This window comes from Eubalaena glacialis, chromosome 2, assembly GCF_028564815.1.
Source record: "Eubalaena glacialis isolate mEubGla1 chromosome 2, mEubGla1.1.hap2.+ XY, whole genome shotgun sequence".
In the NCBI taxonomy this organism is placed as follows: domain Eukaryota; kingdom Metazoa; phylum Chordata; class Mammalia; order Artiodactyla; family Balaenidae; genus Eubalaena; species Eubalaena glacialis.
Window position 1 is genome coordinate 63,424,815 of NC_083717.1, and position 551,412 is coordinate 63,976,226.

Below are 551,412 nucleotides of genomic sequence, written 5' to 3' on the forward strand. Positions count from 1 at the left end.
CTAAAATATCCTACATTGTTCTCTCTTTTTTTTGGTTAAATTTCAAGCAGAACTGGCCAAAACCTTGGCATTACACAGTGTGGGAGCCAAGAGCTGCCTCTTTAAGCAAGAAAAATGCCCTCAGACCACGAGCAAATAAACTTCCAGAATTTCCCATCCCCATCTGCCCATCCAGGTTGCCACCAAGTAAGACCTGAGGATGATATATAATAATCAGCTACATCCCCACCCCACCCCCAGCAGGTCATCTGAATCTCACTGACATTCAGCGTCCCTTCCAGGGAAGGAAGCCCATCTTTCCCAGCCCCTTCTCTCTTAGACCCAGCTCTTTTCTGGGTTTGCATTCCAGGAATACCCAGGCCCCCTGCAGCCCGGCAGGAAGCACATCTGTCTCCCAGAGGTACTCAGTTCCCCATTGCAGATGATAGCCACAGATCTTCTCCCTATCTCAGTCTAAAGGCAGGGCCTTTCCCTTGCTAGGGTCCCCAGGTCCTGTGTATTGTGTTACAAGACCAACCAGAGCAGACCTCAGGCTTTCTAGGCAGCGCTGGAAAGGAGAGGGTGTGAGACCTGAGTGGAACAATGGGGAGAGCACAGAATGGGGGGGGCTCCGTTCTTTACCTCCTCTCTGCTTTAGCCATGCCAGACTCAGAATTGCCTCTCCCTCCGGTACATGGGCCTGTTCCCACCCCATCTGTGTGAGTCACCTGGGCAGCAGAGAAGAGCCTGACCTGTGGAGCCCTTGGCTGGAGTTCCAGCTCCACCATTTTCTTGCTGTGGGACATTTAGCAAGTCACTTAACCTCTCTGTGCTTTAGTTCTCCTGCTTGCAAACAGGAGTAAGAATGTTAGGTTTAGGGACTTCCCTGGTGGTGCAGTGGTTAAGAATCCTCCTGCCAATGCAGGGGACACAGGTTCGAGCCCTTGTCTGGGAAGATCCCACATGCCGCGGAGCAACTAAGCCTGTGTGCCACAACTACTGAGCCTGCGCTCTAGAGCCCGTGAGCCACAACTACTGAAGCCCACGCGCCTAGAGCCCGTGCTCCGCAGCAAGAGAAGCCACCGCAATGAGAAGCCCGCACACCGCAACAAAGAGCAGCCCCCACTTGCCACAACTAGAGAAAGCTCATGTGCAGCTACCAAGACCCAACGCAGCCAAAAATAAATCAATAAATTTATAAAAAAAAAAAAGAATGTTAGGTTGAGCTATGTGAAACTGGAAAAATTTGACCATATTTGGCCCACAAAAATTTCAAGTGGTTTAACAAATGAAGTGTGAACTGTAAAGTGCTGGATACATGTCTCTCATCAAATCTGACCCCTCCTCCAGGAAGTCCTCCCTAGCTATCCACAAGCCTCAGTGAGGTCCCCCTCCTCAAATCTCATTGGTTGAGGCATGATTTAGTACACACTTCTTTTCTGTCTTGAGTTTTCTCCTCTTTCCTGAACATGAGTGTAGGTTCCTCACAACTTGGATCCCATCAAGGGCAAGATCTGGGTCTCCCACTCCTCTTTCCCCTAGATTACTGGCATGCCACAGCTATCCTCCATTATGGTTTTCACAGAGAGGAGACAGGAGAGACCAGGCCTCACGAGGGGTTCCCATGTGCCTGCTTTATCAAACGGTCATTTCTTCACCCAAGGGTGGTCCTAGATGGTCCTGAATGTCTGGTGTTAATTAAATTGAGAGGAAGTGAGGTGCTAGAGGGGGAGGAATTAAGGGACCCTGACCCCTGGCCAGCCTGTGGCACCAGTGTCCCAGGAAGCCGAACCCTGGTTGTATCCACCATCTACTTCAAGGAGCCCCTTCAGTGGCATTAACTAACTCCCGGGGTCCCTCATTCATGTGTTGAGTTGACATTTATGGATTTTCTCTCTGTCCCCCCTGAGTTGGTGTGGAGGTCCCTGAGATGAATCAGACCTATCCTCCCCTCAGGGAGCTCAGTCCTGAAGGGGACACAGACTGCACTGTGTAATCAGTGCTCAGGTTGATGGGAGATCCTGGGCCATGGGACCCCAAAGGGGGGACATGGCCAAGATTTGGGTGGCCAGGAAGAGGTTTCTAGAGGAGGAGATGTCCTTACCATGGGTCACTGGGAAGCCTGTCTGGGTTGACTTCCTGAAGCTGGGGTAGGGCAGCCTAGCTCCTGGCTGACACAGAAGCCCAAAGAAGTGAGTTAAATGGAGGTCTTCCTCCTGTGGCTGGCACACCAGGGCAGGCAGGGCTCACCGCTGGTTAAGAACACTCTTTCTCAAGGAGACCCAAGGACATTCAGGGATTAGGCCTCCCAGCATCTGTGCAGAGAACTGTCAGCTCAGAGCTGCTCAAAAGTAGAAATGCCAGCAAGCAGTGATGTCATCACCCTAGTCATTCCCTCTCCGCATGGGAGGTCCTGTGGTCCAGTGGGTAGAGAGCAGAAAAGCTCCTGCCAGGCTGCCCCCAACCCCCAATCTTGCTTCCAAAATTTCTGCTCTGAATGGGGTGGGAGAGATGGTCACTGGTGGGCTAAGAATGAGAATAAAAAATTCTTTGAGGAAAAACTTCATGTTACTCCTCAGAGAGATGGCAGGGCTAGGGGACCTTTTTGCCTCCCTCCTGTCAGACTTTGCTGAAAATCCACCTCAACATTAACCCAGACTCCAACCTTCCCCAGCCAACCCCTTTCCTCTAATGACCCATCCCCACTTCTGAGCTAATCTGGCATGTTGGCCCTGACAGGATCTGAGTAACCCCTGCGCCATCTTGGCAGCCCCCAGGCCAGGGAGAGGGGGTCTGGCAGCCCAGCCTGTGTGGATGGGGGTTGGGCTGTCAGGCTGTCCTAGAGCGCTGGAGAGGAGCAGTGCTGGTGGGATTTGTCCATAAACCCGAGGCTGCACACAGAGAGAGGACCACAGCCGGGATCGCCGGCTGGCCTGGGGGGTGGGGGTGAGGAGCGGACTCAAAGGGAGTGGGAGCTGTGCAGCTGCTTGTGGGTAGGGGGCCTGGGTGGAGCAGGAACTCCCCTAGCGTTGGGTGTCACAATTTGGATGAGAACCCAGGGAGAAGGAGGTCCACAGCTAGCCCCAGAGTGCCAGGTCGCCCGGAAGAGCCCGCCTGCTGGCTCCTGCTGCAGCCGGCTAGTCTCCGAAACCCGCATTGGAACCACCCCGGGAGAGGTGCGTGCGGGATCGGACCCCGCATCCGTGGCTGCTGCAGGCTCATTTCCTCGAAGTCTTACCTCGAACGGCTTGGGTCTCACCCGCGCGCCCTGTGCCTCCCGGAGTTCCCCCACGCCCTCCTGGCCGGGTCGCTGCGAGGCTCCGCAGGGGGAAGACCAGCGGGGGATTTGCCCCCTCCTGTGTCACAGGAAAACCCCAGGAGCAGCCCCGACGCAGTGCCTTTCCCGGAAACCCCCCTCTCCAGGCGCGTTGCGGGAAGGCCCGGGGCTCCGCATGCAGACGACCCGCCTCCCCGGAGGAGGGTCGGAGACCCAGCTGAAAAGCATAACCGCCGGGGAGAGGCGAGCCCCGAGCTCGGAGAAAGAGAGATTGGGAAACCCCGCCCCACGCCCCTGTCGGAACCCTAGGCTTGGGATGCGCTCCCAGCCTTTGGCCAAGGAAAGACACTCGAGGGTTGAGGATTAAGGACGCCTCTCACCTCAACCCCTAAGTTCCGGCGAGGGTCCACCCTGCGCCCCCCGCCGGGCCCGCCTCCACCCCCTTCCCGGCCCCCGGTCCCCGGCCCGCGCGCCACTGCCCCTTTAAGAAGCCCAGGTAGGCCGGCCCGGCTGCGGGAGCCGCTCCTATGGCAACCCGCGAGCTGCGGCGGCTTCATGAATATTCCGGGGCGCGGGAGCCGGGCGCTGCCGGAGGGCGCTCCGGGGGAGGCGGCCGCTGATGTAAGCCCGGCGGGCCGCTGGGCTCCGCTCGGCTGCAGCGGGAGCCCCGGGACGGGCCGGCCGGGCTCGGCCAGAGGAAGCGAGGCGAGCTCGCGAGTGGCTGGCCACAAAGCCCGGGCGGCGGGACAGACGGACAGCCCGCCTGCCCGTGGGACACACGCCCCAGAGGAGTGCTGGTCGTGCGCTCTGCGCTCCGGCGCGGTTTTCCGAGCGCCGCGGCCGCAGCGCCGCTTCAACCCGCGCCCATTGTTCCCCGCGGGGGCGGGGCGCCTGGAGCCGGGCCGCGCGCCGCGCCCCTGACCGCGGGAGGGAGGGAGGGAGCGAGAGAGAGCGGGGTCCCTGCGCCCAGCCCAGGCCGGCCCGGGAGGAGGCGCAGCGCGGCGAGCCCCGGGACCTGGAGCCGGACTGGGAGCCTCCCCGCCGCACGCAACCTGCCCAGCATGGGCGCCTGAGGTGGCTCGGCGCCGGCGGCGAAGGACACGTCCCCGCGGGCGGACTGACCGGCGGGCGGACCTGCAGCCGGTCCGCGGCGCCGCACCCGTGCCCCTGCCCCCGGCCCCCGGAGCCATGGACAAGCTGCCGCCGTCCATGCGCAAGAGACTCTACAGCCTTCCGCAGCAGGTGGGGGCCAAGGCGTGGATCATGGACGAAGAAGAGGACGCCGAGGAGGAGGGAGCTGGGGGCCGCCAGGACCCCAGCCGCAGGAGCATCCGGCTGCGGCCGCTGCCTTCGCCCTCGCCCTCGGCGGCCGCGGGCGGCACGGAGCCCCGGGGCGCGGCCCTCGGGGCGGCAGACAGCGAGGGGTCGACCCGCGGCGCGGGCAAGTCTAGCACTAACGGCGACTGCAGGCGCTTCCGCGGGAGCCTGGCATCGCTGGGCAGCCGGGGCGGCGGCGGCGCCGGAGCGGGGGGCGGCAGCAGTCACGGGCACCTGCATGACTCCGCGGAGGAGCGGCGGCTCATCGCCGAGGGCGACGCGTCCCCCGGTGAGGACAGGACGCCCCCGGGCCTGGCGGCCGAGACCGAGCGCTCTGGCGCCTTGGCACAGCCCGCAGCCTCGCCGCCGCCGGCCCAGCCGCCGCCGCAGCCGGTCCCCGCCTCCTGTGAGCAGCCCTCGGTGGACACCGCGATCAAAGTGGAGGGAGGTGCGGCCGCCGGCGACCAGATCCTCCCTGAGGCCGAGGTGCGCCTGGGCCAGGCCGGCTTCATGCAGCGCCAGTTCGGGGCCATGCTCCAGCCCGGGGTCAACAAATTCTCCCTGAGGATGTTCGGCAGCCAGAAGGCGGTGGAGCGCGAGCAGGAGAGGGTTAAGTCGGCCGGGTTTTGGATTATCCACCCCTACAGCGACTTTAGGTAAGGGGGCCCGGCGATCATCCTGTGGGTTGCCTGAGCCGTCGCAGGCATGCTTCCTCTCTCTCGGCCCTGCCTCTCAGCCGGAGTTAACTTTCCTTCCTCGCGCTGGGAGCTTGAGGCGCCTCTAGGCTCTGAGACACCCCCAGACTTCCTCTTGCACCGCTCTGAGAACTTTCCTCTGTGCTCAGGCCTCCCAACCTCGTCCTCTCCGGGTCTGGGCCGCATTAGAGGCAAGCTGAAAAGGTGTTCTGAGACTGGCCTAGCCCTGCCCGCAGCCAGGATGAGGCTTTACCACCTTAAGCCCCACATTCCACCTCCCTCTTCTGGGCTGCAGAGTCAGGGTGGACATTCTAAAGGCTGCTCCAGGTCTTTAAGCCTGCAGAGCAGGGCACAGAAGAGAGACAGCTCTTTTGGCAGCTGGGCCAGCTCTTTGGGCGCTAACCCCAGGCATTAACATCTGCCTTCTGGTGTCCTGGGAAGCTGCAGCTGGGGAGGGAGAGCTGAGCTCCTGGAGGACTGAAGTCTAGGATAAAAGCCTTCTGCACCCACCTTAACCCTGGGCCCAGCCCCTCATGCCAAGTGGTGGGCCAGGAGCAGGCACCCTGGTCAGCTGACATCCAGACTAGCAGGAGAGCATGACCTTGCTTGTAGTGGTCAGTGAAGATGCCTGGTGTCCTGACTGATGAGCAGTTGTCCTGTGCCCCTAAGCCCGTCCTGTGCCCATCCTCACACCAGCAGCCCAAGCTCCAGCACCTGCTAGGTCTTTCATGGGCCAGTGGTGGGTCCCCAAACGAATGGTGTGACTACCAGTCAGGGAGAGGGACCCCACCCCCTCCTCATCACCTGAGTCAGATGCCACTGGAGAGCAGATACCACTCGGGGCCTGTGGGGGTATCTGTGCAAAAAGAGATATTGATGATTGCCTCTGAAGTTGGGATCAAGGATGCCTCTACCCTAATCAAGATCTTGGGGTCCCTCAGTGCCTCTCTGGGCTTTCCTGATACACAGGATTGAAGTGAGGGTCTGAAAAATGTTCACGCTCTTGAGCTGGGTTTGATTCATCCTCTCTCTCTCTGGGCCCTGCCCCCTATTTAGCTCTCTTCCCTGCCTACCCTGTTTGCCTGCCAATATAAATGAGCATTTTGCCAACCCAGAGCCCTCTTTGCAAACTTCAGGGAAGCTAGGTTTGTAATGAGAGCAAAGCCGTTTTCCATCCAATGAGAGAGATTTCTGGTGCTGGGAATGACCAGTCAGGCAACACTCAAGGGCTTAAAATAGGTGGTGAACGGAGGGCCCCTACCTTTTCCTTTTTTGATGGATTGCTCTGCCTAACCCTAATATCCAGGGTTCCCATTCCCAGAGGGCATAGGGGGGCCAGAGGACAGACTAAACAGACAGCCACAGTCCTCAAGTTGTGTGAGCTGATGTGAGACCCTCTCATGAGGAACTGTGGCTGGTTCCTGGTGCCAGGTTCCTAAAGTGTGACCTCCCCTCTGGTCAGTACTAGGACCTGAGGATCCCAGCCTGAGCTAGGGAGGAGTGGGCAGGCGCTGTTGTCTCCTGCACCCCCTGGGGGTGCCCTGGGCTCCTCCTCTCTCTGAACTCCCTGGTTGTGATGGCAGGTAGGCCATGTCAATATCAACCTCCCTTCCTTCACTCAGCTCCCCTCTGGCTTTGTTGTCTGAAAGCCTCTGTTCAGGGTTCTCACCACCAACCTCATTGCCTGGGGTGGGAGGCTGCAAGAGGCCAATCCCAGGCATGCCTAGCTTCTGTCGACAACAGGCATTGATCAAGCACCTTATGGGAACTGGCCCTTGCCCTCCCAGTTGCCGCTTACCCTGGATGGTGAAGGACTGGGGCCCGGCTGATTGCATCTATGGGAACCTCTCCCGCCTTCCTGATCTTACTCTGCCTATCTTGGCATGTCTATCTGCAGTCCCCTTGCTGCAGAATCTCCTACTAACTGCAGGCCACCCGGGACATGGCACAGGGGAGGGTGGTAGGGATAGGGAGGTGTGGCTGCAGCAGGATTGATAAACGGGCAACAGAAAAAGGGTCAGACTGGGCTTTGAATCTGGGTTTGTGCAACAAGCAACAGGAACTGGTAGCTGGAAGCATACACCTTCTGTGTGCAGCCTGATGCTGGGTGAGGTGTAAAAGAAGAAATCCAAGAAAGACTATCTGTGTGTGTGTGGAGGGGTTGTGGTCATGCCTCTAGGACAAAACAGCTGGTCTCATCTTCACAAGGTCAAAGAGGCAAGGACTTGGCCAAGTCTTCTAAGCTTAGAAAACCCACCAACTCAACCCAGCCTCACCTCCCTGCCTCCCCCTCCCCCCAGCCAACCCAGCACCCTAAGGCTCAGTCCCTCAAGTTTCAGCCACTAGCCTTTGGCCTCTATGTGGAGCCAATGCCCACCGTCCAGCACAGGCTTCACAAAAGCTTCTGCAAGCATTGCTCAGGCCAGTTGAGGATTTATTCATCATTTTCATGGGCAGGAAGCATTGATCCAACAGAACTGGTTTAATAAAGAATCGCCCATGATAGATTGAGTTTGCGGTTTGGAGTTCAGGGCTTGCTGTCATGGGTTGCTTCTGGCATCTCCTGTTCTTGGGGAGGGGAAGGTTGGGTGCCTTTTCCAAGTGCTGGACTGGGCTACACTCTGAGGGACCCACGTAACTTGGGCCACGTATATAATAGGCTTTTCTTGGCTGCCTCTGCTTCTCCTCACCACCCCCTTGATGCACACACGCCATGCCCTGGCTACCCCCATGGCTCCTCCAGTCTCCACGAGCTTGTCTGGCCTCCCCTCCCCTTCCACTCCACATTTGCCTTTTGAACCTGTATTTAGGGTTTGGTAAGGGAAGAGGCCAGAACGTGCAGCCCCTCAGGATGTTGGTCCCCAGGCTCCTGCCCACGGCTGGTTGGGCTCTTTGGTCCTGGGTGGGTCCTTTCTTCCACATGAGGCATGTCCTAGAAGCTGAGCTTGGTGGTGGGAACCTGGAACAAATAAAAAATAGTATCTGTGTGATCTTGATTTTCCAAGAGGAGAGAAAAGGAGTGGGGACCCCCAGTAAAGATGTATCAGGTTTTTTTCCCAGAAGCTGGTCAGGCTTTCAAGCATCAGGCTCAGGGGTTTGTCCTGGGTATGTGACATCTAGGTGTCTGAGCAGGTATCTTGGGGCTGTGGGGTGGACATGGGGGATGGCAGGGAAGTCCCTCTGTGGGATGTCAGCTCTAGGGTTACTCCTGTGCCCCAAACTCTAGCTTGGCCTTGAGAGTGGAAGCAGGCAGAAGCTTGACCCTGCTTATCCCTCTCCCCCTTCCCTTTCCTAGCCTGAGCCTTCTGAAGCTGTGAGAAAGGGAAGGAAACAGAGGGCCCTAGAGGGTCCTTTACTTGGGGACAGAAACAGCTGGGCTCCGAAATCATGGAAACTGGGCCAGTGGCTCGGTAGGTCCCAGGGTTGGCCTAAAACTAACTTCCTGTGCTGGTCCATGGCCCCAGGCACTGCCATTGCCCACCTCACATCACTTCCCAGCTCTGTCTGCTATGGGGCCCTGCTTGGGTTATGAGCCTTCTCTGAGCCGCAGTTTTCCCATGTAGAAAAATGGGAATCCTGTTGCCTATGGCCATGTCAGACACAGATTGTCCAACTGTGGTCACCTGGTGGAGGTGAGGTGCACTGTCAGAGACCGGTGATGCCGTCGTGAACCACACCACCCTGCCCTCACTGCTGCCTTCCCTTAGTTCTGAGCAGACCAGATGGGCTTCTGACCTTGGCTCAGGCCAGTGGTTCTGAATCTGCGTCAGAAAACTAACTGAGAACCTGCTGGAAACTATAGAGTCTCTATCCAGAAAGATACACGTATCCAGACACACTCAATATGACACTCAATTTCTGGCGTCTGTGGAACCCCTAAGTTGAAAGCCATCTAGGTTGTGAACCCCACTCTGGGCTATCCCAGAAGAGAGTCCTGGCCTGGGAGGGGCAGGTGCTAGCCTCCCAGAGCCTTCCCTGGGGCCCTGTGGTCTGAGGATTGGGCTTCCCATTGCCTGCAGGATGGAAATGAAAACGGGGACAGAGTTAGATGCCTGGAGAAGGAAAGGTGCTCTGCTGGGGGACTAGTTACTTTTCTGTTTCCTCAGTGCCATGCCCATCTCTTTCCCTTTCAACCATGGGAGGGGCTGTTTGGGTAGGTTGTGAGGAGGAAGAAGGCAGCAGCCGGCTCTGGGTCTGGGGGGTTCTCGGGCCTTCCTGGGGGCATTGCCCAGGAATGCGCTTCTGCTATCAGTGTGAAAAGCCAGGCCAGAAAGGTGCTGCAGGCCCCTGTGGCGCTAGGGGAGGGGGAAGGGCGCCTTGGTGCAGAGGGGAATTCCAAGGTGAGCTGCCTGGGCGGTGCTGTCAGCTGGCACAGTGGGCAGCGGGATTCTCCAGTGATGAGAGAATCTCATCACCTGCTAAGACTGGAGCAGGTGAAGGATGTGCTGCGAAGGCCGGCATCCGGCTCGGGGCCGAGGTGCTCCTGGGATGCCAGGTGCACAGAAACCCGATGGGGCCAGAGGGCCAGGACCCTTATATTGCCTGGGTGGAAAGGCCTGGGCTCCAGGTTCTCCCCGTTGCAAGGCTTCAGTTCCTGGTCTGGACACTGCATGATGAGGCTGGGGGGCCTCTCCCCTGCCCAGCCCTGCTCCATTCGTTCCCCTAGCTGCTGTGAGCCATGAGGCTTTGGGCTGTCAAGTGGCCTGTCTTACACAGTGCTGGGCTGTCTGCCTTCCATGTGTCCTCCTCTCCCATGCTTTAGGGCCCCCGGGTCTTCTGGGATGCCCTCTCAGGCCACTGCAGCCACCATCGTCCATCTCTCCATCCCTGCCCGTCGCATGGCATTAGGATGGAGCTCTGTGTTTTTTTACAATGCAGTGTTTCTCACAGTGTCATGTCATCCAGCTCACCTGGGGATCTGTTAAAATACAGATTCTGACTCATTAGGTCGGGGGTGGGGTCTGAGATTCTGCATTCCTACAAGCGCCCAGGTGATGCTGCTGGTGCCCAGCCCAGAACCATGCTTGGAGTACTGAGGTTCAGACCATGTGTTCCACGCTTAGCCTGGGCTCCCTGACTGAGTTCCTGGAGGCCAGAGACTCTGCCTTCTCCTCTCGGCCTCTAGCAGAAGCACGGCAGGGTGAGTCCTGTGAACTGGGATGAACGGCTCTCAGCCACAGAGGTCGGTGCTAACTTGGGGGAGTCGGCCTTCCTCCCTTCCCGCAATGCTGCTTGGACCCTGCCGGTCCTGGATGCTGGCTGTTGCGGTGGGGTGAGCAGGAGGAGGCCAGGGGGCCAGAGGGCCCTCAATCCATTCTGTCCCACTGCTTTCGCAGCTTCTCTCCCATTCAAAGGGCCAGAGGGGCGGCCGGCTGGAGAAGTGGCAGGGAGTGCAGTGACTGCTGTGCTGCACTGAGATTTCTGGGAAGGAACAGATGTTGTCAGTGAGAGAGTCCGGAGGGGCCGGGCAGGAGAGCTGGCGTGAGGCGGCTCTGACAGCGGCTGGCTGGGAGGAGGACAGAGGCATCCAGTGGGAGCAGCCACCTTAGCACCCGGAGGTTGTGGTGGGGAGGGGGAGGTGTCTGAATCTTAATGCCCCCTCCCCCAGCCCAGACTATGCCTAGCAGCCCCGCTGTGGGCTGGGCTTGCCTGTCACTTCTCTCTGCCCCTGCCCAGCCTGGAAGGCACCAGTCTGCATACAGATGACAGGGCTGACAAGTGTCATAGCAGCCTGAGTGGCCCTTGTGCCTGCCACAACACTGGCCACCGCGGGGGAATTCACCCAGAGCAGAAGGTCCAGCCCCAGTCCCCGGGGGGACTTGTCATGTAACTGAGGAGGCAGCCAGCTCCAGCACACACACACCTCTTGGCTCAAGGGCTCTCACAAAGCTGCTGTTGCCAGTTGCTAATTAATAGAAGGGCTACAGAGGCCAGCCAGGCGGTCCTGCTTGGGCCCAGGGGATGTTGAAGAATCCACATTTCCCAGCCAGAGCGGGCTGTGGGGAGGGCAGGGGCACTGCCTTGGCTTCAGAGAGGATGTTCTCTGCCAGCCAGGCTTTACTGAGAAAGCATTGCCAGGGCCCTGGAAAGCTGCGATCCCAGAGCCTAGGAGGCCACTCAGAGACACTCTCTAACATCAGCACCTGCCCAGAGCAGGGGTGGGAGGCGGCACAGAGAGGTGGTGAGCTCCCCGTCACCGAGGGCACTCAAGATGGGACAGCAGTACTTACACCAGAGGTTGCTAAGCAGCATCCTGTGGACCAAATACAGTACCCAGATGTGTTCTGTTTGGCCAGCATAGTGTGTCATAACAAGTCTGAGGCAATGTTTAAAACGGAAAGATGTAAGACAAAAATTTGGCTTTCTAGCTTCTCTTGAAAAATTGGAGACTCTGGCAGCTCTGGCCCCACAGTGCCACCCACAGCAGGGAGCTGGAGCACACTAGAGGCTTTAAACTGGCTTTTGCTCTCTACTTGCCCACAGTCCTCACCTGTCCCTGTGGTGTCTGGCCATGCCACCCCTGCACATTTAGCCGCCTGACCCCTTAGGCTTCTAAGTGATGAAACCAAACAGTGGCTCAAACCAAGAGACTCAAGCCAGGTGGACTCACAGATCAATAACCACCATTTATGAACCATTACCATGTGCCAGACTGTTCTAGGAGCTTCTTTTCTCATGTTTTATTTATTCTTTATAGTGGCTCGAAAAATAGGTTCTATTATCCCCAGTTTACAGATAAGGAAACTGAAGCTCTGATGGGAAAAAACAAAAAAAAGATTTGCCCGAAATCACACAGCTATGAAGCACCAGAACTGGAATTTGAACCTGTTCTCTAGGACTCAAAACTCATACTTGTCCTTTCTCTCTGTTCCTTCTTTCTTTTTCTTTTTTTTTTTTTTTTGTGTGTGTGTTAGCTTTTAAAAGCTAAATTACCAAAGTAGTTCAAGAAAACATTCTCCTGAGAATGAAAACATTGCAGATAAGGCTGGACACATATTATCTGCGTGGAGGGGCTCAGCGGGCACGGGAAATTTAACAGGTCTCAGAATACCAGATCTGGACAGGGCTTGGCAAAGCGCCTGGCCTAAAGCCTTTATTTTATACATGGGGAGCAGAGCACCAGAGAGGGAAGGTGACTGGCCTAAGGTCAGAGAGTAAGTCCAAGTCAGAGATGAAACCAGAACCCAAGAGGGTTATGTAACATATGGCTCAAAGGTCTTAAGGCTCCACAGTCTACTCCACCCCCAGCCAGAGGGGTCCAGAGAAGGCTTCTCCTGAATGGTCTCATCCCTGGAGCTTTTTCTTGTCTCCCCAGCCCCATGCCTGAATTTTGAAGTGTTAGGTATTTTCAGGGTCCCGTCTTAATTTAAGCTCATCAGTGAGAAGGGAGTCTTTCCATACCTGAAAATGCAGCCTCTGGAGGCTGAGACATGGCTGTCCTAACCCCCAACTCTGGGGCTGCTGCTCCTGGGGATCCGGATCAGGATGCTTGCCCACGTGCTCCCCTGACGCCGCGGCATGTCCTGGCTGGCATGGAGACCTTTGGGATTGTGGAGCCACATCCAGATGCCATTGACACACCTGTTCCTCGGTAGGAGTGTTTGGGGTTTAAAGGGGAAGGGAACAAATAGTCAGCGGTATCTGTGTTCTCTCCACCAGAGAAGTAGGTGGTCATGTGGTCTGTTCATTATGTCTATCGGAGAAGTAAGGAAGTGGAGTCAGTCTCTGGTTCAGGGCTCAGTGTGTGTCCAGGGCCGAGACTCAGTCTATGCTCAGGATTAGGGTTCAGCCTGGGACCAAGATAAGGCCTTGGTCTGAGGTCAGGAACTGGAGCCCTTGAACAAAAGCTTTGAGCCAAGCCCAGTGCCTCCCTGAGGCACCAGGGCTGGGGGCAGGGTGGGCATGTTGCCCACTCCATCCTATGCCCCCCACCCAGGAAGCCCTCCCTTCCTTTAAGCTCCCTGAGCTCCTACACCTCTTAGCATCCCAGCCAGCTGCCTTTGGTCTTCTCGGGGAGGTAAAGTACAAATTGTAAGTACACAGCGGTGCCACCGCTACCAACGCCAGAGCCACCAAATCTCACACGTGACCACTTCTGCCCTGCTCTGGTCTCTTATTGTTTTGGGGCTGTGTCTTTCCAGCCAGGCAGCCAGCTCGTGGCTCCTGCAGAGCGGCGCTCGGGGCTGGGCAGAGAAGTGTGCTGGCTTGGTAGAGGGACTCTCTACTCCCCATTGCTCCCCCAGCTCTGGGCTCCCACAAATTGCGGAGCAAGCAGTGGGGCCTCCAGTCTGCTCACCGCAGCTGTGGGGGCCTGATAATTGGCTGCTGATGATTTTGTGTCTGTCTAAGCATTTACCCGTGTGGGTGGATGTGTTATGTCTGCACGAACGAGGCTTTCAGAAATTAATACATAATACGGGGCTGGCTAATACATTATCTTCTGGGCTTGGGGAGGGGCAAGCTAAGGGAGGTCGTGCCCTCTGGGAGACCAGACACTGCATTCCAAGACTGTTTTCACCCATTATGATGGGGGTCACTCCCCACCTGGCAAAGAGGAGAGTAGGGCTTCAGCTCCTCTTAGGGTCCCCCAGTCTGATTAGGGGGAGGGCAGACAAGAGGTAGACCAGTTTGGACTGGTGGTCAGGGAAGGCTTCTGGAGGAAGCAGAGCTGAGCTGCATCTGAAGGAGAGAGAGAACCATTCTGCACACTTTCTTGGAGGCGAGTGTCTGGGAGCTTGAGCCGCCTGGCTTGGGGGGGTGTTGGCAGACACTGAGGATTACTCAGATTACTCAGAACCTGCCGTTTTGGACCTGGACTCCTTAAGCTTTGCCCTTGAGGGCTCTGACCCCACGGCCCCCGGTCTTGCCCCTGATGCTGCCTGAGTACGTGTGTGTGTGTGTGTGTGTGTGTGTGTTTTTGCATGTGTTTGTATGCGTCTCTCTCTGGCCTCTCACCCTGGGTCCTTGAAGCCCAGGGGAGCTCTCCCAAGCCCTGGCCCCAGCTGTACAACCTCTGAGAAGACTTCCTTCTTCTGCCATCCTAGGCCCAGAAGGCAGGTGTTGCCACTGCAATAATGTCACTGAGTGTGTGGCCTGGAGCCCAGAAGTAATTACCCTGTGGTTCCCCATCGCAGGCTGGAGCAGCCCCTGTCAATGATTAACCCGAGTCCCCAACCACTTGACGCCAAACCCAGCCATGGGCTTCTCCCACCTACAATTTGTCAGATATGATACAGGGCACTTATCCCCTTCCCCAGGGACAGGAAAGACCCTCACCCTCAGGTCTCATCAATGCCACTGGCAACTTTTAGGAGAAACTTGGTCCAGCAGGGGAGACTCTGCAGCTGTGGCCTGTCCTCATGCAACATCGGGGCTGGCCCAGCCTGGAGCCCTGGGCCTCTCATCCCAGCGTTCCCAGCTTGTAACTGTCCACCCCTCCCACGCTGAGTTCACCCTCCTGACCCTCATCCTGTTCTGCAGTGTGACCTCAGCAAAGTCCTTTCCTCTCTCAGTGTCCAGCATCAGGGCTCAGTCTGAGGCTGAGAAGGGAGCAAAGCTAATTGGCCAAATAGGTATTGAACCCGTAATCCTGACCCCATTAGTACACATTGAGCCAGCAGGGCAGGGACAGCACCGCTGACAAGTAGAGCTGATGAGAATCTCCCTCCCTCATTCCTGAGACTCTGCCGAGGCCCATCCAGCCGTGATCTTGGATTTACGGGGCCCCTGTGCTCCCAGAGTGCGTGGGGGATTCCTTACCTCCTGGCCTCTTTCTGCAGAGTTTCTGCCAGCCCCTATCCTGGGGCTCAGGGCGGGGGGCTCCCTAGCATGTTGTGTGCTTATGCTGTAACCCATCAACCCCTGTGGGAGTGGAGATCAGGCTTTCTTTTCTTTGTTCCCTGGGCAAAGGCCCCCACCCACTCCCTCCTCCCAGCCACCTCTTGTAGGGGGCCACTGTCCCCTCCTGGAAGCTTCAACCTGGCCTTGGAAGAGTTCAGATGTGAGCATCCATGGAGACCACAGGTCACACTGGACAACTGTGGTTGGAAGAGTCCAAGGGGAAGACCAGCAGGACCATGACCTTTGGAACTGGCAGGGGAAGGATATGTGGCAAGCTGTCCCAGAGGCTCTGGGGAGTCATCCTCCTGCCATGTTGCACTGAAGCTTCTGCTGACAGAGCCGAGGGGGCTGGCTGTGAGTAAGAGGCAGTTGAAGACTTGGCTCTGCCCCATCCAGCTCTGTGGGCTGAGCTGAGCCCTCACCACCCTGGCCTTGCTTTCCTCATCTGAAAATGGGACCAGAGATTGGGTTTTAGCATGACCCCAAATCCAAAATTGGTGGCTGTAGAGTCACCTGGGAGCTTTATGCAATTATGGATGCCTGGGTCTCCGTGGGTGAGGCCCCGGGCGAGTATAAGTTTGGGTAGCACCCAGGTGATTCTGCTTCTGTCACTTTAGGAGCCAATGAGCTGGCACCCGTAGGGCCCCTTCTGCGCTAACAGTCTGCGGTTCTCTGAATGCACGGCATTCACCATAGCCCTTCAGTGCTCCCCAGAGCCTGGGAGAGAAATACATCCAAGCCATTCATGATGGGCCCCTCCCCAGGGAGTCGTTCCCTTTTCTTCCTCGAAGATTGTTAGCAAAGAGAACCATAAAACCCCGGGGCTGGCAGGACCCCAGGGAACATGCCCCTTGCTTAATGTCCTTGTCAGACTGTGTTTTCCTGGAGGGAAGGCGGAGTCCTGTCCGGCTCAGGTCCCCAGAGCCCAGGCACTTCCAGGAGACCCACAGCCTAACAAGAGGGCCACGTAGAGACCCTCCCAGAGTCAATATTTAGCCACCTTCTATGGGACAGCCCTCCCCTGGTGTCCTCATTAACCCTGTCCAGCACCAGTGCTGCTTGGCCTTAGGGAGTTCTGCCCCAAATGCATCCCGTTTCCTCCTTCACAGGAGCGCGCCTTTCCCGCAGGAGCAGGTGAGCTCTCCTACCTAATTTCCGCTGAGCTTGTGCTCACGTGCTACTCCGTAGCAATATTCCATTTTTGCTTCATTCTCCTAAGTGGGGAGAGCTGTGTTTGAGCCTTTTTTGTTTCTTGTAAGCCCAGGTGAAGAAGTTCTCCAATTGCTGGTCCCCTCCACAGTTTTCCCCAATAGTCTTGTCAGCTGAGTGAAGCTCAGAGAGGTTAGGTCACTAGCCTGAGGGAACACAGCATCCTGGCAGTTCCGGGCGGCTGTAAAGCAGGTGACCTCTGCTGTATAGTTTGATGTGTGTGTGTGTGTGTTTGTGTGCACACTCTTATGCTAGTGTGTCTCTGTGAGTGCACAGATTTAGGGTCTCCAGAGGAGGTCTAAGACCATGGGAGAAGCAATGGGTTGACGTCTTGGTGTTCCTTATGGCCAGGCCTGTGCTCAGCTGTGCCATTGAGAAGGTGCAGTTAACAATCCTTTTCCTGAGGAGCTCTTCCTCCGCAGCCTTCATGGATCCCCATGTCCCCAGAAGAGTCCTGACTACTCAGTCTGGCATTCAAGATGGCCCCATCTTTTCTTCAGATCAGTATTGGGTTGGGGGAGGGGGTGTCTTGGTTTTCTGAGATGTGCACTCTTCTCTCAGCAAGCTTTCCATCTGGCCAGCTGCCCTTGGCTGGCCTCTTTAGCCTCTGCACTGCGGAGATCCATGGAATCGGCATGTCTTTAGAGATTGTCTGGCTCCATCCTCTCATTGTACCAATGGGGACACTGAGGCAGGGATTGTGAGAGGCAGGGCATTGTTCAAGGGCACACAGCAAGTTAAGAGACTGAGATGGGTAGAACCCAAGACACTCGGGCCCCTGGCCTAGCTTCCTTCTGCTGTGTAGCAGGGACCTCCTTCCTGCAACCACAACGCCAACCTTCCTGACCAGTGGGCACTCTCAGGCCCCCTCCTCTTTGGGGCTTCTGTGCCCAACAAGCCATGCTGCCCCCCAGCCCCCAAGACCGAGGGCTCCTTGACGTGGGACCAGTCCACACACTTCTGGATCCCCATAGTCCTCAGACCGGGACCTGCATCTTAGTGGTTACAAGAATAATAATAATGATGATAACAGCCAGTATGTACTGAGTATTTGCATTGTGTAGCATATTATTAATATTATCTCACTGAATTCTCTCAGAATCCTGTGGGGTGGGATTAATGTACTCATTTTGTACATGAGAAAACAGATTGAAGGCTCCCATCCCTGCGCCCCACTGGATTGCACTTTGAACCATGGGGGTGGGGAGCTGGCAATTTTGGAGAGAAGGGATTTGGAGATTCTGCCATATGGGACTGTAGAAATCACATGCTCCCCAGGCAGGGAACCCCAAACTGAGGGTGTGGGAGCCCTTCCCTCGGGATTGGGTGTGACTAGAGGAAAAGAAGTGCGCGGATCCTGCCAACATCCCCGGGTGGTTGGGCACAATCCCCACGGCCTCCCTCTGATCCCCAATTAGAGCCCCCTCACCTTGACGGTTGCCCCTCCTCACCTTGAAGGGTGGCGGCCCTGCAGACCAAAGAGAAGGGGGGACTAGCCTGCGAGCACTGGAGGCGGGAAGGGGCATCATGGCCCAGTGACAAAATCACTGGACTTGGATGCTGCTGTCTCCACCGAACTCGGTTTTCCCTTGTAAGTGCCCCTCCCCCATCTGCTGCCTTCATATTGAAGGTTTTTGAGCTTTATTTTTTGTTTTCGGTCTTATTTTTCCTTCCCTTTTTTTGTTTTTGTTTTTCTTGCCATCCCTGTCGTAACTTTTTGTGTTAGAGGGTTTCATTATCACCTCCTTTGCCCAAGTTGAAACAGGGACCCATCATTGTGTCTGTTTTCAGAACAGTGCCTTGGTCACGTCACAACCCCCAGACATTTCCCTGCCCCTCCAAGTACCCCTAAGCTGTGTCCAGGAGGGGGTGTGTGGGGGGAAGTGGTGGTGGAAACCAGAGACAGACACCGGTGCTTGGAGGGGTTTTTAAATTATATTTAAAACAATTGTATACATAAAAGAAAATGGGAAGTGAAAAAAAAGAAAACAGATTTCAGAGAGGTTAAGTGATTTGTCCAAGGCCACACAGCCAGGTGTTCAAACACTAGAGTGCTTAACCACTGTACTGTCTGCTACAGCTTAGCTACTCCAAGTGTGGTCCTTGGACCAGCAGCCTCGACATCACTTGGGAGCCTGTTAGCAATACAGGTGTCAGCCCTCACCCCACACCCAGAGAATCCGAGTCTGCATCTTGGTTAAGATCCCCCGGTGATTTGTGTGCAGATTACAGTTTGAAGAAGCACTGTGCTACATGACTGAAAGATCACAGAAGAGGAAGGGAAGATTCTGGCAGTTCCAGCTCTCATACAGCTCACCTTTTCCTTGGGGAATGGCCGAGACTAGCCCTCACGTTGAGGGACTAGGGCCTCAGCCCAGGACGGTGACTGACCAGGGAAGAGGCAGAGGTAAAGGGTCATTTTGTTTGGGTCTTCAAAAACAGAAACAAAACGAAATTTTGTTGTTCCGGTAATAGGTCATCCTTATAGAAAAGTGAGAACCTAAAGATACGCCAAAATCCCAACCACCCCCCCATAAACCCAGCGCTAGCTAGATGCCCTTGGCTCTGAATCTGTTTGGGAGGCCGCTTCAGGCGGCCGAGGGAGCAGCTACCTGGGAGCCCTGTGATTCTGAGTCAGAGATTTTTGAGGTGGGTTAAAAATAGAGCCCTAGTGGCCAGGCGGGGGTGGGAGGCAGACAGCCATTCATCTGCTGTAGGGGGGAGACCCCAGGGTCGGGGAGGAGCAGGGAGGGGCGGGTGGGCGTTTCCCCTCAGAGGCGCGAGCGGAGGGCGGTGGAAGGCAGCGCTTTCCAGCGTGAGGGGGCGGGGAGGCTAAAATGCCAGACTCCTGCGCCCCGCCCCCCTCGGGTGGGTGGAGCGTGGGGAGGGGGCGGGGCCGCAGCGCTGCCTCCGAGAAAGATGAAGGAGAGCCTGGACGTGCAGGGGCGGGGAGGGGCTGGTCGACGCTTCCCAGCAGCTTTACTGATTGTGAGGGAGGGAAGGCAAGGAAGGTGGCCCACGTGTGTGCGTTCCCACGTGGGTTTTGTGGGCAGGCACGTGGTCTCCTTTGCCTATTACACCTGCCCTTCAAATGGCCTCCCTCTGTCTCCTCCTCCTTAAGCGCCTCCGGGAAATCTGCTCTTCCTGCCCTCGCGTCGGACAGCACCTTTGTCTACACGGGCTGCCTGGCAGTTCCCCGGGGACCCGTGTGTCTCTCCCCTGACACACGTTAGAGGACTCTTTACAGCATGTGACACTGGTCGGTGGTTACTGGTGGATTTATTTTTCTGATTAAAAGGTAATATTTGCCCATTATGGGGAATTTAGAATATAAAGGTGTAATGGAGAAAACAAAAATCACCCGTAATCCCACTACTTAGAAATATCAATGTTAACATTTTAGTGTATTCTTTTTTATTTTTATTTTTGCTAGTCTCCACCACACCTCCCCCCAGCAGCCTTTAATCCACCCATTTATTTAACAATAAGACAATTTTGCTGAGGACCCCCACTCCTCCCCCTCCGGGCCCAGCTCTGCGTTTACATCTTGGAAAAGGAAGAGAAGTCATTTCTGCTCTTGGGGAGCACACAGCAGGTTTGGGGAGATGAGACTCATCCTGGGTCCACAAGGTGGGGACGATGTCGGGAGATTCTAGGGGAGAAGTGGAGCTGCCTCCTCTTGCCCTCCCCTCCCCCCCATCTCCTGGATCTCTGGGCCAAGCCTATTGGAGAGAAGGGAGAATCCTCAAAGTCCCCAGCGAGGGGGCATGCCTGTAACAGAGGGGGCTTAGTGTGTTGTGTCACCGTGGGCCTGTGCTGGTCAGGCTGGAAATACAGTCATGGCCTCTGTTGATGTCTGTAGCCTCAGTGTCCCCCCACCAGCCCCCTGTCATCCCACTGTGTCAGAACCCCAACCCCTTGTTTCTCCTGGCCTGTCTCTTGTTCATCTACCCCCCCCACCCCGCCCCGGCCCCTTCCAACTCCTCCCTCCTTCTCTGTGGCTTTCCCACCATCATCTTCACCAGGTGGGGGCCATTTGCTAGTGGATGTTGCTGGGAGTCTTCGTGCTTTGGGTGTTCGGATGGGATAAATTCCTCCCTGATCATCGGAGGCCTATGAAAGCCTTGTGGGAAGGAGCTGGGGTGTCAGAGGGCTGTCCATTTTGTGTAGCTTCTCCTGGGCCTCCTGCCACTCAGCCTTTGGCTCCCAAGGGATTCATTCAATCATTCATTTATTCACTCTTCCACCCATTCCCATATTTCCACCCATTCCCATGTTTTTTAGACCTTTTTTGGACCTACCTCATAAAAAGCACTGTGCCACGTTCAGAGAGTCAAGTGGCCACAAGATAGACAAACACGCAATTCCATCATAGTGTGACAAACACTATGCTAGGGCAGCACAAACAAGGGACACCTAGCCAGATTTCCTAGGAGACAAAGATGGCCTCCCAGGAGAAGTGATGGCTCCTCTGAACCAAGTGGCCTGGGGTGAGCAGGGGTGGGGAGGAGAGCTCCAGGCAGATGACAGTATGTAGGAAAGCCCAGAGGAGAAGGGAAGTGTGGTGTGTCTGGGGCACTGAAAGCTGCTGAGTGTGTCTGGAGCAGAGCATCTCACACAGGGGAGGCATGACGAGAATCAAGGCAAGAGAGGAGGCTGAGTCCAGATCAGCAAGTGCCCAGGAATGACAGTGAGGAACTTGTATTTTAGCTGGGAGTGTGGAAGGACTTTGGGCTTGGCAAAGCGTGGAGAGGTTGTGGACCCTACCCTGGACCCTGAGGTCTGTGGGGTCCTGGGAGAGGCAGAAGCCCAGTTAGGAAGCTGCTGAAGTAAGCCAGGTGGTGAGTTGATGAGCCGTGCCGGATCCCACATGACTGAGTGTTGGAAGGTAAGCGAGATGGGAGAGTCAAGGATAATCCCCAGGTTTCTAGGCTAAGCATTTGGATGGCTGGTGGTATCACATGCTGGAAGCACAAGTCTATGGGGGAAGCTGCTAAGTTATATCTGGCTATGTCAAGAGTGAAGTTCCCATGGGACATCGAGGTGTAGATGTGTAGTCAGCAAGTGAACACATGGCTGTGGGGCTCAAGGGAGAGGTCTGGTCTGGAAGCCAGTGGAATAATGAAGCCTTGGGAGTTGGTGAGGTCACCCAGGGAGAGAGTAAGGAGGGAGAGGAGGTGGGGGCCCAAAGGAACAAAAACATTTAAAGGTCATGCAGGGGAAGAGGAGCTCCTGCAACGGGAGGGAAAGGAGAGACAGAACAGAGAAGAGCCAGCGGAGCGGGGTGTCTCAGCAGATATGGCACACAGCGTCAGATGATGCACAGGGTCAAGACGGAAACAGACCAGAAAGTGTCCGCGGGATTTTGCAGCAGGACGTGTGCATCAGCAGTGTTGCTGGAGGGTTGAGAGGCGTGTTGGGGACGGACGTGGAAGTGAGAGAGTGGGGATGGCGACACGTCTTTCAGGAAGCTTGGTTCTGAGGGGAGAAGAGATAAGACAGTAGGGATTCAGGAGAGATTTTATTTTTTTAAGTGTAGAGAGCTTAAAAGCTGATGGGAAAGGATGAGTAGAGAGGGAGATTGAAGATATGGGCGAGAGAGAGGATAACCTGCAGATTAAGCTTCCTGGGGAGGAAAAAGGGAACAGTGTCAAGAGGGCAGGTGGAAGAGTCACTGATTCCCTTGTGACTGGGGAAGGGAAAAGTGGTGAGGAAGAGACAAGCAAGGGAGTAGTCTGGTGGCGGGAAGAGGATGGGGACATTCTGGGGGCTTCTGTTTTCTCTGTGAAGTAGAAGTGGTGTTATCTGCTGGGAGGGAGAGGGGAAGTGGTATTTTCGAGCTTTGAGGAGAGAGGAGATAATTTGGAAAAGCTGCTGTGGGAAATGGGTGGGAAAGGTCGTTAGGGTCTCCTGGAGGATGGGCTGGTAGAGGTGAGGGCCCAGCTGAGCATGGAAACCCTGATGAGGAAATAGAGGCACAAGGAACTAAGGCACTTGGTATTTAGTAGGACTGGTCTGAGGTCTGAGGTTTTCTGCACAGCCCCCCATGTAAACAGGAAAAGAGCTGATGGTGGTCCTGAGCTAGGATTGTGATCTGGTGAAGTGGGTGCCAGAAGGATGGGGCGAGAGAGGTTGATGAGCAGGACCATTATGCCTGGGGGTGATGGGCAGAGGCGGGAGGGTTCTCATGGGAGAATTAGAGGGTCAGCCAACTTCAGGCTCCTGGGACACTAAAGAATAGACTTAGCATGATTGGATAAAAGAGCTGGAAGGAAAGGAGGTTAGGGTGAGAGAGAGCATTGAGATTAGAGATGGACCAACTGGAGATAGTGACCCGATCCAGGGTGTGCTCTTGGAATGGACTGGAGTGAAGACACTAGAGGCAGGACTTCAAGCCACTGGGAGGCTGGGTGTTTATTGTTGGGCTGACGAGAAGGAGTAGAAGTCACCCATGATGATGGCAGGATTCGGAGTGGAACAGAAGGTTGTGAACCAGGTGCCAGCATCACCAGGGTCCCCAAGGGTGGCAGATGGATGCTGGAAAGATGGGCAGCAAATGACAGGATGCTCAAAGGATCTCATAGACATTCCTACCACAGACAGGAAGGGCATCGGTGTGGAGGGGTGCTCACTCCACCCTCTGGGGTTTGGGAGAGTGACACAACTAAGGTTCACTTAAGGGAAAAAGCAGACGGGTTAGGGAGTGAAGAAGCTGGGGATGAAGATGCCGTGGAAGAGAGCACAGGAGACAGGTTTGGGAGGGAGAGGTGGAGTAGGAGTAGGCACAGGGTTTGGGAGAGAGAAAATACTACCAACCAGGTTTATATTTGTATAGAGTGGTTAGAAGTGGGACTCTGGAGTCAGGCTGTTTGGGTTTGAATTCCTGATCCACCATATACAGCAAACTTGTCAACTTCTTGTGCCTCAGTCTCCTCAACTGCAAAATGGGCATAATCATAGTACTTACTTCATAGGGTTTTTATGAGAATTAAATGAGATAGTCTATATAAGGGACTCAGGTGAGTGCCTGGCAAATAGTAAGTGCCCAGCAGATGTTGATGGCTGTCCTCCTCCGTTCTCATCGTCTTCATGAGCAGCTTGGGCAGTTATCTATGCTGGGCCTGGAATGGAGGGTGAAGCTCCCAGCTCCCATCCATTTCTCAGACACAAGAGACTCCTGGCTTCCTTGATGAGGGGCTAGAAGGAGAGTTCGGTGGTACCTGATGAAAGGGGCAGGATGTGACGACTGCTAACATAGACACACTGCACAGTTAGGCAAAGCTCATGGAGAAGGAGGCAATTGAGCTGGGCTTTGGATGAGAGAAGGGATTTCAAAAGATGGGGGTTCAAGAGGTAGGGGTGGTTCTCAGGAGGAGGAACCAGGAGGTGGATGGAGATGGGGCCAAAAGTTGGGTGTCCAGTTGACTCCTGTGAAGGAAGTGGAAGGGAGAAGAGGGAAGAGGGGTCAGGGGGTGCCAGACCAAGGAACTCGAACCTTCTTCTGTAGTCAGTGGGAGTCTACCAAAGGGGGGTTCAAGCATGGAGTGACATAATCATAATGCTATTCGGCCAGATAACCCAGAGAGCATGTGGTTTGGAGGGAAAGAGGGAGGAGGCCGAGGCCAGGTGGGTGGCAGGGGCAAGGGTCCAGGTGAGGAGTAGTGAGGAACTGATCTAGGACAGAGCAGTTGGGGACCGATTCAGAAGCTGTCATTGAAGAGGCCAGACAAGACTTGGCCACTGCTTGGGGGGCCTGCAGGGGTGGGTGGGAAGAAAGAGAAAGCAGCTGAGGATGGCTGTGAGGTTTCCAGCCCAGGTGATTGAAATGCTGACTGTGCCATTCAGCTTTGAGGAGAAAGATGCTGAGCTCAGCCTTGGACTTGTTGGGTGGAGGGGCCAGCAGGCCCTCCAGGTGGCAGGTGGGAATGCAGTCTGGTGCTAGGAGCGGTCTGAGTGGGAGCCGTCTGCACAGAGGGGAGGTTACAAGATGGGGCCGTGGGTGTGCTGCTCACCCAGGAGAAAGCACGGGGGACCCCCCCCCCCACCCCATCCTGCCGCCAGCACTGCAGGGACACAGGCGTGTCTGGGACAAGGCTCCTGCCCTCAAGGAATCCACAGTTTTCTAGGAGATCCAGAGCCAGGGCTCAGGCTGGGCTGTGGCTCCATCAGTGAGAGGTTGGGGAGGCCCAGAAGAGGTAGCACTTCAGGTGAATGTTGAAGGATGGAAAAGATCTTAATGGGCAAAAACCAGACATTCTCTTTCTTACAGCTGACAGGATTCCCAGTGGATATCATTTGTGTCAAAATGTATGCAAGTGGGTGTGCAAGAAAGTATGCCTGTGTGAAAATGGATGCGTGTACAAAGACAAAATTTAACAGGGGTGCGTAGATGAGAGTGTGTGTACAAAAATGTGTTCATGTGTGTGAGAGAGAGAGAGAGTATATGTGCTCAGAGGCAAGCATGGGCAGGTGTGGGCAAGAGGAAACTGAAGGAGGTCATCCCTATTCCGGGACTTCCACTTCTGCCTCCGTTTTATCACCCTTCACATCCTCTTCAGCCTCCAGGGAAGGAGAGGCCCCTTGGTCTGGTCCTCGAGTCTCCGAGTTCAGGATCAGGAGCCTTCTATCTTCTCTTCCCTCAGCTCCCTTGAGGCCATAACCTTCCACTCAGACCATGAAATGTTCCAGGTATCCGTGTAATGGGCTGTTGGGCTTTTTGCCACCCGCTTCCTTCTGCCTGTGGGCCCCCCACTCCTCCAAAGCTGGCCCACAGGCCAGTCCCTCCTGCTGAGAGGCCATCACCTGCCTAGATGGATCTGTTGGTCCAGTTAGAAAGTAAGGTCTAGAATTGAGGGAGAACAGACCTGGGGTCCAGGGACAGGGCTTCCAGAGCCCAGTTGGTGTCTTGCTGGCTAGGACTTCCTCTCAGCTTAGAGAACACCGGGGTGGGGAGGGTCATCTGGCTTTCGGGAGACCAAGGCCTCTAATTCAGGGCTGTGCCAACTCCAGCATGCCCGAGTCTGGCCATCCATTGCTTCCCCGCCAGGGCCTGCCACCTGCTACTATGGATGCGTAGCCTGGATTGTGGGATTTATTCATGAATGATTCTAGGGGTAGTGGGGGCCAGGGGAGCATTGGGCCTCCAGGTTGAGGCTTTGGAAATGTTAACTATTCCCTCTTGGTGGACCTTAGTTTTCCTTTCTACAGGATGGGTACAACTGTGCCCGATTGACTGCTGATGACTGGGGTGCTTTTAATATTTGAAAGGTGTGTTAGTTTCCCCACCCAGAAAGTACCTTAGAAGGCCTGCCATCAGGAAGATACGTCCCCTTGAAACCTCTTTGCAACCTTCTCTTCTCTCTTGTCTCTGGGGCAGGGGCCGTACCTGCTGTGGTAGGCTACCTTCACAGTGTGATACAAACGTGCCAGAAAGGCTTGTCCACCTCCCCACATCCCACTGAGGTGCCTAAAATCCCAAGAGGTCAGACTCTGGAGTTCCACAGACCTTTCTGAATTAGGGGTCTGCTCCTTACTAGCTGTGTGGTCTTGGGCAGATACTTCTCTCTCAGTGTCATCATCTGTAAAATACAGATAATAGCAGCCACCTTAGTGCTGGTGTGAGGAATAAATGAAGTAATGCATTGAAAGCACCAAGTAAGTGCTTGATAGATGTGAGTGTTTTGGGGTCTTTTTGAATAGAGCCTTTTCAGTCACCAAGGAGTCCCCCATTGAAAATGTGCAGCGACATTAAGGAATCACTTGAGATGCTTCTGATCACTAGGACTGAGGGAGAAGAGGGGTCAGAGAGCTGCGGATGCAGTTGGGAGGCTGTTGCTACTTCCCCTGGCTGGGCCGGGACCCTAGGGCTGGCAGGCACACCGGGAGCTGTCCGTGGTGCTGAATATCATTTTTTGCTCTCTGCCGGCCCAGCTTTCAGAAATCTGTGCAACCGTCTGGCAAAGAGTAAGGAAGCATAGTGTACAAGGCCAAGGTCAGCTCCCAAAGCCCAACTTCTGTTACCTCCTCCAGGAGCACTTTATGACCTCATCCTTCTAGGCCACCAGGAGCCCACCTTTTCAGATGCCTGGGCTGCTGCCTGGGATGGTTTCTTACATCATCGCCCAACTTGTCTTCTGTCTTCTGTCTAAGCCTTGGACCATGAGCTCCCTGAGATCAGGGCATCTCTATGCTGAGGTAAATAGGTTCTGCCGTCCAATTATCCAGGGAATATTGTGGGCCCTGACTTCCACCACTGGCTGTTCTGGAACCATTATTAAGTTCCCGTCCACCCACCCCCTGTAGATGCTTTGCTTTGGCTCTTCCCTGGAAGATTTCATCTACCTCCCTCACCTCTTTCCTGTGAATTTTTTGACTTGAATTTCTTATTTACTCATTTAAAAATATGGGCTAGGCATAGGTCAGAGCATTTTACAAATATCAATTCATGTCGTTCTTATAACAGTTCCACTAGTTAGGTAATGTTATCCTCATTGAGCAGATGAGGAAACTGAGGCTTGGAGAGATTAAGCAACTTGCTAGCAAATGATTGAACCAGGAATCAAATTCAGGTGGGTTGGCCTGAGAGCCTGTGCTTCTTTCTTCCCACCATATTATGCTGCCTTTTGAGTATCTCTTTGATGCTCCAGGACAGTGGTGTGTGGGAAGAAGTGCTCCAGTGTTCCGACCCCAGCCCAGATCAGGCACCAGAAATATTCCTTAGCATCTGGAAACTCATGATTGAAACAATTAGTCAGAATGCAAGGAAATGGGTGTTTTTGTCTCATGTAATTTGGTTTTGTGAAGACCACTAAATGGAAACATTCTCCTGTTAATTACTGTCTCAAATTTGGTCTGTAATTGAGGGAACTAGAGCTTGGGAGAGTGTAGAAACCCGCTGGAGTAGCAGGCCTGCCCGAGTCAGCATTCCAAGCTGCTTTGCACCCGCTCTGTTAATTTTAGAAACTCTCCCAGTCTGGGTGTATTATTAGCTTTATGTACAGAGGCCACAAGGCTCTCAGTGGCCTCTCTATGTCACAATTTTTTTGTTTTGTTTTTCCCAAGAGATTAAGTAAAAGGAACGATGGCCATGTGTACGTAGGGGTGTTTGCACACTGTGTGTGTGAATGAGGATACCTGTGTATGGCATCTAATGAGTGTCTGCAGCTGTCTTTGAAGGGTGTGCATGAGGCTGAGTGGAGAGTGTACACAGCTTGAGAGCAGCATAGAAGCTGAAACCATTCTCCCAGGGCCCACAAGTCATTAGCAGGATGTGCTGTGTTCTGTGTAGTGGGTGTGAAGGCTGGGATGGGTTCTCCCAGATGGCACAGGGGGAGTAGGGCTGACGAAGGGGTGGCAGGCTGTGGGGCAGGGAAGGAGCTAAAGTTGACCTCTTGGCACCAGACTTAGAATGAAAAGCCTTAGCCCAGTGAGGCTCTGACTTGAAGTCCCGTCTTGATGCCCTGAAGAACTTGGCTTTCAGAGGAGCTGCCAGAAGCTGCCTTTCCGGAAGCCACACTTCCCTGAGCTGTGTGATGTGGGACAGCTCTCTCGCCCACCTTCACTGAAGCAGGCCCTGCCCTCTCCTTGACTCAGAGCGCCATTCTGAGTCTGACAAAGAAAGCAATTTGCTGTGAAGTAATTTTTTTCAAACTTGGAACTCTTCAGGCCGGGGCACTTTGGTTTTGCAGTGGGACCCACTGAAGACTCGAGGAAAGCTTATCTTTTTGTCTCCCACTCCCTTCCCCCTGGCTTCCCTGCAGTAGAGAATTAAAGATGGCTGAAAGGTTATTTCTCTTGGGAGAAGACAGGCTTATTTCTGCCCAACATAATACCTTTATCTGTCATTGTGTAACTGTCTAAATTACTAGCAGAGAGAAACAGCTCTGCAGTGCAAGTTTTCAGTTTTAGGGCCAGCCCTGGGGTGGCTGGTTCTTGGGCAGGGTCCCTGGTCATGCCTTCTAGACATAGGGTCTTGCCTACCTGTGCTATCTGCATACTCCAGAGGGGCCCCTGCTGGGCCAGATAGGAGACCTGTGAGTTGGTTTTTACCTCCTCATATTGCTTAACCTCTCAGAGGCTTCACCCTGGGGTCCCTCCCCACCTCCCCAGGAAATATTAGAGTTGCTTTGAGGCCTTAGAAGAAGTGATGCTGGAAGCCCCCACTGGTCTCATTCTGTTGAATTGAGTGGTACCTCACTGGTGCCTGAAATCCCCCCGTTAACACTGCCTGTCACTTTGCTGTACACCTGAAACTAACACAACATTGTAAATCAACTATACTCCGATAACAATTTTTTTAAAAATTTTATCATAGAAACTTTGTTAACTGAAATAATTATTCTACCAAATAATGTTTAAAGGAAACTTTTTAAGAAAAAATGAGAAAACATTTGCAATATTTTATTGTGATTAATATATTGATTATTCAATCAGTATTTATTTAAATGTGTACTTGAACATCAAAAATATCTACTTTGCTAAATATAAATTATTTGCTGGAAAAAAAAATAAAATTGTTGAAATATATTTAAAAAAAAAGAAAAACACTGCCTGCATTTGAAGATATCACTGACCTTCCCTACCGCTGTGTTAGAAGTAAACCTCTGGGGGAGAGAGATGGTCAGACATTTTCTGACTATAGGGGATAGACTAAAGGGAGGCCCCCGGAGAGCCAGTGTGGGAGAAGGCAAGATCAGAATTACAGGACCGAGTGTGGAGGCCCCGCCCCTCATTGCACAGTGGGGAAACTGAGGCCCAGAGTGGGGAGGGCACCTGCCTGTCAGTGACAGAGCTAGGACTGGATCCCACGCCTCCAGCCTCCCAGGCTCCTGCTGTGTGTCTGGACCTCCCCTGTTCTCTGGTCACGGTCTGTGGCATGTCTGCCTGCCAGCCTGTCTCAGGCCACAGTTGACCCTCAGGGAGGATGGAGCATCCTGGCCTGAGCCTGGGATGGTGCGGAGTGAACTACTTCTGCTGCTAAAACAGCCTCTTGCCTCTCTCTGGATGGCATTATTTAGTTTGCTTTTCAGCCTCTCACTGGGGCATGGGGATTGGAGTAGGAGGCTTGTCATCAGGGATCTCACAGAGGGGCAGGCAGAAGGCATCCCCAAGGATGACTAAGGAAGAACCTGTTTCTATGCCAGTCACGACATCTTGCCCTGGTACCCATGCACCTATCTCCCGCAGGGTCTCAGAACCTCTGAAGACTTCTCTCTCCCACCTTTGCTCTCTCTGAGCTTTCTTTTAGTCTGTAATTCATTCTCCCTCTCCTCCTATGACTGACCTATGTGTCTCTGGGCAGATTTTACTGGGACCTGACCATGTTGCTGCTGATGGTGGGAAACCTGATCATCATTCCTGTGGGCATCACCTTCTTCAAGGATGAGAACACCACACCATGGATTGTCTTCAATGTGGTGTCGGACACGTTCTTCCTCATCGACTTGGTCCTCAACTTCCGCACAGGGATTGTGGTGGAGGACAACACAGAGATCATCCTGGACCCGCAGCGGATTAAGATGAAGTACCTCAAAAGCTGGTTCGTGGTGGATTTCATCTCCTCCATCCCCGTGGACTACATCTTCCTCATTGTGGAGACACGCATCGATTCGGAGGTCTACAAGACTGCCCGGGCCCTGCGCATCGTCCGTTTCACCAAGATCCTCAGCCTCCTGCGCCTCTTGCGTCTCTCCCGCCTCATTCGATATATTCACCAGTGGGAAGAGGTGAGTGTTCAGACCCAAACCTCTTCAGGGAAGAGGTATCTTCCCTCTAGGGGAGTGAGGGACCAGCAGGTAACCTCAGATAGTTGGATGTGGGCTGTCGGATTGTAGCAGGCACATCTCCTCCAAGAGGACAAATATTAGTAACTTCTTGACTTCTTATCATGCGCTAGATACTACACGAATCACTTCACAGGCAATATCCCATTTAAGTCTCTAACAACCATAGAGGGTACCATATAGGTAGGTATAAGTACTCATTTTTTACATGAGGAAAGAGAGAAATATGAAGAGATTTATATAGTGTCACAGAATTATTAATTGGTGGACCTGGACTCCAGAGCCTGCATTGTTAATCACTGCACTGTACTATGGAGGTTGCAAACTCAGAAGCTTGTGGGGGCCAGGCAGGGAATATGAATGGGGGAAAAGGGCCATTTGGAGGACAATAGGGAGTGTGGTGGACTGGGGAAAACTGGAGAACATATCTTCCATCTGTATCAGGCAGCCTCTACTCAGCTCTAGCCACTGTGGCCAAGTGAGAATGGGCTCAGGGTTGCTAGATCTACAGATTTATCATGAGAAGCAGAAATCTGGATTTTTGTGCAAATTTTGTTGGCAACTGTCTTAGGTTGGGTTCTTCTGGTGCAGACCCTGAGATGAGGATTTGTATGAAAGTGATTTTTTTTTTTTTTTTTGATGGGGAGCAAAGTGTTTCCAGGAAAATCTGGTAAGGGACTGGGGAAGAGGGGCAGGGAAAGGAAGGAAAGGAATAGGAAGAAAAGGAATTAGGAAGGAAAGGAATAGGAAGGAAAGGAAGGAAGGAAGCCAAACAAGGGTGACACCAAGCAAATCCTGTGGGATGCTCCAGGATGGTGTACACCACACCTGGGAGTTGCCCCAATCAGGGCAAAGGAGTTGGACTTTTTATATCCCCTCACCTGTCAGTCACTGGCTCAGGACCCTTCCAGCCCTTGGTGCTAGCAGGCAAAGCGGTTTCCTGCAGCCAGGCCTCTGATAAAGAGCCACAGGTGCTAGCTGTAGGGAGTGCAAGCCTGGAGCTTTCCTGGAGTTGTGTGAGCACAAACTGTAAAGGGATCCTAGGGGCTCTGGGCAGAGCACTGACTATAGAAACTGAATAAAAAATTGTAAAAGAACTAGGTGGCCAACACCATTCTGAACAAACCTAACTCATCTGTGGGCTGAATGCAACCATCTATGGGAGAAAGAGAGGACTGCAGGCTGGGGTTTGAAAAAAGCAGGTGACCTTGTGAGACTTTCCGCTACCACCAAGTACCACCTTTTGGAGGCAGCCACAGGCAGGCCAGCCTGGACGTACCAGGGTGGGGGGAGATGTGTTCTGTGAGACTGTCCGCCTTGGGGTCTGGAGCGGGCTGTGGCCTAGGGAAGCTTCCGCAGAGGTGCATTTCTTGCCATGGCTCACTGCTAGTCTCCTGGTCTCTGCACGATTGGATAGAAATTCCCACACTCAGGACACGAATCCCCCACCCCACTCCCAGCAGCAGCCTGGGCCCTGGGCAGCAGCACCCATGGCTGAGAGTCGGGGCGCTGGCAGATCGAGGTCAGAGGTGTCACGAACACCTGTGCTGCAGAAGTCCCTACACCAGCCTGGCAGAATCACTTCATGGCAGAAATTCTCTTTGGTTTGGAATTTGCATTATTTCTGCTGATAGGAGGAGCAATGACTTGTCCAAAGTCACGCAGCAGACCTCTGGCAGAGCCAGATCAGACCCCAGTTAGCACTCTTGACTCCCGGCAGGGACCGGGTGTGGTGGAATGCGTGTGGGCTTTAGGGCTAGGATGACACGTGAGACCTGAATTAAAATCCGGCTCCACACTGCCAGCTGACTGACCTTGGGGCCATCTTACCCCCTGAGCCTCAGTCTCTTATCGGCAAAGTGGGTAGAAGTCACTTATCGGCAAAGTGGGTACATTCCTCAGTGGATTGTTGTGAGGATTAAAAGAGATGATGTTTGTAAAACCCTTAGTGTGAAACTGGGTGCAGAGAACTATTTAATAAATGCCCCTCCCCATTCAGTTGCCTTAGTAACCCCCTGTGCTTCTACAGGGTGTTTACTTTTCTCAAATACTTTCTACCCATGATTTCATTGGTTGCTCAAACCTGGCTGACAAGGTCAACAGGGCAGGATTTATTACCTGTATTTGTCAGGTGAGGAAACCGAGGGTGGAAGGGTCAGCTGCCCCAGTGGCAGGATCTTGACCCAGGCCTCCTGACTCCCAGTTCCCTGCCCTTCCCACTTTCTCAGGTGGCCTGAAAGGAGGCTGCCTGGTCCTGTTACCGCTCCCTCTATTGGGGACGACTCCCCGCTGAGACTGGGGAAGCAGGCAGTATAGGGTCGAGGGGTGGGGTTGACTGGGTTTGAGGAACCTGGGGGACATGTAGGTGCAGAGCGGTTGGATGTGGGTCTGAGCTCAGGGCTGAGAGGGGACAGTGCCTATGGGGGTGAGGGTGGTGGTAGCCAGGGCCCCTCTGAGTGGCTGCAGAGGGAAGATGGAGGCGTATTTCCTGGAACGCCCCGAGGGGCTTGTCTCTTGGTTTCTGTCCCAAGTGGAAATTCAGAACCTCGTTGGCTCCCTCAGTCCCAGAGAAACCCCCAACCTTCTGTGTGTCTTGGACTCAACAGCTAGACAGACTGCCGTTAAAAGCAGAGTAGTCGCTCTTTCCCTTCTCTAGCGTCGGTTCGTGTCTCCAGGCCCCAGCCCGCTGGGGACCAGCCTTGCTCCCCACTTACACCCGTGCCCTGGGGGCCATGGTATTTTGGGGAGATTTGGCAGAGTTGCCGGTGGGTGGGAAGGGTGGGCCCTGGGACAGGAGCTAAGCTCTTCTTTTACTGTCCCCACTGCCCCTCTGGCCTGGCCACCCTCTGGGCTATCCAAAAATGGCCAGGCAGGCTCTGACCCTGGACAGAGGCCCCAGGTCAGGACCCTGAACTGGACATCACTACCCTGTCTTGTGGGCAGGAAGGGAGATCCCAGGAGACCAGATGGATGACTCCCCGCCCCCTCCACACATACACCCTTATCTTGCCTAGCAGCTGGGAAGGAAGTTGCTTTGAGCTGCTGTCTGCTGGGCACACTGCCCAGCTAGGGGCTCCCCCCGGACCCCTGGGGTTGGATTGGGGTTTCCCAGCTGGCCCCAGGAACCCTGTCTCCAGACCCTCCGTAGCCTGCCCCACCCTCGGGGCTTCTCGCAGCCTCACCTTGGCCTGGAGGCAGCAGCAGGGAGACCCTCTGAGGCCTCAGGTCTGCACGAGACCTGGGGAGGGAGGTGTTTCGTAGAGAAGACCCTGCTCTATCTCCTCCTCCAACTCCAGTTCATGTGAATCTCTTTCCTTCTTTAGGCCTCAGTTTCCCCGACTGTCAGATGTACTCTGATGTCCTCAGAGGCTGGGCCTCAGTCCCCACTCCAACCTCCCTCGGCGAGGATCATGTTAGCTGGTCATTCTGAGGACACGGTGGTGGTGCTGGGTGAGGGCTGGGGAGTCGGCCTCCCATGGGGAGGGAAAAGCTTGCCCAAGATCCCCTGGTGAAGCTGCAGAGATGCTGGATTCCTGACCCTCAGCCTTCAGCTGCCTCCCCGAGCCCAGCTCAGCCCAGCCCAGCCTCCCAGTTGAGAGTTCCCGAACGTTAGTAGCAGCTCTTGGGAGTCAGGGTAGGTGGAGGGTCTCGGCAGGCGTAGACGACTGTCTCAGAGGACGCCAGCCTCTGCCTGCATCCTGGGCGATCTAGGTCAGCATCTTCCCTCCCAAGCCTCTTCCAGCCAAGCCTCTTCCCTCCCTCTGAGGTGTGAGCTTGTTATAGGCATGGAGGCTATTGTTAGAAACCGTGGTTGCCCCCCTTCAGATATTCCCCTGCAGGGCCCAGCACCCCAGTGACCCATCCCAGAAGCCTCTTCTTTCCCTCGGCAGCATCTTGGCATAATGGGAGGGGCTGGAGGCAGGAAGTCAGGCCAGGGGGGCTGTGCAGCCCCCAATGAGTCTCCTCTCCCTGTGGGCCTCAATTTTTCCACCTCTCTCAGAATTGGGAGTTTGGGACGACACAGAGGCATGGTCTTGGGGGGCAGGAGCTGGTCCTCTCCACGGGCCCTAGGAAGGGACCTAGCGTGACCCTCCAGTTTGTACCCAGGATACGCATGTACCAACCACTCTCTCAGGACCCGGATTGCTGTTCTCAATGTGGCCACTTGTTCCTGAGACAAAGGGAGGAGTTTGTTCTTCTTCCCCGAGGAGAAAACAAATCCCAGGAGGGAACTCAACAAGGCCCCAAGAAGAGGACTTGGCAGAAACTCCAGTTTCTGGTCTCTCCCCATGACTGAGAAATCAGCTCTTTATTTTGAGGGCTGGGAAAGAGACAGAAGGAAAGGGACCAACATGTGCTGAGTACCTCCTGTGTGCCAGCTGTGGACATCCTCTCCTGATCCCCAAGACAGGCCTGGGAGCTGGCAGTTATTGACCCATTACACAGATGAGGAAACTGAGGCTCAGAGCAGAGAAGGCACTTGCCCAAGGTGGGAGATGGTGAGAGACATGTCGCCCTGCCGTTACCCTGTGGTCCAGAAACTACAGAAGGGAATAGGAGTAGGAGCTTCCCCCAAGTGCCATGCTGGGCACAGAGAGCGAGCTGTCCAGGGCACCTGCCTGGCAAGCCTTGTGGGGCCCTTGAAATGAAGACAGTCAACCCCGAAAGTCAGAACCAACATCATAAAAGGGGGTTTTAATGAGGTATAAAGAGCAAGACAAATATTTGCGCAGTGCAGCTGACTTGCGGGTGGCCTATGGCCCCAGCCCACAGTGGGGACAAACGGGTGTTTAGCAACCTCTCCCAGCAACGTCCAGCCTTGCTCTCAGCAACCACGCCTGGGTGCTGTAGAGTGTTGGGGGTGGGGTGAGTGTCCACCGTCCGGGGTACCCTCCTAGCCTGAATGGATGTATCCCCCACCAACTCTTTGCAGAAAGCTCAGACTTTGCCATGCTGGTGCCCCTGGCTTTGTGTGTCTGAGAGCCATCCGCAGTACCCCTCACCACCACCAGAACTACCACCACCCTACCCCTACAGGACACTCCCAGCATCTGCATCCTTCAACCAATATCAGGCACGCCACCACCACCACCACGCTCTCTGAGGATACATGAGTCTGTGCCACCTGCAGGAAAAAGCACCTTTTTTTCTTCCTGCAAAAGCAGGTTCCCTGTGGGCTGTGCCTGCCTAGACTGGGGCCTTTTTCGAATGCCACTGTGTATACTCGTGGCAGCCCTGATCACCATCATCCCCACCACTGTCTTCATCACCTTCACCTTCGTCACTTAAGCACTTCTCAGTTCCTGAGACCCTACCATGTGCTCTGCATACTCGTTGCTGAGATCAGTATAAAGGCAAAATTATACAAGGACCTGATCTTGGAAGAAAATTAGTTACAAAGAAAAGAAAAACAAGGATGATAGAAAAAGGAAAGAATGCATTGCATTCAAATGTGCCAACCTTGATCTGGTCTTTAAGACCCAGAGTAATACATAGAAAGGAGCAGTTATTGCAGGCTGTGGAGTCTGGGATGCTTTCTAAAAGTGGTCCAAGTCTTCCTTCAGTGTGGTATCTGGTTTTGGCTGTTAGAACAAGATACCACAGGCTGGGGGCTTAGATGACAAATATTTATTTCTCACAGTTCTGGAGGCTGGAAGGATGAGATCAGGATGCTGTCATGGTCAGGTTCTGGTGAGGGCCCGCTTCCTGGTTTGTAGATGGCCGTCCTCTTGCTGTGTCCTCACGTGGCCACATATGAACTCTCCTGTGTCTCTTCTTATAAGGGCACTAATTCCATCCATGGGGGCCCCACCCTCATGACCTAATCATCTTCCAAAGGCTCCACCTCCTAATACCATCACATTGAGAGTTAGGGCTTCAACATAGGATTTTGGGGAGATTTCAGTTCATAGGAGTTGGGAAATGAAGGAACTTAATAATAATGATTTCCCCCCCTCCACCCCCCGTGTATGTGTTCAGGGCCCAGAGCACTTTCTTAGCCAGTTTAATTTCTTGAACAACCCTGAGAAGTGGGGGCAGATGTCTAGCTTTGTTTTAGTTGAGGGGACGCTGAGGTGTGGAGGGAGGTGAGGACAGGTGTTAGCCATCTCTGAGACTAGGCGGTCCCATGTCACTTGCCCCCCCCATCCCCCCAGAGTTGGGGAGCTGGTGGCATTCTGGTCAACCAAGACCTTGCAAGGTTAGTGGGCCCAAGGTCATAGAGCTACTGTGTTCACCTAAGCAGCTGCTTTAGAGGCAGAAGTGGGATCTTCCCTTGGAGCCACAGCTGGGGCGCTGGTACTCAGGAGCTGCCTGCCCTGCCTGGTCTCTAGTGCCCACCCCACCTTATACAGAGATGTGTCCACTAAGCTGGGCAATGGCATGCTGACAGCCCTGGGGCTGGTTTCTGGGCCCCAGTGGGGCTAGGCTGCCAGGCGCACAGCTCTGTCTACAGTATTACGCTGTGCACCAGGCTTACAGAGGTGAGATGCCGGAGGGTCCTGCCTGGCCCTGGGTCCAGCTTGCTGTGTGGATCTGGCCACATCACTTGGCCACTTTGGGTTTGAGTTGTTTTATTTACAAAACGGAGCTACTGAAAACCACCCTTCCCGCCCTGGGCCAATCTAATAATTTGCAGGCAGCCCTGGGTTCAAATCTGCCCCTTCTGCTGCCACCATGACCAAGGGCAAGTCCGTTTACTTCTCTGAGCCTGGGTGTAAAAGGGTTAACAACATTTTCAGCAAAGGGTTGTTGTGAGTTTGTATGAGATGATGACTGTGGGACCATGTGCCCGCCCCCTCAGGTTCGGTGTTACTGTCTCTCTGTTGCCGGGGACACAGGGGTGATGGGACAAGCTAGAGCTGCCATCCTCCAGGAAACTTTCCAAGGTCTGTTTCATCCTTTCAGCTGGTACATCCAGAGTCATGCTACTAAGGGGGCCACAGGTGGGCACAACCCAGGGGGTGATAGACAAGTAGTATTCATCTTTGGTTTCTCCAGACCAAGACCTAGGCTAAGCCTATATTTCAGAAGGGGAAACTGAGGTCTCAAGTATCAGAATATCCTGCCACCAGCTACGGGGCTGTTGCTAAAAGACCACTAGACAGGGGTTGAAATATCTAGGGTCTGTTTCTTTGGGTCTCAGGTTCCCCCATCTGAAATGGGCTTAAACTAGGTCTCTGTGGCATTTGACAAGTCTTCACGTTTGGCCCAAAGCCCCTCTCCAGGAAGGATCTCTACCTGGGAATAATATGGAGGGCAGAACTAGGGGTGGGGGCACCTCCAGAGTCTCCCAGGCCAGAGGCAAGGCCAGAACTTCCAGAGACCTCCCTCTAGACTTCTTTCCATTTCTGTCCCCTCCCCATCCTGTCACCATGGTGACCCCTGCTGAAACCGGACCAAGAGGCAGCTTGGGGAGGAGGGAGGTGGGGCAGGGATGCTGGGATGTACGCACCCTTGGCCCTGCCCAGCCACACCTCAGCCTCTCGCTTGGAGCCACAGGAGTGGAGATACACGGGTGGCCATGGTTGCTGTACCTTATTAAACTGTACAGGAGAGCAGTACTACTCATACATGTTAACTAATCATAAGGATTAATTATTAATAACTTATCAATTAATAATGGTTTGCAATTTATTGAATACTTCCATACCCAGTATTAATCACTTTATATGTATAATTTAATCCTTTTGACAACCCACTCAAGGTAAGAAATTTTATCACCATTTCCCAGATGAGGAGACATGATCAGAGAGGTTCAGGAACTTTCTCAAGTTCACACAACTAGGAATTGGGTAGGAGTTGGGCCTGGGATCAAGGTCTGTGTGAACTTGGGGCCTAGGTGTCTGTACTGCTCCCCCTGCAGTTCCATGGCTGCCTTTGGCAGAGCCCGCTGCCCCTGGGGGGTCCTGAGAGTCTAGTGACAGGTTTAGGGAAACACCATGTCCCTGGTATGACCACAGACCCTAGTACCCCGAGGAGCCTCTGGTGGGCTGGCTCTTCTTCGTGTTGTCCTCACAGCCCAGGTGAGCTGCCCGTTTCCAGGCTGTATGGGGCTCTACGTGCCCTCCCTTCATGTGTCCGGCCTGGGTGGCTGGACTCCCCATGGGAGCCCACCCCCATATCTGCACGGATCCCAGGTGGAGTCCCTCTGGAGCCCCACAGCCTGCAGGCTGCTTCTCCCAGGGCCAGCCTGACGCCTTCCCACCCTCGCCACGGCCGGGACCTGCACCAAGCTGGGTGCGCTGCCCAGTGTGTGCAGAGCATCAGGGCCTGCCAGCAGCTGCGGGGTCCGCCCGGGAGCGGGCCGGCCCCCAGCTAATTGGGCCAGTCTCTTCCCTCTGCCTGCAGATCTTCCACATGACCTACGACCTGGCCAGCGCCGTGGTGCGCATCGTGAACCTCATCGGCATGATGCTCCTGCTCTGCCACTGGGACGGCTGCCTGCAGTTCCTGGTGCCCATGCTGCAGGACTTCCCCGACGACTGCTGGGTGTCCATCAACAACATGGTGGTGAGTGCCCAGCCCTCGGCCCTCCCTCCGGGTGCGGGGGGAGGGGACCGACGAGGTGCAAATGGGTAGAGCAGGTCACGTAGGGCCCTCTACTGAGTCCGGGAGCCCTTGGCTCTGTGCTGCTACCTCTGCCACCTTACAGCCTCCACTGCAGTCGGGAGCCTTGCTATTTGGCCCTGATTGCACCCAGGGAGACTAAGACCAGGGCTTCCTCAGATTGCATCAGGTGTGGGAATACCGGGCTGGTGGCTCCTGCCCTCCTACCTCTGCTCCCTGAGGCTGACCAACCATTAAAAGCCAGCCGAGTCCTAGGAAGGAGAAACCAGTGAGGGGCACTGTGGGCAGCCCACATGGACTCCCAGATCACACGTGGCTGCCACTTCCTGCTCCAGTAGCAGAGCTGGGCTGTGCCTCTGCCCCCTCCTCCTGCCCCACCCCACAGACACGCAGCCCAGTCCTAGGTGGGGTCCTGAGCAGGGAAGGCAGGTTCGAAGGAGCCTCATCCCCTCCCTCCCCCTCCACCCTGTGGGTGGGTGAGAGGAGCCGTGGGGCAGGGTTCCCCAGCCTCCTGTGAACAGGGCACGCTCCAGGCAGGGTGGCGGGTCCCCTGGGCCTATGGGCCTTTCTCTGGCTCTGCGAACCCCTGCGTCCTCCTCTCACTCCCAGTCAGTTTGGTTTGGTCTCTAGGCAAACCCTCAGGGCCCCAGGGGAGGAAAACTGGCTTTGAAAGAGGTGAAAGAGACCCTGAGGCATCTTTCAGCATCAAACAGGCCTTTGCAAAACAGCCCTTTGATGAGCTAAGTGTAAATGAATCGGCCACATGGATTGAATTTCCCGGTCCCCAGAGGCTCAGCAGTAAAGCCAGAGCCCTGGCTGGAGGCAGCTGGGGGCTGCCTGGGGGACGGGGAGCCCAGGCCCCCTCTATCCCTGGAGATCAATCCCACAGACCTCCCACCCTCTGGAATGAGAGCCCCTAGACTAGCTCAGCTGTGTCCAGGATGGTCTGAGTGACCTTGAACTTGGCACGCAGCGCCTGTGCCTTCCTCCAGGTGCTGGGAACAACCTGGTGATTGCGGAAGTGCTTAGGGCTCTGGGCAGGGGTTCTGGGCGTCATGCGCATGGGTGGCTTTCCACATTCATGCTAACGCATCTGCCTCGTGAGCAGAGAGCACTGGGGAGGTGGGTTTATCCGGTGGCCCCTTCGTTTGGGGCAGTTTCCTCTGTGGGAGGGTGACAGGCCCAGACATGCATTAAGTTCAGGAGGTGGCCCTTCTGAGAGCAGCGTTCCCACACTGAGCCTTCCTTGAGACACCGACTGGCTTTGGAGACAAAAATAGCCAGGAGCCTTGCTCCCTTTCTCCCTCCGCCGCCCCCAGCACTGTGTGTGTTTCAGGCCATCCACCTTTGGGGTGGGGGAGGGTAACTAGTGGCCGCAGCCCTGGATGGACGCAGGCCGGGTTCACACAGGAGGTGACTTAGCTCGGCAGCTCTTTAACTTTGCTCACCCAAAACGAGGACAGCGTTTTCGGCTCAGTCTGCCCGAGCTTGTCCCCCCAGGGGAAGCATATCTGGTTTTATAATTGAGGTCAGTGGGGAAATGGGCTTCACTCGGCAGTAGTTTGGTGCGGAGGATGGAGCTGCTCCGGCGAGCTCAGGACAGCAGGGTGGCCCAGCCTGGAGCCCTGGCTGCCGGGGAGGCTCCAGGCTGCCCCCGGCTGAGAGGTCCCGGGGTGTGGAGGTGGTGGGGTGTTAGGCTGGCGCCCATCCCTTTGCTGGGGCTTCTGGTCTGAGCCCTGCCCCTCCACTGCCAGAGAAAGGCCTAAGTGAGGGATTCACTTGGTCACCATGGGCAGCCAGTGTGGGCCTCCCTGCCCCTCACCCAAGGCTTTCAGCCAACAGCAAGGTTGTAAACCCAGGCCTCAGCCACTGGGAAAGTTAGGCTGAGGGGTGGGAGGTAGCAGGGACTTTTCTAGCTCCTCGTGAGAAGGGCCTGCCCTCTCCTTGGCCCGGGTCCATCCCACCCCTCCCCCAATCTGTCCACCTTTGCGTCTGTCCACAGAACAACTCGTGGGGAAAGCAGTACTCCTACGCCCTCTTCAAGGCCATGAGCCACATGCTGTGCATCGGGTATGGCCGGCAGGCCCCGGTGGGCATGTCGGACGTCTGGCTCACCATGCTCAGCATGATCGTGGGTGCCACCTGCTACGCCATGTTCATCGGCCACGCCACCGCCCTCATCCAGTCTCTGGACTCCTCCCGGCGCCAGTACCAGGAGAAGGTAGGCTGGAACGCTGGGGTCCACCCTGGGCTCTCTCAGGAGAACCTGCCCGTCGCTCCTTCCCACAGGGAGCACAGGCTGCCAGCCGCCGGGCCCCCGAGGGTCCAGCCCCCTGTGATGGGGGCTCCCGTGTGGGTGACAGGGGGGGGGACCCCTCCTAGGTGAGAACTACTTCAGCTCCCCAGCCTTAAACCTCTAAGTGTCTTTTTATTTGTACCCCACTTTCCTCCTGCTGAAACCGGGGGCTTGTCTCTCCTGACTGAGGGCCCCTTTCGCTCCTGACCTCCCCACCCCGTGCCCACTATCCCCTCCAGCCTCCTCCTCTCTGAGGGCCTTCCCATCAGCATTGAAACTTGCTCCGTCTCTCCCTTCTTATAAACGTCTGTCCCTCCACCATCATCGGGCTTTGCCTGCTATCTTTTCTGCTGTCTGCCTCTTTTTCATGGACAAATTCCTAAAACCAACCGACCAACCAAAAAACTCGCATAGTTTATGGCTGCTGAATCCACTTGCTTCACTCAGCCCACTGAGTCTGAGGTTACCTCTACCCTCCGTGTTGCTGAAGCCAGTGGGTCCTTTGGGGTCCTTGTCTTGCTTGGCCTCTGACAGTTTTGACTCCCTGCTTGGCTTCGCACTTGTTTCCATGACCACGCACTCTCCATTCTCTTCCCTGCTCTCCTTGGCTGGCTTGTCTTCTCAGTCATCCCACATTGGGCCCCTGGTGGCGTGGGCCCAGCTCTCTGCTTCTCTCTCCCGCATCTTCCTAGGGGCTGCTCTTTTCCCACCTCACCCTCACTCCACGCTCTGTGTCCATCTCAGTGCAGTGGGACCCAAATAGTATAATCAGCTCCCACCTCTTTCCTCAGCCCCAGACTACCTGATGCCTCCCTGGACCTCAGCCTCACCATGTCCAAAATGAGAACAGTCTCCCGCCTTCTCCACTGCAAACCTCCACTCTTGTCTGTCTTGTTAGTGGATACAGTGGCGCAGACGCCCAGGCCAGAAACCAGGAGCCATCTTTGATGCTTGTTAATGGCTGCCCCCGTTGTCATCTCCCTCCCCTTTATCCTGGCCAGCCCCTGCCTGGGTCACGGCAGCTGGAAGAACGTTAGGGAACTTCAGCTCCCAGCTCTCAGTTCCTTTTTGTCATCTCTCTGCAGCCGTGTCCCCACCTCTTTGGAGCGCTAGTACGTGAAAATAGACTCCCCTGTTTCTGATTGTTCCTGGGGTACAGGGACTTCCCTTACATCTCAGTGTGGGGAAAATCTGTTCTTGCCTAATTGTGCCTCCTGTGCCAGCCATGCTCCTGAAGATCCCCGCTCTCCACCCACAATCCAGGGATGGCTGGAGCAGCACCCACCATCACCCCCAGGGTGAACAGGAGCGTTTCTTATTTGGTTAAGCCCGGGGTACTTAGGTTCACAAATCTCTTGTCCCCAAACCTCTTTTTAAGGCCCCTGCTCTACCTAGCCCCTCTTCTGGGCTGGAGTTGCTCTTCAACAAAAGACAGCCTCAGCCGAGGCCATGTTTGGATACATGCCCCACCTGATGGGTCAGGCATCCTGGCTTCAGCCTCCAATCCCTCTAACCCACTGCAGCCCATTCTGCTGCCTCTGCCAGTTTGTTACAACTGCTGGGAAACAGCTCCTTCTAGAGTCTGTGGGTGAGGCCTCTCTGGTCCACAGTGTAACACAGAAGAGACCGACATTTAGAGGAAACTCGATCGACCTCCTGGTCAGTGGGCCTCCTGTAACTGGGAGTTAGACAGTCCCTATTGTCCCCTGGCCGTCTTCACAGTATTGAACTTGGTGAGGACTGGACGCTCTGATGGCGCCCCTCCTCCACTCCAAGCGGCTGGGAGTCAGGGCCACACCCACACCGAGGACCTCAATCTCACAGGTCGGCCATAAAGGCCCACAGGGTCTGTGCCAGCTCTGGTCACCAGCAGCCAAGACAGGGTGGTGCGAGCTGGGGCAGTGGGGCCGGCTGGCTAGGAGGTAACGCCCTCTCCCTCTCTCCTGGGACTCAGTACAAGCAGGTGGAGCAGTACATGTCCTTCCACAAGCTCCCGCCCGACACCCGGCAGCGCATCCACGACTACTACGAGCACCGCTACCAGGGCAAGATGTTCGACGAGGAGAGCATCCTGGGCGAGCTGAGCGAGCCGCTGCGGGAGGTGAGCTTTGTGGCTGCCGGCCCGGGAGGGGGTCCAGGCCTTCCTGCTGGGCGGCTCTCCTCACCTCCACCTCCCTTTCTCAATCCACCCTGTCTGGGGAACAGGAGATCATCAACTTTAACTGCCGAAAGCTGGTGGCCTCCATGCCGCTGTTTGCCAACGCAGACCCCAACTTTGTGACCTCCATGCTGACCAAGCTGCGCTTCGAGGTCTTCCAGCCGGGGGACTACATCATCCGCGAAGGCACCATCGGCAAGAAGATGTACTTCATCCAGCATGGGGTGGTCAGCGTGCTCACCAAGGGCAACAAGGAGACCAAGCTGGCGGATGGCTCCTATTTTGGAGGTGAGGCAGCCAATGGGCCCTGGGGGGACAGGGCAATGGGCTGGAGAGACACCGAGGATGACATCGCAGACCCTCACGCCACTGCCTGGAGGTGGGTGTCCGTGAGCCCAGGACAGGGGTGGTCCCAGAGACGGGAAAGACAGTCTGTCACCCATTTGGTTGGGGGCTGGCATCCCCGATGCGGTCACGGCCTAGGGGTGGGGCCTTGTGAGCCTGTCCAGCTTCTGTCCCAGACAGCGGGGCCCCAGGTCAGGGTGGGGTGGGGGATCCTTTGGAGTCTGCCGGGGACCCCCCCCCTCCCCACCCCCCCCCCCGTGACTCCTGCCGTCCTGGCAGAGATCTGCCTGCTGACGCGGGGCCGGCGCACAGCCAGCGTGAGGGCTGACACCTACTGCCGCCTCTACTCGCTGAGCGTGGACAACTTCAACGAGGTCCTGGAGGAGTACCCCATGATGCGGCGGGCCTTCGAGACGGTGGCGCTGGACCGCTTGGACCGCATCGGTGAGGCGGCCCGGCGGGAGGAGGGCGGGAGGGCGGATTCCCCCCGCCGAACAGGCCGGGCGGGCTCCCCTCTCCTCCCACCCTACCTGAGCTCCTGCTCTTGTTCTGTGGCCCAGGCAAGAAGAACTCCATCCTCCTCCACAAAGTACAGCACGACCTCAACTCAGGCGTCTTCAACTACCAGGAGAACGAGATCATCCAGCAGATCGTGCAGCACGACCGGGAGATGGCGCACTGCGCCCACCGCGTCCAGGCCGCCGCCTCTGCCACGCCGACCCCCACGCCGGTCATCTGGACCCCGCTGATCCAGGCGCCGCTGCAGGCCGCCGCCGCCACCACCTCCGTGGCCATCGCGCTCACCCACCACCCGCGCCTGCCCGCCGCCATCTTCCGGCCTCCCCCGGGGCCCGGGCTGGGCGGCCTCGGGGCCGGGCAGACGCCCCGGCACCTGAAGCGGCTGCAGTCCCTGATCCCGTCGGCGCTGGGCTCCGCCTCGCCCGCCAGCAGCCCGTCGCAGGTGGACACGCCGTCTTCCTCCTCCTTCCACATCCAACAGCTGGCTGGATTCTCTGCACCCGCCGGACTGAGCCCGCTCCTGCCCTCGTCCAGCTCTTCCCCGCCGCCGGGGGTCGGCAGCTCCTCCTCGGCACCCACGCCATCCGCCGCGGCCGCTGCCGCCGCCGCCACAGCCGGGTTCGGCCACTTCCACAAGGCGCTGGGAGGCTCCCTGTCCTCCTCGGACTCTCCCCTGCTCACCCCGCTGCAGCCGGGCGCCCGCTCCCCACAGGCCAACCAGCTGGCGCCCCCGCTGCCCGGGGCCCGGGGCGGCCTGGGACTGGCGGAGCACTTCCTGCCGCCCCCAGCCTCGGCCAGGTCCCCGTCGTCCAGCCCCGGGCAGCTGGGCCAGCCTCCCGGAGAGCTGTCCCCGGGTCTGGCCGCCGGCCCACCAAGTACGCCAGAGACACCCCCGCGGCAGCCTGAGCGGCTGTCCTTTGCGGCAGGGGCCTCAGGGGGGGCCTCTCCTGTAGCCTTTACCCCCCGAGGAGGTCTCAGCTCCCCTGGCCACAGCCCAGGCCCTCCAAGAACTTTCCCAAGTGCCCCTCCCCGGGCCTCCGGCTCCCACGGTTCCTTGCTCCTGCCTCCGGCATCCAGCCCCCCGCCACCCCAAGTCCCCCAGCGCCGGGGCACCCCGCCCCTCACCCCGGGCCGCCTCACCCAGGACCTCAAGCTCATCTCAGCCTCCCAGCCGGCCCTACCCCAGGACGGGGCACAGACTCTCCGCAGAGCCTCCCCGCACTCCTCTGGGGAGTCCGTGGCTGCCTTCCCGCTCTTTCCCAGAGGCGGGGCCGGCAGCGGGGGCCTCGGTCTCCCCGGGAGGCCCTATGGTGCCGTCCCTGGCCAGCACGTCACTCTGCCTCGGAAGACATCCTCAGGTTCTTTGCCACCCCCTCTTTCTTTATTTGGGGCAAGCGCCACTTCTTCTGGGGGGCCCCCTCTGACTGCTGCTCCCCAGAGGGAACCTGGGGCCAGGTCTGAGCCAGTGCGCTCCAAACTGCCCTCCAATCTATGAGCTGCGCTCCCTCCCTCCCTCCTTCTCTCCTTTTTTTCTCCTTTCTTCCTTCAGGTTTAACTGTGATTAGGAGATATACCAATAACAATAATAATTACCATTAAAAAACCCACACCAGAAAAACAAAAGACAGCAGAAAATAACCAGGTATTCTTAGAGCTATAGAATTTTGGTCACTTGCTTTTATAGACTATTTTAATACTCAGCACTAGAGGGAGGGGGGAGGGGAGCAGGCAGGGCCCAAATGCAAAAGTGAGAGGAAGGCAGGTGGGTTCTCTGGGGCTTGGCAAGGGTGGGGGTGACCCATGTTTGGGGTTCCAAGAGCAGACTTGTCATTGTATTCATTTTAGGGCAGTAGCCACCACCAGGCCCTTAGCTGTGAACCTGGAGCCCCACTCTGCTGGGGGTCATCTCATTCCTCCAGGAAGGACTGCCCTTGGGTTTGTTCCTGGGGAGCCTCAGTCTCCTGAGTCCTTGGGACAAACGGGCCAGGGCCCTGAGAGTCTTGCATTTTTTCTACTGCAAACTTAGCAAGATATGATGTATATGAATATGTATATGTATATATATGTAAGATGTGTATATGTAGAGTTATGTAGTGCTCTGTAGAGCCATGTAGATAGCCACTCACACGTGTGCATATGTGTGTGCAATCTAGTTTAACCCCATGTTAAACACCCCCATGCCAGGACACCCAGGTCACCTTACATCCAGCAACCTGCCTTGGCCCGCAGGCTGGGCACCACAGGGCCTGGGGGGAAGTATTCTCTCCAGTCCTCAGGGAAGAGGACCCCCCCGGGCCTCTCAGCAGGCCCCCTCTCTCCCCATCTCTGGTCTCAAATCCAGTCCCAGCCCGACCTCTCACGTGGAAGCAGAAGACTCCAGGCTGTGCCTCTCCTTTCCTGTAGGGCCTCAAGCACATCCCATCACCTCTGTGGCCCTCAGTTTTCCCATCTGTACAGGGGGAGGTGAGGGAAGCTTCTATTTATTGAGTCTGCTCTGTGCCAAGCACTGGTTTAGCACTTTACACACGTTAACTTCTTCAATTTTACAAAGGCCAGGAGGTGTAGTTACTTTGATTCTTCCCATTTCACAGATAAGGAAACCAAGTTTTGGTAATTATTCCAGAATCACAAGTGGCAGAGCTGGGACTGATCTGAGATTGTAATCCAGGCCTACCTGAGGCCAAAGCCGATGTTCCTTTCATTAGAAAATTGTGTTGAGAGGGGCTGAATTCGACAGACCAGATTTTAGAGGTAATCAGACCTGACTTCGAATCCCAGACCTGCCGCTTCTTAGCTGTGTGTGACCTTGGGCAAGTTATCTGAGCTTTCTGAGTCTGTTTCCCCATTTGTAAAATGGGAATACTTATGGTACCACTTCACAAGGACCTATGAGGACCAGATAAGTAGTACGTGTGAAATGCCCAGCCCAGCGCCTTGCACATACCATAGTAGGTGCTTAGTAAATCATGTTTCTTCTGCCCCCCTCCTCATGTGCCCAGCGCATTGCCCCAGTGAGCTATGGTGAGAGCCTGGGGAGCTTTGGCTGCGGGCTCCAGGGCTTATGATCTCAGGACACAGGAGGTGGCTGGAACTTTCTAAGGGCCTAAGGAAGGTGTGTGGCCAGTGGTGGGCTTGAGCCAGGCCTCCAGGTGTGGGAAGAGTTAGAGGGAGGGAAGGAAGGAGGGAGGGAGGCAGGGGGTCGGATGGAGTGCACAGTGGGGACATGACTGAGGTGGATGTGGAGTTGTGGAATCAGGGGCTTTGGGAAGAGATCCAGAGGCTGGATGGTCAGAGGGAAGGCCTTAGATGACAGGCTAAGGGTACTGACCTTGATTCTGAAGGCAACTAGGAGCCAGAAGCAGGTCCAGAGCGGGGGCCATTGTGAAAGCAGCTCAGACACCTGCCAGAGCCAAGGCCAGTGGTCTGCCCACTGCCTAAAGGGCAGGAGGAGGTTAGGCTGCCAAGACCTGATTAATGAGGAGGGCTGGAACTGCCTTGTCCATCTAGAACCCTCCTCCATACTCTTAAGCCAGAATGTTGACAAGATCAGGTTTTGTCCTGGGATGTGGACAAAATTTCTCCATAGATGGGTCACAGGGAGTGTGAGGCAATAATCCAGGGAAGAAGAGAGTGAAGGATCCTGGGATCTTAGGGAGAGACGAGGAGCCACCTGGCCTTGGTCTCTACTGGGCAGGAGAAGCCCCCTTGGGCCCAGGGAGTTCTCAGAGCTGGAAGTAGCAGCACACTCAACTCGAGTTCTGCACCCACCTCTGCCCCCCAAGGAAGAGGCAGCAGGACTTGATCCAAACTCAGTCTAGTCCTGGAGGGAGTGGGGGCGGGGAGGGAATAGGAGTTGGGTGGAGGGTCCAGGGCCATGAGTAGTGGGGACCCTCCCTTGCCATCAGGGCTTGGCCTCACCACACACACACACACACACACACACACACACACACACACACACCCACACACACCCACACACAGTTTATGAAAAGCTCTGACTCAGCCCAGCCACTCCAGAGACTGGGAAAGCCAGGTCCGGTCAGTGGGCCCTCCCATCCCCAATCCCCCACAAGCAATTTTCAAATCTTCCATTTTTTTTTTTTTTAAAATTAATTAATTAATTAATTTATTTTTGGCTGTGTTGGGTCCTCGTTTCTGTGCGAGGGCTTTCTCTAGTTGCGGCGAGCGGGGGCCACTCTTCATCGCGGTGCATGGGCCTCTCACTATCGCGGCCTCTCTTGTTGCGGAGCACGGGCTCCAGATGCGCAGGCTCAGTAGTTGTGGCTCACAGGCCTAGTTTCTCCGTGGCATGTGGGATCTTCCCAGACCAGGGCTCGAACCTGTGTCCCCTGCATTGGTAGGCAGATTCTCAACCACTGCGCCACCAGGGAAGCCCCAAATCTTCCATTTTTAAAACAGAAAACGGTAAATGCGCCGAGTTGTATATTTTATTTAAATAAAAAAATTCCAGTAGATGCTGCCTTCTTCTAGGGGCCAGGGATTGGGATGGGGGGAATTCGGGAGCCTCAGGAGCCAGGCCGTGGAGGGCAGTGGGACATGGTCCCTAGAGCGTGGGGCGCTTGTGTGCACAAGCCTGTGCCCCCAAGAGCAGGGAGGCAAAGCTGCAAGGGAGTGCGAGGTCTGGCTGTGGACAGAAGCTTGCACTGTGGGCGGGGCTGACGAGAGTCATTAAGGAGGAGGGTGAGAAAGAGAGTATGTGTCCTTTGTCTGCTAGTGTAGGTGCAAGACCCTGACTCAGGTCCTTCCTACCCCAGCTGTGGGGCTGCAGAGTCCCTGGGACTCCTTGGTGCTCCCTGAAGGAGGGTAGTCAGTGTGCATGTGAACTGCAGTTGGATACTGAAGAGGGAGATGCCCTCTTAGCTTGATTAGATGGGCCCTCAGAAGATGGAGGGTGGCTGGGGGACAAAAGGTGACCAGGCTGGGGGGCGGATGTCATGGCCAGGACAAAAGGTTGCTTTTCAGAGCGGCCACAGAGGGGCCACAGCCCGTGGGCTCCTGCTGGGGTTGGGGAATCTGAGAGGCCTCACTGTTAGGAGGTGTGGCACCTACTCCCCACTGCGGTAGAAGGGGTAAGCCTGACCCCCAGACCCTCTGCAAAGCCTTCAGATGGCCGCCTCCCCCACCCCTGGCCGCAGAGGGTCCCCGAGGGCCCTTGGAGCTGGACCTCGCTGCCGTGTAGGAGACAGGCAGTGATCTGCCGCTGGAAAAGCGAAGTCCCAGGGGCTCCCAGCGTGGCGCAAAGATTGCTGTGTAGCCCGCCCTCCGGAGGGGAAAGTCCTCAGAAAAGGGCAGGGAACCCGTCCCCATCCCCATCCCCATCCCCATCACTGATTGCTTAGTCGATGCTGTTGCCATGGTAACCGGCCTGGGAGTCCCGTTGCTAAGGAGGCAGCTCAGCAGGCCCTGCGTCCCCATGACAACTGCCCCCTGCGGCCCAGGCAGCGGTGGGTCCTCGGGGACGTGCGGGGGGAGGGCACGGCAGGATGCAGGCCTGGCCTCTGGGTCTATGGGGAGGACTTTGTGGACAGACAGCAACTGGGGGGTGGGAGGGATTAGCTGCGGGCCCAGCCAAGCAGCAAGGGGTAGATCCAGGAGACTCACCCCCACCCACCCTACGCTGGATCCACCCCAGGCCCACACAGGGCCTTGTTCCTCCACTGGGGCCTGGAGCAACACCAGTCACTATCTTCTCTGATCTCCGACTTCAAAAGGTCAGCAGTCTGCTTAGTAAGCACCTACTGTGTGCTAGGCACTTGGTGCTTTCGTGTTCTCATATTCCATCCTCACAACAACCCTAAGGGGGTAAGAATTAGCCTCAATTACAGTGAGCCAAAGGGCACCGACTCAAATCTTGTCCCTCCCATTGGTGGTACGTACCAAGGGCTGGGTGGTAGGAGTAGTCTGTCTGTGCAGGCAAGAAAAGGTGCATAGTCTGTAGAGCATTTAAAAACAAGAATAAAAGTGACTAAAAGTGGTTTGCTTCCTCTTATCTTTCACCATCACCAGCTACCAGCGATTCTGAACAGTCAGTGATAAAATAATCCTCCCCACCATGGCAGACAGCCAGTCCCCCCTAGAAATGCCACCGAACCCCCCTGCTTTGAGACTCCAGCGAAAACCTGCCATGCTTAACAGTTGCCAGCACCGGGGGAAGGTCTGAAGGCACCCTCTCTGCCCTAGTAGGGCTAAACCAGATTGGGATTTTTAAAAGAACATTTAAAAGTTTAATAAAATCCCTCCCTTGACTCCATGTCTCTTCCCAGCTGCCGCTCCCATCTTCTCAGCCACACTTCTTGAGATTTGTCTGGACTCCCCACCCTCATTTCCCTTCCTCTGAGTCACATCTTCTTCCACTGCAATCTGGCTCCCACCTCTTCTACACAGAACAACTGGGTCCTCCATGGCCCTCATTGTGAAATCCAGGGCGGATTCCTCGGCTTTGTCCTGCTGCCCTCCCAGCAGTGTGCGGCCTGCTGACCAGCCCTCCCCAGCTTTCAGGACCTGCTCTCCTCTCGCTGCTCTGCCTTTCTGTTCAGCCTCAGCCTCAGAAGTAAGGGTTCTTTCTCCTGAGGCTCAGTGCTTCTGGGCCCCTGGCTGTGACCCCCATCTTCTCACTCCACATGTGCTTCCTGGAAGCCTCACCTGTGCCCATGGCTTCCCCAGATTTCCCCCTCAGTTCAGGCCCCCACATCCCCTGAGCTTCAGCCTGGGTGTCTGCTGCTGCTGCCCCCATGCGGTTCCTCACCCTTTTCTGGTCAACCATGGTCCTTTTACTCTTTCTTGAGTTTGCAGCTCCCAGTGCATTACAGAGCGAGTCCTCTCCAACCCGGCCCTCCCCCTGCTGATTTTGCATTTTCAGTCTTCTCTTGAGGGTGGAATATTTCATACACACAGAAGAAGATATAGATAAACATAATAAATACTTAATATTAAAAATGTGATAAACAGCCATGCACCAATCACTTGGTTTAAAAAATAGAACATAAGGCATACCTTTGAAGGCATCTGCTGGTCCCCATCTGTATCCCTCTCTCGCTCTCCAAGAGAAACCACTCAGCTGAACTTTAATTTTAGCACCCTGTTACTTCTCATGATACTTTTTACTACAGAAATAAAATGTCTCCAAACAACGTGTTCAGTTGCGTACCAAGGTGGAAGGGTGGGGATTGGAAGTAGTTGTCTTTGTGGGGAGGAGAGTTTTGTCCACAGTATTGTTCAGAATTGCTGATGCACGGGGTTGAGCAGCAGCAGATTGAGGTAGTCCGTTTTATTATTGTTTTAAATTTCTTTACAAATAATGTACCTTTTCATTGCCTGCACCGGGGTGGGCCATACCTCTTCCACTTTCATATACCACTGAATGTATTGTAAATTTTCGAACTTTATGTAAGTGGCATCCTGCTGTATGTATTCTTTAGTAATCTGCTTTTTTTTCATTCAGTCCTGTAATTTTGAGAGCTTGTTGATGCATGGAGCATAGTGTACTCATCTTTACTGCTGTATAGCATTCCGGTATCTGAATATGCCACCACTGACATATGTGTTCTTCGGGAGACAGATATTTCAGTCATTTCCAGTTCTCACTATTCCAGACACTGTTGCTACAGACGTTCTTGTTTGTGGCTCCTGGTACAGATGTGTCAGAGCATGTAAGCTCCGCATCTAGGAGTGGAAGAACTAAGTCATAGGGTGACTTAATCTTCACTTAACAGGATAATGCGAAGCCGTTTTAACTAGTTCTAACAATTTACACTCCCACCTGCAGGGCATGAGAGTTACTCTTAATCCACATTCTTGCCAATGATTACAATCATCAGACTTTCTAATTTTTCCCAGTCTAGTGATATCTAATTGTGTTTTAATGTGCAAATCCCTAATTACTAGTAAGGCTGAATTTTTTTTGCATATTCATTTGCCATTTATGTTTCCTCTTCTGAGCAATATTTTTTCATGTATTTTGCCTGATTGCCTGTTTTTGTCTTTTTGTTGATTCATAAGAGTTTTACACACATACATCTATTTGTTCATTGTATGTGTTGTAAATATCTTCTTCCAGTGTATGGCTTATATTTTCTTTCTTTTTTTTGGTGTTCTTTGATGAATAGAAGTTTTACATTTTAATGAGATCAAGATTAGTGATTTTTTTTTAAAAAGTCTAGCACTTCCTTAGTGCCTTTTTTGCTGGTTTAAGAAACCTATCTTCCTCTGTTGTTATAAAGATATTCTTCTATATTAATTTTTAAACCTGTGAAGCGTTGCTTTTCACATTTACTTAACCTACTTGACCTAGACTTTGGGTATGATGTCAGGACATGGTTCAATTTCATTTTTGCCCCATATGGACAACCAATTGTTCCTACCAATTTACAATGTTACTTAGATATCACATCTGGGTCTATGTCAAAGCTCTCTGTTCAGTACCATTAGCTTGTCTATCCTTGTTCAAACTGTCTTAGTTACTGTGGCTTTATAAAGTGTGTAGATCTTAGTAGAGCCACCTTCTTCTTCTTAAGGCATATCTTGGCTACTCTAGTCTCTTTGTGCTACCATATACTTTGTACAATCAGTTTGTTAAGATGCATGAAGAACTCAGTGGACTTCTGCTTTGAAATTACATGAACGTTATTATTAAAATTTGTATTCCTATGGATGAATGGGGTACAACTCTCCCCACATTTGGGTCTTCTTTAATGTTTCTTTTGTATTAGGGCAATTAGCACTAGTGACCCCAACAGAAAAAGCCCAAAATTTCAACGGTTTAACACAATGAAGATTTATTCCAGCTCAGGTAAATTCCCCTGCAGGCCAGGCAACCACTATCCTTACTGATACCAACTTGATCCTGTGGTCTCCAAGATCACGTGGAAGAAGAAGAGAGAACTGGAAGAGATGACGGATTCTGAACTACTTCTCTCCGGCCGTGACACACCTCACTTCCTCTCATGCTCGGTCATCGCTTGGCCACAACGTAACTGCAAAGGAGGCTGCTCTATGTGGGGGGAGCACATGGAATAGTTGCTGGGCATTAACTGTCTCTGCCAAATCTTTCACATGGCTTTATAGTTTTCTTCATGAAGGTTTGTGCATTTTGTTAGATTTATTCCTAGTACCTTTTATTTTTGTTGCTATTGCTAATGTATCTATTTATATTTAACAAAAGTCACCACTTTTCAGTGTACAGGTCATTAGGTTTTGACAAATTTACTCAGTCCTTAGAACCACTTCAACAATTAAGATAATGAACATTTCCGTCACTCCTCCAAATTCTCTCCCGTCCCTTTGCAGTCAGTCTCCTACTCCTGACTCCTGGCAATCTGCTTTCTGTCACTAAAGTTTTGCCTTTTTTAGAATTTCATATAAATGGAATCATAAAGTATGTCATCTCTTGTGTCTGATTTCTTTCATTCAGTCTAAAGCCTTTAAGCCCTGTCCATGTGGTTGTGTGTATTGTGGAGCAAACTTCCCTGGCACAAATATGCCAGGATTTGTTTAGTCCTTTACCCACTGGTGACCAGGTGGGTTGTTTCCAGTTGGGCTATTAAGAATAAAGCTCCTATGAACATGCATGTTCAAGTCTTCACGTGGACATGGATTTTCATTTTTCCCTAGTGGCACTGTTGGGTCATTTGGTAAGTATACGTTTAAACTTTGTAAGACACCACCAGATTATCTTCCAGCGCTGGAATACTGCTTTGCATTCCCACCAGCAACTGCATGAGAGTTCCAGTTACTGCAGATCTTTGCAATACTTGATCTTGTCTTTTGTTTTTACCATTCAAGATGGTGTGTTACGTTAACTCCTGGTTTTAATTTCCATTTCCATAATGACTAAAGATGCTGAGCAGCTTTTTTGAGCCTTTATTTGCTATCTATATGTGTTCTTTGGTAAAGTGACTGTTCAAATCTTTACCCATTTGTTTTCACTGGGGCATTTGTTTCTTATTATCAAATTATAAATAATATATTCAGGATACAAGTCCTTTATAAGATATATGTTTTGCAGATATTTTCTCCCAGTTTATGGCTTGCCTTTTCATTCTCTTAACCATGTCTTTCAAAGAGTAAATATTTTTAATTTTGATGATGTTCATCTTATCAAACTTTTCTTTTATAGTTAGCGTCTTTTGACAAGTGAATTAAAAGGGTACACTAAAAAATGTTTACTTAACACAAAAGAAGGCAGTAACAAATTAATAGAGGACAAAAAATAAATACCTATAGAAAACAAATAACAAAAGGCCAAGTGTAAATCCTACCTTATCAGTAATTAACATAAAATGTAAACAGATTAAACACTCAAAAGGCAGAAATTGGCAGGATGGATTTAAAAAACGATATAAGTTTGAGATATAGATCTCTCTCAAAATTATATTACATAGTTTTAATATATAAATACATAATTATAAATATATTAACATTAGTCATTAATATATTAATAAGAGAATGCTATTTGTTGATATATTAATATATATTATTTTATATGTATTATATATATAATCCAGTTATGTACTGTTTATAACAGACACACTTGATATTCAAAGACACAATAGGTTGAAAGAATGTGATAAGATATATCATATAAACATCAGCCAGAAGACAGCTGGAGTGGCTATACTAATATCAGACAAAGTAGACTTTAAGACAAAATTGTTGCTAAAGACAAAGGCTATTTTAAGATGATAAAAGGATCAATCTGTCAAGAAGAATTAACAATTATAAACATATATACACCTAACAGCAGAGCCCCAAAATTCATGAAGCAAACCTGACAAAATGGAAGGGAGAAATAAATAGTTCAGCAGTAATAGCTGTAGACTTCAATACCCCATTTTCAATAATGGATAGAAGAACTGGATAGAAGACCAGCAAGGAAATAGAAAATCTGAACAACAATATAAACTAACAGACATCTAGAACCCTCCACCTAATGACAGCAAAACTCATACTCTTCTCAAGTGCACATGAAATATTTTCCAGGGTGGACTATGTGTTAAGCTACAAAACAAGCCTCAATAAATTTAAAAGGATTGAAATCATACAACATGTGTTCTCTGACGATCATACAATGGTATTAGAAACCAACAACAGAGGGAAATTTGGAAAATTCACAAATATATGGAAATTAACACACTTCTACAGAACAAGTGGGTCAAAGAAGAAAGCACAAAAAATATTAGAAAGTAAATTCAGATGAATAGAAACAAAAACACAACATACCAAAACTTATGGGGTGCAGCAAAAGCAGTGCTCAGAGAGAAGTTTATAGCGGGAAGCTCCTATATTTAAAAAAAGACCTTAAATCAATAACCTAAACATTCACCTTAAGAAACTAGGAAAAGAAGAGCAAACTAAGCAAAGCAAGCAGGAGGAAGGAATTCATAAAGATTAAAGCTGAAATATATGAAATAGGTAATAGAAAGACAACGCAGAAAATCAGCAAAATCAAAAGTTGGTTCTTTGAAAAGATGAACAAAATTGACAAATTTTGACAATTTGACCATTGACCCTCTTGGAGACAGTAAGGCAACTGAGTACATTTCTAAAAATGATGTAATAGAAATATGTACTCTCTTTGCAAAACACACATGCTTTTGTATAAGGTGGATGGACACAGTATTAAAGTGCTGTCAAAACTCTTAGCTAGAGAACATTCTTCCCCCTGGTAATTATGACTCTGGGATAGAATTGCTGTTACCGAACCAAAATTTGGGTCCGCTCACCCACAGCATGCAGTAAAGCCAATCTGCAGGCACTAGGTTGTGGTGAAGGAAAGTGTAGCATTTATTATAAGGTGCCGTACAAGGAGTCCGGGACAGTTAGTGCTCAAAAAGCCCGAACTCCCTGATGACTTTCAGCAAAGCATTTAGCATCCCAGCGTATGTGATCAGCTCATGTACAATCCTCTGACTGGTTGATCGTGAGGTAACAGGGTGGTGTCACAGGGGTTAACATCAGTCCTTAGGTGCCAGTAGGTCTGGGGTCTACCATGCTCCTGGTCATCAAGTAGTTAATTTCTTCCATTTGGTGGGAGTTTTAGCATCTGTGAAACAACTCAGGAAATGTGCATCAGATACTGTCATCTAGGTACTTCAGAGAGGAGTTAAAGCAGAGGATATGGGGTAAGGGTCTGCCCCATAGGGAAGGCCCCATAGGGTCCCACTCGGTTACATTGCCATTTTGAAACTTCCCAAGTAACAAACTTTTTGATTTCTGTGAACAAACTTGAAATTGCAGTTTCTCTGATCTGACAGTCCATAAAAAAGATCTGAATAAGTGTTTCAAGGAAAGTTTTCCTTGAATATTTATGCAAATATTGCAATGTTACCTCATTTGGGGGACATCAAATTAACTCTGTTAATTCTTTTTTTTTTTTATAAATTTATTTATTTATTGTCTGCATTGGGTCTTCGTTGCTGCGTGCGGGCTTTCTCTAGTTGTGGCAAGCGGGGGCTACTCTTTGTTGCGGTACGTGGGCTTCTCATTGCGGTGGCTTCTCGTTGCAGAGCATGGGCTCTAGGCGCGTGGGCTTCAGTAGTTGTGGCTCGCAGGCTCTAGAGCACAGGCTCAGTAGTTGTGGCGCACGGGCTTAGTTGCTCTGCGACATGTGGGATCTTCCTGGACCAGGGCTCGAACCCGTGTCCCCTGCATTGGCAGGTGGATTCTTAACCGCTGTGCCACCAGGGAAGTCCAACTCTGTTAATTCTTTATTGAAGAAAATAAACTTGCTACTTGCACACACACACACACACACACACATAAAGAGAAAATTTGACTGCCAAAAACCAAAGGACAGAGATAGAGAAGACTCAAAGTACCAGCAGGAATGAAAGATGGAATATTACTATTAACCTTTAAGAAGCGAAAAGGGACATGAGGGAACTCTATGAACAATAGTACACCAACAAATCAGATAACCTAGATAAAATGGACAAATTCTTAGAAACACACAAACTGCCAAAACTGAATCAAGGAAAAACAGAGAATCTGAACAGACCTATAACAGGTAGAGAGATTCAATTCGGAATAAACTTCCCATAAAGAAAAGCCCAGGACCAGATGGCCTCACTGGTGAATTCCATCAAATGTTTAGAACCACGAACACCAATCCTTCACAAACTCTCCCAAAACGCAGAAAAGGAGGGAAAACTTTCCTTACTCTATGAAGCCAGTATTACACGGATACCAAAATCAGCTAAAAAAGTACAAAAGAAGAAAACTACAGACTGATATCCCTTATGAATAAAGACACAAAAATCTTCAACAAATTCTCAAGGGAGGTGAGGAGTTTTACCTATTTTTAAAATACAGCGGTGCCAGTCAGGCTTCCTTGGTTTCGTTTCCTGACAGGTGGATTTCTCCTGGGCCACCCTCTCACAAGTTTCCCTTCCAGGTCCCAGGGCTCCTCTCCCTGCTTCCAGGTTCCTGGTATTAGGCTTTTCCCCAGGGAAGCACTAGCTTCCCTTTTTGTTTGCCACTTGGGTTGTTTCTTGTCCTCTGTTGGGGAAATTCCTTACTTTCTTTTGAGCAAATAATTTACAAGTCTTTCTGTTGTAATTTAGCCAGTATCTGAATCTTTCCTGCTTTTCAGATCTAGTGCAAGCAGTGCTGGAAGAAACTCTGTTTCCTTTCTCTAGTGAATTCCCCACCATTCTCACAGGTACTTACTCTGTGACTGGCAGATGCTGCAGTCATGGTTGGAAGTTCCTTCCTCACTTTGCCAGATCACTTGGTCAGGTCTCTTAGCACTTTTCATGCTGGATGGTAGTTTCTGTCTGCTAAATGTCTGTGTCCTCCTCTAGACTGTGAACACATCAATAGAGACGGTCGTTACTTATTCCGCATCCTCAGCGCCTGGCATGCAGTCAGCCTTCGGGAACCTTTGTGAAACCATGAATGATTTCCAGCTTCTAGGGTGAAGAAGACTCTTTTCTGACTGGCCCGTAATATTCCTTCTCTCACACCACCCACCCACCCACATGGAGATCCCTTTGGCTTTAGTTCCAGCCAGGTTCCCTCCTGTGTGTTGGTCTAGAATGTTCATCAGCTGGTTCTCTTGCCATTTCCTAGGCAACTTTGTCTATGGGAGGCTGATCCATCATTCTGCCTTCGAGAATAGATCCAGCTCTTCCTGTCCGCTTACAGAAAGCTGCCCAGAATTCTCAGCTGGGGTTTGAGTTTATGGAAAAAACTCATCTTATTCTGAACTCACCAGGACTGACCCCCACCTGTGGCACATGGCCAACCAAATGCAGCTCGACCGGGCCCAGCATTACCCTTGCAGTGTTCCAGGGATTTGGGGGAGCATAGCAGCAGCTCTGTGCATCCTCCATATCCTGGGGCCCCGGCACTTAATCCAGTGACAGGAGGCCTAGCACAGTCCTGGAAGCCCCAGCGCCATGCAGGATGGCTGGGATCTGTTCTCAAGGTATCTGATGCCCATGTGAAGCGGGTTAGCTTCCTACCTCTGCACTGGCCTCCTCCTCCCCCCAGATAGAAAGCCTCATTAATTCCTAGACTCAGCTCAGCCTTACCTCTGCTGCAAAACCTTTCCGAGCACACGCTCTCAGGAAGGATTAGGATTTTGTCAAATTCCCCCAGCACTGGGCCACAGTGACTGCAAGTCCATCTTCCTCACCTATCAAGTTCATTGAGTCAACACCTCTAATGTGCTAGGTACTGGGACGGAGAATACAAAAACAAGCATGATTGCTTTCCTTAAGGAGTTCACAGTGTATTAGAAGAGACAGAGGACAGGAACAGGAACCATCAGGTTCAGCGGACTGAATGGTTAGGCTGGGTGTTTAAAGATAAATAGAAATTTACAAGGCAGAGAAAGCCAGTACTGAGGGTAGGGGGTAGGGAGACAATCTGAGGCAAAGGGAATAGTACAGAGGTCAGATTTCATGGCTTATTCTGTAAGTGCAAATTGGTCTGTATTGCTAGGGCCAAATTTGGGTCAAAGGGCAGATTAAGTGGCAAATAAAAGCCAAGAGGTAGACAGGGCTACATTGGATTCTATTTTGTGGGGCAGGTGACAGGGGAGCCATGGCACGATGTTGAGCAGGGGAGAGAGGGCAGATTTGAGTTAGAAAAATCAAATCAGGCCGCGCCGAACCGCAGCCATGGAGCACGCACCTCCCGATCCCGAGCGGCTTCTGCAGCCTGAGCCCCTAGAGCTGGGCCACGCCGACACTGGGCTGGAGTCTGTGGTCAGTGAGGAAGTGGAGGGGGCCCGGCACGAGGGCCCCGGGGACGGCACAATGACAGAAAATAATTTTTGGTTGAAAAAGCTAGAAATTAATGTTTCAGAAGCAGAAAAGCAAACTGGAAGAAATGTCATGAACATGCAAGAAACATATACTGCTTACCTCATTGAAACAAGGTCAGTTGAACATATTGATGGTCAGAGTGTCCTAACAGACTCACTATGGAGGCGGTAGAGTGAATTTGAGTTGTTGAGAAACCACCTTGTAGTTTACTATCCACATATTGTTGTGCCACCTCTACCAGAAGAAAGAGCAGAACTTGTTTGGCATAAACTCTCTGCTGACAACACGGACTAGGATTTCATGGAAAGACGACGAATTGGTTTAGAAAACTTCTTCTTGAGAGTTGCTTCATATCCCGTCCTCTGTAGAGACAAAATCTTCTATTTGTTTTTAACACAGGCAGGTAACTGGAAGGAGACTGTGAATGAAACAGGATTTCAGCTGAAGGCAGACTGCAGGTTAAAAGCGCTTAATGCAACATTCATAGTGAAAAACCCAGACAAGAGATTTACCGAACTAAAACACTACAGTGATGAACTACACTCTGTCATCGCATATCTTCTTCGAGTCAGAGCGAGAGTAGCAGATCGACTGTATGGTGTATATAAAGTACATGGGAATTATGGGCGAGTTTTCAGTGAGTGGAGAGCCATAGAAAAAAGAAACGGGTGATGGACTGCAGAGTGCTGCGCATCATAGGGATGTGTATGCATCTTCTACTGACGATATTTTGGAAGATGAAGAACATTATGCAGATCAGTTAAAGGAGTATCTTTTTTATGCAGAAGCCATGCATAAAATGCGGGCTGTGTGCAGGAAACATGAACTTATGCAGTATGACTTGGAGATGGCTGCTCAGGACTTAGCATCCAAGAAGCAGCAGTGTGAGGAACTGGCAACTGGGACCCTGAGAACATTTTCTTTGAAGGGAATGACTACCAAGCTCTTTGGTCATGAAACTCCAGAGCAGAGAGACGCCAGAATAAAGGTGCTAGAAGAACAAATAAATGAAGGAGAACAACAGCTTAACTCTAAAAATCTGGAAGGCAGAGAATTTGTCAGAAATGCTTGGGCTGATATTGAACGCTTCAAAGAACAAAAGAACCGTGATTTAAAGGAAGCCCTCATAAGCTATGCAGTCATGCAGATCAGTATGTGCAAAAAGGGAATTCAAATTTGGACCAATGCTAAGGAATGCTTTAGCAAGATGTAATCCTGTGAAATGAGTTTCTCTTCAGTCAAAGTGCCCCAAAACAGAAACACAAGTAAATAAAAAAATTTAAGTTCCTACCAGTATACACAAAAAATATATAATAATTGAGTAAATTCAGCTTTAATTTGATTGTTGTGTTAATACAGCACAAAAGGATGTATTTGAATGAAGATTAAATATTACAATTTGAGGTTTTGGGGACTGGTGCTGATTCTGAAACATTAATTAGATAAAATATACCAAAAAATTGTCAGGCTTCTGAACCAATGACTGAATATCAAGATGTTAGGTAATTTTTAGATGTTCATTTTAGTGCCCACTGTTTCAGATCTGCTTATGTAGGGAGTTTTTTCCTAAGGCTGAATTCTTATCTTTATTTGGTAAGACCCACTAATCTGTTATAGGGGGGTTAATTTTTCTTGCCTTATAGTTGAGCTGTTTGGTTTGACAAAGCTCAGCAGAAACTTAGTGTGACATCTAAGAATTTCTCCCACATTCTTTAATGCCCCCAAACATTGCATACACTAGAAAATGCCTTCAATGTGTGTTTTACCAGAATTTTGATACTGGTCAAAAATTTTACACTGCCAACAAAGAAGACTCAACTTCTCAGATATATAGTGAACTGCATTGTTGTGATCTAGGAATTGGTATATAGCAAGTTTTAATTGAGTATGTTACATACAAGCATTAAATTCTCAGATAATTCTTAACCTCCGTGATGAGCCTAAATTTACTCTGCCTGGCTCTCTACACATGGCATTTCAGGGTACAAGGTGTAGCATTTCAATGTATAAGATATACGTAGTGAACATACGTGTTAGTATCTTTGTTATTAACATCCTTTTTTATTGCTTGGCTGTAATTTTTGCAAAGATAAATTACATTGCTTTTGTGTTTTTGTGGTATATGTTCAGAAGCTAAGCCATCCTTGGTATTTTGCTAGCTTTGCAGAACCCTACCTGTGTACTCATTATTACTAATTATGTAAAAACAGATTTCCAGTACTGTTCAGCGTTTGACATTTTTACATGTTTAAAATGTTGCTGAAGTTTTGTGCTGTTTGCCAAACTCATGAAATAAATAAAGTATTGTGTTATTAAAAAAAAAAAAGAAAGAAAAATCAAATCGTGTGGAGGCTAGATTGCCAGTGAGGCTGAGGTGGGGGGATGGGTCGATGAGGAGTCTGCCCAATAGATGACCAACAGGAGCCAGTTTGGAGACACTTGAGAGACAGAGCTGCAGGGTTTGCTGAGCTACGTACTGTGGTGTTGAGGGAAGAGTTTAGAATGGCTCCCAGAATTCTCCTTGGCGAGACCAGCTCCACAAAGGTAGAGCCACTAATGAGGGGCAGGCACCTGTATACACACCTGTGATGGAGTGATGGGGCTTTGCTGCAGGACACGGAGGTGGAGGGTGTGGAAATGTAAGATGACTGCAACCCAGACACCAGCTGAGGTCAGTCTGCCTATTTAAACCTGGATAAGGCGGATTGGGATTCTCATACCTTGATGTGGGAAAGGTCTTGTGCCCTCCTGTGCCCCGATTTCTGCGAACTCTCAGGTTTAAACTCTTTTGGTCACTTCTGGCTCTGAGCCAATCCCATTTTTGGTAACCCTCAATCACCATGCCAGACTTGTGGTCTATCCATCACCACGTCGACCCAGATGCCCCTTTCTTTGAAGGGAGAAAGCCAGTAATTTGTGCAAGGCCTTGTGCACATGGCAGACGTTATACAAGACTTGGGGAGTTGGATGGGTTTACGTCATGGAGATGCAAAGAGCAAACCGCACTAAATTACCTCTCACATCTTCTCATTTCAAAACATTCTTTGGGGCACCTTAAGGGCAGCCACTTCCCACTGCGGGCATCCTCCCACCTGCCCCTCATTCTCTCATCTTCTTGTTGATATACCCGCTGCCTCCCCACCCCCAATTATTTCAGGAAATTCCAAATTCTCCTCACTATAGCACAGCAAGAGCTCCCTCTCACCCCTTCTGAGCTTAGCTCTAGGCCCACGTTTTCATTTCACAAACCAGTCAAATCCATAGTTGAGTAAAAGAGCATCTTGAGATGAACATCATCCACTGTGCTCAGAGGGTAATTATAGTCACAGATAACATTTTTTCAACATTACATACTTTTAAAAGATTATGGAAAATGTAAAGTACTATTTCCTTGAATTACTCTCTCCCACCTCGTCCCCTCTCCCCCTCCCTGGTGAACTCTCTCCTTTGGTAGCTAGAGACCCAAGGTGAAGAGTCAGGCACCTCCTGTCTGACGCCCCTTGTCTATGGGTAGGGCTGGCCCTGCTTTTCTGTCCCCTGCCCCATGCCCCCTCGCCATCAGTTTGACGGCTGGTTCAGTGCTGTTCTCCAGTCTCTCCTGATGACACCACACTCCTGGCAGGAAGGTGTCTAAATTCGGGAGGGGCTGATAGACTGGGGAAAGAGGGCATTTCTTCTTCATATAGAGCTTTGTTCATAGTGTTTGTCTTAGAACCAACTGGAGGACATCCTTGCACCCAGTTCATCATTGTGGTATCAGCCTCATTTCTTATAACTGTGCCAGGCAGACAGGTCTTTGTTATCTTTCAAGTTCACCCCAGGACAACAAAGGGCCATGGCTGCTGGAATGGGAGGGTCCTGGCACCAGTAACACTAGGGACCTACAAGGATCCCTCTAAGGGAGCGGGAGGGGGGGTGTGTATGCGGGAAGCCTTCCCACACACTCCAGGCCATGAGTCCTCCAGCCTGTCTATCCATCCTTCTGGGAGACAAGCATCTGCTATTGTCAGAATCTGCCCTTGGCATTAGGCCTTCAGAGAGGAGTGAGAAATTGTGTCCCCACTGAGTCCACAGCCCAGTGGAAAAAGACTCAAAACAGATAAATCACTGTAAAATGCGCCAAGAGCTCCACCTAGGGATGCAGAGGAGGGTCCCCACCGGTTCTCTGGCTGTTAGAACACGGGGGTAGTGGTGTTCCGGATGCAAAGACTGAAAGGCGTGTCCCAGGTTGCCTTCCTCTGCTAGACACCGGGTGCACAAGGAGACGGCGTCTGGCCTGGGGCTGCGGCAGACTGGCACAGGCTCTGGCACTGGGAGCTGACTCCACCCTGAGGCCAATGGGGCATGGCTAATGGGAATGATGGGATTTGGGTTTCATAAAGTACACTCGGCCGCAGAGCAGATGAAGTCCTGGGGCTGAGGGAGCAGTTAGTAAGGAGGCTGGGCTCTGTATCCAGCCCTCACACTACTCCACATTCATGGAGGGCAGGCCTATGGCTGCTGTGCTCCCCACTCACTATTCTGAGCCCAGACTCTCATACACTGTGAGAAATCTTACAGAGTGTTATGGACCGAATGTTTGTGTCTCTCCAAATTCACATGTCGAAATCCTAATCCCCAGTATGATGGTATTTGAAGGTGATTATTAGGCTATGAGGAGCCTAATAATGGGATTAGTGCCCTGGTAAAAGAGACCCCAGAGAACTCTCTCACCCATCTGCCACATGAGACACAGTGAGAAGACGGCATCTATGAACCAGGAGGTGGGTCCTCACCTGACACCACATCTGCCCTTTCCTTGATTTTGGACTTCCAAGCCTCCAGAACTGTAAGAAAATAAGAGTTTGCTATTTAAGCCCCCTAGTCTATGGTATTTTTGTCATAGCAGCCCAAGCTGAGACACAGTGAACGCAGTCAGAAGTTGAAACAGCCTGGGAAAGGTGGGGCTCCTTGCAGACACCCGCTCTAGGCATCACACACCAGTGCGAGGCGGGGGCGGGGAGGCCCGGGCCTAGCGTGGGTCCCAGGCTGTGCGCCAACAGGACGAGCTGCTGCGCAGGACGCTGCCACAGCAGGGACGCGGCCTGCACACCCACCATTCAGGAACGGCTGCGCTTTTCTGCCTGGGGGAGGGGGGCGCACCTGGCTCTTTCTGACAGGTGTCATCTTTGATCCTTTGGGCTCTCAGTCCCTGCAGGGGAGCAATGGTCATGGGGGTGGGGACAGGGACAGGGCTCGTCTTTGGGGCTGGAGGACACCCAGATCACCGCCTGGCTCACCCGCTACACCGCCCTGGGTGCCCCTCCGAACTCCTGCCTTTACAGTGACGAGGGCAATGGTGAAGTCCACTTGAGGATGGGAAACGGGACCCTGAAGTTCTGTTTTCCTAGGCAAAAAGGAAAATAACACTTTGTCCAGACCAGAGTTTGATTGGATTAAAAAAAGTGTATTGGATTTCCAATACTAAATAAAAACATGAAATTGTTTTTCAAAAAGCCATAGAGTTTACAGCATCAACTACAGAAAAGGCCAAACAAGTGTGTACAGAAACTAGTCCCCAGCAGCCCTCCAGGTCCCTTTCCAGCAGGTGACAAGGCAACAGACACATTTGCTCCAAATCCTCCTGAAGGAAGCTGCTGGTCAGCAGCTCAACTAGGACATTACAAGACACACAATGGTTTAATTTCAAAAATCACAGGAAAATGTAAGAAAATGTATTAAACTGTGAAAAGGTGCAATACAGAATAACTTTCCTTTTTCTTAATTTAAAAAAATCCCCCAACTTTGAACAGTTATTTAAAAATAGGCCCCTCCCCCCACCCCAGTTCTGTGGCAGTATCCAGGTGCCAAGGCCCTGAGGTAACCGAAGTATCAGGGTTCATGGGAGGGGATGTCCCGAATACCGAGCATGTTTCTTTGGGCAAAAGGTAAGACAGTTTCTGGGGAATCTAGCCCTCCTGGTGTCCAGAGTGCTCTGAGTGCTCTTTTCAGGATCAGTTTAAGTGCACTGGGTTTCCAGAATCCGGCCTCGCACTATCCTCCGTGACCAGCTAGCAGGGTAACAGGAGTTCCAGCATTGCACTTTTCATTGCCCCCAATTAAGAAATAGAGTTCATCTTCTAGAAAAGCAAATGTGTGATAAGACCTAAATAGGGGAAATAACCAAGGTACAAAGGCTAGTGGCGCGCCTGTGTGGCCAGGGCAGAGCACAGGCCCCGGGGCAGGCAGGTCCGAGCGCCCACTGGTGTTCTCAGCAGCTGACCTCTTCTTGGCTACAGAACCAAAGCTCGATCTGCCTTCTGCACTGCCTTCCACACTCTCTTCTGGGGATTTGTTGGGGAGTAGGGGAAGATGCCTGAGGGTCAGTCCTGTATTTTTTCTTAATAGATTCTTAATATTAAACAAACAAAAAAATCTCAGCTCCTTACATTTTTGAGAAAAAGTACACAAGAACCTCCTGCAAAGGCAAAGGCTTCTTGTGTGGCCAGCCTCTCAGCACACCTCAGAGACCTCCTGCTGCCCTGTTCAAATCAGGGGCTTAGCTGAGCTGCTGGGATGGTGTGCGGGAGTTGGGGAGGCCGCTGTCCCCGTCCCCTGCTACGTACAGAACAATGTTCAGAAAGAAGTGGGGAGCCTCACTGGTGCTGCAGCCCCTGCCTGCTTCATTCTTGCTAACGCCTTCCCCACGGGGCTCTGAGGCGTGGAAGTGAGAGCTGGACTGGCTGAGGACAGGAACTAGGGAGAAGCAAGGAGTCCTACATAGGAACAAAGCTCCCTCCTTAACCTCCGACTTCCCCGAAGGGAACACACGGTAACAGCAGGAAAGGGTCTCTATCCTCTTCTCCGATTTCCCAGGAACTCGGCCAGGCTCGTGCCCTGTCCTGCATCACTCCTGCAATACAGCGCCTGACTCCTCAGCGTGGACATTCTTATCAGGATATGACCAAGACACCAGGGCGGCTACATCCTCGAACCCACCTATTGCACAGAAGAAATTTTTAACTAGATCCAAATGAAACTCCAGTTGCAACTTAGTGACAATAGAGATGGACATGCCAGGACAATGAAGAAGATGCTTCCATTCTCTGCAGGCTTCTGGAAGAAAGTACAATGACTGAAACATTCACAGGACCTCAGCAGCCCCTCAATTTCCAGTTCCCAACCCCCCCAGCCCCCCCCACCCCAATACTGCAACTGCACAGAAAGCAACAAACAAGTCTTTTCAATGTTACATTTCATTCAGATAGATCTGTAATCTCACAGTGATGAGAGGAGAAAGTCAGGCCTTTAATAATTATAATAAAAAAAATAAAAAAGCTTACAAACAGCAATGCAACATTTCCTCCCCCCCCCCAAAGTGATGGATTAACAGCTGGTAGAGGATGCAATGACTCAGAATCAAAAATAAAAACAAAAACACAAAACAAGCCAACCCCTGGAACAACCCACACTGTCAATGACTTTCCATACATAATTCAAACAAGTAGTCAAATGTCAACCACTTGTGGAGAACACCACAGACTTCCTTGGTTGTTGATAGTGTTTTTCTTTTGAAGGTAAAATAAAATAGGACACAAATAAAATTGTACATAAATGCCAACGTCTACACTCCATAAAGGCGATGCCATCGCAGCATGAAGACACAGCCTGACCACAAAGTGAAACAGAGGTTGCACTTCTTGCCTCTTCCCTGGACACAAAATTTTGGCCCATGGTGCCCAGTCCTGCAGGGTATCGGCAGGCAAAGGGAAGCTGCCTTGACACGGCGTCTTCCAGGCCGACCAGGAGAAGGCAGGCGGCCAGGCCTGGAGCTGGCCCCACGCGGGGGTGCTGGCCGGGCGGCCTGCTCACTCTGTGTTTTCAAGTGCTGTCCTCTCGTGCTCTGTACAACTCCTTGTTTTCAAGGCTAAGTCCCAAGACTTCTAGACTCAGGTCCGGAGTCACGTCCCGGTCAAGGTCGTCATGCTGTCGTGATGGCGTTCAGGTCCTTCATCAGTCCTTCCAGGTGGGCCATCTCTTTGGTCAGCTCATCTGGTTCATAGCTCTACAGAAAAGAGAACACTGTTACCAGGCACAGTCCAAGCAGCCGTCCAGAAGGAGGGCCCACAGAGAGATGTCAAAGCGTCAAGTGGTCAGTGACAAAACTGCCTGAGAGACTGGACCACCCAAGCCCCTGCTGGCCCGGCAGCATCAGAGGTTGCAGGATGTGCCCAAGCCAGCAACCACTCATTTCTTTCCACTGCAGAATGCCTTTCCTCCAACCCACACTGCCAGAGTCACGAGGACCTCACAGGCCAGAGGCCCCGCCACTCATCCCTTCTAGTCTCTGTTGGACCCAACACAGTTGGTATGTCCCCTGTATCTCTGGGCCCCAAGCTCTCCTCCTAAGAGAGTCCTGTACCTGGAAATGCAGAGGCAGAACATACTTATTGGAGTGTGGGAGTGAAAGATCAAGGAGAGACCCTGTTGGTTTTTGTTTTGAGAGCAACCATTCAGGCACCTTCCTCTCCAGCATCCTGCTCAGGAAAGGTCATGAAGGGGAACTAAGGGGAAAAAGAACACGTGGATGGTTCAAACCAAGACAAGAGGACCAGAGAGACAGGACACAGTTAAAAGGAAGGCAGATGGGTGGGCTGGTGTGACAAGCTAATCCAAGCAGATCAAACCCTCAGCACAGCCCCAGCTCACAGGAGCTGCTCAGTGCTTGCCTGATGAGTGACTGAGCGACTCTGCCTCACACTTCTGGGCCAGCACAGAGTATCAGCGTGCCCAGCGCACTCTCAGGACTTGGGACATGCACCTAGTCATCCTGGCGGGGCTGGTGGCTCTGGGAACTCACACTCTCGGAGTCTTCCAGCATCCTTGTGGTCTCCTGCACTTCAGGGGCACTGGGAACCACCACTGGCATAGGAGGCCGGCTCCTTCCTAAAGTCCCGATGGAGGCCGTCTTCACCGAGTGAATGTGATGATTTAGAGCTGAGGGGGAAAGGGCACCATCAGGTGTGTGGCTGAGCCTGCTCCCCTAGACCTCACAAAGGTACCCAAGGTCCAAATGCTGCTAAGGGTGAGGGATGCACCCAGTCCCAGGGCAGAGATCCTGCTCTGAAAAGGCACTGGAACAAGATGGCAGGAGGGAGAAAGCAGGGCATCCAAGAGACCAAATGTTCCATTTGGCTTTAGAAAGCTCATCTCCTAGTCCAGTTGCTCTCAAAGTGTGGTGGCCCAAGGGCCCCTGGCAGGATATCTGGGAGGTCAAACCTCTTTTCATAATAATGCCAAGACAGTTTTTGCCCTTCCACCAATGGTACAAAAGCAACAGTGGGTAAAACTGCTGGAGCCTTAGCACAAATTAAGGCAGTGGCACCGAACTGTAAAGTCATTCATGGACATGCATACTTGCAAGTTTAAAAAGAGCCAGTTTAAGATCATCGTTAATGAAGTAGCAAAAATTATGTTATGAAATCTCAACCTTGATTACACATCTTTTAAATATTCTAAAATGGAAATATGGGTAAAATACTTCTGCTGTACACCAAAGCATAATAGCTGTCTTCAATAAAGGCACTTGTAATTGAGTTGTGAGCTGAACTGCTGCTTTCATCATGAAACATCAATGTTAGTTCAGAGAAAGACTGACACACAAACTGGTTATTCAGACTTGAGCATTTGGCAGATATTTTCTAGAAAGTGAATGAAGTAAAGTCAGTCACTTCAGGGAAAACAATGGACAGTATTTATTTTCAATGATAAAATTTAAGTTTAAAGTGAAAAATCAGAATTTTGAAAAACTTGTATCTGCCACCATGAGCTTGAGAGCTTCCCAATACTTACAGATGTTGGTGATATTAATGAATGTATTTTTAGATACTGTTTAACAAAATGTATCAAAATTCGGAGGATCTGTATAACTTAGTGAACCATTACTTTCCAAAGACCAACATGTGATGTTCAGTCCATGCATTCAAAGTACAAGATATATGGATTTATTGGAACAGAGTACAAATAATTATGTGGTTTCTGATTCCACATTACAAACAAACCTATAAGAAACTACAACTTGTTGAGTTTTGCTGTAGTATCAAAAAAGAATATTCCACAGTTGTCTGAAAAGGTGATAAAAATAATCTTCCCTTTTCCACCTACATATCTGTGAGGCCAGATTTTCTTCAACCAAAACAACATATTGCAACAGATTAAATGCGGAAGCAGGTGTGAGAATCCAGCTGTCTTCTATTAAGCCAGACATTAAAGAGATCTGCAAAAATATAAGACAATGCTACTCTTCTCACTATATTTTTATTTTGAAATAGTTATTTTTCATGAAAAATATGCTATTTATCTTAACATGATAGATTTATTGCTATTTTTAAATGAATAAAATTGTTTTAAAATCTGTTTTGATTTCTAATATAGTAAATAATGATAGGTACAACCCATGTGAAGAAAAGCTCTTGTGCAGCTTCAACGGCTTGTAAGAGTTAAAAAGCATCCTGAGACCAGAAAGCTTGAAAACCAGTGATTTATTCTGAAACAAACCATCGTAATAGAGAAAAATGTGAAAGAGGAGGAGGCAGAAAGCACGCCTTTGAGGTGAGAGGGCTTTTGTTGAGCTGCGTGAACTCAAGGAGTTAACTTTCCTTCTGCAGGGTTATTCCTCCACCCTAAGGTTCTTCCTTGTTTCCAAGTCTTGGCCTCCCTGACCCTTCTCCAGCTGGCAGGAACCCTATGGAGTGAGGCAACTCTGGGAGGAGGCTGGGCAGACCAGATCTGTTGTTCATACCCATGCCACTGGCTTTTACCACCAAGGACTCTGCACCCAAAACACAATTCAGAAAGTCAGCCCTTGCTCCCCGCCAAATTATTCTCTGGTTTATATATGTTCCCAAAGGAGGAGCCCTTATACTCCCTGAGAGGGGCAAGGCACCCTGCGACACTAAATTGCAGGGGTAAGCTTGGAGGACATTTGCTTTGTTACTCTGCAAAGAAGAGGTGACTTGCGCCATAAGCCAGAGCCAAAGGGCCCCTCCAGTGGTGCTGCTGTCCCCACTCACCTTGCTGGGATAGTAATGGTGTGCTTGGCAACGCTGGATCATAGGTGGGAGGACCTGGGGGAGGGATTGCTGGCACAGCAAAGCTCTTCAGTGGGTGGGAAGGGCGAACGTGGGCTGTAGGAAGACTCTGGCCTGAATCTTCCTCTTGGGAGCTGGCCAAGTAAGAGGAGCTGGTAGCACCTTCAGGATCCTGGTGATCAGTACAGCATGTTTGAGACGAGGAGGCTGGCATGGTGTCAGTGCTGGGGGTGTTTCGAACAGATTCTACAGCAGGAAAGTCCAAATGTTAGCATTTATTTTACCATTGAACATATGCACATTCCAGGGTTCTGGCTACCTCTAAGGGCTCCTGAAACCAGCTCAATAAGCACTTAGGATCAATGCTAGTCCAAGGGAACATGGATTAGCACCACTGTCAAGGCTAAGTAAGAACAGTCTAATCTAAGAGTCCCCAACAATTTTGTCAACCAGATGCTGGATTTGTTTCACCTACACAACCAAGTGGTCACAATTTTATAGATTTAAAGTTCTCAGTACTCACTATGGAGCACATATCAAGGTTCCTGAGATGTTGTCTATTAAGATGTAAATAAGAAGAAAAGAAGGGACTTCCCTGGTGGCACAGTGGTTAAGAATCCGCCTGCCAATGCAGGGGACACGGGTTCGAGCCCTGGTCTGGGAAGATCCCACATGCCACAGAGCAACTAAGCCCGTGCACCACAACTACTGAGCTTGTGCTCTAGAGTCCGCAAGCCACAACTACTGAGCCCATGTGCCTAGAGCCCGTGCTCTGCAACAAGAGAAGCCACCGCAATGAGAAGCCCACACACCGCAGTGAAGAGTAGCTCCCGCGTGCCACAACTAGAGAAAGCCTGCATGTAGCAACCAAGACCCAACACAACCGTAAATAAATAAATAAATAAACAAATAAATAAATAAAAGGAAGAAGAAAAGAAAACTGAAAATTTCACTCATTGATTGACAGTCTTCAGAGACTAGCCTTTCACTGACAACATGTCTTACCACCAAGACTGGCTGGGTACCTGACAAGGACCAGCTCTGCCTGCGAGGCCTGGTGGTCACTGCAGGAGAGGCAGTGCCACAGGCCCTGCACGCTCTCTGGCTACTGTGCACACCCTCCCCAGAGCAACAGCCCCACAGCTCAAGTGAGACCTGGACAACCAAACAGTCCAGAGGTCTGTAAATGGCTTTAAGATCATGCCATGAGGTATTTGGGGGTCCAGAGAAAGAAAAAGCCTGGAGAAGGGGAAAACTCAAGAAGAACATGACAAACATCTCAAAATATGTGAAGAGGGGTCAGAGTTGTTCTGGAAGGCAGCATGGGGGGTAGAAAAAGCACTGGCTTTGGAGTCAGATAGACCTGAACCCTAACCTCTACATACGAGCTGAGCGAACTTGGCAGTCACCAAATCTCTGAATCTGTTTCTTCACCTATAAAAATAGGGAGAATAACACATAATTCACCGAGGATTAATTAAGAAAATGTATGTAAAGTGGTAGACATAGGGTTTGAGTAATTGATAAGGTTCTTTTCTTCGTAAATTACCCGAGTGCTTACTCTGAGCCAGGCACCATGCTAAGTGCTTTATACTCATTGGCTCATTCAATCCTCCTAGTAACTCATTAGACACTGGGAGGTTAAGCACGGCCCAAGGACACAGAACCGATGGGGCAGGATTCCGAATCCCTGCCCGAGTCCCAAGTCCATGCTCCAGCCACTACACATCACACTGCTCCTCCATGCCCAATACCACCCGTCCCCCGACTCTGCAGGGGCAGAAGCAGCACCAAGTCCCAGGGAGACCGTATGAGGAAGACCTTTCAAACAGTGTGAGCTGGTGCAGATCACCATCCCCACCCTGAGGAGGGGTCTGGAGGATACCAGCTCAGGGCCATAGGCTGCACCAGGTAGCCTGAAGGAGGGCCTCCCTTGATTCCTAGAGTCCTCAACCTTATCAAGGAAAATAAACCCTTTTAAGCAGTAATGCATGAGCAACCTGCAGAAATCCAACCTTTCCCTGCCTTTGTTGCTGAGATAGCAATGAAGCTGTTCCCTTGGGCTCTCAGGAGATGGGCCACGGCAGTCATGAGTGCTACTCCCTTAACTTAAAGGCCTTGGGTCCCAGCAATGAGGGACTCATACACCCTCCCCAAGTGCTGAGAGCCTGGCTGTGATAACCCTCCCAGGCCTAGGTCACTTCTCGTCCTTTCCAGGGTGCACTGAGGATCTCACTTCTTATGCTTGCTCAGGTCAGCTATCGCCACACCTGGGGAGCTGCTGGTCCCACCCTGTGTGATCCTGGGATGGGTGGAAGCTGGTTAGCGAGGGTAACAAGGATGAGGAGAGAGAGAGCAGGCTCTAGCCTGGACCATGTCAGATTGTACTGGCAGATATGTTAGGTCAGCTCTGGGCACACAGGCCTACCTTGGATGCCTCAACTGCCTTAATTTGATGCATACGCTTCTGAGGGCCAGAGATGGTGGGAAACGTGAAAAAGGAAAAGAGGGTTGCCTACATGAATCAGAGTGTGGAGCAACTCCAGAGGGCACCAGCACACTGTATTCTCTGTGAAGGGTGTGCCCTGAAATTGTGCAACACCTCTGGCCCACGAGGGAAACTATGCTGTAACTAAAATTTCTGCTTTGGTAAGGGACCTACTTCCTGACTGACCTCTCAGAGTTGTCTAAGACACACAAAGTGCACAGTGGCCGAGCGCTTGGGCAAGTGGAAAGCACGCTTTCTGCATCAGGTGGTAGTGACACAGTAAATGTCCAAGGAAAAGACACAGCCAATGCCCTCTAGAGCAAAGACAGCCCTGGACAAGGTCTAGTCATGCCAAGCCCACATCTACAGGTCTGTGGTAACACTGGGCTCTAGAAACACAGGAAAACACAACAGGAGGAGAACTTTGATCACTTCTAGATACCTGCTCTACATTTCAAATCCATCTTCAGTGGCTCCATTACAAGTTTTACCTTCTTTTATCTCCTCTGGTCATTAAAACAAGGAACCCTTTAGTGGTACAAATAGTTACTTTTCCTCTTTTCGCTTTCTGCCTGAATCCATACAGAACCAGCTTTTATCAACACTGGACCACTTGGACGAGGGGTGGGTGGGAGCCCTATGCTTCTTGCCAACCTTCAACCCCCTCCTTGTCCAAGAGGGAGGAGGAGGGGGCTTATCTGACTGGGAAGACCCTGCCATGCACTTAGGTAGGCCCATATCCCAGTGGGTGAGGTCTTTCTGCCTTAAAAATGGAGAAACAGAGTCAGGACACAAAAACCGCTTTCTAATAGCAGGTTTGGAGGGCTGCTTTCTTGTCTGTTCTATCTGAGATTATGTCTGTGAGGCAGCCTTCTCCATAGCCTCCTGTAGACTGTCTTTCCCTAAAGGCAGGACCCCACACCTGGATTTGGAGGGAGGGAGAGGCCAATTTTAGACATGAGTTCAAGCAGCATTCTCCAAACCAAGTAAAGGTTTGGGAGTAGATAACTTTCGGAGTTACCAGGCATCTCTTAATAAGCTTTGACCCTCCATTTGATGCTTTGGGTATGTTTATAATTGATCAAAACGTAAAGGAGGAAGGGATGTTACTGGCAACCCAAGCTTCTAGCATGAAGTTTTGAGGTTCTTTTAAAATGGAATTCACTTGAAATTCCCTTATTTTCCAGAACTACCAAAACTTAGTTCTACTAGTAACATATGTAAATATTAAAAGACAAGTTTCAAGTGATGGAAAAAGAGTACATTGTATAGATGAGAAGTGTTTTTTTTTGCACCTTAAAACTGAGAAGATGGAAATTAATTTTCAATTAATGAGGAACAGTATTTATTCCATTTGCTGTCCTCTCACCTTCACTTTTTCTTCCTTAAAACTGTTTTGATAAAGCTGTTTCTTAAGATTTCCAAACTGGGGCATGTTAGCCTGACAATGTATATCTTTAAATACACTGCAGATTGTTAGGCTAATTTCCTATCTATTTTTAGAGATGATCTATGCCTGTGAGCCCTTTCTAATTTCAGTAATCCACTAGGCAACCTGAGGTTTACAATATGCACAAGCTCAACATGACCACTGGCCCTGCTGTCCCCAGGTGTTGCTCTTACTCTGGAACATGGCAGAAGTAAGTAATTAAGACCTAACATTAGAACTACCTTATGGCTGCCCTAAGAACCTTCCCAACATTAGGCAAAGGCAACATCTAGTGTCAACATCTAGTGTCAACATCTAGTGTCTGAAAATCACCCAGAATACATTTTCCTTTCAAACTGGAGGATTAAAAAAATAAACAAACTGAAAATATGACGGAATTAAGATGCAAGGTGAGGGAACAAGACATGGTTATGTGATTAGAGTTACGTTTTTACTAAAACAACACCTTGCCCTAAGCACTTAAAACTTAGGGGAAAAAAATGGAGTGAATTTTATAGAAACAAATTTGAGTCAGTAACAGAAACGTTATGATAAACAAATAACACTGAAAAAAAATTCCAAATCGTTCTAAGCAGGGCAAGTCCTCCCCATTGCAGCCTGCCGATGCTTTTCGGAATGCTTTCCGCCTGGGGCTCCATCCTCATCTCTCACCTGTGGAATTGGCCCTGTCTGAAAGGGACATGGATGTGCCAATGGGCCATGAGCTGCCCGGGTGGTAGAGATGACTGCGAGCTGGAGAAGCGAGGCTGCTGGAGTGGAAATGATGGTGAGGGTTATCGAGGGAATGGATGGGATGGGCACTAATCACAGCTGTGAATGAACACAAGACAGAGAAATGCTTAACATGCTTGCACAGACACACACATATCACAGTTCAAGAGCAGTTACCCCGCGCCCCCCTCCCATACTGTATGACCACTTCCTTGGCTTTTTGGTGGCAGCTGGCTGAATTTGGACAATTAGCCATGGGTTTTACACTTGCTTTAAAAAATCAACACACTCCTATGCATATGTCTCTAGATATACACAGAAAGAAAAAACCCTGAGGATTTTTACTAAAATGTTAACAGTAATTATCTTGTGGGGAAGAGTGGTGAAGAATTTTTTAAAAAATTTCTTTTGGTTTATCTTTATTTTCCAATTCTTCTACAATAAATATTGATTATATGAGTTATTACATGAGTTATTAAAAATATCTACTTGAATATGTCATAAAATATAAATCCATAAGCAAACAAATGGTGGTTTGGGTATCTATTATTTTTTTCTCTTGCTTAAAAAGATAGAAGTCCCTTTTCCTTTGAGTATATTCCTAATTCATTCTGTCTTTTATTACTTGCTGAATGAAGCATGAAGTAGGTATTTAGGCTGAATGAATAAGTAGCTGTTTAATCAGTTTTCATCTTAAAAGGAATGCAAGTGGAACTGAACTCTTATGGTCCAATCTAGTACTAAAAGCATGAAACACAGGCCTAGGGCACCATCTCTTCCTGCTTCCAGTCTGGGAGCTCAGCCACATCCATTCACATATTAAAAGATAAATGGATTTTTCCTAAATTGCCTCTTTCCTTCCCACACTGGCTAAGGAATTCAATTTGCTGCATTTAGCAAACAAATCCAAATTTTCACACAGATGTTCCACATACAACTTTCTATGAAGACAAAGTGCTTCTTTAATGAGGCTTCATTATCGATCCCACAGATGCAAACAAACAAAATCAGAAGCCCAGTTGGGATATAAACTTTTCTTAGGTACTCCCTTAGAGTAGCTGGAGAAGCAGAATGTTTAACATCAAGATAACCAGCTCTAAATCCCCCAAACAGGTAAGCAGGCAGGGTTGGCTAGAAACACATGGGATCTTTTTATTCTTCCCTTTAAGCAAGGACTTCACAAACTTTGTGATAAAACTTAATTTGCCTTTGGAGTCTATTAAAATGTCTTGTCACCAAGAATCTCCCTAGATCTTTGGGGAGCCGCTCAACATGACTTTGGTGAAGAAAATCCCAGTCAATAAAATAGAGGCCTTTATTCTGCAGCTTTCTCTTTGCCACGTGCAAACAAGCAGGTGGCACAACCAGCCAGGGACCCTGGAGCAGTGCTGCCCCTCCCCCCTCAAGGCCTGGGAAACTAATCCGGGGCTTTCCCTGCCCTCAGGGATCAGAAGCTGCAGGTGGTCCCTTGGAATAAAATACAACTTGGAAAACCTGGCTGAGGAGAGGTCTTAGGGCAGCTTGGCAGTCAGCATCTCCTCCAGGGGAAGACAGGTAGTTTTCAGAAGTAGGGTGTTTCAGAATCAATGTTTTCCAGAATTAAGGCTAGGGTGAGGGGAAAAGCCTCCTGATTTTTATCTAAGAAGTGCAACTTGAAAGTGTTTTAGGTACAGAGAATTCTCACAAAAGAAAAACAAAGTTGACTTTAAGGCATTGCCAGTTTTTCCAAATTAAGTAAACTAAAAATGTGAAAGTGCCTGTCTAGAATACAGTTGGCAATCATTAGCTATTAGCTGAATCAGAATCCAATGCTTCTGGTGCAAGGCCTTTGATGGAACCTCATCCTGACACCACCAAGCCTTTCTCAACAGTGCTCAGACATTTAAAGCCATGGTAGGTGGATGGGGGACGCAGACTCCAGGGAATCCCAGCTTGTGAAAAAGGACTGAAGCCACGTGGAGAAAACCATATCTCTAAACCTGAAGATCACAAGTATATTTGGGAACCTGGTTTCAGATTCTTGAATTAAAGAATCCACTCACCCATCCAACTGTTGAGGCACAAATTAAGTAATACTGTACATTTATGCATACTCCTTCCCACCACCAAAAAAAGAAAAAAAACAGGAATGCCATCAACTAATACAGCACATCTTTTCTGTGTAACATATTTAAAAGTAACAAATCTAGGAATAGGGTTAGTCAAATTTTACAAGTTTTAAAAATAAGCCAGTTCAGGCAAGAACTAAAGTCTTATATAAAACAAACAAGTAAGTAGACAAGCTACCATCTTCTTATAAATCAAAAGCAACTGGAATGGAATAATTTACTCTTTTTGGACACTTCTAAACCTGGGGAGCCCGTCCAGGGCACCTCTGATGAGAGGGAAACCGGTTTTCCTTGCACACTTCCAAGTACAGGCCCCTCTTTTTTTTATCATGGACCCTAAGCAAAAACTACTTTGTGCAGAAATGACCTATTAGCAAATCGGCCCTTTCCCTTTCAAAGCTGATTTTTAGAATCTCGCAAGTGATAGCGTGTGTGCAGACATCTACACTCTCAGGGATTCCACCAGTTTCCAAGTATATGGTGCCATCTTCTGTGTGTAGGATATCTGTGATTATTTAAAATCTCTGTCACTTGTTAACAGGGATGGCTAACAGTTCTGAAATGGGACATCTTTTAAGAAATGAATAAAAATCCAAAAGCTCATTTAGGTTAAACTAAAACGTGATCTTTCAGGATCTGAATCTAGGCATCTGACAGTGTTAATGTTCACTAACCTACTGTTCAGTCCAGAGCAAATAACTTCAAGATCAAATAGTTTTTTAAACTTGATATTGGTAGGCAGGTGGCTTCTTATCTCTCTAGAATGGCACAGAGGACCCTCAACTGGAAGTCCCATTGTGCCAGCTAATCTGAAATGCTTCCCCACCTTGAAAACAGTAACAAGGGAGAAGAAACACTAGTTTAAAAATATAATTGGTCTGTTCCATTGCTTTTTGGTTTTTTAATCATGACAGTTAACTTGTTTTGAGTTTAAAATATTATTAAAGGAGGCTGGGCAATTTTCATGCTTATCAAAGTGAAGCATGGGTCAGATAAGGTTGAAAAATATTGCTTTAAAAACTCCATGCTGTCCACCTAAAACGCCTCTAAAATATAAAGTTTATTAACTAAAAAAAAATTCCGTAGGTGCCTATCAACACAGATTATGTATCAGGAAGCCTAAGGAATACTGTGACATCTAGCCATCTTCAGCCCCATCTCTCCTGCAGAGACTCGATGTACTTTTAAAGAGACTGGTCACTTCCCTAATGCCTGGGAGACTTGTGGAAATTGGCTTCTTAGCTTATTTGCACTGAAATTAAAGAAGCTACTTGCAAGAATAAACATTAATTGCAAAATATGGCAAATGTTTGATACTTATTCCCTCAAGGTGCCAAAGCTTTGGTAGATTATTTTTTGTGTTAGGATCAAGTGAAGTCAAAGAGATCATTGATAGTTGTTCCCCAACATGACTGGATAGATTGGCAGCCCTTGGGAAAAGACAAGCTTTTAACTTACGCTGGGGTGGCTGGGAGTCAAAGGGCATCATCATTTTTGGTCTCATTCCCCGCCTTCCAGCCAGTGTAGACATGCTGTCCTCTGATTCATGCCCTAGACATTAAATATGGAGGCTGGTTAAAAACACGTGCCCTAGGCCAATGAGCAGCCTCAGCAGTAAAACATTTCAAGTGGGGGATTCAGGACTCACAAACAACAATGGGACAAGGTGTTTCTGCAGGAAGTGAAATAAAGAGGAAAATGACCATTAGCGCATTACAGGAGTCCCTGTTGAGTCAACTCAGTTGACACAACGCTGACTACCATGCTTCACTGCAGGTCTGTGAGGAAGAGCAGCCAGACCAAGAACATGCTGAACACCACAATGAGAGCTGGGCTCCAACTGAAGGGACGGAATGAAATGCACAGACATAGGCTAGGTTGTCTCAAATGCTTGAGTGTCAGGTTGGTGAAGCACGATGAGAGACCTAACAGAGCTAGAAGACTGTCTCATCTGGGTATAGAACCTCTCCCCACTAACAAGCTAGCTATTCTTCATCAGAGGATGATCCTGTAACACACATTTCTTTAACCCTAATCTCGTATAGGAATCACCAAATTAAGGCAACCTTATAACATGGAAAATGGTTTAAATGAAAATAGTCTCCAAACATTTGGGAAAAACCTGCACCTCTATATGAATTCCGCCTTTGATGGATGTTGCTGTCCATGGAATTGTCAACCGGTGTGATATCTTGAGAGTTACGAGGAATTGGAGTATCAGTCATGATGGGGTTTGGGTCTGGAGACTTATCAATGGGTTTCAGCTCCAGTCTCTCATGATGGATCCAGAGGTCTGGGGGTTTGACATCTTTGGAGTTCCCTTTGTACTTGTGGGAGCCATTCACTGATTTGCAAGCAGCTCGTTTCCTAGGTACAAAATTAAGAGGATTTTTAAAAGTAACTCTTGAATATTATCAGTCAAAAGGTTTGAATGATTAAAACTTCCCTTCTGAGAGATGCTTCAAGCAAAATCAGACACAAACAAACAAGAAAAACAGAGTCAAGAAGTTTCCTTCTGGGAATAGTAAGTGTATCTCTGCTTTGTCCACATATATTTAGAGGTATGTACATGGGCATATTTGAATATTGCCTTGTGACTTTTTTTTTGAGTATAAACAGATTAGACAGCATTTTTGAATCAAATAATCTCTAAAGCAAAAGGTTTCTCCCCAAGTTTCCAATCAATAGAGAAAGGACACCGTTAACTAGAAATATAACAATGGAGTAGACATAGAGTCTGCTTATAAAGGAGGAAGGGGACTACATTTTAGGTAACTCAAACTAGGACCACCAACTGGGTAAAGTCAAGAATGGGGATGACAGTGTCGACTTTTCTGTGCCTTAGTTTCTCCATTAAGTCACTCACCCAACTCAATAAGCATTTATTAGGTACCTACTGTATGTCAGGTCCTATGCTGGATTGCTGTACCCTCAGCACTTCTGGCCAAGTGAGGAAGACAGACACTGAACTATTATTTTTAAATGTTCTGAGCTTAATGAAATGCCAAGTGTTATAGTAATCTCTTAATAGCTGGACATACAGTGGACAGGAAAAATGTGAAGGAAAAAGTGACATTTAAGCTAAGACCTAAATGGGACGGGGCAGAAGGTGCATTCCAGGTGGTAAAATCAGATTATGTCAGAGCCCTGAAGCACAGAGCAACAGCCTGGTGTGTTAGAGGGACTGTAAAAAGTCCTGAGTGGTGGGAGCATATGAACCATGGGGAGAACGATATGAAATGATGCTGGCAAGATGGGCAGGGATTAGATCATAAAGGGCTTTTAGAGCCACGCCAAGAGTCTGAAGTTCCCTCTATGAGTAAAGAGAAACCCCTAAATGGTTTTAAGCAGCAGAGTAAGGAGATGAACTCTGAGTTAAAAATTTAAACCAACTGGGATGTGAAGAATGGATCTGAGGGGTAGGGGACAAAACAGGAGGGCAGTTAGGATGCAAGTGCAATAATCTCAGCCATGACTGATGGTGGCCTGGGACAGTGAGAATGGAGGAAAGAGGGAGATTTGGCGGTTATTTAGGAGCCCAAAATGACAAGACTTGGTGAAAAAATGGATGTGGGAAAGGATAGGAATAAAGAAACAAGAGAAGTAAAGGATTATGCCGAGGTCTCTGGCTTAAGCCATTTACTAACACTGGGGAGAAGCAGGTTTGACACAAAAGATTATAAATTGTTTTGGACATGCTAAGTGGCTCTGAGACACTAAAGATGAAACATAAAACAGATAATTGGTTCTGAGACTGAGGCAAGCCTGAGACTCAGAAGAGAGAGGCCTTGGCTAGAGAGAGAAATATGGGAGTAGCTGAAATTCAGAAGTAAATGAAGCCAAAGGAGCAGGTATCACTAGGAGAGAGCGTAGAAGGAGAAGAGAGTAATTCTAGGACCAGGCCCTGAGGAATGTCTGTATTTGATGGCTGAGTAGATTGGAGAGGCTGCGAAAAAGAACACACAATCACGGAATACAAGAGAACGTATTCAAGAGAATGTTTCAAGAAGGAAGGAGTAGTTGACTGTGTTCAGTGTTGAGAGATTAAGATAAGGACTGAAAAATTTCCTTTGGCTTTAGCAATATGGAAGTCACTGGTGACCTCAGCAAAAGCAATTCTGCTGAAGCAGTAGGGGCAAAATTTGGATTAGAAAGGACTGAAGCATGAATGGGCAGTGAAAAAATGGACAAGTGAGTGTAGACAAGTATTCGAGAAATTTGTGGTGAAGGGAAAGATAGAGATTTGTAAGTGGTTGGTGGTAAGGACCATGCAACAGAGGAAGGGTTATAATTATTTCTTAAGATAGAAGAAGTTTGAGCACACTTACATGCTGAAGGGGCACAGCCAATAGAGAGTGAGAGGTTAGCTGTGCTGGAGAGAGGGACAACCACAAGTACAAGGTCTCAGAAAGCAGGAGACACTGGGATCCAGACGGTAAGTGGAGAACTGGTCTCCGACAGGAGGAAGGGGGAGAAAATGATTACTCCCAACACGGAAAGGTTTTTAGATTTGATGGTGGTACACTGAGGTAGTTCTCATCTGTTGAGAGTGAGGGGGCTATAGCGGGATGTGCTGAGAAACTACAAGGGGCTAGACTCTAAATACTCTGTCAGCTTTGAGGTTGTAAGAGTCTATAAACAGCTACAACTGAAATGGGAGGTGTCTCAGGTATTAAAGAGGAAGAAAAGTACTGAGAAAAGCGCACATATTTTCGATGGTCAATGGAACACTTGGAAAGCAGGTCACTGGGGGAGGAGGAGGGGGAAGCACTATGAAGACTTGATACAATTCTTTTAACCAAAGGGACGCAAATTATAGGACCTGCAGATGCAAATACAGAGTACAGAGCCTATTACAAACTCATTTTCCTTCCTCTCAATCTGTAGACTAAGTACTTTATTTTTTATTTACTTTGAATTTTAAATCCCCCCAAACATTAAGGAATTCTGTCATTTTGTTTTTTCAGATTCTTTTAAATAAAGATCTCAAGATGTTTAAAACTAGATGTAAAATCAAGTCCATAAAGATAAATGGGAAATGCTAGAAAAGAAGCTTATAGAAAAGTTGTAGCATAGAAAAATGTAATCTCTGAGGTTTTAAAGAGAAACAGTTTTCTACAATCAAAGGTAGGTAGGGAAAGCTGTAAGAGGCAGCAATCAAGAGGCTTATAAAGGGAGCCCCCATTCTCTTGGAAAAATGATGAATGTAAGCTATAGAAAGCTATTTTATTTGGGCAAAAGAAAGATTACAAACATCACATAACCTACAGAAAATGACATAAAGCCATTACTAGTAGCAGTTAGATGGTAGCTTGTATTTGCCCTCTATTTTGAAAACAAACAGATTTATCGTTATTAAATACACGCATCCTTGCCTTGGGCAGACCAGGTCTGATGATAATCACACAGACATGAATTTCTCTTTTCTCTTTATGGAGCAATACCTCCATCTTACGATCCTTTAGGATACTGCAACTAAAGTTGTTCTATTACCCATACTGTGTTTTTGCTATTAGGGGTAACTCAAGAATCTCCTTTTTTATGGCATCTGTCTTGCTGGCCAGAGATTGGAGTAGAATATGACCTAGGGTCAAGGATTCTCTCAGGTTCAGGAGTGTAGGCTGTTATCAAGCACCACATTATGGAATCACCTTGCTATCTCCTCTAGACAATTAGCCGCAAGCCTCAAAATCCCAGAGGAGTTCAGAGCTAGCAGCCACCTGACCTCTCTGCTAACGTGATATGCTGATTCTAAGTAATCCTTTCTCGTTCATTTAATCAATACGTCTCTCCACCGCATTCCCCCCACCCCACCTCCTGCAGTCTCAACCTCAACTTCTACACTTGGTAGCACTTCTTTAAAAATACTCTTAAGCTTAGATTTAGAGTCTATGGTCTATGGTCTCCGTCCACCTCAGCTGACATTTGTGCCATGAAATTCCACAAACTCCTGTGCATCTGGTTCACTGTGTGCACAGAGACAGACAGTCTTCCAAAGGGGCCCCCAACAAGGCTGGACATCGTCCGCTTTCCTCTCCAGATCGACTGTCTACTTGGCTCTGTGACTTGAGAGGCTGAGTTAAATGAACTATATCTACATGGTAACTCTGTCCCTGGCTTCCAGCTGGTTTGGCAGGTAGAATGCACAGGCCAGACACCGGAAGGTAGGAGGTATCTTCTCTCCTGCCCCCTCACTGCTGGGCTACAGGTTGGCAGTAGTTACAGTCCTACCACCCCACACGGTCCCCATCGCAAGCCCTCTCCCACTGCTTCAGATCCCTGAAAACAGCTCTCTCTTCATCAGAAAAACCCCTCGCCCTTTTAAGGGTGACAGTGGCCTATCACTGCTGCTATCACCCTTGAACACTGCTGCCTGACGCTAACCCCACCTAGGACGTTGTAAATGGTCCCTTCATTAAAGCCTCCCTCACCCCCTTTCAGTGTGCCACCTCTTTCCTGCCAGGACCCTGAATGACACACACTTAATAAGAGGAACCATTCTGCATTTCCTTTAAAAATATTTAAAACGTCGCTTTTCACACATTTTATGTTTTAACTCTGTGTACAACTCCAGATACAGAAGTCACATAGAAGCAAAAGAATACATCCAAAAAAATGTATGGGCTACAACTGGGGCTCCTTACTTTTTCTGGTGAGAAGTGGTACGCCTGGTGCAAAAGACAGCGATGATCACGACCACCACGATGGTGATGACGCCAACGGAAACGATGATGACCAGCAGCATGTTACTGTCTAGAGGAGAGGTGGGGCTTCCATGAGGGCTGTTACTGCCTGGAAAGGGAAAACCGTACGCTTGCTAGTGTTAGAGAATTCTAGCATAAAATCAGGCTACAGAACCGTCATGTGAGTATAGATACTTCTGTGAGCTTCTTGATAATAGTCATCACCGTGCCTTGTATAAAAGTGCCTCATGAACACGGCCATCTCCACTAGATTATGAAATCTAGAGAGCAGAGTTTCTGCCCTATGCACAGTACCTTGCACAAAGCTGGTGTTCAATAAAAGTTTCTCAAGTTATACTGAACACTATGCTTGGACAAATAAGGGGGTCTGTCTCCTGGTGTCTTATGTTGTATGTAAATTCATTTTATAGAGCATCATTTGTGAATCATTTTAGTTTTCTGACTTGCAAAACTATTTTAAAAATGTACATTCATAGAAAACAAAAGGTTTTTTCCAACATATAGATGTCTGCCATCACAAAAAATTTACTTGAAAAATAACGTCTCTCTTTTTATAAATACACAGTCTATGCAGAGTTAATTTTCTTATTCAGTTTTAGGAAAAAGTAAGTCTGTATATATGCATTAATTTGACAAATATTTATTGCGTGGTTACTATGAGCCAGGCATTGTTCTAGGTACTAAGGATGCAACAGTGAACAACAAAGATAGGTAGGGGTGGGGGCAGACAATAAACAAATAAGAAATTATTAGTTTGTAATAAGTGCTATGAAAAAATAAAATGAAGGTATATGATACAGAGTGACTGGGTGGCTATTTTAGATTGAATGGATGGGAAAAGCTTCTCTGAGGAGATGGCATTTGGGCTGAGATTTGAATGACATGAATGATCCCACCATACAAAGACCTGGAGGAAGAACATTCCATACAGAGGGAATAGCTAGTGGAAGGATCCTATGGCAGGAATGAGCTTGGCATGTTCAAGGAAGAGAAAGGCAGCCAGTATTGCTGAAGCAAAGAGAGATATGCAAAGTTAGAGAGAAGGAAGTGAGCAGAAAAAAGATGAAGGTGAGGCTGGAGAGGTGTGCAGAGGCCACATCATTTAGGACCTTGAAGGAACAGATTTTCTTCTTCTTCTTCCTATTATTGTTCCCTCACTGCTCACAGGATGAGGCTCAGCTTTTTATCAAGGCCTTTTGTAGTCTTGCTCTTTCATTTTCTGAAACATAGTTCTTTGCTTCCCACCTCGTTATAAAAGTTATGCATGTTCATATTATAAAATATGGGAAATCCCTCTACACAGATCTAACCACCATGGATATATGACATCTTTTCTTCTAGTTACTCTCTCTTATTGCCCTAACAATCAAAGCTGTACAATGACAGAATGAGCTGTTTTGCTTAACTATTGCTAGTGACTAAATATTTAGTCACTAGAAGAAGTACTTAAGAAGAGTCATCCTACCCGTCTGGGATGTTGTGGAAGAAATTCCTACCACGAAGGTATGGCCTGGGAACCTGTGTTCTTAGAAAAGCTCCTAAAGTGATTCTCACATACAACCTGGCTTATAAACTTACGATCTAATCCAAACTATACTTATTGTGGGAATCCCTTCCATAACACTGGATTAGCGGACCTTGCACTTTTGATTCTATGATTTTATAGGCTACTAAGCACAGTCCTAAATGTGGGATAATTTTGACAGCTTAAGAGCTTATTCTTCTACATTTGCTTCAATCACTTTTATCCTTCATTTCTGAGAAAAAAGTCAGCAGATAGACAACTTAAATTGTACACACTGACCTTCAATAAAATAACATTTTTATATTTGGGAAAGACTATGGAACTGGGAGCCAATACAATTAGACCATACTAGGGCTTTACATAAAACTTTTATTAACAGCAGTGCTGAGTTACTGGGTGGGGAAGTGGTGGGGCAGGCACTGCAAATCAGAGGCTGGGGAGCTGGGGTGTGGGAGGCAAGCAGAGGTGGTGGTGGCAGTTCTTTCCTGCATTCAACAGAGACAAATTCTCATTTAATTGCAGTTGACCTCTAACTTCTGAGCTGGCCAAAAGCTCCCTTTTAAAATAGAGTAAGAATGAGCTGCCAATGGGAGCATCAACCCTCCTACCAGGGACATTAAGGCTCACCTGGACTATTGCAACAGCTTCCAAACCACTCTTTTCTGACTTCATACTCGTGACACCCAACTCACTCTCCGCTGTCATCAGGGTAATAGTAGTAGATACTCAATAAATGGAAGTCATAGTTTACCAATAGTATCAGACATCTTACATATGTTACTTACATGAGGAAGCTCACATTTCTTAGCATCAGCGCTTGAGCTTTTGACAGGCTGGTTCTAACCTACCTTCTCTAACACGAGACTCTCTATCCTGTCTCTAGGCAGTGTGATCCCTGAAGAAAGCAGGTTTTTAAAAATTTTTAACATCTTTATTGGAGTGTACTTGCTTTACAGTGTTGTGTTAGTTTCTGCTGTGTAACAAAGTGAATCAGCTATACATATACATATATCCCCATATCTCTTCCCTCTTGCGTCTCCCTCTCACCCTCCCTATCCCACCCCTCTAGGTGGTCACAAAGCACCGAGCTGATCTCCCTGTGCTATGCAGCTGCTTCCCATTAACTAGCTATTTTACATTTGGTAGTGTATATATGTCAATGCTACTCTCTCACTTCGTCCCAGCTTATCCATCCCCCTCCCCGTGTCCTCAAGTCCATTCTCTACGTCTGTGTCTTTATTCCTGTCCTGCCCTTAGGTTTGTTAGAACCATTTTTTTTTTTTAAGATTCCATATATATATGTGTTAGCACACGGTATTTGCTTTTCTCTTTCTGACTTACTTCACTCTGTATGACAGACTCTAGGTCCATCCACCTCACTACAAATAACTCAGTTTAGTTCCTTTTTATGGCTGAGTAATATTCCATTCCACATATGCGCCACATTCTCTCTATCCATTCACCTGTCAACAGACACCTAGGTTGCCTCCATGTCCAAGCAGGCTGTTTTAAACTGCTATGCCTCCACACGTGGTTTTATTGCGTCCTAGGATGTTCAACCCCCTCCTCCACATTTAGCAATCTTCTCTGTGCCTTTTAAAATCTGGGTCAGAGATCATCTCTTCTACAAAGCTTTCTCTTTTCTCTATCAGGTAGTTTGTTACTCAATCCTCCTGCTCCTACAGCCTGTTACATAGAACCTGAACCTTTAGAAATATGTGTGAATAAATGAATGAATGCATAAATGAAAGATAAGACAAAGAAATAATTGCTTTTCTCACAGTCTTGAATATTATACTGTGGACAGCACAAAAATGTAACATATGCATCCCAGGAGGAGAAACTCATAAAGTCCTAGAACTCAGAGCCTAAAAATTTCTTGAGGGCTTCCCTGGTGGCGCAGTGGTTGAGAATCTGCCTGCCAATGCAGGGGACATGGGTTCGAGCCCTGGTCTGGGAAGATCCCACATGCCGCGGCGCAACTAGGCCCGTGAGCCACAACTACTGAGTCTGCGCGTCTGGAGCCTGTGCTCCGCAACAAGAGAGGCCGCGACAGTGAGAGACCCGTGCACCGCGATGAAGAGTGGCCCCCGCTTGCCGCAACTAGAGAAAGCCCTCGCATAGAAACGAAGACCCAACACAGCCAAAAAATTTAAAAAATAAATTAATTAATTAACTAAGAAAAAAAGAATGAGGTTCTCATTTAAAAAAAAAAAAATTTCTTGAAGCAAGCAAATTTGTCTGGCTCTCCTAAGAACTGGCTGATTTCACAGACGTCTGGGCAATACCACTTTTTATTTAAATAGATACTGGAGACTGAGATAATTTTATTTCCACAATTAGATCAGGAGTTTCCAGAGGACTAGAAACTCTTTTCCTTTCTCTTCCATATGCTTCTTTTTTTTTTTTTTTTTAATTGGAGTAAAATTACTCTACAAGTGAGGAGACAGTAAGGGTCATTTCTAGTTAACTACTTTGGTGGACATTTTGCCATCCTGGATTCCCACATCTGGTATAGAACCCCATGCCTTTCAGACTGCGTGTGACAGTGGAAAGGGCACAATCTGAAGTCAGAAGACCTGGGTTTTGGTTCTAGGACTTCCAGAATATGTGGGTGGATCCAGGCACATTACCTCTCCGCTGAGTCTCTTAATGTATAAAATGGGAATAATGATACTTGTTCTCCCTGCCTCACCACAGTGTTATGAGGATCAAATGTGATTTCATGTGTGAAAGTAACTTACAAATGGTGACGTTCAGTAGAGAAGTAGGTGTCATCATTTAAGTAATTAGAAAGCATCAGCTCTTAGGATGGCTTGGAGACTGGTAATAATTTTTTAGAATTCCCAAACTAAAAACACTGCAGTAAGTAGTGTGGGGAGAAATTATTGATTCCAAAGCATTTCTCTGCCTTGCTCTAGATGATAGCTAATCCCACTAAAGGGTTTATTTTTGAAAGCAAGATTCTAATTATTTTCTAGAGGCAGTGGGAAAAAGGAAGACTTGTTTGTTTAGAATTATTTTAAGCTGGATATGTGGGGAAACAATTTTATTTCTGGACCCTATAATGAATGAGTTTACAGTAATTCAGCAAACATTTGCCAGAAAATGCCTAAAGCCAGCTCTATTAAATAAAAAGAAATGAGTAACATGCTACAATCCACCACACAGGAGCTACAAAAAACATTTCAAGATTTCAAGCACAACTGCATCATGCCCATAGGAGGCCAAAAAAGCCACAGGAAGGGCTTTACCGCTCATCGGAGGTTTGTAGTCGGATCCTAGGTCTGGCAGACGGCTTCCTTTCCCTGCAGACCCTGAGGCTGAAGAAGAAGAACTCATGTCAATAACAACCCAATCCATTGGTGTGACAAGTCTACTTCACAGCTAGTGAGTGTTTTCTACAAAAAAAAATATTTTCAGTCTACTCTGTCCATGAGAAAAGGAAGTAGCACGCACACAACAGGGGAAAATATAGCCTATTTGTGCAAAACAAACTAAGGTATAGCCTTCTATGCAATGAGGCATCTGAAAGGCTGACACCCTTGTTCCATGGCTGTATCTAGGGTGTAACAAAGCTGCCCCTTGCTGTTAAGGTTTCTCTAGCCCAGGAAACACTTGCTGAAATACTACCCAGAGCACTTATGGCAAAAGTAGCTTCTCGTGGAAAAGGGACTAAGGGAACCAGTTAGGCTAACTTCCGCATTAAAGAAATGGACTCTTCCAAGGGACCGGCTATGTTGATCTGGCCTAGTGGGTGTCAGTAGTGTTTGGATTCTTTTCTCAAAATATAAAGCTGCCTTTCCAAATATAAAGTTACCCTAAGCGGGAGCAGGAAGGCAACTGGACGTTCAAACTGGGTTCTCAGTTCTTGCTCAGTCAACCTAAATACCCAAAGATAAAAAAACCAAAGTCTTCCCTCTAGTTGCTCACAAAGGACACTATCTCCTAATCCATCATCATGGAACATAACAAGTGAGGTTGCTGACCTTGGGCTTGGGACCACCTCATAAGCAGGCCTCAGAAAACACAAATATCAGTTTTTTAGAAATTTATATTCTTGGTTTTGAATTTTATTCTTCACATTTATAGAAAAAGCTGCCTTGTAAAGCAAATATAAGGAGTCCGTCCCCAGTAAAGCAAAGGTATTCCTCAATCCAAAGTCTGGGGCCAGAAGGCAGTCTCATACTTCTTTTGAAGAAGTTTGCAAGAACTGCAAAGTAGAGCTGTTCCACATAGTTAATACAGCACAGTGCGTAACAGACTGCCTGCAACGGAACACTGGCTCCATCATGCACTAACTGTTTGACTTTTGGCAAGTTATTTAGCTATTATTTTTGGGTCTTAGTTCCCTCATTGTAAAACAGTGATAATAGTGGTACCTACTTCATGAAATGGTTGTGAGGATTAAATGCAAATTTAATCCTATAAAGTATTTTGAATACTGCCTGACACACAGTAAATGTTCAATAAATATTAACTACTAAATAAATCTTTAGGGAAGAATATTATCTTATCCTTTGCAGAGGTAAAGAGCATGAAGCTTCAGAAAACACTTATACATGAGAGTTATTTCTACAAAATAAAGCTTGACTGGAAATGCATAAACCAGACGTGTTGCTGTAAAACATTACAGCTAATATCAAGTACTGCTATAAATTATCAGACTTGGAGGAAATGGAAAAAATTAAAATCTGAAGGTTTCTGTATGTAGTTCATTTAACGAATAAATCTAGAAATGAAAACAGTATTTTCTCTGTTTCCAGAGGCTCAAAACCCCCAAAGGTAACAGAAGTTCTTGGGTATCCACAAGGGCATATTCTAGAATTTAACTCACAGTCCTTGACCCTTTCCCATTGTCCATACTTATTACTTTATTCCTTTACTTCTGATGCCGTCACTCCTCCCAAATGGCACACACCATATGTCAAGATTCCAGTTTTTCTTTTCACTGTGATAAGCTGGCAGAGATGAAACAGCCCTTGTAAGGCTCTTCACATTTAAGTGCACTTATTTGTCAGGGAGCCCACATTTAAGCCAAACTATCCAGAGTAACATATTATGTAAATAATTGCCAGTGAACACACTTTGCCAAGAAACCGATTGGCTTAATTCCTATATTTCTTAACATTTTTCCTTTATATTTAACCTATGAACAAGAAATTCCAGGGATTAGCCAAACACCAAAAATAAATATGGGCAAAGAATTTTAAATACCAAAGGTGCGGTGTAGCTGAAATTGCACCCTGGCTTATGGGGTGAAGTGAGGGAAGAACAGTGAGCACATTTATATTCTGTGCATATTCAGTATAGTTACTTTTCTATTCTCATGCTTAAGTCAAAGGTTCTACCATGATTAGGGTGCCTTACACACAGACACACACACACAGACACAGAGGTATGTTTGCAGTTTCTCTAACATACAACAAAAGGCTCATTGAATGCAAACACATTTCCAAAGCCCTAAAACTTGAAACTTCAAATTCTGAATCTTCCTTGCCATTAACCAAGATCCAAAGACTCTGTATTTCTAGTAACTACTCCTAAAGAATAAAAGCAACCATCAAATTTACTTTTACTGCTCTTAGTATAGAAAACAGGTACCAACTTTAGCTGACTTCCCAGAGATGAAAATCACTACGTATAGTTACCTCTCCACCATAGCAGCAATTGCAGTGAAGAGACTACACTGACAATTTCAAGAATGGTGACACTGAGGCCCAAGCTTCCTAAACTTCCACTGTAAACTGTCTCTATCCTCTTTCAAAATAAGCAGATATATTTAAGAGAAGAAATGGAAAAACAGCTCTGAATTAAGCTTACAACAAGAGAATAGAGACCACTAATTTTGTCACAGATAATCATACAATTCAGTAGGGTACATTTGTAGATTTTCTGTTGGTGGGAGGAAAAGAGGGTATTCACTGAATTTGATTAAATTTTTCACTTAGAGATGTTAATAAAATTCTAGATGCTACAAATATGACAAATTGGTATGCTTGTTCTCATCATGGCCCAAATCCCTCTCTGTGTTACAGAATTTCAGTATCTTAGAGCAAATGATAATCTGGCCCACATTTAAGGCCAATCTCCTACAGCTGCAGAAGTTTGACTCAGTTTTTTTTCCTGCCAGTCTATTTAGCTCCTAAGTATCAATAGATTCCCCGCTTTTCAGATACTCCAAGTGCCACAAACATGGACTCAACTCTACTGTGGCCAATAAATATTTGATTTTTAACACATGGTACTGGTACTGATTTTCAGGAAAAAAAAAACCCCAAAAAACCAAAAAGCTAATAATAGGTCACAAAAGAGAGGAAAGGAAAGAGAGGCCATCTACTCATTTACCTTGATCATTAGCCATTTTATCAGAAGAGTCCGCTAACAGGCCAAGCACAGGGGAAGAAAAAAACAAGAGCAAGGATCACAAGCTTTGAAGATGGGACAGGCAGAATTTTTAAAGGAAAAAATAAAAACCCACAAACTTCCAAACACGTTGAGTCTTGTTTTTCGTACTAACAGAAAAGAAATCCATGTATGGTTTCCATACTTCCAGACTCAGTCCCCGACTTTCATTCCTAAGCTTACTTGGTTCAATATTTTACCTTCACTTTCTTATCTAGAGTTTTCTCTAAAGGGCCCCTTTTAGTCTCTTTCTCTCTACAAAGGTCCATGAATAAGCCTTTCAGGTTAAGAGCCTGCATGTGTTGAAAGAGAATCATCCATCACAATAAACATGCTACTACGCTGTATGGGAACCAAGAGAATCCCATCTGATCTGACTGGTAAGAACTTTTAGATCACTGCGATTCATCTGCCTCAAACAGCCCGAAGTCAAGAGTTCCCCTGTAAATTATATGGTTAGGTCAGTAACCTAGGGAACATTGATTTGGTAGTCAGTGGGTGGGATCATTTTGAGATAAATGCTCACACTGTGGCTCGTAAGCGCATCATCAGGACTTTCTGTATCATCCACAGTCTCTACATGCTAAAGTGACATGTGCACGCATAGCCCCACTCAAGAGACACACTCTTGTTTGGGAGGCTTTACCTTTGGGTGTTCTGAACTGGACAGCTTCAGACATGGGCCCCATGCCCTTTGAGTTCCGAGCTTGGATTTTGAAGTAGTATGGTGTGTCAAGTGTTAATTCTTGTATCTGGTGAGTCAGCCTGTTTCCCACAACAGGCTCAATAACCCAGTCGTGTATCTCTGCATTCACGTCCGTACTGTAATATATGATGTAACCTATCCAAAGGAATTAATGGGAAAAGAAATCTTATTCCTGCTTTTTCTTTTGCAATCAGTTAAGTCAATAAAGATATATGTTACAGCATATACAAATAGAGAACTAGTTACAGATTAAATTAGCAATGGTAAAATGCATTTTAAATGCTACACTAAACATAATATAGAGAAAACCACAATTTCAACAGTGCAAGACTGTAAGTTACCATCTATATCTGCAGCTGAAGTAATAAAAGTAAACATAAAAATATAGGGTTAAATATTCTCATAAGCTAGGAAATTATATAAGGAAAATAACCTAATCATCATTCTAACATCCTATACTTCAAGGGTCTACAATTAACTCAATGCAGTTTTGAAAACTAGTAACTAGTAATGGCCTGACAATGCTATATATATATATTTTAAAATTTATTTATTTAATTTATTTATTTTTGGCTGCATTGGGTCTTCGTTGCTGCGTGTGGGCTTTCCCTACTTGTGGCAAGCAGAGGCTACTCTTTGTTGTGGTGTGCGGGCTTCTCATTGCGGTGGCTTCTCTTGTTGTGGAGGATGGGCTCTAGGCGCATGGGCTTCAGTAGTTGTGGCACGCAGGCTCAGTAGTTGTGGCCCACGGGCTCTAGAGCACAGGCTCAGTAGTTGTGGTGCACGGGCTTAGCTGCTCTGCAGCATGTGGGATCTTCCCGGAGCAGGGCTTGAACCTGTGTCCTCTGCATTGGCAGGTGGATTCTTAACCACTGTACCACCAGGGAAGCCCCACGATGCTATTTTAACTCTCACCAATGTGATTTCCCAGGAGAAAAACTCCTAGGAGATGCGCAGCCACCTCTGCTAAATTCTCCCAAACTTGGGGTGGGTGAAGTCACAGTGAAACGTCACCTGATACATCCACCAGAGGGCACTCAATCTCCATGGCTGAGGCAGGAAGAACCACAACCACAAGCCTACCTGACCTACACAGTGCAAAAATGCACTGCATCATTACTGGTTTTAAAGACAAAATGTAATCCATGTCAAGTCATGCTTAATTCCTTTATGGAAGAGGCACATTCTAAAACCTAAATTAAAAATTTCATAAAGACTTGGGATTTATGGAAAGGGATTCCTATTGAAAGCCAAGGCAGGACAATGCTAAGAAAGGCCTTCAGTTTCCTTAGGCTGCCTTATTCATACAAAGAAACTTCAGGAGGCAAACTCCTACTCCACAGCATACACCTACCTGGAGCAGAGGCAGGTTTTCCTCCCTGATAAGGCCAAGGAAGGCATAGTGCCCTCTACTCTGAAAAAATTCAAGGTCCCTTCAAAGGCCTAAGCCAACTTGGACTTTTAACTCTAGTTGTAAGAGCACAGGAAGCTGAAGTAGCAGCTCTGGGTGAAAAAAGAAACTAAAAGCCTAATGGGTTTTTTTGGCTTCTGGGTAAAAGAACTGAGTTTATATTTATTGGGTATTATCCTGTAGAATTAGGCAGAGTCTTTAATCTCAAAGCTGGTCATCTAGTCAGAGATAGAGAAGAACAGCTTTCCTGAGGAAAATAAATATGTCCATAAGTTCCACTATAACCAAAGGCTGTCTAGTGCAACCCATGACCTTCAGACTTTCATGCAACATGGGTCAGAACAACCAGCTAGTGAATCATTTTTATGTCACTAAACAGCACGTCCTTGCTCCACCCTCCAGGACCATCATGACTCACAGCACCTCATAAAATGGCCAAGACAGCCTTAAGACCCCCATTTCTCCTAACAAGGAGGTGCTCTCCTGGAATGCTTCTGCCAGGCAGGGACAGGGAACAGTCACACACTCAAAGGCATCTTAGGCCTCTTACCTGTAATTTTGCCATTGGCTTCAGAGGGAGGCTGCCAATTTACAATTATGGTCCTAGGTTTTCCCTCTTTACTCACAACTGTCACATCCTTGGGTGGAGAAGTAGGAACTACAAAATAATAATACTTTCAGTAATTCCCGTCCATTTCAATTTAATTCACCCTTTCCTCAACCCTTTCCATTTAGAAGGCACAATGAAGGGCAGAGGCAAAAAAGATAAAGCCTCCTGGCTTCAAAGAATTCATTGTCTATCTATAAATAGCTCCAATGAAAAGAAGAATATGCAAAGTACCAAAGAGGAAATACCACACCATGAGGATACAGAATAGGCATCCAGATGGGGAGGTCAGGGATATGCAGGCTAGTTAGGGAAATCAAAAGACATCTGTAGTCCCTGCTTGATAGATCAGGAGACTGAAAATGAGAAATGTTATATAATGTGCCCAAGATGACATTTTCCCCCCAATTTGGATTGTTTTGTTAGAATACTTTTAAGTATAAAGTAACTTTCTCTCTACCTATAGTTGGCTCTCTAAACCAAATACAATGTTTGAAAACCACCATTCCCCCAAAGAATAAATGATTTACAAATTGATGCTTTTTTTTTTTATGTTAAGTTTACGCTGAAAAGATACTGTCAACTATTGAAGGTTACTGCTCTGAAATGTAAAGCTGTTTATGGAACAGAAAAACCAATAAAATAAAAATGACAGTGCATCTGTATTTCCATGTTATGGCTGAAAACTTTTAATGTACTAGTTGGAAAATGAGCAAAGTAAGTATATCCTTAAATTTACTCTTCTCTTCCTAAAATACTGGAATTCTCCTAGTATAAAACGGAAGGGAGCCCAGTGAAATGCAAACTCCTGATGGAGTATCATTTATTACCTAATGGGCTGGAATGAAAGCACAAAGATATTCTTAAAACTGGCAAAGAAAGCAAACTCAAGGTCTACTTAAGCTTTTGTGCATTACATTTCTTTCTCTCCAAATCTATCCCCTTTCCTCTGCAGGAAATTCAACCAACTGTGAAGATAAAAAGACATTAGGGCCAAACCCAGTCTACGGAGACTTTATAGCTCCATTTTTTTCATTATTCATTTAAAAGAGAGAAAGAAATAGGAGGGTGGAATAGACAGAGCCTCCCAACGGTAACACACCTCCTCATGCTAGGGAAGTACAAGGGGCAGAAGGGTAGGTCTACAAGTGAGTAAAAAGCAAGCAAAATCTTAAAATTGGATGGCTTGCTTTCCCCTTGATTTACTTAGCTGTCTTTTTTCTTTCATGTTTACTTACAGACAAAAACCCTAAGAATACTCCAGTGGGAGATTTTATAAGACACTAACCAGTTTGCAAGAAAGCTCCTAGGGCAGGCTTGTGGGGGCTCTGGTAAAGTGCTGAGGCTCTAGCAAGCATAGCATTGGTGAAAGGCCGGCCACTTCATCTTTTCTATCTCAATTTCCCAGTAAGGCAAGGTTAATAACCGTTAATTCCTTACATCTACACAGTGCTTTACAATTTACCATGTACTTTATTTATAGGGTACTTTATTTTACCCTATAAAGTAGGAAAGGCAGAGATCACCCCTCTTTTATAGATGGAAGAAATAGATTCAGAGAGGCTGGATGACTTGCTTATGATCACAGTCAATAGATGGTTGACCTTGGAATTGAACTCAAGTCTCATGACTCCTAAAATCTAGTACACTTTGCATTATATTGTCCTGCTATTTGCTGATGTTCTAGTACAACGATGAAAAAACATAATTCATCAGCTGAAAAAGCAAACACTGAACTCCAGCTGTAGCTGCTCACTGTGTTCTGTAAATATGTCAATTCATGCACTCAATTCTTTCCTTGGATAGTAAAAACAGGTGATGAGATGTCTTATAACTTGAGATATGGCACAACATTACTTGCAAAGAGAAGAAATGCCATGTGACAAAGTTCTGACAACACATACCTAATTCAAAAGTGGTCCCATGTGCTGTCATACTCCATGTGCTTGATCTTCGACCTTTGGTCACCATCACAGAGAATTCATAGAGTGTATTTGGTTTTAAACCAGTCACCAAATAACTCAAAGTCGTTGCATTAGCATTCTGGAAATATATGAATCAAGAGCTTCAGAGTCAGAAAATATCAAGAATTAGGTTTTCAACCAGAACAAATGTGCCAGTACCTTATACTTGGTGTTTGCTGGGATGTTGGTTTTCCATCGGACTGTGTAGTATCGGGAGTCTGTAATCTTCTGGTGTTTGGGCAGTGAGTTGTCTGCCCATGTAATCCTTATGGTGTCATGACTCAGAATGGAAGCCTGAACTCCCACTGGTGGCATCATGGGAGTAGGATCTGGCACTGGAGTGTATGGAGCATTAATAACAAATAAATCAACTTCAGAAGTGTCTGGGTAAAACGTAATTAAAAAATGGAAGTGGCATTTTAACATAAACAAAAATAAAAGAAAAGGGAAATGCAGGGTAATATAATGGAATGAAAGGTGAGAAATGGAGAAGGAGAAAGAGAAAGAGAATCTGGAGTTAACAGATAACCACCATTCATTTAAAAGAATATTTCCACTTGTGTTCTTTCAGGAAAAAATTGCAGGAAAGCATCTAGAGAAACAGTAATAAACTATTTTCTTCTTCTGTATTCTGTATGTATATTGAATAGGTATATAAAATTTGGTAATCCAGTGATCATACTAATGTATTCAAACTTGAATTTTCTTTTTCCTAAAACATTTTCTTTAAATTACTTGAAAATTCTACCTCCTGTCCAAGAAGGATCATTAAAAGATGAAAACTGCTTTTAATATCAAGGGTATTCTTTCTAAACAAATAACACAAAGCTCATGATCTGTTTTGATATTTCAGTGACTATGGTTGAATTTTTGGGACATGGCTTATCAATGGGTAACACTGGACATGTAGGGGTCCCTACTCTAAAACATGAGTCCTGAATATCAGCCAACAGCAACTTAGCCTGGCCTTGGTATTGGGCGTATCTGATACCCATGCAGGGTCCAGTTCAGATCTGCTGATGTCCTGGGTCTAAAAGAAGTGCAGCAATATGGCTCACATGCAAATAAAGCAAAGGGAACTCAAGGGCATTACTCTTCGTAGAGGAAAGGTAAGCTGACGCCACGCAGGAATATTTCCACACTTTCTCCAGTAGACTTAGAACAACCCACTGATGAATCCCAATCAGTTATGGGAAATGCCAGTTATTAAGGGTCTAAGTGACACAGCCTTTGAACTTTAGAAATCAGAGCACTTATTTGATAGAAAGGAAAGTCTATACTCATGTGCTGTCCTGCACCATATGCAACAGACACATTGTCTAAGCTTCATTGTCAAAACAAAGGCCAGAATGAGCACAAAGGCACCATGAGCCCACGGCAATACAGCAGCATCCATTTGGGCTTTCCCAACTCTTGGCCAGTTTTCTAAGTATATACACACTGATTTATTTTAAGTGAAGGTTTTAAAGTGGGTTTCCCACATAGTTACAGTGACTAGTCCTTTCTATAACCTAAAATCTGAAATGGCATGGGCCTTGTTTATGAATAATTGCCAAGCTAAAGAAATAGTCTCCATTTGTGTATTTCCTACACAATGAAGACTAAAAATAACACAGGAACAGCATACGTTATAATCAAGGGCTTTGTTCAAAGATCAGGACACATGCCAATTAGTTACAGAAAATGCACCTTCAGGTGCAAACATCACCAAGACTTCTTTGAGAACTTTCTTCTTACTTGTAACAACTCTTGGAAAAGATAACTAGGTTACATGACTTATGAACATTTCCCCTTGTATATTTCTAGCCATGCTATATTTTTAAGTCACATAAAAGAAAATAATTCCGAATTTGTTTTTTTTTCTATTATAGACTGATTTAAGAAAGTAGCAAACCGCTTAAATATTCTTTTTCATCTTACTTTTTTTCCTTTCTGAAATACCAAAGCTATTTTTAAGAGAACTTATAAATTGTAAGCACACAGGAGCAGAAGACAGGACAGAACTATCAAATATGTAGCAATGGTGCTGGTGTTTTTAAGTAAAAGCATAAAAAAAGGGGACAGAGATTATCTTTTTAAAATGAATAACGCCAAATCCATACTATTATGCAAAGTATCCAGAATACATAGCAGGCAATACAGATTCACAATTTTGAGAAACAAACAGAAAAGAGCATTTCTGAAAATGATAAATTCTTTGGTTTTCAGTACCCTTTAGAAAACCTTGCAATTCTAATATATTCACTTCAATGAACTTTCTCATTCAAATCTAAATCACGTTTTACATAATCTACAGAAATTTTACATTATTCTTTTAAAGATATTTTAAATAGATTAAATTACAAAGAAAAATAATAAATATTTGGTCTCTTTTGTAATAAATGTACAGTTGATCAAATGGATAGTACATATGACTTCATACTTTCTATAAATAAAGCATAGAAAAAGCACATAGAAAAATACCTTCCCAACTAACTCAGGTGACTAATAAAAAAAATGTTGGATTCATCAGTCATATACATTTATTCCATCAGTAACCTATATATTTCCTCAGAGATATGGCGATCCTTTCATTTTTTTTCTCATTTTAGTTATAACTCACATGACCAAAAGATGAAAAATCGTTTTTAATTCTCTCACGACTATGCTTTCTATATCCCAACATATTAAAAACATGTGTTACACATTTACATAGATTTGTTTACATGACAGGACTGTTAACATTTTTTAAAAAGCAAAACAGGGACTCATAGAACTTTCCATGTTTAAAGCCCATTTATTTTCCTATTTGAAGCCTGTACCCTAAATTGCCATATACTTTTCCTTTCACTGATACCTGGGTAGGTAGGCCTCATGCCAACATTCTACTTAAGCTGCTGGAAAAAATGCTAAAGACCGGAGATGGACAGGGTACCTTACCTGTGTGAGGTCTGGTCACAGCACTCTCATAGAGGGGGATACCTTCACCCACATTGTTAAACGCTTTCAGGGTAATCACATAGTGAGAGCTGGGATCTGAAGGAAAGAAACAAGTGGAAGCACTTAAAAAAATTCTCACTACAGAATTAAAAAAATTCATGGGTGACGATGCATAATCTTAATTGCAAAAAAAGCCAGGAAAGATTTTTAAATTTTTTATGTGGGATTATTCTGGGGGTGGGGAGGTATGGAGATGGCAGCATACAGAGTATATAGAAAAACTGGCTGGTATACACTTCCTGGAATTAGTCCCAGGAGTCAGGCTGACTGTTCCTGAATCCTCTCTTGGCTTCAACTAATCAATGGTTTAGTGATGTTATTGTATAGTGAAGAGCTTGGATTAAAATGAATAAATAAGATTTTCATGTGCTGGAAGACCATACATAGGTGGAGCTTGGAATTAAACAAACCCCTTTTCTTCTCAGGAGGACAGCAACTGGAACAGTCAAGCTAGACAAGTAGGAGATAAACTGTTAACTCAGTAACTGCTGAAGATCCTTAACTCTCTGGGGTGCCTCCAAATCCAGGAATGCCAACTTAATCTAGCCTTCATGCAGACTTCTTGGTTGGAAAAGACATGGCCCAGAATTTCAACCAGCTAGGAGGTAATGCTGCAGGAAACGTAAGACTGAAAGAAACACTCCTCCAGGTGATCATATAAAATGCTGCTAGTCAGACTTGGTGAAAAAGAGAGGTATTAAATAGTTGGAATAGTATTCATTCTCCTACTGGCTAAGGCAAATCAGGAAGACTCTACTTTATCACATTCCTGATCCAGGCAAGGTTTATATGGGTACTTCAAAAGTCTAGCTTCAGAAATGAAGACTTGGGCTCCACTGAAGTGTTGCAGGGGTTGAAGCTGACCCATAACACTCACTTCTGGCAAAGTTGGGTAGATTTCCAAAGTGGCCACACCTCAAGTGGCCTGCATTACTTTAAAAGCTGCTTGGTGGCCCATCCTCTGGATACCAGTGAGCAATATATAAAGGCACCTGGTCTTCCAATGTGAGAAAGAATTGACAACAAATGGAATCAACAAGACTTAGTACTTGACTGGCAGGAAAGGGTGCTGATATGGGCAACATGGTGGAAGGTGATGTCATTCACTGAGACTGGGGACAGAGGCAGAGCAACTACGATACACATTTTCCAGACTTGATTCTAGGCTCCCTTCTATTCCTACTCTTCACTCTCTCCCGATGTGCTTTCATTTATTTCCTTGGTTGGATTAGCATGTATGTGCCATCAAGTGCAAACTAGTCCTGACTTTTCGTCTGAGCACCGGACCTCTATGTTCAACTGTCTGTCTGGATTTCCACTTGGATGTCTCAAATCTCTCTCTCTCTCCCCTTTCTCTGCTCCTTCAGCTGCTCCAGTTTTCCCTAGAGTACATAAATGGCATGACTATGCACCCTGCTGCTCAAGTCAGAAACCTGGGAGTCATTAAGACCTCTCCTTCCTTCCCTACGCAAATGATCAAGGCTTGTTGATTATACCTACTTGCCTCTCACCATTCTGCCTTGCTCCCTGAGCTCCATCTTTACTGGCCATCTCTCAGTTCACTGAGCACTATGTGCTCTCTTACTACTGGGCTGCAACATGTGCAGCTGAACCTTATGCTGGGGACACATGCCGCCTTTCTTTACTTACACAATGCCTATTCATCTGAAAGGGCTCTTCCCAGACTGGATTAGCCTCTCTAGTTACATAGCCTGTGGCACCTCATTTCTCTTCCTCAGCACTCTAAACAATTTCAATTATTTAGAAACTGTATTATTTCTAATAATAGGGATCATGTCTGTTTGATTTTTTGCTCTGTCTCTAGCACAGGGTCTGGGGTATTTGCTGATTGATTTAAAGTTTGCAGGAGAAGATACTAATTTTAATTTTGATTAAATTATGATATAATATGGGACATATCCCAGAATATGGGACATACCCCAGTGCAAATACCCATCAAGCAGATGTTTATATGGATCTGAAGCTCAGGAGAGAGCTCTTGTGTGAATAAATGAATTCCTAAATGTATTTCTCAACTGCTGACTTTTGTTCAATATTATATGCATCTTAGCTCTATCTGTGATGATAAATACAGCAAGCTTATTTTACTTTATGCAAAATTAATTTTTTGCTACTTCTCAATGTACACTCTCTTTACTAATAAAATCTGTTTACTGTTTTCAGCACATGCAGTGCTCCTTCTCATCTCTTCTTTTCAACCACTATTCTGACTCAGTCTTTCAAGTACAGGTCAAGCTTCTTCCCTGACTGCTCTACTGTGCCGTATCACCTTTTCCTTCCCTGAACATACTTCACTTCAACTCATCTCATTGTTTCCTGTGTTTTACATTTCTTCTCCTATTAGACTGAAAGCACCTGAAAGTCAAAGACCACGTACTGCCTGCACTGCAGAGGATTTTCATTTCAGTAGTTTCATAAAGGAAACAGTAGGAGTGGGTCACCACAGAGATATTTTTATCCTATCCTATCCTTTTGCTCTCCTACAATTGCCTTATAAGACTGTTCGTGTGGGGAACACTTCCTAGGTTAACTGTGCTGTTTCTTCTTGAAAGGAAAAAGAGAAAGGCTACTCTGTTTTTGAATAAAGCATTAGATTGCTGCTTATTTTCTACCAGAAAAGATGAAGGTAAGTAATTTGTTAGACACCTAAAATTGTCCTTAGGAAAGATATTTACAAAGAAATGATGTGAACAAAAAAGTTGGTCAGGGAAGATTCTGAATTAAAAGGCAAGTCTTTCAAAGAAAGATCTCAATAATGATATAATCCAATTTGGAAAAGTAATTATACCTACCCAAATCAATTCATTTTCTATTATAAAATATTAACTATATCTCAAAATTTTGGCTTTGTAATTCAACTTTGAGGCATAATTAGTATAAACTAAAATGTACCCATTTAAATGTACACTTTTAATTTTGACAAATATATACACCTGTGTAATCATGACCACAATCAAGATAGAGAATATTTCCAACACTCCAAATAATTCCCTTATGCCTCTTGCAGTAAATTTCCACCACCCCAATTTCCAGGCAACCACTCATCTTACTGTGTCACTATAAATAAGTGCTGTTCATCTGTAATTTCATAAAAATATAATAACACAGTATGTATTCTCTTGTGTTTGGCTTCTTTTGCTCAGCATAACGTTTGTGAGATTCGTTTTGTTGCGTGTATCCATAGCCTATTTCTTCGAATTGCTGAGCAGTATTCTACTGTATGGATATAGTATAATTTACCATTTACTTGCTTACCCCCTTTAGATTATTATAAATAAATATATTATGAACATCTGTGTAGAAGTCTATGTGTAGATATGTGTCTTTATTTCTCTTGGTTAACTATCTATGAGTGGGAATGTTGGGTTGTATGGTCAACGTTTTAAGAAACCTCCAAACTGTTTTCTAAAGTGGTTGTACCATCTGATATTCCCACCAGCAACCGTGAGTTCCAGTTCTGCATCCTTGCTGATATCTGGTATTATCAGTCTATTAAATTTTAGCAATTCTAGAGGTTGTGTAGTGATATTGCATCGTGGCCTTATTTGCATTTCTCTGATGATTAATGAAGCTGAGAATCTTTTCATGTGCTTATTGTCCACTCATATATCTTCTTTGGTGTACTGTCCGTCCAAACCTTTTGTCTACATTTTACTGGATTGTTATCTTCTTATTGAGTTGTTAGAGGTGCTTTTTTTTTTGTTTGCTTGTTTGTTTTTACATCTTCTAGACTGAAATTCTTTGTCAGGTACTTGAATGATGAGTATTTTCTTCTAGTCTCTGGCTCACCTTTTCATCTTATTGGTGTCTTTCCAAGGAGAAGTTTTAAATCTTGAGGAAGCCTGATTTATTAATTTTTTATTTTTAATTTGTGCTTTTTTGCATCCTAAGAGATCCTTGCTACCCCAAATTCATGAAGATTTTTTTTCTGTTTTCTACTAGAAGTTTTATAGTTTTAACTGTTGTATTTAGATCTGTTTTTGTGTATGGTATGAGATAAGGGTCAATGAAGGTTTCTTTTTTCTTCTCATACAGATATCCAATTATTCCCACACCTTCTGTTGAAAAGACTATCCTCTTCCCACTGAATTATCTCAGTATTTTTGTCAAAAATCAATTGACCATATACGTATGGATCTATTTGTGGACTCTATCCTGTTTCACCTACCTTTTACATAAACACTATCACAATGTCTCGGTTACTGTAGCTTTATAATAAGTCCTGAAATCACATAGTATGGGTCTTCTAAACTTTATTCTTCTTTTTCAAAAGTGTTTGGCTATTCTAGCCCTTTCAATTTTTCATGTAAATTTTAGAATAAGTTTATCAACGTCTAGAAAAAAGTCTACTGGGATTTTACTTGGGATTGCATTGGAGAGGACTGTCATTGTAATATACTGTTTTCCAATCCATGAACATGGTATCTCCATTTATTTAAGTCTTCTTTAATTTCTCTCAGCCATCATTTTCCACTATTCAGTGCACAGATCTTCTCTCTATATATATATTTAAAGTTTATTCCTAAGTACTTCATATTTTTGATGCTATTAAGTGGTATTGTTATTTTTTAAAATTTTTACTGGAGTATAGTTGATTTACAATGTTGTGTTAGTTTCAGGTGTACAGCAAAGTGAATCTGTTATACATATATATCCACTCTTTTTTTTATTCTTTTCCCATATAGGCCATTACAGAGTACTGAGTAGAGTCCCTTGTGCTGCACAGTAGGTCCTTATTAGTTATCTATTTTATATATAGTAGTGTGTATATGTCAATCCCACTCTTCCAATTTATCCCTCCTCCCCCTTACCCGCTGGTAACCATAAGTTTATTTTCTACATCTGTAACTCTATTTCTGTTTTGTAGATAAGTTCATTTGTACCCCCTTTTTTAGATTCCACATATAAGCAATATCATATGATATTTGTCTTTCTCTGTCTGACTTTACTCACTATGACAATCTCTAAGTCCATCCATGTTGCTGCAAATGGCATTACTTCGTTCTTTTTTATGGCTAATATTCCATTGTATATATGTACCACACCTTTTTTATCCATTCCTCTGTTGATAGTGGTATTGTTAATTTAATTCCAATTTCCAATTGCTTATTGTTAGTATGTGGAAATACAACTGCTTCTATATATTGACTTTGTATCTTGTGACCTTTTAAACCCAGTTATAGTTTTAGTAGCCTTTTTAATAGATTTCTCAGGATTTCTACCCCAGTAACAATGAGCATGTATAGTGCTCAGATACTGGTTTCTAAATATCATTTATAAAAAATCAGGAGCAATAGCTGATTCAAGGGCAAAGGTTAGGAATATACCAGATAAGCCTGTAACATCTTACTGTGTCAAAAAGAGAGAAAGTGCTCAAAGAAAGATGGGAGATGTCAAATGGACAGAGACACTAGTCATAAAAAAACTCCCATTGGCCGCTCTTTCACTATGGAAGAGAAGGAAAGCTCTTTCTTATCAAAGAATGCTAATAAATGTAAAAGAAACAATGGAATTAGGAAATCACCACTTGGGAAACACCACAGTAATAACTGTTACCTGAAGATTCTAAAACTAGTGAGTAAAAGTTCGACAAGAAACAAGATATTTACAAAGATTCAAGGTACCTCCCCTACAAGGTACTTTTTAATTATGAAGGAAAAAAATAATAACTTTATAGTGGAGAAATGTGGAAGATACCATTTTAACCAAGCGGTTAAAGTTAACATCACTAGCATTAGACTCTCATGTGCCTCCTGATATGATGTACTGACAAGAACACATGCATCTATGTCACTCCTTCCAAAAATGCATAAGCTGAATGTAATGAGGAAATATTACACAAGTCTAAACTGAGGAACATTCTATAAAATATAAATGGTCTATATGTATTTTTCAAAAATGTCATAGTCATGAAAGTCAAGAAAAAAACGAGGAACTGTTTCATATAAAAGAAAACTAATGAGAAACAATAAATACAACATGTGATCCTGCAACATAAAACAATGTTTTTCTTTTGTTATAAAGGACATTAATGAGACAACTAGTAAAATATAAAGTCTATAGATAGTTTCACAGTTAATTTGCTCATTTTGATAACTGCACTGTGGTTATATTAGAAAATGCCCTTATTTTTAGGAAATGCAAATTAAAAGTAAATATGAGTGGATAGAGGGGCATCATGTCTGCAACTTACTCTCAAATGGTTCTGAGAAAAAAAAAAAAAACAGGTACATATAGCAGATAAAGCATATGTGGTAAAATGTTAACCTTTGGGGAATCTGGGTGAAGGATATATAAAAATTCTTTGTACTATTTTTGAAAGTTTTCTGTAAAAATAAAGTTATTACAAAATAAAAAGTTAGAAAGAAAGAAATCACATGTGCGATTACTTCCTCTACTTAGCACACATACCGAGATTTTCGATGGTGTAATAGCGCTGTTTATAGTCCACTTTTATGGTCTGGGCATGAGGGCTGCCAATGCCATAACCAATGGCATAACCTCTGACCACAATGTTCTGATTCTCCGGAGGTGTCCAGCTTACTACGATGCTAGTGACAAGTGGGCGGACGTGAAGAGAACTAGGCACTTCGGGGACACGAGTTTCTGGGAAGGAAAATAGAAAAGCAGGATGATATCCAGGGCCACTTTCCTTTAGAATATTTCATCATGCTTGGGAAATGGTGTTCAGCCTTCTGCCAAATTATTTGGGGCTTAGTTTTTTCCATTTTGCCCAAGAATTCAAAAAGAATCTGTATGTACAGTAAAGTATGGCCCATGGTTTTACTGCAGTCTAAGAAAACAAACTCAAACAGCCTGAAATATAAAACACTGCAGTATTAATTTGGAAGGGAAGAGAAAGAGATCCAAGAACATCTTCCCAATGGAGAAAAACAAATAAATTGTCTTTCAATTGTTACCCATTCCTCTTGGTCCTACATCTGATTCCCAAACTCTACCAGGTGGAATGAGAAAGGCACAACATCAACTAATTAGAAGCCTGCTGTCAACAGGTGATCAAGTATCATATTACAGCAATGATATCAATTATTTACTACCCAAAGTAATATGGTAAGTCAGAAAATATGAAACTTTAGAACCACAAATTGATTTAAATGGTGGGAGACTAAGAGGTTTTAAAAGGTGGCAATTTACAGTATCTTTCACATACACTATTTCAAGGCATAAATTTCTACCACTATTTAAAAATTAGTAAACAAAGAATTAGAGTAAATACCCAGGTCTTTTGTCTTTTAAGTGCAGCACCTGTCTCTGATAAAGGTACATACACACACCCACATGGAATTACTGAATAAACAGGTGAGAAAAAGGGAAAGGTTTCCAGGACTAAGGGAAAAGGGAAACTGCAACTGAAATAAAGGCACAATTTATGTGGTTCAGCCTTAAATTTTAGATCATTTATCTACTTGATGGGCTTGGTAAAAATCCAGACTTAAAGCACTTGTACATTTTTACTTGTGCTGGTTCTGCTTAAAGGGACGGTTCTCTCTAAAAAAAAGAAACATTCCAGGAGACTTGCTGTATTACAGGAATGACAGCAGTATAAATCCACTAAAGTTCACAGATTTAAGCCACATACACCCAAAATCTGTGCCTTTCCAGTTTGACTCATTTGACTTCAGTTAGTACCTAGCCTGTGCCAATCTTGCCGATTGTTGTTCTTACCATCTAAGTCACTTTCAAAAGTTTCAGCAGACAGCCAGTCAGTAGCAGGGCCTGTACCATTGACTGTCAGAGCAGCCACTCGGAAATTATATTCAGTCCCCCGATCAAGACCTGCAACCCAAACGACAGAAAAAAAAAAAAAGGGCTGAAACAAGAGCTTTGGAAAAACAAAAGATCAGCAATCTCTCATTAAAGCAAATACCTCATCCACCAACTTAATACAAAGCTACTATCTTGATAACATTTCAGTTAAAGTTAATACAGAACAAGCAATACATAAATACAGCACAGAGGAGCTCCTACCTCTGAAGTAGAGGCTAAAGCCCACACAACCCAAGAGGAAAACAAAATGAGTAAAGCTCCCAGGAGACTTCAGATCTTTTAAAAGAGCCTAAAGGCATCTTAGAGATCACTTAATGCAATCCCTTCATTTTGTTACTAAGGATGCCAAGGCCAAAAAGAGGCCAAAGGAATGAAAGAGTTACAACAAAGGAACAAAGTCAGTTGGTCTCAAAAGACACCAAAGACCAGAAAATAATGCAGAGGTATAACACCTACCAGTTTACCTCTGTTCTCTGGGCCACCCCACAACTACAGTAGAAAAAATTTTAAACATCAAATATGGCCTAGAAATCTATTTCTCAACAGCCTATTGCCCATAAGTATATACTATAAGTAAAAGAGAAATAAAGTCTTTCTACTATGCGATCTTTCATATTTACTATCAGCTAACAAAGTACCTGATATACCAATGTACCAAAGGCAACAAAGATCTACATGTAAAAGTCTACCCTACAAAGTGGGGTAACAGTCAATAATATGGTCAGCTAGTCATATATTCATGCTTCCATTTTTTTCTCTTTTTATTGTGTTAAAATACATACAACATAAAATTTATCATCTTAGTCATTTTTAAGTGTACAGTTCACATGCACAGATTTTTAGAGCACTTAGATTCTAGATATTGTGATAGGTCTTGTAAGGGTTATGAAAAATTATCCTACCTCCCCATATTCAAATAACAGCATCTTTGGCAGCAACATAGTACAGAAACTCCAAAGAGAGAGCTACTGAGAGAGAAGTTGGCTAGGATGCAGGATGAGCCCTTGCTCAGTTAATCAATCCTGTCACGTGGTGTGAGAGGAGAGATGGGAGGTTCTGTTCTCTGCAGGCCCATCCTGATTCTGTTTGTCCACAAGAAAGCAAGAAAGCAAGAAGCAAGACAGGAGGAGAAGCAGAACGGCTGGGGCCAAGTCAGTTTACCTCTCTGTCTCCTCCCTGCACACACTGAACAGAAGTGCCAGAGTGGGCTACCCAAGCATTTGTAACTTTAACAGACAACAAACATGGTTCAATTGAGGACCTGGAAGAATTCAACCAATCAGATCATCATTCCCTCTCCTCTGGGGAGTTGGAATGTAAGAGAGGGAGAGAGCAAGTGAGAGAGAGAGTGCACATAAGCAGGTGCAAGGGAGAGAGACGCGTGAGTATAGAGGCTGAGCTCCTCTCCCTCAAGATAACCTAGAGAGCTCATCGACTAAAACCAAGGCACTCGATTCATATCATAAAGATATGGCAGAATGTGCTTAGTGCTGTAAGTGGTACAAAAAGAAGACACAACAATTACTTCTGGCTAAAACTTAAAATCTTATAATTTGTTGTCAGTACAGGATCTTGGGAACCCATACTGTTCTCTAATACTTATCAGCTTCAAGTTAATGCTTCAAGAGAATAATGATCTCCACTTTTGCTCATCATTGTATACTCAGTGCCAGTACCTGCTAATAAAAGTTCAATAAAGTCTATTAAACAAATGAATGAATCTAAATATGATTTTAAAATGCAAGAATTTTCTTGATAAATAAAAGGCTATTTTTATGATGAAAGTGGTACTCTGCTTATACATCAAATGTTCCATTGAGAAAACGAATAGTCTCCTCATGGGCAAGGACTGTATCTACTTTTATTTATTAGAAACAAGAAGAGTGCCTGGTATACAATAAATATCTACTATTAAACATCCAAAATAAAAGCCTTATCTTTGGGAAATGTTATTTATCTGTGTCTGGAGTAAAATCAGACTGACTTTTAAGAACATCCGTGACCAATTTTGCTGTAATGCTCCTTTGGTGAGACTTCTCAGCTACACCCCTACAGCCATATTTACCTGCTGCAGCTTAGAGCTGTGGGGTTCATAAGAGGAAACTAGAAGACTGAAAGATACCCTTGAAGACAAACATTCACCTTCTCCTATTTTGAAAGAAGTCAATCTCATCCATGAGGTGAGGAATACAGAGAAAACTTGCTGGTTTACTGGAGTACAGTTTTTCACTGTCACTGGCTCTCCAGTTTTCAGAAACCTATACCTATACAGATTATACGGATTAGGGTTCATTTTTATCAGGTGTGCCACTTGCTCTGTTGCACACAAAGGGAGAACTATACAAAAGAGCTATCCTTGACAGAATTTTCTAAAACTTTATCATGTCTGTAGAAGCAAGAATGATTATTGCATGGCTGTGGCTATTCACAAATGTTATTTCAGACCACATATACCTGAGTGGTGTCAGCGTTATAGAAGTCATTTTGTAGGCCTCTGCTACCAACTAGACTGAGTGGATTCTTTGCTTATATAGCTTTGTTTTACCTTTCTTTCAGATTACAAAAGAGTTATATATATGTGTGTGTGTGTGTGTGTGTGTATGTATATATATATATTCAAAAAATAAAACACGGAGAACACAGAAAAACACAATAAGGCAATGAAACTCAAACGCAATTTCACCAGAGATGGCAGAACCCGTAAGAGTGTTTTCCACTAATTTTTATCAAGTCAGAAGTAGACTGAACTCTTACAAATTGTTTTAAACCATTTTTGCTTTGTGTAAGTCAACGGCCCAGGGCAGTCATTAGACTAGCACAATTCAATGTTTGAGAGAGACACCATCTCCTAGCTTTCGCCTATGTGCAAAGCAGCTTACCTTCAATCAGCTGTGACAGCTGTGTCCCAGTCACCAAGGTCTCAGTGACATCACTCTTTCGGGAGGCCTTTCGGTAGCGAACCTTGTAGCCAGTGATCTGCCCGTTTTGTGTGGCCGGAGGAGGTGGCTGCCAGTGAATCACAATAATCTGGGAAAGACAAGATTATAGGGAAAAGACTGAATATATCAAATCTTGGTCCTGTTTTATGTACTATTATTCTGAATCCAGTGTGTAAGAGAAGGAACCATAAAAGCAACAGAGTGTTCAGACAGAGTTTTACTAAGTTATTTAATAATCACTCAAAAATAGTGTTTAATTTTAAAACTATCAAAGATCAAATGGGGAGACTGTATTTGTGGGGAGTATACACTGGGCACTTGATTTATTTTGCCAGAATGAAGACATTGGGCAAAAGTCTCAGGAAAGTTTTTGAAGGAAAACATAAGGTCAGAGGCATGTGGATTAAGAAGTAAACTACTGTTAGGTGTAAGGTTCTCTTCTACTTCCACTGTAGCAACAGCGAAATTAGACAATTTCTGTCTAAAACTTTTCAAAGAGGGGACTGTTAATCAACAGCTGGTTGTTTCCTAAAGGAAAAGGAGTCCCATAGTCCTTGTTGAAAGAACTGACTGTCTCAGTTGTCTATGCAGCCCAGTAGGGGTTCTGGGCGTCTGAGAGGCACACGTGGCCTTCAGTGCACAGTGAACTTGACCAGGAGGGACAGCTTCAGCAATGCAACCATCTGACAGACGTCTGCCTTTGATTCACACTGGGCTCACCTCACAGTACTAAACAGGCTATGGTATCATAAACAACAACTTACTTCTTTCTACCTGTCACCAAGGTTCCGGATGGTTAACATCTAGGATGTCATGATTTACATAATAATAGCAATGTACTTGAAGAAAGGCTAAAGTAATTTTTGCACAACAGAAAGGCAGTAAAGTTGAACAGAATAAACCAGAGTTGGCTTCTAAGCCCAGCTTTAAACTGGCAAGTGTAATATCTATGTTACTTTATTTCTTTGCTTGATTATGATTGTTTTGATACAGAATCTCCCTCTCTATTTGCCCTTCTGAGGCAAATAGAAAATGAACAACAGTAATATAAAGTTTTACCTTTGAATTTCTTACTTCTAAAGACAGATTCTGAGGAGCAGCACTGGGAACTGCACAGGCGAGAAAAAAAAAAAAAGAAAAGAAAAAAAAAATTCAATCACTCAGGCATCACCCATCATGTGACTGTTCTTGGCTGGACTTTATACAAATGCACATCTGAAACACTGATATACAACCTGAAGGTCTAACCCAGCAGCCAGTGCCCTCATGTTGATAGTATCTGGACAAGGTGTGGGGCCATATTTGATTCATTTAAAATAATGAGACCTGTTCACATATGCACCCATACCCAAGTCAGGCTGTACCTTTGGGAAGTCAGGTACTTATCTCAAGGATGTGATAGTGACCGTAAACTTTTCTAGACCCCAAATACATTCTGAATCTTTAACGTATTCTTTTGAATATTCTTGGGAGTAGCATATCTTTATCTTGGGATACATTTTCTGGAAACAAGTCTAATGACTATGGCAAGTGAATCAACTGGGTAATATCACTATGAGTCCAAAATGTGATGTACACAAATCAATGAGCTTGGCTTTCTTGTGGGGTCCTAAACTGGTTTTAAAGGCAATTTCCAAGTAGAGCAAAGAGATGTTTAAGCAATGACAGTCCAGTTAAGAAACCATCTGGCTTCCCAAGGCAACTATGTAGCAGGGAACACTCATTCAGATGTGAGAAGTTTGGGACCGTTGGTTAAAAAACAGCTGTATAACTTCAGCTTCTCTCATATTAGAACATAAGACAAGGATATCTCAAAGTTTATGGTCCACACACCCTCCAGTGTCTCCTTTTGTAGTAATTATAGGAAGCAAAGAAAATTTAAGTAAACCTGATTAGTTTCTTCTCCATCACAAAATGCTAACCTTGGCTTTTCTCTCCTAATCCATCCATGAAAATTTCTCCCTCCCATTCTCTGACATTTGGTGACCAGGCGTATAACTAAGTGCCCACTGCGCTACAGGCTTCTGGAGGACAGAGACTATTTCTTGTTCGCTGTTGAATCCTGTGTTAACCACAAAGTACATCAGGCCTCAACCAAGAGATTCAGGCACAGAGGGTCTGGAGAAGGACTTAGGAACCTGTGTTTTGAAAAAAGTCCATGGATGGTTTTGATCATCTCCCTGTTAAGAACCTCTGACTTAGCTGCAAAGGCACCAACATAATTGCTGTTGCTGTCTTCTTCTTCATCATCATCACCACTGCCACCATCGTAGCTAAGATCTGCTGCATGCTCCTACATGACAGGTACTTAATCCTTAAAACAATCCTACAAAGGAGTTTCTATTATTATTCCCATTTTATAGATGAGAAAACTATAGATGCAGCTCAGGAGAGTTAACTTGCTCAAGGTATTTGTTTCAGCTGGTGTAGGAACTGAGATTTATCTTACTCCGAAGTGCTGCCCTTAACCACCATGCTGAGACACATTCAGTTCCCGTGACAGGCACTGTAGTCAGCATGCCAAGCCACTTAACGCAGTTAAAAGTGGCTCATGGGTAGATTTAAGAGCCTACCTCAAAAAACAGGGTAATGTAGTTGGCTAACCAAACTACAGTTTGCATTTATTTTTCCCAACTTTTTATCCTGAAAAATTGCAAGCACAAAGAGTGACAAGAAGAATACAATGAACACCATGCATTCTTTTCCTGGATTCACCAATTGTTAATATTCTGCCAAATCTGCTTTATTTCTCTCATATTTATACAAACATGTTTATCTTATCTACATATTGTTTCTGGATGGCTGAGAGACAGTTACGGTCATCATGATACTTCACTCCTAAATACTACAGTATGTATCTCCTAAGAACAAAAACATTCTCCAACAAAATGATAATACAATGATCACATTAAAAATCTAATCAACACAAAAATATTACCTAATATACCTAATAACATATCTAATATTTAATAGTGACTGATACTATACCAACCTAACATTAAGTAATTGTACCAAGACTGTCCTTTTTAGCTGTTTTAACTCCCAGAATCAGTCAAAGATCACACATGTTTTATTTTATTTCATATGTCTTTACTTTCCTTTAATCTAGATTCTAGAACGACTCCCCTACCTTTTTTGTTTCTTTCATGAGACTAGTATTTTCTAAGAACTCAGGACAGTTTATTTAATTATTTGCAGAATGTCCATCAATTTCAATATGTCTAGTTATTTCATCATGATCATATTTAAATTAAACATTTTTGGCAGGGATACAACATAGAGGTGAAGTTATATCTTTCTTGATGCAACATATCACATGATGTCAGTCTGCTCCTTTGTTGGTGATGTGATGTCTGACCACCTGCTTAAAGGAGTCAAACTATAGCTTCTAAGGCATGCTTGTTTATATATAAGGGCTAGAGACATATACACACATTTGTAAGAAAAAGACATTTTTGTTAACACTTGGATTTAGCTGAGTTTCAGGACGTAATACATACACTAAGTGCAATAAACTGCTATTTTCTGTTCTACTCTAAAAACATTTTTTAAAAATGCTGGTCTTGAACAACTCAATCTTGTTGGCAGGCTGTACTTTGAAAACGACTGCTTTAGGGTCATGGGTATAAGCAAATATTCAGTCACAGGTGAGAAATAAACTGTCACAAAATCCTGAGGAATTTAAAAGACCTATTTGTATGCACCCAACATAGGAGCACCTCAAAACATAAGGCAAATACTAACAACCATAAAAGGGGAAATCGACAGTAACACAGTAATAGTAGGGGACTTTAACACCCCACTTTCACCAATGGACAGATCATCCAAAACGAAAAAAAATAAGGAAACACAACCTTTAAATGATCCATTAAACAAGACTGACTTGATACTTATAGGACATTCCATCCAAAAACAACAGAATACACTTTCTTCTCAAGTGCTCATGGAACATTCTCCAGGATAGATCATATCTTGGGTCACAAATCAAGCCTTGGTAAATTTAAGAAAATTGAAACCGTATCAAGTATCTTTTCCAACCACAAAGCTATGAGACTAGATATCAATTACAGGAAAAAAATCTGTAAAAAATACAAACACATGAGGCTAAACAATACACTACTAAATATCCAAGAGATCACTGAAAAAATCAGAGAGGATATCAAAAAATACCTAGAAACAAATGACAATGAAAACACAATGACCCAAAACCTATGGGATGCAGCAAAAGCAGATCTAAGAGGGAAGTTTATAGCAATACAATCCTACCTTAAGAAACAAGAAACATCTCAAATAAACAACCTAACCTTACACCTAAAGCAATTAGAGAAAGAACAAAAAACCCCCAAAGTTAGCAGAAGGAAAGAGAACATAAGATCAGATCAGAATTAACTGAAATAGAAATGAAGGAAACAATAGCAAAGATCAATAAAACTAAAAGCTGGTTCTTTGAGAAGATAAACAAAATTGATAAACCATTAGCCAGACTCATCAAGAAAAAAAGGGAGAAGACTCAAATCAATAGAATTAGAAATGAAAAAGGAGAAGTAACCACTGACACTGCAGAAATACAAACGATCATGAGAGATTACTACAAGCAACTCTATGCCAATAAAATGGACAACCTGGAAGAAATGGACAGATTCTTAGAAATGCACAACCTGCCGAGACTGAACCAGGAAGAAATAGAAAATATGAACAGACCAATCACAAGCACTGAAATTGAAACTGTGATTAAAAATCTTCCAACACACAAAAGACCAGGACCAGATGGCTTCACAGGCGAATTCTATCAAACATTTAGAGAAGAGCTAACACCTATCCTTCTCAAACTCTTCCAAAATATTGCAGAGGGAGGAACACTCCCCAACTCATTCTACGAGGCCACCATCACCCAGATACCAAAACCAGACAAAGATGTCACAAAGAAAGAAAACTACAGGCCAACATCACCGATGAACATAGATGCAAAAATCCTCAACAAAATACTAGCAAACAGAATCCAACAGCACATTAAAAGGATTATACACCATGATCAAGTGGGGTTTATTCCAGGAATGCAAGGATTCTTCAATATACGCAAATCAATCAACGTGATACATCATATTAACAAATTGAAGGAGAAAAACCATATGATCATCTCAATAGATGCAGAGAAAGCTTTCGACAAAATTCAACACCCATTTATGATAAAAGCCCTGCAGAAAGTAGGCATAGAGGGAACTTTCTTCAACATAATAAAAGGCCATATATGACAAACCCACAGCCAACATTGTCCTCAATGGTGAAAAACTGAAACCATTTCCACTAAGATCAGGAACAAGACAAGGTTGCCCACTCTCACCACTATTATTCAACATAGTTTTGGAAGTGTTAGCCACAGCAATCAGAGAAGAAAAAGAAATAAAAGGAATCCAAATCGGAAAAGAAGAAGTAAAGCTGTCACTGTTTGCAGATGACATGATACTATACATAGAGAATCCTAAAGATGCTACCAGAAAACTACTAGAGCTAATCAATGAATTTGGTAAAGTAGCAGGATACAAAATTAGTGCACAGAAATCTCTTGCATTCCTATACACTAATGATGAAAAATCTGAAAGTGAAATTAAGAAAACACTCCCATTTACCACTGCAACAAAAAGAATAAAATACCTAAGAATAAACCTACCCAAGGAGACAAAAAACCTGTATGCAGAAAACTTAAGACACTAATGAAAGAAATTAAAGATGATACAAATATATGGAGAGATATACCATGTTCTTGGATTGGAAGAATCAACATTGGGAAAATGACTATACTACCCAAAGCAATCTACAGATTCAATGCAATGCCTATCAAACTACCAATGGCATTTTTCACAGAACTAGAACAGACAATTTCACAATTTGCACGGAAACACAAAAGACCCCGAACAGTCAAAGCAATCTTGAGAAAGAAAAACGGAGCTGGAGGAATCAGCCTCCCTGACTTCAGACTATACTACAAAGCTACAGCAATCGAGACAGTATGGTACTGGCACAAAAACAGAAATATAGATCAATGGAACAGGATAGAAAGCCCAGAGATAAACCCACTCACATATGGTAACCTTATCTTTGACAAAGAAGGCAAGAATATACAATGGAGAAAAGACAGCCTCTTCAATAAGTGGTGCTGGGAAAACTGGACAGCTACATGTAAAAGTATGAAATTAGAACACTCCCTAACACCATATATAAAAATAAACTTAAAATGCATTAAAGACCTAAATGTAAGGCCAGATACTATAAAACTCTTAGAGGAAAACATAGGCAGAACACTCTGTGACATAAATCACAGCAAGATCCTTTTTGACTCATCTTCTAGAGAAATGGAAATAAAAACAAAAATAAACAAATGGGACCTAATGAAACTTAACAGCTTTTGCACAGCAAAGGAAACCATAAACAAGACGAAAAGACAACCCTCAGAATGGGAGAAAATATTTGCAAATGAAGCAACTGACAAAGGATTAATCTCCAAAATTTACAAGCAGCTCATGCAGCTCAATATCAAAAAAACAAACAACCCAATCCAAAAATGGGCAGAAGACCTAAACAGACATTTCTCCAAAGAAGATATACAGATTGCCAACAAACACATGAAAGAATGCTCAACATCACCAATCATTAGAGAAATGCAAATCAAAACTACAATGAGGTATCACCTCACACCAGTCAGAATGGCCATCATCAAAAAATCTACAAACAATAAATGCTGGAGAGGGTGTAGAGAAAAGGGAATCCTCTTGCACTGTTGGTGGGAATGTAAATTGATACAGCCACTATGGAGAACAGTCTGGAGGTTCCTTAAAAAACTAAAAATAGAACTACCATATGACCCAGCAATCCCACTACTGGGCATATACCCTGAGAAAACCATAATTCAAAAAGAGTCATGTATCACAATGTTCACTGCAGCTCTATTTACAACAGCCAGGACATGGAACCAACCTAAGTGTCCATCAACCAATGAATGGATAAAGAAGATGTGGCACATGTATACAATGGAATATTACTCAGCCGTAAAAAGAAATGAAATTGAGTTATTTGTAGTGAGGTGGATGGACCTAGAGACTGTCATACAGAGTGAAGTAAGTCAGAAAGAGGAAAACAAATACCATATGCTAACACATATATATGGAATCTTAAAAAAAAAAAAAAAAGAAATGGTTCTGAAGAACCTAGGTTTAGGACAGGAATAAAGATGCAGACATAGAGAATGCACTTGAGGACATGGGGAGCGGGAGGGGGAAGGGTAAGCTGGGATGAAGTGAGAGAGTGGCAGGCACATATACACACTACCAAATGTAAAACAGATAGCTAGTGGGAAGCAGCCGCATAGCACAGGGAGATCAGCTCGGTGCTTTGTGTCCACCTAGAGGGGTGGGATAGGGAGGGTGGGAGGGAGACACAGAGGGAGGAGATATGGGGATATATGTATATGTATAGCTGATTCACTTTGTTATACAGCAGAAACTAACACACCATTGTAAAGCAATTATACTCCAATAAAAATGTTAAAAAAAAAAAAGACCTATTTGGCAGGCAAATATGATTACTAAGTAGAGCAAGCCCAGCCTTCCAACAGCCCTGGGATGGTCTGTGCTATGAACAAGCAACAATATTTACTTATACAAAAGCATCTAGTAAAAATAAAAATACGGAGAAACTATTTAGTACCAGGCACTACATGTTCTATGCTCTCTCACTGGATCTTTACAGCAACCCAATGAAGTTGGTGTTATAAATTTCACATATAAGGAAACATGCTCAGACATGTGAAGTGACTTGACCGAAGTCACACTGCTAGAACTGGTATCTGAACCAAAGCTCCTTGACATCAAAGCCCATGATCTTGCTACTATGCCACCAGCGCCCCCAAGCATGGTATTTTGTTCCAGAGGAAGAAAGACTCACCATCTGAAAATGTTTGAACAGCAACATCTTGTGTGGAGACTCCAGGACCATGTTTATTGTAGGCCACCACTCGGAAACTATACTCTGTATATTTTTTCAACCCGTTAATGGTGTGGGAGTGACTTGAAACATCAACATCCTTGAATAAAATAAAACAATTTATATATACACAACTCAAGCCAAAAGAAATGCTGCAAAATAATTAACTATACAAATTCTATATTTGACATAATGCAGATTTTTATCCCTTTTACAGAATATTATTTAACAGTTACAGCAAATTAATCATAAGCACTGCAGTTTGCTGAGAAATACTCCTTGATGTTTAGGAACGCTTGCTGGCAAAAACTACAGAATAAACCTTTGTACCAAGAAACAGAATCTATCAACTTTTCATTTCTTATACATATTTTTTTCCTCAGATTTCTAGACAAACAGGTATTGAGTTTTGGAAATATATTTCAACTCTACTATTCCAATCAATGCATTAAAAAATGGCTTCATATTATACCTGTTCTTTATCAGTTCCTTTTTCCATGTAGTACAGTTTGTAATTCTGAATTTCCCCATTTCCAGACAATGGTGTTTCCCAGGTGACAGTAATGGAAGTAGGTGAAGTTGCATACGCTCGGATGTTAGGTGCTGGGCCAGGGAGCTGAACTAGAAGGAAAATTTCAAGACAGTAAGACATAAATAAAATTTACTGCATCCCTCAAGACCATTCTCAGCAATAATGGCACACTATTTTTTTTTTTTTAATTTTATTTATTTATTTATTTATTTTTGGCTGCGTTGGGTCTTCGTTGCTGCACGCGGGTCTTCTCTAGTTGCAGCGAGCAGGGACTACTCTTCATTGCGGTGCGCGGGCTTCTCACTGAGGTGGCTTCTCTTGTTGAAGAGCATGGGCTCTAGGCACGTGGGCTTCAGTAGTTGTGGCACGCGGGCTCAGTAGTTGTGGCTCGCAGGCTCTAGAGTGCAGGCTCAGTAGTTCTGGCACACGGGCTTAGTTGCTCGGCGGCATGTGGGATCTTCCCGGCCCAGGGCTCGAACCTGTGTCCCCTGCATTGGCAGGCGGATTCTTAACCACTGTGCCACCAGGGAAGCCCTGGCTATGTTTTTAAAACAATAAAAACTATGAAAACAAGTGATCTGACTGAAGTGGTTTCAGGATAATATATAATTAAATGATTTCCCTCTTTATGACTGAAAAACCAAAAATTATCTGTGAAGTATCTCAAATTTATTCAAAGAAAAAAGTGAACAGTGCTGAATTCTTCTTGTGGTTTATAAAATCCTAGTTTTGCAGTGGGACTGCAGCACATAAAAGCAAACATCACAAAAAGAGAGCCTTCTTTTGCCAGGCTCTGGGGATACAATGAATGATGGACAGAGTCCCTGCCCACAAAGAACTCCCAGTCTAGACGGAAGTCAGACATATAAATAGTTACAAAGAAGGTCGTAAGTGCTGATAGATTAGGTAACGTCTGTAATGAAAACTGAAAGAAGAGAGTACACAATTCTGCTTTGGGTGGGGATGGTTAGGAAAGGGAAGGATTGGTGAGGACTTCCGGGGAGCAGGAAGAATGAGTAATTTTCTCAGACACCAAGGGGGAAATTGATCCAGTCAATTTGGACATAACAGGTGAGAAGACAGAGTCATGTGGTTCAGGTTGAAACAAAGAATGGATATGGGAGAGAGAATGCTGCAAAGGATGACAAGAGCCAGATAAAGGAGAACCTCTAAGGCCCTGCTATGAGTTTGGATTACTTCTTGTAGGTGTTAGGTAATTACTGAAAAATTATGAGCAGGAACATGACATGACCAGATCTGCATTTAAAAAGAACATGTGAACACATGCACGGAAGAAAAACAATAATGGCACAAGACTAGATAAATAATAATTTAAAAAATAGCCACCATTTATTGAATGCTTGCAATCAGTCCAGCATTAAGTGCTTTACATTTATTTAAATTACATCTTATTTAATCTGTGCACGAACCCAAATGCGACGGATACTGTTATCATCCTTACTTATGGATGAGGCTGAGAGGTTAAGAACCATTCCCAAATGATGGAAAAGTTGGCGAGTGGTGGAGCTAGGAGCTGAGCACTTCCTCGTTCTAAAACGTGGACTCAGGAAAACCAGTCAGGGGATTATGACAACACCCTCTGTGGGATGATGTGACTGGAAGATCCCATGATTGGTTGACTGATTGTCTGCCCAGCTCTAAATCCTACAACAGCTCACATCCTTTTTTACTATATTCTTTTTGTCTGACTGACAGGTTCCAGTCCCAACTTATACACAAATCCTGGCAGGTGCCTATATCTACACCTTGGTGGATACTCTATATCTGAAAACCATTTCTCTGGTGCCAGTGCTTCTGTAACAGACATCCATTAGATTTAAGGAAAGGAAAAACTAACAAAATGTAAAACAAACTGGCTTGCTTAAATAACAGCATGACAGCTTAAGATTAGTTTTCCTACCAAAGCAGAGAAAGCTGAATATGGTTTTCTGGCAGTTGTTTGCTTTATTTAGGCATGAATCATGTTATTCACTTAAGAGCATATTTTGTGCAGCCTAACAGGTGGGATTTGTCACACTTCTGCTGCTATGGAAAACTTTCCCCTAACTTTTTAAAAGGGAAGGAGAACAGAACAAATTCCCTTGAAATCACTTTCAGTATATTCATTGGCTAAATGTAGGCAAAGATGATCCTAAAAAAGGCGCTAGTAAATTCTTTCATTTCATCTGTACAGTGGCATTAAAAAATGGAAAAAAATTTAAGTTGGTTTGAAAAGCTAAAAATGTAAACTATTTTCCCAGGGCTGACTCCAACACTTACGGCCCCTCCCACCTGCCCCCAGGCTGAATACCTCCAGATAAAATGCAAATCTCTCTCCACTAACTCCTCTTTTGCCAAAACATGTTATAGTCACTCTCTACCCCTAAAATACTCTCACCAGAATCTGTTGCCCCTTCCATCTATATTCTTATTTAGCTACTTTCTTTTAATCGAATTCCTTGAATAAATGATTGTGCTGCCTACTTTCCCTGTGATGACTGTACATCACATTATTGCCCGTTTACTTGTCTGGCGCTGGTACCAAACTGTAAGATCCTTGTGAACAGAAGTCAAGTCTTACTCATCTTTACATCTTGCTGCCTAGCACGGTGCCTGGCACATGACAGGCACTCAATAAATCTCTTCTTTCATCTCTAACTTGACAATGCCCCTTGTAGTCCAGTGGTTCTCAATAGTTTGACTTGTAAGTTCTGAAATGATAATGAAAACCACAGGCTCTTTGCCAAGGAAAATGTGAACATGTACAGACACACAAATACTTTCATGTATCTTCAGAAGGTTCATGGCCCCAGGATTGAACCCTTGCACTGAATCAAATTCAGTGGTCTTTTCCTTCATTTTCATCATGACTCACCTTGCATGTGCACTATTGTCCTATTTTGGGGTTGGGTCAAGCAGTGTCCTTCCCCAAGAATGCTTGCTCTAAGCCAAATGCTTTAAGGCCAACCTCAGGTCTCATCTTTTCCTAGGAACCTGGCTTAATATACCTAACTTTTACAGTAACTCTTCCTTGTTCTGTATCCCATTATCTCTCATGAATGACGCCTGTATGTGAGAGTTAATGAAGGAAAATTGAGTTTTGCTTCGTGGCTTGAGTTTGAAATCTAATAGATTGTTCCTGCTCTCATCTGAACACAGTAACCATGAAATTCAACATCCCTTCCCTGCAGCGAGAACACATTCTTTCCTTAAATCAACGCCCCGGCTCTCTGTTGGCCCTCTTGTTGTTGCTTGGGTTTGATTCCTGATCTTTAAGCTCTATTACTGAAATGATCAATGGCCTCCTAACTTGACTGCTCATTCTTTAAGGGGAGAATTCCTATCTTGTCCATCCCCTGCATCTCTAATAGTTTGTGCAGTGCCTGGTAGAGGAGGTCCTCAGTAACTGTTTGATGGGTGAATGATTTGCTACAGCATTAGAAAGTGAAGTTCCACAGCTTCTTGACTTTACTTATTCTACCCATCAGGCAGAGTCCTTGAATTATTTCCATAGTTTCAGCGGTAAATTCATTTAATATGTTTAGTTCCCTGGTCAGTAGCTTTCACGAATTTATCTCCCATGCTCCCTAGCTGAAGTAAAATTTTTGTTACTGTAAGTTTGTTAATACAGAAACACTAGTGCAGTTAACAGTAAAAGAAATCTGGAGAAGGCTCCAAGGAAAAACAGTGGCTCATGTTAAAACGTGGAAGTGTAGAAGAAAGCCTCATGAGATAAGCATTAATTCTGATTTGACTGCTGCTTGTCATTTCTGGCCTATAGTTTAAAACCAAAATTTAAGACATAGAAGACACTTATAAGATAAATCAACTTGACACTCATTTCAGTTGGAGAAAATCTTAAGAAATGTAACTGGAAGTAACATTATTTAGCACAAAAGACAGCAGGTCCAAAGTAAAGCCCTGAAGAGATTCCAAAGAGTGTGGTATGTATAAAGATCAGGGCAATCCCGTTGATAACAATTATCAAATAGCTACTTCCTGTGTGAGGCACTGCATTAGATATGGTGGGAAATAAAAGGATAACAAAGACTCTTTGCCATAAAATTAATGAGATATATTCATAACCATAATTCAAGGAAGAAAATGATAATGTATCTTAGGACTGTCGAGATACAATATTAGATAAGATCAGAGGGAAGATTCTAAGAAGGCATCTGAGCTAGGTCTTAAAGGATCAGTAAACTTCGGGTGTCTATCAGCAGAATTACATCGTCTTACACTATTTGCTACTGCTTGATGTGAATTAATTTGATCTCCCATAACTATTTTGTAAGGACCTTGAACGTGAGGAACTGTTATCTTCTGCACTCCTATGGTATGCCAGGCTATACATAAGGTAGCCCTTCATACAGGTCTCCCTACAGGTGGGGCTGACAGAGAGGTGGGAGACTTACCCTCAGGCTGTGTTTCTACTCGTAGTGGAGCTGAACTCTCTCCGGAGCCATGTTTATTTTGAGCCATAACTCTAAAGATGTACACAGTCGCTGGCATTAGGTTTTGGATGGTTACCTGCATTTCTCCGGGGCGACTGGTATTTTCAACACGTTCCCTTTGGAGAAAGAGGGATCAATTAGGAAAATTTCCAGAATGTGCAGTTTCATTTTCATTGTAATGCCTATAGATACTGTATGACATCAAAATCTTAATAAATCTAAGTCAAATTAACTCTCAAAAAAGGAAACTTTTGGGGGTGGAACAGTGCACAGAATATGGACACTGGCAAAGAGCAATGTCATACATGTCTGATAAATCGCTGATGTTCTTGCTTAAACATTACTGATATTGCTGGCCATAATCACAACTTCCTTTCAGAAAAGACACAGAGAGTCTTCTTGGTGCCATCTCAAATGGGGCAGCTGGTCACCAATTCTGTACGCTTTAGGAATCACTGAATTTTAAGGGGTTATCCTCAGGGAGACATATAGAAGGTGACTATAGGTATAACCCAATTTTCACAGACAGTATCAAAGAATGCTGTGTACCTTCTGGATAACAGACTCTCAATAAAAAGAAAATTAGAGATTATTACTTTCAAAACTGAGAACATTAAAAATTCAAATGAATCCAGTCTATAAAGTAAGCTAATCATGACTCTGATTTTTATAATTTATTTCTTAAAACAAAAACTCTTCTTGAATGATTTTCAAACTGATTTGAAATGTTTAACAAATCCTATCACAAACAGTACAAATGGCCAGTGGTCTAGTGTTATGAGATGAAAACATAAAAAGTTATCAGTTAGGTTCTTTAAAAAGGTGGCCTCCAGGCTCTATTTTGGGGGCCTCTGTGTCCACACTTGGGCCCATAATTATGCTCAGTATACTGTACTCACTATAACAAAAACCAGATTATATTTGCTTTCAACAAATATTGTAAAGGAAAATACTTGTTTTAGACAAATAGCTGGTCTTTAAAAATTACTGATCATGTGAGGAAAGATCTGTGTCTATCTTGAGAGAGCAATAAAAGGGCCCAAAACTACTCTGTGGAAGAAATTATTTTAAATTACCTAATAATCTGTTGAATTAAATTCTTACTTTAAAATATTGATAATTTTCCCTGAAGCTACTGATTAAAATTTGTTTAGTTCTACATGACCATATGCCAATTTGTCTGATTGTGTGTGAACATTTGCATTTCGGAGATGTAAGCGTTTTTCAATAGTTTTCTATAGTTCTTTAAACTACGTTATTTTAATTAAAACAAACAAACAGTACCCACGCACAACGTATTTAGAAAGGTTGTCTGTCTACAGTCAGTTAGGTCCATTGGAAAAGAATATCATGGTAACAAAAGTTATTGCTCAGAGACACTTGAGATATCTATAGATATTATTTTCTCTTCAGCTAAACCTCTAAATCACAAGATTTAGAAGGAGAGTATCAACTGATTTCTTATGCTGTGAGGTTTCTGACACTTGATCCAATCACAAATGCTGTCTAAAAGGAAGTATGGTATTTGACACTTCATTAAATTAACAGCTCCACACCAGAGCACAGAATAGTCTGTTTCGCTCACTGTACGTGAAAGTTTAAACAAGTTCTCTCTCAGAAAGACAGCCAGGGGGAGGGGGGCACTATCTTATTTTAAATCAAAGTGAAAGAGTGTCTCATCCATGTTCACATACCACAGAAGCACTAGCAGAAGGCTCACACACAGAAGTAGCATCGCAAATGTGTGCGGAATGAATGAATGGAAATTTGCCTTTTGATGTGTAAATCTGATATAGTAATGATATCACGTTTATCTTTTTGTTTGTTCCTATGTAAAAGGGGAAAATACCTAGAACAAATGTCTACAGAAACATTACAATAAGAAAAAATCAGTAGTAGGTATGATTCCCTAGGATGAAACATCTAGCACCTGAAAAGGCTTCTAACAGTAGATTGGTCTGAGGTCCCAGAACCAAGTCTGTCTAGAAAAAAACTTTTGACTTCAGGAAAGATCCAGGGTGAGTTATGAAGGACAATTCTCATAAATGTGTGAGGTTATCATGGGTCTTAGGTTAGAATGTTTTAGTTAAGAGTCAAAAGAGAAAGGAAAAGATACACTTTATACTAAGACAGTGCTGGGCCAGAAGTTAGGAGCTCCAATTCTAGTTCTGGCAACACTACTAGCTTGCTAGGGGATCGCGGGAAGGTCACCAATTCTTTCTGGGCTTCAGTTTCTTCATGTATTAAATGAAAGAATGAGCCCAGGGTGGTGAACTTTTTCTTAAAGGGCTTGATAGTAAATATCTACAGGCCAAGATGCCAAATGAAAAATATTACCAACCATCTCCACAGCTAAAAATCCAAGTATAACTTTAGTTGGTCCTCCCTATCCACGGCTCTGCATCCGGGAATTAAACCAATTGTGGATCATGTAGTACTGTACTACGGATTTACTGAGAAAAACCCACATATAAGTGGATGTGTGCAGTTCAAACCCGTGTTGTTCAAGGGTCAACTGTAGTTACTTGTATAACCTATTAAAATGTAACCGTTTGAAAATGTAAAAACTATTCTTAGCTCTTGGGCCATAAAAATAAAAAGTTTGATTTGGCCCAGGGTCTATAGTTTGCCAGCTCCCGGACTAGACTAACAGATACGTAAGGCTTTGTCCAACTCTAAAATGCTATTAATTTCTGGAATAACTTACTCTGTACTTTCCATTTGGTGGCTAACAGAAAATACTGCTGTTTACATTAAAGGCATTGAAAAAAAAAGGTGAACATTTCATAGGTGAAATGGCAGAGGAAGGACCCTTTGGAATTTCAGGAAACTCAGGTACCCAACAGAATTATATAGCTCATGACCAAGGCACATAAGGCCACCTGGTGGTTGAATTATCAAATGCAGGAAGTAGGGGAATTTGTAAATGCAGGCAGCGGCATATATCCTCACATCGAAACGTTTTAAGTCTATGAAGATAATGTATTACCTTCATTTTTTAGATTAGAAAATTTAAACTTATAAAGGTTAAATAAATTTTGTTTATAAAACAAGTAACAGGGATCTAGTCTTTGACTTAGTGTTATTTCTATTCCTTCATTGCTTCTATTCAGAAATCATAATCTTAAAGTAATGAAGCGACAAAAATTATTATTACAATCTCCAAGAATATTCCTTTGAAATATTCCCCAGATTTATTCTGTCTGTTCCAAGTCACTGCTGTCATCTTCATCAGGGCCTACTGCATGCCTAGATCAACCTAACTACTACTGATCTGTCTCCCTGACTCCACTGCTTTTCCTCTCTAATCTTATGCAGTGCTCTCCAAGTACTGCTAATAAAAGCTGTTTAATAAAACCACAGTGTACACTTGCTCAGGAGTCTAAAATGGTCCCTTCTTAACTGATTATGTCAAAATCCCAACACTTGGCTCCAAACTTCCACTTTATTGTAGTCTCTTACTAATTCTGACCAAAAACTCTAGGCCAGAGCTTTCTTACTTTCCCATCCTTCCAACAACAGACAACACAAATTAAATTGGATCTTCCTTGCATCTCCTCTTTCTTCACATATACTTGCCCTGTCCTCCTGCCCTTGCCAATTTATCTTCTACATTTTTTCAATTCCAACTTCATTTATTAATCATCCCTGCTTATTTCAACACGATTCACTAATAAGTGATAGATTTTCATTAAAAACAAAAGTATATATAATTAAAAAAATTAGAAGTCCTAGTTTTTCTCCCTCCTTAAAACCTGTTCCACCCTGAGACCTAAAGGTGGCGTGTAGACCTGTATCTTGACATTTTGGGCAGGATAATTCTTTGTTTTGGTGGGTAGAGGGGAGCTGTCCTGTACATTGTAGGATGTTTATCAGCATCTCTGGCTTCTACTCACTAGATGGCAGTAAGCATCCCCTCCCATCTCAGTTGCAATAACCAAAAATGTCAGCAGACATTGCCAAATGCCCACTGGGAGATGGGGAGCAAAACTGTCCCTGGTTGAGAATCACTGATCTAGGCATTTATATACACATCAAAATACATAGATATAAGTCATTTAAAAAATTCCTGCATCATACTTCATATGGATATACATATGTTAACTATATGCCCATTCCTCTACCAATGGACATTTACTTTGTTTCCTTTTTTTAATCCTTAGAAATAATGCTACAATAAACATTTTTTATGAGTGTCCTATGTGTTTGTATATTGGCATATCTATAGGACAGACACCTAGAAGTGTAATTGTTGGGTTGAAAGGAATGTGCATTAAAAATTTTTTTTTAAATTCTGCCAAATCACCTTCTCCAAAGGCTCCTCTAATTTATACTGCCACCAAGAGCCTAGATTGGATTTAATCCCAACATTCATCTCACTTAACACTGGATATTATCAACTTAAAATTTCTGCCAGCCTTACAGGTAACTCACCATTTTGTATTTCCAAGATTGTTAGTAATGGTGAAAACTTTTTTTTTTAACTTGAATGGGCTTTCCACTAACTTCTTTGAGGCACCTACTTATACCATCTGCCTCATGAGATATCTTTTACTTGTGATTTGTAAAAGTTCTTTATATAGACTGGGTATCAATACAATCTTTTACAAATGTTAAGTTTTTTCCCAGCTTACCAGTTGATAATTTGATTTTGTTTATTACGTTTTATCACATGGAATTTTACAGTTATATAATAAACTCTGTCAATCTCTCCTATATGGTTCCTTAATTTTCTGTCTTCCTTTAAAAGATACGTTAAGTGATGAAAATAGTTTCTATATTTTCTTCTAATAGACTTAGAAGTTTTAAAAATACGTCTTGATACATCTATAACTTGTTGTTATACATAAGACAGAGATACAACTTTTATTCCTTCTATTAAATGGAGGTTAATTATCTCAACATTATTTCTTGAATAATTATTATTTCTCCACTCATTAGAATTACTCACTTAACAAGTATTTATTTAGTGCTACTTATAAGCCAGGCTCTGTTCCAGGTGATGGTAATACTCCGCTGAACAAGACAAACACCATGAATGCGTTAATAAGAAGAGAAAATTTCTGAGTATTAAGTGTTCTGAAAAAATACAACACAAAAGCTAAAAAACAAAATACAGTGGTATGTTACAGTGATGTTCTGGTAAATGTTTAACAACTGGCTCTGGTTTGTAGCACTTCTCACTGTAAATACTCCCTCTATGCCCAATTTTGAGCTACTGAGCCATGTCATCGGGTTTGCAAAATTTCCTGAAAATTTAACAACTGGCTTGGGAACAAGCCACCAAGTGCCCCACTGTGTGACAGTGACCAAGGGGCTAAGCTGGGTGGGTGGTCATGGAAGACCTGAGAAGGGATCATCTGAGGATGACGGACAAGAAGCCAGACAGTTATTTGTGAGGGAAATGCAGTTCTGGTAGAAGGAACAACAAGGGCAAAGGCCTTGTGATGCACATAAGCTTGTTTCTGAGGAATTACTAAAAGCTTTTTTCCTTCTGTGAAATCCCATGACGTTTGCAATGCGATCTAAAAGCCTACTGGAAACATTTTAAGACAGGTGCTGTCTGGTAGTAATATCTTGCCTTTCTGGGACTAGCTCTATGTTTCCTTATCTTTGTAACTCCCCAAACATCCAGTTCAGTGTTCGGATGAACATTCTATTACCCTGGGAGCAGCTCCACCTATCTGACTCAAATTATGTCACTCAGATGTCTCAAGAGTGTTAAACCAAGGGGTACTGACTTGACGAAGGTGCCTATACTTGCTGAACTTGCCAGTCTGGTATTAAATACAATATATATCAAATGTAAGCACCCTTGTAGAAATACAAGCTTTATTTCATGGGTTAGGGCCGTAACCAAAACAGATTATTTTAGTTTTCTTATTTTGGTGTGAAGTAACAGCACAATGAAGGAATCTACTCAGCAATATTCAGAGTACACAGTCAGCATGTGGCATGGTACCTCCCAAAGAGTTTATAACCTGGTTGGGAAAACAACACAAATACACGTAAAATAACAGAAGAGTAACAACTATGGTAGTATTAGATCATGTGTCATCATAATTAAGTGCCAATATCAGTGGCACATACATACAAGAGAAAAGCTGTATGTGCTAAAAAAGGTAGAGAAAGATTTATGAGGGCTTCATGGGGCTTAGTCTGGGCCAAGAAAGATTAACTGAATTTTAGTTTTAGTTGAAAAACGCTTTTTTCAAGGGGGAAGTGACTGAAGAGAACAGACTGGGAAAAAAGGCTGCATAGTGACAGGAATTAGACTGGTTTCATTAGAAAGTGAGCTAAACTGGGGTTAAAGGAAAATAAGGTTGGATAGATAAAACAAAGGTAGACTGTGGAGTAAAGCAGCCTGGTGATTCTGGAGAATCTCCAAAAGCAATGGAGAGGCAACGTGAGTTCCTGAAAGAGGTGGAGATGGAGAGAAATTTAATGAAATGCTGTTTTAGGAAAATGAGTCACTGAATACTCTTGTGTCATCAAGGAGACCCCCCCCACCCCACCCCAGAGCTCAGCAGCCCACATCCAGGTAAGGGTGCAGACAGATATTCATTAAGATTACTTTAATAACTACCTTAATTTCTAGAATCTGAAAGTTCTAAGAAAGACATAGCCTATGGGTTGTGCTTGACTGAATCTTATGAAAAAACGGTAGCCCTGGTTACATTTTAATACTTCTAACTTAAATAACTCTCTCCCCAAGTCATCCCAGAGAGGCAGGAAAGAATACCAGGACTTCACTCTGTTTAGGAATTTACTTTTAATGACCTAAAACTAGGTCATCTCGGTGATCATATATTCTGGACTGAAAGTTGGTACAGATTCTACACAGTAAAGAGTCAGGGTGGGGACGTCTGGTCTTGGGTGGACAAGATGCAACCAACCGGCTCCAGACGTACAGGCACTTACCTAGCAATCCCCTCCTTGGTGTAGAAGACAGAGTAGGTAAGGTTGTCCCCATGAGGATCTGATGCAGGTGTCCGCCATGTCAATTTGATGAAGCGGGTAGAGACCAGGGAGGCCACGACATCCCGAGGAGCTGAAGGCAGTGGTCCAGTTGTGGCTGGTGCTAGATGGTCAGTAGTGGCACTGGTCAGTGAAGTGGGAGGTAATGTTGGGATGGCAACATCTTGTCATGTGCAAATATTGGGGAATATGAAGGGCAAACCACGACGGTTTTAAAAAAGAGAACAGAAAAAACAAAAAACAAAAAAGAAATAAACAAAACCACGATGGGAAATAAAATAAAATGAATGAACATAAAAAAGGTCATTAAACTGAAGGCTAACATGCAGGCCAGGGGTAACTACTGAAAACTAATGGGCACTAGTCAAGGCACATCACTGCAGAGCAAGCAGACTTTCTGGTCACTATAATGGCTGTGGGCAAGGGACAGGGAGTGTGACAGCTAAGAATAAAACATTTCACAGAAGGACACATCAGTCCCCAAGTAATTTTCTTTAATTCTGAAAGCAGCATGCATCATCTGTCGAACTTTGCACATAAAAGTCCTATATATGATAAAACCTCAATATTTTTCCCCACTTTATCAAAATATGGAATAATGTGTGTAGTATGGATGGGCCTAATTACACTCAACATAGGCCCCAGACTATCATGACCTCACTGCAGAGCTGTGTGTGCCTTTAGCTCTGCAGGAGATTCAAGAGCCAGATCTTCAACTGGAGTCTAATATTAAAGTTTGCACTCTGTATTTGGCAATACCCAGGGAAGTCTGATAACCTTTCTCAATTCACTAAGTTATAGTTCATTTCCTCTTATCAATTCATTTGACTACAACAGTATAAAATCGTGCATCACAAATTCCAAAGTCACACAAATATAATACTAATTAGGTAGCATATCTGTTTGGCACAGTCCTCACTGCAGTGTAATAGATTACGACGGCTTGCAGACCTCAGGGACTTGATGGGACAGATGAAGCAGTGGCAAATCAGAGCTCTGCAAGTCGAAAGCCTCTGTCTGTATGCCCGGAGTCAGCCCATTCTGTTGTTGGACACTTCTGACTTTAGAAGTCCATTCCTAATATTAACCTAAAATCTCCTTCACCTTGGAGTATACATTTAATCTCACAATTTTCAACTGACGGAATTCATTAGAATTCTGTCATAACCTTAATGGGGAAATAAGAAGAGAGGCAGAGAGGAAAGCATGACAATTCTGGACCTCGTTTTCAATGAAATGGCAGGACAACAACCTCCTGAAAATGTCTATGAATTACAGGAGAATCTTTTAAAGTGAGGCAGTCTAAATAATTATGCCACAGAGAATAAATTCTCCAAGGGAAAGGCAGAGGAAGACCAACGTAAAGTCTCTAGACAGCTACCATTTATTGAGCACTTTCTACATGGCACTCTCGCTCTTTACATGGACTCATTCAATCCTTACAACTCTGTGAAATAGGTACTATCATTGTATCTCTATATTATATATGGAGACTGACATTTAAAAAAGCTAAATCACCCTTCCTAGGAATAGGAAGTGGTGGAGTGTTAACACCAGCCATGGTTTTTAGCTTAAGAGGCCTCTGGATTTAGCCAATAGAAGTTTATAGTCCTTGCTGTGCCACTCAGGGTTATGGGAGCAGTCAGGGACTCTTGTTTGTTTTTGTCAACTCCCCTTGCCCCCAAGTCCCGAGAAGGCAATGCAAAGGGCCCAGGATGAATGCCTGCACATGCAGTAGGTGTTACAGGAGAAAAACCCTGAGCTTGTGGGGTTTACCACTTTCATAGCAAGGGAAAGCAAGCTCCAGACAAAGAATGGACCTGCTGTGGATATCTTTTTTTTTTTTTTTAACATCTTTATTGGAGTATAATTTACAATGGTGTGTTAGTTTCTGCTTTATAACAAAGTGAATCAGCCATACATATACATATATCCCCATATCTCCTCCCTCTTGCATCTCCCTCCCACCTGCCCTATCCCACCCCTCTAGGTGGTCACAAACCACCAAGCTGATCTCCCTGTGCTGTGTGGCTGCTTCCCACTAGCTATCTATTTTACATTTGGTAGTGTATATATGTCCATGCCACTCTACATGTAATTTAATTCTGTTGTGTTTGGAGACATACTTTGTATGGTTTCAGCCTTTTAAAAGGTACTGAAACTTGATTTCTGTCCCAGCATATAGTCTATCCTAGCAATTGTTCCATATGTGCTTGGTAAAAACCTGTATCTGTAGTTGTTGGGTGGAGAGTCTACGATGTCAGCTAGGTCAAGTTGACTGACAGGATTGCTTAAGTCCTCTATACTCTTTCTAATTGTTTTATCAGTTTTTGAGAGTAGGATATTGAAATCTCCAACTGTTATCATTGATTTATGTATTTCTTTGAATATACCAATTATAAATGCATATACATCTAACAAAAGAGCCCCAAAATATATGAATCCAAAGAAATCTGTGAAAACCTCAAATATTTGGAACTCAAAAAACGTACTCCTAAATAACCCGAGTCAATGAAGAAATAGCAAGAAAAAATTTTTAAAAATATTTTTAACTGACTGAAATGAGAATACAACATATTAAAAATGAAGGGACGCAGTTAAAGCAGTGCTTAGAGGGAAATTAAAATACCTTTACTAGAAGATAAGTCTCACATGAATTACCTAAGGTTCTACCTTACTGAAGAGTGTAGACCTTAAGCTTTTTTTCTTTTCTTAATATAGCAGGTTAAGCTTTTTCACACACACAAATAAAGGTAACCATGTGAGGTGATGGATGTGTTAACTAACTTAATTGTTGGAATTCTTTCACAATGTATATGTATCAAATCATTATGTTGTACACTTTAAATATATTACCATTTATTTGTCAATTATACCTCAATAAAGCTGGAAAAAATTAAATTAAATTTTAACCACATTCTTAAAAAAATACAAGGGTAAGAAATTAAGAGAAGATGTAAGCTACCAAAATAAAAAATAAAAGAGGGGACAATGCTATGAATCCCACAGATATTAAAAATTGTAAGGGAATATTATGAACAAATTTATGCCAATAAATCAGACAACTTAAAGGAAATAAACACGTTCCCAGGAAGACAAAAATTACCAAACCTACTCAAGAAGAAATACAAAATCTAGACAGAATAGATAGAAAAATTTAAATAAAAATCTTCCCACAGTGGAAAAGTCCAAGCCCAGACGGTTTCACTGGTGAATGCTATCAAATATTTAAAAGAAGAATTAATACTAGTCCTTCACAACTCTTTCAGAAAAAGAGTAGAAACACTTCCAACTCATTTTGTGAGGCTAGCATTACTCTGATATAAAAGCCAAAGATACCACATGAAAAGAAAACTACAGAACAACCCTCGTGATCATAGATACAAAAATCTTTAACAAAATATTAGCAAACCATATTTGGTAACATAGTAAGAGGATTATAAACCATGATCAAGTAGAATTTATCATAGGAATTCAAGACTAGTTTAACATCCAAAAACCAATGTAACATATTAACAGAAAAAAAATTGATAATCTCAATAGATGCAGAAAAAGCATTTGACAAAATCAAACACCTATTCATAATAAAAACTCTCAACAAATTAGGAAAAGAAGTAAACTTCCTCAACCTAAAAAACCTATGGTGAACATTATACTTAAATGGTGAAGGAATAAATGCTTTTTCCCCAACGTTGGAAATAAGGATGTTAGCTCCTGCTTCTTATATTAAGCATTGTACTGGTCCAAGCCAGTGCAAGAAGGCAAGAAAAAGAGAAAAACTGAATAAAGATTAAAAAGGAAAAAGTAATACTGTTTTTATTTGTAATTAATAATTAACTGAGTAGAAAACCCTAATGAATCTAGCAAAAAAAAAAAAAAAAGCTACCAAAACGAATAAATATGTTTAGCAAGGTCATAGGATACAAGGTCAATATATAAAAACCAACTCTATTTCTCTACACTAGGAATGAACAATCCAAAACTAAAATTAAGAAAACAACTCCATTTACAACAGCATCAAAAAAGAATAAAATATTTAAGAATAAATTTAATGGAAGAAGCGTAAGATTTGTACCCTGAAAACTACAACTCATTGCTGAGAGAAATTTTTTAAACTCTAAATAAATAAAGATCTAAATGAAAAGATCTAAATAAATAAATGTTCATGGATTAGAAGACTTAATGTAGTTAAGATGATAAGCTGCCCCTAAAATTTAATATTAAGATCTGCAAAAGATCTAGAATAGCCAAAATAATTCTGAAAAAGAAGCAAATGGTTGGAGGACTTGGATTACCCAATTTCAAAACTTACTATAAAGCTCTAGTAATTGAGACAGTCCAGCATATGAATAGGCATATAGATCAGTGAAAGAGAATTGAGAGTCCAGAAGTATGCCCTTATATTTGTGATCAACTGATTTTCAGCTAAGGTGTCCAGAAGTTTCAATATGGGAAGAACAGTCTTTTCAACAACTGGTGCTGGTACAACTACATAACCCCATGCAAAGCAATGAACTTAGATCCTTACTTAACACCACATACAAAGATTAACTCAAAACAGCTCCTAGACTTAATAGAAGAACTAAAACTTCTGAAAAAATATACAGGGGAAAGTCTTTGTGCCTTGGGTTAGAAAAGTATTCTTAGACATGATAACAAAAGCACAAGATACAGAAGAAAAAAACAGATAAGTTATATTTTATTAAAAATAAAAACTTCAGCACATTAAGGAAAACACAACTAAGTAAATGATAAGCCAGAGACTGGCAGAAAATACTTCCAAAGCGTGTATCTGATGCAGGACTAGAACATATAATTCAGAATATATATTCAGGATCAGAATATATAATGAACTTTTATAAATTAGTAAGAAAACAAGCCAATTTAAAAATGGGCAAAAGACTTGAAAAGTCATTTCACCAAAAAGAATATACAAATGGCTAATAAACATGTGAAAATGTGCTCAACATCAATGTCATTAGGAAAACGTGAATTAAAATCACAATAAGATACTACTACAGGGACTTCCCTGATGGCGCAGTGGTTAAGAATCCACCTGCCAATGCAGGGGACACGGGTTCGATCCCTGGTCCAGGAAGATCCCACATGCCGTGGAGCAACGAAGTCCTTGTGCCACAACTACTGAGCCTGTGCTCTAGAGCCCATGAGCCACAACTACTGAGCCCGCAAGCCACAACTACTGAAGCCTGTGCGCCTAGAGCCCGTGCTCCGCAACAAGAGAAGCAACCGCGATAAGAAGCCCATGCATTGCAACGAAGACCAAACACAGCCAAAAATTAATAATTTAAAAAAAAAGATACTACTACACACCCACTACAACGGTTACAAACAAAAAAAGTACACAGTACTTAGTGTTGGAAAAACTGGAATCCTCATACATTGTTGGGAATGTATTAATTCTTTCAATTGATGAACATGAACTGTCTCCATTTATTATTTACGTCTTTAATTTCTTTAAAAAATGTTTTATAGTTTTCTGAGCATAAGTTGTGAACTTCTTTTGTTAAATTTATTAAGTATTTTATTCTTTTTGATGCTATGATACATGAAATTGTTTTCTTAATTTCAATCTCAGATTGTTCCTGCAAGTATATATAAACACAAATGATTTATGTATACTGATACTGACTTGCTAAGCTTATTTATTAGTTCTAATAGTTTACTCATGGATTCTTCATGATTTTCTGTATACAAAACGATGTTATCTGTAGAGAGTTTTACATATCATACTTCAATAATACTGTTGAAAAGAATGAAATGGTTTAGACTGACTAGTTGCAACAATTAAACAATATTTTTTTTCTAGTATAAAATAGCAATAGTTACTGAGTCCTAGGACCTTTCTGTTGCTCAAAGCACCTGAGCTTAAAATCAACCTATCTGAAGTCATCACAAAATTAAAATGTCCAGAAACTACTCAAAGGTTTCACAGGTATGCCAACTGATTATCAAGGATCCTAAAGCATAAGTGAACTATACAGATATCTAGGCCAAATGTAGTAAAAATCTGTTACTTTAAAAAAAAAAAAAAAGGTCTGATTATATTAAGAATTAGGCTGGTTGCTTTTCCTTCTGCCACCAGAGTTCATTTGTGAAAATAAAAGATCTGATGATGTGCTCGCTTTGGCAGCACACATACTAAAATTGGAACAATACAGAGAATATTAGCATGCTCCCTGCGCAAGGATGACACGCAAATTCGTGAAGGGTTCCATATTTTTAAAAATTCTCTAGAAGGGATCAATAGCAGAATAACTGAGGCAGAAAAATGCATAAGTGACCTGAAAGATAAAATAGTGGAAATAACTACTACAGAGCAGAATAAAGAAAAAAGAATGAAAAGAATTGAGGACGGTCTCAGAGACTTCTGGGACAACATTAAATGCACCAACATTCGAATTATAGGGGTTCCAGAAGAAGAAGACAATAGGAAAGGGACTGAGAAAATATTTGAAGAGATTATAGTTGAAAACTTCCCAAATATGGGAAAGGAAATAGTTAATCAAGTCCAGGAAGCACAGAGATTCCCATACAGGATAAATCCAAGGAGAAACACGCCAAGACACATATTAATCAAACTATCAAAAATTAAATACAAAGAAAAAATATTAAAAGCAGCAAGGGAAAAACAAAAAAAAACATACAAGGGAATCCCTGTAAGGTTAACAGCTGATCTTTCAGCAGAAACTCTGTAAGCCGAAGGGATTGGGAGAACATATTTAAAGTGATGAAGGAGAAAAACCTACAACCAAGATTACTCTACCCAGCAAGGATCTCATTCAGATTTGACGGAGAAATTAAAACCTTTACAGACAAGCAAAAGCTGAGAGAATTCAGCACCACCAAACCAGCTTTACAACAAATGCTAAAGGAACTTCTCTAGGCAGGAAACACAAGAGAAGGAAAAGACCTACAATAACAAACCCAAAACAATTAAGAAAACGGTAATAGGAACATACATATTGATAACTACCTTAAATGTAAATGGATTAAATGCCTCAACCAAAAGACACAGACTGACTGAATGGATACAAAAACAAGACCCGTATATATGCTGTCTACAAGAGACCCACTTCACACCTAGGGACACATACAGACTGAAAGTGAGGGGATGGAAAAAGATATTCCATGCAAATGGAAATCAAAAGAAAGCTGGAGTAGCAATTCCCATATCAGACAAAATAGACGTCAAAACAAAGACTATTACAAGAGACAAAGAAGGACACTACATAATGATCAAGGGATCAATCCAAGAAGAAGATATAACAATTGTAAATATTTATGCACCCAACATAGGAGAATCTCAATACATAAGGCAAATACTAACAGCCACAAAGGGGAAATCGACAGTAACACAATCATAGCAGGGGACTTTAACACCCTACTTTCACCAATGGACAGATCATCCAAAATGAAAATAAATAAGGAAACACAAGCCTTAAATGATACATTAAACAAGATGGACTTGATACTTATAGGACATTCCATCCAAAAACAACAGAATACACTTTCTTCTCAAGTGCTCATGGAACATTCTCCAGGATAGATCATATCTTGGGTCACAAATCAAGCCTTGGTAAATTTAAGAAAATTGAAATCATATCAAGTATCTCTTCCGACCACAACACTATGAGACTAGATATCAATTACAGGAAAAAATCTGTAAAAAATACAAACACATGGAGGCTAAACAACACACTACTTAATAACCAAGAGATCACTGAAGAAATCAAAGAGGAAATTAAAAAATACCTACAAACAAATGACAATGAAAACACAACGACCCAAAACCTATGGGATGCAGCTAAAGCAGTTCTAAGAGGGAAGTTTATAGCAATACAATCCTACCTTAAGAAACAAGAAACATCTCAAATAAACAACCTAACCGTACACCTAAAGCAATTAGAGAAAGAAGAAAAGAACCCCAAAGTTAGCAGAAGGAAAGAAATCATAAAGATCAGATCAGAAATAAATGAAAAAGAAATGAAGGAAACAATAGCAAAAATCAATAAAACTAAAAGTTGGTTCTTTGAGAAGACAAAATTGATAAACCATTAGCCAGACTCATCAAGAAAAAAAGGGAGAAAACTCAAATCAATAGAATTAGAAATGAAAAAGGGGAAGTAACAACTGACACCGCAGAAATACAAAGGATCATGAGAGATTACTACAAGCAACTATATGCCGATAAAATGGACAACCTGGAAGAAATGGAGAAATTCTTAGAAATGCACAACCTTCCGAGACTGAACCAGGAAGAAATAGAATATATGAACAGACCAATCACAAGCACTGAAATTCAAACTGTGACTAAAAATCTTCCAACAAACAAAAGCCCAGGACCAGATGGCTTCACAGGCGAATTCTATTAAACATTTAGAGAAGAGCTAACACCTATCCTTCTCAAACTCTTCCAAAATATAGCAGAGGGAGGAGCACTCCCAAACTCATTCTACGAGGCCAACATCACCCGGATACCAAAACCAGACAAAGATGTCACAAAGAAAGAAAACTACAGGCCAATATCAGTGATGAACATAGATGCAAAAATCCTCAACAAAATACTAGCAAACAGAATCCAACAGCACATTAAAAGGATCATACACCATGATCAAGTGGGGTTTATCCCAGGAATGCAAGGATTCTTCAATGTATGCAAATCAATCAATGTGATACACCATACTAACAAATTGAAGGAGAAAAACCATATGATCATCTCAATAGATGCAGAGAAAGCTTTTGACAAAATTCAACACCCATTTATGATAAAAATCCTCCAGAAAGTAGGCATAGAGGGAACTTACCTCATCATAATAAAGGCCATATATGACAAACCCACAGCCAATGTCGTTCTCAATGGTGAAAAACTGAAACCATTTCCACTAAGATCAGGAACAAGAGAAGGTTGCCCACTCTCACCACTATTATTCAACATAGTTTTGGAAGTGTTAGCCACAGCAATCAGAGAAGAAAAAGAAACAAAAGGAATCCAAATCGGAAAAGAAGAAGTAAAGCTGTCACTGTTTGCAAATGACATGATACTATACACAGAGAATCCTAAATATGCTACCAGAAAACTACTAGAGCTAATCAATGAATTTGGTAAAGTAGCAGGATACAAAATTAGTGCACAGAAATCTCTTGCATTCCTATACACTAATGATGAAAAATCTGAAAGTGAAATTAAGAAAACACTCCCATTTACCACTGCAACAAAAAGAATAAAATATCTAGGAATAAACCTACCTAAGGAGACAAAAGACTTCTATGCAGAAAATTATAAGACACTGATGAAAGAAATTAAAGACGATACAAATAGATGGAGAGATATACCATGTTCTTGGATTGGAAGAATCAACATTGGGAAAATGACTATACTACCCAAAGCAATCTACAGATTCAATGCAATCCCTATCAAAATACCACTGGCATTTTTCACAGAACTACAACAAAACATTTCACAATCTGTATGGAACACAGAAGACCCCGAATAGCCAAAGCAATCTTGAGAAAGAAAAACGGAGCTGGAGGAATCAGCCTCCCTGACTTCAGACCATACTACAAAGCTACAGTAATCGAGACAGTATGGTACTGGCACAAAAACAGAAATACAGATCAGTGGAACAGGATAGAAAGCCCAGAGATAAACCCACTCACATATGGTCACCTTATCTTTGACAAAGGAGGCAAGAATATACAGTGGAGAAAAGAGAGCCTCTTCAATAAGTGGTGCTGGGAAAACTGGACAGCTACATGTAAAAGAGTGAAATTAGAACACTCCCTAACACCATACATAAAAATAAACTCCAAATGGATTAAAGACCTAAATGTAAGGCCAGACACTATCAAACTCTTAGAGGAAAACATAGGCAGGACCCTCTATGACATAAATCACAGATCCTTTTTGACCCATCTCCTAAAGAAATGGAAATAAAAACAAAAATAAAGAAATGGGACCTAATGAAACTTAAAAGCTTTTGCACAGCAAAGGAAACCATAAACAAGACGAAAAGACAACCCTCAGAATGGGAGAAAATATTTGCAAATGAAGCAACTGACAAAGGATTAATCTCCAAAATTTACAAGCAGCTCATGCAGCTCAATATCAAAAAAACAAACAACCCAATCCAAAAATGGGCAGAAGACCTAAATAGACATTTCTCCAAAGAAAATATACAGATTGCCAACAAACACATGAAAGGATGCTCAACATCACTAATCATTAGAGAAATGCAAATCAAAACTACAATGAGATATCACCTCACACCGGTCAGAATGGCCATGATCAAAAAATCTACAAACAATAAATGCTGGAGAGGGTGTGGAGAAAAGGGAACCCTCTTGCACTGTTGGTGGGAATGTAAATTGATACAGCCACTATGGAGAACAGCATGGAGGTTTCTTAAAAAACTAAAAATAGAACTACCATATGACCCAGCAATCCCACTACTGGGCATATACCCTGAGAAAACCATAATTCAAAAAGAGTCATGTACCACAATGTTCATTGCAGATCTATTACAATAGTCAGGACATGGAAGCAACCTGAGTGTCCATCAACAGATGAATGGATAAAGAGGATGTGGCACATATATACAATGGAATATTACTCAGCCATAAAAAGAAACAAAATGGAGGTATTTGTAGTGAGGTGGATGGACCTAGAGTCTGTCATACAGAGTGAAGTAAGTCAGAAAGAGAAAAAGAAATACTGTATGCTAACACACATATATGGAATCTAAGAGAAAAAAAAAAAGTTCATGAAGAACCTAGGGGCAAGACGGGAATAAAGACACAGACCTACTAGAGAATGGACTTGAGGATAAGGGGAGGGGGAAGGGTAAGCTGTCAGAAAGTGAGAGAGTGGCATGGACATATATACACTACCAAACGTAAAATAGATAGCTAGTGGGAAGCAGCCGCGTAGCACAGGGAGATCAGCTCGGTGCTTTGTGACCACCTAGAGGGGTGGGATAGGGAGGGTGGGAGGGAGGGAGACGCAAGAGGGAAGAGATATGGGAACATATGTGTATGTATAACTGATTTACTTTGTTATAAAGCAGAAACTAACACACCATCGTAAAGCAATTATAATCCAATAAAGATGTTAAAAAAAAAAGAAAAAAATACTTTAGTTATAAATGAGATTTTGTTTAAGGCCTTTTACAGATACTGAGATACCTGTTTTTTTGGTTTGTTTTCTGTGATGTAATATTTTATGTTACATCAATTTGTGTTAATGTTGAAGTGTACTCATATTCACCTCCTTGGTAATGTATTATCATCATAATTTTATTTTGCCATTGTATGTGTTTTGCTAAGATTTTATTTGGGACGCTTGTATCTATATTCATTCAAAAGGCCAGGTCAGGTGTTTCTATTATGATTAAGCTGGCTTTCTAAAAGGACACGAGAAATTCTATATTTTTTCTGTGCTGTGTAAGAGTATAAATAATTAATATGAGAGTAATATAAAAATTATCCATAAAGCAATTCAGATCTGGAGTCCTAATGCGGAAGGATATTCATCAACAATTTTAAAAAATCCTGGTTGTTATATTTAGACTTTCTACTATTTCTTGAGTCAGTAATTATTCCTTAAAATCATTCATGAGAATTTAGATCAATATAGTAAAGTGAGCATGCTCATTACCTTATGGGGAGGAAAATAAAGGAAAAAGTGTAACAAGTGTAACAAGTAGATCAGAAATGTTGCAGAATGCATGAAAGCAAGACAGAAGAATAGAGCAGATACAGGGAGCCAAGTGCTACCCAACATGCTGTAGGGCAGCGGTCCCCAACCTTTTTGGCACCAGAGACCGGTTTTGTGGAAGACAATTTTTCCACGGATCGGGGCGGGGGGGTGGTTGGGAGGAGATGGTTCAGGGGGTAATGTGAGCGATGGGGAGCAGCAGATGAAGCTTCACTTGCACAGCCCAGGGGTTGGGGACCCCTGCTGTAGGAGACGCTGTCGCAGAGATGAGCGTGGTCCCGTGTAGTCCCAATGCCATAGTCAACAGGTGGGTATAAAAAGTGGAGGAGTAATTCCTCAGGGTGATGAAATGGGAAGCAGTGCTCAACCTCCTCCCTCTGCTCCTCCCCCCCACACTGCTTGCAGTGTGGCCCAGCAGTGGGAAGCCCTCAGAGGTTCTGGTTCACAAGGGGCCAGCCCACCTCACCCGGTAACCCTATCGGTGACCAAACTACACAGAAAAGCATAGGCAGAGAAACAGAGGGTCTTACAAGCCTTGCAAAATATGAATTCGCTGTTTTTGTAGGTTAGAAAATAGTCAGACATCAGTAATAACATTTGGTTAACCTGCTTTGAACCACCAGGAAAGATCGATACTTAATTGCATTAAAAGAAGGAACAATATCCACAGGTAAAATTGCAAAAAGAAGAAACAAAAACAGCAAAAAACACTTTTCAATCAGTAAAATTAATATTGTCAGTGATGACCAAGAAGACCATTGCATTCACAGAAAAGAATCAACTCCACTTTTGCCTTAAGATTGAAATTTCTTCACAGAAAATCTCTTTGCCAATACCTAAAGAAATGAGTAAAAATTAAGAAACAAGCTACCTCTCTCCCATTACAAAATGTATCAGGAAGGAAGGGAGGGAGGGAGGAAGGAAAGAAAAAGAGAGGAGACCTAATTCAATTTGAGCAGAGCTGGGGATAAACTTGACTGCTCCTATGTCTGTTTCAATCCCTAGAAACCATTCTGGTGAAGAGACATAAACCTGAGAAATTTTACTAATATTCCCAAGTCTGGAGAGATGAAAACTGAGGAGGCAGCTTTATCTTTTGACTTTTCTGATCAATAAGTAATAGAAATTACTGGGGAGCTGTGAAAGCATGAGATATATTGCTGGGTGGCCTCATCCAATTGCCAGAGTAAAAACACTGATGACAGAAAAGATTTTCAAGAATGAGCAAAAAAAAAAAAAAATCTAAAAGAGTAATGTGAAAAGTATATTGGTGTTGACTTTTAGGAAGGTGAGTTGCCACCCTCTATCAAACTAGAAATGATAAATCCTTCCAGGAATTTATGCTAAAGAAATACTTGCACTTGTGCCCAAAGATGCAGAGATGCTCAATTTCCATGTTGTTGATAACAGCAAAGTTGCTAACATCCTAAATGTCCATCAACAGAGACGAGGTTAAGTAATTTAAAAGGCTACCTTCCCAAGGAACACGGTGAAGCTGTAAAATTGGATGAGTTAGATCCACATGTCAACACTAGATTTACCATCAACTCATTTGCTTAAGTGAAAAAGGAAGTTCCAGAGCAGCATGGATAATATTATCTCACAGGTAGATTTTCCCACATGACACCAAAGACATAAATACACACATATGTAAATGCCTCAGTGGGGGAAAACAATGAACACTCAACCCTTGGCGGTGGTTATCTTTAAGAAGAAGAGTTCAAGAGATATGGAAAGGGGGATTTCTTGGTTTTGCTGTACTTAATTGTTTGATTTCTTTCTATGACAATATGCTCATGTTTCACTTGTATAATATTTGCTTAATAAACATAAAACATGCTAAAAAAAAAAAAAAGATCTGATGATCACATCACTTCCCCAAACTACCTACAGAATAAAGTCCAAACACCTCAGCACAGTGTTCAAGGTCCTCTACAGATTGGTCCCATCCAGCTTTCCAGTCTCATTTCCAGGACATGCTGTGCTCTACGTTTGCCTGGTTACTGAACAAGAATGGACTTTCCAGGTCTGTACCTATGTTCACACCACCATTAGGTTTAGAGAGATGAACAACATGTAAATCTGACTCGAGTCAAAGACAACTGGGAAATTTGTTTGAGAAAAGGTATTATACCTTGAAAATTTGAACATCAAAAATGCTGTTAGCTTTGACCTGCTGCTCAAACGCTTGGCAGTAGCTTCACGCTGGCACTTTCACTGATACCTAATGATCTCAATCAGCTCTTAAGTGGAACTAACTGAAGTGATCTATGTGAGATCCTGAAGGATTATGTTTCTCCTGATCTAGCTTTTTGTTACTTGAATTAATCATCAGAGCTACTCTTCATTTTTCTGAGAAATCACTTTCAAAATCCAGCTACATTGTGGTTGATGGCTCCAGTTTAATGATACATTAGATTTGTGACAAAGTGTCACTTCTAGTACATTATAATTATGAGCTTAACCAAAAGATCTATGCACTTAAAACAGTTTCTAGGTAGAGATCATTAAATTCGGTGCTGGGCACGTTGCTCTCGGTTAAGTGGATCCAGTTATCCTAATTTGACACCCACTCATACCAGCCAAGTGAGCTGTGAGCAGGCACATTTAAGTTTTCTTTTGAAACCCTGCTTTGAAATTTTCAAGATTTGTTTTAAAAATTTGTTTCTTTTTCATAATCTTTCTTTGAAGACAGATTAGTTTTAGAACTTCTTTCAAAATCTTCTCAACTCCTTCAGAAGTTAAGAAAGTATCTTGGGGAAAATGTCTCTTTTGCTGCCCCCACATTTCCTTGTGTAAAGGAATTACTTTGTATTCCCCAAGAACATCCACAGCAGCATTATTCAGAATTCAGTGTTCAGAACTGAGTCAGATTTACATGGTGCTTATTGCTCTAAACATAACAGCGATGTGAACACAAGTACGGTTCCACAGAGCATTTCTTTGCGGAAACAATCATATTTGGAAGATTGTGGAGATTGGCCATGCTTATCAGCATGTTGAAGACTCACAGCAATTTTGTAGAAGAAAAACCGGTTCAGTTTGTTAACCTAGCATTTCTCATTCTTATTAGATCATGAAATCCCTTTTCCCCCAAACAGTAATCCAGCTTGGGCAATCCTGAACTAAATGATACGTGAGCTAGTACCTAGCAGAGAGATCCTTTACAAGAGCCCCTGCCTGAAAACCTCCAGTCATTGTTCAACTGCTTCGGTAGATAATCTATTTCATATTTTTTAATTTAAAAATCAAAATGCGATAATAAGCTTGTTATAAAAGTTATTTATACATTACATAAATATACAAAGTATAAGAATCAAAGTTTCACTTTTCATCATCTCCAAAATACCACTGTTAAAAGTCTGGTGCATGTTCTTCCAAATATTTTCCTTTTCATGATACACTTATACATACACATAAGTATGAGAATGAAATTATACCAAACATGTTGCTTTCCAAACTGCTGTATGATATAATGTGTCTTTAAGAGCTTCCCATTAGTATATATAAACAGACCTGAATATTCTCAATTGCTGCATATTATTCTAAAATACAAATGCATCACAATTTTATTCATCATTTCTTTATGTTGCTTACATTTATGCTGTTTAATTAATTAATTAAGGTTCCTATGGGCAATGTTTCTGCAAACTTTCCTATACGTGTATCTTTGTGTACAGGTATACACATTTCTGTAAGACAAATTCCTAAAAGCGAAAATGTCAAGCCAAAGGTTTGTAAATGTGAAAGCTGAGAGATGAAGGTTATTTTGGCTTCAGTTTTAGGACAAAGGGCCAAATACATTTCTGGGTCCACCACTTTATTAAAGTACCCCAGACAACAAATAGGACAAGAAAGAGGAACACAAACTCCATTTTGGACGAAACCGAGTGATATCTGTAATTCCAACCCAAAATATATGAAAAAAGAAGGGAGAGAGAAGAGAAGTAAATTAATTAATGGAGCAAAGTCAATCTAAGTGCCTCCAGAGGGACACACTGATGAGACTCAAACCAACCGACCTTGAGGAACCGGCAGCACTTCAGGAGACAGGGATGATGTGGGGGTAGAGGACTTAAGAGCTTTTAAATCTCCAACTCACCCCTGAAGATGGGAGGTTTACACTCAGGAGAAACTAAATCAGAGAGGCTGTGGGCTCAGAGGAGACCATCAGAGGGATTAAGACCACATACTAAAAACATGGAACTGCCTATCTCCCTCCTCAACAGGTTCCAGTAGGTTGGCAACCAGATAGGCTTACTATCACTAGGTAGAAGACTGAAGCATCCCTCTTTGAATAAACTGAGCAGAAGCAGAGAAGACTCAGAAATACTGCTATCCGGTGAGGTCCCAGCAACAGTTACAAAAAAAATTGGCTACCCAATTATTCTATAATAAAGCTCAGCAGTTAAAAAGCTTTACCCCCAAAATGGAGAACAGGGTATTTACACAATCTCAAGGTGTAACACCTAAAATATTTACTAATTACAAAGAGAAAAATAATAACTTTCCAATGGAGAAATCTGGCAGAAACCACCATAACCACGTGATCAAGCTGACATTACCAAATAATAAGACACATTGATTTCATGTACCCCTGATTTGGATGTATTGAAAAGGGCACATCAGTTCTATAGTATTTGTCCCCCAAAAAGTCCATACCTTAATGTAATCATGAGAAAACAACAGACAAATGCAAACTGAGAACATTATACAAAATACCTGACCAATACTTTTTGAAAGTGTCAAGGGTAGGACAGACGAGGAAAGACTGAAGACGATTTGCAGATTGAAGGTGACTAAGGAGATGTGACAACTAAATGCAATATGCAATCCAAAAGTGGATTTGGAACAGAAAAAGGGCATTAGTGGAAAAACTGGTGAAATCAGAACAAACTTTGTAGTTTGGTTAATAGTTAACCGATGTCAATTTCTTAGTTTTGCTTACAGTATCAAAGTTATACAAGATGTTACAGTATCACAGTTATATAAGATGTTAACATTAGATGAAGTTGGTGAAGACTATAAGAACTCTGCACAATCTTTGTAACATTTTTGTAATTCTAAAGTTACTTCAAAATAAAGTTTTTAAAAAGGCCCATTTATATAAACAGAGCTTTCAACACTTTTTAAAATACCATACTTTCAAATATGAATGAATTTCCAAAGACTACTTTGGCAAGTATTTGGGGGTAGTTCTCTTATTTGATCAAATTTCCCCAGTTTTTTCTTCTGTTCCCTTTATAATATGGTTCCAGAACCTTTTTATAAACTCTCAAAATGAAGTTGCCAAAACATATACAAAGATACTATATATTTTTGTTATTGTAATAAAAATTAAGAAAGCTTCCTGGCCTCCATATCACACTGATGAAATCTACAGAGCAAGCAGTAACCTAAAAGCCATATGATTTCTCACATGTGGTACTAAGAAGAGTTTATTTCACTATCCTATACTGCAATTATGTAATTATTTAAAATTAATTATATACTGCTTGTACAGAGCTATATGAAAAGAATGTTCTGTGTAGAGCTGTGTTAATAGTGATTATATTAGCATTAACTTACGTGAACCTTTAGGCACAGTTCAACAAGATAGTTGAAAAGAGAAATTTATATTTGTTAGCATCATTGCTTTTCCTTAATTCTGGCAAACTTCTGCTCCTCCAAGGGTTATTTCAGATATCATATTTTTCCATACTAGAATTTCCATTTAGTTCTTTTTTACATTTCCATTTCTTAACTGAACTACCATTTGTTCCCTCACTATGTTCATATTTTCCTTTATATCTTTGAACACATTTATAACAGCTGCTTTAAAATTCCTTGTCTGCTAATTTCATCATGTCTTCCATTTCTGGGTTTGTTTTCTACTGATTGACTTTTCTCCAGATTGTGGTTCACATTTCATTTTCTTTTTTTTTTGGCCAGTCCACTAATTTTGATTATACGCTAGACATTGTGTATGCTACCTGTTGGTTGTTTGAATTTTGTCATTTTCTTAAGTAGAGTGTTGAACTTTGTTCTGGCAGGCAGTTAACCCAACTGGTTCCCTTCAAGGTGTGTTTTAAGCTGTTAGGATGGTTCTACAGTAGCCTTGAACCTAGAGCTGTATTAGCCCTATTCTTAAAATACAGCCTTTCTATACTATCTGCTGAATACCTGGTGTGTTTTATGAGATCTCTCTCTACTCTAGTTGAACAGAATGTGAATATTTCTCACCTCTGTGTATGCTCCAGTAATTTTTCAGCTTTCCAGTAGCTGTTCTTTCCTTAGTAGGTGTTCTTTGTCTGGACTGTGGAGAGTTTTGCTCTGTTTATGTGCAGCTTAGTATTTAGTAAAAGACTCAAGGGGAACCCTATACAGTTTTCTTGAGCTTCTTTGCACATCTTTCTTCTCTCCAGCAGCCTGCCCCACAAATTCCACTACCTTTCTAGCCCTAAACTCTGTTCTCTGTCTCCTTAGCTCACTGAGACTGCTAAGCTGCCTGCTCCCCTCTCCCAACCCTGCACTCCAGTCTGGAAAGTGCTTCCAGGAAGAAAGCTGGGGGTCATCTCTTAAGGATTATGGTCCTGCATATTTTCAAATGTCTAGAAACATTTATTTCATTTATTTTGTCTAATTTTCTAGTTGTTTACATGAGGAGGGCCAGTCCAATACTGGTTACTCTGGAATGCACACTCAGAAAAGTATAACTTCCAAGTACTTTTAAAATATTACAATAATACCCTTATTATATCAATACCCTTTCAAAGAATTGTAATAAAAAAAACCCATTGTATTAAGAGCATTTCTAAGCTCTGATCATTATAGGAAACATTTATGTATTTTTACATTAATTGTTGTATTCATTTGTTTCCTTTGCAGGAACTAATATCTACTACACATTCAATAAATATTTGCTCAGTGACTGAATAAATAAAAACTAAGGAAACACTTAAGAACAAAAATATGTAATTGTGGGGATATGAAGGACTTTAAAATACACATTTACATCATAAAGAAAACTTTTGAAGCTGAATTTCTAAAGAGGACTTATTTAATTTATGCGAAAATAAAAACTTTTAACTACACAAAGCTAGGCAGTTTCCCCTAACATTCTAATCTAAGTAATTCTCTTATTAGCCAAAAAAAGCCAAAATGATGTTTGTGTGTATATAAGTAAACATATGCTATTCAACTTTCAAATTAATCTCAAATTATTTTTCTCTAATTGGTAAAAGTTTCACCCAACTTCTTTGCTTTATCAAATAAAAGTTACATGTATTCAACACTCAATTTCACAAGATAGGTCTTCAAGCTTTCTTATTAGTAAGTAGTTTTGAATTCATATAACGTTCTACAATTCCAACTCCATTACACCATAAGCACAGTAGTTGGCCCAGGATAGGGTTAATGAAGTACTCAATGGTTGTGCTAATGAAGCCCAACCTGCACTCTGGATTCCTGAACAAAAGGAAAATTGTTCTGTGGCTACAGGAAATAACTTCTCATTCCAGTCAGGTTCCTGGGAGTGGATGAAGGAGTGACCAGGATGAAAAGTATCACCACCTCAAGAGCAAAACCAACAAACAGCTGTCCTAATGATGCATGAGGCACTGGATTCTTGTAAAAATGCAGTTCATAATTTCTCAATTTTTCAATAATTCTTTTTCTTCCGCCTCTTGTCTTACCTTATACATGAAGTCTGGTCTCCAAAAAAAATTAAAAAAAAAAAATGACAGTGAAAGCATCCTGGCATTTCAGATAGTAACTATAAGGTAATGTCACCATAGTACCATTGGGCCAAAGAGATAAGCTATTTTTATAATTGCCGTTGGAATGTGAATCAAAATTGCCATAAGTGCTTGTCCCATTCTGAAATTATCATAAAAATATATGTATGAATGTTCAAGTATCACAGTGTTCATCCTTAAAATTTCTCTACTGGGTCCTACTCCACAATTCTAACAGAGAAGTTCATTTTCCCCCACTGTAGATACCTCAAACAAAGCAATCAAAAAATCTTGAAAGCATAGAAAAACAATGAGAGTCCAATAAAAAAACAATCTGTTCCTTCAGATTAAAAACATCCAAATGAAGCATTTACACTCAATGGGGAAACGACAATTGTACGAGACTATTAATCACAACACTTTATTAAAAATAAAAACACTAACACAATGTGAAAAGAGCTGCAAATTATTTGCTCCTGAGAGTAATCTGTCACATAAAGGAGCCACTGAAAAATATGTGGCAGTTATAATGAGTTCAAGGCTGTATACTGGTTTTTCCCAATGGTATCTCTCAACAGATTAGGCATATTTCATGAAAGCTCATTAGTGAGAAGCATAAGAAAAAGATTTCTCCCCCCTTTCTCAAACTAATACAATTCATTGTTATTTTCAAATTTAAAATATAATAATATTGAATTAAAGAAAGCTAAAGCAAAGGAGTAATGCTACACAATGGTGGTGATTTAGGCTCAGCATCCTCTTGTACTGTCACAATCTGATTTATAAACATCTGCTTTCAAGAGACTCATAAAGAAATAGCTGTAGCTCCGCTACCTATTGCCCTATCCCATTCTGCTGGATGCCCCCACGTGGGAGTTAGTGTTAAGAATCTTAAGATTTTTATAGATTCTAAAGGTTCAAAGTACAGCTTTAGAAAATAGAGGCAGATTTTAGTTGAAAGTAAGGAATAATTTTTTAAACATAAAATTCTATTCAACAGTAGAATGGGACGGATGTCTTGTGAGAAAGAATTCCCTATCACTGGAAAATAGTTAAGGGTGACTGTAAAAACAATCACTGTATAGGTAAAATTTGTAACTCTAAAATTCTATGAATTTCTGAAACAGTAAAAAATGGTCTTCCCAATAAATCTCAAGGATTCTATGCTTAACATATCACTTGTTTGAAATGGCACAAATCTGATTGTTATGTACTATTAAAAAGATATTTTATAATCAAATTGCTTTGTGAAATTGTGACATGAATTTAAGAATTGACAAATACATACTATTCTCCTTCTGGGTTTATTGTGACAGAGACAATGATTTATTCGATGCCTACTTTTGATCTATGAATCATGTTCCATATTATGATTCATATTATTTAACTTCTAGAAGCAGAAATCAAAAGGTTTATTTCACATGCAAACAACTCCCAAATATCTTGAATCTCCTTGATATATTTATGCAAATTCAGATACCTTTATCCATACTGGTATAATGAGGAGCCTCTAATTAATTCTAAAACTATTTGTCATTTCCCGAATATTCATAAATATTAATCCCAACAGCAGGATTAAAGCGGATATGCTCATGATCCCTACTCATATTAAATAAAATCCACACAAATACTTATAAGTCAACAACCCTGATGTAGAAATTGATTTAAAAGGATCCACTTATAAATTAAAGACACAAATTGAACTGAATACATATTATTTATTAATAATATTTACCAAAATGGTACATATCAGGCAATGCTGGGAATCATAAAGATAAATGACACAAATGATAAGACACAAATCCTTTTCCCAGTGATCTTACAGTTCAGTAGAGAAGAAATTGTATGCATCAAATGACTATATTATATATAAAGTAGGAAGTAGACAGTGCTAGGAAGGAGATCAAACAAATGTAAAATGAGGTAAAAAGTAAGATCTATTTTTGCTGGAATATTGTCAAGAGCGCTGCAGCTGAGGTGGCATTTAAAACTGGATCTTAAAAAATATACAGGATTTGGTCCTGGTAGAGGGAATTTTATCTTATGAACAAAGCAACTTAAGTGATAAAGTATAAGGTAAGTAAGGAACTGAACTTAATTGAGCTTGGTGGGGTAGAAGCTATACGTCCACAGAATTACCAGTGTTTAAATGGATCTGTCAGTCAGAAAGGCTAGGTTCATATCCTGGTTCTCACACATATATTAAATGTGTTATCCTGGGCAGGTTATTCTGTGGTTTTTAAACTTCATTTTTCTTAAGTATACATACAAATAATAACAACGTCCACTTTACTGTGTTGATGTAAGGATTAAAAGAGATAATATATTAAAAGCATTTAGCATGTTCCCTGGCACAGAGTGAGTGCTCAATTAATATTAACTTACTATTATCAGTAGTAATAATTGATCTATTTTGTTAATTGAAAGTGAATGATATTGGAACAAGTTGAGCTGAACACACATATCTACCTTCCCTTCCAACCAGAATCCCTTGAAATTACAGAAAAAACTACTTGAATAAGAAAATATGCCATCCTTAAAATTAAAATGTTGAGGAATTCTTAAAAGATAGAAAGTGGTTTGGTGAAAACAAAAGAATAGAGAAAATCTACAGCCAAACCTCACAGAGGAGAAAATAATTTTCAAACGAGCATGAAAGAGGAAGACCAGACATGTTCCATAGATTAAAGACATGAGAAAACACGTGGGTAATTAAGTAAAAAACTATCTTTGAAATACCTTGGCCAGATATGTTTTCTCTTCTGCTCATACCAAGCCACATATTCTCCTGGTTTTACCCTTGATCTAAAATGTTAAAACCCCTTCCCCAAAATGAGTACTTGGGAGAAACTTCTATGAATAGACTCTACATAGGTCAACAACAGGCAGACAAGGATAAAGATAAATACGTACAGAAAGCTAAAGCATCTGGAAATAACACAATAAAAGAAGTTTACAAAACTCAAGAAGTAATAATCAAGGGAACAGAATAAATCACCAAACAGGAGAAAACTTCAAAAGATGTTAAAGATTTGAATACCATAAAATAAGAATAAGTCATTATTTTAAGAACTTTTAGATATCTTAGAAAATAAAAATAAATGCAGGAGAGATGTCTGGTTTTCGTTCTGGCATGTAAAGAGCTTGAAAGTCATCATTCCTGTCCTTACAACACGAAAAAGCTGGGGAAACTTACAATGAATGACTTTTCTTGGATTTTCCGAGATTACAAGGCAAACTGCTGCCCCCAAATCTGGTGAGACAGGTGCATCCAATGACATACAGCAACCAAGATCTGCTTACAAGAATCAGAAGCCACTGGAGCCATAAACTGGTAGGAACACTTAAACGGTAATTCTGATGAATTGCTGGAGGTTGAGAGGAGACTAGTGTCAGAATAAGAAATTCCTAAGGGCCACAGTCTTAGTATTTTTATGGGCTTTCCCTATAGGAACTCTACCAGGTTCTCACCAGGAGGATGCAAAAAAGATCCCCTCCTGTCTCAGGCAGGGGCTGTGAAGGAGTAACCAACCATTGTGAAACATGCTGAGAGCCTTTTCCATAACAAAAGCCTACTTTCCAGAGGAAAAGATTTTGCTGGAGAACAATTCTGAAAACTTTATTCCAGTTGGAGGAAAGGAAGTCCTACCCCCTCCAACTTCTAGCTTTCCTGGTTCACCTAAGGGGAGAGGGGGGAAATACAACAACCGATAGTCAACATGGGACAGAGCTTCCATGTAGACTGGGAACACTATAGGCAGGGAAGGAAGCAAGGAGGAAAAAGCTATACCACTAGAGAAACACCTGTGAAAGTCACAGCCATGAGACACAGGCCCACTTAACATCTGAGACTTAATCAAAAGATTATAAAATAATGGTCCTCCTTCTCCACAGTGTAACATCACACAAATGAGGCTCAGGTATAACAGTGGATTATAGGTGAAAGAACTGCAAGAAACACTCTCTCTGAGGAACAGAAAATAGGAAAGTTTCAAAGTCAAGAGTAGAAGCCAAAAAAAAAAACCAAATACGCCTCGGAATTTGAAGTGTGTTATCTGTAGCTACAACAAACATTAAACACAATTCAACTCCTAACTAGATTAACATAAATTCTCACACTAAAGGCCTATTCACCTTAGTTCCCATTACCTGATACAAAATGCCCAACTTTCAGCAAGAAATTACAAGACACGCCAAAAGACAAGGAAAAAACCCACAGTCTGAAGAAACAAAACAACCCTCAGAACAACAGACACAGATGTTGGAATTACTGGGTAGGGAATTTGAAATAACGATGACTAATACACTAAGGGCTCTAATGCATAAAGCAGATAACATAAAAGAACAGATACATAGGCAGATAGACAGAGAACTCTAGGCAGATAGACAGAACTCTAAGAATCAAAAGGAAATGCTACAAATAAAAAACAGTAACAGAAAAGAATGCCTTCAACGGGCTCATCAGTAGACTTGATATGGTTGAGGAAAGAACCAGTCAACTTGAAGATAGGTTGAAGAAAACTTCCCAAACTGAAATGAAAAGAGGAAAAAACAAAACAAACAAACAAAAAATCCAGAAACTGTAAGATAGTATCAAAAAGTATAACATATGGCGAATTGAAATGCCAGAGGAGAAGAAAGAGAGAATGGAGCAGAAGAAATATTTAAATAATGCCCAAGAACTTTCCAGAAACTAATGACAAACACCAAACCACAGATCCAGGAGGCTCAGAGAAACCAAATAAGATAAATATTTTTAAAATTCATACCTAAAACACATATTCAAACTGCTGAAAACCATGGAGAAAGATAAATTCTTGAAAGAAGTCAGAGGGGGAAAAAAAAAATCACCTTACCTGCAGAGAAACAATAAAAATTACAATGAACTTCTTGTCAGAAACCACATAAGAGAGTAAAATGAAATATTTAGTGTTGAAAGAAAAAAAATAACCACCAACCTTGAATTCTATATCCAGCAAAACTATCCTTCAAAAGTAAAGGAGAAAGAAACACTTTGTCAGCAAACAAAAATAGAGAACGCACTGCCATCTGACCTGCCCTGAAACAGATGTTAAAAGAAAGTCTTCAGGAGGAAGAAAAACGAAATAGGCCAGAAACTTGGGTCTACGTAAAGAAAGGAAGAGTGTGAGAGAAGGAATAAATGGAGGTAAGATAAAAATCTTTTATTTTTCTTGATTGATTTAAAAGCTAACTATTTGCTTAGAGCAATAATACGGATAAGTGAAATGAATGCCTACAATACCCAAGGGATGGGAAGGAGGAATTGGGAATACTGTTATAAAATACTTGTAGTACAAGTGAAGTGTTAATAGTGTTATTTGAAGATGGACTTAAATTAGTTTAAAATGTTTATTGTAAAATCTAGGGCAACCACTAAAAAAATATTAAAAGAAGTAAAACTGACACACAAAGAAAGGAGATGAAATAGAATCATGTAAAATACTCAAAACCATAAAAGGCAGAAAAAAGAGAGGGGAAAGAAACAAAAATGCAATGAATAGTAAGAAAACAGAAACACAGTAGATATTAATCTGACCACAGTAATAATCATATTAAATGTAAATAGTCTAAATACATCTGTTAAATGACAGGCTGTCAGAATGGATTAAGAAAAAAACAAGACACACAACTACATGTTGTCTACAAGAAACTCACTTTAAACAAACAAATTCAGATAGATTAAAAGTAAAGAGACAACTACCTCACACCCATCAGAATGGCTACTATAAAATAACAACAACAACAAAACAGAAAGTAACAAAGTATTGGTAAAGATGTAGAGAAAATGGAACCCTTGTGCACTGCTGATGAGAATGTAAAATAGTAGAATGGTATAGCTACTGTGGAAAACAGTACAGAGGTTCCTCAAAAAAATTAAAAATAGAATTCATATGATCCAGCAATTCCACTTCTGGGTATATACCCAAAAGAACTGAAAGTAGGGTCTCAAAGAGATATTTGTACACCCATGTTCACAGCAGCATTATCCACAATAATGAAAATGTGGAAGCAGCCCAAGTGTCCGTTGGTGGATGAACAGATAAGCAAAAATGTGGTAAACATGTACCATGGAATATTGCTCAGTCTTTAAAAGGTAGGAAATTCTGACATATGCTACAACATGGATGAAGCTTGAGGACATTATGCTAAGTGAAATAAGGCAGTCACAAAAAGACAAATATTATGTAAAAATTTCTGTTTGCCAAGGTGAAAAGAGTTCTGGAGATGGACGGTGGTGATGGTTGCATGACAATATGAATGCCAATGAGCTGCGCACTTAAAAATGGTTAAGACATTAATCATCAATGGTTTATATGTATTTTACCACAATAAAAAATTGGGAAAAAATACTTGCAGAAGATAAGATAGAGACAAGGAAGAATAGGACAAGAATAGCTAGAACAAAAACCCAAATTCTAGTTTAGGATAATATTCAAGGGATGAAGCAGCCATGAACAGGAAGCAGATTACAAATTCTCTTCTTAAGCACTGTCAAAGGAGGCTGAGTTACAAACATCTTTTTGTTATGGATTAGAACAATGACTTCAAAATTTTGAGTAGGAGGATCCCTTTTTACATAAACATATTTTTGAAGAACTTCATGTGCTAGTGGTTATTGTTTAAATATCTTTTCTTTATAAAACCACACAATTAAAGGTTACAATGAATTCAGTGGAAAAAAAAGTAAAGAGATGGAAAATGATATACAATGCTAACACTAATCAAAAGAAAGCTGGAACAGCTAGCTGTATTAATTTTAGACAAAGCGGACTTCAGAAAAAGGAAGACTGCCAGGGATAAAAAGGGATATTACACAATAATAAGGTTATCAATTCTCCAAGATGACATAACAATCCTAAATGCATATGCATCCAACAAAAGAGTGCCAAAATATATGAGGCAAAAATTGATAGAACTGCAAGGAGAAACAGGTAAATTCACTATTAAAGTTGGAGAGTTTATGAGCAAAAATTGATAGAATTGCAAAGAGAAATAGGTAAATTCACTATTAAGTTGGAGAGTTTAAACACCCTTCTGTCAGTAAATTATAGATCAAGCAGGAAGAAAATAAGTAAGGATATACATGATCTGAAGAGCATCATCAATCAACTTGATCTAATTGACATTTATAAAACATTCCAACCAACAGTAGCAGAATGCACATTGTTCTTAAACTTAGATGAAAATTTACCAAGAGAGACAACATCTGGGCCATGAAACACATTTTAAAAAATTTAAGAGAATAGAAATCACACAAAGTATGTTCTCTGACCACAATGGGGTTCAACTAGAAATAAGTAACAGAAAAAAATGGAAAACCCCCAAATATTTGGAAATAAACACACATCTAAATAATCCATGGGCCAAAGAGTCAGAGGGAAAATGAAAAAATACTTTGAGTTGAATGAAAATACAACTTATACAAATTTCTGGGATGCAACAAAAGTACTGAGGGAAATTTATAGCATTAATGCACATATTAGAAAAAGAAAAAACATCTACAATCTATAACCTAAGTTTCCACCTCAGGAAACTAGAGAAAGAAGAGTAAATTAAACCTAAAACAAGCAGAAGAATGGAAATAATACAAATTAGAGCAGCAAGTAATGGAAATGAAAACAGGAAAACAACAGAAAAAGTAAGACTAAAAGCTGCATATTTGAAAATATCAGTAAATCAAAGAACCTCTAGCCAGGTGCCAAGAACACAAAGCTGCAAATCACTGATAACGGATATGAAAGAGGGGCCATCACTACTGATCTCATAGGCATTAAAAGGATAATAAGGGAATACAGATCTTCCTCGACTTACAATGGGGTTATGTCCTGATAAACCCATTCTAAGTTGAAACCACTGCAGGTCAAAAATACATTTAATATGCCTAACCTACCGGACATCATAGCTAAGCCTAGCTTACCTTAAACATGCTCAGAACTTTTACCTCAGCCTAAGTTGGACAAATTCATCTACCACAAAGACTAGTTTATAAATAAAGTGTAGAATATCTCATGTCATTTACTAGATACTGTAATAAAAGTGAAAACCTGAATGGCTATATGGGTAACAGAATGATTGTAAACGTACTGGTTGTTTACCCTTGTGACCGCATGGCTGACTGGCAGCTGTGGCTTGCTGCTGCTGCCCAGCACCATAAGAGAGTATCGTGTAGCATATTGCTAGCCTGGGAAAAGATCAAAATTCAAAATTCAAAGTACAGTTTCTACTGAATGTGTATTACTTTTGCACCACTGTAAAGTCGAAAAATCTTAAGTTGGGGACTGTCTGTACTTCAAACTCCATGCCCATAGAATTAAGGAAACAGACCAATTCCTTGAAAAATATAAATTATTAAGACTCACACAATTAGAAATAGATAACCTCAATAGCCCTATATCTTTTTTTTTTTTTTTTAAGTGTTTGGTACTTTATTTTATTTATTTATTTATTTATTTTTGGCTGTGTTGGGTCTTCGTTTCTGTGCGAGGGCTTTCTCTAGTTGCGGCAAGCGGGGGCCACTCTTCATCGCGGTGCACGGGCCTCTCACTATCGTGGCCTCTCTTGTTGTGGAGCACAGGCTCCAGACGCGCAAGCTCAGTAGTTGTGGCTCACGGGCCTAGTTGCTCCGCGGCATGTGGGATCTTCCCAGACCAGGGCTTGAACCCGTGTCCCCTGCATTAGCAGGCAGATTCTCAACCACTGCGCCACCAGGGAAGCCCAGCCCTATATCTATTAAAGAAACTGAGTCAATAATTAAAAGCCTTCCGTAAAGAAAGAACCAGCCCCAGATGGTTTCACTGGTGAATTCTACCAAACACTCAAAGGATAAACAATATGAATTCTCCATAATCTCTTTGAGAAAACAGAAACAGAATACTTCCTAAGTCATTCTATAGAGAAAGCATTATCCTAATATCAACACCACATAGATATTGCCAGAAAACTACAGGCCAATATATCTCATGAACACAGATGCAAAAATCCTTGAGAAAATATTAGCAAGCAAACAAACAAATAAATAAATAAATGGGGGGAGAACAGACAAATCTCCTGTGCAGAAAAACTGCAAGTAGTTTAGGTACTCTGCTATAAGAAGGTGGAGCATAGCTCCCTACTCCTTAAGTGTGGGCTGTGTACCGTGACTTCCTTCCAAAATGTATAGTATGGAAAAGGGAAAAAGGAGTCACTTCACACTGGACATACCTGACAAACACTACCTCAGCCAGGTGATCAGGGTCAACACACACAGTGATCAGTCATATTGATAGTATATACCTTGATATGATGTGATGAGAATGAAAATTTACCTCTTTGGTCCTCCTCCCCAAAACCCATATTCCCAGTATAATCATGAGAAAAATATCAGGCAAATCTTAACTGAAGGACATTCTACAAAATACTTGACCAGTGCTCCTTGAAACTTATCAAAAATAAGGAAAGTCTGAGAAACTACCACAGCCAAGAAGAGTCTAATGAGATGTGATGACTAAATGTAATGTGGTATTCTGGATAGGATCCTGAAACAGAAAAAGGACATTAGATAAAAACTAAGGAGCTCTGAATAAAGTATGATCTTTAGTTAATAAGAAAAAGTATCAGTGTTGTTTAATTGTGACAACTATATCTTACTAATGTAAGACATTAACAATAGGGGAAATGGCATGGGATGTAGGGGAACTCCTTATACTATTTTCATAACTTTGCTATAAATCTAAAACTAAAATCTAAAATAAAAATCTTATTAAAAATATAGGCAGATAAGCAAACTGGACTCAAAGATAAAATTAGTGGACTAGAAAGTAATTCTAGGGATTTTGCCAGAAAAAAACACTTAAGGACAGGAAGTGGCATGTAAAGGGAAAGTTTAAGAGGAGTTAACAGAATAAGCAGCAAGAGCAACAAATGTCAAATACATACCATCATAAAAATTTTCTGGACCTAAACAGATGTCTGTTTTAAAGGGACCACTCAACACTGGACAATATGAATTGGGAGTGGAGGAAGAAAGAAATCAGCATCATGAAACTGCAGAATTCAAAGGGTAAAAATTCCAAAAGCTTACAGAGAATAAAGCTTTAGACTACTATCTAAAGATGAACAAGAAAGATTCCCAACAGTATGCCAAAATACAATGAAACCTTAAAAGAGAGCAAATAATACATTTTCAAATATGCAGTCTTGAAAATTTACTTCTCACACATCCTTTCTGAAAAATTTACTGTAACATATACTTTAGAAAAATAAATTAAAAACAATTCCAAGAAAGTATAAATTGTAATCCAAAGAATATAACTGGGGGGAAGGTACAATAAATGAGCAAGAAGGCAGTGAAAGCAGCGTGATAAAGTTTTTTAATTATCTGGTGAGGGTAAAGATATCATGATTAACCCTAAGTGCTGCTAGGGAAAAATATGGGTAAATATCAATATGTATGTCAAATTTCAAGGATAACTATTTGAAAAATAGAAACAAATTAAGGTGGGTTGGCAGGACTCATACAGATGATAAGTGTAAACCTGTCTATAGTCAACAACCATAAAATAAAAGGAGAACAAAAGTTTGAAAATGAAAGACTAGAAAATATACATCAGGCAATGCTATTAAAAAGAAAGCAGGTATAGTAATGTCAGTATCAGACAAAACACAGTTGAAGGCAACAAGAATTAGGGCCTTCAATGAGTGTTTCCTGTTGATAAAATAAATACCATGTTGTTTTGATTCTAAGATGCACTTTTCCCACTTTTTAACACGTCTGAAATCAGGATGCATCTTATAATCCATGGTGTCTTGGATTTGATGAAACACAGTAATCCACCAGGAAGATAAGTTATGATTCCTAATGCATTGACAATATAGTTTCTGAATATATAAAGCAATAATAGTTAGAAACACAAGAGCTGCATAAATCTACAATCATACCTTTCTTAGAAATATATTTTCTTAGAGATTGGCAGATTCAGTAGACAAAAATTAGGTGAAGCTCTAAAGGATTTTACAACCATAACTAACAATGATCTAATATTTACGAACCATAATATCCAGCAAACGTAACACCCATAGAACTGTCACCAAAAAACTGACCATGCATTTTATCACAAAAAGAATCTCAAATTCCAATGAATTGAGAAATGCAGTCATCTGCTAACAGTAAGGGAACAGTAGATTTAAAATAACTGCTATACAGGGAAGGAGGAGGGAGTAGACTAGAAAAACTTAAAAGGATTTCCCAGCAGTCTGAGGCCCAAATGAAGCTGGTACTTATGAATTCAGTACTGGTCTTCCTGGTTGTGAGAGAATAACATACTCCAAAATAAAATAATGCAAAACTATCCAAATACCTGAAATGTCCATTAGCACCGTTGCTGAATAGCTAAGAGACTGGTTAGGGGCACAGTGCAGTGTGAACACATACTCACAAAAATAGTTGGTTAAGGCTACTTATTTTGAGTATTCAGCTTCAAAGAAAGGGAATACAGTTGCATGTGAATGTTCCCACAGACTTTAAAGCTCCCCCTCTGAGGAACTAAGTCCCAAAGGTAGAGCAGAACTAATCTGATACCAGAGGAAGGCACTCTATTGGACAGTTTTCGTAGGCATATGTTCTGATAAGCAGCCCTGGCAGTGAACTGCTGCTTTAAACAAATGACTTATATAAACAATTGAAGGAAGTTATAAAACAAAATGAACACAAAACATTCCTCCCATTCTTGTGTGCAGGAGAGATGTTTCAATTTTAAGGAAGTCATCTGACATTTTCCTGACATCAAAAGCACTCATTAAAAAAGGTGTGCCAGTTGCTGATGACGCACCTATCACAGCAGTGAGCCCAGAAAAAAGACAGCCTTCTCTCCTTTCATCCTAAATCAAAACTCTATCTTCTTAACAAGATTCCAAAACCCAAGAGGAAAGGAAAGACAAAATGTGTAAAGGTATTTCTGCTCATTACCCATTTAGACTAACAAAAAGAGAAAACTGACTGTGTTCCAGTGTGCTTAATGATTAACATTAACTCTAATCATAACCAATTTTCCAAGACATTTGAGTATTAGCATTTTTTAAAATTCAGATTCAGAAGTCCAAAGTCTAACAGTTTTTATTTCCTCTGATTGTGTAAAAAGTAACAGAATACAAGTAGTACCTAATCCAAATCTTTAACAAAACTACTTGACAAGAAACTACATCTACTCAAATTTGTAAAGGGGTGTAAACTGAAGAGGAGCTCTAAAAATTAGGAGACAATTGTCATCAGACTAGAATCCAGCTAAAAAGTCAGGAAACGGTCAGGAAGAAACCGTGTAAGAGGAAACTCAGAGAGTAATTCTGCTGGTGAACAAAGGCTGTTTTTTAAAATATGCATACAGCTAAAATATTAGGACATTATAGTAGTTATGAGGCAGTAGTAGCATTTAAAATGCTAATACTATAGACAAAATTTCTCAAAATGCATATCAAATTATACTATACTTTTTATGTCTGGTGATCTCTTAAGCATGCATCAATCAGGAGATATTCTCAACATCAACAACACTAAAATCTAAAATGAAAAACACTCTGATCCAGTACTGAAACTATATGAAATCAAGGCTATAAGCAGCCAGATTGTCAGTGATGTCTTTTAGACCCAAATGATATTCTGCCAACTATGACATTACTGTGTAATTTAGCATCTTTTAAACATAGCTACCAATTAAAAGATATTCAGACATACTATCTTCCTTCTGGTGTTTTAGCACTGCATAATGGATTCTTTCTTTATAACAAAATAATAGCGACAATTCAAATTCAAGCCTGCTCTTTGATAATCTCTAAATCCATTTTGTGTCCAGAAAGGTCATCTGCAAAACTTCTACTTAACTGCTAAACACCAAAAATTATAATTAAGGCACTAAGTTATTACCTGGACCTCACAAGTCCTGGTCTTAAATTCATGACTTTTGACATAGATGAAATGTTAAACATTAAACAAACTAATCATACTTTAATTTCTATTTCTACCTCCCCAGAACTATCTAAGAACAGAGCAGCAATTACAGCACAACTCAACAGTAATGGGGACAAACTTTCCTAACCTAAGTAGACTAAGATCATAACCTTGACTTATACAGAGAATCTCTCTACTTGTATTTAGTGTAAAGCTTCAATTTTTTCCTCTCCCTTATCTTAAATATCCAAAAATATCACAAATCTTGTCCTACCTTCTTTGTAGAAACATCCAGCTGACATTTAATAAATATTTACCATGTATGAGCCATTGAGGGATAAAAAGAATTTCTCTTTCCACTGTCACCACCTAGCTGAGGGTCTCAAACATCACATCTGATTTGGTAGAAAATTCTCCTAATCAGTATCACAGATACCATTATTTTTCTCTCTAAACGCATTCAACACATTTCGAATACACTAATCCTCCTAAAGTGCTACTGTTTCTTCATGTACCTGAAAATTGCTAGGGTCTTCCAGCTACTCAAAAAATTCCAACCTTTTGACTTGGTATTAAATAATCTGGTTTAGACACATCTTCCAGGATGTACAATCTTGTATTTATACTTTTCTGAGAACGCTGAACTGTACTGCTTTCTATTGTTCAAATGCAGTTTGAGTCTTCTTACTTATACACCTGAAATGGCATTCTTTTTTCCCCTTTGTGTAACATGACCAATCTAAAATCCCATTCATCCCTCTATGCTCAGTTTAAATGCCATATTCTTCAAGAAGCCTTCCTTGTTTGTCAAATCTAGCAGAAAGCATTTCTTCCCATTCAGAATTACAGTACCACTTTGGCATTTAGCACAGCTTGTACTGCAGTTCTTTAGATTCATAATCCAAAACCTCTACCCTATTAACTATTTAGAACCTTTTAGATTCAATAAATTAGCAATAATTGGAGTGACTTTAGAACATATTGTCCACACCCAGATAACTTTGAGAGTGAAAAAAAGGCACTTTTGGTAATTATGTTGGGACAACAGACATAAACTAGGACTGTCCCTGGCACACTAGATGCATGGTCATCCTTGCAAAATGATATACCTGACCAACCTTATCAATAAGTGTAACCACAGTAGACTGTAGATTTAAAAGACTAAACTTGAAATTCAAAGAACGTAAATGATCTCTGTCTTAAAAACATTAAACTAGGGACTTCCCTGGTGGCGCAGTGGTTAAGAATCTGCCTGCCAATGCAGGGGACATGGGTGCGATCCCTGGTCCGGGAAGATCCCACATGCCGTGGAGCAACTAAGCCCGAGTGCCACAACTACTGAGCCTGCGCTCTAGAGCCCGCAAGCCGCAACTACTGAACCCACCCGCCGCAACTACTGAAGCCCGTGCACCTAGAGCCCCGTGCTCTGCAGCAAGAGAAGCCACCTCAATGAGAAGCCCGCACACCGCAACGAAGAGTAGCCCCCACTAGCCGCAACTACAGAAAGCCCGTGCACAGCAACAAAGACCCAACGCAGCCAAAAATAAATTTAAAAATTTAAAAAAATACTATTACCTTAAAGTTAGAGTACTTACAATTTACAAAATACTTCACATATATTATTCTATTTGCCCCTCAGGTGTGTGCTATGCAGAGACTATTGTTTATACTTATAGATAAGAAAACCGATGCTCATAGAGATTACCTCATCTTAGTAGGGTTGGGACATAAAGCCAATACTTCAGATTTTGAGCACCAGGTTTGTTTTGTTACACACTGTGGCAGGTAACGTAAAATTATTAGCTGGCAATGCCTTAATCTTTTTGCAAACAATGTATCTATTTATTTCAATACCTAGACAGAAAGAGTGTTCCGAAAAGCACCTTATATTTAATGCACCTATTTCCAGAACAACTGCATTTAATAGATTATTTGAGTGATGTGGGGCCTCAGAGATCATTTAATTCCTTAATTTTAAATAAAATTTAAAAATCACAGAATTTCAGTGCCTGATCCAATCACTCAGCAAGTTAATGGCAGATAAGAACCAGAACCCAGGCACTGACATTAGATGCATTTTCAATATCAGAAAGTTCCTAGACATGGAATTCATGCTAAGAAGTCAAATTTCATCACAGTTGTCTTGAGTTAAAAGTTTTATTAAAGTTATAATTACTGCTACAAAAAAGCAAAATAACTGATTAGAATTTATCCTTTGATTAAAATCAACACCAACTATCACACATTCTAGTGCTTCAGATTTAAAATATTCCACTAATGACTAACAATTTCCTGCTATCTAGCCAACTTTTAATCATGCCAGGTCATTAGTCACTTATTCCAGAACGTCTACTATTCAATATTTACCTCAGATACTATATGGAATTTTTTACAAATGTTTCTGTCAAAAAAAATAATAAGGCTCAGTAACCTTATCTACCACAGCCATAATATCCTAGAAGTCATTTAATTACTTGGTAAAATATGAATTTCCTTTACTACAAACAAGTTCATATTACTCCCTTTTCACCAACCCATTTTCCCTTACTGGAACTAAAAAACTGCCAATTATCAGACTTGACATGAATGAATGTACAAAGAAAAATCGTATTTGTGTGTTTATATTTCAGTCTTACATGATAGTTTTGGAATCTATTTTTAAATTCCAACTGACACGAAGAAAGGATAATAAAAAGTTAACAGACAAAAACACATTTTACCTTAATTCTTATTACTCATACTTGCAGTACTTTATATGTCAATACTTAAAAAAACATTCAACAGATGATTATAAGACATAAAGTATATTAGCATAAAATGACATAATTTGAACTAGCAGCAAATAAAAATAATACTGTTATGTTGAGTTAAAATATTTTAAAAGCCACAATCTTCTAAAATCAAGAGTTGCTGTTCCTAAAAATGCATAAGAGTAAAGTTAAATACTAAAAATGCATTTAAAATGTTTTAATTAAGGAAGTATGTTTGACATCCAACTCAGAGAAACAGAGAATAGAATGGTGGTTGCCACAGGGTTGACGGATGGGGGAAAAAGGGGAGATGCTGGTCAAAGGGTACAAACTTCTAGTTTAAGAGTTATCAGTTCTAGGGATGTAATGTACAGCATGGTGGCTATAGTTAACAATTCTGTAGTGTATACTTGGAAGTTGCTATGAGAATAGAACTTTAATGTTCTCACCATAACAACAACAAAATGGTAATTATGTGAGGTAAAGGATGTGTTAACTAACTTTATTGTGGTAAACATTTTGCAATATATACATTCATCAAATCATCACATTGTACACCCATTGTTCATCTTAAACTTATACAATGTTTTATACGTCAATTATACCTCAATAAAGCTGGGGGGGAGGAAGTATGTTTGAGACATACTCATTCTCAAATTCTATTTCCCAATTTGATTAGAAATACTGTTTTCTAGTGTTGCTGCACAGATGTTTTATATATTTTAACTATAATTATGAAATTTCATTTAATGTTCATAGGCGATAATTAACTTAAAAGCCATGCTGTCCAATTATATCACAGGCCAATTATGGCTGCTTCAAAGTACATTCTTGCAGCCAAGCACTAGCCAAAAGGCTGATGACCAGGATTTATAACTAGACACTTCCAAGAAGAATCAGAAAATTCCCTCTACAAAAATAAGACTGTGTAAAAGATGCTCAAATACTTTCAGATTATTATTAAACAAGGTATGGGAAGATAAGCACCATCACAACAGGTTTTCTTCCACTTTCCATAATTTACTCCATGGTGCTTCTAGTGCCTAAGTGTCGCAGAGGCAGCCATGAAGATGTGCTAGCAAACTCTCTCTAGTTCGTAGTTCTTCACTCATAGCTCCTCCTTGGTGTCAGTCGCCTTTGCGCATCTCCTAGTTATCCACATACCGTGTTTGACTTTCTTCTCTTGTCCTTTTATCTTCACCCTCCTGCCCCTTCTTCTGCCTTTTTCCACCTACCCACACTTATTTATAACATTCTTTTAAAAAATAAATTTATTTATTTATTTTTGGGGCCATGTTGGGTCTTCGTTGCTGTGCACGGGCTTTATCTAGTTGCGGCGAGCAGGGGCTACTCTTCGTTGCCGTGCGCGGGCTTCTTACTGCGGTGGCTTCTCTTGTTGCAAAGCACAGGCTCTAGGCATGTGGGCTTCAGTAGTTGTGGCACACAGGCTCAGTAGTTGTGGCTCGCAGGCTCTAGAGCGCAGGCTCAGTAGTTGTGGCGCATGGGCTTAGTTGCTCTGCGGCATGTGGGATCTTCCCAGACCAGGGCTTGAACCCATGTCCCCTGCATTGGCAGGTGGGTTCTTAACCACTGTGCCACCAGGGAAGTCACTACCCACACTTATTTAAATTTAGAAAGTTTTGAGTAAAACAGACTTTCACTGACCAGAAATAACTCAGAATCACAAACTATCAGGGCTGAAAGATACATATCATACAGTCCAGTGTTTGGCAAACTTTTTTCTATAAAGGGCCAGAGAGTTAATGTTTTAGGCTTTGTGGGGCATATGGTCTCTGTCTAAACTACTCACTTCTGCCATTATAGAGTGAAAATGACTACAGACCGAACATAGACAATCTGTGAACAAATGTGTGTGGCTGTGTCCAATAAAACTTATGCACAAAACCAGGAGGTTGGCTGGATATGGCCTGTGGGCCACCGTTTGCCAACCTTACTCTTTTCCATCCTCCTTTGAATAGCCCTACATCAACAATTCCCAAATTGCACCCTTTAAGATGTTAATGCGACTACTTAAAAAAAAAAAAAAACAAAAAACTCCATGGTCAAATAGATTTGAGAAATGCTATATATACTCTTGGAGATTCACGATGCTATGAACACAAAGGAAAAAAGGCTACAAGTGGGCCAGTCTCCATCCTTCTCCTGCAGGCTGCTTGTGTCTCTAGTCCTTGTCTCACTAAATCAAAGGTATCAGTGAGGTCTACCAAAATTTGCTCTGTTTACTTCCTGCCACACAACCCAACTCTCTTGTGAAGGGAGTTATTTGTAACTCTTAACTTCTATCCGTGATGTTTTGGGCAGAAAGTTCTCAAAATTATGTGTTTGGTGTCTTTTCTAAATTGCAGCACTGACTGAAAGATGGCTTTACTATTAAGTTAAAAAAGAAAAACCTTTACTGATTATAAAAGTAATACAGGGCTATTTTAGAGAACTGAGAAAATATCACTACCCAAAGATAACCACTGTTATCTTTCCCACCATTTTGGTGTGGGAATGTCTAAATGTGTACATACAATTTTTTCAACTAAATTCGGATTATTTGTTATATATAATTTTGTATTTTACTTTACTACTTGACATTATATCCTGAGATTTTCCTGATATCATTAAAGAGTGTTCAAAGACATGGTTTTAAATGGCCAAACAGCTTTTCCATCATAAGGCTGTACTATACTTATTTTAACTACTTCCTCTATTTTGGTAAGTCATCTCCTACTCTTTCTCTCTTTATCCCTACCTTTTTCTTTTTTAATTACTAATGCTGATATTAATAGTCTTTGTCCAAATCTCTGATTCCTTCCTTAGGGAAAAATCCTAAAAGAACAATTAATGGGTTAAGTCAGTAATTTTTAAGATGTAATTGTCAAAATGGTTTTAGTAAATGATATAACAATTTACATTTTCACTAAGAGTGAAAGAAAGACACAAACATAATTACACCCTAACCAGTCATTAAAAATGAACGTTATATTTCACTAAAATATATAAAATCTTTATTAGGTAAAAATGACATCTCACTAAAATGATTTAATTTTATATTTTTAAGTGAGGTGGAACATTTGTCCTGTATAGAAACTATCTTTATCTTTGCTCTGTTGTGAATTATATGCTTATGTTAGTCACTTTATCACACCCATTTGTGTGCATTCTTGTTACATTCAGAACACTAAATTTCTGTAATTCTTATGATATTCTTCCCTAGCTTGTATTCCTTTAGTTAAGGTATTTCTCATACTTTACATACAAAACATTTAAATTTTTATATCCTAAGATACCAAAATTTTCATCTGTATTCTCTTTTATTTCTTTTATAAGTAAAAGTAAATGGTGATAGATTGGAAGTAACCCAAATGCCTATTAACTGGTGAATGAATTAACAAATTGTGGTCTATTGTAAATGGCGACACTCTTCTATCATCTTTTCAACCTTTTTATGGATTTAATTTAAATTTTAACTTTATTTTATTTTGATGTAAGGTAAATGTATAATTTCTTTCCAAATCACCAACAAATTGTCCATGTTCCATATAATGTATGATCCTTTCAATCTGCACTGATTTGTGATTTCACTTTTTCATACATTCAAAAATTGTGAAGTGTTATTTCTTCTACATAAGCTTCCTCTCCCACATTCTTTTAGGCCATCATATTTTTTAAATGATATACATAAGACTGAGAGTAAAGAGAAGATTTTAAAAAATCAGCAGGATAGATACAGGTTCTATTAGAAATAATTTAAATAACTGGAATTGATAAAGAAAAACCAGTAAGGGAATAAATTCTATCTTTAAGTAGATAAAATAAGATGTTGAGGTGTAAGTCCACATAAAATAGTGGTTGTTTAAGGCAGAAACAAGAATGAACTCCTAACTGTTAAAAATTATATATAACATGGCAAAAAAATTATCAAAAGATAGTAGTGATGGTATCTATGGGGATCTTCAAGAGAATGTTCAGGGATGAACTTCAGATGACTAAGGCACTCCTCTGAAGGCAGAGAAATAAGACTTACAACTCCATTTACTGAAGAGAAAGTTAAGGAGTTTTAATTTTCAATAGTGTGAATGACTACCACATGACAACTGGGGACACAGTAATCTCTACATACAAGAAAATAAAATATAGTTAGCTGCCTTAATTTATTGCAAGTGAAGAGTTCGGTTAAAAATCTTGAAATCTACCAAAACCAAAACTTGTTATTTTCTTCCTCAATCTCTTTTCTGAGCTTCTGACTTCCCTCTGATTCTAGACAGTTTTTTTCTGGTTTTCTATTATAACTCAAACTCAACACATCTTAAATTGATGCTTTACCTCCCTAAACAAACCAGCTCTACTACCTTCCTTTTCAAAATTTTTGGCATAAAGTTGTTTCTAATATTCCCTAAATCCTCTTAAAATCTACAGAATTTGTAATGATGTCTTCCCTTTCATCCCTGATTTGGTAATTTGTGTTTTTCTCGATCAGTCTGGTTAAATGTATTCCATTTAACATACTTTAATAATTAAAGTTCCTGTCTCATAGTTCCAATATCTGGGTCCCCTGAATTTGATTATATTTGATTGCTTTATCTTTCTACAATGAGCTGGAGTTCCCTTGCTTCTTATGTTTCTGTCCAGTGATTTTTGACTGAATGCTGAGCATGATGTACAGAAAAGCAGAGGCTGATAATTATTACTTACACTTGGAAACTGGCATGTCTATTCTTCTGTCAAGCCATTAGTGTGGAAGAGTTTAGTCAATTTAGACAGGAATTGAACTTGGCACGGATTTTATTGTTATTGTAGCTACCTTCAGCACATCACAGGTTTCAAATTCTTCTACTGGTAGACTACCATTGTCTTGTGCTTAAGGTGAGAGATAAGGAGCCAGACAGTTTTTCTCAATTTTCCTATTTTCCTCGCAGCTTTCAACCATTCCTGTATACTTCTGCCACAGAGGGATCTCTCTCTATGTTCTTGACCTTCCCTGCTCAGCAGAACGCTTTCGTGTGGTGGTAAGCTCATGGCTGCGGCAGGTGGGATTTTCAGTTGTCTTGGTCCAGCCTCAGTATTAGATAGGCCCAGTGACTCTCCTTCCTATGGCAGCCAAAATCTGCTTTGTACTTGTGTTGGTCTCTAGTGGTAGTTCCCTATTCTTCCTCCTGTGGTAAAAGACCTCTCCTAGGTATTGGTATAGGATTCTAGGGCCCAAAACGGTTTTATGCACTTCTTTCAGAGGTAAAGGGTTTTCTCTTCTACTCTTCCCCCAGCAGCAGTGGGTCTTTGCTTGTGTCCTGGGGAACAGAGGGTTCCTCCCCCAAGTAGTAGTTTTGCTTCTAATTTCCTCCAGGAATTTATGAAATAAGGTTTTCTGCCCCTCTCCCATTGGTTTGAGGCTTAAGGGACTCTGAGTAAACAGGAGGGGCTTTGCACCTATGTCGCAGCAGCCGCAGATCACCTCCTTCACCTCTACTCCACCGAGGTAACTTTTCTCGAGTCCCTACCTTGCCCCCAGCCTTAATAGTGAGTATCCTCTGGAGCCCCAGGGAAATATATTTGCAAGCAAGTATGAACTCTCCTTTTATCTGAGGCCCCCAGAGATTCCAAAGTAGTCCATACTTAGTCTTTAATATTCAGTTAAAATTTTAGCTGATTTCTTATCCATTTTTATGACAGCCATCTCTTTCTCCTGTGTTCTACTAAAGGTGAAACAATTCATGATCCATTCTTTGGGAGAGGAGGGTTGTCCAATCCTTTCAAATTTAGGTTACTTGGTTGTTTTGCAAGCTCAGCTCTCTGATGAGCTCAAAGAAATTATGGTTTTGTAGATCATCCAGCTTTTAATTGTAGGTTGAGCATGGGATGTTCTGTGAACACTCTTTACAGCTTGAGTAGAACTTCCCTTCCACTTCAATTCAGCTTCCTTTTCTATTTTTGTAAAGGCATCACCATTCTTTCAGTCACCCAGATAAAACCTTAGAAGTATATTTGATTTCTCTACAATATTGTTTAATATCCAATCAGTTGATAAAGTCTGAATTAGATAAATCACTACCATCTCTTAATTAGGATCCTTTCTTTCTATTTCTCTAGTACAGTACTACTTATTATTTCATCATGGTCTCTTATAACAATATTCCTTCAACCACTCTGTCTTCTAATTAAACCTGACTTTGTCATCAGACTGCCTTACTACAGTATTGCTTTGACTGTTTATAACCAAGGCCATGATCAATCTGACCCTGTTCTGACTTTACAGGCCACCTTCCTACAGGAACAGATACTCTATTCTGTTTCCATACTGAGCCAGGTCCTCTTATTAACATCTGGAAATCTTACCATTTGAGGTCTATTACAAAGGAAACACTTTCCATGAAAAAACTTCCCTGTTGACACAGAATTCCTCTCTTCTGAATTGTATGCTGCCTTATTTATACTATAAAAATAACACTTATTATGGACTAGTATTAATGTCATACACATCTCTTATATCCCTTACAACATCATAAACCTCAGAAAGGCAGAGATCAGATCTTATAAACCGTTACAGTCTCTCTTTTAGTTTTCCCACATAAATATTTATCTTATAAATTAAAATAGCAAAATTAATAATATAACATTTACTCTCCTTCCTAGAATCTGTGCATCCTTAATGCATCCCTGACAAGGTCACTAAAAATTTTCACCAGCTCACAAAACATCGTCTGCTTCTGAAAGGTTGTTTCAAAAAGAATAAAACACACACTATGACTATAATTATTATGCCATCCAAGCATTTTCAGAGGAAAGTCCAGTTAGGATTAGTTTAGCATCCTCCTAGCAAAGCCACCATTTATACTGTTAGCGTTAAATCTATAATGGTAATCACAAACACAAATATACTGAAGTCCCTTTATTTAGTTCCATGGAAATAACCCTAGGAGAGCCATGACATTTACTAAGGAAAAACACTGCCACTAATAAAAAGAAATAAGCCTATCTACCTCACTTATTCTGTTAATGCCTTATTTGGGAATCATACTCAGGCATTTTGCCAAAATGGAAAAGTGACATGCTTCTACTATATCATTTTCAATGTAAAGGGAAAGGTAAAATGACAGACATAGGAAGAAAAAGAGAAGTTCTACTATTTTATGCCTTTTTGTAACAGTACTCTGAAATACATTCTCAAGAAATAGCATATAAAAATCCTACATGCTATTTTAGTGAAAAGTCAGAGTAGCTTTGCCCATTAGCTTCCCTGATCACAATGCAACCGGAACTTAAATTTGACTCAGACACCCAATGAGATGTCTAAAGCAGCCTCTTTTTCATGCATTCTTGAGAAACACACAAAATGAAAAATGCTTTTCCTGCTAAAACAAATAGTACACCCAACAGTTACCCTTATCAATTTCATACAAAACTGTCATCCAACAATTCAACTTCTAGTAATTTAGTATGAGAAAATAATCATATAAAGAAGTTCAGCATAGCCTCATTCATCATAGTAAAAAAACAGGAAACAGTTTAAATGCTAACCAATGGGGAATCATTTATATAAAACAAAGTGTATATTTACTATTCAACAATGAAAAATGTTGATGCAGATCTATACTCACTGACATGGAAAGATGTCCACAGCATGCTGTTGCAAGAAAATAGGTTATAAAATCATACAGACATCTGTGTGTGCTCATACGCAGTACTCCTAGATGGCAGGGTTTGAATCATGTGCTTGTAATCAATTTATTGTCTTTCAGTTCCAAATTCATACTTTACTGCCTGCTCTGCAAAAACGAAGCTGGGCCCTTTACATATTTTTCCTTTGCTGACATGTGTTAAAACTTTATCAGTACAAGGTGCTGGTGAGTAGCTTCCCTCAATACCCCAACCCCACTGGTGGTTTTTTAGCAGAATACTTTCACTGAGACACCTCCTTGTGAACAGCTTTTGCCCAGCACGCTAGACAGGAGGTTTTGAACAAGCTGTTATGGGATGGCAGCACAGCAACTCTCCATCATCCATTAAACCATGGCCACACCCTCTCTAACATGGTTTGGATCAGCCCTGAGAGCGGCCTTTTCCTGAACATTCTCAGACCTACGGGTTGGGGCTGCTCCTTATGTCTGCCATTCTTTTATATTCATTAGAATTCTCTTTACTCCTTACTAGCCAACCCCTTGCCACACCAATCTCTGGTTACAGTTAATAATTTTTAATAAAGAATACTTAATTCTTTAGTTTTTGCTCAAATTACTGTGTGGTTTCCCCAGAACTGACCCTGACTGATGTGAGTTTTTTTTCCCCTTTTTACTTTTCAATGTTGTCTGAATTTATAATAAGCATTTTTGTGTGTGTGAAAATCAGAAAAGGCAAGTTTATTTTGGAAAAATTAAAGAAAAATTCACTACTAAATAAACATTAAGTAAAGTTTTTCTACTTTAACAGATCAGAAATATATTTGTAAGATTAAAATGACTGAAATCTGAAGAACATTCATTTGTTTAAGACTATAAATGTTCAGTTTTTCTTTTCTTAATACCAATTTCTTTTCAACATTATCCAAAATTGTGTTTCTAGGTCATTTAAAAAAACAGAAATGATTTAGACTGCTATTTTTTTCTTAGTTATGCCATATATTAGCCTTTACAAACAGGTTATTAATCACTAGGTATCCTGGAATGATAGCTCCTGTGATAGGTCCTAGTTCCTCAAACACAGTCAGCCTCTTTCATCTTACTATTTCAGCCCCTCTTACCATGTTCAAGGATTATCAGTTGGGCTCCAGCTTGTGCATTTCCAACATCATTTTCAGCAATGCACTGATAGAACCCTTCATCTGATTTCACCAGACCCAAAACTTGAAGATTATGTTCCTTCTGAGGAAGAAAAACATAAATAAAATTTTATGATTTAACTGATAAACATTAGTTCAAAATCTCAAGGATATGCTCTTTCTGGAGAGGAAAAACAAGTAAAATTATATGATTCGGTTACTGAATATTATCTACCTATGAACCTATTAACTCAGTTTTATTGACAAGATACTGACTCAACTGACTAGAAAAGGAAACACTGTCATTAACAATTACGAACTCAATCCTTATAGAAAGTCTTATCTGCAATGTATGCAAACTTACACATTTGCTTGGAAAAACATCTGGCATGCAATACCATGTGACCATAGTGAGAGTCTGAATTTGTGAATTCAAGGCATTTTCTTAAGATTATCTCTAATATCAATAGTTCTAACAGATAAGTTAAATGAGGCCACATATATAAAAGCTTTTCTTAAACTATAAAGTACTAAATGAATGTCAACTCTAGTTATTGTTATTGATATTTTTAAAAATAGTATGAAAATAATGATAAAAGAGTAAAAATGCTAATTTAACCATAACACGCTGCTTTTTAATTAGGGTTAAACACTTGTGAATTACTTTTTGTAACATATGAGATTACGTACTTTAAAAATAGAAAATGTATTCCTATGAAGAATGAATTAGTTATATGAGAAATTTGTAATGAGACATTGTCTTGAACGACCATAATTACTTCTGATTATGTCTATGAATGTCAGGTATGCATCCTAAGATATGTCATTAATCTTTATTACTAAAACCTAGATAATTCTGTTAACAGGATGTTAGATAATGACAATAATAACAGTGGATAATATTTACTAAGCATTTCCTATATACATATGAAGTAAAAAGAAATAATGACTGAGTCTTCTGAAGTAGATTTAAGGCTACTTATTTACTTTTGCTTTACTTTTTAAAAGAAACTTTATGTTTATTTTCACAACAACTGTGCAACATTGGGTCACCCTTATTTTGAAGGGTCTGGGCATCAGTATAAGAAAGACAGACTTCTGCTCCTTGAATAGACAGCTATGAAGACAATTGGCACAAGTGAATACACACACAGGATAATCATTACCTAGAAAGTGGTGGCGGCTGTGTTAGAGTGCTAGTACGTCCGAGTAGGACTAGACTGTTGGTCAGGAGATGTGGACTTCAGGCTGAGTTCAAACACTGACTTGCTCTGTGATCTTACATGAGCTACCAAAATATTTCTGGGCTCAGCTTTCTCATCAGTCAATGAAGAGATTATATTCTAAGTGAATTTTTCTATCTTCATCTTATATACACCAGTTCATGTACTACAGATAACAGATCTCTTGGTGATTACATTTAAAGATATTTAAAGGTTTCAGAGATAAGTTTCTTTGAAAAATACTTACTACAATCTTAAAGTAATCACTTGGGATAACCATATCCCCATTCTTGACCCACTTCACAGTTGGAGTTGGCTTCCCAGTCACTTCACATTCAAATACAATATCCATAGATTCATGAGCATATATATTAGTAGGCTGCTTCAGGAATTCAGGTTGAGCTTTAAAACAGAAAGAAAATTAAGATATTAATAAAAATAAAAATAGGTAGCTATTTATATTTCAAGCAATTTTTAAAAATCATAGAATTCATAGGATTTTTAATTATTTGAGGCTTTCATACGTTTTTAGAAAAACATAACAAATCCATATTTAAAATATATGTTAGGGAACATAATATCTTTAAAAATTGATATTCTGGCATAATTAACTGGCAGAATAATTATAACAATAATTTCTGAGTTTCTCTGTTGAGAAATATTTACTAAGTTGACTGTTTTGAAGAAAATGAAAATAGGAAAGTTCTAAGCTGTCCAAAAATTGAATATTAAAGTCTATTTCCCTAAGATTTAAACCATTTTAGAAAAGCCATGATTACAATTCAAAAAGAGCTGAGAAGACTGACATTATCTTCCTTTTTAGTCAGCTTGACGAGTAACAAAAAAACCCAAAAAGTAATACAAATGTCACATTAGAGGCCTTAAATAGTTTACTCACAGAAACACACACACACTTCCATTAGTAACATCCTTCATTACATGCAATGGTTTTTAAGGGTGGGAGGTAGAGTGACAGAATCTTTGGGAAAAAGTTAAATGTATTTGAAAAAGCTTGATTATCCCATTGTCTCCCTTTCCCCTTAACCCAAAGTTGTAAATCACTGACTCAAATAGATTCAGTAAGATTTTGAATTTAAAGGGTAAAAGTAGATCATCTAGTCCAACTTCTTACCTAATGCCATAATTTCCTATTCCTGCTACCTCCATGACAAGTGGTCTTACAAATCCCTGTTTGAAGTTCCAAATGACAGGAACTCCCTATATCACAATGATGATGACAACAGCAGTTTTATTTTTTAAACAGTTGAGTTAAAATGTGCTCAGCCTGCTGGAATTTTGATTGGGACTGGGCTGAATCTGCGGCAACTTGACACCTTAACAATACCGAGTCTTCCTTTCCATGCACATGGTTTATCTCTCCATTTATTTAGATCTTTGGTTTCTCTCATCACTGTTTTATATATTTCAATATACAAATTTTGTTCATACTTTATTAGCTGTATCCCTAAGTATTTTAAATTTCTTGGTGCTACTGTAAGTGGTACTTAATTTTTTTTTTTTTTTTTAGTTTCTAATTGTTCACTGCTAGTATCAAGAGATGAAATTGATTTATGCATATTGACCTTTTATCCTGTGGTCATGCTAAACTCATTCATTAGTTCCAGCAGCTTTTTATAGACAATTCTGGGATTATCTACGTAGACAACCATGTTGCCTGCGAATAGAGAGAGTTTTATTTCTTCCTTTCCAATCTTCTTTCTTTTTTCATTTTTTTAAATCTATTGCACTGGCTAGAGGGGGCAGGTCCTGGGAAGAAGTCCAGACTAGCTTTATAATTTGGGTAAATGAAGAGTAAGAGTATAGAGAGCAGGTAGAACCCCAGGTAAGCAGTAGAAGCCAAAGATGGTAAGAATGTAACACAGTGATGCAAGATCAAGAAAACATAAGTGTACAACTAGATGAAGTAAGGGAAATCTATTAGCAGTGAATTTAACTCTCTTTTCAAACACTGGTTAGTCATCTGTATTTATTCTTTTGTGAATTATCTATACATATACTCTGCTATTTTTTCAATTAGAGTGTTGACAATTTTCTTATCTATATATAAGAGCTTTTCACATAATGCCAGTTATTAATTTATGGCCTCTCAGCTCCAAATCCACTCTTCTTTGTAATGATGGATGTGGACCTTTGCCAGCTGATGCAATGTTAGACTTTGTGAACAGAGAGCACTGGAGGGAAATTGTAAGGCATGGCAGAAGAAAAGGCTTATCTTTCAGGTTGGGGTGTGCTGTTCTTCTCGTCCCTACGGTGTGGCAGCTAGAAGGTATGTGGGAGACCCATTGGTGATCACCTTCCGGAAAGTTTCTCTGCTCAGTCTCTAGTAAGTTTCTCCAGTTTACTCTAGCAGGTAGCTTTCTGTGCACGAGCTCTGACCGCTAGCATTCCATCAAACAGCATCCAATATATCAGCTCTGACTCAAGGCACTCCGCTGGGGAACTTCCTGCTCATCATCAGTCAGGCCCATGGCATCCCAGCAGGTGGCTTTCCACACACCAGCTCAGGCCTGTGGCATCCAACAGGCGATCTCCTGTGGACCAGTTTGGCCCATGGCTGTGTTCTCTGGCAGTGACTACACTCTCTCCAAGGTCTGAATTGCAACCTTGAGTAAGAGTGCCCTCTTCCAAGTTTGTTCCTTTTTTTGGATTCTCTCCCTCGGCTCTTGAGGTAGTAGCTAATTCTTATATTTACTCTTTCTTTATTCTTTAGAATCCTACTTTATCCTATTTAGTAGTTAAAACACCTTTTATTAGTTAATAATTCTTTATGTTAAATTCTCCTTGTTCAATTCCTGGTGCAATTTCTGGCTCCTGACTGGACCCTGACTAATATAGTAAGATATTAGTCCTTTCTCTTACATGCCAATATTTCTTCTCAGCTGTTTCTTTTGTCTTTTTAAATTTAGGATGCCTATTGTACCAAAGTTTTAAATCTGTATGTGGTAAAATTTATTAGTCCTCTCTTTTTTGGGCATCTGTATTTTATTATTCTTACTCCAAAGGGTTTTCCTTGCTTCCATACTATGAAAATATTCACTTACTTTTTCTTCTAGTATGTCTATGAAACTATCTTGACTTCATTGAGTTAAGCATCCAGCTTTATATTTTTCTAAACAGCAACTCCAGTAGTCCCAATCAAAGTAACTGATTTGAAATAGTTTCAGTATCTAAATCCTATATACTCTTAGGGGTTTATTTTGCATATCAAGTGGTTTCATTGACCTGTTTATTCCTGGGCCAGAACCACAAACTTAATGATTGTTACTATATAGTATTTTAAAATATTTGGCAGAACAAGTACTCTCCTAATTTATTCCTTTATTTCCTCAAATATTTCCTAACATGTTCATTAAGATGTTTTTTCCCAGATGAATTTAGACTCATCTTTGGTTATGTTTCTCTGTTCCTTCTCAAAGAAAACAAACAAACAAAAGCAACCTGGAGTTTTCATTTGAACTGCAATAAATTTTAGATGCTGGAAAAATAAACATATTTGCAATCCTGAGTGGTCCTATTTAAAACTAGGTATTTAAGTTTATTTGGATATTATTCAGTAATGATTTATTGTAAAGACATTGTAATGACTGAAGTCAAGAGACCTACAGTTGAGTGCTGGTTCTACCACTAGACATTTTGCTGACCATGGGCTTCAAAAAATCCATGGGTTTCAGTTTGTTCCTATACTAAATAAGGAACTCAAGCAGACTATTCCTAAGTACACTAAGATCTTAAACCAACTGTGATTTTATGATTTTAGTTTATACCTTTGTTGCATAGTAATTAGTAGCTAACATTCACGAGTGCTATCCACTTATTATCATTATCAATTCATGGCCAATACTGTTTCATCTATACCCCAAACCATCCCATGGCCTTCCCAGATTACTGTGAAAGCAAACTCCAGGTTTTATATTATTTCACATATGAATACTTAATTAAGTACCTCTACAAAGCAAGAACTCCTATTTCTAAGCAAAATCATCATCAGGCTGGTATCTATAATAATTTCTTACTATAATCAATTATCCAGTTAGTATTCACATTTCACTAACTGGCCTATTTTTTTTAAAGGTGATTTATTTTATTTTAATTGGGCAAACAAGGTACATTCATTGGCATTGTTTCTTATGTTTCTTTTAATCTACAGGTTCCTCCTTTATCTCTTATCTTTGTTTGCAATGTGTTTGTCGAAGAAGTCATTCATCCTGCAGAATTTCCTGCAGTCTGTCTTTTGCTGACTGCATTGCCATGGGGTTATTAACATATTCATCCTATATACAGGCAGTTAAATGTAGAAGCTTGATTGGAGTCAGGCCCTTTTTTTTCCCCCAAGACTACTTCATAGGCAGTGCCTTGTCCTTCCATCAGGAGGGTTCATAATGTGTGACTGTGTCTCTTGTGATGTTAACAGTCTTTGATAATCATTGCCTACACAAAAGGAGTTGCAAAATAGTAATATTCTTATTCTATCATTCCTTCTATAAAGAGAAAAATCCCCTCATCAATTATTTGGTTACCCTTAAGTATAATTCTTACAGAAAGAACAGGATAATGCTCGATTCTTTCCCTGTGCTTACCAATTCCCAAAACAATGATCTGGTTCTCTAATATCATCTCCCAAATGTGATCAATGAAGGCTTTTTAAAAGTATCATTATGAGTTCACAGATTAAAATATATTTGGTTTGTTTCAATCCACCGAAGTTACCTTTCTTTTCATTTTCAAACTATCCCATCTTTGACCAATGGAAGCCTGAGTCCACTGGAAGTTCCTGAGTCATTTTTGACATGATCCAAGTGGTCTTTAGTATATTCTGGTCACTGTTTTTAGGTCCTATTTGTGGACAAAGCCAGGAAATCTGTACTTTTTAAATATAAAATTATGATTTCATTCTGGTATCTCCAGTTAAGTTTGAGACTATAGGTTTTAATGGGATCCTATTCATTTTACATCTCTATTTCCTTTTTCTCATGCCAAAACTCTCTGTTCTCAATGACGCCACCTTAATTATTTATATGCTTTATCTTACACTCAGTAGTCTCAGAATAACAATACCAACATTTCCACCAAGAGAAAAAAGTTGAAGATTTCTGGAGTTCTTTTTGTCCTTGAGAATATTCTACTAGGTATATATAGTTTAATTACTATTTTAAATTTATTTGGAACAGTAACTTTCACTTGGAATTTTAACTTTCTGTGTGGCTATACTACCAACTAGTTACACATATAGAGTCATTTGTTTCATTTTACTTCCCCTTTTCAGCAATTTAAAATCTGCAAAAAAGGGTATATTCCAACAAGTCCTGCTTCTAACCCTGTTTTCTCTACCCTTTTCCCTCCCTTCTCCTATAGGTAACCATTAATTTTTTTTGAATGATTTACCTTTCATTTCAAAAATTATAAGCAAACAAACACAATTTGTACCCACCCCTCTTATTCAGATTAGTTATGTACTAAACAATTTTTTCTACCTTCAAAGCCTTCAATCTTAACCATTATGGTACCATGTTTCTGAGGAACTGACATATGCCTTAAGTCTAAGGGACTGAGGCGCCCCCTAAAGCAGAGTATGTAATTCTGGAAAACAGCAAAATTCTCTTCAAAAGAAAATCCAATTAATATAATTTTAGTATGCATTTTCAGTAAACAGACTTTCAAAGACTATTAGAAAAAAATCATCACAAACAATGTTCAATTCATCATTTACTTTTCCCTTTCATGAATTATAAAATAATGCCTTTAAAATGTTCTCCAGATTTTAACTTCTCTGTAGATAGTATTCACACCAATTAAACACAAAGTAAGAGCAGATGTTTGTGGTTGGGAAGTTAAATTGATAACCAGAGAGCAAATGAGTCTATTACCATAAGAAAATAAGCATCGTAATGGAAGATTATGCATTTTGTTACCAAAGAGATAATTAAGCTTCAAATTCTCTTTGACAGCTCCCTATCCCTTCTAATGCCATCATCATTACAAGAATAATTTTAATTGCTAAATGCACAAGTAGAACTTAATACTAAAACATATTACACTTGCAAAATTCCCTTACTGGAAACATCACTTAATTCCATAACTGTTATATAATGATGGAAACTGCCACTCAATTCAAACAGAAAACAATATAGGGCCAACACCAAAGTTTCAAAGTTCCTTTATTATGCTGTTATTTAGAAGATTATAACCGGTTTCGTTTACATTAGCTCTGAAATGTTGGAGTTTCTATTGTTTGATTTTAAAGGTTTAGGCATTGAAATTCTTAAAAAGCACTTTAAGTAGAGAAATAAAGCAACTTTGTCCATTTTATGTTAAACTGCACACTTGCTGTTCTTTAGCTTCTTTTCAATAATTCACAAAATTACATGTAAGTCCTTAAAAAAAATCCCAACAAATAAAACCCAAGCATTTTTAACAGTCTGAAATCCCCTCAGGGATGTTGTCTGACAGTCTAATCACAAGTCTGCTGTAAGTACTGGCTCAACTAACAAAAATACATTAGAACCCTCCAATACTTCTTGAGAAAGCTTCCTGTTCCAATGAAGGTGAATGTTTTCCTTAATCTCTAGGTGAAACAGGTGAAATCAATTATGAAGCAACATTATGACGGAGTTGCCACACGACCTTGAAATTACATTGCTATCCTAAATCTGTACCTCCACGTCCAGTTGCACTGCATTTCCTTACCCCTACCTCTCAACTTAGCTAACAGGTACTCATCCTTCAGATCTCTAAAAACAATCCCTTAAAGAAGCTTTTCCTGATCCATAGCCCCCTCACCCTTTTCCTCCCCATTCCTAGGCCATCACTGCCCTATTTACCATTGAAACCCCAGTGGCCTAAACCATAATAGGTGTTCAATGCATATTTGTTGAAATCAATGGTTACTTGAATTCTAAAAATTCCATTAATCGGCACTATCAGAAAATTAGATGTTGAGAATAAGAATTTTTTCAAGGACTCTCAAGCTTCTCAAGGATTTAATGTTTTATACCACTGCTTCACCAATAGGAATTCATAAATCTAATCTTTGCTGTGAATTTTCTGCATAAGTTTTAAAATGGGCTTTTAAATGTTTATAATATAAAATCTTAATAATCATATAACTTCAGCACTCACATTTATGTTTATAAGTTGGCTTTTGTGACTGTAGAATTTAATCCTAGTGCAATGTTTCTCAAACTTGGGGTCTTAGGGTCCTTAAAGCTCTTAAATTTGACAAACAGCTCTACACATGGTTTTCTGGTGAAGAATTCACAAAAATCTTTATTAAATATAGGTTCCCCTTCCCTGACAAGACTGAACATACTTATTCTTTGTATATCCCACTATTATCATGATGAACATGAATTGTGTGCCACATTTACACAGAGAAGGTATGAAGGCCTCATGGTTGATTATTTTCACTTAATATTATACATACATTAGATATGCTCCCTAAATAGCTGAACTCAATTTGTAAGCCCTCTGCTTTTCAGCATTGTAGGAGCATACAAATGACTTAAAGAGATTCATAGACTATTTGCAGAGATATGCAAAGATACTTAGAAAAATGTTGGTTGTTGGGTTTCACCACACATGCTTGAGAATTCCAAAAGATAAGGCCATATAATCATCATCTTAACAAGTTCTCCCAGATTATTCTATCATGCTAAGGTGTGAGAACCGTGCATTAGGGGGTCACTAAAGGAAATTACTGTATACATCATCACCTTTTTATATACACAGAGAACTCCCCAATTCTTGTGCCTTCCAGGACCACAGAATTCATTTGTTTGCTCAATTATTAAACAAATATTTAATAAGCAACTATTAAACTACAAAGACGTTTTACTGGATGCTGTGAGGGAGAGAGATAATAAAGACATGTATTTAATAAACTGTAAAGTAAGATAGAAAGGTATGATATTTTAAGAGAAGACGACAGTGTTACACAGACGTGAATTCAAAAGGAAGAGACATAATTAGCTACTGATGCATAGAGGGATCTACAGAAAACTGGTTCAGTGGTTATCTCACAGGAGGGTAACTGGTAAACTGGCAAATAAGGAGAGTGACTTGTTACCATATACTTTTTCCGTCAACTTTAAAAACTGTGGTAAAATAAACATAAGATAAAATTTAGTATCCTAACCATTTTTAAGTGCACAACTCAGTGGTATTAAGTACATTCATATTTTGGGGCAACCATCACCACAATCCATCTTCAGAACTCTTTTCATCTTGTAAAACTGAAACTCTATACCTATTAAACAGTAACACCCCACTCACCGGCCTCCCTCTAATCCCTGGCAACCGCCATTCTACCTCCTGTCTTTATGATTTGACTACTCTAAGTACCTCATATAAGTGGACTCATATGGTATTTGTCTTTTTGTGACAGGCTTATTTCACTTAGCATAATGTCCTCAAGGTTCATCTATGTCATAGCATGTGTCAGAATTTCCTTCCTTTATAAGGCTAATTATATTCCATCGTATGTACATACCATGTTTTGCTTGTTCATTCCTCTGTCAATGAACACTTGGATTTTTTCGAATGTTTTAGCTATTGTGGATAATGCTGCTGTGAACACGAGTGTACGATCACCTCCTAGAGATCCTGCTTTCAATTCTTTTGAGTATACCAGAGGTAGAACTGCTGGATCATATGGTAATTCTATTTTTAATTTATTGAGGAAATACCATACCGTTTTCCAAAGTGGCTATACATTCCCACCAACAGTGCACAGGCATTTCAATTTCTCCATATCCTCACCAACACTTGTTATTTTCTGGTTCTTTGTTAGTAGCCATCCTAATGGGTGTGAGGTGGTATTTCATCGTACCATTATGCTTTTGTACCATTTGACCTTTTGCATGTTCATGGATTGTCTATTTAGAAATTTTTACTGACTACTGGATGATTTAGATTTGTCTGCTCCTGGCTACTCCTTAGTATTCTTTCACTTGGTTCTTTCTGTTAGCTTTTGCTTTCTTTTCTCCATCTTCCTTTTTATCATTTTGAGTAAGTATTCAGTACAAAAGGTATAAAGAATACAGGAAACATAAAATCCTCCCCTTTATCAAGCCCAATACCACTACCCTCCTCAGAGATAAACACTACTAATATTTTGGTGTGTGAGTCTTGCAAATTTTTTCTATGTATTTCAAACACACTACACACATACACACAATTTAAAGATATAGAATGGATCAGCCAATAAATACTCTTCTGCAACTTGTGTTTCTCTCTTAGTAATCTTACATATCAGTATATATGGCCACCTCTCTTTTGACAGCCGCATAGTGATCCAGAGTCTGACTATATCACAGTTTATTGAATCACTCTCCTGCTAATGGACATTTAAGGTTGCTTTTAATTTTTCTATTACAGGTAATGCTGTAATATGCATCTTTGCATATAGATCTTTGTACACATGTGTAAGAGTTTCAGAAGAATAGAATTTTAGAGGGAATAGCTAGTCAAGGTGATTTCATATTTAAAAATTTTGTAAATATTACCAAAGGCTGTACAAGTTTTATGTTCCCACCAAAGAACCAGTATCAATAAGACTATTTACCATTCTACTGGAGGTCCTAGCTAGTGCAATTAAGAAAAAGAAAAATACAAATATAGGGGTGGAGTTGGAGAAATCTCCTGTTCCCTCACACAAGCACACCATGGCAATGACTGTCTACTAGAATACTCAAGAAATCTTTCATGGAAAAATTCCAGTGTGCATTGTCATACTATTTGTAGTCAAGGGGAAACTTCAATGATTTAATCAATTGGATAATAATTAAACTATGGTACACCTAGCTGAAGGATATGTTATAGTCTTCCCATTCAGAGTGTAGGAACGACAGCACTGGCATCATCTGGGAGCTTGTTAGAAACACAGAATCTCTATCCCCCACCCTAAACCCTCTGATTCAGTATCAGCATTTTTACAAGATCTCTAGTTGACTCACTGCATGTTAAAAGTTTAATAAATAAGCACTGCTTTGAGCATTTAAATACTGATGTAGTCTACATGTACAAACATGGAACAATCTAAAGATTAAAAAGTCAAAAAGCAATTTGCAACACAGATGGGATGATCCTATTTGTTAACAAAAAATATATTTCTAGATGTACACACACATAAATGCTTTTTAAAGACATCTAGAAGTATATACACTAAAATGATGACAGTGGTTACTTCTGAGGAAAGGGGTAGGGATGAGGAAGGGGCAATGAAGGAGATTTACTTTGCTAACATGGTTTGATTATTTAATAATGGTATTGTATCACTTATAAAATTTTAAAAGGAAAAATAAAAGCCAAAACAATAAACTGAAAAGCTATTAGAACTAAATCTAAAATTTTTAAACTAGCAGTATAAATGATTAACATACTTTTCTCTGTCACTCATATTCTCATACAATACATATGTACAATTTTTAAAATATAATTCACAATAAGAACAAAAACAATTAAATAGATATGCACCTAACAAGGAAATTATAAAACCTTTAAGAAGAAAACTATAAAACTTTACTAAAGGACATAAAAGAAAGTATAAAATAATGGAGCCACAAATATAGACCCAGGCATGTAAGAAATTCTCATGACAGAAGTGACACATTAAATCAGGGGGAAAAGATGCCTAATTCAGTAAATAATCTTAGAAATGATGTAGCTATTTGGAAAAGAATAATGCTGGATTCATGCCTTACTCCTTATACCAAAATAAAGCCCATATCTATCAAAGATTTAATGGTTAAAAACAAACAGACCCATAAAAGCACTAGAAGAAAACATGAGATTTTTAAAAATAATCTTGGAAGGAGGCCTAAATATGACACAAACCAAGAAGCCGTAAAAGATAAACATACTGTGCTACATAAAAAATTTAAATTGTGCATGATTAAAAACTATCATTAAGTAAAAAGACAGGGGGAGAAGGGTACACAGAGGTCTAACTTCTTTAAAATATAAAAGTTCTAATAAAGTAAAAAAACTCACAATCCAGTTAAAAAATGAGAAAAAGATATGAATGTACAGTGCATAATAAATACACTTCGAAATATATGAAAGGATACTAAATATCACTCATGTAAAAATATGCAAATAAAAATGTCAAGATACTATTTTTTACCTCTTAGGTTGACAAGAGTAGGAGAAATGGACATTCTCATATATCTTGATATTAATACAAACTGATACAATCTTTCTTGGGTAATCAGTATCTATAAAGTATAGATATATGAAGTATAGTAAAGCAAAATCTAAGTTGCATATACTCTTTATAATCCAGCATTTCACTTTGAGAGATTCATCTAACAGATAGACTCACACATTTACATAGACATGAGGGTATTCCCTGCTCGCTGTTTGAAGTAGCAAAAGACTGGAACCACTAAAGAATAAGCTATTTTAACCACAATCCATTAAGACATCACTGTTTTTTCCATTTTTACTTCCCTTCATGTTGGGTAACAGTGGAGTGGCTGAAGGCGTCTTTGAACTCAAGGCAAGCCATGAGGAAACTGAACTACATATACCTTTAGTTGGTTTAGTGGGATGATGTATTTATGTGATTTGCCAAAGCATCCATGTATACTTAAGCTGTCTCAGTATAGAATGGTTTCCGAAATATTCCTTCTGCCCACTGTACCAACATGACCCAACACAGAGACACAAAGGTGCAGAGTCATATTCATGTCACCACAGCCTAAACACTGGACCAAAAAGACCAAATTAACTTTCTATTCTCATAGAAAATGACCTTAAAAATCATTGTCATATGAGGAGACAATCAAACAAAATGCAGCCAAAACAAATATTACATTAAGTGTCAAAAGTCAAAAAGAAATGTTATTTTTCTGGAATTTTGTGTTGTTTGTACTGATTATTAGTTTTTTAAAAAACTAATTTGTTGTAGTTAATTTTCTCATTGTAAATAACTACTCTATTCATTTTCTTACACAAGGTTTCCAAAATAATTTTCACTCCAGGCCCCAGGAAAGCTGCATCTGCTCCTGATGACAATAATCTCTGACCACTTGTTATACCTAATGTCATTTCTGCACATATTTTTGCTTGACTCGGAACAGAATCTCTCTAGAGGGATATAAAAGAAATTAATGGTAGTGGTTGCTTCTGTGGAGGGGGGGCTAGGACACAGGGTTATATTTCATTATATATATATTTTTTATCCTCTGTATATATTACCTATTAAAAATGCTTAGCTAAAAATAATAAAAGTGGAGAGACATACATACATCTGGCTGGGCAGATTTGATTTTGTAAAAAGGTCAATTATAATTCTTTTGAAGTTAATCTACAAATTCAATGAAATGCCATTTAATATCCCAAGAAAAATTTTAAGAAAATTTGACAAGCTGATTTCAGTCTATTTAAAAAATATGAGACTCTATATGTATAAAAGAGAAACAGACTCACAGACATAGAAAACAAACTTAACAAAGGGGAAAGGGGGGGAAGGGATAAATTAGCAGTTTGAGATTAACAGATACGAACTACTATATGTAAAATAAACAACAAGGATTTACTGGATAACACAGGGAACTATATTCAATATCTTCTAATAATCTATAATGGAAAATAATCTGAAAAAAAAATATATATAACCAAATCACTTTGCTGTATACCTGAAACTAACACAACATCATAAATCAACTATATTTCAGTCAAAAATTTTGCAAAAACATTTTCATAAAGAACAATGAGGGACTCTTAACAAAATATCAAAACTAACTCAAACGGTACAGTATTGATGTAGGAATAGACAAACTGATCGACAAAATAGAGTCTAGCAATAAGACCCACATAATTTTGGAAAATGGGATTATATAGAGGTGATATTTCAAATAACTGTAGGGCAAGAATAGTGTTGGGGTAACAATCCATTTGGGAAAATACAGAGTTTGATCTCCACTTATTACCATATATATTAAAAAATCCAGATGGACCAAAGATCAAAAAGTAAAAATAAACTACAAAAGTATTAGAAGAAAATGGGAAAGAATATTTTTAATTAGGGGGAGGGGGAATTGTGCAGCCTAAACAAGATCCAATTCCAAAAGGAAAAATCCCAACATAATTGACTACATAGAAACGAAAATTTTCTGTATGATAAAATACACCTTAAAATTAAATGTAAATTATAAGAATGTTCATAGCAGCTTTATTTTAAGTAGCCAAAATCTGGAAACAACCCAAATGTCCATCAAAGGTGAATGAACAACTGTGATATATTTATACAACAGAATACTACTCAGCAAAAAAAGGAACTAGTGATACATGCAATAGTGTGGCTGAATCTCAAGTATGTTGAATGAAACAAGACAAAAAAAGAGCACATACTTGTGTAATTCCATGTATATAAAACTTCAGAAAATGCAAACTCATCTACAGTGACTGAATGCAGATTTGTGGCTACTTGGAGATAAGGAGTGTGAAGGGCAGGTGGGAGGGATTACTAAGAAGCATTAGACAACCTTTGGGAATGATGAATATGTTAATTATCTTGACTGTGGTGATATTTTCATGTGTGTAAACATATAAAATTTATCAAACTGTACACTTTAAATATATTAAGTGCATTGTATTGTATCAACTAATTACCTCAATAAAGCTGTTAAAAAACATATGTGAAATATCTGAATAAATTATTTGCAATTCATCTGTCAAAGAATATTTAGAATACATAAACAATTCTACAAGTCAATAGAAGACAACTCAAAAATTGTCCAGCAAGAAGAAAATAAAAGTCAACAAAAATCTGAAAAGATGTCCAACCCCCCCTGTGAATTAAAAAGCAAAATAAGATCTCTTTTTTTCCCATCCCATTCGCACAGACTAAAAAACTTGATGACACCAACACAGGGGAAATTGTGGGGAAACCAGTATTTCCACACTACTGGTAAGTAAATAAAGTGACACCACCTATTGGAAGGGCAACCTAGCAAGATATATCAATATTTAAAACATTAATACCTTTGACTTAGCAACAGTAGTCCTAGAAATTATCATAAAAAGATAAACAAGTGTACAAATGTATACGTATAAGGATGTTCATAAAAGTGTTATTTATAGTAGTAAAACACTAGAAACCACCTGCATTATTTATTAGGGGCCTGGATAAAGAAATGAAAACACTGGAATACTATATAGCAGGGGTCAGCAAATTAAGGGCCATTTCCACAAATAAAGTTTTTTTGGAATACAGTCATGCTCATTTGTTTCGGTATAGTCTACAGCTGCTTTTCTGCTGCAATGGCAGAATTGAGTAGTTGTGACAGAGGCTAAGGCCCACAAGACTAAAAATCTGGTCCTTAAAAAAAGTTTGCTGACTCTGCTATAATTCCACTATATATAATATAGATTTGTATGTCCTGACACCGAGATGTGACCACAATACCCAACAGAAAAGACACAGAAAAAAACCAGAATGAATGGTATTACTTCATTTTTTAAAAAACCATGAATTTGTTCATGAAATAGTTTGAAATATATAAACTAAAAGGTTAACAGCAATGCTATTTGTGGGTGATGAGATTATAGGTGACTTTAATTTTTCTTCTTTCCAGATTTCTTTTGTTTTTGTAGCGGGAATATAAAATATCAATTATTCTTATAATCTAAAAAAGCAATAAAATTATTTTTGTAGTATCAATTTACAGTCTGGAGAAATAATTTTGTAATCTTATTATGAAAACCTTAAACGAACGTAGTTCCCTGAATAATAATTCAATCAAAACCAGTAAATGATCATTAAGCTTCTTCTGAACTAATTCCTCATTTCGAAAGATGAAAAGCTTGTTCTTAAACATGTTCTTTATTTATCAAACTGTTACTGACATATTTATTTTTCACTCCTTACCACTCATGAAAATTCTCCAAATTCGCCTAGTAGAGAAAAATCTCTGTATACTTTTTCCAAATGCAAATTAAAGTATATATGCTTGAAAATGCCACAGAGCAGCTGAAAATGAGCATTTTAACTCTTAGGAGAAGTTCAATAAATCTCTGAATTTGCTGCTCAATACAAGCTCCAGCAGTTCAATACAAAGCAGAATATTTTTCAAACTGTTCACCCACTGGTAAGCCAAGGGCAGTCCAATAGTCATAGTCAATTTGGGTGCAGGCATTGAAGAAGTACATTGTCCATACAAGGTAAAAACAATAACTTCAATATTTAAAACATTAATACTTTCGACCTTAGCAATAGTAGTCCTAGAAATTAACATAAAAAGGTAACTAAGGAAGTTATACACTAGCACATACTGATGTTTTTCCATCAGTAATGTGCCAGCAATTCTCAACAATGTCAGTGATTAGATACTCCTCCCAATCAGAGCGGACTACTCTCACCTCTTTGTCAGCTGACCTACCAATGTTTCATGAAATCAATTTTTTAAAATATGGAACAGGAAAAGGCAGGATGAAGTGGATTAAGAAACAGTGCACCTCATATAGTATGGGTAAATATTGCTCTGTAAAACTTATTTCAGAGACAGACATATATATGTATATTAGATTGTAGCATAAAATTATTTCTTTCTATTTATAGTAGTTAAAAATGTTTTAAAACCACTGGGAGAGAATAAAGACCCTAATGAACTGGTAAACACTGATGAAAGTGTTTAGATTAAAGAGTACTAGACCAGGAATCAGAAGCTCTGGGCTTCGCCTTCAAATGTGTTTTGTGAGTTTAGGGAAATTACTTTTCCTTAAAAGGATATAAGAAATACGTATGTAAAAACACCTTGTTTGTTAGTACAAAAGATATTTAAAGAATATTCCAGGTAGATCCATATAACATAAATGTGATAAAGTATACAGACTATACTTTGTGAATAAAAGTTGCTTGATATTTCTACTATAATAAAATTTCTTGGCAAATCAAAATGGCTCATAATTCCACTGCTGTCACTGTTCCATTTTTTTTTTTAATGCATGAGCCAACTATTTTCAGCATGCCAAGGAAAAAATTTAAGAGGAAAATATAATTTGGGGACTTTCAGAAGCTTTATCAATCAGTAGATTAGTAACAATACCTCTAAAGGGTTTTAGAAGAGAAAAGGTAACTAAAATCTGTTGAGTATCAGCTATGAGTCAGGTATTGTAACATGTACTTTATTAAATCTCTTTAAAGTCTCAAAATGTAAAGCATATATATGTAAAGTATAATTCTGTTACACAATCACTGAAAATCAACCATTATGTTGCTACTAAAAAGGGCTGAAGATAACAACTCTGGCCAATGTGACAGTTTGCTTACATATTATTTTCTCACTTTAACACACTAGTGTGATATGGTCTAGATTCTATAGTTTTCTTTGACTGGACCTCAGGGCCAATGAATCACAAATAATTTACCTACAAGCGTGAAAAGCCAAAATTCCCCAGGGTTTTGGCAAAAAGGTGTTTTACCACTGCCAATGCAATGACTAGATTTTGTAATTAGATTTTTTTAAAAACCTTGTAATTAGATGAAGACTAATATACTAAGCAAATTTAATTATTTACTCTAGGTACAGATATTATCAAAGAGCAATATATGAAAGCAAACATATTTGGGATCAATTTGTAAATTACTGACATGTCATAGCACATTTGACATTATTCCTTTGTTACTTCAAGAGAAATTCAAATAGCTATCCTGAGAAAAATTTCAAATCCAAAAATAATAAAAGTAGAAGTGATGGAGAGCTAAGATTCAACTATTTCTAAAGACATGTAAACCAAAGGCCTGAAATTATATCAGTGTTTTAATTTTCCTATTGGCCATTTCTTTCAGGTACCAATAAATGGACAATTCTCTAACACAACACTTTAAGAATTCTCTTTAAGATGACTGACAAACCCATGTACCATCTACAGAGAAAATCTATGTTTAGAAAATCTAGAAAATAACCTCACAAAGGAAGATACAGGAATGACCAATAAGCAGATGGTAAAGTATTCAACATCATTAATCACCAGGGAAATGCAAATTAAAACTATAGAGAGATACCACTACATAGTCACCAGGATGACTGCAATTAAAGGGACTGACAACACCAAATGCTGGCCAGGATGTGGAGCAAAGAGAACTCACATACATTGTCTGTAGGAATAAACAACCACTTTGGGAAAAGGTCTGGTATAATACTCAGATATACTACTCAGCAATAAAAAGGAATAGACTGCTAATTATGCAACACCATGGATGAATTTAAAATATGTTATGCTTTGTGAAAGAATCCTTACATAAACAAGTATAGATGACATGACCGCATTTATATGAAGCTTTAGAAGAGGCAAAACTAATACACGGTGGGAAAACACCAGAAGAGTAGATGGCTCTGGGGTAGTAAGGACAGGATTTGCTGGGGAGGGAACATTCTGCAGTGATGGCACTAGTCTGTATCTTGATAGGGGTTTTGGTGTATAGTAATGCATATTGTTGAAACACTATGGTCAGGCCACCTAAGATGGCTGCTCTCTTGCTCTCTATACATCCCCTGCATGACCAGTGCCTGCTTCACCTACAGCCTACTCACATGACTGACCTTCCTACATACTTGCCCTAGGCCCCAGCTACTGATGTTCTAGCTTTAGAACAGAACTCTCTACTCTGGGGCCAGTGAGGGGTGTGCCCCTCTGCTGGTTTCCCTGGTAACTGATGAGCCAATCTGACGTCAATTCCCCATAAAACTGGTAGTCTCCCTATCCCCCACCCCACACCCTCTGCCCTGGAAGCGAAGACTGCCACCATGTCCCGCCCTGCCATCTGATGCACATGATGGGGTGTTGCTCCAGGACCTTGCTTCAGACATGTGAGAGCTCCCATCCATTAAACCACTGAGGTCTTTGCTGCTGACTCTGGGCTCTTTCTTCAGTCTTGAAGGGGGGCAAGTGCAGCCCAACAAACACATTAACAGTACACTTAAGATCTGTGCATTTCACTGTATATAAATCTTACCTCAAAAGAAAAAAAACCCACAAACTAAATATTATGCCTAGCTAATATGAACTGAAGTATTTGGGGGTGTCTACCATTTACTCTGAAATGTATCAAAAAATTCAGATGGATAGATCAAGTGATAGACATGTGATACAGCAATTACAATAAATGTCAATTGTAGACTCTAGGTAGTGGGTGTTTGCTGTAAGATTCTTTCAACATTTTATTATGAAATTTCCCCAATACAGAGAGATGTTGAAAAAAAATGGAAAAGATTTTTTCTTTAGGAAAAAAATATTCTTCACCACCCCGTCATTCTCACTACTAGAAAATTACTATGATTAAAGGTTTAAAAAGAAAAGAAGTGCTACCATTTGAAAAATAGTTGAGAAAAAAGAATAATACCATATAAGACGGAAGTAGAAATGGATGGCAAAGATCAGCATCTTGCCAAATGATTTGGTTTTGACAATGACACAGAATACCCAACTGACCCCAGTCATTTCTCAGTATTCCAAAGTTCACAAACCAAATTTTGTCCATTCTGTTTCTTCAAAACTATAGAAGAAAATAATTTAGGCCTGTGATCATTACTGAATTTTATCTTTCACATAAATATTCCTTTCTTAAACTTTTACTGAGAAATAATTCACATATAACATTATACTGCTTTCAGGTGTACAATGTAATGATTCAATACATGTAATATTGCAAAATGATCACCAAAACAAGTCTAGTTAACATCAAAAAAAAAAGTCATTACAAATATTTTTCTTGTGATGAGAACCTTTAAGATTCACTGTCTTAGCAACTTTCAAATATACAATCCAGTATTGTTAACCATAGTCACCATGCTATACATTATATCCCCAGGACTTATTTATCTTATAACTGGAAGTTTGTACCTTTTGATCTCCTTCATCCATTTCACCCACCCTCCACCCCCAACGACCACCAATCTGTTTTCTGTATCTATATGTTTGTTGTTGTTTTTAAGATTCCATCTATCAGGGCTTCCCTGGTGGCGCAGTGGTTAAGAATCCACCTGCCAATGCAGGGGACATGGGTTCGAGCCCTGGTCCAGGAAGATCCCACATGCTGCAGAGCAACTAAGCCCATGCGCCACAACTACTGAAGTCCGCACGCCTAGAGCCCGTGCTCTGCAACAAGAGAAGCCACTGCAATGAGAAGCCTGCACACCCCAATGAAGAGTAGCCCCTGCTCTCTGCAACTAGAGAAAAGCCCACACGTAGCAACGAAGACCCAACGTAGCCAAAAATAAATAAATAAATAAATTTATTTAAAAAAAAAAAAAAAGATTCCATCTATCAGCGAAATCATATGGTATTTGTCTTTCTCTAACTTATTTCATTTAGTATAATGCTCTCAAGGTCCATCCATGTTGTCTCAAATGGCAAAGAACAATTAAAAAAAAGTTTGGACTCATTTTCCTTTTCTGATTCACAATGTGATGTCAAAAATTCAAGGAATAAATTTATCTGTTAAAAACATCAAGTGCCATTTTTTTCTACTTTCTGAACAAGAATCACTGAAATCAACTGGACAAGAATGAGTCTCAAAGACACGGCTGACACATAATAATGCAGCTTTTGTCATTCTGGGCTAGAAATGCTTAATTACTTTTCTGTGTTGCCTACTGTATCCTTGAGGATGAGAACTGCATCCTATTTGATTCTATCTCCAGTGAAACTAGATTCTGCCTTCTGCCTAATTTACAGTAGATACTGAATAAATACTGCTTGAAAAATATCTTTGATATTATTTTTAAGATAGTCATTGAAATTCTGTTTTTGTAATCACAGACCAGAAAAAAATCTAAGTAAGCAATGAAGAGGATGGTGTGAGGAAACTCTACGCCCACCCTGCCCAGCCTCCAGTAGAGTAATGCCATATTTATCTATCAATATTTTAAATTTCTGGCTTTCAAAATGAGATTTTACTTTTTAGTTCCTTGCCTCCTGCACACCCCCCCCCCAATAAAAAAGTTTGAAAATCTCTGACATGATCTCAATCTAAGAAATCTTTCTGGACAAAAAGACCAGTAAAATGTTGGTTATCATTACAATGGGGATTGGGAAAAAGCAGAATAGATTTAGATTCATATAGCTTTTTGGCAGTTATTCCGGAATGTAGATTACGATTCAAAGCAGCTACATTTCAGATAAATTAAGGGTAACTGTGTTGTACTGAGATAAGATACTCCTGTTGGGGCAAGATCCCATCCCTGTGTATAAACTGGGTTTATCTGCAAGTGTCATCAATAAACAATGGTAGGGAGTGGGACTGTGTAAAGGTGGAAGAAATCTGCAATGAAGAAGAAATATGTTCTAGATATTCTTCTCACTAGGAGATTATCTTTCTACTTCCCATTTTGGAGCTTCTGAGTTCAATTTTTAGTAAGAGGTTCATAAAACTTCTGCTGCTCCCAATTCTGGCTATCGTCTCTTTAATGAAGAAAGAGGAATATAACTAAAATTAAAGAAGAGAATGGGAGTTTAAGAGACGTAATATATTTAATATGAGAAACTTACTGACAATATGACTAAAATTACTGACATTCTTCCTAGCATGGATCTCTGCAACAAATTTGGTAAATTTGATAGCACCCCTTAAAGTAAAAGAAATATTGTTCAATAAAAGTAAGACAGTAAATACCATATAGAACATATTCCCTCAGAAATACTGAATATATCTAAAATCAATGAATAAGAGACCCGGAGTGGGCTATGCTTAAAATTCTGAGGTCAAGACACGTAATTTAGGAAGTAGAGTAGTAATGCCAAAGATAACAGTCAAACTTCCTCACTTATTTCTGGGCTAGAAGGGGATGACTTTGTCCTAATATTACAATTCTTATGTTCTTTAAATAAAGACTGAAGAATGCTTATTAATATTTTGTCCAATCTGCTCATCTAGACAAGCAAAAGTCCAGCATGCACTAGACTGGGCACAAGAGTGAAGTGTAACCGGCCTGGCTCACGGACTGCAAAATATGGTGCAAAGGTCATGTGATGGTTAGTGGCATGCGACAAAACCAAAACAGAAAGTCTTCTGAAATGTCAATCTGAATGATCCAAGGAAGAAGCAGAATCTAGGTAAACAGGCAAAAAAGAACCAAAGAAAGTAGGATCAAGTGAAAAGGGCTTAGATAGAAAGGAAAGATTCTTTGAACCCCGGGGACATTAGCTGAGGCACATTTACTAAATGCCTACAATGCGTCAGGTGCTATATTAGGCATCTTCTTTACACCATCACTACAAAGAAGGTGTTCTCATCTTCATTTTACAAATAAGAAAAATGAAGCTGAAGTAAACTGATCCAAGATCACATGGCCAGACACTGGAAAACAGCGACATGCCACCAAAAAGATCTCTCTTTTCATCATACTCTATTCCTTCTATGAGGTTCAGTGCTGATCTCTTAGTGGTTTTATAGAAACCAGGGATCCATTTCTATACCACAATTCCTGCTTATTTGTCCCACAAAGCTTCCCCCTGATTAGGGTCACTTGTTAACATAAAATCACAATAGAGAGTTGAGTTCTTCTCATGCTGTATTTTGACTAATGCACAAACAACAAGCAGGTAGAATCTTCAGGCATCTCAATGGCTCTTCTATTCTGTAACATTTTCATGGTCAAAAACCGTGCACCTGTATTCCACATAAATCTAGGTTCTAACCTTATATCACATTTCATTTTATTTCATGTGGATATTCCTTGTCTTTTCTAGAATACCTGCAGGTTCTCTCCTGAAGGTGGTTAGTTACCATGGAAATGAGGCTACTGTAGTTCAGAATAAATTTACATAACTATTAGAAAATTATTTCAAGCTTGTAAAATATGGGATTTATCTGAAAGCTAACATGACCACTGATGCAATAAAAATCTAAGAATTGCAAAACCAATCCAAAATGATTCAGGTCCCAACACAGGATTATAAAACAACTGTAAATCATTCTTAATTTATAGCAAGGACTTCAAAAATGTAAAGTTTATAAAGTGAAATTGTGAAATAGTCTGGATAAAGACAGCAAACTATAAAAATGTCCCAACATCTCATCCACTAGTTGTCAAATACGCAGTGCCATGCACTACATTAGGTACTAAGGATCTAAAAGTTGACAAAACCTAGTCCTGTCTTCAAGGAACTCAGAATGGTAGGAGAGAAAGATACACAAAATGAAAAGAAATTTAAATGTGACAGGTAAAGCAAGTAAGGTATGTATAAGGTATATGTGCAAAACTAAAAAGTACCTAATGGAAGGAGGTGGGAAGAGGATGGGCACAAGAGATGGGAGTGAGCAGGGCCAGAGTTTCAGAGATTTCTGAAGAAAGCCAGGCAAGAGGGTGGGAAGAGAAAGATTCTAGGCAGAAGGGACGGAACAACAAAACAACTGTATGGGGTTTCTCAGCAGCTAGCTGTTGCCCTTGAAATTAAAATACTTTGAGAAGCAGTGGCAATATTGCTCAGACTCAGACTCTCGTTCTCGCTCTGCTTGGCATTTGGAAGAAAAATGACCCCTTCAAGACAAGTAAGTATCCAGTATTCTGAAAATTACAGGGAGGAGACCTCACGAGGAAGATATTTAAGGCTTCGTGCTATTTGGTTTGAGGTAATTTTAAGAAGAAAGTCAAAGAATATGACCCAATTTACACCATAACTTCAGGACACAAATCATATCTCTCACATGGTACTTTGGCACCTTACTTTTCCTCATTTAATATATTCAAAGCATTTTATCTTGTCATTTAATAGTCTTCTAAAATATGATTTTTGCTGGATGCATAGTATTCTGATATATGAAGAGACCATTATTTATTTAACCAATCAGCTATTGTTGGCCATTTAAAAGGTTTACAATTTTTCTCCATTAAATATCTATCATTCCAATAAATACATATCACTGCAATTTCTATGCATAAATCTTTACACACATCCAGGATTATTTCATTAAAGTGAATTATGAGAAGTAGAACTGCTGGTCAAAGTGGGTGCAAATTTTAAGCCTTTTTAATTATATCATCAAACTGCTCTCCAAAAAGATTAAATTTGCACTACTACTACCAGCAATGTAGGAGAATCCCCATTTTACTGTAATTTTGCTGAGTAGGTTATTATTTTAAAACTCTCCATATAGGCCAAAAAAGGGGGCTACATTAACCTGCATTTATTCCACTATTAGCAAGGCTGAACTCTTTTCAGGTCAACTGTTCAGTTTCATAAACAGACTATTTTATCTTTCCCTTTTCTTCAACTGAGGCTTTCTTTCATTCTTATTAATTTATAAGTGCCACTTATATCTGCTGCAATTATTTTTCCAAGTTTTTAATTAAAGGATTTTGATCACTTTAGCCACTCTGAAGAATGGATTTCATAAGGGACCAGGTTAGAACAAGAGAGACCAGTTAGGATACTACTGCCACTGTCTCAGAAAAAGATTAACTAAACTTGAACTAGGGCAGTAAAAGCAAGGAGAAAGAAAGACTAAAGAATTGGATGTGGGAAGAAATTTAGAAGATCGGAATGATCAAGAATGATTCCCAGATTTCTAGCAAAAGTGAATAGGTGGGCAGTGATACCACTGAGATACAGAAAAATCAGAGGAGAAAGATATTTAGGGAAAAATGTTAAGTTCAGTTTTGGACAGGTGAAGTTTGAGGTACCTAGGGGCATCCAATTAGAAATGTCTGAAGCTCAGCAGAGGGTCTGGTCTAGGAATCTGGGAGTTACTGTTATGTAAGTTATATCTGAAACCGTGAGCGTGAAGAATAATAGGTTGAAGACAGAACTTTGTGGAACACTAATATTTTAATGAGAAAGTTGAAGAAAAGATGCTCATGAAAACAAAAGAAATGGACAGGGAAATAAGAGGAGAAACAAGATAAATACAGTGTTATCAAGCCAAAGTAGTGGAGCATTTCATGGGTTATAAGTAAAGATGAAGGGATTCAATGCACACCAAGAAGGCAAATATGGATTTTAAGGGTTTTAAAGCAGCCATTTGGAAGAAAGCTCATCTTTAATGATTTCAGTATTTTTTTTTAAGTTTTATGGTGACTATGGAAGACCTCAAAAGGTCAAGAATGGGAATTAATAAAGATGATAAAGTACTGTTTGTGAACATATGTGTATATGAAGGTGACAATTATGACCTCAATAATATAAATGAGGGTAATGGTTCATCTTCCTCCAGAATAATCTTTTAGTGGTTTTAAAAAAAAAACCGCAGTTGCTTTTCACTCCCTCACACCACACACAAAAATAAACTCAAAATGGTTTAAAGACTTAAATATAAGACATGGCACAATAAAACTCCTAGAAGAGAACACAGGCAAAACATTCTCTGACATAAATCATAGCAATGTTTTCTTAAGTCAGTCTCCCAAGGCAACAGAAATAAAAGCAAAAATAAACTAATGGGACCTAATCAAATGTTAAAGCTTTTGTACAGCAAATGAAACCATAAACAAAACAGAAAGACAACCCACGGAATGGGAGAAAGTATTTGCAAACGATGTGACCGACAAGAATTCATTTCCAAAATATACAAACAGCTCAATATCAAAAAAACAAACAACCCAATCAAAAAATGGGCAGAAGACCTAAATAAACATTTCTCCAAAGAAGACATACAGATGGCCAACAGGCACATGAAAAGATGCTCAACTTCACTAATCATTAGAGAAATGCAAATCAAAACTACCAGTCCGTATGGCCATCATCAAAAAGTCTACCAATAATGAATGCTGGAGAGGGAGTAGAGAAAAGGAAACCCTCTTACACTGTTGGTGGGAATGTAAATTAGTGCAGCTACTATGGAAAACAGTATGGAGGTTCCTCAAAAAATTAAAAATAGACCTAGCACATGATCCAGCCATCCCACTCCTGGGCATATATCTGGAGAAAACTATAATTCAAAGAGATACATGCATTCCAATGTTCATAGAAGCACTATTTACAATAGCCAAGACATAGAAGCAACCTAAACGTCCATCTAGAGATGAATGGATAAAGAAGATGTGGTATATACATACAATGGAATACTACTCAAGTAAGTCAGACAGAGAAAGACAAATATCATATGATATCACTTATATGTGGAATCTTAAAAAATGATGCAAATGAACTTATTTACAAAACAGAAACAGACTCAAAGACATAGAAAACAAACTTATGGTTAACCAAAGGGGAAAGGGGGGAGAGGGATAAATTAGGAGTCTGGGAGTAGCATGCAAACTATTATACATAGAAGGGATAAACACCAAGGTCCTACTTTTTACCACAGGGAACTATATTTAATATCCTGTAATAAACCATAATGGAAAAGAATATGAAAAAGAATATATCTGTGTATAACTGAATCACTTTGCTGTACACCAGAAATTAACACAACATTGTAAATCAACTATACTTCAATAAAATAAATTTTTAAAAAAGATGATGTGGTGTGTACACACACACACACACACACACACACACACACACACACACACACACAATGGAATACTACTCAGCCATAAAAAAGAATGAAATAATGCCATCTGCAGCAACATGGATGGACCTAGAGATTACCATACTAAGTGAAGTGAGTCAGAAAGAGAAAGACAAATATCATATGATATCACTTATATGTGGAACCTAAAATATGATACAAATGAACTTATTTACAAAACAGAAACAGACTCATAGACATAGAAAACAAACTTATGGTTACCAAAGGGGAAAGGTGGGAGTAGGGATAAATCAGAAGTTTGGGATTAGCAGATACAAACTACTATATATAAAATAGATAAACAACAAGGTCCTACTGTATACCATAGGGAACTATATTCAATATCCTGTAATAAACTACAATGGACAAGAATATGAAAAGTATATATATGTATAACTGAATCACTTTGCTGTACACCAGAAACTAAGACAACTTGTAAATCAACTGTACTTCAATTTAAAAAAGTAAGTAAGTAAATAAATAAATAAATCTCAGTTGCTTTTAAAATACTAAAAGTCTATGAAAAGGTACAAAGGAAAACATGAATAAAGTAACCACAAACATGATATCGTTCTAGTTGTCATATTTCACGGTTTCAACACAAAGTTTCATTCATATATTCAATAATTATTTGCTGATAATCTACAATGATAAAAATTTATTAAGACCAGTCCCTGTTGATAAGGACCTCAGTCTAGCAGTAGTGGGGAAAGGCACATAAACAAATCAGTGAGAAAAACTACTGGTAAAAAGAGAGCTATTTTAAGAGACATAATAATTACCTGAGGGTAAGAGAATGGTTATGAAAAGCTTCAAAGAGGAGTGAGGTGAACTATTCTTTAAGAACTATCTAGAAATTTTAGCTGTGGGTGAAAGGATACAGGGAACAGAGCCATCAAATTGCATAGTATGTTCAGATCCTAAATGCTGTCTGATAAAGATGAATCCATTTCCATGCAAGGTTCAGGTGGAAGAGTGCCAGAAGTTTATTTAATTAACCCTTATAATAACTCATTTAACTGATAAAAGAAATGAAGAAACACATAAGTTAAATAACTTGGCCAAGTTCACATAGCTAAGTGACAGATGTAAGACTGGAACCCAGGCATGCTGGGTCCAGAGACTGTTGTTAACTGAGAGGTACCACAGAGAAGTAGTTAACACATGAAGGGTCTGGGTGTGCTCTGTACATATGCCATAAGGAGTTTGCGGTTATCCTAAGCCAAGAGAACTGAGAGTTTTAATAAATGAGAGCAGAACACTGTAATTAATCATGAAGTAAAGGAAAGTTAGATCACGAAGAAGACTGGGAGAAAAGGGGAGACCAATGTCTTAATGTGGACAGAGATGAGAGTGAGCAGAATAGAAGGGTAGGAGCAGTACTGGGTTGGCCAAAAGGTTCGTTCGGTTTTTTTCCGTAAAATGTCTCTAGTAGCGCTTAGTGATCTTTAACTTCATTCAAAACAATTTTGTTAGATTGTATTGTGACAGCTGTCATATCAGCATGCATTTAAAAAAAAAACTTATCAAAATTGGTGAATTTTTGTAGAGCCATCTTAATATTGAAGACAGAAGAAAAAAAGCAACATTTTTGGCATATTACGCTTTATTATTTCAAGAAAGGTAAAAACACAACTGAAACACAAAAGAAGATTTGTGCAGTGGATGGAGAAGGTGCTGTGACTGATCAAATGTGTCAAAAGTGGTTTGCTAAGTTTCATGCTGGAGATTTCTCGCTGGACGATGCTCCATGGTCGGGTAGACCAGTTGAAGTTGATAGCGGTCAAATCGAAACAATAACTGAGAACAATCAACGTTATACCACACGGGAGATAGCTAACATACTCAAAATATCCAAATCAAGCTTTGAAAACCATTTGCGCCAGCTTGGTTATGTGAATCGCTTTGATGATTGGGTTCCACATAAGTTAAGCGAAAAAGCAACCTTCTTGACTATTTCCGCATGCGATTCTCTACTTAAATATAATGAAAATGTTCCGTTTTAAAAAAAAATTGTGACGGCGATGAAAAGTGGACACTGTACAACAGCGTGGAATGGAAGAGAGCGTGAGGCAAGTGAAATGAACCACCACCAACCACACCAAAGGCCGGTCTTCATCCAAAGAAGGTGATGTTGTGTATATGGTGGGATTGAAAGGGAGTCCTCTATTATGAGCTCCTTCTGGAAAACCAAATGATTAATTCCAACAAGTACGGCTCCCAATTAGACCAACTGAAAGCGGCACTCGCTGAAAAGCATCCGGAATTAGTCAACAGAAAACGCATAATCTTCCATCAAGATAACGCAGCGAGACTGCATGTTTCTTTGATGACCAGGCAGAAACTGTTACAGCTTGGCTGGGAAGTTCTGATTCATCCATCATATTCACCAGACATTGCACCTTCGGATTTCCATGTATTTTGGTCTTTACAATATTCTCTTAATGGAAAAAATTTCAATTCCCTGCAAGACTGTAAAAGGTACCCGAAACAGTTCTTTGCTCAAAAAGATTAAAAGTTTTGGGAAGATGGAATTATCAAGTTGCCTGAAAAATGGCAGAAGGCAGTGGAACAAAAGGATGAATATGCTGTTCAATAAAGTTCTTGGTGAAAATGAAAAATGTATCTTTTATTTTTAATTAAAAACCGAAGGAACTTTTGGCCAACCCAATAGGGTGATGTTAGGGTATGACTTCAGAGAAAGATGGTGTAATTTAAAACTTCAGTGATAGATTTGTTATGAGTATTGACAAAGTCAATTTAGAATTTATCAATTTGTCTCACAAAAATACAAGTGGAAAAATTTATTCTTTTGTGGGGGAGGGAGGATGTGTATCATAGGCAATTATGAATGTTTTAAGAGAAAAGGAAAAATCCCTGTTTAAAAAAAAAAACTCATGACCCATTTTAAGTGTTATCGACAATCTGAGATGACAGGAAATACACGATGAGCTAATTCACGTCACAGCATGTGTAGAAATCCCAGGAGTTAACGATTAAACAATAAATTTGAAATATTTAACAGATGAAGACTGAACTTATAACCCTTTCTGCATTAACACTCACTAAGGCATTTCCTGTAGCTGTAATTTTTTAAAAAATAACAGAAATCAGACAGCTATGACTATAAATATAACTATATAAATAAATACACATATATAACCTCCAACCATTTCTCATAAACTGCTTTCCCCATCAGAAAAAGAAATAAATACTTTCAGTTATGGGACAAGATTCAAAATAAAATTTTCCAAAAATTTTTTGTACATAGTGACTTCCTATCTATAAACTAAAAGAGAAGGCCTCATGTGACACACATTAACATTACAGCTTGAATTACTGTAAATACCACCTAGATTATGAAATAGAACATTAACACACCAGAAACCCCATTGTGCAATAGTCACTACCCTGCCCGTGTCCAAAAGTGATCACTATCGTGATGAATTGGGAGACTGGGATTGACATATATACACTAATATGTATAAAATTGATAACTAATAAGAACCTGATATATAAAAAAATAAATAAGATTAAAAAAAATAAAACCATAGGTTAGTTTTGCCTATTTTTAAACTTTATAAAAATGGAATCATACAGTATGTATTATCTCGTGCCTGGCTTTTTTGATTCAGTGGTATTATCCATGTTGTTGTGCGGTGGTCTGTCAATTTTCGTTGTTGATAATATGCCACTGTATGATTAGAACACTATCTATTCTATGGCTGATTGTTTCTGGTTTTGATTTACTGTGAATAAAGCTGGTGAGAACATTATCATGCATGTTTTTTGATGCATATAGTTATATACTTCTGATGAGTATACTCCTAGGAATACAACCATTGTAAAAGATAACGTTTGTATGCAGTTTTAGTAGAGTCTGCCAAACAGTGATTAAATCAATGTATAGTCCTAACAGCAGTATATTAGAGTCCCCATTATTGTTCCTCATCTTAGCCAACACCTGGTATTGTTAGTCTCTTGAGTTTTAACCACTCTGGTGGAGTACAGTGGTACCTCATTGTGGCTTTATATTTCTCTAAGAACTAATGATAAGAACCTCTTCTTCAAATTTTTAATAGTCACCTGGAGACCTGTGAGGTAGCTGTTCAAGTCTTGCCCGTTTTCTACTGGATTATCTGTCTTTGTTTACTTACTGATCTATAGTTCTTTATACAGTCTATATCAGAGGTTGAAACTTTTTCTGAAAAGGGCCAGATACTACATATTTTAGGCTTTGTGGGCCATGTGGTCTCCACCACAACTACTCAACTCCTTTGCTATAGCATGAAAGCAGCCACAGTCAATACATAAATAAGTGTGACTGTGTGCCAATAAAACTTTATTTATGGACAATAAAATCTGAATTTCATAAAATTTTATATATCACTAAATATTATTCTTCTGATATTGTTCAACCATTTAAAACTATATAAACTATTTTTAGTTCACAGGCTGAATAAAACGAAGGGGTTGGCAGACTTGGTCCACGAGCTGTATTTTGCTGACTCCTGGTCTAAATAAAGACCTTGTCAAGTTATATGCAAGTCTTGTCTTGTTATTCTTTACAAGAATCAACTTCTGGCTTTGCTGAAACTCTTTATTTTGAATGTTTGTTTTCTATTTCATTAATTTTTGCTCTTATGATTACTTTTCTTTGGGTTAAATTTGCTATTCTTTTTTAAGCTTTTTTGAGATGGATATTTATTTATTTTACTGAAGTACAGTTGATTTACAATATTGTGTTAGTTTCTGGTGTACAACAAAGTGATTCAGTCATATATATATAATATATATATATTCTTTTTCAGATTCTTTTCCATTATAGGTTATTACGAGATATTGAATATAGTTCCCTGTGCTATACAGTACAGTACCTATTATCTATTTTATATAGAGAAGTCTGTATCTGCTAATCCCAAACTCCAATTTTTCCCTCCCCCCACCCTTCCCTTTTGGTAACCATAAGTTTGTTTTCTTATGTTTGTGAGTTTCTATTTTGTAAATAATTTCATTTGTATCATACTCCAACTAGTATGATAATCTCTAGCTCCATCCATGTTGCTATAAATGGCATTATTTCATTCCTTTTTATGGCTGAGTAGTATTCCACTGTCTGTGTGTATACCACAATTTCTTTATCCATTCATTGAGATACATATTTAAATCACTAAATTTTCAGCATTTCTTCCCTTCTAATATATGTACTTAAGGCTATAAATTTCCTCTAAGCATCCCCTAAGTTTTGAAAGGTTAAGCTAACAGAGATACGACTTATTTTTAAATTTTCATCATTTCATTTCTGACCCATAGATTATTTCAAAGTGATTCACTTAAGTTTCAAACACTAGGAGATCTTCAACTTATCTTTTTTTTTTAAAGCCACTTTTCTGTAATTAGTTCCAACCTTAATTCCACAGCGGTCAAACCTATAGAATTTCTATTCTCTCAAATTTAAGATTTGTCCTGTAGTCAGTATATGGTATATTTTATTGGGTGGGCCAAAAAGTGCCTTCGGTTTTTTAGGTAAAAATAAAAGATACATTTTTCATTTTCACCAAGAACTTTATTGAACAACGTATTCACCCTTTTGTTCCACTACTTTCTGCCATTTTTCAGGCAACTTCATAATTCCATCTTCCCAAAACTTTTTATCTTTTTGAGCAAAGAACTGTTCCAGGTACCTTTTACAGTCTTCCAGGGAACTGAAATTTTTTCCATCGATTCACTTTGTAATAAAGTAGAAACTAACACACCATTGTAAAGCAATTATACTCCAATGAAGATGTTAAAAAAAAACAGAGAATATTGTAAAGACCAAAATAAATGGAAATCCAAAGGTGCAATGTCTGGTGAATACGACAGATGAATCAGAACTTCCCAGCCAAGCTGTAACAGTTTCTGCCTGGTCATCAAAGAAACATGCAGTCTTGCTGCATTATCCTGATGGAAGATTATGTGTTTTCTGTTGACTAATTCCGGATGCTTTTCAGCGAGTGCCGCTTTCAGCTGGTCTAACTGGGAGCAATACTTGTTGGAATTATCATTTGGTTTTCCAGAAGGAGCTCATAATAAGAGGACTCCCTTCCAATCCCACCATATACACAACATCACCTTCTTTGGATGAAGACCGGCCTTTGGTGTGGTTGGTGGTGGTTCATTTCACTTGTCCCACGATCTCTTCCATTCCACACTGTTGTACAGTATCCACTTTCATCACCCGTCACAATTTGTTTTAAAAACGGAACATTTTCATTATATTTAAGTAGAGAAGCGCATGGGGAAATACGGTCAAGAAGGATTTTTTCGCTTAACTTATGTGGAACCCTATCATCAAAGCGATTCACATAACCAAACTGGCACAAATGATTTTCAACACTTGATTTGGATGTTTTGAGTATGTTGGCTATCTCCCGTGTGGTATAACGTTGATTGTTCTCAGTTATTGTTTCGATTTGACCGCTATCAACTTCAACTGGTCTACCCGACTGTGGAGCATTGTCCAGCGAGAAATCTCCAGCATGAAACTTGGCAAACCACTTTTGACACGTTTGATCCGTCACAGCACCTTCTCCATGCACTGCACAATCTTCTTTTGTGTTTCAGTTGCGTTTTTACCTTTCTTGAAATAATAAAGCATAATATGCCAAAAATTTTGCTTTTTTCTTCCATCTTCAATATTAAAATGGCTCTACAACAATTCACCAATTTTGATAAGTCTTGCTTTAAATGCACGCTGATGTGACAGCTGTCACATACAATCTAACAAAATTGTTTCAAATGAAGTTGAAGACATCTAAGTGCTACTAAAGTCATCTTACGGAAAAAACTGAAGGAACCTTTTGGCCCACCCAATAGTAACGGTTCACAGGCACTTATAAAACATAGAGTTTATTTGTTTGGTGCAATATTTTATAAATGTCAATAAGGTCAAGTTCGTTAATTGTGTTGTTCAGTTCTGTATTATAACTGTTTGTGGTTTTTATTTTGTTTGTACTTATTTGCCTTGTGCTACATATCCTATCAGCTACTGAAGTGTGTTAAAATTTATCACTAGGACTGTGGGTTTGTCTCGTCTACTTCTCCTTGTAGTTCTATCAGTTTCTGCCTTTCACATTTTGAGATTATGTTATGAGGTAATACATACTTAAAATGGTTTTATTTTCCTGGTATATTAACTATTAATAATATGAAATGTCCCACTTTATCTGTATGCATCTTGCTTTTTTGCTTGGTATCTACAACAGCTTTTTTCCAGTTAGTTTAGGCATGGTTTACCTTTTTCCATCCTTGTAATTTTCAAATTTTCTGTATCCTTATATTTAGTGTGTCTCTCATACAAGTAATACATAGTTAGGTTTTAATTTCTTTCCAATCTGACTTTTAATTAGAGTAGTTAGTCCATTTACAATTACTGATATATTTGTATTTAAACTTACCATCCCACTATTTGTTTTCTATTAGTCCATCTTATTCTATGTTCCTTTTCCTTTCCTTTCATACCTTCTTTTGGAGAATTTTTAATTTTATTTTTATTTTCTTCTTCTATTATCTTGTTAGTTATAGATTCTTCTATTATTCTTTCAAGGCTTCCCACAGAGATTACAGTACACATCCTTGCCTTATTAATCTCTAATATAAAGTAGTACTTTCGCCACTTCCTGGAAATTTTAAGAACCTTAGAAGACTAACTCCGTATCCTTACTCCTGACTTATACGTTTGTGTACTGTATTTTAAATCTCATATAACATTATTATTTTACATATTCAATATTCACTTAGATTTACCCAAATATTTAACTTTTCCTTTGCTCCTCATTTTTCTTTCATCACCTGAACTTTCATGAAAAATACCATCAATTTGCGACGCGATCAAAGCCATCAATGTTTTACGTCATGATTTCTGCATCTAAAGTTTTACCCAAAGTAATCTTTTCCTGCTCCTAGGTGACAAAGTTATTCTCCTACATTTTCTTCTATTAACTTTACAGTTTTACCCTTCAAATTTCAGTCACTATTAAACCAAATGGAAGTCATTTGCATGGTCATTGTAACACAGAAATTCAATTTTTTTTCTCTCCATTTTAGGAAGCCATTTCCCCCCAAACCATTTACTGAACAATTAGCCCATTCCTCATTCCTTCCACTGGTCTATTTCTCAGTTCTTGTGACAATACTTTCTTTAAAAAAAAAAAATCACTGTGACTTTTTAATACGTTTAAATATCTTGTAGAGCAAGCTCTCCACTCTTTTTACTTTCCATAGCAAACCCAGTAGTTCACAAACCTTTATTCTTCTATGTACATTTTAGAAGAAAACTTCTAGGTTCATCAAAAAATCAATTAAGAATCTTGATTCGGGCTTCCCTGGTGGCGCAGTGGTTGAGAATCTGCCTGCCAGTGCAGGGGACACGGGTTCAAGCCCTGGTCTGGGAAGATCCCACATGCCGCGGAGCAACTGGGCCCGTGAGCCACAACTACTGAGCCTGCGCGTCTGGAGCCTGTGCTCCGCAACAAGAGAGGCTGCGATAGTGAGAGGCCCGCGCACCGCGATGAAGAGTGGCCCCCACTCGCCGCAACTAGAGAAAGCTCTCGCACAGAAACGAAGACCCAACACAGCCAAAAATAAATATATATATAAAAAAAAAATCTTGATTCATATATGCCAAATTTATATTAATTTGGGAGGATGAATGACATTTTAAATATTATATCAACCCATCCAAGAGCATGAAATATCTATTTTGCCATTTATTTATCATCTATGTTCTCTACTAGAGTTTTAAATTTTCTTGACAAAGGTCTTGTATATTCTTGGTGAGTTATATTTCTAGATATTTTATAGTTTTTTCCTATTGAAAATTTACCTATTTTAAAATATTTCTTCTTTTTAAATATTTTCTATTGATAATTGCTGGTATAGAGAAATAATTCTGATTTTGATAAATTTATCCTGTATGGCAAACCTGCCCAATGTTGTTTTCTATTATATACTAGTTTGCTGATTCTGTAGGTGATTTCAGGTAGACAATCAAATCATCTGTCAACAGAACAATCTTATCTCTTCTTCCAATTTCAACACTATTATTTCTTTTTCTTCTCTTATGGTACTGGTAGAACTATGTTATTAAATAGTAGAGGTAACTCTGGCCAACCTAAACATTTCTGTCTCTTCTGTCATTTCCTGAGAGGAGTATGGTAAACTCTCTTAACAATTGTTGATTTATCTATTTCCCTCAGCTGTTATTTAGTTTTTGTTTCATATATTTTGAGGCTGCATATATATTTATGTTGACTATATTATTTTGTTTAGCTTTCTTTTATTTATTTTTTAATTACTTTTTATTGGAATATAGTTGCTTTACAATGTTGTGTTAGTTTCTTGCTGTACAGCAAAGTGAATCAGTCATACATATATCCCATGTTTTTTAGATTTCCTTTCCATTTAGGTCACCACAGACCACTGAGTAGAGTTCCCTGTGCTATACAGTAGATCCTCATTAGTTATCTATTTTATACACAGTAGTGTACACATGTCATTACCAATCTCCCAATTCATCCCACCCCCCTTCCCCCCTTGGTAATCGTAAATTACCATACATCTTGACTCTATTTCTGCTTTGCAAATAAGTTCATCTCTACCATTTTTCTAGATTCCACATATAAGCAATATCATATGATATTTATTTTTCTCTTTGACTTACTTCACTCTGTATGACAATCTCTAGATCCATCCACGTCTCTGCAAATGGCACTATTTCATTCCTTTTTATGGCTGAGTAATATCCTAGTGTGTTACATATATCCTGTATATATGTAACACATCTTCTTTATCCATTCCTCTATTGATGGACATTTAGGTTGCTTCCATCCCGACTATTGTAAATAGCGCGGCAATGAACATCAGGGTGCATGCATCCTTTTGAATTATGGTTTTCTCTGGATATATGCCTAGGAGTGGGATTGCTGGGTCATATGGTAGCTCTATTTTTAGTTTTTTAAGGAACCTCCATACTGTTCTCCATAGTGGGTGTACCAATTTACATTCCCACAAACAGTGTAGGAGGGTTTCCTTTTCTCCACACTCTCTCCAGCATTTACTCTTTGCAGACTTTTTGATGATGGCCATTCTGACTGGTGTGAGGTGATATCTCATTGTAGTTTTGATTTGCATTTCTCTAATGATTAGTGATGTTGAGCATCCTTTCATGTGTTTGTTGGCAATCTGTATATCTTCTTTGGAGAAATGTCTATTTAGGTCTTCTGCCCATTTTTGGATTGGGTTGTTTGTTCTTTTGATATTGAGGTGCATGAGCTGTCTGTATATTTTGGAGATTAATCCCTCGTCAGCTGCTTCGTTTGCAAATATTTTCTCCCATTCTGAGGGTTGTCTTTTAGTTTGGTTTATGGTTTCCTTTGCTATGCAAAAGCTTCTAAGTTTAATTACATCCCATTTGTTTATTTGTATTTTCATTTCCATTACTCTAGGCGGTTGATCAAAAAAGATCTTGCTGTGATTTGCTGACTATATGTTTTGTGTTATATCTTCTTGATCTATGATTCCTCTTACGAATAAATGTTCCTTCTGCTATTTTTGTCTTTTAGATGGCTACCTCAACTTTCTTTTGTTTTGCCTATTATGTCTTTTCCATCCTTTTATTTTAAATCTCACTGTCTTATTAGTTTTATGCGTATCTTTGCAAACAACATATTGGGGTGTTTTTGTAATCCAATCTGCTTTTAATTGATGAGTTTGACCCATTTACATTATTTTAATTACCATTATATTGGGAGTTATTTCTACATTTTATTCATACTTTGTCTTTATAGTATACAATGTTTATTTTTTCCCCCTTTTGTGCTTTCAGTTGGATAAACCTTTCTTCTGCTGTTTAAAAGTTATATGTATATTCTATTTCGTTCTGTGGTAATTGCCCTTAAGTTCCAAACTCATATTTTATTTCTTAATATTTATATCTATACGTATACAGATATTAGTATTTCTAGCTTTCCCCTAACAACACACATACACCTGTCTACACCCACTACTTGGTATTGTCAAAAATTTTAGTAGTGGGCTATCATTAACATACTTTTTCTTTACTTTGATTCTCTCCTTTTTAAAAAAGAACAATAATGAATGTTCCCAAGTTACTAATGCTGCACAGCAAACCCCAAAACATAAAACAGCCATTATTGGCATAAAACTACCATTATTTTCTTATGCTCACAGATCCTGTAGGTCAGGAATTACGACAGGGCACAGCAGGGATGGCTTATCTCTGCTCCACAATGTCTAAGAAGACTTGAATGTCTGGGGGTGACACAGAAAGCTGGGGGCTGAAATCAACTGAAGACTTCTTCATTCACAAGTCTGGTTCCTTGGTTAGATGACCTGAAAGTTGGTCTCAGCTGGAGCTGTCTATTAGAGCACCTACAATGTAGGCTTTCCTCGTGGTTTCGGCTTCACACAGCATGGTAGCTAGGTTCTGAGATGGAGATCCCAAGAGGAAGTGTCTGGAAAGCACTAACTTCAAGAGAACCAAGAGGACTCTACATGGCTTTTTATAAGCCTCAGAAGTCATGTGATATCTCTATTGATTCAAATAGCTCTAAGTCCACTCAGATTCAAGGACAAGGGGTATAATAAACTCCAGCACTCACTAGGAGGACTTCAAAGAATTTGGGGGCTACATTTTAAAACTCCCATATCTCTTACAGCCTTTCCTGAATGTGTCTCTTCTTATTTGAGTATTCATTCCAAAAGTGCTTTCAGTGTGTATTTTTGTGTAGCAAACCTTCTTAGGTCTTGTATGATGAGAATTTTTACTACGCCTCACATTTTGGGTACATATAAATGCTATGTGAATTCAATGTTCTTTTCCTTTAAACCTTTAAAAAATTACTCCACTGTCCTCTTGAAATCACATCTCTCAAAATCAACACTAGGTGCAATCTAATTCTTGTCCCTTTATAGGTGATCTGCTCTTTGTCACTCGGAGCTTTTAGAAGCTCTTTTTGACTTTGATGTTATCAGCCACTGTAAATGAGTCTAATGGTGAGTGTTTTCTCCTCTCCAATATTTAGCAGTCATTAAAAGCCCTCTCAATCTAAGGTCTTCCATTAATCTTTAATTCTGAGAAATTTATCTTAATTATTTCTTCAAATATTTCTTTCTCTCTTTTTATTTCAAATCTCCTCTAGGATTCCTATTTATCTGGATACAAGCCCTTCTACATCTAACTTTCACACCCCTTGGCTTTTATTCTATGCATTCTCTCATTTAATGCTATGTTCTTAGAGAGTTTCTCAATGTAATCTTCCAACTCAGGAGTTTGTTCATCAGCTGTATACCTTAGACTATTACTCAGTCTACCGTGTTCTTTATCTTCACTACATTTTTCATACCTAATATTTCTACTTGGTTCTGTTTTCACATTTTCTAGTTCTTGCATTATATTGCTAATATCTTTCTTATCTCCTTAAATGTATTTATCATGCTTATTTTAAATTCTTGGTCAATTTTTCCACTAATTCTCCATCAGATGGTATATGTTATTCACTTGGTTGTCTTTCTCTGAGAGCAGCTGTACAATTCAGGGGAGTAGTTTGGCTATAAACTAATGTTCTTCTGGTGTACCAGCCACTCTATCTGAGAACATGCATGGTCACCAAGCCCTAACTGCAGGAGGATGAGCCCTGGAGCAAAGAGCCCTAAGGACCTCAGAACTACTGTTTTTCATTCCAATTTGCTGGGCATTCCACAGGTAACTCCTCTGGTCAAGGTTTCATATTTAAATTCTTAGGTAGAAATAGCACTGGCCTCAGAGTCTTCCTAGGTTAAAACCTACCAATCTGGGAGTTTGGAGGCAGTGTGGGGGAAAAAGTTGAAAAGTGATCCCCTAAGGGCAGTCAGGCCATACCAGTTTCATTAATGCCATCAGAGCCCCAGTAGACCTTTTGAATGGACATGGAAGCCTGGGCCGTTCCTGTTCATTTCTGCTGTGAAAAGACAGGCAAAGATAGTCTCAAGGCAACACCAGTGAGTAAGATAAAATTTAACAGCCTCCTTCCAATCTACTTTCTCACTGTTACCGCTGGTAGTCCTTCATCCCAGGCTGCAGCCACCACCCCCACAAACCATCTTTCACTCATCCATAAACACATACAGGTTCATAGTGCCTCAGTCTCCCCATAATTCCCTCTCACTCCTCTAGGTACTTCAGAGTTGATTTTGGGTGAGGGAGTCAACAGCTAGAATTAGTTTGACAGAAAATGGAAACCAGCCTAGAAACTACTTTCTTCATCAAAGGTGTAGAAGTATTGCTCAATTTCAACCACTCCCAACCCAGTTCAAAGATTTCAGGCAAGCAGACGAATGAAAAGTTAATATTTAATAGAACATCTTACCACCAAAAAAGCTACCTGGGGCATCTAGTTTAGAGAGTAATTCTTTCATGGATAGAGATCTTATGCCATCTCTAGCTTCATACCTTTGAAAACACCTTTTACCTATGTTTTCTAAATTTTCATCAACCATAGACTTATAAAGCATTCGGTGTAAACTTCTGGGTGAAATAAAAAACAACCAAAACTCTTCTATTGGCCTCCTCACTAAGATTTTTGACCTTGAGGTATTTTTAAGCACCAGAGTTCCCCAGTCATCTACTGAAAATCAAAATCATGGCAGACACTCTCAAACACATATGTACAACTATTAGCCTCAAGCCAATCTGAAACTATGTTAGATACAGAGAAGTTAGCAGATAGGCTGCTATTTCAATAGTAGGCAAAAATGGAAGGACCTAACATAGAACCTTAGACATTCTCCCCAATTGAGGCTGGGGAGGAAAAGAAAGAGTTGGTGGACTACTGATAAGACTTGGTAAGTAAATGAATTTGGTTGCTCCCTAAAATAAGGGTATCAAAAAAGCTAGTTCAACCTTAAATTGTATTGTGTAATACAATATCTAGTAGCAAGGAGGTGATGTTTTCGCTCTGTTCTGTACTGGTGACATGGTATCAGTAATACTTTTCAGTTCTGAGCACCACGCCACATTCTCTGAAGGTCAAAATCTTTTTAATTTTTGCCAATATGATGGTGGGGAAAATGGTATCTTTTAAATTTGTATTTTTCTGACTGCTAGTAAAATTGACTATCTACTGATGAAGAAATGCAAATAGCTAATAAACTCCTGTGAATTGCCTGTTGGCAGTCTTTATCAGCTTTCTTTAGGTTATTTCTTTTTAAAAAATCTCTTTCTGAAAGGTCTCTTTATTTTAATGATTCTGACCCTTTCTCAGTTATGTGTTACAAATATTTTCTCCCGGTCTATCATCTGCACAGGGTTTTCCTATAACTTTTTAAAAAATGTGTATGTTGTCAGAATTTGTTGGTTTTTGCTTGACATGCCATTTTCTCTTTTTCCTAAGATAGTCTCTCCCATCAGAGATAATACAAACGCTATCCCATATATTCTTCACCTTTTCACATTTAGACCTTTGAAGTAGAGATCCAACTTTATTTCCTTCCACTTAAAAGTTTTTTGTACCAATACCCTTTAATAAATAAAACACTTTTTCCCTCTGAATTGAAGTACCACTTTGACAATATTTTAAAGTTCCATAATTACTTGTAACAGCTGGATTTTATTCCTTTCTATTGTCTAGTCTATTCTTGGGCCAATGCCATGCTGTTTTGATTAGAGAAGGTTATTTAATTTTAATATCTGGGTTTCTTCACTCTTATTCTTTTCTCAGTTTTCTAGAATGTATTCACTTAAAGGGCATTTTCTTTAGGCACAGATGATAAGATGGAACAGGATACAAAGTACCAGATGTATGTGTTATCCTGTAACTAAAAACTGCAGTTAATTAAGCTAATAGACAGAGTCTTAATTAGATTCCATACAATGAATAAAAACAAAGAGTAGAAATTAATTGCATGGACAAATGTAACTAATACATATGGCAGACACTATGCCTCCCATTTGAGGCTAATAACAAGGTACCTTACTTTGGAGGAAACTGAGGCACAGGTAGAAAAATGGAGAGAGTATCAGGCCAAGAACCTGACTAACAAAAAAAAACAAAAAGAGAAAACATCCACCAAGGGAGGCACAGAAGCCAAGTAAGAGGGAGTTCACTAATATTTTACTTGTCCAGTTCCATTTACATAGAGGTAAAGAAATCGGTCATTCTACCACTGGTCTAATCCTACTTTCTATCTAGCCAGAGCAATGGTTGAGCTCAAGTGAGGTAACAGTTATATGAACTCTAAGGCCTGCTCTTTTGATTTTTCAGAGATTATGAATCCACCCACAAATAGCAATACAGAATATAAACATTCTATGCCTCTGCCAGCACAGAACCCCAATGTGCTCCCCAATTCCTATCAAACAGAGTAGGAATGTGACTACTTTCCACTCTGAAACCCACAAAACGTACCAAGAGAAAGAAACCTTCATATAAAACACGAGATCACCCCAACCCATGTATCAGGAAGTATTCTATCAAATATAATACACTTTGAGACAACTTGATAATGAATATCATGAGTTAATATATACCTCTACATATCCAAGCAGTGTTGGATTTCCCTAAAAGTAACAGAGAAGATCTTAAAGATTTTTATTTGAAACAAAGACAGATTTGCAGACAATTCATAGGAGAGAGAGCAAATGTTCCTCTGAGGGTACATTTCCATATGGAGGAAGAACAAGGGAGATGGGGAGATTATGTGTACATGCCATGGTCATTTTGACTTCCAAATCAGAGAACCTATAAGGGAGATGCTGCGATGGTCAGCATTAGTTGAAAAGAAAGAAATCATCAAATCAAACAGGTGTTATGTTGAGAGCCACAGTGCACTCCTTCCTAGGTGATCTATTCACCCTAAAGGAGGGAACACCAATGCTTAGGATATGTGGTTCTGGGTCAGAGAAAGAGAAAGAGAAAGCATTTTTGACAGAAGAAAAATGAACTGAACTTTCCAGATGCCATAGATCACACCCTTCCCTACCCTACACTACAGATAATAACAACAATAACTAACTTTGAGCTTTTACCATATTCTAGTCACTATTCTGGGAGTTTTACAAGCATTACTCTTCTAGTCCTGAAAACAACTCCAATGAGGTAAGTACTCTTATTATTTCCACTTTACAGATGAGAAAAATGAAGCTCAGAGAAGCAAATTTCCTATAGTTACATAGCTAGGAAGTATAAGACCCAGCATTTGAACTCAAGTAGCCCACTTACTCTTAACTATTATGGAGTATTGCCTCTTCCACATTAACGTTTAACAATTACAAACCCGTAAAGTACATAGGATTTTAAAAATTTATAAAGGAAATATTTGCATACCTTGTACTGTAAGCTCTGCTTGAGCTTCAATTGTCTCATTTCCATTATCAGCTATACAAAAATAAGTGCCAGCATCATCCTCGGTGACATCACTGATCTCCAGACTACCACCTGCCAGCAATACCAATCTTTCAGAGCTGCATTAAAAAATATTGATACATTTCAGAACCAGGAAAATAATACCTGAAAAACATTCCACATAAAACAGATAAAACACTTAGACAGTATTATTTATACAGCTATAGATGGACTGAGACCAACATAAAATATCAGAATTTAGTCCAATTTGCTTTGCTCATATTTTACATGCATAAATATCACAAATACAAATCAAAATGTTACAGTGAATTATCTCCGACACTTTAATTATTCCCAAAGGGATACCATTTTTGTGACCAATTCCACTCCCCACAATCCATCTCTGCTTCTTTACTCTGCCCAGTGTTTTTTTTGCAAATTATGTAATTTTCAAGTCTGGTATCAATCTGAGAGTCACACCACCACACCTATGCCATACTCAAATGACTAACAGAGAGGGCAAATGTCAGATCAGAAACAGTAAGTCATGGGGTCACAGTGCCTACTGAAAGTTTCCGATGGTGGCTTGGCTAGGAAAGGGAGGAAAAGAGGAAGGGAAGGGAGAGAGAACAGTTGCCAGAGAGCAGCTTCCTGGGTGTGGTAGCTGGGCATGAACCAGCCACCATCACGCCATTATCAACAAGGATGCTGATCATTACTAACCCAGCTCTACAGAGTGACTTAAGTCTATTTAAAGAAAATAGATATTTTTTATTTTTGTACAGGTAAAGTATTTTTATAAAGGAATTTTGCTATATGTAACATTGAGATGTATTATATATTATTTGAAGTTATCCTTGGAAAGGAAAATAACTACCAGAAGAAAATCTCATTTCCTCTCCCCACTCCCTCCTTCCCTTTTTCTCTCCCTCAAAGAGAATATTTAAAAAGAAAGCCAAATGATCCTATAACATCAAGGAAGAAATCACAAACCAACATTCTGATGAAATTTTTATAAAGTGAATAAGTTTAGTTAAATTTGGAGATTTTAGAGAGTTACAATTTTATTTTTACTTTGAGGTTCTACATCTGATTTTCATAGGTAGATTTCTCTCTCAAATCTTAATATTGTTATATTTCCTGTCTGTATCTATGCTCAACAAAAAAGTTCTGATTACAATTTGGTTTTTCATATGGAATTCTTGACAGGGAAAAAAGTCAGAGGAAACGACTATTCAGTCTGTGCCACACTTAATAATTCTCATTGTAAGTAAAGTGCTATCTTGGCCTAAGTTTCAGTACACTGTGGGTTTGGGTAATTAGTCTTCCTGAATCTGATAGGCAAGATTAAGTTTCTGGACAAAGAAAGGAAAACCAGAATAGATTTGGTGACTTCTCTAAGAAATACCGTGCAAGATCATGACTAAACTTTATCAAGTGGCCTTCCAATGTGAACTATCTTAATTATACCCTCAAATTACAACTTTATGTGATAGAGAAGCAAGACAACATATAATGGAAGAAAGCAAGAATGACTGGGATAAAAGAACAGAGATAAGACAGGGTTTGGGTGCCTCACAAAATAAATTTACAAAAATTAATATCCTACATATTATATTACTCTTGGACAAAATCACAACTAAGTTTCATAAATGGAAAACAATGTTCACAAAAGGGAAACCAGCACTATACACATATGATACCCAGCTGAGAGGAACATAATTTGAAACACTAGTTGGTATGGTACTTTTGAAATTGAGGTATAGCAATTTATATCTAATAGTTACACTAAAAAATATTCCTGACACTTGCTATGCCTCATATTTGCCATAACTGAGTACAAGTACAGGAGAAGTCAATCTTTCTTAATGGAGCTTATTTTACTTCCCTTAAAAGAATGCTGGGAGGAAGAACGTCCACTAGCTTATCAGAATGCACTTAACTTGTTCACCTAACCTATGGTGGCTTATAGTAAAATGGCAATCAAGCTTTTAAAGCTCCAAAATTCAAAAATGCAGGCAACAGAAACAATAAGTGAAAAAGCAATCATGGTCAATGGACCCAAATTGAGTGTTGCTGGACACAGGAGTGTATGTATATATGTGTCTCTGAGTAGCCGGGGGTCAGTTGAGGAGAGCTTGGTGTGCTAAGGCAGGGGTTCCCAACCCCCGGGCCGCAGACCAGGACCGGGACCGGTACCGGTCCATGGCCTGTTAGGAACCGGGCCGCACAGCAGGAGGTGAGGGGCGGGTGAGCAAGCGAAGCTTCATCTGCTGCTCCCCATCGCTTGCGTTACCGCTGAACCATCCCCCCACCCCACCCTCCCTGGTCCGTGGAAAAACTGTCTTCCACGAAACCGGTCCCCTGGTGCCAAAAAGGTTGGGGACTGCTGTGCTAAGGAGCCATTTCTTTAGCAAAAGGGAAAGGCTTTTGAGCAGATCAATAACAAGATCAGATTTAGTGAGGAAACAAGAGGAGTGGGGAAAAGATTAGAAGTTGTAAAGTTAGTGTAATGGTTCAGAATTAAAGAGGATGAATTATGGCAGTAACAACAGGGGTAAAGAGAAGGCATAAAGTAATGACCACTCTTAAAAAGCTGGATGATGAAGTTAAGGAGAGGGATTTATCATTCATTTAACAATTATTTATTGGTGTGCCTATATATGTCAGGTAGCAGCTGGGATACTGCAGTGAACAAAAACAAAATCAGTACTGTCATGCAACTGAGTGGGAAAGACAGACATAAAAAATGGTAATTCTACAAAATGGTATACCAAAAGAACTTGCCAGGAAATCAGAAATAGACATTTCCCTGGAGAGAATGGAAAATAATATCGAGAGCACAAAAGGACTTCTTACACACCCTCTTCCTCTAAAACAGCAGGAAAGGAAGGGTAGGTGAAAGCTAATCTTACATGCTCTCATTTTTTTTTTCTTTAAACTTTTTATTTTGAGGTAACTGTAGATTCACATGCAGTACTAAGAAATAATACAAAGAGATCTCATGTACCCTTTACCTAGTTTCCCTCAACAGTAACATCTAGTAAAACTACAACCAGGAGACTGACATTTCCACCACCACAAGGATCCCTCATATTGTCCTTTTACATACAGCCACACCCACTTCCCTCCCTCTACCACCTCCTCATTAACCCCTGGCAATCACTAATCTGTTCTCCATTTCAATAATTTTGTCATTTCAAGAAGAATGTTATGTAAATAGTCATACAATATGTAACCTCTGGGGATTGGCTTTTTCCACTCAGTATAATTCTCTGGAGATTCATCCAGACTGTTGCAATTATCATTCCTTTTATTGCTTAAGAGTAATTCCATAGTATGGATAGACATCGTTTGTTTAACCATTCACTCAATGAAGGACATCTGGGTTGTTTCTAGTTTGGGGCTATTATGAATAAAGCTGCTATAAATATACATGTACAGGTTTCTGTGTGAACATAAGTTCATTTCTATGGGATAAATGCCCAAGAATGTAAAATGTTAGGTCATATGGCAGTTGCAACATATTTTTTCAGAAACTGTCAAACAGTTTTTCAGAGTGGCTGTACCATTTCACATTCCTACCAGCAATGTCAGAGTGATCCCGTTTCTCCACATATTTGACAGCATTTGGTATTGCCACTTTAAAAAAAATTTTAGCTATTCTGATAGGTATGTAGTGATATCTTGTAGTCTTAATTTGCAGTTCCTTAATGGCTAATGATGTTAAACAACTTTTCTTGTGCTTATTTGTCCTCTGTACATCTTTTTTGGTGAACCACCTATCCATACCTTCTGCCCATGTTCTAATTCAATTATATGCTTTTTTTTAATACTGAGTTTTGAGACATCTTTACACATTTTAGATAATACTCCTTTGTTAGAGATGTGGTTTGCAAATATCTTCTCCACTCTGTAGCTTATCTTTTCATCCTCTTAACAGGGTCTTTCACAGAGCAAAAGGTTTTAATTTTGATGAAATCCAGTTTCAATTTTTCCTTTTATAGATTGTGCTTTTGGTGTAAAATCTAAGAACTCTTTGCCTAGGCCTTGATCCTGATTTTCTCTTATGTTTCTTTTCTAAAATTTCATGCTGCATATTTTACATTTAGGTCCATGATCTATTCTGAGTTAATTTTTTACATAACGTATGAGACTCAGCTTGAGGTTCAAGTTTTTGTCTATGGATGGGTGTCCAGTTATTCCAGTAGCATTTGTTGAAAAGGCTACTTTTCCTCCACTGAATTGCTTTTGCACCTTTGTCAAAAATTAGTTGGGAATTTTTGTATGGATCTATATCTGGATTCTCTATTTCATCCCACTGATATATCGGTCTATCTTTCCATCAACACCATATAGTCTTGATTACTGTAGATACATAGTAAGTCTTAAAATCAAATAGACTGATTCTTCCCACTTTAAAAAAAAAAACTGTTTTAACTACTCTAGTTCCTTTGCTTTTCCATATAAATTTTAGAATAATTTTATCTATATTTACAAAAAATCTTATTGGGATTTTGACAAGAATTGACCTGTATATAAATTTGACAAGAATTAACCTGTATATAAATTTGAAGAGAACTGACATTTTTACTATGCTGAGTCTTCTATTCCATGGACATGGTATGTCTCTCCATTTATTTAGCTCTTCTTTGATTTCTTTCATTAGCATTTTATAGTTTTTAGTATACAAATTTAACAAGTTTTGTTAATTGACACTTAAGATGTGAGTGACTGCAAATGCTACTGTATTTGCGTTCACATGTTCATTGCTAGAATACAGAAATACAATTGATTTTTATGTTTATCTTGTCTCTTGTGACATTATTGAACTCACTTCTTAGTTGTAAGTTTTGTGGATTTTGTGGATGTAAGTTTTAGGATTTTCTACATAAATATATCTGCAAATAGGGACTATTATATGTCTTCCTTTCTGATCTATATGCCTTTTTTTTTTTGTCTTATTGAACTGGCTAGAACTTCCAGCACTGTGATGGTGAACTTCCTTAACTGGTTCCTCATCTTAATGGGGTAGTACTGTCGTTTGCCATTAAGTATAATGTTAGTTGTAGGTTTTTGTAGATGCTCTGAAGTTATTTTGCTAAGGGTTTTTTTCTTTTAACATAATGAATGGGTGTTGAATTTTGTCAGTAGCTTTTCCTCCACTGATTAATCTGATCAGGTTTAGGTTTTTCTTTTTTTTCTTTAATTCTGGTGGATTGTACTGATTAATTCGGGGATACTAAGTCAGCCTTGTATCCCTGGAACAAACCACACTTATAGTACATATAACTTTTTATTTATTGCTGAATATTTGCTATTCTATTTGCTAATATTTTGTTAAGAATTTTTATGTTCATATTCATGGGGGATACTAGTCTGTTGTGTTCCCTTTTTGTACTATCTTTCTCTGGTTTTGTTATCAGGGTAATAATAGCTTCAATTCCTTCTCTTCTATTTTTTGGAAAGATTGTGTAGAATTGGTTTTAATTCTTTAAACACTGGTAGAATTTTCCAATAAAACTATCTGGACTTGCAGACTTTGGGGAGGGTTTTAAAATTACAAATTTAATCTACTTAAGAGTAAGAGGGTTATTCAATTTATCTATTTCATATTGGGTTAGATGTGGTAGTTTGTGTTTTAGAGGAAATGGTTTGTCTAAGTCATCAAACTTACATGATGTATAGTTGTGTATAGTATTCCCTTATTATCCTTTTGATGTCTGCAGGGTCTGTAGTGGCATTCCTGGTTCAGTCCTAATACTGATCATTTGTGTCTTCTCCCTTTTTTTTCCAGTCCACTGATTCTTTCCTCTGTCCCATCAGTCTCTTGCTGAGCTCATCTATTGAGTTTTTCTTTATTTTGGTTATTGTCTTTGTTCAAAATTTTCCATTTAGTTCTTCTTTAAGTCTTCTCTTTCTTTTTGAAGAGACTTTCTATTTATCTGCTGAGATACTCTATTTTTCCATTTGTTTCATGTGTGTTCATAATTCCTTGTTGAAGCATTTTAATGATGACTGTTTTAAAAATCTTCTTTTAATATACCTTTATTGGAGTATAATTGCTTTACAATGTTGTGTTAGTTTCTGCTGTACAACAAAGTGAATCAGCTATATGTATACATATATCCCCATATCCCCCTCCTTTGACCCTCCCTCCCACCCTCCCTATCCCACCCCTCTAGATCATCACAAAGCATCAAGCTGATCTCCCTGTGCTATGCAGCAGCTTCCCACTAGCCAACCATTTCACATTTGGTAGTCTATATATGTCAATACTACTCTTTCACTTCATCCCAGCTTCCCCTCTGCCCCCCCATCCCGGGTCCTCAAGTCCGTTTCTACGTCTGCATCTTTATTCCTGCCCTGCGACTAGGTTCATCAGTACTGGTTTTTTAGATTCCATATATGTGCGTTAGCATACAGTATTTGGTTTTATCTTTCTGACTTACTTCACTCTGTATGACAGACTCTAGGTCCATCCACCTCATTACAAATAATTCAATTTCGTTCCTTTTTATGGCTGAGTAATATTCCATTGTATATATGTTCCACATCTTCTTTATCCATTCATCTGTCGATGGACGTTTAGGTTGCTTCCATGTCCTGGCTATCGTAAACAGTGCTGCAATGAACACTGTGGTACATGTAACTCTTTGAATTACGGTATATGCCCAGTAGTGGGATTGCTGGGTCATATGGTAGTTCTATTTTTAGTTTTTTAAGGAACCTCCATACTGTTCTCCATAGTAGCTGTATCAATTTACATTCCCACCAACAGTGGAAGAGGGTTCCCTTTTCTCTGCACCCTATCCAGCATTTCTTGTTTGCAGATTTTTTGATGATGGCCATTCTGACCGGTGTGAGGTGATACCTCATTGTAGTTTTGATTTGCATTTATCTAATGATTATTGATGTTTAGCATCTTTTCATGTGTTTGTTGGCAACCTGTATGTCTACTTTGGAGAAATGTTTATTTAGGTCTTCTGCCCATTTTTGGATTGGGTTGTTTTTGCGATACTGAGTTGCATGAGCTGCTTGTATGTTTTGGAGATTAATCCTTTGTTGTTTCATTTGCAATATCTTCTCCCATTCTGAGGGTTGTCCTTTTGTCTTGTTTATGGTTTCCTTTGCTGTGCAAAAGCTTTTAAATTTTATTAAGTCCCATTTGTTTATTTTTGTTTTTATTTCCGTTACTCTAGGAAGTGGGTCAAAAAAGATCTTGCTGTGGTTTATGTCAAAGAGTGTTCTGCCTACGTTTTCCTCTAAGAGTTTGATAGTGTCTGACCTTACATTTAGGTCCCTAATCCATTTTGAGTTTATTTTTGTGTATGGTGTTAGGAAGTGTTCTAATTTCATTCTCTTACATGTAGCTGTCCAGTTTTCCTTGGTATGAATGAGCACCACTTATTGAAGAGGCTGCCTTTTCTCTATTGTATATTCTTGCCTCCTCTGTCAAAGATAAGGTGACCATATGTGTGTGGGTTTGTCTCTGGGTTTTCTATCTGTTCCACTGATCTATATTTCTGTTTTTTGTGCCAGTACCATACTGTCTTGATTACTGTAGCTTTGTAGTACAGTCTGAAGTCAGGGAGCCCGATTCCTCCAGCTCCGTTTTTCTTTCTCAAGATTGCTTTGGCTATCCATGGTCTTTTGTGTTTCCATACGAATCGTAAAATTTTTTGTTCTAGTTCTGTGAAAAATGCCATCAGTAATTTGATAGGGATTGTATTGAATCTGTAGATTGCTTTGGGTAGTATAGTCATTTTCACAATGTTGATTCTTTTAATCCAAGAACATGGTATATCTTTCCATCTGTTTGTATCGTCTTTGATTTCTTTCATCAGTGTCTTATAGTTTTCTGCATACAGGTCTTTTGCCTCCTCTAAGATCAGGAACAATACAAGGGTGCCCACTCTCACCACTATTATTCAACATAGTTTTGGAAGTTTTAGCCACAGCAATCAGAGAAGAAAAAGAGATAAAAGGAATCCAAATTGGAAAAGAAGTAAGACTGTCGCTGTTTGCAGATAACATGATACTATACATAGAAAATCCTAAAGATGCCACCAGAAAATTACTAGAGCTAATCAATGAATGTAGCAGGATACAAAATTAATGCACAGAAATCTCTTGCATTCCTATACACTAACAATGAAAAATCAGAAAGAGAAATTAAGGAAACACTCCCATTTATCACTGCACCAAAAAGAATAATATACCTAGGAATAAACCTACCAAAGGGTGCTTTAAAAATCTCTGTCAGGTAATTCAAAGACCTGTCATCTCAGTGTTAGCATCAATTGACTGTCCTTTCTCTTTTGAGATTTTCCTCGTTCTTGGTATGAATGAGTGATTTTCAACTGAAATATGGATATTTGGGGCATCATATTATGAGACTTTGGATTTTACTAAACCTTTTGTTTTCAGCTGGCTTCTTCTGACACCCAGAGGAAAGGGGAGGTGCCACCTCCTTACGTCAGGTGGAGGTAGAAGTCCAGGTTCTACACTCAGTCTCCACTGATACCTGAGGGGGAAGAGGGGGACTCTTCTTTACCCCTTAGCAGGGTTGGGAGTTCTGGCTCCTCACCAGGCCTCCACTGATACTGCCCCCCTGGCTGGGTGCAGTAAGAGTAACTCATTACTGTTCCCCACACGGCATCCAATGACACCATGAAGAGAGGGTGTCGATGCTACATGGTGCTGAAAGTCCTGACTCTCCACAGGCCTCCTCTGATACCACTCCAGTGGAAAAGGGAAGTTGGGAAGAAGTGTCTCTTATTGCCAGGTGGGATAAAAGTCCAGGCTCCCCGTGTGTCTCCACTGATACAGCAGGGGTGGGGGCCTCAATACTTCCCAGTTGGGATGAAAATCTTGGCTCTCTACTTAGCCTCTGACACCATATAGCAGGGAGGATGGGAGACCTCATTACAACCTGGTGAGGGTGGAAGTCTAGGCCTCCCACTTGGCCTTTGCTGGCATGGGAGAGGATGGGGCCACAGTTTCTTATGTGGTGTTTGGCTGGAGTAGGAGTGATTATAGTCTAACAGTTTTTATCTTGCCAGGCTGCCTCTTTCCTGGTCTTTTGGCTAGAGAGAGCACACTTTTGGTAGAGCTTTTCTGTTTATGCCTAGTGGTGTTTCCAAGTTATCAGCTTCTTCAGCTCAAGCTGGGACATACGAGGCAAAAACAAAAACCAGGGAATACACCATCATGGTGTTCCTTAGGTCTAAAGGCCCCTAGCCAGTCAATCTTCCTCTCTCTACCTTTCAGAGTCTTCTTATGTTTGTTTTACATATAATGGCCAGAGTTTTTAGTTGTATTTAGCAGGAAGAATACAGAAAAATACTACTCAATCTTCCCAGAAATGGAAGTCCTCTACTTGTTTTTTAAATACTCTAATTTTTCTACTATTGTCAATTGTAATAACATTAAGCATCTTTATAACTCTAACCTGTTCTTTTGCAGCTGGGTTCTAATCTATCATTCCACTAAAACATAACATTATTTAATTACTAAATTACATTTTGCTGTCAGTCACCTTGCACTTTGGCATCTGTGTTTTCTAAATTCTCCCCCTTTCAAATAAAACTACTCAATGAATGGGATACATTTCCACCACCACCCCCACTTCAATACCTATGTTTGGTTTGGATCTGAACAAATCTGACCAAAAGATTAAGTAAATATATCAATTCTTAAGACATTTATAAAAGCCATGGAAATGTTTTAAAATATTCATTTTCAAAGAGGTCTTAAAATTAACGATAGAGAAGTATGTCTAATAATTTAAGATTTTTTTTTACTAGAGCCAGCCCAGTTACTACCTGGATTTCTAGCCACGTTTTTCTTTCAATTTCTAAATTTCTTTCTAATTTGAGGTCTAAATAATTTATTAACTAAGGTCCATCTACATATCTCATAAGGCTCTGGGAGAAACAGAGATATTTTGAGTAATTACCTGCATCTAACCTGAAGCACTCTTGTGTTCCATTCACCTACTTACATTTTCCTATACTACATTCAGATATTCAACCAAAATATATTGGTCACCACTATCCCTACCCAATTATATGCCAAGCACTGTGCCAGGGTCTGGAAACATCAATGTGAACAACACCAACACTGTCCTGCTCTTATATTCTTCTGAAGCTTCCTGAGACAGTGATATATCAAAGCAATGCTTCTCAGACTTTTACCATATAACCCAAGTATCCAGAAGCCTACAGAACTCAAGGTTGGAAACAGTCTACTCAATCTTATGTCTCCTATTTATCCTTAAAATTCAGAGTAGTATTACTAGGAAATTACTAAATTTGTCTTAATTTTCTTCATAGTACTTATCATAAACTAAAATTTCATATGTTCATATGATTATTGCCTGACTCTTCAGCACTGGAATATGAGCTCCGTGAGAGCAAAAACCTCTATTTGGTTCACTACTCTATTCCCTGCTAGAATAGGGCCTAACATAATCAGCATTCAATAAATATTTGTTGAATAATTACTGAATAAACAAATGAGAATCAGAGAAATTCTCACTTTTATTTCTTACCTAAGAAATCAAACTCTTATATCATTATTTATCTTCAGAGTGTACTTCTATGATTATAAAATATAAAAGTTTTAAAAATAACCTATCTCAGCTTTCCCATTCCTGATACTTTGTTCTAACATGCAGCCAATTAAAATTTCTACTCTAAGAGCTTGAAATTTGTATCCCCTATTTTAAGGTTCCTTATGTTTCAGGTAGCGTAAGTTTAAAATAATTCCCTTGAAGTCTTAGAAATTCTTTGCATAATATTTAGCTGGGAAAAAGAGTGGGGAAAAAAGGAAGTAAAATACAGGCAGAAGTTGGTGACTGCATAGGTGTTCAGCAAGAAATCAGATGATACTGAAGATGATACTATCAGTTTTGCTAATGGAACATGTGAGGAATAATCTGATTGTATTCTAGCATCCCCACTGATCAGTAAACGTTGATCACCAAGCTGACTAGTCAGATATCCCTTCCCATGTCTTGTTTACTGAACGACACAAATTAAGATTATCTGCTTACTTTGAATTACTCAACTGGAAAGCTCTATACTTGCTCTGTCCAAATCAATAGCCACTAGCCACATGTGGCTACTGACACTTGAAATGTGGCCAGACTGACTCAGGAACAGAATTTTAATTTTATTTAATTTTTATTTAAATGTAAAAGTTGAAGCAGCATTAAACACAAACTTCACTGTTTTGGTAGAACTAAATTTTCCTTTCACCTGTACACTGTATAAATTAGTATATTTAGTAGTGCGTGTATACTAGAAATTTTAAAATTATATATGTGGCTTACATCACATTTCTATTGGAAAGCACTGCTCTAGGACAATGGTTCTCAACTGGGGACAATTTTGTTCCCCAAGAGACATCTGGCAATATCTAGAAACATTTTTGGTTGTCACAGCTTGGGAGTGCTATTGCATCTCATGGGCAAAGGCCAGGGATGTTACTAAACATCCTACAATGCACAAAATGACTTTGTTTTGTAAACAAAACATACCTAACTACCACCACCACCACCACCTCAGTTCTCCTACCAGAATACAACTGAGAAAAGTATCCATTACCTAAGGAAGTAATGAGGGGGGTTGGGAGAGATGACAGGTGGTCGATGTCAACAGAAAAGGCTGGTGTGTAAGATGAAAAATTTGTGATCATAGAAGGAGGCTGGTATGATTTTAAAAGGCAAAAACAAAAGAATGAGGAATACATTTTCTTCTACTGTTTAAGTAAAGGAAAAAACTACTATCGACAAAATGCATATGAGAGTAAGTGAGACGTCTCAGGTAGTCAGGATCAGAAACTCTTGCAACAATTTAGGGAAGGAGGTCCTAAGGCCTGAATTTAAGTGTACTGCAGCTCAGAAAAAACCAGTGGAATAATTATCCCTTAATATCTTAAAAGCATTTTTTCTTTAAACATCCTAATCATATACAGCAATATAAACATATTTCAAGAATGATAAATGAGCATCATGATATAGTTAAATAAAAATGAAAGATATAATCATTTTAAAATTAATCAATAGTCCCAAATAAGATCAGACCAAGTCTCACACTAAGGCTGAAAAGGCTTTTAGGCAGACATTTTTACCTTTCTGTGTCAAGTGCTTCCTCATTTTTCATCCATCTAATGGTTGGAGTAGGAAGTCCCGAAGCAACACATGGTAACACTGCACTCTGACCAATGACTCTGACTAAGGAAGAAGGTTGTTTCAAAAATACCAAGTTTGATGTAACCTCAGGATCTAAAAAAAAAAAAAAAATTAAACAGAAGACAATAATTAAGAAAGCACTTTACCACTTTAATGATAAAGAATGGCAAATTCCTATTCAGTCTGTGTGGCTTTATACAACAAAATAGTTTAAGCAAAAATGACAAGAAAATTCCATTTAAATTAGCAAACATTTCTTAATAATTTCCATGTGCAAAACTTTGTGCTAGGCCCTCTGGGGGCCTTAAAGATGTATAAGTTATAGCTCCTGCTTTCAATGTGCTTACTGGTCACCTGAGTGAGATCTGACATGAATCCCCTTCATTTTAAAAGATACCATAAAGTAAATGCTTCATGAGTGGTACAAATAGAAAAAAGACTGAGCAAGTTCAGGACCCATAGCAGTATCCTCCCTACTCACAGGGATACCATAAGTGGTTTCTTTTCCTTCCCTACACCTGTGTGTTACTTCTGAAACTCTTTGATCTTCATCGCTTTGACTTTCTCACTTAGACTGTCAAACCTTTGATTTTATAATGGTGCGACTAACAGGTTACCACTATACATGTATTCACTTCATACAGCTGCCCTCTTATGAGCATATGAAAAGGCCATACGCGTAGGGTAGAAGATAGGGTTCTCTACTAGATGGGGGTGATATTTCTAATGTTAAGTTTTGAGAAAAAAGACTGTTCTCAGGCAAAGAGATGTGACTCTTATCCCCATACTCTTAGAAAAAGATGTTCTATAGCCATGGTAACAACCACCAGAGCTGGCTTTAAACTTGTGTAACCAATAGATGACAGTTCTGTAGCTATGGTAACAAGTAAACACCGTCTAATAGTTCAGTACAACTCGCTTCAGTGAACATGCCTTTGAAAGCCAACCAATGAGTTTAACCAATACCTTTAAAAGTCAGCCATTCAGTGGTGGAATCCCTTGCTTCTAAGGCTGACACTGCTCTCATCTCTGTAACCAACCATAAAACATGGTTCTATTACTGACATCAACCCATCCCAGCCTCCTAACCAACACACCAAGAACAATGTCTTCCCAAAAATTTTATAGGAGATTAGCAGTTTGCATTATTCAAGACGACTATGCTTCACAAGCATAGCTCTCCCTTAAGTAAACAAAACATTCTGTACTTTTTGTGTCAGATATTTCATGGTGGCTCATCTTTTTGACACCAAGAATCTTATTTACTTGAATCTGGTTTTAGGATTTGCTTGACTGCTACCACAGATTTAGAGAAAAAAATATGACCTCTGTCTGCTATCAAATATGCCCTCTGTCACATAAAAGCAAGTCAGGAAGTAGGCAGGAAGACATCGCTATATAGCAATAGTTCTTTTTCACCTTGAACTGTTTACCTGGAATTAATCAAATTTTGATCAAAACAAACAAATCTGTACAAATATTTATTGGCTTCTATGTGCCAGTTACCATTCTCGGCAGCCGACAAAATTCCCTGCCCTAGTTGAGCTTACATACTAATAAGGGGAGAGAGACAACAAATAAAAGATATAGTATGTCAGATGGTGATGTGTTCTCAAGTAAAATGAAGGGGGAAGGAGAAAGCGCTGGGGCACAAATGGAAGACTGTTGTTTTAAACAGTGGTCAAAGAAAGCTTCACTGATAAAGTGATATTTGAGCAGAGAGGTAAGACAGTGAGTCAGGCAGAGATATCTGAGGGAAGAGGATTCCAGGCAGAGAAAATGGCAAGTAGAAGGACCCTAAAGCAAGAGCATGTTTGGAGTGTTCTAAAAACATAAGGTGGCAACAATCACAGAGTGAGGGAGAGAAGGGTATGAGATGTAAGAAGAGAGATGGGGGAGGGAGGTGGCATTAAGGTTATACAAAACCTTACAGGCCAAGGACTTTTAGCATTTGCTCTGAGATGGGAAACCATTAGGAGGTCTTGCGCAAAGATGTGACATGATCTAATAAACATCTTAAAAGATAACTGTGGCTGCTGAGCTGAGAATACACTGGGATAGGAATGATAAGGGCAAGAACAATGATGACAAAGAAAGAAACTGCATTTAAAAAAATCAGTTCAAGACCCATTAGGAATACTCTCAAGAGTGGCTGCTCATAACATTAGATAACATTGGCCTCCCTTTGCAAGCCAATCCACAGGCTAAAAACATGCCTACAAAATGGTTATATATAAAAACTGTCCAAACAATGTAGGGATGGTCCAACTCAGATTTGAAATGAGAAATATGGAAAGAATCAGGCATGTAGCAGTGGGAACAGAAGCTGAAAGGTCATGAAACACCAAGAGGGTAGAGGGACTATGATGAGCCACAAGTGAGAGGACGTCATGAGAAAGCAGAAGTTACAGAGCTGAGAAAAGATGCACAAAACAGATTATGAGGAAAGCCAGTAAGGGCAGAAAGAATGAGAACCCACAAAGAGAAGGAAAGACAGAAAGAGGAGCGTTCATTAAAATGGGGGAGCATCACAAAGATCCAAGAACTCTTGCTCAGCAGTGTCTCTAGAGATGCTGTACTAACAGTTACTACTCTGCCCATCCCTTATATGAACCCGCTTGAGTGAGTCTCTGATTGTTATAAGTAAAAAGACTTAACTATAAAAACAACCCTATTACAGGGAGGTAAGAGAACTATAAAAAATATGCTATTGGGGGAGAGAGCAGAAGATAGAGGTTTGACAAAAGACACAGAGCTAATGTTTCTTTGGCCACGAAGAACGCCACAGATACTGAACATTACTGCTTGGTAAATTTTTACTGACCAACACATTTGCTAAAAATCTGTCTGGTATGTTTTCTTCTTTTCTCTCCCTGTAAGAAACTGAAACTCTTTATGCTGACATTAATATCTCACCCCACACCTGTAACAGTGTTTATTAAAAAAAATTCTAACAGAACAATTTTTATCCATTAATAAACATAAAACCATCAGTGCTGATAATAAACTAATACCTGGAAGAACTTTTAATTCAACTTCATCAGTATACTTTGGTGGCCCACCACTTTCAACTATGCAGCGATAGAGTCCCCCATCTCCTTCAGTTGCGTTGCTGATAACTAGTGTTCCACTTGGAAGTTTGGTAAGTCTATCATCCAGAAGAAGAGGCTGTCTGTTCTGTTCCCACCTCACAAATGGGACCAAATCTGCATTAACTTCACAATTCAGAATTGCACTGTTCCCAACATAAACCGAAGAAGGTTCTGGTTGGCTGGAAAATCTTGGAAGACCTAGACAATAAAGAAAATGAGAAAATAAAAAGTAGTTAAATATTACTTTAAAAGGTAGTCATAGGAACCAGGAGCAAGTCAGCCTGTGTGGCCACATGTGTAGTGGAACCAGGGTCAAGAGGGTCCATGGGTCAGGAAATTGGCTACATACAGGGATACAGATCAAGTAAATAAATGTACTAGGAATAACTGGAGTCAGATTCCTCACAGTTGAAGAAACAAGGTACAAATATTAAAAGCAGAAGGGTAGAATAAATCTCATGGTATTGGACTAGAACAGAGGTATCAGTGTAAACTTAACAGTTTTATAAAACTATAGATGTATACAGATAGATGTACATCTGGATATAAATGTATATGCGTAAAATATATATACATTTCATATACAGTTATTACATATACACACACACACATACTAACTCTGTCCAGAGAGCCCAGAATCAATGTCACTTCAGTAGCAATGTGTACATATGGTGACCTAATCATGATTTCTAAATATTATTCTCCACTAATGCAGCTTGGAGAAATGGCTGATTCTAGGACTGGAGTAGGGAAAGAACAATATGAGTCTGGAAAATCTTGTGACAGAAAGTAAGGAAGTATCTAAAGAATAACAGGGACATATCAAAAGGACACAGAAGTCAGATCAAAAGGAGTTTCCTCTGGCTAAATCTGGGATAATGATCATTAATGCAAGAAGAATCAAGAATGGATGCTAAAACTAGTAAGCGAAAGTTGGATGAAGAATAGGATATTTACAGAGTATCAAATTACTTCTTCCCAAAATACTTATTACTAATTAATAAAAGTACAAAATATTTATTAACTTTAGAGTAGAGAAACACAGTACAATCTTAACCAAGTAAAAAGCGTTAACATCACCAGTAATGGAACAAAACACCACATGCTTCCTGATATGATGCACTAATAATACAGCATCACTTCTGTGATATTTCTCCCCAAAATGCAAAATCTGAATCTATTCATGGAGGAAAATTAGAAAATCCGAAATGAGACAAGGATAAACTGAAGAATGGTTTGAGATCGTAAGAATCTAAGGAGAGAACTACTAAGTAAAACTTGTAACCCTGGACCAGAAAGGAAGGGGGATGATGCGGCAAAGTTTCTGCTTTTGTTTTTTCTGCTACTAAGAACATTATTGAGACAACCAGTGAAATATGAATTGTATCTATGGATTAAATGATAGTATTCTATTAAGGTTAATTTCCTAATATTGATGGATGTTTACTTAGGAAGAGGTCCTTGTTTTTAGGAAATACACACAGAAGTATTTAGGTTGGGGTAACATCTGCAACTTACTCTTAATGGTTAAGAAAAAATTTTATGTGGGTACGTGCATATTAGATGATAAGCAGATGTGGTAAAATGTTAACAATTGGGTAATCTGATTGAAGAATATATGAGATTTCTTGGTTTCATTCTTATGACAATTCCACAAATTTATAATTATTTCAAAATAGAATATTAACCAAAAAAATGTAGTCATAAATACTTTGTAGATGCCACAGAAGGTAATGGTTAAGAGCAGATAAACAAGGATCAACTGCTCCACATCCTCATTTGGTACTGGCATACTTTTTGCCTTTTAGCCACTCTAACCGGTGTGAAATGGTACCCCACTGTGGTTTTAATTTGCATTTTCCTAATGATTAATGATTTTGAGCATCTTTACATGTGATATCAGCTATACCTACATTTTCTCTTATTAAATGTCTGGTCAAGTCTTTTGCCCATTTAAAAAATAGGGTTGTTTTTCTTTTTATTGTTGGTTTGTAGTAGTTATTAAAAATATATTGCAGCCATGAGTTCTTTTTCAAGCATATACTGTGAATATTTTCCCCAATCTGTGGGCTGACTATTCATTTCTAAAGGTGCCTTTGATGAGCAGAACTTCTTCTTATAATAAAATCTAAATTATCTTTTTTTCTTAAAAAAAAAAAAAAAAGAGCAGATATACAGAAAAAACTAGTGGTTACGGGGGGGGGGGAGTGGGGTGGGGACACAGGGGAGGGGGAGTGGAAGGTACAAACTACTGGGTATAAGATAGGCTCAATGATGTATTGCACAACATGAAGAATATAGCCAATAATTTTATAGTAACTGTAAATGGCAAGTAACCTTTAAAAATTGTATAAAAATTTTTAAAAAATTTTAAGTGACTCTGATATGCTCAGAGCACAACAAAATGTTTCTTCAAAGACTAGCAAACATTAAATAATGAGAAACATAATTCCAGGTTTTCTAGTTCTATGTTAGTCAATTAGTCTATATGGAAATGACACACAGGTTGTCTAGCTCTGCTACAAATTTTTTCTTATTTTTTATTTCAAGGGGATTTTTGAAGGAAAGAAATAAAGATAAAATTAACCAAATATCTACTTTTCAGAAATCGGAAAATTAGAAGCAAGAATTAACAAAGATAAACAGAAACTAATAAAGTAGAGGAAAAAAGGAATCAAATAAAACCAAGAACTAGTTCTATTTTTAAAAAGTCAAAATATTCTCCCTCCTGTGCGCTCATGAAAATGAGTAATTTTTTAAAATATAAACCCACAACAACATATGGGAAGTTGGCAGACAGGAGATTTCAAAAAGTTTCTGGATAGGGAAAGCAGATGGAGGAACTAGTAACTGACATATCAAGGCAGAAAATGCTGCAGCTTCTTTTGCTCACAAGTAGGAGGCCAGTTTGTCCTGCTGTCTTTGGAGAATTGCAGGAGAAAAAAGAGAGAGTGGGAGTGAGGCATGGGATTGACAAGAAGGGATTAACAGTGTTTGTATTCAGACTACCCAGTTACCCCACCTTTGGGCACAAAACACCCACAGCCTGGGGACTGTCCAGGCAGTAAAAGAAAAATTTCTGCTGTGGAGATATGAGACAGCCCAGAGAAAAAGACCTCTCATATTTAATTCTATGAGCTATCTACTTAGTGTGCTTTCAAAAATTCCCCTTCTTGTTTGACTTAGCCGGAGTCAGTTTCTATTGCTTGCAAACAAAGAACTCTAACCAATAGTTTTTCAGAGTGGCAATTTAGCAGGAGCATATTTTTTTTTGGCAGCACTTTTTTAAAAAATAGTTTTACTGAGGTACAATTTATATATGATAAAGGCTACCACTTAAAGTGCACAATTCAATGGTCTTTAGTATATGCAGAGTTGTGCAACCATCACTATCATCTAATTTTAGAACATTTTCACCATCCCCCAAAGAAACTTTGTATTCACTTGCAGTCATTCCCGTTCCTTGTACCCACCCCTTTCCCACCCCCTTCATGCCCTCATTCCCCCCATCTCCAGTCCTATTCTATCCTATAGAAATAAAGATTTGCAGAAGTTTGTTCACTATACTACTGTCTATAACATCAAACAATTTTTATCCATTCATCAAAAGGGGAATTTTTAGATAAATCACAATATATACAAATACAATGGATACTGTGCAACTATTAAAAAGAACTTCTATTCATGTCTTAGCTTAGATATTATTTCCTCCTGATACCCAGGCCAAGAGCAGGTTAAACAAATCTCCTACAGAATGTTGTTTGCAGCAAAAGAACTTGGGTTTTGTATTAAAATTGCCTATTAACTTAGATATTAGGTCAAAAATGTTTCCTAAAGGATATGAAAGCTAAAAGGAATGATGAACAAACCTAGCAGAGGAGAAGAAAGAGAAGAAAAGGTGGAGGACAGGATTAACAGGCAGTGAGGAAGCCGTGAACAAAGGCCAGAGGCAGAGGATGAAAGGGAAGTGAAAACATTCAGTACTGCCAGAGCCTAAAATGAGGTGAGCGTGGTGATGGTGGTAGGGGGGCAGGGACAGAAGCAGAACGGAGTGTTAGGAATGAAGTTGGAGAAGTGGAGGTCAGCTCACGAAAGGACTCAACAGGCCTGTTAAAGAGTTTAGACGTTAACTTGATGTTGTTTACTGGAGAGCCACTGAAGGGTGAGAAAGAGTGCTCTGACTACAGAGTGGAGACTGGGTTGGAGGAGGGAAAAAATGAGGTGGCAGACTGTTACAAGGTTGTGATGAGGGATGACCAGGAGTAGCCTCAGGAAGGAGCATGTGGATCAAGTACAGAGGAATTAGGAAGCAGAATTCACTGGATTTGGTGATTGGACGTGGGGGACAGCTGAGAGGAAGGAGTCAAGAATAAAAGCCCAGCTTAAGAACGTGAATGATAAACAAAAGCTGACCTAAGAGACATTATAGGGGCAGTCAGTCATAATGCTAACTTACTTATCAACACGTTGGAGCAAGTATGGCAAAAAGATTTTTGAAAGAAAGAGAAGAAAGAAAAAAGAGAAAAGGCAAACTGTCAAAAGGCCTGATTCTTTTCTCCTTTTATTTTTCCATCCTCAATCTGTGATTATGAAATAATTACAGTGGCTGTACATCACGCTCAAATTCAACTTTGAGTATTTGGCTGCAAAGAGAAAAAGAGCCATCACACTCTAAGTGAACAAGCAAATACAACCTGTAGTGAGCAGGAGGTGGGGAGCCATGATCCTAGAGTGGGAACAAGATGGGAAACTACTGTCTCAGTCATATTCTTTGTTCACATGTTAGCATTTCACTGAGAATAAATATAAGACTTAAAGATAAAACAATTTTTGTACAATTTGACCCTTAACAGAAACTTACTTCATCTGGTTCTCAAGTGTAGAAACACTGATCTGAGGACTATAATATCTACTACAAACAGTATGACCTCTTTAGGAACCACAGCTTATCTTTCTAGATCTTTAATTGTTCTTACACTTTCCAACATTTTTCAAACAGGAATGCTCTAAAAGAGAGTGAATTTTTCTCTTTACAACTTTCTGCTCTTTATATATATACATATATATCCTACAGTTTTTTGTTTGTTTTTTTTAATTTTTAATTTTTGGTGGGCCTTCTCTAGTTGCGGTGAGTGTGGGCCACTCTTCATTGCGGTGAGCGGGCTCCCCACTACAGTGGCCTCTCCCGTTTCAGAGCACAGTATCCTACAGATTTTTAAATAATCCAATTAAATGTCATTTCCTTGGTTAAGGCATAAAGAACCAAGACTGACTATACTACAAGTTTTACAAAATCATGCTAAATGGTTATGCAGGTAGGATAAAAGTTCACAATCAAAGTGACAATTTTCCTGCACAACTTCTTTTGCCATTTCCAAGCTAAAAAGATAAAAAGACCTGGCTCAGTACTTATGATAGCAACTTTAAGCCATCTAAACCATTAGAAAGTGGAAAAGTGCTGTAGTTTACTCCCTACAGCACTGATCAACTCCTAGCATAATCCTATACACCTGCTATATGCTCAATAGATACTTGTTAAATGAGTATATTTGCTGTAACCAGTTTAATGAAAACTCTAAGATAATACTGCTTTTATCAAGATTTACCCTTTATAAAACATTTGAAAATACAAATAAATTACTCAACAAAACTTACCTGCTACTGTGAGCTTGGCTGTTCTGCTGACAATAGTTCCAAGACTCTCAACAGTGGCCACACACTGATAATAACCTTCATCAGGTTTATTGTGTTTGGAATGCACCACATTGCTGATAAATAAAGACCCATCTGGGAGAAGCTGGCGTCGATCGTCTGACACTAAGTTTAAAAAAGTTCCATCTTTTTTCCATTCAATTTTTGGAGAAGGCTCAGAATATGCTGAACAGTTTAGTATAACAGAAGAGCCTCTAATTGAGAGGGTATCCACTGGTTCCACCAAAAAATAAAATGGAGTGAATGTCCGAATGCTGAATCCTGAAAAAATAATAAAGAAAAAGAACAAAGTTAAGCAAAACTTTCCTCTACTACTGCTGTAAGAAAATAAAACATGTCCAAAAATTATTCTTAAGTGGTTTCCCCCTTAGGTATGATACACAAATACAGTCATTTCACTATGAATATCTAATAAATAAAATCTACTTTTTATTAGGAAATCAAAATTTGACCCATTTAGAGGAACATTAGGAAAAAAGACCCTGCTAGCGGAGATAATCCAACCTTGTTAGATGATATGAGTATCTAGTAAAAGTTTTATTTCAAACCCTACAATGGGATTTAGAAATATTTAAAATTACGGTATTCAAAGTGAAATTTTCTACAGAATGTAAAGGAGGTAGAATATTGAAATGATTCTTTGTTAAGACAGTATCTCTTCTATGTTTACCAGCTGTATTTCTTTCATAAATTCACTATACACACCCTTTGTCCATTTGTCTAGTGGATTATTCATCCTATTGACTAAAAGCAATTTTTGGACATAGCTATCAAGTTTTGTTAATGTTCTTTTTTCTACTTTGATATTATGATTTTCTGTTATAAGAAAATACATTTTAACTACATAAAAGTAAATCTGTTACATTTAAAAAGGTTTTCTTTATCGCAAGAATATTTTTTAAAATTCAGCTTTGTTTTGTGCTAGTACTTTTGTGGTTTCATGTTCTATATTTAATCTTCATCTAGAATTCATTTTGATGTAAGACCACTGGAGGGATCAGGTTAATTTTTCTAAGTCTTCAGCCAGTTCTTTGAATGTGGAAAAAACATAATTTAAAGAAAACATTTGTAAACCCTATATTCTCAGCCAGAGAAAGCTTTCCAACTTAGTTTTACCTCTTTTTTTCACGAGAACTACTGATCAACTCCTTTGTGAACAACTCGAGTTGGAATCAGATTTCTTCATATGAACAAATGAAACCAAGACTTTTTCAAATATATCTACACAGCCCTTTATTTATAGGTTACTTACATTATGAATTTAAGTATGACACTAATTCTTTATTACATAATAAAAGAATAGTTATAAATAAATATGAAACACACTGGCAGAGGAAAGGAAATAATATTCACTTGGTTTAACATTTTCCAACACTTACAATGATAAACAAATTCCAAATAGACTAAGCACCCTTTCCCAAACACCACGAGGGGTTTCAATCCCCATTTGATGAATATGAAACTGATTCTTCAAGTCCTAAAACTCTTGAAACTGAGCTTTAGGAATTTTTCAGAAGTAACCTACAGTAATTTGCTTCTTATTACTATAAAAATTCTTATATTGCATTAATTTACTGGAACTATAGTAAAATAAATCAAAATATAAACTTCAGGGCAGTAAAAAATGGTTAAATAAGAAAAATTACCTTTATACCTTTTCTGTATAACTATTAAGTCTTCATTACACCACCCAAATTTAAACAACTCAGAGATGTATTAGATTGGCAGTTGAATTATGCAAATTAACAATTTAAAATAGTCATTACCTATATTAATAAATAAAATTAATTTAAAAATTTGGACAAAGTCTTTGCCATTTGACAAAAAAATACAAAAAACTTACACCAATGTAAGTATTTTACAGTTTAATGTTCTATCTTGATTTTAATTTTATTTCATTTAAAAAGCCTATGCCATATCAACCAAGTTGAACAAAAGAGTACATGTGTTCAAAAAATTAAGAAAAAATTATACTCATGAAAGTTTACAAATGCCTTTGAAAAATCAAGGCACTTCAAAATTTTACCAAAAATATCCATCTATTCAGTATACTTAGAATATAGCATTGCTTAAATATTTAAATTTATCATCTTTTATTTTATTGCCTCAGCAGGGGGTGACCTAAGATAGTCTTCCTTCACTTAAAATCTCTCAAAGGCTTGCCACTACTTTTTATTAAAAAAAAATCTAAATAAACTCCTTAACTGGCTTGCCGCATCACTCTGTGATTGGCCTCTGCCTACTCTCCAGGCCCCTCCCCTTGAATCACTCTTCCTTCATCCGGTAAAGCATGCTGCACTCCTGTCAGTCTCATACAACATCTGCCCTCTTCACACAAACTATTCCCACCAGCACCCCTCTCCAATTAACTAGTCTTCCCTCAAGCTCAGCTTAAATATCACTTTCTCAGAAAAGCTATCTGTCCCTAAAGCCCAGGCAAGATTAGTTTGCCCTGTTACAAGCAGGCATGGCATACAGTAATCTACCCACATAGCACTTCAAATGTATTAATCTTTAAATGTTTGTAATAACTTGTTAAGGCAGAGAGAGTCGCAAATTTTCTTGGTTCCTGGTACCCTTATTTGTTCAGTAATTTTTTTCATGAATTGCTTAGGCTAAAAGAAATACCTAAGAGTTCTGGTTGTTAGGTTCAAATGAATGAATAAATACTTGTGTCTTAACAAGTTAGTATACCCTTTTGAAAAAATAATACACATAAATTGAAAAATATTTTAATTTCATCTTTCAGTAATCACAATTACTTATTATGGGATGTGTCCACCTACTGGGCTTTGCACAACTTCTCAAACCTTGAAATCCCATTGGATATTGCCATCCTCATTTCCTGTTCCACACATTTCTGCATGATACTTGCTTTTTATCACAGTGACCACCAAAAACCCAACTTCACGAAGATATCGCAGCATCAAGATGAAAGCAGCACAATCAAATGTTGAACTGTGAACTACCTTGACCTAGAAGTTTACATGGTGTCTAACAGGTATGTTTCCCTAAAAAGTCTGAAATATTCCTGTAAGTTCACTGAGGTGCTGTGGGGTATCTCAGGGTACAGTTTGGGAACTGCAGGCTTACAATCTATCTTTCTCCAGTGTTTTTATTCACCATATTCCCAGTGCCCACCTAGCACAGTGGATGGTATCAATCTTTAGATTATACAACCAGATAACTTCTAAAAACTTCCACTGCTTAAAGTATTAATGAGACCACAGGTTCCATTCCAATACTAGGCAATTAGTATCACTCTCTTGCATAATAAAACTTACTAACAGGCAGGGTTTTCGTTAATTTTGATGAGTTTTTTAAAAAAATTATATAGAAGAGCAAAGAAAACCAAGAAGAGCCAAAATAATTTAGAAGAACAAAGTAAAGTAACCGCACTCATCAGTTTCCAGTATTTATAAAGCTGCAGTAATTAAGCCACTATGTTCTGAAACAGGGAAAAACAGAGCCACATAACAAGCTACAGAGCCCCAAAACAAAGCTATATATATTTGGAAACTTAATATGCAGTAGAGATGGCATTTTGGGAAAAGGATGAATTACTCAACAACTGTTACTAGGGCAACTAGTTATCCACAGAGGAGAAAACTGGGACATCTACTCACAACATATAATAATAGACACGTGTTTCTGTGTATCAGGCACTGTTCTAAACATTATTTACATACTAACCACACAATCTTCACTACTACCTTATGAGATAGGTACTATTATTATTCCCATTTTAAAGGAGGAAATTGAAGCACAGAAATGTTAATTAACTTGTCCAAGGTCACACAGGTATAGTAAATGACAGAACCAGAGTCTGTGGTCTTAACCACACTACACCACCACTCATATACATATAGAAAAATACATTCCAGACTTATGAAAAAATTAAGTCATAAAAATTTTAGGAAAATACAGGGAGAGAGTACCCTGGAGTTAGGCAACCTTTTAAATCAAAATAGGAAACCTCAAAGCTAGAAAAGATAGATTTGCTTTACTTCACTGTGTTTAAATTAAAAAGCAAAAACAAAGCAAAAAAACTCTTGTATGGCAAAATATCATAACAAAGCAAAAGAGACCAGACTGGAGGAAAATATATCACATATAACAGATAAAAAATTTAAAAGGTCACACCACTCAAGAGAAAAATGGGTGAAACTGTGTTCCAATAAAACTTTATTTACAAAAACAGTCAGCAGGATGGATTTGATCCATTGGCTCTAGTTTACTGATTCCTGCCTTAGAATATTTAGCAAGCAAAAAACGAGTAAGCTATGTTTCAGTTGATCTGAAATGAGTTCTGTGAAAAATGAACAATGCAGACATATGCATATGATTGTAGGAGCACTGAGAAACATAGGAAAGTATACACCAGGTTGTTATGACCTGTTACTGGGAGGGGAAAGATGGGAGGGGACTGGTGGGGGATGGGGGGACAGGGAGGGAGGATAAAAATCCCCAAGCACAAGTAAAACAATTTTCTGATAAAAATCAGCTTGTATGCAATCCACTGATAAATATTATAAACATGTATGTGGTAAATATGGGTGTGTGTTTACACTTGTGTGAATACCTAAAGGGATAGACTTAACTAGTCACCAAAATGGGGATCATCTCAGTGTGGTGAGATTTCAGTTGCTTTTTAACTATTTCTTTCATCTTTGGTATTGTCTGAATATTTTACATTAAAAATAGTACTGTTTCTTTAAGCAGAAATAAAGCTATTTTCATCTTTATATTTAGTGTACATAGGAGGGGACAATATGAAAAGTCTGGGGTATATTCATATACTTAGATTGAATGATTGTCAAAATACATATATTTGTTAAATAAAAAACATTCAAGTTTTAAAATGTGTATAAGATGACCCCACTTACATTAAAATATATGTACACAGGTATATATATATATATATGTGTGTGTGTGTGTATGCATATAATTAAATGTAAATATAGAGGGAAAAGTCTGGAAGAAAAGTCAACAGAGTTTTCTCCTGGGGAGAGTAGCAGGATTGAGCTGCTGATGGAGAGCGTATAGGGAGAAGGCTTTTTACTCCATGGATTTGTGTATTATTCACTTTTAAAAATATGAACAATTGCTTATGCATTCTTCTTGTCATCTTTTTATTTTATGATAAAAAATTTTTTGTTGTTGGTGGTGATTAATCCTTTGTTGAGGACAGAGGTTTATTTTTCAAAAGATCCATCACCATTGTCTTTAACCACTTTTCCTTTGTCACAGTAGAAGAGTTATCAGACACTCACTCCCTGGCTGACTTTGTATACAAACTGTCCTGTACTTCTTACCAGGGTCCTGATTCCCCATCCACTTAAGTTTGCTTAATTTTAGTTTACTACATCCAGAGTCACTGTACAAATTATTCTGAAATAGGCTTAATGATTCTATCTGATCTCTTCTACGTTCCCAGGTCTCTGCAAATTTCTCACTTCTTAATGGAATAGCTCTCACTTCTTGATAGACTATTCCTCACTTTTTGATAGAATATTTCACACTTCTTGACAGAATTCCATCTTATGAAAGGAAAATATCCACAGGGAACTCATTTCAGTTGGAATCCCCCCACCCCCAAATATCAACAAATCATAACACTCACTGCACACTTTAATTATGTGGCCAATAATTATTCTAAATTTTACTGTACCCAGAGTAAAGAAAAAAACAACAAAACACCACATAGTATATAAATACTAGCAGAAATAAAATGATATCTAGCTGTCTTATTGCCCAAAGAGGTTCAAAGTTATTGACAGTAGCAGAAATACAGAACAGAAGGGTAAGCAAACATTTTTATACACCTACAAATATAAGCATTCTGTAGAATGTTATTCATCCTAGGAAAATTATCTGTTCACTATAAGCTAAGAGACTAATGTTGAAGGACTTCATATTTATTTTACTCCTTAACATTACTTTTGATCATCCCAACCCATCCAGTCAGTCTCTAAATCCTATATTTCATCCTTCCTGAGCTCTTGGTGTCCACTATCTCCATATACCTCAGGCTCTCTTGCTTCTAGTTCTCAATTTATAATTAAAACATTTAAAAATTAGAAAGTTCAAATAATTCAACATTCTAAGGGCTCAACCAAATACATTCATGTTACCTATTAAGAAGAACAAACAACACTTAAGAGTTAAATGTTTTCTACCCCGTTTTGCTATACAGCAATCAGTGCTCCCCTCTCTGCCTCACACAGCTAATTCCTCCTTACACAGCTAATTCCGCTAAACTGAATCTACTGAGCATGCAAAACTCCTTTCCTGGGGATTTCAAGTAAGATAAGTGGTTAGTAGTTAATATTATATGGATGATTTTAACTGTGTGACAAACACATATGTTTTGAAAAACTTTTATGGTACAGATATACCATAAAAACAGCAAATGTGAACTTCTAATCAAAGCAGGATCAGAAATTCTTTTTCAAGATCATAATATCCTAATAGGTAACATCTGATTGTTCTAATTTACAGCATCTACCTTCCCAACCACTCCTCAAAATGAAATACATGTGAATTTATTCAATAAACATTTATTATAGTAAGAGTGCTTTCCTTTTCTTCAATTTTCAGCCTTCCTCCTCTTGCCCTCCCCCCGCAAAAACAGCCATAGTGGAAAAAAACTTTGGTAAAATGCAGTCAGGCAGACATGGTTTCGAATCCTAGCTCTGCTATGCTAGTTAATTTCTCTCTGTATCCAAAATTTTCTCCCCTATAAAATAGGAAAAATAATGGCTTCCTTTTAAGGAAATTTCTGTGAAGACATGTGTAAAAGCAGCCACCTCATTACTTGGCCCTCAATAAATAGTAACTATTCATAGTTCAAAAGCTTACAATATTTCCCCCCAAATTGCTAAGATCTAGGACCTCGGTGTTCACCAGTCACATTTTAGAAATTGTTATGCATAAAATATGGACCTTATTTTTCTACTTTTAGTCACATTTTGACAATTATGTATAAAATAATGTGAAGTGATCTTAAAACTCAAGTTTGGTCATGTTTCTTCTCTGCCTAATCTTTCAACAGCTCCCTATTACAGCTAATATAAAATCCAAATTCATTACCATGGCATTCAGAAGGGCTACAGGATCTGGTTCCTGCCTCTCTACAGCCTAATCTTACATCACACTCCTTCTAACTCAATAAACTCTGGCCACATAATTCAATTTCTTGAACAAGCAGTTTTCCTTCCCGTGCTGAAGTCTTTGCATTTGCTCTCCCTCTGCCTGAACACTAGCTTCACACCACTCTACTGTCACAGGGCTAGCTTTTTCTCATCCTTCATGTTTCAACCCAACTGTCACTTCTACAGAGGCCTTCCCTGACAACTCTCTCTGAAATAGTCTTTTATCCTGCCCTACATGTGCTCTTCTCAGCAATTAACTTTGTTTTTAAGGCCTATCTTCCCAACTAGAAGGCAAGACTACAAGAGAGTATTAAAGTGACCCCTGGTTTGTCACTGCTACTTTCTATTTGTACCTTGGTTTGTTTTTGTGTTTTGTTTGTTTGTATCCTTTTCAGAATCCTACAGGTTTGAAGGGTGGGTGGGCCAAGATGGAATTCAGTATTAGTGATTCTGAGTGACTCTGCATAACATCAAATCTCCACTGTTTTTTAAGATCAGCCTCATTCTCAAAAATTTTATATTTAGATGATTTCAAATTGTCCTTTGTAAAAATGTTTTAGTATCACTTTTTAAAGTGTCATAAATAAATAATATTAATACCTTATAACTTCCATGTGATCAGCAAGAAGACTAGGTACAATCTGATAACCTACAAACAATACCACTAATGTTATGAACAGTTACCTGAAAATTCTCTAATTCTTAGAGAAAGTATGTTAATAATAGTTAACATGCCAACAATATTAGCAATACTTATATTACACATCAAAATAGAGGGAAAAATCTGAATTGGTCAGTTTTCATTCTGCTAGATGAGAAAAATATAATAATTTTTATATTAACTATATAGAACTTCTATTAACTATATAAACCTTCATGTTTAGATAGTTATCTAAACATTTTATAAGCAATTTTTTGTTATTTGTGGCCAAAAGACTGTCCTAAGAGTAATACATCTCACCCAGTACTTGATGGGTCTTCTGAATTTCTCAAACAAGAGTTTTTTTCAGTTCCATTTTTGCATATTATACTGAAAAAAATGTAAGCTCAATAATATAATGCGAGGGGGGCAAGATGGCGGAAGAGTAAGACGCGGAGATCACCTTCCTCCCCACAGATACATGAGAAATACATCTACACGTGGAACTGCTCCTACAGAACACCCACTGAACGCTGGCAGAAGACGTCAGACCTCCCAAAACGCAAGAAAATCCCCACGTACTTGGGTAGGGCAAAAGAAAAAAGAAATAACAGAGACAAAAGAATAGGGACGGGACCTGCACCAGTGGGAGAGAGCTGTGAAGGAGGAAAGGTTTCCACACACTAGGAAGCCCCTTCGTGGGCAGAGACTGCGGGTAGCAGAGGGGGGAAGCTTCGGAGCCACGGAGGAGAGCGCAGCCACAGTGGTGCGGAGGGCAAAGCGGAGATTCCCGCACAGAGGAGCGGTGCCGACCAGCACTCACCAGCCCGAGAGGCTTGTCTGCTCAGCCGCCGGGGCGGGCGGGGCCTGGGAGCTGGGGCTCGGGCTTCGGTGCTAGCCGGGAGGGAGTCCGGGAAAAAGACTGCAGCTGCCAAAGAGGCAAGAGAATTTTTCTTGCCTCTTTGTTTCGCGGCGCGCAAGGAGAGGGGATTCAGAGCGCCGCCTAAACGAGCTCCAGAGACGGGCGCGAGCCGCGGCTATCAGCGCGGATCCCACAGCAACAGGGACGCAGAGGGAAAAACGGAGAGATTCCCGCACAGAGGCTCGGCGCCGAGCAGCACTCACCAGCCCGAGAGGCTTGTCTGCTCACCCGCCGGGGCGGGCGGGGGCTGGGAGCTGAGGCGCGGGCTTCGGTTGGATCCCAGGGAGAGGACTGGGGTTGGCTGCGTGAACACAGCCTGAAGGGTCTAGCACACCACAACTAGCCAGGAGGGTGCACGAGAAAAAGTCTGCAGCTGCCGAAGAGGCAGGAGACTTTTTCTTGCCTCTTTGTTTCACAGCGTGCAAGGAGAGGGGATTCAGAGCGCCACTTGAGCGAACTCCAGGGACGGGCGCGAGCCGCGGCTATCAGCGCGGACCCCAGAGACGGGCATGAGACGCTAAGGCTGCTGCTGCCGCCACCAAACAGCCTGTGGGCGAGCACAGGTCATTCTCCACACCGCCCCTCCCGGGAGCCTGTGCAGCCCGCCACGGCCAGGCTGCCGTAATCCGGGGACAACTTCCCCGGGAGAGCGCACGGCGCGCCTCAGGCTGCTGCAACGTCACGCCGGCTTCTGCCGCCGCAGGCTCGCCCCGCCTCCTCCGTACCGCTCCCTCCCCCCGGCCTGACTGAGCCAGAGCCCCCGAATCAGCTGCTCCTTTAACCCCGTTCTGTCTGGGCGGGGAACAGACGCCCTCAGGGGACCTACATGCAGAGGCGGGTCCAAATCCAAAGCTGAACCCCAGGAGCTGTACGAACAAAGAAGAGAAAGGGAAATCTCTCCCAGCAGCCTCAGAAGCGGCGGATTAAAGCTCCACAAACAACTTGATGTGCCTGCATCTGTTGAATACCTGAATAGACAACGAATCATCCCAAATTTAGGAGATGGACTTTGGGAGCAGGATATATTAACTTTTCCCCTTTTCCTTTTTTTTGTGAGTGTAGATGTGTATGCCTCTGGGTGAGATTTTGTCTGTATAGCTTTGCTCTCACCCTTAGTCCTAGGGTTAGGTCTGTCCGTTTTTTTTTTTTTTTTTTTTGGCTTAAAAATTTTTTTTTCCCTAATAAATGTTTTCTTAATAATTTTTTCCTTATTTTCTATTTTTAAAAAAAATTTTTAATAAGTTTTTTCATATTTTTTATTTTAAAAAATTAAAAAAATTTTTTTCTTAATAAATTTTTTCTAAATAATTTTTTTCTTATTTTTAGTATAAAAAATTAATAAATCTATTTTTAAAAATTAAAAAAATTTTTTTTTCTTAATAAATTTACTCTTAATAATTTTTTTCTTATTTTTTATTATAATTGCTTTATTTTATTTTATTTTATCCTCTTTTTTTCTTTCTTTCCATTTTTTCTCCCTTTTATTCTGAGCCGTGTGGATGAAAGGCTCTTGGTGCTCCAGCCAGGCATCAGGGCTGTGCCTTTGAGGTGGGAGAGCCAACTTCAGGACACTGGTCCACAAGAGACCTCCCAGCTCCACGTAATACCAAACGGCGAAAATCTCTCACAGATCTCCATCTCAACATCAAGACCCAGCTTCACTCAACGACCAGCAAGCTACAGTGCTGGACACCCTATGCCAAACAACTAGCAAGAGAGGAACACAGCCCCATCCATTAACAGAGAGGCTGCCTAAAATCATAATAAGGCCACAGACACCCCAAAACACACCACCAGACGTGGACGAACCCACCAGAAAGACAACATCCAGCCTCATCCACCAGAACACAGGCACTAGTTCCCTCCACCAGGAAACCTACACAACCCACTGAACCAACCTTAGCCACTGGGGACAGATACCAAAAACAACGGGAACTACGAACCTGCAGCCTGTGAAAAGGAGACCCCAAACACAGTAAGATAAGCAAAATGAGAAGACAGAAAAACACACAGCAGATGAAGGAGCAGGGTCAAAACACACCAGACCTAACAAATGAAGAGGAAATAGGTAGTCTACCTGAAAAAGAATTCAGAATAATGATAGTAAGGATGATCCAAAGTCTTGGAAATAAAATAGACAAAATGCAAGAAACATTTAACAAGGACGTAGAAGAACTAAAGAGGAACCAAGAAACGATGACAAGCACAATAAATGAAATTAAAAATACTCTAGATGGGATCAATAGCAGAATAACTGAGGCAGAAGAACGGATAAGTGACCTGGAAGATAAAATGGTGGAAATAACTACTGCAGACCAGAATAAAGAAAAAAGAATGAAAAGAACTGAGGACAGTCTCAGAGACCTCTGGGAAAACATTAAACGCACCAACATTTGAATTATAGGGGTCCCAGAAGAAGAAGAGAAAAAGAAAGGGACTGAGAAAATATTTGAAGAGATTATAGTTGAAAACTTCCCTAATATGGGAAAGGAAATAGTTAATCAAGTCCTGGAAGCACAGAGAGTCCCATACAGGATAAATCCAAGGAGAAATACACCAAGACACATATTAATCAAACTATCAAAAATTAAATATAAAGAAAACATATTAAAAGCAGCAAGGGAAAAACAACAGATAACACACAAGGGCATCCCCATAAGGTTAACAGCTGATCTTTCAGCAGAAACGCTGCAAGCCAGAAGGGAGTGGCAGGATATACTTAAAGTGATGAAGGAGAAAAACCTACAACCAAGATTACTCTACCCAGCAAGGATCTCATTCAGATTTGATGGAGAAATTAAAACCTTTACAGACAAGCAAAAGCTGAGAGAGTTCAGCACCACCAAACCAGCTTTACAACAAATGCTAAAGGAACTTCTCTAGGCAAGAAACACAAGAGAAGGAAAACACCTACAATAACAAACCCAAAACATTTAAGAAAATGGGAATAGGAACATACATATCGATAATTACCTTAAATGTAAATGGATTAAATGCTCCCACCAAAAGACACAGACTGGCTGAATGGATACAAAAACAAGACCCATATATATGCTGTCTACAAGAGACCCACTTCAGACCTAGAGACACATACAGACTGAAAGTGAGGGGATGGAAAAAGATATTCCATGCAAATGGAAATCAAAAGAAAGCTGGAGTAGCAATTCTCATATCAGACAAAATAGACTTTAAAATAAAGACAATTACAAGAGACAAAGACGGACACTATATAATGATCAAGGGATCGATCCAAGAGGAAGGTATAACAATTGTAAATATTTATGCACCCAACATAGGAGCACCTCAATACATAAGGCAAATACTAACAGCCATAAAAGGGGAAATCGACAGTAACACAATCATAGTAGGGGACTTTAACACCCCACTTTCACCAATGGACAGATCATCCAAAATGAAAATAAATAAGGAAACACAAGCTTTAAATGATACATTAAACAAGATGGACTTAATTGATATTTATAGGACATTCCACCCAAAAACAACAGAATACACATTTTTCTCAAGTGCTCATGGAACATTCTCCAGGATAGATCATATCTTGGGTCACAAATCAAGCCTTGGTAAATTTAAAAAAATTGAAATCGTATCAAGTATCTTTTCCGACCACAACGCTATGAGACTAGATATCAATTACAGGAAAAGATCTGTAAAAAATACAAACACATGGAGGCTACACAATACACTACTTAATAACGAAGTGATCACTGAAGAAATCAAAGGGGAAATCAAAAAATACCTAGAAACAAATGACAATGGAGACACGACGATCCAAAACCTATGGGATGCAGCAAAAGCAGTTCTAAGAGGGATGTTTATAGCAATACAAGCCTACATCAAGAAACAGGAAACATCTCGAATAAACAACCTAACCTTGCACCTAAAGCAATTAGAGAAAGAAGAACAAAAAAACCCCAAAGCTAGCAGAAGGAAAGAAATCATAAAGATCAGATCAGAAATAAATGAAAAAGAAATGAAGGAAACAATAGCAAAAATCAATGAAACTAAAAGCTGGTTCTTTGAGAAGATAAACAAAATTGATAAACCATTAGCCAGACTCATCAAGAGAAAAAAGGAGAAGACTCAAATTAATAGAATTAGAAATGAAAAAGGAGAAGTAACCACTGACACTGCAGAAATACAAACGATCATAAGAGATTACTACAAGCAACTCTATGCCAATAAAATGGACAACCTGGAAGAAATGGACAGATTCTTAGAAATGCACAACCTGCCGAGACTGAACCAGGAAGAAATAGAAAATATGAACAGACCAATCACAAGCACTGAAATTGAAACTGTGATTAAAAATCTTCCAACACACAAAAGCCCAGGACCAGATGGCTTCACAGGCGAATTCTATCAAACATTTAGAGAAGAGCTAACACCTATCCTTCTCAAACTCTTCCAAAATATTGCAGAGGGAGGAACACTCCCCAACTCATTCTACGAGGCCACCATCACCCTGATACCAAAACCAGGCAAAGATGTCACAAAGAAAGAAAACTACAGGCCAATATCACTGATGAACATAGATGCAAAAATCCTCAACAAAATACTAGCAAACAGAATCCAACAGCACATTAAAAGGATCATACACCATGATCAAGTGGGGTTTATTCCAGGAATGCAAGGATTCTTCAATATACGCAAATCAATCAACGTGATACATCATATTAACAAATTGAAGGAGAAAAACCATATGATCATCTCAATAGATGCAGAGAAAGCTTTCGACAAAATTCAACACCCATTTATGATAAAAGTCCTGCAGAAAGTAGGCATAGAGGGAACTTTCCTCAACATAATAAAGGCCGTATATGACAAACCCACAGCCAACATTGTCCTCAATGGTGAAAAACTGAAACCATTTCCACTAAGATCAGGAACAAGACAAGGTTGCCCACTCTCACCACTATTATTCAACATAGTTTTGGAAGTGTTAGCCACAGCAATCAGAGACGAAAAAGAAATAAAAGGAATCCAAATCGGAAAAGAAGAAGTAAAGCTGTCACTGTTTGCAGATGACATGATACTATACATAGAGAATCCAAAAGATGCTACCAGAAAACTACTAGAGCTAATCAATGAATTTGGTAAAGTAGCAGGATACAAAATTAATGCACAGAAATCTCTTGCATTCCTGTATACTAATGATGAAAAATCTGAAAGTGAAATTAAGAAAACACTCCCGTTTACCATTGCAACAAAAAGAATAAAATACCTAGGAATAAACCTACCTAAGGAGACAAAAGACCTGTATGCAGAAAATTATAGGACACTGATGAAAGAAATTAAAGATGATACAAATAGATGGAGAGATATACCATGTTCTTGGATTGGAAGAATCAACATTGTGAAAATGACTCTGCTACCCAAAGCAATCTACAGATTCAATGCAATCCCTATCAAACTACCACTGGCATTTTTCACAGAACTAGAACAAAAAATTTCACAATTTGTATGGAAACACAAAAGACCCCGAATAGCCAAAGCAATCTTGAGAACGAAAAATGGAGCTGGAGGAATCAGGCTCCCTGACTTCAGACTATATTACAAAGCTACAGTAATCAAGACAGTTTGGTACTGGCACAAAAACAGAAATATAGATCAATGGAACAGGATAGAAAGCCCAGAGATAAGCCCACGCACATATGGTCACCTTATCTTTGATAAAGGAGGCAAGCATATACAGTGGAGAAAAGACAGCCTCTTCAATAAGTGGTGCTGGGAAAATTGGACAGGTACATGTAAAAGTATGAAATTAGAACACTCCCTAACACCATACACAAAAATAAACTCAAAATGGATTAAAGACCTAAGTGTAAGGCCAGACACTATCAAACTCTTAGAGGAAAACATAGGCAGAACACTGTATGACATAAGTCACAGCAAGATCCTTTTTGACCCAGGTCCTAGAGAAATGGAAATAAAAACACAAATAAACAAATGGGACCTAATGAAACTTAAAAGCTTTTGCACAGCAAAGGAAACCATAAACAAGACCAAAAGACAACCCTCAGAATGGGAGAAAATATTTGCAAATGAAGCAACGGACAAAGGATTAATCTCCAAGATTTACAAGCAGCTCATGCAGCTCAATAACAAAAAAACAAACAACCCAATCCAAAAATGGGCAGAAGACCTAAATAGACATTTCTCCAAAGAAGAGATACAGATTGCCAACAGACACATGAAAGAATGCTCAACATCATTAATCATTAGAGAAATGCAAATCAAAACTACAATGAGGTATCATCTCACACCGGTCAGAATGGCCATCATCAAAAAATCTAGAAACAATAAATGCTGGAGAGGGTGTGGAGAAAAGGGAACACTCTTGCACTGTTGGTGGGAATGTAAATTGATACAGCCACTATGGAGAACAGTATGGAGGTTCCTTAAAAAACTAAAAATAGAACTACCATATGACCCAGCAATCCCACTACTGGGCATATACCCTGAGAAAACCATAATTCAGAAAGAGTCATGTACCAAAATATTCATTGCAGCTCTGTTTACAATAGCCAGGACATGGAAGCAACCTAGGTGTCCATCATCGGATGAATGGATAAAGAAGATGTGGCACATATATACAATGGAATATTACTCAGCCATAAAAAGAAATGAAATGGAGGTGTTTGTAATGAGGTGGATGGAGTTAGAGTCTGTCATACAGAGTGAAGTAAGTCAGAAAGAGAAAAACAAATACCGTATGCTAACACATATATATGGAATCTAAGGGGAAAAAAAAAAAAAAAAAAGAGGTCATGAAGAACCTAGTGGCAAGATGGGAATAAAGACACAGACCTACTAGAGAATGGACTTGAGGATATGGGGAGGGGGAGGGGTGAGATGTGACAGGGTGAGAGAGTGTCATGGACATATATACACTACCAAATGTAAAATAGATAACTAGTGGGAAGCAGCCGCATAGCACAGGGAGATCAGCTCGGTGCTTTGTGACCACCTAGAGGGGTGGGATAGGGAGGGTGGGAGGGAGGGAGATGCAAGAGGGAAGAGATATGGCAACATATGTATATGTGTAACTGATTCACTTTGTTGTAAAGCAGAAGCTAGCACACCATTGTAAAGCAATTATACTTCAATAAAGATGTTTAAAAAAAAAAAAAAAAAAAAAAAAAAAAAAAAAAAAAGAATGTATAAAAACAGGCCACAAACCAGATGTGACCCATGGTCATAGTATGCTGAATTCTGGTGGCTAATAGCAACAGGGAAACAGACCCAATCACACATTATATGCCTCTTGATGAAAGCATACACCCATCACTACCTATGTGGTAGTCTCAACAAAACAAAAACAAAATCCTGAATCAAGTCTCTAGATCCAACTACAAATTAAGAAAAAATAAATAAAAAGGACAGAATAATATGGTGATAGACACCATGGGGATGCAATCAACATCATACCAACTGAGAGAAAATTCTTTGAGACAACTGACCCAGTTACTTCAACAAATAAATTACAAGGAATAAAGGGAGGTAGGGGGGATAATTGTTAACTTAAAAGAAACTTGAAACACATACCAAACAACTGTGTAGATCTTGATTCAGATTCAAACAAACAAAAAAAACCTTAAAAAAATTATTGTATACAAACATACATAGCATTATTCATAATAGCCCAAAAGTAGAAACAAAAAAACCCAATGTCCATCAAATGATGACTGGATAAACACAATGTGATATATCCGTACATGGATTATTATTCAGCCATAAAAGGGAATGAAGTACTGATACAAGCTACAACATGGATGAACCTTGAAAACATTATGCTAAGTAAAAGAAGCAATGTGCAGAAAGCTACAAATTGTATGATTTCATTTATATGAAATGACCAAAACAGGTAAATCCAGAAACAGAAAGCGTTACCTTGGGGGGTGGGGGGTGCGGATAGGGTATGGGAAGTGACTGCTAACGGGGTACAGGGTTTCTTTTTGTGGGGATAAAAATGTTCTAAAATTGATTGTGGTGTAACTACACAGTTCTGTGAATATACTAAAAACCAGTGAACTTACATTTTAAACAGGTGAATATATGATATGTAAATTATACCTCAATAAAGCTGTTATTAAAAAATAAGTATTATGAAAGCAACCAGGGCTCCGTGGAGAAATGGCTAATTCTAGGATTGGGGCAGGAGAGTCTGGAGCATCTTGTAGTGACAGAAAGTAAGAAGTACTTAAAAATACAAAAACAAAACAAAACCAAAAAAACCAAGATGGAGCTATATGAAAGGGACAAATGAACAAATAAACGTTTCCAATGCCCAAAGATGGAACAATCTGAGCAACAAAATGAAGTGGTATTATAGTATAACCCAAAGTATAAAACAAATATCCATTAGTCATACTGATATAAATAAATGGTTGAATAAATATAACAGTAGAGAAGAAACGACAAATCTCCCATATACAGGAACTCCAAATAATTTATACAGATCCTCTACCCTCGAGGAGGAGGAACAGAATCACCACTCTTTAAGTATAGGCTGTGCATAGACCTCCTTCCCAAAAGAGTATGGTATTGGGGTTGGGGGGAGGAGGTGGTGCTAATTTTACAGTGGAGAAACTTAACATTAACTATCTTAGCCAGGTGATTAAGGTGGACATCAATAGTGATAAGTCGGTTGATATTATATACCCTGGAAATGATATGATGACAACAGTTAGCACTTTAGTTCTATGGTCTTCCTATTAAAACCATAAACCCAGTCAACTCATGAGAAAAACATCAGAAAAATCCTAACAGAGGGACACTATAAAATACCTGACCAGTACATCTCAAAACTCCCAATGTCATCAAAAACAATAAAAGTCTGCGAAATTCTCACAGCCAAGAGGGACTAAGGAGACATGACAACTAAATGTAGTATAGTGTGCTGGATGAGATTCTAGAACAGAAAAAAAAAAACACTGGGTGAAAACTAAGAAAATCTGAACAAAGTATGGACTTTAGTTAACAATAATGCATCAATATAGGTTCACTAATTGTAACAAATGTACCATTCTAATATAAGATGTTAATAATTGGAGAAACCGTGTGGAGTATGAGAACTGTCTGTACTACCTTTGCAATGATTCTGTAAATCTAAAACTAATACTAAAAATAAATTTATTAAAAAGTAATAATTATGACATTTATAAAACAATTAGAAATGTAAACACTAAGTCGGTATTATATGACACAGTAATTATTTTCACTTTTCTTGTTTTATATGTGAAAATCTTTATGACTGACATAAAATATAAACCCAGGATAATAAGATAAATGAAAAAGAACAGGTACAGAAGTTACATGGTATAACCAAGTACCAACTATTATACATTCAAGATCAATGGACTAATGAACATTTCCAATGAAAGTGTCATCAACTAAATGCTATAATAAACGCAAAATTTTTGTTGAAAGATTATAAGTGCCATCAAAAATAAATGATATAATTTAGCAAAGAGGATTCTAAGATATTTGTTAGATAAAATAAGAACAAAACATATTGTTAACAAGTACCTAGAAGTCCAGAAGGTGAGCTTTAAAATAAAGCTCTTAATTATCTCCCTCAGACCAAGACAGCAGCTGACACTTGTCTAGTACCCAGATTTCTCTATTACATTGATACTCTATATCACCCAAAGATAAAAGAGCAGTAACTAACCTAGATCTAGGGAACAGAAGCCAGAAAGCCATCTAACCCCTCCTACATTACAAATGTGATTTCTCTGTAAGAACCCTGTAATTTTACCCTATTTCAACATAAGCATAAAGGCATATTCTAAAGGCAAACAAAAGATTTGGGAATTATCCACATAATCTCTCCATCTGAACAGATAATTCAACTTCATGCACCTCCACTGAGTAATCACAAATCATTTTAAGTGTTTATTTAAATACCTTTTCTCGCAGGTGTCATATGAAAGAATATAATAGAGCACAAAAGAAGAATCTGTGAAGGCACCAAACACAGTGCTGAGTTCACTGCTGATTTTTATTAAATATCAATACTTTTAATATTTAAGAGAAAAATGTTGTTTTCCATAGGACTAATTCTTTAAAACAGTGAAACTAATTGGAAAAAACACGGTTATATAAACAAATTTTTGCCTCGTATACGCCACTTTTCAGGAATGTAATGCATAATGCAAGGTCAAATAATACTAAACCATAACTGCATGTATGTAAACCAATGCCCATACAGGTTCCTGCAGAGGAGGCACCAGTTTAATTAAAAACTTCTGAGGTTCAAATTTTAAAGCCTATAAACTAGCTATATAACTAGAATGGCTAAGTAAATTACGGCACATTGATATTATAAAGTCACTGAAATATTGTGAAGGGAGGCAACAAGAGTAGTGCATAACAGCATGCGTTCAAGAGTCAAGCTGCATGAATTCAAATCCCATTTCTATCATTTGCTAATTATGTGGCCTTAGGCAAATTATCTAGTCTCAGTTTACTCACCTATAAAATGGAAATAAGAGTCACTGCCTCATAATGCAGATGGGAGGGTTAAATCATATAATACATGGAGAACATTTAGAACAGTACCTAGCACATAGTAGGCATTCATAAATGTCAAGTACTAGATTGTAGCAAAAAACTATGCTACAGAGTGTGACTTTAAAAAAAATATGAAATTATATCTGTGCTCTGATTATAACTATGTAAAACTACGTATATACAGATAGAAGGAATAGGAAAGAGGTAATATGAAAACCTTATTTATTTGTAATGTTGGAATTATAGTGATAACTTTTAAAATTTCCATCAGTACATTTAAAAAAATATAATAAAGTTATTATTTATACAACAGAATAAAACAGTTATAATTTTTATGTTAATAGTTATTTTATTAATGATTTCTAGTTTAAAATTATAGAATGTGCTGGCAATCAACAGTTCCCTCCATTTTGTTGTTTTTATTAAAAAAAAAAAAAATCAATCAACATATGCCCATTCATGGGGTTACCACCTCTCTCCAGAGGTTACCTTATCACCAAATTAGTGTGAATCCTTCCACACCTTTTTAACAATCCTGTTTCTGTCTTTCATTCACACACACACACAGTTTAGGGGTTTTACCTTAAAAAATGAAAGGGACAGTATATATAATTCTGCAACTCACTTAACAATGTGTCTTGAATATAGTTCCATGTCAATGCATATAGTTCATTCTTTTTAACAGACACATAGTAATCCATGCTATTACTGTGTACTTATAACATCTAAATTACCATCCAAACCAGGACACTATTGAGAGTGAAAGAGAGTGCTCTTAAAATTATGCTGGTAGCATAGGTATAAATCAGACCCATCCCAAGCTCACTGGGACATATGACCACCCTACACAGGAGAGCTATACCTACTGGTTAGCATTTAAGTCATCTCAAATTTTTTGCTACTATGAACAATGCCTCAGTGAGCATCCATGTACCTATAACTCTTTGCACATGTAAGAGATATCTGTAGGGTAGGTTTCTAGAAACAGAATTACTGAGTCAAAAATAATATCTATCTTAAATTTTGATAAATACCATCACCTACAAGAAGGATGTATCAGTTTATAATTCCTGTCAATAGTATGTAAGATAACTTTTTCCTTTTTCTTTTATCAAAATTGGGTAGCTTTTTAAAAACTTGTTTGAACTTGCACTTCCCTCAATATGGGTAAAGCCAAGCATCTTTTTAACACATCTTCCATGCATTATATAGTTTTATTTGACTGCTTACCAAAGTCTTTATTCTTTTTTTCTAAAAGTACTTTAAAAGTCAAAATTACAGAATTAAAAATTGTTTTAATTTAAGACAGGAAAGAACCTTAACTACACCCTCATTCTACGCAAGGTGACATAGATGTCTAAAAAGTCAAGTGACTGTCCACTAGTTGGTCCTGTATCATATTTCAAAACATTTTATTTATAACCAGAAAAAACTGTCTTCCTTATCAGACATTTTTTCTCTAAGATATCAAGAACAATAATGATACTTTATCAGGTTATTTACAAATCACTGAGAAAATTAATCCTAATCTGTACTCCCATTCCATTTACTACATATTAATATGCCCTGTCTTGAAAAAGCAAAATTTCCTACTTCTGAAAAGGGGATGAGGGGACAAAAGAAATTTGCTTTTAATGAAACAAAATTTAGTTTCATAATTATAATCAAGAAACAACAACACTACAACAACATGGATGGATCTGGAGGGTATTATACTCAGTAAAGTAAGTTAGAGATAGAAAAATACTGTCTGTTACCACTTATATGTGGAATCTAAAAAATAAAACAAAAGAATGTATAACAAAACAGAAACAGACTAACGGATATAGAGAACAAACTAGTGGTTACCAGTGAGGAGAAGGAAGGGAGGAGGAGCAAGATAGGGGATTAAGAAGTACACATTACTATATATAAAATAAGCTACAAGGATATATAGTATAGCACAGGGAATATGACCAATATCTTATAATAACTTTAAATGAAGTATAATTTATAAAAATTCTGAATCGCTCTTGCACACCTGAAACTGATATAATATCATAAATCAACTATACCTCAATAAAAAAATATTTTAATACATATGAAGAGGGTGGCAGAGTCAAGACGATGGTGTGGGAAGATGCGGAGTTAGTGTCTCCCCACAACTAGGGCGCCTGCCGGCCGCTGGTGGGGGACCCTGATGCCCAAGGAGACAGGAGGAACCGCCAAGTGAACCAGTTGGATGTGGCGGGACTGAGGGGGGAGGAGAAGTGGAGGCCAGACAGGATCAGAGCCCCTCTAGGCCGCATGGGTCCTTGGGGTCATAGGAGGGAGGCCGGGGAGATCAGGAGAGGCAGGCGGGAGGAGCCATCCAGGAGGAGCCATCCAGGAGGAGAGGGAAAGGAGCAGAGGGCATTTGCCCCGCCCACTCAGGTAGGGGAGACTGTTCAGCTCCCAGACTGGTCCACTACCCTCCAAGGCCCACCCTCCCTCCGGCTGCACTGATCCTTGGGGCATAGGAAGGAGGCGAGGGGAGAACAGGAAAGGCAGGCAGGAGGGGCGGGAGAGGAGCAGAGGGCATTTGCCCCGCCCACTCAGGCATGGGGAGCTGCTGAGCTCCCAGGCCCGTCCCCTGCCCTCCAAGGCCCCCTCCAGGCCGAGTGGGTCCTTAGGGACATAGAAGAGAGGCCAGGGAGATCAGTAGAAGCAGGTGGGAGGGGCCCTCCAGGACCAGAGGAGGAGGAGAGAAGAGGAGGGCATTTGCCCTGCCCACTCCAGCCCAGGAAGCCAGCTGGGCTCCCAGGTGAGGTCCCCCACCCGCTGAGACCAGGGGTGGGGGGCATGCCTGGGCCCCTTCTGTTGCTTGAGCCTAAGCCCCACCCCCCACAGCATCCAGGGCCTTTTCCAGCCCTGTGGGTCCTAAGCATAGGTCCCACCCACCACCCAAACCTCACCCTTGCTTAGGCCCCGCCCTCCATAGCCGAGGCCTTCCCACCCCCTTTTTTTTCCTTTTTTTTTTTTTTTTTCTTTTTTCTCCTCCTCTTTTTTACTATTGTGGTACTGATGTACCTCCCGGTTTTTGATTCATCTATATTTTTATTTTTATATTCTTTCTAACATATCTGTTAATTCTCCAGTCTAATTTTATGTTTTACTTTGTTATTGTTCTCTCTCTTTTTTTTTTTTGTCACCCCACGCAGCTTGGGGGATCTTGGTTCAAGAGCTGGGGGTTGGGCGAAGCTCCTGCAGTGGGCACTCTGAGTCCGAACCACTGGACTAACAGAGAACCTCAGATCACAGGGAATATTCATCACAGTGAGGTCTCACAGAGGTCTTCATCTCAGCACCAAGACCCAGCTCTACCCAACAGCCTACAAACTCCAGTGTTGGAAGCCTCAGGCCAAACAACCAGTAAGAAAGAAACACAATCTCACTCACAAAAAAAATTAAAAAATGAGTGGGCAAAAAAATATGTCAGAGATGAAGGAGCAAGGTACAAACCTAAAAGACCAAATAAATGAAGAGGAAAAAGGCAATCTACCTGAAAACAAATTCAGAGTAATGATTGTAAAGATGATCCAGAATCTCGGAAATAGAACGGAGGCACGGATTGAGAAAATACAAGAAATGTTTGACAAAGATCTAGAAGAACTAAAGAACAAACACACAGAGATGAACAACACAATAACTGAAATGAAAAATACACTAGAAGGAATCAGTAACAGAATAACTGAGGCAGAAGAACGATTAAGTGAGCTGGAAGACAAAATGGTGGAAATAACTGCCGAGGAGCAGAATAAAGAAAAAAGAATAAAAACAATTGAAGACAATCTCAGAGACCTCCAGGACAACACTAAACGCACCAACATTCGAATTACAGGGGTCCCAGAAGAAGAAGAGAAAAAGAAAGGGTCTGAGAAAATATCTGAAGAGACTGTAGTCGAAAACTACCCTAACGTGGGAAAGTAAATAGTCACCCAAGTCCAGGAAGCACAGAGAGTCACACACAGGATAAACCCTAGGAAAAACTCACCGAGACACATATTAATCAAACTAACAAAAAATAAATTCAAAGAAAAAATATTAAAAGCAGCAAGAGAAAAACAAAAAATAACATACAAAGGAATCCCCATAAGATTATCAGCTGATTTTTCAGCAGAAACTCTGCAGGCCAGAACGAAGTGGCAGGATATACTTAAAGTGATGAAAGAGAAAAACCTGTAGGTTTTTCTGTAGATTGTAACCAAGATTACTCTACCCAGCGAGGATCTCATTCAGATTTGATGGAAAAATCAAAAGCTTTTCAGACAAGCAAAAGCTAAGAAAATTCAGCACCACCAAACCAGCTTTACAACAAATGCTAAAGAAACTTCTCTAGGTGGGAAACACAAGAGAAGAAAAAGACCCACAAAAAACAAACCCAAAGCAATTTAAAAAATGGTAATAGGAACATACATATCAATAATAACCTTGAACGTAAATGGATTAAATGCCCCAACCAAAAGACACAGACTGGCTGAATGGATACACAAACAAGACCCATATATATGCTGTCTACAAGAGATCCATTTCAGACCTAGGGACACATACAGACTGAAAGTGAAGGGGTGGAAAAAGATATTCTATGCAAATGGAAATCAAAAGAAAGCTGGAGTAGCAATACTTGTATCAGATAATACAGACTTTAAAATAAAGACTGTCACAAGAAATAAGGAGGGACACTACATAATGATCAAAGGATCAATCCAAGAACAAGATATAACAATTATAAATGTTTATGCACCCAACATAGGAGCACCTCAACACATAAGGCAAATGCTAACAACCATGAAAGGAGAAATCGACAGTAACACAATAATAGTAGGGGACTTTAACGCCTCACTTATACCAGTGGAGAGATCATCCAAACAGAAAATAAATTAGGAAACACAAGTTTTAAATGACATAACAGACCAGATAGATTTAACTGATATTTATAGAACATTCCACCCAAAAGTGGCAGAATACACTTTCTTCTCAAGTGCACATGGAACATTCTCCAGGATAGTTCACATCTTGAGTCACAAATCAAGCCTCAGAAAATTTAAGAAAACTGAAATCGTATCAAGCATCTTTTCTGACCACACACTAGCAGATAGGAAATCAATTACAGGAAAAAAAACTATAGAAAACACAAATACATGGAGGCTAAACACTACACTACTAAATAACCAAGAGATCACTAAAGAAATCAAAGAAGAAATAAGAAAATACATAGAAACGAATGACAACGAAAACACGATGACCCAAAACCTATGGGACGCAGTAAAAGCAGTTCTAAGAGGGAAGTTTATAGCAATTCAATCTCACCTCAAGAAACAAGAAAAATCTCAAATAAACAATCTAACCTGACACTTAAAACAACTAGAGAAAGAAGAACAAATAAAATCCAAAGTCAGTAGAAAGAAAGAAATCATAAAGATCAGAGCAGACATAAATGAAATAGAAACAAAGAGAACAATAGCAAAGATCAATAACACTAAAAGCTGGTTCTTTGAGAAGATAAACAAAATTGATAAACCTTTAGCCAGACTCATCAAGAAAAAAGGGAGAGGACGCAAATCAATAAAATTACAAATGAAAAAGGAGAGATTACAACTGACACTGCAGAAATACAAAGGATTATAAGAGACTACTACAAACAACTATATGCCAATAAAATGGACAACCACAAAGAAATAGACAAGTTCTTGGAAAAGTACAACCTTCCAAGATTGAACCAGGAAGAATGAGAAAATATAAACAGACCAATCACAGGTAATGAAATTGAAACCATAATTTAAAATCTTCCAACAAACAAAAGTCCAGGACCGGATGGCTTCACAGGCGAATTCTATCAAACATTTACAGAAGAGTTAACACCTATTCTTCTCAAACTCTTCCAAAAAATTGCAGAGGGAGGAACACTCCCAAGCTCATTCTACAAGGCCCCCATCACCCTGATACCAAAACCAGACGAAGATATCACAAAAAAAGAAAATTATAGACCAATATCACTAATGAACATAGATGCAAAAATCCTGAACAAAATACTAGCCAACAGAATCCAACAACACATTAAAAGGATTATACACCATGATCAGGTGGGATTTATCCCAGGGATGCAAGGATTCTTCAATATACGCAAAACAATCAATGTGATACACCGTATTAACAAATTAAAGAATAAAAACCATATGATCATCTCAATAGATGCAGAAAAAGCTTTTGACAAAATTCAACACCCATTTATGATAAAAACTCTCCAGAAAGTGGGCATAGAGGGAACCTACCTCAACAGAGTAAAAGCCATATACGACAAATCCACAGCAAACATCACTCTCAATGGTGAAAAACTGAAACCATTTCCACTAAGATCAGGAAAAAGACAATGATGTCCACTCTCACCACTCTTATTCAACATAGTTTTGGAAGTCCTACCCACAGCAATCAGAGAAGAAAAAGAAATAAAAGGAATCCAAATTGGAAAAGAAGAAGTAAAACTGTCACTGTTTGCAGATGACATGATACTATACATAGACTATCCTAAAGATGCCACCAGAAGACTACTAGAACTAATCAATGAATTTGGTAAGGTTGCAGGATACAAAATTAATGCACAGAAATCTCTTGCATTCCTATACACTAAAAACAAAAGGTCAGAAAGAGAAATTAAGGAAACAATCCCATTTACCATCACAACAAAAAGAATAAAATAACTAGGAATAAACCTGCCTAAGGAGGCGAAAGACCTGTACTCAGAAAACTATAAAACAGTAATGAAAGAAATCAAAGATGACATAAACAGATGGAGAAATATACCATGTTCTTGGATTGTTAGAATCAATATTGTGAAAATGACTCTACTACCCAAAGCAGTCTACAGATTCAGTGCAATCCCTATCAAACTACCAACGGCATTCTTCACAGAACTAGAAGAAAGTATTTTACAGTTCGTATGGAAACACAAAAGACCCCGAATAGCCAAAGAAATCTTGAGAAAGAAAAACGGAGTTGGCGAAATCAGGCTCCCCGACTTCAAACTATACCACAAAGCTACAGTAATCAAGACAGTATGGTACTGGCACAAAAACAGAAATACAGATCAATGGTATAGGATAGAATGCCCAGAGATAAACCCACATACATGTGGGCACCTAATTTACAACAAAGGAGGCAAGAACATACAATGGAGAAAAGACAGCCTCTTCAATAAGTGGTGCTGGGAAAACTGGACAGCTACATGTAAAAGAATGAAATTAGAACACTCCCTAACACCATACACAAAAAAAAAATCAAAATGGATTAAAGACTTAAATGTAAGACCAGACACTATAAAGCTCTTAGAGGAAAACATAGGCAGAACACTCTTTGACATAAACCACAGCAAGATCTTTTTTAACCCACCTCCTAGAGTAACGGAAATAAAAACAAAAATAAACAAATGGGATTTAATTAAATTTAAAAGCTTTTGCACAGCAGAGGAAACCATAAACAAGACAAAAAGACAACCCTCAGAATGGGAGAAAATATTGCAAATGAAACAACAAAGGATAAATCTCCAAAATATACAAACAGCTCATAGAGCTCAATATCAAAAAAACAAACAATCCAGTTAAAACATGGGCAGAAGACCTAAATAGACATTTCACCAAAGAAGACATAGAGATGGCCAAGAGGCACATGAAAAGATGCTCAACATCACTAATTATTAGAGAAATGCAAATGAAAACAACAATGAGGTATCACCTCACACCAGTCAGAATGGCCGTTATCAAAAAATCTAGAAAAAATAAATGCTGGCAAGGGTGTGGTGAAAAGGGAACCCTCCTGCACTGCTGGTGGCAATGTAAATTGATATAACCACCTTGGAAAACAGTATGGCGGTTCCTTAAAAAACTAAAAATAGAACTACCATATGACCCAGCAATCCCACTACTGGGCATATACTCTGAGAAAACCATAATTCAAAAAGAGACATGTACCACAATGTTCACTGCAGCACTATTTACAATAGCCAGGACATGGAACCAACCTAAATGTCCATCGACAGATGAATGGATAAAGAAGATGTGGCACACATATACAATGGAATATTACTCAGCCATAAAAAGAAATGAAATTGAGTTATTTGTAGTGAGGTGGATGGACCTGGAGTCTGTCATACAGAGTGAAGTAAGTCAGAAAGAGAAAAACAAATACCGTATGCTAACGCGTATATATGGAATCTAAAAAAAAAAAAAAGGTACTGATGAACCTAGTCGCAGAGCAGGAATAAAGATGTAGACATAGAGAATGGATTTGAGGACACGGGGTGGGAGGGGGAAGCTGGGGCGAAGTGAGAGTAGCATCAACATATATACACTACCAAATGTAAAATAGTTAGCTAGTGGGAAGCAGCAGCATAGCACAGGGAGATCAGCTCGGTGCTTTGCGATGACCTAGAGGGGTGGGATAGGGAGGGTGGGAGGGAGGCTCATGAGGGAGGGGATATGTGGACATATGTATGCATATGGCTGATTCACTTTGTTGTACAACAGAAACTAACACAGTATTGTGAAGCAATTATACTCCAATAAAGATCTATTTAAAAAATACATATGAAGAAATGAAATGATGGCACCAAAAGCAAAGGCAAAATAGGCAAAAATATGTTAAGTGGAACTACATTAAACTAAAAGGCTTCCATACAGCAAAGGAAACAACAATGAAAAGGCAACCTATGGAATGGGAGAAAATAATTTGCAAATCATGTATCTGATAAAGGATTAACGTATAAAATATATAAAGAACTCAATAGAACTCAACAGCCCCCCCCAAAAAAAAATCCAATAAAAAAATGGGCAGAGGATCTGAAGAGAAAGTTTTCCAAAGACATACAAATGGCCAACAGGTACATGAAAAGATGCTCAACATCACTAATCACCAGGGAAATGCAAATCAAAACCACAATGAGATCACCTCATACTTGTTAGAATGGTTATTATCAAAAAGACAAATAACAAGTGTTGGAGAGAGGCTGTGAAAATAAAGGAACCCTTGTGCACTGTTGGTGAAAATGTAAATTGGTACAACCACTATGGAAAACAGAACGAAGTTTCCTCAAATAATTAAAAATAGAACTACCATACGATCCAGCAATTCCACTTCTGGGTATTCATTCAAAGGAAATGAAAACACTATCTAAAAAAGGTATCTGTACCCTCATGTTCACTGCAGCATTGTTTACAAAAGCCAAGACATGGAAACAACCTAAGTGTTCACTGATGGATGAATGGATAAAGAAAATGTAGAATATACATACAATGTAACATTATTTGGTCATAAAAAAGAAAGAAATCCTGCCACTTGCAAGGACAAACTCCACAGCATTTATGCTAAGTGAATTAAGTCAGAAAGAAAAAACAAACACTACTCTGTGATCTCACCTATATGTGCAATCTATTTTAAAAAAAAACTGAACTCATAGATACAGAAAACAGATTGGTGGTGGAGAGTAAGTGAAATGGATTGAAGGTGGTCAAAAGGTACAAACTTCCAGTTATTAGATAAAGAGGTCATGGGGGTGTAATGGACAGTTTAATGACTATAGTTATCAACACAGTATTACACATTTGAAAGCTGATAAGAGAGTAGATCTTAAAAATCCTCATCACAAGAAAAAATGTAACTATTTGTTAACTAAACTTATTCTGGTAATCATTTTTTTTTTAATTAATTAATTTATTTATTTATTTTTGGCTGTGTTGGGTCTTCGTTTCTGTGCGAGGGCTTTCTCTAGTTGCAGCAAGCGGGGGCCACTCTTCATCGCAATGCGTGGGCCTCTCACTGTCACGGCCTCTCTTGTTGCGGAGCACAGGCTCCAGACGCGCAGGTTCAGTAGTTGTGGCTCATGGGCCTAGTTGCTCCGCGGCATGTGGGATCTTCCCAGAGCAGGGCTCGAACCCGTGTCCCCTGCATTGGCAGGCAGATTCTCAACCACTGCACCACCAGGGAAGCCCTGGTAATCATTTTGTAATACATACATACATCAAATACATTGTACACCTAAAACTTATACAATGTTATATGTCAATTACATCTCAAAGAAACAAACAGGTGTAGCAAGATAAGTGGTTTGAAAATACAGGACACTGTTGAATTACTCGCCAATAAAAATAAAACTACCTTTTCTCTGTATTTTCTCAGTTTACTCATTCTCCGAACTTCAACTATCAGTGTAACAATGGTGCACAAATTTGAATCTCTTCATGTCAACTCAAGCTCAACAAGGTAAAACCTAACACTTCTCCCTCCTTATCTTTCCAAATCTTTTTAGGAAGAAACATCATTTATCTACTCCTGTAGTCTCAAAACATTATTATCTTCTATCTCACCCAACTCCATCCCAGATCCAATTAATTTACCAAATTAATGATCTCTTTCGAAGGTGCCCATCTTCTCCACTCCTAGCGCCTCTCCTTTATGTTGAGACCACTGCCTCTTGACTTATCTTTGTCTCTTGACACTCCAGCCTCACATTCCACGCAGTATATATCCCAAGCCTTTTCGCTGTTTTATGGCCTGAGCCCATTCTATTAAGATGACCCTGCCTCCTATTTGACTAAGAAAACACAATCTGCTTTATATAAACTGGATTTTCCTTTATATCAATACTTCAAAATTTCTTTATTTTCATCTTTTCTCTTTACTTTCTGTCACAAACATCACGTTAAACCATTTAAAATTACAAACTTTTTAGGTAAAAAATTGGTCACATATCAGCAATCTCACATGGTTTAACCCTAAAAGGGGCACAATTCCTTTGCTCCCTCCATTTGTCTCCTTGGTGTCATTTTCCCCCCATATTTTCATCTAGATCTTATTTCATCATTTGGAGCAACTCTCTTGCTCCCCCGCCCCTCTTCAATCTTTTCTTTTATACTGGATCTTTGCCCTGATCCACAAAAATGCCCCATTTGTCAAATGGAAAAAGAAATGTTTTCTTTATCTTTCCCTCATTCTTGCAAAAGCACTGAGATACTCTCTTCTCACTGTTTCCTTTCACTGTCAAACTTGTTAAAATAGCAGTCTGTACTCCTGCCTTCATCTTCCTCACTTCTCATTCCTTAACATTTTACAACCTGGCTTATGCACTCATCAGCTCTATTGAAACTTTCCAGGGCTACCAACACTCTCCATTTTGTCAAAAATCAAAGGCCTCTAACTTCTAAAGCCTTCAGGTGTTTCATGTTGACCACTCCCCCCTCCCTTGGGGCTCTCTCCTCTGTCACAGTGCACTTTCAAAATTCTTTCTTTTATCTCTACTTCCCTGCCACCTTCTATGAAATTCTCTAGATGAAAGTATTTCACAAAGATCGGTCCTCTTTTCTTTTTCTATACTCTTCTCCTTCGGAAATTATATGCAAATTTTCTGCCCTCATGATAGTTGAGGGGTTTTTACACAACTCTGGATTAATGCTTTGGAAGTCTCAGTAGAAAGTTAGGACACTTGCTGTTCTTTGGACATCAGGATACAGAGAAATGATGAGGACTGTCCATGGGGAGCTAGGTTTCAGTTAGGAGAGGAGAACTATGAAAATTTCAGACTGGACTGGAGATTTGAACAAGAAATTTTACAATTTGTCGGGAAACACAAAAGACCACAAATAGCCAAAGCAATCTTGAGAAAGAAAAATGGAGCAGGAGGAATCAGGCTCCCTGACTTCAGACTGTACTACAAAGCTACAGTAATCAAGACAGTATGGTACTGGCACAAAAACAGAAATATACATCAATGGAACAGGATAGAAAGCCCAGAGATAAACCCACACACATATAGTCACCTTATCTTTGACAAAGGAGGCAAGAATATACAATGGAGAAAAGACAGCCTCTTCAATAAGTGGTACTGGGAAAAATGGACAGTTACATGTAAAAGAATGAAATTAGAACACACCCTAACACCATACACAAAAATAAATTCAAAATGGATTAAAGACCTACATGTAAGGCCAGACCTATAAAACTCTTAGAGGAAAACATAGGCAGAACACTCTATGACATAAATCACAGCAAGATCCTTTTTGACCCACCTCATAGAAGAATAGAAATAAAAACAAAAATAAACAAATGGGACCTCATGAAACTTCAAAGCTTTTGCACAGCAAAAGAAACCATAAACAAGACGAGAAGACGACCCTCAGAATGGGAGAAAATATTTGTAAATGAAGCAACTGACAAAGAATTAATCTCCAAAATATACAAGCAGCTCATGCAGCTCAATATCAAAAAAACAAACAACCCAATCCAAAAATGGGCAGAAGACCTAAATAGACATTTCTCCAAAGAAGACATACAGATGGCCAACAAATACATGAAAAGATGCTCAACATCACTAATCATTAAAGAAATGCAAATCAAAACCACAATAAGGCATCACCTCACACTGGTAAGAATGGCCATCATCAAAAAATCTACAAACAATAAATGCTGGAGAGGGCGTGGAGAAAAGGGAACCTTCCCGCACTGTTGGTGGGAATGTAAATTGATACAGCCACTATGGAGGTTCCTTAAAAAACTAAAAATAGAATTACCATATGACCCAGCAATCCCACTACTGGGCATATACCCAGAGAAAACCATTAATTCAAAAAGACACATGCACCCCAATGTTCATTGCAGCACTATTTACAATAGCCAGGTCATGAAAGCAACCTAAATGCCCATCGACGGACGAATGGAAAAAGAAGAAGTGGTACATATATATAATGGAATATTCCTCATCCATAAAAAGGAACGAAATTGGGTCATTTGTAGAGATGTGGATGGATCTAGAGACTGTCATACAGAGTGAAATATGTCAGAAAGAGAAAAACAAATATCGTGTCTTAATGCATATATGTGGAACCTAGAAACATGGTACAGATGAACCGGTTTGCAGGGCAGAAACAGAGACACAGATGTACAGAAACAAACATATGGACACCAAAGGGGGAAAGTGGCGGGGCAGGGGGGGGCAGGGGGTGGTGGTGGTGGTGGGATGAATTGGGAGATTGGGAATGACAGATATACATTAATATGTATAAAATAGATAACTAATAAGAACCTGCTGTATAAAAAATAAATAAAATAAAATACACACACACAAAAAAGATACACGTACCACAATGTTCACTGTAGCACTATTTACGACAGCCAGGACATGGAAGCAACCTAAATGTCCATCAACAGATGATAAAGAAGATGTGGCACATATATACAATGGAATATTACTCAGCTGTAAAAAGGAATGAAATTGAGTTATTTGTAGTGAGGTAGATGGACCTCAAATCTGTCATACAGAGAGAAGTCAGACAGAAAGAGAAAAACAAATACTGTACGCTAATGCATATATATGGAATTTTAAAAAGCAGTACTGATGAACCTAGTGGCAGGGCACGAAAAAAGACAAAAACACAGACACAGAGAATGGACTTGAGGGCACGGTGGGGAAGGGGAATCTGGGATGAAGTGAGAGAGTAGCACTGACATATATACATTACTAAATGTAAAATGGATGGCTAGTGGGAAGCTGCTGCATAGCACATGGAGATCAGCTCGGTACTTTGAGACGACCTAGAGGGACGGGATAGGGAGGGTGGGAGGGGAAATGGGGATATATGTATACATATAGTTGATTCACTTTGTTGTACAGTAGAAATTAACACAACATTGCAAAGCATTTATACTCCAATAAAGATGTGAAAAAAAAAGTTGTTACTATAATACTGAGATTTTGATTAAATGTAAGCCTACATAAGAACTCTCATAAAATGTGTAAGCAAGAACAACTGAAAAAATGCACCTAGGTTGATTAAATTCCAAGCAAGACTTGCACACATCTATTCTGTGTAGTTCGTGTAAATTATACAGGAAAGTGTGGATTCCTATCATATCACACCAGGATATTGCAGTTTTAGTACTTACTTTAAGCTTAGGGTACTTAATGCCTAATTTTAATAGAGTGTATGTTTAAACGTTCTGTCTTCCCCACTAGACTATATGCTCCATAAGGACAAGAACTATGTTTATCTTATTCAGTGCTCATCCCCAGAACGTAGAATAGTACCTAGAACACAGTACACATAAAATAAATTTGTTAAACATCCCACAGTTTTGTGTTTTGCAGGTTGTATTTGTTTTCTAGCTGTCCTGAAATAGAGTGTTCTTTGTATCTGGATTCCTTTTTCATTTTGTGAATCTTGGCAAAACACCTGTCACAAATTAAGCATGGCTTAACTTTATTTTTTGAGTCTAGACTTTTATCTATACATCCCAAGACATGGAAATAAAATTTCTGCTTTTTGCACTACCTCAAAGACCTGAAAACATAGTCTACAGTGGGAGGAAGCAATAATTGTTGTCCTGTTACTTTGTTAAAGGGAACTGAATGAAACTGAACATACATTGAGGAAAGTGAATTTTAAAATGTTGGTACACAAATACAATATCAGATTTTTTCAGAACTGTCACTGGAAAACCATGTTTCACAAGGGAGTGCCAGATGTCAAAAAACACCATTTTTCTTGAGCACACATAATTTCCTGAACACCAATCTGAAAGTTCCTTAGCCGGTTAAACTTGGTTCAAAGCTTTTGACAAGTTTATATTCTGAAAAGGCCCAATTTACTATAAATACAAGGTGATTATATAATTTATTATCCAAACCAGGACATTTTTTGAGAGAGGAAACACTAAAAATAATTATACCAGCAACAACAGGTAAAAACTGTCCTAAGCAAATCATGACTTATGTTAACTACATATATGCAACCTTGCTAAAATACACCTAAAATCAGATTACTGACTACTATTTTGGGAGTCTTCTCTACTTTTACACCAAAGGAATCTGTTTCACTAACCTTGTAGATCAAGATGTCTACCTGACACAAATGACATAAGTATTTCCTACGAAAAATTTAAAGCACATATTTTCAAGAACAATTTCATTAAAGGTATATCGTGTAAATTACTCAATAAAATCAGTAGAGAATAATATTATGGAAATTGTGAATCACAGGTCACACCGTTAGCATGATCAGAATTAATTTCTTACTGATATTTTTTCACAGTCGGAATTTAAAAGTTTTAATTTCTATATCAAAACTATCTCTGTAAGTGTGTACACTTACAAAATATACTCACAGTCATTTGAAAAACTGAACTTTTAAGAATGGTACACTCCAGTCCTTAAAATTTCTTAAACTATGTATATACATATTCATATATTAACATGTATTTATATGTATTTATATATAAAATATAAATATATATACACACAAACATTTCTCAAGTATCCATTAGAAAGAAAAGTTTATACATTCTTTCTAGAAAGAAATTTGGCAATGTCTATGAAGAGTCAATATGTCAAACTCTAGTTCCAGAAATAAATCTTAAGTAAATTGTCAGGAAAAAAATTATAAAAAAGGCATTTATCACACTTAAATGTTCAACATTAGAATACTGTTTATGTAAAATTATGGCATACAATGAAATTAGGAAGCCATACTGGGTCCAGGTATAAAATGACATTTGTAATATTATCCCAAACTTTGTTTTAAATACACACACGCACTTATATGCATTTAAAACATATACAAGCATATATGCAAAAAAAGAAAACTAGAAAAAAAATTCCAAAATGTTAACCATAATCATCTGAATTGTGAGGTAAGCGATTTGGGTTCTCTTAATCAATTTCTATAGTTTCTAATAATATTTTCTTAGCTTTCTCCAATAAATACACTGCTATTCTGATTATGAAAGATTTTATATTTCACATTTAGTTTCAGAATTGAATTTTACCAAATATTTAAAGAAGAAATAACATTTTACACAATCTCTTCTAAAAAATAGAAAAGGAAGGAACACGGCACAACTAATTTTATGAGGCCAGCACTACCCTGATATTAAAACCAGACAAAGACAGAACAAGAAAACTGCAGATCAAAATTCCTCTTTAATATAGATGAAATAATTTAAGAAAATATTAGCAAATAAAATCCATCAATATATTAAAAGAATACTGTCATGACCAAGTGGGAGTTTATCCCAGGAATGTAAGATTACTTTTATAATCAGAAATTAATCAATGTAATCTACCAGAGTAACAGACTAAAAAGGAAAACTGCATGATCTTACCAAAAGATGTAGAAAAGTCCTTGACAAAATTCAACTCCTATTCATGATAAAAACTGTCAGCAAACTAGGAATAGAAACTTCTTAACTTCATAAATGGCATCCACAAAAACTCTAAAGCTAACATCATATTTAATGGTGAAAGACTGAATTGCTCTCCTAAGATCAGGAACAAGTCAAAGACGTCAACACTTACCATTACTATATCGCACTTTACTGGAAATCCTAGCCGGTGTAATATGGCAAGAAAAATTAATAAAAGGCATACAGATCAGAAATAAAGGAATAAGGGTGTCACTAGTTGCAGACCGTATTTGAAAATCACAAGGGATCTCCAAAAACCTTCTAGAACTATTAAGTGAGTTAAGCAAGGTCAAAGGACACAAGGTCAACATACAAAAAATCAATCATATTTCTATATATTGGCAATCAACAATTAGAAATCAAAATTAGAAAACAAAACCATTCACAATAGCTCTAAAAACATGAAATATTTAAGTATCTGAGAACTATAAAATACAGATGGAAGAAATCAAAGGTGACCTTAATAAATGAAAAGACATTTTGTTCACGGACTGAAAGACTCACACAGTTAAAATGTCAATTCTTCCCAAATTGTTCTATGGATTTAATACAATTCCAATCATAATCCCAACCAGAATTTTTGTAGATAAAGACAAGAAGACTAAAATGTATGTGCAAAGGCAAACAAAGTAGAATAAAGAATTTCAAAAATTAGGAACAAAGTTGGAGAATTCAAACTACCCTATTTTATGGCTCACTACAAAGCTACAATAATAATGAGGTATTAGCAGAAGGACAGACATATAGATCACTGGAACCAAAGACAGAATCCAGAGATGGACTCACACAATTATGGTAACTGATTTCTGACATAGATGCAAATACAATTCAGTGGAGAAATGACAGTCTTTTCAACAAATAGGGCTGGAAAAATAGAACATCCATATGCCACAAAAAGAAAAGAGGACAGAGAAACTTTACGTAAAAAATAACTCAAAATGAATCATAAATCTAAATATCAAATGTAAGCTATAAAATTCTAAAAGAAACCAGAGAAGAAAAAATTTTGTAAAACTGAATTAGACAAAGTGTTCTTATACATAACACTAAAAACATAATTCATAAAGGAAAATAAAATAATTCAAACCTCATCAAAGTTTAAATCTTTTGCTCTGCGAAAGATTGAGGGTATGAAAAGACAAACAAAAGACTGGGAGAAAATATTTGCAAACCATTAACAAAGAAAATTGTAAACAGGCTATATAAGAACTAAAAACTGAAAACTCAACCATCAGAAAACAACCTAATTTTTTTTAACGGGCAAAAGATTTAAATGGATATTTCACCAACAATGGCAACTAAGCACAGGAAAAGACGCTCAACAACATTAGTCACTAGAGAAATGCACTTTTTTTTTTTTTAAAGAATCAATTTTATTTATTTATTTGTATTTGGCTGCGTCGGGTCTTCGTTGCTGCACACCGGCTTTCTCTAGTTGCAGCGAGCGGGGGCTACTCCTCGTTGTGGTGCGCGGGTTTCTCAGGCTCAGTAGTTGTGGTGCACGGGCCTAGCTGCTCTGCAGCATGCGGGATCCTCTCGGACCAGGGCTCGAACCCATGTCCCCTGCATTGGCAGGCAGACTCCTAACCACTGCACCACCAGGGAAGCCCGAGAAATGCAAATTTAAAATACAAGATACCCCTACATACCTATTAGAATGGCAAATAAACAAAACAAAACAAACAAAAACTGACAATAGCAAGTACTGGTAAGGATACCAAGCAATTAGAACTCTCATATACTGCTGGAGGGAATATAAAGAAGTACAGCCACTCTGGAGAACAGGTTGGCAGTTTCTTATAAAGTTAAACACCTACTACATGGCCCAGCAATCTCACTCTGGGATATTTACCCTAGAGAAATGAAAACATGTTGACACAAAACCTGTACATAAATGTTAACAACAGTTTTATTCATAATCCCCACATACTGAAGACAATCCAGTCATCCTTCACCAAGTGAATGGTTAAAGGAATCCACCATACACTGATAAAACTCATAGAACTGTACGTGCATGCAAAGTTAATTTTATAATATATTAATTTAAATTTTTAACAGAATTAATTATCTTTACCCAACCCCCACTCTTGCCCCAAACTTTCTCATCGCCTATGTTTCCTACATCAGTAAATAATACCACTATCCATCCGGTTGCTCTGATGCTCTATGTAAGAGCATCTTTCACAGAGCTTATGAAAAGCTCTATGGTTCAGCTAAGTACTCAGTATATCTAGTTGACAATTCTGTATCCAATGCCTAGAATATAGCAGGTACTCCGATAGATATTTGTTATCTAAATGTGAAATCTGAAACTATTAAGGAAGAAGAGAATGTAGGAGACAAAGAGTCACTAACACAAAAATGCCCAAAGAGTAAAGTGAAATTTTAAAGAAACAATGGATTTAACCACATGAAAATTAATTATTTCTGTTCAAAGGACACCACGGGCAAAGTAAACAAACAGATGACAGAGAAAAATGATTTGCAACGTCTAGAATCAACAAAAATGATATCAGGAATGTACAAAGAACTACAAATTAAAGAAAAACTAGAAACCTGATACAAAAATGAATATAAAATGTAAATTAAAAAGTTACAGAAGCAGAGAGCTGAATGGTTGCAATCACTACAAGACTCATTAGTTATCAGGAATATAAAAAGAACTGCAAATCAACAAGACAGACCAGAAATCTGACATAAAAATTCATACAGGATGTAAATAGGAAAGTTAAGGAAGCAGACAGCTAAATGGATGCAATCATCGCAAGACCCATTAGTAATCAGAAAAATGCAAATTCAACCAACACTGAAATAACACTATACCTGTGTCAAAATGGCAGGTTAGAAAGATTAAGTCCTATCAAATATTGGCGAGGATAGAGGAGATGGTAATTCACATGTATTGCTGGTGGGAGTATAAATGAATACAAACATTCTGGAAAACAATCAGGCCATATTTAGTGAAATTAAATTATAAGTATGCTGTATGTATGCCTCCCTTGCTAGTTTATAAACTCCACAAGGACAGAAGACATTTGGGTTGTTATTCACGCCTTTCTCTTCTATACCTAATACAGTGCCCAGTATATAATAAATATTTATTTTTATTAATAATCTAATTTAGGGCCATTAAATACTGTTAATGTGTCTGCTTAAAAAAAAACTTTAAAATGCCTCTGGCTGTTTTTCAAAGTGAATAAACAGAATGCTTTATTTCTCTCTCCAAAAAATTGTCTTTGTCCTGTTATCTTTTTTTTTCTGAGTCAATGATTATTCATATTAAAAGTTTTAGAATAATTAACGACAAACTTTTCTTCTCAAAAAGCTCATCTCTTTCGAATTCAAGGGGAGTACATTCTCATAGTGATTGGAGTAACTATTTCAACTCAGTAATAAACAAATTTCATAAGCCAGGAAGAGTCCTATACAATGCAGTCAACAGAAATACATTAGTCAAAATTTCCCTGTTCTGTCATGTTTAAGTAACTTTTTCTCACTCAAAAAAAACTTACGGGAAGAAAATATCATATCTAAAGAGGCTAAGTAGACTCTAAATCTAAACTCTCATCAAATATTTAGTGCTTGCTGTAATATTTCACCACCAGGTGGCAGATCCATACAACTTTCTAGAAATGCTCTTATCAGTCCTGAGAAGTTAGTCCAATTAGAAGGAATTTTAGGAAAAGTGAAATAATTTTAAGCATATTTGAACCTGAGCCAGTTAACCACAGGCTAGATGCGATTGCTCCTTAGAACATTACACATCTATTTAACTGTAAATCTGTCTCCAGGCCATGCAGAGCACACAATTATCTTTAAAGAAAGCAGAACACTAAAATACAATTTTAAAATGTGGTTATCCACAGTCCAGTCATTCAAAACCCTCAGAAGTGTAAGAAAGAGCTTTGAATCCAAAAGTAAGGAAAGCAAGAGATGAAAAGAAATTGTGAAGAAAGACATGAGTAAAGAAGAAAGGACAAAGAGAAGAAACACCTACCAAACCAAGAAGCTATCAAAACCCAAGTTATAGCAACCCAAAAAAACAGTGACATTTCAGTGTTTTCAGAAAAATATTCTAATCAATAAACACTAATCTCAAGTGAATCAGTTAATTAAGAAATTGACTTTCCAAAAATTTTCATTAAAATGATTCTTAAATTCTAAAAATGTATTAAATTTCAAGATGAGATATACTACCTTGGAATGACTCTTCAGTTATTTTAAGATGCTATTGGAAACACTTCTTGCAAATGCATCTTTTCAATCTAAGGAGAACATCCTCACCTGCTCACCACCCTGGCTGTGGCAAACCCTCCCCTCCACCTCTCCTCCTCCAGCCCTAATCCAACTTCTCCTGCCTCTTCCTGGCCCATGTTTGCAGAAGCAGCAGCCATGGCTCCCAACACTCAGAAAGAGACCCCTGGCCACTGCAAATACCAGGCAATAGCTCAGCTTCCTCACTAATATTTCCTTCCTGGTATCCTTCAAATCTACTTCAGCCACAATTAGAAATCAACACCCAAGCTGCCTCATGAACCAGGGCTGATCTGAGTTTTGTGGGGTTTGAAGAATATATAATTTGGGGGCCTTTTGTAAGAAAAAGAATAGGGAAAAAGTCTCACTTTTGCAGATTGTACATAAATATATAAGTACTGAACACATTGCTAGAGCCTCTCCCAGACCCTAAAAGGGGTCCCTGCAAATGAGGGGATGCAGAACTCATCAACTTACGGGTGAATCGTCCTGCCATGAACACATGCTAAGGAAAAACAAGCCTCTTGTTAAATACAACAACTGGTACATCAATTCCAGCCAGTAAAAGGAAAAATACTGCCTATAGAGTTACAGTGTTCTTAGTTACTTTAGAAAAAAATGGCTAAAATTAAGGACAGAGCCCAACAGTCTAATGATGACATGAAAACAAAGCATGAGGAAGAAAAACTGTTAGTAGAACCAAGGAGGGGAATGTAGGGAACAGTTTTCCCCACTGGGCTCTTATTTACATAACCCAGCTTCAGAAAGCTCTCACTTTTCTTCCCTGACAGAAACACTCAAATAGAGAAAAAACAATTCTCAAACAACTTTGCTTTGGGAAATTTTTCTTTCAACTTTGCACCATACACCCCATCATTCTATAGTCCACAGTCCCTAACACTATCAGAAGAAAGTTGCCAAACCTCTCATTCCTTCCTCTAATACAAACTGTTTTGATATACACAAAGGTCTCAGCAGCTTATCTAAGTGAACAAGAACACAAGTTCTCATTTCCTAATAACTTCCTGAATATTTTATTATCGTTTCCTCCCAGGAAATTTATTCACTCTATGTAGCTCCAACACTAACAGTCCATTTTTGAAGGGAAACTATTCAAATATACCAGAAGATCATACAAAAGATTACCTCCACTACTAGGTTATTGTTTGACATATGTCTGAGTAAAAAAGATATGACTTGAAAATACATATGAATTTCATAACAAACACACAGAAAACAAAGGGAGACAATTATTTAAATCAGAATATATTTTCACAAACCAATTTAAAAAATGCAAAAAAACTAAAACTGTATATTCATACTGATTGAATAGTACACTTAAAATATACATCTACATTTCAACTATATCTACATTTCAATTATACCTCAGTAAAAAATTAAAATTAAAAAAAAAGATCAAGAGTAAGATTGGGTAATTTCATCCACTAACAAGAAAAATTATTGGCATTCTTTACTAATTCTAGTTTCAGGGAAAATGCTTCCTAGAAATTACCTTGTTTTAACACCAGAATATTTTTAATATACAATTTGTATTCCTAGGGTCACAATTTGGGGCCTACTGTATGGCATAACAGCATATAATACATGCCAAACTTCACAGCAAAACCTCTGCTCTTTGGAGCAAAGGATTTGGGGCAGTAAATAACTAGTAACAATAAGACTCCAATAATGGGCATTCTCTTCACCATATACATTCTTGAACAATTTAAAAAGAACTTCTTTCCTTTCTCATTGGAACAGAAGAAGTAGGTATGACTAAATAAAGAGGATGGAAATGAGTACACATTAAAGAGATAAAGAGCAATGGTAAATGGGAGTGTTTCCTTAATTTCTCTTTCAGATTTTTCATCATTAGTGTATAGGAATGCAAGAGATTTCTGTGCATTAATTTTGTATCCTGCAACTTTACCAAATACATTGATTAGCTCTAGTAGTTTTCTGGTGGCATCTTTAGGATTCTCTATAGTATCATGTCATCCGCAAACAGTGACAGTCTTACTTCTTTTCCAATTTGGATTCCTTTTATCTCTTTTTCTTCTCTGATTGCTGTGGCTAAAACTTCCAAAACTATGTTGAATAATAGTGGTGAGAGTGGGCACCCTTGTATTGTTCCTGATCTTAGAGGAGGCAAAAGATCTGTATGCAGAAAACTATAAAACACTGATGAAAGAAATTAAAGATGATACAAACAGATGGAGAGATATACCATGTTCTTGGATTGGAAGAATCAATATTGTGAAAATGACTATACTACCCAAAGCAATCTACAGATTCAATGCAATCCTTATCAAACTACCAATGGCATTTTTTTATAGAACTAGAACAAAAAAATCTTAAAATTTTTATGGAGACACAAAAGACCCCGAATAGCCCAAGCAGTCTTGAGAGAAAAAAACGGAGCTGGAGGAATCAGACTCCCTGACTTCAGACGATACTACAAAGCTACAGTAATCAAGACAATATGGTACTGGCACAAAAACAGAAATATACATCAATGGAACAGGATAGAAAGCCCAGAGATAAACCCACGCACCTATGGTCAACTAATCTATGACAAAGGAGGCAAGGATATACAATGGAGAAAAGATGGTCTCTACAATAAGTAGTGCTGGGAAAACTGGACAACTACATGTAAGAGAATGAAATTAGAACATTTCCTAACACCATACCCAAAAATAAACTCAAAATGGATTAGAGACCTAAATGTAAGACTGGACGCTATAAAACTCTTAGAGGAAAACAAAGGAAGAACACTCTTTGACACAAATCACAGCAAGATCTTTTTTGATCCACCTCCTAGAGTAATGGAAATAAAAACAAAAATAAACAAATGGGGCCTAATGAAACTTAAAGGCTTTTGCAAAGCAAAGGAAACTACAAACAAGACGAAAAGACAACCCTCAGAATGGGAGAAAATATTTGCAAATGAATCAACGGACAAAGGATTAATCTCCAAAATATATAAACAGCTCATACAACTCAATATTAAAAAAAAAACAACCCAATCCAAAAATGGGCAGAAGACCTAAATAGACATTTCGCCAAAGAAGACATACAGATGGCCAAGAAGCACATGAAAAGCTGCTCAACATCACTAATTATTAGAGATATGCAAACCAAAACTACAGTGAGGTATTACCTCACACCAGTTAGAATGGGCATCATCAGAAAATCTACAAACAACAAATGCTGGAGAGGGTGTGGATAAACGGGAACCCTCTTACATTGTTGGTGGGAATGTAAATTGATACAGCCACTATGGAGAACAGTATGGAGGTTCCTTAAAAAACTAAAAATAGAACTACCATACGACCCAGCAATCCCACCACTGGGTATATACCCTGAGAAAACCATAATTCAAAAAGAGTCATGTACCACAATGTTCATTGCAGCTCTATTTACAATAGCCAGGACGTGGAATCAACCTAAGTGTCCATCAACAGATGAATGGGTAAAGAAGATGTGGCACATATATACAATGGAATATTATTCAGCCATAAAAAGAAACGAAATTGAGTTATTTGTACTGAGGTGGATGGACCTAGAGTCTGTCATACAGAGTGAAGTAGGTCAGAAAGAGAAAAACAAATATCATATATTAACGCATATATGTGGAACCTAGAAAAATGGTACAGATGAACCGGTCTGCAGGGCAGAAATAGAGGCACAGATGTAGAGAACAAACGTATGGACACGAAGGGGGGAAAGTGGTGGTGGGGGTGGTGGTGGGATGAATTGGGAGATTGGGATTGACATATATACACTAATATGTATAAAATGGATAACTAATAAGAACCTGCTGTATAAAAAAATAAAGTAAAATTCAAAAAAAGAGTTAAAAAGCCAGCATTCCAGGAGGGAAAACTACACTGTTTAGTATATTGTAGTATAGCCAGCTGGTTAACAGCCTTGCCTAAATTAAATTCCTGCTTGTCACTTACTAGTTATATAACCACAGAGTAAATGACTTGTTACACGCGATGCACTTTTTTAAAGTCTCTGGCATAGAGAGCTTTCCACAATGAGAAAACTGAGGCACAGAGAGGTTAACCAACTTGCCTAAAGTTCCCAAAACCTTGGGAACACCCAGCACTGCTAGTGAGATTTACAGAAAGACAAGGAAAATATAGCCAACTGTATCTTACACAGTAGAAACATAGGGCATCTCCTATACCTGTATAACCAACAACTGCTCATGCCACACCCTACTCCAGAGTGTCCCTAAAACCTTTTAAGAATCTTTTACTGTGTGCTGGACTTCTTACTAAGCAGCAAGGTAGGAAGCACTGCCATTATCTAAATTACAAAGAACCCTCTGTGGAATGAGAAGAGGGGAGTGAGGCCAGCCCAATCACCTACACTGCTGCTCGACATCATCATGAAAAACTGCAACAAATTTCAACGGACAAAATCTATAGAACACTGGAACAGCCACTATTTTTAATACAGCAACACAACTGAAAACAGTATACCACAGAAATCATTCTAAGATATCAATATCATTCTCCCTCTCCTAAGGAATTCTCTAACTTATTTGAGCAGAGAATACTTTTTTTTTCCACAATAAAACTAATAACTTCTTGACTAGAGGAACAATGTTCCAAGAAACACCAATTTTTGGTAAACAGCCTAGACTCAACCCATTCCTCCAATTCATAGCATACCCCATTGCCAAATCAAGCACCCATCCCTATCTTGTGCCACTTCACATTAACACTCCAAACCTCAAAGTAAATTACTTTCTGTGCCCATATCACAAACGCTTTCTTACTCATAGGTGTTTGCTCATTATATTTCCTGCCCCCCTTCCCATCTCCACATACTGTACTCAGCCAGGGCCAACAGCCTGTGTTCCGACGCAGGGACCATGTACTCAGCCCTTCACCATCCAGCTCAAATTCTACCATTCCTATAAAGTTTACCCTGAGTTACTCTGTCTGGAAGTAACTTCTCCATTTTTAGAACTCTTAAAGCACTCTGCAGCCCTTTTACAGCATCATCACTTGCTACACAGCATTTTGATTATTTTTATGTATGATATGCCCTTTAACTCTTATTTCTCCCATCTCTCAATACCTAGCACAGTGCCTCACACACATTAGCTACTCAATAAATGCTTGTTGAATGAATAAATGAGTCTGAGAATCTATTTCCCATTGGAGAATCATAATTAGTTTTTAGTAAACAGAGTTAAATAGACTGGACTTCTCCCTCAGAGAACACAAACTATTTGAAGTTGCCAAGAGCTACATCTTAAATCAGAGAAAGTCACTGAGCTATAGAGCAGAATTTCATTCACACAAGCTTCCTTGTACTTACTTGTTTATGTGTTCTTCTGTGTGAAACAGGCCTTTATACTGCCAAAATTGAGGAGGGTGGAGAACATAACTAGTTTAATTTGTGTTTAAAAAACGCAGCCAATTAAAATGTAGTTATGACAGGCTGAAAATGTGGCTCAAAAATTGCTATGTTATTATAAGATACCACCTATCCCACAGAATTTTCCTCTTAATCATAGATGTTTTGGAACTTTTTCTGATAACTCAGGTCTTTCCCAGATAGTGCCTCACCTCCTCTTCAGGGGAAGAGGGAACTAGGACCTAAGAAAACATAGTCACCTTATAAACCAAAACATGATCCTTCTAAATCCTAGGAGATAAACAGCAATGACTTGGGAAGAGAAGAAGAAAGGAAGAGTTAAGGAGATGAACAAAGCAGTGGCAAAATAAAAGTAAGAGAAGTCAGGCTTGCTTCTGAAGGAAAAAATCAGGTATCAAAAGGAAGAAACAGTTTCAGGATCTGAAGAGGTTGGGGGGTGGGGGGAAGTGTTGAGGTCAGGAAGAATCAGAAACACAAAACTGGACAGAATGAAGTTACTTACCCTTTGCACTGTACAAGATCTCAGGCCTTCTGCAACTGCCATAGCCCTCAAGAGGCCCCCTTATGTTTATTGTCAGTACCTTCTATTTATCCATCGACCAATACTTACTGAAAATCAACTATGTACGTGGCACTGTTCTAGACATTGGGAAAATAGTAATGAGCATTCATCTGGCACAAAGAACAAGATATATGCTATTGTTATTTAACTTTTTCAGGTCCTTTAACCCTCAATCAGACTATAAACCTTTTGAAGGCAATATATTTCAACTAGATTACAAACACCTTGAGAGTAAGGTAAATATTATGTACTATATGTCATTATCTTCATAGCTTCTTATATCTAGATATGCCACAGGATCTATTCATACCCCCGTGTTGCTACCAATAAAAAGGAAAATATTCATCATGACTATCTGCAGGTGAAGTTATGCCATCACAAACCAAAAGCAGCCAAAAGGGAGACCAGAACTGCACCTAAGTTCCTGGTTCTCTGTACTTCTGATAAATTCACTGGAATCAATATTTCACCATTTCCCTCCCAGATTTCTACACTCTCTTTCCACACTCAACTATTCCTCAGTGAAAATATGAGAAATCCATTTTATACGTGGCGAACTTTTTGCTAAATTTAGTAATAAAGGAAAGTCAGAGAGAAAATAAGCTACAAGAGAAAGTGTCATAGTGCCAGTCACAGCTCAAGTAATGGTGGATCTAATCAAGTGGACCAGAGAGAAAGGAAAGGGTGACGCAGATGATCCTGAAGGTCCCCTTCCAGTGGAAAAAAATTCGTAAGTTCTCATATATGCACACATATGTGGACAAAATAATTTTACAATAGGACTGAATTCCTTATTTGGTGACAAGGCATCATATGACACAAAAGAATCCATCAACCAGCCTGGTCTCCACATGGACAGTTTACACTGAGCAACACCCTTCCATCGTCTCCATCAAGTAGACAATAATCACCAACATGTACTTCCAGATGTAGAGTTCTCCCAACTCAAATCTGTTCCCACTTCTAGAAAAGCAACTGAAAATACATATCTTCCTAACGATGGATCATGAGCATTTTTTTCATTTTATAAAGTTGGCACATATAAAGGTGTACCACTTACTTGGCATTTAATCATATACCACTTTGAGACATATTGATTCTTACATTGTCTCATGTTACATCAGAAAAGTTCCTTAATGGCAAAAGCTGTCTATGTCTTCTGCAACTCTGTACCTGCCATATCACAGTATCCAGAAAATATAGGCACCAGAAACAAAATGAAACAAAAAAAAAAACACCACCACCAACCCGCCCAACACAGACACACACACACACACACACACACACACACACACACAAACTGCTAGATAAATGGCTGACTTTCTATTTAACTTGGGATTCCTGGAAGGGTGCAACTGCATATTATATTCACTTACCTCTCTGTATGGTCTACGATATAATTAGCTACGTCAGAGGAACATAAATAGCTACTACTGAATCTAAGCCTCACATTTTTCATCTACAAAAGCAGAAAGATAAATTAAATAATTCCTCCTACACTCTGATTTTGAAATAGTCTTTCATTCAAAAATAAAATATTTCTGGAGACATAATATATGCCAGATACTGAGGCCCTGAGGATACAGAGATAAAAGTTTAGGCCACGGAGGATACAGAGATAAAAGTTTAGGCCACTACCTAGAGGGGCATGGTCTAGTGATCATAATTTGAATTCCTCCATCTGGCCTCTGCACCCTGCGTGACCTTGGTCACACTCTGCCCAGGTCACCAGATGACAGCATTTCATATGTTTGCAAAGCAATCCATGTAAGCAGTGAGGAGGAGGAGGAGGCTGGGGATGCCTATGGCTATGGATAAGACTGACAGAAAGGGGACAGCTACTGGGGAGGGGTGTGAAGACAGACACAGAGAAAAGGGTTACTCCCCACCCATAAAGAGCCATATGCCTATATGGAAACATAGGGAAATAATTCTATCTGCCTGGAACTGTTCATTATCTCTATCATCTAAACAAGATGAGGGTTTCCCTCACACACTGAAAACCCATTTTATTACACTGAATACTGCAGTCACTTCTGACAGCTTCCAATGGACCACAGAAATAAGACAAAAGAAAAACAAACTAACAAGCAAGAGAGCTTCATTTTAGTCATTAATTTATCTACTTTCTATGCTTTTCTTCTCCTTACCTTTCCCATGAGCTTAGAGTAACAAAATGCCCAAACCAAGGGATAGGTTAGAAGGGGAGAAACAAGGAGACTGCCTAATCTTGAGACAAATAAACTACATAATTAGCCTCTGAATAAGGGGGAATTGGTTATAAAAGTCCCCACTTTTAGACACAACAGGTTTTTAGAGATGGATGTCTCAAAAGTGAATTGCCCTGAGGTGAAATTCTGATCGCATTTACAATGTATCTTAACTATGCCTGAGCTGTCACCTTTATCTGTTTAGACATGGATTGAGTCCTCAAATGAGCAAAATCTGCTGTGTAAATCAGCTACTTAATTAAAGAGAAAAGTTTAGTAGGCTGCAGGGAGAGATTTGTTGAAATGGTGAATTAAACACCATTACAGGAAGAGGCTTCCTTCACTTATTAATTCTATCATTAATCTACAAAATTTAAGTCAGTCAGGAGTAGTTGCTGTTTATGCATTTTTCACTTAAAGACAGTAGTTTAGGGTAAATATTTACTGAGAACCTACCATCTCCAAGGTGCTCAGCTCATGAGCCCCTAGCAGATGAGGGGAGAAAAGGCATAGAAAACAATGTTATCCCCACAGAATTTAAATTCATGGTAAATCTAGTACAGTATATTCTCATATTAGTACTTTTTAAAGTATTGACAATCCTAACTCTGGTCTACTTGCTCACCAACTCTCCTGAAAACTGTTTCTTGCTTTTCAAACCTCTACATGCACAGCAGAAGACCTCATTTCCTTATTAAGAATATTCACCTATTCTACGCTCCTTCCCTCCAGTTAAAGAGTAGCCTTATCTCTCCTCCTCTCTGATCTACTGTAAATCTTTCTACCCGTGCTCAGAACCAACCCCATATTCTCCCAACCTTCTCAGGAAACTTATATTATTATTTCGTTTTCCTTGTATATTCAAACTACCCCTCTCACATAGTCTTCCACTGCCTTTTAAACATGCTCAAGAGTCTTGCCCATTAAACACACACACACACACACACACACACACACACACACACACACCCCATTCTTATTAGACTCAACCACTGCATTCAGTCATCCTCATTCACAGCTAAATTTCTGGAACTTTTCACAGTCTTCATTTCCTCCCTTCCCACTTGTCCCTCAACCTGCTTCCAAATTCCACTTAAAGCTCTTAGTAAGGTCACGGGTGACTCATGGGTAGCTAAATGCAAAACACATTTTTCACTTCTCACCATACTTAATCTACCAGCAAGTCTGATACTCCCTGCTTGACTTCTATGATACAACCCTCTCCTGGTTTTCCTATTTCTCCACTCACTTCTCTGTCCTGTAACAGCCCATCCTCTCTACTCAACCATACACTCTAAGCAGATGACTCACAAACCTACAGCCCACATCTTTCACTACACTCCAGACTGTAACAAACTGCCCCCTGGGTAAGGCGTATCAAAATTCACTATATCCAAAATTAAGCTCATGCTCTTCTTGTCCCCCATAAACTTATTTCTTTCCCCTCAAAAAATAACATCAACCATCCTGCTATACAAATCCTAAAGAACCTTAGCAATCATCTTGGACACGTTTCTCACTGCAAAATCCAATCCATCACCAAATTCTATTTTATCACCTAAATGTCTTCCCATTCCATAAACTTTTCTGCACCTCCATCATTCTAATCCAAGAAATCATTGCAGACTGCCCAGACTACCAAACAGCCTATGAGGCAACACTAGCACTACCACCACACACGTATACACACTGTGGTTTTTTTTCTTGCGTGTAATATAACGGTTATTTAAATACCTTTTACTGGAATTTCAAATTCTTTAAAGTTAGGCAATGCACAAATCACTTGTTTTTATATATATATATATATATATATATGTATATGTGTGTGTGTATATATATATATATATATATATATATACACACACACATATACATATATATATATTCCTTCTCTATCTCATTCCCACTAAAATGAACTTTATCAAAACAGGGTTTAAGTTTGAATCATCCTCAACACCCCAGCACAGAGCCTGGCATACAGCATGTACTCAATAAGGGTTTACTGAATGAATGAGTCTGCAATTCACAGTTTTGGAGAAAGAATTTTTTAAAGTTTATATACATAAGACTTTCAGTTTAACTTTTCATTTATGTTCCTGCTTCCAAAAGTTGAAGCAGTTAACAAAGCAAAACTAAAACTTTTTAAAATGTATTATAACTTTGAATCTTCCAGATATTACATTAATACAGTCCAAATTCTAATAAATTTCACATTTGAAAAATCATTTAAAGCCATTAGATACGATTATTCCCATGGAAAAAACAAAATAAAAGACTTTCAGCGAAATGGCAATTCTTTTCAATATTCCAAATGTTCGTAGCTATAAAAAGACATTTCCTAAATATAAGTGAAATAGCAACTACCCTATCATATGAATTATATTCCCTTGGAGAGGAAGTTCATTCTAAAACACTACTTCTTTTAAATTCAGAAGCAATATCCTGGGGTTTTTTTCAGTCAACATTTAGAAAATATTTCTCAAGCTTTGTGAGTAAGAAATCTCGCAGATGCTTCTTAAAATGCAGATTCCAAGGCCTCTGGAGCACAGATTTATCTCAGTATATGTATAATGATGCTCTGAAAAATACTGACTATACTTCAGGAATCACTTAGGCATGCTGCCATTGGCTAAAGCAACCAGCCCCTATGAAGATCTCAACTAATCTTAAAAGATACTATAAACCATTGATTTTGGGGAGGAGGTGGGGGGAGTGGAACCTTACTTCTGTTTTCTTCTACCTCTTCCATAATTCATTTTCATCACGAAATTATCTTGTGTTATGGTACACAACAAATATTGATTAAATATTTCTTCAATTGAAACTGAGTTGAACCACATTCATATGTCATATTTACAGCTTGCAGAATTATACTTCATTTGTTTAATGTAATTAAAGGTATTAATACTTCACAATTATCTCACAAAGCACACCACTGCTTCCAGATGTTCTAACAATTGAACAAGTGTGAAAGCCACTGCATTAAAAACTGAAAACCTGGCAGCAAGTGTACTTTGTCATATGAAGTTTATAACATTACATAAATAATGTATTTAACCTAAGATGAATATATGAGGAAAATCAACTTATATCATAACAAAACATTAGTCAGGAAGATTCAATTTAAACAGCTTTTCCTAAATTGTACTATACTGGTTGGATATAAAGTGAAGACAGCCAACATTCCTTATAGTGTATTTTATGTCTATAACAGAAATAACGTTGTCCTTCCTGAAACAGCATAATGAAGCTAGCTATTTTCTTTTCCAATCCACCCTGTGGCCTCAGCTACCTGCTTTCCTAATTCCTTCTACTACACCTAATCATTCAAACCACTTCCAAAGAATGATTTTCAGACTGGCAAATTCTAGATTTAAGACTGAAGCAGATTCCTAATTCTTCTTCCCGTAAGTAAAAGGTTGCATAATGAATACATAACACTTCTACTTTTCTGTTTCATGTCCTACCTACCTTACTGAACTCTGAATTCCTTATTAAAAAGAAGTCATGCCATCCTACTTTCCATATATGTGTTACATATGAATAAATGCAATAATACATGTAACATAAACCCTTATCATTTGATATGATCACCTGGTCAGAGAATACACTGAAATTTACTATATATGAAAAAAAATGAGTAACACAGCCAAAATTATAAATAAGATTTTAACTGGAATATTTTCTACATACATTAAGAACTATTATCAATACTTTGTACCCATTTATATTTAACAATGGGTAAAAAAAATCAAGATTTTAAGAACACTGCTGCTGTCATTCTCCTGAAGAAAAGTCTTTCGGCCTCAGAGAAATGTATCTCTGCCTCAAGGATAGGTATATAAGATTGAGAGACTTGCTGAAGTCTGTAAGCCCAAAACCTAACAGTCCTGAAAACATACTCAACATTCACAAAAATGTCTGTGGAATAAAAAATACCCCATTCCATAAGAGTTCATATCAGGCAAGAGTTAATTAGCCTATTAGAGTCCTTCAGAAATTGCATTATTATACTCTATATGTACATAAAAGTAAAAAGAAAATAACAAAACTATTCTTTTTTAATTGGGTCAGACACCAAACTAAACCAACTGAAAAAGAGAAAACACACACAGTGTAGATTATCAGTTCAAGATGGCAAAACTGAGCCCATAAATGTAATCAATGCCTACCCAACACTCCACCCCCAATATCCGCTAAAATAATCAAAGGAATAGATTAAAAGAAAAACCCAGGGGAAAAATCTGTAGCCCACTGAAAATCACAGAAGACTGCCAACCATATGTGGGCCTGGGGTGACTCCAAGAAAAAAGCCTGGCAAAGCACCTGGCAGAGCATTCAATTGCAGATCATGTGTGAAGTAAAGTTTTGAGACAAGGGGCAGAAAGAGAAGAGGCTGCTACTGCTAGTTCCACAGCCAATTGCCAGCATTTAAATTGTGAATTTTTTAATTCCAGCACTGAAAACAAACACTGTAGCAGTAAACCTATTTCACAGCAGTATGACTATACCTTGCACCCCTACTCCCTACAAACCAATGATCTAGCAACACAAAATTACTGCAAGTCTAAAATTTTCTCCTTTCATCTAGACCTGAAACATTAGAACACAAACCCACGTAAGTTTAAAAGAGTCCATCTCAACCAGCAATACTCTGCACACACAGACACCATCCCATCATCACAAGTACCCATCAATAGCCACTTTAAAAGATCCAGGAGCTAAAGGAGTGATTGTTCTATCAACTGAAGCAAAATTTTTCACCTGGAAAATTTACTGAGAGAAAACTTTAAAGTACTAGAATTCCCAACTACAGAAATCTCAACTGTAGAAATCCTAAAAAAACTTCAGAATACCATGCACATGAAAAGAGAATAATCTGAAATCAGGACAGACTGCTTTCAGCCACAAAACAACTGAATAATTTTTCGAAGAAATACAACAGGGGCAATAAATGCAGATTGCACATGACAAAAAACCAGACAAGCGTGAAAATTTCTAACAGAACATAAATAAAAGACGAAAGGGGCATTGCAAGAGTTCAGCTTCCAGGAATGACGGAGTAGGCGGTTCAGACCAACTCGTCCACTAAGGAGAAATAAAGAAACTAGACAAAATACAGAAGATCTGTGTGAGGGCAATCAAGGTCATGAGCAATTAAGGGACCAAGATCTAGAAAATGAGAAAATCAAAATAAATAAACCTGGTATTTGGAGCTGTTTTTTATAACCTAGACGTATCTGTGGATTCTAAAGGCCACTACTGCTGAAGAGGCTGAGAAGATGAGCATAGCTCTTGACAGACGTAAGCCCTGAGGGGACAAAAATTGGAGTGAGGACCTGCCAAGGAGGAGGATAAACCTCTTAAACTGTGGATTAGGACCTCAAAGGGCTACATACAAGAAATAAAAGTAAACCCAAAATATTTCAGCTCATAAGGTCTGAAGCCCAATTTTAAATCATCTCAATCCCTGAATGGATTACAGTGACCTGAGATTATTAGTGACTTCATATAACCACATTCCAGAAGAGAAGCAAAGGTAAATCCTTTCTGAGAGAAGATAGTAGCATTCAGATTATGTCCATAATTTTTCATAAACAATCCCTGGCACTCAATCACAAATAAACAAGCACATAAAAACACAAGACAACCCCAAAACCAGGAGAAATAACAAATATAAAAGCAAACCTTCATGGTAACACATATGACAGGATGGGTTAAGGAATAAAGATACAGTATGGAGAATTTTGGCAGAGACCTAGAAACTATAAAAGAAAACAAAACAGACATTCTAGATCTGAAAAATACAATAAATGAAATTAAGAAATCAATAAATGGAGTGCTGCCTCTGGTTAGAATACAGAAAGTCATAAGAGACTGTCACTCTTACCTCAACAACCAAAACAACACAGATAAACTACAAAAACCATAGTTTTTCTGAACCCATCAGAATGACGAGGATTCAAAGAAGCCTTAAGCCTAAACTCCAATGGGGAAGAAAAAATATTTGAAGAGATAACGGTCAACAACTTTCCAAAAATGATGAAAGTAATCATTCCACGGATACAAGAAACTCAGCAAGAATGATAAATACAAAGAAAATCACAACGAGGCTCATCACAGTCAGATTTCTGAGAATCATAGATAGCGAGTAAATCTTAGAAGTGTCCAAAGGGGGAAAGAGGGAGGGAAGCACATTCCCCACAAGAGAGTAAAAATAAGACTTATGGCTGATTTCTCATCAGAAATGGAGTTCAGTGGACAATGGAATGACATTCTTAAAGGGCTGAAAGAAAAAAACTGTCATCTAGAATTCTACATCCAGCAGCCCCCACCAAAAATATCAAAATTGAAGATGAAATAAAGATGTTTTCAGACAGACAAAAGCTGAGTGAATTCATCTCCAGCAGACCTAACTAAATACTGAAGGATATTCTACAGGCAGAAGGAAATGACCCCAGATAGAAGCTCAGAGATGCAGAAAGAAATGAAGAGCAACTGATAAATAAAAGCAACATGGGTAAATCTAAATCAATAATGGCTTATAAAATAATAATGTCATGTGGCTATCAAATATAAACAGAACTAAAATACATAACAATAATAACAAAAATTAGAAAAAAAGGACAAAGAGAATTAAGGTGTTCAAAAGGTCTTGTATTATCCAATAAATGGTAAAAGTAATAAGTCAAAGATACATTTAACACATTTTTGACCAGAGACGTACTATGGCCACAGGCGTTAGTGTCTGCAAAAATCCCCCAGTCAATAATGTGTTAAGAACCACTAAATGAATAGTAAAAGAATATATAACTGGTAAACTAAAAGAGAGGGAAAAACTGCATAACTGAAGATAACCAAAAGCCATCAAGAAAAAAGAGAAAGGGGACCACAGAACAGGCAAAGCAGTGAGAAGTAAATAATAAAAATGGAAGACTTAAAGCCATTAGCCATTACATTATATGTAAATAGACTAAGAGCTCTAGAAAAAAAGGCAAAAATTGTCAGTCTAAATAAAGAAGAAAACCTAAGAGTATGCTACATACACAACATAAATATAAGACTATAAAAACGGCTGAAAATTAAAGGGTGAAAACTCTTATTTAAACACTAAGCAAAACAGCTGATACAGCTATATCAAAATCAGAAAAAGTAGACTTTAATCACCAGAAAGATAGCAATTCTAAATCCGTATGCATCTAATAATATAGCCTCAAAACATATAAAGCAAAAATTGACACACCACAAAAGGGGGAAATAAAGTGTCATAGAGAAAAGAGACAGAGAAAATACACTTATGTGGAATTCCAGAAAGAGAAAACAGAGTACAGGTAGTAAAGTAATAGAAGAAATTTTCCTACCCTAAAATAGACTCGTGTGTTCAGAACAACAACAAAACTCACTAATAAGAGAAATCATATCATACACACATTTTAAGTTAAATGAATTCAATCATACATGAGAGAATATGAAATAATTTAAATAGAACCATTCTACCTGCCATTCAGTATAAGCATGCAATATGAGATATGAACTTGTTGTTCTCCTAGTTGAGCTCAGCTCCAGTGTGCCTCTCTTAGTATGTGCATCTCATCACACTTCAGTTCTAGAGTTTAAAAAAAAATGATTTTGAACAATACAAATGCAAGTCTTCATCTTTATTTAGTAGTCAACAAAAGAAATAACTTGTTCCAAGACTAAGAAGAAAAGTTATCTAAGCCCAACTTACTGAGATGAAATATCAGCCTCCAATGTAGGGTCTTCCTAAGGTGTTTAAATGGGAAAATGATAATATGCAGTTTTCACATTACTGGCTGAATTTAAACCTAATGCCTAACCAAAAATGCCACTCCACTGTACCATTCTTTAAAAAGAAAAAAAAAACAATGAATAAACTTCCATCTAATCATATCCTGATGAAATTTCTAAATCTCAAAGTCCACGCACACACAAAATTCTACAAATATACAGATTTTTTCAAAAAGATGAGGGTATGAGGGTTACCTAGTAGACATTAATACTATGTACAGCACTAAATTTGGAGGGCGGGGGGGCTGTCCAGTGAGTTCTAAAAGAAAAAGGAACGTTATATCAAGGTCAAATCATTATGCGTATGCAGAGGCAAATCTTGAAACAATTTTGAACAATGTGGAACTACATACCAAGTTAGTACCATAATATTACCTGATATTTCTTACCCACGAACATTAATGACTGATAAATAAGGCTGATTCTGAAACTGCAAAATCTCTACCTAAATACACCTACTCTGAAGAAGGAAGTGCACACTAACACAAAATTTTTTTAAAATAAGGATTTCTTCATGAAGTAGCAAAAATTAATTCCTCAGTACTTCCCAATACACATCATCCTGAAGCTTATTTCTGCGGCTCTGAATAAAATCCAGAGAAATCAATGTTTCGTAAAAGATACCCACAAAGCCTAACAGGAAATAAATGACATTTTAGGAAGCAAATATGTAATGATAAGGTTAACTTTCAGGCATTAAGAATTTGAACAAGCACTACCTCCAGCTTCCCTTCTAGCATCACAATCTTTAAAAGATTACCTGGCCTATGATTTCATCATCTAATAATCATCCCTCTGTTTCATAACAAAAGATAAACTTCAGAATAACAAAAGTGAGCCTTTTCAAGAAATAGTTTACTGATCAAGAACATTTTTGTTGCCTTTGCCTTTACTCTGCCTCAACTCATACTGCTCTTCATTTAACTCTCCTTGCCAGAAAATCCTGCCCATCTAAAAAGCCTACTCATGCCTTCAAAACCAGCTCAAGACCACATCCTCGAAGAAACTTATTAACCAAATACTCCAAACTAAACAAATCCTTATCCTTCCCCACATAAGCTTACTCATTTAACAATCTAATTATACACAGCCATCAAATAATATAAACCAAATTATATAAGTTTTATCTAATTTTCATGTATTTTTAGCCCCTCCATCCAGTTTATAGAAATAATAAAAACAACAACAGTTTACATTTAATGAGTGATTAAGATATACCAGGCTCTTTCTAAGCACAGACACATATTAACTCATTGTTTACCTCAGTTCAGAGTGATAAATTATTATATATGTTATTTATAGTAAAGAATTGGGGGCACTTCCTGGTGGTCCAATGGATAATACTCCACGCTCCCTATGCAGGGGGCCCGGGTTCGAACCTTGGTCCAGGAACTATATCCCACATGCCGCAACTAAGAGTTCAGATGCTGCAACTAAAGGATCCTGCATGCCGCAACGAAGACCCGGCACAGCCAAATAAATAAATAAATAAATAAATAAATGTTTTAAAATAAATAAATATCTTACAATTCTTTAAAAAAAAAAAATTGTTCAGAATTGCCTTTTAAGCTTCCCCTCTCCCTGCCTAGCACTCTAACCCAGGGCCACACCATGCATGTAGAAGGGAAAAGAACAAACATTATGTTAGCACTATCCCATTTATTCACACAGATGTTTCTGAATAAGATATCCAGGGGCAAAATGAACTTTTATCATTTTACATAGCTCTAATTCTAGGTACTTATCTTGTTCTGCAGACAGAGTAATATTTCCTTCCTTTGGACACCCAATGATGGGTGTATATTCAAGTCTTTGCCCTAGGTTTTTCTTCTTCCTTCCTCAGTGAAATGATCTAGTCTCATGGCTTGAACTATCACCTCTATCAGATAATTCCTGAACCTATATTTCTAGCCAGAGGTCTAGAGAGACCTCTCATCTGAGCCCCAATTCTGTAATACCTTTACAGAGATGATCTGCTGACATCTCAGGCTCAGGGTATCCAAAAATGGAAATCATATCCTGTCCCTTAAACTTGTCTTTCCTGCTACATCCTTAATCCATTTTCCACTTCAAACCACCTCAGTATCTTGAGTCAAACTGTCATGCAAGTATTTGATTAACTGAACTTACTCTAAACTAAAATTGCTCTGTCTTAAAAGAGGTAGTAGCATCAGTTTCAATTCCTATTTTTCACTCAAATCAATAAGCTTTTTTTCCTTCAAAATAGAACAGTTTGAAAGTTTATGAATCCATATCAAGCAAACATGAGCAGTGGTTAGCCGAAGTCAGGTAAGCAGACTGACTTGACTACTCTATGCACTTCTCATTACCTGAAAAACCACAAGTAGCCATGGGAGTTTTGACAGTTATAAGTTTTAAATTGTTCCTATTCTTAATTATATTGTTTAATTTACATTTATAAATGAATCATTAATTCAAGACAGGATAAAGGAATATGAACAAAAGACAAATAGACAATTCTCAAAAATAATATAAACCATTAATAAAAACCTGAAAGATGCTCAATTCCATTAATAATTTTAAAATATAAAATTTAAAGAGAGATACATTTTCATCTATCAGATTGGCAGAGACTATGAGGTCTGAAAATAACTACTATGTTGGCAAGGGTGTGGGGAAACAGCACTCTCTCATTTGCTGTTGATAGAGAAAAATCAGCTTTTTGGAGAACAACTTGGAAATAACTAGCAAAAAATTTAACACACATGCTCTTTTACCCTACAATTCCACATTTACAAACTTATTCTATACTATATTTGAACATGTGCACAAAGACATTTTGTAAAAGTGGGTTCACTGCATATGTTTGCAATAAAAAATTTGGGAGCATCAAAAGGAATTGGTTAAATAAATTATGATAGATCTATAAAATACCATGTGGGTATCAAAACAACTGTGATAAATTTGTATGTACTCACATGGGAAGATGTCCTAAAACACACTGGAAAACAGTATGCATAGCACTACCTCACTTGTTAGTTTTGTTATACATGTATGTATTATATATTTTAAATATTTAATTGTATATATAAAACAGAAAGTCCATAGCTATTAAAAGTGATTATCACTGGGGAGAGGGTTGGAATGTATGATCTCACTTCTTATTTTACATGCTGTTTGAAAATTTTTAAATATTTTTTATTTTCTTAAAATCAAACCAACAATTAATTTTTCCCCCAAATTTAAAGTTGACATACATATTTTAGCCATCAGGGTTAAAAATGCTGCTAATAGAGAAATTCTATGGCTTTGAGGGGTAGGGATTAGCAGAGAAGGAACCCTGCCCTGGCACCTCACCTCTTTTCCTATCTCCCACCTCAAGTGTCAGCCTGGACTCATACTAATTTGAGGTGAGATGGGACTCCAGAGATTTCTGAGGGAAGATATTTCTTCCCAGACGGCAACTGTATCTATAGGAGGAGGGGCAAAAGAAGTGGCCAGGGGCAGGAAATATCCATTGGCAGTGATGGAGAGGAAAAGAAACTTTCCTCAACTTGGCTGAGACAACCATTTCTGTTTAGGGAAGATCTTTGTGTTCTTATGTTTATTTTAAATCTTCCTCCTTACAGAGGTGACTAATTGCTGTTGTTAGGGGGCATTTCAAGACAGTCTTTCTACCACTTCTGATCAACTATGGACTTAGAAATAAGACAATACAGTTTGTTAGAACTACATATGAATTAAAGATAAATAGGCTCTAAATAAAGACTTTTGAGACTCTGAGAAACTTATTTACTTTAATGTACAGACTGAAAATTATTTCTCTTATTCCCTAGTCTTCAGTTACGTTCTGGAGGTGAGGGTGCATGACGGTTGAGTTCTATGTAGGTGGGGTGCTATTAATAAAGGGGTTATCGCCATAAGAAGTGTACATACAATCTCCTGGACACACAACACTGTGTAAATTTAAAACTACTAATAACCCAACTTCAAACCAAAAGCTTTCAACTATTAATGAAAAAGATCCTCAAATTTTAGTTTTTACATTAAAAGTCATGCTATGAATAAAAACTATAAATAAAACTTATAATTTGTTATTCTATTCCCTGAATTTGTATATGATAACGCTATCATCTTAACTAGACCTTACATATACAGATATATCCTGGTAAATTTTTTTTTTACTCATTTACTTTGCACCTGAAAAACAAATGTTCTGTATTCAGTTTCCATGTGGTATCACTTTAAAAATTCACTCTGCTCAGGACTCCTCAGTAAGTTTTACTGGCTATTACTGACCAGTAATAAATCCTGAAAACCTGTACGATCAATCTCCGGATTTCCTGAAGACATGGAAGTAGCTGCACCCCCAGATGGCTCCATTATTAGCATCCTCATATATTCAAACATTCCAGCAATCATTTCACATAGAGGAAATGAAAAATAACTCCCTCTGAGAGTTCTAGTCTACTGACCTGTTAAAACTAAGTTGGGACTACTCTAAAGACATAGAACCAAAATTATGAGAAAAGTAGTACTATTACTTGATTAATAGTAACACAATGATTCCAGAATTTGTTTCTCCACCTACAGCAGTAATTACACTTTCTCTCTCCAAATTAAGTTATTATCTCTGCCATTAGACCAAGGATAGAAACCATGTCCAATTCATCTTAGTATCTCCACAGTGCATGGCTTTGTGCATAATTATACCTCAAAGATAACATATTTGCAACTAGTTACAATTACCTAAATTCCTAGTTTTGGCTATACAAGAACTATCCGACTGACTACAAAATTAAATGTAAACATTCTTGCCATAAAACAAATTTAAAGGAGGTTATTTCTTAATGCTATCCGCAGCAACATGGATGGACCTAGAGATTATCATATTAAGTGAAGTAAATCAGAAAGACAAAAACAACATATAATATCACTTATATGTGGAATCTAAAATATGACACAAATGAACCTATTTACAAAACAGAAACAGACTCACAGACATAGAAAACAAATTATGGTTACTAAAGGGGAAAGGGGATGGGAAGGGATAAATTAAGAGTTTGGGATTAGCAGATACAAACTACTATACATAAAATAGATAAACAACAAGGTCCTACTATATAGCACAGGGTATCCTACAATAAACCATAACGGAAAAGAACATGAAAAAGAATATATATGTATAACTAAACCACTTTGCTGTACAGCAAAAATTAACACAACCTTGTAAATCAACTATACTTCAATAACAAATTTTTAACAGGAGGTTATTTCTCATGGTTCTTTTTAATAGGAAAAGCAAAGACACAATCTGAAATTCAGACTGCCCAACTGCTAACTCCTTAACAAGAAGAACTCAAGTACTGATTTTAGTAAAATAGGACATATAAAACCACTCACTACCTCTCTCTCTCCTTCCTTTACATAAGGAAGTCGAAGGCAGAATCAAAATATCAGCTAGATCAGTAACCTTGCCAGTTTACTTTACATCCATTATAAGCCTAAGAGTAAGTATCTAATATTTCAAGTAGTACTGCAACTTAAAATATCTCACAATTGCTTAACACTGAAGCTTTATTTCTTGAAATCAGCCCTAAAGCTATTTTTACACATATAAAATAAAATCATACAAGATCATTTACGGGCAACTTAAAAGATTTTCCCAATCATATCCCACTTCACACCAGAAAAAAAAAAGATGCATAGTAACTTGGGCTTTAGAGAATGACAAACGGTAGTTCTTGAATCAAAGAACAGAAACGATCAGTGTTCAAACACAAAACTTAACAGAAGTCACTTAGCTGAGATGAATCTACCACTCATTATAGACTTCAGAGTTATAGAAACTTGGAGATAGAAGGCACCTTTGAGATTACCTATTAATTATTAATTAATTCCTTCAGTTAACAGATGAAACGGAGAAGCTATGGGACCTGCATTTTAAAATAATGGCCTTAAGGTCACAATTAAAGATGAAAATATCTTGAAGAAATTGTAAAAGTACTGGTCAATGAATGGTATTACTCAATGGTATCATTACTCTTCTAAAATAAATGGAACCCTGACTCCCACATACACACACAAATTATCTTTTCACCAATAATCCTATACAAGGGAATCCAAAATACGGAAGGAAAGACTACATGTGGGAAGATGTTCATTACAGCATTCTTTATTAGAGCAAAATACTGAAAACGTCAACATCCATAAAAGGAGAATAATTGTTAGCAGCAGTATGCAGTATAATAAAGAGCATAGGCTTTCGACCTGTAAAGGATTGGATTTGAATGCCGACTTTTCCACATGAGAGCTGTGAGGCCTATGACAAGTCACTTAATATTTGACACTCAGTTACCTCAACTGTAGAATGGGGAGATATTACCATCTTCCTCACAAGGATGTATAAAGGATTAAATGCATGTAATAGAGAGTGGTACAGCGCCTACAGCTCAGTGAGTATTCAATAAATACTACTTTTATTGGCCACTATTAATATTATATTCATTCACTGGAATAGTATACAGACATTTGAAATAATGATTATAGGAAAATCTGTATTCAGTGGCATGGAAAGATCTCCAACGCATTGTTAAGTGAAAAACAAGTTGAAAAACAGTAAGTAGTATGATCCTGCTTATGTGTAAAAAATAAAACTACACACACATATGTAAATACAGAAGGAAAAGTATTAACAGTGGTTATTTATGGGTTAAAAAAGGAATTTGTTGATGGAAGTTTTACTTTATGTACTTTCTTTTTACTTCAAACAAACATGTATTTAAGTATTTAAAAAAAACTTTTTTTAATTGATGATTTAGATAGTGCAGCAACAAAGAAAAATGGAATAATGCACATATAAGGTTGTACATACACCATGATTACAACATTAAAATGATGTGCCATATAGACAGTGACTAGAAAGAAATATACCAAAATTATACCAGTGGGTCTAACTGAAATTTTTTGTCTGTTTCCAAACTTTTTGGTCAAAAAACTCCTTTGATTCTAAACAAATCCAAAACTGGGGTTATATTTTAATATCATCTTTCACTGGCTTGTGTCCCATGACAAAGTCAATTTTTAAAAATCATAAACACAAGACTTTTCCTCACCTCATTAGCTCTCTGGGTCAATAATATCTTACCTATAGTCATTTCCACTGACTGTTCTCTTACTGTTGATGCAATTTTACCTAGAAGCCAAAATGCCTACCAATGGCATGGTAAATACCTCCCAACCACACAAAAGTCAGTAATAAAATGAAGGGTTTGGCAAGAAAGACTATGAAATAAACAGAGCTTCCACATAATGAGATTAATGTTACCCCTATATTTTATATTAGCATAGAGAAAACTCGTAAAGAAGAAACCAACAATGATCAATTGCTGGAAAAAAAACTACACTTTCAAAAAATTTAATAGAATTATACTATATTTTTAAGTTCACAAAAAATACATTAAAACCATTCTATACAGACACTGTACTTTACAGTTTATAAGCAATTTTACATTTCATTCTTCTGACAACTCAGTTAGGTAAGCAAGGTATTATTCTTGCCTGCCTATAGCCCCCAACAGATATACGGAAATGTGTAGAACCATGAGTCACATCCAAATCCTCTGCCTCCATATCCTAAGTCTTTTTTCACCATTCTACATATTAACTTTCATATGGTTTACTAAAAGTGGTCACATTTCTTATCTCCTTTGAACATTCATCCTGGAAATCTATGAACTCCTTTATACTTCATCCTGTTAGGCAGGCAAAGCAGGGCATCGGTCTCTGTTTACAGATCAATTAGTATGATCACTGATCCTTCCAAAGATGACAAAACTAATAAATATTAAAATTGCAGCATATCCAGAAGAAGATGACCAAACTCACAAAAGGTCAAAAACTAAGTAAGATGAAGAGTGGCTGAAGGAATTAGGATGATTAATTTAGAAAGGAGAGAGCAACACACACACACACACACACACACACAAACACACAAATTTTGTCCTCAGACATGTGAAGGACCATCATATAAAGGAATCAGATTTGTGCTTTAAGGCCCGGGAGTTAAAAGAAATTCAATATTCATTCAATAAACAATTAATGGGGATCTACTCTGTGCTAGATGCTTGTTCTACACCACCTAAGAACAGTGCGAATCCTCAAGAGGGTCAGACTAGTAGAGGAGACAAGAAATAAGTAACACAAGTTGAAAAGGACTCAGAAAGCTATGGGCACACAGAGAATGATGACTCCAACTCTCTTTGGGGGAGGGGGCTAGTAGAAAAAAATGCACTGAACAGATGAGTAGGTGGGAAGTGGCATTAACAGGAAGAAAGGGACTTCTCTGGTGGCGCAGTGGTTAAGAATCCGTCTGCCAATGCAGGAGACACAGGTTCAAACCCTGGTCCGGGAAGATCCCACATGCCACAGAGCAACTAAGCCCGTGTGCCACAACTACTGAGCCCGTGTGCCACAACTACTGAAGCCTGCACGCCTAGAGCCCGTGCTCCACAACAAGGGAAGCCACCGCAATGAGAAGCCCGTGCACTGCAACAAAGATGAGCCCCCGCTGGCCGCAACTAGAGAAAGTCCAAGCGCAGCAACAAAGACCCAATGCAGCCAAAAATAAATAAATTTATTAAAAAAAAAAACAAAAAAAAAAAAACAGGAGGAAAGAACAGCATGTGCAAAGGCCTGGAGACCTGAAGCTCTGCAGTTAACCTGGAGTGGTGGAGCACCAGGTACACATTAGAAGTGCCAAGAGATGACGCTTTAAGCTGGGAGTGTGGGAGGCCTGTAGTAAGGAACACAAAAGGCCTCACAATCTTCATGCCAAGAAGTTCAGACTCCAACACTCAAGCTATAGAACACTAATTAAGAGTTTATAAGTAGCAGAGTGGCATGCTCAGAAAAATATATAAGAAAGTTCATTCTAGCAGGAGGACAGACGTCTAGAGGCTAACAGCGGAGATAAAGAGTTTAATTACAGAGCCACTATTGTTACTCTAGGTGGAGTGATGATGATTCGAGAAATATCTAGGAGGTAAAAAAAAATCAAGGAGAACTACTGGCTATGGGAAAGAGGGAAGGAGGAGAGTCCAGGATGACTTCTAGATCTCAACTTGGTTGAGTGATGAACAGTGATGTCCAAGGTGGGTAACAAAGGAAGACAAGTCCATGCAATCATTCAAACAATGTGAGAGTCCTGGACCAGAAATTGGTTTGTTATTGTCTCGAGAGGGGATGAGGGAAGAGGTACAAAGATGAGTTTACCTTTGGTCCTGTGTAATGCAAGGCACCTCTTCAGTGAAGCTACAGAGTGACACGTGAAGCAGAGTGGACTAGGAGAGTCATTAGCTGACAGTAGCAACTGAACACAAGTAAAGTATACAGAATGAGATCAACCTTAGATACCAATATTTGATGAGAAGATGAAAGAAAAACCTGAAAACAAATGAAGAATTGATCAGAGGAGTATGAGATGAATCAGGAGATAGGGTGATGCCAAAAAAAGGCAGGAGAAGATAAAAAAATTCAAGAAGGTGGGGAGGGTGAAAATTAAAGTTAAATGTACTACATAAAGCAAAGTTTACTAAAAGAAGTTATTCAAAACAGGAATAGACTACCTTGTGAGGTAATGAATCACATCATCAAGTTAATGATTCAGGCAGACAGAGTCACCTATGCAAGATGTTGACAAGAGGATTCTTACCTTAAATGAGAAGTATAGCTACATGACCTCTATAGTACACCTCTGAAGTCTAGGTCAAGGCTAGCCTCAGCATCATTAGGACATCAAATGTTCTTTTGCAATCTGATCAGAGAATTGGATATTTGATTATTCTAAGAAAAGTTTTAAAAAACAATTTCTACATATTTCATGTAACGCAGAAGCAACCAATACTGGATTAAAACTTCACTATTTCTGCTCTTGGGATACAAAAAATTGATGCTGAAATGGTAGAAATAGCTGATCTAGTCTACTTCAAATTCAAACTGATTTCAAATAAGCTCTCACATTGCCTGCCTAACGTTCTCCATTCTGGCATCCCAATCCCACCTGAGCACCATTCCTTAACCTGTTCACTCTGATTAGAGAAGACCTGCAATGCACGGGTGGTTTTGTCATGTCATCTTTCCCTAGGTCCCTGCATATCTTTTCAGTAATCTGCCCCTCCTTGCTTCCTAAAGCCAGACTGTGTGCCTAATCATTTCCAACCCTCTGCCACTGCTGACCATTTTCTATCACCAGTCCTTCTCTCTTTCCTCCACCTCCTCATGTCTACCCAATGTTGGAAAAACACCCCATTTATCCTGTTGTCCCACATCCTATTGTTCTCCTTTTACTACCTAATATCTCCATACCCTACCACCTATTCACTGTAATCCCCTACAGAAAGGTATCTCAGCTACCCCTCTACAGAAATTAAAAAATTAAACCACTTATGAATGACATCTGATTTATTGAAACAGCTTGTTCCATTGCTGCTTACTCCCTTCTCAATCCCCTTGATGTCTCTGCAGCTTGCGAAAGAACTGACCAACCCTTCCTTGCTGCAGTTATTCCTTTCCCTTTTGCAGTGAGGCAGAATGGTTTGTGGAAAGCACTCTGCACAGGATCAGAAGATCCGTGCTCTAGACCCAACCATACCACTAATTAGCTGTGACTCTCCTCACCTCCACTCCTACTCAGATCTCACTTCTGAGACACCCTGACACCCAGTCTAGGTTAGGTCCCTGCAGTATACGCTTTCTCAAAACCTACTCTTCTCCTCAGTAGTGCTTATCACAACAACTTAATTACTATATAATTAGTGGCTAAATGGCTATCTTTCCTACCCACACGCCAGACGGCAAACTCCATGAAGGCAAAGCGCACATTTCAGCCATGCTTTACACCTCTCATCAGCACAAAATAAAAGCCCATCAATTGAATTAATGTTGAGACAGATGTTATGACTTCCTAAGAGACTTATTATTTTTATTAATCTAAAATTACTAGCACTTTACTTACAAAATTATTGACAAAACTTTAAGCAGTAACACATACATAACAGGATGAACTACATATAAAATTTTACATGTAAAATTAAATAAGAGTCTTCCAAGATAGTTACATTTTTCTTGCCTATCCACAAGAATAGAAAGGGTTGGATCAGTTACCTACATTTCAGGACCAACATGTGTACTCTAGGCTGAATGTGCAAGTGCAAGTGTGATACTAAAACACTATTGTTTATGTGGCTGTTTTGATAATACCCATTGGTACTTCAGGGTTAAAGCATTTAACACTGGCAAAAGCCGTGTGCTACATATACTCTGTAAGTATCAAAAGAAAGCTTTTATCAGCCAAATTACATTGCAGTGTGATTTTAAATATAAACCAGGGAAAAACAAGTAATGGTTTAGTGAGTAGAAGCTGCTACTGTGCCTGACAAGATGACTTTCAAATACAGAAATTTCAGATCTCATGCAAGTAGGTGAAAGTTGTCAAGTTTTATGATACACCACCTTGGTCAAACAATTTAAACAGATTACATGCTAATTTGTCCTTCATTTGCTGAGTGTGTCCCGCTCCTCAATTACACTGTAAGGTCCTTACAGGCAGGTTTGGCGTTTTGTTAATTGGTCCCCTTAAATAAATAGGAATGCAGGTGACTTCAATAATCTATGATATAGAAAACCTGAAAATGGCTTTTGCGGCTAAATATACTTAAATATTCCCACTTTAAAACAACGTACAAGTACTTAAAATCCGATGCTTAGACAATTCCCTACGTTAAGAGCGGTTAACAGGCTGTAAATATAGTTGTAATTCCCAGGAAAGCACAAGCATTTTCATAACGGAAACACTAACAGAATCACTTGGAGCTGTTCTCCAAGGCGCCCTCATCGTTAAGTCAACACCACTGGTTACGAGGGGACAATCGTGTCCCTCGGACACCCTCTCTCTTCCACAGCCTCGGGGCTACAAATCCTGCACGAGGAGTCCCTCGAGATCAACCAGCGCTTCCCTGAGACTTCAGCTGGGAAATCCCTGGCCAGGGAATGCGGAGTTCAAGCCCCCCTCCCGCTTCCTTTCCTGAAAATTAATGAATTGGCCGTACGATTGTTTATTTAATGAGGTGTGTAGTGGCCTCTACTGGTGCTTGTGTGAGCACAAGAATGTCCCACTCTTACAAGTGGGATGAGCCTGGGGGAGGGGAGGGAGGCGAGGGGTGAACCTGCCTCCGGGTACAAAGCGCAGAACTGTAGCCCGGAGCCCCCGATGCGCCCCCACGGCCGCCCCTCCCCCGGCAGCGCCCCCGCCTGCCCACTTCACTCTCTACCCTGCGCGACCCCCTTTCTCCTCGGCAACCCGAGACGAGGCAGAGAAGTTCCTACACGTTTCCTCCTGGATCCTAAACAAAAACACCGCAGCGGCCGCCGCCGGTGCCGGTGCCGCGCCCCCGCCCCCACCCCGCGCCTCCCGGGCCCGCACCCCGCGGCCGCCGCTTACCTGGGAACTGCGGCGGGGAGCCGCTCCTGGCGGCCGCGGCGCCCGACGCCCGGCGCTCGAGCAGCAGCAGGCAGCAGAGCCAGAAGGAGGAGGTGCTGAGGAGTCGCCGGGCTCTCCGCTCCGCCGCCATCTCTTCCCCGCGAGCGGCGGCGGCGGCGGCAGCGCGGAGGAGCCCTCGCCTCCTTCCCTCCCGCGCGCCTCAGCCGGTCCCTCGCTGCAGGCTAGGCTCCCGCGGCCGCCGCCGCCGCCGCTGCTCCAGCCCGGCCCGGCCCGGCCCGCGCGGCCCCTCTTGCGGGAGGGGAGACTCGGGGGCGCCTCCCTCCTGCAGTGGGGAGGAGAGAGGAGGAGAGCGGAGAGCGGGGAGTCACTACATTCCGGGGCGGGGAGGTGGGTCCTTCTCCAGGTTCCAGGCGCCGCCACCCACCGCCGACTCCGGCTCCACACAGCAGCGCAAGGGGGGCGGAGACCACGGGCGGCAGGGATGGGGGGCGGGGACCCAGGGCGCGCACCCCCGCGCACGCGCAGGCGCGCGCCTCCCTCGCCCACACCCCCTCGGCTCCGCGCGCGGCCCGCCCCCGCTCCAATCCCGGCTGCCGCCTCGCGGGCCGCGGCGGCGGGCACGCTCCCCTCCCCCTTCTCCCCGGAGCCGGGGACAGGCGCGGGGAGCGCGCGTCGAGCGCTGCTGTTGGCGTCAGGGAAACCCCGGAGAAGCGGATCCTCCTCCTCCTCCTCCTCCTACTCCTCCTGGCCTCCTCGACCCGGGGAGAAATTCCCTCCGCCTCACCTCTCCAGACGCCTCTGGCTACGGAGACCTGAGGGCGAGAGGCGCTCCGAGCCCGGGCTTGTCCGGGAGGCCGGAGCGGGCGCGCACCTCTTTCAGCCTGGGCCCAGGGCCCCTATATAGGGCCTCAGAGGAAGCCGAATGGCCTCCGGGAGGAAACCTGGGTGCGCAGAGGGTCGGCGTGGGGACTTACGTGCCAGCCAAAAACAATAGCGATCCCTCCCGGCTCTTGCTGGGACCTGGCGCGGCTCCCGTGGGAGGGGGCCCACCGCCCCGCCGCTGACCTCCCGCTTCCCGGCCGGGCCGCCCTCGCCGCGAGCTTACCCAGGACAGTGCCGGGTCCGCCCGGACCGCTGGATCCGCCCCCCCACCCGCGGCTCTCCGCCCGGGTCCAGGGAACCAGGGCGCAGACAAAGGTGCCGGGTGTCCACTCCACCAGCCAGTGCGGGGACCTAAGCCGAGCCCCATGACTCCCCAGGGCTGATCCTCGGGCTGTAACTGAGACCTTTTACCTCTACTTTTGCGGGCCACCTCGCATTTTCGTACCTGGAAATAACGTCTCTTCGCTGGTAAAGCGGGAGCAGGAGGGATGTGATTTTAAACCACTTGGTAATCGTGAGGCAGCACCCAGGCTACCCAAAGTTAGGAGAAAGCAGTTTGGAGTTATACTGCTGATGAGAATACTGAAAATCTTATAAGTTACACCCATGGAAAATATTTTGAGAAAATTTTGTTGTGTTGGTTATGCACTTGGAGAGTCATGTTTGATTGTTAATATGAGTTGGATTTTTATTCACTGTTCCGTATACCCAGTAACCAAAATGTGTTGCTTTCCGCAAGTAGATGGCTAGTTCTCTGACTTCCACAGCCCTCTGTGCCTTCTCGTAATTACTTTCTTCAGTTATTTTCTTTTATTCTCAAGTGGCAGAAAGCAGTGTGAGGTTTGCGGTAACATTGGGAGGGATAAGCTCAGAATCCTCATAAAACCTCTCAGACCATCAAAACGGTGGAATCAGGAACCCTTTGAAACAATTGACGCTTAAAAGAGCAAACACAGGCTTATTGTTTTCCACTAGGGAAACAATTTAAATATCTTTTTGTTTTGGTTAGACTTGTTAACCAGCAAAAATATTTCCTAAATACCCCTGATTGACCAGTTACATTAGAAATAGATTACCTCCCAATTACTTCACAAGTATTTGCTTAATTAACCTTTAATAATCACATCATTATTCAGTTTTCTGAGGTAATTAATGAGAAAGCTCTTTGGAAACTGTAAATTGCCTGGCAAATGTTAATATTCAGTCATCTTTTCTAAGTCTGGAAAATTTTCATTGTATCGTAAGTATAAAATGCATAATGTGACTTTGAAAAGGAAACTTGCATTTATCTCCAAGTTTGAAAAATAAATGAGTTGTGGCTAATAAAGTAATCAGATTGATTTTCATGTATGACCTTGTGAACTCTCTAGTTAATTTATCAGTCCACTGTGTGTATCAGGGTTAAATCAGAAGTTTAAAGCACCTTCTGTAAAATAGGGTGACCAAATCGTATATTGCTGGCTTGTGCTTAAATCACAGTTTTAACAAAACGCACTCTAATAAACCACTAATAAATGAAGCCCCAGATTAAAAATTACAGATTTTATAACAGTTCAAGAGTGAGATTGTAAAGTAACCCAGACACACACTTGAATTCAGATCCTTCACCTTGTTTCAACGTAACTGACATTGTAGACATTCCCTTTAAAAATCATCATTTGGAGTAATTAATCTCTCTTTAGTAAGGCATCTCTGAGAAAACATTTTCTTAGGCACCTTATTTATCATTTTCATTCTCCAAACAAGATTTCCAACTAATACATCAATCCACATTTATACGGCTAGCCAACGTATTTTTATGTAGTCTAAACTATTAATCTACGAAGTGATATTAAACCATTCATGAAATTAACACTTTTTTTCATCTAAGTAAAGTTAGAACGTGAGACCCATGTTCAAGGAATAGTGCACAAAGAAACTTTTACAGCAAAGAAAACAGACTGGCCATTGTGTTAGTGTAAGTTATCAAAGTGCAGGCCAAAAATAACTAGAGCAAATATTCTTGTGAAATTTATTCTAAGTACTATAATATAAAAATTAAAAATTAATAAAGCCTATGAATATAAAACTTGGTAAGAATCTTATTCTCTATAGTGAAAGGCTTATTTTTCAACTTTAGAGAGGCAATATAGTTCAGTGTTTAATTGCTGGTAGTAATTAGATTCTGCAGCTGATTCCCTGGCTGAATCCCAGTATCCAAGGTAGAGAAGAAAGCTAGCTCCCTGACAAGTAGATCCCAGTACAGAACACTCCGAAGTCACAGCAGTTTTAAACTAGGAATTACCCAGGTCTTAAGAACATGATTTTCTTCTGCATAGATGTTGACATTTTTACATTTGCTCTTTACATTCCACTAGGTAAGAATGTTTATTTCTCCCTTTCTCTTCCAAAAGCCACCTGTTCTAGGGAGCCATCTCTAATTAAGCCCAGTTAAGAAGGATATGTGCTCCTTAAGGACAAAGCCTTCACAGTATTAATTTTGCTTGTTACACGTTGCTTTAGTTAATCACACATCTTTAGTTCAACAACAATCTATTGACTCAACAAATATTACTGAGGACCTCTTATTTGCCAGATATGCTGGGTACTGGGATAACAAAATTATTGCTTCTTTCATTTAATATTTATAATGCACTTCGTATGTCTCAGGTCCTGCCCTCTCTTAGGGGAATGCAATGGTGAGCCAGATAGACAAGGTTCCCGGCCTAGCAGGAAAGATAAACAATTATAACAAAGAAGTGTGAAGAGTGTTATGGTAGGGAAAGATAAGGAGTGTGGGAAAACATAGTAAGAGCATCTAATCTCACTAAATTGTGGGGGGGGGGGGCGCTAGGGAGGAAAGAGGAGGAGGGCTGGGGAATTAGAGAAGCAGCATGAGTCTCTAAACTGAGACGAATGTGGAAGAAGAAGGGAAGGACTTGACTACCCCTGCAGTGGGAATTGACATCAGATTTGCATTTTAGAAGGATTACTCAGGCTGCTTCAAGGAGTGTAGGGTAAAAGGAGACAAGACCAAGAAAACCAGTTTAGATTTTTGTTAACAGTAGTCTGGGGAGGAAATGTGGGTGGCCTGGAGTAAAACAGAGGGAATTAAGAGAAGCGAACAGATAAGAGAGAGATTTAAGAGATAGAAACCACAGGGGTGTGTGGGAGAGAGGCGACATGGGTGATAGATTTCAGCTTGGGCCACTGAATGAAGGTGGTGACATTCACTGAGAAGGGACCAAGGAAGAGGAGTAGATTGGAGGCACTGTGAGTTTAACTTTGGACAAGTTTAAGGTGTCTATGTGATATTTGAGGAGAAATATCAGTAAACTGTTATTTGCGTCTGTAGTTTAGCAGGGAGAACTGGGCCAGAGAGAGAGGTGAGTCATCAGTTTATACCATATATTCCCAGATATAAGGTACCTTTGAATACAGGGAGAGACCCCATTTTCCCAAATAAAATCCATCCACCTAATAAAACTTTGTGGTCAACTTGCATGTATAAATTTTTAGAGATATAGATGAAATAATCAAGGATCTACTTATAATGTTCACTGTATTAATTTAATTATACTTAAATACTTTAAGTTACATATTATATAAAATGTAATTTTTAAAATAATTTTATTGAAACTCCTCACAGTGATTTATGATCACCAGGGTCACATGTTGAATCTCTGACATAGTTCTTAAGGACAGTCATCTTCACTTCCACCTAAGTTTTTGACCCTATATATGGTGTTGTCACTGAGAATTTTATTCCAGGCCGCTGTATCTAATCACATTATATCATTCATCCTGTAATCGTATTCACTATCATATCATCTTCCATATCATCTTTCAAAGGCTTGTTTACAAGGACATCAAATATTTGCAAATGTGAAGGAATTTCTCTAGAACTAATTTCTAAATCTGTTAAATTTCCTTCTTTCCTTTCTTACCAATTCTGTCAGGTGACTTCTATATGAACATTGAATGAGATCATTGCATGCTAATGTGTATTCCCTCAAAGAGCATTTTGTTATTCAAGGACTTTTTAAGGGTCAGAATATAAGGTGACTCCCTCAAGAGATTATTGTATGCTGGAAGAAGCCAGGTGTTGGTCTTATATTCAGGTATGTATGGTAATGCCAAGAAAGTGGTTGAGATTGTCCCAGGAAAGTTGAGGACAGAAAGGAGGATTGAGGACTAGGACCAAACCCAAGGAACACCAACATGTTTAAAGTATAGAACAGAAAGAGGAACTTGCAAAGAAACAGACATGTAAAAGAAAACCAGAGGCATACAGTATCACAAAAGCCAAGGAAAGAAAGTGTTTCAGGAATATAGGAGCAGTCAGTAGTGTCATGTGCTCCTGAGAGGTCAAGTAAGGTAAGACCTGAAAAACACCCGTTGAATTTGATGATAAGGTGGTCATGGACAACCTTAGTAAGTGCAGTTACAGCAGAGAGTAAGGCCACCTGATTGCTACAGCTTGTCACTGAGTATGAACAACTTCTTCAAGGAAGAAGAAGGAGGAAGAAAGAGTTGTGAAATCTAGGATTTTGTTGAGAGGGCTGTGGACTTCGATGCTAATATAAGGAGCAAATATAGCGGGAAGTGTTGAAGATTCAAGAGAGAAAGGGAATAATTGATAGCTGTAGAAACAGCATAGTAGATAATTTGGCAGCTGTAATTCAGTAAAGCCCGTGATTATCTGACCTCAGTAGTCTCAGGCAACTGGCAATAGGCAAAAAGGACTTCACAGAACAGAGTTACACCCTGGCCTTGTGGTTTCCAGGCAGCTTTCAGCTGTATTTGAGCATGTTCCCTTCTCATGACACCTTAATGAAGACTGAAAATAAGAGGCAATATTCTGACATTCGCTACCCAGTCCTCTAAAATTCTATCCTCAAAGTATACATGGTTGGCTTCCAACAGACAGCAGTCACAAAACAAGGCAGTCCAGCTTTCCAGTAAGAATGACAGGATCTTGCTTTTTGATTGCAAGTAACAAAAACCTAAAACAAAATACTATCTTAAGCAGAAAGAAATTTTAATGGAAGAACCCTGGAATCTTAGAGCAAGGATGCAGCCGGACCTCAGGAATAGAACCAGAGCCTAGAGCACCTTAAAGAACCCAGAAAGTCTTCTTTTGGAAAGTGCCTTGCCTCTGTACATATCTCTGAAACTGCCTCAGCTTCACTCTTGTTGCAGAATGGCTTTCTGCGTGTCTTGGTCCACATCACAGAAAATGGCCACTACCATCAAGTTCCAAGTTACTCTGTTGCCGTGTGATGCTGACTGTCAGTCCCAATTACAAATTTCCCAGTGAAAGGATTGATTGCCAATCTTGGTTTAGATGCCCACTCCAAATCATTCGGGGAGTAATATGACAGCTCCCATTGTAACCAAATAAATAAAGGAGGAATGTGCAATTCATGGAAAAGAGGTGCCAAACAATTCAATAGGCATTATGGCAGCTGGGTTCTATTTGTCGCTATATCTCAATTGCCCAGCCTGGTACCTGGTGTTTAATAAATATTTGTCTAAGGAATAGATATTTGATGTTGATATAAAGATTTTTTTAATTATGGAAGGGAATTTAGATATAGGTCAAGGGATTTGCTTGGATGGGAAGAGCCAGAAAAGAAGGAGGCAAAGATGGGTATAGGCAAATAGGGTTGTAAGAAGATACAAAATTTGTCCTTGAGCATCTTGATATTCTCCGTGAAGTAGGCAACAAGGCCATCTGCTGCAAGAAGAGAAGGGTTGTGGTAGGGTGTTTGAGGAGAGTGGTAAATGTTTGAAAGAGTCACAGAAGGGTTTAAGAGAAAGAACTATATACATATATGAGCCCAGCTGAAATTATCAGTAGTAATAATATATTTGTGATTTTTCTCCATCAGACAATGCATGGTAAGAAGAGAGATGGTAGATGGTTGCAATGACCCAGTTTCTAGGAGTAGGTGAAGAAGCAAAAGGACAAGGGACTGAGGCACTCAAGGATTGTGAAAAGTGAATTTATTGAAGTGGTAAATCATGTGGTTTAGTCTACATAGGGAAGGAAATAAATCGAAAATGGGCAGAATGACTAAGATAAAAGGAGAGTGTCCAGGAATTGGAACACTCAAGAAAACCGAAGAGTAAATGCACTATGTATGAGAAAGGAAGCAGGAGCATAAAAGAGAAGATTATGTATTCAACACTAGAAGTTTACTGTTTCAGAAGAGTTAAGGAAACCGAGAAACTTTTAGATAGTAGTCTTCGGTGCATTGCCTTGGGGTGCATTACTCATATGTGTTGGAAATGTTGGGAGTTTCTTTCTTACTGCTCTGGACTCAGCTCCATCCAGTTGCCTGCATTGAGCTTGCATATGATAAACACACACACACACCAAGCTGCTTTCCACAAAGGATTTGAAGTGGCCAAAAAAAGAGATTACCAGAGGTGGTGATGTAATTAGATAACAGAATTAAGCAGTGACTCAAGCAGAGATTACCAGGCTCCTTATTCCAAGTTATAACCCCCGGCACATGCACAGACAGCTCTCCAACACTAGGAAGCTGAAGTAGGCAACATTAAAAACCCCAAGAAGCTTATTTATTCCTTTAGCTTATGTTTTATATAAGGGTCACCTGTGTTTTGGTCCCTTTTTCTCAGCCCTGCTGGGCCATCCTGAGCTGAGAAATTCCCACACAGAAGACACCCCCAACCTTACCACTAATTGGGAAACAAAAGAGAGTTGCCTCTTTCCAGGTTTCAATGGGAGGAAGGAATCAATGGGAATGCTATTCTGTATTGGTCTTTTCCTGCCCTGCATGTTGCCATGCAATCTCCTCCTAGGTGTTGAAGGTGGTGGGAGGCAGAAGGAGGAGAGCAGAGGCAGTGTCGCCAAGAGATGGGTCATCCACAAGGCCAATGAAGTCACCCAGGATGCTAGGCGTGGAGTGGAGAGAAAGAGTGCAAGCCACTCTACACATAAGATATTTGAAAAGTGACTAAGATGTCAGTCATTAGATGACCAAAAAAAAAAAAAAAAGACAGTGAACTGGCTGCCTGGATGCCATGATTCTCAAAATCAAACAGAATTCCTGTTTTGCTTGGGATTTTTTGTTTTTGCCCCAAAACATAAGCAAAATGTTGAGAAATGACAGTGGAGGCCCAGGTGAATATTAACACCACCTCCTGGTCACTTGAGATCTGAACAAATGAGGTCCACAGAAGTGGCCTCAGGAGAGACAGTCAGCTTTCAAATAAAGCAGGAGATAGAGGGAGTCCCTGTGCAGAGAATGGGGGAATGGAGGCATTTGTTTACCATCCAGTGGGACTTCCAGGGGAACAGAGGAAATGGTTAGGATGGAGGGTCGGCACTGAGAGCTTGCATCAATGAGGAGGAAGCACAGAACATTTAAAAATAAGCCTGCAAGACAATGACCATTAGGATGAGGGGTTCTGACTCAGTGGTGACACTAAGCCGATGTATCATGTTGAGGTCTGTGGATTGTGAGGAGCGCAGCCCAGCCTGACACAGCCTTTGGTGTTTGGGTCAGTAGGTGGAGGCCCAAGGGCCAGAGGAGGGCCAGTCTGTTGGCTCCTCGCATGAGGGTTCTAGATCCCTCACACACACCTTCAGGTGGACAGCCAAGAACTAGAGCAGCTGGGGCAACACTGCAGGAGCAGTAGTGACCCAAGGGCAAATGTAAGAGAGGTTCCTCCACCCCAGAAGTTCAAGGGTGCTGCTCCTAGGAGGGAAAGCCTCCCTGCCACTTAGGTCAGGTATTCTCAAACACAGAGTCACCCAGGGACTGTGTTTGAACAAACACAGATTCCTAGACCTCACCCCAATCCTCTTGAATTAGAAACTCCCAGAGATGGGACCTAGGAATCTGTATTTTTGAGAACTCAGTGACTTTCTGTATAGGAGGAACTTAAGGGTGGTGATGTAATTAGGTAACAGAAGTAAGCAGTGACTCAAAGTATAATCAGCTTTATAGATTTTCATATGCTTAAGCCCAAACTTATATAATTATACTAAAATAAATCAAAACATTCTCTTATAATTCCTTATTTTTAGCACTTTTGCTTTTTCTCCTCTCTTTTTCCTGCTTGTCATTGTTTTCATTTGCAATCATACCCTCTTATCATTGGTGATTTTAAAAACTGTCCCTTTTGGTGTTGCATTTATCATATTTTCCAATATTAAAGAAATGCATCTTATGGAACACCTGAAAATGTCAAAAGTAAATAGAAGAGGAAAATCACCTGTATTCCCTTTTCCCACACCATTCTGAAGGTTTAGCTGTATCTCCTTCCATTTTTATTTCTCTACACAAAGTTTCTTTTTCTATATTTGTAATCATAACATATATAGAAAAAGAAACTTTATAAGCTTTTCTATATGTACTTTCTTAAACTAGTTTCTAACTTTGTAGGAAACTAGTGTAGGAAAATTTGTTATCCTTACATATATATCCTGCTCTCTTAAACTTATTATTTCATCATAAATACTTCCCCATGTTATAAATTATTATTCTTAAAAATGTAGGTAATAGCTTCACAATATTATATTAGGTAGGCAAATCATGATTATCTAAACCATTTCTTATTGTTGGACATTTGGAGTTGTTCATTCATTCCACAAATATTTATCAACTTCCTACTATGTGCTGGGCAGGGTTCTGGAGCCTGGAAATACAGTAGTAAAGAAAGTAGGCAGGGACTTCCCCGGTGGTGCAGTGGTTAAGAATCTGCCTGCCAGTGCAGGGGACAAGGGTCCGAGCCCTGGTCCAGGAAGATCCCGCATGCCGCGGAGCAACTAAGCCCATGCGCCACAACTACTGAGGCTGTGCTCTAGAGTCTGTGAACCACAACTACTGAAGCCCGCGCGCCGACAGCAGAGAGCCTGTGCTCCGCAACAAGAGACGCCCCCGCAATGAGAGGCCCACGCACCGCAACAAAGAGTAGCCCCCGCTCACCGCAACTAGAGAAAGCCCCCCACGCGCAGCAACAAAGACCCAATGCAGCCAAAAATAAATAAATACATAAATTTATTTTTAAAAAAAGTAGGCACATTCTCACGGGGCTTACATTCTAGTGGGGGAAGACTGGCAAAAAACAAAAGTCAGATGATCATAAATGCCATAAAAATAAAACAGGGAAAGGGGGCTAGAAGATGACAGGGCTGCTATTTTATAGAGCACAGTTAGCACAAATAATGCTGCAGTGAGTAGATTAATGTAAGGTACTTTCAACTTCTTCAAATTATTTTGTCACGATAATTTACCAGTGAAAGATTTACTGCGTCAAGAAGTGTGGATATTTTCATATTCTTGATACATACTCAATTACATTCCAAAGGGTTATGGCCATCTGTATTCCCACCTTTGCAGCGGCATCATTGAGTTTTTACACTATTTTATAATCTTTGCTTATTTGGATTTCTTGTTGATTTGAATGAGATTTTAAAGAGCACAAAATGAACTTTTATCATATTTGCTGCAAATAACTTTTCCAGATTCTTGATTGACTCAATTTTGGTGGTGTGCTGCTTTCTCGTTCCATAACCACCATTTGTCCCAACACTCTTTGCTGAATGATATTTTCCTCATACATTGATTTGTGCGGTTACATTTATCATATACAGTATTAACATTTTAAGTACATCAGGATCTGTTTCAAGGTTATTTACCTTGTTCATTTATCTGTCTATTTTGAGTTAATACCACACTGTTTTAACTATGCAAGTGTAAGACATTCTAATATCTGGCCCGGCTAATTCTCCCTCATTATGCTTACCTTTAGTACATATTTTTTGTTTTCTTTATGGTTTTTCTTCTAAGTAAATTTTATACTAATTTGATCAAATATTCATCCCAGTCTGCTCCCTACCATTTTTGCATTTTTGATGCCATTAGGAATGATATTTCCTTTTTCATCACATTTTAATACATTATTGCTGTTACACAGGCTACCTATTGATTTCTGTGTATTTATCTAATCCTACCATTTTATTGAACTCTTTTTACCAATTCAAATAGCTTTTTAATGGAATCTCTTTGGTTTTATAGATATATAATTCATTTTCCCTTCTCTTTCTAACAGGTTTTACTCTGTGTTCTTGATAATATGTTATTTGATGTTTTAGGATTTATTACTGTTATGTTTTTATTTTGAAATACACCTCTTATCAAAATAACATTAGACTCTTTACTGAATGGCTTTGGCTTTGAATTTTACTTTCTTTGTGTTTATTTATGCCTAATACATCTTTGCTTTGCTTTTATTTTTAAATTTTATCCTTTTTGTTTTAGCTTTGTATAGTGGACACTTGTGGGAGTGCTTGTCATTCACCCATTCTCTTCCAAGCACTTGGTGCTACCATGTTAGTTCAGTGTGACCCTATTTCCTGGCCACAGCTGATTGGGCTTGACGTAGACAGCTCACCTGAGATTGGCCAATCATGGCACCCTAATGCACTGGCCATATTTGATTGGTTCATGTATGTGTACCTGAACTAAATGGAGTCCATAAGGGACTCTTTGACTTGAATCCTGAAAGAATGAGTCTAGTTTCTTGTGGTTTAAAGTCTAAAATTCTAAAACCAAAAACTGTCCAAGGCCATGTTTTTCAGCATGTGTCCAGCAAGAGAGAATGAAGCTGATATACAGAAGCTCAGCAACAATGAGTAGGTGAATGTCATCCAAGTCCTCAGTTTCTGGTGTTTCTGAGGTACAGCTGCATCTCTGCACCTAGAGTTGTTCAACAATACTTGCAATCAAAAGATTCCTAGCTAATATAATATATATCTTTGTAACCAGTTGAGACTCACTGTTGAAGCAGGAATGCAAGTGAGATAGCTTTCCAATTTCTCAAGGTGATAAATAATTGTTTTTGATGTTATATTGGCCAGATCAGTTCATCAGAGAACTAAGAGAGGGAAGAATACAATACATTAGTTTAGGTTATCTAGGTCCCATTCCCCTCACCTCTTTTGCTACCAATTATCCCACTGGATTGAGGTCATAGGTGGTCTGGTCACAATGTGACCACTTTTCCAGGGCACATATCTGGGCAGCAGCCAATTAGTTTCATGGCCTCTGGATGAAGTGAGAGGAAAAGAGACTAGATTGATAGCCTTTGAGAATAACCTACTCCTCTTCTAAAACATGCCCTGCAGTGTTGTCTCCAGGACTGTCAGCTTGTACCTTTTGCCAGATAAAGGTAGTTAGAGAAGAAAAAGAATCACTTCAGGGAACTGACTTTCCAAAAGGAACATCTGTCCTGTCACCTCCCAACATTCTTAGGGAATTGATGGTCAAAGTCACACTCTCCAGGCACGTGACACTGAGGGGTACTGATCCTAGATGAAAACGGAATCAAAGACTACCACATTTCCCTGACAGTTAAGCCACCAAGAATGTCAAGATCTGTATGTCTGCTTTCAGGACGATGGAGTCATCGTTTTGGATAGTTTTAGTCCCTTACTAGCAGCTTAGAAATCAAATTACTCGGCTGACTGCCAGAGGCTCTAGCTCACCGACTGAACCACTAAATCAGACTAATTGAGGTAACAAATATGCCTGAATAGTGCTTCCTTGAGAAAACGCAACCTTCAGAAGCCACAACATTTACTTGCGACTTGGCTGGACATATTGACAGCTAAGCATTTCTGAGGCTGCCTTTGATTTGTATTGATTAAAAGAAATACGGAACGAATTTTAAGAGTCCAAATGTACCTTTGCCCTGATTCAAACACAAATGGAAACACCAGATGGAAATTTGTAAGTAGAATACAAACCTAGCCCAAGTCAGTAACAATTGAGAGCATTTATTGCCTGACAGCCACTTTCAGACTCATATGAAATGATCTGAGGGGTTTGGTGTAGTTCATAATATGCCAAATGTCAATGGCACAAATGCCTTCTAGAAATTATTACAGTTGTTTGGCTACTGTGTTGACAGTCTCAGCAAGACAAATAAGAAGTATAAGGTTACTAACAGCATACATTCCTTTCTCAGTCTTAGATGTGGTGCTCTGAAGACAAAAATGAGGTGAGGACATATAACTTTTACTATTTCAGCCAACTTGGCGGATATCTTCAAAATGTTCAGTTTAGCTCTTTTAATCACAGTGAAGCAAACATTAAGGGAGAAAAATCAGAGGATTCCTTTAATAATTGGATTGTAAAGTTAATGGCAAGAAGGAAATGTTGTAAATAATTCAATATGATATAATGCAAAAGGAATCCACTGGAAGTGTGTGACGGCACACGGAAGGAAGACATTTTCCTGAGGATTGCCATGTGCTGTTATTTTCATCAATGCTTTGGACCCTAAAATGAGCTCAAAGATGTTTAGATTTTATTTTAAATGAATTATTCATACACCAAATAGCAAATTAAAAATAGCATTACTGCCCAATCCTTTTTCACCAACACAAGAACTCTAAGAGAAAAAAAGGGTAACCATGGCAAGTAGAATAGTTCAGCCACAACTCAAAAGAATTGAACTTTTTGTGTGCCTAGCTTTACCACTCACTCACTAGTTTACTTTCATAGATTACCCAAATTCCCTGTAGCTACATGTGCCAGATTCCAGAGATACTTCAACAACTATGAGCAATGAGGTGGACCAGATCAATGTAGAAAGTAATCTACGAACTACATAGTTCATTTTTCTTCCTCTGACTTTGGTACTGAAAGATACTTTATGAGGAAACATGATTTTCTTCCAGGGGGTCAGCCCTGAATATCCGCAGCTTCCTTGATTGGCCATTATGAACTATTTGCTCATTTTTCTATGTCCTGAGAGAGTAATTCTCCTAAAGCACAGCTCCAAGAGGCAGCATGGATGAATTAGAAGAAAAGAAGGTATAACACAAGTCAGGAGGCCAAAGCTTGGCTTCCTGCTCTACTCTAGTTGAACTTGCTTATTATTACTTCATCTGTTTCCAATACAGCTAGACTCAGTGCCACTGAGGCACGAAGAGTATCTCCACTGGGTTACAGGTGAAGCTGAGATGCTGATTTCCTCAGCCCTTGGGGTGGCTGAGTGGTCACAAGCGTACTCAGTAGAATGTTCAACCCCAGCACGTTGTAAACATATTATCAGTTTCTGTAAGATCCAAGATATTAAAAACACTGGGTTTACTAATATTGGCATTTCTCAGTCTAGAAATACAAAAGCTAAAATAGGACCAAAACTTTAAAAGGATATGGTGTGAACACAGTGACAACTCACCCTTCTTGGGTTTCCTGTTCTGCTCTGACTTTCCTCCTGTCCATTTTCCTTATAGCCATCATAAAGATGATTCAAAACACATGTCCTCCTTCAATCCCATCAGTGATGCCAATTGTCTACAGGGAAATGTCAAAACATGGCCTATCAGATCCATCTTACTCTAGCCTCCGTCTACTTTCCAAGGCTCATCTCCAATACTGCCACCCGAAACCCTGCAGCACTATCACATATCTTCTAGCTCCTTAGTTATCCCATGCTTTTTCACGCCTCCATGCTTTTGCTCAAGCTGTGCCCTCTGATTAGAATGTGTATGCCTGGTAAATTCCAAGTCCTCTTTCATATATCAACTCTTCTAGGAAGCTTTCCTTGCCCCAAACTCCATACTCCCACAATCCCACCATCATACAGCTCCCTCCTTTTTAGTTACCATCTTGAACACACTTCTGTGATTGTACTTTTTGCCATATTATGATTTGCAGGTCTGGCTCTCCCACTAGGGCAGGGACCACGCCTTATATTTCTCATTAATTCTGAGGGCTGGCACTGTAGATGCTGGGGTAACGTTTGTTGGGCAGATGGACACACCAACAGATGGTTGAATGGATGAATGAATTCAAGTTAATGTGGCCTTGTTCACAAAATCTCAAAACTCTGGTACAACAGCTTTATGAATAAAAAGAGGTAAAATTTTATATAATGTACACTCATTTGGCACTTAGCATGTCACAATTTATCCTTTTATATTAATCTCCTGTTTCTCCCAGGAGATCATAACTTACCAACATACATACCGGTGAGGCATGCTGTATGTAGCAAGAGACTTGATTCTTCTCGGACTTTGTATTGCAAGTGTCTGGTCTCCAAGACAAGTCCAGCCACTATTGTCCCAGGGGTCCTCCTGGGAGCAGCATTATTTAATGGGCAACCAGTTAGAACCGTGTGGAGCTTAAGATTTGTTGCCAAAGCCAAAGGCCTGCCCTCCTTCTAATCTCTGGAGGTGTTCCTATGAATTAGTAAGAACATTCCCTTATCTTTACTTCTGAGCCCAGAGCTTAGCTGAGTAAAGTAAACAGAGCTAGAATCAAATGGCTGAGTTTCCTCTCTAATTCAAAGCATCATCCCTGAACGGAATAATGAAGTTTCATTAGGGATTTGGGTCTTTTACAGTGATTGCCCAAAAAAAGTTGTTGCTACAGCAAAGAAAAATATCAGAACAAAACAGGACTCAAATTGAGCAAGACTCACCTTTCTATTTCCTTCTCTTCCTTTCAGTGCTGGGATTCAAGAACTGTGGTGATTATGTAGATTAGTAGTATCTACTGTTATTCTTCTCATCTAAATCAGAGGCCCCAAATCATGGAAGTGCAATTTGCTAGGGAAACAGGACCTTCTGCCGTTAAGTAAAGCCTCTGTGATGCCCCTGTAAGAAAGCCCTTGGCTTTTTAGCCCTCATCAGCGCAGCCCTTGCAGTGTCAGCTTTCAGGAAATATCAGACTCTTCTAAGTTTATGGAGTTCCTGCTTTCAGGAAGCATTTTTTACTGCACAGCTAGAGAGTGTCTTTTTGAGTTTGGACTTCCTAACCTTGAGAAGGAGTTGACGTGCTTCTTCAGAGTGTGAAATGAGCAGATGGTGTTGTTTCACTCCAATTTGTTTTGCGTGGAGTGAGGAGAAGGCTGTGGGGGAAGGGATAAATGTGTTCCATTCCTGATTGCTAAACACAACTTATTGGCACAAAACAGCCGCTTCGCTGACGTTGGATCATCTACTTCTTAATAAGGACTGGCACTTTACTTACTCCACTTCAGTCTGGAAGTCATTTTCACCATGTTTTTCACTTTATCCAGAAGGGGTTATACTCTCATTACAGCAAAAAAACAACATATTTGGACTGCTCAAGCTGATAACTGTGAGTCCTTCGAGGTTATGAAGTCAACCAATGCATATTCTTTTTTAATAGTAGTTACCCCCTCCAGGTATGTTCACTTCATTTTCAACCCTACATTCAGCTCACCAACACCCAAAGATGTCCCCAGTGAATCAAGACAAGGAGCCTGAATACACTCATGGAAAAGTTCATAAATTTCCAATGACCCTCAGCTAGCTGACCGTCTGTCAGCTGTCACCATGTGTGTGCTCTGTTTCTACTACACACTGCTTTGATGCAGCTCTAGCAGCTTTTTATGCTGTCCACCAACCCTGTTTCATCCACTGGCACAAAACCTCAGTAATTAACGTAAACTTTGCAGACGATTTCACTGGGGGAGAGAGAAGGAATGGAGAAGAGAAATAACATTCATACCACTCAGAAACACCCCCCAGACATCATCATCTACATGTGCATTGTGTTTCTCTCTACCCTTCATCCATACAGCTCTAAATTCAGCTCTGCCCCCTGATTTGCTGAGTCCCGTCAGTAAAAGCTTTGAAGTTATTGGACCTATCACCCTCTTTAGAAGGCAAGTTAGTAACCATTTGTTATTATATAAGCCTACCATCTGGGGGTTTCACCCTCACTCAAAGAGACACTGAACAACACCAGTATTCTCCCCAGTAAGTAATCTTGTTAATATAATCTTCTTCACCTCCTTGTGCCAGCTCCAGCCCAGTCTCCGGAATTCACTAAGGCTACTTCCTACTTTGTTTATTTAACCTGCTACTCCCTACTGTTGTCTCCAGTTTCTTTGACCTCCTTTGTTCTCTGCCCCTTGGCAAGCAAGACTCATCTTAGCCCTTCCTTGCTTTGGTGATCTGTTTTGGATACTCTTCTTCAACCAGGCCCGCCCATCTCCCTAGAACAAGGATGCATGTACTGTTGCCTCTTTAGGGGAGGGCACCCCCCCACACATGCTGCTTCCATCCTGCCTGGAACACTCGCTGAGAGTGGTGAATTGGGTGACACCAAATCCCAGTTCTTAAATGAGATCCTGACATAGCATACAAGGAATTTACAAATGTGTTCATCCTCCACTAATATCTTTAACTCTGAGGGACAGGATACTAGTAGCCACAGAGACTGACCATAAGCTGGAGATGACTGATCACAGCTCAGTTCTGGAATTCTCCCTGGTCTGTGCTCTGTCGGCTGTTTGTTGAGTTTAACACTTGCAACCGCCTTGCTGGTTTGACAGCTGTCCATTTGGGCCTGGCTCTGCCTTTGGAATACTAACCCTCGGAATTAGAGCCTAGCCTCTGCACCTCAATGTCAGGTTTGACGTTGCCTGGGGGCTCCCCTCCTATAACTTTGGTGGCCTTGCCTTACCATAGCTGTGGGAAGACTCTTACCTGGAGACCTGCTTCATGGGCATCTCCCAGTCCCCCTCCCCGCCAGTCACTAAGGTGGCACAAAACATGTTCAAAGTTTCCAGGAAAAGAGCTATATGAACTTACAAAGTTATGATAGGTTTGCCAGGTGTCTGGTACCGAACCAGACAGTCTGGTACTTTAACTTCCTGTCTAGTTAAAACAAAACAAAAAAAAATTTTTTTAAAAGAAAGCACATATTTCTGAATACTTACGAGATAAAAGAACTATTTCTAAAATGTTATATATATAAGATGCTACACAAAGGATAAATACAAACATTTGAAATAGGCAGATAAATTATTTAAATCAGGTTTTATATCATCCCTTCTTCCCTCCAAGTCCCACCCCAAATGCATGTTTGGTACGTTTATAGAAAAAAACCTAGAAACCTAAATTACTATTGTTGAATGCTGAACCTCCTCTTTTTTTAACTTAAAAATGTACTGTTAAAAGAAAGTACAGGGCTCCCCTGGTGGCGCAGTGGTTAAGAATCCACCTGCCAATGCAGGGAACACGGGTTCGAGCCCTGGTCCGGGAAGATACCACATGCCGCCGAGCAACTAAGCCTGTGCGCCACACTACTGAGCCTGCGCTCTAGAGCCCACGAGCCACAACTACTGAGCCTGCGCTCTAGAGCCCATGAGCCACAACTACTGAGCACGCGCACCTAGAGCCCGTGCTCCACAACAAGAGAAGCCACCGCAATGAGAAGCCTGGGCACCACAACGAAGAGTAGCCCCGACTCGCTGCAACTAGAGAAAGCCTGCGGGTGGCAACGAAGATTCAAGGCAGCCAAAAATAATTAATTAATTATTTTAAAAAGAAAGTACAGTAACTTGCTCTGCCATTTTTTAAAACAAACTATGTATGTTAGGAAGATATATAGATAACAAAAGTATGTGTTCAATCAACCATTTAGAATTATTTTCAAATGTTTGGTTTTCAACAGAATACAAAATGTGCTCTCCCTGAAATTTGTCTCCTAATCTTTAAAATACAGATGGATTTCAAAGGATATTTAATCATGATTTTTATTCCTTTTTCATTTAATGATGTATTTTTAAAGTGCTATTTGATATCTAAGAGAACCTCTTGAATTCTTTTAATAATTTCTTCCGTTTTGAGCTAAGAAGCATTTTTTGCCAAAAAGAGCTGGAACATACAAAGCTTTGGGACTATATTAAACTGTACTGGTTTTTCATTTTTTGAAAGCTTGCCAGAATATTATCTTCTCCAGTTTATAATTTTTTCCTTTTTTCCTCACCTAACAATTGAATAAAAGTTAAAAGGTCACATCTTTCTCATCGTAACACCAAAGTAAACATTTCTCCAATTACCCATAAAGGGCAGATGTTTCCAAGGAATTATTTATTGTATATTAGCAAAAAGGCACAGGCTGTAATAGAAGGCTCTGTGTCACACATATAAGTTCTTAGCAATAACAATAAAGTATCCCCAAGCCTAGGGAAAAAAAAAAAAAAGAAATCCTGCCACATTGACTATATTTCTAAGAATGTGTTACCCAACTGGCTGCTAAAATGCAACTCTATTGTGGATCTGAGGAATTGCTTCTTGTAAGTATCACCTTCACAATTCATTTGTTTCACAAATGTTTATCACCTGGCACTGTTGTAGGCACCAGAAATACAACAACAAACAAAATAGAGGAAAATCCCTGCACTCTACAGCTGTGAGAAGAAAGTTGCAGTTCCTTTAACAGTACTAGCTTACTAAAAGTATATATAGTACATGAAAGATTACTAGAATCCAAAGAAATCCAGGCTTCCACAGTCAGATTATAAATTTCTTTCTGGGTGGTACCCTCCTGGAAAAAAGGACTGAGAAGTATCCCTCTCCAAACTCTTCCTCTGCCCAGATCAGTGTTTGTCAAACCCATCAGTAATTTGTTGAAACCACTGATGGTCCATTTCTGGACAAAAAACTTCTGGATCCCTGGAAGAATTTCTTTATGTAAATAACCAACATATTTTTCAGGTTTACCCGATTGCCGCATGAAACAACCATTCTTCACACGTCTCTAGTAATGTAAGAAAAAGTAGTTTTGGTCATTGAAATTTAATCAAATCAAATAAGGAAATATTCTCATATTGTTGCATGTAGGTTTGTCTTACAAGTACAATGCTATAAAATGGCATGTATTATGTAGTCAACTGGGAAAAGCCAGGTAAGTCCCATCCACCCACACTCCCCTCTCCCTACCCCAATTTATCTCTTCTACCCAGATGTCTCACTGCAGGGAAAAAAATCCACCATGGGACTGTACTGAATTGCTTTCTCTAGGTATCATTTTTTAAAAATATGCAGACACCTCTTGGAGGAAGTTATCATACTCTGCTAACAGTCACTACATCCAGAAGATTGAAGGGGACTAACACTGAAAGGGTTCACACTGCGTGCTAGGCACTTCACATGTCACGTTGGTTAATTCCTACAACAATCTCTAAGAGAAGGTTTTCTCATCTTACTGATGAGGAATCTGGGGTCCAGACAGGTTAAATGACAAACTGCCAGATCACACAGCCCTCAGTGTAGGAGCCAAGAGTCAAATGTGACCTTTCCCTTCCTCCGTCTGAATTCATTTATCAAATCCCTCTCCTCTGTGGCACAGCAAACCTAACGATAGCCTTGAGAGTGATGACTGCCTGGCAAGAGGGTTGAAAGTGAGGGGAAAGAACAAAGAAATGAAAATAGAGACAAAAAGGAAACATTTTGCTGACTTTTCAGTTTTCTAGGAGGTCAGATTCAGCACAGAGCTACATTCTTACTGCTTTGATAAAATTCCTGATCCTCAGAAATACTGACTTGGCAGGACCTTAGAGGTCATCTAGCCCAACCCACCATTAAAAGCTTTATTCAGTCATTAAATCACTTTATTACTGTTGGTGATCTGGGAAGGAGTGTCACTGACTTGGCAAGTGAGAGCATTTCTCTGGACCACAATTTTCCACTATCTCATTGTGGGCTGGTCTGGAGAGATCTGACTTTAAACTATAAGAATTCTTTACAACTATTTAGCTTTTCACAATTATCAAAAAGCCTTCACATACATTATGCTCTTTAAACCCTCATTTCTGTGATACAGGGAGGGGGGTTGTTTTACAGGGGCAAGAGCCCAGACCTAGGCCGGGTAATCAGGGTTGAAATTCTCACTAGCAACACACTAGCCATGGGAACTTGGGGGAGATCATTTAATCTCTTTAAACTTCCTTGGGATAGTTGCCTTTTCCTTTAAGCCTCCAAGTCCTCATCTGTAAAATGGGGACAATCATATCCCCCACACAAGGCTGAACTTAAGTGAGGCCATGTGTGTAAAGTGCTTGCTCATGGCAGGTGCTCAGGGTTGGTTGCTTTTCTCTTTCCCGCTCTTTTTTTTACAGCCCAAGAACTGGTGGTAAGAAGAGGTCAAGCAACTTTCCCAAGATAAAACAGCCAGAGATTAGTGAACAGAGGCCAAGCCCTTTTTCTGCAATTCTAGGGCTCTTTGTACTATACCTTCCTGCCTGGAATAACTTTCTCTTCCTTCTCTGCCCTTTGGATTTGTACACACCTGACTCTTTTTACCTAACTCCTGATTTCTTTGTACAGTACTAGATTTCTTCCACTCCCTTTCTTTATGCTAGGCCTTCTGTTTTACTGTTTTGGAGAGCTTGCCAATTTCTGTGCATACTGCCTCTGTCTAGTTTCCTGTATGATTTATATGCTCTTTGGAAGTTTAGGACAAATGGACAGGGTGCTTTCAGCCATATCCCTCAAATGTGAAATCTGGTCCTCATACAGGAGACAGAGCAGCTGTGGTGGCATTTGGGCAGATGGGCTCTGAGTCACCTGGCTTCTGGTGCCCAAGTATGACGTGCTACCGGCTGCCTTCTGGATTTTGATTACCGCTCCCATGGCACTGCAGCTTCCCAACGCTCCTCCAACAAACTCTGATTCAAACAGCCCTACACTCAGCCTTTCACATACCCTTGTAGCACACGGAACCAGTGCAGCCCACTGGGAGACCCTCAAATGAATCGCTGCCAAAGGAATTGGTGTTTTTAAAGAGGTCATGGTTAAACAGAAATACATCCAAGTCTTAAAAACTATCTTTATTTAGGTAGTTTTCAAAATGCATTCAAAATGCATTCGAAATGCACGGTCACAGTATTGCACCAGAGTGCGAAATAAATGTGTAGGCAAGCAGATTTACAATACAGCGTGCATACATAACGTGGGTATTTATGCAGAGCACATAATAAATAGATACTTGTCACTCATTTCCTTTGTCATAAATTCAAGTAGTACAATTGGAATATTACCTAACCCAGAGAAAATATAGTATCATAGATCTGAGAGAATTCTCAAGAGATCATCTTGTCAACCTATCTGTAAGCAGAGGAAATGTCTAAACTAATCAGAATTGAGAGTTAATGTTCCCTTATTGTAGATCTCTATTCTGCTATGAATAAACAAACAACCCCTTGGGAATTGCCACAAAAAAGAAGGATCGTATTTGTTTTCCTTCCCAGGGAAGGCCCTAGGGATATGATCTTAGAAAATCTGTCAAGAAATTCAATGTCACACACCCCTTAAGTCCACAGGGGACTCTATTCCCTCCAGGCTCCCTCTCTCCCTGCCCTGAAGGGTCCTCAGGTGTTGGCCCACCATGGCCCAACTTGTGCAAGGCTGATTGCCTACTTGATGCCTCTGGTCCGTAGGACCACAGGCAATTTCTAGAAATCTTATTTTCTGGGAGGTCAAAACAAAAATAAATTTAGCTGTTGGCAAGAGTTCTATGCTCTTCTGGGCCCCCATTAGAACTAAAGACTCTCACAGTCCATTACAAACCAGCTTCACTCTTATGCTTTATTGTTCCCTGCCCCGGAGCACCAGCCCATCCCTCAAGGAATGAGAGAAGAGAAGGGGAAGGACAAACTGAACAGCAGGAGATGGAGATGGTCTTGGTCACATGTGTCCGGTCCAGTGTGCCTTTCCCCTCGTCCTCTGCCTTTCCTCGTGTTGGTCCCTCCTCCCGCGGAGCAAAGCAAGAAAATCAAAGCAAAGCAAAGCAGACAATGCAAAACTGCAGACCACATATGGAAGCCTGTAGGACACAAGCAGCCTTTTCTGCACCCTGCCTGTCTACCACACTCAGTATGCTCTTAAACTTCTTCACACAGTTGCCAGAATTCATTTGAAAGGGCAACTGGAGTTTATCTCCCTTTCCCTGGATTCCCGTCTCTCCAGAAAAATCCAAAGATCTGTGGAGTAACAAAATAGCAATATTCCCCCAAACAGTTTTAAAATATGCTTATAAGCAACATTGTAGGAAAGAGGGAAAAATAAGTATGCACAAGAGCTGGCTTAACTATTTTGTGAGCCAATTATAAAAATAAATCTAATTTTTTTTTTCTATGAGAAGACAGGGAAAGCAAATAGGTTCTATTCAGCCTTAGGAATTAGAATCTACAGCCCCACTAGGGCAAGTCCTCACCAGGAGCTATTCACTTCCAATCAATATAGAAATTCCACCCCCAGAGACTCTTCCAGGGTCCCACCAGCCCCCAAGACTCTAACATCCACTCTCTGTGAACCCTGCCACTGGCTCAGAGCTAATTTGGGACACAATTGCTTGCTCTTAGTCTGTAAATCTAGTTAGAGCCCCATTCACCTCTAGTGTTATAAACATGAACACACACTTTCAGCCTTTTACCTTCTCTTGTTTTTCTTTCCTAGAGTACTTCCTGTTCCAGGTCAGGGCCTGGGACTTTGTGAGCTTCTTTCTGGCCCAGCCCAACTCTGCACAGCCCAGCCCAGCCCAGCCTAGGTGCTCACACTATGCCCATTACCTGCAGTCTTTGTCCTGCCCCTCAAAATCTTCCTGTGCATTAACCTGGCTCCATAACGTTTCAAGCAAGAGATCCTTGTTGGTGAGGATTGATTGTCAGCAGAGTTAAGAATGTGGGGTCATAAGGGACGTGTCTTCTCAGCTGGACTTTCTGTCTAGATTCCAGTGCTTCCAACTGTACTATGAGAGATCCAAACCTTGCACTTAGTTTCCCCAAAAGGGAGAACTGAATTGGGTGTATATTAGTCTGCGAGGGCTGCCATAACAAAATACCACACACTGGATGGCTTACGCAACATAAATTTATTTCCTCACAGTTCTGGAGGCTGGAAGTCGAAGATCAAAGAGTCAGCAGGTTTGGTTTCTTCTGAAGCCTCTCTCCTTGGCTTGCAGACAGCTGCCTCTTGCTGTGTCCTCACATGGTCTTTCCTCTTCGCGTGCACGCTCATGGTGCCTGTCTGTGTGCATCCAAATTTCCTCTCCTTAGAAGAACAAGAGTCAGATTGGATTAGGGCCCACTCTAATGGCCTCATTTTAACATAATCACCTCTTTAAAGGATCTGTCTCCAAATTCAGTCACATTCTGAGGTACTAGGGGTTAAGGCATCAGCATATGGTTTTGGAGGAGGAACACAAGTCAGCCTCTAGCAGGTGAGTTTGCCACCTTCAGATATGAAGTGCCCTCACTGGGCAGATTTTATGCCACACTATGTCAGAGGCAGTTACCATGTCCAGCTCATGGGTGGCTGCCTTTGGCTTGGCATCTGTGTCTGATGAAGCCAGTTATGGTGAGGGTAATGATTTGGTTTCACTCAAAACATGGCATAAGCAATAGCAACTGCCACAGGAAAGAACCGGTTTGGGCCACTTTCCTGAAAGGTAACTTCAGGTGTGGCAGGTGTTCTCAGACTCCTGTAGCACAGGCTGAGAATCCATGTGGTTGCCAGCTGTTGGCAGCATATCAGGTGCTTCCTCCCTCCCTCCCCATCAGACCAGGTCTCAGCCTCTGGGATCTGAAACCCAGGACTGTGTCCTCCCCGCCCAACCTCACCTTGGCCCTCTCCAGCCTGGAGCCAGTTTCTATATCACTGGCTCACCTGGTTTGACTCTTCTAAACACACACACAGCCCTCCCCTGGCAAAATGGCAGCTCTCTCTAGTTTCTTTGTTATCTACCCCTTGACTCATCTTCCACTAATGCTTCTTATAAACCACTCAATTCTCTTGGCTTCTAACCTCACTACAACATCCTCATTATTGCTTTCAGATCTTCCCTTAACTCATCAATCCCATGACACTTGCTCTCCAGGTCACACTTGACTTGGACTCCAGTACTTCTCCATCAGTCTGCTCCCCTGAGGCAGCCCCTATCTGATTATTCTAGGATGGGGACACGAACCCGCACACAGTATCTTGGGCATGAAGGTTTGATGAACTTGGTGGGTCAGGGCTCAGGTTTTGGCTTTTGGGGAATGCAGTGCTGAAGCTTCTGACATGGCTAGAAGACTTATCACCCTACATACTTTGTAATTCTTAGGGTAATTGAGAGAATGGCTCTATTAGTCAGGGTTCTCCAGAGAAACAGATATACATACATATAAAATGGGAAGTTGGCACATGAGATTATGGAGGCTGAGAAGTCCCACAGTCTGCCATCTGCAAGCTGGAGACCCGGGAAACTTAGTGGTATAATTCAGTCTAAGTCAAAAGGCTAGAAAACCAAGAGAGCCAATGATGTAAATCCTAGTCCAAGGGCAGGAGAAGATGAGATGAGATGTCTCAGGTCAAGCAGTGAGACAGTTAAAAAAGGGGACAAATTCCTCTTTCCTCTGCTTTTTGTTCTGTTCAGGGCCCCAATGAATTGGATGATGCCCACTCACGTTGGGGAGGGCAATTACTTTACTGAGTCCATTGATTCAAATGTGAATCCAATCCAGAAACACCCTCACAGGCACACTCAGAAATAATGTTTAATCCGGGCACCCCATGGCCAGTCAAGTTGACACATAAAATTAACCATCACAGGGGCCTTTCTGGGTTTCCACCTGCTGGGGGGAGGGTAAGAAGTGGGTCATCTTCATGTGCAGCTAGACATGTAAGCATAGATAATTTATTTGGTAGTCTGCTCCCTTAGGCATGGCAAAAGTTAGTCAGGCCCATGCTGGAGAGGGGGAGATGGAGGAACAAATGAGACTCTTCCCAGAAGCACCTCCAGCCATGGACCAGGTGGCTAGGTTATGCGTAGGTTGAGACGCTTGAGCCAGAAAAGACCTGGACTGCTGCCATAGTAACCCACACCTGGGCAGGCGTTCCTCCTGGCGGACCTCTTACCCTTCTCTCCTCCTGGTACCAGGATGACCCAGGACATACAGACTGCCTCCCAGGGAGCAGAAAGTCAAGGAACTGCCCCCGTCTTTAGTTTTCAATTAGAGCCTTGCCGCAGACTCAGCCCCAAGGTGCCTTTCGGCCTAAACTCAGCTGCTTCTGCTAGGGTTCTGGTGCTAGTTGAAAGGAAAAAACATCAACCAGTGAGTGAGCTGAGGTTCCATCCGCTCACCAGGCCTAAATGCAGCGTTTGCTGAGAGCTGATACCGGCTCTTCCTCATCCATCTGGTGAAGGGACCCAAGGTTCCCAAAGCTGAATCTTTGAGGGGAGCAGCCAGGCCTACAGAATCATGTTCATTCACCAAGGAAGGGGGAGAAGGCATCTCCCAGAGCTACTTGGCTCTGTAGATTCCACTGCCCAGCAGGACACATTGTTTGCCCTTTGGGATCCAGGGGTAGTGAAGATATTCAGGTATTTAGAGAAAACCTGGAGAACCACCTGATGACAAGCCCCTGGGTCTCCTCTTAGGAGATGTGGCCAGTGCTGTCAGAGCGACCCAAGTCCTAGAGTGATGTTTCTTTGAAGTTGCAAAGCTACCGCCACTTTACCATAAACTTCCGAAGAAGTACAGTTTCACCTGGTCTTCGAACTAAGGTGTTCAAAGACTCCTTTCACATTGTTTTGTTTGGATTATGTTTTTGTCTGCCAGGCATCTTTCATCTTGGAGAAATGTCCCTCCCTCACACTGTGATTCAGGGGAAGCTACAAATTAGGGAGACCTGACCCTTCCATCACAATCCCTGGTCAGACCCTCTTTCCCAGGTATTTGAACCTGGAGTGGGAACCCAGAGAGTCATAAGACAGATGGAACTGGGCTTTCCCCAAAAACTGTTGCATTGGAGGAAGGCAGCACCTCCCTTGTGTTAAAGATGAGAAAACTGAGGGACTTCCCAGGTGGTCCAGTGGGTAAGACTCCGTGCTCCCAATGCAGGGCGCCCGGGTTCGATCCCTACTTAGGGAACTAGATCCCACATGCTTACCGCAACTAAGAGTCTGCATGCCACAACTAAAAAAAAAAGAAAAAAAGTTCCCGTGTGCTACAACTAAAAGATCTCACATGCTGCAGTGAAAAGTTCCCGTGTGCCACAACTAAGACCCAGAGCAGCCAAAATAATTTTTTTTTAAAAAAGAGTAAAATTAAAAAAAAAAAAAAGATGAGAAAACTTGAGACTCAGAAGATTAAATGTCTTGTCCGAGGTCCCACACTAGTAAATGGCAGAACCAGGATCTGAACCCAGGTCTGTGCAACCCCAAAGCCCATGATTGTTTTGTTCATCGAAAGAGTCTCCATATACAAAGTACTTATTTCCACTTTTTACAATGGCGAAATAAGGGGGAAATGGCTATAGTGCTTGGTACTTTCATTCAGTGAGCTTGATGTAGAAGCATACATGAGATTCAGTTATTTCTCGTTTATATGCATAGTATCATGGTATTTCATCTCCCCACCTTGCTGCGATTCCCACATCCGATCATCCTTGTGTTTCTCACACCTCCTACCATTAGCCAATGAAGGGTTTGCAGTCTTTTAGAAGGACGCTACTCTATCAGATTTCAGATCTGCCCTCATCTTCACCTCCATTAAACAGGCACTGTCCTATGTATGTGCTTGATTTTCCTGAATCTTTCTTTTCTCACCCAATTACTGTGCCCTGCTGGAGTCCCCCCACCCCACCCCAACTGCCTGTAAAAGCAGGCTGGAAGCCAGCGTGTCCCAGTAAATACTGAAACTGTTCTTGTGTTTTGTCATTAGACATTACCCTTTAACCAAATAAATCATGTCTGGTGAGGGCACAGGAACCTCTTCAGAGATGGTTTATTTTCATACCACCTGCGAGCTTCTTTCTTCCTGATAAATCAGCACTGTTGCTTTACTCTCAATGCTCCAGCAGTAACAAGGCACAAAGACTGTCAAGCTTCAGCCCATAAGTGACTCTAAATGCACCTATTATTCCACTGTTTTTCCAGCTGACTCCTCCTGAGTTCAATACTCTGTTCTAGGCAGTTGTAAGCATCCCTGTATCTTGCTGAGGGCTCACAGGGTTGGAAAAAGCATTTGATTTCTTGGGTGTGCTGCATGCTTTGGGAAAATCAAACCAAACAAACAATTCTTATTTGAAAATCATATTCTTTTCATAATCCTCAAAGGGAAAACTTAAATACAGTGTCAACCTCATCCAATTAGCCCAGAAGCATATGTCAGGCTGTTTCTGTGAAGATAAACTCCAGAAGAAAGGACCTGCTTGAAATACCCCTTGCGGACTTGAAAAACAGTTTCAGTGCTGTGTAGCCATTGGCCTTGATGTACTTAGAAGCAATGGAAGGTGCACTGTAATTTAACATAGCTTGAGCACAATTATTTCCTCTTTGGGGTCTAAGGGTCATGATCAGTCGTGCTTGGGTTGATTCTTGCAGTCACTCCTCTGCTTCTGCTATGGACTCTGTCAACTCTTGCCTCCCCCCAACCCCCATCCCCCTTTTATTTAAAGTGCCTGCCTTTCTAGGCACTGTGGGGAGGGAGACACAAGAAATGGCCAAATAGATCCCTTTCAAGGGCCTCTCAATACCAATAATGTAAGCAGATTGTATCGCTGGTGGCTGGACCCTGAAGAGAATTTCAATTCTATCAGAAGCTGACGGAAATAGGCTTTTAAAATCCTTCCTCGCCGAATTCTAACCTGCTTGGGAGCTGGCTGCCCACTTTTGCCCGTCTCCTAGCAACCAAGACCCTTTCTCTGCAGGCACTGCTGCTGTCCACCAGGCCAGACTTGGGAGAGTCAGCCTCTCCCTGCTCTCCCCAGCACAGGGCATGGATGTCACCGAGGGAACGGGTGTGAGCACTTGGAGAAATTGCTAAACGATCTGTAAATTCACGGTGAGGACGGCAATCTAAACAGGGCCACCTTTCACACATTTTCAGGGGATCTTGGGATTTAAATTCATCCTTCTGCTTCCTTCCAATAATAGCTTGCATGGGTGGAATGCTTTGTATTTTACAAAATACTTTTGCATCCATTACCTCATGCAATTCCTCACAAGAGCCTTCAGAGACCTCTACAGTGGGAGAAAGCATAGGGAAATTGTATAAGTTCACTTTTAGATGCTTTTAAAGGACCCAAGAAGAAACTCCAGGTCATTCGATTAGTAGGATAAAAAAAAGTGGGGAAAATGCCAAAGACCAGTCTTTATTATTATTACAGTAGTAGTAGTAGTAGTAGTAGTAGTAGTAGTAGTAGTAGTAGAAGTAGTAGTAGTACTAGTAGTAGTAACAAGGTAGTGTTCTGGCCAGCTAAACTTTGCCGTGTGCCTAGGAGTTTGAGTAGAGCCCAAGAAAGGTGATGTATTTTCTATCATTCTTGTCACTTCCCCAGCAGCCACTATTGGGATTAAAAGTGATAGAAGTCCCTTTTGTTTATAATGGCCTTATTCTGAGTTTTACCTATAACATTCTTCCCTTCCGGTGAAAAGAGGAAAAGCAGAAGGGAGAAAAAGCTCTATATTAGTCTACTCAGGCTTCCATAACAAAATACCACAGACTAGGTGGCTTAACCAACAAAGTTTATTTCTCAGAGTTCTGGAGGCTGGGAAGTCCCAGATCAAGGTCTGGCTGGGTTGGGGTCTGGTGAGGCCTCTCTTCCTGGGTTACAGATGGCTGCTTTCTCACTGTGTCTTCACGTGGTGGAGAGAGAGCTCTGGTGTCTCTTCCTCTTCTTATAAGGGCACCAGTTTTATCAGATCAGGGCTCCACCCTTATGACCTCTAACAAAAATCACCTCCTGAAGGGCCCCATCTCCAATACAGTCACATGGGGGGTTTGAGCCTCAACATATGAATTTTGGGGGGTCACAACACAGTCCTTTTCAAGCTCCTTCATTCTTCTGCAGGATGGAGGGAAGAGAAGCAAAATCTTCTCATCTATTCAGAAACCCTGCAAAATCTCCCTTATTTGGGGTGGAGGCAGTCTTTAACCTGTGGGTCAGGAACTTTGGCCCAGTGATAAAAATGTTTGCTTGTGTTTCCTTGTCTCATGTGTGGATTGGAACCCTTTGAAAGAAGTTATTGATTCTCTGTGGTTTACAGCATCTTTATCATTTTAATAGTGTTCAAACAACTAGCATGATTGTTCTAAAAGACTCTGCTATTAAAGATGGGGTCTAAATGCTTGGTGTCAGTCTATTTATCTCTTGTAAAAATAAAATACAGTGTGTGTGTGTGTGTGTGTGTGTGTGTGTGTGTGTGTGAAAAAAAAAAAAGATGGGGTCTAAGAATGCCATTGAGGAAGATGCTACTGCCATCTCACTTATCACAGCACAGCTACCAGCAGCCTAAGCTCATTGGGAGAGATGGCAGCAGCTGGAGATCTCAGAGTGACCCCTTCTAATGTGACAGCACGTTAGAAAGCAGCAGCTGCAGTGATGGTGGTACCCCAGGTGCCAGGAAGACCAGAGACGGTGGTCTTCCGGGAAACACACACTCCCTCACTCTTGCCCTGGCTGTTGATGTCATCTTCTCACCAGTATTTCTGGTTGTCCGACTGAAAGGAGAAATGAGAACTCTTTGTTGCAGCCACAAGGTTCTTCATCATATCATAGAAGGCTCTGGATAAAGGCAATCAGGCTAAACAAAGTCCTAACTTCACTGGTTCACAATCTTGAAAAGAGACAACACAAATATAAATTTTTTAAATAAACTTTAAATTTTGGGATAAATTTAGTTTTACAGAAAAGTTGCAAAGATAGTGCAGAGAGTCCCCGTATACCCCTCAGCTATTTTCAGTGTCCCCTAATGTTATCTTACATTACTAAGGGACATTTGTCAAATTAAGAAACTAACATCAGGACATTACTGTTAACTATAGTCTAACTTTACCCAGATTTCACCAGGTTTTCCATTAAGGTCCTTTTTCTGTTCCAGGATCCAATTTTGGGTCTCACATTGCATTGAATTGTCATATTTCCTTAGGCTCTTCTAATCTGTTGCAGGTCCTTAGTCTTTCCCTGTCTTTCATGCCCTTGATATTCTTGAAAAATAGTGGTCATGTATTTTGCAGGATATTTCTCAATTTGGGTTTGTTCTGATATATTTTTCATGATCAGACTGAGGTTATGGCTTTTTTTTTTTGGAAAGAATACCACTGGGGTCATGTGCCCTTCTCATCACACCATATCAGAGGGTACCTGATAGCTACATGACATCAGTGATGATGCTAACCTTGATCATTTAATGAGGGTGGTGTTTGCCAAGTTTCTCCACTGTAAAGTTACATTTTCATACTCTATTCTTTGCAAGTGAGTCACTAAGTCCAGCTAATCCTGGGTGGTGGGGGATGAGAGGAGAGAGTATCTATATATGTTATTTGGGAAGATTTGTCTCTTTTTCCCCACTTATTTATGAAATATGCATTTTTAAAATATCACAATACATGCCCTGGAAGTTCAACCCTTCTGGTCTGAAACAAAGTCAAGTACTCTCAGGCAAGAATACCAAAAAAAAAAAAGAATCAAAAAATAGAAGGTTTAGATCCCATTTCAAAATCATGGAATTTTGAAATTGTTAATGGAGTCTTTCATTTTAAAAAATGCTTTAAAATACCCTCTCTTTAACCACTTTGTAATACATACTAGTTATTAGAAAAGATATCAAACCATAAGATTTCCACTTCAACAGGCCTTGCTAAGGACTGGGAATTACTTCTGAATTGAAGCCATAGAGGGGAATTTTCAGGGCAAAAATGATATTGTCTCTTGTGAAAGGTGAATGTTAATCTTCAGGATTAAAAAGAGAAGAAAAGGAAGGGTACAAGCTCCTTCACAAACCAGAGAGCAGAAGCTTGACAGGGTAGTGTAGACCTGAGATAGCACCTCTCCTGTCTGGAAATGCAGAAAAAATTGCAGTATTGATACCATAGGCAGCCTGGAGGGTCTCTTGAAGAAAAAATGCCTCTTTCTAACTTGGGGTTGGGAGAGATCAATCAGCTGGATTTGCAGAAACGAGTTGTCCTTTGGAAAAGTCCAACAAGGCCAAGAATCAAGCAACAGAGAGCCAGAGGTTTCCCAGGTCAGAGCAGAATCAGTGGGGAGGCCTAAACCCAACATTCATTCTAAAACCAAGGCAAAAACATCAACCACCAGTCAAAAAAAAACCAGGAAAACCTTTTTTTAAATGTTTGCTTTTTAATTTTAAAATAAAAATTATATTGCAAAAATAAAGTAATCAAAAGTGTATACAATGAAAAGGAAGTCTCCTTCTAATTTCAAATCTGTGGGCCCATTCTTAAAAGGCAACCTCTATTCATGGGTTCTTATGTTTTCAAAGATGCCCACTGCAGCATTATTTATAATAACAAAAAGGCTAGAAGTTACCGAGTGTTCATTGGTAGTGACTAGTAAAATAAACTTTTTAAATTTATTTAACACAATGGGATGCTATGTAGATATTACAAAGAATGAATTCATTTTAAGCACTTATATGGGGAGGTCTGCAGAACATATTATTAAATGAAAAAAAAAGCAAGGTATGTAGAACATGACTTGTCTTTCTGATTTAGGTCACATGAGCCATATTTAAAAGTAATTGCCCCAGCATCACCACTAAGGTTAGTCTTATCAGAAAATAGGAAAGAAGTCATAGACTTGGCAACAGTATGTTGGAGAAGATTGTACCTACTAAAATGATGTTACTACTGCATTGTCTTGAATCTAAATGTCACCAGAAATTTTGCCCTTGACATTAACATGGCACTTCCTGATGTAACTCATGGCACACTGCAATAACCTGTTATGAATACTGTGTTTCAATGGTTCTAAAACACTCTTTTTGTCATATTTTAAGAACTCTGAAATCAGGATGCATCTTAAAAATCTCTGTCCTCCAGGTAGCAGTTGGTGAGGGGGCTGTCATTGCCTGCACGTGCACAGCAAAATTTGGTCAGGGGCTTGGAAGAAAATCTAAGAGATGTTAGTTCTAAAATTCTAAAAGAAATGTTGCGTCAGCAAGGATGATACTCTGTGTGTGTGTGTGTGTGTGTGTAAGGAGGGGAAAGGAACAGTCTTAAAAAAACACTAATTCAAAAAATAACTTACCAGAACCAAACTCTGAATGTGAAAAGTTTTAAGAACATTGTAACCAATTTATTTTGTCTAGATTTTTCCTTTTTATGTACACACAAGAGTAATGTAGGATAAAAATCTATGTCTAAATAAATTTAAAGAGTTCTTTCAACAAGTATAAAAAATTCCAAGCAATAAAACAGCGTGATATCAGAGTTTAATCGGCAGCCTTTATTATTTCTTAGCAGAACATAAAACAATGGCATGTCTTACAAACAATGGATGGTATTTTAGATTCAATGAAACATGGGGTATGTTTCTTATTCTTTTAAAAACAAGACAACCTGCTGAGGGATTCAGAATACACAGCTCATATCTTTGGTGGACCCTGCTCTTAAATAAATTGGTTGAGTTTCAGGCACTCTTCTGCACCTATGAAAGGAAAGGTTTGGATCTGAAAAACGTTGTTTGGGAAAGGACAAGAGAGAGGTGGTTAGTAAAAGTGAATGTATTCTTTCTTTACCTATAAATTGTCTTTTTCATCGTAACGAGAGTGTATTAACAATCATTCAGGGACTTCCCTGGCGGTCCAGTGGTTGGGACTTCGCCTTCCAGTGAGATACCTGGGGTGTCTTTCATGCACCTAGCAAGTATGTTAGGTCCACTGCATGAGGTTCTGTTATTTTTTTCCTCTCCTTTGGTCTGTTCTCCTTCCCTTGGGAGTGCTCAAGTCCACTCAGTGCTGGCATTTAGCCAGGCACTGCTGCTGTTTCCTCTGGCTACTGCTGGTGCACGGTTGTCCCCATGTTCTATTGCAAACTAGGGGAAATAACTACTGTATCTCCCTTTTTGGCTTACACTATTGCCATGTTTTCAGTCCTCTCTACTGTCTAGGAATGGGCAAGTGACCTAAACTGAGCCAATAAAGGCTCTTCCCTGGAATTTTTGAACTTGGGGAACTCAAGTCTCTAGAGTGGTAAATCTAATGTGAACTTGGGAGTTGATGGCAGATAAGTTTCTAGAACTGGTTTGAGTCAAGAAAGCCAGCATGGGACTTCCACATTTCACCTTAAATAGTTGTATGCTATATCTTCCGTATTCTTTCTTCTAAATAAATAATTTCCTTCTTTTAGAATTAAAAAAGTTAGTTAAATGAGAGAATGTGCAGTTTTTCATGTTTAATCTTAAGATCCAGACTTCTCTGGTGGCGCGGTGGTTAAGAATCCACCTGCCAATGCAGGGGACACAGGTTCGATCCCTGGTCTGGGGAGATCCCACATACTGTGGAGCAACTAAGCTCATGCACCACAACTGCTGAGCCTTCACTCTAGAGTCCACGAGCCACAACTACTGAGCCCACGAGCCACAACTACTGAAGCCCACGTGCCTAGAGCCCGTGCTCCGCAACAAGAGAAGCCACTGCAATGAGAAGCCCACACACCGCCAAGAAGAGTAGCCTCCGCCCGCTGCAACTAGAGAAAGCCCACACGCAGCAACGAAGACCCAACGCAGCCAAAAATAAATAAATAAAAATTAAAAAAAAACAAAGAAAGCCAGCATGCAGAGAAAAGCAGATACCTGGATTTCAGGCCCGGCTGAACCCTTGCCCTTCTTTGTGATTTGGTTACACGAGTTAAATTTGCATAAGCTAGTTTAATTTGGGTCCTGTTACTTGTAAACCGAAGTATACTCACCACACCGTGACACTCCTCATTCAGTATTCACACCTACCCTTCTTCGTACCTAAGTCCACGATGGGTTGCAGTGGGAGATAAACCCAGGCGAGAGACCCTGCATGGAGCCATCACTCACCAGCTGCATCAGCCAAAGCTATGGTCTTGGGCTAAACTGGCCTGTGGCTAAACAGTTTAGCTTGCGGCTAAACTGGCTAAACTCTCCTACGATAAATTCTCTACCTGACCTTTCATCTTTATAAGCTCGGTACTTCCTCTCTGTTACTCAAACTCTATTTTTCCCCTCCCTCCCAAACCCCATCTCTTTTCCTCTGATGCTCCCATTCCTTTATTACCAAATTCCTTTATATCTTCAATATTTTCCTCAAATATTTCCTGCATTTCCAGTCTTCACTGGTGCCAAACTTTCTCCCAGAGACATCACTTTCTCTGCTGCCCTCTTGAAAGGAGGCTGCTTGTTTTTATATGCTTCATGTTCTTCAGCCTCAGAAATTGACATCTTGTCCTCCTTGTTCCAAAAGGCTGCTTCTAGAACATTATCTCCTTATTCTGTTGTAAAACTAAGAAGTCCATTTTTAGCCCTACTACCCTCTCCTCATCTTGATGCCGCCTTTTACTGCCCTCTTAGTATCTCTCCTTCATTTACTGGTGACGCTGCCCCTGACTCACAGACTCTCTCTCCATCCCAACTCATGCCATCATCCTGGGGAACTTCAAGGTCTCCACAGGAACAACCATCCAAAATCTTGGTCTCCCAGTCACTGACTTTTTCACTGCCAAAGGCCTTCCCTCTGACACCACCGCAGACATCTCCTCCCACTGTTTTCTGTTTGGATCCTGTCATTTCCCCAAAACTGTACTAATGTCCTTGCCACTAATTTCAACATCCTGCTAATCTAACCACCACTTCTTACCTTATCTTGCTCATCCAATGACTCACCGTTTCTGCCTTTCAACAGTATTGGGGCCTCATTGGAGCTACTCCTTTGACCTTTCTGCTTTCTCCTTGTCTGTCAGCTCCTTTAGCAGAAACGGCATTCTAATGCTGTTCTAATTCTAATGTCACTAATTCAGAGACATTAGTATCGGAAGTTGTCTCTGGTGCTAGAGATGGCATGATGCCGTGTCCAGCAGAGATGGAAGCAGAGCTATGTTTGATTTCCCCACATTCTTGACATTGCTGAGGAGTATTAGTCTTTCTAGGCCTTGCCAATATGATTTAAAAAAAAAAAAAGCTCCTTCACTGATTACTTAATTTGTATATCTGATTACTAGTAAGGCTAAACATCTTTTTGTATGGCTATTGGTCATTTGTGTTCTTTTGTGAATTGCCCGTTAATGTCTTTTGCCTATATTTACATTTGGGTGCTCATCTTTTCTTACTAATTCATAAGAACTCTAAATATTAAAGAAATTAGTTCCGTGTTATATATGTTGCAAACACATATTTGTCTTTTAACTTTTATTATGGAGTGGTTTCCCCTCTCTAGAAAATTTTAATTTTAAGATAGTTACCCTAGTGGTCTTTTCTTTACATTTCCTGCCTTTGATGGCAAGTTTCAAAAAAAACTTCCCCATTTGTTCTCTAGACATCTTTACAGTTCAAGTTTTTACATTTTAAATTTGTAATTGCCCATGAATTTACTTTGATATGAACAAGTGCAATGTGGATCTAGCCATTTTTTTCCCCACAAAATGGCCAGTAAGATGTCTCAACATCATTTATTGAATATTATCTGATTTCCAGTAATTTGAATTCTATTCCATTGATCTGTCTTTCCTTATGCCAGAACCAGACTGTTTTAATTTCTATAGCTTTATAAAATGTTTATAATCTCCTAGAGTAAGTTTCTCTCACCTGCAAGATATCATTATCCTGATTCTCCATTAGGCAAGTGTTTTCTCATGACCTCCAAGTAAAGTTTTTGTTGTTTTCACAGAAACTAAATATATAAATTTATTTACATCTTTTGCCAAAGGGATTATTTTTTATCAACTTGTTTTTTGCTTTTTGTGTTTTATAGGTATTTCCTTTGTTTTCTATATTTTATTCCATATTCTATGTTGTATTAAAAACAATAATGGGAATGTTTTTTAATTGAAATACAGTTGACGTACAATATTATATAAATTACAGGTGTACAATATAGTGATTCACAATTTTTAAATGTTATACTCCAATTATAGTTATTAAAAACTATTGACTATATTCCTTGCATTGTGAAATATATGCTTTTTTGGTTTTTTTTTAAATTGAAGTATAGCTGATATATAATATTATATAAATTACAGGTGTACAATATAGTGATTCACAATTTTTGAAGGCTACCCTCCATTTATAGTTATTATAAAATATTTGCTATATTCCACATGTTGTACAATATATCCTTGTAGATTATTTTATACCTAATAGTTTGTACCTCTTAATTCCCTACCCCTATATTACCCCTCCTCCCTTCCCTCTCCCCACTAGTAACCACTGGCTTGTTCTCTATATCTGTGAGTCTGTTTCTTTTTTGTTATATTCACTAGTTTGTTGTATTTTTTAGATATAAGTGATATCATACAGTATTTGTCTTTCTCTTTCTGACATTTTACTAAGAATAACACTCTCCAAGTTTATCCACGTTGTTGCAAATGGCAAAATTTCATTCTTTTTATGGCTGAGTAGTAATCCATTATATATATATATACACCACATCTTCTTTATCCATTGATCTGTTGAGGACACAGGTTGCTTCCATATCTTGGCTATTGTAAATAATGCTGGTATGAACATCGGGGTGCATGTACCTTTTCAAATTAGTGTTTTTGTTTTTTTCAAATGTATACACGAGAGTGGGATTGCTGGATCATATGGTAGTTCTATTTTTAGTTTTTTGAGAAACCTCCATACTGTTTTCCACAGTGTCTGCACCAATTTACATCCCTACCAACAGTGTAGGAGGGTTCCCTTTTCTCCACATCCTGTAATAGGAATGTTTTATTTGCTTGAATTATCTGTGGTAATTTATAATTCAGAAGTTCTATTTAAACTATTCTACTAATGTCTTTCAGCTTAGAAAAGTAATCCTTAAATCTTCATTTCTTTATCAATGGCAAAAGCATAAATCTTTTCATAAAATCATGTTGTTTTTTTATAATTAATATTTTTTTCCTTTTTTTTCTTTTTTTAAAATATCTTTATTGGAGTATAATTGCTTTACAATGGTGTGTAAGTTTCTGCTGTATAACAAAGTGAATCAGCTATATGTATGCATATATCCCCATATCCCCTCCCTCTTGTGTCTCCCTCCCACCTTCCCTATCCCACCCCTCTAGGTGGTCACAAAGCACCGAGCTGATCTCCCTGTGCGATGCAGCTGCTTCCCACTAGCTATCTATTTTACATCTGGTAGTGTATATATGTCAATGCTACTCTCTCACTTCGTCCCAGCTTACCCTTCCCCCTCCCCGTGTCCTCAAGTCCTTTCTCTACATCTGCATCTTTACTCATGTTGTTTTTTTTCTGTTTAGTCATCAATGAATGAAGTAAGCAGATTCAGACTCAGGGTTTGCCAACAGACAAGATACTGGAACTTGCTTGACCCTTTCTGCTCGAAACCCATAGATTGGATTGATAAAGGAGCTCCCAGCAGACATTTTTTGGCATATTTCTGCTGGACCCAGAGACATACTCCAAACTACCTGCCATCCATTCCAACCTGTAAATTTTCTAAACAAGAGGACCAGATGCAGTTGGTGGCTTTTCTCTAAACAGTGTCAGACTGAAGGCCGCACACCTCCAGTGGTCTTCCTATTTCCACTCCTGCTCTCACTGTAGAGGTGACTCTCTGTCCAGGATGTGGTGCTTCTCGGCTTGCCTCCTGCCGCTGCCTGCTCTATTGCATGCTGGGAGTTTCAGTCTCCAAGTGCCTAGAGAGCAATGTGAATGCTGGTAGACTGACAGGAGGCTGAGCCCAACTCATTCAGAATGTGACTCCAGAACCGTTAGGAAATGGCAATTTGTTTTTCTGGATTGTCTGGTCTGCACCTGAATTATGTTTAGATAATGAAGAAAGACTCTAAGTAATTCCTTCTTTCTCTAGGCCATCTGCCCTGTTCTCCTTCAGAGGTTAGAGCATGCAGGAGGCAAATCAAATAATATGCTTCTGAATCCTTCCTCTTGTCTACCCCACTGCAGGCCTATGACATGGTCTTATTTATAGTTTCCAATGTTGTTGCTAGTTTTGTATCATGGTCTATCCTCCTGGCATTTTAATGGGAAGGCAGGGGAACTGTATCAGGAACAGCACTCTGCTGCCAACCAGAAGCCATCTATATATCTTTTTTTCAAAGTAAATGATGTAACTTAAAACCTACCCAGTTCAGGAAATGCAAAATTTGCAGTTCTTGTGGGAATATTGTATCACCATCTTTGCATTCACTTAGGGTATTTCACTTAAGAGGCAGAGTAATAATCTAAGGTACTTCATACTTTACATGTATTAATGCAATAGTCACAGGTTAATATTTCATTAGGACTGAATTAACTATTTACAGATGTGCGTATTAAGGGGGACTATCTTAATATTATACTGGTGGGGGGAGGTTGACAAATCTATCCATTTCAAAATGATTAATACTGACCATAACGGTGTCTCATTATAAGAAAGTATAGTATTGTATCGGCACATTTCTCCAAGTGTAATATTAGTAACTTTCTTTTCTTTCTTTTTTAAAAATATTTATTTATTTATTTATTTGGTTGCACCGGGTCTTAGTTGCGACACGCATGTGGGATCTAGTTCCCCGGCCAGGGATCGAACCCAGGCCCCCTGCATTGGGAGCATGGAGTCTTAACCACTGTGCCACCAGGGAAGTCCCAGTAACTTTATTTTCTAAGGAGTCCTGCATAGTGCCTACAAATGTGAAAAGAGATTTTTTTAAGTTAGGGGCAGGGAAGAGGGCAAATGAGTTACTGGGACAACAAAGAGGAAAAAAGGAGAAAATAATATTTTAATTTTTTTTTCTTAGCCTCCCCCCCCCCACCAAACTGTTGTGTCTTTGCTATGAAATGCAGCAGCCCTAAGCTTTGTTATTTCAGCATTTGTTCTGCCTCTACTAACTGTACGAGCCTGGACAAGTCCTGCCCCTGATTTTTCATAAACTGTAGAGTGAGGCAGGGATATGTCGGGCCAAGGAAATACGTTACATGACAGCAGGTGTAGCTGGGGTTTTCAATGAACCACCGGGTCTTGGGGGTAGAGAGTGGGAAGCAAACATTTATTAATCTCTGTTAATAGACTCTGGCACAAGAAATCTGTGATCCAGATCCTGCCGGACTCAGGACCACAACGGAAGCATCGTGTTCACGTCCCGGCCCCTCATTTTAAGAGAGACGCACTACACTGAGAGAATGCAATGTGCCTGGGAAAAAGTATCCAGGTGGCAGAAATTAAAATGAAAGAAAACACACACACAACACACACACACACACACATACACACACAGACATTCCATGGATGGTAGAAGAACATATTGAGAAAGGGGCAGAATATTTTAGAATTAGAATATTTTAAGTGGCACTATGGAGAAAAAATGTTACAATTTGCCTCTGTAGCTCCAGGGGGCAGGACTAGGGAAAATGCCTGGAACTCTCAAGGGGACAAATTTGACTCAGCGAGAGGCAGGATTTTCTCACAGTGGGGGTTATTTAGCTCTGAGAGGGGCTGCCTGCTGAGTTGTTGCATTTCCTTCGTACTTAGAGTTCATATGTTAAGTCAGGGGCTCAGAGATACAGATCAGGGTTCCTACTTGGAGGCAACAAATACTTAGATGATCCCTAATATAAGATTTCTATTCCACTTTCCTGTTACAGTCTGGGATTATAATTGAAACATTACATTATAATATTTAAATTCATGTAATACTTTCATATACCATCAGGCCATGCAGCAATAGAAACGCATGTCATGGAGTGATTTGAATCACAAGGAAATCACAAAGAGGCTTATTCTTTGTTCCAGAATTTCAGAGCTAAATTTTAATGACCCAAGCTTTTGACGGTTAAAAAAATATCCTGGTTCTTTTTCAATGTATGACCGTATTTTCAAAATACCTCTCAGTGAAGGTTAAATTATTTTTAAGCATCTCTCTCTCCTGCCCTCCCCACTGACTGTTAAGGCTTAGCCATAAGGCTGAAAGGAGGAGGAGGGAAAGTAGGGAGGAAAAGCAAGAGGGCGCCCACCTCTTCTGGCCAAGGTTACTGAGAAGGAGTCCCAGGCAAACAGGAAGAGGAAGTAAAAGAAACACCCCCTCCTCTGGCCTAGGAGACTGGAACAAAGAAAGAGAACAAAAGCAGGAGAAACGAAACTGTGCCCAGAATTCTTCAGGGAGACTTTAGCTCAGAGTGGGGAGGAGTGTTAGTCGGGTTATGGGGGATCCCAGGTGGGGGCAGATGTTTTTGACACTCAGGAAAGAGTTGTCTCAAAGGCTGCACTGCCCCAGCCTTTGGGGGTTACATCAGGGTACTGTTTGGTGGGGCAGCACGGTTTGCAGAAGGAGTTTGGTTTTTCTGAGTAGCTGCTGGTTTTGTTGAGACATGGGTAGGACCTAGAAGTTTCCACATGCCCCTGTGCGAGTGCAAATTCAAGACACAGCTGAGCTGGAGGCTGGGGGGCCTGCAAGAGGGCCTGTGATGGTGAGGGGCAAAGAGTAGGACCTGTCCAGGAATTGGGGGGAAGCCAAGGCAGAACCTCAGAGGGGTCCGTGATGCCCACAGGAGCTGAGGAGCCAGTCAGCCAGGGAGCTTCTCTGTGGCTTGGTTAGGCTGAGACCAGACCACAGACAATGGCAGAGGAGGCTCACAGAGCAAATGAAGGTGTCAGAAAGAGACACCATTGCCGGAGAGGCCAGTGAGGATGTGGAGAGCCACACAGGAGCACAGATCTGGATCTAAGACCTTCTTTCCTGCTCACAGGCACTGAGCCATGCCCCTTTCTCACACACCTAGGTGCCATCTTGCAGAGGAGCAGGGAGAACAGCTGGATATCTGAGAGGCAGACCATTTTTACTTAAAAGGGATTGAGCATTTTCTTAAGGACATCGTTTAAATGATTGTACCACTATACCAGGTTATAAGATTGGCCTAAAATTTAAAAGTTTTTGCTGGCTTCCCAGTAGGTGAGACCTCATCAAAGATTTGTTGTGGACAACCTAGAGAAGCAACATTCTCTTTGCACGTCTGAGTTGGAGCACAAATAAATTTTTGACTCCATTACAAATGTCAATAGCGTAAAAATTGTGATACTGAGCTTGCAGATAGACGTTTGTATTTGCGGTGCCTAGGGTGGTACCTAGAACGTAGAATGTGCCAGATAATTATCTGTTAAGTTAATAAATTAATTAATAGCCAATTTTCAGTAATAGGGTGAAAGAACATTTTTACAAACTCAGATGTATTATTGTAGAAATATCAGTCACTTCCTTGGTTCGATGCAAGCTCTCTGGGGGAATCTATATAATTCAGTCTCTGTCTGAAACAGGACCAGCAAGATAAGGTATCTCATCAGGGAGAAATTGAAAAGATGAAATGGAGTAAGAGGGACTAGCCTCAGAAAGGACTGTGTAATAAAGGTCACTGAGAGGAGATGGAAGAAAAAAATCAATGAAGAGCTGCAGAAGACCAAAAAAAAATTGTAATAGCCGAAGATAATTTAAGGCAATGACAAATGGAGTTGAGTTTGGGTTATGTATATGAGGTCTACCTTGTATAGTCCATTTTATTTTTATGCAATCTCCTTAATACTCCATGTCATAAAGCACTTAACATAAAACACTCAATAAGAGAACCAGTTACAGACTGGAAAAGACATAAAAATAATTTAACATTTTTTCACATTGCATTTTCATACCAATTAATTTCAAAATGAGTTACTGTGTTTGTTGATCTGCATATTTACTATTGAACACAAATCTCCTCTTTGCATCAGCATAGCTCCATACAGTCATGGGATGGAATCAAAGCCCCTGGGGGTGATGCTTTCATAATACACTTTATGATAGAATTTCTGCAAGGCTAAAGACAGTCCACTCATCCTAAACACCTTTTTCTTCCTTATCCATCTCTTTCGATTCTTTTTTTACATTATTAACACTTCGTATCTCAGATCTACCCCAGCTCAGACTCTCAACACCTCTTGTCTAAACCAAGGATAGAAGATATATTTAACTCCTGTGCCATTTCAAATGGTGCTGTATCGAAAAGGATTCTGAGCCCTCATCCAGGTACACAGGGAAAGAATATCAAGATGATTGAGTGATGTCTACTGTGGATGTGGGAGAAGGAGGGCCAGTATGTCAACCATGCATGCACCATCCCTGGCCCAGGTGTTTTAACAATTTCCCCACCATCTCTTCATCTTCAGTCTCTTGCCTGCATAATACTATCTTCCTAAAATAGTCAGGAACATTCACTTTCCCCCTCTTACACCTTTCATGGCTCCTTATTTCTTACTTATGGAGTCTAGTCTCCTTAGCATGGTGTTCAGGGCCTTCACAGTCTGGCTTTACTTTCCCAACCTTCTATTCTGTTATAGCTTTACATCCCTTTACTAATTTCCCCACTTTCCAGCCACTCTGGACTCTAGATTCCAGGAGTATGCCTGCATTCATGTTTTTCCCTTTCTATGAAATAGCCTTCACTTGTATATCCTCCATATCTTTTGTGATTTAGTTCAAATGCCCGCTGCTTTGAAAAACCTTCTCATGTCCCTCCCAACCAGTCAGATTTAATTGATGATTCCTGGAATATATTGTGTACCCAGATGAAAATGAGTTCAGATAAACACTGTGAACAAGAAGCTACTTGCCAGGTTTTGCCAACTCTGGGTCCCAGGGCCTTTACTGTGATAGACAGAGTAGTAGCCTCCTAACCAGAAATGTATGTATTGTAATACCGGGACAGACTTTATAAAAGAAACGAAGGGAGAATCAGTGAAGCCATATTCTGGAATGAGACTAAATACTATTAATTTTTAAGCCTAAATATATTTGGTGAGCTTTGAAATTAAGTTCTTAGCACAAACGAACCAGTGGAAATCTTACACAGACTCTGTTCTGATTCGACAGCAATGAATGTAAATGAATGTAAATATAAATGAGATAAAATTACCTATTAAAAGTAAAAGACTCACTGGGTTTTTATTTTTTAAATGACATTATATGGGTTATTTATTTGAGATATTTTTACAACATACTGACTCTGAAAAATGGAAAAAAGAAACATGGGAAAATATGTGCAAGGAATGTGAACAAACCAAAAAAAAAAAACAGATTAAGATATTACTATCAGATAAAGTTGAATTCAAAGCAAAAAATGCTAAATGGAAAACACTATGGCCATAATGAAATACAAGAGCAATGAATATTTTTGTACTAATCGACATAGCAGCAAAGTTAATCAATGGGCTATACTAGTGAGAACAAATGAAAGTAAGTCTTTCTGTGAAGACTGCACACAGAAAGGTCCAGGTAACTCTTGTGAGATCCAGGCTTCACTGATGTCAAGCTACCTACTAAACATCTTCACTGGGTGTCTAATAGGCATCTTAAACTTAGATTTTAAACACAAATTATTAATTTATCTCCAAATCTGTTCTTCTGGCAATCTCCTTCCATTCTTCCAATTGCTCAAGCCAAAAACCTTGGAGTTTTTCTTGACTCCCTTCATTTTTCCACAGTTCATATCCATTCCTTCAGCAAATTCTGTTCTACCTCCAAAATACAGCCCAAACCTGATCACTTTGTGTCATATCTTCAGTTGCAACTCTGGTCCAAACCATCCTCACCTTTCACCTGGGTTATTGAAATACCTTTATAGCTGGTCTCTCTTGCCCTCACGAGAACAGCCAGAGTCGTCTCTTTTAAACCCAAGACTGTGTCATCCTCCTGCTCAAAGCTCTTCAATCGCCTTCTGTCGACTCCGGAAGTCCTTACTCCAGCCTGCAAGGCCCTACGTAATCTGGTCCCCACTTACTTCACTTTATCTCCTTTCACTTTTCCCCTTGTCTCACTGTGTTCCAGACACACTGACCTCCATGCCACTCATGAAATAAGTGAGGCCTGTCCCTGCCTCTGGAACTCTGCCCTAGCTGTTCCCTCTGGCTGGAACACTCTTGCCTGGAGAGCAGCATGATTCACAGGAGGTACCTATCGAAGGAGGTCTTCCCTGATCACCCTCAATGAAATAGCAATTCCCCTCATTCTCCGCCTTTCCCTCCTCTCTCACTTCCCATCTTCTTACCTGCTCTGTTTCTCTACATAGTCCTTCTCACTCTCTGCCTATGATATGTACTTATTATTATTATAGTTTGTCTGATTTCTGCAGCTCCTCCTTCCACTCTAGAATGGGCCATGAGGCCCACTCAGGGATTTTTTTTGGGGGGGGTGGGGTGGGAAATGAGTTTTTTGTTTGTTGCTCTAGCCCCAGAATCTATAACAATGCCTGGCATATGGTAGACATTTAATAGAAGGATTGAATGATTGACCAGTTACCCTTAGCTATCCCTTGGAACTCAGGAAGGATCCATGAAGGCCAGGGAGAGGTAAAGGTGGTTGGCCAAGCTGACCTAGACTGACCCCTCAAGGAGGGGCCTTGGCTCTTGGCTCCACCTCAGTTAAGGGAGCAGACGTTGTTAGTTCTTGCCTTGTTTGCAGGACCTCTATGGTGTCTCTCTTGGCCTTTCTTGCTTTCACTTCCCTCCCTTTCCTCTCACTACCATCACCGTCACCCTGGTCAAAAAGCCTTTCTAAAGGCTTTATGAGGCACTTTCTAGTTCTAGGGCATCTGCCGTGAGCAGCTGTGGGGCTCCAGGGTGTGGACTGCCTGATATTTTTAGGCAAAGAGAGTGTTTAGCAATGAGCTCACCCACATGAACTGGAACAGAATAGGGTCAAACCACCTGCCCCAGCTCCTGCAGTGTAACTGATGCCTCCAGGTGCTGTTAGCACACGATTCAATTTGTGCTTGTACTCGAAGGTCACATGTAATTAGTTCATTAATGAAGAGGTTAAGAGTATGGACTTTGACAGACCTGAGTTCAAGCTCTGCCACTGAGTAGCTCTAAGACGTTGGGAAAGTCACTTGAACTATGTAGGCCTCAATTTCCTCATTCATGAAATGGAAATAATAATAGTACTTGCTTCAGAGAGCAACTGTTAGGGTTAAATGAAAACCCAGGTCAAACATTTAGCACAGTAGCACAGTGCTTGGCCCACAGCAAGGACTCAACTAGTACCAGACGCTGCTGTTACAATGGCTGGTATTTCCACCCAAATTATATAGTGAAGCACATGTACCGTGAGGGATTCCTGACAAGAGGAAAATCTCTTAACTCTCATCCTGACCCCAAATGCTTAATATGGACCATTTGAGCTCTGAATTCTCAGTAACTGTGTTGTGTCCTTGAAGTTGCTGAGTAGCTAAAACTGGGGAGGGTCCGTGAGACAGAGCCTGAGGGATTAAGAAACAAAGTAAATGTTTACCTGCATTTTATGTGCTTGGTCTGTTAAATAGCTCTGTTTTCATTGACTTGGCCCAAATTGATCAGTGATTCACAGGAGACCTTAACTATGCTCTCCTATATATAAAGTTGATTTAGCTGTTTGTTTTGTAATGGTATTGGTATTTTTGGACTTTTAGAGTAGACTTTACCATTATTATCAACTGAAAAGTAATGTGCCCTGCTCAGTATGGATTTCCAATCACTACTGAAGGAAATGTGACCAGATCTGTGTTTGTGTGTACCATGGGCTAGCTGCTATCAGACACTTTTTTCTCTTGCTTGTTGTATGTCTTTGTAGTTTTGGTGTACATGTTAACCTGGAGACCCCTTTGAGATTAAAAAAATAAAAATAAAAATCTAGGGTTTTCACTTTCTTTTGTTCTCCTCCACAAAATTTAGTTGTGTTCTGTTCAGTGAGAGATCTTGAACAGGGGAAGTGGTTGGATGCCTGAAGAGTGGGTTCCTGACTCCCATTTGCATTCTGCCATCTCAGTGTTTTTTGGAACCCAAGTGGCCTCTCTCTTCAATCCCTTAGGACTCATTCCTTCACATTCTTAGCTCTACAGGTCTCTGTTTAATATGCATTTGTGTATGTGTCTGTGTGTGTGTGTGTAAGATAGAGAGAAAGACCTGTCCTTGACATGCAGTGGGATTCAAACCTATCCAGGAATGTCTGATGAACCAAAGGACAGATCCACAAGAAGGAGTTGATTTATATGAAGGTTTAGTATGAAACATAAGGCATTGGTTGGAGCTTATGAAGGGAGAGCTAGTGTCAGCTGGAAACTTGTTCCATGCTCCTCTCCCAAGGACTCAGGCCTGAGGTCTGTGGAGAGAGGGACTGGAAGAAGGAACCATTTCCACAGGGACTTGGAACACCCAGAGATCACTGGGTAGCTCCCACGCAGTAAGGAACTCTGCTGGTATAGGCCTTCTTTGGCAACACTGGGAACCCAAGGTGAGGACTTCAGGACAAGCAGTAGCATTCTCACAGAGGACCCAGCAAAGGCGACAAGGATGAGGCACCCCTCCCAGCAGCTTCTTAGATAATACCCATCACCCATCGTAATGGGTGGGAACCACACCAACATTCTTATCCTCATTGTTAACATAGTGTGCCCTTGTGCCAGGCATAGTGCAGGGCACATTTAATCCCATTCTACAGATTAAGATAGTAAATTGTCCTAGGTCACCCACACAGCATGTGATGTATTTGATTTTAATCTAGGCAGTTTGACCCCAAACCTCTTGCTCTTAATCACCCCTTGATACATCTCCAGGGTTGTATGGAGCAGAATAGAAAGTCCAGAAATAGACCCAAATACATGTGAGTGTCTTGCAGATGATAAAGGGCCTATGTTTAAAAAGTGCAGGTAAAAAAGGATTTATAAATAAATGGTATTGGGGCAAGTGTGCAGCCATCTGGAGAAAGGTAAAATTGGATCCCTACCTCACACTGTACACTAGGACAAACTCCATATGGATCAAATATATGTTTCAGTATAAACATAAAGTCATACGCATGCTAGATGAAAACACGGACAAATTCCTCTATAACACTGGGGTAGGAAAAGCCTTTCTATCAGGAATTCAAAAGTCATACATGAAAACCATGGTAAGTTCAATCATATAAAAGAGTCAGAAGACAAATGACAAAAATGGAAAAAAATGAACACATATCAGAAAATGGACTACTCTGTTTATATAAAGAGGTCTAAAAACTGAGAAGATGAAGACTGCTTACTCAATAGAAAATTAGGTAAAGGACATGGACTGTTGACAGGAAAAAATGCAAATGATTCTTAAATATATGAAAGGATTTTCATCCTAACTCATAATAAGAGAAATGCAATGAGATGTCATTTGAAATGATGTTGAGATACCATTTTTCACATATCTAACTGGCAAAAATCCAAACATTTGACAACATATTCTGTAAGCAAAGTTATTTGGGAAAACAAGCATTCTCCTCCATACACCATTGGTGGGAGTTCACAGTGCTACAACCCTGTGGTGGGCAATATGAAAATATCTATTAAAATACAAATGCACTGACTTTCTAACCCAAAAAGTCTATTTCTGGGAATTCATCCTACAGATCCACCTGCACATGTGCAAAATGACAGATGCCTAAGTTAAGTCATGACAGCATTGTTTGTCTTGGCAAACTGGAAATAACCCAAGTGTCCATAATTTGGGATCTGATTTAACTAGGCTAAAGACACACAGTGGAATACTGTGCATTTGTAAAATGAAAGGAAAAATACATAGGAACCTCTCTAAATATTGTTTTGTCAAAATATACACGCCATATTGCAAAAAAAAAGCACAAAAGAAGGTATATAATTTGTTACCTCTTAAGTAAGAAAGGAAAAAACAATGAAAATATATTCGCATTGGCATAAAGAAATGGAGGGAAATGTAAAATAGTTAAAAAGTGTCTCTTGGAGCAGAGGAATGAAGAACAAAGTGGTGGGGTGTGGGAGAAAAACCTTACATTCACTCTATAACTTTTTATACTGTTTTGATTTTTAACCATGAGAATACATTATTTTTTAAAAAAGAACTAAAAAAACTTACTTGTCTATATATTTATGTTTGTTGGCTGCTTTCCTCAACACTGTGTGCTGATTTTAGCCTTGGTTAACAGAGGCTGACCTAGTTTTGGTCTATCTTCAAAACAGTGAACTGATCCCAAAGCTATCAGCCGTGCAAATTAGAACAAGGTCAGTTGTGTTTGGTCCAAGAGTGCAGGCAGTAGCAGCTGAGCAGGACAATTTCTTAAAGATTTTTGGAAGAGGCTTATAACTGAGTATTATTAGGCCAAAGAATGACAATAACCCAATTTAAAGTTATAAGTAGCCTACTCCAAGAGAAATGCAGTTCGCCAGACTATTCTAGAATCGAGACGCAGGTCGAAGTCAACATGGGGCTCTACTGTCAGCTCTGTGGTATCCGGGAGTCCTCTGCATGGCTAACCCATCTGACAACAAGGGGGAAGTAGGTCTCAGAACTGGAGGCATGGCCAAGGACAAGGAAAGTTGATGTATACCTTTAGCCTCCACCATTCATTGAATGACAATAGAGGGGGTTGAAATTGAGAAAAGATATAATTGAAGGAGAAGAGTAAGTGACCTGTGGGCAGAAGAATCTGAATAGACATTTTTCCAGAGAAAACATACAGATGGCCAACAGGCACATGAAAAGATGCTCAGCATCACTAATCATCAGAGAAATGCAAATCAAAACCACTATGAGATACCACCTGACACCTGTCAGAATGGCTATCATCAAAAAATCCACAGATAACAAATGTTGGCAAGGATGTAGGGAAAACAGAACCCTAGTACACTGTTGGTGGGAATGTAATTTGGTGCAGCCACTATGGAAAACAGTATGGAGGTTCCTCAAAAAACTACAAATAGAGCTACTATATGATCCAGCAATTCCACTCTTGGGTACATATCGGAAGAAAACGAAAACACTAATTTGAAAAGATACATGTACTCCAACGTTCATGGCAGAATTATTTACAATAGCCAAGATATGGAAGCAACATAAGTGTCCATCAACAGATGAATGGATAAAGAAGATGTGGTGTATATATATGAAATGGAATACTACTCAGCCATAAAAAGAATGAAATTTTGCCATTTGCAACAACATGGATGGACTTGGATACACAGTATTATGCTTAGTAAAATAAGTCAGGCAGAGAAAGACAAATACTGTATGTTATTACTTAAAAATGAAATCTAAAAAATAAAACAAACTACTAAATATAACAAAAAAGAAGCAGATTCACAAACAAAGAGAACAAACTAGTGGTTACCAGTGGGGAGAAGGAAAAGGGAAGGGGCAATATAGGGGTAGGGGATTAGGAAGTACAAACTACCATGTGTAAAATACATAAGCTACAAGGATATATTGTACAGCACATGGAACATAGCCAATATTTTATGATAACTACTAATGGAGTATATTCTTTAAAAATTGTGAATCACTATATTGTATACCTGAGACTAATATAATATTGTAAATCAACTATACTTCAATTTTTAAAAAAAGAATAAATGACCTGAATCAAGAAGGTTAAATAGGGGAGAGGAGGAAGGAGAAGGGAACTAACACTTTTTGAGAGCCTACTGTTTGCAAGTATTTTGTTATTAAATCCTTCCAACAGCCCTGTGAGGTAGGTTTTATTACACATATTTTAAAGGCGAGGAAACTGTGGCTCAAATTGTTTAACTAAGCCAAGCTCAGGAAGGTAGTAAGCGATGAAGTCACAGCTCTTTGATGCCATAGTCCATGCTTCTGGTTCTGTAACTTTCAAGTTCATATTTAGCAACAAGTTTTTCAAGTCATTGTCACCCTTTTCTAAATAGCCTTAGTTTCTCCTGGTATCCCCAGCCCCAGCTTCCACCAGTAGAGACAGCTTTGAAGCCTTCCAAGACCTGCCCTTCAGCTGCCAGAGCTCCCCCGGTCACACCTTCCCTTGGATTTTTTACTGTTGGTCCTTGATCTCTCCCTGCCCTGGCCAAGGCCTCACGTAGTCAGTGTTACAACTCTGAATGCCTACTGAAAAGATGACCATCCACTCTCAAGGTTTTTGTGTGTTTTTAGAGCTTTTTCTCTTGAGGAACTTTCCCTGGTTCTGTAGATTCCCAGTTCAAGTGGTACCACCTTAGGTCAAAATTCAAGTTGCCCTTTGGTACCTAGCATTGCAGGTGGAGTCCAGGCATCCCCATTCCCCTCCCGCTGATTGGTCTCTTGCTTACTGTTTCGGGGAACTCTGATGAGTTAGGAAGAAGCCTGTGCCTTCTCTTTGACTTAGAGGTTTTATCTTGAGGTAGAAGGTCTTTCTGACTTCACCTCCTCTTTAGGGGATCGTGGGTCTTGATGTCAACTCTTAAGGTGCCAGGTTGTATGGCCAGATTTGCCTTTAGTCTATTTGCCTTTGAAGTCTATATTCAGATAAGCCAGTAGCCATATTGGATCTGGTCCCAGATGGTGGTGGCTAACTCAAGCATTTCTCTCCAGGCCCAGGACTTCCCAGCCACCCAGCGAGGCAGCACATCCTTCTCTTGTTTGCAACCTACATACTGCTTTCTGCCTGCCCATCCCTCCTTTCATGTGCCACCTCTTCTAGAACCAATAAAATCTCAAATACACTTAATCACTTAAATAGCAGTTTCGTGGTGCTATTCATCTGACTGAGGTATAAACATACATGTATATACATGTGTAAGGCACACCACATGCTGGTGTTTACCCAAGTTAATATGCTGCCATTCTGAGGCGTTGTGCACCTTTTTTTTTTTCTCACTGAATCTTTCAGTGACAGCCCAGTGACATTTTTTTCTGAAACAAGGCCGTAATCTGTGAAGTTAACTTCCACTGCTGCACACATTTTGACTTGTAAGTCATAAAGGGACATCCACAAGACCTGACTCTTTATAGGTAAATTTAACACATACATATGTATCTTCCCCGGGCGCCTCAGATTAGAGGCCTTTGGAAGAACACAGTGTTCGTTTTTATTCCTCTCATAGCTGGAAGCTGCATTAAGCCGTTACTTTTTTATTAATGAGCCTAGAGCCCAAAGGCTGGAGAGCTCTGTCTCCTGCCGGTCACTCCTCCCCTTTAGGGAGCCTATGAAAGCTATTTCACATCTTGGAATAGCTAAGAGCCCTGTGTAGAAGCGTCTAGAAGAGATGTCACTGGCAGCTACAGTCCATGCTTGAACTCTGGGAAGCAAATCACCCACTTTCCAAACTGTTGCAATTTACTACAAGTCTTAGCATTAACAGTCCCTGTTTCAGACTGGCACCCAAATGTCTGGGGTTTGGAAATTTATAATTGGTACTTGAAAGAGCCACCAAAACTTCTTGGGAAAAAAAGGTTGAAAGACTTTCTCACAAACATCGGTATTTACACTTGCCAGGTAATTTACAAGGATGGTCCACTTGCCCGTCTCGCCTTTAGAAAAGTGAGTACCCAGTTTCTCTGTGGGACAGCTGTGCCCCTTGACAGCCCCCTTTCACAGCCAGCTTTGTATGGCTTTGCTTCCTTCCGCTCTGGAAATTGCAGAGGAATGACTTGGAGATTCAGCTGGGAATGTTCAGCAGGTACAAATGAATTCTGCCAGCCATCAGCGCACGTTCCTGTTTGCATACAAATATCCCCGAAGATTTAAAGATACTGAAGTGAGATGTGTAAGTCAATTATTTTCTACCTTCTTCATAAGGCTTCGTGTTGGGAAACTGACAGGAGGAAAGCTCTCCGCTTCAGCAGATAACCCAAGCATACTTAAATGTGTGCCTACGTCTCTCTATTTAAAATTTAACCCTTCCATTTCTAAATAGTTGGCCAATAAACTTATTTTTATATGATGAAAGTGATAAGGTTATCTCTGTATAATTTTTGAAAAAGTCAGAAATAAAACGTGGCAGGGGGAGACTCCCAATCATCATCCTACCATCCAAAATCAAGTGCTGTAACATTTTGTTGTATTTTCTTCCAGTCTTTTGAAAGCTTTGGCTTTCAAGATTTTGCTCTTTTTTTTTTTTCTAAGAAACTGATTCCCTTGCCAATATTTGCCTCACCAAATACAAAGTAAACCTTATAAGACAACTGTACTTTTCTCATTCACCACTGAGCCATGTAGACAGCCCTGGGGCACTCTTCCTCTCCCACAGCCCTTTCAAGAGATGGGACTGAACTTCTTCACAGCTTGGGAAGTAACCTTCCCCTCTCTCCTTTTGGAATCTATACATTAAGGTTTTCGGGAGTGGGCCCTGCTTTCCCTTTATGTAATTCTCTGGTGATTTAGCCAACAGGCTCTGTCCCCCTTCCCTTTGGACATGGTTTATCAAACAGCCCCCATCACTGCCCCCAGGAAGCGTTATTTACACTCAGTCTGTCCTCCAAGCTCAATCCCGGGAGTTAGCAGCTTCCTTCCAAGGGAGACAGATGTCCCCTTAACAGCACCCTCAGTGAGCAGGAAGCCTGAGAAAGGTGGCAGGGTCCAAACAGCCCACTGCCAGGATATTTCTGGAGGCAGTTCTATTTCAGAAGAGCTAGGCTTAAACTTGACAAGATTAATAGGCACGTTAAAGAAATCTAAACATGGGCTGGAGGAGTGCCACAAAAGTCATTAGCACATGAACACACAAACTTTTCTCTCTTTCCCCACTCCCTCTTTGCCATCAGATTCTGGATGAATTTCCATTTGGTTTTTGCTCAAAGTTGGATGAGAAGGCCTTAAGAAGATGGGTTCTGGGGTATCTGTAGGAATAGACACCTAATTTGTGGGACACAATGCAAAATAAAAATGCCTGCCCTTTGTTCAAAAAGTATTAAGAATGTCACAGAGGTGACAGCAGGGCATTAAAACAAGTACAGGGTCTGTCTGAGCATGGGGTCCTATGTGACTGCACAGGCTGCTTGTACGATTCATATTCTTGTAAGCATGTATCCATGTGCCTGTTCTGGTCTTAGGGATCTGCTTTGCATGTAGAGAACACTACTTCACTTTCTTTAAGCAGAGCAGTAGAGATGGCCTGTAATGGAATAAGCCAAATAGGATATTCCTGGGCCCATTCCTCTAATAAGCTCAGCTATTAATGATTAATTCAGGGTCTGGAATTAAACCAGCAAGTGACTGAAAGGGAGAATATATTGACGAGTGACATGTTGTCGGTTAACAGAACATGAGTAGCTTTATTTCTTCCCATTATTATCTCAAGTACATGCTGTCCCTATGTTATCACACATTTTATACAAAAGATACCGATTCTGGTAAATCCTTGGGAGCCAGGTCCATTTTGGTTTCACTTCTAACTCCTCCAAGGCACTTAGCACTGTGCTTGGCAATGATATTGAATGAATCAATTCAGGAATGGCCAGAATGTCAGGTTTTGGAGAATGAAGGGACAAAGGGAGACCTAACGCCTTTATTTCTTTAAAAAAAAAAAAAAAAAGGTTGAAAATACAGGAAATGTTTCTTCGCTGGGCCTGGGCAGAGCAAAGAAAGATTGAACCACGTTCAAGGTTTGGCGGAAAAGAGTAAACAAGGGAGAGATTATACATAATTATAGACAATCATGTTTTGGGGGATAAACAGCAATCAAAAGCAAGGAGGTGCCGAGGCCTGGCCCCTTTCCAGCCTCAGCCAGGACCCAGCAGTGGAGAGAAAGCCGTGGTAGGAAACGCTCCCCTGAGACTTGTTTTCGGTTAGTTAGGGGACAGCCTGTTGAGCTATTTTGTGTTGTTTGGATTTTACTTTTTCTGCTCAGGGGTGGGGTGGCAGTTAGGGAGTTGCGGTGGCTGTTTCTTTGGCACTTTGGAGTTGATTTTTCTTTTTTTAAAAATTTTTGTCCTAAGGCATTACCAAAAAAAAAAAAAAAAAATCAGCTCTCCAAAGAAACACTGAAACCAAAGCCAAATCATTTGAAATGCTTGGCCAGTACAGAGGAAAAAAAGAATTTCTGAACCCAAATCTCTCCGTTTGTTTAACACATCATAGGCCAGCACACTAAAATGTATTCTTTGCAAAAATCAAACAGTGACCAAGTTACTGCAAGAGACAAAACAAGAGACCAAGGAGATGTTGACCACTCAGACCCCAAAAATACATTTTGGGAAAATAAAATTACATTTCATTTTGCACATTTTGTGGTCAAGTTATCCAAATAATTACACCTAGATCTCTGCTGGGTGTTATCTATGGGACTCCACTGTCTTTTTTCTGAGCTTAAGCCCCTAGTGGCATTAAGACTTGATTGGATGCTGTAAAGACTGACTTGGGAATCTGAGAGCCCAAATCTTGAGAATCCTACCAGCACCAGATGGCTATGGCATAAGCCTAGGAAGGAACAGCTCTCACCCCCTGTTCAAAACCTGCTCTTCGGGCTTCCCTGGTGGCGCAGTGGTTGAGAATCTGCCTGCCAATGCAGGGGACATGGGTTCGAGCCCTGGTCTGGGAAGATCCCACATGCCGAGGAGCAACTGGGCCCGTGAGCCACAACTACTGAGCCTGCGCGTCTGGAGCCTGTGCTCCACAACAGGAGAGGCCGCGACAGTGAGAGGCCCGCGCACCGCAATGAAGAGTGACCCCCGCTCGCCGCAACTAGAGAAAGCCCTCGCACAGAAACGAAGACCCAACACAGCTAAAATAAATAAATAAATAAATTTATAAAAAAAAAAAACACCTGCTCTTCATACCCTTAGGCCCCTGAGCACCATCAGCGTAGTCTTTACCCCTGTGTTTAAATTAAGTATGTATTTCACACATAATCATAGGGTACTATGGGACTTCCAAGATGGTATCCACCTGAATTAATCATGTCAAGCTTCTACACAGGTAATTAACTGGGTAGAAATAGCCTGGGGCATTGAAATAACCAAAACTGCTTCGGTGTTGGGACATTGAAATATCTTCAGAAGCCTAGCAAGGGTGAGGCACGGTAGTTCTTAAAGTGAACATGCATTAGCATCACCTGGGAAGCTTGTGTAACACGCAGAATCGAGGCTTCACCCTCTGAGAGTCTAATTAGGTGAGCTGGGGTGGGGTCCACCAATCTGCATGTTATAAAGCCAGGTGATTCTGACTAAGGTGGTCAGAGGCCCATGCGTGGAGAAGTATGCTGTAGGTTTTCAAACTTGAGCAAGCATCAGAATCACCAGGAGGGGTTGTTAAAACAAAGATGCTGGGCCCCACCCCCCGAGTTTCTGATTCAGGAGGAATTTGTGGAGCGCCTGAATTTCTAACAAGTTCCCAGGTGATCCTGCTGCTGCTGCTGGTCTAGACATCACACTGTGCCACCCACTGCTTTAGACCCTTAATATTCAGAATATGGTTCCTAGAAATCAGCAGCATTAGCATCACACAGAAGCTTGTTAGAAATGCAGAATCTGAAGCACCATGCCACACTTCATGAATCAGGATTTGCTTTTTACTAAGATCCCTACGTGATTCACATCCCATGAAAGTTTGAAACGTGTTGATTTCGATAATAACAGCATTTACAACCTTCAGTACACATTAGAATCACCTGGGAAGCTTATAGAACGGACCCATTCCTGGAACCCAGCTCTAGAGAGTTCTGGTTTCATTGCTCTGGGTACAGCCCAGGCATCAGGATTTGTAAAAGCTCTCCAGGTGATTCTAACACACAATCAAGATGGAGAACCACTGCTGAAGAAGACACTGGGTGAGTATTTGTTGCATGATTGTTGATGGGAATTTCTAGCAATGCCGGGGAGATAACTGCACTTTAACTCGAGTCTTCTTCCTGCCAAACTGCCTGTTTGTAAACAGGGTGCCCGCCACACTGAGCATTCACAGCCCTGACATGAGCGGCCAAGGCAGAAGAAAAGTCTCTTAAAATGTGAGTACTCTGGGCGTGCACAGAAACTAATACGGAAAAAAAGAAGAGAACTTAAAAACACACACACACCTCTAATTAGCATTCTCAGTGAGACTTGGGAAGACATTGCAGTGCTAAAATAGAAAAAAAAAAAAACTCATGAAAAAGGAGCAATCTGAGAACGAAAAGTTCTTAGAGATGAAAAACATTGTTAAAACGCTCAGTAGAGCAGTAAATAGCAGAATGGATATTATAGAGTGAGGAATTAGTTATAAAAGTGGTTTCTAAATGCCCAACTAGCTGAATTAAAGTCAGCAATCTTCTAGTGTACTTTTTTTTTAAATTTTATTTATTTATTTATTTATGGCTGCATTGGGTCTTCGTTTCTGTGCAAGGGCTCTCTCTTGTTGCGGCAAGTGGGGGCCACTCTTCATCGCGGTATGCGGGCCTCTCACCATCGCGGCCTCCCCTGTTGTGGAGCACAGGCTCCAGACGCGCAGGCTCAGTAATTGTGGCTCACGGGCCTAGTTGCTCCTCGGCATGTGGGATCTTCCCAGACCAGGGCCCGAACCCACGTCCCCTGCACTGGCAGGCAGACTCTCAACCACTGCGCCACCAGGGAAGCCCCCCAGTGTACTTTAATATTAAAAAAGTCTCTGGACCCTACCCTAGACTTGTAGAATCAGAATCATCAGGTTGGGGCTGGGAATCCATATCTTTAACAAGCTTCTGGAGGTCATTTTGATGGGCTACCAGATCTTAGAACCATTCAGTCAGAAGACAGGCTTAAGGGATTCTCCCAGAACCCTTAAGAAAGAGACAAAGGGAAATTTTGAGAAACAACAAACAATAAGGGGCACAGAAAGGGCCATAATGTTACAAAACTCTGTTGGGGCAGTGGGAGTGGGGTAGGGGAGTGGGATGGGAGGTGGGTTGCTTGTGCCCCTTTCTCCACCCGTGAGTGGTGGCTTCCAGGTTGCGTAATGTTGTGGTCTTGAATGGAGGATGGATGTTGGAAATATACTATATGTAACAGAAGTTCCAGAAGTAGATAAACGAACAAGTTCAGATGAAATTATCAAACAAATAATAGAAGATCATCTTCAGCTCAAAAGGCACACCAAATGAGAGGCTGGCTCTATTCTGTTAGAGGTTTTATTGAGATATAACTCGCATAGCCTACAATCACTCATTTAAAGTGTACAATTCAATGGTTTTTAGCGTATACACAGTCGTGCAATTATTAATTATAGAACATTTTCATAACCTCAAAATGAAGCCCCATACTTATTAGCAGTCATTCTCATTCTCTACCTCCCACTGTCCCACCCCCCAGACTTAAGCAACCACTAATCTACTTTCTATTATTTGCCTATTCTGTACATTTCATATAAATGGAATCATAAAATATTGGTCTTTTGTGACTGGCTTCTTTCACTTAGCATATTTTCAAGGTCCATCCATGCTGTAGCATGTTTCAGTATTTCATTTCTTTTTGTGCTGAATAATATTCCATGGTATAGATATACCACCGTTTATTAATCTATTCATTACTTGATGGGAATTTGGATTGTTTCCACATTTTGGCTGTTATGAATAATGCTGCTATGAACATTTGTGTACAAGTTTTTGTGTGGATGTATGTTTTCATTTCTCTTGGGCATATACCTGGGAGTGAAATTTCTGCATCGTAGAGTAGCTCTATGTTTAGCATTTTGAGGAATTACCAAACTGTTTTTCAAAGTGGCTGTACCATTTTACAATTCACCAGCAATACATGAGCGTTTCAATTTCTCCACATCCTCAAGAATAATTGTTATTGCCTGTCTTTTGATTTTAACCATCTTAGTGGGTATGAAATGACATCCCGTTGTGGTTTTCATTTGCATTTCCTTGATGGCTAATGATGTTGAGCAGATTTTCATGTGTTTATTGGCCACTTGTATATCTTCTTTGGAGAAATGTTTATTCAAATTCTTTGCCTATTTTTTAATTGGGTTGTTTGTCTTTTTATTGTTGAATTGTTTGTATATTCTAGGTCCTAGACCCTTCTCAGATATATAATTTGCAAATATTTTCTCCCATGCTGTGGGTTGTCTTTTAATTTTCTTAGTAGTGTCCTTTGAAGCACAAAAATTTAAGCTTGCTTAAGTCCAATTTATCTTTTTTTTTTTCATTTGTGCTTTTGGTATCATACCTAAGAAGGCTGTCTAACCCAAGATCACAAAAATGTACTCCTTGATTTTCTTCTAAGAGTTTTATAGTTTTAGCTCTTTAGGTCTATTATCCATTTTGACATAATATTTGTGTATATGGTATGAAGTAGGAGTCCAACTTCATTGTTTTACATGTGGCTTTCTAGTTGTCCTAGCACCATTAGTTATAAAGATGATTCTTTCCCCCATTCAATTGTCTTGGAACCCTTTTGGAGAATTAGTTAACTATAAATGTAAGAACTTATTTCTAGACCTCAATTCTGTTTCATTGATCTATATATCTACCCCCTGCCAGTACCACACTGTCTTGATTACTGTAGCTTTGTAGTAGGTTTTGAAATTGGGAAGTGAGTCCTTCAATTATATTCTTCTTTTTTAAGATTGTTTTGTAATTCTGGGCCTCTTGGTTTTCTATATACACTTTAGGATCAGTTTGTCAATTTCTGGGGAAAAAAAGGCAGCTGGGATTTTGATAGGGTTTGTATTGAATCTGTAGCTCAATCTGAGATGCATTGCCATCTTAACCCCTTCCAATTATGTCTCATTGGCCAGAGCTGGTTATGTGTAGGTTTGCCAAATAAAATACAGGATTCCCCATTAGAGAAATGCAAATCAAAACTACAATGAGATATCACCTCACACCAGTCAGAATGGCCATCACCAAAATATCTACAAACAATAAATGCTGGAGAGGGTGTGGAGAAATGGAACCCTCTTGTACTGTTGGTGGGAATGTAAATTGATACAGCCACTATGGAGAACAGTATGGAGGTTCCTTAAAAAACTAAAAATAGAACTACCATACGACCTAGCTATCCCACTACTGGGCATATACCCTGAGAAAACCATAATTCAAAAAGAGACATGTACCACAATGTTCATTGCAGCTCTATTTACAATAACCAGGACATGGAAGCAACCTAAGTGTCCATCGACAGATGAATGGATAAAGAAGATGTGGCACATATATACAATGGAATATTACTCAGCCATAAAAAGAAACAAAATTGAGTTACTTGTAGTGAGGTGGATGGACCTAGAGTCCGTCATACAGAGTGAAGTAAGTCAGAAAGAGAAAAACAAATACCGTATGCTAACACATATATATGGAATCTAAAAAAAAAAAAAAAAAATGTTCATGAAGAACCTAGGGGCAAGACGGGAATAAAGACACAGACCTACTAGAGAATGGACTTGAGGATATGGGGAGGGGGAAGGGTAAGCTGGGACAAAGTGAGAGAGTGGCATGGACATATATACACTACCAAATGTAAAATCGATAGCTAGTGGGAAGCAGCCACATAGCACAGGGAGATCACCTCGGTGCTTTGTGACCACCTAGAGGGGTGGGATAGGGAGGGTGGGAGGGAGACACAAGAGGGAGGAGATATGGGGATATATGTATATGTATAGCTGATTCACTTTGTTATAAAGCAGAAACTAACACACCATTGTAAAGCAATTGTACTCCAATAAAGATGTTAAAAAAAAAATACAGGATTTCCAGTTCAATTTGAATTTCAGATAAACAACAAATAATTTTTTATCAAGAATGTCCCAAATATTGACTAAGACATACTTTTACTAAAAATTATTTGTGGTTGATCTGAAATACAAATTGAACTGGGCTTCCTGTGTTTTTATTTGCTTAATCTGGCAACCCTATTCACATGGCCACCCAGAACTGTATGGGGTGTTGGAAAGGTGAAGTGAATATTTAGCTTTTCTAGCCTCTGTATTTAAGGAAGAAAAAGATGAAGGGGTTGGCAGTTGGTGTTAGATTACCTAAAGAATATTATCTGCTCTCGCCTTGTTCTTTCAGTCCCAAATTCTTCTTTGTCTAAAATTAGATTTCAGACCCAGATTTTTGTTTTTTATTTTGACCTGGAATACATTTGTCCATCCGTCTCTTTTCAAACCGGCTATGTCATTTTGTTTTAGGCAGAGCTCTAGAATGTAGTTGACAGCTCATTTCACCTTTAAAAATGATCCCAACCTCAATCTTTATCTTTTAATAGAGAGATCCAGTCCTCTTATGTATTTTATGGTCATTTGCCTTCTTAATGTATTATTTTTTGTTTTGTTTCCTTTCTTCTTTTTCTGTCACCCGTGACCTCTCATAATGGCTTTGTTTCTTCTCTTTTTTTCTTTTAGGATTTGAAATCTACGTATTCTATTTCTGATTTGCCTATGGTTACCTTTATCCTACAATTTGTAACAAAAATATTTGAGCCTATGTTCCTCTGAGTTCCCTGCTCAACAAGAAATGACAGTTGGCAGTTATCAATTCTTACCTCCTCTGCTACCTTATAATCTTGTTTAAGAATTCCAGAGTACTACTGATTTTGTTTGACATCATATGTCCTTCTCCGTAAAGAAATGTTTAAAGAACGTTTGCATTGTAATTTACACTGAGAGGATCAGTATTTAGATTTAACTGTGTTTCAGTTTTTCATGCTCCTTCATCCTTGCATTCCTTTATTCCTATTTTTCATTTGGATTAAATTCTTCTTTGAGAAAAATTTTTGAAAGGATACATGAGTGACACCCTTCCCAAACCTTTGCATGTCTAAGCATGTTTTCTCTCTCCTTACACATGAACAGCCATTGGTTTGCCATAGACTCTTTGGGCCTAATCCTCTACCCTCAGAAGTCTGTGAACATTGTCATCTCCCGATATTCAGTATCACAGAAGAAAAGTCCAGCACCAATCTACTTCACTTTTCACGGTAGCAAATGTATTATTTTCTGACTAGATGATTTTAAGATGTTCTTTGTTCCTTAGAATTCATAAGGTGTGAGGCTTAAAGAAAAAAATCAACCCATTGTTTGTGATAAGGATACTCAAAGTAGAAATACAAGGTGTATTCATTCTGTATTGTTGCTGTAACAAATTACCACAAACTTCTGGCTTAAACAACACACATTTATTGTCTTACTGTTCTGAGGTCAGAAGTCTGACACTTGTGGGCTACTGGGATAAAATTTAAGGCATCAACAGGGCTGTGTTCCACCTGGGGTCTCCAGGAAAGAACCCATTTCCTTCCATTTTCCCTCTTCTAGAAGCTGCCTGCATTCCTTGGCTAGTGACCCCCTTCCTCCATGGCAAAGCCAGCAACATAGCATTTCTCTGACCCTGCTTCTACTGTCACATCTCTTTTACTTTTCTGCTCTCCTGCTTCCACATTTAAGGACCACTGTGATCACATTGGGCTCACCTGGATATTCCCAGTGACTTGCCCTATTTTAAAGCCAACTGATTAGCAACATTAATCACATCTGCTAACTTAATTCCTGTTTGCCATGTAACCTAACATATTCACAAGGTCCAGGGATATGGGCCTGTTTGGGGATCCACTGTTCTCTATTCTGCCTACCACAGAAGGGAACTTCTTCAACCTTATAAAGTACATCTGCAAAAAACAAAACAAAAAACAAACAACAAAAAAACATAGCTAATAGTCAAACTTAATGGTGAAAGACAATGTTTTCCCCCTAAGATCAAGAATAAAACAAGGATGTCTGCTCTTGTGGACATTGTGCTGGTGATTCTAGCCAGGGCAATTAGGCAATAAAAAAGAAATAAAAGGTATCTGGATTGAAAAGGAAGAAATAAAACTATCTTTATTTTCAGATGACATGTTCTTATAAATAGAAAATCCTAAGGAATCCACTAAAAACTGCTAGAACTAGTAAACAAGTTGAGCAAAGTTGTAGGAAATAAGGTCAATAAAAAATAGTCAATTGTATTTCTATACACTAGCAATGAAAAATACGAAAATAAAATTTAAAAAACAATTCCATTTATAATAGCATCAAAAAATAATAAAATAAGAATGAGTTTAATAGAAGTGCAAAACTTGTACTCTGAAAACTGCAAAACGTTTTTGAGAGGAATTAAGGACAACCTAAATAAATGTTCATGGCAATGCTGGTGGAAATGTAAAATGGTGTAGCTCCTATAGAAAACGTCCATCTCCAGAACTCTTTCCATCTTACAAAACTGAAACTCTGTGCCCATTAAACAATAACTCTCCATTTCCCCCCTTCCCTCAGGCCCTGGAAACCACCATTCTACTTTGTATCTTTATGAATTTGATTACTCTAAGCACTTTGTGTAAGTGGAATCATACAGTATTTGTCCTTTTGTGACTGCCTTATATATGTGACTGGCTTAGTATAATGTTCAAGGTTCATCCATGTCATAGCATGTTTCAGAATTTCCTTCCTTTATAAGGCTGAATAATATTCTGTTGGATGTGTAGACCACATTTTGTTTATCCATCCATCAAGGGACATTTGGGTTTCTTCCACCTTTTGTCTGTTGTGAATAATGCATGCTAACTGGGTCAACATCCTTTAGAAAGCTTTGCCTGTAGCCACATCTTATGACTGTTATTTTTGGTCAGAACTGAATCCTACCTGCAAGGGAGTCTCAGAAATGTAGTTTTTACTGGGGTACATTGAGTCCCAAAATAAAGTTGGAGTTCTATAAGGTTACTAGGTAAACTAAGAGCAATCTCTGCATCAGATTGTTAAGCCTATAAAAAGTGAGTGTAGAGCAGCTGGCAGTCATCATATACAACATATGGAAAGAGCCTACCAAGAGCTGGGGAGACAGAAGTCAGACATCATTTGACTCCTTGTTCCAGCTGTGCTTTAACCGCCCAGCTACACCAATACATTCCTTTGTTTCTTACAAGCTAGTTTGAGTTGGGCATTTGTCATTTGCAAGAGAAACACTTCTGAATAATGCAAGGATCACCAGAAAAAGATTGGTTAAATAAATTCTAGTACATCCTTAGAATAAAATGCATATGTCTATTAAAATTAAATGTGTATAACAATATATATTTATCTCTGAAAATTTTTTTTAAATACACCAAAATGTTCGTGGTGATTTATCTCTGAGTGATGACACTTTCAATAATATTTACTTTCTCCTTTATATCTTTCTGAATGCTGCATAGTGAACATGTATTACTTCTAAAATAAAAAATATATACGTAGTTATTTTCTTTTGTAAAAATGAACAGAATTTATACGACGATCTTATTTTAAAGTGTGTGTGTGTGTGTATTTGTATTTGCATAGAATAAAGTCTGGGAGGATATTCACTGAGAGGTTAGCAGTGGTAGGTCTCCTGGTAGTTTTCATTATCATATTTTCTATTTGGAGTTTGTCTAAATATTTTGCATTAATTACCTATTTACAGTGTGTGATGGTTAGTTTTATGTGTCAGTTTGGCTTGGCTATTGTTAGTTTTATGTGTCAGTTTGGCTTGGCTATTGCCCCCAGTTATTCAATCAAACACTAATATAAGTGTTGCTGTGAAGGTGTTTTATAGATGTGATTAATTTCTATAATCAGTTGTCTTTATTAAAGGAGATTATCTTCAATATGGGTGGGCCTGATTCAATCAGTCGAAAGGTCTTAAGAGCAGAACTGAGGCTTTCCTAAAGAAGAAATTCCACCTGGGGCCTGAAGCTTCAGCTTGTGTCTGAGGGTTCCAGACTGCCCCTCCTGAAGGCCTACCGTATGGATTTCAGACATGCCCGGCCAGCCCCAAATTATACAGTATAAGCCAGTTCCTTGAAATTGATCAACCTCCCCCCTTTCTTCTCGCTCTCTCTCTCTCTCTCTCTACACACACACACACACACACACACACACACACATTTTATACCTGTGTGTGTATATATGTATTGTATATATAATTTTTTTAACTGGTTCTGTTTCTCTGGCAGATCCCTGACCGATACAGATTTTGATACCTTGAAGTAAAGTGCTACTGTAACAAATACAGTTCACCTTTGAACAACAAGGGGTTACATATGCTAACTCTCTGCACAGTCAAAAATCTGGGTATAATTTATAGTTGGCCCTCTGTATCTGCGCTTCCTCTGTATCCATGGTTTTGCATCATGGATTCGATCAACCTCAGATTGTGTAGTACTGTAGTATATAGTTAGTGAACAAAATCTGTATATAAGTGGATCTGTGCAGTTAAAACCCATGTTGTTCAAGGGTCAACTGCACCTAAAAGTGTGGAAGTGACTTTGGAATTGGAAAATGAGTAGAGGCTGGTAGAATTTGGGGGCACATGATAGGAAAAGCCTAGATTGTCTTGAACAGACTGTTGGTAGAAATATGGTTGTTAAAGACTCTGCCCAGTAAGGGCTCAGGAGGAAGTAAGGAACATGGTAGAGAAAGCTTGTATCATCTTCGAGTACAACACATATCATCATAAATAGAAGGTTGGCAGATATATGAATATTAAAGGCGTTGCTGGTGAGAGTTCAGAAGGAAATGAAGAACATGTTATTGGAACTTGGAAAGGAGATCTTTCTTATACAGTGGCAGGGAGCCTAGCTGAATTGTGTCCTACAGTGATGTGGAAAGCAGAACTTGTAAGCAATAAACTTGAATATTTAGCTGAAGAGCATTCCAAGCAAAGCGTTGAAGATGCAGACTGGTTTCTTCTTATTGCTCCTATAAAATGTGAGAGGAAAGACACAAATTCAGGAAAGAAATGTTAAGCAAAAAGGAACCAGTACTTAATGATCTGGGAAATTCACAGCCTATCCAGATTGCAGAAAATGCTAATATTAAGAGATTAACTGTTAGGAAATTGTGCTCTGGAGAGAAAGCCAAGGTTATGGCTGGACAACCTTTTGCTAATGCTGAAGCATTAAAGGTGGGACTCATGGAGCCACTTAATAATCTCAACAGAAGCCAGAAATAGATGTGGGATGAGCCAGGGGTCTGTGGAGGACCCTTCTATCTAATGGTATGAGTCTCTGAAATACAGGGGAGACTTACAAAGTTTTTGAGCACATTAAGCCAGCAGAAATACTGCTAACTTGTATTAAAAAGGACAGGGAGAGGATGACATAAAGGATGGCTGTCAGACTCCCAAAATTCTATAGGCAGGAAAACTACTCAGCTGCAAACAAGGAAAAGGAAGAATAACTCCTTGGGCCTTGAGCCCAGAAGTCAAGAGGCCGAAGTCAGAGCCCTGGCCCCAGAGGGAAGACTCTTGAACAAGAGAGGGTTGCTCCCAGGCCTTGAAACCTAATGGAATTTTCCTTGCTGGCTTTGGAAATTGCTTAGAAGCAGTGATCCCTTTATTCCTTCCATTTTTTTCCCGTTGAAATGGGAATATCTACAACTATTATACTATGCCTGTACCACCATTTTACTTTGGGAACAGAGGCTTGTTTTTTATTTTCACAAGTGCACAAATAGTGAAGAATTTACCCCAGGATGGATGATGCTTAATCTCACCCATACGTGATATAGATGGTGAGATTTTAGACTTCTGAACCGATTAGATTTTGGACTTGAGTTGATGCTATAATGGGTTGAAAATCTGGGGATGTTGGCTTAGGGTGACTGTATTTCTCATGTGTGACAGGTATGAATCTTTGAGGCCAAAGGGTAGACTGTGGTAGGGTGGGAAAAAAATGATCCCTTCAAAGATATCCATATCCTAATTTATGTGAAAAAAATGTCTTTGCAGATATGATTAAGTTAAGGATCTTGAAATCGGAAGATTATCCTGGATTATTCAAGTTGTCCCTAATGCAATTCTTATGCAAGAGACGCAGAAGGAGGGAATGTTTACACACAGAGAAAAGGCAATGTGATGACCTCAGCATGGAGAGAGAGATTGGAAGATACTCCGGGTTTTGAAGATGGAGAAAGAGGCCATGACCCAAGGAACACAGGCAGAAATGAGAAGCTGAAAAAGGCAAGGAATATAGCTCTAGAAGTTAGGAAAGGCAAGAAAATGGATTTTCTCCTAGAGTCTCTGGTTGAAGCACAGTCCTGCAGACACCTTGGTTTTGGCCCAGTGAAACGAATTCAAACTTCTTGCCTCCAAAACCACAAGAGAATAAATTTGTGTGTTTTTAAGTCACCAAGTTTGTGGTGATTTGTTACAGTAGCAATGGGAAACTAGTGCACTATATGATCAGAGACATAATGTAGCAATATTAATTTGACCTATATGCTATATATAAATACTAGTGAGGTTGAGTTCTAAGATTTTATTTGGAAAGTTTATATTGGTATTCCTAAGAGGGTTGGTCTGTACTTTTCTTTCATGTATTATCTTTGTCAGGTTTTGGTGTCAGGATGTACTAGTCTCTTAAAAAGAAATGGGGTGCCTTTCCACTTTTTCTAAGTTCTAAAACAGCTGAAATAGCAGTGGAAGCAGTGAAACTCTTTGTTTGCAGTGTTCTGATGAGGGCTGGTTCCTTGCCAACATTCTTAATTTCTTCCATGGTCTTTTTAAATTCTAATAATCACAGCAGTGCTTATTTAATAATTTAATAATCACAGCTTGTCAGTGTAAATCAGACAAGCTGTTTACATATATCTTTTTAAATCTCCACATAATATTTCTATGGGGTAAGTTCTATTGTTTGTATCATTTCATAGATAGGGAAAGTGAGGATGAGAGAGGTGAAGTAATTTGATAAGGTTACACAGCTCCCATAGGGCAGAGCTCAGACCTGAAATGAGGATTGTCTGGCTCCAAGCTCTGTACTTTCTACCTTTGCTTTGATAATGTCTCCTGGTTCTATACTTCTTGCATGCTTTTTACCAGTCTATATTTTCTTAGGAAATCTCTCATTTCATTTAGATTATTAAATGAACAGCATAGCATAGAAAGTATTCTTTAAGTTCTTTTAAATTTCATCTGCATTTGTGGCTGCATCTCCTTCCTTATTCTAAATTTTGCAGTTATGCTTCCTCTCTCTCTCTCCTTGAATTGACTGCTTTATGGATAATCTATTTTATTGCCCTCTCCCTCCCCATCCAGCTATCTGACTTAATTCTTTTTGTTGGTTTTCAAACTATTAATTAAGGTTTTAAAATGTTTTCTTTTATCCTATTTGCCCTAACTATGTTTTGTTGTTTTTCTCTAGTTTCTTCATTTGCTAAATGTTTATTGGTTACTTAATATGTGCCAGACATATTCAATTGATTACTTAATTCATTTTCATTTTTTTCTAATTTGGTAAGCGAGGTGTTTAAGTCTATACATTTCCTTCCAAGTACAGCTTTGGCTACATCCTAAAAGTTTCAAAGTGTACTGTTCACAGTATTCATATTTACCAAACATTCTGTATTTACATTTTTGTTCCAAGAAGTTTTTGGTTATTCTCCCATTACCTATTTATAGTGGCACTGAATTGTAATCAGAGAATATAGTTTATTTGTACATTTTAGAATGTCTCATAGACCAAGAGATCAAGTTTTGTTAATATTCCATGGACATGAAAACACTGTGTATTCTCTAGTTACCAGATCTGGAAATCAATATTAGTATTAATATTAATCAATATTAGATCATCTTTGTTCTTTCAATTATTCAACTCCTTTGGATTTCTCTCTATTTTGCCAGCTTAACAGACAGCAACTGAAAAGGATATGCTAAATACAGAGGATTTTTTAATTCAACAGGATTTGTTGTATATAGGTCAGTTTAACAGTGATGGTATAGGCTGTCAGCCAGGATATAAAAATAGAGTTCAGCAGTATCGAGACTCGCATACCCTGCAGAATGTGTCTTCAGTTTGTTTTCCCAGTAGAATCCCTCTGGTTTTTTAATACCCAAACTTTATTGAACACATATATTTGTCAATATATTTTTGTCTGATGTTTACATAGGAAAAAATTGTATTTACATACCAAAACCTCAATTCAACATTTTTAACAAAACAACATGCAGAGAAGTCTTAATTTACTTTCCAAATGTAAATGGTAGATTATCAGAATCACGTACGTTCACAGGGTCATGGGAACTACACGTGCTACTGCATATGAAGCAACTGGCCTTTGCTGCTTTTGCTGCTGCTGTTTTTTAAGGTATAATTTATATGTGGTAAAATATGCTCTTTTAAAAAAAGTGTACAGATCTGCATTTTCTACAAACCTCACCACAATCAAGATAAAGAATATTTCTTTCATTCCAAAAATTCCCCTCTGTGCCCCTTTGTAGTCAACTCCTCCCGCACCCCTGCCACCCTGGCAAACTCTGATCTGTTTTCTGACCTATAAGTTCAGAAAAACTATAAGTTTTGCCTTTTCAGAATGACATATAAATGGAATCATACAGTAGGTGGCCTTTTGAGTCTGGCTTCTTTCACTTAGCATGATGCATTTGAGATTCATTTGTATTGATGTGTGTATCATGGTTTGTTCCTTCTTATGGCTAATAACCTTCCATTGCATGGATAGGCCAGTCCATTTATCCATTCCGCAACTGAGGAACATTGAGTTGTTTCCAGACTTTGATTCTTATGAATAAATGCTATAAATTCACATACAGGTTTTTGTGTGAACATACATTTTAATTTCCTTTGGATAAATATCTAAGAGAGGGATTGCTGAGTCATGTGGTTATTGTATGTTTCTCTTTATAAGATACCATTGAACTGTCTTCCAAAGTGACTGTGCCATTTTACATTTCCACCAGCAATGAATGAAAATTTCTGTTGCTCCATGTCCTCGTCAGCACGTGCTATTGTCAGCTTTAAAAAAAAAAATGTTAGCTATTCTAATAGGAGCATAGTGCATTTCTCTGATGACTAATAAGGATAAACATCTTTGTATGTGCTTTTTTGTCATCCATATATCTTCTTCAGTGACATCTCTGTTTAAACCTTTTGCCCATTTAAAGTCGGATTATTTATATTTTCTAATGTTGAGTTCTGAAAGTTCTTTATAGATTCCTGAGTCAAGTTCTTTATCAGATGTGTACCTTGGAAATATTTTTTCCCCTGTCTATGGCTAGTCTTTTCATTCTCTTAACAGTGTCTTTGGAAGAGGAGAAGTTCTCAATTTTGGTGATGCCCAATTTAGCAATCTTTTTTCTTTTATAGACTGTGTTTTTGGTGTCATACGTGAGAAATTTTTACCTAATTCAAAGTCAGAAATATTTTCTTTTAGAAGTTTTATAGGTTTAGATTTTTCACTTAAGTGGTAGATCCGTTTTGATTTAGACTTTATAATTTTGACAATCAAATGATGGTGTCTTAAGCATTTAACAAGCAAAAATGATAGTTGTTACATACATAGGCATTTTGATATATTTCAGTTATGTTTTAGGAAATTACTTTAGAGTTTTGGGTTGTTACAGAATGGATTATCCCCATTGAAAATAATGATCAGTGTTTGGGAGCAGAACTTCTGGTTTTTCAGGAACATACTATTGATGTTAAGTGAGATATGCTTGGTTTTTTTTTTTAAAGATTCCTTTTTATGTGGACCATTTTTTTAAAGTCTTTATTGAATTTGTTACAATACTGCTTCTGTTTTATGTTGTGGGTTTTTGGTCGCAAGGCATGTGGGATCTTAGCTACCTGACCAAGGATAAAACCCACACCCCCTGCATTGGAAGGCAAAGTCTTAACCACTGGACCACCAGGGAAGTCCCTAGATATGCTTGTTTTTGTTAAGATGGGATTGTACCTCTCTAGCTCTCATGCAAAATGTTATTTTATGGAAGCATAAACTCTCTTTTCGTAATTATTATTCAATAGCAGGGTCGGAATAAATAAGAATGGATGAAACTGTATTCAGGTCACTAAAATATGAGTTTATTTGCTTCATTTTAGTCCCACTGAACATCCTTGCTTACAAAACCAAGCTACTTCTCTAAAAAATGAGTGAAATTTTAATAAGCTGGAGGAAGCAGGTGCCCAGGGGAGAATGGATCTGTTGCACTGTCAGAAAACCCCTCTGCCAGCACACACACAGATAAAACATGCACGGCAGAAGGAATGAAAAGAATCAGCCAGCTAAGGAGACTCATACAGATTGTGTTTGCACCTGACAAAACTGTGAGTGGGCAAAGCATTAAATTCTTTTTTGTATTCATTTGCTGTTTTGTTTGAATTTTTTACTGTAAGTAACTCAGCTTGATGTGTTTCTTGCTGGAGATTTTCAATAAATCATCAAGAACTACACATATAATCAGATAAATCCTCATGGCATTTATTCACTTATTTATTCTTCCATTTACTTAATATATACCGGCACCTACTCCATGCTCGACATACAACAGTGAATAAGGAAGATGCAGTGCATTGGTTCAAGGGCACTTAGCAATTTGAGAGTGATGGGCAGTGGACAGAAGATTCAAACCTGGAGGATCTTGAAGAATATCTACCATAATCACTAAAGGAATGAGGGTCTATTGATAGACACATAGTCATTGTAGAGTTGCTGGGGGCTCTAGGGGCTGCATCCAGCACAGGTTGTGCTGTGGCCCTGACAAGTTTGGGTGATGGGCTCCCGAGAATGCTCAGGAGCAGGAGTGCATTTTCCCTTGTGTATTAGTTTTTTACTACTGCTGTAACAAAGTCCTACAAACTTGGTTGCCTAAAACAACACAGATATATTATTTTACAGTTCTGGAGGTCAGATGCCTGAAATGGGTCTCCTGGGCTAAAATCAAAGTGTTGGCAGGACTGTGTACCTTCTGGAGGCTCTAGGGGAGAATCTGTCTCCTTGCCTTTTCTGGTTTCTAGAAGCCACCCGCATTACTTGGCACATCATCCCCTTTCTCCAACTTCAAAGCTAGTAGCAGAGTATCTTCAAACCTCTGACTCCAATACTCTTGCCTCCCTCTTTCACTTCTAAGGACATTTGTACTTACATTGGGTCCATCCAGATAATCCAGGGTAATCTTCCCATCTCAAGATCCTTAACTTCATCACATCTGTAAAGTCCCTTTTGCCATCTAAGGTAACATAGTCACAGGTCCTGGGAATTAGGATATAGACATATTTGGGGGGCCATTCTTCTGCCTACTAAACCTTGGGCTTCCTGGGCCTATCATTTGTCTCATGCCCTACAGATAGGCCTTGCATCTTTCATGATGCCCTGCACTCAGAAATCCAGGACACTATTCTGTGTATCTGGAAGGAGGCAGGCCAGGAAGTCCATGGATGTCATTAAATGGATAATCACTCCTGGTCCAAGAGATCATGTAGGAGCTCACCTACAACTTCAAGAAACCTGTAGAAGGCTGTCTTCCAGGCCATCCTAGATAGCCACTTTGCCCCTAAGCATGTCTTATCTGTGTATCAGTCAGAGTAGTCTAGGTTATGTTGTGGTAACAAATAATCCCCAAATCTTGATAGCCTATAACAACCAAAGTTTACTGGGTAAACCTGGTAAATCCATATCCATCATGGATCAGCAGGACTCTGCTCTGTGCTCCTTACTCAGAGACCCAGGTGGACAGAGCAACCACCATTGCAAACATCACGCATTGTCATGGCAGAAGGATGGAGAGAGATCACGGTGGGGGAGGAGTGTCTTGCCCAGCAATTAAACACCTGGGCTTAGATGTGACACATATCACTTCTGCTCACAATTCATTGGTCAAAGCTAGTCAACTGGTCACACTAAAACACAGTGGGATCAAGAAGAGCAACTATGCTATGTGTCCAGAAGGCAGAGAATCAAGAGTATTTGGTGAATAGCATTAATGACTACCAGCTTAGTGTTTTCCACTGGTTCCTGATTTGAATGAGGCTTTGCTCCCTGCAAAGCCGCCTTTGTGAATCCTAGGAATGATCTGAGATAATCCAAAAGCTGGTGTCAAGTAGTAGCAAATGGTAGCCCCATATCATCACCATGTCCACTCCTTGCAGGCATGGTTTATCTGGAGCTTCCCCTGCAAAAAAAGCCCCAGGATGTGGCAAAAATCTGATGTGCCCTTGAGCTCCTGCAGACCTGGGTATGAGGCTTTGAAAACCAGTCCTTATACTTGGCAAGGTCTGTCCCAGTACAGCTCAGAGGTTGCAAGTTTGCTTGGTTCTTATCCAAGTGGGCTATGAGGGTATTTGCATGGTCTGTTGATACCAGGACATTGGAGTGAAGCTGGCAGAGCCAGGGGATACATTCCAGCTACATCTGATTATTAGCAGGAAATAAAAACATGAACATAAAGGTGAGTGACAATACTAACCTCTCTTGGGTCCCTCCCGTCCAACTCCAGCCACCCACCTCAAACTCCACAGGTAAGACTCAAAGCATCTTATAGGTGAGAGGTTCCACTCCCACTCCCTACTAAACTCTGCCCCAAACGTGGATGCTCGAAAGATATCAATACATTCACCTGGACTGGGACCAGCTTGCGCTGGGTGGTTTATGGGTCCTTTTGAGCCAGAGTCCAGCTCCCAAATTTGGAATGGACGGATTTTAACTAAAATCTCCTTGCATTTTGGTGAGTAGTCAAAACACTCTCTGGATCAGAGAGGAACTTGAGGTGGTTCGTGAAAATCTCAAGTAGAGCTGGTTAATTCCTCTTCCCACATTTCTTCTAGAAGGACACAGGGCTCACCCAACTGGGTCCCCAAGTACCAAACCTCACTATGGTAGTCAGGGTAGATGCTACCCAGCTCTACATCCTCATTGCATTCTCTCTGCGGCTGACTGCTTGAGGCTAAGAATAGAAAACCTGCTGTACTCCTGCCACCGCTTCTCCTCAAACCCCTAGTAAGGCAACCCTGGTCCCAGTGCCTAGTAGCATTTTGAGTCAGTGGCTACAGTCCAAGCTGGTTCACTATGGCTCGCTCCTCAGAGATCCTGTTGGTGCAGCCAGCTGGCCTGGCCCTGACAGAGCACCCTGGGTGCTGAATGGTATCTGCTTAGGTGGATCTCTTGGGAATCCAAGAGCCCTTGTGTGGGCTGTTGACAGCTTATGCAGGAAGACCCACCTCTAGGTTCCCCCATTAGGTGTGGGCAGACAAGCCTCTATTGGTATGATCTGATGGAAAATGACCCAGGTGCAGCCTACAAATCTCCACAGTTGCAAAGAAACCTGGCTAGAAGGACTGCAGAGCACAGAGTAGCAGGGGCTCTGATATTGGAGCCATCATGGTCAGTGGGCACGGCTTATGGGTGGCTTAAGGTAAGCAGCTGGACCCTGGCCTCACACTTGTCCGCAGCTAGTGAAGGCCTCTCTACATGGAGAAGTTTATGCTTTCCTCCTCCTCAGAGCCTATACTGAGTACCTCCAAATCCTAGGATAGATCTTCTTTACCATGCAGCCAATAGGACAACCCTGGAATGGTGGGTTCTTGGCTCTATACCCCATGTGAGCTCCAGCTCTGAACTCTGGAGGGGTGAACTTGAGTCTCTAAAAACTTAGTGGAGGAGATTTTTTTCTGAATAACTGAAACTAATGTATATTTTCATATTGATAAACGCAGAATTTACAGATATTGAAGCAGGGCCAATCTCTTGGCTGGCAAATGAATTTTGAAATATCTTTGAAAAAAATGGACATAGGTGGCCCAGGAAAAAAATCAGTTTCCTCCTGTGGAATCTACCGCAAGGTCTAGGGGACACTGGCCACAAAGCTCTTTCACATTCTGTCTGTGTAGACTACAGTTTCCAAGCAATGCGTGAACTAAGCGTAACCAGTTGGTTGATGGAAAGAATTTCTCTTTATAGAAGCATTTTAGCAAATAAATGAAAACCAAATGATAGAAGGTCACCATTTTGCAACCCTTTATAAAACAGATGAAATAGTAGATCAGACATTGACACTCAATGGCTGTTAATATCGCACACAAAAAATACAAACAGAATTATGTACTCCCTGATGGAAAAACACAACACCATTTATAAAGTATTCTTGTTTAAAAAAAAAAATCAAACCTGAACTCATTGAAGCTCTTTACCAAATGAAAGAAAATATAAGGAACAGAGGAACATGCTCAATAATACCACAGGCATGCAATCAGCAAAATCCAGGCTGCGGGAAACCCTACAATTCAAATGGCTGAGTTTCTTCAATAAATAAATTTTGAGAGAAAAAGAGAAGCTACATGGAAAAAAAAGACTTCTAAGCCACATAAACCAATTATGACATATGGATCTTATTTGGATCCTCACTTGAGCAAATATAAATATAACACATTGGGAAATTTTAACACTGACCGGACGTTTGGAGACATTAGAAATCGTTTATTGTTATGTGTAATAATGGGATTGCGTCCAAAAAAGTCTTTCTCATTGGCAATATATGCTAAACTATTTGCAGATTAAATGATATTTGAAATTTGCTTCAGAATCATCCCAGTAAAATGAGAGATGAGGAGTGGAGGTGAAAGTAAGTGGGTATAACATTGAAGCAAGATTGGCCATGAATTGATAATTGTTGGAGCTGGGTGGTGGGTTTATGGTATATGGGGGATCATTTCACTATTCTCTCTACTTTTGCACATCCTTGAGATTTTCTAGAAGGAGAAGAGGAGGAAGGGGGAGGAAGAATGAATCAGGTGGTAGTGCAGGGGGTGGAGCAGAGGAGACTGGCAGCAGGGGTGGGGTTGGGGACTGTAAATTGGCAAGAGGCTCATGGGGTTAGACTCCAGAGATCGGCGCCTGCGGCCTTCCATGCTGGCTGGGCGGTGCGAGAGGGCCTGCAAGACTGGAAGCTCTCCTCCCACCTTCCCCGCAATAGCAAAGCGGCTCTGAGTCTGTGTGAACAGGAAAAGCCTGCCATCTGTACTTCCATTTCAAAATGAGAATTAACCACCTTTTTCCCTGGAAATTACCAGCATGTTTCTCCCAGGTGGGGACTATCTGGCTCTCCCTTTGGCAGAGGGCAGAATTTTCAGCACTGGGCTCTCAGAAGAGTCGATCATGAATCCAGAAAAATTCTCAGTAGAACTGAAGGCAGCTCAGGGCCCCTTGATAAAAAGTATTTGAAATGCAGGGAACTGAGAGAAGGAAAATCAAAGCCTGAGACTGAACCAGGAATTAGACCAGCTCCTGGAATATATTTAAGTCAGATCAATCCACGAGGGAGTTTTAGTCACGGCTCACTTTTTCTCTCCCACAGCCCATGGCTGGAATCCTAGCCCTTCAATCAGCTCACCAGAAATGCAGCAACATCCATCTTCTAAAATGCTTTATCACAGTTTTGCAAAGTCCTAGTATATCCCCACCCGCCTCCCTTGTGTGTTTATTTACATATTGATTTGTTTATTCCTCTCTCTACAGCAGCAAGCCTCTTGAGATTATACTATTTTTTTTAAGATTAAAAAAAAATTTTTTATTGAAGTATAGTTGATTTACAATGTTTCAGGTGTACAGCAAAGTGATTCAGTTATAGATATACATCTATTCTTTTTAGATTCTTTTCCATTATAGGTTGAGATTATACTATATTATTTACAAAGCTATTGGGGTCGTGCATCCGGACCATGGAGTCAGGGGGAAGGCCATCCTTTGCATGTGCTGAGCTGCACAGATCAGTCTTGTCAAAAATCACGTGTAGGGAGGGAGTGTGAGGATGCAGCCTCCAGCCTGCTGACTCCCTTGGTCACCTTGCTGCCAAAGGAAAGGGCTTGCACAAGAGGGAAGTCCAGGAGAAGAAGGAAACGGGAATGAAACAGCAAGCAAAGTGATAGCAAAAGCAGCAGGGAGCTCTGGGTAGGACCTCATCAGGACCCCAGCAGGCTGAGGAGTCGGGTCTCCCTACTGCAACCCCAAATGGTCCGGTGTCCCCAACAGCAGGGAGTCTGCCTCATCTGCTGCCAAGGGCCTGCGTAGCACAGGCCCCTCTGATTCCCCACAAATTGCTTCCCAGACAGAGAGGACTGCTAGAGGAAAGAAGAAAGGAAGCAAGAGAAAAGGAGAACACACAAGAAAAGGGCCTGGAAGAAACTGAGATGAGGGAGAGAAATCTGTCCCCTGGCAAGGGCCCCGGGCTGCATGAAAAAGACTTCCAGCACTTTTTATAGACGACCTTTTTTTTTTTTTTTTTTGTGCTAGCAAAGCAAATGCTGGAAAAGTCCCTTCATTCTGATTAGCATTCTTATCACTACATTTCCTCTCTCCTCTCTCTCAGTCTCAGGAGCACTTTTATTTTTCAGGGAAGGATTAGCTGAGACACAGAGATGACATCTTCTCAGGGATCACAAAGGAATTCTCATTGGCATTGTGTTGGACAAACACATGCTGTCCACCGCCACTGCTTCTGGCCAGCTGACTGGTCAGACTAGAGAAGCTGAGGGTGCCCGGAACTTGGCTTTCAACTTCCTTCTCAGGGTGGAGGCTCTGAGACTTCAATGTTTAAAAGGAGATGTTGTGTTTGCGTGGGATGGGTTTGAGGAGGACAGCCTTGTAGGAGGACGTCAACTCAAGGCTGGGGCAGCTTTCTGGGCAGGACGTGCGTGTTCCAATTGTGGCTTGAACTTCCAACTGAGGTTTGGAGTTGGAACCCGAATTTGTCCACTTCTTAAAGGGCCAGTTCTCACGCAGCACCAGTGGGACAGTCTGATGAACTCAGCTGTCTTGGCTGAAGGCTCTGAGACGAAAAACTTCCCCACCAAAGGCTGCATTCTTGAACCTGCTGCCTCAGAGGTTTGAAGGAAAAGTAGCAAAACGAACCTCATCCAGGGAAAGTTCAAGCTAATACATCTTGGCAAACATAATGAAAAACACAGACAGTTGCTTTAAGAGAGGAGCCCAGAAAGAGGTCAAGTTCTGCTGAGAGAGGCAGAGCAGCAATTAGATGGGAGCTTATGTTGCAGCGTGGCGGCAAAGGGGTCAGAGAGAGGGTAGGACATTCTGCATCTGATTTCAGGAAGGGGGCACCTCGCCACCCTGCCACAGCAGTGCTGAGCTCGGTTCTGGGAGAGCAAATCTGGAGTCGCAGAATCCCAGGGCACTGAGAGGGCCGGGATGGAGAAGCACTGAGCAGGGCTGGATTTATGGGGCCACGTTCAAGAGCTCAGTGTGGCTTGTGTTGCTTGGCTGAGAGGAGAGTCAAGGTTTTATGCTAGTGATGGGTCCAGCCACATGTATGCAGGGAAGGAGGAGAGTTACTTTACTCTGATTCGAGGTTTCAGAATGAAGAGTTCTCACTGGAATGCATAAAATAAAATTTTCAGCAAAATCAGTGACACCCCCGCATTCTATCAGTTTGTGGAATACTCTTCCGAGGGAAGTGTTGGAAAAATAATGTTAGGAGATATTTCCAATTATAGAGGGGAAATTAGTACCAAATTCACAAATTACATAGCCAGGACCAGCTGGAACATAATAGCCACATGTTATGTTAGATATAGGATCAACCAACTGGAGAAAGAATGTGAGGAATCGAGATCAGAGGTGTGATTTCCACCCAAGCAGTCTGGGTAACCGCCACACTCCCCAGCCCCCCAATCCCTCCACAGGCTTATGCTAAGACAATTGCTGGGACCAGAGAATAGAGGAAAGCCCATTTATATGCTTTGCTTTGACTCTCAGTATTTTTAAATTTGCTGCTATTTACCAATAACTTTTTTTTTTGAAAAATTGGTTCTTAAAGGGAAAGAATTATATATCTCCTGTTCTCCCATTAGGAGCTATATTTCAGAATAACCAAATAGCCCCAGTTGAGAGGCAAAGCTCTTTTTTACAGAAAAATGCAAGCTTATAAATTAAAAAGGAATGATAGAATTGGAAAGTTTCCATTTTGCAACCCCCTATTGGGATAATTGATTCAGACAAAGATCATCAGTGGGTGCTCAAACCATCCAGAGAAAGTTTGATAGTGAATTACATATTGACAAGGTACCAATTATCACCCTATAGTTTACTTGCTAGTTCCAAGGAGGGGGAAACCTTACTTTGCAGTGAAGGGATCAAGCCATCACCACTTTAACCCAGTGATCAATGTTGGCATTACTAACAGTAGGCCAAGCCGACATTACAGTTGACCCTGAGAGGTGCCAAACCCAGTGCAGTGGGAAATCCACGTATAGCTTAATTTTTTTTGATATCCCTAGGCTACACAGTTCATCGGTGAGTTTTTTCCAGTTGTCATAAGTCTCCAAAAAAAATTCCAATATGCTTATTGTAAAAAACTCACAAATAAATTGACCCACACAGTTCAAACCCATGTTGTTCAAGCGTCAACTGTATATGCCTTCTGGTGGGATGCAGTGCTAAGTACAAGCATCATCTATGAGGTTTTCTGGATAAAAATATTTAACCTGAATCACAACAGGAGTTTAGATTTAACTTCCATCTCAGGAGAAAAACAGGGGAGGCAGGAACATGTTAGGTGTCACCTCAATGAAGCAATGAGGCAAATCCAAAAGATGGGATATTCTGCAGTATCTTCAATAAGTCAGTGTCATAGAAAAAAGGAGTGGGGTGTGAGTTCTAGATCAAAAGAGACTTAGAAGAGCTAATTACCAAATGATCCTTTATTTGGTCCTGGAGTGAGCAGATCAGCTGTAAAGGGTACTTTTAGGAATAAGGAAGAAATCTGAATACAGACTAGGTATTATATGATTTTTAGGAATTATTGCTAACTTTGTTGGGTATGATAACGATATCATGGCTATGGAGGAAAATGTCCTTTTTAGAGAAGCATACTATATATAATATCTAAGAATGAAGTGTTATGACTTTTACAACGTATTACAAAATACTTGAGAAAAAAGGTAAGCAAAATAAAAAAATGTTGCCGCTGACCATAGGAAACAATGAGAACAAATTCTCCCCTGCAAATATTTGTTGGCTACATACTGGGTATACAGCAGTGAACAAGATGGGCACATGGGTCCCACTCTCATGAAACTTAGAGTTCAGAGGAAAAGGTCAGGAAAACCCAATAATGAGAATAATAAAGACAACCATTATTTAGCATTTGTTACGTGCCAGTGTAAGAGTGCTTACCTGCAGGACCTTATATAGTCCTCCCAATAGCTCTATGAAACGAGTAGGCTTATGCTTCAGCCGTTGGAGCTCAGAGAGGGATGTCACAAATCACAAGGCACAGAGCTGAGTGGCTGAACCAGCTCCTAAATCTTAGATTTGTGTGTGCTCGTCCTGGCTGCTCCCCAGGTGTGTGGCAGGAAGTCCCTGAGACTCTGTAATGTCTGAGCGTGGATTTACACTGCCTCCTTTTCTCTACTTCCGCCTCTTTTCTCTTGTTGTTGTTGTAAAATGACCTCGATCTTGGCTGTCAACCAAAAGATAAGTGCTGTTTCACTTATAGAAATGATACAAAAAGTAAAAGAATAAAAATGCAGTGCTTCTCATCTCTAAACTCTTTGAAACTGCCTAGATTCCTCCTTGGTCTCTGCTAGAACCTACATTTTCAACTTCCTCTAGTTAAGACCGCTTTCTCCTCAAACACATTAAGATAAATATATTTAAGACTAAGTATTCAGTTATTTAATGCTATGGATGGTCTTCAGTTATTTTACTTGCTAGCATTAAGCAAAATTGTTTCCCATATTGAAAAAATATGCAGCTTTTCTCTACATTATGCCTCTAAGAGCTAGAACTGGACCTTGACCTCCACTTGGCCGTCACTGGTTATCAAATATTTATTCAGTATCTACTATGCTCCACGTACTATACTATATTTATAACATGGTTTCCTTGGCCCTCCAGGTTCCTCAGCACTGCTTTACAAACAAGGTTTGCAAATCCTGGCTCATTTGCAAATTGGGAATGGCCTGAATACTGACCATATATGTGCTTAGGGCTAGCACTCAGTGTCCTCAGGGAAGTCGGGTTTTATGAGCCTGTCACCACTGCATGATGCATTGCCAAGGGCAGACACCTTTATGGCATTATGGTAACTAGTTTCTGCAATAGAGGCTCCTTCTAACAGAGGAGGTGTGGTGGGTCCCAGGCAGCTCCCAAAAGCTCAACTGTTCCCTGGGCACCGACAGCAGTGTTGCAGTGAGAGGGCTACGACAAGGGGCACCGGGAAACCCCCCAGCCAGGGATCATTGGCAGTTCAGTTGGAGACAGATATGTAGTGTCCCCATCCTTGGGCATCTAAAGCCACCTTATTTGTGGCTTTTTTTCTCTTCCGCTTATGCCCTTAGGAGCTCTATTGATGTTAGTGGATTTCCATATCCGAGAGGGACTTGAAGAGCTCCAGAGGTTAAAGGATTTATTCCTTGTTAGCCAGGAAGTCCGAGGCAGAACCAGAAAGGCACAGCTCAGCACTCTGGCCGCACATTAGATTCTGTCTTAGTTACAGCTGGAGGACTCCAAGTTCCCTTGTGCCATTAAAGGAAATACTCAGTGGGGCTGCACAGGCTTTGGCATGTGTGAAATTTCACACCTCAGAGATAGCACTTCTGTGTGTGTCCGGGCTGCTTTCTTGCATGTTAGGTTTTTAAAAAGTGTGAGTTATTCTATACCAAGACCTTTATCATAAATTATTTAATTTCTTTCCAGAAAAACATTTCTCCAATCTCCATTTTGTTAATCACCTAGCTAGTCACAGAAGCAACTGCTGTGGTTTTTTGTGGGGGTTTTTTTTTTCCACTTTTAATTTTTTATTTTTTTTAACATCTTTATTGGAATATAATTGCTTTACAATGGTGTGTTAGTTTCTGCTTTATAACAAAGTGAATCAGCTATACATATACATATATCCCCATATCTCCTCCCTCTTACGTCTCCCTCCCACCCTCCCTATCCCAACCCTCTAGGTGGTCACAAAGCACCGAGCTGATCTCCCTGTGCTATGTGGCTGCTTCCCACTAGCTATCGATTTTACATTTGGTAGTGTATATATGTCCACACCACTCTCTCACTTCATCCCAGCTTACCCTTCCCCCTCCCCATGTCCTCAAGTCCATTCTCTACGTCTGCATATTTATTCCTGTCCTGCCCCTAGGTTCTTCAGAACCTTTTTTTTTCGTTTTTTTAGATTCCATATATATGTGTTAGCATACGGTATTTGTTTTTCTCTTTCTGACTTACTTCACCCTGTATGACAGTCTCTAGGTCCATCCAGCTCACTACAAATAACTCAATTTCATTTCTTTTATGGCTGAGTAATATTCCATTGTATATATGTGCCACATCTTTATCCATTCATCTGTCGATGGACACTTAGGTTGCTTCCATGACCTGGCTATTGTAAATAGTGCTGCAATGAACATTGGGGTGCATGTCTCTTTTTGAATTATGGTTTCCTCTGGATATATGCCCAGTAGTGGGATTGCTGGGTCATATGGTAATTCTATTTTTAGTTTTTTAAGGAACCTCCATACTGTTCTCCATAGTGGCTGTATCAATTTACATTCCCACCAACAGTGCAAGAGGGTTCCCTTTTCTGCACACCCTCTCCAGCATTTGTTGTTTGTACATTTTCTGATGATGACCATTCTAACTGGTGTGAGGTGATACCTCATTGTAGTTATTTTTTTTTTTAAGTCAGTATTTTTTTTTTTAATAATTTTTATTTTTATTTTTATTTATTTATGGCTGTGTTGGGTCCTCGTTTCTGTGCGAGGGCTTTCTCTAGTTGTGGCAAGTGGGGGCCACTCTTCATCGCGGTGCGTGGGCCTCTCACTATCGCGGCCTCTCTTGTTGCAGAGCACAGGCTCCAGACACGCAGGCTCAGTAATTGTGGCTCACAGGCCCATTTGCTCCGTGGCATGTGGGATCTTCCCGGACCAGGGCTCGAACCCGTGTCCCCTGCATTGGCAGGCAGATTCTCAACCACTGCACCACCAGGGAAGCCCCCTCATTGTAGTTTTTTTTTTTAATTTTATTTATTTATTTATTTATTTAATTTATGGCTGTGTTGGGTCTTCGTTTCTGTGCGAGGGCTTTCCCTAGTTGTGGCAAGTGGGGGCCACTCCTCATCGCGGTGCGCGGGCCTCTCACTGTCGCGGCCTCTCTTGTGGAGCACAGGCTCCAGGCGCGCAGGCTCAGTAGTTGTGGCTCACGGGCCTAGCTGCTCTGCGGCATGTGGGATCTTCCCAGACCAGGGCTCGAACCCGTGTCCCCTGCATTGGCAGGCAGAGTCCCAACCACTGCGCCACCAGGGAAGCCCCTCATTGTAGTTTTGATTTACATTTCTCTAATAATTAGTGACGTTGAATAGCCTTTCATGTGCTTCTTGGCCATCTGTATGTCTTCTGTGGAGAAATGTCTGTTTAGGTCTTCTGCCCATTTTTGGATTGGGTTGTTTGTTTTTTTAATATTGAGCTGCATGAGCTGTTTATATATTTTGGAGATTAATCCTTTGTCTGTTGATTCGTTTGCAAATATTTTCTCCCATTGTGAGGGTTGTCTTTTCGTCTTGTTTATGGTTTCCTTTGCCGTGCAAAAGCTTTTAAGTATCATTAGGTCCCATTTGTTTATTTTTCTTTTTATTTCCATTACTCTAGGAAGTGGGTCAAAAAGGATCTTGCTGTGATTTATGTCATGGAGTGTTCTGCCTATGTTTTCCTCTAAGAGTTTTATAGTGTCCAGTTTTACATTTAGGTCTCTAATCCATTTTGAGTTTATTTTTGTGTATGGTGTTAGATAGTGTTCCAATTTCATTCTTTTACAAGTAGCTGTCCAGTTTTCCCAGCACCACTTATTGAAGAGACTGTCTTTTCTCCACTGTATATCCTTGCCTCCTTTGTCATAGATTAGTTGACCGTAGGTGCGTGGGTTTATCTCTGGGCTTTCTATCCTGTTCCATTGATGTATATTTCTGTTTTTGTGCCAGTACCATATTGTCTTGATTACTGTAGCTTTATAGTATAGTCTGAAGTCAGGGAGTCTGATTCCTCCAGCTCCGTTTCTTTCCCTCAAGACTGCTTGGGCTATTCGGGGTCTTTTGTGTCTCCATACAAATTTTAAGATTTTTTGTTCTAGTTCTGTAAAATATGCCATTGGTAATTTGATAGGGATTGCATTGAATCTGTAGATTGCTTTGGGTAGTATAGTCATTTTCACAAGATTGATTCTTCCAACCCAAGAACATGGTATATTTCTCCATCTGTTTGTATATCTTTAATTTCTTTCATCAGTGACTTATAGTTTTCTGCATACAGGTTTTTTGTCTCCCTAGGTAGGTTTATTCCTAGGTATTTTATTCTTTTTGTTGCAATGGTAAATGGGAGTGTTTCCTTAATTTCTCTTTCAGATTTTTCATCATTAGTGTATAGGAATGCAAGAGATTTCTGTGCATTAATTTTGTATCCTGCTTCTTTACCAAATTCATTGATTAGCTCTAGTAGTTTTCTGGTAGCGTCTTTAGGATTCTCTATGTATAGTAGCATGTCATCTGCAAACAGTGACAGCTTTACTTCTTCTTTTCCAATTTGGATTCCTTTTATTTCTTTTTCTTCACTAATTGCTGTGGCTAAAACTTCCAGAACTATGTTGAATAATAGTAGTGAGAGTGGACAACCTTGTCTTGTTCCTGATCTTAGAGGAAATGGTTTCAGTTTTTCACCATTGAGAACGATGTTGGCTGTGGGTTTGTCATATATGGCCTTTATTATGTTGAGGTAAATTCCCTCTCTGCCTACTTTCTGCAGGGTTTTTATCATAAAAGGGTGTTGAATTTTGTTGAAAGATTTTTCTACATCTATTGAGATGATCATATGGTTCTTCTTCTTCAGTTTGTTAATATGGTTTATCACATTTATTGATTTGTGTATATTGAAGAATCCTTGCTTTCCTGGGATAAACCCCACTTGATCATGGTGTATGATCCTTTTAATGTGCTGTTGGATTCAGTTTGCTAGTATTTTGTTGAGGATTTTTGCATCTATGTTCATCAGTGATATTGGCCTGTAGTTTTCTTTCTTTTTGACATCTTTGTCTGGTTTTGGTATCAGGGTGATGGTGGCCTCATAGAATGAGTTTGGGAGTGTTCCTCCCTGTGCTATATTTTGGAAGAGTTTGAGAAGGATAGGTGTTAGCTCTTCCCTAAATGTTTGATAGAATTTGCCTGTGAAGCCATCTGTTCCTGGGCTTTTGTTTGTTGGAAGATTTTTAATCACAGTCTCAATTTCAGTGCTTGTGATTGGTGTGTTTATATTTTCTATTTCTTCCTGGTTCAGTCTCAGAAGGTTGTGATTTTCTAGGAATTTGTCCATTTCTTCTAGGTTGTCCATTTTATTAGCATATAGTTGCTTGTAGTAATCTCTCATGATCCTTTGTATTTCTGTAGTGTCAGTTGTTACTTCTCCTTTTTCATTTCTAATTGTATTGATTTGAGTCTTCTCCTTTTTTTTCTTGATGAGTCTGGCTAATGGTTTATCAATTTTGTTTATCTTCTCAAAGAACCAGTTTTTAGTTTTATTGATCTTTGCTATTGTTTCCTTCATTTCTTTTTTTTTAAATTCATTAATTTATTTATTTGTTTATTTTTGGCTGCATTGGGTCTTTGCTGCTGTGCACGGGCTTTCTCTAGTTGCAGCGAGCGGGGGCCACTCTTTGTTGCGGTGTGCAGGCTTCTTTTTGCGGTGGCTTCTCTTGTGGAGCACGGGCTCTAGGTGAGCAGGCTTCAGTAGCTGTGGCTCGAAGGCTTTAGAGCACAGGCTCAGTAGTTGTGGTGCACAGGCTTAGTTGTTCCACGGCATATGGGATCTTCCTGGACCAGGGCTCAAACCCGTGTCTCCTGCATTGGCAGGCGGATTCTTAACCACAGCACCACCAGGGAAGCCCATATCCTTCATTTCTTTTTCATTTATTTCTGATCTGATCTTTATGATTTCTTTCCTTCTGCTAACTTTGGGGGTTTTTTGTTCTTCTTTCTCTAATAGCTTTAGGTGTAAGGTTAAGTTGTTTATTTGAGATGCTTCTTGTTTCTTGAGGTAGGATTGTATTGCTATAAACTTCCCTCTTAGAACTGCTTTTGCTGCATCCCATAGGTTTTGGATCATCGTGTTTTCATTGTCATTTGTTTCTAGGTATTTTTTGATTTCCTCTTTGATTTCCTCAGTGATCTCTTGGTTATTAAGTAGTGTATTGTGTAGACTCCATGTGTTTGTAATTTTTACAGATTTTTTTCTGTAATTGATATTTAGTCTCATAGCGTTGTGGTCGGAAAAGATACTTGATACGATTTCAACTTTCTTAAATTTACCAAGGCTTGATTTGTGACCCAATATATGATCTATCCTGGAGAATGTTCCATGAGCACTTGAGAAGAAAGTGTATTCTGTTGTTTTTGGTTGGAATGTCCTATAAATATTAATTAAGTCCATCTTGTTTAATGTATCATTTAAAGCTTGTGTTTCCTTATTTATTTTCATTTTAGATGATCTGTCCGCTGGTGAAAGTGGTGCATTAAAGTCCCCTACTGTGATTGTGTTACTGTCGATTTCCCCTTTTATGGCTGTTAGTATTTGCCTTATGTACTGAGGTGTTCCTATGTTGGGTGCATAAATATTTACAATTGTTATATCTTCTTCTTGGATTGATCCCTTGATCACTATGTAGTGTCCTTCTTTGTCTCTTGTAAGTCTTTTTTTTTTTTAACATCTTTATTGAAGTATAATTGCTTTACAGTGGTGTGTTAGTTTCTGCTTTATAACAAAGTGAATCAGCTATACATATACATATATCCCCATATCTCTTCCCTCTTGCGTCTCCCTCCCTCCCACCCTCCCTATCCCACCCCTCTAGGTGGTCAGAAAGCACCGAGGTGATCTCCCTGTGCTATGTGGCTGCTTCCCACTAGCTATCTATTTTACATTTGGTATTGTATATATGTCCATGCCACTCTCTCACTTTGTCCCAGCTTACCCTTCTCCCTCCCCGTATCCTCAAGTCCATTCTCTCGTAGGTCTGCATCTTTATTCCCGTCTGGCCCCTAGGTTCTTCATGACCATTTATTTATTTTTTTTTTTTAGATTCCATATATATGTGTTAGCATACAGTATTTGTTGTTCTCTTTCTCACTCACTTCACTCTGTATGAAAGACTGTAGGTCCATCCACCTCAGTACAAATAACTCAATTTCATTTCGTTTTATGGCTGAGTAATATTCCATTGTATATATGTGCCACATCTTCTTTATCCATTCATCTGTCGATGGACACTTAGGTTGCTTCCATGTCCTGGCTATTGTAAATAGAGCTGCAATGAACATTGTGGTACATGACTCTTTTTGAATTATGGTTTTCTCAGGGTATATGCCCAGTAGTGGGATTGCTGAGTCGTATGGTAGTCCTATTTTTAGTTTTTTAAGGAACCTCCATACTGTTCTCCATAGTGGCTGTATCAATTTACATTCCCACCAACAGTGCAAGAGGGTTCCCTTTTCTCCACACCATCTCCAGCATTTATTGTTTGTAGATTTTTTGTTGTTGGCCATTCTGACTGGTGTGAGATGATATCTCAATGTACTTTTGATTTGCATTTCTCTAATGATTAATGATATTGAGCATTCTTTCATGTGTTTGTTGGCAATCTGTATATCTTCTTTGGAGAAATGTCTATTTCGGTCTTCTGCCCATTTTTGGATTGGGTTTTTTGTTCTTTTGATATTGAGCTGCATGAGCTGCTTGTAAATTTTGTACATTAATCCTTTGTCAGTTACTTCATTTGCAAATATTTTCTCCCATTCTGAGGGTTGTCTTTTGGTCTTTTTTATGGTTTCCTTTGCTGTGCAAAACCTTTTAAGTTTCATTAGGTCCCATTTGTTTATTTTTGTTTTTATTTCCATTTCTCTAGGAGGTGGGTCAAAAAGGATCTTGCTGTGATTTATGTCATAGAGTATTCTGCCTACGTTTTCCTCTAAGAGTTTGATAGCATCTGGCCTTACATTTAGGTCTTTAATCCATTTTGAGTTTATTTTTGTGTATGGTGTTAGATAGTGTTCTAATTTCATTCTTTTACATGTAGCTGTCCAGTTTTCCCAGCACCACTTATTGAAGAGGCTGTCTTTTCTCCATTGTATATTCTTGCCTCCTTTTTCAAAGATAAGGTGACCACATTTGCGTGGGCTTGTCTCTGGGCTTTCTATCCTGTTCCATTGATCTATATTTCTGTTTTTGTGCCAGTGCCATACTGTCTTGATTACTGTAGCTTTGTAGTATAGTCTGAAGTCAGGGAGCCTGATTCCTCTAGCTCCGTTTTTCTTTCTCAAGATTGCTTTGGCTATTTCGTGTCTTTTGTGTTTCCATACAAATTGTGAAATTTTTTGTTCTAGTTCTGTGAAAAATGCCAGTGGTAGTTTGATAGGGATTGCATTCTATCTGTAGATTGCTTTGGGTAGTATAGTCATTTTCACAATGTTGATTCTTCCAATCCAAGAACATGGTATATCTCTCCATTTATTTGTATCATCTTTGATTTCTTTCATCAGTGTCTTATAATTTTCTGCATACAGGTCTTTTGTCTCCTTAGGTAGGTTTATTCCTAGGTATTTTAATCTTTTTGTTGCAATGGTAAGTGGGAGTGTTTTCTTAATTTCACTTTCAGATTTTTCATCAATAATGTATTGTCTTTTGTAATAGTCTTTATTTTAAAGTCTATTTTGTCTGATATGAGAATTGCTACTCCAGCTTTCTTTTGATTTCCATTTGCATGGAATATCTTTTTCCATCCCTTGACTTTCAGTCTGTATGTGCCCCTAGGTATGAAGTGGGTCTCCTGTAGACAGCATATATATGGGTCTTATTTTTGTATCCATTCAGCCAGTCTATGTCTTTTGGTTGGAGCATTTAGTCCATTTACATTTAAGGTAGTTATCGATATGTATGTTCCTATTACCATTTTCTTAATTGTTTTGGGTTTGTTATTGTAGGTCTTTTCTTTCTCCTGTGTTTCCTGCCTAGACAAGTTCCTTTAGCATTTGTTGTAAAGCTTGTTTGGTGGTGCTGAATTCTCTTAGCTTTTACTTGTCTGTAAAGATTTTAATTTCTCTGTTGAATCTGAATGAGATCCTTGCTGGATAAAGTAATCTTGGTGTAGATTTTTCCCTTTCATCACTTTAAATATGTCCTGCCACTCCCTTCTGGCTTGCAGAGTTTCTGCTGAAAGATTAGCTGTTAACCTTATGGGATTCCCTTGTATGTTATTTGTTGTTTTTCCCTCGCTGGTTTTAATATTTTTTCTTTGTTTTTAATTGTTGATAGTTTGATTAATATGTGTCTTGGCATGTTTCTCCTTGGATTTATCCTGTATGGGACTCTCTGTGCTTCCTGGACTTGATTGACTATTTTGTTTCCCATATTAGGGAAGTTTTTGACTATAATCTCTTCAAATATTTTCTCAGTCCCTTTCTTTTTCTCTTCTTCTTCTGGGACCCCTATAATTCAAATGTTGGTGCATTTAATGTTGTCCCAGAGGTCTCTGAGACTGTCCTCAATTCTTTTCATTCTTTTTTCTTTATTCTGCTCTGTGGTAGTTATTTCCACTATTTTATCTTCCAGGTCACTTATCCGTTCTTCTGCCTCAGTTATTCTGCTATTGATTCCTTCTAGAGAATTTTTAATTTCATTTATTGTGTTGTTCATCATTGTTTGTTTGCTCTTTAGTTCTTCTAGGTCCTTGTTAAACGTTTTTTGTATTTTCTCCATTCTATTTCCAAGATTTTGGATCATCTTTACTATCATTATTCTGAATTCCTTTTCAGGTAGACTGCCTCTTTCCTCTTCATTTGTTTGGCCTGGTGGGTTTTTACCTTGCTCCTTCATCTGCTGTGTGTTCCTCTGTCTTCTCATTTTGCTTAACTTACTGTTTTTGGAGTCTCCTTTTCACAGGCTGCATGTTTGTAGTTCCCATTGTTTTTGGTGTCTGACCCCAGTGGCTAAGGTTGGTTCAGTGGGTTGTGTAGGCTTCCTGGTGGAGGGGACTGGTGCCTCTGTTCTGGTGGATGAGGGTGGATCTTGTCTTTCTGGTGAGCAGGACTGCTTCCAGTGGTGTGTTTTGGGGTGTCTGTGACCTTATTATGATTTTAGGCAGCGGGTGGGGTTGTGTTCCTGTCTTGCTATTTGTTTGGCATAGGGTGTCCAGCACTGTAGCTTGCTGGTCGTTGAGTGGAGCTGGGTCTTAGCATTGAGATGGAGATCTCTGGGAGAGCTTTCACCGTTTGATATTACATGGAGCCGGGAGGTCTCTGGTGGACCAGTGTCCTGAAGTTGGCTCTCCCACCTCAGAGGCACGGGCCTGACACCTGACTGGAGCACCAAGACCCTGTCAGCCACACGGATGTTCGAGCGGAGTGGTTCCATACTGAAGGGTCATGGAGCTCCCTGTAGTTGGCCACATCAGACTCGGAGCAGAGCTTAGACTTCTGTATTCTGTTTTATTTATAGAGAACATCATATTGTAAGCATGCCCTTTCTGTCAAATAATTTTCAAAAACATTATTTTATTTTTAATGGCTGCATAATTTTTCAGTGATTGAATTAACCATAATCGAAATTTAACCAACCTCTGACCATGTAGGTGGTTTCTAGTATTTTATTATCAGAAAATATACTTTGTTGAACACCCTCAGTATGAATTTTTGCCCAGGGTTATTTCCTTAGAATAAATTTCCTTAGAATAAATTTCTTGGGTAGAATTTTTGCATCAAAAGGAATGCACTCTTAAAAGTCCTTTATCCTCCAGAAGCCTTGGTAACTCACCCTTCTGTCAGAAAAGTGTTGTCCATTTGATGGTACTAGGCTGTTTTACAAATATATTTTTTAAAGCTCTCCCAATTTAATAGACATAAAATGATGTCTCTTTATTGTTCTAAGACTATTTGATTATTGGTGAAGCTATGCCTTATCATACCATAAGTTTCTGGGCAGAAAAAAAAAATCCTTTCAAGCTTTGGTTCGATTTTATCGTTATGATTTATTACACGGTTTATTCTGAAGTTCCCTGTTATAAAAATAAGGAAATGTTCAAAACTATTACTTAAAAAGTATTAATTGTGGAGGATTTTCAAATGTTGCTAATTATCATAGACATGCTTAGGTTCATTCAGCAACAATTTTCATACGTAGGAAAAATGCCCACAATATTTTTGCAAAGACTATTACAGTTTGCTTTTGAAAACACTTTCCCCAAACATTTCATAGGTGATCTTGCTTCTGGTGTTTCAAATATAGGTTTTCCCCAATGTTCTGCACTCAGTCCTTTCCTTTTGTCTTGAAATTAAAGTCAGTAAGCCGTATCTACCTGCTACTTTGTGTTTCACCAAAATAAGACAAGACATGGGCCTTGGCTTATAGAGGCTTACAATTTATATAGATGCCAATATATAGAACTAAATTAAAATGCCTATAGTGGCAATCGTTTTTGTAGGGGTATAAGATGCTGGAAGGCCACTGGAGGGTGTGTTACACCACCCATGAGGATTCAAGGAGGCTTCTTATGCTGGATTTTGGAAGACAAGGCAGATTTTTTCCCCAGAGTGACTAAAAAAATATTTCTGGTCTCATATGCTCTTGTAGAACGTTTGCACTCACCTATGAAGGTTGGAATCTATGTCCCTTCCCCTTGAAAACCTGAGTGGGCCTTTGTGATTGCTTTGAGGAACAAAATGTAGCAAAAGTAATGTTGCATGACTTCTGAGGTTAGGTCATAAAAGGTGATGTGGCTTTCTCCTGGCTCTGTCTCTCTTGAGACATGAACACTTTTGGAGCCACCATGTGAGAAGTTTGGCTACCCTGGACACCTGAGCCACCATGCTGGAGAGATGACAGAGAGGGGGTGAGGCGGAGAGAGAGACGCCTGAAGAGCCCCTGCTGTTCCAGGCCCCACCTGTGGGATTCTTCCCAGCCTGAGCTCTAGACGTGTGAGGGAGAGGAACCACCTTCATTATTAGGGATGATTAGTTCATCCCTAATCACCACCTGATTACAACTATAGTTGACCCTTGAACAACACAGGGAATTAGAGGAGTGGAGTCAAAAATCTGCCTATAACTTATAGTCGGTCCTCTGTATTCAAGGTTCCTCTCTATCTGCAATTCAACCAACCATAAATTGTGTAGTGTTCACTGTTGAAAAAAATCAGCATATAAGTGTACCTGTGCAGTTCATACCTGTGTTGTTCAAGTGTCAATAGTAGTTGAGACATCCTGAGCAAGAACCACCCAATTAAGCCCAATCAATCCACAGAACCATTAGAGTTAACAATAAAGTGACTGTTGTTATTTTAAGCCACTAATTCTGAGGTCACTTGTTACCCAACAATAGCTAACTGCCCCACCAGATGTGGGAGAAAGAGCATTCCAGGCAAAGGGACAGTCTGGGTATTTTTCCCTTTCAGCTTGCTTTCTGTTTTGTTTCCAACTGTCCTTTCTATGCAGATAACTCCTAGAGCTGCAACTTCAATTCTCCCCTCTCCCAAACTGATGTGCAATAGTCCCACCTGCTTACTGGACAGCTCTATCTAGGTATCCTACCCGAACTGCCAACTCAATATACAACAAAAGGAACTCAAAATGATCTCCTAGGAACATATTTTCCTATGTTCAGTATTTTTGTTAATGGCACCACTACAGTCCCAGTCAGCTAAGCTGTTCACTTCGGTGTTTTCATTGATTTTTTTCCCACTACCCAAATTTGACATCCAATCCCTTCCTACATCTTGCAGTTCTACTTCCATAATACAGTTGACCCTGAACAACATGGGTTTGAACTGTGCAGGTCCACTTATACGTGGATTTATTTCAATAGCAAATAGTACACTACACGATCCTAAATTGGTTAAAACCGTAGATGTGGAGATGGAGGGTCAACTATAAATTATAATAAATGTAGATTTTCAACTGCAGCGAAGTGTTGGTGCCCCTAACCCTTGCATTGTTCAGGGGTTGACTATATTTTGTATCTGTAGTAATACCACCATCACCATGTTTTCGTACCTACTTCAAGTTTATTTTATTTATTTATTTATTTATTATTATTTACTTTGGCTGTGCTGGGTCTTAGTTGTGGCACACGGGATCTTTGTTGTGGCATTCGGGCTTCTTAGTTGTGGCATGCAGGCTTCTTAGTTGTGGCATGCGGGCTTCTTAGTTGCAGCATGCGAGCTCTTAGTTGCAGCATGCATGTGGGATCTAGTTCCCCGACTAGGGGTTAAACCCCAGTCCCCTGCGTTGGGAGTGCACAGTCTCACACACTGGACCACCAGGGAAGTCCCTTAACCTACTTCAAGTTTAGATCCCTCACATGGCCCAGACCAGTACCCCCAAACTGGTCTCCAGTTTCCTCCATTCTCTGCTGCCACGATGGTTTTACCACAAAGCAACTCTGATCATGTCATATTTTGCTCACAAGCCTCCAGTAACCTCTTACTCCTTCTCCCCTACCCCAAAGGTCTCACCAATGTATGGAACAAGTAAGAAAAAACAAACAAACGAGGATGTAAGGCTTCTGATTTGAGCAGATAATGAAATGATACTCCGTTGGAGGGTAAGGAAGGCAGATTAAAAAGTAGAAGGCCTTCTGTATTTTCTGTCAGTCTCCACTCACCCCAGCATTGTGTAAGTGTCCTACATTCCTGGGGATTTGTCACCTGCCTGGGTCATATTCCTCCCAGTCACCAGTCATTCCCTCTTCCAACTACATGGCCAGCTCAGGGTGGGACTGGAAAGGGGTTCTGGGAAGAGCATGGAACCAGCCTTGAATGGTGGCTGAAAGCTAGGGAATAGGAATGGTCTGCAGTGTACATCCAACGGTCTAGCACAGTCCTTGGAAGAAGATCAGTGCCAGAGAGGCATAGCAGAGAGTCAAGAGCAAGATCCATAGGAAATACAACTAGGTCTGAGGCCAAGGACAGTGTGGGCAGAGAGTGAAATTATAAGCACAGGGTAGTTGCCTGGGGTGGAGCAGAGGAGATGGCGGGGATGAGTAGGGAGTCAGTGATGGTCCATGAAGCAGTGAGGTGGGTGAGATTCACTGCCTAGGGCATCAGGCTGGGCTCTCTCCAGCGAATCTTGACATGCTATTCCCTCTGTGTCTTAAAGTGGAAGCTGCAAAGCACCTGATCTCATCCTTATTCTTTCTTGGATGAAAGGACTGAGTGGTTGGCATCAGCAGAGCAGGGCAAAAAGAGTAAGAAGTGGGATGACAGCAGAGTGCCAGGAGGAGAACTAATCAGCAGGCTGGCCAAGCATTCCAACTTCTAAGATCAACCATCAGGCCCACAGTTCTGGTGCCTTCAACAATTTGAAGAAATGGCAAGAAACCTTCCTCCTCTGGTTGAGTAGGTCCTAAGAAGTTCCAATCTGGAGCACCCAATATAGGGGTCAGATTATGTGAGGCAGGGAGAGCTTGCAGGAGACTCTGTACAGACCATGACAAAGGTTGTCCTTCTGAAAAGTGCCATGCCTGGGAAGCTTGAGGTTAGCAAGGGCTATACGGATGGGGGGGGGCATCCGCCAAGGGTTGGATAGGATGGGTATTTCAATCATTTAGTACTCACCAACAGCTTTTAGCTGACTTCTTACTGAGCTACATCCTACACCAGTCTAGGGAAATAATGGAGAAAAAACACAGTCCCTGGCCTCAAGAAATTCAATGTATTAGGGGAGTCAGACCAATAAAAAGTGATTTCAGTGCAGTATGAGGCAGGCAGGGAAGCCTCAAGTGGGACACTTAACTCTGACCTGGGTGTTAGTGAAAACTTCCTGGAGAGAATCTTGATAATTTCTTGAACCCAGGAAACCATCTGTGTTCCCCTAACCCAGGTTAGAAATTTCTCAGCACAGAAATTTGGCACCAGATTCGGTCTTTGCATTTTAGGAATTTAAGACGTCCTTGACATTTCAGGGAGCAACTCACCCCAGCAATTACAGGCCAGGAGGTCTCAAAGTAACTGTACCATTGCAGGTCTCTGGCCGAGTGGCTTGCACTGGGTGATGTGTCCCCCACTGGTGGGTGTGGTCATCTCGAGCTCACAGTGGCTGGGCACCTGATTTTCAAGAAAATCGGGCTCACAAACATGTGGGTAGATAAGCACCTATACCGTCCATCCCCAGAAATCTGGGGGCAGCCACTGGATTGAGAGCAGAAGTAGATGAAGGCAGGCCCGAATGAAATAGCCCATGGTGTACTCCTCACATGCTAGCACAGCCTCTAACTCCTTCCTGGCTCCCCACCTGGCCCAGAGGAAGAACAGTTGCTAGCCTGACAGGTCAGAGTCCAGAATATTCATTGGGCCACATTTTATTGACAAGCAAGGTTACTGTTCTTTAAAGGCACCCACCCTGGGTTCCACTTTCTCTCTCTTTCTTCCTGTCTTGGTCCTAGGAAGGTCTTCGTCTTTGGGGCCTACTGTGCTTGTGCTTCCTGCCTGTATGTGGTGAGCAGCCCCAGGACAAACCTGGCCACGGCTCCCTCTCCCTGAATAGGTAAATGAGTCAGATTCGGCCCGCTCACTCTTTGGCATGTGTACCTGCATTTGCTCCCCCTAGATTTAGATTCAGGAAGAGGGGAAGTGGAGGATCTTGCGTAGACCTCAGCCATCTCATGCAATCATCGTTGCACCAGCTTCTTCATTTTCGGGTCTGCCACTAACAAGGCTGATTTTTAAAGTGGCACTTTTTAGTTCTCATCCTTCCACTCTTCCTTATACGGGCTCCAAAGGAGCAGGCTGATTGGCAGGATAGTATCAATGTTTTAGCCTTCCTGGGTCCCTGGTTATAATACCATTATAATATTTATAATTCCACTGAACACTTACCCCCGGCCTTTAAGGGTAAAGGGAAGGCAGAGCTTTCTGTTTATGGGCACATTGGACCAAAGCCCAAAGTCCTTGGGATCCTCCCAGGCATACTGGCTCAGCTTCAGGAAACAGCAGTAAGCAGACAGATTGGGCAGCTCAGGGCCTGGGGTGAAAGTAACAGCCTTGCCTTCATCTCTCCAGAGGCAGGAGACTGTGCCAGTTGCTCAGCCTTTCCTGGAGCATGATGCACTGTGGCATGAGTCTGGCAAGGTTTTCAGCTGGGAGGCCTGGACCAATTGGTCCCGGGGAGGTGGGTGTGTGTGGAGAGGGGGGTTGGGAGGTGGCAGGAATCATGCAAGTCTTTCTTGGACTGATCTCTGAGGGGCCTTTTACTCCTGAATGAATCCTGGCCAAAAAGGTCATAGTAGGCCAAATAATGGCTTCCAAAAATGTCTACACCTCATCCCTGGAACCTATGAATATGTTAAGTTATGTGGCAAAGGGGACTTTTTATGTAGTTAAGATTATTATAGTTTTTAATTAATTAAGATGTGATTAAGGTTATGGATCTTGAAATGGACGATTATCCTGGATTATCCAGGTGGGCTCAATGTAATCACATAGCCCTTAAAGTAGAACTTTCCCAGCTGAAGAGAAAGCAGTGTGGCAGAAGAGAAAGCATGAAAGATAAGGCATGAGAAGGACTTGAACTTCTGTTACTGGCTTTGAAAATGAAGTGTGCCATGAGCCAAGGAATGTGAGTGGTTTCTAAAAACTAAGAATGACCCCTGGCCAATGGCCATCATTCCTACAACTACTTGCAACTGGATTCTGCCAGCGACCTGCACAGGCCAGAAAGGATCCTCCCCCAGAGCCTCTTAAGCCTCTTGTGGTAATTTGTCATGGCAGCAATAGAAAACCAATACAGAACTGGAAGGCTAAGAGGTATTACGGGGTCTGTCCGTGACCTTGGTCTTGGAGTGCACTTGGCCATCAGCACTTCCTTCAAGAGCTGGTAGATAGGATTCCTAAAACACAGGCTGATTCTCATTGGGATGCCCTACCAGCCTTTTGGGGCTCTGGTCCTGAGCAGTGAACTCTGTGTCTTTCTCATACACTGTTGTCATGGATGTTATCTGGGCCCTCCTATGGCAGTCCTGGTCCCATTCACCTGCTGATAGATGGCTTTCTGAGTGTGGAGACCCTACAGTTGCCCTGAGGCCTTCCAAGCAGAAAGAGTGGCAGGGAATAGGTATGTCTAGTGCAGCCAGGGACAGCATACTTCGTGACCCAAAAGGAGAGAGTTGTGGTGATCAAAGGTAGTATCTTGTCTTTAAGGGTATGGTTCTAGACCCTGAGGACAGACATATCAGCTGAGAAGTCTTTGAGTCCTCCTGGAGACCAGGTCAGAGGGAATTATGTCAGCTCTGAGCTGTGGGATCAGCCAAGGATAGGCCTAAACCTTCATGAGAGGCCCCCTGGCAACAGTGCCTGGACACAAATGATCTAGAAGGTAGCCTTGCTCAGATTGGATCCAATTAGCCAGAGGATGTTAGTGCAGCTGGGTTTTTACTGTATTTGTCTCAATTGGCCTGCTCTCTTTATTAAAGAGGAGTAGATTTTTCTGATGAACCACCAGGTATTACTCACCCGACTTCTCACCTAAGTGGACAGCCTTTGCAGAAACCCAAACAGCCCCAACTTGACCAAGTTGTCCAGGTGGCAGAGGTGGTAACAGTTTAGGAGGGAAACCAGGGTTCTATCCCTTCACCAAATCTTTCTGGCAAATTAATAAATTGGGAGAGGAAAATCCCAATTAGATTGTAGCCTTTCAACTCAAATCCTAAAAAGGAGATCCTAACAGTAACCAAACCAACAGGGAATGGAGTCAAGGAGATTTCACTCATACTATTTTTTAAGCAAATGGTAAAGCCTAATAGAACTGCTGTCAATTAAAGATAAGTAAGCAGCAAAAAACTCAGCATGGCACCTATGCAAAAAAGCACCTACAATAAAAGACTACAGTAGACAAAAGATGAATGAAGAGAATTCTTCTGAAATTTTACTCGAGGAAGCAGAAGAATGACAAAACCTTGGACTGGTGAGAGGCAGGAGCTCAGTCCTTTCATGCTCTGCTGGTGGTGACATAAATTGGCCCAGCCTTTCCGGAATGCATGAGGATGGGAGGAAGGAACATTTTAAATGAGTGTACCTTTGACCCAGCAATCCCACTTCCTGTAATTTTCCCCAAGACAATAATTACCAAAGCCTACAATGAGCCACAGACAAGGGTTTCCATCTCGGCTTTGTTTATAATAGTAAAAAAATGGATGGGTTAAATCATTGGTTAAAGAAACTATAGCACTTCCATATAGATAATGTATAAATGATGATGTAGCTCTTTATTTGATGACATGGAAATTTGCCTATGACACATGTAATTGAATGCAAAAAGGGGGATAACAGAACAGCATGGTCCCACTTGTAAAATATTTTAATAAGTGCACATAGAGAGAGGTCTGGAAGGATGTTTACCTTAACAGCTGAATTTTACTTTATTCTTTGTGTATTTCCTATTACTTCAACATTTATAATGAGCATGAATCTTTAACAGAATAAAGCTATTTTCAAAATAAAAGAAGAAAAAATGTGATGGAAGTCGACTCGATCTACTGGAAGTGATGAAACCCATGGTTGACAAGCTGGAAAATGTCAGTTACTGTGGGGAATCACAAAGAATGACATAGGCAAGTGTTAAACATTTTATTTCCATTTAAAACACATATAGGAACACCCATTCACTGTCTTTTGATATAAGGCTATGTGTCATAAAACTACAATCTCAATGCAGAATTCTTATAGATTTTTTCCCCATAATATCTGCCTATATTTAATTTGATACTGTTTTTAACTCCCCTTTATCAAGGCAGTACTCATTCCTATTTCTCCTCTTCCTTGCTTGCTTCTAGATTAAGAACAAAAAAAGTTGAAAACGTGTTTTTTTAACCTGCTGTTTCGCAGGGGTGACCATGTGGCAAAATTCTGGTCAATAAGGCATTAGCAGTCTACTGAGGTTTTCTGGGACCGTTTTATTTATTTTTTTTAATTGAAGTTTAGTTGATTTACAATCTTGTGTTAATTTCTGCTGTACAGCAAAGTGATTCAGTTATACATATATATACATTCTTTTTTTAATATTCTTTTCCATTATGGTTTATCATAGGATGTTGAACATAGCTCGCTGTGTCATACAGTAGGACCTTGCTGCTTATCCATTCCATATAAAAAAGCCTACATCTTCTAACCCCAACCTCCCACTGCCTTCCTCCCCCGATCCCCTACCACTTGACAACCACCAGTCTGTTCTCTATGTCCATGATTCTGTTTCTGTTTCATGGATAGGTTCATTTGTGTCATATTTTAGATTCCACATATAAGTGATATCATATGGTATTTGTCTTTCTCTTTCTGACTTACTTCACTTAGTATGATCATCTCTAGTGGCATCCATGTTGTTGCAAATGGCATTATTTCGTTCTTTTTTTATGGCTGAGTAATATTCCATTGTATATGTGTACCACGTCTTCTTTATCCACTCCTCTGTCGATGAGCATTAAGGTTGTTTCCACGGCTTGGCTATTGTGAATAGTGCTGCCATGAACATAGGGGTACATGCATCTTTTTGAATTATAGTTTTATCCGGATATATGCCCAGGAGTGGGATTGCTGAATCATATGGTAATTCAATTTTTAGTTTTCTGAGGAACCTCCAGACTGTTTTCCACAGTGGCTGCACCAACTTACATCTGGGACTGCTTTAGCTTTCAACCTTCCATTTAGCTGTCCAGGCAGCTACTAACATTTTGATCCTTTACTCCTATTCTGAGTTCTTTACTCCCATCCTTACATCACTGAACCCACCACACCCGCTGGGCATTGCTGGCTTTGCCAGACATCACTGTGGATACAGTAGGACTCCTTGACCCCATCGCGTTAATTGGAAACTGACATCGCATCTGCCGGGCACTGCTGTAGCTTGCGTGCATGACTGCTGCTACTCCTGTCACCTCTGCCATGTGTTGCTGCCATCGTCATAAGCACCACTGCCAATACCCCAGGCCCCAAGGTGTCAAAGCTGTACAGTGGTCTATAGCAAAATGGGGAGAGAGTGCTTCTACCCCTTGATATGTCACTCTCAGAGGATCCCCAAGGGAGGACGGCTTATACCCCTCTGTCTCTCTGACTATTCGGCAAAAACTCCCTTTCCATTTTATTCACGCTCTCTTGCTGTGACCTGAGCCACAAGAGACTGGCTGGGGCAGGTCTGAGTGATGGGCACCCAGCTGTATTTGGAGTTTTCTCTCCTCCCTGAAAACCAAGGTTCCGTTAATGGGTCAGCTTGGTATACTTGACTTCTGTGCTGAGTGAGTTCTCTCCTAGCAGACTCTTCGACTCCACATGCCAAGAGACCCCTCACAAGTTCTCTAGACATTTTTATATTTTATGGCTAAGTACATTTGGACTCAAGCTGGGTTTCCCATTGCAGATTTTGGCATCAGGGGAGGGGGAAGCAGGTAAATGTTCTTAAGTCTTTTTAATTTTTAAACAAATAAATCTTCTTTTATGATAAAATTAACAATACTCTTTATGAGAAGTAAAATACATAGAGAAAAAAGACACAGTGAAGAAAATAAAACTCACCTGTAATCCCACTACTTAGAAATAATCACAAATAATGCTTTGAAGGTCTTTATTCCCCCATTGTTTTTCATTACTAAGATCACACTGTATATGTAATTTTTCAGGCTGCTTTTTCAATGACTCACCATTATATCATAAGCATTCTCCCTTGACACTGAAAATTATTTATAAGCAAACTTTTAATGGTTATATAATATCCAATGTTACGTGCATTAGTCTTTTGATTGAAAGTCTCAGAAATCTACTCAAGCGAGTATAATTTTTTTTTGAATGAGAGACATTTATTATGAGGATCAGGGATGTTTCCTGGAAACTAAAGGCAGAGATGCAGCCAGACCTCAGGACTAGATTACACACCGAGGCTGGACTAGAGTGTAGGAAAGCCAGAAAGCCCCCTACCTCCAACTGGCCTCTGTTTTCCCCTCTGCTTCTTCAGTTTCCTCTGCTTTCATACATCAGCTTTTACAGGAAACGTGGCCATTGACTCCTGAGTTTACATGTCCAGGAAGTCCAGTGAGAAATTAATCTCTCTCAGCTCTAGTGGCAAATCTTTGGGGAGAAGCCTTGGTTGGCCCAGTTCTGATCAGGTGCTGACCCTGGTCCAGTCAACAGCAGGGAGGGGACCAGGGTCATCTGGTGGGAACCTGGCTCTTCCAACTAAAATATGAACATGAAGGGTAAAGAAGAGGGCGTTTCTCCAATGCTGGGACAGGCAGAGTCTGTCAGACAACCAATGCTGATATTCCATAGTTTACCAAAGCATTGTCCTGTCATGTTAATCAATACACTCAAGCTGATACTGAGCTGGGGGTGAGGGTTGATGTGTTACCTCACTCCTCTCCCCAAGAGCAAACAGCTCCCAGACCCTGCTCGGCAGAGATACCAACTTACACTCATAGACGGTTATTAATGGAACGAACAGAGAGAACTCTTCTACGTTAGCAAAGGCCATCTCTGGACACCTCCAGACCCAGGCTGGGAGCGTTTGGTGTGCAGTTCTCCCTTCCTGGGAAAGCTTCAACTTGTCCATAATATGAGAAGTCTCTCATTTAGTAGAGTTAATGACTGGTATATTTTAACAAAGGAAAGGAAATGTATCTTTTCATCATGAATAACCAGCCTGCAGCAGGGGGTAATTGTGTCGGAAATAAGGCTGAGATTTTCGAAGGAGTTGGATGGTTTTATGATCGTTAATAACATTCACAGTTATGCATGCGTGGATTTCATATTTCATGGTATGAGCTGATTGCCTGGAAGGGTCAGGAAGGCATACTTTCTAGGATTACATGAGTGGGTAGGCCCATTATCAAAGACTTTTACCTTCTTCTGAAGCATTAATTGCTGGTCAGTGATTTGATGAAATGATCAGAAATGAAACAAACAAAGCCCTATGGATTTATGTGCTTCTCTCTGGGCTTATTCCCGAGGTCTCACTGACTTACCAAGAGCCTTGGGGAACGCTCCGGTTCAGTGGTGCTGGCTCAAGTCTGGGAGGGACTGATATTGAGACCAGTATCTCTTCGTTCCATTCTGATTTCCACAGATTGAGAAGTAAAAGAATTTCCTGCCTCACACAGGAAGGAATCTCCCCCAGACACCCCCCAACCGCCCTGCCCCCAGCCATGGGAATTCCCTTCGGGCTCCAGTGGCGAGGACTGACTCTTGCATCAGTTCCCTTGCTGTACAGGAGGCTGGCAAACACGGCCCTTGGGTTCCCTTCTTGACACCGTCTTGCAGGGAGGCTGGCAGGGCCAGCAAGAAGGGGTCGCCGTTGGGTGGGCAATGGAGCAACCTTGTGTCCCACCCTGCGATGCACAAAGCCTGGTGCCAGGTGTCACGGTGAGACACAAAACAAGTACAAGCCGTGGCTTCCACCCTCAAGGAGCTCAGTATCAGTCAAGTGCAACCAAAACGATGATACTGACTCTGAGTAAGAAAAGAAATAAAAGGACAAAGAGACCAGTATGTGCTGGAATAGTTGGAACAGACTTTTGGAAGTAGTGAGACCAGAGCAGGAGCCTGAAATGGATGGTGGGATTTTTTAAATGGAGAACATTCCAAGCTGGGGGAGGACACACAGGCTAACAGATGAAGCACAGGGCACCACGGGGTGGAGGCATCTGGGCTGAGTGGAGGGGGCTCCCCGGCACCAGCCCAGAAAGAGGCTGTCTCCACAGACCGGCTCGAGGCCTCAAGGCCCTGAAAGGTGGGCAGAGAATTTGTACTGAGTGCGGAAGTATTCATGACGCATTGGAGGTTCTTGAGCCAAAGGAAGGGCCCTTTCAGGAAGAGGACCGTTACTAGTATGGTGCCGGGTGAGAGGGGAGAGAGCCTCAGAGAAATAGGTTAAGAGATTGTTGCAGTGATCCGGGTACTGGGGGGGACGAGAAAGGCGCCTATGTCATGTCCTGAAACTGCAAGACCAGGGTTCCAGATAAGAAAACAAGGTTTCCAATTAGGGTGAAGAGTAGGAAATCAGGGAGGGACTGATAGGGCTGATTGGTTATTCAGGAGGCCTGAGCCTGGGAGGATCAGCCTTTGGGGGAAGCCAAGGGAAACTCCAAATGCATCCTCAACCTAGGACAGTCCTATAGGGCCAGAGAAATCCGTAGCTCAGGAGAGCTGCCATGAGGTCCTGGCTGTTGGGGACAGCCTCAGGCTGGCAGCAGAGGAGAGCCTTGCACTGCTCAGAACCTGGGGTCCTCGAGGTAGACCTGATCTGACATCTCCCTAGAGCATCCGGGAGGCTCAGCTGAGGTAGTGAACTGGGACTGGCTGACTGTCAGACCAGGGCAATGGCCTTGGAATCTGAGTGGAAAGGGCAGGTCCAGGGGGCCCCTTGAGACTCTCACCTTCTGGACAAATGTCAGGGCAGAGCACAGACATGCAGCCTCTCGAAAGGAAACCATTCATCAAGCATTGAAGTAAACCCTGCAACAACCTCCGGGAAAGAACCTCAGGGATGTCCTTTTGTCACATGGCCCCTTTGTCATAGAGCAGGGGAGACAGGCCCAGAGAGCAGGGGCACTTGCCAAAGATCACAGATGAGTCCTACCACCCATCCTAGTGCATGGGGACTCTGAGGGGCAACACCCAGAATACAATGAGTCTCCCTGCTGTCTCTCCAGCACTTGTCTACCAGCATGGATGCTGGAAGGCTGAGCCTGTGTTTGCCACTTCAGCCCCCTCTCTGCCAAGAGACTCATTTGTCCCAGTGGTGTAAGCAGCTGGCTTCCCTTCCTCAGATAAATCCCACATTGCTCTGAGCGGGGTACTCCCCTCTCCCTCAGGGGACACCATCTCTTCCTCCCACTTGGCATCCTGCCAGGACTTTACCCTGGGGGCAGCCAGCATCAGGCCTCCTGGGGCCCTCAGAGGGCGGGGCTTGCACTAACAGGGCTACAGCTGTGCTGAGAGGGTGACGGCCAGGTCCCTGGCCCTTTGGGGTGTTGGCCTCTTCCCTTGAGCCAAGCCTGGTTCTTGGCACTCAGTTGAATTGTGAATGTCCAGAGACTTCCCTGGGGGCCCAAGTAACCTGCCCTTGGCTCAGCATTTGGGAGAGAAGAGGCTCAGATACACACACACCGCCGCCCCCTGCCCCAAGTACACAGCTCATAACAGCACTCGGAACTGCTGGGCTGGAACTTGGCATAATCAATGTATTCACAAAGCACGGGTTTTAATAATGAGACCAGGAAATTGGAGCACTGGCTTTCAATCCTGGCTGCACACTGTAATCACCTGCTAAGTTTTTAAAATTCTGATGCCTAGACCCCACCCCAAGAGAGTCTGATTTCTCTGGTCTAGGATGTGGCCCAAACATCAGGATATTTAATACCAATGTTCAGCCAGGAGTGAGAACCCCTGAATCAGAGAGATTGAGAGAAGTTCATTTTACATTGCAGGAAGTCAAAAATATGGCTTCTCATGATCCCAATTTTTATAGGCACTACAGGTTCATCTGTGGGTTTTGCTTTACCTTCTAGTAATTGCATAGCAACTTTCCTTTGGGGAACCATTCTTCTCATTTCTGCCCACTCTCTCCCAATCCTCCCCAGCTTCTGGAGTGGGTACAGGGCCCAGATGGATTCAGCTAGGCTCAGTGAACCAATAGGCTGCTGACCTTGGACTTTCCCTGAAGCTATCAAGAAAGATAAACTCTCTCTCCTGGGCTTGAAGCTCGTAGCCTGTGAGCCTCAGGTTTCTGGGGTCACCATGAAGGGAGGGTGGGCCTGGAAATGAGGCCAACACAGGGAAAGCAGAGATTAAAAAAAGAAAAGGCACAGCACTAGTGACAACATCTAAGCACCTGGATCCAGCTCTGTTTGAAGATTCCACTGGGTTTCACCTTTATTGAGTCAATGGAGTACAGATTTTGTTTAACCCAACTGGATTTGAGTTTGTCAGTTGTATCTATAAGAATCCTACCTAAGAATATTTCTCAAAATCTTAAAAATAAGTTCTGATGGACGTAAAGTTGTCTTTTTTCCCTTGTATTAGTTCTGCCTAGATAGATTAATGACCAGAGCAAGGCAATATTTTGGACTTAAATAGATCTGGCTCTAGGATGCCTACCTCACAGGTCTGTTGTGGGGAACCACATGAGATAAAACTTATGTAATGAGAGGTCCAGCCAGGTGTCTTACCAAGATGTTATGATTTGTTGTTACGTTTTGGTTTGTTTTTTTAGAAAAGCTGCCAGCCACAACTCAGTCTGGTTGGGGGCAGGGATCACCTCACCTACCCCTCTCAGTTATGCAAACTGTCAGTCCAGCCCTGGAGAAAAGATGTAACAGGACTTTTATTTGATGTGGCAAAGCCAGACAATACCCTGAGTAGCAGAACTTTGGGAAGCAGGAGAATCAATTTGCAAAAAGCACCCAGAAACCCTTCTGGGAGGATTGAACTGATAGCCCAGCTCCTCTCTGAGACCCGGGCTGGTCCCCTGACCAAGGCCCAGTGCCAGAGAAGAGCAAGAAGAACACTGAAACAAAGCTGCCGTGAGAGCAGAAATGGACCGGCAGGATGTTCTGTATGAGTCATAAATGAGAAATGGGAGAGAATGGTTCTAGGTTTAGGATATCAGGCATGCTGGAGCCTGCTGTGTTTCCCCCTTCTAATGGAGACCTCCACCTTGCAGAAGCAGCAAGAAGCAGTCACTCCCTACCATGGTAGCAGCAGTCATAGCTAATGGGTGTTAAAGCACTATGCTAAGCTCGTTTACATCATTACCTCCTTTAATAAACCCAAGAATGCTATGAACTTGGTACCATTATAGTCCCAGTTTACAGATGACAAAGCTAGGAGAGTAAAGATGAAGCACTTTCTCCCAGGGAGTCTGACTCCAGAGCCCACAAATCCCACCATTCCTTGGCCGCTTCCCTACAGACAGTCTGACAAGTGCTTCTTGCCCTCTGTCTCTGACCTCCATGATAGGCAGCCTCACTGGAGTAGACTTTCACCCTGACCAAGGCTGGGGGAAGAAATGAGTAGCACTATGGCTTCAAGGGCCCTGGCCATTTTGGGGTGGAGCCATGATGATACTGGAGAAGTGGAATCACCTCTACCCCAAATGGCCTATTCCATGGTAGAAGCCAGAGAGGACCAGTTACTCTACTTGGAAGCAGCTCCTCTGCCCCCGGCAGCTTCTCCACAGCAGCTAGATAGAGCTCCTTCCCTGCCTGGACAGCACAATAGATCATGGCAGAGAATGTGTTCTTTCTCCCTGGATCCCTTCTTACTTTTAGTAACAGAAATGCCCCAGCAAATCTTAGCCAGCCATGTGGCTGCCCAGCTAGAGACTATATCTCCCAGCCTCTGTTGCAGCTAGGTATATCCAGGTGACAAGGCGTTTGGCCAATGAGATGTGAGCAGAAGTGGTGTGTGCCACTTTGCGGTCTTAGCTTAAAAGGTTTGGGTTTCCCTTTTCTGTTTTGGGTGGGAAAGAGTAACAAATGGGTCATATGCCTTGGACCCAGACCGGAAGCCACATATTCAGGACGCACCTCAACAACACTGTATTGCTGATGTATGGACTTTTATGTGTAAGAGAAATAGGCATCTGAAACTTCTACCTTAGATAAGTCACCATATTTTTTGGTTCGTCTACATCCTCAGTAAATAAAACTCAAACCGACTGAACTGTCCAACCCCCTAAGAAAAACAAACCCCCAACACTTATAGCACATGGAAATTCCTAGACAAAGATTTTGCTAGGGGAGGGGAGTCTTGAAGGAGGTACACTGGATTTCCTGATAATACAAGCATGGCTGGCCATTAACTATAAGGAGGGTTATTAGTTAGGATAGACTAGGTTATGCTTGATTAATGAGCAACACCCAAATCTCTGTAACCTGATGCACACATGTTTATTTCTTACTCATGTAAATCCACTCCAGGTCCAGATGATTCTTTAGGGCAACCATACTCCATGTGGTGACCCAGTGACCTGAGCCCCTTCCATGTTTTGGCCCTGCTGTCTTTATACAAGTCCTTCTCCAATACCACTGCAGCAGAAACAGAGAGCCTTGGAAGTCTCCCACCATCAATTACATGCTTTGGTCTAGAAGTGACACATGTCACTTCCATTTACAGCCAATGAGTGACCAGAGCTGGCCATACGGCTCTAACTGCTGGGAGGCCAAGCAGTATCATCCTCCTGGCGCCAAAAGAGGAGCACAAATGGAAGTCTGCCCCATAGAGGGCCTCTCCGATCATACACGTAACATGCCGAGCACAGGCGCTACATGCTCGATAAATAGGGCAAAGTGGGGAGAAAAGGCCCAGAGCAAGGGAGGAGGAGAGAAGAGAAGAAGAACAAAGAGAGAAGCATAGAGGAAATTTATAGAAGGAAATTAGATCCAGAACCCAAAGCAAGGAGGCCCCAGGGCCAGCCAATGGTGTGCTAAGATCCAGCTCACACACCAGCTCATGAGAGTCGTTTGCTAAATTTTCAGGAATTTGGCAATCCAGTTGTTAAACACAGTGATTATTAAAAATTAAATTATATCCGGTTACAATTAAATACATTATATCAAAGATGAAGGTAATAAATACTCAGAATACATCACTTCCTCCTTCTCTTATGCATTTTATGACTCTCTCTGTTCCGGGGGTTATTCCCATCTATTACAGCATGGTGTGCTACTGAACTCCTCTTCCCGACTCTGTCCAGAGAAATGATTTGGTAGCTGGTGGGAGTATTTACCACATGGAAATCAGCAAATGCTACAAATCAGGGCTTTTGTCCCCTAGAGAGCTGGTGGTTGAACATTTATCAGCCTGGGTCTGGCCTTCCTCTCCCAGGACATCTAAGCTGGGAGTTTCAGTGAAGCCAGCAGTTGTGCTCTGACCTCTCCAGAGCAGTGCCGAGGCAGGAAATTTCCATTTGTCACCAGTGATGGGTTGAGGGCAGGGAGTTTCGGGAGTACTGATGGGTGAGCATTTGCATTTGGAGTTCCTATGGGAATGGGCTGTTGGGTCAGCAACCCTAGATCATAGCATTTTGCAAATACAGACATTCCCTTCCATGTCTGCAAAGCGTGGCGCTCGCTCAGAAGCCTAAAGAATTATTTGGTTCTCAGGAACCAAAAGCTGGTGCTGAATAGTAATAATCACCTGCCAGGAGCCTATTGACCAGGAGGACTGCCTGCTGCCTGTAACTCCTGGTAACAGGGAGCCCTTCTGAGAGCCATCCTTGCGCTGGCTCCACAATGAGATGGTGGGGCCTCTTTCTCTCTTGAAGCGTTTTGTACTGGGTCTCTAAGACAGTAGCTGCCAGAACTGCAGCCAAGGCTGGCAACTCAAACAGGGAGAGGCCTGAGTTTACTTGGCCAACTCAGAATCTAGCTGTGCGTGCATGGGGCTTGTTTCTATAGCCACCGTAAAATTCTCCTTTCACTGGCTACTTCACTTTCCCCTGAAGCCCTGAGCCCTCTCTCCTCCCCTTCGCCACCCAACTCAGCCATTACTGGCCACTTGCCCTCCTGTGTTCACGGTCCCTTTTAAAGCACTATTAGGTGTCTGGATGGTTTATGGATCTCTGGGCTTCTGACTCCATGTACTGCATTACTGTAAAAGCTGGACCATCAGACGCAATTGCAGAGGGGAAAGTCGGAGGGCACAGTGCGTGAGTTTAGTTTTTAATGCGTGAATGTATTACACCAAATGGATGGAAATGCTATGTTGGCAATTTTTACTTCTTTATAGGTTTCTGATTTTTTAAAATCAATTAGCATGTTTTTAATTATATTAACTCACATAGCCTCAAGATCTTCAGTCTTTTGGAATCACCACTACTCTAGTAGCCAGTTAAACTTGCTCAAGCCTCCATCCCATGTGCCATGGCCATTTACCACCCTTCCCACGATTTCTGAGGGATCCCAAAAAGTTTCACATTCTCCTGGTCTACAAACTCAAATTCAAATTCCTAATCCTTCTGAATTCCTGATCTTTTCTTGTTGCCTGCCTTTGAGTAACAATTTTGTGTTCTCTTTGATTTTCTAAAGCTCCACTCATATAAAGTTTTACATGTGACAGACTCTTTTTTCTAAAGGTTTGAGGATAACTAAGGGGTCTATAGTACGGTACAGAGCAGGGAACAACCTACAGTGGAATTTTAGACCAATGGGATCTTACAGGCCTGGACCATCCCCACCACCAGGATGTCAGTGGCCAGCCTTTCCTTGAGCCCCAGCATCTGCCATTCCTTGGACCTGCTCTCTTTCTTACTATCTCCTTTCTAGAACTTTCTCCCATCCCAGGGCCTTGGAGACTCTGTCTGCCTGATTGCCAGGACAAAACTGGTGACCTTTTTAGAGTAATCTAGCCCTGTTTGGTTTCCATTTTCCTCCATTTAGACTATCCCATTCATAACCAATGAGCCCATGATGGACTATTTTAATCAATAACACCGTCCACCCCAGCCAGTCGTCCTGGGCTGACACCCCCAGCAACACAGAGAACAGGGGAGAGGTTTTGAAATTTTCTTTTTTTTTTTTTTTAAAGGAAAGCCAACGTTGGGGGAAGATGTGGAATCTTTTTTTTTTTAATTTATTAATTAATTAATTTTTATTTTTGGTTGTGTTGGGTCTTCGTTTCTGTGCGAGGGCTTTCTCTAGTTGCGGCAAGCGGGGGCCCCTCTTCATCGCGGTGCGCGGGCCTCTCACTATTGTGGCCTCTCTTGTTGCGGAGCACAGGCTCCAGACGCGCAGGCTCAGTAATCGTGGCTCACAGGCCCAGTTGCTCCGCAGCATGTGAGATCTTCCCAGACCAGGGCTCGAACCCGTGTCCCCTGCATTGGCAGGCAGGTTCTCAACCACTGCGCCACCAGGGAAGCCCTGAAATTTTCATTTTTTGAAAATTTACCTAAGAAGTACCTGAACACCTTCTCGGTGTAAACAAAAACAAACAAACAAAAATCAAACCACACTTTCCCTTAACACTTCCCACTCTCTCCTACGATCCTACTCACCCCCCGCCCCCAGATGACCACTGTTAGTGCCAGGGGGTGCCTGCCAGACTCCTTTCTGTGCGTTTCCACACATTTGGAAATATACGTAACTTTTATTTGTGTGAGAAATTTATTTGTAAATTCATGCGTGTTGTTTTGCAAGTTGCTTTTCCATTGATAACAAGGCGTGTTTTAGATGTTTTCATGCCAGCATCGTTCAGAAACAGTAACGTTCAGTTAGGAAACCACCCACGTGCCCATCGATAGGAAGAGAGTAAATTGTGCTCCGTGAGCACCTTGAACCTCCGTGCAGAAGCGAGACACCCCACGCCAGCAGCCTGGACTGAAGGGAAGCAGAGAAGAGCGGTGTCAGAACCCGCTGCCTCCATGTGGGATTTCTATGCCAGGCCCAGTGTCCTTCCTCAGACTCAGACCTGGCCCCTCCTGCTTGATTCTGGAGTGAAGGACAGACCCCTCCACCCCTCTCTTCTTCACTGACCCGGAAAAGAAGCCCAGGAGCCCTTTGGATTGAAGAGTGTTACTGCTATTTGCCTTGGAGACCCAGACCCCGACCAAAACTCCCAGCATGGACAAATGCTCAGGTCCCTGGTCAGCGGTTCCTAACTTCCTCTGGGATGATGATTCCCGGGGAGGGGGGTAGGGGTCGTCCCCACCCTGACCGCAGAGTTTCTTTTCATGTTCAGGCCCCGTGATCAGCACAACGGTTCAGGTGGGCAGACTGTGTTCCTGAGGCCTGCAGGACTGAGCCACCCTGGGTCCCTCTGCCCAGCCCCGCCCAGCCTGAAATGATTACTTGAGGACGTTTTTCCAGGACCCATTGAGATCCAACCTGGGGGCTGAGCTTAGTGCTGGGTGTAAATCCCAGCAGGACACTGGGGAGGAAACAGGAGCAGAAGCCCAGTATGTGACCGGGCCAGGCTGGGAGGCCTGGATTTGTCAGGTGTGGAGGATCCAGGACGTGCTCCTGACACAGGGAGGACTCTCCGGCGTTCTCCCTTGGGCTTGGGGAACACAGGGTGAGAGGGTGGTGAGCAGGGGACAGGCTTCCAGAGCAAGTCAAATTTGGTGGTTTCCTCACCAGGGCAAGCTAACCTGGTGCTGACCCAGAGTCATGGTCAAGTGGAGCCAAGATGATTGCTGGTACAGAGAGTCAAGTCTGAAGATGGGCTGAAGATGAACAGGAGTGATCCAGCTTCCCTGGAGACCTCCTTCACACCCTTCCCCCAGCTGTCCCTGCCTTCCTGGGCCCTCACTTCATCTGCACTTAACACCTCTGGATTATGATTGTCTGTGTGTAAACAGTTTGCCAGGTTGTGACTTCCTCCCTCGCTGGACTCAGTGACAGGTGTGCAGAGAACATGGCTCGGTGCTGACGCTCTGCGTGGTCAGCACAGCTGCTCTTCCTGCAACGACTGCATGTGATGGGGTCCAAAGGAGCGAGCATGGCCGATGGACCCACTGGCTGCCAGGGTTGGTGGTCTGAATGCCCAGGGCAGGCCAGGGTGTCAGTGACATCGGTGTCTGTGACTGAGGGACCTGGGGGTGGCGGGAATGTGGATGAGAACGTGCCTCTTTGCCTTCCTCTTCTACTTGGCTTCCTGGCAGCAGACCCAGACACCTGACCATTCTCTTGCTTTACGCCTAACATATAACCTCCCGGACTGGCTCTGCGTTACCTGGAGGTTATACACATGTCATCACGGAGGTCCCAAGCCCAAGTATCACTTGCTCAGGCCTCTCCTGATCAACCTAAAAAACACTTAGCTCACCTCCTAGTTACTCGACATTACATTAACCTGTTTTATTTTTTCATGTTACTTAGAACCGCCTGAAATGATTGGTGGACATGTTCAGTGCGTGTCTCCCTAACGAGGAGACAAACCCTATGGGAGCAGGAGGTTTGCCTGTCTTATTCCCTCTTGTAACCCCAGAGCCTGGCGCATGCTGTGGGGGTGAGAAAGTGGGGGATGAATACGGAGGAGTTGGGGCAACCAGTTCATGCCCACCCAACACCCAGGTGCAGAAACCAACCCTCACCACTGACTTCTGGTTGGATACGGGCCAGGACTTCCCACCCAGGCCTACTTTAAGAGTAATATCAACTCATCTGCTAGAGCTACACAAACACATATTAACTCCAAAGGGGAGGAAAAGCTGGGGAAACAAGGAACGGCTGTTATAATGAATCAGAACTTGTGCTATTTATCACACACCCACAACAAACACACAAAACTGTTGAAAACTGATGTTCTCTATGGTCCTGTTCTCCCCTTAACTGGTGTTGGCACTGGTGATGTCAGCCCCATCCCGACTGGAAACAGAAGAACCCCAAATGGGCCCAACTGGTGCATTCCTGAACTCAGTGAAGGGAGGAGACTGGGGTGGGAGACCTAGGAAATTTCCCACTGACTCCTGGGATTTTTTTTCCCCTTAATAAAAATAGTCACAAAAAAACTAAAGAAGAAATTCACCAAGTCTTTTTCCTTCCTTAAGTCATCACCTTCTTGAGCTCACTGGTAAGGTTGGCATGTTGTAAGGTGCCCAGCAGGGACGGCCTGGAAGACACGGGAAGGCAGTGCCCCTTGCTAATAGGCAGGAATGTCAGCTCTTCTTCTCCTCCCATTTTACCAGGCCTTCCTTTCCAGGGGCAGTCACCTCCAGGGCTCCTGGGGACTGCTCTGAAACAAGCACGGTTCTGTTTCTGTTTCTAATGGAAGACTGGCATTCAACCCACAGGAAGGAGATATTAATCACCACAAATGGATGCAGATTGCCCCTCTGAGCTTTGTAAATTCCACACCACCTCTTGTTTCACCGCTGTGGGCCTCGGTTTTCAGCGCGCCCTGCCACAAATGAAAACCTTTCATCAGTGGAGAAGCGGGGCCTGGCTGCCTCTGTGTTTGGGCTACAGAACTGAGGTGGAAAGTGTTATTTTAGGGTGTTGCCAAGAGCGAGAGCTGTGATTCGAGCAGCAAACTCAATTACGCTCACCTTTTCACTTTTTGAAAATAAGAAATAATGTTCTAGGCCAAAATTTACCCTGTTGCTATTTTATTTATTTATTTGGGTCAGGAGAGGTAATTTAAGTTAAATTCATTCAGTGGACTTTGAGTTATGGGAAGAGGAAAAATAAACTTTCTGTTACCAGTGGGATTTTGTGTGTAAACACACACGCACGTATGCACACACAGATGCAACACACACACACAGCTACAACAAGTCAAACAGAGACACATAGCTAGTCATTTAGGATAAAAACTCACTCTGTAAGCTGCAAGAGAAGGTTATTTAAAATAATAGAAATAGAGGCAATTTCAATGTAAATTTTCAAACATTTTCCCACAAGATAAAAATCAAAGTATAACAAAGTGGTACTATATATGGCTAGGATATCTGGAAACTTGGCCTTTTAGTCAACAGATCATTTGTAAGGACCTACTGTATACCAGGTCCTATGTAGGCTCTGTTTCTACTGAGAGGTGAAAAATACAGACCCCAACTAACTTGCCTTCAGTCCTGGGGACAGGATGAGGGAATGTTTTGGATATTACATGAGAGGTTGGCAGTAGGAGGCAAGTGAACCAAGGAGAAGCTTATAGGGAGAATGACCAGAAGTTGCCTGAACCAATAGAATAAGAAAGAAAAATAGATGCCTATAAGGTGTCATCAATTGATGAGAAAATTTAAAATATTAAAAAGCAAGCATTTTTTTGAATGAATGAATAACAAAGAAGAGCCAGTTCTTAAGATGGGTAGAGTGGGGCACCCATCTGCTGGGACAGGCCCCTTTCTGAGACAAAGGCAGGGTATCCACTCACAAACAATGTGACTTCTCAGAAAGGGCCCATGTGGCCCTGTGATTCCAGGACATTTCCCTAACTACTCATAAATGTGTTCTTTCCAGCCATTAAAAGAAATGTAGAAGATTGGGGGCAGGGGGGATGAAATACAGAAATCTTGAGCTTTGAAATCTTTTGGGATGGAGGAACCTTATGTATAAACAAGAAGTCACAGCTGAACAATGACATGCCGTGTCATACGTGCACAAGAGAAACAATATTCCTGAAAAGCAAAACTGTGGGCAGACAGTTCTGGCAAGATCTGAGTTGCAGGAATTCATTTCTCGCATCCAATAAGTGCTTTAGGTTTGAGTTATGGGGACAGCCTCGTCTGATCTGACAATGTAGCCTGTCACCATCTGACAGAAGCAGCCTGACATTTGAAGGTTTTGTGACTTGATATTATCCATCCCTTTCTCTTCTGTGTTTTCAGCTTGTTGTGAGTTGGCAAACCGTGACTGTGACGTTAGTTTCCTAGGGCTGCTGTGACAAATGACCACAAACCTGGTGGCTTAAAACAGAGGAAATTTACTCTCTCACTGTTCTGGAGGTGAGAAGTCCAAAATCAAGGTGTCAGCAGGGCCATACTCCCTCTGGAAGCTCTGGGAAAGAATCCATTCCTTGCCTCTTCTAGCTTCTGGTGGCTGCCCTGCCATCCTTGGCTTGTAGCTGCATCACTCTGGTCTGTGCCTCTGTCTTCCCATCAGAGCCTCTTCTGTCTGTCTCTCCCCTCTGGGTGTATGTTATAAGGACACTTGTCATTGGATTTATGGCCCAATGACAGATAATCCAGGGTGATCTCCCCATCTCAAGATCCTTAATAACATACGCAAAGACCCTTTTTCCAAATAAGGTCACATTTTCAGGTTTTGGGGATCAGGATGTGGACTTATCTGGGGGTCACCTTTCAGGCCACTACGTACACCATCACATAATTGTCCACGGGTGCTGGTAAATCTTTCAAAGAGGCTGACTTCAAGGGGATTCTGCAAGAAACAGAGGGCGCACAATGCAGCAAAGTTCTTCTGGAGGTAGGATGACAGTGGTTCCAAATGTGAGCAGCAAGACAGGGGCCACACTTTAAAGAGCATCTTGGCTTTTCTCTCAGTCTTTGGCCAGGACTCCTCACCCTTCAAGTGTCTGTCTGCTAAAAGTCAGAAGTATCTCCGCTAAATTGAAATCCACAGTCTCTCAACTATGAAACCATTTCAACTCTGCCTGCACAAACCTCCCTCCCTGACTCCCATCCCAGAGAGGAAAGGATTTAGCAGCTGGCGTGTTTTTCAAATGTCAGAGGCTTCCTTTTTCTCAAGAATGGGTGTGTAGCTGGGGTGAGTGAAGACACTTCACGCTGCATTAGGCATTGTACACTAAAGAGAAGCTGATAGGAGAAGAATTAATTACAGTTTAACAATAATAATAAAAAGCAAAGCCAGAGATTGAAATGAAATAGCCAGGGGAACAAATGGGTTTCCGGGAAGAATGGTGTCTATTCACCATGGAGAATTTATATGTAGAATAAATGCTGGGAATTGGAACACAGAAGAGGCAATCAAAGGCCTGAGGAGTCTCCAGCAAGCTGGGGCTGCTTTCTATTGAATTGTCTCATTAGCTGGCTGGAGGTATAAATAAATTCCTCCAGTGTCTTTGTTGTCTGACAAGATGGAAAGCAGAATGAGTCTTGACCGGGCAGGGGGTGGGGGATTTGGGGAGAGGGAGGGTGACCCTGACAGCCCTTGGAACCAAGGGAAGGGCTGGGAAGGAGTCTGCAGGGAGAAAAGACTAGCCAGCGGACGGACGAAGGTGTCTGCTTCCTTTCATGGTAGAGGCAACCGGCAGTGGGCGGTACTGAGGGCCAGGGAGGGGCTAGGATTCCCGGAGCCCAGAGGCTTTGTTCTGAGGCCAGACACAGGGCTTTATCATGGCAAACCCCACTTTACATCACCACAGCTTATACTGGGAGCAACACTCCGAGCCACAAAGCCTTCCTCTGGGCGCCCTCAGCCACCACCTTCAATCACAGAACCCTCCATCAACGGCCCTGTCGTGCTTGTTTGCAAAGAGTTTTATGCGAAACTTGTTACAGTGAATAGAAGTACCAACATTTGTGAATAATTAATATTTTTTTAAAATAAGAGGATACTGGGAAGGTGGCAGAGGTGGCAACATAGTTGCTATTTTAGTAACAGCTTTATTGAGATATAATTCACATACCATACTACATAACTGTACTACATACCATACTGCATTCACAGAGTTGTACAACCGGCACCACAATCGATTTAGAACATTTTCATCACCCCAGAATGAAACCCAGTACCCATTAGCAGTCACACTTCATTCCCCCCCACTTTCCCTAGCCTTAGGCAACCACTAATCTACTCTCTGTCTCTATAGATTTGCCTATTCTGGACATTTCATATAAATGGAATTATACAATATCTGTCCTTTTGTGTCTGGCTTAGTTTACTTAGCATAATGCCTTCAAAGTTCATCCATGTTGTAACATGGTTCAGAATTTCCTTCCTTTTTAAAGCTAAATAATATTCTATTGTATGTATATAGTACATTTTGTTTTTCCACTAATCTGTTGATGGGCATTTGTGCTGTTTCTACCTTTTGGATATTATGAATAATGCTGCCTTAAATGTTCATGTACATGTTTTTGTGTGGACATATGTTTTCATTTCTCTTGGGTATATACCCAGGAGTAGAATTGCTGGGTTACATGGTACCTCTATGATTAACATTTTGAAGAACTGCCCGATTGTTTTCCAAAGTGGCAGCAGCATAATTTTTGAACTCTTCAGTTTCCTCCATAAGAAGAGACAGAACATGGGAATTCCCTGGTGGTCCAGTGGTTAGGACTCTGTGCTTTCACTGCCAAGGTCCCAGGTTCAATCCCTGGTCGGGGAGCTAAGATCCCACAAGCTTCGAGGCAAGGGCAAAAAAAAAAGGAGAGACAGAACAGAAAGGATAGCAAAACAAAAAGCCCACAAACATCAACAAAAATGGTTCTAAAAGTGGGGTCTCCAAACCAGAAGTATCTGTATCACCTGAGAATTTGTTGGAAATGCAGATCCCAGAGGCCACACTAGACCTCTGCATCTGTGTTTCAACAAGCCCTCCAGGCATCTGGTGATGCTGATTCTCAAGTTCGAGAACCACTGATCTACAACTGAACTGGGTGACAAGGTATCATAACAAACTCCAAAGTACAAGCAGGTGGGTACAAGCTACTTATAGCTGCAAGATCACGTGATTTTGGCAATTTGGTGGGAGGAAGGTGAGAAAAGGAAATGGTCCAGTAGCCCTGAGAACCAGGGAGCCACAGATTGCCTTGGGAATCTTGGTTGCCCAACCTGAGAACATCAGCCAAGAGCTGGAGGAAGTTCAAAGTCTCCAATTTGCATGTGAGTGCAAGAGGATCCCAGGAGGTGGAAGGTGCTGGAAGAGTCCTGGCTTTCTGAATGTTCTTAACTAACAAACCAAAGTTTTTTCTAGGGTACCTGCTGGGAGTAGAATTTAAATTGAGCATCACAGGGACGAAAAAAGAGAGAGAGGGGATTCAGGTAGACGTGAGAGAGAAGAGCAGTGGAGACACAGCTCAGAAAATACTTGGAGAGAGAGAGAGAGAGGTTGATTGAGTGATTTTCACAAGATTTAATCATGTTGTGAAAACAGTGAAGGAGAACTTCCAAGGTAGTGAATCTAGGAAAGTTATCCTAGCCTATCTTTCCCTCCTAAAAGTACAAAAATTTCTCTCATTAAAATGAGCGAAAGAAAATGATCGTGAGCCAATCCCCCACCAAGTCACTCTAAGAGAAAAGAAAATAAGGGGCATAATACTGTCTCTGCAGATGACGAAGGCATGCTAGAAAGACATGCCTGCAAAACAGATAAACCTTGTAACCTAATATATGAAATGAACTAAAATAAATTAAGAAAAATGATGTTATGAAAGAATAGTCCTAATACTATTAGATTCTAATAAGCTTGGAAACACTTAGAGATGAGGTAATTGAGAAAAGAAAGGTTTGAAAAGAGAAATGACAGAACTCAGAAAAGAATAAGAAATAAAAAACAATTTTGTAAACGAAGATTAAAATGGAAGGGACACCTTCCAGCTATCTACTGATACATAATGAATTACCCCAAAATTTAGTAGAAGAAAACGATAATTGTATGGGGATCATGGATTCTAGCCTTAGCTGGGATGATTTGAATGGCTGTAGGCTGAGACAGCTGGGAGTTGAAGGTCTGCTTCCAAGACGGCTTCTTCAGTTTCATCTCTGGCACTTGGGCTTGGCTGGCTGGAGGGCGGGTTCAGCTAGGCCTGGCGGCTGGAGTGCTGACAGGTGGCCTGTCCTGCATAGCCTTCTCAGGGTAGTCAGATTTTATACATAACGGCTCAAGTTTCCAAGAGTGAATGTCCCAAAGACCAAGGCAGACTAGCTGGGACTTTTCTGACCTAGCCTTGGAAGTCATATAGCATCTCTTCCACTGTGCTCTATCAGTCAACACTGTCACAGACCCACCCAAATTGAAGGGAGGAGACATAGACTCTATCTCTTGTTGGGAGGAGTGTCAAAGAATTTTTGTCCGTTTTTCTCAGCTTTATTAAAGTATAATCTGCATACAATAAAATTCATCCATTATAATCATGCCGTTGGATGACTTTGGATGATTATATATAGTCTTGTAACCACCAGCACAGTGAAGATATAGAACAATTCCCTCACCTTAAAATGTTTTCTCACGCCTCTCTGTGGCCATGTTTTAAAGCCACCACAGAATCTAAATATGACTGAACACTAGTTGCAAAGGATCAAAGATTTTTAAATAAAAAAGGAATGAAGAAAGTGAAAAATGATTCAAGAGAAAATGGTGTGTGCACACACATTAGGCAATGAAGACCTAATGCATGTGGAATAGAAATCCTGAAGATGAAAACTAAAGCAACAGAATGAAACAAATACAAAGATATTTAAATTAAGAAAGTTTTTCTGAAATAAGACTTGAAAGTTCATAGTGAAAGGTCCATCTCATATCTGGGAAAATCAGCCTACAACAGCCAATATTCTAGTAAAATTGCAGATAATGACAATCAGAAGAAGAAAATCCTGGTAAAAAAAAAAAAGGCATTTCATTTTGTTTGTGAGACCACTTGGGGGTCATCTGGGATAATAATTCCTTGCAAGGGGTGGGGAGATGGTATTTCTATGTAAAAAATGTAAAACCAAGTCCAAGTTTCTTATAGGTTCAGGAACACAGAGGCGTCGTGTTACGTCCTCCAGGAAGCAGACATCAATAGAGATTTTTGGAGTGATACCTGTAAAGAGTAAAGAATAAAGGGGGAGAAAGAGGAGGCAGGGAAAGCTTCATATTGCCATGCCAGTCTAACACCCGTGGAAGGAGAGGGGAAGAGAAATGGCTGGGTGGAAGAGTCTCAGACTTCGGGGCAGCTTTGAGAAAGCTGTCAGCCCAGTAGGGAGCTCTAGCACCAAGGGCACCCAACAGGACTTCAACGTGGGGCAGCAAGAGTGGGAATTAGTACACCCTCCATGCTAGGTCATTGCCGGGGGCTGCCCAGGAAGTGCACCTAGAGCTTGGGGCAAAAGCTCCAGTGAATCCCCAAGGCACTATAGCCAGAGGCTGTCAGCTAACTGTACTCCTCATAATGATATCAAGTTCTTTCTTGAAGGGAGATCCAAGTGGCACACCTCCATGGCCGCTACAACAGGTTTTAGCAACATTTCCATCAACAAAGGTTATGATTTTTTTAAATTAAAGCAAAGCACGTGTATCATAATCATTTTAAACATGTAGAGAAGTATAAAAAGAAATTATTGTTATCCCACTAGAGATTTTCTATCTATAACATATACAAATAAGATCATGCTCTACATGTTGTTTTAAACTTTTTACACTGAAAATACATTACAAACATATTCATGTATTCATGTTCCCTTTTAATTTACATAAATCTGTGTATTTTCTAATGATGGCATAGTGCTCCTTTGTATGACTGTACCTTAATTTGTTTAAGTGGTTTCCTATGGATCAGCACTTCAGATGTTTCAAGTTCTTTGTAACTGTAGACCTCATTGCAATGACAATCCTGGCACATGTGCTCTCTTCTTGGCGATCTCCAGGGATTCCAGAGCCTGCCTCAGTGGTTCTCTCTGATACTGCATCGTCTTGACAGGATGTTGCCCTACCCAGGGGCTCCCCTGAAACATTGCCAAGGGTGCAGGAGTGCAAAAATAAGGACCCCCCAAGAGAAAGGCAACTGTGTCAGGTGGCTCTGAGAGCCCTTGTGGTACAAAGAGCCAGGTCCAGCATCATGGCTCAGGGAAACCAGATTCCTTTCCTCCTGATATGTTCCTGCCAAGGATCATGGCCCTATTGGGCTGTTTATTTTATTTTGCTGTCTTGTTTTATATCCACCTGCTGCTTTCAGAGATTTGGTTCCCCCAGTTCCAATGAGAATTAGGGGAAGAAAATCCTCAGAGGCAGAGGGCCATTGGCAGCCTTCGTAAGAGTGGCTTTCCCAGCCTTTACCTGGGAACAACCTCCATCTAAGCCCAGCATGAACAATCACAGTATCTTCAGTTTCCACGGCAATTTGCAGGGCTAGCTCCCATGGGGAGCCCGAAAGATTCTACTTCTGTCCCTCCAACCCTCTCGGGTACCAGGGCAGAACCCAGCCGGGGTACCAGCAGAGGCTGGTGGTTGGTGCACCTGAAGCTGGAGATCAAAAGCCACAGAGAGCTAGAAAGAGAATACAAATCAGACTCTGGTGTTCTTTGTTTTCTTACAAGTGAACTTAATTTCTGTATCAAGCACCATTCTACTGCTCTTACGATTTTCTCCTGAATCATTTCAGGAGTTTCCCCCTCCCCTTCTTCCTGGCGTTGGAAGTAAGTTCTTGGGCTTACCGAGCATCAAGTGGGAGAGTTCTTACCCGTTCTCAGTCTTTGTTGTATGTCCACCAACATCTGCTGAGCTGAACCTCACCCCTGCTGACCCCACACAGATGTCTGCCAAGACCTGTACACACCCCATCTGCCGGGCAGGCTACAGTCCGTGCTGGTCACTCTGCATCCTTCTCTTCCTTCTTTCCTGGATTTCTAAGTTTTCTGCCTAAACATTGTGCTGCTTTTGAAATTAGACGGAAAAGTTATTAAAATACTGTTATTTAAATGTATCTTTAGTATTGCTGAATGTTGCTTTTCTGTCTTAAAAGTGTGCTTCTGGGGTGGGAAACGGGCAGGGTTTAGAATAAGCTCTGGATAAAGGTCATCACTTGAAAGCAAAACTAGGACAGTTCAACCTGTGATAGATGCAAAGCAAACCCTCCTTAAGATGTGTTTATTAAGATGTGTTGCTGGGGATTCCTGAGTGATGCCCTGGCTCCACGGAGGAGCCCTGGCGTTACATGCAGGAAGGTGTGACCGGAATGTGACTGAAAGCAAACAAAACTGCCCTGCCTGTGGCTTTCTGGCCCACCCAGCTGAAGCAGAGCTGTGTTATAGGGCAATGAACCCAAGGCAGGCTGGATCAAAGGAGCATACAGCCTTCCAGGAGAACCCTGACTAGGAATATGCAGATATACAAATGTACTCCCTCCTTCCACTCCCTCCAAATGGATTCCTACTTTTGAGAAAATGGTTACTGTAGCCAGGAAAACACTTCTGTTCTGTGTGTCTGACATTGTCCAGAGAAGGGGATGATCTGGCCAGCCCGCACAAATGTCCTGGTTTTGTTGGCTGGCCCTAGTGTGGAAATGGGTCTTTAGACTAGTGGAGTTTGATGATGCCACTGTCCATTAAGATAAGCCTATCTGTTACATAACTTTCTAGAAAGCAATAATGGCAAGTTGTATCAAGAGCCTTTAATAAGTCTATACACTTTGATCCAGCAACTCCACTTCTAATAATTGTCAGAAATTCAAACAGCTTTACGCACAATGGTGTACTTTAAGGTGTTACCCAGAGTGGTAACAAATGAAAACCTCAGTGTTTGACAATAAGGAAAGAAGGTTAAATAATTGTATACCCATACGTTGGACTAGCATGAAACCATTACAAGTGATTTTCAGATAATTGTATTGGCAATGGGAAATGGTCATAATATAGCAAGTTTAAGAATTGGGATTCAGAGCTGTGTATCTAATATTATTATTATTTTTTTTTTAACTTTTTTCTTTTTTTTTTTAAAGGAATTCCTTTATTTTTATGGCTGTGTTGGGTCTTCGTTTCTGTGCGAGGGCTTTCTCTAGTTGTGGCAAGCGGGGGCCACTCTTCATCGCGGTGCGCGGGCCTCTCACTATCGCGGCCTCTCTTGTTGCGGAGCACAGGCTCCAGACGCGCAGGCTCAGTAGTTGTGGCTCACGGGCCCAGTTGCTCCGCGGCATGTGGGATCTTCCCAGACCAGGGCTCGAACCCATGTCCCCTGCATTGGCAGGCAGATTCTCAACCACTGCGCCACCAGGGAAGCCCTAATATTATTTTAATTTTATAAAATGATTACATGCATATTCCTAAGTAAAATATTAAAAAGAAATATATCAACCCTTTAGGTATTCATAGCTGATGATCTTTATTTTCTTCTTTGTATCCCTCACCAAAGAGACAGCTTTTTGTTGTTTATAAAAATAATTGGATAAAGCAATTATACTCCAATAAAGATGTTAAAAAATAATAATAATTGGATCTATTTGTTATTCTACCAAGCTCACCAATTTATCTTATGACAGTAATGTGGAATTCAGAGGTATAGTAGAAAAGGCACATATCCAGCTAGCTGCAGGTTTTAGGCAAGTCACTTCATTTCTCTATACCCGAGTTTCTTCATCTGTATGATGGGAATGATAATATTTACCTCCCATGGCTATTTTGATTATTTAATAAGGGGAATATAAAGTGATGAGCACATATTAAGTGTTCAATAAATATTGGATTCTTTCCCCTGCTTCCCCCCTCCCCACTCCTATTTTCATTTTTACCAATAGGAAGTAATAAAAAGAATGTGAGTATTTAGATCTATGTACCATTCTATTATTCATTATAAATTAATTGGATGGCCTAATAGTTGTGGTTTTTAAAAGCACATGTTTCAGAAAGGAGGAAAATCTCTGTGCTTGAGGAAGATGGCAGGTAACAAGGGCAGGTTTCAGAGAGAACACAGACGTTCTTAACTTCTATTTTCATCTGTCTCCCTATCAAGGAGAAATGCCATCAAACCAGATTGGAGGAAACTGAAGGCCAAGATAGGCGCACAGATAGTGGGAAATGACTTTAACCAAATATACAAATTGGACTCTGCCTCACTCTTGGCTGCAACATGAAGAGAAAAGTTGCATTCCATGGGAGGCCGCTGTTCAAATATTGCATAAGTGTCTTTGATCTGGTGGAATTTTTCTTGAACTCCTTAAAACCACACTGAGAGCACTGAGAGTCAGGGGGGTAGAGAGGGGAGAGGATTTGGGAGAAAGAGGTCTTTGGAGAGAATGGTTTGCCTGCTGTGGGTACTTCCCCTTCAACAAGAAAGAGACAGAGAGAGAGGCTTCAAAGGAGAGCCGTTGGAAGGCAGAGGCTGAGGACGGGACACAGGAAATTGGGATCTGACTCCTGCCTGAAAAATCTAAAGAATGAGAAGGCTTGAAGCACTTGCCAGGCTCAGGGAGTGAAGAGCTAGTTTACAAAAGTACGAGAGAAGAGCTTCCCTACCCTCAAGACTTCTCAGCACCACCCCACCCCAGAGGAGTCAGAATTCCAGGTTAGCACGCTGAAGCAGGAAGAAAGGGTAAAAAAAAAAAAGATGCCTAACACACAGTTTGACCAGCTGTAAGCTTCCTGCCTGCAGCAGGCCCAGGCTGATGAGGAAGATTTAACTTGAAACAAAGCTCACAGTTCTCCTTATGTAGAGTAGACTTCTGTATCTAAATGGAGACTGTATTTGGTGACTTAAAGTGATTATAGAACTTTCATTTATCATGAATGATCAGAAAAGTCATGGGACTGACGAATTTTCATCCACAAACAGCAGAAGGATATCCCCCACTGGATTAATTTTAAGAGACAGATGGAGATGAAATAAAGTTGCTTTCTGCTTATACCCCAGAAGTTCACTTGGACCAAATACACTACCTAGCTTGCTTAAATGAGTATAAGTCAGCTGGTCCAGAAAAACGACCTTCCAGACAGCCACAAGAGTCACCTGTAAAATCTTTGCGATGTCCTGGAAAATGGAGAGCATAGCCAAAAAAAGGAAAATGCCCTGATTTTTAAATGGGGTGATAGATGAAATTTACAACCTGGCTGATGAGTGCCACCAGCGCCAACACAAATCTTGGCAGGATTATTAAACAGGTGGTTTTCTAAGTACTTTAAAAAGAAAGTGTTTTTGCCAGGAGCGAGTATGCAGTCACTAAGCACAAGTCTAACCTGGTTTCTTTTTTGTATGAATTATTAGATTAGTGGCTCAGGAGGATGTCATAGGCTCAGTGTCTTATTTCTGCGAGGCCTTTTACTAAATCCCTCCTGATTCTCTTGTGCAAAGGTAGAGACCTGTCAGTGGGGACTGAGAAGTAGATTTATAGTTGGTTGAACAATTGCTCTGCAGGAGTGTTGATGAATGAATCCCTGTCATCCAGGAGGGGGGTCTCTGGAGGCACTCCAGTGGGCTTTGTTCTGGCTCTGTCCAGGTTAATATTTTTTATTAATAACTTGGAAGATGACATAGAAGCCCATTTTATCAAAAGTGTGGGAGACACTAAGGCAGAAGAGATAGTGAACACACGTGAAAGACTATAAATTTTTTAAAATTTGCAGTCATATCTGCTGACAGTTCGGCAGTGAAGGTTGAAATAGCGGCAGCCAGGGCAAAGCCTGCTGAGGGCTGATTCAAGCCATCTTTTCACCCTCTCCAACAAATGCTAACTTGCACAGCCCACTGAGGCTGGGCCCCTCTTGGTTACCTAGTTCCCTATTCCTCCATCCCCAGGGTCAGCCTCTACCTTATTCTTCTCATTAACTTAATGACACCCCAGCTCCTCCCCACAAATGGGTCCCAACATTGACAGGCAAAGCCCACTGCTGCACTTGAGCTCCATCAAGACCTTCCCGGCTTAGGCCCCTGTCCTGACTCAGCCACGTTTTAACTCTCTGGGCATCCTGCCAGCTCATGGCCCATTATCAGTCCCCCAGAGCTCTGAGAACAGGGCCAGGAATTCCTTTCCCTCCTTCCACCAAGTGTCTACTTGTTTCAACATCCTAATCCCATATATCCATGGGCATAAATATATATGTACTTCCCACCGGTATGCAATCTCACAGGGATGAATGTCAATTCTGCATTGTTTAAAAATTCAATTATACCAGTACAGAGTGGGGGAGACTTGTCTTGACAAGACTCTACATTGAGCCTTTGGACCAATTTGCCTAAGACCATCAATTTGCCTAAAGTTCCGGCTGTTGAAAATGTATATCTTTTTTTTTTTTAAGATTTTTTTCTTTGGATGCGGACCATTTTTAAAGTCTTTACTGAATTTGTCACAATATTGCTGCTGTTTTATGTCTTGGTTTTTTGTCTGCAAGGCATGTGGAATCTTAGCTCCCCGACCAGGGATCAAACCTGCATCCCCTGCATTGGAAGGTGAAGTCTTAACCACTGGACCACCAGGGAAGTCCTGAAAATGTAAATCTTAAGAGCACATTTGTGGCTCTTAAGAATAAAATCACTCTGTCTCTATACAGCATTTTGAGTGTTGGATGATTCCTCCTATTGTAAATATTTTGTGAATTTGTAAGCTAATTTAAGGGACTTCTACTTTTATGTCACATTTTTGTAAGTTATTTTTAAACTTACAGTATATCATTTGGCAGATTCTAATAATGTTCTATGCCTAGGTATAGACCCTATAGAAACCAGCGTATTTTTACACAAAAAGACTTGTGTAACACGTATGAGCAAAAAAGTTCATTCCTGTTTTATTCATAATAACCAAACACTGGAAATAACACAAGTATCCATTAACACAAGAATAAACAAATTCAATTATATACATACAATGAATTACTACTTCATGCAACAACATGGATTAATCTCAAAAACATATTGAACAAAAGAAGCCAGGAATGCATGGGTATGATTCCATGTGTATGAAGTTCAAGCAGAGGCAAAAATTAAAATATGGTGGAAGAATTGGTACAGTTCTTATCAGGGAGTAGGAATTGACTGGGAAGGAGCGTAAAGGAATTTCCTGGGGTAAGGAAACGTTCTATGTCTTGATCTGGAAAGTGGCCACATATGCAAAAAGTCATACATACACAAAAAGTCATAAAGCTCTACTCTTAAGATTTGTGCATTTTACTAGGTGTAAATTAACACCTCACTAAATTATTGTTTATCTTTCTTTATATTTCATATGTAAGTTTCCACTCAAAAGCACACCAAGTTTGAATATTTTTACCTCTGGTTTGAAGTTTAGTGAAGTTTTTACATACTTTTGGGGGGTAAAATTTTAATTTTGAAGGAAAATTAGCACACCTTCAGGTTGGTACCTGTTTAGTGAGCTCGCTTCATTTGAATGATAGACATGTGCTACATCCCTCAGCATATTCAACTCCATGACAGTTTAATTTTCATAACATCTAATTGGAAGAGTCATGCCAGGTGAGGGATCTAAACACACACGTCAGCACACAGCGTCCCAAGTTCAGGTAATTGTGGATATTTGCATCTGGGTTTGAGCCACAAGCAATTTTCCACAAATTGTCCTCAGTCTTCATGCCCTTGCCCAAAATAGACAGCTCTCACCCACCCACATCCCATGCTGATCCCATCGGATGGTTGGCAGGCACCAGCTGGTGTCCTGCTTCCATATTCCCGTTAGTTTGGAGCAAGGCCAGCCCAATGGGCAGGCTTTGAGTAACTCTAACTGCCTTGAGGTTGCCAGAGGAACGTAGGGGTTGAACTCCTTGTACCATCTCTCAGGGAACAGCTCTGCAGGCCCCACCTGCATGCCCATTCCAGGTCACTCAACTTCTCCTAGAATGAGAGACCCTTACAGAAGCAGCAGCCCAATCCCTCATCCTCTCTCCTTGACAATAATGTCAAATACAGCCCACATGGGAGTAAAATCAGAATATTCCTCTGTAAATATCCACTGGAAGTTTTGTTAATACATGAGTAGTGTTGCTATGGGCACTGCTTGGCAAAATCCCCAACTGGAGCCTGGGCCCCCAGTTCTGGCCATGTAACATTTTTTCCCCTTCTTAGGGGAAGGGAAGGTATTAATAGATTAGGCCTATTGTTTATAAGCAAGGTAGACTGAGTCCCAGTGTTCTTTTTTGTAAGATGTCTGTCTGGGAGCCCTGAGGAGAATGAACATTATCCCCTAATCCCTGGTTAGAGACCCTTTTGTGAAGGAATCCTGTTGGCTTGCTCTTTTGTGCCATAAACAGATTAGGGAGAATCATGTTCCTCTGTGTCCAAAATAAGGTAAAAGGAAGGTATAAGTAGATTGTATCCTGGACCATAATATCTGGCCTGGAAGAGAAGAATGAGAGAAATAAGGACCCCCTCTCCCTTTTCTGGAAGAGTAGAAAACAGTGTGGATAATACTTTCATTATTTTATTATTATTTGTTTTTTGATGGTACATTTGGTAGAGATTAAAGGGTTTTGGCCAGTCTCTCAAAACTCAGCTTGGCTTTGAGGAAGAAAGCCCTCAAGTTTAGCAGGCCCTGAAACAGATGTCTCTAGTGTCTTAGCTAATAAACCCACCGGGCTCTTGGGTGAGTGAGCAGGCATATCAAAAAGGTTAGAAGCACAACCTCTGGAGTCAAACTGACCAAGGGTTGAATCCTGACCAGCCATTTTACCTCTAGTTTACAGGCCTCCTCTACATCTCATGGTGTAGAGTTAATAACTACATCACCAGGTCATTATGAGAGTTAAATGAGATGATACATGTAAAGCATTAAGAAATAATAAGTCTTAATTATTGTTGTTCTCACAATAACACACAGGAGGTGCTGCATCCCATTTTGGGGGTTTGGAGATTTAAGAGGAAACATAAAGTGGGAACTAGTCTATGACAAAATGTCAGGACATGGGAGGTCTGGAAATCTTGAAATTCGAGGAACAGTTAAGGAAACTAAGGGTGTTTTGCTTGGAAGAGAAAGAATTGTCTACTTGAAGGGCTACATAGTATGCCAGTAGTGGCTAAACAGCCACTGTGCTGGATGGCATGTTTCAACTCTAAATGAAATTCTGATCCCCACAAGACTCTGCCCTGAAATCAGCAGAGACTGGGGGGGTGGGGGGGGCGGGGAGGGCAAAGGCTGTGACGCATGGTTAGCAGCTGGTGATATCCAGGGCCCCTGGTTGGAAGATGCTGAGCAGGCACAAGCCTGGCCCTCCAGCTGGGCCAGAAGGACCTGGGACCCAGAACAGCCCAGGGAGGGAAGCAGGTAGTGGTTTATCCCAATTGAACCAGAGAGGTCTTTTGGAAAGATCCTAACACTATTCCTAGTATTTTGTCCAGTTTCAGGAGAGGCTACCTCAGGTCACAAAAGCACTCCTCCTGGGTGGAGTGGAGTTTGTTTCCTTGTGGTCTGGCCAGGAATCGTCCAGCTGGGTGGCCAAGAGGCTGGCTGCCTTGGCTGGAAGGCTGAATGACTGGCCAACTGGTGCGTCTCCAGGGAGCAGATTGATCTGCCTCGACCGGCCGGTCCTCCAGCCGCTGTCGCTGCCTGCAGAGCGTCCCCCTCCAACCAGCTGCTTTTCTCATTGCGAGGCTTGTAAATGGCGTGATTTACGACTGTGCTCATCCATGCTGGCCCCCGGGTATACACGCTTTCCCTTCCAGGCTGGAAGGTGAATAATGAACTAATCACCCTGCTTCGAGTTCAATACGGAGCTGAGTGTTTGCAGATCTTTATTGTACTGTGCGAGCCAAGTCGAACCGCTCCATTTACACTCCTAATTCATTTAAGTCTGTACAATTCTGCCTGCTCCTGGGGAGTTGCAGCCTCGTGGCTTCTTGGTCTTGGGGAAAGCCTCACGTGACCCTCCCAGCCGTCCTCTCCCCTAAGAGTGGATGCCAAAGACTCCTGGGGGCTCAGAGAAGCCAAGCCACTTCCTGAGAGACTGCTCTCTGGGATGTCTCATGTCCCAAATGGTGCTGTTTAGGGCATCTCTCAGCATCAACAGAGATAGCTGATGCCAGCTGGTGTGTGTAGCACAGAGACGGCACACAGGAAATGTTTGTTGAATGAAGGACCCTGGCTCCACAGACACAAAACTAATGTTTTGCAGTCAAAACAAACTAATGTTTATCAAAACTAATGGCTTGCAGTCATGGCTGTTCTGGTTTCTCTTTTCCCTTGTTCAGGTTCTGTAGGACTTTAGAGCAGAGTTTTCACTAGGTCTCAGATCTGTTGAGATCTGAGTGATGAGATGGGGCAAATTCTTTCTCAAGTTCACTGGGAAGCAGTAGGATGTCAAGTCTGCGTTTGAAGATTTGGAGCTTTCCCAGCTTTGGCCACTTTTCTTCACCTCCCAGAAACCAAAGTCCTAAGCAGGTACCTTTACCCAGTGCTTGAATAAGAAAAGCAGTAGACCTCAGGGCTCTGGACAGAGAAGGCTGATCTGGGCTTTATCCTGATGGGCTCCAAGAAAGGAACACGTGTAGTCTGAAGACATATTCATGTCAGACTGCAGCTGAGATGCTGCCTGGTCCACTTCATGATGCAGCCTTCCCACTCTGCACACCCTGGTCCTACAGCCCAGCAGGACCTCCACACCCAAGCTTCTCTTTTGTGAAGCTTTTGTTCACATTGTTCTGTTCTCTGAGCCCTTGCTTCCTGCCCTGCTACTTGCTGGGGTGCCTTCTCCCCCCCACTCCTCAAGAACTGCCTCTACAGCTATCTCCCCATGAAACCTCCAGGCTTCCTCATATCAGTGTGGTCTCTCTTCCTTTTGGTCTTAGCCACATTGGTGGCTTAGCATTTGGTCTAAATGCTCATCCCTCATTTAGACCTTCTCTAACTTTCCCCCATTCCCTTGTCTCCTGGCCAACTGGGCACGGCTTCTGCATTCTCACTCTAGTCACTGGTAAAGTGTGAGGACAAAAAGGAGCTGAGGGCAGCCCCACAGCCACCATTAGGAACCTCATTACAGACCAGCCGTGACTGCCTTCTTTCATCCACTAAACAAAATCATTTACAGAGCCCCTGCTCTGCCCAGGCAACAATGAACATGGCTTCACCTCTTCTAGTTTCTCCCCTCCTCACTCCAGCCACATCAACTTTCTATATACCCTCAACTCCACCTTGATCCCTCCTGCCCCAGGGCCTTGGTATATGTTCTTCTCTATGCCTGGAGCATTCATACTCTCCTTCTCTCCTAGTTTATTCATTCTGATCTTTCAGAGCTCAACTCAAACACCAATTCTCCAAGGGAGACCATCCTGGAACCACCAACACCAGTGATCCTGTCTCTTGCCCCTTGGGCTGGATGTTTTCTCTGAAACTCTAATCACAACTCTAATTACAATGATTAATTATGTAATCAGTTGTTTAATATTCACCCCACCCTGCCCTGAGATGTAAGCTCTCTGAGGGCAGGGCCATGTCTGCCTTGCTCACTGCTCTGTTTTTATTGTCTAGAACAGGACCTTATACACAGGAAGTGCTCAGTAAGTACCATTTAAATAAATAAATGCAATGTATAATGAAAGACATTTAAAGATCTCTTCTTACATTTCAATCTAGTAAACCTATCAATAGGAGAAATGTGGTCAGTGGGCATGATAGCCAGCCATTGGTGGTCTCCATTCCTCTTGCCATTCCAATTTCCAGAAAACATCAGAGCAGGAGGTAGGGAAGGAAGGATGCTAGTGATGGTGCTTTTCCTCTTGCAAGATGTTGCTCACATAGAACACTGCAGGCAGAGTTGGAAACAGGAGTCGTCCTGTGAACAATGCCTACTGGAGATTAGAGTTTTTCATGCACTCCATCATAGAAGATCCAGGGGCTACGTCTTATAAGATTCAGACAGACATGGGGTGAGCCATGCATGTCCACCTGCCGTCATCTGAAATCAAATGGAGTGTAGAGTAGGGGCATGTGTAGAACTTATGAAAACATAAGATTAGTAGAATATTATTTACTATAAGAATCAGAAAAGAATTAGAAAATCATTTGTCATCTTTAACAGGATGCAGAAAGACACAATGTCTATAAAACTGGAGTATTATCAGAGCCTAAGTGATCTAGGGGAAGGGAAATACCCACCTCCAGTTAGCTCTAGCCTCCCATGTGGGAGGCTAGAAATACACAAATCCAGCCACTCTAGCCATTCTCTCCCACCTAAAGAGGGGTAAAAACTGAGAAACACTTGTGAAGCTCACAGTTCAGAGGCATACGCTCACTAAAAGACTGAACCCTAATCACAAGACTATAGAATGCTTCCCCTCCCCCACACCTCCCCACCACATTACTAAAGGCCTATATTCAGCAGTTCCTTCTACCTGGTACATCATGTCCAGCTATAAAGAAAAAAAAATACAATGCATAATAACAGGCAAAAAACACAATTTGAAGAGACAGAGCAAGTGTTAGAACCAGTCCTGACAGGGATGTTGGAATTATCAGACCAGTAATTTAAAACAACTATGATTAATACGCTCAGGGCTCTGATGTATAAAGTAGACAGCATGCAAGAACACATGGACAATGTAAGCAGAGAGACGGATATCCTAAAAAAGAATCAAGCTAGAGATCAAAAACACTGTAACAGAAATGAAGAATGCCTTTGATGGGCTCATTATTAGACTGGACACAGCTGAGGAAAGAATCTCTGAGCTGGAAGATATATCAATAGAATGCTCCAAAACTGAAAAGCAAAGAGAACAAAGACTGGGGGAAAAACCAGAACAGAATATCCAAGGACTATGGGACAACTGTAAAGGCGTGACATACATGTAGTAGGGATACCAGAAGGAGAAGAAAGAGAGAAAGGAACAGAAGAAATGTTTGAAATAATAATGACTGAGAATTTCTCCAAAGTAATGTCTGTAAACCACAGATCCAATAAGCTCAGAGGACAGTAAGCAAGATAAATGCTGGGGAATAAAAAACCAAACCTAGGTATATCATTTTCAAACGAAAGAAAGTCAAAGACAAAGAAATTCCCTGAAAGAAGCCAGAGAGGGGAAAACATCTTACATACAGAGGAGCAAAGATAAGAATTACATCAGACTTCTCCTCAGAAACCTCTTATGCAAACACCAAGAGAGTGCAGTAAAACATTTTTTTATTTTATTGAAGTATAATTGATTTACAATGTTGTGTTAATTTCTGCTGTACAGCAAAGTGACTCAGTTATATATATTTTTTCTTTTTCGTGTTCTTTTCCATTATGGTTTATCACAGGATATTGAATATAGTTCCCTGTGCTATACAGTAGGACCTTGCTGTTTATCCATCCTATACATAATAGTTTGCATCTGCTAATCCCAAACTCCCAATCCTTCCCTCCCCCACCCCTCCTCCCCCTTGGCAACCACAAGTCTGTTCTCTATGTCTGTGAGTCTGTTTCTGTTTTGTAGATATGATCACTTGTGTCATATTTTAGCTTCCACATATAAGTGATATCATATGGTATTTGTCTTTCTATTTCTGACTTACTTCGCTTAGTATAATAATCTCTCGGTCCATCCATGTTGCTGCAAATGGCATTATTCCATTCTTTCTTATGGCCGAGTAATATACCGTTGTATGTATATACCACATCTACCTTATCCATTCATCTGTCGATGGACATTTAGGCTCTTTCCATGTCTTGGCTATTGTAAATAGTGCTGCAATGAACATAAGGGTGCATGTATCTTTTTGAATTACAGTTTTCTCTGGATATATGCCCAGGAGTGGAATTGCTGGATCATATGGCAACTCTATTTTTAGTTTTTTGAGGAACCGCCATACTGTTTTTCATAGTGGCTGCACCAATTTACATTCCCACCAACAGTGTAAGAGGGTTCCCTTCTCTCCACACCCTCTCCAGTACTTATTATTTGTAGACTTTTTAATGATGGCCATCCTGACCAGTGTGAGGTGATACCTCATTGTAGTTTTCATTTTCATCTCTCTAATAATTAGCAATGATGAGCATATTTTCACGTGCCTATTGGTCATCTGTGTCTTCTTTGGAGAAATGTCTATTCAGATCTTCTGCCCATATTTCTACTGGGTTGTGGGTTTTTTTGCTATTGAATTGTATGAGCTGTTTGTATATTTTTAAAATTAAGCCCTTATCAGTCGCATCATTTGCAAATATTTTCTCCCAGTCCATAGGTTGTCTTTTCGTTTTGTTTATGGTTTCCTTTGCTGTGCCATAGCTTGTAAGCTTGATTAGGTCCCATTTGTTTATTTTTGCTTTTATTTCTATTGCCTTGGGAGACTGACTTAAGAAAACATTTGTGCGATTTATGTCAGAGAATGTTTTGCCTATGTTCTCTTCTAGGAGTTTTATGGTGTCTTGTCTTATATTTAAGTCTTTAAGCCATTTTGAGTTTATTTTTGTGTATGGTAAGAGCATGTGTTCTAACGTGATTGGTTTACATGTGGCTGTCCAACTTTCCCTACACCACTTACTGGAGAGACTGTCTTTTCCCCATTGCCTCCTTTGTTAAAGATTAATTGTCCATAGTCTGTGGGTTTATTTCTGGGCTCTCTTTTCTGTTCCATTTATCTGTATGTCTGTTTTTGTGCCAATACCATGCTATTTTGATTACTGTAGCTTTGTCGTATTGTCTGAAGTCTGGAAGGGTGATGCTTCCTGCTTTGTTCTTTTTCCTCAGGGTTGCTTTGGCAATTCTGGGTCTTTTATGGGTTTGTATAAATTTTAGGATTATTTTGGTCTAGTTCTGTAAAAAATGTCACTGGTAATTTGAAAGGGATCACATTGAATCTGTAGATTACTTTGTGTAGTATGGCCATTTTAACAATACTAATTCTTTTTTTTTTTTTTTTAGTGTTGACTTTTTTATTAATTTTTATTGGAGTATAGTTGCTTTAACAATATTAATTCTTGAGTGGAGTAAAATATTTAAAGTGTTGAGAGAAAAAAATCTCCAGTCTAGAACTCTGGGTCCTGCAAAATTATCCTTCAGAAATGAAGGAGAAATAAAGACTTTTTCAGAGAAACTAAAATTAAGGGAATTTGTTGCCAATAGACCTGCCTTGCAAGAAATGTTAAAAGAAGTTTTTTTAGAGAATAGGTAAACAATATAGTTCAGAAATATGGATTTACATAAAGAAAGGGAGAGCATTGAAGGAGAAGTAAGTGAAGATAAAATAAAAACTTATTTTTCTTGTTCTGAATTGATCTAAAAATAATAATTTGTTCAAAATAATAGCAACAATGTATTTGAATATATATCTATATATATGCTTATGTATGTTTATACATAAGTGAAATGAATGATGGCAATGATACAAGGGATGGGAGGGAGAAATTAGGATCCTTTCATTATTATAAGGTACTCATACTACCTGCGAAGCAGTAAAATGTTATTGAAAATGGACTTGTAAATGTGTATTACAAACTCTAGAGGTACCACCAAAAAAAAAAAGTTTTAAAAAAGTATAACTAATATGCTAAGAAAGGAGAGAAAATGGAATCATACGAAATGCTCAATTAAAACTACAAGAGGCAGAGAAAGAGTGGAAGACAAAAATAGGAACAATAAACAAGGACAATAAATAGAAAATAGTAAAAATATGGTAGATAGTAATCCAACTGTATCAATGATCACTTTGAACGTCAGTGGTCTAAATGCATCAATTAAAAGACAGATTGTCAGAGTGCATCAAAAAACAAGACCCAACTAGATGTTGTCTATAAGAAACCCAGTTTAAATATAAAGACACATATAGACTTTTTTTTTATAAATTTATTTTATTTATTTATTTTTGGCTGTGTTGGGTCTTCGGTTGCTACGCGCGGGCTTTCTCTAGTTGCGGCGAGCGGGAGCTACTCTTCTTTGTGGTGCACGGGCTTCTCATTGCGGTGGCTTCTCTTGTTGTGGAGCGTGGGCTCTAGGCACATGGGCTTCAGTAGTTGTGGCTCATGGGCTCTAGAGTGCAGGATCAGTAGTTGTGGTGCACAGGCTTAGTTGCTCCATGACATGTGGGATCTTCCCGGACAAGGGCTCAAACCCGTGTCCCCTGCATTGGCAGGCGGCTTCTTAACCACTGTGCCACCAGAGAAGTCCCTAAAGACACATATAGATTTAAAGTAAATGGATGGAGGAAAATATACCATGCTAACAATAATCAAAAGAAAGCAAGAATAGCCATATTAATTTCAGACAGATCAGACTTCAGAGAAAGGAAAGTTATCTGGGATAAAAAGGGCATTACATAATGATAAAGAGATCAATTCTCCAAGAAGACAGTACCAAATTCTGGCAAGGATGTGGAGCAACGGAAACTCTGATTCATTGCTGGTGGGAATGCAGAATGGTACAACTACTTTGGAAGGCAGTTTGGCAGTTTCTTACAAAACTAAAATACTCTTTTTTTTTTTTTACATGTTTTATCATTTTGTTAGGAATAATTCCAGATGGGTTACAAATAAAACTTATTCATTGAGTTTGATGAGTTTTCCAAAAACTCTTAATGAAGACATGTTCACCAATAAACAATAAAACATCAGCAGAACTATCATATACTGGGCAAAGAGTCAGGCTGATACCAAAAGCAACATGCAACATAAAAAAGATACAATATAAAGGAAGACAATCTGCTGAGTATTAAAAATCATCTCAATATGAACTCTTTGCAACTAGCACAGCACTAATTAGCTATCAAATCCAAACCACACCAAGGTAAGCTTGGTTGATAGAAGCCAGGAATCAATAATGGGGGGAAATATAAGCTCCTCAGTGCAAAAGAACTGAATAGTGTTTTGGAGCATTTCCCTGGCTGGTACAAGCAGTATTAAAAAATCTTTTTGAAAAAAAAAGTCTTTTTGGCAAGGGAGAAAAATAAATACAAATGGAATGCTACATTTTTTAAATCAGCAGACTGTCTCAGGAATGATAAAGGTATCAGTAAAGTAGCAAGGGGATAACTTTAAAACATTATTTGTTGGGGGCTCAAAAAGACATTCAAAATGGATTTATTTAAAGGTGTCACATTAGCTACGTCCAGGCATTTAGGCTTAAGGAAAGTAAAATTAGAAGAGGACACCCTTTTTCCCCAAGTTAAGAGAATCTCTTTAAAACCAAGCCTATTGCTAAATGGCAACATCCTACTTGGTAAACAATAATTGGCAACAAAATAAGTTTAAACGCTGTAATATTCTGCCCAAACCAGTCCCAGATACTGTTTAATAACCAAGATGCAAACTAATTTTGTTGTAACAAGCCTAGACCAATTCCATCAAACATGTCCTTGGTTAGATATCCAGTTTCATTTAACGTTCTGAAAGCTCATTTGACAGCCAGTCAAGTCCCTCATACAGACCGGTTCCTTGTGTAGCACAAGTGGCTTGAACATACCATGTTCTGTTACGAAGAGACTGAGGACCTAATTAATCTGTCATTTCATTAATGGCCATAGCATTCGGCAAATCCTGTTTGTTTGCAAAAAGCAGAAACATGGATTCTTGCAGCTCATCTTCCTGAAGCATTTTCTGCAGCTCTTCTTCTCCTTCCTGAATTCTTTCACGATCATTGCTATCTACCACAAAAATGAGACCCTGGGTATTTTGGAAGTAATGCCTCCAGAGAGGCCTAATTTTATCTTGACCACCAACATCACATACTGTGAAACAATTGTTCTTATATTCTACTGTTTCCACATTAAAACCAATGGTAGGAATGGTGGTGACTATCTCTCCTAACTTCAGTTTATACAGAATGGTCGTCTTGCCAGCAGCATCCAATCCAGCCATCAAAATGTGCATCTGCTTCTTGCTGAAGAGATGGGAGAAGAGGGAGGAGATGGTGAAGCCCATGGTGGTAGTGGCACTTGCTATGGGCAGGAGCAGAAGGGGTTTGGGGCGACCCCGGGCCTTCTTTCACGCTCCTGGCAAACTCAGGGAGGAAAGAGGAGCTGAGGGCCGCAGGGACGGCTCGCTGGCCAGTGTGTACCATGGAGCTCCCCTCTGGGACAGGAATTAGCAGGCTGATGACCTGCTCGACGACTCTAAAATACTGTTATCATGTGATCTATCAATCTCACTCCTTGGTATTTACCCCAATGAGTTGAAAACTTATGCCCACACAAAAACCTGCACACAGGTATTTATAACAGCTTTATTCATAATTGTCAAAACTTGGAAGCACCGAAATGTCCTTCAGTAGGTGAATGGATAAATAAACTGTGATACATCCAGACAATGGAATATTATTCAGCGCTAAAGAGAAAAGAGCTATCAAGCCACAAAAAGACATGAAGGAAACTTCAATGCATGTTACTTAGTGAAAGAAGCCAATCTGAAAAGCCTACATACAGTATAATTCCAACTCTATGATATTCTGGAAAAGACAAAACTATGAAGACAGTAAAAAGATCAGTGCTTGCCAGGGTTTGTTGGGGAGAGGGATGAATGGGTGGAGCACAGAGGGTTTTTAGGGCAGTGAAAGTATTCTACATAATACTGTAATGGTGGGTACGTGGCATTTTACATTTGCCTAAACCCATAGAATATACAACACAAACAGTGAACCCTAACATAAACTGTGGGCTTTAGTTAATAATAACATATCAATATTGGTCCATCAATTGTAACAAATGTACCAGACTAATGCAAAATGCTAATAATTGGAGAAGTTGGGGTTGGGAAGTAAGGGGAACTCTCTGTACTTTCTGCTCAATTTTTCTGTAAACCTAAAACGGCTTAACAGTTTTTAAAGTCTATTAACTAAACAAAACAAGAACATCAACAACATGGAAGTAATGACATTAAATGATTGGCAAGTCATCTTGGATCCTGAATTCAGTTGAACTGCATGTACTCAGGGACAGTCTATAAGCCGAAGGCAAAGCTAGACCCCAAAGTGCTTCCTTGGTGAGTTTTCTGCTGTTTTCTTTAAGTTGCAGCCATGTCTGAACTCTGGTTTTGCCATTTCTCTACAACTTGCCCAGTTTGACAACTTGAACAATCGCAGCTCTCTTCCGTCCCAGCACTTACTAACGGGGGTTGCATCCTTATGCTGTTGGTATCATATGCTGAGAAAATTACTAAACACATTTTTTATCTTTCCCTTTACAAAAGTAGAGGTGCATAAAGTGACATAGCAATCATTTTCACAATTAGGGAACTCGAGTAGTCGAGAAGCTAATCAATTACACTGTACAGTGCTCAAAGGGCTCAGAAATTTGCAGGACTGGATACCTCTGGAAGTAGGAGTAAAGGTAGATCTGAAAAGAGAAAGGTAGTGAAAGTCAGCTAAAGGAACAGTTAGACTCTCCCCCCCACCCCGCCTCCCCGCCCCACCACCGACCATGCCCTCATCCACTTAGCTCAGCTAGGGAATAGCCCCTGCCTCACTCTGCAGAAAACTGTTGGTTTATTCTCTGGAGAGCACAAAACAAGTCCTAAGAAACACCAGACTCGATTGAAGGCAGGGATTACATACTGGAAGTTGAAGCATCCTGCTCTCTTCTCACACTTGGATTTCAGAATCCTAGAAACCATACATGGCTTCTGGCAGGTTTCTATGGGAAATCTAACCAGTCTAAGAGGGAAAAAAAAAACTAAGAAACTGATAACAGAATCCTCTGCAATGGCCCAGGAGGATTGCTATTCAGTGAAGCCTCAGTTGACAAGTCTTTCACACTGGCCTGATTATCCAATCATCTTTTTAGTGCCCTACACCTTGAGCAGAGCATATGAAGACAACATCATTAATTACCAAGGAAATGTAAATCAAAACCATAATGAGGTAACATTACATACCACTAGAATGACTAAAATTAAAAAGACTGTTAATACTAAGTGTTGGTAAAGATGCAGAGCAATTAGAACTCTCATACATTGCTGATGGGAATGTAGAAACAGTGCAACCACTTTGGGAAAACAGTTTGACAGTTTTTTTTTTATAAAGTTAAGAATATCCTTACCATAAACCCCAGCAATTCTACAACTTGGTATTTACCCAAGAGAAATGAAAACATTTGTCCATACAATACGTTGTACACAAATATTCATAACAGCTTTATGCCTAATAGCTTCAACTGGAAACAAACCAAATGTCCATCTCTAAATGAATGGATAAATAAATTGTGCTCTATTAATGTAACGGGATACTATTCAGCAATAAAAAAGGAAGTAAACTACAGATTCACGCATCATTAATGAATCTCAGAAACATTACACATGAAGTCATTTGTATGGAATTCTAGAGCAAGCAAAACTAATCTATTGTGGCATAAAGCAGATCACTGTTTGCCTAAGGTTGGAGTTGGGGGAATAATGACTATAAAGGGTACCAGGGGTGATGGAAATATTCTACATCTTGATTGTAGTGATGGTTACATGGGTATATACCTGTAAATACATGTTAAAATTGGTACATTTATTGTATGTAAATTATACCAGTGGAATGAGAATGCAAATTATATCTCATAAAGTTTACTTTTTAAAAAAATTCATTACATATTCAAGGATCATTGAACATTTGAGAAAAGCATTTAATATGGGAGAAAGAGGCCAAGAAAAATAACCAGAAAAAGTAAGCTGAAGAAAACAGAGACTGTGTATGGGCCAAAAAATATTTTTAATGAAAACTTACCATTAATATCCTCAGAGATACTTTGCTTCAAAAAAATGAAAGATTTTCTTTCCTACAAAATAAGAAAGATTGCTATAGTGAAAGAATATTCAGAGAACAAAAAAAGAGCTCTTATAAATTAAAAGTACAATAGCAAAAAAATTTAACTGAATAGAAATGTTGGAAGATTATCTTTATTTATTTTTTATATTGGAGTATATTTGGTTTACAATGTTGTGTTAGTTTCAGGTGTACAGCAAAGTGATTTAGTTATACATATACATATATCTATTCTTTTTCAGATTCTTTTCCCATATAGGTTATTACAGAATACTGAGTAGAGTTCCCTGTGCTATACAGTAGGTCCTTGTTGCTTATCTATTTTATATATAGTAGTGTGTATATGTTAATCCCAACCTCCTAATTTATCCCTCTCCCTATCTTTCCCCTTTGGTAACCATAAGTTTGTTTTCTAAGTCTGTGAGTCAGTTTCTATTTTGTAAATAAGTTCATTTGTATCATTTTTTTTTAGATTCCACATGTAAGTGATATCATGTGATATTTGTCTTTCTCTGTCTGACTTACTTCACTTAGTATGATAATCTCTAGGTCCAACCATGTTGCTGCAAGTGGCATTATTTCATTCTTTTTTATGGCTGAGTAATATTCCATTGTATATATGTACCGCATCTTCCTTATCCATTCCTCTGTCAATGGATGTTTAGGTTGCTTCCATGTCTTGGCTATTGTAAATAGTGCTACAATGAACATTGGGGTGCATGTATCTTTTCAAAGCATGGTTTTCTCTGGATATATGCCCAGGAGTGGGATTGCTGGATCATATGGTAGCTTTATTTTTAGTTTTTTAAGGAACCTCCATACTGTTTTTCATAGTGGCTGTACCAATTTACATTCCCACCAACAGTGTAGGAGGGTTCCCTTTTGTCCACACCCTCTCCAGCATTTATTATTTGTAGACTTTTTTATGATGGCCATCTGACTGGTGTGAGGTGATACCTCATTGTAATTTTGATTTGCATTTCTTTAATAATTAGCAATGTTGAGCATCTTTTCATGTGATTTTTGACCATCTGTATGTCTTCTTTGGAGAAATGTCTATTTAGATCTCCTGCCAATTTTTTGATTGGGTTGTTTGCTTTTTTGATATTGAGCTGCATGAGCTATTTGTGTATTTTGGAGATTAATCCCTTGTCAGTCGCATCATTCACAAATATTTTCTCCCATTCTGTGCATTGTCTTTTCATTTTGTTTATGGTTTCCTTTGCTGTACAAAAGCTTTTAAGTATAATTAGGTCCCATTTGTTTATTTTTGTTTTTATTTTCATTACTCTAGGAGGTAGATCCAAAAAGATACTGCAGCAATTTATGTCAAAGTGTGTTCTGCCTATGATTTCCTCTAAGAGTTTTATAGTATCTGGTCTTACATTTAGGCCTTTGATACATTTTGAGTTTATTTTTGTGTATGGTGTTAGGGAGTGTTCTAATTTCATTTTTTAGATGTAGCTGTCTAGATTTCACAGCACCACTTATTGAAGAGACTCTCTTTTCTCCATTGTGTATTCTTGCCTCCTTTGTCATAGGTTAATTGACCATAGGTGCGTTGATTTATTTCTGGGCTTTCTATCCTGTTCCATTGATCTATATGTCTATTTTTGTGCTGGTACCATATTCTTTTAATGACTGTAACCTTGTAGTATAGTCTGAAGTCAGGGAGCCTGATTCCTCCAGCTCTGTTTTTCTTTCTCAGGATTGCTTTGGCTATTTGGGGTCTTTTGCATTTCCATACAAATTTTAAAGTTTTTTGTTCTAGTTCTGTGAAAAATGCCATTGGTAATTTGATAGAGATTACACTGAATCTGTAGATTGCCTTGGGTCATACAGTCATTTTGATGATATTGATTCTTATGGAAGATTATTTTTTAAAAATCTTCCAGAAAGTGGGAGAGGGGAAAAAACCTAAAAATATGGAAAATAGAAAAGAAAATCAAGACTCAGTTTGGGAAGTCTGTGATATGAATTACAGAAAGAAAAACAGGAGGGAATCATCAAAGAAATAACTCAAGAAAAATTTTCAGAACTGGAGGATAGGTGTTTCCAGATCAAAAGAACCCTTTGAGTATCTAATGGGTAAAAATAGAGCCACACCAAGGCATGTCATGATAAAATTTCAGAAACTAAAAACAAAGAGGAGATGTTTCCAGAAAGGGGGAAAACGTCTTCATACAAACAATTAAGAATCAAAATTGCTTTTTAGGCTTCTTGATAGCAACATTAGAAGCTGGAAGACAGGGAATAATTCCTCCAAAATTCTGAGTAAAACTTGTATACCTGACGTAGAATCCTAATTCAAGTCAAATTGTCAATTAATGGTTAGAGTTTAATAAAGATATTCTCAGAAGTACAATGTGTCAAAAAAGTACATGTTTGTTTTTTTAAGAAACTACTAGAGGTTGTGATTCATCAAAACAAAGGACTAAATATAGAAAGAGACGGGAATCAGGGACAAGGGGATCCAAAAAAGGGATGAGGGAACTCCCCAAGACAATGGTGAAGGAAACCAAGATCACATCTGTATCACAACCAGCCCATACCAGAGCAGATTAGAAGGCTCCAGGGACAGGTACTTCCAGAAAGTGAAATTGAATGTACATCTGATGCATCTGGAGCAATCATGAGAAGATTTAGAGAACTGGTAGAGGATTTGGGGTTGAATTAGCGATAATAATACACACAAGAAAACTAAGCAAATGGAAAAATTAAGACAGTTAATTCCAGGGAAAGTAAAACCTTATGCAGGAAGGGAAAAGTAATCTTAATCATGGGACACTCATAGTTCAACCATGAATAGTATTTACATCACCATAATAATGTAAACATTGAATATTGAGGTAACCAAATTTATGATATAAGTGCATTGAGAGCATAAGGAGATGGGAAATATTCATGCTTGTGAAAAATCTAGAAGTAGCAGCAGAAGCATATTATTTAGTAATTCAGAGGTAAATAGAATCAGTTAAAGAGTTGAAAGTATAATAGTTGCCTCTGGGAAGCAGGAAATTAAGGGAAGAAGTGATGAGTTTACAATTTTGTAATAAGCCATGCAGAACTCTTAAAACTAAGCACACAACACCTAGCTCCTTGGAGAAATGGCTGATCCCAAGGCTAGGGCAGGGTGGGTACAAGATGAGCCTAGAACAGCTTGTTATTCCAGAAAGTAAGGAAGTACTTAGAGAATGCTGGGGTGTGTCACAAGGACACAAGAACCAGCTTGAAGGGATCCCCACTGGCCACGTCTGGGACAGTCTGCCCAAAATACTTAAGTGCAGTAATGTGTTATAAACCATGGAAAAAATAAGAGTTTGTGAGCCTATACTGAAAACTGATAAATAACAAATAATAAATAAATACGTAGGGGTGGGAGTCTGGGGGTGTGGTCTCTTGAATGTCAAGGAGATCTCTTGAAGAATGTCAAGAGCCAGCTGGTGAATGTGGAGGGAATTCTAGAGTTAGGAAAATCCTCATTTTGTAATCATCATTATAAAGATTGAATCAGGCAAGAATCATCAGTGGATACTAATTCTAGGGGAAGTTCTGATGAGAAGCAGGATACTTAAATGGTCTTAAAGTGTCTATCTACAGGCTGCTTATTAGTTGCAAGGGAGAGGCGAAGAACTAATTCTATAATGACAGAAATAGGGCAACACCTTGGCAGAGTGATTAAAATTAACGACAGCTAGGAGGGACAGGTGAACATTGTGTGTTTCCAAATGTGATACCCTGAAAGGTCACCACATCTCCAATACAGTATTCTGGTCATGAAGTCATAACCACAATTTAATCAAAATGAGCATTTGTATATATGAGGAATATTCTAGTTTAAAAGATAGGTGAGAGGGACTCTATTCTTAACAAATGTCAATGTCATAAAAATCAAAGAAAGGCTGTGGAAATGTTCTAGATTAAAAGAGGTTAAAGAGATATGACAGCTAAAAGCAGTACTTGACCCTTGACTGGGTTCTGTGCTGGAGGGGAAAATGCAATAAAGGACATTATTAGATCAACTGACAAAATTAGAATACAGACAGTAGATTAGATAACAATTACTGTAGCAATGTAAGTTGTAAGTATATGAAGTTGATAACTGTACTGTAGTTACATAAGAGACTATTTCTATTCTTAGGAAACACCAAAGTATTTAGGGGTAAAGGACTATGAGGTATATAGCTTACCATCAAATGGTGCAGGAAAAAATTTTGGAGAGAGAGGGTACATGATAAAGCAAATGGGTTTAAAATGTTAACAATAAGTAAATCAAGGTATATGGATGCTTCTTATTCTATTTTTATAAATTTGAAATTATTGCCAGATAAAACGTTAAAAAGAAACTAAACACATCCTTATTTTTTTTTTTAAAGGTTAACAGATTTTTTTCTTTTTCTTGGCTGCGTTTGGTCTTTGTTGCTTTCTCCAGTTGCCGCGAGCAAGGGGCTACTCCCTGTTGCAGTGCATGGGCCGGGCTTCTCATTGTGGTGGCTTCTCTCGTTGTGGAGCACAGGCTCTAGGCACGCAGGCTTCAGTAGTTGTGGCTCGCGGGCTTAGTTGCTCTGTGGCATGTGGGATCATCCCGGACCAGGGATCGAACCCGTGTCCCCTGCATTAGCAGGCGGATTCTTAACCACTCTGCCACCAGGGAAGTCCCTAAACACATCTTGATGTCCCCCGAATTTTAATTAAAAAAATAATAGTACAATAAATACTATGTATCCACCTTAAGAAATAAAATATTACTAATTGAAAAAATTTACATTGAGCAACCTGAGTATTGATATATTTGTGGGGAAAGACTAATAAATCACAGGTTCCACAGATACACAGAAGACATTGATTAGATATATATGTAGATATATTTCCGTGTCCCTCCTTCTAGTATCTTTCATCTAGAACCTGCTAACATGTGTTCCCAATGCTTAAAGTTCAGCATGTATTGTATGGTCTCAGTGATTTAAAAAACATAAAAGTATGGTTATAAAAATTATACTATGAGGAAATACACAAAACTGAATTTCATTTTCTGTTTCATAAACTTATGTATTTTCCAGACTTTCTCTAATAACCATACATAACATTTATTTTATCAAAATAGTTACAGTTTTAAAAATCAGCCTATATAATTTTGCATGTATCATATGATCACAATCAATAAAACTATAGACAACAAAAGAATGAAAGGGAAGGTACCAAAAATGATTAGTTCTGGGTGATGAGAACATGATTTTTTTTCTTCTTTCAATCTTTCCCTATTTTCCTAATTACTGCTATAATAACAAAACACCAATTTTCTTTTTTCATCAATGAGAGAGTTACAGATTATTTTTTAAATGAGGTCCTTACACCTCACTATATGCACCAAAACTAATTCCGGGGATTTTAAAGAATTAACTTTTCAAATTGTACAAAACTTGGAGAATATGAAATCAAACCGCTTGAAGGGGGTAATTTTCTAAACGTATGAATACTAAGAGAAATCACAAAGAAAAGGATTTGCTGTATAAAAATTCTGTAATATTGTACAGTCAGAATAGTATCTCAAGTCCCAAGGTTGTGACTTCACACTGATAGAAATGCTAACATAAGCCTCCTTAACCCTTCAGCCCTTTTGATGTAATCTCTCTCCAGACCCCTCTCCTTGGTGGCTCAGATTGGCCCGTTTATTCATTTCCACTCCCACCTCTCGGGGAAGACAACCTGAAGGGTTCTAGTGCAACAGGCTCCTTTCTTGCTTGACCTTGACATAAAGCAGTAACAATTCTCAACACTCTCCATCCGTTTCTTTGCTTCCTGACCCTCCTAGAGATGAAAGCTAGAGAACGCCTTTTTCCCTCCTTTATCCCATTTCCTGGCAGAAGGCGAGAGGCTTCTCTCCCAGGCTTGGCCAAGGACTCCTGCAGAAGGGCCAGTGTGGCCGTCCTCCTCTCTCCAGGATGGCGTCTTTGTCTATGATTGCTGTTCCATCTCCAGCAGCGAGGCAGACCATCTGCTGATGCCTACACCAGCTGCCGTCTCGTCTTAGCTTTCTCGTCTCCCCTGAGAATTCCCTGATTCAGGCACATGGTATTCTCTCCTGCCCTTGCTCAGGCTGGGTCCTTATCTTTAGGGAGCTTTCACAATCTCTCCCCTTCACTTAGCATTGCCCTGGTTTCCCCTTGGGGACTGAGGTCTGTAGCCCTCCCCGAATGAGTCCCCTAGTGTTATATATGCCACCACATGGGACCATAGAAAAGGGAGTGCATCCTGGAAAGTATTTGAGAGAGCTCACAAGGGACATATAGCTTCCGCCAGGAGGAAAACAGATCCCGGGGCTCTCAATCCCAGGGGACCTTAGTTTCAGTTCCCCATATGGAGTCTCAGACCTGTGAATCATGCCCAAGGTTGAAATTTTACTTCGGTATAGTTTCACGGAGAAAAAGAAAAAATATAAAAAGAGCTCATTCATTTAGATAAGACTCTTTTTCCACCTAGAAAGCTCTCCCCCACATGTCTCCACATTTTTAAATCAGACACATCCTTCAGGGTCTGGAATAAATGCCATCTCCATCAGAAAGTCTTCTCTGATCTTCAGATGAGTATGATCTTTCCTCCTTCTCAAATCCCTTAGTCCTGTATTCATATGTCTCCTGGGCAGAACAGGTGCTTCCCATCCCCTGCTACAATGCCCATGCCCTGCCTTTCTCAGCCTACTGCTGAGTCCTCAGCACATGCCAGGCCCAGCTTGGTCAAGTTACAGCATGAACTGAGTTGACCTGAGCGGAGCTGCTGGCAACCCTGAATCATGACAGTAATAATTCTCTGCAAATGGGTGCTGGCTGGCTGGCTGGCTGCATAAAACTCTTACCCAGATCACAGAGCTCTGTTTTCCAGAGCTCTCTAGTGCCCTGCGCCCCTACTCTCTCCATCACGACCTGGTCCATGCCAGGCCCAGGACACTTGAGCCCAGCATGGTTCTTATAACACTAATGAGTTACACAACTCATTTTCCTTCTTCTCTTCATTGTCGGTCAGGTCCCTCAAAGCAGAGACTGAGACGGACTCTTGGGCAAGTGATGTATTGAGGGAGTACTCTCAGGAGAAACCTGTAGATGAGTGAGAGAAGCAGGAGAAGGCAGGGGAGGAAGCTTTGCAAAGACGTCAGGGGAAATCTAGCCACAGCCTGATCAGTGGAGAGCCCTGGGTCACCAAGGGTCCAGAGGCAAGGGGGCTGGGCTACTAGACTCCCCCACTGGTCAGCCCTTGGCCAAGATGCCTCCTGAGCGGGTGAGATTTGTAACCTCCTCCACTTCCAGCTTCTATCAGCCGAGGGCACGCCTCCAGGCAAGAGTGCAGGTGTGAGCCGTTAGCAGCCAACACCCACAGCAGCCAGAGGTTGGGTGCACCAGCCTGGTACTGGGGATCTGGGTGAGACACTAACATCTGTTACACCTCCGGCTATGGAATGAATATTTGTGTTCCCCTTCCCCACCAAAGTCATATGTTAAGGCCCTAATCCCCAATGTGGTAGTGTTTGGAGATGGAACATTTGGGAGGTAATTGGGTTTGGATGAGGTCGTGTGGGTAGAGTTCCCATTATGGCATTGGTGCCCTTCAAAGGCAATGAAGAGACCTGAGCTCTCTCTCAGCCGCGTGAGGATACAGTGAGAACACAGCTGTCTATGAGCCAGCAAGCAGGCCCTCACCATCACCCAACCATGCTGGCACCTGGATCTGGGGCTTCCAGCCTCCAGAATTGTGAGAAATAAATGTTTGTTTCTAAAGCCATCCACTCCACAGTATCTTGTTACAGCAGCCCTAACTGACTAAGACATGCCCCCTTACTTTTTCTCTTCCTGCGCATATTTTTTTTGGACAGGTCTGTCACTTTCACTTTTTTTTTTTTTAAACCTTCATAGTTGGACAGGAACACAATCACCTAATTCCAGTCTTGATCAACATTACTGAAACCCCAGACTACTTGCTTCCACAGATTGGACAAGGGGTCATTTTGAAGTTTCATCACAGAATCTTAGAGACCATCTACTATTGTTTCTTCATTTCATAAATGAGGAAACTAAGGCACAGATAGACAAGATTTACTTTGTGTAGCAAATTTTGTAGCAGAACCAAGCCTGAGGCTGCCTAACTTTCAGGCAAGAGCTATTCCACCATACCCCCATTCCTCCTTACATCATTGCTTTATGACTGTTTTGCTAAGATGTTCTAATTAATCATTATTGGAAATGATCATTAAGTTCATTGCTTGGGAAAAAGTTGCATGCCAGGAATAGTCTTCCTTCCTGTGGTTTATGTCTTAGATGAGGACATGGAGTTAAGCCAGATATAGAACCTACTTAAAACCTTACAGAGTTTTAAACCAAACTTGAACCTTCTGGAGTTCGTTTATTCATTCTTGGCAACTTCCTGCTTCCTGATTCTTGGAAAGTTGCTGGCTCATTTAGAAGAAAAATCATGAGATTTCTTGTGCATTGAGTAGCTCTTACAAAACAATCTTTTGAGGTGTAAAGTGTAAATGAATAAGAAACAGAAGACTGAAGTTCTCCTAAAATACACATGTATGTAATCATTAAGGGAACAGGCACACTAGGCAAAATGCATAATGGTTTCTTGTGCAGAAAGAGTATTATGCCCAGCAAATCCCAAACATGCTAGAGTTTTCCCTTTGTCTGAGACTCTCTTTGTCAAAGGGTATTAGAGGGAGCATGGTCAGGGCTAAACCCATTCTACTCTCTCTCCCAAGCATTTCTCTTGAAATATGCTCTATGAATAAGGGTTCTTTCTGCTTCGCAATCCATACTGGTCAGAATAACCTATCACGGAATCAGAGCCTTTAGGCTAAAAGAATGTGGTCATCCAGTTTCCTGACCATCATGGGCCAATTAGGACAATTGTTTTTCTGTATTTAAAGCTCTGAAGATTGAATGCCATGGAAGAGCGGTCGCCTCAGAACACACATGATTTCCATTGCCACAAATAAGACATTTTTGTTTCTTCTTTGACCTTCAGTCACCTAGAAGGCTGGCTGGTCTCTACCCTGGTCCACACTCCAGCTCTCTCCTAGCCCTAGTTCAGTTTAAGGCTCAATAAGATTTCCTCTTATACAACAGTTCCTCTCTGTTGTATATTAGATATGATGGTCCTCCTTCTTAATAGCTGGTCTATCTGTCAAAGCAAAGGGCAAATATAAGCAATTGTCTAATGTCTAGAAACTCCGTTTGGTTATTCTAGCCAATTGGCTCCCACTTCACCCCACACATCACTCTTCTTCAGCATGATGAATTAAATTAAATTCTCCCTCCACCACACCAGTAGGATGGAGCATCGCCCCTTCCACACAACTACAACAAATTTTCAAAACAATTTTCAATTCTGTTTACCAGCTTTTAAACATTCCAGGTCTCCCTACTCTTTTGAAACATGGCAGATACAGCATAGCTGAGTAGATGGGGCACAGCCTTTGGAGCCAACTGACCAAGTGTAACTCCTGGCTCTGCTCCTTATTATCTTTGTGGCCTTGGGTAAGCTACTCGACATTTCTGAACCTGAGTTTCCTCGTCCGTATACCAGAGTCACACTGGTTAGCTTGTCAGGGAGTTGTGAAGGTCGAATGAGTTGATGTTCAAAAATACCCAGCCCATAACAGGTGCTCAAAAACTGGGAGCAATTGCTATTATTACTGTTTTAGTGACATCCGTTCTTCATTGCAGATTGTGAAAAATCACCCCAATCTTACTGAAGGTCCTCTTGCTGACAGCTGGGGCCAAGGTCCAAACCGTTCCTGGAGCCCTTGCTGCACTTTCTCTCCTCCTGCCCCTCAACCCCAGCCAGGGAGAGGAGAGTGTAGACTCATGAAATTGCTTTCTCAAGTTTTCCCAAGGTGAAGCAGGACCTCCCAAGTAAAGAGACGCTTGAATTATCATTCCTTTCTTGTTATTCCTCCAGGTTTTGTTTGGTGATGGGGGAATATTTTGAAGCATCAGCTCTTCTCCTTCTCCCAACTTGCCTCTACCTCTGACTTAAAAAAAAAAAAAAAAAAATCAGCCGTTTGCTGCGGCATGATCTAGCTCTCCCCAGAGGAGTTAGCCAAATTTCCAGGTATTTCCAAGTATATATCAGGCACCTGGAAATGTGGGTCTGGAGTTTGGAAAAGGGTTAAAAGATGGAGACATGGATTTAGACATTGTCTCAGTCAGTTCAGGCTGCTATAACAAAATTACCAGAGATTGGTGGCTAAAACAACAAACATTTATTTCTCACAATTCTGGAGGCTGGTAAGTCCAAGCTCAAGGAACTGGTAGATCCAGTGTCTGGTGAGGGCCCACTTCCTAGCTTGTAGACACAGCCACTTTCTCTCTGTATCCTCACATGGCAAAGAGAGAGAGGGCTAGCTCCCTTCCTCCTCTTATAAGGACACCAATCCCCATCACAGGCTCCACGTTCATGACCTAATTACCTCCCAAAGCCCCACCTCCAAATACCATCACACTAGGACTTCAACATAAGAATTTGGGGTGAGACACAAACGTGCAGAATATAGCAGACATCCTCTACCTGAGCTATTCATTGAACCCCAGGGGGTGAGTGCAGTCTCTGAGGTGCTAATACAGCTCATGTGCTCACAGAGCCAAGAGATGATATGTAATAGGTAATATCACCTATTATGTAATAGCCAAGAAAATTTCGAAAAAGGAAAATAATGAGGGAGGAGCTCACCTTAGAGGATGCTAAAACATATTATAAAGGTAGTTTGAAAAAAATCTAGTATACTACCCAATAGAACAAAATAAGTAGTCCAGACCACAGTGCACACATAACAAATTCATATGTGATCAGTAAGTGCTGCCATGTAATTGGTTGGCTGTTTGAAAAATCGAATTAGGTCTTCAGGCAGCAGCAGTTAGTTCTTACCCAAAATTCTACAGGGTCCCCCAACTGGAAGCAAAAGACTGAGATGGTAGAATTGCAGGCAAGAGCAGCCTGGGTCCCTGAGTCACCACTTGGAGGAACACACTCAGGAGTGCCACCTGACCATTACTGGGCTTGACATCAGTGAGAACTAAGGCTTTGTTGTGTTAAGTCTTTGAGATTTCAGGGTTTAACAGTTGTAGCAGCTAGCTTTAATTATCTCAAATACAACGCCTTCGCACCTTATGCCACACATCAAAATCAAAATAAATTCTAGATAGAATAAGAAATTAAATGTTAAGAACTGGAAGAAAATAAAGATGAATGTTTATTTGACCTCTGGATAAGGTTTTTCTAAGGCCTAAAAGTGGTAGAAGACACTACAAAAGAAAAGATCCATAGTTTAACTGCAAAGAAAATTTAAAATTCTGTTTACAACAGATTTGAATTTAAAAACAGAATTGAATAACAAATGGGAAGGATATGTTTGCAGCAGCTATGCTAAAGGGTTAATAGCCCTAATATTTAAAGAGCTCATAAAAATGGAGGCCGGGGGAGAGAGAAAGGATTATCTGAAGCAAAGCTTTAATCATAGCTGGCTTGTCCTGATACCTAAAATGTTTCTAAGTTCCACTGGTTCTGCCAATTGATTTGTGTTCTGTACATGCAAACTGTATTTAACATTGGCTCAAACCCAACCTAATTAGTAAAGTCAATCTGCCGCAAAGAAAAGATCATTATGACGCTTCATACAGCCAAATGTCTGTGATATTTCTAGTATGTGCTATTGGAAGTTCTCCACATGACTGCTCCCCTCTGTTGGTGCAAGAAATTTAGAGCTGGTCATACCACCCTTTCTGGGAGCTCTACACTAATGGTAGGACTGTCCCTAGGAACAGAGCTAGAGCAGACAATGAAGAAATTGAAGCAATTTAAAAAACCAATCCTGCTTGTATTCATTGGGTCATACAGTCATTGAATTATATTATTGAGCCCATTCCCTGGTACTAGTTACTTTCTATGCATTACCTTATTTAATCCTCACAACGACCCTGCAGCTAGGTCTCATTTTTTCCTCTTTTTCAAATACGGAAACTAAGACTCAAGTGGGTGAAATAATTTGGCCAACATTACACAGGGAACTGGCAGCGCCGAGATCTGCGCACAGTATGTTTGGCTCCAAGGGCATGTCCCTAATCGCTGTCACATTGCCTCCTGCTGATCTGAAGGAAGGTTCAACATAGATGACATTTCTGGCAAGATCGGGGCTTGAGGGGACAGACAAGGGAATGGAGAATGGATAGAGTGAGGCAAGGGTATGGATTCTGCTGCCAGCTACCATCTGGTCTAAAACAACTAAGGAAAACCCAGACAAAATATACGAAACAACAGTTTTCAAGATACTAGATATCAGAAAGAGAAGGACGGTGATCCTTGGGAGATGGGAATACATGTAAGTCCTATGATTGTCCCACCTAACTGCCCAGAGAGATTCCAGGCCACGTTGCAGGAAGCGGGAGCCCAGGCAGAACCCAGCAGTCTCCTGAGTTGAGGAGATGGAGGTGGGATGTCAAGGAGGCTGCAATTCACAGGCCAGCAACTGGGAAAGAGAGGGCTATACACGGAGAGAGAGCTCTGGAGATCTGCAGAGGGTCTTCTTTGAGTCTTCAGCTAAGTTCTCATCAGTACCTACATGTGAAGAAACAATCCAAGACCATGGAAAGAGAAAAGATTAGAAGGAAAAATTCCTGGGGCTCATGCAAGGCTAGAAATAATTCTTGTTTTCAACAACCAGACTGGAAAACCTCAGAAATCATGGGACATTGGGAAAAGTACCAGGAAGGGTTTTGCCTCATTTGTGAGGCAGAAATAACCCTAGAAAAAATTCTGTTCTGGTTCTGTCTAACAAGGCTTAAAAGTAAGATCTGAAAAAAAAAAAAAAAATCAAACTGTTTCCAAGTAATTTAGCTGCATCCCAGAATAAAGCTAAAGAATCATATAGGAAGAAAAAAATATCCAGCACCCAACAAGGTAAAATTCACAATGCTTGACATCTAATAAAAAATTAGGATTGAAAAATAGTAGGAGAATAAGGCACGTAATGAGGAGAAAACCAACCAATTAAAACTGACCCAGAAATGACACAGATGATGGAATTAATAGACAAGGATATTAAAAGTTATTATAACTGCATTCCATATGTTCAAGAAGCTAAAGGGAAGATTGAGCATGTTTAGTAGAGACATAAAAGGTATAAAAAAGATCCAAATCATATGTCTAGAGATAAAAAAAACTGCAATATCTGAGATGAAAAATAAGCTGTATGGGATTAGACAGCACAGAGAAAGGATTAGCGAACTTGATGACACAGCAATAGAAACTATGCAAAATAAAATAGAGAAAAAAAGACTGAAAAAAATAAACAAAGCAACAGTGAGCTGTGGAACAATTTTAGTAAGCCAAATACATGGGTAATTGAAATCCCCAAAGCAGAACAGGACCAAAAGAAATAATGTTGAAGAGATAATGGCTGTAAATTTTCCAAACTTGATGAAAACTATATATTCACATATCCAAAATGCTCAATGAGATCCAAGTACAAAAAATATCACAACCAATTGCTGAAAACAGTATAGTTAGTAACCCTACAAAGGACATAAAATGAAATAATAAAAATACACAATTAATTCTAAAGAAGGCAGGAAAAGAATACAGAAAACAAACAGCAAAATGTTAGATTTAAACCCAACCAAATTTTTTTTAAAAATCAAATTAAGGTATATGTTCTAAACTACCCCAGAAAAAAAATTTATAAGATTGGATAAATAAAGCAAACTCAAACTATAGGAGACCCACTTTAAATATAAAGACACAAATAGATTTGAAGGAAAGGGATGGTAAAAGATATACCACAGTGCATTAGATCCCCAGGGCTGCCATAACAAATTATCACTAACTTGTTGACTGAAAACAACAGAAATTTATTCTCTCACAGTTCTGGAGGCTAGAAGTCTGAAATCAAGGTGTTGGCAGGGCCATGATCCCTCTGGAGGCTCTAATGAAGAGTTCTTCTTTGCCTCTTCCAGCTTTCTGGTGGCTCCTGGTGTTCCTTGGCTTATGGCAGCATCATTCCAATATCGTCTCCATCTTTACCTGGCCTCCCCTTTGCCTCTGTGTGTCTTTTTATGTCTGGAAAGGACACTCTCATTGGCCCACCCTAATCCAGTATGATCACATCTTGATCCTTAATTGCATCTGCAAAGACCCTATTCCAAATAAGATCCCATTCTGAGGTTCCAAGTAGACATGAATTTTGGGGGGGGGGGGTCACTTTTCAACCCACTACACATTCTAACACTAATTTTAAAAACCTGGGGTAGTTATCATAATACCAGACAAAGTCGATTTCAGAGCAACAAATATATCCAGGGATAATAATATTTCGTATTGATAAAAGGATCAATTACTCAAGACATAATAATTCTAAATGTTTATGCAGCTAATAACAGAACTTCAAAATACATGAAGCAAAAACTGATAGAACTACTATGATAAATAGACAAAAATTCACAATTATAGTTGGAGATTTCAACACCCCTGTCTCAATAATTGACAGGATGAGTAGAAAAATAACCTGTAAAACATAGAAGACCTAAAAGCACTATCCTAAAAATTGACTTAAGTGATATTTATAGACCATTCCACACAACAACAGCAGCATGTACATTATTCTCAAGTGCACACAGAATATTTACCAAGATGGACCATATTCTGGGCCATGTACCAAGTTTCAAACACTTTAGAAGGAGTCAGTTCATACAAGGATGTTCCCTGATTGCAATGGAACTGAATTATACGACAATAACAGAAACATCTCTGGAAAAGTCTCCAAATATTCGGTAACTAAATAACACACTTCTAAATAGCCCACAGGTCAAAGAAGAAATCAAAGGGAATTAGAAAGTATTTTGAACTGAATGAAAATGAAACCACAACATATCAGAATTTGTGGGGTATAATTAAAAGCAATACTTAGAAATTTATAATACTAAATGCCTATATAAAAAAAGGATCTCAAGTCAATGACCTGATCTTCCACCTTAAGAAACTAGAAAAAGAAGAGCAACATGAACCCAAAGAATGCAGAAGTCAATTAAATCAGTAACAGAAAAAACAAGAGAAAAATCAGTGAAACCAAAAGCTCAATATTTATTGAAAAGATCAATAAAATTAATATCTCCCCAGACAGACTGATCAAGAAAACAGAATACACAAGCCGCCATTATCAAGAATGAGAGAGACATCACTACAGATTCTAAAGATATTAAAAGAATAAGGGACCATTAATCTGGGTAGCCCAATAACTATTAAAGAAATTTGATTTGTAGTTAAAAACATTCCCACACACACAAAACAAATTCTAGGCCTAGACAACTTTAGTGGTGAATTCTATCAAACTTTAACAAAAGGTGATAATACCAATGCTACACAAACTCTTCCAGAATACTGAAAAAGAGGGAGTACTTTCTAACTCATTCTATGAGGAAGTTATTATTACACTGATACCAAAATCAGAAAAAGACAGAAGAAAAGAGAACTACCAACCCACATCCCTAATAAACATTAATAAAAAAACAAAATTACAGGAAATTGTATCTAAAATACATAAAAAGTATATCACAATGCAGTGGGGTTTATTCCAATAATGTAATATCGGTTGGACATTTAAAAATCATCAAGTGAAATATGGTCATTTCCATAAATGCATAAAAAATATTTGGCAAAACCCAACATCCATTTCTGATAAAACTTTTCAGAAAACTAGGAATAGATGTTTCTCAACTCAACAGGGAATATCAGCAAAAACCTACAGGCAACCTCATACTTAACTGTGAAAGACTGAATGCTTTCCTCCTAAAATCAGAAAAAGCTAAGTTGTCAGTTCTCATCATTTATATTTAACATTGTACTGGAGATTCTAGCCAGTGAAATAAGGCAATAAAAAGAAAGAAAAGGGATAGATTGAAAAGAAAAAGGTAAAACTCTCTTTATTTGCAGACATCTGCAAGTCACCTATATAGAAAACTCCATGCAATCTATGAAAGTTACTAGAACAAACAAATTAATTTAGCAATGTTGCAGGACAAAAATCAATAAACAAAAATCTATTTCTTTTTTTATTGAGGTATAATTGATACATAACATTATTTCAGGTGTACAACATAATGATTGATGTTTGTATACACATTGAGAAGTGATCACCACAATAAGCCTAGTTAATGTCCATCACCATACATACTAAAAAAAAAAAAATTTTCTTGTGATGAGAACATTTAAGGTCTACTCTCTTAGCAACTTTCAAATATGCAATAAAGTATTATTAACTATAGCCACCATGCTGTACATTACATCCCCATGACATTTATTTTATAACTGAAAATTTATACCTTTTGACACCCTTCACCCATTTCACCCACCCCTCACCCACCACCTCTGGCAACCACCAGTCTGTTCTCTTCTTTTTTTTTTGGATTCCACATATAAGTGAGATCATACAGTATTTGTCTTTCTTTGTCTGAATTATTTCACTTAGCATAATGCCCTCGAGGTCCATCCATGTTGTCACAAATGGCAAGGTATCATTCATTTTTATGGCTGGATAGTATTCCATTGTATATATATACCACATTTTCATCAATCAATGGACAGTTAAGTTGTTTCCATATCTTGGCTATTGTAAATAATACTGCAATGAACATGGGGGTGCGTGTATCTTTTTGAGTTGGTGTTTTTGTTTTCTTTGGAAAAATACCCAGGTGTGGAATTGCTGGATCATATGGTAGTTCTATTTTTAATTTTTTAAGGAATCTTCATACTATGTTCCATAGTGGCTGCACCAATTTACATTCCCATTCACAGTGTACAAGGGTTATGTATTCTTTACCTCTTTGCCAATACTTATTATTACTTATCTTTTTGAAAATAGTATCCTAACAGGTGTGAGGTGATAGCTCATTGTGGTTTTGATTTGCATTTCCCTGATGATTAGTGATGTTGAACATCTTTTCATGTACCTATTGACCATCTGTGGGTCTTCTTTGGAAAAATATCTATTCAGATATTCTGCCCATATTTTAATTGGATTGTTTTTTGCTATTGAGTTGTATGCGTTTTTTATATATTTTAGGTATTAAGCCCTTATCAGACATATGATTTGTAAGTATTTTCTCTCAGTAGGTTGCCTTTTCATTCTATTGATGGTTTCATTTGCTGTGCAGAAGATTTTTAGTTTGATGTAGTCCCACTAGTTTTTCTTTTGTCGCTTTTGCTTTTAGTGTCAGATTAAAAAAAAATCATTGCCAAGACCTATGTCAAGGAGCTTACTGCCTATGTTTTCTTTTAGGAGTTTTATGGTTTCAGGTGTTATATTCAGGTCTTTAATCCATTTTGAGCTAATTTTTGTCTATGGTATAAGATAGTGGTCCAGTTTTATTCTTTTGCATGTGGCTGTCCAGTTTTCTCAACACCATTTATTGAAAAGACTGTCCTTTCCCCATTGTATATTCTTGGCTCCTTTGTCATAAATTAGTTGACCATATAGGCGTGGGTTTATTTTGGGGCTCTCTCTTCTGTTCCATTATCAATATGTCTGTTTTTATGCTAATACCATATTGTTTTGATTACTATAGCTTTGCAATGTAGTTTGAAATCAGGGAGCATGATGCTTCCAGCTTCTTTTTTCTTTCTCAAGATTGCTTTGGCTATTCAGGGTCTTTTGTGGGTACATACAAATTCTAGGATTATTTGTTTTATTTCTGTGAAAAAATGGAAAATTTTTCCACTAGAATATTGATAGGGATTTCATTGAATCTGTAGATTGCTTTGGATAGTATGGACATTTTAACAATATCAGTTCTTCCAATCCAAGAGCAGGGAATATCTTTCCATTTATTTGTGTCTTCTTCACTTTCTTTTGTTAATATCTTACAGTTTTCAGTGTACAGGTCTTTCACCTCCTTGGCTAAATTTACTCCTAGTTATTTTATTCTTTTTGATGCAATTGTAAATGGGATTGTTTTCTCTTTTTTTCCCCAATATTTTATTTATTTATTTATTTATTTATTTATCTATTTTGGCTGCATCGGGTCTCAGTTGCAGCACGGGGATTCTTCGTTGAGGCATGCGGGATCTTTCCTTGCAGCACGCAGGCTTCTCTCTAGTTGTGGCATGCAGGTTTTTTCTCTTCTCTAGTTGTGGCAGGCAGGCTCCAGGGCACGTGGGCTCTGTAGTTTGCAACACGTGGGCTCTCTAGTTGAGGTGCGCAAGCTCAGTAATTGTGGTGCACAGGCTTCAGTAGTTGTGGTGTACAGGCTTCAGTAGTTGTGGTGCACGGGCTTGGTTGCTCTGTGGCATGTGGGATCTTCCCGGACCAGGGCTCGAACTTGTGTCCCCTGCATTGGCAGGCGAATTCTTAACTTACACTACCAGATTTCAAGACTTCTAAAGCTACAATAAGCAAGAAGTTGTGGTATTGATGTAAAGATAGACAAATAGATCAGTGAAGCAAAATAGAGTCCAGAAATAGACCCACGTATGATCAATTGATTTTTAAGAAAGGTGCAAAGGAAATTTAGTGTGGAAATTATAGCCTTTTAAACGAATGATGCTCAAACAATTGAATATCCATGTGTAAAATACAAAACAAAACAAAACCTACTTCATCCTTACCTCACACTATCTACAAGAATGAACTCAAAAGGGAGCACAATCCATAAAAAGATAAAATTGACAAACTGGACATCATCAAAACTAAGAACTTCTGTTCTTTGATAGACATTGTTAAGAGAGAGAAAAAAAGTCACAGACTCAGAGACGATATTTTCAAGAAACATATCAGGTAAGGATTTATGTCGACAATATACAAAGAACTGTCAAAACTCAGTAAGAAGAAAACATACAACCCAATTACTAAAATAGGCAAAAGATTTGAAGAGACATTTCACCAAAGAAGATAAACAGATGGCACAAGAAAACATGCTTGACATCACTGATCATTAATTATCTAGGAAATTCAAAGAAAAACCACTATATCCCATTGGAATGTCTAAAATTAAACAGACTGATCATACCAAGCATTAGTGAGGAAGTAAAGCAATTGGAAGTCTCATACACTGCTAGTAGGAATGTAAATCACACAACCACTTTGGAAAACAGTCTGGCAGTTTCTTAACACATTAAACTTATACCGACCATGTGACCTATCCGTTCCACTCCTATATGTTTTACCAAAATAAGTGAAAGCATATGTTCATACAAAGACTTATACATGAATGTTGTTCATAGCAACTTTATTCAAACGAGCCAAAAACTGGAAACAACCCAAATGTCCATCAACAGGTGAATGGCTAAACAAATTATGATATAGGATAGTTCTCAGCAATAAAAAAACAATAAACCTTGATACATACAACAACATGGATAAACCTCAAAAAAAAATTATACTAAGTGAAATAAGCCAGACAAAAAAATAGTGCATACTATATGGTTCTATTTACATGAAATGCTACAAAATACAAACTAATCTATATGGACAGAATACAAATCAGTGGTTGTTTGAGGACTGGAGGCAGAGGATGTGGGGCAGAGAGGGGTGGAAAAGAAGGATTGCCAAGGGGAACTTATGGGGACAGTGAATATTTTCATCTTCTTTGTTTTTTAAATAAATTTATTATTTTTTTTTTTAAATTTATTTTTGGCTGTGTTGGGTCTTCGTTGCTGCATGTGGGCTTTCTCTAGTTGCGGTGAGCGGGGGCTACTCTGTTGCGGTGCACGGGCTTCTCATTGTGGTGGCTCCTCTTGTTGCGGAGTGCGGGCTCAGTCGTTGTGGCTCACAGGTTCAGTAGTTGTGGCTCGCAGGCTCTAGAGCACAGGCTCAGTAGTTGTGACGCACAGGAATAGTTACTCTGCAACATGTGGGATCTTCCTGGACGAGGGCTCGAACCCGTGTCCCCTGCATTGGCAGGCGTATTCTTAACCACTGCACCACCAGGGAAGTCCCGAATATTTTCATCTTCTTGATTGTAGTGATGGTTTCCTGAGTGTGCATATTATACACTTTAATATGAAGTCAATTATACTTCAATAAAATTGTTACACTGACAAGGAGAAGTAGGAAAGGAAGGCCTGAGACGTTTGGGGAAGGTCACTGGAGAATACTTTGGGATTCATGACTCTTGAAGAGAAGGATCCAACTGATAATATTAGAAATAATAATAATTATTATTGTTATTATAGCTAATGTTTATTGTCTGCTTACTATCTTGTATTTATATATGGGGGGAAACTGAAGCTCAGAAAAGCTAAGCATTTGTGCAAGGTCACGGAGTCAGTGAGCGGTGGGATAGTGATTTGGATCCAGAGTCCATACACTCAACCAGATCACTGGAGGGTTTGCAGAAGAGACCACAGGGAGCCCTGGGTTTCCTCCAACATTAGGGAGGTGCTAGCGTGAGTCCAATCAGAGCAGTTTCCAGCCCGCCAGACTCTGCTGGGCGATGCAGACTCGGAGCTGCCCAGCCCCACGAGCCCTTCCCCTGCTGTTTCTGCTCCGGATGCTCTGAGGCCAGGCAGGCACAGCCATCCTCGACAACTTTCAATTCCAGCAGCACTGGCCTCACGAATTCCAAGCCAGGATGCTCGGAGCCAGTGCTCCAAGAGACATTTGAGAAGATGAAGACGAAAGCTGTCGGGAAATGTGACACATGAAGGCATGCCTGGAATATCTGCAGGTTCAGCCGCTTCTCTGAATCCTCCCGGAGTGGGGGGAGAGGGGGGGCACTGGGGCCAGTCATGACAGGTGCTCTAGGATGTCTCACTAGGCCTGGGAGGGCCTTGGAAGAACCAGAAGAGAGAGCAGCAGACACAGTGAAGCCTCAGGGGGTTTTGCCAGAGGAACCAGACACCGCAGAGGGCTGACGGTTTGATTAGGTCAGAGGGGCTGGCAAGGCCACGCCCTCCTCCAAAACTGGCTCTCGGCCTATGAGTGAGATATGTGAGAGAATCCCACATATCCCTACGTTTTGCAGCCACCGTCAGGATGCTGCCATTCCTAGCCTGGAACCCCATGGGATCCGGCTGCAATCAAAGAGTCTGAGACAGTCACACTCCAGGGGAGGCTGGCAAAGGGGTCCTGTCAGTTTTCTTGACATGGGTCAGGGGATTGTGACACTGTATCACTGTCTCCTTCTGCCGCTGACAGTAGCTCAGGCCTGTATTTCCTCAACAATTCCCCTTAGGGTAGCAGCATTGGAAAAACGGAAGGGAATTCCTACCAACCTCCCCCTTTCCAATCTCCGCCTACCCTTCTCTGTCAGTTTCCTATGGCTGCTGTAACAAACTACCACAAACTTAGTAGCTTAAAAAAACAAAAATTTATTATTTTACAGTCTGAGGTCAGAAGTCTGAAATGGCTCTCTCAAAGCGTTGGCAAGGCTGCTTTCCTTCCCAAGGCTCCAGGGGCAAATATACTTTTTTGCCTTTTCCAGCTTCTAGAGGCCACCCACATTCCTTGTCTCATGACCCTTCCACCTTCAAAGCCAGCATTTTGCCTAATGAAACATCTTTCTCACATCACATCACTCTGATTCTGACTCTTCCGCCTCTCTCTTTCTCTTACAATGACTCTTGTGATTACACTGGGCTCACCTGGATAATGCAGCATAATCTCTCTATGTTAAGGTCAACTGATTAGCAACTTTAATTCCGTCTGCAACCTTAATTCTCTTCCTCCCTATCATCTGGCATATTCACAGTTTCCAGGGATCAGGGCAAAGACATCTTTGGGGAGTTATTATTCTGCCTACCACCCCTCCCCGTCATACACAAAAAAACTCATATGTCTAGTTAGTTACAAGGATTAAACAAATCTTATGTTTCCAAGAACTGGGGGACAAAGGTGAATCCTAGCAGCTTCTTCGAATTTGCTTTGGACAAGATTGGTGAACAGGAGAAACGTTGCTTTAATTCATGGCATAAAAAAAAAAATCACCAATGATACCCCACTGCTCTCTCCCTGATGAAAACATCTTGGAAGCCACTCGGGTAAATGCTTGTCTTTATAAAGGTACTTACAGTTCTCCAACTTCATGAAGGGAATGATGCCAAACCCCCAGGATCTCACCCAATAGTCAGAATAAGGAGCTAGTCCTGACAAAGGGATTTTAGAAAATTCTTCCCAGCCAGAGAGACTGCCCTTTCTTAATTCTGAAAAGGTTGCCCCCTTTGGGCAGCCGATTTGTTGTCTGTTTACAAGTTCACGTCTATTATGGCCGTAGTTTCCTCTGTGTTAAGCAACTAAAAGCCAGACCTGGAGCCAAACACTCATTAGAGCTCCTCTCTGGATTCCAATAACACATGCTGCCAGCCTTAGAGCTGTGCTCGATCCAGGCTGAGCACCTGATGATGTGTATTAGTAACCAGTAGCTGTCATAACAATTTATCACCAACCTAAAACAACAGAAATGTATTTTCTCACAGTTCTGGAGGTCAGAAGTTTAAAATCAAGGTGTGAGCAGGGCTGGTTCTTTCTGGAGGCTCTGGGGAGAATTTGTTCCATGCCTTTCTTCTAGTTTCTGATGGTTATCAGTAATCCTTCACATTCCTTGGCTGGTGGCTGCATAACTCCAGCCTCTGCTTCCATCTTCACATGGCCTTCTCCCCTGTTTCTCTTCCTTTGTATGTGTATTCTCCTCTTCTCATAAGGACACTTGTCAATGGGTTTAGGGCCCACCCAGTTAACCCAGGATGATCTCATCTCTACATCTTTAACGCAGGTACATCCGCAAAGACCCTTTTTCCAAGTAAGTTCACATTCATAGGTATGATGAGTTAGGACTTGGACATCTTTGGGTGGCCACAATTCAACCCCTACAGAGTAGAATCTGGCCCCCAAATGGCATTGGGTGAAGTCCTGAGACTGAGCCCAAACTCCATTCCTCCAGTGCAGGCCACACCACAGCATCACTACCCTTCGACCCTTTGCCAATGTATACAGTCTTTTCTAGCCAAGAATGCCCTCCTCTCATATGCCTGGAAAATTCCTAGTTATTCTTCAAAATCCATCTCAAGAATCTCCTTCTTTATAAGATCTTCCCTGGCCCAACTCCACAAGGGATACTGATCAAACCATCTTTGTGTTTCTCTTTCTCCAACGAAATCTTGTATGTTCTTCTATTATAGCACCTATTACAATTATCACTTCACACATCCATTTCTCCTACTTAGGCCATGAACAACCTAAGGATTCAAAGATCCGCATGCTCACATGCATCCATTCATTCAACAAATATTTACCGAGAGCCTGATATGCATTAGGCATGTAAGAACAGCTAAGGAGAAGCACACACAACTAAGCTATCTTATAATGTGAGAACACAGCTTAACCCAGATCTGGGAAACAAGAGGAAGTTCCCTGAAGATATGGTGTCCTTTGAGCTGAGGGTGGAAGAATATAGTAGAAATTAACCAGAAAGAAGAGGAAAGCGTATTCCAGGGAAAGGGGATAACATAAGCAATGACCCGGTGGTGAGAGTGAGCTTAGCAAGTTCAAGGACCTGGAAGAAGTCAAGTGTGGCTGGTGCAGGGCTGGAAGTTCCTGTACTTTCAAAATGAGGCTGAGATACAGGTAAGTGTCATGGTACACAGCACACAGGACTTGTGAAGGTGTTTGGTCATTATTCATCTTTGTGTCCCTGCTTAACCAATGAATTAATGAATGAAAATTGACCATCATCCACTGAGATCACACCAAGAGTACTTTTGCTTTTGCCCAGTATGCAAAAACAAAAAATATATATATTTATCTTTTCAAACTGAATTCGTATCCAATAGCGACTTGATTCACAAGTTGAAAATCTAGTTTCAAACAAAAATATCTTGGGTAGTAAGTACTGACTGAAAATTACCAGTATACCTGTACCAAATACTGGATTGGACTTGGTCCAAGTCAAAGATACTTCTAACTTATGAAGGAAAGAAACTAAAATAAAATTAACAAAGAGCTTAAAAATACCCACCCCAAGAAAAGGAGGTCAGGCTGCAGCATTGATTGGTCATCCAGGTCACGGACAGTGAGTTGAATCAGTAACTTGGGGAGTTGTTAGAAATGGAGCTTGTTAAAGATAGAGAAGTTCAGACCCACCCTAGGCCCAGATCAGAATTTTCAGGATGTGGCTCAAGCCACCTCAAGGTTGCTACTAAGCAACTCCCAAGCACACCAAAGTTTGAGGATCACTAATATAGTGACAATTTTACTATGGCAAAATACATCTAGTGATTTTTTTATCATGAAATGTTAGTGGCATTATTTATAGTGACCCTGTAAAGAGGATGAGAACCAGGACAAATGAGATGAGGATGGCAGTGGATACTGGGAAGGTCAAAAGATGAAGGTTAGGCTCCTGAAGTAAACAACTCTGAAAGGACTGATGAGTGCTTTTCAATCACCAGTTCTCCTTGGTGGTGGAGAAGATGTTTAGGGTACTGTTATAACATGAGGTTCTTATTCTCCTAGCCCTGTACCCAGTAAGGTACCACCTTGACACTTCTCCTGCCTCTTGATCACAGAGTGTGTTTACATCACTGAGAATATGAGACGTGATGGCACAGCCCAAGGGCTGAGAGCTCAAGAGCCAGGGAGGAAGCCAATCCAGTAGCCAGAGTCACCCCAGCCCTCCAAGTGGCTGGGGTAGAAGTAGTAGTCAGCCCTGAGGGACAGACACCAGTTCTCCTAGGGGCAGATGCTGTCTGTGGCTAAGGATTTTGTCCTTAAGAGTATCCACAGATTGCTCTGCATCCTATAGGTTTGCCATCTGGCCAGTGAGACTAATAGCCCCTCACAGAGAGCAGGAGGTCAATGGGACCTGGATGCCAAGCAGACACAAGGGGAAGGTGCATAGAAGCAGCCCATGGAGCAGTCCCTGCAGGGTCCCCTGACTCTCAGCCAGCCCCTGGTGGAAAGGCTTCATGTTTCCAAACAGCTCCAAAAATTATATTTTTTAACATATGAAAAACTTTAATAAATAAACATAAGTGCTTTCTTAGAGCCTGCTTGTCTGGCCTGGGCTCCCTGGCAAGGAGAGGGAGTCTAGGGTGTGCTTAAAGTTAAAAGCTGGTGAGAGAAGTCTATGTAATATCAACGTTTGTTTCCATGTTGCCAGTAAATGGGTAAAGGCTAAGGTCTGGGGCAGGGCAAGAAAGAAGGGATCAGGGATGGCAGGTAGGCCTCAGTTCTTCCTTACTCGTTCCTACTTTCAAAATAAGGTCACATCATAAGTGAGATTCCAGCTCACAGGCCAGCCTGCCTTTGGAGAAGTCATGCAGATAACCTCAGAGAAGGGCAGCCTTAACCTGTAAGCCAAGAAGACACCTGGGCTCTTCTCTTGAGCCCTGTGCTTCTCCACCACCCTGAGGTAAAGGGACCAAATTTTGTGAGGGGGAATGGGAAAGAGGGTATAGAGACAAAGTTCCCAGGTCACACTGTGATAGGCTGAATAGTGACTCCTAAAGATGTCTACACTCTAATCCCCAGGACCTGTGATGTGTTACGTAACATGGCAAAAGTGTCTTTGCATGTGTGATTAAGGTTACAGATCTTGAAACAGGAAGATTATTCTGGATTATCTGGGTGGCCCCAAGTTAATCACAGGAGCCCTTAAAAACTGAGAACCTTTCCAGGCTGAACTCAAATAGGTACCATGGAAGAAGAGGCAAGAGAAATTTAAAGAGGACTTAAATGAGTGGACTTGATCCACCACTGCTGGTTAAAGATGGAGGATGGAGGAAGAGGGCCACAGCCAAGGAATGCTGGCAGCCTCTAGAAGCTGCAAATGGTCTTCCAGTGACAGCCAACAAAAAACAGGGACTTCAATCCTACAACTGCAAGGAACAGAATTCTGCCAACAGCCTGAATGAGCAAAGAAATGGATTCTTCCCTGGAGCCTCCAGAATGGAATGCAGCCTGCAGATATCTTGATTTTGACCCAGTAAGACAAGTATTGGACTTCTGCCCTATAGAACTGTGAAATAATAAGCAGGTGTCATTTTAGCTGCTAAATTTGTGGCTATTTGTTATAGCAGCAATAGAAAACTAATACATCTCCCTCCGTAGACCTATCCCAGTGGGTGTTGGGAACTGAGAAGGAGCCAGCCTGGGCCTTGTGGGCTTGTAGCTGACTGAAGTAGGTTGAGTGAAGGTCTACACCCATGAAGGGGTTGGCTCCCTAGACCCTAGAAGATGGGGGTTTGGGCAAGGTGAGAGTAGAATCAGAAAAAGATCACCATCTTTACTTTCTATCCCAAACAGGGTAAAAGGGGTTCAGAAAAGTGTTCCCTGATTCCATGGGTGGCCAGGTGGTCTTTCTCTTTTTCTGACTAGCTCAAGCTCCTCACTGAAGCCTGCAATGATCCCATGCCCACAGGGTTCTTCCTCAGCTCTCTGGAAGCAGCCCTGGCTGGGACAGGGGACTGGAATCTGCCATCCACTGATGCAAGTAGGGAGGCATGGGGAGGGATGCAGCCGAGAGGACTTCCCCAGCCTCAGCATTCTTCCTACCTATTGTGGGGGGGGGAGGTGTCGTGTCTTTATCCACCCCCAGAGATGTGAAAGTCTCCCAATCACTTGTTTCCAAGGGTGGGGGTGGGGTGGGCAGGGGAAGGGATCCCTACACTGGGGCTACACGTAGGATGGAGCCCAATTTACATCTCTGGGCTGGGCACACAGAAGGCTGAGTGCCAAGACAGTGCAGGAGAAACATGATGGGCCCACAGTGGGCAGCTGCAGAGCACCCAGGGAAGCTCCTTCTCCCCAACCACAGGCTGGTGGAGGCCAGGGGTTGCTGCAGCCAGATCTGCTAATAGCACCTCTCTGTCTCCTCAGGTATGTGCCTAAGGGCCTGAGGGGGAAGGGCTTTCCCAGGAGATACCAGGAATCTTGGCCAAGCTCTCAGGAGGCCAGGAGCCCCTGAGCCAAGGGGCAGCCCCACTGCCTGGAGTGCACACACCCCCCAAGCCAATTCAAGCTCCCATGATCCCTCCCAGATGGGCCAGCACTGTGCAGCCACTTATCCAACAGGTCAAGGGACTGCACAGACACCTGAGACCAGGGTGGGCACGTCTGTAAGAAGATAGGGCTTCACCATTTTCTCAGCTCTCTGAAAGTTGCACATTCAAGGACCTTCTTACTCTGTTCCCAGACTCCCTCCCAGCCATTCTCTTGCCACTCCCTGCCGCATTGAATCACTTCCTCCCATGTGCCATGCACACTTAGGCCTCTCTGACTTTCTGTAGCCAGAACTTTGTCTAGAACGCTCTTCCCCATCTCATGAAAATAAATTCAAAGTCCAGTCTCCTCGTCATCCTCTCTGGGGAGCCTTCTCCAAATTTTCCTCATTTCCTACTGCAACTTGAGCAGAATCATTGCTTTACCTTTAAGAATATTTATAGTGCTTGGCCCAGACCTCCCTTATGTACACTTGTTGCAGGGTAATGGTTTGAAATATTAGCCAATGAGTTCTAACCCCTTCTCATACTTTCCTTCAGCCCAGATTCCTTTCCCCATCTGAACTGAGTCATCCTTCACTGCCTTAGGGAGAGGTTGACAGAGCAAAAGATGGAGTCAATTCTCAGATTTTGAGTTTCAATAGCCTGGTCACAAAGGGTTATGGAAACAGTTTGGTTGCTGGAAAGACTGGGGGGAATTCACAATTCACAGAAATTGAACCTTCCTATCGTTCCCTCTAATTCCCACCTTCAGAGATTAGACCAGACCCAGGACCAGTGCAGCAGCTTAACAATATCATAGTCTATGATCATGGTGCCCTTAAAGTTGTGCAACACACAATCTACATGAGTGTGCAGAGTGGCCTTAGCACCAGGCTCTTTCCCTATTTCCACTATCTCCCCTTAGCATGGAGACCCTTGTCCACATTCTTGGCTCCTCATGGTTACAGAATAGCTGCGATACCCCTAGGCATTACATCCATGTTCCGGGTGGAAAAAAGAGAGAAAGGCAAAAGGCTCTTGGTGAGATTTTTATTCAGGAAAGGACACCTTTCATATGGACTTCTGCCTTGATCTCATTGGCCAGAACTGTATATCCTATATCCTCTACTCATAAGGAAGCCTGGGTAATAGTCTTTTTGTTTTCCAAGCTCTATTATAGGAAGGTAAGGAAGAAGCTTTTGAGTAGCCAAGTCCCATTGTCTTCCACAAGGGGAGAGTGCTTCAGGCAGGGGACACAGCATGTGCAAAACTTGAGAGTAAGAGCATCCCTGCTGCATTCCCAGGGCTACAACAGTGCTGGGACATAGAAGCACTCACCAGACACCTGCTGGATGAATGAATGTAGAGATGAGGTGAGAGCATAGCATGGTAAAAAAGCTACAAGAGGGGCTTCCCTGGTGGCGGGGTGGTTAAGAATCCACCTGCCGATGCAGGGGACACGGGTTTGAGCCCTGGTCCGGGAAGATCCCACATGCCGCAGAGCAACTAAGCCTGTGTGCCACAACTACTGAGCTTGTGCTCTAGAGCCTGCGAGGCACAACTACTGAAGCCCGCACGCCTAGAGCCCGTGCTCTGCAACAAGGGAAGCCACCGCAGTGAGAAGCCCGCTCTCTGCAACTAGAGAAAGCCCGCTTGCAGCAACGAAGACCCAACACAGCCAAAACTAAAATAAATAAATTTTTTAAAAAAAGAAGAGCTACAAGAAATTCAGAGTGGCTGTATTATGGCATGTGAGAGAGGAAGCAGCCAGACAAGAGGCAAGAGGATTAAGTGGGAGCCAGAACACATAGGGCCTTGTGTTTGGATCTTTATCCTATGATTAATGAAGAGTCTTTGAAGAATTGTCTGCAGGGTTATCACTGGGTTAGATTTGTGTTTCAGGAAGAACATGCTGGCTGCAGGGAGGGGCACATTTTGGAGGTAGTCAAAAGGTAAAGAGTCCATTTGGAGACTATTGCAAAATCCAAGCTAGAGAAAATGGTAGCCCAGAGAGTACTGTGGTAATCAGGATGGAAAGACATGGTCAGAGCCTAGAGATATTTGGACTGCACATGACAATGGGCTGAACATGGGAGAAAGGAGAAAAGTCAAGGATAGATTCAAAATTTCTGACTTAGGTTACTGAGTCTATGGTGCTACCACTCATTGAATCAGGAAGCATAGACATAGCAGGTTTGGGTTTGGAGCAGGGTGATGATGAATGCAGTTTGGACGTTATACCAAACCGTGTTATGTTATGCCCACACCCCATGATCTTCTCATCCTCACCTGCCCCTCAGCGTTTAGTCACCATTTCAATGAGGATCCTCAGCTGCAATCACTAATGCCCACTCACCTCATCCCTCATCAGGTTGGACTTGGAGTGATTCTCTTTAGCTATTTGAACTGCTTCTTATGGCTCCTCGTGTAGTAGACGGATGTAGTAGACAGCCACATGTTCCACAGGCAGCTGTCACAAATGGTTAATTCTATTCCATCCCAGGTCCTGCAGCTTGGCCAGCAGGTTCCCAGGTGAAGCTCCATCTCCACTTCTTTGTTTACCATAATGCACTGCAGCATCTCTGCCCACTCTCTCTGCATCAGTAGTTCCTTCAAGCTCCAGCCCTCCTTGGACTTGGCTTGGACCCACTGGAGCTATGGCTTCTCTGATCGATTTTAGGCTCACCAAACTGGAAGCTGGTGATCTGGTTTCTCCAACACAACCCAGAAATGCATGAGAATTAATAATCATAAAACAGACCTGACCCATGAGGTACAGGAGAAAGGAAGAAGCCACCAGGTGAATCTTTCTCTCTATGCCTCCTACACTAAAAGAACGTTCTCCAAGGCATGGTTCTTCTATAAGTCCTGTCTAGAGGACATTCCATGTGCCTAAGCAACATTTTTTTAATTGAAGTATAGTTGATTTATAATCTTGTGTTAATTTCTGCTGTACAGCAAAGTGAGTCAGTTATACATAAATATACATTCTTTTTAAATATTCTTTTCCATTATTGTTTATCATAGGACAGTGAATATAGCTCTCTGTGCTGTACAGTAGGACCTTGTTGTTTATCCATTCTATATGTAATAGCTTATATCAGCTAACCCCAACCTTCCACTCCATCCCTCCCTCAGCCTCCTCCCCCTTAGCAACCACAAGTCTGTTCTCTATGTCCATGAGTCTGTTTCATGAACAGGTTCATTTGTGTCATATTTTAGATTCCACATATAAGTGACATAATATGGTATTTGTCTTTCTCTTTCTGAATAACTTCACTTAGTATGATAATCTCTAGTTGCATCCATGTTGCTGCAAATGGCATTACTTCGTTCTTTTTTATGGCTGAGTAGTATTCCATTGTATATATATATATACACCACATCTTCTTTATCCATTCATCTGTAGATGGACATTTAGGTTGTTTCCATGTCCAAATAACATTTTTTAATGAAGCTGTGGCTACTTTGGTGTATTAGTTTCCAGGGACGCCATAAAAAAAGTAGCAGAAATGGATGGCTTAAAGCAAAGGAAATTTATTCTCTCACAGTTCTGGAGGCCAGAAGTCTGAAATCAAAGTATTTACAGGGCTGTGCTATCTCCAAAGGCTCTAGCAGAGAATCCTTCCTTGCCTCTTCCAGCATGTAGTGGCCCCAAGTGTTCCTTGGTTTGTGGCAGCATCACTCCGGTCTCTGCCTCTGTTTTCATAGGACTTCTCCCCTCTGTGTCTGTGTCTCTGTGTGTCCTTTCCTTTTCTAATAAAGACCCCAAACATATTGGATTTAAGGCCCACCCTAATATTTGATTCAGAATATATTTCCTAGGATATCCATGCCAAGACTTATTGAGTTTGGGACATCCAAGTAGAGATATCTATCAGGTGATTAAAACTGAAGCACAGGGGAAAGGTCTGGACTGGAGGAATAAATTATAGTATCTGTTTTGTTCATTCTGTATTCTTCTCTCTTCTTCTGGTAACAGGACCTCACCTTTACTTTAGAAAGCCATCCTTCCACACAATTCATTGTGGTCCTGGGGGGGTTGGCAATTACAAGTCACCACCACCACCCCAGACTCATTACATATTCCATTGAGTAGGCCTGTGACTCCAGCTGGATTAACCAGAGCCAGGGAATGAAATAATGATATCGGGAGAGAGAAGTTCTTTCTTTCCTCCAGAGTGGTTCTCTAGGGTGATAAAACCTTGAGCTATCTACAACCACTCCTCTGCCCCCACCCACACTGCATGAGGAAGCCAGTCTGCAATAGAAGAAAATGAGGCCAATACAGTGATAGAAAAAGAACCAGAGAAGAGAATGGAGGGATAGAGAGGCCTGACAACATTATTTGAGTCCCCAGAACCAGAAATGTCTGAGGTCAATGCTGTCTCTCAACTAGTCTGTCATACTAGCCAAAAATTTCTCTTTATTTTTGCTTGAGCTAGTGTGAATTGAGTTTCTATCATTTGCAACCAAAAGTCCTCACTATATGAATGGCATCATGATTAGATACTAACATAAAAGATTAGATGCTAAATATGTAGCCCGACAAGAGGAGAAGAACTAGGGCAGAGACCCACAGAGCAGGAACATTTGAGCAACAGTCAGAGAAAGTTTTTTGTGTGTGTGTATTTTTTTTTATTTGGTATTTTGATAGCTTTTTAAAATTTTTTTATTTTATATTGGAGTATAGTTGATTAACAATGTTGTGTTAGTTTCAGGTGTACAACAAAGTGATTCAGTTATACATATAATGTCTCTATTCTTTTTCAAATTCTTTTTCCATTTAGGTTATTACAGAATATTGAGCAGAGTTCCCTGTGCTATATAGTAGGTCCTTGTTGGTTATCTATTTTAAATATAGCAGTGTGTACATGTCAATCCCAAACTCCCAATCTATCCCTCCCTATTACCCTTTCCCCCAGTAACCATAAGTTCATTCTCTAAGTCTGTGAGTCTGCTTCTGTTTTGTAAATAAGTTCATTTGTATCATTTTTTAAGATTCCACATATAAGTGATATCATATGATATTTGTCTCTGTCTGACTTACTTCACTTAGTATGATAATCTCCAGGTCCATCCATGTTGCTGCAAATGGCATTATTTCATTCTTTTTAATGGCTTAGTAATATTCCATTGTATATATGTACCACATGTTTTTATCAATTCCTCTGTTGATGGACATTAAGTTGCTTCCATGTCTTGGCTATTGTAAACAGCGCTGCAATGAACATTGGGGTGCATGTATCCTTTCGAACCATGTTTTTCTCCAGATATACGCCCAGGAGTGGGATTGCAGGATCATATGGTAGCTCTATTTTTAGTTTTTTAAGGAACCTCCATACTGTTCTCCATAGTGGCTGTATCAATTTACATTCCCACCAGCAGTGCAAGAGGGTTCCCTTTTCTCCACACCCTCTCCAGCATTTATTATTTGTAGACTTTTTGATAATGGCCATTCTGACTGGTGTGAGATAATATCTCATTGTAGTTTTGATTTGCTTTTCTCTAATAATTAGCAAAGTTGAGTATCTTTTTATGTGCCTCTTGGCCATCTGTATGTCTTCTTTGGAGAAATGTCTCTTTAGGTCTTCTGCCCATTTTTTGATTAGGTTGTTTGTTTTTTTGAGATTGAGCCGCATGAGCTGTTTGTAAATTTTGGAGACTAATCCCTTGTCGGTCACATTGTTTGCAAATATTTTCTCCCATTCCATGGGTTGTCTTTTGGTTTGTTTATGGTTTCCCTTGCTGTGCAAAATCTTTTGAGTTTAATTAGGTCCCATTTGTTTATTTTTGTTTTTATTTCCATTATTCTAGGAGAAGGATCAAAAAAGATATTGCTACGATTTATGTCAAAGAGTGTTCTGCCTCTGTTTTCCTCTAAGAGTTATATAGTATCTGGTCTCACATTTAGGTAAAAGAGACTGAAGACTAGCAGCCAGAGAGGTAGGAAGAAAACAAGGAGAGTGAGGTCATGGAAGACAAAGGGAGTGAGACTTGTAAGAAGGCTTGGTCAGTATCATCAAGTCCTACTGAGAAATCAAACAAAAAAGAAATGGAAAATTTCATTGGGTTTAGCAGTGGGACACCCCTGGTGATCATGATGAAAACAGTCTCAATGGACAAAAGGGGGTAGAATTTTGATGGTCAAGTGTTGAGGGGTAAGCAAGGAAGAAAGTAGACACAACGAGTGTAGAAAACACTCAAGAAATTTGGTTGTAAAGGGAGGAAAGGGACGGGATGACAGCTGGAGAGGACATGGTGGTGTCAATGAAGTTTGTTTTTTAAAGATAACAAAGATGTGAACACATTTAAATGTTGATGGGAAGATACCAATAGGAAGGTAAAGATTACAGCTATATTGGGACTTCCCTGGTGGTCCAGCGGTTAAGACTCCACGCTCCCAATGCAGGGGGCCCAGGATCAATCCCTGCTCAGGGAACTAGATCCAGCATGCCGTAACTAAGAGCCCGCATGGTGCAACTAAAGATCCTGCACACCGCAACGAAGATCCCGTGTGCCACAGCTAAGAGCTGGGGCAGGCAAATAAATAAATAAATAAATATTAAAAAAAAAAAAAAAAGATTGCAGCTATAAGTGAGGGAGGAGACAGAGCAGTCCCAGGGAAGGTGAGAGGGGCTGGAATCTAGAGTATAAGGCTTCACATAGTAACAGGGGGGTAAGAGGGGAATATAGGAGCAAGTTCAGATAGGTTTGAGGTTTGATGGCAGAAAAATGGAGGAATTTTATCTGTGAATTGGCAGCAAGGGTATTGCTGATGGCAGCAGGAGGCTAAGAGGTAATAGGCCAGGGAATGGTCAGGGTGGAGGTTTGAGGAGAAGGACTGGAATGGCGCATGTGGAGAACAGGAAACAGAGCCCCAGAGGAAACCTAAAGGGATGACCCGACATGTGGAGCCGCTCTCAGCAGTGTCAGTACAGGTGTGAAGAAGGCAAATGGTTGAGCCCACACGGGGTTGGGATTTTACAGGACTGAGGAACAGCGGAGTAGAGGCCCTTGGAAAGCAGGATAAGGAGGGAAGGGAAGGCAAGAGAGGAGGAGGCTGAGAGAGAGGCTAGAAGTGGACGGTTGAGGACCTGGAAGTGGGAGGCTGGAGAACAGGTGGAGAGGGTGTGTTTGGGCACAGACACTCATGCAGCCCCTACCTGACACCAACCAGAGGCCACCGCCTGCCCCCAACACCCATTCGCGATTTGGGTCTCCTTAGCTAGGTTATGAGTTCCATGATATGCAGGGCTACTTGGCCATTGATGACAGATGAGGATAGATAGATAAATAGATAGACAGATAGATAGATAGATAGATAGATAGGTAGGTAGATATAGATAGATAGATAGATAGATAGATAGATAGATGATAGATAGATAGGTAGGTAGATATAGATAGATAGACAGATAGATAGATAGATAGATTTTGCATCAGGGAACATTTTCAGTTCCTTTACCCATGAGCAGTTGCCAGGTAGGGGTCCCCACTTTTATGGCCATCACACAAGCACACACAGACATAGGCAAACACAGGGTGCAGAGTGCAGGCCTCTGGGGGTACAGGGACTGAGGCCAATGCAAAGATTCACCACTAATAATGCTAAAGCCATCTCCACTTTGTTTTTCAACCAACACTCCAGCCGCACCGGGCTCCCCTCTCTGGTCAAGGCCAAAGACTGATGGGGCCAGTAACAGCCTCTCAGACCAGGAGCCGGCCTCCCACCCATACTCTGGGACTGATGAAGCAGGCTCCACAGAGCCAGCTGCCCCTGGCCCTCCTACAGGGAGAATGACCGAGGGCGCCAGCTGGCCTCGCCCACAGCCTGAGGACTAAGCTAAGCAGAGCGGCCCCGGGAGCCCCTGAGGGTCCTGACGGCCAGCGCATCCAGATGATTCAGTTCTTCAACCTGCCTGTGCTGCTCGTTTTCCCTGATGGAAGAGCTCCAGTTGCCCCCATATTTTGCCCAAAGAAAGCAGGGCTGAGGGGAGAATAGGGTCTGAGACAGCAAGAAGCAAATGCCTACAGATTGTCCTCGACCGTCCTTCCCAGAGGAATCAGCACTGGGCTGCGAGTAACCTCATTAGACCCAGAGCAAGGCAGGCGCCTCTGAGTCGATGGTAGGATGATAAGGAAAGAGGAGCAGGAAATGCGGGCTTTCTGGACCTCTTCTTGCCAACCAACCAGGAATACTCATGCTATTGCCAGCAAATCTGCCTAGGTTAGAGGTCTCTAAAAGTCGGTCCCCTGAGCTTCTTCTCTTGACAGTTTCTAACGGTGATGCGACTTAGAGAAACAACTCCCAGAGAAGGACCTTTTGAGTCCTGGGCTAGGAGAGGCTTCCCTCCCAGGCCTCCAGGAAGCTGGGACAGAGTAAGCAAGGCGAAAGGGGATTTTCTGTTCCTGCCGCCCTGCCAGCCACCAGCCCGGGAGGGAGTGTGTGCTACCCACTGCCCACAGCTGCCCAGGTGCGGGGCTCCAGGCTGAGAACGGCTCCCTTTTACTCTCTCCATGCTGGCTGGGTCAGGGCTGAAGCTGACAGCAGGAGAGGGGCTGAGCCGCTGCAGGAGCAGGGCAGGCCCATGTGGGGCAGAGGCGGGCAGCTGGGGGTGCTTGAGGGACAACTCCCCCTGCGATTGCCCACTCCTTGCTACTGCTCCTCATGCCGGAGCTGGCCTGGGCCTTCACTGAGCCCCTCTCACAAGAATGCTGGGTGATTGATGACTCTGGCCTTGGCAGTGATGCAGAGCTGGGTAGGAGGTCTGTAGAGATGAGAAGCCAGGCAGCAGGGCAAGGGGTGGCTTCCTCATGGGCCTGGCCTTCTGGCCTGACACAGTGGAACTGGTGGAATATGTCCACCTGAGCAGGGTTGGAAGGTAGTGAAAAGAGAGAAAGGGAGAGTGCCTCTCAGGGCTCAGGTTTGTGTGCATATGTGGTGTGTGTGTGTGCACGCATGCATGCGTGTGTGTGTGTGTGTGTGTGAGTGTGTGAAAACATTGCTCCTTTGTGACAAAATAGGACTGGCTTATGTGGAGGGAAAATTTGAGTGTGCAGTGGAGGCTCTGACAAGGGCATGCTTTGGTGCAGGATGGGCTGGTGTTTATTGTGTTTCTCAGTCATCCATTTGTTGTATTAGTTATCTACTGCTGCATAACAAATGACTCCAAAACTTAGTGGCTTCAATGAACAACATTCCTCATCTCACCGTTTCTGTGGGTCAGGAATCCAGGCACAGCTGAGTTGGGTCCTCTGGCATGAGAATCTCATGAAGCTACAATCAAGGTGTCGGCCTGGTCTGCAGTCACCTCAAAGCCCAACTCTTCTGGCTGTTGGCAGGAGTCAGTTTCTCACTGGCTGTCAACTGGAAGCCACTCTCAAGTCCTAGCCACATAGACCTCTCCATGGGGCAGCTCACAACGTGGCAGCTGGCTTCATCAGAGCCAGCAAGTCAATAAGAGAGAGAGAGAGAGGGAGATGGAGTCATGATCTTGTATAACCTAATCTCAGAAGTGACATCCAGGGACTTCCTTGGTGGTCCAGCGGTTAAGACCCTGCGCTCCCAATGCAGGGGGCCCGGGTCCGATCCCTGATCAGGGAACTAGATGCCACATGCCACAACTAAGAACCCCCATGCCGCAACTTAGAGCCCACATGCCACAACTAAAATATCCCGCATGCCGCAACTAAAAAAAAAAAAAGATCCCGTGTGCAGCAACTAAAGATCTGGCACAGCCAAATAAATGAATAAATATAAATTAAAAAAATAAAGAAGTGACATCCATCACTTCTGCCATATTCTACTCATTGGAGGTGAGTCACTAGGTCCAGCCCACACTCAGGGGAGGGGATTACACAGGGACATGACTACCAGGAGGTGGGATCATTGGGGGCTGTTTTGGAAGCTGCCTACCATGTCCATTAATTCATTCAGCAATTATTTAATGAGGACCCTCTATGTACCAGTCACCATGCTGAGTGTGGATGATAGAACAAAACGGTGACTGTCGCTTGAAGATTACAATCTGGAAGGTGAGGCACATAGTAACTAAAGAAACACGCAAATGAATATCAAAATCTACTACAGAAAATGCCCCAAAAAGGCAGTGGGCAGTGGTGGGGGCCAGCACATTGTGCTATGAGAGCATTTCACCAGGGGACCAGGCCAGGGGGCACCCTGAGGAAGGGATGATTGAAGAAAGAGCTAACAGGTGAGGGAAGACCAGGCATTAGCTGGGTGATGAGAAGAGGTGAGAATGGCAGGGGGCACCCAGCCGGCCAAAGGAACAGCATCATCTATGTTTGACTGTGGTGTGTGTAAGCCAAGAGCCCATGTGCGCGTGTGTTCTGTTCCTGGGTAGATATGGGTATTTACACTGTGTGTGTGGACATCGTGGGGAAACAGCACTACCGGTACACTTAAAAGACTCTAAGGAAGGGACAGGAGGTGGCAGAGGACAGAATCTGAGCAGCACTCTCTCTAAACATCCAGAATTACGTTTCTTCAGTCTTCTCCCTGCTCTTCCACCCTCTCCATGCCCTCTCTGGAAGGTTTCTTTGGGGAGTCTTCTATGTCCTCATAAAAAGCAAAAATCTGCTGATGCAGCCTAATGCATTATCCTGAAAAGCAGAGCTGTCTGGGGGAACTAGCTCTGCCCCTGCCCCTGCTCCTGCCCCAGAAGGGAAGCTCCATTTGGCAAACCGGCATCTCCCTTGTTAAAGAGATGGCCTATTGATTGAGGCCAAAGTGACTTTTTATGGGTCCAAAGACAGGAAGGCAGGGCCCCCTGTAGGAGGGAGGTGGGGGGCTGTTCTGCAGCCAGTAGGAAGGACAGAGCAGGGGGGTGGGAAGGGAGCTGGGAGAGCCCCTGGTCAGGACAAGGCCCCTCTGGGTGTCAATGGAGCCAGATGTGGAGGAGGCTGGTGCCGAGGCAGGATGCAGCATGACATGTGGCCCAGCCCCACACACCTGTGTGAGACTGACGAATCCCACACACTGCCTGGTCACTCGGAGACAAGTCCAGACCTACGCAAATCCGCAGAACTGAGCAAAAGCCTACACGATCCCTGTCCTCTAGGCACCTGAGGAGGACTTCCCTCTTCCCAGCAGCACCTTGGTAAGCTATGCAAGCAGTCCCTGTGTCTGGAATCCTGCCCCAATCCCTCAGCCCAGCAGTAAGGGTGTGACTCCCATTCATTCATGTCTTCATTCATTCAGTAAATATCCACTCCTGTGTGCCAGGCACTGCATTAGGCTCTGGAGACACAGATGTGGTTCCTGCCTTCATAGACTCTCCAGCTCAAATAGCAAGTAATCACTGAATGATTTTTCACTCACCGTGTAATGACAGTTGTGAAAGTGACATGAAGGAAAAACACAAGTGAGAGCTAGCACGGTTTGGAAGACATTATGGTGTCAGGGAAGGGGCTCCTGGTCTATATGTTGTCCTCCGGTCCTTGCTGAGCCCTGCAGAGGTGACCTGGCCTGTCCAGGTGTCAGCCTTGGTCCCCACGACATTCCTGCAACAGTGTCCATTGCTGGCGTGACATGTGGTCCATTTTCCCAGCAGATTAAGAGTACGGTGGTCTACTCCCTTCTGACCCACCACCCATTTTTACAATGGCCGGCCCTGTCAATCCTCTGACCCATCGCTATACTGTGCTGGCCTGGGGCTGCCCTTCCCACTGTCTCTGCTCCAGGGTCCCCTTGCCCTACAACAAAATGGACCCCTGGCAGCCATGGGAGCTCCCCATAGCCAGCCATCTGCTTGGCGCCTCTCCAGGGCCCAGGAACATTTTCTTATCCCCTTCACAAACCACTGGAAGTGAAAGAGTCTCTGGGTGGGGTGAAATGAGAGGCTAATTCAGGTTCTCTGTGACAAAAAGTTCTGCCATTTATATCCTAGAAGAAATGAGACAAAGTCTCCTCCATCTTTACATCCCCGAACGCATCATGAACCATGATGTGGGGACTGAGGTACCAGCCCCACCATGTTTCTCCCTGGTCCTCATCACTTGCCCCGCAGCCTGAATTTTTATCTCTTTCTGTGTCCTACTCTTCTTTCTTCCCTATTCAAACACCCAGTCCTCTGAGCTTGGGATCTTCAGAGCCCACAAATGCTTTTTTCTCCACCACAAAGTCTGACTTTAACAAATGAAAATCTTGCTTTTATGCCCATTATGATTTCCATCATTTTAACGCAGTGGTTCTTAACCTTAGCTGCACTTTGTAGGGACCTGAAAAGTTTCCATTCCAGGAACTTCTGATTTAATTGGTCTGGGGCTTAGCCTGGGCGGCAGGATTCTTAAAGCTCCCAGATGATTCTAGTGTGCAGCTAGGGTCAGGAACCACTGCTTTAAAGAGTCCCATTTATGAATAGCAATGATTCCTTTTGTCTCCACTAATCCTGTCCTCCCCGTGAAGAAACCTAAGCCTCAGCATCATTCATTGATTCAACACGTGGTAGTTGGGCCCCTTCTACGTGCACTGTTCTGGGTGCTTGGGACACAGCAGAGAACAAAACAGACAAAAATCCCTACCCTTGGAGAGGTGACATTCTAACCAGGAGAGACAGGCTAGAAACAATAACAATAATATGTAGTCAATTTCATAGTACATTCTCAAGTGAAAAGTGCTAAAGGAGAGGGGAAAAAAACAGGGTGAAAGGATCCGAGAGGGAGAAAGCTCATCAATCAAGCTAGACCTTATGGAAAAGGTGACATTTGAGAAAAGACTTGAAGGAGGTGAGAGAGTGAGCCAAAGGAGATGAGAGAGTGAGCCAAAGCAAATTCCCAGAATAAGAACCATGGTGGATATTTCACAATATTATCCTGCTACCTGTATGTAGAAGGGAGGACCAGAAGGACGTGGTGATTGAATGTTGGGGTGAGTAAAAAGAATCCCTTAGGGATGACCCTCAGATTTCTTACCAAGTGTCCTTCACTGAGCTGGGGACACTGAGATCTGGAGGTGAAAGTCCAAAATTACATTTCAGACATTCTGGTATGAGGCATCTACAAGGCATCTAAGTGAACCAAAATGTAGACCTGGGGGCGACCAATCTCAGCCCATGGACCACATCTGGCTTGCCATCTGGTTTTTAAATTTTTAAATAATTGGAAAAAATCCAAATGAGAATAATATTTCCTGACATGTAAAAATTATGTTAAATTCTAATTTTTAAATGGTCAGAAAAAACTGAGAAGAGAATATTTCCTAACACATGAAAATTACGTAAAATTCTAATTTCAGGGTCCATAAACAAAATGTATTGGAAGACAGCCACGCCCATTCATTGTCACATTTTCCATGGTTGAGTTTGCACTATAATGGCAGAGTTGAGTAGTTGGAACAGACACCATTTAGCCTACAAAGCCGAAAATATTTACTGTCTGGCCTGTCACACAAAGAAATTTGCTCAGCCCTTGCATAGACGATTGGATGCATGGATCTGGAGCTCAGGAGGATCATGTAGGCTGATGATGTGGGTGTCGTTAGCATCCAGAGGTATTTAAGCCATGGATGGCGATGAGATCGGAGCTTGAGAAGGGAAGAGGATGAGGTCAGGCCCTGAAAAACTTGGATATTTGAAAGTTGGATGGAGGAGAAAGAGACTAGAAAGGAGATGAAGAAGCAGTAGCCAAGAGGTTGGAGGAAAATCCAGAGACTATGTTGTCATGGAAAAAAAGAAAAAGTGGGCAGACCAAGAGGTCAAAGATCAATGCTGCTGAGAAGTCAAATATCATGAGAATGGAAAGTGTCTGATGAATTTAGCAACAAGAAGGTAATTAGTAGCCATAGTGGGAAAATTTCAGTGAAGCACAGAGAGAGGAGGCCAGACGGAATGGGATGAAGAGAGGATGGTGAGGAATGGGGATGTGATATGAGGATAACTTTTTCAACAAGCTCAGCTGAGAAGGGGACTGCATCAGCCCATAGAGATAAAATGGTGTCTAGAAGTGGAGGAAAGTCAAGGAGGTTTCATTGTTGGTCATTGTTGTTTGTTTTAACATCTGATTGATTGGAGGGTATTTGATTGGCAAAGGGAGAGAACGAAGACACAGGAGAGAGAACAGCCACGGACAGAACAAAGTGGCCTGGCCCTGTGGAAGCTCACTGGCAGAAGCCCTGCCTGGGCCCCTCCTCTACCGCCATGAGCCCTTAGAAGTTGGGGAAATAAGCTCAGACAAGGGGAGACCCCGCCCCCTATGGCAAGTGCAGTGGAAAAGGGAGGCCCTCTGGATGCAGACGATGTAACTTAAAATCCTGGCTCTGCCTCTGTGTGACCTTGGCAAGTGACTACTTTGAGTCTCAGTTTCCTTATCTGTAAAGTGGGGCTAAGCCTCCCTAGTTCACAAGACTGGTGAGGATCAAGTGCGAAAGCGTTCATGCACCAGCCACTGTCTCTAACACATGGGAGACACTCAACAAACGTTAGATTCCCTCCTCCCTGTCCCAAACCACTCCCAGCCCAGCTACTTCTCAGACTTCGTCTTGGAAAAAAGAGAAAAGAATCTTGGACACAAACTTGACCTACATTCAGTGCCAAGTCTCTTGTCTTTGAGTCTCAAGTCTATTGCCTTTGGAAGAGAGGCAATTCCAGGGATGCACTTAGCCAGCTGGCCCAGACTTGGCCAGGTGGAAGCTCCCAGCAAAGGAAGGATCCTGAGATTCCTTCTTCCAATTAGACCCTGGCATGAGCCCTCTGACCTCCTGAACTCTGGAAGCTTTTGTCAAAACAGGAATTCCTAGCCCGTTTTGTCAGAGTTCTAGTTTTGTAGGGGGTTTTGTAGTATCGTGGACTGTGGGGTTAGCTAGAATTGTCAGCAGGGCACCAAACTTTCACCTCCAGAGAACTTACAGGAGAAGATGGTTTCTCGTTTGACTGCTGAGAGCCCACAGAAATCGACAGTCCCCAGCACAAAGGAAGGTGTGGCCAAGATAAGGAGACATGGCCGATGGTGGGTGGGGGAGTGGATTGACAGGCAGTGTCCAGCATTAGCACACTTGTGGGGCCATCTGCACAGAACACCTGCCTCCTGCAATCAGTCTCTCGGGCTGTGACTCAGCAGCATCCTGTTCTAAGCATCATCTCCCCAACCTGTTGTTTAGAAAAGATAAAATAGATCTATTTCCCTGGCATTTCCCTTTCAAAGCTGGCAAAGTGGCTGCAACCCCTGCTTTATACTCAGTCAGGGAAGCATTTCATCATTTTCTAGGACAAAAATCCTATGAAAGGGACAGACCAGGCTGGTCTTTCATCATAAGAGATCAACGCAGCAGGCCAGGGAGGGAAAGAAGCCATTTGTTCTGGAAAGTGAATCAAAGTATCAAAGCCACCTCCTGCAATTATTTAAATTAAATATTATGTTTCAATGAATGTAAGATATATAATTAATAAAGGTACCCCAGCTTTTTTATAGTCTTACTGGACTGCAAAGAGATCGTTACCAGAACAAACTTCTCCCACAGTGCCCCAGATGACGGCTGTGTACTTGTGAGCTGATACGTGCATATGTGTGCGTGTGCAAGTGAGCGTGTATGCCTAAGTGTTTCTGCGAACTTGTGGCTAAGGAGTCATTCACTACAAAAAGCCCACCTAAGCCAACTTAAGTAAAAAGGCATTTATTATCAGGAACTGGGAACATCTCGCGGTAACAGACAAGTTGGTCAGTTTCCCTACCCTGTCAGAGTCTGCATCTTCTCATTGGACCAGACCACCCCCTCACTGACAGCCACAGCACATTGGATTGGGACATCTGACCCACGTGGCATTCGTTGGCTTCTCACTCCCAGAAATTTGGGACTGGGACACAGACACGTGAGTTAGTTCATGGTAGTGTACCCAGGAGGACACGTCTCAAAGACATGTGTCAGTGTTTGAATTATGTAGCGCCTTAGCACAGTGGTTCTCAACCTTTTGCATGCCACAGGATCACGTAGGATGTTTGCTAAAAATGTGGTTTCCTTGGCTGCATCCCCAGAGATGCAGGGCTCTGAATTTTTAATAAATGCTTCAAATGATTTGAATGCAGGTACTTCAGCAACAGAGAAAGGAAAGCAGATGAGCAATGAAAGAATTTCATTGCCCCAGAGAGAAAAAGAAAGACGCGAAAGTAGCTGCTTTGGTTGACGATGGCTTCCTTTTTCAGTTCCAGTCCTTCATAAGGCCCTTTTGTCTTTCCTGTCCTTGTTTTTTGTGGATAACTTTGATTCGTAAGATTCTCTAAGTTGGTTTCTGTTTCTTGCTACCAAAGAATTCCTAAAAGCATTTGTGCTTATGGAACCCAAGGGTGTGTGACCATCTGGTCCCATTAGCCATAGCTGGTAGGAGAGGGGGCAGGACCACTTGCTACAAATGGCCACCTTGACCCACCTCTCCGACAGGTACAATAGCAGGTCCTTTCTAAGAAGGAGTGTTGTCTGGGAAGACACCCCAGACACATTTACCACAGGAGAATTTTCTGAGAGGGCCTAAGGGCCCGTGGGCATTTGTCTGCCTGTGTGTGCATGCATGTGCCCAGCTCTGGTCTGCTGCTCTGGTCTGAGCCCTGGGTATGGTATTTTCTCAGAGACAAGAGTATAATTGTGAGTGGGTGTGTGTTACTGAATCAGTCTGTGCACATGAGTGGGAGAGAACGAAGCCAAGCTGCATTCTAGGTTATAATTGTCCACATTAGAGACTCATTAACTGTATCACTACATCTACTCATAATACACCAGATCATATTTAGAAATGAGCTTCTTAAAGAGATAGAACAGAGAGCCCTGCTATTGGGGCATGGTGAGGAGGGGATACCATTTGGAAAGGTAAAAGGTAATAAGGGTTGCTGCTCAGAATACCTGGGACTGGGCAGAGGCAGACACCAGGAGTCTGTAGGGTCTATCCCCAGACATCCCCAGCAAGCAGCAGGTTCAGTCTACATGGTGTGGGAATGCGGCCCGAGAACCAGGAGATAACAAAGACACAACGTGCCTGGTGAGAAGTCCCCGAGGGGTTGAGAGTTCACTCAGTGATCAGAAGAGTTCTGGTACTGTCTCGACAGGATGATTTTTATCTACCTTCATGAGACTCTTGCAGCATCCTAAGAGCACTTCTACATCTCTGATAGTCACCACAATTAATTTTTCATTACACAACAGAGCAAAGAAGAGAAAACCTCTCCTTCCCATAGACCACCCCCCACCACCACTTTATCTGTATCTCTCTGATGTCATGTGTTACTTTCTATCTCATGTTGTATCATGTACATTTCCATCTACAAGCTCTTTGGAGGACACCCTCAGCCCCTCACCTAGATCCCCCTCAGATCCCCTTTTGCAGTGCTCATCCCCCAGCTTCTGTGTCCTTTGCTACTAATTGTTTGCAGCGGTGACCTCCTTCAGAGGCTTGCCCTTGGGCTCCTGGAGCTGCTGCAAACATATCCACATATCCAGAGTTATAGGTCTGGGAGTGCCTAGGAGTTTACTCCCCATCCCCTCCCCACCACCTTCCAGCAATGACTAGCTGGTACAGGGTTAAAAAGCCCACCTCTCTTGCCTGAGTAGATGCAAACTCTCAGATGCAATTTGTACTCCAGAGCTCCCCAGGGGCCAGGCAGAGGTTTTGACTTCAACTGAAATCCTTCCTTTCACTGACCTTCCCCTTCTGATAGTGCTTTCTCCACTCCCTTACTGATTTCTCCTTGAAACACTTTCTTAGCAAGTCCCTTGAGCTCAAATCCTTGCCTCAGAGGCTGCTTCTCAGAGAATCTTCTTCCTAGTGTCCTAACTCTGCCCACAGCCCCCAAAAAGGCAATTCTACATACCATAGGACTTCACCTCCCTGGCCACAGCTTATTAGACCAGGTGGATTCCTTATCAATGCAGAGCCAATCAAATTCTCAAAATGGATAATCATTCTACATGTGAGAACTAAAACTATAAATCTCTTAGAAGAAAACAGGAGTAAATTTTCTCAACCTTGGGTTAGACAATGGTTTCTTAAATACACAGTTTGCTTGGACTGCTACAAGAAAATATCATAGACTGGGTGGCTTAAACAACAGACTTTTATTTCTCACAGATCTGGAAGCTGGGACGTCTAAGAGCAAGGTACTGGCTGATTTTGTTCCTGGTGAGAGCCTTCTTTCTGGCTTGCGGACAGCAGATTTCTTGATTTCTCGTGGTGTCCTCATGTGGCAGAGAGAGAGAGAGCAAATTGTCTGGAGTCTCTTCTTGTAAGGGCACTAATCCCATCTTGAGGGCCCTACCCTCATGACCTTATCTCCTAAATACCCCATCTCCAAATACCATCACATTGGGGGTTGGTTTTTCAACATACTTATTTGGGGGAACACAATTTGTGTGCCAAGAAGCACATGAGAAAATGCTCAGCATCATTAATCATTAGAGAAATGCAGATCAAAACCACAACAAGATGCCACCTCACAGTCACTAGGATGGCCAGTAGGTGTCCAAAAGTCAGACAGTCACAAACGTCATCAAAGATGTAGAGGAACTAGAACCTTTATACACTGCTGGTGGGAATGTAAAATGGCGCTGCCACTTTGGAAAACATTTTGACAGTTTCTCAAATTGTTAAACCTAGAGCTACCATGATTCAGCAGTTCCACTCCTAGGTATATACCCAAGAGAAATGAAACATATCCACATGAAAACATGTACACAAATGTTCACAGCAGCATTATTTACGGTAACCAAAAAATAGACACAACCCAAGTGCCTCTCAACTGATGAGTGGATAAACTAAATGTGGTATATCTATACAATGGAATATTATTCAGCAATAAAAAAAGAATGAAGTACTGATACATGCTCTGACATGGATGAACCTTGAACACATTATACTAAGTGAAAGAAGCCAGACCTAAAATATTACATATTGTTTGACTTCATTTATGTGAAATGTCCAGAATAGGCAGAGAGACAGAGGATAGATTCGTGGTTGTCTGGAGGTGTTGTGGTGGAGGGAGGTGGTGGGGAGGGGGCATGACTGCTAATACATCCAGGATTTCTTCTGGGGGTGTTGCGACTGTTCTAAAATTAGATGGCAGTGATGGTTGCACAACCCTATATATATATATATATTTTAAAAAACCACTGAACTAGGGGCTTCCCTGGTGGTGCAGTGGTTAAGAATCTCCCTGCCAACTTAGGGGACACGGGTTCAAGCCCTAGTCTGGGAAGATCCCACATGCCGCGGAGCAACTAAGCCCGTGCGCCACAACTACTGAGCCTGCGCTCTAGAGCCCACGAGCCACAACTACTGAACCCACGAGCCACAACTACTGAAGCCCGGGAGCCACAACTACTGAAGCCCACGTGCCTAGAGCCTGTGCTCCGCAACAAGAGAAGCCACCGCACTGAGAAGCCTGCACACCGCAACGAAGAGTAGCCCCCGCTCACTGCAACTAGAGAAAGTCCGCACGCAGCAAGCAAGTCCCAGGGCAGCAAAAAATGAATAAAATAAATAAATTTTAAAAAAAAACACTGAACTTAAAATAGGTAAATTTTATGGCATAGGAAACATATCTCAGTAAAGCTATTTAAAAATAAAGCCTCATAGTTGGGTCCACTGGATATTTCTTTGTATCTTCCTGATAAACGGGCTCCTCCTCCTCCTGCGTTTCTCCTTTACTACTTCCTCACAACCACATTCACAACACTTATGACACCGCATGTATGGAGGTTTTCCACACCAAGCAATTCTTTGCAACACCAGCTGGGTGTCCTACAATTCAATGCAGTTTGACACTAACCAGAGTTAGTTAGTTAGACCCCCACAGGTTAAGGGCTTCATCCCACAAGACTGCCCCCGCCTTTACCTCAGACTCCAGTCACAAATCTAGGTTGTCACCTGTGCTTCTGAGCAACCAGCTATAAATCACTTTCCCATAACCCCGCCCTTGGGTTCAATCATTTGCTAGAACAGCTCCCAGAACTCAGGGAAACACTTACTTATGCTTACCAATTTATTATAAATGATATGATAAAGGATGCAGATGAAGAGCCAGATGAAGAGATACATGGGGTGAGGTCCAGAAGAGTCCCAAGCACAGGAGCATCTGTCCCCATGGAGTTGGGATGTGTCACCTTCCCAGCACATGGATGTATTCACACACCTGTGAAGCTCCCTGAACCCCACAATTTGGGGATCTTTACGGAGGCTTCATCAAGTAGGCATGATCGATCACTAACAAAATCTGCAGCCCTTTTCTCCTTCCCCTTCATGGAGGATGAGGGTAGGGTTGAAAGTTCCAAGCTTCTAATCATGGCTTGCTGTTTCTGGTGAACAGACCTCACCCAGGAGCCAACCGAGCATTGCCCCTTTAGAACAAAAGACACTCCTATCACACAGGAAATTCGAAGAGTTTTAGGAGCTCTGTGCCAGGAACTGGGGGCAGAGACCAATATATATTTTGCCTATTGTTTCACACTAGCCTTAAACTTCTGAGTGGGTTTCTGTATCCTGATGCCAAGTATTCCTAAAGACACCATGTCTCTTCTCCCTATTAGACTGTGAATTTCTTAAGGACAGGCTAGTGTCCTGCACATAATTCATATATCAATATGTTGCTCCAAATGCCTTGCACTCTCTTGCTCTCAATCTCAGAGGAAGAGTTACCTTTTCTCCCGCCCCAAACACACCTGTACACCTGTAATTGCCCTCATACCAGTCTATCCTCTTGAGGACCTCCTTTTATTAATTACCCCCTTTTCCTGTCTCCTTCAAGACCCTCCGTATTTTAAAACACAGAGTCTCTGGTCATTCTTGGACCCAGGTCTCCTCAAGCTATCCTGATACTTTCTCCATCCTTCACAGCCAACCTTCTCTGAAAACCAGACTATTCTCCCTCACCCTGTTTCCTCACCTCTTTTGTCCATTATAGGCTGGTTTCCACACCATCACTCTCCTGGACACAGCTCTCACCAGGATAACCTATTAATTCCTCATTGCCAAACACAGTAGATTCATTTAATCCTTGTGTTGGTCACAGCTTTTACATAGCTTTCTCTTGGGTCTCCTCCAGCTTCTCTGACTGCTCCTTCTCAGGATGTGTCCTGCCTCTATTTCCCCTGTCACCCCTTAAAGGTTTCCCAGGGATCTACCTTCTGCTATAATGCCTCCTTCATCATCACAGTTCCCTTGGATGATCACATAGACTCCCAAGGTTTAAACCTCCAAAGGTTCCCAAGTTGACATCTTCAGACTAGACCTGTTCCCCAAGATTCCAGCTCGTACAATTCCTAGACATCTCGACCTTGATATTCCATAGGAATCTCAAATTTGATGTGTCTAAAATGTAATTAATTATCCCCTCCCTACCCCCAACTTCACAACCACCACAGACCTACAACTCAGGGAGTCCCTATCATCGTTATGCTTAATGACACCACTATCCTCTCCAGTTCTTAAGCAGAAAGCTAGAAGTATCCTCAGACCCTCCATCTCCCTCATCCCACATAAAATCTGTTAACAGGTTATTTTATTTTACATTTAATAAATCTAATATCTTCGCACCCAGGGCTTCAGCCACACTGAATCATTTGTAGTGCCTGAGATACACCGTGACTTTTCCCCACCTCTGGACTTTAATATGCATTCTTAACCTCTCCATGGAATGCTTCTTCCTACGTCATCCTCCAAATCCCAACCCAACTACTGTGCTTCTTGGGAAGCATCTTCCATCATCCCCAGCAGAATCTGCTGCTCCTTTGAAACACTGGACACCAACTGCTGAACTCTGGCTCACATGCTTACTTTATCCAACTTTCCCAGCTCCCTCTGTAGCCTCAGTCCCAGGGCACAGAGGGAGGAAAGAACACAAATCTAAGGGATCTTCTACCCCTCCTTCACTTGTGTCCCTGTCCTCCACCCATTTTCCCTCACCTTTCTCCTGCTCTCTTGGGCTGTGTTTCCCAGGTTCACGTGTCATCTGGCTTCTGATGGTGTTTGGCCCTTGGGGAGCACTGGCAGGAAATTGAGTCAGGTTTGGGGAGCCAGGCTATTTCTCCCTCTGCCTCTGCTTTAATTGCATCTCTGGCAGTTGCTGTGTCTTTTCCATCCCTCCAGTTCCTGGCAGACAAACCCACTTGGTTCAAAGGCTTACTGAGCGCCTTCCAGCCTAGGGGTGATAGTTCTTCCTGCTACTGTTAATCTCTGAGTTGTCTCACTGTCTTCTGTTTGACTTCTTGGCCCTTCTATCACCTGTTGTTTAACAAATTCCTTTCATTAACGTCCCTCATTTTAAATATTCAAGTGGTTTCTATTTCTTGGTTAGATCTTGACTGATCCAACTCTAAATAAGAAAGAGCTTCACTGTGAGGTGAAGACGGGAGTCTGGAGCCTTGGGAGCATAGGGGAGAGGACTGGATTAGAGACCTATGTGGGAGAGTCATTGACACAGTGGTGGAGGATAAAACCTAGGAGCACTGAAGGATGGAACCATGAGAGCAGCAAGATTGATTACACAGTGGATAGGAATCTCACTACTCATGAAGCAACCCGTCCCAAATTAGTGAAAAATACTTGTTTAACATTAATTGAAATCTGCCTCACTCTAACATGCACCAATTGTTACCATAGATCAAATCTCATTTTTTCCACATGCCAGTCTTTTAGGTTTTCAGTGAGATATATCTTGCTCCCTTCCATATCTTCTCTACTGTGACATATCCAAATCTTTCCACTTATTCTTGATGGGGCAAGGTTTCTGGGGCCCTCACTCTCCTGACCTGGTTGCTCTCCTCTGGACATGCTCCCATTTAGCAGTGTTCCTTCAAGACAGGCTCCTAGGGTGGAACGCAGGTCTCTAGATATCATCCCACCTCCTTGCTGCAGACATTAAACCTCTGCTGATGCACCCAAGACTGAATTCCCTTTTGGAGCTGTGAGCCCAACTACTGGTTCACTGTGGATTTGCAGACATGTCACAGAATGGGAGAAAGGATGAGTCTTCCATTTGAGCTAAACTTGCCCATTCTTGTCCGTGGTAATTTGTTGGACAGCTCAAGATGCATTCCAATCCCCTTCTCCTTTCCCACCTCCACTCTAGAGGAGGGAAAAATGAAATACTTTCTTTCCCAGCTTTCTCTGAACCTAGTTCTGGTCAATTAAATATGAATGCAAATCTGTTGGGGGCTTCTGAGAAAGCTTTCACCTTCCTAATAATAGGGACAGATGTCTCTGGAGCCATCCTTTCCTGGTCCTACCTGCCTTTAACACAGTTATAATGTGACTCTAAGAGAAATGCCTAGAGAATCTCAGAGAGGCTGGCCTTGACACTGTTGGGTCACTGAGCCAATGCTGACAACCACCTACCTTTGGACTTCTTGTTGTGTTAGGAAAAAAGTCTGAACCAACACCCTGGGGAAAAACATTGTCAATTTATATTACAAAGAGTGAACATCCCTAATATTTAATAGAGTTTCTAAAATAGAGAAATCAACAACTATTTAGAAAAATAAACAAGAGACATGAACAGACCATTAACAGAAAAGAAATGCAAATGAATGCCTCTTCACTATATGAAAATATGCTCAACCTTGCTCATAATAAGAGAAATCCAAACAGGGATTTCATCCTCATCTATTACGAGGGCAAAAATTCAAATTTTAAATTTATTTATTTGTTTATATTTTACTTTTGGCTGTGTTGGGTCTTTGTTGCTGCACGTGGGCTTTCTCTAGTTGTGGCGAGTAGGGGCTACTCTTCGTTGTGGTGCGTGGGCTCCTCGTTATGGTGGCTTCTCTTATTGCAGAGCACAGGCTCTAGGCCACGCGGGCTTCAGTAGTTGCAGCACATGGGCTCAGTAGTTGTGGCTCGTGGGCTCCAGAACGCAGGCTCAGTAGTTGTGGCGCACGGGCTTAGTTGCTCCGCGGCATGTGTGATCTTCCTGGACCACGGCTCGAACCCGTGTCCCCTGCATTGGTAGGCGGATTCTTAACCACTGCACCACCAGGGAAATCCAAAAATTCAAATTTTGACAACCTACTCTGTCAGTGAAGCTCTGGGAAATAGACACTTTCATAATTTGAGGATGGGAATGCAAAATCGTACAACGCCTATGGAAAGAAATTTAGCAAAATTATCTAGGCATTCAGTCTTCAACCCAGCAATCCCACTTCTAGAAGTACATCCCAAAGTTAAAATGGTAAAAATAGGGCTTCAGAAAAATCAATGAAAACTCTACAGTTAATATCATATAATGGTGGTAGACAAAAAGCTTTCCCCCTAAGATCAGGAACAAGGCAAGGATGCCTGCTCTTTCTACTTACTTTATTCAACATTATATTGGAGCATAATTCAACAGTGCAATTAGGCAAGGAAAAAAAATGAAAGACATCTAGTCATTATTTGCAGATGACTATCACCTATGTAGAAAATCTAATGAAATTTACCAAAAAAGCTGCTAGAATAAATAAGTTTGCACTATTGCAGAATATAAGATCAATATACAAAAATCAATTATATTTCTAGATATCAGCAATGAACAATGAGAAGTTGAAATTTTTTTAAATACCAATTAAAATAGCATACACAAATATGAAATACTTAGGGACAAATCTAACAAAAGATGTGAAAGATCTAAACACTGAAAACCATAAAACATTGCTGAGAAAAATTAAAGATCTAAATATATTGTGTTGGGACTTCCCTGGTGGCGCAGTGGTTAGGAATCTGCCTGCCAATGCAGGGGACACAGGTTCGAGCCCTGGTCCAGGAAGATCCCACATGCCATGGAGCAACTGAGCCCGTGTGCCAAAACTGCTGAGCCTGCGCTCTAGAGCCCACGAGCCACAACTACTGAGCCTGCATGCCACAACTGCTGAAGCCCACGCACCTAGAGCCTGTGCTCCACAACAAGAAAAGCCACCACAATGAGAAGCCTCGCACCGAACTGAAGAGTAGCTCCCGCTTGTCGCAACTAAAGAAAAGCCCGCGTGCAGTAACGAAGAACCAATGCAGCCATAAATAAATAAATAAATAGATAGATAAATAATAAATTGTGTTCATGGACCAGAAGGCTTAGTAAGATGTTATTTCTCCCCAAATCGATATACAGATTCAAAGCCATCCCAACCAAAATACCAGCAGGCTTTTTTGTAGAAATTGATAAACTGATTCTAAAGTTCATATTGAAATACAAAAGACCTAGAGGAGCCAAAACAAAGTTGGCAGAGAAGAAAAAAGCGGGAGGACTAACTGCCTAATTTTAAAACTTACTATAAAGCTACAGTTATCAAGATAAATATTGCTGTAAATGCAGACAAATCAATAAAACAGAAAATAGAATCTAGAAATAGATCCACACATGGACAATTGATTTTCAGCAATGGTGCAAAGGCAATTTAATGGAGAAAAGATATTCTTTTCAATGATACAGGGACAATTGGCTCTCCATATGCAGGAAAATGAACTTTGATTCATACCTTGCACTATTTACAAATATTAACTCAAAATGAATCATGGATCCAAATGTAAACTAAAACTATAAACTTTTTTTAATCTTATTGAAGTGTAGTTGATTTACAATGTTGTGTTTAATTTCTGCTGTACAGCAAAGTGACTCAGTTATATATTTTTTTTCTTTTTCATGTTCTTTTCCATTATGGTTTATCATAGGATATTGAATATACTTCCCTATGCTATACAGTAGGACCTTGTTGTTTATCCATCCTATATATAAGAGTTTGCATCTGCTGCTAATCCCAAACTCCCAATCCTTCCCTCCGCCACCTTCACTCCCCATAGGCAGCCACAAGTCTGTTCTCTATGTCTATAAGTCTGTAAAACTATAAAACTTTTAGAAGAAAGCATAGGACAAAATCTTTGTGACCTTAGGTGAAGCAAAGATTTCTTAGATATAACACTGAAAGTACACTCTATAAAAGAAAAATTGATAAATTAGGTTAAATTTTTTAAAGATTAAAAATTTCTGCTCTTTTTAAAATACTGTTAAGAGAACAAAGACAAATCACAGACTGGAAGAAAATACCTGTAAATCATTTACCTGTTAAAGGATATGTATACAGAATATACAGAGGACTCACAAAATTAAGTAAGAAAACAAACAACCTAATTAAAAATGGGCAAAAGATTTTAAAAGACCAAAGGCTACATATGGATAGTAGATAAGCATATGAAGATTTTCAATGTAGTTAATCATTAGGGAAATGCAAATTAAAACCACAATGAGATATTACTACACAGTTATTAAAATGACTAAAATAAAAAAGAATGACACCAGCAAGCATTGGCAAGGATGCAGAGAAACTGGAACACTGCCAGTGGGAATATAAAATAGTGCAACTACTTTGGGAAATAGTTTGTCAGTTTTTTAAAAAGACAAATATAGACCTACCACGTGTTTCAGCCTTTCCACTTCTGAATATTTACACAAGAGAATGAAAGCACATATCCCAACAAAGACTTATAGATGAATGTTCACAGCAGATTTATTTGTAATAAACAAAAACTATAAATGATTCAAATGTCCATCAGCAGATGAATAGATAAACAAATTTCAGTGTAACCATACAAGGGAATACTACTCAGCAAGGAAAAGAATGTACTGTTGATAGATGCAACAACATAAGTGAATCTTAAAATAATTATGCTGATTGAAAGAATATAGACAAAAAAGGGTCCATACTGAGTGATTCCATTTATATAAAATTCTAGAAAATGCAAACTAATCTATATTGACAGAAAGCAGATGAATGATTCTCTGGTGTGATAAGCAATCTCTAAAATGGCTCCTTATACTTGCCACCTCCCTTGTATAATTCCTTTCCCTTGAGAGTGAGCTGGATGTAGCTACTCTAATGAATAGAATGTGGCAAAAATGATGATATTTCACTTCTGAGATTAGGTCATAAAGAGATGATGACTTCTCTCTCTTTCTCTCTCTTAGGAAAACAGCTGCCATGTTGTAAGCTGCCCTAAGGACAGGCTGATGGGAAACGGAAGTCATGCACTCAACAGCTTGTGAGGAACTGAATCCTGCCAACATCCGTATAAGTAAGCTTGGATGCAGCTCTTCCCTTGGTCAAACTGTAAGAGGAGACCACAGCCCTGGCCAACACCTTGGTTACAACTTTGAGAGAGACCTTGAGGCAGAGGCACCCAGGTAAGTTGTGCCCAGATTCCTGCCCCACAGAAAATGATAATTGTTTGTTGTTTTAAGCTGATACATTTTGGGGTTATTCCTTACACAGCAATAGCTAACTAATACACCTGTAGATTGGGGGTAGGGGCAGGTGTGACAGGTGGGAGAGAGGGATTGCAAATGAGCATGAAGAAAGTTTTGGGGGTGATGGATACGTTCGTTATCTTAATTGCTGTGGTCTCATGGGTGTATACATATGTCAAACCTTACTAATTTATACACTTTAAATATGTGTAGTTTACTGCATGCAAGTTATATCTCTATGAAGCTGTTTTTTAAGAAGTTTGCTGAAAAGTCAAGTAAGGAAAGGACTTCATCAATGGATTCAGTAACATGGAGGTTAACAATCTAGAGTGACTTACTGTCTGTATTTGCCAGGGACTGAGGTGAGTGTAAGACATTCCATTTTAAAAATTGAGAAAGTCCCAGGCACATAGGGATGAGCTGGTTACCCTGCTGACGACACTAACAAGAGTAATAGGGGCATCCATTGCGGAAGTCAATGGCAACCTTGTCAAAAGTTGTCTCAGCGGGATGATGGGAAGATGAATTGGGGGTACTGCATATAGTCAACTCTTTTGAGGAGCTTTGTTGCGGTAGTGAGAAGAAAATGGTGGGAAGAGCTGGAGCGGGTGTGAAGTCAAGGAGTAAGTTTTAAGATGGAAGTCATTACAGCCTGTTTGTGTGCTAAGTGAAGTAATCTAGTAGAGAGAAATTTTTTTATAATACTGAGAAGAGATACTTGCAGGAGAAAAGGCTTCCAGTAGGTGAGAACTACTTGTTAAAGGCAGTTTCCTCAAGTGTCCTAAGGCTCCCTGCCAAGCCACAGGGGCTCCCAAATGGGTCAAAGGACCCAAAAGCACAAGTCCTCTCTTCAGTTCTTAGATCCAAGTGACTCAATCTTCTATAGACTCTCATATTTTGAGTCAATTCAGGGTTACTTACTAGTCAGCTAATGAATGAGTCATGATAGGTTACTAAATGTGCTATTCATCAACGAAAATGACCCCATACATTGATTGTGTCCTTTGCTAAGAAATCTGTCTGTGACCCAATCTTTAGCAATGTTGTCAAACTCTTACCCTGCACGCACACTTGCTTATGGTTAGAATTTCACAATTTGGGGGAAGGATGCATTGTCAGTATTTCATCAGTGTTACCCTGAACTGGCTGTGTTTTTTTTCATTGCTAACGGTCTTGCCATTTTTATTATAGAAGTCTCTTTTCGTTTAGCTTTATCAGTATCCATTTAGCTTTTTGTAGGTTGTTAGGTTAATTTCAGAGTCTATAGTGATTCAGATTTGCATCAATAATTTTTAACTGATAATATTCCTATAAGAGACTTCAAGACCCTGTGAGTCTGATGTTCAAATGTGAATCATTCACCTCTCTGTTGACTGTAGGGGAAGGTGTCATGTGTGTTGGACTGATTGTGACTATCGGCTACTTTAATAAGTAAAATCAAATTATTGAGTTATTTTTAAGTTTTTGGGAAATTGGTTTATAGCACAAAATTTAGTAGTATATTTATATTCTTCTAAGGTAACTAATAAGTGAATCTGGCAACATGATATATACAACTTGTTGTGTTTCTTCTCTTTCTTTGTAATCCTGGAGTTTTTTCCTAGTGGAAACTCAAGGAGATGGGAGAACACAAAGCTTTATATTCTCCCTGTAGGTGCCGCAGTCAAAAGATTCAGGAGCCCCTGATTGTAGAGGGCTTTTTAGGGCTTCTCAGGACAAGGATTTGTGCCGGCACAGGTCAAGTTTACATTTCCCAAATCATGTCAGCTGTGGTTTTCCTAATTCCAGGCTAGCTCACAAGTGTCCACAGGCCATTCCCTCTTCCCAAGGAGTGCCCAGAGGACACTGTGGCTTTGCTGCACAGGAATAACATCCTATTTTCTGGGCTGTGTCTTTGCTTTTTTCTTTTCTCCTTTGGCTTCTCTCTTTTCCTTGTCCCAAGATTGACTGTTCTAACTATAGTTTCTAACAGGTGTGCAGCCAGGGCAGGGAGGCTGTGGTCCAGCTGTCCCCAGACACATGGATTCTCTCCAACCGTCTTGCTGGAATCATGGGGCCCTGAGCACACTCACTGAGGGAGGATAACCCTCTCGGGGTCATGGCAGGGGGCGGGGCAAAGGCAGGGGAGGCTTCTCATTCCCAGAGCAAAGCAGAGGCCAGGAGAGTGTGGGAGTTATCCCCAGATCTGGGAGCACCGCTCGGGTTCAACAAGGAATCAGGAATTATGTCCTATTTTCCCATTCGTGGGTGATACTGCCAAATGTCTACTCAATATCCATCCCCTCCTCGTTCTTTCTTATTAATATAACCCTCATTTGAGCCTCACCTGCCTCAGAGTAAGCACGTACTATGGGTGAACTACTGCTGTATTATTTAAGGCACACGTAAACTCACTGTGCAGAAGAGTTTGTACCTACGCTCAGTGATTTACCTGAGATGTCACAGCCAACAGGTGGCAGAGCTGGGTTTCAAACCGAGGTCTGTCTGACTCAGAGATGTATCCTCTTTCCTCTCTACCGCCTGTCTCCCTAAGAAGAGAAAGATCCACATGCGGAGGTGGGAGCCCTAGAAAGCACCTATGATACCCAGGCTTATCTCTGGGGATAAGATCATCCCATAGAAAAGGTGGCAGGCTCTCCCCAGGACCACCCAAAGTTTCACTCCCTTCTCTCAATGCATGGCCCAGAGCTTGGCTCAGAGTACAGGCTCAATGGGAAAAGAAAAAATGGAGGAGAGGAGAGACAAAGGGGAAAAAAAACGAGGGAGGGAGGGAGGAAGATATCAAACAGGCATGTCTTCAGCTACCTGCCCCAGCCCCAGGTCCCAGGTTTAAGGATAGTTTATCAGTTAGGACTTACATTCAGTTAAGGAAAACAGAGATGGAACTTAAAAACATAAGAGTTTATTATGAAAAGTAGGTAGTGGTGCTGTGTTAGTGGTTGAAAGATGCCAGGTTTGCAGTCTCTGTTTCTCCTCATGGTCACAAAATGGCTGTTGTAGCTCTAATCATCATGATCTAGGCAGGAAGAAAGGAAAGCAAATCTTTCTTGGAAACCTTTAACTTATGTCTTAGTGGCCAGAACCGGGCTGGGAAATGTAAATTTTAATTTTGTTTGGTGTTTAGCAAGGCTTCTTTGCTCTGTCACCCCCTTCCCCTGCCTCCTTCTCCACTTCTCATCCCAGGAAATGATCTCTAAAGTTCAAAGGAGGCTCAGCTCACACATGTACCCTCATAAGAAAGGACAAAGCAGGTCATGCTGAAATTACGAAGATTCTAGAAGATGGATCCAAACCCCAGAAATTTCAGACTTGACTTTCAGAGCACAAGCTCTGCCCCCATCTGACCCACTGGGCTTTCTGTAGCTTGATTGCTCCTCTGGGAGACCCCCTAGTCCCCAGAACACACAGAGAAGGCAGGAATTGACCACAAACACCAGGGAGCAAATTCTGGGTCAGTTATGATGTTTTCAGCTACAGGTAACAGAAAACTTCAACTCAAAGTACAATATCTCTGAGAGAGTTTATCATCTCACATATCAGGAAACCCAGAGATGAGAGGAAAGGACTCCAGACAGGGTACTTCAGCCCTCCAGTTTTTCTCTCTCTGGTTTTCTGAGAGCTGCCCCACTCTATGTGTTGGCTGGTAGCAAGATGGTCACAGAAGTTTCCAGGCATCACAGCTGGATGAAGAAGAGAGACCATCTCTTCCTGGGATATTTATTAGAAGTGAGAAAACCTTTCCCAAAAGCCCCCTGCAGATTTTTCTTCATGTCTCCTGTGGCCTCTCCACATGGCCTGGGCTTCCTCACACTATGGAGGCTGGGTTCCAAGGGCAAAATCAGGATAGAGAGAAACAGGACCAGATGGAAGCCATATCTCTTGTCATGACCTAGCCTCAGAAGTCCTGTAGTGTCACTTTTACCACATTCTACTCATGGAGACGGTCACAAAGTCTCACCCAGCTTTAAGAAGAAGGGAAATGGAATCTAACTCTTGATGAGGCAGTAACAAGTTCTGGAAGAGCATATGAGAACTGATACATTATGGCCGCTTTGGGAGAATACAATCTGTTGCATCAGAAGATCCTGTCACTCTCTGCATAGCCTCCTCTTTCCCACCACCCCCTCACTGATCACTTCCATATCCAGGTCTTACCTGGCATGATCTAGATCACCTGCAGAACCCTACTGCAAGGGAGTCTGGGAAATGTTGTTTGGAGCTTTCCAGCCTCTACAGGGCAGGAAGGTAAGCTGAAGCAGGTCAGAATAGGTAATGAATGAAACGGCTTACAGTGTCTGCCACAGCTAAGAAAGAAGAAAGAGGGAGTAAATAAATAATTGGGAAGTGGCTCGTGGGGTCTGCTACAGATCCGTACCTTTTCTAATCTCTACTGCTTAATTCTTTCCTGTAACATCCAACAAGTATCTATTGAGCGTCTCCCGTGTTCCAAGCAAGCTAGACTAAACAAGACAGATAAGGATTTTAGAATCTATGAAAGACAGTCTTAGACAGAGAATCATTATAAATAACTATGTATTTACAATTACTGTAAGGGCTTTACAAAGAAGTAGTGTATTCTGTCCTTCCTATTCCCACATATATATCTTGCCAGCCAGCCTGATAGGAAACTTCAGACATTAGAGACTGCCCTGAGCCTTCCATAAATCCTCTGTAGTCATTACAGGACAAAGCTCATCTAGGTGCTCAGATATTACTTAGTGTCTTAACTACTCAGAGTTAAGCAGTAAAGATGAGTAAAGGTAAGTAAGTGTTTAAATAAATGTAAAATTCTGTAACAGGCTAGTATCAACAGTATCTGGACAAACTTGGCACTAACCAAAGAAAAATAAAGGCTTTGGCCTCAAAGATGAGAAAAGTTCAATTCCAGGTATAATCCCAATACTGACAAGAGTAGGCAGTGGGGTCTATCTCAAGACAGAAATGTGAAATTCCAGTGCCAAGGCCGACATTAACTACTTGTTTCAGGAGGTGTAAACATTAGATTTCCTCAACATCAGCCCTGAGAAATGGAATTTAAGCTCCCAAGGAAAATCTGCCAGTTATTCCAGGGAAATGTGGGTGCTGACAATGGGATGAGGTAACCATGATTGGACTACGTGTCTGGAAACAATTACATCCATATTGATCTTCACCAAAGGTGTTCTCATGGGGTCACATGTTCAGTGACCCCAGAAGGTCTGTGTTTTAGTCTTGTTAAAATAGATTCCCCGTTTGGGCTAACCACACAGGGCTCTTTTAGTAGCTAAACCAAGAGCTGTGTTGATGACATTTTAATATATATTAAATCATATGTTATTTCCTCAATTAACGTAACGAAGTCAGGGGAATAAACAGCACAGCCTCACACCCATTCTTTTCCTCTCTGATGCTTTCTTCTTAAGAAACAAACACACAGCTTCATTACCAACAAGCTCAGAATAAATTAATTGGAGCTGAAATCCGTGAAATTAGATTCACTTTTCTAATTAGCTGAAGAGTTCACAGATACCAGGGTGGTCTTTATCTCAGGCTCTCTTCTTCTCTGGAAGAGGATGGCCATTTGTGATCTCAGAAAATTAAGCCTTCCCCTCTTACATTCTACAAAGGAATTTCTGATTGAAGTGTAAATGTGAATTTCCTTTGGTCACCTGGAAGATCATTTTGAAGCTGTGAATCCTGAGCAAATTCCTCATTAATTCCACCCCATGGTTGGGAGATTGTGTGATACGGCAACTTCCCTTTCCAAAGGATTTATCTTTTTACTAATAATGTCCTCAGCTTAGTTGGCATCTTTCTCCATGGAGTTCAAAGTGATTTTGAGACTTTTTGTCTTCAATTCTCACATCCCGGACAGGAGAAATAGGGGCCAAGAGAGAAAGCAACTGCTTTCCTGACCGTCAAGTAAAGGAAACTGAGGTCAGGGAGCCAGGTGCACATAGAACAAAGTTCTCAAGATGACCCAGTGGGTCAGTGGCAGCCCTGGAGCATCCCAACTCTATTTTATTCCTTACTCCCAGCTAACCAACAATCCCAATTGTCTCCCCAAAGTCTAATATTGTCAAACAGAACCATGGGGCTCTAAGTGAGAACTCTGGAGGCCTGACACTGCCCCTTCTAATGATTCACTCTAAGTGACTTAAAGTGGCATAAAAGGGCAAAATTTGTCCAATGAAGGAATCAGCTCCCTGTCCATAGCAGCTAGATGCTCACTTTCAGGAATTTCCTGAATCATGTATGCATTCAGTTATTTGACCAAATTTTATTGAGCAGCTATTATATGTCAGATACTATTCTGGGCACTGCAGATAGAGAAATAATAAAATGAATGAAAATCTTTGCTTTCACAGAGGTTGTTCTAGTGGGGAAGACAAACAGTAAACAAGATAAATAAGCAAAATATAAGGTTTGTTAAATGGTGATAAATGCTAGGGAGAAAATAAAGTAGGGAGGTGGGATTTAAAATGTTAAGGTGCATGAGGGGGTGTATTTTTAGTTGGAATGACCAGAAAACACTGCGTTGAAAGAACCCGGGAAGAGGTGGGAGACCACATTGAATGCTGTGGAGGGTAACATACCCTTGTGTGGAACAGAGACTAGATGTTTTCTATAGTCTCCTTTGAAGTAAATGTATTCCTCCTGCTTATGCATTTGTGAATGTGGCTGATATCTATCCTCTATAGGAGTTAAGAAATTAATTAATATCTGTACTAAGTTGAATAGAGTCCCCCCAAAATTTACATCCACCTATAACCTCAGAATATAACCTTATTGGAAATAGGGTCTTTGTAGATGTAATTAGTTAAAATGAGGTCATACTGGATTATAGTGGGCCCTAAATTCAATGACTGGTACCCTTATAAGAAGGCCATACAGAGACACAGAGAACACACATGGGAAGACAGCCATGTGAAGATGGAAGCAGAAATCGGAGTGATGGAGCTACAAGCCAAGGAATGCCAAGGGTTGCCAGCAACCTCCAGAAACTAAGAGAAAGGCAAATTCTCCCTGAGAGCCTCTAGAACGAACCAACCCTGCCAATACCTTGATTTTGGACTTCTGTTCTCCTGAGCTGTGAAAGAATACATTTCTGTTGTTTTAAACCACCCAGTTTGTGGTAATTTGTTACAACAGTCATAGGAAACCAAGACAGATTTTGGTAGCTGGAAGTGGTGCTGCTATAACAAATACCAAAAATGTGGAAGTGCTCTGGAATTGGGTAACAGGTAGAGGCTGGAAGAATTTTGAGGTGAATGATAGAAAAAGCCTAGACTGCCTTGAAGAGAGTGTTAGTAGAAATATGGACATTAAAGGAGATTTTGTTGAGAGCTCAGAAAGAAGTTAAGAGGATAATAGAGAACACTTCTATTATCTTGGAGAAAACATATATTGTCATGTACAGAAAATTGATAGAAATACGAACATTAACGATGTCTCTGGTGAGATCTCAGATGAAAATGAGGTCACCTTTCTTCCAGTATTGGAAACTGGAAGAAAGGTGACCCCTGTTATAAAGTGGCAGCGAACTGGGCTGAATTGTGTTCTAGTGTTGGGTGGAAAGTAGGTCTTCTACTTACTAAGGGTATTAGATAAGTATATTCTTAGTAAGGATAGTTAGCTAAGGATACTTCCAAGCAAAATATGGAAGGTGCAGCCTGGTTTCTTCTTGCTGCTTATAGCAAAATGTGAGAGGAAAGAGATAAATTGAGAAGGAACTATTAAGCAAAAAAGAACCAGAACTTGATGATTTGGGAAATTCTCAGCTTATCTATATCATAAAAGATGGTAAGGCACACTCTGGAGATAACCCCAAGGGTGTGGCCAGACCTTCTACTCAAGAGATTTCGTGTGTAATTCGTTGATCCAACTAACCATCTCAACAGAAGTCAGGAGGAGAGTTGGGGTTATCCAGGAAGGACCTAGAGAGAATTCTCATGTCGCATGACATGGATCCCACAAGGATTTTGAGGATGTTATGCCACCAGAAACACTACCAGCTTGGGCCGAAGAGAGCAGAGATGGAACAAAATGAAGGAACGCTACTGACTGCTGGGATTCTACAGGCAGGAAGCCAGACAGTAGAGCTACTCAACTGTGAACATGTGTTATCCTTCAAGAGAAGAAAAGAATGACTTTGAGGGGGCTCAGAGGTCAGCAGGGCTACTTGTTCCCCTAGAGAAAGTGGCACCCAAGACACCAGGGTCCCTGAGCAGCAATTCTCGTTCTCCACACACAGTACAGAAGCAGAGGAACATCAGAGAACAGTAGAGGAAGAGGCTGAGGTGCTTGGGTATCAGCAGCAATCCTGACAGATAGGCAGTTAGACACCCTATCCCTATTTTCCAGGTACCACATCAACCTCGATATGCTGGTGAGATCCTGAAGAGGAAAAGGAGGCTCAGTAATTACTCTAATGGAATTGTCCATTCCCCTTGTGGGATAAAGCTACAACATCATTATTAGGTTACTTTACAGGAAATGAAGAACGTGTGTATTTCTTATACACCTGAGTGAAGAGACTAAAATTTATGTCTACCCGAATGTTTCCAAATTGTCCTTATAAAAAACGATTAAACCAATGAATATTCTTATAAGCAATTATGAATGGAGCTGTCTCCTTAGTTGCATGAATAGTAGATGCATCTGTTATCTATTGCCATGGAAGAAATCTCCCCACAATTTAGTGGCTTAAAACAACAATGATTTATTACTTTTCATGATTATATTGATTGGCTGGGAAATTCTTCTCCTGGTTTCTCCTGGGCTTACTCATTTGGCTGCATTCAGATGGAGGTTTAGCTGGGCTGGAAGGTTCAAGATAGCCTCATTCACATGCCTAGTGCTGTATGTCAGCTGGGGCACTTTGGTTCTCCTCCATGTGGACTCTCATCTCCCAGCATTGACTTCCATACATGATGGGCTCAGGGCAGCATTCCAAGAGAGGGAGATTAGATACCGCAGGGCCTCTGAAAGCCTGGCTCTGGAACTCACACAAGCTCACTTGTGCCACATTCTATTGAGAAAAGCAAGTTATTAAGCCAGCCCAGAGTCAAGGGGCTAGAGAATTGATTCTACCTCATGATGAAAGAAGAGGCAACATCGCTTATAAAGATGTGTGACCATGGGAAGGCAGGATCCATTGGGGTCCATTGTTATAATGATCTACCACAAACCGCCCTCTGGTCCCAATGATTCACATCCCTCCCACATGCAAAATACACTCATCCTCTCATGAGACCCACAAATTTTCAAACAATTACAGCATCAGTTTCCAAGTCCAAGAGCTCATCATCTAAATCAGATTCAACTGTTGATGGGGCTTCTTGGGAACAGCTCCTTGGATAGTGCTCATGTTGATCCAGAGACCTATGAATTAAAAAAACAAGTTATTTGACCTCAACACAATTAACAGAAAGTGGCAAGACAGGAATAGGCTATCCCCCAAGAGACACCTCCATTGAAAAAGAGGGTAAATGGGAGACACATAATAGTAACTGTTTCATAGCATTTTTGAAATCTAGCTGGGCACATGTCAGCAGTTCCCCCAATTCTAGGGACAAAGAGTGTTCCTTTATTAGGGGTCTATTTTCTGCTTCCTGGGAGTAGTTCCCTAGTGATTGTTCTCTTTGTTTCTTTGCTCCACCATCTGAGACTTCTTTCCTTTTCAATAATTAGTGGATCATATTTACAGCTGAGTAGCTCTCTCTACCTGCTTCCTGCCTACAAAAATTTAAAAGCCCAGAGACCTCTTTTCATTTTGCTGTTTCTGTTCCTTTTAATCCAAACTAGTAATGTTTTTGCTGGTACAATTCTCTTTAAAATGGTGTGGGTTTCCCATGAATCTGATTGAAAATCACTGCATGCTTCAAAAGCCACATTCATACTTTCCAAACTATGTGTCTTTCTACTTTAGGTTGGTGTCAGGGCTGTGTTAGAAGCTCACATGTCTATCTAAGAGGATCTATTAAGCACCACCTTAAATCTTTCTGAGATCTAAACAAAGAGTCTTATACTCATAATCATGATTCATTCTTTGCCTGAGACCATTTCTTACTTTGAGAATCTTTTGCTGGCGAGAGTGTCCTGGAATCTCCATATTGTCTCTAAATTCTTCCTGCACACTGAATAGTCTTGAGTTTCTTTTTCTCTTACAATACCTTATCATGTGCTGCTAAAAGAAGCCAATGGGCACTTTCAATATTCCTCCTGGAAATCTCCTTAGCCAGATCCACAGGTTCATTAACTACATTTTTTGTTCTCAAAGGTAACACTAATTGTTCCTCCACAATATAACACAGGTTGCCCTTTCTCCAGATCCAAAGAGCAGTTTTCTCACTGCCTTTCCAGCAACCACATCCTCATCATCCTTCCAGCCTCTAGCTGCCACTCAGCCCCAAAGTCTACCCACGTTTTAAGTTTTTGTTGATAGCACCTCTACTCCTAAGTACAAAGTTCTGTTTCAATTAGTCTCTGATACATTAAAAAAAACTACCCCAAAACTTAGTGGCCTAAAGTCAGCAATCTGGTCTATGCTCAGTTGGACAATTTGTCTCTGCAGCAGATGGTTTCAGCTGACTCACTCAAGCATTTGCAGCCAGCTGGTACCTCAGCTGGGGATGGAGGAACAAAGATGGCCTCGCTTACATGCCTAGACTCAGCTGGGATGACTGACATGACTGAAGATGGCCTGGACCTCACTCTCTGCACAAGGATTATTATCTTCAAGGAAGCTATCATGTGCTCCTTTACAGGGAGTCTCAGGAAACAGGAAAGGCTCCTTAAGGACCAGGCTCAGAGCTTGCACAACATCCCTTTCTCTGCATTCTCTTTGGCCAAGCAAGTCACAAGCCCAGCCCAGATTCATCATGGGAGAGAACTACAGAAAGGCACAAACTCAGCATCTTTGGTTCTCAATAGTATATCGGTAGCCTAAAAGATTGGAAGTGGTCTGGGCCCCTCTAGGCCAAAGGAGAGGCTCTGGTCCAGAGTAAGTACTAGTCAGTGCTGACAAATGAGCAAATGAACATGTGCGACCTGCTCTCCTCACTGACTGAGGGAGTAACTTGCCCCAGGAGAGAGAAATCCCCCAGTCCTGCCCTTTGCTGCATCGCCATCCCCTCACTGTAAGCTCTGGCTTTGGCCCCCTCCTCTCCACTCTCACCCACAGCTGTGGAGCCAAGACCGGAAGGGTAACCCTCGTAGCCACAGGTTCCCGCCCGCTCACCGCTTGGAGTCATGATGCCTGGGTTACCATGATGGCAGTGGGCTCTCCCCTGAAGTCCAGCAGCACAGCAGCTTGGGGCCAGAGACCCAGAATGATGGCAAAGAACAGAAAGGAGGGGGTGGGCAAGAGGATGCCGGGAATGTCCCCTCCACAGCATGACCTCACCAGCCACAGAACCATAGACCATGGAGGGCCTGAGCCACTGCACAGGTGGAAGTGGAGGCCCGGAGAGGAGCCTCTGGTCAGTGGTCGGTGGCAGAGCCATGCCTCAGGCCTGGGGGTCTGACCTTTAGTAGTCCATTTATTCTCTTAGAGGGTCACTCAGCAGACACTGACCTGGATCTGAAGGCTTGCCAGGACTTGCCTCTGGCACTCAGGAGAGGGTGCAGGGGACATAGAGTGAGCAAAGAGAGAGGAGGCCGTCCCTTCCCCAGGGATCCCCCCAACAGAACCCTCTCTCCACCTGAGGCCTCCCGTCAGCAGGAACCCCACGAAGCAGGGCCAGGTCTTGGGAGTGTCTCTTGGTCCGGAACTTGCCGTGTATTTCCTGGTCCATCAAAGGGGAATGTTGCCTCCCCCCACCAACCCTCAGTGCTCATCCAGTATCCCCAGCCTCTTGCCCCAGCTGCCAACTGGGACAGCCCTGACACAGCCTTCACCAGCCCCATTCCCTCAGCCCCCACCTCCCCTGACCCTCCCACCCCCTCCAGGACGCCCACCTGTGTCAGCCCTCAGAGTGCACAGCCCTGAGCTCATCAGTCAGTCACCTTCCCTGCCCCTGCTCTGCGCTGGGCCCGGGAGACAGCAATGATGCAGAGCCAGCCCTGCCCTCAGGTCCCTCCAGACATGGACAAATAGCCATTTCCCTCTGACAAGCAGATTGATGCTTTCCTCTCAGGAGAGGCTCTTAGAGCCTGGGAAATGTTCCCCCTCTGTGTCCAGAGCAGCTCTGAGGGCAAAGAGACCCGGAGCTGAGGTCCCTCTCCCCAGCCACCACCTCCTCCCTGGGATTTTCCATAAATCCTTGGGTGACAGGGAGAAAAGGACTAAGAAGAGTGAGGGAGGACTGGAGAGAGGTGCACGCTCACAGGCATCCTCGTGCACACACAGACTCAGGCCTGCACATCCCGCTCAGACAGAGGCACACACATGCCACAAGGTACATGCACACAGAGACACAAACACCAGGCGCACGCTCGCACGCGCGCATGCACACACACACACACAAGCATACCAACACACACACGTACTTGGACACACAAATGCCTGCACAGAGTCACACCCAGGTAAATGCACACATAAACGTACCTACTGACGTAGGGCACTCACATCATCACGCAGGGTCATGTGCAAACACAAAAATAATATGGAGATACACACATGCTGCAGCCGCGGCACACAGACACTTGCACGTAGACTAGTTCGCATGAGGTTGCCCGACTCATAATCACAGTGGGCACGTGCATCACATTGGCTCTACCCCAGGGCTGGGCGGTGCTCCCTACAGCCTGGGGTATAGCACAGCCCCTACCCGGGTGGTCTGAAGCCTCTGACGGGAAGAGGGGAAATGCAGAAGGGAGGAAGATGCATTCTGAGGAAGTCCTTAGCCAGGTTGAGGGACGCATCCAGTGGCCCTGGGACAGGGGAGGCTCCAAAAGAAGTGTCAGGCGATTGCAAGTCTGGGGGTGTACAGCTAGCCACGCTCCCCATGCTGCAGGCCAGGAAACTCTTAAAAAACAGACCCAGTGTCCAAAATGAGGGGCTGCTATCCGGGCCTGAGGGGGCTTCTGCTGAGAGGGAGGGAAGCAAAACCTCCCGGCCCTTGCCCTCCCCCCACCCGCACTAGGAATTCCGACGCAGACCTGCTGTTCCAGCAGATTTCCAGGGGCGGGAGCAAAGGAATCGATGAGGCTCGGAGCATTTACAGCCAGTGGGAAAAGCTGCCCTGGGCCTCTCTGACATCAGAAATAAATGATTCCGCGAACAGAAAACCGCTCAGACGCGGCCAGAATGACCAAACTAGTGAGTGCTTCCACCTTGAGGGACTGCTGGCGGCTTCTGGCTGCAGTGAGCCCTGGCAGGGCTGTCTGTGCAGCCCAGGGTCAGATCACACAGCATCCAGGCCCCAAGACCCCAACAGCCCAAGCCACAGCCACCGACATTTCTGCCAGGCAGCCTCTCAGCCCTGGGCACACGTGAGACCGGAACCTGGGGGCCCATCCTCTTAGAAAGCAGCTGCATGGAAGGATCTGTCTATGGATAAAAATGGGGTTTTGTTTTCTTAAACAGAAAATCTGGTTTCTTTCTCATCTCACATAACTCCAAGGCTGCTGACAAACTCTAGAAAGGAAGAAACCAGTAGGCACACGAGATCCCTGGCTCATGCAGGACGCTGACCACCTGCTAAATCCCCCCAAGTGTTTCTAGGGGTCCCAGAAGGTGACCCACATGTGCTCATGGATGAAGCTGGTCAGTTGCTATACAACAGCTGCAGATTTATTCCTCTTCTGCTAGGGACTGTGTCCGCCTGACGCTGCCACTTCTGCTGGGTAGTTCTGGGTCCCTCTGACACCTCTATGGGGCCAGAGCCTGTTCCCAAGCCAGGCAAAGTGGGGCAAAACCTCTCTCTTCCCTTGCCATGCTCAGTCAGAGGCATCCAGAGCAGGGCTGCTTGGGCCCCACTGCCTTACAGAATTTTAGGGAAATGAGTTTTGCCATTCTGACCATCCCAGCCATTCTCCCCGCCTGTGCCTTAGCATCCAGACATGAGCCCATGGGCGCTGCTAATGGAGACAGAGGCAAGGCTGGATCCAGAACTACTTTGCCCCTAATGCCTCCATTGGAAAAACTCATTGGCCTGGTCACCTCTTCCCAAAGGACTGATGGTCTACACAAAAGAGGATGCTGTCTCACCGGTTGCCAGAAATATCTAGCCTCATCTGAATTCTGGAGATGGACGTTGGTTTGGCTCAAGCAAGGAGTCCCATTACATGCAGACACCTTTTGAGCCTGCAGAAGTAATGACAGCACCCTAGTAATGTCAGAAGCAAGGCCCCAGCTTGGAGCCACCCACCAGTAACTCCACCTGAAACTGCCCAACAGACAAGAACATTGTCTCCCAGGGGCGGATCCTTGTGCTTTGCTCTGAGACCTGACCACCACCTGCCCCCTAGTATAGTGGGCAAAGGCAGAGGATCTAGACTCCCACGCTCCTCGCTCTACTTGCTTCTGTTCCATACAAAATAAAGACTGCTGGTGTTGAAGAAAGGAGGGATTACTGACCCGAGCTAAAAACCAATGTTCTTCCAAGAGCTCACCCCACCTCACGCCTCCAGTTCTGGCCTTAGTACCCTTGCTCAGTTTTGCAACCTCTACCCTGCTGCTCTGAGACAGGCCCTGAGGACCCATGACACTGCAGTCTTGATAACCAGCCTCACCAGAGACCCTGCTCACGTCCCAACTTCATTTCACCTTCAGTCTGACCCTGAGTGACTCTATCCTGAAAAGCTGTAGCCTGTTACCTTTGGCTTCTGTATTTACAGGGAAGTTTGAGTGTAGTATCAATCTCTGGCTGGACATCACCCAAATATCCACAGTCTTCTCAAAGACGATGCTAACAACATCCCCAAGTGTGTTCTTCTTGGGCTCAAGCAGCACGAAGAGGATTCTTGGGAGAGAAGAGACCTCTAGAAGAGCAGATCTGTGTCTCAGCTGGCACAAAGTGAGAGGAAGGTCTCACAGTTGGCTCTAAGGACTAGGGGACCTGTTTGGGGCTGTGATGCCCCTTGGGGGGCAGCAAAGCGTGTGAAGTGGTTCAGAACATGCCACCCCCAAATATACTGTTTTGGCATGTTGATTATCTTGAGCTGAAGGCACTTGCAAAACAGCAGGTGCAGGAAGGGCTCTCTGCCCTCCCCCTTTCTACCTAAAAGCAGGTCATAAAATCTTCCTTGAGAAAGGTGCTCTCCCTGCACCAGGAAGAGAAGAAAATTCTCATCAGCAGAGCCTGGGAGCCGACGCCTAAATGAGCCTGTACAAGCAAACCTACTAAAATAACCCTTATCTTCCGTTCGTTTCCCCCATATGTTCTCTAGTTGCTGTCCCACAATGTACTGCCTGGTCCCCTTTGTCTTGACACATCCCCACAATTTATCGTTCTTTGTACAAAAGGGGATAGAAGCTTCTGGACCTAACGGCTTCTTCAGGTCTTCATTTTCCTTCTGAAGACTCCCATGTGCACATAAAAATATTAAATAAATTTGTATACTTTTCAGTATACAAATCTAACAGATAGATTATACTGTTAACCGGTCTTGTGCCTGCTTAATTCTTAGGCCAGCCACAGAACCTAAAAGGGCAGAAGGAAGCTTTTCCTCCTCTACAGGAGCATCTTAGAACCTAGCAGTCTGAGGAGATGTGCAAGGTGTGCTGATGATTTAATTGCCCCCAAACTTTAATAAATGCTTCAGACTTCAAAAACTCCAACATTTCTGTCATTCCTTAGGCCAATTCTGATGCCTCTTGCTGTAACGCGGGCTATCAGGTTGTTGGCACTTGGGTGCTATGGTGAGACGCCAACAACGACTTAGTTCATCTCTTGACACCAGCTGCACGAGGCATGTGGAGAGTCCCCTAGATGTGAGAGATGACACCCAGGGCAGGGTCCTGCAGTGTAGCCCACTATAACCAGTGTCCAGGCACCAGCCTGCCTTTGGGTTAGTCCCACAGGGGAACTAGGAAAGGGTTCCAAAAGAGAATACAGGAACCAAGAAGGGTGTAGAGGGAGGTGATGTAAACTGTGTTAGGAGAAAGGCATACTGCCCAGGGCCTTGGGGACATTTGTGAAGATGAACACAGGGGTTGGGAGAAGCAGATCAAGGAGCCCTTCCAGTCCTGGAGGTGAGACATCTCTAATCCTGAAATGCAAGCACCCAGCCTTCCGCTCTCCTGACTCCACGTGCCCTCTCTGTCTGGGACACAGAGACATGGTGCTGGCCACAGGTGCCTTCCAGGTCAGTTCTGGGAAATTCACTCCAGGCTTCTGGTATCATCTGTTTTATGTGTACATTGACCATAGGGAAAAGAAGCCCTAATATCTCTCTCTACATACATTGTGTGTGTGTGTATGTGTGTGTGTGTGTACATCGTGTGTGTGATTACTATTATTATTATTTTTAAATCTGACTGCAGTCGGAGATGTGGTCCTAAGAGGATGATAGAATTCCTCAGAGGGAGAGAGCTGCTCTTTTTCTTGGGAAAACACCTTAATGGATCTCTTAATTATGCAAAGGGAGGCGCCAGAGCCGCTCTGGACCTGAGGATGAGACAAAGAGGGAGCTAAATTGCACTACGTAAAAACTCAAAGGAATTTTGGAACCATTCCAGGAGGTCGCCTTAGAAAAGGGGTCCCCGGCAAGAAGGGAAAAGTCAGGGGCCTAAGGAAAAAAGGCAGCTGCCACAAGGAGCTCCCTGTGTCGACAGCCCTTCTGGCCCTGACACCCTAGGGGACAGCATTGATTTCCTCCCCACCACACTGGAGTCACTTTACCTAGATGTTAATGAAAAGGGTGGCCTAGAAAGCTGGAATGCTGAGGCGTCTGGATTACAGATTTCAACTATTTGGCTCCTTGGGTTGCAGATTTTTATTATAAAACAATAAGTTGGCTTTTTGGTGTCTACATCTGCTTTTCTGGGAGTCGGGAAAGGGTGGAAGCAGCGTGGGGAACAGTGAGCTGGAGATGAGGCAACTGGCCACCAAAGAGAGATTCAGGGATTGAACAGAGATCACCCAGGGGTATCTGACTTTAGTTCTGTTTTGTGCTTTGCGAGGTCACCCTCTGTCCCATTGCTTCATCAAATCATCAGTAAAATCTGCATCACTTGCTAATGATTTGTGGAGTCCTATCTGACCTTGGAGGGATGTGATCATGCTAAGTCCTGCCCCAGCATGGGCACGGGTGATAGCAGACACTCGGTCACACCTGGGCTCCACCTGAACTGAACGTGTTCCATTCAAAGCGCTGTCCTTAATTCTCAGGTTCTGTCCTTCCTATTTTTTATGATATGATGAGATTTTTTTTTCACATACTTACTTGACAAAATAAAAATTTCAACTTAGTATTGCCTCCCTTTTTATTTATTTTTTTTTAAAGTATAGTCGATTGACTACCTTAGTTTCAGGTGTACAACCTAGTGATTCAATATTTTTATAGGTTATACTCCATTTAAAGTTTACCTCCCTTTAAAAAAAAAAAAAAAAACCTTTCTTACTGGTTCTTGAAATCCCAGAGTAGGACATAAAGCCACACTGACGGTCCTGCGACTCACATGAATCTTACTGAGGTCAGAAATGCAGGGACCCTTGTGAGGAGAGTGGCTCTCCCTTTCATAAAGTTTTTTGCTGCTTCTGCGTTACCGTGTGCAGCGTTACTATTCTCTGTAGCATCAGGAAGGCCAGCACAATCTTTGAAACAATGAAACCAGCCTTTACAGGCAACAGATGAAAGTTTTATGGACACTTCATGTCCTTGGGCAAACTTCTTGGGTTTTTTCTGAATAAGCATCAGACTTAGAGGCGCATGTATTTTCATCTGATGTTCAGTTCCCAATACCAGAATTTTTCATCTCCTCAATCATGCTTAAATACCGTTTAGTCTTTATTATACATCATGAGGGAAAAAGCCTTTTCATGGCATCTTGTAGCCTTCTTCCTTGTCCTGAAGTGCCATGGCCCTTTCTCACCCTTTATCCTACATAAGGTCTCCACCTCCCCAGGCTCCTGCACCCACGCCTCCTCCCAGCATCTCCTTCCTCTCTGACCACGCCCAGATGAAGCTCTTCCTCCATGCTCTACCCTTTGTCCTCTTCCCTCTCCACGCCAGTGCTTCTCAAAGTGTCATCTGGACCTGCATGCAACCTGTCCAGGTAGCCTGTTAAGCACGTGGCTGCCTCCTGCGGGCCTTGGAGAGGCTGGGAATCAGCCAGAGCTGGAGCTCAAGGGGACCTGAAATTACACAGAGCCACCTACGAACCTCTCTCCCTTCCCCGGGTCAGATGGAGGCTCAGTGGGCGACCACTTAGAGCAGGGCTCCTGGTGGCACATCTATCCTAGGTTTCCCATCATGTCTTTTAAGAAGGCTTCTCCCAGTCAAGATGTGCAGCCACATCTGTTCCCTTCTCTCTCCCCCACAATCAGCAAGGACATTTCTGCAGCACTGCCCTGGGCCTTCACAGCTCTCAGGTGTTCAGGCCCCTGTGCCCCAAGGTCACTGGGAGGGAACTCGTGGCCGGCGCCTCTGTGTGTGTGCAGGCAGAGAGCGAGCACGGAGCCAGGTGGCTGCACCATGCGACTCTCCGCCATCTGCACATCCCTGCCAGCACTTGGTAGTACTCAACTTCTCTTTTTGCCAGTCTATCACATAACAGTCTTTGTTGTTGTAATTGGCATTTCTTTGATTACTAATGCGGTTTGAGCATCTTCTTAAATACTCCTTAGCATTTTGAGTTCCCTCCTCCATAAATTGGTCGTTACCCTTTGCCCATGGTTCTGTGCGTGTTTCTCAGCTGCTTGGCTCTGCCCAGAGGCTCTTGGGAGGGAAAGAATCAGTCTGGACTCAGAGTTATCTCCACCCGCAGAAACGGCTTCCACGGTTTGGAGCTGCAGCCCTCCCTGGACACGCTGTCTCCTGAACTGCCTCACCCACACGTGCTTAAATAAATGAGCAGTCCTAAACCAGGGTGAAGACTGTGCAAGACCCCAGAAGCTCAGTGACCAAGATGCTACACTGGGGAGCAGTTTATCTGGTGGGCGGGCTTCCTGGGAGGAAAAAGGCCAAATTCCAGAGGTTTTTTTTAGCCCCTGTCGGGAAAGGCTAAACGATTGTTCCGGCAGACGCCAAGTTGGGAGTGGAGAGGGCTGGAGCGAAGCCCTGATTACCAAGGGCTCCTTGTGCCTGCTCAGGCCTCTGGCCTATGGAGTGAGGTGAGTTATGGAAGAATATTAACCTCCCTGTAGAACACGGGCCACACCTCCTTCATATGTGCTGAGGACATTGAACCTTCATAGATGGAGCCTCCACACCAAAGACGTTGTGGGACTGTGGGCTTCCACATTGAACCCCAATGTTGGGGTTCAAACCATTCCCGCACACGTTGGGAACACACACAATATGTGTGAGACATTGTGTGAGGGCAGAGGTACATGCGTCCAGTCATGTGGGTTTGGGCGGCATGGAATATTCATTGCAACATGTGTCTGTGCCTGTGTGCTTGTGGGTGGGACATGTGTATATGTGGGTCTGCTAATGTGTAAGTGTTTGTATGAACATGACTGGGCACAAGTGGTGTGTGCATGTATGTGCACAACTCTTACAAAGGACAAGGAAGTGAGGGGTGCCATACTATGATAAATGAAGAATATGAAAAGCTCATAAGGAAAGTAGAAAAAGAAATTGTTATGGACTGCAAGTTTGTGTCTCCCCCCAAAATCCACATGTTGAAATCCTAACCCCTCAATGTGATACTATTAGGAGATGGGGCCTTTGGGGGTGATCAGGTCATGAGAGTGGACCCCTCATGAATGGGATTAGTGCCCTTATAAAAGAGACATCAGAGAGCCCTCTCTTCCTTTCCACTATGTGAGGACACAGCAAAAAGATGGTTGTCTATAAACCAGGAATAGGGTTCTCAACAGACACCAAATCTGCCAGCGCCTTCATCATGGGCTTCCCAGCCTCTAGAACTGTGAGAGATAAATGTTGGTTAAGCCACTCAGTGTATGGTATTTTGTTACAGCAGCCCAAGCTAAGACAGGAACTAAAGGAAGTAAAATTGTGTTTCTCCCTTCTCCTCCTCTTCTGTATACCTTCTATGACTTTCAGCACATGGTGACTCAGAAACATTCTGAAAAAATCTCAGAGTTGGACAGAATCATCTAATGCTTGAAACCCTTTGGCAGCACCTCCAACAAGTAGCTGTCTTCTTCCGTTTAAACACTCCTGATGGGGCCTAGGGTGTTCACTGCCACTCCAGGGAGTACATCTCTTTATCAGGTAGTTCTGATCACTGGAACTACCTTCCTTATATTACCTGAGATCAGTATCCCTGCAGATTCCACTTGCTGACACAGGTTCTATCTGACAGGTTTCACAAACCAAGTTTCTCTTCCCTGTGCCAGCTTTGTCATGGTCTCTTGAAATATGACCCCCAGGACTCAACATGATTCTCCAGACTCAGTCAGATCGGAGTAGGCAGGACGGTTGAAAAGTATTTGCCATATCCAAAACAAGGTAGGGATAGGGACTGATATCTAGAAAATTCTGAGATCTCCTACAAATCAATGTAAAAAAGACAGGCACCACGAAAATTGGCAAAGGATAGCAACCAGACAGTTTATGGAGTAGGAAACTCAAAAGGCTGAGGAGTGTCTGGAAAGATGCTCAAACTGTATAGCAATCAAAGAAATGCAAGTTAAAACAACAATGAAAGATTATATGTGTTAGACTGGCAAAAAGAGAAGCTAAGTAATACCAACTATTGGCAGAGATGTGGGTGGTGGAACTCTCACCATTGGTGAGAGTGTCAAATGATGCAACAACTTGGGACACCAGCCTGGACTGCCCAGGTAAAATAAGGAGGCACTACCCTCTGACTCAGTAGATCCTTGCCTGGGTATATAAATGCCCAGAGGCATTTTCATACAGGTCCATAAGGACATGTCCAAGGATGTTCATACAGTTGTTTGTAATTGCAGGAACTTGAAAGCAATCTGAGCATCCATCACCAGGGGAGTAGGTAAATATGGGAGGATTCAGCATTTTCGAAGCATTTAGAAGAAATGAACTTGATGTACTTGTGGCAACATGGATGGAAATTTACAACAAAGTGCAGCTTGGGAAAAATAAAACACAGAATGAGCTCTATGATATGATACATTTATATAAATTTTGAATGACAGCAATACACACTTTACAAGAAGATATACAAATAGGAAGAGTGAGATGATATCTCATTGTAGTTTTGATTTGCATTTCTCTAATGATTGATGATGTTGAGCATTCGTTCATGTGTTTGTTGGCAATCTGTATATCTTCTTTGGAGAAATGTCTATTTAGGTCTTCTGTCCATTTTTGGATTGGGTTGTTTGTTTTTTTGTTATTGAGCTGCATGAGCTCCTTGTAAATCTTGGAGATTAATCCTTTGTCAGTTGCTTCATTTGCAAATATTTTCTCCCATTCTGAAGGTTGTCTTTTGGTCTTGTTTATGGTTTCCTTTGCTGTGCAAAAGCTTTTGTTTCATTAGGTCCCATTTGTTTATTTTTGTTTTTATTTCCATTTCTCTAGGAGGTGGGTCAAAAAGGATCTTGCTGTGATTTATGTCATAGAGTGTTCTACCTATGTTTTCCTCTAAGAGTTTGATAGTGTCTGGCCTTACATTTAGGTCTTTAATCCATTTTGAGTTTATTTTTGCGTATGGTGTTACGGAGTGTTCTAATTTCATTCTTTTACATGCAGCTGTCCAGTTTTCCCAGCACCACTTATTGAAGAGGCTGTCTTTTCTCCACTGTATATTCTTGCCTCCTTTATCAAAGATAAGGTGACCATATGTGCGTGGGTTTATCTCTGGGCTTTCTATCCTGTTCCATTGATCTATATTTCTGTTTTTGTGTCAGTACCATACTGTCTTGATTACTGTAGCTTTGTAGTATAGTCTGAAGTCAGGGAGCCTGATTCCTCCAGCTCCATTTTTCCTTCTCAAGATTGCTTTGGCTATTCAGGGTCTTTTGTGTTTCCATACAAACTGTGAAATTTTTTGTTCTAGTTCTGTGAAAAATGCCAGTGGTAGTTTGATAGGGATTGCATTGAATCTGTAGATTGCTTTGGGTCATAGAGTCATTTTCACAATGTTGATTAATCATTAGAGAAATGCAAATCAAAACTACAATGACATATCATCTCACCCCGGTCAGAATGGCCATCATCAAAAAATCTAGAAACAATAAATGCTGGAGAGGGTGTGGAGAAAAGGGAACACTCTTGCACTGTTGGTGGTAATGTAAATTGATACAGCCACTATGGAGAACAGTATGGAGGTTCCTTAAAAAACTAAAAATAGAACTACCATACGACCCAGCAATCCCACTACTGGGCATATACCCTGAGAAAACCATAATTCAAAAAGAGTCATGTACCAAAATGTTCATTGCAGCTCTATTTACAATAGCCAGGACATGGAATCAACCTAGGTGTCCACCATCGGATGAATGGATAAAGAAGATGTGGCACATATATACAATGGAATATTACTCAGCCATAAAAAGAAACGAAATTGAGATATTTGTAGTGAGGTGGATGAACCTAGAGTCTGTCATACAGAGCGAAGTAAGTCAGAAAGAGAAAAACAAATACCGTATGCTAACACATAAATATGGAATCTAAGAAAAAAAAAAAGGTCATAAGAACCTAGGGGTAAGACAGGAATAAAGACACAGACCTACTAGAGAATGGACTTGAGGATATGGGGAGGGGGAAGGGTAAGCTGTGACAAAGTGAGAGAGTGGCATGGACATATATACACTACCAAACATAAAATAGATAGCTAGTGGGAAGCAGCCGCATAGCACAGGGAGATCAGCTCGGTGCTTTGTGACCACCTAGAGGGGTGGGATAGGGAGAGTGGGAGGGAGGGAGACGCAAGAGGGAAGAGATATGGGAACATATGTTTATGTATAACTGATTCACTTTGTTATAAAGCAGAAACTAACACACCATTGTAAAGCAATTATACTCCAATAAAGATGTTAAAAAAAAAAAAAAGAAGAGTGTATTCTAGGCAGGCAAGGAATGGAGACAAAAAAGAACAAATTAAAAAACAAATGAAACAAGGAAAGGGGCTTGTGTGGACTGATAGTGATATGCCAAGAATCAGAGGTTGAATAAATAGCATATTTCCATTAATGTGGCCTAAGAGCATATTAGCATTTTTAAGTAGCTACACAAAGACTACCAGGTTTCTATGCCAGATATTCCTACCACCCCCACCTAAATAAATGCTTTTTTAGACCTAAATACAGAACTACTCACTTAGTCCTATTTCAGCTTATCTTGGCAGATTTGGTCCATTTTTCCAGATTATTGAGCTCTGTATGCATCCTGATTCTGTTATCCATGATGCTGCTATTCTTCCTATCTTGGTGGCATTCAGGATTAAAGTCTATGTGACCTCTTCAGTCTCTTTATTTTTTTTAATTTTTTTAAATTGAAGTATAGTTAATCACAATGTTGTGTTAATTACTGCTGTACAGAAAAGTGACTCAGTTAACATATATATATATATATATATATATATATATAATACTGACTATAGTTACTGGTGCTATACAGTAGGACTTTGTTGTTTTTCTATTCTATATATACCAGTTTGTATCTGCTAATCCCAAACTCCCAATCCAACCCTCTCCCATCCCCTCCCCCTTGGTAACCACCAGTCTGTTCTCTATGTCCCTGATTCTGTTTCTGTTTCATAGATAGGTTCATTTGTGTCACGTTTTAGATTCCACATATAAGTGATATCATATGTTCTTTGTCTTTCTCTTTCTGACTTACTTCACTTAGTATGATAATCTCTAGCTGCATCCTTGTTGCTGCAAATGGCATTATTTCATTCTTTTTTATGGCTGAGTAGTATGCAGGCTCTTTAAATCCTCTCCCATTTAACACTTGGTAGGCATCCACTGTAGGTCAGACCCTGTACCAGGTACAGGTAATACCAAAATGTAAAGAATGAGGGCTTCCCTGGTGGCACAGTGGTTAAGAATCCGCCTGCCAATGCCGGGGACACTGTTTGGGCCCTTGTCCGGGAAGATCCCACATGCCATGGAGCAACTAAGCCCGTGCGCCACAACTATTGAGCCTGTGCTCTAGAGCCCGCGAGCCACAACTACTGAGCCCACATGCCACAACTACTGAAGCCCGCACACCTAGAGCCCATGATCCGCAACAAGAAAAGCCACCACAAAGAGAAGCCCACACACCGCAACGAAGAGTAGACCCCACTCACCGCAACTAGAGAAATCCCGCGTGTAGCAATGAAGACCCAATGCAGCCAAAAAATAAATAAAGAATGGGTCCCTGTCCTCAAGGAGCTCACAGTCTAGAAGGGAGAGAGACATGAGAACCCAAGGTTACAATGTAGCAACATCCTTGCTGCAAAGCAAGGGACATGGAAACAGAGGGAGGAAGGGCAACCAGGTCTCTCTGGGGATTAGAGAATGCCCCAGAGGGGGAAGAATTTAGGCTGCAACTTGACAGGAAAGGAATCAGCTGGGAGGGAGAGCTGGAAAGAGAGTAGCAGGAGGAATGGTCCTTCAAGGAAGGGAGTGAGCATGCATGTCTGTGTTGGCTTGCCCAATCTCCATTCCAGCTTCTCCCAGAGTCAGTTCTCCATTTTTCCTCTGGAAAGCTGTCCCACCCTGGAAAAGCTGATTCCAACCCCTGCTCCAGGGATGGGCTCAAGACCTGGACCATCAGAGCATCACCTTCCTCTCACCACTGTGATTGGTTAATAAGTGGGCACCTGACGCAAGGCAAGCCAATCAGATGCAACCAGAGCTAATCCAGTACTTGGCTTGAGTACCCATGTGAGAGGGACACTCTTCCTGCTGGATTTGTTCCTGTGAGGATGTAGTCGTCTGGAGCTGTGGCAGTTATCTTGCCACAGTGTGAAGACAAGCCTATAGAAGAAAGGAACCAAGAAGGGAAAAAGCAGAGCTGAGAGATAGATGATGTGGTGACACTGCTTGAGCCCTTGGACCCAGCCACACCTGAAGCTGAGCCAGATCTACCCCTGGACATTCAGTTACGTGAACCAATAAATTTCCTTTTTGCTTAAGTCGATTTGAATTGGATTTTCTGTTCCTTGCAATTCAAAGAGTCTTGACTGGTCCAAAATGACAAAACATGAAATTAGACAAGTAGGCAAGGGCCAGATGGGAATTTAGATTCTATCCAATGGGATAAACATTGTAGAAACTGAAGAATCCAGAGCAAGGAGTAAAATTACATGATTTGCATGATTCACACCAGAGATTAGTGTGGTGGCCAGGGTGGAAGATGAGACCAGAGGCAGAGAAGCAAGTTAGGAGCCTAATGCAGTAATCCAAGCAAACAAAGATAGCATCCCAAGCTAGGAAGAGGAAGGAGTCTTAGCTTAGTATGTTATAACAAATTACCATAGGCTGGCTGGCTTAACCAACATTTATTTCTCATAGTTCTGAAGTCTGGAGGTCCAAGATCAGGATACCAGCATGGTTGGGTTCTTGGTAAAGGCCACCTTCCTGGTTTACAGATGGCCATCTTCTCATTGTACCGTCACATGGTGGAGAGCAGAGAGAGAAGCAAGCTGTCTTGTTTCCCTTCTTATAAGGAAGTCCCAAAGGCCCCATCACCAAATATAACCACATTGGGGATTAGGATATTAACATATGAACTTTGAAGGGATACAAACATTAAGTCTGTAACAGAAGGAAAGGAAAGAATGGACTTAAGAGAAACTTAAGAGGTGGGATCCATTGGATTCAGGAATGGAATAGAATTGAGAGAGACATGGGGATAAGGGAAAGGGAAGATTCTGGAATAACTCTTGGGTTTCTGGTACTGGTAACTTTATGGGCCACAGTGCCCTACCTGGAGACAGAGAACACTGCAGAAGACACAGGTTTATAGCAGAGGAGAGGGAAGAGATGGAGGTGAGAAGGAAAGGGCAGTGATGTGTTCAGTCTGAGACATGTTGAGTTTTAGGTGCCTATGAGACATCCACTGAAATGTCCAATAATGGGTCCACAGGTCTGGAGTTCAGAAGACAGGTCCATGGCCTAACAATATAATATAATATGATTATGATACAACATACTATGATGGGATAAGATAATATGATTCTTTCATTTCCTGTTCTCACTAACACATTACAAAAAAACTAAGTGGCTTTTTATTTTGCTTTATTTTGTTAGAGAAGATGTAAAAGTTAAGTAGAATCTGGGTATGTTTTCACACACAAACACATACGTGCACAAATAATGACAACTCAATTTTATAAAAATGTAATGAAAACGGTATAAAAACCGTTTTATAAAAAAAAAATGTTTTATCTCTTTACTTCTCTTTGACTCTCAATTAATAATGGATGTAAAAGCAGGCCTTCAATTATTATTCTAACAAAGATAGTCCACATCTTTAAAAATTATTTCATCTGTATTAATACTTAAAATCATCTAAGAAAAAGAGAAAAAAAAAAAGAAGACAGGTCCATGGCTATGGATATAGACATAGGGTGAGAGAAGACTTCCCAGAAGAAGTGATAGCTGAGCTGAGAACCCGAGAATGACTTAGAGAGAGCTAGGTGAAGAGAAAGGGGGAGAGCTTCAGGTAGAAGGCACTGCGTACATGAAGACCCCAAGGCCTGAGAGAAGTTGGCCTCTGCTCTGACAGTCTGGCCTTGATTTTGAAAATAATAAAGAAAATGGAGATTCCTGGAAAATGCAGCACATCCACCTCTGCCTGTGTCTCCTGTGAGCCCTCAGGAGAGCTGGTAGAGAGAGAACGTGGCCAGCACACAAGGGACCAGCCACGGCAACTAACAAAAGCCAGAGGTATCTTCTTGTCACCCTTGAGCAGCAAAGCAGCAGACGTAAGCAAAGAATAGCTAAAGCCGTTCCAAGAAAGAATTTCCTTTGAAACATCACAAATGAAAAACAAAATCCTCTTAACCTAGTGACAGGCTCCCGATGGAATAAAGCACTTTCTCTGAAACTACCCCCCAAATTAGCAAAACCATAATTAGGATTACTAAATGAATAGATCAGAATTCCATAGAGAAAATATTTACTCAGGCAAAACCTCCTCAATTCAATAGCTCTTTCAATTAATTTTTTCTAAAGTTTTGGATTTCCACAGACTAATCTGCTGGCATTTAGAAGGATTTGTAAGCCACTTGCCAAGTAATTAAAAGGTGTGAAATGTCTTTGCCTGGAAGCTCTTCCGGGACCTTTTTGGTAACATACAGAGAGGAGAAAGGTATCCGAAACACCTCCCTGCAGCCAACAGGACCCTGCCTCTCAGTGCTAGTTCATCTCCTACTGGGACATGCCTTACAAATTTTCGCAAGCAACCTAGGGTTGTGCAATGCCTTGGCCGAGTCCTAACATGGTGGTTGCCCCAGCTGGAGGGACAGAGCAAGCATGGGAGCCTCCCTCACTGTAGAACTGAAGGTTTCATTTGGAGGAAGCTAATGGATGATTAGAGCTGATAGGGCTCACACAACGGAGACGGACTGTGTTACTTTTTTTTTTTTTTTTTTGGCTGTGTTGGGTCTTCGTTTCTGTGCGAGGGCTTCCTCTAGTTGTGGGAAGCGGGGCGCCACTCTTCATCGCCGTGCGCGGGCCTCTCACTATCGCGGCCTCTCCTGTTGCGGAGCACAGGTTCCAGACGCGCAGGCTCAGTAGTTGTGGCTCACAGGCCTAGTTGCTCCGCGGCATGTGGGATCTTCCCAGACCAGGGCTCGAACCCGTGTCCCCTGAATTGGCAGGCAGATTCTCAACCACTGCGCCACCAGGGAAGCCCCGGACTGTGTTACTTTGATTGTGATACTGAATCAAGCCTGGGCCACAAGTGAGATAGGCTGGGACCTGCGACCCTTCACCAAAGTGCTGGCACCTGGACAAACATTTCATCTCCTCGAGCAACAGAATACAAAGAACCTATAAGGGACGAAACACAACTGCACGCATGCGCAGTCGGGGCAATTACGAACAATAAGATACAAAAAGGCCAAACCAACTGCCATTTCTGAGGTGCCGGGAGCAAAAGCAGGGTACTGCGCATGATCTCTGCGCAGAGCACCACCAAGGGCAGGGGCAGACCACCTAAGCTACCCCTCCGGCCCGACCCACCGATCTGCCCACACCCTCATCCCATTAAAGGAACCAGCCGCCCTTCTCAGAGAGTGAGCAAGGGTTACTTGTTTTTACTCCCTCATGCTGCAGCATGAGTCCTAATAAAGCCTTGCCTGAATTCCTCATCTGGCCTCTTATCAATTTCTACTGATTAAAAGAGTCCAAGTACCCGAGTCGGTAACACATGGAGCGCTGAGATTAATTTAGAGTACCCTTAGATTTTGACGAGTGGGACATCTGGGAGAATCCTTGATGTGGAAGGTAAGCAAGGTCCTACCCAGAGCCCTATCTCACCTATTGCCTCTGTGTTCCTTACCCGCTCACATTCCCCAACCACACGAGTCTCTTCATCTTTCTCCAAACTCACCTTTTGCCCCAGTTGTGCCCTCTATTTTAAATGTTCTTTTCCTTAAAGAAGGGAGTTGTCAGACTGGAGAACACAGGGTAGAGGTACTCAGTGCTCCATGTAGCCCTGAACCCAGGCCTGGTGCTCTTGCAGTGCAAGCCTCTGATCCCCCCTCACCAACCCTCAAGCATTCCTCCTTGTTCCTCCAAAGAAAATCCACCACACAATGCATTAGAGTAAGAAATTGATTTTGTTCTGAAGTTTCAACAGGGAAGACACAGTAGAGGGTCACATCCCAGAGCACACAGCAAACTCAACAGAAATTCCAATTAGACATGTCACTCTCCCTGCAAAGTTTCTCGTCAGCCACACAATTCCCCTCCCACATGACCCTTCCAGGAAGCTTCAGCCTCTATTCCTGCCACCCACCCCCATATATTTCTCTCTCTTTCTGAAGAGAAGTTTAACTTTTCCTTGTCTTGCTTCCAGTTTTAGAGTCTCCCTCCCATGACCCCACTCAACAGTCTCTGAGTTCCATCTTCTTTAGAAGGCAGTGGGAAGTTGTAAATAACAAACAATATTTTTCCGCGTCAGACCTTTTTCGCTTGTGAATGAGTGCCAGAACTCCATGGGAAGCACAGTTCGAGGCCTGGCTGAGGATGAGTGAGCAGCTTTAGTGGTCACTCTGGCTGCGGGACCTCCCCGGAACCACCTGGGCCTTCCTTTCCAGGCTGCCCTGAGATCCTTCTGAAGAGCCTAGCAGGGGCTGTTCCACCTGGAAGTGGGCTGCAAAGACCTCACCAGACCACAGGAAAAAGAGACCCAGACTAAAGCAAGAAAGTGGAAGAATGGATCTTTACAGGAAAAGATGCCCATGCTTCAGTTGCCTGAGGGCAGCTTCTATAAACTATAAAATCTCAAGTCACAGGACATTCTGATTGGGTGGTTGCTGGGTCCCCACATGCCTTGAGAAAAGGAGACAACCACATCCTTCCTTTCTTCTTCAAGCCTTGCCCACCCACTTCCACCTGGGAAAGCTGGGGTTGCCATGCCGATCTGACTCAGGTAACCGAATACAGCTGTTGCCACAGGGGTGGGCCTGAAAGCTGCTGGCAGGAGAATCCAGCTGAGTCTTTAGTATCTGTTTGTACCCACATGTTGCCCTGGGGGGAAAAAATTATAACTCTTACTCAATAGAGGAGGATAGAAAAACATATCTAATGGACTGGGGCAGCCCCAGATAGATGTCTCATTGCTGAACCCCTAGGAAGGGCTCAACTTAATGGCACTTGAATTTAAGCCTGTGACTTAGAGTTACCTGTAGGCTGGGATGAGGATGGGAGCAGTGGTTTGGAGTCCTGGCTGGTGTGGGGTGTCTGAATTTCTGATTCACCAGCAGGGGGCAGCAAGGAGCAAGATCCAGAAGTAGTTTGTAGGCTGACTTCTGCATTACTGGAAACTTTGGAAATACTAGGAGGGAAACACTTGGAAGGATTGGACTTCCTGTTATTCAGATTGGTGGGGATGCAGAGCCTTCATACATTGAGATATTTTGTTTGGGAGCATTTTACCTGCAGAATCCACCAAGTTGGCTGTTGTCAGATATTTATACAGATATTTACATTGATTAAGATAGGCATCTGACAGATTGTACTTTCCAAAGATGGCCACAGCAATATCACCCATCCCACATGTCCTTCTATGACGTAAACCTACCACACCCCTATCAGGAGGTTGAGTTTATTTCCCCTTTGTATCTAAGTTTTCCAACATTTGCTTCAACCAATAGAATACAGCAAAAGGGATATTGCATCAGTTCTGGGCATAGCTTTTAACTGGCCTAGTAGCTTCTTCTTCCTGCCTCTCGGAATGCTCTCTCTTGGGTCCCTTTCAGAACCGAGCTATTGACTATATTTTCTTCTTTTCTTTATTCTTAATGCTCTGGCATTTGAGGCCTTGATCTGGAGAGAATGCCCCTCCCAGGGTTAGTTCATTCCTAGACCCTCCCTTACGAGTGTGCCTTTGATATACAAACCAGCAAATCTAGAGCCCACACTTCCACCATCTCCTTTATCATATTCTTACACACTAAGCCAATATCCCCCGTGCCTTATCTCACTCCAGGGCCACGTGCCAGACAACTAAGGGCCACCCCCATAGCCAGGGCCTAAACTTACTCACTGTGCCTACCCTGCCTCGCCCATGCCTTCCCGCAAAAACCCTGATAAAGGCTCTGGAACATGCTCTCCTCTCCCCGATTTCTGCCTCCTGATGACCCCAGTGCTTCCTTGTGTGGCCCTGCATGGCACACAATGCCTCCTGTTTCTAGGGATCTGTGAGTGTAAACGTCTTCCTCCGTGTCAATCATTTCCATGTCTGCATGTCTTACCATACCTGATTAAAAGAAGTCCTGGGTACTCTTTAGAACAGCCACAATGCTATGAGAAGCCCAAGCCACATGGAGAGGCCACAGGGAGGCATGACAGTCAGTAGCCCCACTTGAGCTCCCTAACAACACCTTGTGTCAGCTGCCAACCACATGAGTGAGCCCTCCTGGACATTCAGCACAGAAAACCACACAGCTTTAACCAACTTCTGACTGCAACTGCTTGAGAGATGCCCAGTGAGCTCCACTGAGCTAAGCCCAATCAACTCGCAGAATAATACATTGTGCTGTAAACCACTCTGTCTGGGGGGTGGTTTGATACACAGCAGTAGATACCCAGAGCATGCATGATGTTCTTTCACTGAAGGATCAGTTCCCATAACGTTAAATTCCCACGAATGGTACTGTAGCTCCTTGCTACTCAAAGCTTGAGGACCACCTGGAAACTTGTTACAAATGCAGAATTTCAGCCCCATCTCAAACTTACTGAGCCAGAGTTTGCATTTTAACAAGAACCCCTGATGAGTTGAGTGCACATTAAAGTTTAAGAAGCACTGCAGAAGAAAATATTGACTATACTCTGCCCAGCTCCCCCTCGGATCCTTACTGGAGCTGTTCTGTCTGTACGTGCAGACAGCCAGAAGTGTCTGGGAGTTTATGTCCCCTGGGGTAGCCCACACAATGACCAACTAGTATGGCAGTGTGAAAGCCTAGCTCTCTTGCCTCGAGGTGGAACAAACTAAGGGGTAATTTTCTGCAGAGCCATCAGGATCAGTCTAAGACTCGGACTTTGCCTGAGATTTCACTCTTGCTTCACCTCCCCCTCTTTCCTGTCCTGCTTTCCCCACTCCCTTTCCAACTTTTCTTATGAGCTCTTCCCTAATAAATCCCTTTTAGGTGACCCCTCATCTCAGGATCTGCAACAGGTACCTCACATGAGAACATTTCAACTAATCAGAATGTGGCACTGCCCTATCCCATCCTAGTCCCACAGGTAGTAGTTATTGGCTAACATATTAGAACAGATAGCATTGGGGGGATAAAAGGCTTGGGGAGGAAAAGAAGGCGATGAGCATAGACAACTCTTTTGAAGGGTTTTGCTATCGAGGGGAACTAAACAATGATGCAGGAATTGGAGAGAAATGAAAGTCGTGTTAATTACATTGCTGTATAACCCATAACTTCAAAACTTAGCAACTTGAAACAACAAACATTTATTATCTCACACAGTTTCTGAGGGTCAGGAATTTCTCAAGGTGGTTCTGGTTCAGAGTCTCTCACAAGGTTGCAGTCAAGCTGTCAGCCAGGGCTGCAGTCCCATCTGAAGGCTTGGTGACGGCTAGAGGATCTGCTCCTAAACTCACTCACATGGCTGCTGGCCGGAGGCTTCAATTCCTCTCCACTTGGGCTTCTCCACAGGGTTGTTCATGACATTGCTTCCCCCATAGAGAGTGTTGAAAGAGATGTATTTGCAAATGTGTAGGCAGCAACTGGGAAGGACATACTGTTAACAGCTGGTAAAAATCCTTAACTCTTGGGAGTGGGATTGAGGAGCACAGGACGGTGGGAATGATGAAGATAGACTTCCACTTTGTATGCTTCTAAATTCCTTCTGTAATTTTAAAACATTAAAGGAGAAAGCTTAAATGAATTGCCAGTAGTTGGTAATGAATAAAACTGCAAAAATATCTATGAGAAGGAGAAGTGACAAGCATAGAAAATTTGAATTGAGTCATAAAAAATATGTGGGGATAAAAAAATATGTGGACGATTTTAGAGGCATGTATCTGTCCCATGTGGGATTTCTGGAAGCAGATTGTGAGCTCTGGAATTACTGCCGACCCCAGGCGAAATGGAAGTTCCTACCTCCACTAAGAAAACCGAAAGCATTCTGGGAATCTTCTTTCTCTCCCGTTTGCTCTCCCCAACATAGGGGGGCATCAGCTCTGACCAGCTCTCGTGGCCTTCTTTCACCAGCTGCCTGTCTGGGGACTGACCATAGGCTTTCTGGTCTCATCTTCGTAAACACCTCAGATGCAAACATCTCCTGCTTCCTACGGCAGGCGTGACCATTTGCGCTGGATGTAGGGTCCCAACTCCTCCAGCAGACACAACAACTGAAACAATTCAGTCTCAGGTTTTAGCATCAGCCCCTAAGAGTAAAGACAGGTAAATAGTTTACTCTCAGCTCCAGAAATGCACCTGCCCTCTGGCCCTGCCACAGAAGTAGCCACATTCCCTGAGTTCAAGGGACAAAGAAGCCCTCTTGAGCCTGACCCCCTATCCCAACAATGTGTGGAGCTGACCATCAGGCCCAGGAGAGGTCCTGGCTGTGTTGAAGGCAACATCACACTCTCGGTGTGGTCCTTGGCTCAGAAGCTTCCTCTCCAGGCATGACACTCAAGGCCCCCCTCATCGTACACAGATGTGGGGTGACTCAGGGAGAAGCAGGGGCTGCAGAGCCTTGTGGAAATGATAGGAACTTAGGGGTCTGCACCTATGTCAGGACAATGAGAGAACAGAGGTCTTGGTGGCCTGAAATGAGAGCCGCATGACATAGGGTAAAGCTCAAACAGAGACTGAAGAAGACTGTGGGGTAGGACTCATCCTGCTGGCTTCTGGTGCCACCCTTAGACAGAGGCAAGAGTAGCCCCTACCGAGGGTCTCTTGACTTTCTGAGTAGCGTGGTGCATGGACCAGTGCCAATCCACAAACAGTCTGTTACTGGTTCTTGATGAGTTCGCACAAAAACTGAGACTAATTTCATGTCTGTTGAATCTGTAAAACTTTAGCCTTGTACTTTGTATGGATTTTTTAAATTTCATTTTTCTAGTGATTTACTTTTATTGGATTTTTACAGAAGAATTGGTTTGGATTGGATTGGAAAATTAAAAACCGATCCTGCACCACAGAAAATTTGCAAAGCCCTGCTTTAGAAGATCCCACACATCACAAATACACAAAAAATAAATTGATTAAGGAGCACTTGGGATCTGGTTCTCAGCACGGGCATAGCGCAGGTATGCAGGTAACACGGTTCAGGCCCCAGGAAACACCACTGCCCTATGCCCTAGACACAAAAAACAACTGTGTCTGAACGTCACAAAGGTTTCTTGGCTGTGCGTCTACCCACATCGGAGACAGACACTGCTTCAGAGTAAGAGGAAGATTTGAGTGGCAGAAGCACTTAGGTAAGAAAAAAAAAAAAAAAGACAAATTAATTAGCTTGTCAAATCCTTTTTCTCAGATAGCATGAATGCAGTAGTTTCTTGCAGGGTGAAGCGCCATTTCCCAGGAAGGCCATACATCCATTTTCATGCTTTTCTTTGTGCTCCAGTTCGTGGTCCAGGGGATACTCATGAACTAGTGTGGTACCGACAGTTTCACATGGTGGCTGAGGAACATTTTGCAATGTTCACACTTTATTTTACCTTTAAAACCATATATATGTTAAGTATAGATACATGACACTAATTCTTCCCATCATTGCATGAATCTAGATGTTACTTTAAGAGATGGTGGAATTTACAATGTAAGAGGTAGAAATTTATACTGTGAAATTAGAATATTTTGTAGTATTTTCTGTAATAATGATAACTTATCTTAACTCCGTTAAAATATTTGAATGGAATGTGTACAATTCATGGTTCACTTGCAAATTTAAATCTGGTTTTTAAAATTTTGATGACAATCTCACTTATTATTGAAACTTTCTCCAAATCAAAATGAATTTTTTTAATTATCTAAGAATTACATTGATTCAAAAAAGATAGTCTAATTTATCATCATTTTCAATAGAACATAAATTGTGCAAAAATCTTGATTTTTGGTAATTAAGTAATCAAGGTAATTAAGTAATACTGCAATAAGGAAAGCAAGAAAAATAAAGTTAATGAAAAGATACACAACAATTTATGATTTATGTAGATGTTGATCTTATTACTTATCCAAACATCACCAGCCAGTCCACAGAATGTCCAAATATGTGCAAAAATAATTAAATTCTGTTATCTTAACTGGCTTGCCAACTTTCATTCCTATAAAAACCACAGTGTTACACTGTGTTACCCTGTAAATAACTTTTTTGATCTTATGAAGGTATATTTTTCAAGATAGGGGGATGGAATTTTTTATCTAATAGTTTATTGGCTTTGTTTATAATTTTAAATATTTACCCGTGTACTACATGGGCCTCCATTTAGTATATAGACCTGCTTAGAGTTGTCTTCCTGAGCTAGGCTAGGGCTGCCCAGCAGTTGACTGGAGGTTAGTGAGTTCACTGCACACTTTGATTCACTTAAGAGAGGGAGCATCAGGTGGATGGAGACGTGACTTGAACACAAATATCCGAAGGGAAACATGGCTTTTAGATAATAATTATTTGCAACTGATCTCATGTCTCATTTATTCTTCAGTTAGTAGAGATTTTTGTCTGACTTTGGCTTAAGAAAGTCACTGTAGGTGTGACTGACAGTGGATGTCTGTAAGAGCCACCTCCGTGATCTTCCTTTGTGGGTGTCCCTTCTTTGATCCTGGAGGGACAGGATCTGAGCCCTGCTGAGAGAGGATGCCTCTGTCCTAGATGGTCACTCCTCCAAGCCCTGCTCTGGAATCAATGCTGCCGGCTAAGGACAGGAGGAAGTGGGCTTCCAAACATCCACAACTGTCCACCCTGCCCCAAACTAGAGGTGGAGATCTCCTATGGACAGAAAAGATCACAGTTTACCCCTGGGCCTCTGGACCGTGAGCCCTGAGGGAAAGCACTGTCATTTACACCATTTCTCTGCTGAGAGGCGTTTGCTTTGTTCCCAGGGTGTGTTCCCAGGGTGTGTGTGTCTCCACACACACAGGCATCGTGCATGCACCTCTACGATCAAAGCTGCAATAAAACACCCTTGTACATGGGCCCTTAGGTGGAGGCTTTCATTTCTCTGGAATAGATTCCCTGGAGTGGGATTACTAGGTCAAAGGGCATATGTATTTTTAATTTTAATGGATTTTTCCAGATTGATTTCCAAGAAGGCTGTAATAATTTATATCTCCACCAGCAATGATTTTTTTAAATTTAATTTTATTTATTTTTTTATACAGCAGGTTCTTATTAGTTATCTATTTTATACATATTAGTGTATATATGTCAATCCCAATCTCCCAATTCATCCCACCACCACCACCGCCCCCCTCCACCAGCAATGATTAAGTGCACAATTTTCCCCCATATGCAATAGGTATAGAAGCCCTTTTTAATTTTGCCAGACTGAAAGGTGCAAACTGGTATCTTATTACTACTTTAATTTACATTACCCAGAATTCTAATGAATTTAAGCCTCTTTCCATATAGTTGGATAATTTTCTTCTCTGACTTGCATTAGTATCATTTTATTTATTTCTCCATTGGGTTGTCTTATCAATGGGTAAAAGCTCTTTACATATTACAGCTTTGACTATCAGCTGCATTACACATATTTTTTCCAAATCTAATGTTTGTTCTTGACATTGCTTACAGTATCTTTTGCCATAAACGTGCTTTTAAAATATCTATGTGCAAAAATGTCTATCTTTTTGATCTCCTAGATTTCCAACTTTGGTTGGGAAGGTCTTCGAACCCCTAGTTTATATGAGGCCTCCTTGCCAAATTTTTATTGAAGTATAACATACATATGAAATACTGCACATATTTTTGTGGATCCATAAATTTTCACAAGTGAAAACACTCATGTAACTGGGACCCAGCTCAAGAAACAGAACATTCCCAGCACCCTAGAAGCTCTTTCGTGTCTCCTTTCAGTCATTACCCTCCCCAAAGATTAACCTCTACCTTGACTTCGAACATCAGAAGTTAGTGTCGAAAGTTTATTTAAACGAATCATCCATATGTACTCTTTTGTGCCTAGCTTCTTTAACTCAGCAATGTGTTTGCGAGATTCATTCATGTAGTCCACTCATTCTCATTGCTGTGCAGTATTCCTTACATAAATATACCACACTTTGTTTATCTGTCTTATTGTTGGGTTGCTTCCAATTTGGGTCTTTTACGAATAGTGCTGCTATGAACATTCTTGTACATAATTTTGGTGAATTTATGTTTGCATTTCTGCTGTATATTTACCCAAGAGTGTAATTTCTGGATCACGGGAGAGGTGTACATTCAGCTTTTGTAGGTATGGCCAGTTTTCCAAAGTGGTGATTCCAATTGCACCCTCACCAGTAATGTAAGAGATGGCTTAGTTGCTCTATATCCACCCCAGAACTTGGTTATCATCTGACTTTTTCATTAGGTGGGTATATGCTAGTGTTGTACTGTGGTTTGTCCTGCCAGATTTTTAATATTTTCTTTTTTACATTTTAAGCCCTTAATTCAGCTGGAATTTTATGTTTGTATATGATAAGATAGGAGTCCACCCTGACTCTATTTCAGACAAAGAGCCAGATGTGCCAGATTAAATAATATATATTTTTGCCCGGCTTTGTCTTGAGTATAAGTAGGCATCTGCCAGGTGGAGTGAGGTCGGGGACAGCACTCCAGGCTGACGGGGCTGCAGGAGCAAAGGCACAGAAGCATGAAGTGGCATGATGTGGGTAAAATTAAAAGTGTGGCAGCAAGAGGCACAGGAGGGGAGGCAGAGCCAGCTCTCGTCTTTCTTGCAAGAGTCCACAGGCACGAGGCTGCTGTTGAATGGGTGCACCAAAGAAGGAAGGATCCCCTCCATTTCTGATGTCTGGGCACCTTCTTTGAGATTCTCATTTTGAAAAGTGTGATTATGTCACTTTTAGGGGAGTGCTAACTGAGGTACTTATTATGATCTATGATATTTCATTTAATCCTCACAATGACTTCATGATGGGGGCACTATTAACCTCGACTTAACAGATGAAGGCTGGAGGCTCAGAGAAATCAAGCAGCCTGCCCTCAGTCACACAGCTAGTAAGAGCTGAGATTAGAGCAGCCCAGGTCTGTCTCCCTCCTGAGTTCCTACTCTTTCTTCCAGACACGCTGTTGGCACTGCCAGTGGACGGTGACTTGAGCTTCCAGCCACTTTCCAAACAATGGAGCATGTGATGAAGCAGGGATTTATAATCATTCCTTCAAGCCCCTGCAAACAGACCTTGTTGGTGGCTGCTTTCTCTTCCCCAGTCACACTGAGTGGTTGATTTCTTGGGAAACGGAGTTGCTGTTCCAGACAGCAATGGCCTCTTCAGCTGAAAAGCAAGCAGAGTCATACTGAGGTGGCTGCTCTGGGCCAATATGTGCAAGTTTATGAGTCCACGGAGAGAAGGGAGCGCACTCCAGGAGAAGCAGAATGCAGTGAGAGAGACAGAGAGCGCAAGGTTGCCTCTGTCCTCCGCCCCCTTCCCATTTGCAGTTCTAGGTCACAGAAGACCCAGCTGTTCTTTTCCCACCTGGGAGAGATCTCTGTGCCCTACAATAACTGCCCCCCACCCCCCTGTAACCTGTACTATCTCTGTTCCCCTAGTGCCAGGGAGACACGGACACTCATTGACAAGAACACACTGGCACTCAGACACACATCAGACTCCCAGACACACGCAGGTGACACACAAGCTCCACGCTGGCACAGCAGAGCCCAATCCCCACTTACAGAGAAACTGCCTCCTGGAATATGAGATCCCAGAGAATCAGTCTAGCTCAAGCATTTTCAAATCATGCCATGTGAATTATCCTGCAGAAGGAAGTCACACAAATGATGAAGCAATTTCCCACCAAAGGGAAGACTATAACTGCTAGAGATAATTGTAGAAAAGTACACTGAAATTATGAGGTGCCATTTCCCTCTATCAGATTGGCAAAGATTTAAAAGCTTGATAATATCCGGTGTTGGTGGGTGTGTAAAGATAGGCCATTTGGTAGAAAAAAAATAAAGAATTACAACTTCTGGGGTAGGTAACTTGGCAATATATGTCAAAACGTTAAATGCAGCTGCCCTTAATCACAGTGATTCCACTCATAAAATTTTACGTATATAGAGATAGATATCACCACACAAACATACTGATTAAGGAAGTTCACTGCAGTATTTGTTTACAAACCAGAAAATTGGAAACATCTAAAAAAATCCATTAATAAAAACTGGCCAAATAAGTTAATGGTATATAACTACTATATATAAAATAAATAACTAATAAGAACCTACTGTATAGCACAGGGAATTCTACTCAGTACTCTGTAATGACCTAAATGGGAAAAGAGTCTAAAAAAGAGTGGAGATATATATATATGTGTGTGTGTGTGTATGTGTGTGTGTGTGTAACTGATTCACTTTGCTGTACAGCAGAAACTAACACAACATTGTAAATCAACTATACTCCAATAAAAATTAATTTTAAAAAAGTTCAGTATACATATCATGGAATACTACTTAGCCATTAAAATGCTGAGGTGGACCTCTATGGTTCTGACATGGAAATATGTCCACAAAATAATTTTTATTGAGGGATAGTTGTTTAGAATATTATATAAGTTTCAGGCGTACCACATAGTGATTCACAATTTTTAAAGGTTATACTCCATTTATAGTTATCATAAAATATTGGCTGTATTTCCTGTGCTGTACAATTTATCCTTGTAGCTTATTTATTCGATACATAGTAGTTTGTACCTCTTAATCTCCTACCCCTACCTTGCCCCTCCCCCCTTCCCTCATCCTACTGGTAACCACTAGTTTGTTCTCTTTATCTGAGTCTGTTTCTTTTTTGTTATATTCACTAGTTTGTTATATTTTTTTAGATTCCACATAGAGGTAATAACATACAATTTTGTCTGTGTCTGACTCATTTCACTAAGCATAATACCCTCCACGTTCATCCACACTGTTGCAAATGGCAAAATTTCACTCTTTTTTATGGCTGAGTAGTATTCCATTGTATATATATATTACATTGTATGTACCACATATTCTTTATCCATTCATCTGTTCATGGACACTTAGGTTGTTTCCATGTCTTGGCTATTGTAAATAGTGCTGCTATGAACATTGGGGTGCATGTATTTTTTCGAATTAGTGTTTTCGTTTTCTTTGGCTATATACCCAGGGGTGGAATTGCTGGATCATTGTACTTCTGCTTTCAGGGGTTTTTATAATTTATTTATTTATTTAGGCTGTGCTGGGCCTTTGCTGCGGCATGCGGGCTCAGTAGTTGTGGCATGCGGGCTTAGTTGCGGTCTGTGGGATCTCAGTTTCCCGACCAGGGATCAAACCCAGGCCTCCTGCATTGGGAGAATGGAGTCTTAACCACTGGACGATCAGGGAAGTCTCTATTTTCAGTTTTCTGAGGAACTTCCATACTGCTTTCCCACAATATGTTTTTTACTTGAAGAAAAAGTAAAGTACAGAAGAGCACATTTTTTTTATCCCATTTGTGTTTTTAAAAACATGTTTGTATATGCATAGAAGGTATCTACAAGGTATACAAGAAACTGTTATAGTAGGTAGCTCTGGAGTTGAAAGGGGAGTAGGAGGGAGGGGAAGAGAAGGGAGGCGGATTTTTTTACTTAATAACCCTCTGTACTATTTGACATTTTCACAATGAGCATGTGTTAACTGTATAATAAATTATTTTAACTGAGATTTTAAAAAATATATTAAGGTTTCCTGTAAGATGTCACTTAGAAAAAGAGCTCTACCACAAAAATTTTGAAGAACCTTTATGCCACCCAACCCTACTGTACAAATTGCCAGGTGAAATTGTGAAAGCCTTTGGAAATGAGGAGGAAGAGTACTGGGCTAGTGTAACCTTCCAGGTTGTCTGACTCTATAGTAGTCTCCACCTGCCATTGTCTTTGAGTCTGTAAATTGTAGAAAAATGAAAATAATACAAATGAGTCTTGTCCATAGCAGTAAATGCATTTTGTCGGGTGAAGGTACAATTGATTTCCCCCCACTGTGGAAGAAGTCAATTTTGGATCAATTAACAAATTCATTTCATTATTCTTCATTGCCAGTATGTGTATCTGGTCTATTTTTTTAACTTTTATTTTACTTATTTATTGGCTGCATCGGGTCTTGGTTGTTGCGCACAGGCTTTCTCTAGTTGTGGCAACCGTGGGCTCAGTAGTTGCAGCATGAGGGCTCTAGGGCGCAGGCTCAGTAGTTGTGGCACATGGCTTTAGTTGCTCCGTGGCACATGGGATTTTCCCAGACCAGGGCTCGAACCCGTGTTCCCTGCATTGGCAGGTGGATTCTCAACCACTACACCACTAGGGAAGTCCTGTGTATCTGGTCGTTCTATTGTCCTTTGAACTGATGTTTAACACATCACTGGTTCCCTCATTAATTAAATAAAATCTGACACGTGTTCATTTTATATTTTTATGAGTTACGATTTTTCCGTTTAAACAATGATCTTTTAAGAAAGTGGAGACAGTGAGGACCAGTTGACGAAAAGGTTTGCCCAAGGTTAGGTGCTCTCAAATTTGTCTATTTTACCTACATCATCAAGTAACAAGGATTTAAATCCTTCCCAATTTGACTTGAATACTTACTCCGTATAGAATATCGTTAATTTATAAGATGCTTTCTCACAAATATGTATACACACAGTCAGACACGCACAAACACCCTGCTGACATGTACAAACTCCCACACAGATACAGGACCCCTCCCCTCCACCCCCCCACGCGCGCGCGCACCACTGGAACACGGGTTCTCTTCTACAAAGCGGCTGAAGGGCTGGGGGTGGAGCGTGGTCCCTTCCCGCAGACCCTCGATTGTGCCACGCAGGGAGAAGAGGTGGCTCCCTCACTTATAACCGTGGGCCAGAGGCGGAGTGGTGCTCGGGTGCTGCGACAGGGGCTCGAGTCCGGGGAGGCAGGCCCAGCCCCATCCTCAGAGACAGCGCAACCCGGGAAGTGGGCCGCCCCCCTGGAGAACCAGGCACCGCCCCGGGCGCCACGCCCCGGAGTCCTGGGGAGTCCAGTAAGGCTGCCCGGAGCCGGTGGCCTCCGCACTGAGGTTTGAAAACCCTGGAGTCGAGACTTGAAGCCCAGCAGCACGGCGGCTGCTGGACTGAGCAGGGGATGAAAAAAGCCGAGGCTCCAAGCGCGAACCGGTTGAGCTGATGGCGTTTTTGTTGCGCGGAAAAAGAAATCCCACGAGAAGAAGACCCGGCGCTTGGCCTGGCCCCTGAGCCGGGAGCGGCTCGGCTCGAGACACCCCTCCCCGTGGCCCGCGCGGTCCCCGCCCCGCGAGTCTGACGCTCTTGCCGTGGGCTCTCGGCGCCCCCTGCGGGCTCCGAATGGCTCTCCCTCCTGGCGCGGGCCAGCCGGGGGAGGCGTCGGCCGGAGCCTGAGGGACGCCCCCAGGATGCCGGCCAGGCTGTCGGGTCCTCGGTCCCCTCGAGGAGCCGGGGGCGCTCCTGCAGGCGGGGCTTGGTTCTGATGCATCCCCGAAGGTGCCGCATCCACACATCTCCATCACCGAGGGAATTCCATCCCCATTCCGCAGATGAGGAAGCCGAGGTTCCAAGTCGGAGCCTGATGCATCCAGGGCACCAGGTGGAGTCTGTGGGACCCCAAGGCCCATCCTTACTCGCGTTCGTCTTTCTCCGCCTAGGGACCACTTCCTTTGCCCTAGAGAGCCTAGTGTGGCCACAGACTCGATGGTTTGAGGTGCACTCTACGTTCCCTCTCTGTAGGGTTTCTTGGAGCCGGAGAGGTCGCCTGGAGCATCCTTCATGGAACGGGCTGGCAAGGCTGCGGTGTGGACAGCAGTGCATGTGGAGTGGGGTTATTCCTATCTACTACAGAAGGGAGGTAGAGTAACTTTACTGGAGGCAAATCTGAGAACATCATCGGTTGTGCCCTTGGACATAGGTGTGACCCTATCCTTAAGAGACGTTTAAGAAACTCAGTAGATTTTGCTGTGAGAATGTTCATCTCTCATTGTTTGTAATAGCAAAAACTTGTGAGAAGTCTAACTCTCTACCAGTAGGTTAAATTACTAGTCTATGCAGCCATGAAAAATCATATTGGATAAAAAATTTTGATGATATATCAAAATGTTCATTATATTGTTAAGAAAAAATCATTACAAAACAACATATACAATAATAAAATTCCACTTTTGTGAAGATGGATGTATCCGTGTGCACTCATTAAATAAAAAAGTCTGCAAAGATATACAGCAAAAAATTAACATTGATCAGTGGGATTAAGGGTGACTTTTAAAGTACTTATACCTTTCTGGGGGCTTCCCTGCTGGCGCAGTGGTTGAGAATCCGCCTGCCAATGCAGGGGACACGGGTTCGAGCCCTGGTCTGGGAAGATCCCACATGCCGCGGAGCAACTAGGCCCGTGAGCCACAGTTACTGAGACTGCGCGTCTGGAGCCTGTGCTCCGCAACAAGAGAGGCCGTGATAATGAGAGGCCCGCGCACCGCGATGAAGAGTGGCCCCCGCTTGCCACAACTAGAGGAAGCCCTCGCACAGAAACGAAGACCCAACACAGCCATAAATGAATGAATGAATGAATGAATGAATGAATAAATAAATAAATAAACAAACTTATACCTTTCTGTATTTTCTAAATGATATATACTGAATATGTATTGATTTATGATTTATTTTTTTAAGCAGAAAAAGCCCAGTATTCACTTACCCCAAGAAGGACAGCCTAAAGAGTTGCATCAAGGAATTAAGAAAGAGGATTACTGGGGCATTTCCTTCCCCCATCCCAGGACGGCCACAGGAATCGTGGTCACCAAGAGCTGCTCCTTCTGAAGAACGTGACAGTGATGATACATTTTCCAAAGTGTTGATTATACCACAGTATGCAACATGACTCAATTGGTGGATCACGCATTTGGCCACAAATCAGGAGCTCTGGAAGAAAAATCGCTACTGGATACCCACTCAAGTTGTAATGGATAAAGTAACTGACCAATGTGCCAGATTCCAGAAAGTTGACAAACATGACAAACATGACAAACATGCGGTTCCTTTCATGTACTAGCTCCATGCAAATTGACTGGCGCACATAGAGCAACGTCTGAAATCCATTGAAGAAGGAGGGGATTTATCTGCACCAACCTGGGCTTGCAGCTCTAGGCTGTGCATGGTGAGCACGCGAAGCCATCCTGTTGATGGATTCAGTTGTGATTGGGAACGGTGGTGACAAAGTAGGCTGTCAGAAAGGAGCAAGTCGTCCATATTCTCCCAGGCAAGGAGACAACACTGAAAACTACTTTAGGCTTTTTCCTTTTGAAACTTGGCAAAGCGGAATTTGCTGAAAAGTAAGCAGTGCAGTCTGTTTTTAATTTCGTTTCTCAAGAAAGCCAGCTAACTTTCATCATGACTTACTAAGCTTGTATCTTTTTTGGAAGTTAACTTTTTCGTAAACCTTAACTAAAGATATGTAGAATTTTTATGTGTGAAAATAAAATCTAATTGTTAGCATATTTTTCCAGTGAAGTAGTAGCCACTTTTTGTTTTGAAAGTTATTCTTTATTGTGCTAAACAGTACATAGTGCCAAAAACTAAGAAAAACATGTATGATAGTTTTAACATCAGGAATGACTTGTTTAAAGGAATCTGTTTGCAATAAATTGTAATGAACTGTAATGACCCTCTAAAGAAAGATTTAGATGACCCTTTAAAGAAAGATTTAGAAATAAATTGCTAGAAGTATTAATTCATTAACAACTAAAAAAAAAAAAGAAAAACATAAACATGAATGAGGATGGCGGGAAATGAATTGCCTGCTCTTTCTGGGAGGTAGGGAAGTAACATCCACACTGGAACCTGCAGGCCCTGCCACCGCTGCTGAGGCCAGTGACCCCAAGAGCTGACCACTTGGGATGTTTGCTGCCCCTGGGCTGAGCACTATGGTCTAAGTCTGTGGTATAAAGAAGGGCTACTGCCGTAGAAGGAGATAGATGCAACCGGCTTCATTCTCAGAAGAATCTTTTTCTTTCTGTCTCAGAACATTTTTAAAAAAGAGTGTAGCATGTCTTTAGAAATCAGAGATTCAAATCTCAGCACCCAATGTCCCCACCACCACTGTCACTAACTGTGTGCTTTTGGGCAAGTTGCTTCATCTTTCCCAGTTTCTCATCCGTGACATGGAAAGAACAATATTCATATTGTGCAGTAGCTGGAAGATTTGTTATTATTCAACAAGTATTTATTGAATGCTAGGCACTATTCTAGTCACTGACTAGGACAGACAAGCTCCCTGTTTTCATAGAATTCATATTCTAATTGGATGAGATCACAATAAACAAATGAGAAAATCAGATATGAATAAGTTCTAGACAGAAAGTAAAGGAGGGAGAGGTGATAGAGCCCTACAGGCTCATGCTATTATATTGGTTGGTCAGGGAAACTCTGTGTGAGCAGATTGTATTTGAGCAGAGATATGAATGGCAGGCATGCAGAGATCCAGGGGAGAAACTGGATAAAGGGTCCAGAGGACTTCTCTGTACTATTTTTGCAGCTTCCTGTGAATCTATAACTATTTCAAAGTAAAAAGGTTTTTAAAACGCAATTAACTATTGATACGCACTACAGCCTAGATGATCTCAAAACAATTACGCTGAGTGAAAAAAGCCAGATCAAAAAGAGCACGTACTGTATGATTTTATTTATATAAACTTCTGGAAAGTGGAAACTGATCCATAGCAACAGAAAGTATTTCATCAATTGCCTGGGTACAGAGTAGGAAGCAAGGATGTCTGGACAGGAAATGGTGGGAGAGAGGGATTACAAAGAGACATGAGGAAGATTTTGGGGTAATGGATATGCTTATTATCTTGATTGTAGTGATGGTTTCAGGGTGTGTATATAGGGTAAACTTATTAAATTGTATAATCTCCTGTGAAGTTTATTGTATGTTAATTTGATCTTAATAAAGATACTAAAAAATATTAAGTACCTAGAAATAAATCATGCTAAAGATGTGCAAAGCTTCTACACATAAAAGTCTAATATGTTATTGCAAGACATTTATGTAGATCTAAATAAATAAATGGATGTATTGTAGTCTTAGATGGTACAACTCAACATTGAAAAGATGTCAGTTCTCCCCAAACTGAAACTGATGAAAATCCTAACTGGATTTTTTTTTTTTTTTTGACAAGTCAATTTGAAAATGTATACGGGAATGAAAAAAGGCCAAGGACAGCCAAGACACTCTTGAAAAATAAGGTAAAAAATTTACATTATCACATCAGAATAGTGAGGTGCTGGTATGAGGACAGACCAGTGGAACAGAATAAAGAGCCCCAAAACAGATCCACACATATGTAGACAATTGATATTGGACAGAGGTGGGAAAGCAGAGTCATTGAGAAATGACCAATAAAAGGCACTGCGTCAATTGGGTATCTATAAAAATTCCTCCCACAGTACACAAAAATCAATTTCAAAGTGGATTAAACACATAAACATGAAACGTAAAACCATACAGCTCTGAAAAGGTAGTATAGGAGAATATCTTCGTGACCCCAAGTAGGGAAATATGTTTTTAGACAAGTGACAAAAAGTACCAATGATAAAGGAAAAGGCAGCAATAAAAAGGAAGAAACTATTAACTACATTAAAATTAAGAACTTTATTCACTAAAGATAGTATAAAGAGAATGAAAAGACAAGCAATGGGGGTGGAAGACAAGATATTCGCAACTAACTAACAGATAAAAACCCTGTCAAAACCACAGTGAGGCACAGATAAAAACCTTGTCAAAACCACAGTGAGACACCATTCTTTGCTGCTAACATCCTATAGAATGGCAAAATTTTAAGAATCTGTTGGTGTGTACATGGAGCAACAGAAACCCTCATATGCTGCCAGTGGGAGGGTAAACTGATGTACCACTTGGAAAGATGTCTGATATTATCTAGTAAAGTTGAGGAGAACAAGCGCTATCATATGACTCAGAAATTTCATGCTTAGTTTATACCCTAAAGGAACTTCTATACCTGTGTATCAGTAGTGTTTGCAGAGCAATATTATATATAATAGTAAAGCACTGGGAAAACTCCAAATGTTCTATACACAGTAAAGTGGATAAATAAATTGTAGTATTTTCATTCAATGGAATATTGTTTAGGGGCTGAGCAGCTAAAAATTAGAAAAGGTCACTGTACAGTGATCTATGAAGAGATGCCTGTCCTCCTTATAGTGAGAGAGTGGCAGCCCAGGAGGCCTGAGAAGAAAATTAAATATAGTTCTCAGGAAGCAATCATAGCAATGGCAGGGAGTGTTTTGGCATGTGTCAACACGTAGCAGACATGTGCTAGGCTCTTTTAAGATAACTCTAGCTCCCACAACCATTCAGTGAAGTAGGAATTATTCTGCAGGTAAAGAAACTGAGGGACAGAAAAGGTTAACTGACTTGCCTGAGGTCACACAGATAGTGGATGGCAGAAGTGGAGTTTTAAAACCAGGCATCAAATCCCACATTCTCTCCATTTAAGTAGAAAGTGGTGATTGCCTGGCAACAACAATTCACCAGCTCTCCTTTCTTCCAGAACCCTGATTTTGTCATGATGTACCCCCTCCTCTGTGCTGTCACCCTAGGAATGGCAGAGCCAAAGACAGAACAAGCCTGGGCCCCTGACGACTGGAGAGCAGTGACGTCCTGCCAGACCAGTTGAACGTTTTTGCTTCCTTTCATTTATTTTTTCCTTTATCTTAGTTTGGAAAACAACTCTTAGGCTAAGTGGTTCGAGAACCATTAAGGTTCTTGAATGAAGAAGGAAAGGCAGTTGGAAGGCACACTTTCCATTGCCTTCCAAACGTACATAGCAAGTGTTACAGAACCCAAATCAGAACTATAACATATGCTGCGTGGCCTCCAACAGGGCTAGTCGACACAGCCTGCAGAGGAACGCCAAGCAGAAGGGCCTGTACGTGCAGAAGGACCGCAATAGGCAGTGTGATAGCAGCATTCCAGGGAGCCTGAGCCATTCCACGAGAGCACTGTGGGACCAGCCTGTGCTTCCCCACCACCTGCCCCCCTGCCCCCTGACTCATTTGCCCTGTGAAGCTCTTGGGTCCCTGCCACACAGAAGCTCAAACAGCTCTGCACCTTCCACTTTCCCCTGCTCAGCACTCCCTCTGAGTCCAAGCAGTTCGTCCCAAAGTGGAAATCCAGAGCCACCACACTGTTACATCCCCACAAACTAAGAAGGTCCCTGCTCCCAACCTGTGTAGGAAGTTCTGTCACTGTCAAGGAGCTGTCATGCCCTCCTCACTGCTTTGCTGCTAACATTCCTGTCACCCAGCTCCTGTGCCTTCAGTGGCCCTGCCTCTCCCCATTCAGCAGCCCATCCTCTGCACTCTGCTAGCGCCCTCCTGGTGGCAGGTCAGGGAGGAGGATGTCGAATTGCCCAGAGCTGTGGCTGCAAACACAAAGCCTTCTCTTTTCAGATCCTGTGATCCTTTATTCCTTCTTTTTTGTCTCCTGGGAGTTTTCTATAACCTTCAAAGCTGTGCTCTAACACTGGCCTTTGGGTGTAGCCTGTGGTGTCCCTGGCATCAGCAAAGGCCTTGACACAGAGCAGACTTCAGCGAGCAGCTTGGATAAAACCCCAGAGGCTTGGAGCTATGGGAAGAGTGGGTTAGCCCAGGTTTCATGAGGATGTTTGGTCCTACTTTAGTTTCTGTTCCAAATGTGGGAACAAACATGCTCCTTAAAACCCTTGAGATCACATGGGTTGTGTTGACTGGCATTTATGTCAAAGCCAAAGGCTTAAGCTAATTTGGGACTGACAGGACTCTGCTAATCCCTTATATAAATATGGGATCTGCTCCTTGACCTTCCAGGTCAGGATCTTGGGTGGGACACCTGTAGCCTTCGTTTGCCTTTGAATTTTCTGGAATAAAGTTGCTTTTTTCTCTCACTTCAAGGTCCTGCGAGAGAGAACCAATAACAAAGACCATGTCTGGAAGCAATTTGGGTTGGGGGAGGGGTGACTTGAGGCTTGTCCAGTCCTTTTCTCTTTGTTCAGACTAGGCAGCGGAGCCACAGCTGCCCACTCAGGGCTGTTTTGTATAATTGCCCCCAGAAATCTAACTTCTAGAAAAACAATTGGCTTGCGGAGCTTTCCAAACTCATTAAATAGATAGATGATCAGAATCTGAAATGACTATTGTTCACTAAGGAAATCTTTCAAGAGGGACCATACTACCAAGAGAGCTGAATGCCAGCCCCTGAGCCTCTAGTGAGGAGTAGAAGGAATCAAGGCCCCTATGATTGTGTATGAGACCAGAAGCCACATCAGGCTCCAGCGTGACTGGCAACTGTCACTCATGTTCTTCAATTCCCGCAGCTCCTGCCTTTAATTGTCTGTTGAAATTGAAGTTGGTGCTGGGCACATTGTCCAGCCTCACCACCACCCACAATGCAAACAGATGCTGAGTGAACAACAAACAGGAGCCCCCGAGTACCCCCCTAATGACCAGATGGGGCACGCTTGCTGCTGTCACCCACAGAGTACCAGCAGCCTATTTAGACTTTTACATGAGAAATGAACTTCCATTTTGTTCAAGCTGCTGTTGTTTGTTACCAACCTGGGTTCTTGGACTCTTTAATCGATAGAAATTAATAAGAAGCCAGATGAGAAATTCAGGCAAGGCTTTATTGGGACTCATGATGCAGCACAAGGGAGTGAAAACAAGTAACAGGTGCTCTTTCTGGTTCCCCGAGGTCGGGGGGCAGGGGGGCAAGCCGGTCCCTTAAGTGGAGTGAGGGTAGGGGTGGATCGGTGGGCCGGGCTGGAGGGGTGGCTTAGGTGGTGTGCCCACCCCCTTGCTGGTGCTGTGTGCAGGGGGCATGCGCAGTACTCTGCTTTTGCTTCCAGCACCCCAGAAGTGGCGGTTGGCAAGGGGGCAGGAGGGTGGGAGAGGGTTGGAGTGGGAGTTTGGGATTAGCAGATGCGAACTGGCATATACAGAATGGATAAACAGCAAGATCTTACTGTATAGCATAGGGAACTATATTCAATATCCTGAGATAAGCCATAATGGAAAAGAATATGAAAAAGAATGTATATATATGTATAAATGAGTCACTTTGCTGTACAGCAGTAATTAACACAACATTGTAATTCAACTATACTTCAATAAAAATAAATTTTAAAAATAGATTCAAAGAAACAAAGAAGCGGCAGTTGGGTTTTGGCCTTTTTGTATCTTGTTCATAATTTGCTGTGACTGCCCATGCCTGCAGTTATTTTTAGTGCCTCATAGTTTCTTTGTACTCTTGCTCCAGGAGGAGAGGAGGAGATGCTTGTCCAGGTGCAAGCACTGCAGTAAAGGGTCCCAGGTCCCAGGTTCCAGCCTGCCTCTGTTTTGCCTCTGTGGGTAAACCCCAAATTCTAGTATTGTATATTTGAAAGTTGCTAATAGAGTAGATCTTAAAAGTCCTCATCACAAGAAAAAACATAGTAACTATATAGGTGATGAATGTTCACTAAATTTATTGTGGTAATCCCCATTTTATTGCACAAAATGTATATGTATAGAAAATCATTATGTTGTACACCTTAAACTTATACAATGTTATATGTCAATTATATCTCAATAAAACTGGAGGGGGAAAAAGTTCTGGCAAGGCTAGAAAGAAGCAGAAGAATTCAGTACGAAGTGCTGGCAGTTCAGCAGGTGTCCTGGGAGCCAGAAGGGAAGGCCCCAAGTGGCTTTCTCTCCACGTCACTTGGCGTGGAGCACTTCCCTGCTCCTCTAAGCCTGTCTGCTCCATGGTCTTCCCACAATTCAGCTTCCTCTGCTCCTCCAAATCTTCACCTTGGAAATATATTTAATTGGCCCTATCTGACCTTCAACCTTATGTGATCTTGCAGGTCCACAACCAAAACCAACTAGCTACAGACTCTTGGTTCAAATTCTCAGTAGAGAGAAATGGTCACTGGCCAGCCAGTGAATTCACTGCTTTTGAGATAAGTACTGCTTCAGTCACTTCTGGGGTGGTAGGAAAACCTGCTCACTGGGGGTCATCTGGGGGAGCAGTTTCTCTGGGAACTAAATGACACGTCTCCCTGAGGAGAGAGAAGGGATAGGCAACTCTAGTGAAGACAGCTTCACACAGATCTCACTGGCTCCTTGGCTTCTTTCTTTTCTGTGGTAGCCCAAATCTCTTCCTGTGTGAACATCTCCTTTGAAAGCGATGCTATGGTCGGGTGGGCTGGGTGGGGTGAGCCGGAGAGGATAGATGACCAGGATAGGGAAGTGCTGGCAATATGGGGCTGGGGGAAATGAAGCCTAATGCCCAAGATCAAAGCTAGAGAAATAAGATCCACTGCCAAGTCCAAAGGTCAGGGGCAGTGTGGAAAATCAGACACAGAGCCTGCAGATCTGGAAAAATGGAAACTGGCCAGGAACAAGACCAGACCCGGCATGATGGCTGCTGAGAATGAGTGGGCAGCAAGTCTAGCTTCACTGGCTCTCAACCTAGGCTCACACACAGAAGAGTCACAATGAAGACAGGGCCTGCTGGGTTTAAGTCATATTACCAAGGGAGAAGAGGAGAAACGAGGGTTTCTTAACCCAGGTCCAAAACCCCCCTATGTGGTACACAAGAATGTGTGCATTTTCTGAGATTGTTAAAGGGAACAGCGCCCCCAAAAGGGTTACTTTAAGGTTTGAATCTGATCATCCAGCAAGGACGATCACTGCGGGCTCTCCCAGTCTCGGCAAATGTCCCGAGCAGCTGCGGGTCTCGGCCACGCTCCAAAGGGATAGAATTCCTCTTGCCACGGGTGCCCCAAGGGCTCACAGCAGCGCTGCTGCCATCTGATTCCTCGGGGGAGCGCCTAGCCCTGGGCGTGAAAGAGGATGAGCTTAGTTAACAGTGGAGGATGGGGGGCTTCCCTGGTGGCGCAGTGGTTGAGAATCTGCCTGCCAATGCAGGGCACATGGGTTCGAGCCCTGGTCTGGGAAGATCCCGCATGCCGCGGAGCAACTAGGCCCGTGAGCCACAACTACTGAGCCTGCGCGTCTGGAGCCTGTGCCCCGCAACAAGAGAGGCCGCGATAGTGAAAGGCCCGCGCACCGCGATGAAGAGTGGCCCCCGCTTGCCGCAACTAGAGAAAGCCCTCGCACGAAACGAAGACCCAACACAGCCAAACATAAATAAATAAATAAATTAAAAATCCTTCCCTCTACTTTAAAAAAAAAAAAAAAACAGTAGAGGATGGACAGACGGGCAGAGGGACAGATTAAAACAGGGGGAGTGTGATTTGTGCCCCTCTGAGGAACTGAAGGCGCAGCTCAAATGGGGACACCGACTGGCTCGAAGATTGACATGAGGTTTGCCCGCTTCTTCAAAATCCGTCTGGTTCATC

At 41.4% G+C, this 551,412-nt stretch overlaps 2 protein-coding genes, 1 non-coding gene and 2 pseudogenes across 11 annotated transcripts; 3 read left to right on the plus strand and 2 right to left on the minus strand.

The window, feature by feature from the left end:
- Positions 1–4,444: 4,444 nt before the first annotated feature.
- Positions 4,445–45,479, plus strand: HCN4 (hyperpolarization activated cyclic nucleotide gated potassium channel 4). The gene is made up of 8 exons (XM_061181945.1): positions 4,445–5,229; positions 29,618–30,041; positions 38,448–38,609; positions 40,669–40,887; positions 42,917–43,063; positions 43,168–43,408; positions 43,745–43,909; positions 44,026–45,479. Exons 1-8 carry the CDS (start codon positions 4,445–4,447, stop codon positions 45,477–45,479), a joined length of 3,597 nt encoding a protein of 1,198 aa, XP_061037928.1.
- A 13,648-nt stretch (positions 45,480–59,127) lies between these two features.
- Positions 59,128–60,517, plus strand: LOC133085069 (sorting nexin-4-like; annotated as a pseudogene).
- Positions 60,518–66,473: 5,956 nt separating this feature from the next.
- NEO1 (neogenin 1) lies at positions 66,474–306,692 on the minus strand. Of its 9 annotated transcripts, none has more exons than XM_061180086.1 (29): positions 306,256–306,692; positions 238,013–238,330; positions 232,280–232,555; positions 230,232–230,294; positions 229,205–229,358; positions 217,049–217,185; positions 175,458–175,612; positions 173,970–174,090; positions 130,034–130,193; positions 123,074–123,228; positions 118,599–118,747; positions 118,088–118,226; positions 111,209–111,258; positions 110,090–110,237; positions 107,109–107,219; positions 105,834–106,028; positions 99,342–99,437; positions 96,582–96,757; positions 96,363–96,501; positions 94,402–94,509; positions 92,381–92,575; positions 88,584–88,652; positions 83,745–83,892; positions 79,229–79,467; positions 78,559–78,651; positions 74,933–75,091; positions 70,326–70,589; positions 68,114–68,250; positions 66,474–67,318 (listed from the first exon to the last, which is right to left on the minus strand). In XM_061180086.1, exons 1-29 carry the CDS (start codon positions 306,383–306,385, stop codon positions 67,235–67,237), a joined length of 4,368 nt encoding a protein of 1,455 aa, XP_061036069.1. In that variant the 5' UTR covers positions 306,386–306,692; the 3' UTR covers positions 66,474–67,234. The 9 variants fall into 9 exon arrangements, with proteins under 9 accessions (XP_061036069.1, XP_061036068.1, XP_061036067.1 ...); XM_061180085.1 differs by having other exon boundaries at positions 83,745–83,853; positions 130,034–130,253; XM_061180084.1 differs by having other exon boundaries at positions 130,034–130,253.
- LOC133085811 (U6 spliceosomal RNA) lies at positions 136,226–136,332 on the plus strand. The gene has a single exon (XR_009699605.1). It is a non-coding gene; the product is annotated as a U6 spliceosomal RNA (small nuclear RNA).
- Positions 306,693–441,526: 134,834 nt separating the features above from the next.
- LOC133085070 (ADP-ribosylation factor 4-like) lies at positions 441,527–442,223 on the minus strand (annotated as a pseudogene).
- Positions 442,224–551,412: the final 109,189 nt, after the last annotated feature.

Bases quoted from the DNA above. Each gene is read 5' to 3' on its own strand.
- NEO1 (XM_061180084.1), bottom strand. From the start codon at position 306,385: ATGGCGGCGGAGCGGAGAGCCCGGCGACTCCTCAGCACCTCCTCCTTC. The intron at 130,254-173,969 runs GTAAGAGGGGCT...GCACATGACAAG, and splicing joins ACTGATAATCCTTGAACATG to ATGTTGCCATCCCAACATTA. The intron at 70,590-74,932 runs GTGAGAGATGAG...TTCCTGCTGTAG, and splicing joins AGACAGGGCCAATTCCACAG to AATCTGTTCGAAACACCCCC.
- HCN4 (XM_061181945.1), top strand. From the start codon at position 4,445: ATGGACAAGCTGCCGCCGTCCATGCGCAAGAGACTCTACAGCCTTCCG. The intron at 30,042-38,447 runs GTGAGTGTTCAG...CTCTGCCTGCAG, and splicing joins ATATTCACCAGTGGGAAGAG to ATCTTCCACATGACCTACGA. The intron at 40,888-42,916 runs GTAGGCTGGAAC...CCTGGGACTCAG, and splicing joins GGCGCCAGTACCAGGAGAAG to TACAAGCAGGTGGAGCAGTA.